Source organism: Anolis sagrei, chromosome 1 (assembly GCF_037176765.1).
Source record: "Anolis sagrei isolate rAnoSag1 chromosome 1, rAnoSag1.mat, whole genome shotgun sequence".
Taxonomy (NCBI): domain Eukaryota; kingdom Metazoa; phylum Chordata; class Lepidosauria; order Squamata; family Dactyloidae; genus Anolis; species Anolis sagrei.
The window spans coordinates 45228426-45805141 of record NC_090021.1 but is presented as its reverse complement, the minus strand read 5'-3'; the positions used below and the strand labels follow the sequence as shown (position 1 = coordinate 45805141).

Here is a 576716-nt window from a genome sequence, read left to right as displayed (position 1 = left end):
GACTGAAGGAGAATTTCATTGAAGAAAATAAATATTGGAGAGGGGATTCTTTCATTTTACCACTTCTGGATCACACTGTCTGCCTGTGTCCTTTATGCAGATATCATCAATATTGTGCCCAACATATGGACTTCCCAGATGTTTCTAGTTAGTCAACACTGGTAAGGGAATGCTGGATTATATGGCGTTTTGAGCTCATCCTACAAGATACCAAGATCTCAACCTAGCACAGTGGTTCTCAACCTGAGGGTCCCCAGATGTTTTGGCCTTCAACTCCCAGAAATTCTAACAGCTGGTAAACTGGCTGGGATTTCTGGGAATTGTAGGCCAAAACACCTGGGGACCCACAGGTTGAGAACCACTAATCTAACAGAAGTTCATTTCGGGTTTTGATATGCATAAAGAGGGATGTCTTCCATCCAATCATAAAAACAAATAAGGAAGCCTTGCTTCCTGCTAGAACCTTTGCTGCCTAGTATGGATTTGTTACTGTCAATAAGGATCCTACAATAAATAAGTCATACTAAATATTAATTCTTAACTGACTTGGCCACGGTGGTACACGCTTTGGTCACATCCCGTCTCGACTACTGCAACGCTCTCTACGTGGGGCTGCCCTTGAAGACGGCCCGGAAGCTCCAGCTAGTCCAGCGCGCGGCAGCCATGTTGTTAACCGGAGCGGGACGCAGGGAGCGCACAACGCCCTTGCTGTCCCAGCTCCACTGGCTGCCGATCAGCTACCGGGCCCAATTCAAGGTGCTGGTGCTAACCTACAAAGCCCTAAACGGTTCCGGCCCAAAATACCTTGAGTACCGCATCTCGGCCTACGAGCCCACGAGGACCTTGAGATCATCCGGGGAGACCCTTCTCTCGGTCCCGCCTGCCTCACAGGCACGCTTGGCGGGGACTAGAGAGCGGGCCTTCTCCGTGGTGGCCCCCCGGCTGTGGAACTCCCTCCCTGCTGAAGTTAGACAGGCGCCGTCCCTCATGGCCTTCCGTAGGGGCCTGAAAACCTGGCTCTTTGAAAAGGCCTTTAATTAAGTGCTTTGTTGACCACCGGAATGGATTATGACGACGAGATGGATTATGACCCAAACAAGACGAAGCGGATTTTTAGTTTAATTAGTTGTGTGTTAGTAAGATGTGAGTTATGTTCCTAATTATTGTAACTGTTGTCTTTATGTTCTATGTTCTGTACACCGCCACGAGTCGCCTCCGGGCTGAGAGTGGCGGTTAACAAATGCAAATAATAAATAATAAATAATAATAATAATACCTAATGACCGAATTAAGAGATAACAGATGGCAAATTCCAACCTCCAGATCTTGTTGGACTACAACTCCTCTGATTCCTCACCTTGCAGTTAAACAATTTCTGCAGTACTGTTGATCAACTGCCCCTTGAATAAAGCATGTAGTTGCCACTTACAGGGAGACTCAACAGGTATGTTACCTTCACTGTGATAATTTTCATACTTCCTAATTAAGATTTATTGTGGCAGAGATACTCTCAAAGTCAGAAATTAATCACACAAATTTTCCATTACCTACTACGTAGTCTCCAAATCCAATAGTGCTGAGAGTGATGAAAGTAAAGTAGAAGCCTTCTCCATAACTCCAGCCTTCCACATAACTAAAGATCATTGGGGGGAAAACCAGAAAAAGCAGAGTCCCCGCCATCAGAAACAACCCCATTGTCAGGATCTGAATCACCTAAGAAACAAAGGAAGGAAAGTAGCAGTTCAGTGGCACCATGTTTCTGTTTAGAATGACATGATCTATCTGATAGAGTTGATAGTGTATTAACATCCTTGCTTAGTTAAATTTGCCTTAATTAGATGTTTCAATTGTATCTTGATTAAACCTATTGGCCTCAAAAAAAATCATTCCAAATACTGATGTTTAGATTTTTTTTTCCTGGTCTTTCTTGCCATTGCAGTCTGAATTGCGTATTATATATATATTCTTCCTCAGAGTCTTGGGCATTAGTCCGAATTATGAACAATTTGGATTACATTCCTAAGGTTAAATCCAGAGCATTAATCAGAAGCCAAAAGACTGATTAAGAGAAAAAGAAGCAAGAAGATCTGTGTAGGAATTGCTAAGATGGGGAGTAAAATTCAAGAACTGATGGAGAACAAATAAGTAACAAATTTGGCAAGATTCTTGGCAACCAACACCACTGTTGAGAACAAGAGACGGGAGTAACCCTGATTAAACAAATAATAATAATAATAATAATAATAATAATAATAATAATAAATTTCTAGACCACCCTCTCTCCCCGGAGGGACTCAAGGCAGTTTACACACAGAAAAAGGCAATCATTCACTGCTTCAGGTGAGTACAAGCGTATCAAAATAATACACAATAAAGCAACAGTAATAACAGTGAGTTTATGACAAAGAATTAAGCATTGTGATGAAAAAGAAAACAAAACAATCCAATAAGGCATAGTTAATGAAAACATAAGTAAACATTACAAGAAATACCCTAAAAGCAATTTAAAATACAGTTACATTAAAAATGGCTGATGCCGATGTTCATTTGAAATGTAACATGGCAGCCATATAATACAAATGGGACTAGCCAGCATTCCAAGTAGTTAAAGTGTTTTAGTCATCCTCCTCTCCATACGCTAAAGTGCATAGGAGAGGAGGCTGGGGGCTGTTTTTACTTCTTCTTTTTTCACCATAATCATCTATCAATATATTTATTAAGACCTAGCCACAAGAAAGAAAGAGAGAATAGATTGTTCTTCGGAAGGACGCTACATTAATTTAAGAGTGTAAAATCCATGCTGACGTTTCCAGTCTTTGGGTTGAAGCTCACAGCGTGCTGTTTTTAGATTTGTAGGGAAGGAGTTCCAGAGAAGGTGAACAATCACTAAAAAGGACTCCTCTCTCGTTCCCACCAAATGAGCTTGTGATGGAGGTGGGACCGAGAGGAGGGCCTCCTCCGTTGATCACAGTGCATGGGATGGTCAGTATAGGGAAATGATATTAGACAAATAGCCTGGACCCAAACCATTTAGGGCTTTATAGGTAACAACCAGCACTTTGTATTTAGCTCAGAAGTAGACCGGCAGCCAGTGGAGCTGTCGCAGCATGAGACTTGTCCTCTCAGTTAGCAATCTAGGCACCGATCTCTGCACTAATTGTAGCTTCCGAACTATCCTCAAAGGCAGCCCCACATAGAGAGTGTTGCAGTAGTCCAAACAGGATGTGACTAAGGCGAGGACTACCGTGGCCAAGTCTTATTAAGATGGAAAATAATTGGGAAGATGATGAACAGGATTGGTGATAAAATTAATATCAATAGCATTTATGTGCAGCTTTTTTGGTAATGAGCTAGGGTGGCCAGGATCAAAAAATCTGCAATGTTAATGTTGTGAGGGAAAACTAAGTTGCCATTCAAGATTCATCTGCTTAAAATCCCCCTTTCTGTACAGCTGTTAAAAGTGATGGAATCATGTCTTCTTTTGCAGTTGACTACAATTTCTGGAAGACAAATCATACAAGACCAAGAGCTCCAATTCACATGGATTTTGACTGGTAGGAACTTTTCCCCTCTACTAAATCAAAAATAAAAGAAGAAAAACCTGTTGATGGCAAATACTCATGCTACTGTTTCCTCTAAAGCATTTCTTTAAACCTAGAAAGCACACTATACAGGCCATGAATCATCTGTAGAATTTTTAGGAATGATGCTGTGTGAAATTTAAATCTTGTATCCTTGTTCCAGCATTTCGACATATGATACATACGGAGAAATTAACACTATTCACTGCTAGCAGGGGTGTGGGGCATCCCTAAAGTCCCCCAACCTCCCACACTTTTAATGATCTGTTGGTAGTGTTGTCATCAAATCATGCAAAAGGCCCTAAAGCCACGAGAAAACATAAAATAACTCCACTTCATCCACAAGGATCCCAGAAAATTAGGCTAGCTGCAAATACCTCCATTTTTTACTCCAACCCTTCTCAAAATGATGAGAGGAAGTGACATGTCATTTCCTATTGCCATTTTGAGAGGTATTTGGGTTTGCTCTGGGAGTGTGGAATATAGGGTGGAGTTTGAGGGGAAACTGGCCCCTGGTCTCCATATAGTTTTCTACATGTAACCTATAATGGTACTGAGAAATATGTCTCATTGGTTTTTGCTGGAGATTACTTCCAAGTAAGTGTCTGCTGAATTGCAGTCCAAAAGCAATTCAGCTTGGGTTGTGTAGCTACCCTGTCTCAATTCTGCTTGTAATTTAGCCTTCAGTAAAAGAGGACACAAAACTTCTCCATGCTTAATTAACTTGTAAGAGGATTGTGGGGCTACAGAAGCATGCCCAGTTTACACATTGCCTTTTTAGTGAAGATGTAAAATAGATGTGAGGAATCAAGACTCCCCCTCCATCCTTTCTACAAATGTCTTTCAACAAAAACAAAATTGCCAAGTAAGTTGGAGATATCAGAAGGATCTTCTGAAGGATAGATAATCAATCCCTCCAGGCAATTCTTGGATCAGTTTGATTTTTCCCTTCTGGAAGATGTTTAGCTCTGATTATATGGTTCTTTGAGAGGTTTATTTGTTTTTGTTTGCTTTTGAGTGTCTGATGAGTGTGTCAATGTGTCTCCTGGAACTTCATAGCTCTCCATAGACCAGTGGTTCTCAACCTGTGGGTCCCCAGGTGTTTTGGCCTACAACTTCCAGTTTATCAACTGGTAGGATTTCTGGGAGTTGAAGGCTAAAATATCTGGAGACCCACAGGTTGAGAACCACTGGCATAGATGGTTATTGACCTCCTGAGGTCCAAAACTAGTCAATGATCCTCATTGGCCAGGACTCAGGAAAAGATGCAAAAGGTATATACACTGTAATGAGTCTGTGACATTCCCATCTGAACAGAGATGATAGATTAATACCCTTTGAAAAGGAAATGAAAACATAAAATGGTAAAGGAGCAACTGTACCCGAGCTCGACCTGGTTTATGGAACCATGTCTCCAGATTGATGAGATGAGCACTGAGCCCTTTTCCCAGCTGGTTGAGAAATGCCAGATTAAGGGGCACCCCAAACAAGGCATAAAATACACAGAACACTTGCCCAGGCACTGTGCTGGGGGCTAGGTTCCCATAACCTGTAAAATAATAGAAATGAAAAGTCACCACATTTGCTTTCCTGCTCCAAGATTTATGCTCCCAAATACTTGGCAGCTAATGTACATCTTGTATATCACATACTTCTCTATTGGGAGACTGATTCTTCCCCTTGCCTTGTAGCACAAGCTATTGATGGAGGCCATGATACATACGCAATTTAACACTGTTGATTGGTCACTTATTGAAATCAAATAGATGTGAAAATCTTTATCTTAGCTGGTTCATGCTTTGCTATTGAGACTCCTGTGAGCATGCAAAAATTAGATTTTAAACATGAATTATATATATCTGCTCATCTAGACAATTAATCATGGAAAAGGTACATGTAAAAATGGGTGTTGACTGAATATATAGCTTTTTAAATGCACCTTTCAAAATCCCAGACTGTTCTAACATTGTCATAAATACTTTGTACTGTCAGTCATGCATGATTCAACTTTTTACTGGAACCACTGTGGAATCTCAAAAAGGAGAGTTTTCCATTAAAAAAACCCAACAAGAAACAGCTGATCCTACCTATGGTGGTGACAACAGTTCCAGCAAAGAAGAAACTATTGCTGAAATCCCAATTGCTGGGATTAGTAGAATTTCCTTCAGGATTTACACCTTTCTCCCAAGCTTCCATAATGACCTGAGGAAAAAAACAATTGAAGGCATAAAGGGATTAAATTTGTCTTGGAGGAGTTATAGTTTTCTTGAATGCATAGTTTCACAAGTTTGGATGAACCCCTTGACTTAACCCTGAACTTGAATGACCAGGTTACATGGTGATCAGGAGTCTATTCAGTGAAGATTAGTGCCCTAACTGCATCAATTCCTGAAGGTGTCAGATCTGGTTATAGTGGCATGTGCCTCAAATACATCCTATTTTATTGTATTTTACTGTATTGTAATTTGCTGTTTGGGCTTGGCCTCATGTAAGCCATCCCGAGTCCCCGTTGCGGGAGATGGTGGTGAGCTATAAATAATGATAATGATAATAATAATAATAATAATCCTATTATTATTATTGTTATTATTAAACTTTATTTGTACCCCACTAGCATCTCCCGAAGGACTCGATGCGGCTTACATAGGCCAAGGCCTCAAAACACAATACAACAATACAACACCTAAAGCAAATTAAAAACAGTTAAGCAATATTAACAACAAGCAATACACAATACATCAAGACACTATAAAACTGGGCTGGACCAGAGTAATGGGTACAAGATTAAAAGTGCTGATGTGGCAGGAGGTATGTAGGATTATAAGGTAAGTGCAGTGTGCGGTGTGCAGCAATCTTAGTTCTACTAAAGTGCTTCTGGGACTTGGTATTGGAGATTCCTAATCTGGGAAGCCAGGTCTTCAAGTTCTTTCTAAAGACTGCCAATGTAGGGGCCTGTCTAAGATCTTTTGGGATGGTGTTCCAGAGTCGGGGGGCCACCACGGAAAAGGCCCTGTCTTGAGTCCCCACCAAGCGTGGGATCACGAGCAGGGCCTCTCCGGATGAACGAAGTGAATGTGTGGGTTCGTAGATGGAGATGCGGTCACGCAGGTAGGATGGTCCCAAACCGTTTAGGGCTTTGAAGGTAAGCACCTGCACCTTAAATTGGGCTTGGAAAATAAACGGCAGCCAGTGGAGCTCCTTGAACAGGAGGGTTGACCTCTCTCTGTACGGAGCCCCAGTTAACATCCTGGCTGCTGCCCATTGGACCAGTTGGAATTTCTGAGCCATTTTCAAGGGCAGCTCCATGTAGAGCGCATTGCAGTAGTCCAATCTAGAGGTGACCAAGGCATCGACCACCCCGGCCAGATCAGCCTTCACGAAGTATGGTCACAGCTGGCGCACGAGTCTCAATTGTGCAAAAGCCCTCCCAGACACCGCCAGTGCCTGAGCCTCAAGCGTGAGCGATGAATCCAAGAGGACTCCCAAACTGCGGACCTGTGGCTTCAGGGGGAGTGTAACCCCGTCCAACACAGGTTGCCACCCTATACCCCAATCTGGTTTGCGATCGACCAGGAGGACCTCTGTCTTGTCGGGATTGATCTTCAGCTTGTTCCTCCTCATCCAGATAGACACAGCGGCCAGACACTCGTCCAGCACCCGAGAGGCCTCCTTGGAATTAGGTGGAAAAGAGTAGTAGAGTTGTGTGTCATCTGCATAGAGATGGCACCCAACTCCAAAACTCCGGATGACCTCTCCCAGCGGTTCCATGTAGATGTTGAAAAGCATGGGAGACAGAATGGAGCCTTGCGGGATCCCACAGGTCAAAGGCCAGGGGTCCGAGCAGGCATCTCCCAGCTTCACCATCTGGGTTCGTCCCTCCAGGAAGGACCGGAGCCACGACAGAACCGTGCCCCCGAGACCCATCCCAGAGAGATGACCCAGAAGGATACCATGATCGATGGTATCGAAAGCCGCTGAGATGTCCAAGAGAACCAACAGAGTCACACTCCCCCTGTCCAGCTCTCTGCGGAGGTCATCCACCAAGGCGACCAAGGCTGTCTTGGTGCCGTGACCAGGCCTGAAACCAGACTGTGACTGATCTAGGTAGTTGATATCATCCAAAAAGCCCTGGAGCTGAGAGGCGACCACCCGCTCCAGCACCTTACCCAAAAAAGGGAGGTTGGAGATTTTGTTCAGCACCGTGGAGTCAAGGGAGGCCTTTTTGAGGAGTGGGCGAACCACAGCCTTTTTCAATTTAGATGGAAAAATCCCTTGCTCCAATGATGCATTAATGATCAACACAAACCAATCAACCAACCCCTCCCTGGCCGATTTGATTAGCCAAGATGGGCAAGGGTCTAGAGTCGAAGTGGTCACCCTCAAGGCTCCAAGGACCTCTTCCACGGTCTCAGGAAGAACAAGCCTAAAAGAATCCCATAAAATTGGACAAGCAGATACCTCAATCCTAGTTGGACTACTATAACATATGCTACACATTAGATTTTTTTGTCTATGTCTTAGAGCCCATCTGAACTGTCACATAGTATGGAGAAAGATGGGATAGAAATAAAATTAAATAAAGTGGCATAGTAGTTACATTAACTTGGGATATCCAAACAACACATCAGGGTAATGTGTTTTAATCCAGAATAAACCTGTTATTGTTTTTTCTGGGTCCAAAAAATTCCCGTAAAGGTCTGGGTCTTCCAAGTATGGGTCCTGGGGGATTACCTTCTGTTATTGCTCTCTGCTGTGAAGATCCCAGGCTCTAAGGGCTCAAGCAGCCCAGAGAGGTGGAACTGAAATGCCACCCTCTCCTTCCTGCCCCCTTTTCCCCCAAAAGAGAAGAATGGGCCTCCTTACTGAGACACAAGGCTCCCTTAGCTCCATGGCGCTGAGAAATGATCACTCATGAATTTTTAGAATTTTAAATTATTATTATATAGATATAAGTGATTTTGATTTGTGTTTTAATCTGTATTTTCAATCAATTTATTTTAAATGGATTTATGTTTTTATCTATTGTATTTTAACTCAATTGTACCCCACCACAAGCCTGTGGGGAGAGGCAGGTAAGTATTACTATAATTATCATTATCATTATATTATCATTATCATAATCATTATCATAGACATGTCGCATTATCACAGGATATCTACACTCCACGCCATTGAAGAAATTATACTGTTTAGCTGGTATTGCACCACCTGACATCTGTCAGGAAGGAGCAGCCAATAATGAAAGGACAAAGGCAGTGATATCTCCAGCCCATCCTCTGTTCAGACATCAGTCAGCATGCCAATGGTTTAAATCAAGAAACAGCTTCCTAATCTCAAGAGAGATACTGGCAGGAACATCTCAGCAAGCAAGAATCCAAAAGTGGCAGGTTAAAACCCAGCACCTTAATCAATGGCTGAGAGTGGATGAGACGCTCCCTCCTGGGCACACAGAAGATTGGGTGAACTGGATGGCACTGAACAGACTGCGCTCTGACCCCAAAAGATGCAGAGCTAATCTTAAGAAATGGGGCCACAAGTGGAGTCCATGGCATGCGAGTGTGAAGAGCAAACCACAGATCACCTGCTACAATGTAACCTGAGCCCTGCCACATGCACAATGGAGGACCTTCTCACAGCGACACCAGAGGCACACCAAGTGGCCAGCTTCTGGTCAAAGGACATTTAGCATAATGCCAAGTTTTTAAGAATCTTTGTTTGTATTTTTAAATGCATTTTAACTGTATCCCCAACTCGCTTTTGACACAATATTTTTATTATCATCACTATAATAGAGAATTCTATCATTGACAACTGCCGGGTTTTGGAATTTCCAGATTAGGAAAGCCAGGATGGCTGCTGCCATGTTGTCTTTGTGTTGGCAGACACAGACCTATAATATGTGTTTGGTATCTAAGTGCATTTAGATTAAAGGAAACTATATTTCTGTTTCTGTTTGGAGATCTTCTTCTCTGGATATCTCCAGAGAAGGATGCTGAATAGCTACCTGCTGGGATGCTTTAGTTAGAGATTCTGCGTTTCATAGGGTGTTGCACTCAATGGCTCAGAGAGCTCCTTCCAACTCTATGATTGAATATCTTGAACAGAGACAGGGAGTGAAGTGGAATTGCTTCGTCGGTCACACAGGAAAGATTAGCAGGCCATTTGGGTGAACCAAGGATCTGACTTTGTTTAGAGAAAGAAATGCAACTCTGCCATCCATTCTGACAGCCAATGATCAAAAGGGAATGGGAGTCCTAAACCAAGAGCTTTTATAATCTAATATAGTTTGCCAAGATTTCCAAGTCATTAAAGGAAGAATTCCAAGAAGCAAACATATTTTAGATATAAATTTTAGATGGAAATTGTATAGCCATTCTTCAGCCCTTGCTACATATACCATTCCCATTTCTTGACACTGTTAAAACAAGATAGACTGCACTATCACGGTGTCACCTTGTTCTTTGGATAAAATGCCACAACGCCAGAGAAAGAGATGCAAGCATTGTTTTTAGGGATAGCACATGTGAAACCATACTATGGTTCCCTTTGGGGCTGCTCTAGATCATTCCTTCTTAAACTGTGGATCTGGACCCCAAATGAGTTCCCCTTATCTCATTGCTGGGTCATGAAAAATTTGGCAATAATAAAAGGTCTCGCTGAACACCACCTTACACAAACGTATTAGCAACAAACTGCAGCATTCCCAGTAAACTATGCAGAAAATCCTTCAGCTGTACTCCACAAAAAGGAAAATCAGCCTCGATAGTAAGTTTCACAAATGCTTATTTATTCTCAGTAAATATTTGATTTTTATATCCATTTCATAAATCTATACACCTAGGATCATGTAAAGGTTTCTCAGGTGGAAAGGTGTTGCATGTGGGAAATTTGAGAATATGTTGTCTAGATAGCCTGCAAATTACTTTATAACTCCATAACTCATATAGGATGTCGATTTTTTTATTGATAAGTTTGAGATATTTTCAAGCTTTAAACATCTCTGAAATGTTGGTGCCCTCTAGTGTTTTCCTTCAGTACACACAGTGCTAGGGAAAGCTTGCTGAGCTGCACAGCATGCTTTGTCCGTACCGTTGATCTAAGTTTCTTTTTGGCACCATTCTGACTCTGCTTAATGTTTGTTTATGCAGTATAGAAGAAAATGTTTTCCTTTCAGAGGCTGAACTTCATAAAGTATACAGAGGATTTTCCTTAAAACCTAGTGCTGGGAGAAATATTAGCATTCTGCAGTTTGATTAATGTGTGCAATGCAAATGAATGGTCATTTGAAGACTTGAGCCACCACTTTTTCATACTCTCTCTGAGTTTTCCCCAATGGATGTTAAAATTGTTTTTAAAATGAAAATATTTTTTTTTTCCTCATGGAGTTCCTCACCCCCAGCATTTGAATTTACTAGATCAAAATCAAGTATTTCTCACACTCACGTTAGACATAAATAAATTCTATATGGAATATTTGATCAGTGCAAATATGAAATGGAAGACTAAGAGAGCATAAAAATGAAAAGAAATTGAGTAGTATGTTTGAAAATGAAAAACAACAACATTTTAGCATTTTTGTAGATCCCAGGATTTAAAGACTGTAATTCATCGTAGTTTACTCATTTCCATTTGAGAAGATAATTTTTTCAGTTATTTATTCCTTTTGTTGCAGGCAAGAATTAAGAAATGATTTTTTAAAAATAGAGTGCACTATAACAAATCCAATTACTTCAAAAGACTGATGAAAATCATTTGAAAATATAACAAGAAAATGCTTGTTATGTTAAAAAACATTTATTTCATGAACGATGTTACCTTTGAAATGAAGCTTTCTTAGGATTTTATAACAAAGCCAAGACAAAGTCTGAGCTCTGGGTGATGGTGTTACTTCCTCCATGCAATATGAAGAATTGTTCAGTTTGAAGGTTTCCAATCATCATGATCAATGAATGGAATGTATATCGGATTAAAGTTTTAAAGACAACTAGTAACTTCATAATGGGAAAATATTTTGATGGTAGCTTGATCATGTAATGAGTTATATAGTCTACTTGAGTTGTCCAGAATCCATCTGATAGATATTATGCTTCAATCACATTTTTTTGCCTTTAATATTTCCGCAATTTGCTTTTCAGTGCCCATGCTCTAAGTTAGAGCCCATGCTTTAAATCAGTGGTTCTCAACCTGTGGTCCATAAGAACTAAAATATGATCCGTGGCCTCACTGTTATTACACAGTTGCAACCAGAATGACTTGTCTTATTAAATATGATTTTCTGTGGACGAGCAAATAGTGACTACTGATGGCATATGTTCTGTATCAGAAACTAGAGCTGATGTGATTTATCGAGTCCAATTTTCTGAATCAGGGCCCCAAATAACCAAACAGAAACTAAAGTTGACCAAAAACTGATTCGTAAGCCTTTGGGTACTAATGTTGGAGAATGGTCCCTGGTCAAGTGGTCCCTGGTAAAAAAAAAAAAAAAGGCTGGGAACCACTGCTCTCAGTGATAGAGTGGAGTACCTAATTGCCATTGCATAGACCACGGGCTGCTGGTGCACTGAATGGCAATATTTTGCTTATTCAGATCTAATGGAGAAGAAAGAGTTGCTTCAAGTCAGGTTTTTGTTAGATACCTTTGATATTTTTTCAAAGAAAAGAAATGCTAGTGTTTCCAGTGTGGCAAATCTCCTTGGTTATAAAATAATGTGAAAGGTTTGTAAAACACGAAGACATTGTATGGGAATAGCCTTACAAGGGAAAAGAAGAATGATCTAAGGATACTCACGTGTCTGGATAATTAGGGTTAAATTACATAATTTGTTAGAGTTTAATAATGAAATTTATAATATAATGTATTTATACATCAAATGTTGCAAGATTGTGACAAAAGCCCTTTCTCACATTCGAGTAATGTGTAGCAGAAATGCTTTAAGGAGGGAGAGCATGGTAGCCCTCCCTCTGTATCATCCTTTCCATTGATGTTTTAAAATAGTGTTTAGTAGGCCTGGGTAACAACGCAAACATTTGTTTCTAAAATCGATTTGTATTTGGGGTTTTTTTTGTTTCGATATTTAAAATAATTACAAAATTTTCCTTTTAAAAAGTTCGATATTTACGAAATTTCATAAATGGTAAAAAAATAACGAATCGATTTCCGAAACAATAACGAATCGATTCGTTAATGGCGGACGCGACCGCGAAATACGCTAAAAAACCTCCAAAAACTTCTGAAGCTTCCCTCTCCCTCTGTTCTTGACTGTTGGTGTGATATTATAATTTTTTTTCACTAATTAAACCATAAAACTGGCCCAGACATGCGGAAATAATAACGAAACGACCTCTGAACAATAACGAAACGAATACAATAACGAAATACGAAGCATTTACAAAACGTGTTTAAAAATTCGTTTTTTTAATGATTGCTCCAGAATGGTTCGTTATCGTTTTGTAATTGGAAAAATTAACGAATTATTAACAAATTACGAATTAACGAAACGAAACCGCCCAGGCCTAGTGTTTAGGGGCTTTCTGTAGAGGAGTGCCTCCACTAACTATATGAATTCTCACCAGGGTTGGAAAAGCAGATTTCTTTTTTAGTGTTCAGAACTGTGAAAAGCCTTCCAGTCTGCAGAGAGGCTTTTTCCTTACTAAGATACTATTTTAACAGTGATGTTTATTATCATGGGATAAAAGACAGAATTAGGAGGAAATGATTATTTAAAGATGCATCGAGAACAGCTGGATGGGAGGAAGAAAGGGAGAGTATTCTCCCTTGTGTTTGTGTAACCATTTTCAACCCCTCTCTTAAATGGGCTGAAAAGTGGACAAAACCAACCCCTGGCCCAAATCAAGTCTTTATACATCCATCTCATATCTTTAACTGCGTAATGTAGATGTCCACAATATTGGTTCCCGGATGCTCATTTCTCTTACCTGCACAAACTGCTCCAGGGCTTGTCGATCCAAGCATGTGTAGTTCTGGAGGAACTTGAGTTTCTCAATTTGGAACCGGTCCCGGGTTTTGCTTTCTGCCTGCTTTTCTAGCATTTGAAACACCATAGCTCCCAGAAGAAGGTAAAAAAGATACCCCAGCACTAGGGTCAGAGTCCAGTTGAGTGGCCGGTTGCACACTGTAAGGTGGGGCATGGCTGTTGGTGGGCTGGTAGAGCCAACCTGGTTGATCTCACTGCTCGATGAGTTAATGTTCCTGTTCAGAGAGGCACGGAAAAAAATCACAGGGTCGTATTTTCAGTGTACCTGCTAAGGTTCTGTTTAAACAGTTTTACGAGCATCAAGACTGGACAACCAGAGACTAATGCAAACAGATCTCACCCCCACCCCTTTATTTTTTCACAGCTAAGTACTTATAATTGATAAAGCAGTTTGCCACCTGCAGCCATTTACATCATTTTGGCTGGCAGTGAATGAGACAATTTTCTTTTAGAGTACTTCTGGAGCTAGGATTTTTAGTTTTCTTGATAGATAGACTGGGATAGACTTACCTAAGTTAAAGGAGTTGGTGTCATAGCTTGTAATAAGCAATAGGAGTTGTGATACATGGAATTTTGCAGTGGTGGCTTGATAATGGTACTAGAATGCTCTGTGATCTTTCTATTTATGGAAGCTTCCTCAGAGCAAATATTGAATGTCTCATAGTGAGCAGTCATGGTCCCTGACATAGAAAGATGGAGAATGCTTTTTTTTTTTTTTTGCACTATGTGATAAAGTTCACAGGCCTCCCATATTTAGTCTCCTTATTAATTAACAGAAAAGTCACCCTTACCGTAGCATGCTCACTGCTGGCTTTAGAACTGCTTTCATCCTCAATTGCTACAGAGGATACATTTCTGACCGACACCTCCTGTTTTTCTACTTCCTCTCTTGATTGCAGTACAATAAGTGTGTGTGTGATCTAAACAGGTTCATTATTAACTATGATGTTTCCACACATTTGCCCTGAAGGAAAGTTTCTTACTGATAGAAAGAGACAGAAAATTGATGGTAGTGTGAAAAATTCTCTTGTAATGATGTTAACATGGGAAATTATTTCATGTGACAAAGGTTAGGAATAAGTCCTTGAGAAAAGTAATTCTGTTTTAAACCAGCATTATTTTGTTCATCAAGTATTATTTATTATTTTATTTATCGTGCCATCCGCAACCAGAACATTGTATTACAATGTAATACATTGTAATACAATGTTCATCAAGTGCACATGATGGTAATAATAATAATAATAATAATAATAATAATAATAATAATAATAATGCCGATACATCACATAGTCCTAGACACTTGGGACATGACCGATGTGTGATCCAATACAACAGCCAGCATAGTCATCTTGTTTGCTGTGTACTAATCTTGTTGTGTTTCTAATAATAATAATAATAATAATAATAATAATAATAATAATAATAATTTAAAGTGTCATATACATATTTCAGTACTGCCTTCCAAAGTAAAGCTTCACTTGAAAGAAGCTGTGCTTAAATCCTTTTTGCTGAAACACAATAATATATAGCATATTGTCCCTCTAGTGGTTGCTTCTCTTCCTGCCCTTTTTTGCTGAATTAGCTTTCTTCTGTTCAGTACCCAGCAGACGTTTTGTACTACATCTGTTCTCCCTAGTGATGCTGACCGCAGATCTCTAGGTTTCAACATCTAGGAGGGCTCAAAGCTGAGAACAGCTTAACTAAAACAGAGGCAGTTAACTATGGAAACCTAGAGAGCTGTATTATCCTCCCCCCCCCTCCCCCGGAGACTTTGGAGAACTGTACTCCCCCTATTTCACCCACTCCTGCAAATAAATAAATAAATAAATAAATAAATCAGTTTTTCCCAAATGCTCGGTAGAGGACACAAGTGTATTTCCACCATATTTTGTGACATTTTAGGCTTGCAAAAGGTCTTTTTAAACAACAGGAAATTAGCAGTCGCTTCTTGCTTACCTCATCTTTCCAAAAAGTCTTGTCTCAGACCTCATGTGAAATGGGAGGGCTGTAAAAATGTGTTGAAAATGTGTCCCAGAGGTCATTTTGTGTTCTTTGGGGGACAAAAATATTGTTAATCCTAAATAGGCCTCCAAACGTGGTTGGAATGTTCTCCACACAATGAGACTGCATTTTGGGGACATTTGAACCATCCTGGGGTGGGGCAGGGGGAGAAAGCAAACAGTCTTGGAAAACTGTCCTTTCTCTGTCACTTCTTTTATCCTGTGGACTGGATTTAATTTTAGACAGTTGGGAGGCAGCTACGTATCAGTTGTGAGTGGGACCAAATACAATTGGATGCCAGAATATTTCGGGCTACTGCTTTCACTGCAAGTAGGTTGGCCTTAGAAGATTTAATTCACATTTTAAAAATAGGAAAATACCTTAAAAGGTAAGAAACAATTGAAAGAGGATGCATTGAGAAAGAGTGTGTGATTATCTGGCAAAACCCACAGAGACCTGACCTCAGGGTTGAGGTTCTCCACCACTGAACTCTAGGAGTGTTAACTCATTGCTGACTCACCATCCAAAAATAGTTGGCTTTAAACAACAATTGTCAACATTCCTCACTGTTGGTTATGGTAGCTCAGGCTGATAATAATTGCATTCCAACAATAATAGGAGGGTTTGATGATGTTCACCCCTGCTTTAAAACCACAGAGTTTGTTAAAAAGAGGCAGAATCTAGTGGTACTTTGAAGATTTAACAGGTTGTGTTTACCACAAGCTTTTGTGGGCTGCAGCCTGTTTAGCTATTGGAGCTCTTCTGGCAGGTCATGCCACAGTCTTGGGGTGGCCAATGAAAAGGTCCTCTAGGTGATGGTTACCAGTCAGGTTCTGGCAGGATGGAGTAGAAGACCTCAGTGTTTGAAGCATATTGTACAGGAGAAGGTGATCCTGTAGGTAATCTGGCCCCAAACAATGTAGGGCTTTATGGTCAAAACCAGCATTTTGTACTTTGCCTGGAAACTCATTGGCAAACTCATTTGCACGGGTGTGATGTGCTCACTACTAGATGTTCCAGTAACCAATCTGGCTTCCATGTTTTGAACTAATTAGAGTTTCCAGACTTGGTACAGAGATAGCCCAAAGTAAAGTGCATTACAGAAGTCCAACCTTGAGGTTACCAGCACATGCATTACCATATTGAGGTCCTCCGATTCTAGGAAGCGGTGCAGCCAGCATATCAGCCAAAGCTGGTAGTAAGCACTAAAAACAATGCAATATATAGTTTAATATCTAAAAAAACTTACGAATATTAAAAACAGGATTAAACATTGAAACTATTAAAAATAAACTGTAAAACCATTACAATCCTTAAAATCCTATTCACATGGGATTTTTAAACACTTCACAGAACTCTCTGGCTCAGTCTTTATAAAACGTTCATCTTTAAAAACCTGCCTGAATAAAAAATTAACAATGTATTGTCAAAGGCTTTCATGGCTGGAATCACTGAGTTGTTGTAGGTTTTTTCGGGCTATATGGCCATGTTCATATCTAAAAAATTAACAGCTTTTCATTTTCACAGGGGTCAAGTGACCTGAATCTCAGCATATGTGGTACATAAGACTTTACTGTACACAACTGTAGAATTATGTCACTTTTTACTTTTCATAGCTACATGCTTGGGCTCCTGTTGCTCTCAGGCTGAAAAGACTAAATATATCTCCCTGAATACCAGATTCCAGGATTCCTTCAGATGGAACCATGAGTGCTAAAATGGAATCGTAACATTATACAGAGCCAGGAAAGGTGGGATAGGAATGATTTTAAATAAAAAATGCATAAATGAGTAAAGAGGTTGGTCGTCAAAGACAGGAGAATGGGTGGCATAGTTCTCCAATATGGCAAGGATGAGAATCATTGGATTCTGCAAAAGTTGTCAAACTACAACAATCATTCTACATGATTGGCTATACTGGTTATGGCTTCTGCGAGTTTCAGTTCACTAACATCGGAAAGGCCACATGTTCCCCACTGCTGATTTCAATGGAAACCCTGTTGCTGGATGTTTATCTGTAATTAAAAGTAGTTTCTTTCCTGGTCCTTGGCTACTTCTTGTTCAGGTTTCAACATCATATTACAGAAAGGTTTTGTGCCTGAAACTGGTGACTCTCTGCTAATGTGGAAGCAAGCCCATTTGGTTCAGTGAAATGCAATGATTTCTAATGACTTGACAGTATTATTATCGGTAATGGCAGGAATAAATTATCATGTTAAAAGCATGTCAAAATAGCTGGCACTGCAAATCAATTAATGGAAAGTAAACTATACCACACTGATTTTCATCACCTAAAAATCAGACCCAGGTAACATCTGTCCGGAGATGGTTTAATAATCAGGTTTTAGTAGAAAGATGGCAAGAGGAAATGTTTATTTTAAAATTGCCCACGTAAGTCAGGGAAAGAGCTGTTTCTCTTAAAAGCATAAGAACCAAATTAGTTTTGTAATTTTACATATCTACTCAGAAGTCCACTTGATTTCAGTGGTACTTTCTATTAGGCAGGTAGATAAAAGATTAGAATCAGTGTTGGAAGAGACCACAAGGACCATCCAACCCAACCCCGTCATGCAAAAACATAGAATCAAAGCATCCCCAAAAGATGGTCATCCAGCCTCTGCTTAAAAGCTTTCAGAGAAGGAGACTTCAGCACACTCAGAGGCAGCATATTCCACTGCCAAACTGCTCTTACCATCGGGAAGTTCGTCTAATTTTAGATGGAATCTTTTGTTCTGCAATTTGAACCCATTGCTCTGTGTCCTAGTCTCCAGAGAAGCAGAAAACAAGCTTGCCCTTCCTCAATGTGACATACTTTCAATTATTTAAACATGGTTATCCTGTCCTCTTTCAGTCTTCTTTTTTTCTCCAAGCTAAACATTACAGCTTAAATGACTGCAAACCCAAATTACACACACTACCTACAAACCAGTGAGAATGATGGTGTATTCTGTAATACTGAGGGGGTAATCCACCTTTTACTAACTTGGCATCTTCTAGATCTTGCACAAGACTTTCCAATGTGACTACTGATGGCTAGGAAATGGTGGGAGTTGAAGCTCAAGGTATCTGAAGAACAGGACTCCGAAAGGAGCTTAGAGCTGTGGGCGAACTATAACTCACATCATGACAGGTTAACCCCCTGAAACTCCATCAGTAATTAAAGTTTGTCATGTTGGGCAAGTTTGCTCTCTAGATGTATCATCGGTGGGGGCCATGTGGTCTCTGGTTGCAGGATGAAATGCAGCTCCCACTATGGCGAGTCAATCCCCTCAAACCCCCCCCACAGATTCAGTTGGTCATGGGGGTTGTGTGTGCCAAGTTTGGTCCTCTTCTATTGTTGGTGGTGATCACATTGACTCTGGATGTAGGTGAACTACAACTCCCAGAAATTAAGGTCAGCCCCCCCCCCAACCCTCTCCAGTATGTTCAGTTGATCATGGGGGTTGTGTGTGCCAAGTTTGATACGGGTCCTTTGTTGGTGGGGGACACAATTTGGGTGTATCAGGTATGCATGGCATTTTTGGTCCAGATCCATTGGCTTTTGGGTTCAAAGTGCTCTCTGGATGTAGGTGAAAGAAACTCTTATAAATTCACCCAAAGACTGCCAGTATTTTTTGTTGGTCATGAGGGTTCTGTGTGCCAAGTTAGTTGCAGGTTCATTGTAGGTGGGGTTCAGAATGTTCTTTCATTACAGTTGAGCTATAAATTCTGTACCCAAAACTCCTATAAGTCAAGATGAATTCCTCCCAAACCTCTCCAGTATTTTGTCTTGGTCATGGGAGTTCTGTGTGATGAATGTGGTCCAGGTCAATTGTTGGTAGGGGTCACAGTGCTTTGTCTTGATGCAGGGTGAACTACAACTTCCATCAGGCCTCCAAACCCCGCCAGTATGAGCAGTTGCTGATCAATTCCTCTGTGTTTGCTGTGTGCCATAGGAAAGAGTGGGAAAAGGTTATGGGTGAGGCAGTGGGCAGAGTCATGCAAATTCCACATAAATGGAGAGAGAAAAAGAAACACTGGGATTTCTGTGGTGGAGAAAAACATAAAATCTAGGATGAAATAGTCCCCCTATGAAAGCCTTCACTTGGGTGGGGGGCAGTATTGTGTTTGTGGAGGACATTGGCAGGGCTCCTGTAAATGTTCATTGTGCTCACTATAACTTGCAATGTCATTAGAGGGAGGGGCATTGATGTCTCCTGAGTGGTGGGAGCTATAGCTGTTTGTGGAGGCAGGAGCTTGTCTGTGTAAGTGGACATCCCAGACACATACACATTTTCACTTTTAGTGTGTGTATCTGTGGATTTTTAAAAAAAGTCTTAATGAATTTGTTAAATTAGTCTAGCAATGCATAACTGTATTTGTGTGGATACATTTACTGCTCTGCTTTTGCTCTCCCTCACAAAAGGAATATTCAAGTAGGAATGATTGTGACTGCAGGTAATCATTGCTCATCTTAGCACTCCATGTATTCTCACCCAGGGCTTCTGTGCAAACAAAACAGTTGGAGCCAGAGTAATTTGCTCCAGCTAGAAATAGTATTTACTATATTGACAAGTTTACATAGGCATTGGTTTGATATCATTGTTGTTGGTTAGTATTCTGCATGCATGAGAGAGTATTCACCTAGGAAAACGTTTTCACTGAGAGATTAGGTAGGCTGAAATACAAAGATAAACCAAAGTGTAGAACTTAGTAAGCACAGACTCATATTTTCAGGGCATGTGGAAATAATCTAAGTCATTTTATTGTACAATAGAATTGCAATCCTGTGCGCAATAACCTGGATGTTAACCTTTTTTTACACACAGTAAAATATAAATTCTCTAGATTTACGTTGCTTATAATTAGACATTTAAGATGGATTAAGTCCTTTTGAAATCAGTAGGTTTACTTCAGGGTTTCCCGGAACTACAGGATATACAATTCAGTGACAAATGAGGAACAAGGTGCATTGGTCTAGAATAACTGGGGACAACCTCTTTCATTTTATATCAAATCACCCATATAACACCATAATTAGAACTTACCATATAAATATTACATCAAAATGGGAAATAATTGGAGAAAAAAGAAACCAAACTTTTCCCCTCTTTTCCAAGCTTAATTTTAAAAGAAGTTTTAAAAGAATGTGGAAAAACAGGAGGAATTATATTTTAATTCCTTCCGTTGTACCTTTGGAAAGTGACCATTTATCCCATTTCTGTGTGCCCATCTATAGTGTTGCCCCTATGATGCACTTTCCCCTGCCCTAAACTAAAAGCCTTACCCCACTGTTTTATCCTTCTTGGGCCCACCTCACTTACACATTTTCTATACCTACCTCACCCAGGGTTTTATCATTTTATCTTGTCCATTTGGCCTTCCCATCCTGTTCAATTCTATATTGTGTTCATTTGCTTTATTGTTTTGTTTTGCTACTGTAATTATTTTTTATGAAAGTTTTGTTTTTACATTCTGTATTTTATTGTGTTGTATTGTGTTTTTTGGGCTTGGCCTCGTGTTAGCCTCATGGTGGCAGGGTATAAATAAAAATTATTATTATTATTATTATTATTATTATTATTATTATTACTATAATTGAACAAATGGTCATGTGGAAAAACTATAAATTACCTTTTCATTTGTATAGTTTAGAAATAGGGCCATTCCTATAAATCTATCATCCGGTTACAGATATTGGTCTCTTTTCTTGTATGTCAACAAATAACCTCAATTGCATGCACATGCTCTCCAAGAAATCTTTATAGGAAGGTGCTTCTATCTTTTCCCAAAATTTAGCAACCCTATGTCTGTGGGCTTTACCAACATAATGGGGGGGAAATTGATATATTTTCCTTATAGACTCATTAATTCTCTGTGATAGAAGGGCAGTCATTATTCCAACTGAGGTTCTGATCTAAAACTGATATTTGAATACAGATGTTTCTAGACACCACACAATGTTATGCTGTGTCCATGAATAAAAGGGCAATCTTACATGGGGGGGGGGGGGGGGGGGGGTGGAGGGGAAATGTGGAAAAAAATAATCCAACAGTTAAAAACACAGAATTCATGATCACCTAGCAGTTCATGGATCACATTTAAATAGCAACCTTTTATTTTCTAATTGATCTATTATAATTCCAATAATGATGTATTATAATTGATAAAGAACATCAGCTTTACATTTGTTCACTGGCTGTTCATAAACTTAAAAAAATACAGGTAACATTTCTAAATTATGTGAGGAAAAATATTTGCAATTTTTCAACAGTGCTTTTAAGCCAATGCAAATGAAAGCCAAGAAAAATCTAAATATGTAGAAGTCCAAACTGCTGTGAATTAAGACAATTCTTTCATAAGATTCCAACAAATGAAAAACATCCCTGGCAAATAATTCTGCTTGTGTTACAGATGGGAATTTGTCTCCCTCAGTGCTAAATAAATATGACATTTACAGGCCAAATAAAATGGCCATCCAATTCCCACATATTCAAGAACATGTGTCACATTATTTTGTTTTCTCTGATGTTATAGAGATGGTGAAAATACAAGTTGAATGCCATTCTTTGGAGAAAATCCATGTATTTTCCCTTACTTCCTGTGAGTTTTGCAGCAGCTGGAATATCCATTTGTATTTAATCTGAAAGTAGCACTGAAATGGCATCCTCCTATGTTGGACAAAATTTATTTGTTTCTTGATTCTGAAACAGAGAAAGAGAAGATATTTGGCATGAGCATAACTATCAACTTTAAAGAAACAGGTGAAATGTGGATTTAAGCGTCAGAGGACTAGCAGCCCTAAACGGTTCCGGCCCAGTTTACCTGTCCAAACGCATCTCCCCCTTTTAACTATCTCAGAGATTAAGATCATCTGGGGAGGCTCTGCTCTTGGTCCCATCTCCTTCACAGGCATGGTTGGTGGGAATGAGAGACAGGGCCTTCTCAGTGGTGGCCCCTTGGCTGTGGAACTCCCTCCCCAGTGAAATTAGATCATCTCCTTCCCTCCTTGCCTTCAGAAAAAAAATGTAAAACATGGCTATGGGACCAAGCCTTCATGCAGTAAAGTACAGCAGTACAAGAAATGAATAGGAATAAGTGCAATTGACAATAGGAATGGCTTCAGATTACGATTCTGGATTATGAGATTTTAATGTTATATTAAGATGTTTTTAATTCTATGTTTTAATGTTTTAAATGTCTGTTTATGTTCTATGTTTAACAAGAGTTTAATGGTTTAATTCATGGTTATGCTATTGTTTTAGTTACTGTGCTTTGATTTTGTATATATGTTGGCATTGACTCTTGCCATTACTTGATGTACATGGCTTTGAGTCTCCCAAGGGGTGAGAAAAGTGGTATATAATGCAGTAAATAAATAAATTATAGATTTAATGCTGCAAGCAGCAGCTTAGTATGATGAATCGGTGTTGCTCCTTTTAATAATTTAGCAAAGCATCTAAATTCTGGACTACAGAATTCTCAATGACTTAGAGTGAGGAACACCCCTCCCAAAAGTTCCTCTGTTCCCAAAACAAGAACAGAATGACAACAACAATGCTAACACTTATTCATAGCATCCTTTCCTCCAAAGGGCAGAACATCAAACATATACAACCCGATCAAGGACACTAAAACATGACATTATAAATATACAGTAAACCCTTAATATCTGCTGGGATTTAGTTTGAGGACCTCTACCCACCCAGATACCAAAATGTGTGGATTCTCCCATTATACTAATTGGTGTAGTAAAACGGCATATATAAAACAGGGAACAACTCTTGAGTGCCAAAGAGAGTAATTGAAATGGCAGGATGATACAACAAGCTATGCATATACATTAGTAAAGCTAAAATAAAGTTTGCTCTTTGTATTTTTTCTCCTGAATATTTTTGAGCTGTGATTGGTTGATACAGAACCCATGGATATGGAAAGTTGACTGTATCTAAAACCCCAAACATCCATCAACTACTAGACAACCCAGCTGCATCAGGCACAACTCAATGGCTTAATTTACAAATCAAAGAACATCTTCAACTCTTTACGAAAAATGGGTGAGATCTCTAGCCAGAGATTCAAAGGATGACAGACACAGATGCAGAGCCAGATCTGAAAAGGCTCACGACTTGTGTGCATCGATGGCACATACAGTAATCCTTTGGCTATAGGCCTTAAATCCTGAGAGGGGAGTTTCCCAGAAACCCTTTCTGAGGAAATGAATGTGTCCCAAAGTCTCTAAATACAGGACAGAAAGCTCTGAGCACTGGATTGTGGGTTTATTTGATATCTGGTCTTCATCAGAGGAATATCTTTGCCACCCAAAGACATACTCTTAATATGATAGCTTTGTTTCTTTATTTGAAACAGAATGTAAAGCACTCAACGACAAAGATATACCAGAAATTAACTAAATTGAAACATGTATAACAATTAAACCCCAAAACAGCAGCAGACATTAATTTAATACTTTTATTGTTACCATATTCAAAATCCAGAAACAGTTTAAACTCAATTTAATACAAAAGCCATTTATCACTGAAATCCCTTCTTAAAAGAGTAGTAGTTAGCAAAACACATGTCCTTTGGAAAAGGGTTAGAAAACCTAGGAACATATGGAAAAGGCCTTCCTTCTGGTATTTCTGCCTATGCTGTGACATAGGAAAGATTCTAAGGATGAGCTCAGTAGGCAGGCAAGTTCCTACAAGAGAAGGCAGATTTTTAGCTATCCTGATGCAAACCATTTATGATTTTAAACATTATTGAGCACTTTGAATTTTGCTGAGAAGCAAGTGGGAAGCCAATAGAGGCATTTTTGAGAAAGAAGTGACATCTTTTCTTTACACAAATATTACAGTCCAAGTATTTTGAATGCCGTTATGTATAGAGTATATTTCAGAAATCAGAATCTGGTATAACCAAGGTGGGAATGGGATTGGCTCTCACAGAGAAAACAGCAAACTGGCAAACCATAAGATTTTCTGGGATCAGAAGTACAATACTTCTCAAAATCCTGCACATTTCCGAGACCTATGTGGTGTGCAAAAATATGGTGCACGTATTAAAATTGAAACAAAAATGTAATTGAAAAATGTGTGAAAACACTTTATTCAATCTAAATAAATGTACACACAAGAAATAATGTATAACAATGTACATACATTGTCATGTGAAACACATCCCCCTGCCAGTAATCTTAAAATATGATGCAAAAGGATGGAAGAGGACTGTAGGTAGAATCTGGAGAAATGAAATAAAATCAAGACTGCAAAAGTTTCACATTCTTAATCAATAGATGTGTTTCCACAGCCAGGCATACATTCTTCAGGAATGGGCACAACCAGTGCATCTGCCTCAGACAAACTAACAAACCTATTGATTCTAACTAGTACTTGGGCATTCAGAGTCAAGGTTATGCATTATAAGATATTGCTGCAGCCCAAATGGCCTGCATCTTTTATATTTTTCTCTGTTCAGTTACCTCTTAACACCTGCTACTTATTTTTTTTATCAATGGCTAACCATTATGACTTTGAGGATCAATTGGCTTTGGTAGACTCCTTGCTTTTGTTATACAGATGGAGATCTGTCATGAACAGCAGCATGGTAATGCTTACGAGTTGGTCAGAGCCTACTGCTCACAACTTCTTGGTTCTGCAGTTTCTCAATGAGTGCTGCATATCAACATATTAAAATAGGAGGGGAATGCTAACCATACATAAAATTACTTTACGGAAATATGATTAGCATATAGTGGCCACATGGCTATATACTACTGTCTATTTTAATTAAGCTTTGTTTGTATAGCTCAGAGCCTCAAATAGCAACAATCTGAGGCTTCATGATAGTTAATCTCTCCTTTGGCCCTCTTACAGCCAGCATTTTCCAGTATGTTATTTGCATTTCACTATGCAATCCCATGCTGTTGTGCTTTCTGTTTATCAAACAGATGTTCTACTCTGTTGGGACTTCACACTTTACACACCTTTACTTAGTTAATAGAGTGTAGTGTATCTGAGCTACTGATGTCACTGATCACTTTCTTACAGTATTAAAACCAATAGTGAGGAATGGGAAGTTTCATAATTTAGCATGGATGAATATATAATGTATGGACAGAAACATTCTCTCCTAGTACTGTCCTTCTCCTAGTACAGATCAATCATCTGGGCTATCAATGAACTCTCCATGCCAAACAGGCCTGCACCCAGACTAAAAATGGATCTGGGTAAGTCAAGAATGACGTAAGCGATGCAGCAAGCATTCTTTGTTCAACAGTAGGATATTATGTCAATATGATAGTCAATAAAGTTCTCAAGGCTCTGAGAACAGTTTATCAGGAAACAGCTTCATAACCATCATTTTCAAAGGTGTCTAGAGCCTTTCTCACAAGTAGTGCTGTTTTAACGCATAGATATTTAGGGCAGTTTGCCTGGAAGGCTCAGAAGCATAGAAGCCCCATGCTAATCTATGCACAAATCAAAATTTTACACTAATTTTCTAATCACTTACCTCAACATTCAAATCTCACACTAAGTTGGCAGAAGGAGCAAAATTACGACTTGTAGTGGAGTGTTGGCATGTCTGCATTTGCAAGAGAAATGTAATGTTTTTATTGCTTACAATATTATGGAAGCAGAATACTGTAATGATTCATGGGAGGCAATTATTGGCTTAACAATGTACATTTCTATTTTCAGATGCAGAATATCAGCTGTTTGTTTTGAAGGATTATATTTGTGTGGCAAAGGGTTAGAGGAAGTGCAAAAAAGTGAAGTGAGGAAAAAGAAACTGTGAAAATATTATGTGGTACGAATAAACACAAGTTGTATTTTATCAACTGTGAGTGGCTGTGTAGACAGGGCCCAGTGCACTACTTTGTCCTGAGATCTATAATGCTGTTACGATGGCCCTGCTCATAAGTACACATTAAGCTCCTGTTGGATCCAAATGGTTGATTCCCACTTGCTCTTTGTTGAAAAAACTGACAGTAAGAAATTAACCCTGTGTTGTAAGAAATTAAACTGTGCAAAACTGGCCAGATAGTGTCCTGAACGTATTCTGGAATTGTGACTTGTTGATCCGAATGGATATAAACAACATTGTCCTCAAAATGCTTATCATGTAAATGTGGAACCAGGACTAAGTTACAGCTCCTCTGGCTGTCCTAAAGACCTAAGCTGGAAAACAATGCAAGCAGTGATGTTCCTGAAGTATTTGGCATTCAGAGTAGAGTCTTCATTATGACCCCTCAACGGACTATTCTGAAGTAAGACTGGTGGGTTTCAGTATGATTTCTTTGCAAGTATGCCAAGGATTGCAGACTAACTTCTGAGTAAATATGTTTAATGTTGCAGTTTTCTAATCCACAAATCAGATACAATATTTGAACAACTGCTGTACATAACTACAGAAGAAATATGGCCTGGGCAGGGCCGTAGCCAGAAAAAAAATTCGGGGAAGGTTGAAAATTTCAGGGGGAAGGGGGGGGGGGTTAGGGTCACGCTGAAGCAAAGAGCACAGCAGGGGGCAGAGCAGCCTTCAACAGCTTGCAACTCTGCCCCTGTCAACCACCTCCACCAAGTCTGGCCTCCTTAATGAGAGCATTCAAACCTCCCCCCCCCCCAAACTTAGTTGATTCGCTACATCGGCTATTGCTGCAAGTAATTACGGTGTGAATAAATTGTCAATATTTGCTTGAGATAGTGCTTGCAGTTCTGGAGGGACTCTTAATTTTTTGTGTCTCATAGACTTAGCATGGGGATTTGGTTAACCAGTTAAAATTCATGAGTAAACCTGGGTTTTTTTTAACCTGAAAAATGGGGGGGGGGGGTTGAACCCCTAACCCCCCCCCCCCTCGCCACAGGCCTGGGCCTGGGTGTTTTTCATCAGTGCTCTCATTATCCTCATTGACTTCCAAAATTGGAAGGAACCTCTCATCAAAATCCTTTGTTAAAGGAAAGAACACAATCACTGGCTCATTGGTGTTTTGAAATAATGTTTGAAATTTTAAAATGCACTATCATTTAGTCATCCATTTAAAACTGGTTCCCAACCTTTTTTTGACCATGGACCACTTGACCAGGGACCACTTTGACCATGGACCACTCCAACATTAGTACCAAAATGGTTATGACTCAATTTTTGGTCAACTTGAGATTTGGTTTGGTTATTTGAAGTGCCAATTCAGAAAATTGCATTGGATAGACCACATCAGCTCTAGTTTCTGATACAGAACATATGCCATCCAGTAGTTGCCATCTGCTTACCCACAGAAAATAAAAGGGTTTTGCGAGACCAGTTGCTCTCATTGCAATGGTGTAGTAACAGTGAGGTGCAGACCATATTTTACTTCTTGAGGACCACTGGTGGTCCACAGACCACAGGTTGGGAACCACTGATTTAAAACTATGTGGCTTTAGAATTTATTGTATGTGTAGATTATTTAGATGTGTTTATTTGAACAACAAATATTCAGTTTAGTTGGAATAAACTGTTTTCAGTTTAATTACACCCAAAAACATTATCTACATCTGTTTAGCCTAAGTTCTTCACATGCCTTCAGAAGAGTAAACCCTACTGCATCCACTAAGACTTGGTTCTGAGTAGCCAAATACAGAACTAAATTGTAAATCACTAGGATAAAAGCAAGAGTACATGGATTATAACCCTTTAATAGGCCCAACTAATTTCTAAAATGAAACACTGTGGATGGAGCCATAAAGCACTGAGTCAGAGCCACAGCAGGCAAGGATGGTCCTCTCCATAACAGGTAGCGATGGATGGCAGCAAAAGCAGAGAAAGATGTAGAGAAATAAAAAGAGAAAATGTAGTATGTACACACATCATTCCCAAAAAGTTTGATATTTCAATATTTTCTGTGTTCATGTACTCCCTTTAGGTCAGTAGGGATTATTGGGCAATAGCGTAGTAATTTCCATCATTGTGCCCTGCACAGAGATTTGTTTGTGTAAAAATATAACAGTCTTTTGTTCATCAGGTTAGCTTGCTGTGAGGTCCAGATTCATGGACAGTTAACATTATTTTGAATTATATTATGCTGAAAAATCTATTTTTGATGTGTTTTCATTTACCCTATTAAAAAGTTTATTTTTAATGTATTGGAGCCACGGGTCACTTTGTCTCTATAAAATGGGGTTGTGACTTGAAAAAAGTTGGGAACCACTGCTCTGGATGATGAACACGTTACTGTTTAATGTTAGAAAAAAATCCAGGTAAATCAAACTTTTCTGCTCAACCACCATCTGTCCAGACCATTCATTTCACTGAATGTGTCCTAGGCACAGTCTCATCAGGGCAGTGGTCTTGACATGGGGCCAGGGGAGCATGAGCTACCCTTTAAGTGTTTTTCTTTCTAGCTTATTGATCAGGCTTTCTTGTTATACCAATATTAGATGAGAGACTCAGGGTAAGGTGTGCTCTTGTCACTAAGCTATGGCATTTAATCAGCTATGAATGAGATTATTTTAAAACCCAAGGGAATATTTCTTAAACTCAGTGCTTTTACTCCATGATGGGAAATAAACATATACTGTAGTACAACATAATTATATGTTCAGAAGGAGCTTGGCGACGAGTTTGCCAAACCGAGACACATGACATCTTAAATCCTAAGTGTATAGAATGTTTGCTTGAGATGCAGTAAGGTGACTAGTTTTGCAGCCTCTGTATTTACACCCAACAATTATTGCTGATAACCAGAGATAGACTAAAGCTCTACTATGGGATAATGTTAACACCATCTGGCAGGTGCTGATAGCTTGCTGAGTAATGCTGTCATCAGCACTTGAGTGGTGATGGAAAGCAATTGCTTCACTAATCACAGCCGTTTTCATGTGTTTTGTATAATTTGTTCCTGTTCCTACAGAAACTCTGCTAAAGAGAATCCTTCTCCCTTTCTCTCTCACATATATTAATAACTTCCTTGTTACCTTTAGGTGCCACTGGTGTCTACTTTAAACTGAATGACTTCTGCCAACGGCCATTTTGTGAACTTTTTAACAGAAATGTAATACATTTATTGCCTAAGGGCTGATTTATATCTGATGCAAGAATAATAGAATCATTGAGTTAGAAGAGACCTCATGGGCCATCCAGTCCAACTCCCTGCCAAGAAGCAGGAAAATTGCATTCAAATGATGAGGGAATCAAGCTCAGTCATCCTCTTGCACAATACAAAGATACTGGATTGCAAAAAACTGGAGCCTATCTCTGCAAATGTCTAAATTTCACTCACAAAAATGCTGTATTGCTCTTCCACAATGGTCAGACAACATATAGAGGTCATAATTATATAGGCATTTACATCTAGAGATGCTTGTTCCCATCAATAGTTAAGTACAGAATATGACAGCAGAATCCTACCCCAATTGTGTGTGCATATTTTTGAACTTGGAATTATATGTGAACTGGTGTGGATTAGCATGGATACTTTCTAATGGACAATTCTACAGTGTGGGAAGACACTATGCAGCTATTTTATCATTTCTTCTTTTATCCTTTGAAGAAAAAGGAAAAAGATGAAATAAGAAGAGAGGAAACATCGAAGAGTTACAAATGTAAGATGATATCTGATCCTAGAGAAATCACTATCAGATGATGGAAATATACATAGAAATGTATTTCAATCATTAATGAACTTTTGTATAATGGACAGCAATTTTGTTTTGAATATCCAGAAAAAAGGAAGAGTATATTAAAGCTTTCTCAAGTCCTTGTGTAGTTTAAACAAGGACATTGTTGTTTTCCAAACCTATTATGTACAGCAGTTGTTCACCAAACTCTACATCATGAATACTGGTTTTTGTTTTACTCTCCTAGATTTTGTTTTACTCTTGTAGACTGGTCCAATTTTCCTTGGATCTCAAGCATCTCTAGATGTATATGTCTAAATAATAATGACCTCTATATGTTGTCTGTCCATTGCGGAAAGGGAGTACAACATTTTTGTGAGTGAAATTTAGACATTTGCAGAGATAGGCTCCAGTTTTTAGCAATCCAGTATTCTTTGCATTGTGCAAGAGGATGCCTGAGATTGATTCCCAAACATCATGATATTCAATTTGAATGCAATTTTCCTGCTTCTTGGCAGGGAGTTGGACTGGATGGCCCACAAGGTCTCTTTCAACTCAATGATTCTATGATTCTTGCATCAGATGTGAATCAATATTATTTTTGATTTAGTAAGTAAAAAGTGTAAACAATTTACTGGTCTTTATAGATATGCCAAATCTTCTGCCTAATGTGGCTGCTTCATTTTTCCTAACATGGCACAGGCCTTTTCACTGTATTGAACTCGTTTATACAATGTTCTTCCTTATTAGAAAATGGCAGCTAATACAAATGGAGTGAGGTGAGGGCTGGGGATTAATAAGCTTAAGTGTTTCCAACACAATCTAGTGTGTGTGTGTGTGTGTTTTATATATAATAACTCACACACTACCATATGAGCAGGTATGTTGTGAAATTTCCAGAGCCCTTTGATACTTCTCTTTCTCAGTATACATATATGTTTTGAATTTTTTTTCATGTATGTTTCATAGCATTTCATGTGTATACTTATTTAAATACCTACCACCTGTATCTAAAAATCAGAAGATCGTGTGCAGCAGTGGTTCTCAACATTTGGGTCCCCACATGTTTTGGCCTTCAACTCCCAGAAATCCCAACAGCTGGTAAACTGGCTGGGATTTCTGGGAGTTGTAGGTCAAAACACCTGGGGACCCACAGGTTGAAAACCACTGCTGTACAGTAAAATCAACTTGACCAATTTTAAAGACTATTTTAATAGACAAAACCAAGACTGTTTAAAACTATCCGAAACAGCAAACAATTAAAAGTTTATGTAGATTTGTATAAAACAGATAAGAGTTTCTCAGTTTCATTGTATCTAACATGAGGAAGTTACATGAGGAAAGGCATGGTGTGTTGAACATGTACTTGAGAAATGAGAAGGCTGCCTATTTGAGGTTCTGCTACTCCAACAATGAGAGCAAAAATATTATTTCTGAGATCTTACCCATGGTTTTCAAGATATGCACATGACCCAATATATCATATCTTTTTCACTGAAGAGGCCACCCAACCACTCTTCTTATCTGAGAATGAGCTTTTTCAATATGGTCATTTGACTGCAGCAAAGTATGCCAACAGGAAAAATGTATGCAACAATCATCTTCAAACCATGGTATTGTTGGGGTTCAGTCTGATCCTGATCTGTGTGAACAGGATTCTCTGATAGTTTTTCAAACTGAGCAAGCTCTCCCTGACTCTGACAGTGTGGAATCTGTTGTTGATGCAGAGGTCAGTGGGAATGAAAACGAAACCCAACAGTTAGAAGAGAATGTTTTGGAAGTTAGCCGTGATATCTCCCCACCTGGGCTTGATAATGAGGTCCGAAGAGAACAGATAGCGAGAGATAGATTTGTTTCCCAGTCTGTACGAAGGTCACAGCGTCTTCAGCAGAAAGAGTCCCAAACAGAAAAGTCAAGGGGCGTTTCTAAGAATAGCTTCTTTGGTTTAAGAGCATCCCTGCCGGGTGCTTCTTTAGGTCAAGCAACGTTCGGGACTGTGGCTGGTCTTGGCAGTATTCCTGTGTTCCATGGCCAGTAATCCCAGAGGCTTGTAGCTTCCAAGTTCATGGTTAGTAAAAGGCTAACAGACTCCTTGTTATTGTTTTGTGGCTTTTGAAGTTTTGCTCAAGTTCAGAGATCCTATTGACTACTGTGTTGTTTTCTGGCTTTTTTACTCTGCATTTACCTTTCTTTTGTAACCAATTTTTCATCAATAAACAAGGATTGCTTTTCCTACAGTCCAGAGTGGTGGATTTGATCTTATGGTCTTGTTTCTTGAACTGGGATGCAACAGGTATCCTATGTTCCTTAATGGGTTCATCAGTTGCTTGGTGACTGTAGTGGTTTTATGCATGAATATTTTAGTTACTTCCTATTTTGTGACCAACATGTGTTCGAGAAAGGTGTTGGCTTTCACACAGACATCCAAAACTTAGAAGGTTCTGGTCCACAAAGACAACATAGACCTACTGTCTCAGTCCCTCCTGGGCTCCCCTACAACAATATTGAGAAAATGCTGGAAAATGAATGTGCACACTTCCTCAACCATGCAATATACATTTGCCAATCCCTCTGATATTGATGGGTTTGACAAAAGAGCTTCTGCTGACCAATCTTGGCTGATTGGACTAGAAACATAAGGAATACTGGTCTTACATATCAAAACTGCATCACCAGGATCTTTAATAGGAACATGCAGCTGTCAGACCTGTAGTTATGAACCCTGATTTGTGCAATAATGAACACAAATGAACACAAATATAGGATGCAGTGCTTTGAATCCTTGCTATAAATCAATGGAATAATATAGAATGCAATGCTTTGAATCCTTGCTATAAATCAGAGTGAGACTACATACTAACTCTAAATTTAAAAAACTTGAACACAGTTTAAATTTAGCTCTATGGTACACTTTACAAGGCTATCTTTCTTTCTATGAACCTAGTAAACATTTATGATTGACTGGAGAGGACCCTCTGTCCTACCACTTGTTCAAGCACATTTATTGGGAGCATAGGAGAGGGTCTTTTTGGTGGCTGCTCCCAGATTATGGAACTCCCTCCCAAGAGAGATCAGGATGGCCCCATCCCTGATGGCCTCCCATAAGCAGGTCATGACTTTTTTTTCTTCTGGCAAGCATTTGGAGAAGGCTAAGGGGCACATTGCTGGGGAGGTTGTGGTTGGAATTTGGGGGGTGGGGGGGATTGGGTGTTTTAAAATTCATTTTAAATATATTTCTTGTGTTTTAGCTGTGGTTTTAACCTAACACACACAATGTTGTTTAATTGTTTTTTAATTTTTGTATTTCTTTTGTTTTAAATTGATCAAAGTGTGTGATTGTTAGCCACCTTGAGGAGAGAGGAGGGTGGGGTATAAATAAAGTAAATAATAATAATAATAATAATAAGAAGAAGAAATCCAGCATATATATCTCGTTTGCTGTGACATACTGTGTTTTTGTGTCAATAATAATAATAATAATAATAATAATAATAAACATACCTTTATTCTGCATGAGATGTTGTCTGGCTCTTATGAAAGCCAGAATGTCAGCATCAGTTTGACTATCTCCTGTGAAGGGGATGGATGAAATCGGATTTGGAGAAATCCTGTAGTAAAGAAGTATATTCAAGATTCCAGATGAGTGATCACCTACTTTAATTTCATCTTCATTCTCACAACCTGTCTTCATTTCAGCTAGGCTTATGAAGAGCATTTGAATAAACTACACTGAAACAGAGATTACAAACAAGTAGTTTGGTGGATTCTATTCTTTTCTGGCAGGAATCAGCATAAAATGGGATAATATTAGAAAAGTAACATGTTATGTTCATTTCTTTTAAAATGAACATAACATGACTTCATTCATTTAAAACTATTCTAAAGAGAAAACCCATTTGATGGCCTCCAAGAATGGATTGTCAGGAAAGTTCAATTTGCCAGCAATTGTTTCTTATGACAATCTATGAAGGACAAACCTCCAAGACACCCTATTGTCAGCAGCGCTTCTCAGGTCCTGCGAACCCAGGGAGCTTCCTTGACCGAATCTATCCAACTGTAATGTGGTCTTCCTCTTTTCCTACTGTCTTCTGACTTACCAAGCATCATTTTTTTGTAATGAGCCACAAATTCTCATAAACATCTCACAAACATCCATTCTCATAAACATCTCATAAACATTCCCAGTCACTGAGTGCATTTAGACACCCCTTCAGATGTTCAGCTCCACATGCAAAAGTTTCTGGGAGGTTGGAAGCAGTAGTGGATAGCATAGATTACAACTTTGGAGGTAGGGGCATCATATCCAGACATGTTCTTTGCTCCAAACATTTTTTGGACACATGGAATTAATTTCTGATAAAGGCTTAAGTGTATTTGCAGGGTTCTAAAAATAAAAACTCATTTCATACCTTGATGCAGAAACTGAGTTGCTGAGTCTGCTGGAATTACTTCTCACAGAAGACTCTTTATCGGAGCTGGCTCGGCTGTTATTTGGAACCCTGGAGAGCAGAAGAAGATTTGCTTCATTTCAGATTGCTACTTCCCCCTAGTGTCCAAGTATATTGATTGTAAAGCTGTGTACAGGTTAGGAAGTCTGCTACTCAATGAATGAAGGCAGTACTCCAATCTTAAAAACGTGGAAATATTTAAATTACTTAAAATGCAGGTTTATTTCAAATTATGGCTTCTAAAGTTGATTGAGTCGCTGAAAGGCTGAGAAAGGCGGTATACAAATAAAGCAAATAAATAAAACAAATAATTGAAAAACACAAGGAGTCTGCATAAAATTGGTGTGTCTTGAAGGCTATAGCAAAAACCAGGTTTTAATTCAGCACCAACATGATTCTATTATTGGTAATATTTAGTGAGAGAGAGAATGAGAGAGACAGAGAGAGACAGACAGAGAGAGAGAATGAATTACAAAATGGGGTGCTATCACGGAAAAGGCCATCTTTCATTTCTTCCCACAATGTATTTCTTTGATTTATGGGACTAGTCTATGATTCTATTACATATTTTTTCCTGCTTTGGGCCATATGGAGAGGCAGGTCGGGAGTGATGATGATAGTGATAACAATAATATGAAGTTATATTTTTAGCAAACCAAATAATCTGCAAATGCAAACCTCAAAGCTCCATAGTAAGCATATCCAGTTCCAGTTGCCTAAATTTTATGCTCTTGAAGCTATGGCTCTAACAGAAAAGCATTATAACTAAAAGTATCTTGGCTTTCAATTTTTCTTTCACACCATCCTATCTCGCTTATCCTATCTCATATTTTCTATTGTTCTTCGATCTTTAATTTACTTTCTCTTACCAAAAGACAGTCTGGACACCACTGATGCTGCTATCAGCTAAAGACCCATCATTTAGGATAACATCATATATGATTTTATAGAAAATAATGTTATCCTGCTATTTTTGTGATCATTATTTGACTGGGAATTGTACTGGTTCATCAGTGCTATTCCCGGGGGGCCAGAAACATATCTTTGCTGGAGGGACATTAGAATAATGGATAATTCTCTGCGTGCCTAAGAGAAATCAATAAACACTCACACTGTTATCATCAAGTTACAAATTTCAGAATTTTATAGTGTAATCACATATTCAGAGTAAATATATCATTTTCCTGCATATGTTTTTGAACTATTTTAATGTGAAAATATATCCAACAATGTTGAACGTGGCCCTGGATTTTTAAAACTATGACATCAATCTTTCACCATATCCTACTCCTTCTAACTCTATGCAGCCAGTATGATTAAAAAAAAAGACAGTGATTATATGGAACTGTAATTTGGCAGGTGAGCACATAGTAAATACAAGCAGTATCTTCCAACTTGGCTAACAATAATAGGAAATCTCTTAGGGCTGACAACTTCTCCTTCTTGACTCTACAAAGCATTTAAATATCACCTCAATTTAGCTAAGGAAATTGCACATACAATTTTATATAAGTACCAATTGTTGAATATTTAATGGATGTATACTGGTGAATTTAAATGATAATTCTTATCCCCATTCAATATTGAATTACATTTTTAAAGAAGTCTGACTAATCTTGAGATATGCTCAGACCGGAGTCACTCAATTGACAGATAGTATTCTTGTACTAATAATTTCAATGAAGTTAAAAGTTGTGGAAGATAACTTTGGACATAAAATTAACTCAATTACAAATTTAACAGTATGCATATTTCCAAAGAGTGAAATGAATAACATGAATAATAAATAATACAAAACAGCACTATAATGAAAAAAATATAACGGGAAGGCACAAGAATAAACTTGTTAAAAAGGAAGTGTTTTGTCCAGTTTTTAAAAAATCTAAAAATTAGGACACTGCTAAAACTGGTCAAATATTTTTTATAGGGGCAGACAGATATGAAACAATACTACATTTTGCTAAGTGTTACAACCAATTGCAATTCTTCAACATCTGAATTGACGGATGATTCTGGGGTTAACATTTCAAAAATTATCTTTAAATATTGGACTCCTATCTTGAGCCAAAGTCTAACCACTAGATGGCAAGCTTGAAATGTTCTTGCTCTTTGAATCTCCAGTTTAAAATTTATTCATTTTGTTTTCTAGACATATTTCTGGCAAAAAATGTTTGAAGAGGAGAATGGAAAATACCATTTTAATGATATGTCACAGCAGCCAAGAAAGCATCTCTGGGTCACAGTCCTTTGAATCTACCTAGCCGATAAAGCATAAATAAGCCAATGTCCCTTGGATCCTGTTGTGTAGGGTTGGACAGCTTTTTTTCTCAGGTCCACTGGCCACATCTGCTTTCTACTTAAACTAAGGGCTCTGATTTTTTTCAGTTTACAAAGGAACAGTACAGATGTTACTAAAACAGAAGAGAAACAAACTAAATATGTTGCTATAGAAACTCCATTATAAGATTAAACAGTTACATAGGATACTAATCTAAGCTAGCTTCTTTCTAGGAAACTACTGGCAGAGGACTGGCAGGAGGTTGGGGAAGAAAAGATGGGAAACATCCATAAGAGTATCAGTCCACATTACAGTGGGGCAGTAAAGTCAAGGAGAGAGGACATTTAGGGTCAGACTAATTAACCCTATTTCTACTGCCCACTTAGAAACATTTTTGACTCTTCATCATATTGAGGTCGCAATGGTGGGCAATAGTGGGGGATTTGCCATGGATTGTGGCAAATCTGACGTGGGAAACCTGGTACTTGGTGCCCCACATCACCTCTCACCTCATCCCATGGGGGAAAAAATTGCAGCACGGTTTCCCCCTGTTGTTTTCTATGCAACATGGGAAGTGTCTGTGTTGCTAGTGCTTGCTCCTGTGACAGTTTGACCTCACTTCAGGCATGGAGTCCCGCCAGAAGTAGATCTACATTGTGCCATGGGATCTAGCGGGCTCTGTGAAGTGAGATCGAACTGTCCTAGGATGGGCAACTTTGCCCTTGTGATGAAGACGTGTTATTGCACTTCCTACAATGAGAAGGGAAGGCGTGTTTCCTTTTCAAATCCTAACGGTTTTCTGAGAGACGTAAAGTGGACAAATGCTAAACTGAATATAAAGCGTTAAAGAGCTCATGGAATAAATGCAGGGATAAGAACACTACTGACCTTTGTAGATCTCAAAAATCAGAAGGAAGTATTCTAAACCCACCAGAAAAGGAATAAGCAAAAGAAAGGAGAAAGGTGGTTGAACTGAAATATATTTCTAAAAATGTTAAGACTGTTGTTATAGTGTGCTTTCCAGTCATTCCTGACTAATTGTGACCACAAGGTGAATTTATCAAAGGGTTTTTGTGGCAGAATTTGCTCAAAAGGTTTGCCCTTGATTTCCTTTGGATCTAAAAACGTATGCTTTTTGCCCAAGGTTATCTAGTGGATTCTCATATATTCAAATCTTGATCTCCAGAGTCATAGTCAAACACTCAAACCATTTATCCACTCTAGTTTCCTTGAAAATCATATGAATAGATAAATAAAACTTATTTCTATATCTATCTTTAAAACCATAACCAAAACCATGGGCTGAATGCTTGGTTCCTCAGCCAGGTCTTAGCTGTATCCTAAAGGTCAGGAAGGAGGGGAGCTGACCTGATCTCACTTGGGAGTTCCACAGCTGTGGGGCCACTACCGAGAAGGTGAGGCCGGTGGGACCGAGAGCAGGGCCTCCACGGAAGATCTTAATCTACGAACTGGCTCATAGAGGGAGATACATTCAGATAGATAAGTTGAACTGGTAGCTAATGTATTTATATTTAGGGCTTTAAAGGCTAAAGCCAGCACTTTGAATCGTGCTCAGTAGCTAATAGGCAGCCAATGGAGTTGCCGAAACAAGGGAAGCTAGCGCTTCTGGGAGTTGGAGGCCCAAACACCAGGAGGCCCACTGGTTGTACAGGCGTGGTTTAGATCCTTGATTATTTGTTGTGTTTCTTGAGACACTGTACATGTTATTATTGTCAACATCCTTTTGGGAAGCATCATCATCATGTTATAAATTATAATTATACAGACTGTGACATCAAGGTAAGAAAATGCTGTGACCGATATCCTGCAGTACATCTTTGCTAGTGTAAGTTGCAGAAAACAACGCATCAGATACATTTTTTGAAAAAGTTACAAATGAAGAAAGGAAGGCATATTCTTTGTGTCCCAAGTTATGTGGCAAGTCAATCTTTCCATAGCATTTTAGCTCTGAGAACCTCTTAAGGTCAGCACTAGGGAAATAGGCTACTTGGATGGCCATGAAGAAACTGCCTTCCTTTTCTAGCACGATGCAATCCAGTTACTATTATACTGCAGTACTAAAATTTCAGTATATGAATAACTATGTAGATTTGTTAATGCTTAAACTTTGGATAAACATTTAAACGCTTAATCTGCAACATGAACACAAACCCCATGCCTTGAAAAGTATGTATGGATTAAGCAGAAACAATCTTGCCAAGAAAACTCAAGATACGTTCACTTTAGGTTGCCATAAAGCTGGAGACAACTTGAAGACACACAACAACAAACAATATAGCACACAGTGAATAGCTATAGTCCCCTAATAACCATAGTGTTCTGGTTATTTAGATATTATTTTCACAAAGGGCATTTTGTTGTTGTGACCCACATTTATTACTACATACCACATAATTCCTGTCAACTTTCACTCTTCTGTTGGTTGACTGATGGAAGAAGGTAGTTAGATTCTTTTTTCCTAAGTAATTTACCAGTTTGTTCTTGGTGGATTTAGTAACAAAAAGCTTTTTGTGCTCTGGCGCTATGGAGCCAAAGGAAAATATAAGCTTAAAAGGGTTCATCCTATGCAATTACAAGAATTAATAAATAAGGTTACTGTGTCATTCAGGTTCAGTGAAATCGTTGGGAAGTGAGGATTTGGTTATGTTATATTCTTTCATATAAGAAACTAGAAACTTTGACTTTAAAATGCTAATGCCTCAAACAGCCTTCAAGGGGTAAGAATATTTTTGGCACAGTGGGATATAAACTTTACTGTTCCTTCTCACAATGTCAAGAGCTCCATTACAAATATTTTACCCATCATATTGAGAACATAGCTACATAGAATGGATTTAACAGGCTTAAGGCACAATAACACTAATGTGACTTAAAAATCCAAAAAAGAAAGCTTAAAAGGGTCATTACAAGTGTAATGGCACAGAAGGTGATATCATAAATATTCAAATAAATGTACAACCTTAAACTCTCTTCTGCATAGAATATCACATTTTATTCATGCTCTTGGCCTTTTATTTTCTGTATAAGTCATAATAATAACCTCTATCGTATCTGATAACTTACAGCCAAAAATGAGGACCAAAGACAATAATGGAAGAACCTGCCTATATATACATTTACCAAAAAAATATGTAAATTGTCAAAAATGGTTGAAATTTTAATTGTTAAAAAAATATGCATGTTGCTTAATACTAGGCCCTCCAACAGACATTCCATGTAGTTATTTCATCAAAAACCGTAATACAAGAATAGAACGCATGCCTGATGAAATAAGAGTCTACTGTTTTTGGTTCTATTTTTACTTGTCTACTTAGAAACTCCTTCATGCATACAAATCAATTCACAGGAAATGTTTTCAACATTTAATTCAAAATCAGCACCTACTTTGCATTTGAAAACACTTGCTTATCAGAACATTCCATATGTTAATGAGAGCTCTTGTTATTGGGTTTGCATCAGGGTCTTTCAAAACATTAATGATTAGAAACAAAAGCTAAAATGTATAGAATCGCTGAATACACATCCATAGGTAAGTTATGGTTCTGTTGTTGTTAACTGCCATTGATTTCAACAACAGGCTTGCAGAGTGAATGCTGGGGCTTTCTTGGATGTCTCCTATGCAATCTTCCTCTTTTTCTATGGCCCTTTACCTTATCAAGCATTACAGGTTGAGCATCCCTCATCTGGAATTCCAAAATAAAAAATACTCCAAAAATTGAAATTGTCCACATGGATGGCTGAGATAGGGGCACTTTTTCTTTCTGATGGGCACATTATTTAAAATAGTGTGCATAAAATTATCTTCAGAATATGTGTATATGGAACAAATGAATTTCATGTTTAGACTTGAATCCATCTCCAAGATATTTCAGTATGTACATATAAAAAAGGCAGGTATTTTTAAAAAACCTATTATCCGAAACACCTTTTGTCCGAAGCATTTGTCTTTTCTAGTGAACCATGCCTTTTTCACAATATGGCCCAAACAAGACAGTCCCGGTTAATTATCTTGGGAGAATTAAGGCTTAGTTTGCTCTAGGGGACATTTGAATTTTAGCAGACTAAGCTAGCCTTAGAATAGTTCTACAGTACCACATTTCAATGAGAAAAGGGCAATGTGGCAATCAAGGAAAAACTGGCATGAACAATACTTAGCAGGATGAGGTGAGGTTCTCAGATTACATGTATCACAGTTTAATGTATCACAGCAAATAAGATCAGCCTAAGAGAAGGGGGAAAACAATGAATTCGACTGGCAATGGTAGTGAAACATCCAGCAGTCATCTACAGAAAAAGCATTTTGACTTTGTGTTTCTCTGGATATTTGCTGAATATTATATCCTGAGCATTCTCCTATGTTTAAGCAAAGAAAGATGGAAGAAAAGAATTGGATTTTCAGGAAATCAGGTGTTCAGGAAAATATTTCTGAACCCAGTTTCTAAATCCACAAGGACATAAAGAGGGACATGCAGCTCAGTTAAGGAAATACTTAGCTATTTTATATTAGTTCAGATCTTTAGGGCCAGATAAATTACATCCCTGCATAAAGAATATGAAAATTAGACGAGAATTGTTTTAGAAGGTAAATGTGGAACTAGTGGAATCTACAAGGGAATAGATTGTGGATAAATATTATGCTGATAAGTGCTATTTAACAGTGAAACTATCTTGGAAGATAATAATTCTGCACTGCAGGTATTGAAGAATAAGTAGAATGGCCCTTGGGATGCCAAAATTGCATATTGTCCTGCTAATTCTTCACTAAGTAGATGATCAAGATAGACAGGCATACTGTTTATCCCACCAATAAGATTTCCAAATTCTGAAATATATGACCTTTAAAAAGTCAGTTACAAATCACAGATTTGCAAAGAGTTAGTTATCTTACCTGATAGCAGGAGGATATGTTTGGGTTCCAAGGACTAAAGGTGGAGTCTTTAACACACTAGTTGAACTGAGCAAAACTGGCTTTTCTTCCTGGTTCTAAAAGGAGTATTTGACAGAAAAAGAGAACAGAAAAACTAAAAAAATGTAGGCTAACTCCTACTCTCTTTTGAATCCCTTTTGAATGCTTTCAAGAACCTCTTCTATAGTATAATCTTCCTCCTAGAATATCTGCAAACTCAGCAATTTATGACAAAATGCTGAAGACTGATTTCTAAATGTCAAACTCAGGTTTTAGGTTCACTAGGTGGGGTAATTAAAGACTGAGGATTTTACAGATATTTTACAGAAAATATTGATTAGCAGGTGAACATGGAATCTTCCTGTGCATATATATGCATGCCAAAATAAGCTAATGGAAAAACTGGCCCAAATTCTATGTCATATCCAGAAATTTTGGGCATATTTTCAGTTAACAAGTGTAAAACTGTTTTTCAAGATAAAACACTGTAATACCTGCAAACCCATTGCCTCGGTAGACCACCACACTTCAAAGTCTTTTTGCAACTTCATCTTTGCCTTTTCCATAAGTAGCTGCAAGTGTTCAATTTCTATCTTCAGTCCTTTCAGGTGAGTAAACATAGCTTTATAACTGCAAGAGGAAAAGGGGGAAATTCTGTGTTACTACGGAAAGGTAGATCTTGTGTTTCTAGAAATGAACACTATCAAGTATTTTGTAAGAAAGAATTGGTCTGTTTGTCCCCATTCCCCAACACATATCATGGGTAGTAGGCTGGGATAGACTGGTTTGTTGCACAATGAGTGGCCAAATGAATTCACCCATTTGGATGTGTACTGGTACTGAGCTTAGCAAAGGGTGGCAATGCAACAGTTCCTTCCATCCATTTATATTTTTAAATTTCCCAACTTTTGTTGGCAAGTACCACCTTTTCTTCTTCTTCTTCCCCTAACTGTTCCCCCTCTGGCATGTTAATTAATTCACATTTCCATGCTCCAAGAGTGGGAGAAAGAGCCCTTTGTTACAGTTCCACATCATATTTAATAGGATAAACACGTTTAATGCATGATGTATTTATTATATGGTGCATTGGCAATATGGTCCTTATGACTAAATATTAAATTGTCAGCACCATGGGCTGTTTCATGCATGAGCAAAAGAGTACAGAAGAGGAAAGTTAACCAACACATTTCTAATTTCCTGCACTTCATCATGTCAGAAGGAAAAATTACTTTATTATAGACTGGATGCTATATTTTGTAAAATTAGGGCAGTTGAGTATGTGTACTGGAAGGAAGTGATAATGTGCATTCTATTTTATTCTGTTCCTATTCTATGACTACTGCCTTCATAAACAGCATATAATATGCCATTTATCAGCATTTAATCACCAAAGTATCAAGAATAAGCATACTTTTAAAAGAATAAGCATACATATTAGACACAGTAAGAGAGAGAGTCTAGCTAAAACAGAAGAGACATACTTGATTAGTAGAATAGTTCTTCACAGAATCAAAGGGTTGGAAGAAACCAAAACAGCATGGAGCCCATACAGGACTACACAGTCGGAGAACTCCTGACAAATGGCCATTCAGACTCTGTTTAAAAGACTCCAAAGAAGGAGACTCTTCCACACTCAGAGGCAATATACTCCCCTATCAAACAGCTGTTACCACCAAAAACTTAGGTGAAATCTCTTCTTATAATTTGAATCCATTGCTTCATGTTCTTACTCTCTGGTGTAGTAGAAAACAACCTTCCGCTATCCTCAAATATTTCAACATGGCCATCATGTTACCACTTAATCCTCCCTTCTCCATGCTAAACATACCCTAAGCCACCACACATAGTGCATGATTTCCAGATCTTTTACCATTTTGTTACCCAAGTGTGATACCTAGATCAGGATATGGAATTCCAAATGGGGTTTGATAAAAGCAGAATAGAATTGTACTATTACTTTCCCTGATTTAGACGCTGTATTCCTATAGCCAAATATGGATTTTAGATTTCAGGAAAGCTTATTATTTTTAAAATTCTTCTTCATCTCAGAAGCATTAGTGCGCTGGGAGATGATACAGAAATACTTAAAACAATTAAATTAACAAATAAGCTTAGGGAAATTCTGGGTGGAATTCTATAGCTAGAGATGCTAAAAAGACACCACAATAGATGGGAGTTCTTGAAGGAGGAGTTGAAAAAAGCACAATCACAAAGAATCTCATGGAAGAAGACAAATGGGAAACATCTAAGTCAAAAAGCAAATGTGGCTGGATAGCAAACTTAAAGAGGAAGTGACAATCTAAAGAACATATATAAAGACCAGAAAGAAGGACAGAACACTAAGGAAGCATACAAATGTGTAGTCCAACCTAAAGGAATAGTAGAAGGAAACCTTTGTAAGCCACCTTGAATCCCCGTTCAGGAAAAAGGCAGAAACTATTCACCACCATCAGATACCTTATAATATTTATAACACCAGAATATGACCATTTCTTTAGAATAAATATTTCAGTCCTCCACACATTTCCCAAATATGTCCCTCTATCTTTTATTCAACTACATCTTCCACACAAAACTTGGCTGGCAATATATGTATTTATTGAGATATTTTGTAAATGGGACTCAAGTCTAAACGCAAGATATATCATATCTTAAACACATATCCTGAAGATAATTTTATATAGGTACCAGTGCGGATGTTTTATTATGATAATCGTTTTAATTGTATTTGTATATCGTTCTTTTATATTTTTGTATACTCTGTATTATTATGTATAGGCATCGAATTCTGCCTTTTTTGTAAGCCGCCCTGAGTCCCCCCCTGGGGGTTGAGAAGGGCGGGGTATAAGCACCAGTAATAAAATAATAAAATAAAATAAAATGTTTTTGATAATTTTATACATAAAACAAAGTTTGTGCACACTGACACCTCAGAAAGCAAAGGTAGAACTATTTAGGGCCTTTCCACACAGCCCCATATCCCACAATATCTGCTTTGAACTGGGTTATCTGAGTTCACATTCAGATATTTCTTTTGCCTTGATATTCTGGAATATAGGGCTGTGTGGAAGGGATCTTAGTCATCTATGTGGACAATTTTGAATTTTGGAATATTCTAGATTTCAGAATTCCAGATAAGGGATTCTTAATCTGAATCTCAAGTGCAACAAGTGAATACTTTGATGAAGACAGACCAATAGACAGACAAATCCAGTGAACACAGTATTCACATTTAAGCAAATCTTTTAGACGCATCTCTTTCTGAACTATAGTATACAGTATTCTCCACCCTATTTGATGCTTAATAGGTATGCTGACAACTTGACTTGAGATGTTAAGTAGTTCAGTTAAGGGGGGGGGGGAGAGAATTATAACCTCTTACAACTGTTTGACTGTCTAACCAGATGTACCGTTTCTCCAGTGTTGATGGATACACCATAGATAGTGCACTCAAGCCAATTTAATAGAACATATGAAACATTTACATGTAACGTAATTCCTAATAACAGATGGGTAACGTATACATATAAAAGTAAATGTAAAAACAAAACTGAAATAACCTTATTTTCTCTTTTTCAATTTGTGCCCGAAGTGCTTCTTCTATTGGATCAGGTTCATTCATTTCTCGAGGACTGACAACAGCTGGAAGACATCATGCGTGTTAGCAACTACTGTAAAACACAGGGCTAAAGGAAAATGTTTCTGTACCAGAAAGACAGTCACCTTACAAGTACGGCACAACTGATTTATATAGAGAGGCCACTTTCTAGTGAAATGCAGAAATGCAGAATTAAGTGTATTGAAGTCTACTTATTTTGATGGTCCTAAGTGTGCCCAACTCTCTGTTGGCATTAGGGGAAAAGAATGAATTTGCTAGATGAGTTTAAAGTTTGTAAACCTCAAGTTTATTCTTCTAAAATTTTCAAATACATCTTATTTTGGGAGATAATGCAAAAATTTGAGTAATATGGTTCTCTGAAATGGGTATTTAATTTAAAATAATTCTTGCACAGAATATACATGTTGGTATTTTTTTTCCTGGACACATTCATCTGGAATTTCTATGTAATACTGCTATTATGTTTTAACTTGTGCGCAATATGTGCACATTTTTTATTTCTTTCAACCAATAGCCCCTTTTCTTCTCTGAATGTGCAGTCTGTTTTTAAGGCACATTCCACACACTAATTGTATGAAATGCTCTATTTTGCTTACTCTAAACATTTGCCAATTAGTTTCCATCATTATATGACTCCATGTTGGTTTGCTTTTATTTCGGAAATAAAACTCATTTGAACTACTTAGGCTAGTACAGTTATCCTACATGTGCTGGTAGATGGGGTTAAATCTGGGATCACCTTCACCTTACATGATATGTTCCCATAGTCTTTCTCAAGCCAGTTTAAATGCTTGTTTATGGAAATAATTTATGTATTTATTGTTTACTGTATTTATATCCCACCCTTCTCAATCCCATAGGGGACTCAAGGCAGCTTACATATATAGGCAACAATTAGATATCAAAACCACACATAATAAAAACATAAACATTGAAACAACAATTAAAACATATAAAACCTTAAAACCAATTATTTAAAATCACACAATCCAATATCATAGTTTGCGGCCGTTTCAATTTGTCGTAGCACTATTTCATCTTTTCTGATTGCACTGATAGATTACTCATTGAATGTGTGGTCAAGCTTTCATGTTTTTAGCCTTTTCCTAAAGGTCAGGGTGGAAGAGGCTGATCTAATTTCACTCGGGAAGGAGTTCCATAGCCAAGGGGCCACCACTGAGAAAGCCCTGTTGTTTGTCCCTGCCAACTGCGCCTACAAAGGAGGCGGGATAGAGAGCAGGGTCTCACAAGAAGATCTTTATCTTCTTGACAGCTCATAAAGGAAGATAAGTTCAGATAATTCCTATAGTAAACTGTTATTTCCTCTTCCCAACTTTAATTTTAGTTTCCAGTCCAATATCATTTGCATGCTGGCTAGAATGCACATGTTTTCCTAAATCCTGGTCATATCTTTACTACACTAGGTATTACATCCTTCCCAAAAGTGGACATAGATGACTGACAGATAAAGGTCCCTGCCATTTAAAGGGTAGTAAGTTGCTGGATGATATTTCGTGTTCAGGCTAAAATCAACGGGGCAACCCAGGAGGTTTGAAAGCTCTGAGATGAATTTGTGAAAGAAGCAAAACTGAATAGACAAGACAATTAGGAAGCTGATGCCAAAGTACTTTAGATGGAACCCAGGACCATTCAATTTATACTGATTGAACTAAAAACAAGCAAGTAAAGGAAGCTGTGGATAAAGGGCGCAAGTGGGAAGACAAAAAGAAAAACTAAAAAAGTTTGCATAACTAAAAAGGTTTGACGGATGATGGGGGAAAATGCAGAAGATATGCATACAGATTCAGAAATTAACAGGGACCTACTGAACAAAAACTGCTTTATATACTTGTAATTCTCACAGATTTTTCTCTAATCTGCTTGAGAACTAACTGCAAACATATACCTTTCCTGATCAATTCCTTCATAAAACGGTAGTTTACCAGAAGTGTGAGGACCTTTTGTAACATGCAGTCACATCAGTTGGAAAGCACTGCCAAACAGGATATCTGGCATACTTGTGGCTTGCTTTTAGTAGTCTGCCAAGACTCTCTTCCCCAGTAGGCTTTTAAAGCATGGTGGGTTCTGAATTTGTTCCTCTTCCACATTATTGCTTTTTACATCACTTCCCATTTGAGAACAATACATATCATTTTATATTATTTTATGTCCTAAATTATTAATTTGGAAATGTGTATATGATTCTTGAATAAAATACAATTTTTGGAAAAAAACCTAGGTGAGTAAATTGGTTTTCAAAAATCTAATTATATTATGTACAGATTCAAAATATGTGCTAATTAGTCATTCCTGACTGCCTCTATTTATTCTGCAGCCACAGTAGTCCATGAAATCTTAAACAAGAGGATTTATAGGCTAAATCCAATTGTTAATCCTGGCTAAAAGAGATTTCTTGAATAAGACATCTTAAGTAAACGTTTACAGTCCCATTGATTCAGCAAATCCACTAATAGTTGGATTTTTGCTTATAGTGTCCCATAATGTAAAGGAAATATATCTGCTTTGTCATTGATGATATATAGTATCCTTTTAAGCCCACAATTCTGTGAGGTAGGTTTGCTGAAATACAGTGATGTGTTGAGACCACCCAGTGAGCTTCACAGCTTAGATTGAATTTGTTTCTGGCTTTTCCTGAATTTAGAGCAGAGTTCAAACTATAAGAAACAACATGGCTGCTGAATCACTTAGAAAGATCAACACCTCTTTTCATTTACCTTTGATTGATGCTTATAATCTCTTGCTTTTGACCCCCCCCCCCCATCCCCACCCCCTTGTTCAATCTCTAACAGTTGGTCAGTGAACCACAGGTGCAGACAGAATTCTGCTTCCCTTTAAAAACAGAGGTTTATGCTGCCTTGAAATTACTTTAGTCAGTTACTTGGTATGAAAGGTGAGCAGCTGGTTTATAATGCTAATAGGTAGATGGCAAGTAAGAAATTGTTGCTTCAAAAGCACATTTACTGAGAATACAGCTTGAAAAACAAAATTTTAGGAGAGAAGCAATCACAGTAAGGAGACAGAGATGGATATAAATGGATATATAAAATGAATCCTGGTTTCTATTCAAACCCAAATGGCTTCTCTAGAAAGGCAGATGATACAATCCTACACATTCTATAAACATTTCCTATGTGTTGGCTGACAGAATGTGTGTGGCCACAATCAGCTTCAGGTTTTCCCACCTTAATCTACTTGGTACTGCGAGTTGCATACAAATATAGACTTCATGTAACAGACACTGTATACTTCAGCAAGTCAAAATGAAAAATGTTCATGAGACAGGTCCTTGCCAAAGTGGAGCAATAACTGCATGGAATCAGATAATCCCTAGAAAACATTTGCCAAAAATACAAGTGGAAGCTCTTACATGCAATATATTAAAACACATTTCTTTTTACTATACATAAGAAGCAAAGGTGGCAGTGGTTCAAATGGCACATGAGCAGATTGTTCTGGTGGAATATGTGCTTGGACTTTCAGACCTTTTAAAGCTTCTAAACTGATGAAACTGATTTTGAACATTATTAGTATTAAGCATTGTACTGGACACAAGGATACAAAAAATAATAAGAAAAGTGAGACAAATTTAGAATTACTTGAAGAAGGAGTTCTCCTGGAAGGGACCTAGACAATTTTATTCTGGCTTTCCAAAAAGTACTGAAAATAAATATCAAGCCCAAGTTTCATTCCAGTACTACATTAACAAAGCAAACTAAATCTGAGAAAATGATCTGATGCTTTCCCAACATGAATGTCTTTACTGTTGTACTATTTTAACTTAATTTTCTTTCATTAGAAAGTAAAGCAAAGAAGGGGTCGTTTGATTATCCATGATAAAATATATCACATAAAACTGAGTGGATGAGCTTGGAGGAACTGATCCCTCTCAGCTTTCTCCATCCATGGACTCAGTGCTGGTACAGGAAGAGAGGCATTGCCATCATCCATAATAATCCTCAAGTCACAAGTTTGGGATGTACTTTGTACTGGGCCAAAGAGAGAATGGGGAAGCCACTGGGGCAATGGAAATGCACATTTTTAATTAATATCTCATTGTTTATATTCTGGATCAATCTCTATTTTTTTAGCATTCTACAGGATGCCCCCAAAATTGCCAAAGATAGGGGAAATGGGAAATTGTAGTCAATATGAGTTTGTTAATTGTTCCTATGTTAGAGACTTTGGGAACACCCTTACAATAAATATTATATTATTTGGTGTGAGCTGCAATGAATTCCTTTGCAATTCCAAAGGAATAGGTGGAAATAATAATAATAATAATAATAATAATAATAATAATAATATCATGAAAGTCTTGGAAATGAATTTTCTCCATAGTCATAGATTGGTGAAATGGCCTAAAATACCACTAGAGGTCACTCCAGGAAGTCTGTACAATGATGAACTAGTCCCATAGTTTTCTCCCTCCTTCAGGAAAGAATGGAGATCTGTACACCCGCATTGTCCCATTATTCCAACTTTGTAGTTTTTTCTGCAGATAAATATATTGAGGGTTTATTTTTGCAAAAAAAAAACAACAACAAAAAACAAAACAAAAAACCACACTTTCTATAGATAAAAGTGTATAAAAGCATTTTAGCATAAAAACAATCCCATTTATTTTTCTTCTTTATTTTTCTTCACAATTCCCCAGAATACTCTGCAAGGCATGAGAAAATAGCAGAAATCTCATTGCTTAATTAAACTCCTGTCAGGGTTTTGCAAGTGTTAGGAAAACCCATTCACTTTGAGGAAAAATAATGATACTATTTTTCCAGTCTTACAATATCCAAACAGAGGAGCTTTTAAAGCCAACTAGAAAATCTTAATATCAAGATATCAAATAGACAGAATGCGTTCAAAGCTTTAATTAGGCTTGCTACCAAGCTGTTTTCTTTCATGAATGCCTTGATGTTTTTACGGCTATCAAGACAGTTTCTAGGAGAACTGACAGCTGTTTCCATCTGACAGAATACAATAAAGCAGAAAATAAGGATCCACAATCAACACAGTAATAATTGGGTCAAAACATTTAAATACATTTAAAAGAATAAATAACTAAAGAAGCATAATAAGATAAGGTCTTCTGATTGTAAAACAACTACTAATCAGATGTTTATTTTTATTATTGAATGTATGTCAATTATTGATTTACTTAAAATATTTTGTATTGCTTCTCAAACCACAAGGGTTCCCAAGGTGATAAACAAATAATATCAATTAAAAACCATACAAAGATAAAAGCATTTTTATAAAAGCAGTCTAAAATCAACACTAAAATCTAGTTTTGAAGTAGTTAAAGCAGCACTTTCAAAACGGGATTGCCTACTTCATGTTAATTCTTCTGGCTGGAGCCTAATAGAGCTCAACACAGTAGACTACAGGGAGGAAGTAGGATACAAAAGCATTCAGAGGGATTTAAAAGGGGACAAATAGAGCTCTTGGTAATAATCCTGGTATGATACTGAGCATTTTGTGCCACCAGTTCTACAATGTTAGCTGTTGCTTTTGGAGATGTTTCTAACTATTAACAGAAGCAGGGGGAAGACAGAAGTCCCAAAACACTTTATTTATTTAAGCATGGTATATGAAAATCTATGCCTCTTCTTTATACAGAGGGAAACGATTGAGAATTGCTGTATTATTTAGTTCTGCAGTCAGTCTCTTATGTTTTTCCAATGGAATGCAGTGTTGTTTATTTACCTTGATATAATCCAAATGAATTATTTACTGCAAGCATTCCTGCATCATTTTCTATGATTAATGAAGAGTAATTAAACATTTGGGAAGACTCCACATGTTCCTCGAGATATTTGTAAACACAGAGAGTGCACATGTTTCTCTATCTGTTCAAATAAGCTATGGTTTCCCAGGTCACTTCAGGACAACTGAAATCATAGGCACAAATCAATATGGCTCAACTGAAGTTAGCTTTTGGGTTTGTGGAGAACAGTATTTCCAGTGAGGTATTATGTGGCTACTACTAAAAAGGAAGATAAATGTGTGTATGGTAAGAAAAGATGCCATGAAAATGTTATTTCATGAACTGCTGTTGAAGAATATGAAGAAAATGGCTAAAATAACATTAGAGTGAGAGTCTGTAGTTGACATCATGAAGTCTGTAGGCAGAAAGTAAATCTGCATTTGCCAGTAGCAAAAGTCCCTTCTGGAAAAGTCTTGAATACGATTGCAATATACCTACCTTGAGCTGCTTTTTGCATATGTCTCTGAATGATCTCTTCTTTCAGATGGTCTGTGCAAGAGACAAAATATAGCTCAATTAAAGACCATTCAGAATCCCAAAGATCAATAATTTAACTAAGACCTCCCTCTACATTTTTCTTCAGTCAAGTCAGTCAACATAGCTACATATTCTATGGCATTACAGAAGAGATCTGCCAAACTTCCTTGTCAGTGCCAATGCCATGAGGAATAATTTATTCCTTATGTACCACAAAGCATTACTTCATTTAGTAAACAGTTCTGAAAAAAAATATATCACAGAATAGTACCATAGTTGCTGCCATGGAAATGCAATTTGCTGCCATAAAATAGACATATATACTGAAAACCCGCAAGCCAAACAGATTGGAAGAAAAAGCAAGTTCCAGAAGCCCATTCATAAATTTAGTAATGGAAAAAAGCTTTTAATAATTCATTCAGACCAGCATTTTAAAAGGGTTCCTGCAAATATTTAAAAGTAGTGGTGGAAGTTGTAAGTATTTCATAGAACATAAACTCAAAGGCAGACAGTGTTTTAATACACAAAAAATCATTTTAATTCAGTAGGGGCTGGCTCTGTATATCCACTTGGTCAAAGAACGTGAAAATATGAAAATAGAATCCAACTAAACAAGGGAAAAAAATATTTAGTCATCAAAGTATATAGTTAACCACAGGTTCCAAATTAAGAAGGTTTATTCAGATTAGGTATACATGGAATGAGAGAAAACAGATAGCTAGACCGTAACAATGATACAAATTGGTTTACTCTTTAAATACTTGAGCTAGAAAATCTTAAAGAAGAAATTCAAACTTACTTGTGAGAAGGAAAGATCAGCTATATTCCGTAAATGATCATTTTCATAGGGAATAATTCTCTTCTAATTTTACAGAACCCAGAAGCGGTTTGACACAGTAGCTGATCAAGTAAGTATGGGTTTGATAATGAAAACATACAATAGCTAATGTGATGTCCATAGGAATGTCTAGGGAGATTGGCCACTGGTATTCCAAGAAGGTAGAATTAAAATGTTATGCTTAGAGGAAATTTCCAACCTGTTTCTAAAAGACAGAAGTTTGATCTATGTGGATGGAAGATGCTTTAGATGGGACCAGATATTGGCTATGTTAATGTGGAAACTAGATTATTATGCCAGGTACACCGGATTTGTAAAGAAATGTGTCTGTTAGCTATTTCTCTAAAAGTTTTTCCCAAGAGTGACACAAATACATCTACAACAAATTTTGTTAATGAACAGCATATTCCCCCCAAATAATATGAATAGTCGTCACATTAAAAATTAGGTTAACTGCATAGTCATCATTCATTATGAAACATTGTTTCATAGATACATAAGAAGCTGCCTCATGCTAGATGGAACAATTTGGCAATATAGCCCAGTATTATCTATTTTGAGTATGTTAATCCAAGGTGTCATCATCCGTTAGTTTTAAATGCTGCTATCAGGGCCTGTACCTGGAATCTTGTGACTAAAAAACATGTGCCTTACAAAAAATGAACTATGTGCTGTCCTTTCCCAAGCAACATGTCCCTTTGAGCCTGGTTAGGATGTGAGTTTATGACAAGCCTCACAAGCTCTTAAAAAAACCTAAAATCTATTTTTCAATTTTAGCAATTGGTAAAGGGGAAGATGTTGCTTGATTGCAGTCCCCATGATCCCTAAACATGGACAACTCTGTATAGAAGGTGAGACATTGGAAGGGCCATAAGTTATTCACCCCTTTCTAGTCAATTATCTCATTTTTCCTAAATAGATTTTTCTGTCAACTTGAATTACTATATATTCATCACACATCAAATATTTGTAAATGTTCACCAAATAGTTTATCCATTTATGGCACTGTTTTAATATACAAATAACTATTAAAATAGTTGTATGCATGCCAGTAATTTCTAACAAAAACAAAACTCTATACAAAGGGGAGCAGGGAATAGATTTTAGTCAGGTTATACCTCAGAAAAACATCAAAATAGTTTGTTGTTTTATACAGAATTCAGATACATTTCTGGGTGCCTTCACTGCACTCTATCCTGGACTGTTGTTGGATGAATTTTTTTTTATATCATGAAAAGGGTCAAAATCATACCTTGGTAATTCCATTTTAAATCAATTTTTGTTAGTGCTGGAAGACCCAGACTAGTTTCAAGCTTCCTTCAGGGAAATTCATGATAAATGTGAGAGCACAAAGGATTCCAGAATAGATTTTAACTATGGCTGCCCTCCTGAAAAGAAATATTTGGCTAGCTCTAACTTTTATTTTATATGTTACACGAGAATGTACATATTTCATAATAATGTACACATGGGAATAATTTCACGAGAATCTATATATACAAGAGAAAAGGAGTTATAAAGGATGCCAAAATGAGTAGTCTGAAAAGCTACGGCATACGTGGCAACATGGGATAGTATAAAACCTTCACAGCAGGATATGAAAGAGTGGCTGAAACTAAACTTAGCGAGTTTGTAAGAAATTAGTAAAACTATTAGTATTATACAAATGAACCCAATCTCAAGTATGGAAGATTATGAAAGCACAACCCTTAACTCTGGTGCAAGAGATTCTATAAATACAAGTTGTTATGCAATGTGTCTGTGTGTGCATATGTTATATTGCTACAGTAGTAATTATGCATGTTATTATTTAGCTATTGGACTAAATACACTGCCTTGAAGAAGAAGCAGAACTAAAAGTATTACAGGAAAAGCTATTAAGAAAAGGATTCTCTAAGATCCAAGAATGAATGAACCAACAGTCCTTTCATATTACATAACACACTGATTTCACTTTAATTGCCATGGTTTGATCCCCTGGAACCTGGGTTTGTAGCTTTGTCAGAAAAATCAGAGCTCTCTACCAATTCCATACCTCTCTCCCTAAATGCAAATAGGATGCAGACATAGTAGTTAAAGTGGTGCTATATCTGGACAGAAAAAAAGCCCCAGAACAAGTATGAAGTGAATACTCCCTTTAAGCATCTTATAAAATTGTATTCAATATAGAGATTTATGCAATATATTACAAGAGTTAGTCACTTAAAAAAACACTGAAGACGCTATTCTGCCAACAGTTGTGCATTGTGCAAATCCCAGTGACTCTAGTAGGTTGATATAGTACTGGAAAGAATATTTTCCGCTATTCATTTCCTGGCTGAAAAATGGCTTTCTTGACATGTGGAAATAAATCAGGAATAATAACACAAAGGCCAGAATTCTGCAAAGCTTTCACCCAATAGTTGCACATCCCAAAGTGTTTTGGGAAATTATAATATGCAGAGATACACATCAGGTTTGTTTGTTTTTGGTTTGAATTTTTTTTCCTGCAAAAGCACTTTTTTGCAACCCCATTTCTTTATTATTTTAAGAGTAGTGTATCTGAGGTGTCGTTATGCATAGAACCGTTTTTGGTATAAAACATTAGGATACTGTTACATTACCTAGGTGGAGGCCACAAGGGAGCGTGAGAGAGAGGATAGTCCATTTGATGGGGGTGAAGGGTGGGTTGAAGGAGTAAAACCATTTCCCCCTGTTTTCCTGTTATTTCTCCCATCCATACCCCCATCATGGAAACAACCCTCATTTATGACATTGGAAGTGGGGAGGGGAAATAACCAGCAAAAATGAGGGAAATGGTTTTCCTCCTTCAACCTGTAAAAGGGATTATCTTTCTCTCTCTAGCACCTCCTAGTGGCCTCCACACAGATAATGGAACAGTATGTTAAAAAAGGATATTGGATCCAAAGAAACATGTGCTTTTAGAAACTAGTTTTTCCTCCCAGAAAATGCTGAGGGATGTACAAAAGAACTTCACAATGGAGTCTTAAAAACAAGTTTCTAAAAACACTTTGAAAAACCCTCTCCCTTGGTCCTGGAAACAGAGGAAGCGTGAAAAAAAAAAACAGTTTCTTGAAATACACATTTTTGTGCAAAACTTGCTGTTTCTGAAAATTCTTTCTTTACATCAAAAGCCTGTTTTTCTCTACATGGTAGTCAAATTTTATATATAATTCACAAAAGGAAGGATTCCACCCTCTCCTCTCCCTCGTGCTTAGTTGAGCACAAACTATCCTTGCATTTTGAACTCAGTCTGTAGAAATGAAGGAAGCTGAAGAAAAGAAGGGAAAATGAGATAAGAAGAGATAAACCGGGACATTTTAAAATCAGCTGAAAAAGTGGATTGTAGGAGTAATATTGGAACTGTATGTTATTCTGTGAAATTCGCCACTGGGGGACAGGTTATTCATTGTTTTGAAACTAAAATATCATGTTTATTCTTGATCTAACAACTTTCTGTAGGGGTGCCTCAACAAATTAATATTAATGTTCAGTAAATTTACATATATTGGGACATGCCACTCTTTACCATAACACATACATTATTGATTTGACCAAGTTCAAAAGAAAAGGAAGTCTTAATAACTGATTGTAGTACTAATTTTCTAAACTGCGCTGTATGAATAACATAAAAACTATTTATAAATGAGAGTCTCCTTTTACCTCTTAATATTCTTTATACTGTTATTATACAAATAAAAACAGATGTTTAATGAGAAGACAAAGACTTTCTACCGTGACTCATAGTTTTTTTTATTTTCAGCATCAGCTTCATTAAGAACAAGAGTCAGTAAAATAAAAGCTCAGTTTGCTTTCTGAACTTTAAAAGGTTCTGAAAACTCTTTGAGAACGGATCCCTGTAATTGCTAAACAAAGTTTCCTTACAAAATACTTTATGTAACTTTTCTGCAAAGATCTGAGATTTGTTAGCTAGCATGTTACATGTATTTGCTCTGTCTGGCTCTTCCTCTCATCTAGTAATATCAACTCTATATGACAGTTGTAGGAGAGAATTGCACTGAAAAATTACCTAGTTTGCTTCAATCCAACTAGGTATCCAATAGTGTATTATTTTCCCTTACTTCTGAAAAAGGGCACAGATTACATGATTTCTGCTAAAGGGCACAGATTACATGATTTCACCGAGTTCTATCCTGTGATTGAATTTGAGACATATTAAAAGTTAAGGAATCTTCTCAAGCCAATGGAAGACAAGAGACATTGAGATGAACTGAGTTTCATAAGAATTTGTGAGCCAAGTGAACTTTTATATTCAGCGATGACTTGGTCTAAATAAAGTCACCAGATCTCATCTGATTGTGGATGCTAAGAAGCACCTGCCCTAGTTAAGACTTGGATGGGAGGCCACCAATGGTTATCAGGTGCTGTAAGCTATATTTCAGAAGAAGTGGCTTGCCAAACAACTTCAGAGTATTATTTCCCATCAGCAGCAATGCTAAATCTGAAGCAGTGCTACACTGATCAAGGGTCTGGAGAACAAGCCCTATGAGGAACGGCTTAGGGAACTGGGCATGTTTAGCCTGAAGAAGAGAAGGCTGAGAGGAGATATGATAGCCATGTATAAATATGTGAGAGGAAGCCACAGGGAGGAGGGAGCAAGCTTGTTTTCTGCTTCCTTGGAGACTAGGACGCGGAACAATGGCTTCAAACTACAAGAGAGGAGATTCCATCTGAACATTAGGAAGAACTTCCTGACTGTGAGAGCCGTTCAGCAGTGGAACTCTCTGCCCCGGAGTGTGGTGGAGGCTCCTTCTTTGGAAGCTTTTAAGCAGAGGCTGGATGGCCATTTGTCAGGGGTGATTTGAATGCAATATTCCTGCTTCTTGGCAGGGGGTTGGACTGGATGGCCCATGAGGTCTCTTCCAACTCTATGATTCTATGATTCTATGACTGTATCAGAACACTCATGAAGACTGACTTATTGCTGTGAGTATAGACCAGACATGGGAAAACCTTTTGCCCTGGGGCCGTCTTATGGATCTGGCTACAAGGGCTGGGCCAGGAGGGAGTGTGGGTGGGGCAAGAAGAGGTGGGGTCATGGGCGAGAAGAGGTGGGGGTGGGCGGGGTGGAGCCAGGGCTGGAAGGGTGGGGCTGGGCCCTTGGGAGGCTAGGGTCGGGCGAGGAAAGGGGCATGTTTCTTTACCTGGCTCTTCTCCAGGGCCCAGGAAGGCTGCAACCTGCCTTCCTCAGACACAAAGAAGAGAGAGAAAAACATTGCTATCAAGCATGCTTGGCAGTGGCATGTTTCTCTCCCCGGCTCTTCTCCAGGTCCCAGGAAGGCAGCAGCCCGCCTTCCTCGGACCCAGAGGAGGGAGAGAAACAGGCCACAGCCGAGTGCTCTCCAGAAAGTACTTGGCATAGGCATGTCTCTGCCTTTGGCCCTCCATTGAGTATGGGGACATGGCAGGCCACTACGTCCGTATACTGGAGGGGAGACCGAAGCAGATGGGGGCTGGGGTAAAGAGCCCAAAGGGCCCCGTCCAGCCCATGGGCCTGGGTTTGCCCATACCAGGTATAGACACCCTTTAGACATTTAACTGGTTATTAATTAAAGGTTCTGCATAATTATTATGCATTGCTGACAATGACAGTAAAGCGGGGATGTGTATGTCATTTTTAATTGATTTTATTATTTCTTTATGATTTGATTATGTTGGAAACAAATTAACATTTCTGGACAATATATTTTTTAATTTTTATACCATTTTCTTTTACAGTGAAAGAGGGAGAACAATTATTGTGATAGAAAGTTGTGAAGTTTAGACAGACCGTGGGGGATAAAATAAAGGGTAGGTGGGGTAAGAGAGGTAGGGAGGGGCCCAGAAGTAGAATAGAAGGGATAAAGGGGAGGTAGGAATGGCTGGAGAATGGGATGGGGGTCAGACGAATGTGTGCATCACTTCCGTTCAGTCCACAGAGGAGTGATTATCTCGTTGTATTGTTCCTTTTTCCTGTTCCTTGCTGTCCTTGCTCTTCTTACCCATCGACTTTTAGGTGTCCAGTTTGAATTTCCTTTTCAAATATTCTTCCATGTCCTTCCAGCTTATTTGTTTGGTCTTACTGAGTTCTTCTATTTGACTCGATAATCTGTCACAAATTCTGAAATCTGTTATTTTCTTTATCCAATCTTCATTAGTTGGAATCTCTTTACTTTTCCATTTCTGGGCTATCAATATTTTGGCTGCCGACGATAAATAAAACAAAAAATTTTCTTCATTTTTCTTCAGACCTAAATCTGTTATGTTCAATAAATAATATTCAGGTTTGAGCTCAAACTTTGTTTTAATAATGTTTTGTGTATGTAAATGAACTGTCGTCCAAAATTTTTTAATCATCTTGCAATTCCAATACAAATGGAAATAGGTTCTAGCTTCCTTTCCGCACTTCCAGCACTGCGTATTGTTATTTTTACTAAATTTCGCCAATTGTACAGGTGTCAAATGCCATCTATAGAAAACTTTGTGCCAGTTCTCTACTATGCTGCTGGCTCTAGTGTATTTAAACTTGACCTTCCATACTTGTTCCCATTCGCTTATTAGTATAGAGTGGCCTATATCCCTGGCCCACTTGACCATATTTTCTTTTACTATTTCCGTTTCAGTATTCCACTCTAACAGGTTTCGATACAAGATTCTAACCAGCTTCTTATCCTTTTTCATAATTATATCCCAACACGTGTCCTTTTCGCTAAATCCCACTTTTAGATCTTCATTTAAAGTTTCTTTAATTTGTATATATTGTAGCCAATTTAGTTCGTTATCTTCCCTCTTTAATTCTTCCATAGACCTCAGGTGCCATTCATTGTTGATTTTAACCAATAGTTGCCTGTAATTAAGCCATCTACTTTTCGGTAACTCTCTTTTATGATATGCCTCTATTGGCGATGTCCACATGGGTATTCTGGGGTAAATGATGTCTTTATACTTGTTTCAGGTCTTTAGTAGGGGGCCTCTGATGTAATGATTAGTAAAAAAAAATTCTATCCTTGCCTTTCCATAGCTTAGGTAAGCGTGCCACCCTCTTCTAATGTCATAACCTTCTATAGTTAATATTTTATTTTGCTCCAGGGTAGCCCATATTTTCACCCATGATAAGGCACAGGCCTCAAAATACATTTCTGGACAATATTTTGATGTCTACAATAACTAGGCATTCAAATGATTCAATCACTGCTTTGGCGTGAACAACATGCTCTTGCCTTGACACTTGACATTAAATTAGAAGTAAAGGGGAAGATTTCTAACAAAGGTTTGATATGGCACATTCTCATTTTGTTCTTACTTCTGTCCCTCCCGACAGCCACACAGGAAAGTCTCTGTATATTGCACAATCACTATTGATTTTGTACACACAGAAGTCCGCATCTGGAGAATATCAACTTTTGTTTTAATAAAGAAAGCCTCTATCCCTTAGGGATGTGAGGAAAGTACTGCATGGCCACGTGGGATGAGAAGACAACTGTTTCTATGAAAAGTTTTTTTTAAAGTTTTAAGCATTTAATAAAAATGCATAGAGATTGACGAAATGCTTCAATCGGTTAACAACTGTCTGGACTAATTCCACATAAATCTAAGGCTGGATAATAAAAAAGTGGTAGTTAAGATAGGTAAAAGGGTTAGAAGAGCTTTTTGTTTATATATAAAATCCACCAGTTCTCTCCTGCTCTCTTCTCTAATGTTAACAAAGCTACTTTTATTTTCTGGCTTTGTTATTGAAGGTTCATTGTTCAGATGTTTGTATCATACCACCTGCTACAATCAGAAGCTGCAAAGGAATGGGAATAGTCTCCAAAACCATGTCTAACTACAAAATGAGGCCTATGGAAAAATTAACAAGGAAAATAAAGAGACACTGTCAGAAAAACAAAAGCCTATAATCAATACAAATAAATGGGAATGCAAGTACTCACTAAATGTGTTTCTGAATGATTATTGCCAAAGGGATCAGCCCTTGTTGTTTCAACAACACTCTCAGTTTTGGGAACAGAGTAATTTCTAGCTAAATATAGAAAACTTTTCTGATGGCATACTCTTGCTTGGATAAGTCTAACTGTAGTCCAGTAATTCCATATATTTTATTAGCTGTTAAAGCATCTATACATAGAGTAACTCATATATTAATTGCTACACAAAAGCACTGCCATTGTGGATATTTTAATACATTCAAAATTTCCCCAATGTGCCTTTCTTCTATTTGATGTATCTCTTACAGACATGTGCAAATTTACATATTAAAAGATTTTGGTGTGCTTACATCTAAGCTTATTCTTTCTTTTGGATTTACATCACTAAAAGGAGATGATTTGCTCCATCTCTGTATCTCAATAGCTGTTTTTATATGAAAGCAATACATGCTTCCTTATTATTCTAACGCAGTGGTTCTCAACCTGGGGTCCCCAGATGTTTTTGGCCTTCAACTCCCAGATATCCTAACAGCTGACAGTAAAGTGGGGATTTCTAGGAGTTGTAGGCCGTAAACATCTGGGGACCCCAGGTTGAGAACCACGGTTCTAACGTGTTTTACAGTTGTGCTTTGGTGAAATCCCATCTCCAAATCCCACTCCTCCTACCCCTCAACAGAACTGTAGGATTTGTAATACACACTGTCTTGAAATTCTGGGGAAAGAAAATCAGCATACAGAAAGAGTCAATTTAATGGTGCAAACAATAAATTGTTCTATTTTGGATTAAACGTATCAGTCACTGTAACATTCTAGGACTTCTTTTTGAGGCAAATAATTTAGTATGAATGTAACAAATGCCCCAACATATTAAAAATTCCTCTTTTCCTGTTTTCCAACAATCATTTCCATATACAGCTTTGATTGCCTTGATGTAATATGCAAATTTTTTACTCTATCTAGATCGTTCATTGTTTCCTTTTATCTTCTTATTTACCAGGACAGCTGCATCATATATTCTTGATCTTGACTTTATTTCACTTCCTTTTGAATCGTGCTTTCAATTTGGGTTTACTTATCCTACAGAAACAAGCTCACCAACCACAGATTTTAGAAAAAAAATGCTTCTCAATTCTTCACATACCATGTGGATTTATAAAAAATGAATAAATAAAAAACTAGAGGCCTCTAAACTCCAAACAGGATATTAATAGCAGGTGAGAACACCTGCGATTTATTCCATATGATTTCTTTCTTGTGACCCCAAATCTCTTTTTCATATGTGAAGGATGAGAGCTAACAATAGTTCAAAGATAACTGAAGTAAATTTCTTGAAGCAGTCAAAATGAAGAATAACAGAAGATATGGGACGTGGTCTTGAAAGGTAAAATATAGAAACTACTGCAAAGTGAGGAATGTATCAGAGACTCTTAACAGAGATTCAAGAATTATTATTTCATTGCTCTAGTGATTTCACACCATACAGAGCAAATGAAAATATGCCTGGCTGAAACAACATAAAGTACAGAATCTGTGTTTCACGCAGTCTTCAAATACAACATTTCTAGACAGTGAGGTGTCTGCATTATTTTCTCTAAGGTTGCTATTAATACAGTGCATGATGACCACCAGGAATGGCATTTGTAGTTGTTTCATAGCACTTTTTAGCAATGGCTTTGTATCCTGTGTGAACCAGCCACAATTCTTAAATAAATATAAGTGACCAAACCCTGTATGGTTATTGTATTTCCAAAATGCATTACTTTGGGAAGGTCTACTTGAAATGAAACAGTGCTTCATCTTGCACTCAATTTCAATTATATTATTCGCTCTTTTGAACCGAATAAAAAGAACAGCTGCTTCAGGTTTTGAAATATCAATTGATCCCAATTTTTTTTTTTTTTGCATTGAACTGGGTTATATGGCAGTGTAGATCTAGCCTAAGTGAGAAACCGGGCTGTAAGAAATCCATATTTCTCTGAAAACCAATTCAGTCCATAGGCTTAGAGCAAAGTGTAGTTTCCCTTCCACAGTACATACAGAATAACTCTACTTGATCACTGACTATATAAAATATTCCCCAATGACCCTAGTACTAGGAGTTTAAGATTTACAACTCAGAGAATTTTCATGCCAGGGAGTCTATGGATAGAGTACTAGATTTATAGTATAGGGCCTCTCTGCTCTAGTTTTACCATCATCACATCTAAGTTCCTTTATCTAAAATGGGTACTAAAATTTGCAAATTGTAACTGCTCTATAAAGTATTATCAGTGGTGATGCATTTATATATTACCACTGGATTCTCTGGGCGCTTCTAGACTGTGCTAAAATCTGTGTTTTAATTTTTTTTTCATCCTGGTAACTTCCACATTTTAGGGCTGGTGTAGAAGGGCTGCCTGATCTGTGGGACTAAAATTGTCAAAAAGATATTTTGGCACACTAGTAAATTGACTTCAATTTGGCAAGGTTTAGAAACTTTGCAAAACGATACGATGAAGATAGCATTGAAAGATGTGCCTACTTCCTTGGGAAGTAGCAGCAATAGATCATTTGGGGAAGAGCTGTAGTACTGCAAAATAATGGTCACTACTATGAAAAACTGTAAAAATAAAATATATGTGGCTGATGTTCAAGTTACAGCCAACTGGTCTCTGTCAGCATCACTATAAATCATCAAAACTGGTAAAATGGGTTCTCCATTGCATTAAGTGGCTTACCAAAAAGTATTCCATTGACCTTTGTGGTGGAGAGTTTTATATCATTAAGTGTTGGCTGGAAAAACAGAAACTAATGTGGAAGTTATCTGGCCTTAATTGTGCACAATGGGGCAGCCAGGAATGTTTGAATAAAACCAAAACAACAATAAAAGTATATTAAGTATGTAGCTGTAAGCCACAGATGCCTATAATTCTTGCAATCGGGTTTTCAACTATAATTCTGGCAGGTTAGCTTCCATGCATGGCATAAGGAATGATACTCTGAGCAGAAGTAGTAGAAACAAGTCACACTCATGTTCTTGATTCTGTTGTTCATCCACCTAGTATATTTGTCTTGGTTCAGATGAAGAAACTAAAAAAAAAAACCCTTTCTTTAGATTTGGGGATTACAAAAATAGCTTGCATGGCATTAGCATTGAAAGAAATAACTGAAAGTGAGCTTAACATGTAAAATCTTTGAGATAAATATGTGGAATCACTGAGGAAAACACAGGCAGTAATTGCTGCATTCTTGTGACCATACATTTTTTATGTTTTAATAAACACAGAGAGAATTCACCTAATATGTAGGTTCTATTGCCTATACAAGGAAAATTGAGTCCATTCTACTACTCACTGAAACCTATAACACTCCAGTATGTTTTTTTGCTTTGTTCATACCATCTGCTACAATAATTTTAGTGTTGCTTTACTTTAATGTATGCAATAACTACAATTCTAGCATTTAAAAAAAATAAAAATAAAGTTGAACACTGTTACTTACTAATCTTATTTCGTATTTCATTTACTTTTTCTCCAAGTGATTTCGCTTCAGCAAACCTAGCAATAAGAGCAATAGAATAGTTAGGATTATTGAAATCTAGATCTTGTGTTCTAGAAATTAACACTGTTTTATTAGGTGTATTTTTCCTTTAAGTAAAAATGAATCTGGATTCATTGATTAATAACATTTAAACTGAAATAACTGCAAGTTGCCCGTTCTTTCAATCTTGATTCATTAGAGTGGTCTCCTTCACCTTCACCAGCATCTTCTCTGATCTTGAAGGTAAATACACTTAATAAAAATTGGTGTAGTTTCGGGGGGGGGGGGGGTTGGGTGGTAGAGCTGGAATGGATTAATAGCATTTGAATTAATTTAAATGGGGAAAACTGATTTGAGATATGAGCAATTTGAGTTATGAGCTTGGTCACAGAATGAATTAAACTCGATGTCAAGGTATCACTGCATATAAAGATCACTGGAACACACAATGCAGATATAAAAAACTATTCCTAAAATATATTCTATACATTTCAGTTGATACAAAAGGTTCTGATCTTCATATTTAAGCAAACTTTCAGAAAAATCCTAAAATATAGTTCTTGTGGCAATGCAGAAGAAAATGATCCAGCTATTTCACAGCTGCACAAAGAAAAGCCAATAAAAACACACTTCAGGCAGAAGATGGCAGATTCCATTTTTATTTGAACCTATGATGGTTCGAAATTGGCAGACCAATCCTGCCAATCTCTTCAGTTTTCAATAATAATTAAGTCAGGTTACTTAAATAGCTTAAAATTTTAACACAATCCAGAGTTAATCTGATATAGAGGGACAAAAGCAGAAAATACCTCTTCTGTAACAAATCACAGATATCTGTAGGATGACACATTCTATTATGGTTTTTGTGGCTAGGGCAGTACCCTTGTCATGAAATTCTGACTGAGTATCCAGTCATGTATAAACATCCTAGCAGACCTGGAACCAAATCAGGTTTGGCAAGAGTTGGATTAAGAGGAGAAACTGGAAAAACCCGCAAGTTCCATTTTTGTCTAACAAAACTAGCAATGGAACAAAGCGGAAAATAGCACTTTTCCAAATGAGAGGCACACATTGGGTGTCTTCTTTCAATTAGTCAGTTTTTCTTTCAAGCTGTACATAGCTAGCATTTTAGATCTCCACACCCTTATTTCCTGATGCCTACTTACTTTAACAGATGAACACAACATGAATAATTGGGCTATCCTGGGGAGATTTCCATTCACTCTGTTTGAAATGCAAGGAAAGGAGAAAGGACTTCTTTCCTTGCATTTCAACAGAGTACATGGAAATCTCCCCAAAATGAAGATAGTTTGGGGAGATACTTTATTTCTATGGCTGATGTGGTACTTTGAGAGGGATTCCCTGAAAGCCATTTATTTATCATATCAGGGGTGAACCAAGGGTACAATTGTGATGTATTTGAGAAAATACAAAGTTTAAAAACTTGGCATTATTTCATGAAAGCCATGAAAAGAAGGACATTTATTCAACACACAAATAAGAGAGAAAATTAACAAGATTAGGCTATATATTGTTCTCTGTTTACTTTTTCAACCTTTTGCAGCCCTTTCTCAATGTAAGGTGCCAGGGCACGGCCAAAGATGTCTGATGATCAGCCCACATAATATGAAGCCAGGGGTCGCTATATGAAATTGTGTGACAGATTCAGATTGAGATCATGGTAGTAAAGATGCTTTTCTCGCAATACTGTCATTTTGTTGTTGTTTTCCTAGTCTCACTTAACTTATATATGTGTCCCACACTCAGAGAAATTCATGTTGGTACCTGTATAGTACCTTTGTATTTCCTTGCCAAATGAATAAGTGAGTACAGTATTAATCACTTATGGTGTTAACCAATGAATTCTCTCTCCCAGTCCTGTGGGTCAAATTCCTACAGAAGCTACTTACAGATTGTATTTGTTTGTTAGTTGTGTGGGGACTCTCTGACTATAATCAGCTCCATTGGGCATATCGAAGACCAATGTACCATAATAGCTACTATTTTCATCAAGTGAAAGTGTCATGGCATCACATATGGTCACTTCTGTGGTTGAATTTCTGAAAGACTTGAGTATGTTGTTAAGACTGGTGTGAGGTTGTCTAAAGAGCATAATTTTTTTCACAGCCAAAATGGAAGGGGGAGGCATGGGAGATGTGGAAGACCAAAGGTGTACACTTGTCCCCAAAGGGTCTCATGGTACCCAGAGAGCAGGTAATTTATCCCAATCTTATTTAGTAAAGATATATCCCAAATATTTTATTTATTTGTTAAAGTGTGCTCTAGTCCACTGTTTATTAAACTGTGAGTCCTGACCCCTAATAAGGCCCCTTTAGCTCAATATTGGGATCACAAAAAATTGGAAACAATGCAAGGTTTCTGAACACCACCATTTTACGCAAATCAGCAATGCACAGTGTTTACAGTGGACTCTGTAGAAAAGAAAAGAAGGCAAAGAGGGGACATGATAGTCATGTAAATAATGGAAAGGATGTTACGTTGAGGAGGGGGCAAGCTTGTTTTCTGATGATCTAGAGATGAGGACACAGAGCAATGGATTCAAATTACAGTAAAAAAAAGATTCCACCTAAATATTAGGAAGAACTTCCTGATAGTAAGAGCTTTTCAGCAAGAGAATATGCTGCCTCTGAGTGTGGTTGAGTCTCCTCCTCTGGAGGTTTTTAAGCAGAGGCTGGTTGGCCATCTGTTGGGGATGTTTTGATTCTGCATTCCTACATGACAAGGGTTTGTGCTGGATGGCCCTTGTGGTCTCTTCCAACTCTATAATTCTATAATCATTAGAACCGTTGCAACACAGTTAACGTGGTTGCCTCTCTGTAGTTTGTTAAGGAGTTGGAAATAGCACTTAGCTGACAAGATTTCAAAGGGCAGGTTTTATTTTAGTATGAGGTTTTCTCCACTTCATACATTCATAAAGTAATGATGGCTTTCTTCGGGCACCTTCTGCAGAGCAGTTACTTGTGGTATACTTGGTCTGGATCAGGCAAGAGGATTGTGGGAACTGTCAGTTGGGTAAAATTTTATTGCAGAAAGCTGGCTTAGGTGACTTTCCAATTCTATGATTTTATGATTAAGGAAATGAACAAGTTGGAAGCCATTTGGATACAATCTAGAAAGAAGATAAGGTGCCTGAGGAATGCTACTGAGGTTTGGAGTAGGAGACTATGCCTCTGCACCACAGAATAGCAGAAAGAAATCTATAAAAAGGACCAATGCAGATTTTTCCAAGTGCTACAAGACATGAATTGCTCTCGTGGTCTATGATAAAATCTACCCAACTTTTAAAAAGAGGATGGGGGAGAAACTAAAGAAAATACAAATCTATTTAAAAAAGCAATTGTGAACCAAGTGTCAAGCATGGCATGGGAAACGGTTATCACACCACATATAGAAATATTTGCATTTGAAAGGTATATATTTAAGAGAAGGTTAACTTTTCAATGTGTTGTATATATAATCCTTGCTTAGCAATTTGAGTGCTAGGTCACTGAGTTTCTGTACAAGTAGTGGTTCAGCAGCTATGTTCCAAATTACAGAGTAGATCTAAGCAGAGTTTGTTTTGAACAAGTGTGATGTATTTGGAGTTTCAGACTTTGTTCACTAATGTTTTCTGCAAACAGCAACAGCTACAACATTGCTTGCTGTGTTTAATACAAAATCGACATGGTAGATTAAATGTTAAGAACTATTGCATGGGCATTTATCCAGAAATTTATTGACTCTTTGCAATAAGGTCTGTTTCCTAAAAGGTAATAGGACTATAGTCTGCATGCAATTTGATTCATATGGTATATTAACATTCTTTTACTTTTTCCAAACTTGCTTGGGATCACCTCAAATGAATGTCTTGAAAACTGGAGACATCATTATTAATATATTGAAACCCAAGAATGAGAAATTATGCTCTTTAGAAAAACTTTTGCTCAAATTTTGCAAAATAGAACCATAAATGCAATACTTTTTAAAAGAAAACACACACATACCCATATATTACAAGGACTCAATACTTAAATGGAAAAAAAGAAGATATAATGTTTAAATATGTCCCTCAAATGTTTTTGTTGTTGTTGTAACTTGAATTTTAAAGAGATGAAAGTTAAAAAGAGGAGGACAACATGATGATAAGCTAATGTGCCTTGCAGAATAAAACTTTTACAATACAATCCAAAGGACAAGATACGGATTTTAAAAAACCAAAAAGAAAAATGGCTGTTTAAAGAAATTGGATATTTTTCATATATACTGACATTTATAGAATAAATTATGTGGCACAGCTGGCTGGGAGTCAGCTGCATTAAGATCACTACTGACCGAAAGGTCATAAGTTCGAAGCTAGCCCGGGTTGGAGTGAGCTTCCATCCAATTTGTGTAGCTTGCTGCCTACCTTTGCAGCCCGAAAGACAGTTGCATCTGTCAAGTAGGAAATTTAGGTATCGCTTATGCGGGGAGGCTAATTTAACTAATTTACAAGGCCATAAAAATCTCCAGCAAGCATGCAAAGAATGAGGAAGTACTTCAGTGTCACAAATGGACGGTGAAGCGACAGCTCCCTGGTGGCCAGAATGCCCTCATGGAAAGCTGGAATATTAAGTAGCTTCTGAGTGTCTATCTATATATGTTGTGTGTCTATGGCATTGAATGTTTGCCATATATATGTACATTGTAATCCGCCCTGAGAAGGGTGGAATATAAATACTATAAATAAATAAATAAATAAATAAATAAATATTTGATCTGATAATATTTGCTGATTGCATGGAAATAGTCACTTTAAGTTAAAATGCTTATTAAGACTGGAATTTTTTTTTCAAGGATCATTTTTGTTAGGAATGTGTTGTCAAAGGCTTTCAAGTTGCCCCCAGGCTGAGAGCGGTGGTATACAAATATAGTAAATAAATAAATAAATAAAATAAGGCCAGAATCACTGGGTTATTGTGAATTTTCTGGGCTGTATGGCCATGTTCTAGAAGCATTCTCTCCTGACGTTTCACCCACATCTATGGTAGGCATCCTCAGAGGTTGTGAGGTGTGTTGGAAACTAGGTAAGTGAAGTTTATATATCTGTGGAATATCCAGGGTGGGAGAAAGAACTCTTGTCTGTTTGAGGCAAGTGTGACTGTTGCAATTGGCTGCCTTTGTTAGGAATGCCTGAGAAATCTGTTTATTTCCATTGCAAATTTGCCTGAGCTAATGGGTGGACTGTAATACAAGTATCTCTTAATTTTTATTTGCAATACAGTTCTTTTAGCTAAAGAAAAATTAAAATAATTTAGAATGCACAATTGTTTGTACAATATATTTAGCAATGTATAGATTACTCCAAAATACATGGTATTGAGAATAATCTTTACAATTTCAATCCAATATAGAGTCTAAATTGTAAAAATAAGTTTTGCACAAACTTTGTAGTTAAACTGTAAAGTTGAAAAGACATTAATTAATGTTCATTTAAAGACATTTTAATGTACATTTTCTGCAGATTTCTTTCTTTATGTATTTATTTATTTAGGGCATTTATATCCTGTCCTATCTCACCTCCGCAGAGGGACTCAGGGCGGCTAACACAGTGCCCACAATAAGAAAAGCATAAATATACATAATATAATAAAACAGTATAAAAAATATAAAGATATTAAAACGCATCACCGAATTCAGTTGTTATCCTAAAAGCAGTCCATCATAGTCCATTAAAACCATAGCTTTGCCAGCAAGTCAGTCTTGTCTGCAAAGGCCTGATCCCAGAGCCAGGATTTCACTTTTTTTTCAGAAGGACAGGAGAGATTGAGCAGATCTGATTTTGTTTGGGAGGGAATTCCATAGCCGAGGAGCCACCACAGAGAAGGTCCTGTCTGTCGTCCCTACCAAGCACGATTGCGATGGTGGGGAGGCTGCTCTCAGTCGATTTTAAGCTCCTAGGTAGCTTGTAGTGGGAGATATGTTTGGACAGATAAACAGGGCCAGAACTGTTAAGGGCTTTATCGACCAAAGCCAGCACTCTGAATTGTGCTCGAAAGCTGATAGGCCACCAGTGGAGCTGGTGTAGCAAGGGTGTTGTGCGCTCTTGGTACCCCGCTCCCATTAGCAACTTGGCTGCCGAGCATTGAACTAACTGAAGCTTCCGAACAGTCTTCAGAGGCAACCCTACACAGAGTGCGCTGCAACCCTATGCCCGAACAGGGCATAGGGTTACAGCCTGTGCTTGACGGGGTTACACTCCCCCTGAAGGCGCCGGTTCTCAGCTTGAGAGTGATCCTGGACTCATCGCTGAGTCTGGAACCCCAGGTGTCGGCGGTGGTCAGGGGAGTTTTTGCACAATTAAAACTTGTGTGCCAGCTGCGCCCGTACCTTGGAAAGTCTGATCTGGCATGGTGGTCCACGCTCTGGTTACATCCCGTACAGATTAATGCAACACTCGCTACGTGGGGTTGCCTTTGAAGACTGCCCGGAAGCTACAACTAGTCCAACGAGCAGCAGCCAGACTTCTAACAGGAGCGAGGTACAGGGAGCATACTACTCCTCTGTTACGTCAGCTCCATTGGCTGCCAATCAGTTTCCGAGCACAATTCAAAGTGCTGGTGTTGACCTATAAAGCCCTAAACGACTCTGGCCCAATTTACCTGTCCGAACGGATTCTCCCCTATGAACCATCAAGGTTATTAAGATCTTCTGGAGGGGCCCTGCTCTCGGTCCCACCATCCTCGCGTGTCTGGTGGGGACAAGGGACAGGGCCTTTTTAGTGTTGGCCCCTCGGCTCTGGAACTCTCTCCCACTGGAGATTAGAACTGCCCCTTCTATCCTGACTTTTAGAAAGCTGGTGAAAACATGGCTCTGGAATTTAGCATTCGATGAGTGAGTCAATAACTCCTGACCACATGGATAGATGGTGATGAATTGTGATTTTATTCTGATGACCTGGCCTTATGTAATTATATGATTTTATTTTAATGTATTTTATGTATTAGTGCATTATGTGGTGTGATATTTTAAACTACTGTTTGTGAATCTTGTTGTGAACCAGCCTGAGTCCCTCTGTGGATGTGAGAAGACCAGTATATAAAAGTTCTAAATAAAATAAATAAATAAATACTCTATTCAGGATGTAACCAGAGTGTGGAATACCGAGGCCAAGTCCAACCTCCCAAGATAAAAACAACCCCATATTAATATGGGAAAAAGAATGTATGAAAATGTATGAAACTGACCCAAACCAATTGTGATTTTCTAACTTTAATTCAAGCATTAGTTACACTGATTGTCATATTAAGGTACATTTCTATATGGCGTATTGATATGCAAAGGAACTAGAAAGGCTAAAAGCTTATAAAAAAATTATAACCAACATTCACTGGGTTTGTTTGCTTGCTGCTGCTGCTGCTTCTTCTTTTTCTAGCACCATGGAACAAGCTTTTAGCCTTTCTAGGTTGCTTTTAATAGCACGTTTTCTATATGATAGTCTAGTCAGTGACTTGGCTGCAGCATTCTGCACTAGCTGCACGATTAGTCCATATGTTGTTCATTGTTGGAGTAAAAATAGGTGGGGTTTCAATGATGGAACAAAATGGTTTACAGACTGTTCTGAGTAATTTCCATGAGTGACACTTAACCTTGTCACATAAGAAACATGTAAACACATTAATTACATATGAAATAATAATAATAATAATAATAATAATAATAATAATAATAATAAAGCACTTAAGATTACTGGGTGCTCTGCAAAATTAAGAACAAAACACACTTAGACTCTAAAGCCAAACCTAAGACTCATTAAGAAGGAAATTACTGTCACTGAAATGAAGCCAAATAGAGTAATTCTTCTCTTTTGAAATATGTCCAGGTACAACATATGGCCCTATTCTCCTGAAGAGAATACAGACATCCAGAAGTATGTAATATGGAAGTAAGAATGACAATACGATCCACAGAAGTAGCATTTGTATCACTGTGCTACAAGGTTGAAAGATGGCCAAATACTGCCTTTTCTATGACCTGCTTCTGGTATGTGCCCTTTTTTCAAAGCTCTTTTGATTATGGTTACTTGCCATCTTTGATTAAAGACTTTATCACATGCAACCACAACATTCCTAGTCCTTTTGGCATATAAAACTAAAAAACTCTCACTATGCCAATTTTCCATTTTGCCAACTCATGTGTAGAAGACTTTCCATGGTGGAGCCACAATGTTCTGAGCTGCTGTACTAAAATAATGGTTCTTACCATATATCTAATTGTACTTATGTCTTGCCTTGTAATATAGTCTGCAAATTCAGGCCATTTAAATCTATACATTAATCAGTTTCTGCATCCAAGCCAAAAGCATGTCTTTCTATCCACAGAGTGTGTTCTCAGAGGTTTGTGCAATATAAATCTTACCTTACTTTAAGGAGCTGCTTATTGTCATCAATCGTTATGCTATCGGCATGATCTCTTCTAAAAATTTCAAAGGCTTCTTGGCATCCAAGTGACATTTCTCCTCTCACTCCTTTCAGAGAACAAATAAGAATGAAGCCATTAGATGAAATAACAAGATATAGCACGTATTTTACTACTTTCTAGATATATTCAATAATTACCAGATCATCTAGGGTTTTTTTTTACATTTGTGAAAATCTTCAGACTAACTAGCAAAAAGTTCTATGGAACTGAAAGTCTGCTAATTTATGAACAGAGGTGACCCAAAAAATATATCATCCACCGTTCTAGTCCTTTTCTGTCTTTTTTAGAATCAATAAAACAGCCAGCCTTATAACAAGGAACCCGATTCTACGTGCTGCAGAAACTAAAAGACCATTTATTAATTGAGTGGTGTAGTTGAAATGGGTCCCCTGGTGGCACAGTGGGTTAAACCACTGAGCTGCTGAACTTGCTGACCGAAATGTTGGCAGTTCGAATCCAGGAAGCGGGGTGAGCTCCCAATGTTAGGCCCAGCTTCTGACAACCTACCAGTTTGAAAACATACAAATGTGAGTAGATCAGATACTGCTCTGGTAGGAAGGTAATGGCTACCTACGGACCACCCAGCTCTTCAGCTTAGAAATGGAGATGAGCATCACTCCCCAGAGTTGGACACGACTAAACTTAATGTCAGGGGAGACCTTTATCTTTACCTTACAATTGAAATGACATGTTTAATTTTGCTTAATGTCATTTGAACATCCACAAGTCCAAATTCTTTGCATGTTTTTTAAAATAGAAATTAATATCTTCTTAATTAAAACAAGAATGTCAAAACAGTGCAAATATTTTTAAAACCACTGGTATTTTCATGGAAGAAGAGCACACATTTTTCCTGTTTCTTCTCTTTTACTTACCATTTCTGTTTCACATACAATGCTATGTAATACAGTAATCCAATTAATAATTAAATACATTTGCCCCACATTGATATGATTACACATTAATTATTTTCATTTCAAAGAAACTATTGAGTTTCAAGCTTAAAATAGTTTGCAAAGAACTGTGTTGATAGGAATCCAGACTTTGGCCAATATGTTCCTAATACCTGTTTTCAATTCCTCCCTCTACTGCACCATCTAACTTCCAAGTAAACTTTCTTACTGGCTTAGCAGTACTGGAACAAAAGGTAGAGCTGCCAGATGCAGAAGCTATTACACACTAGTATTTATGGATGGGGAATGGGTGTATTCCAGATGTCACCAGACTGCAATTCTTAGAATCTCTCATCACTGAGTACCCAATTTACTCGAATGTAATATGCAACAGTCTTGCTTTGAGCTACAATCTTACACTAATAAAATCCCTGATGCCTGGCAAATAAACAAGTAAGTCAGTTTCCATTACTGCTCAATCATTAGTAAGATGGTGATCCCTGCAACATAAGGCCTAATGAGATATTCACAATTTGCAGTGATTTTTAAAGATTGGTTTCTGGGTCAAAATGGTTAATAAAACTTAATAACTTCATGAAACCATTTGTAACTTTTTGTGCAATTGTAACATGTTGTTATTATAAATTATTACACAGTAGAGTCTCGCTCATTCAACATAAACAGGCCGGCACAACATCGGATATGCAAAAATGTTGGATAATAAGGAGAGATTAAGGAAAAGCCTATTGAACATCAAACTGCATTATGATTTTACAAATTAAGGACCAAAACATCATTTTTTACAACAAATCGACAGAAAAAAGCAGTTCAATACACAATAACCTTATGTAGTAATTACTGTATTTACTAATTTTGCACCAAAACATTGCAATGTATTGAAACAGCTGTGGATCCAGGCAGGAGGCAGACTGCATTGGATAATGCAGAACATTGGATGTGCAAAGGTTGGATAAGCGAGGCTCTACTGCACTTTGAAATTGTATCAATCATTTTAAAGTATTTCACAATTGCCTTGGTTATATGTCAGCCTGATTTTGCAAATTGTCAGTATGCAAAATGCTCTTTGGCATTGGCAGATCAATGCTAAAATACCCTTTAAGCACACACTGCACCACAATCTATATATATAAATTTGTTAGGGGCATCCAACGAGGAAACAAAACTCAAAAACCCCCCAACGAAACTTAACCAAAATTCCCATGCCCATAACACAACCCACAAGGTACAAACATATCTACTCAAAATGAAAAACAACACAACAACACACTCACAAAACGGCAAAACAACAAAACTCAAAAAAACCCCAACGAAACTTAACCAAAATCCCTGTGCCCATAACACAACCCACAAGGTACAAACATACCTACTCAAAATGAAAAACAACACAACAACACACTCACAAAACGGCAAAACAACAAAACTCAAAAATCCCTCAACGAAACTTAACTAAAATCCCCGTGCCCATAACACAACCCACAAGGTACAAACATATCTACTCAAAATGAAAAACAACACAACAACACACTCACAAAACGGCAAAACAACAAAACTCAAAAATCCCCCAACGAAACTTAACCAAAATCCCCGTGCCCATAACACAACCCACAAGGTACAAACATATCTACTCAAAATGAAAAACAACACAACACACTCACAAAACGGCAAAACAACTGAGCATGCGCATTGGCACCCAGCCGCAAGTTCCATCACACGCGCACATGGCCTTCCGGCCAACGTTCCCTCTGCGGAAACCATGCCCACTCCAAGCCCCACTGCGCCGCTTCCCGCACACACACACACACACACCCTGCCGCACACACACACGCAACCCCACGCTCCATCACTCCCCCCGCCGCCGCACACACACACGCAACCCCACGCTCCATCACTCCCCCCACCGCCGCACACACACGCAACCCCACTCCCCCCGCCGCCGCACACACACACACAACCCCACTCCCCCCGGCGCCGCACACACACACGCAACCCCAGGCTCCATCACTCCCCCCGCCGTCGCACACACACACCAACCCCAGGCTCCATCACTCCCCCCGCCACCGCACACACACACGCAACCCCACGCTCCATCACTCCCCCCGCCGCCGCACACACACACGCAACCCCAGGCTCCATCACTCCCCCCGCCGCCGCACACACACACGCAACCCCACGCTCCATCACTCCCCCCGCCGCCGCACACACACACGCAACCCCACGCTCCATCACTCCCCCCACCGCCGCACACACACACGCAACCCCACGCTCCATCATTATTGTTATTGTTATGATGGTGGTGAAATAAAAGGAAATAAAAAGTGAAAGAAGGAAGCAAACAGGGAGGGAAGAAAGGCAAAGGAAGAAAGGGGGAGGGAATGAAGGAAAGAGAGGAGGATGAAACCAAGTAGTGAAAGAAGGAAAGAAAGAAAGAGGGAGAGAAGGAAGAAAGTAGAGAAAGGGGGAGGAAAAGGGGGAAGGAATAGGTAGGTACCTCTCTTTCATAATAGTCCAGATATCTACCTCAACTTTGATAAGTTTTACTATAGGCCACAGCAACGCGTGGCAGGGCACAGCTAGTGTCTTATATTGCAGGGTTGCTGTCTTGTGAATGACTAAGGCTAGGGACTGTTTGTGCATTGGAAGAGGCACCAAGTGGTAATCATTTGAAACTCTATAGCCTGCCCTGGTGGTTTACTGTTACAGGGATACAGTTATTTCAATTAGGGTTCGTCATTTTGAAACATACTGTATTTAAAAATATAGTTGAATGTTTACCATGCTACTTTAATTATTCAGTTTGCTTTGATATTTTTTATCTGAGTCTCACAAATACTCCCAATGGGGATAGAGAGATTAACGACATACAAAAGTGCACATATAAATAACTAGATTCAAATTGCACTCCAAGGAAATAGGCAAATATTAAGAACAAACTCTTCACTGCAATCATACTTGTGCTTCAATTAACTTGGGAAATAAGAGAACATGTGATACTAATAATATGAACAGAAAATGTGGAATAACTGAGTGGGAAAATGCATGCAGTAATACTCCACCCTTTCAAAATAGAATCCAAGAGAAAAAAATCTCATTATAATATTTACAATTTTGTAGCCCAAATGGGCTGGAGGGCAAGGGCAGAGATAATGTGTTAATGCCAAATGAAAAATGGAACATTCCCATCTTATATTGGGTCAAAAATAAAATGACACATTTTACATTTGGAACCACTGAGCTTTCCCTTCCCATTATAAACAGTTTCAATCTGAATCTTCAAATGGATAGATTTTCCTCCATTTCTTCTAACAGGTGAGTATTCTTTTTTAGAAAGCCAAAACCTGAAATATTCCAAAATACAAAGCTGTCCACATGGGTGGCTGGGATAACTATACCTTTGTTTTCTGATGGTGCAATGTGAAAAATTATTTAAAATATTGTGAATAATAATACCTTCAGGTTATATGTATAAAGGTATATGAAATATACCATAAATTAATTCTGCCTTGAGCCCCATCTGTAATATCCCATTATGTTTATACAAATATTCCAAAATCTGAGGGGGGGGGGGGGGGGAGTCTAAAACAGTTTTGATTCCAAGCATTAGATAAGGGATATTCCATCTCTATCTCAGTATACATGATGAAACATATCAACAATTTGATCTTAATGCCGAATTCTCACATAACAATGCCAATGTAAAAAGCAGATCCTCAATCTTAAGTGGCCTTAAATACTGTCTCAGAAGGCTGTTCTAAGAATGTCCCCATCCAGCTTTGATTCATAGAATCATAGAATCAAAGAGTTGGAAGAGACCTCATGGGCCATCCAGTCCAACCCCCGCCAAGAAGCAGGAATATTGCATTTAAATCACCCCTAACAGATGGCCATCCAGCCTGTTTAAAAGCTTCCAAAGAAGGAGCCTCCACCACACTCTGGGGCAGAGAGTTCCACTGTCGAACGGCTCTCACAGTCAGGAAGTTATTCCTTATGGGTTACTTAGTGGCTACTGTAAGGCAGCTAAACTGTTCTACTCCAAAGCATACATTAGAGCAAGTGCCGAGTTGGACCTGATAAAAATGTCAGTGTTCAGTGGTTTCTGTTCATTTATTCTGAACCTGTCCAATTTTTTCCCATTACTTAAACATATTGTACATTTAGGAAATGATCTCTTAAGCTTTCTCTATTTTCGCTAAGGTTGGAACAACACTGCCCTATATTCCAGGATCTGATCCCAGATTATCTACTTATCCCAAATTATCTGGGAGTGTAGACACACATAATCCAGTTCAAAGCAGATAATCTGTGATCAGATCCCAGAATATAGGGAGTGGAGATCCAGTCTCACAAGAAACCAGTCATTTGAGACAGTCATTCTAAAGTTCTAACTGCCAGGAGGTTTGCCATCAGTTTCAATGATTTTTAAAGCAGATTAACTAATTTGGCAAAACTCTTTAAAAGGCATTGCCTAGTTTTAAATATCACTTCCTGTTGCAACCAATATAATGCAATTAACAATACAAAGTACATTTATTAGAACATAGGGTATTGTCCCATTATCTGGGTGGAGGTAATCTTTCTCTGTCTAGGCCCCCTTTTCGGCCTCCGTTTGGATAATGGAACATTACTGAACATTATTTCCCATTTAATTTTGGCAGGATCTACACTGCCCTAGATCCCAAGATCTGATCCCAGATTATCTGCTTTGAACTGGGTTATATGCGACTTACACTGCCGGTTAATCTGGGATAAGCAGATAACCTGGTATCAGATTTTGGGATATAGGGTAGTGTAGATCCAGCCTTAATGAGATTCACTTCTGGATAAATCTACATGGAGTTTATTTATTTTTTAAATGTATGTCTGTATGTTATAATTATTAGAGCCTTGGACTGGGGTTTTGGTTTAGTTCTGCAGTGAGCCATGAAACTCACTGAGAGATCATACAGCAGTCAGTTTGTCTTCAACAGACCTATGCCACGGGGTTATTGTCGTAGAAAAAGTGGGGAAAAAGAAAATAATGAACCACATCTTGATCTCACTGGAGAAAAAGTAAAACATAAATATAATTGATAGAATAATAATAAAGAGACTTAAAAATCATACTTTTCAAGAGCAGTATTTGATCAGTTACATTCTCTTATATAAGAGCAGCTAGAGAAGCAATGGTAATTTTAGAAGCACTAGAGTTTAGCATAACACAACTACAAATTTCACATTTCGAAAACAATTAATAGGAGAGATGACCAATATTTTGATGTGGCAATTCAGAATGCAGAAAAATACCTCAGAAAAGTGATGTGTTTTGGCAAATGCATACAAAAGAAGAACTATTATGAGATGGGAGATGGACATCAAATCACAGGGAGACAAATAAGGAGTGTAGGAAGTAAGTGTCTAGACAGGCTGAGTGCAAGTCAGTTTGTATAAGAATTCAACATACTGAGGATAGTGATGGAGAGACTGGGAGAAACATGCAGCAGAGTCAGCACAAGCAAGGAAATGCCAAGAAATGTGGGAAACTTGATGAGCTGGTAGAAAGAGATTATTCTCTTGCTGGTGAACTCTGTTTCAGTTAATAGCCAATAAAGATTTATGCAATTTTCAAATGATTTTCTCCCACATATGATCTTGTGCTTTCTTTCTGCTACCCTCAGCCTGAAAAATCCTCCTGGCTCATTTAATTAGCAGGCTTTTTCTCTTTGCTTTCTAAAACCCAGCAAAACAGAGTAAAACATCGATTTCTGGAGAAACTCTTAGCTATAAATTCTTCCAGTTGTCATAAAAGATACATTCACTTTCTGTCAGAAACAGGTTTGCTTGTATATGTCAGCAATAAACACAAATCAAAACTAGGAACATAAACAGGTTTTGAAACTTTTTCAATTAAATACTCAAATGCTATTAAATGGCATTCCATCAAACAACATTTCATGAAACAGCTCCATCAGTAACTGTCAGTATCTTATTTTTTTTTTAAAAAAACCCTTAATATCTTAATATTTTAAAAGCCACAAAAGAAGTCCAAAATTTCCAATTACAGTAGATTTCCTATTTTCTCAGGTTACTATAAAGAGGGCAGTTTAGCATATAGTACACAATGTCTTCCACCTGACACTGGCTACAGATGCAAAGTCTGTTTTCCAATGGCATATTATCGTAACGCCCATCTAACATTGCAGAGGGCATTACTTGCAATAGCAGTTCAGTGAAGGGAATTCTAACGGATAGATTAAGTTTTGTCAGATATCTGGCTCTAAAATGTTTGGATTTCAACAAGGGGAACCATGGGAAGAATTTTCTGTTTCTAAGTGACTGCAGATCTCTTCTTGAATCAGTCCAAAATAGCCAGTCTCTTAACTGCTTCTTATCCATGTCCAAGGCAGAATACAACTCTGAGAGGTTGCAGCTGTGTAGGAGATTTTCTGAAATTATTTTCCAATGTTGATGGTTACTTATTTCCAAGTAACACACTGCTAGAAGACGGTTACTTGGTAGAGTGGCAATTAGTTTAACATATCTTAATTGGGCACAATCTACTTTTGTCTTGACTGATAGTTACCTAGATTCAATATGCAGAAATGCTGTGGAAGTTCCAGTTGGGAGAAAATGATGTTTTTGGAGGAACTTACTCTGGTATATTTCCAAGGTGTTATGATACTTGCTCTGTCTAATGTGGTAGGATCTATGAATGCTTGATTCAGCCATTTGCTACTGATTCCTTCTCAACATTTGTTAGGTCATAGTATTCTAAAATTGACTTTTGAACAAGGGTAGGCAGACTATTCAGAGCAGAGGCTTTGTGTATCTGGGCGCAAGTAAAGACCATCCTATGGCGTTAAAAGACTAAAATCAAAACTGCCTTTTATACAGTGACCCGAGAGAAAGATATCTGAAATCCCTGATGATAATAGACAATGGCAACTCTCTTGTAGAAACAGTCAGTTTTTGATAAGAGACTGAAATGACTGTAACGTATAAAGTGGCCCACTTCACTTTGTCTGCAAAAAAGATTAGATAGAGAGAGCTAGATAAAATTGCCATCGAACTGCTATGGAGACTCAAAGGACTAATTTGACCCTCTCCCAGTAGCTATCAATAAGTCACATTGTTTTCTGCTCTTTGTGCATTTATTTATTTATTTATTTACAGCATTTTTACCCTGCCCTTCCCACCCTGTTTGTTTTGAGGGTACTACTCTGTGCACCCTGCACCTGTACCTTTTTGTCAGGGCCTCGGGCTAGTACAATAAACTACTGTGATTTAATTAACTGATTAATTAGATTTCCATGAAGTGCAAATTCTAAAATGGTTTGGAAAATTTGGAAAACATATAACAATGTAGACCAGAACATTGTAGATAATAATGTAGATTGCTTACCCAAAACTCATTTATATGCTTTCAAAAGTGAATCTTGACCTGTACATAGCCCTGCTCTGAACATTATAGAGTTTATTAGCTTTCGGTGGGACCCTACTACAATATTTTACCACAAATGTTTGATTACTCTGAGACCTTTTCCTCAGCTCACTGCTGCAAACTGTAAAAGGTCAGCTGCTTAAAGAATTCTAAATTCCAAATATTTTATTTTATTTTATTTATGACATTTCTACCCTGCCTTTCTCCACCCCAGAAGGGACTCAAGACGGCTCACACATAGGCAACTATTTGATGCCATAAAACCATGAACAATTAAAATAAACACTTAAATAAAATTATAAAATACAGTAAAACAATTAAAACAATTAAGACAATATATTCACAATTAATCACATAATCTTCAAGCGTAATCTGGGCCATTCCAATAGTCCTTGCAGATCATTCCATATCTACCTATTGCACAAGTTTTCCAAAGACTTGATCACAGAGCCATGTTTTCACTCTCTTACGGAAGGTCAGGAGGGAGGGGGGGCTGATCTAATATCCCTTGTGGGGCGGGGGGAGGAATTACACAGCAAGTGGTCAGCACTGAGAAGGCCCTGTCTCTCATCCCTGCCAATCGTGTCTGTGAAGGAGACGGGACCAAGAGCAGGGCCTCCCCCAACGATCTTAAACTGATGAGCAGAGCCATGAATATTATTATCCTGCCTAATAGTACAGATCAAGGGTTCCAAACATAGATCAACTTGCTCCAGAGGTCACAAACACAGATCAGCTATAGGAAGATAGAAAGGGCCCCCTGTCTGTTACCTGTTTTAGGGGCAAAGAGGAGGGTCATAAATTACTGTTGAGAATCTTCAAAATGAATAACAAAATCAAATATCTTTCAAGAATAATTCATTGAAGCTACACTTAGCCTTCAAAGAAAATACCAATACATTTCATCAAAGGCTTTTTCAGATCTCCCACCATTTAAACCAACCAAATCAACAGACAACCTGAGATTAACAGATCTCCACCCAAATTGAATAAATCCTACCTCATTCTCATGCATGAAGAATGTAATATCCTCATGAAGTCTGTTAGAAGCTTGTTATCTTTGCATCAACATTTCTTTAAAAATCCACTCTAAATTTTGTAGAATGACTATCATCTTTCCAGACTTGGGGATCAGGGTAATAGAAACATTGGCCAACAAACATGGCAAAAAAACCATTTGCTATGTACATTCTTTTCTTTTCTTTTAAAACATGTTTCCACTTGATATCAAACAAAAAAATAAAACAAAACGCTAGATACTTTTCAAGCCAAACTGCAAATGATTTATCTCAAGTTCCCTTGTAGTAAAAGTCAGAAATATAAGAACCGTTAGCATGGAACCATCATTCAGATTCACCACAAGGGTTTCTCTAATATTATCATTTCCATCTGCTCAAAACAAAACAAAAAAAGTAAAAGTTTTAGAGCCAGAAAATAACAAAACAAAAAAAGTCAGGCAAGCTAACAGTAATACTTCCTTGCCTAAGCATTCTTTTCCACACAGAGCAAACTAGTTCACTGTAGTCTGCAGAACATGAAGTCTAAGAAATGACATGTTCTTAAGGAAAAAGATGGCTGCCCAGAATTAAGAAAGTGTATTTATTTAACAGGTTTATTTATTTATTTACTTACTTTATTTCTATACCGCTTTTCTCAGCCCGTAGGTTGATATCAATTCTAACACTGCAACCTTACCAGGACAGAACAACTACTGAACTGCAGGAGGACACATAACATTGACAGAAATGTAGGAACAAAACTCAGCTACAATCTACCCTGGCAGCAAGATTATGGGTTGCAACAATATTGCTCACATCACTAGTTTGCCCTCCAATGTGATATATGCTATCCTCAAACAGTAATGCCCTTCTACAATATCGACCAAACAGATCTGTCTCTATGAAAAATGATAAATGAACACTAATTCAATATCGGAAAATAGTAGCTAAATATTTCAGCTTCCTCAGGCATACAGTTGTTTCTGATTTACAGGTAGCAGTACTTGAACAACAACATTCAAGAGAAACATTTGAAGAGAAACAACTGAATATTCATACTTTCAAGTCCATTAGCAGATATACTGAACAGGGATAATGATTGATTGACAGACTATACATATTAATGCTTGAATCCTCATAAGAGAACACACAACAAAAGAAATTTCCATAGAAAATGTTGTGACTCCAAGGAAACTGACATTTGGTAAGCAAATGTATTGCTTTCACATACCAACACTAACAGCCCAGTTTAAGAAAAGACTTAAAGACAGGGCTACATCTTCTTTTTTTTCTTTTTCTCATCCCCTTTTATACAATAATACACTAACATAGCTATCTCTTTCAAAACTAACATGATTAGGTTAAACTCTTCAAATGTTATTATTTGAGAGGCAGGCAGCAAAGGTCTTTCAAAATCAGCTAACCATACTTCATGAAGATAACTGATACAGGGAAAAATTGTATTGTCGAAGGCTTTCATGGCTGGAATCACTAGGTTCTTGTGGGTTTTTTCGGGCTACAGAGCCATGTTCTAGAGGCATTTCTCCTGACGTTTCGCCTGCATCTATGGCAAGCATCCTCAGAGGTTGAGAAGGTCTGTTGGAAGTAGGAAAAATGGAAACCCATTTTTCCTACTTCCAACAGACCTTCTCAACCTCTGAGGATGCTTGCCATAGATGCAGGCGAAACGTCAGGAGAAATGCCTCTAGAACATGGCTCTATAGCCCGAAAAAAACCCACAAGAACCCAGGGAAAAATTGTTCGAGGCTACAGGCAATGCAGCCGCTGTTGCCTGTTTCTGTGCTCCTTCTATTTTTATTAGTTTTATATTAATTTATGCAATGCTTTTGATATGAAATAAATAAACAAATAAAGATTACTTTCAAGGCACGTTACAATAGAGCAAAATGCAGAGCTCTAGGCACAAGGAATAAGTTCTCATTACATTCTTTGATATGATTCATTAGAGAGTATATCCTCAAATAAATATAATGAGAAACTTCTAAAAAAAGACAATCTGGCTGTACCACAAACTAAAGGAAGAACAACAAAAAGAATATCAAATAATGGAAGCGAAATAAGAGTATTGATAAAGAATGGAAGGAAGGACAAAGCAAGGAAGAGTATGGATGTGTAGCCCAATCTTATAGAAATAGTATAATGAGCTCAGATTGGTTAGGACAGCGAGAATTAATAAAAAGGGTTTTTTTCCAGATACATCTGACACAAGAATATGACCAAATTGTTTTCACCCTGAGCGCAATCCCTCTTTCTCTCCTCTATTCCGGGTGGTGTCTTCAGCCACAGCAAGGGGGTCTTTTGACTCCCCAGATGTAGGCGAGGCAATCCCTGATAAAATGAGGAGACGTCCAGTGACAGATGAATAGAATTATGAAGGATATTAGAGACCAGGGTCTCTGCCACTCCTTTCACTTGGCACCATCTTCCCGATGGTTTAAAACTAAACTTTAAAAATGTGGAATAAACACCAAGAACTGGGAAACCCTGCCCCAAAGCATTCTAACTTGGAGTTCAGCTGTAACCAATGGTGCTATAGATTTTGAGGAGGCACGAATATAGACTGAAATATAGAAATGTGCCGAAAGGAAGGCACATCAAGCAACCCCTTGTTGTGACCATCTTCCATCTGGAAATCTATGCCCTCATTGTGAAAGACCATGTGGATCCAGAATAAGTCATGGAATCATAGAGTTGAAAGAGACCTCGTGGGCCATCCAGTCCAACCCCCTGCCAAGAAGCAGGAAAATCACATTCAAAGCACCTCCTGTATTTCCTCCTGTCAAATGGAATTTAGGCCTAGCCACACCAACCCAGTAATCCACAAGTTGTAATATAACATGTTACAATTTGAAGTCTATCTGGAGACTGGGGAGATTTCAAATACAGCTAGTAGCATAACTACTTAGATGGAAATGTGTTTTCTATCAGTTCCTGAGACAAATATATATCTTAGGACTTGCTCCCATATCAATCTTCCTATACACTGAAATAATCTACAGATCCTCTCATTGAAGTTCTTTCATCATCTGAGTTGTGGTAAGTAACACCTGATGGCATGCCACTTATGGAAATCCCTCCTCAGGGAGGCTTGCCTGATACATACTCTGTACTTTTTCCAGGGACAAAGAAAGACCCTCAGTCCATTTACATCTTCAGGTTTTCAGTCTAACATATTTTTAACTACTGAACATTGACTGCTGGTTTTATTATGATAATATTGTATTATTGAATTTATTGTTTTCATATTATGTTTGTAATTCACCCTAGAAACCATTTTGGCTGATGAACTCAATAGAAATGTTCCAACTGAGCTAAATTAATCTCAGGAATAATAAAGCATATGTCAAAGGAAACACGTCCAAATTCAAAACACAGCAAATTTGAATTAAGTCCTGCTCAGTGCAATGGAATTTATTTCAAGGTTAACAGTGGTTTGAACTATATTCTTACCTCCTTAGGAATACAGAACTAATCACTACTGTACTGTAGAAGAATTTAGGATGCATAAAGCAAAATAAAGAAAAAGTGTCAATTATACTTTTTGAGCTTTTAGTAATATTTTTTTGTGTGTGTCAGGAGCGACTTGAGAAACGGCAAGTCACTTCAGGTGTGAGAAAATTGGCCGTCTGCAAGGATGTTGCCCAGGGGATGCCTTGATATTTTGATGTTTTACCATCCTTGTGGGAGGCTTCCCTCATGTCCCTGCATGGGGAGCTGGAGCTGACAGTGCGAGCTCATCCACATTCTCCCTGTATTCGAACCTCTGACTTGTCAGTCTTCAGTCCTACTGGCACAAGGGTTTAACCCATTGCACCACTGGGGGCTCCTTTAGTAATGATGTGGTGGTTTTAGTACTGGACGATGACTTTGAAGATAATGGTATGAATCAATGCTCATCCATGGAAGATCCTGGATGTACTTGTTCAAGTCAGCCTCAGAAGGAAAAAAAAAACCCTTCTTAACAAATTTTGCCAAGAAATCTCCATGATAGGTTCACTATTGGGTTACCATTAAGATGGAAAGGATTCAAAGCCACACAACAATAATGATCTCTTATCTGCTTGTGTTTTTTTCTTGCAGTAAAATGCATAAAAGTTAAGAAAGCAAATAATGTGTCCTGATTTGTGGTTTTAAGTGTCCAAAAGTGGCAACAAATGATGGAAGTAATGGAAGCTGTACTCTAGGTTTTTTGGGAGAAAGAACCAGAGATTGATGCATGAGAATGGCAGTAGTATGGTTGCTCAGAGACAGTTTGAGAATATTTTGAAATGCTAGTGTTTTTTTTTTTTTAAAAAAGTTCTTCCAGAGAGAAAACGTAATAAATTGTTTGACCACACACAAGCATGACTGATGTTTAAAAGAAATGTCACGTCTCATATGGAGATCCAAAGTATAAGCACAGCTCTCCAGAGACACACTGAAGTCCAGAAACCTCCTTCTGAACAATTCCTACCTCAAGGAAAAAATTATGGGAAAGGTGACCAAGGAAACTGTCTGCTTTTTTGTGGCTGATTTGACTTTCCCAAGACCTCTCTTAGCCAACTGGTAGCAAGCCAGTCCAGTAGCAGCAACAAGGGTTTTGGCAGAAATGAGAAGTACAAGCATATTATCTAACAAATACTAGAATTACAGAACAATTGTCTGCAAGTAAAATCCAGACTGCAACTTCAAGGTACAGTCTGTGTCTGGAATACCTGAGTGTATACCAAAGGAAACATGGAGACACTTATTTTAAAGTTAGCATGCATATAATTGTTCTGTTTGATTGCTTGATACTTTAAGCTCTAACCTCATTATATGTATACGCATATTTTAAAAGAAAGCTGCAAAATTAGTAGGTTCAGAGAGAAAAACTGCACTGGACTTAAGCATGGCAGGTTTGGCAAACCTGAACAGGAATGAACAGCAAGCAAAATCTGTATTCAAAGCCACAGTAACTGTGTGAGCCCCACCCAATGCAGTCACTACATATATAAAAAAGTCTGAGTATTTTGGGGCTCTGTTAATCACATTTTGCCTACACTTTCTCACAACTGAAGTATGGACTGGTTGGAACTTCTCATGGTACAAGGCGCTCTCAGAATTTTCCTCCAACAGCACAGTTCAAAAGCATCTATCTTCCTTTGCTCAGCTTTCCTTATGGTCCAGCTCTCACATCTATAATCTACTTTACCAGGAACAGTTTGGGACCCGCCTACCTTCATGACCGTATCTCCCTCCATGAACCAACCCGGGCCCTTCGTTCTTCTGGGGAGGCCCTCCTTTCGCCCCTGCCAGTTTCACAAGCTCGTCTTGTGGGCACAAGAGAGAGAGCCTTCTCCTCTGTGGCCCCTGACTCTGGAACTCATTACCTGGAGGGATCGGAAAAGCCCCTACCCTAGAAGCCTTTAAAAAGAACCTTAAAACCTGGCTCTTCCACTGCGCCTTTGGTGAGTAGGTACACAACATGACACTACTGCTCCCAGCAACACTTCTGTCACTGGAGTACACATCCTCCCTTGTCGAAAAGTTTGGTTCCACAACCCTATTCCTATGAGTTCCCTCTTGCAAATAACCTGCTCCTCTTTTTATCTCACCCAAGTTTTTTTAACATTTTATCCTGCACATGTGGCCCACCCACTGTCATTGTGATTGTGTTTATTGTAATTTTATTGCTAATGTATTCATATGTTTTTATGTAATTATGATGTTATTGTTTGTTGCTTGTGTTTTGGATTTATTTTGCTGTAATATGTTTGGGCTTGGCCTCATGTAAGCCGCCCCGAGTCCTCATTGGGGAGATAGTGGTGAGGTATAAATAAAGATTATTATTATTATTATTATTATTATTATTATTATTATTATCTTGCCAGATTCCCCAATTTATTCTTTTTCTGTATTGTCGAAGGCTTTCATGGCTGGAATCGCTGGGTAGTTGTAGGTTTTTTCGGGCTATATGGCCATGTTCTAGAGGCATTCTCTCCTGATGTTTCACCTGCATCTACGGCAAGCGTCCTCAGAGACCTCACAACCTCTGAGGATGCTTGCCATGGATGCAGGCGAAACATCAGGAGAGAGTGCCTCTAGAACATGGTCATATAGCCAGAAAAAACCTACAACTACCCAGCGATTCCAGCCATGAAAGCCTTCGACAATACAGAAAAAGAATAAATTGGGGAATCTGGCAAGTTAAGGGAAATTGCTAGAAAAAATCTAGGGCATTGTGATTGGAAAATTAATCTGCTTTTTCCATGTGAAAGATTGTGGGGGGAAATGTGAATGTTAGTAGTGTGACGACCATATTTATATCATCTTTGACTTTGCTAGTTGTTAATTTCTCCTCTTCAACAACTAGGCTAAGCTTGGATAGAATGTGTCCATTCTGTAGTGCAGCAATGGTCTATCTTCCACCTACTGATTTCTCATACAATTTGAAGATAGGACTGCCCTGTAAATCTACGTAAGTTGTAAATAAGAGAGGGGGAGATCTTTCGAAAAGAAAATAGGACATGTTTTCCCTCCACTTATTTTATAATACATGTTAAGATCTCAAGGCAAGGTCCCCTTACAAGGGGAAGATAATAGAAAAACCTTGCTGCAAAAAGTTTTTTATTGTTTTCTAAATTTAAAAATTATAATTATTGGAGGCACAAGTTTCATCCATCAATCGGCTAAATCCAACATTTCTCCTATCTAAAGTAGACCTCTACAATCACTGAGACTTACATATACTAATAATGATAAACAGTTCTATTCCTCTTAGAACTAATGCTGGATTCAGTTAATAAACAATAAAAAGTAAATGTATTACATGCAGTTCTATAATTCCAACCAAAGAATTGATTAGCAGGTAACATTTCAGAACTGTATGGAATATTATCTAGATTTTCAACATGAAATGCTACGTTAAAAACCATTTTTTCCAAAATTATGCTTCATTTAAAAAGTGAATGATATGTCAGAACTATTTAAAATCTCTGCAAAAATTACTGCTTATATTATAATTATGTCAGTTTAGATTACATGTATGGAAAATTCTTCTGCACAGACAGCTAAATAGATCTATGAGTATAATTTTGTAGAAATATTCTAAATCTAGTGTTGCCAGTAAGACCATAAACCACACATTCTTAGAAAGGCATGTTTAATTTATATAGGTACTTCAAATCCAACAGAAAAAAGAATAAGGTCTTCCAGGCATGCATTCATTATTTTAAATTCATTTTTTTCCCACAGTGATATCTGTTTTGTTCAAAAATTTCTAAAGACAAAATCTGTTTTTTCCTTACACACGTACAAAGCAGTTTGGCTGATAAAAGAGGGCTGATAGGAACAGGAAAAACCATTACTACCAGGAGATACTAGAGTAACCACAAAATTTGCAGAAGATGTGGAAAATGATGATGGTAACAGGAAACAGAAATATAAATTATACTTTCAGCTTTTTGAAGAAGTATTATGACAGTCTTGAATTTGTAGGAGCTCAACTGATACAGTCTGCCTCAGTATGCAACCATCTTTTGCTAGTCAAAGACAACATAGGACCTATTGAGACCCTGCTGATAATGTCATAGCTTATATCTGTCAACCTCAAGAAGCAGTTAACTGTTCATCGAGATCTGAGAGACTAAGCTATATAGAGCAATGAAGATTTACCTTTTCACAGACACATAAAAGTTCAGGAAATCATTTTATATATGGGTTCAAAAGAGTCTTCAGGGAGCTACAATTCAAAATTAACCTCAAAGCTTTGAAGCCACCTGAAACAGTCTTATGCATATCATGTTGTCTAACAGTTACAGCTCATAAACCACAAGTGTAATACTTTAACTACTTTTTTCTGGCAATTATTTTTCATATCCTCAAATGCTTTCCAACCATTACTTTAAACGTTTCCTTTGACTAGCTTTAATTTGTTTTGATGGTAGTCATATTTTCCCTAGGAGGGACAAAAATGAAGTCTTTGGTGCACAATCCAAAATAAATGGATTCCAAATGCTACAGACAGTTCTCTTGTGTCTTGGATTCACACTATTGCAAACAACTCATCCTTTAAAAAGTATGATATGCTCTCACCCATGTATAATTCTTGTGACTCATTGTGCTTACAGAATTTGGCAGAACTTTGATGAACTTGAGCTAAAAGGTTAGCTTTCATCTACTTACAAAAGTATATGAGTATTCTTTTAAACAGCCATATTAAAGCAGAAATATGGAAACAGGCCCTCTCAAAACAATGAGTAAGTAGTTCATTTTCAGTGAGGGAGTCCATAGTAATATACAACATATATTCAGTCATACACCAGGAATTCTAGTTCATGTATTGTTTCATGTTAGTAAAGGCTATTTTGTAAGAGATAGGAAGGTAACTGGACTAACATTTAATTAATTCCTGCTTCTTGTTGAATAGAATAGGGATGAGGATACAATGGGCCCATGGTATCCATTGGGGGTTAGTTCCAGGATCCTGCATAAAACCTTCAGAAGCTCAAGTTCCATTATATGCAATGGCATGGTTAAATGGTGCCCTTTTATAAAAGGGAAAAATCAAAGATTTCTTTTTGGATTAAAAAAATCTTCAAGCTGTGGATGACTGACTCTGTGCCTATTCCATGGCTAAGGAAGGGCATAAATGGGGTAGCTCCTTTTGCACAAGTGCAAGCTGGTAATAAATATTGCATTTCATCTGTTATTATGGTAACATAAGCTACTTCAATGGCCTCTAAATTTAGTTGAAGAAATTTTAAGAATGACTCTTAGACCTTTATTCATTCATTAATACATTTATTTCCTGCCTTTCTCACAGCATAAAATTCTAGGAAGCTTACACCATTTAAAAGCCTAGTGCAACTTAAAAGGTATAATTAATGCAAACGTTAAAACACAACTAAACCAGACTGACCTTGAGGGAGCTGGGGGTGGTGACGGCCGACAGGGAGCTCTGGCGTAGGCTGGTCCATGAGGTCACGAAGAGTCGGAGACGACTGAACGAATGAACAACAACAACAAACCAGATTTGTATTTAATAAATTTAAAAAATGGAAGTAAAAATCATTTTTCTAAAGCAACACATTTAAAACGTAATAACATAGAAATGGAACATCCTCTCCCTCATTAAAAGTTCTACCAGCCATTACCTACCAAATGCTTCCCTAAATAAAAAGGTTTTCATCTGCTGGTGGAAAGATAGCAGAGAGGGATCCAACCAGAGGTCCCAAGTAAGGAAGCTCTATAGTTTGAGAGCAGAGTCCTTACCAAATTTGCCTGTGATGGTGATGGGAGTGAAATTAAACCTTTCCCTGTGTATCTTAGCGCTAGAGCAAGCTCACACACAGAGATACTGTCTTCTAGGCAGTCCAGAAGCAATGGGGTTTTAAATATAACAACCAGCATTATGAATTCTGTACAGAAGCAAATCATCAGTCAATAGCTGTTTCAGCAAGTACACACTCCCTATAACCTCCCCTATCAGCAATCTGGCTGCAGGATGTAAACAAGGCATGTGTCACATTAGTCAGATCTGGTGTCTTAAGGAAAGGGGCACAGCTGACATCGGTCTGGACTGTGCAAACGCACTCCTAGGCACTGCTAAAAACCTGGACACAACAGACTTAGAACTGAGTCTTGGAGCATCCAAGCTACAATTCTAAGACTTCTAAGGGACTACAAACTCATTCAACACAGACTGAATACCTGTACCACAATCTGGCCATATATGATATGGAAAAAACCCACTATAAATTAACTTTTTCCTATGTCTTGTTCAGTAGTCCATTTAATGCTACTGTTACAGAGTGAATCCTAAGGAGTCCTGGAAAGCTAGGTTCGTGTCTTGCAATTTCATTATATTCTGACTACTTCATTCAAGCAAAGTTATAGGACAAAGTTAATGGTTGGTAACCTCATCACAACATAAGGGTCATGGGAACTGACTTGTTAGACTTTTCCAGAAAATGACTGAAGTGTCAGAACTCTGAAGAACACATGTTCATGTTACAAGTTTGGAGGAAAGATGTTGACATCAAATTAAGAATTATATGTAGCTGTTATTGTTTATTATTACTGAGCAATGAAATATTCACGTGATATGACTGTTTTGTGAACTGTTTGGGAAAAAATACAAAACTATTTACTATAATTTCCTCTAAAACTTCAATAAGATTTCACTGATGAATAGTCATTGTATAAAGTTCACATGAATAAGTGAATTCTACTTATGTAAATAAAATCATTAGAAAAGAATTTATCACATGAGTGGGAAGACTTCTAATATTTTAGTGGGGAGGAAGCACAAGCTTGCATGTACTTACCATTCCTTATACTGACAGGCAGCTTTAAATATGAAAGAAACACTGTGTGAAATTCTATGAATCTTCCACAAACATTCATGGTATTTGATTAGCCATGCCTGATTATTCCCCTTAGGTACAACTTCTCATTACAGAGAACACGGGAATACATGGCAACTAAAGCGGATTGTAGCAATTAATCTAGATTTTAAAACAACATTTCAAATCCTTTGAGGCTTAAAATGAGAGCTTTAATCTAATTTAGAGATCTCAACATTCCCAACAAGAGCTGTGACCTAATGAGTTAGGAAATGTGATCTTGATTTAGTCTCCTTTTGTTACATTTATTTTAAGCAGAGCGTGCTCTGATACAGAAGAGGAAAAAAGAACTGTTTTTGCTATAAATGCTATTTTAATGTATCTTTTCCTATTCAGTTGGATTTCCAATCTGTTTCTTCTGAACAACTAATGAATTAATAGCATGATCTACCAACTTAAAATGTGAATTTTTAATTGAAATCTTTGGAACCTAACTGATCTATTGCAAAATATGCATATATACACATGGCTCTGAACTGTTTTAACCTTTGTGATCTGTTTCAAAACATTGAATACGTTTGCTGAACATGACCACCATCAAATAGACTTAGAATTATGGGTTGCTGTAGGTTTTTTGGGCTATATGGTCATGTTCTAGAAGCATTTTCTGCTGATGTTTCGCCGGCATCTATGGCAGGCATCCTCAGAGGTTATGAGGTCTGCCATAAATGCAGGCAAAACATCATAGAATCATAGAGTTGGAAGAGACCTCATGGCCATCCAGTCCAACTCCATGCCAAGAAGCAGGAATATTGCATTCAAGGTGGGAACCCTGACGATTCGACTTCTCGCTGTGAAGCTTTTGCTCAGTTCTTTACAGACAAAGTCGCTTTGATCCGTTCTGGTCTGGATACCATGTTAATGGCAGTCTCTGAGGATGTAACACGAGCACCTGCTTGTCCAGTTTTGATGGATTCATTTCAATTGGTGAAACCCGAGGATGTGGACAAGATACTTGGAGGAATGAGGCCAACCACATGCATCCTGGACCCCTGCCCATCCTGGCTTCTAAAGGAGGCCAGAGGGGGATTGGCTGAGTGGGTTAAGGTGGTGGTTAATGCTTCCCTTCGGGAAGGCAAGATTCCAGCGAGCTTAAAACAAGCTATAATAAAACCGCTGTTGAAGAAACCATCACTGGACCCCACTAAATTCGACAACTATCGGCCAGTTTCCAATCTCCCCTTCTTGGGCAAAGTCTTGGAACGCGTGGTGGCCTCACAACTCCAGGTATTCTTGGTAGACACGGATTATCTAGACCCGGCACAGTCTGGCTTTAGGCCGGGACATGGTACCGAGACAGCCTTGGTCGCCTTAGTGGATGATCTGCGCTGGGAGCTCGACAGGGGGAGTGTGTCCCTGTTGGTGCTGCTTGACCTCTCAGCGGCCTTCGATACCGTCGACCACGGTATCCTTCTGGGACGCCTCGCAGGGATGGGTCTTGGAGGTACTGTTTTGCAGTGGCTCCGGTCATTCCTGGAGGGTCGATCTCAGAAGGTGTTGTTGGGGGACACCTGTTCAACCCCATAACCATTGTCTTGTGGGGTTCCTCAGGGCTCAATATTGTCTCCCATGTTGTTTAACATCTACATGAAGCCACTGGGGGAGATCATCCGGAGTTTCGGGGTACGGTGTCATCTGTACGCGGATGATGTCCAACTCTGTCACTCCTTTCCACCTGCTACTAAGGAGGCTGTCCAGGTCCTGAACCGGTGCCTGGCCGCTGTGACGGTCTGGATGAGGGCGAACAAATTGAAATTGAATCCAGACAAGACAGAGGTACTCCTGGTCAGTCGCAAGGCCGAACAGGGCATAGGGTTACAGCCTGTGTTGGATGGGGCTGCACTCCCCCTGAAGATGCAGGTTCGCAGCTTGGGTGTGACCCTGGACTCATCGCTGAGCCTGGAACCCCAGGTTTCGGCGGTGACCAGGGGAGCATTTGCACAACTAAAGCTTGTGCGCCAGCTGCGCCCATACCTTGGGAAGTCTGACTTGGCCACGGTAGTCCACGCTCTGGTTACATCCCGTTTAGACTACTGCAACGCTCTCTACGTGGGGTTGCCTTTGAAGACAGCTCGGAAGCTCCAACTAGTCCAACGCTCGGCAGCCATGATTTTAACAGGAGTGGAGCGCAGGGAGCATACAACCCCCCTGTTGCACCAACTCCACTGGCTACCGATCTGCTACCAGGCTGAATTCAAAGTGCTGGCGTTGGCCTTTAAAGCCCTAAACGGTTCCGGCCCAAGCTACCTATCTGACCGCATCTCTGCCTATGAACCCACCAGGAGTTTGAGATCTTCCGGGGAGACCCTGCTCTCGATCCTGCCTGCTTCTCAAGCTCGGCTGGCGGGGACGAGAGATAGGGCCTTCTCGGTGGTGGCTCTTCGGCTGTGGAACGCCCTTCCTACGGACATTAGACTAGCACCATCTCTAATGGTATTCCGCAAAAAGGTGAAGACCTGGATGTTTGTGCAGGCGTTTGAGTAATTTAGTGCAATCTGGTAATGGAACATAGGAATGGAACAATGGACGACGAACCTGGACTACGCTTGGATGATGAGAAGATTGGGTACGGTTGTTTTTTGTAATAATTGTGCATTGTAATTGCTTATTGATAATTTATGGATAATGTGTTAAGTCAATTGTTATATGTTGTATGGAACCACTGCTGTTTCTACTGTTTTTACTGTTTGTGAACCGCCGTGAGTCGCCTTCGGGCTTGAGATACAGCGGTATATAAGCAAAGTAAATAAATAAATAAATAAAGCACCCCTGACAGATGGCCATCTAGCCTCTGTTTAAAAACCTCCAAAGAAGGAGCCTCCACCACACTCCGGGGCAGAGAGTTCCACTGCTGAACGGCTCTCACAGTCAGGAAGTTCTTCCTCATGTTCAGATGGAATCTCCTTTCTTGTAGTTTGAAGCCATTGTTCCGCATCCTAGTCTCCAGGGAAGCAGAAAACAAGCTTGCTCCCTCCTCCCTGTGGCTTCCTCTCACATATTTATACATGGCTATCATATCTCCTCTCAGCCTTCTCTTCTTCAGGCTAAACATACCCAGCTCCTTAAGCCGCTCCTCATAGGGCTTGTTCTCCAGACCCTTGATCATTTTAGTCGCCCTCCTCTGGACACATTTCAGCTTGTCAACATCTCTCTTCAATTGTGGTGCCCAGAATTGGACACAATATTCCAGGCGTGGTCTAACCAAGGCAGAATAGAGGAGTAGCATTACTTCCCTAGATCTAGACACTATGCTCCTATTGATGCAGGCCAAAATCCCATTGGCTTTTTTTGCCGCCACATCACATTGTTGGCTCAGGTTTAACTTGTTGTCCACAAGGACTCCAAGATCTTTTTCACACGTACTGCTCTCGAGCCAGGAGTCCCCCATTCTGTATCTTTGCATTTTGTTTTTCCTGCCAAAGTGGAGTATCTTGCATTTGTCCCTGTTGAACTTCATTTTGTTAGTTTTGGCCCATCTCTCTAATCTGTCAAGATCATTTTGAATCCTTCTCCTGTCCTCTGGAGTATTGGCTATCCCTCCCAATTTGGTGTCGTCTGCAAACTTGATGATCATGCCATCTAACCCTTTATATAATCTAAGTCATTAATAAAGATGTTGAACAGGAACAGGACCAGGACGGAACCTTGCGGCACTCCGCTTGTCAGGAGAGAATGCTTCTAGAACAGGAGAGAATGCTTCTAGAACATGGCCATATAGCCCGAAAAACCTACAACAACCCGGTGATTCTTGGCATGAAAGCCTTCGACAAGACTTAATATTATTGCAACCCTTTGAATTAGAGACCTCCAGATCATCCTGTTATCAATAGACACGATAAACCCAGTGCTGTACCTCCCTTTTTGAGTCTATCTCTATCCACTTGTAATATGTTCCTCTTTTCTGGCTGCCTTCCACTTGACCAAGCACCATTTCTTTATCTGATGAGTCATATCAATATAAGTAAATCATGACAGCCTCACTTTAGTAATTTTGACTTGAATTCAGGTTTGATTTGTTCTAGTAGCCATTTGTTGGCTTTTTATTAGTACGTGGTATCTAAAAATCTCCCCAGCACCGTATTTCAAATTTCTATTATCTTTTTTTATTGTTCAGCTTTCACAACTATATATAGAAGTCAGATATATATTATGGTATGGGCAATCTATGACTCTGTAGTAACTGGTTAAATCTGTTATGTTGTTTCTGCATTTACACCAATGCTTTTATTGGGCATATAAAAAATAGAGAGAATTTTGAACCCTGGAAACTGACTTTTAGTAAGCAGATTTATTGCTTTCATGCATCAACACTAACTGATATGTGTCATGTTATGCAGCTCTTTGAAATTTTAGGGCAAAGATCATGATGTGTATCTTTCTGGACCTTATTATATCAGCCCACAACTATTATATTCATCCCACTGCTGGATGAATATGCTTTATGCCTGACACAATAATGCTACTTGGTAGTGTTTCCAAAAAGGTGGTTTATATCCATGAAAGCTCACACAAAATTAAAACCAGTTAGTTTTAAAGGCACTGCCACTTTTTTTTCCTTCCCCGTCCTTCTTCCCTTTGATGCTGTAAAAGACGTACGCAGCTACATTTTGAAAATTATCTCAAAAGAATGTTTCCTTCATGTGGAGGCTATCTGAATGGACATGAACAAATTACACATTCATCACAGTGGGTTTCCAAAGGCTCCTACTCCCAACTCCAAAGAATCCGAGAATCCAGTAGACCCCTTAACTATCATGTTTCAGAAAACGTTAAATTGAACCCAGGTCTACTTAGTGAAGATTTTGGCAGATATCCCCTTTAAAAGGATTTTTAAGAACTCCCTACAAGAATGAAGCCTCAGTTATTAAATTGAAACCATCTGATTTTCTACTAGAAGTTCTATTCTTTGCAAATGAAAAATATAGTAATTAATATCCCCAAAACACCTGCAACATTATATGATACTTTTTTAAAAATTGCTAATTTCTAGGAAAATAAAAAGTATTGATGCATTTTGGAAACTACTTGTCATGATATCCTATTTCAACATACAGCATTCAGAAACAGAAATTATAGCTGTAAACAATGCTGTACTTTATTTATCGTGTCATCAGCAACCATTGTATTACAATTCTAACAGAGCAAAACAAACACAGAGATTAAAAAGAAAAAGAAAAAGAAAAAAAAACCCACACAGATTTTGTAAATTTGGTATTTGGTTAAATGTCCTTTGACCAGTATCTGGCCACTTGGAGTGCCTCTGGGGTTGCCGCAAGAAGGTCCTCCATCGTGCATGTGGCAGGGCTCAGGGTGCATTGCAGCAGGTGGTCAGTGGTTTGTTCTTCTCCGCACTCGCATGCCGAGGATTCCACCCTGTAGCCCCATTTCTTAAGATTGGCTCTGCATCTCGTGGTGCCAGAGCGCAATCTGTTCAGCGCCTTCCAAGTCGCCCAGTCTTCTGAGTGCCCAGGGGGGAGTCTCTCATCTGGTATCACCCATGAATTGAGGTGCTGGGTTTGGGCCTGCCACTTTTGGACTCTCGCTTGCTGGGGTGTTCCAGCGAGTGTCTCTGTAGTTCTAAGAAAACTATGTCTTGATTTAAGTCGTTGACGTGCTGGCTGATACCCAAACAGGGGATGAGCTGGAGATGTCTCTGCCTTGGTCCTTTCACTATTGGCTGCTACTTCCCGGCGGATGTCAGGTGGTGCAATACCGGCTAAGCAGTGTAATTTCTCCAGTGGTGTGGGTCGCAGACACCCCGTGATAATGCGGCATGTCTCATTAAGAGCCACATCCACTGTTTTAGTGTGATGAGATGTGTTCCACACTGGGCATGCATACTCAGCAGCAGAGTAGCATAGCGCAAGGGCAGATGTCTTCACTGTGTCTGGTTGTGATCCCCAGGTTGTGCCAGTCAGCTTTCGTATGATGTTGTTTCTAGCGCCCACTTTTTGTTTGATGTTCAGGCAGTGCTCCTTGTAGGTCAGAGCACGGTCCAAAGTGACTCCCAGGTATTTGGGTGCGCTGCAATGCTCCAGTGGGATTCCTTCCCAGGTAATCCTCAGAGCTCGGGATGCTTGTCTGTTCTTAAGGTGAAAGGCGCATGTCTGTGTTTTAGATGGATTAGGGATCAGATGGTTTTCCCTGTAATAGGCAGTAAGAGCACCTAGAGCTTCGGAGAGCTTCTGTTCTACCATCTCAAAGCTCCCTGCTTGAGCAGTAATGGCACGATCGTCAGCATAGATGAAACTCTCTGTCCCTTCTGGCAGTGGCTGGTCATTTGTGTAGATGTTGAACATGGATGGAGCAAGCACGCTCCCCTGAGGCAGGCCGTTCTTCTGTTTCCGCCATCTGCTTCTCTGGCCCCGGAACTCAACAAAAAAGCTCCTGTTTTGTAGCAGGTTTCCTATGAGGCAGGTGAGGTGGTAGTCCTTTGTGATATTATACATTTTTCTCAGGAGGAGGCGGTGGTTCACAGTATCATAGGCTGCTGACAAGTCTATGAAGACAGCTCCTGTGATCTGCTGCCTTTCAAAGCCATCTTCTATGTGCTGGGTCAGGTTCAGCACTTGCGATGTGCAGCTTTTGCCTTTTCTGAAGCCAGCTTGCTGTGGGATCAGACAGGGGTCTATATTTTCCATAATTCTATGCAAAATAAGTCTCTCCAGAACTTTGTAGAGGTGGCACAACAGGGAGATTGGTCTGTAGCTTTTTGGGTCATTACGGTCTTTGCCTGGCTTCAAGATGGCGATGACTCTTGCTTTCCTCCAGATTTTGGGGATCTGACAGGATTGTGCTTAGTCTGGAATGCTGTACTAGAATCCAGTTAATTAAATAAACCTGCTTAAAGACAAAAGCATGTCTACTTGGAAAGCTCTGTCAATATTCTCCAAATACTGCTATATTTCAAGAGGTACCATATTTACTTGAATCTAATGCTCATCTTTTTTGACTAAATTGCCTTCCCAAAATTAGGGTGCACATTATATTCGTGTATTAGATTTGATATTTTATGATGCTTTTAGTTGTTGCTATTTTGTTCGTTAAGTTAAATTAGGTTGTGTTATATTGTCGAATGTGTTTATTTTGATGTAATTTTTCTGTATGGTTTTCTTTCCGGCACTTGAATGTTTGCCTTATATGTTGGAAACACCCCTGAGTCTCTTTGGGGAGATAGGGCAGTATACAAAGAAAGTTTTATTTATTTATTTATTTATTTGTTAATAATAATAATATGGTAATCTTAGTGCTGAGCCAAAGCAAAAAAAGAAGCTACCTCAGGAGCACCTGAAGCTCTTATTTGAGGGACATCATCTCTAATTTGCCATGGATCAATGCTATGCAATGCTGAGATTTGTAGTTTAGTGAGGCATCAGCACTCTTTGGCAGCGCCCATGATCCCAATTACAGCCCTCATAACATTGAACAAAGGCAGTTAAAGTGGGTTCATTCTACAGCATAGATGCATTCCAAGGTTTCCTTTTCCATTGCTGAAAGCTTTGGTGTTCTAACACTTTTGTTTTTAATGAAGGAACTACAAGCATGCAGCCACTGTAATGCACACCTTTTTTTGCCAAATAATAAAGAGTGCTGAGTGCCCCTTCTGGCACACTTGCCATAGGCTCACCTCTACTGGGATAGATTCTCTTAAACTCGCACAGCACATTATCTGATCCCCTATACCATTTTGCAATATATTCACAATAGCAACTCAATTATATTTGCTCATTTCCAAATAATGCTTTGAACTCTTTATCCACAAGAAAAGGTTTCAAAAAAATATTTAATACTAGCAAATCAATTTGATTTAACATAGCTGTAAAATACAAAATATCAAACAATTTCTTTTCTTAATACAGTCATTATTTCTATGCAGCCTTTGAATACCATCTGGCTTTTCTGAATTAACTGACATTGATTTCAGTGATAGCTGCCTTTCATTAAGTAATAGGAACTTTGCATCAGACCATATTAAAAAGCTTGTAAATTAGTACAAGCATCTGATAAAGATCTAGGGCAGACACACATATGTACACAAACATAGCAACCGGATTAAGGAAGGGATCATTTCAGGACACAGTGTTCTCCTTATGTGCAACACAGAACAGAATAAAGCAGCTGATTTACCACCAAACCGTTCACACGTTAATTACAATATATGTCAACACTATACAGTTATTGTCTGTTTAGACTAGTTTAAGGGGCATTGCTTCTTCAAAAGAGCTCAAAGGTTGCCAATTTTGTGAAGATGTTTACAATGCATGCCTCTTTTTTTTCTAAGAAATTTTTTCTCAGCCTAGCCTTCCAGAGGGCTGCAGTCAGACTATAACCCTGTATGGAAATCCACTAAGTGATCTTGGGCAAATCACATGCTCTCAGTCTTAGAGAAAGGCAAGGGCAAGCCTCATCTGAACAAACCTGCCAAGAAAACACCATAATGTGGCCCGGGGGGGGGGGGGGGGGGTCACCATAAGTCAGAAATGACTTGAAGGCACACAACAAGAAATTACACTCAAAGCTTTCTGGATAATAGTGAAGAACAGGTATAATTAGTAAGTGGTCTTAATCAATGCTATTTGGTCAAGAAGTGAAACTCCTCTTTCTGCCATTTCCCAGGGAAGGTAGTTCTGTATGAGAAAGGAAAATAATTTTCAGTTCAAAATGCTAACTGCAAAGAACAGGATGAAAAGAGCTAGTGCAATAATATTCTAATTGAAGGGAAGAAGCAGATGATAGATGAACAATGGTTAAGCAATCTTTCCCTTTTAAAATGAATCCACATTTAGTTGCATGGAGCTAGGAGAAAGTGCTACAGAAAAAAATGATCTGCAATTTCTTATACAAGAAAATGTAAACAATGTGAAAACTGGAAAATCCAACAGAGAGCTATATGATGCAGGTTAAGGATATGGCTTTCCATATGGATAGGAAACAGGTTAGACTCCAGGTTTCTGAAGGATCAGAAACTAATTCCACAACCAATCCAACACTTCACAGAGACAAGACTCGATGTACAGATTACAAGTTTTATTCTTTCCCAGGTGCTACAAATCTTCAATATCCTTTCCACCTAAGGGGCCTTCTAAACATGTGTTATAACCCAGGTTAAACTGGGTAATAAGGGGGAGAGGTGGCTCAACATTGTTTAGCCAAAATGTGGAAGATATCAGATGGAATCAGGTTAAAGGCTGGAATTTTTTTTTTTAAAAAAAGTGGCCCTTTAAACCTGATTCCTCCTGAGAAACACACACTTGTTCATGCAGGCATGGAATGCATGTGTTTTCCTTCCCTCCCTGCTGTCTGGACTCCTTTCTGCCCTCCCATTTCCCTCTCAATCCATGCAGGCCTGAAACCTCTGCCTCTCTTCCTCCTTCCTGGAAGAACCAATAGGGGGGCTTGGAGGAGAAATCCCAGCCTACCCAAAGCCCTCCTTCTGCTCTTCCAAGGGAGGGAGATAGATTTCAGGCCTTTTAGGAGTCTTCTTCTTGTAAATCCAGGGGAAAATGGAGGCCGGGGAGTGGGTGGCTGGCAGTGCCAATGTCCACTCCTACTAATCTTGAATCAGCACGGCTGAGTATCTGGACATCATCCCTGAAAAAGAACGGCAGTCAGACGTGTGGCCTCCATCCCAAGAGGAAGTGGGATTTAAAACCCCAATTCCTCTTGAATTTTTGGCCTGTCTGAAAGGGCCCTAAGATATGAAGGTGATATTACACTAGTAGCATTACTAAGCATAGATTTGAAATGATTACTAAAGGAATTCCAAAGATAGGTTTAAAGACGGACATTAAGAACATACAAATAAGGACCACATCTACTTAAAGGTGATGATGAACACTTTGAAATAGTTTAAGATTATCCATACCTTGACTTAATCATTAATAAGACTGTAGACAGGAAATAAGAAGGCCAGGAGATGGAAAGACAGCTGTGAAATAACTAGACAGAATTCTGAAGTGTAAAGACAACATTTTAAAATATAATATATTTATTTATTTATCTATTTAAAACATTTATATTCTGCTCTTCTCGCCCCACAGGTGACTCAGGGCGGAGCACAACATATACAGCAAACATTCAATGCCGGGACATAAAACCATAAATATATACAAACATTAAAATAATTTATATCCAGTTGCTTAAAAACCATCTCAGGACACCATTCTACTGCCTCACTGCACTGCCCCAAAAGCTTGGTCTCACAGCCAGGTCTTCACCATCCTTCTGAAGGACAGGAGGGAGAGGCTGATCTAATATTGGCATCTCCATGTCTTCTTTTTTTTTCAACTTCCACACTACTGGTAGTCATATCTTTGTTAATGATATTCTGCCAGACAATGAAAATGTGTGATTCCTGATATTAAAAAAAAAACCCCACTCTTCTTATATCATTAACCACACTCATAACGACATACTTCATCTTTTATATTTCTGCCAAGAAAATTCTTGCTGTGTGGAGTTTGGAGCTATGGCTTTCTTCTTCTTTGATTATTTAGCAAATATCAGCATTTGGCTGGAATGCAACAGCCATTAACAAAGGAAAAAAGGATAAAAGCTTGTTGATACCGTACTGTCCAGATATCTGTCACAGTTTCAAGGATACTTGAAATATCAGATAGTGGCCAAGAAAAAAAAATCTGCAGGCTGTGAACATGAAAAAGTATTTAGACGTAAGCAAATATAAAAACCAAAAATACTTTTGATCAGCTGCCAGCTTTGCAAAAAATATTTAGCCTCCAATTCCCCTTCAATTTTACTTCTGTCACAAAATTTGGGGTTAAACTAAGCCTCTAGGTTTTTAATTTTAATTTTAACAGTATAGCATTTTAGACAAGACAATCTAGTATTACATTAACCTGTGTTTTTAAACGGATTTAAACTGTTTTTAAATAACTGCCTCACTGGGGAGCTGTGTTTCCCCTTTCTAGAGTGCTTCTGCCCCACTTTGTGCTGGTTAGTGACCATGATAAAGTTTTGTCTTATATTGTAGTGGTTTGACTGTTGGACTAGGCTTCTGGGAGACCAGAGCCTGAATCCCTACCCAGCCAAAGAAGCCTACTGGTGACACCTTTTTACAAGTCATACACTCTCAGACCATGTGGAAGGAAATGGCAGACCACCTCAGAAGAAAGATTGCCAAGAAAGCCCCATGGATTTAGGACTACCATAAGTGAGAAATAGCTTGAAGGCACATAACAGAAACCATTTCAACAAACTCATAGATATAAACTACTGATGACTAGGATACAGTCAAGAGTCTAGCGTTTTCACAAATATTTCCTTTAACTAATTCTCATGGTATTTGTTTTGGAAGAGACTGAAATTCTTTCTGTGGAATTGTAGTCCACTCTGCTATTTCTTAGCTGTTGTAACACTGACTGGCTATGTAACTCTGTAAAACTGGCCAGATATCAATATGATGTGTAAATGGCTAGGATTACACATGCCAGTGCTACAGGAATCACTCATCTCCATCTGAGTAGGTTTCATCTGCTGTTAGAATTGTTAATGTGTGTCCAAATCATAGCACAAGGTTGGGGAAACTGCAACCTTTCAGATATTGTTGGTCTTAAACCTCTATCATCCCTACCCAGTGTAGCCAAGAGTAAGGATTGATGAAAGTTGTACTCTGACACCATCTGGAGAGCAATACTTCATCGCTCCTGCCTTAGAGCATACATTGTTCACTATGTGTTCCCTAATAGGTAGGAACATCCTAGAAAAAAGGCCTAGCCCAAAGTATCAAATATGGAAAATAAAAGACAACAAACAGATAACAATTGGCAAATATACTGTCACATAAGTAGCTATAATAACTACTTATTAATCCAAAAACCGAGTCAGGAAACTATTCTATAGTGCCCCATGTGACTAGACTACCCATTTAACAGATGCACTGTGTTATGAGCTTATTGATGTAACTGGCATGGTTCAACTCCATATTTTATAACTCCTGATCAAGAATGGTCCCTATGGATTTGTCTTTTCTTAAACAAATGGACTTGTGAAAGGAAATGAAACTCAACACAGAATTGATTCCTTTCCTTTGGGCTAACTCCTAGCTTGTTCTTTTTTATACTTCAATAACAAAGATAGGTATGAACCAATTCTGAGTCTGGGAAAGTTATAATAAGCATGGTGTCTGCCACAAGGAGACTGGGTCTTAGACTTCTTGTTACAATCATGACCAAATGTTAACAGCTGTCCAGTAGCATAGAAAGGATTAATTCACATTTAGCAGGTCTGGCTAGATAGATTTGCTTTATCTTGGCAGTTTAAGGCTGGAAAAAATTATACCTCTTGGAACTAGGACAATAAACTTTCCTATGAATCAGACTTCCTGTACAGTTCTCATAATTACTGGGATGGGAGATGGGTTATACTGTATGCTTTGTTTTACTTTATTTGCTTTTGCACTATATAACTCTTAGTAAATCATCATCTATTTGTCTCACCGGGGTAGTAGGGTAGGTGTACCCTGCCTCAAGAAAGCTTCAGACAGTCGTAGAGATTTTGGGTGTCAACTACAACTAAAATTAATTGATAGTTCTCTTCTACAGACCACTTGCTTCCCTATTTGCAACCAATTGAGCTTATCTTATAGCAGTTATATGTAGGAGATTGCAATGCCAAATGAAGTCTTAAATGTGGGAGAGTGAAATTATTGCCAATTCTAACACAGAACAATGCCAAGTAAAATAGATGTGACTGAAAGAACTTCAGACAGGTAGGTTAGCATGGAGGGAATGGCTCAAAGGATCTGAGAGATGAATCACAAAGAGAAGGTAAGGGAAATATCATCAGGGAAGTTACTGCAATAGGTGGATTAAAATACTAGTGAAGATTCCACCAAAACAAACATACAATCAACTGATAAAAATGTTGATTTGGCAATGATGGCCAACAAATATAGGTTTCATGGACAATGCTAAGATGTTGAGCTATCAAATGGACAGACAAGAGAGTGAATAACCAAATAGTCACTTTGGATACCCTGTTAGACCAGGTTGAGGCAAGATTCCTTATATATCAGATATACATTTCTTACTGAAACAGAACAAAACTATATTGCAGTATGAAAAACCGAACTGTAGCTTATACTCAATGTATCATGCACCTCCACAAGGAGTGTTTATTAAAATAAATAAATATATATATTAAAATTAGTATATTCTATAAATTTAGGTTAACCCAATAAAGGTAATGATGTTTTGTGGATGTATTCCTGTAATTTATGGCTAACCTTGTTTTTTTATCTTTGTTATTGAAAATATAATAAAATATTTTTATTTATTTATTTCGTATACTTTTACCCCGCCCTTCTCAACCCCCGAGGGGGAACTCAGGGCGTCTTACAAAATGGCACAATTCGATGCCTACACAATAATACAATAAACGTATAAAAACAGCAGTTAAATGGTTAAACAATTAAAACAACAATATATATCACAGTCAATAGCCAATCTCAAGCACAGCATTCGCCAACTCAGAGTCCATACTTCGTTCCACATTGTCTATTCCTATCTGTCGTCGCAGTCCTTTATTTATCTGCCAGATTGCCCAAAAGCCTGGTCCCGCATCCATGTTTTTAATTTCTTTCTAAAGGAAAGGAGGGATGTCGCTGATCTAATTTCCCCGGGGAGTGAATTTCATAGGTGAGGGGCCACCACTGAGAAGGCCCTGCTCCTCATCCCCGCCAATCTCACTTGTGACAGTGGCGGGGCCGAGAGCAGGGCCTCCCCAGAGGATCTCAAACTCCGAGGTGGGACATAGAGGGAGATGCGTTCGGACAGATAGGCTGGGCCGGAACCATATAGGGTTTTGTAGGTCAAAACCAGCAGTTTGAATTGTGCTCGGAACTGGATCGGCAGCCAGTGGAGTTGACACAACAAGGGGGTGGTATGCTCCCTGTATGACGCTCCGGTGAGCAATCTGGCTGCCTCCCGCTGGACTAATTGAAGTTTCCGAACAGTCTTCAAAGGCAACCCCACGTAGAGTGTGTTGCAGTAATCTATGTAAAATATGAGTGTCTTTCAAACTCCTGCTATTTCTTGAAACCAAAGTTTCTCTAATATTTGAAGAAGAACTCATTTGGTGTTTCTACATCCAAATAAAAAGAGAACAAGAAGACAGACTACAAAGCACTGGGAGTAGATACAGGCAGGACAGGTTTAAACCTGGAGTGTTACATAAGTGAAGCAGGAATACCATGTCTATTTTACTACACTTAGTGTGTAAATACAACAACAACAACAACAACAACAACATTTCATTTATATTCCACCCTATCTCCCCTAGTGAACTAAGGGTGGATTCCAACAAACAAAAAGGCAAACATTCAATGCCTCAATAACAATAAGTACAATATAATAAGCCAGAATAGCCCCACATTAAATGTAATTGATCAAAAATTATAACGAACATAAAACATGAACATAAAACATCCAAATTAATATACAATGCATCATGAAGGTTAACAGATGTGTGCATTGATTGTATGGCCAATGATGTTAAATGGGCTAATGTGATCTGAAAAGGCTCAAATGTATTCATACTTTCCTATCAGGAAGGAAGGAATGAATGAACAAACAAACATATTATACTTTTATGCAGTTTAATGTGGCCCTGTTGCCTCACTGGAAAACAACAGGGCCACATTACTTTCCAGTGGAGCCTGGAAAGTTTAGAAACCTTTAATCATTTGGCTAGAATCAGATGGAAAGAAGAGAGATAGAGGTCTACGGTGCTAACTTGGCTACTATTATCAGAGCTGTTTTGTAAATATATGAATCAGTTACATTGAGATAGTGTAATAAACTAGTTTTAAATAACTTGTAATTTCAGTCCTGACTACTAAAGTTAAGACTTTATGGAAAATTGCTATCTTGACTACAAAAGCTAAGGTTATATGAAGAAAGAGTTAAGAAATCTTAACTCTTTCTTCATATAACCTTAGCTTTTGTAGTCAAGATAGCAATTTTCCATAAAGTCTTAACTTTAGTAGTCAGGACTGAAATTACAAGTTATTTAAAACTAGTTTATTACACTATCTCAATGTAACTGATTCATATATTTACAAAACAGCTCTGATAATAGTAGCCAAGTTAGCACCGTAGACCTCTATCTCTCTTCTTTCCATCTGATTCTAGCCAAATGATTAAAGGTTTCTAAACTTTCCAGGCTATTTCTAGAAAAGTTCTGAAGTTGTAATGTAAATGTACAGATAGAAGAGTGGCTTCCAGTAGAAAGAAACAGAGGAACTTACTCATGAGCAGGCATGCATACAAGTAAAAAATTGCCAATAAATTTCAGCAGATAAAGCAATTGTTTCTAGAGCTTACCAAACACAAGAATTTGCACATGCTTTTCTATAAGCAGACTAATTTCTCCCATACACTCTCTTTGGGCTGTCAGCATAAAACAAAACCCTCCACTGTTAAAATTACTTTTTCTTCCCACAGAAAGTTGTGGCTATTTCATTCATTAGAAAAGAAGGACTAATAACAGAAACAGAGTGAACAAAGTAAATTTGTTTTTAAAAGCAAAAAGTAGCCAATATCAACAGATATAATAGATTGGTGGTCTGTGTTCAGAACTTTATAGATGTTTGAAAAATTGTTATTGAATTCTTTGCCCAGCCTCCCTACTATATGTAATTCTGATCTCACTAAGATGTTGAGGTCTTTTTACCCAGCCAACTTGCTTGATTCTAGAATTACATGTTCAAATTTATCTGGAGAAGAACTATCTTCAGTGTTTTAGATGCTTCAATCCAAAATATTTTTGGCTATTGAATGGACACTATGACTTCATTCTATTTTCCTAATTCACTCAGATTTTCTTTATGAGTCAGTTGGAAACAGATAAGAAAGATAATGAACATTGTGTATCAAAATGGAAAGAAAACAGTAGGTACTAAATCTGTAACAGAACTTTCTATTTTTGGCCCAAGTTAGAAATTAATGGAAACAAAAGATTTCACTTCATTGCAACCAGCTTTCATCTGCTTGCTTAAAACAATATTAATGCATTTCATATGTAATTTCTTTTGCAAGTTTCCTTTTGTAATGACCTCAAATAAATGGCCGTGTTGGTCTAGGTGAGTATGCAAAAAGTTGTTGCAGCACCTTTGAGACTGAGAGAGAGAAAAACTGGAAGATATAATTTCATAGACTTGGGTCATCAGGTGCATAAATATAAATAAATAATTGTATCTATGAAAGCTTATGCTACATTATGCACCCACACATCATGTGAGATTACACAAGGGCACTTTGTTCAAGAAAAGAGGGTTTTGAATAAGGAAGATGGCTTCAAAATGTATAGATGGAATGTTAAAACATCTTCTCTTATAAACTTACCAGCACTATGCCTCAGAATTCCTGGGAAACATCATTCTTACTAATCTAAATGTGTCAGTAAGAATTTGTACATCACAGCTGTAACTTATTTTAACATGGCTGAATATATAAAAAGTAACTGTGAATAAGACAGTGAGGTCTTATTAACACAGAAAGAAAACAGGGTATGATATAGGGTCATCTGAAGCCAGGCCCGTAGCCAGGATTTCATTTCGGGGGGGGGGGGCTGAGTTTCGGGGGGGGGGCTGAGTCTGAGTGAAAGAGGGTCTAGCCTAGCAAACCTTTTGTATCATTACCCCAATACCCCCATGCATATGGGATATATTGAGAATGGTGATCAAATCATGATATTAATAAACATAACAGTTTAAATAATGCACCAGTAAGGCCTTTTCGCGAACCACCATGAGAATTTCGGGGGGGGGGGGCTGAAGCCCCCCGAGCCCCCCTCCCCCCCCCCCCCCGGCTACATGCCTGTCTGAAGCATTTTTACTTCCCCAGAAAATGTGATTAGATTTACCTTTAGGCAATGTGTGTATATAAATGAACCTTAGTGGGACAGTTTTGAGATTCTAGGCATGCAATAAGATAGCCAAGTATTGTCGCTATATGTCTTCAACTCATTTCCAACTTGTTATCAACAAACAAACAAGGTGAACCTAAGACAGATCTATCACAGGATATTCTTGACAAGATTTGCTCAAAGGGAGTTTGCTTTTGCCATCCTCTGAGGCTAGGAAAACCTGACCCACTCCGTAAGTTTCCATGGCTAAATGGGGATTCAAACATTGATATCTAGAGTCATACACCGATCTCTAGAGCAAACTATGGCTCACTTCACTATCCCTGCTTTAGAACTATCCAGTATATTTTTGATAATTTGAAAACAGAACATTATCTTCTTTTCTAATATTTGATGGCACTTTAAAAAAATTGATCAAATCCACAGTCTACATTGGGTACTTTACATATAATTAGTTACATAGAGGCACCAGAGAAACCTATTAATGAATTACAAAAATGCATAATGGGACACCAGTAAGAGTGTCCTGATGCACATCAGCACTCCTTGTTGGTGTCCCAGTGCACAAAAGAACTGATGCACAAGTACAAAGAACCAATTGTGCATTGGTTCCTGCAGATATAAATCCACTTGTGAAGGTGTAAATCCCCAACTGGATTCCAGCCAACAGGATTTATGGCAAATACCTGCATGTTTTTTGTTTTTGGATGAATACAATTGGAGTTCAATGTCATTATTTTATTTCATTTTAAGTGATACAGTGAATCATGTGGTGATCTCTGGAGAACTGAATCGCTTTCAAGATTCACAGTAAATAATAAAAGCACACTAAGACCACTGCTATTTTAAAGGGAACAGCAAAGTCTTTTCTCAGTACTGCTATTTAGTATGCAGGCTTTCCTATTACTTAAAACAAGAGAAGGCCTTTTTAAAAAAATTATCTGGCTTAACAGACTGTTCAAATATATCTACCTTAAGAAATTCTTTACCAAATTGTCATCTTTTTTTAACTGTTCTTTAATTCTCTCTCTCTCTCCCTCTCTCTCTCTATATACACACATACATACATACATACATACATGTTTTTAAACTATGAAAACAGTACTTTATGGCTTGTTTCTTGCTTAAAACATAGTACTTGCTTTTTTTACAAATAACATTAAATAGTATTTATGGATTTTCAGTTTCTGTTCTTTGTTTTAAAGAAAATTTGAATTTATCTAAATTTGCTATCTTCCACTATAGCACATACAGCACTGCTATTACATTATACTGCACTAAAATATTATGCCTGTGTTTATGCAAATTGATATTCCGCCTTTTGCAAAAGTAACTAACCTTAATAAAATTCTTTTAAAAATAATAAATATAAAAAATTTAAACACACACTTTAAACTTCTCCAACAGCAACCCAGGTTAAATGCCAAAGGAGGGAAGAAAACCTAGCCTGACTCAGAAGGCTACCCAAATCCTAGAATCTACTACTGAAAAAGATCACTCCCACAGCCCTACCAAATGTGCCACTAGGGATTGGGAGACCAAAAGCAGGGCTATCCCAACAAATCTTAAAGCTCATAAAAAAGAATACACCATTTCAAATAGCTTGGTCTCAAATCATATTGGTTTTATCATTTGGCTACAACATTCTGGACCAGTATGTTTCCAAATACTTTTCAAAAAACAGCATGGTATATACCATGTTAAAGTAGTCCAAACAAAATGTAACTAAGGCATTTGCCACTATGAACACTTCACATATTTCCAGAAATAATAATTCAAGATGCTATGTAATTTAGAAAATACAAGGAAGTCTAAAATCACAATTGAAGAATACACATAAAGTTGCTAACCTGTTCTCCTGGGAAGGAAGACAGATTTAGTTTCCAAAGTGGCAGAAGTCATTTGATCATTTTCCATATTTTTCAAAAGACTAGAACTTTCTGAGGGTGGGATATCCTTGCTTACAGCACTGAATTGAAGAAAAGCATCTTGAGCTTTCTTTTTTTCCCTCTTTAACATATTTATCAAAATGTCTAAAATTCATTTTAAGGAAAATTTATCAAGTGATTTGTGATAATGGCAACAAAGTATTTTGTTAAAATAATCGACACACACACACATTTATATATATTCATTTAATTATACCTACTCTACTTTCAAAATTTACCAGCATGCTCCATCCTAGTAGTTTACTAATCCCAACCAAATTCACTCTTTAGTTAGATACTAGGCTGAATAGTAAGGTATTTTGTATTGTGTTAGATACCACAAATACTTTACACTCATACAGTATGTGTAGAGTATACCACTCTGACTCATAGACAGAAATGCTAACTCATTTACAAATCTACTCATTGACCAAAACCACAGAAATGGCAAACAAGGCACCAGGTGTTAAATTTCATGACCTATAAACACAAAAATATGAATATACTGTAGCACATAAAAATACAACACAGCTATGTTGGCCTTGAGCACATACAAAATTCACAGTTGGGGGTAACAGCTTTATTATGATCAATCTACATTCTAAAAATATGACAGTTTCCTAGAACAACTAGGCTAGGAAGGACAAAAGAGAAACACAACCCCCCCCCCCCAAAAAAAACAAATTACACAAAACTAAAAAAAATAAAAATCTGCCCCCCTTCTTGTAGCCATTTGGGCTATTGAAACTCAATCTCATAATAAAAATGCCAGACTGAATGAATCTCTGAGAGATAATCATTCTGGTTACATCAAGCTGCATATGAGTATGAAAAATTTATGAGTGTTCTCCATTTCTGATACCAAAAGTTTAGCTGGAATTCATTGATCTGTCCACTACTTAGTTACAAGTTCTGTTTACATAGCGCAAGATCTTGTTGGCAGAGGTGACTACCTGCACAGATAGAGGAGGGACAAGAGAATTTCAATGGTCAATGGGATGGACGCACAGCAGTCTCAGGTCTGGTGATACAGCTATTCTGCTGGCTCCTGAAATGTTCGGTTCTAAAGAAAATCTGTAGGCATAATATTAGGATAAGTTATCAAAAAGGATTTCAGCTGTACTATCCTTGTGCCATGCACTAATATTTTCTTCTTGTAATTTCTATTTACATGATCGCATTTCTATTTACAAACCCACGTGATCTCTTTTATCATCTGGAGAGGCCCTGGTCTCGCTCCCGCCCCCTTCGCAGGCACAATTGGTGGGGACGAGGGAAATGGCCTTCTCTATGGTGGCAGGTAAGTTCCCAACTCTGGAACTCACTCCACAAGGATATCAGACAAGCCCCCACATTGGCAGTCTTTAGAAGGAGCCTGAAAACATGGCTGTTCCAGTGTGCCTTCCCTGAATAAAGGAAACAATGGCCTGCTCTGATCAATTCCCTGCAAAATGTCCTCAGAAGCACTTTAACTACCCGTTGGGTTGCTCTCCCTACATTATCTTTTAAAACCCTCCTGCTTAGATACATCCTATCACTGTTCATGCCCAGTGTGTATTTTAAAATTTTAATCTATTACATCTGGCCCGGCCATAAGGCTTTTAAATTTTTGTGTGTTATTGCTTATATGTGAGTTACATTAATTGTACTGTTTTATTTGCTTGCTGCTTTTTGTTTACTGATGTGTTGTTGGGCTTGGCCTCATGTAAGCTACTCCAAGTCCCCTTGGGGAGATGGTGGCGGGGTATAAATAAAGTTTTATTATATTTATTATTTCAGTCCAGTCACCTTTTTCTGGAGGTGCATAGATGAATACTACAATTCAGGATATTAAATTACAGTGGCCACCAAGCTGCACAAATTCTCCATGCTTTTTCTATACAGATTAATTTATATTAGAAGCAACACAAGTTAGTAGTAGTGAATGCGCTTTAGGAAGCAAATGTTGGAATATATGTCTGTATCATTAAAAGGCAGAATCAACAGCTAAAAAGAAGAATAAAGCACTACATTTATGACTTAAACCGGAATATGACTCTACTTTGCAGCTTGGTTTGATTTAAAATGAACTACATCATAACATTTTACAAGCTGAACACTGCTAGCCTTCAAATTTGATATTCTTGTGAGTGTGAAGAGCTACTTTGCTAAATTGCTTTTGCCTAATATGTACAACTTAAAAGACTTCCAAGAGGAGTAAAAAATGTTGACAAACTCAGGCTAAGATCCTACTCAGCCCTACAGATTGGAGAGCCCTGCTGGCCTGTTTACGTAGATTTGATCAGTCACTTCCTGCTAAAGGTCATGTATATTTAGACTCCTCTATTTCTTAAATGTTTAGCTTTGCATGCCTCTTGGAAGCAACATATTACTTGAAGGGTTTTTGAGAAAATCACCTGTAGAAAGGCTCTGAGGATCCCACAAAGCCACACACTGGGTGGGGGGCTGTATAGGGCTGCTCTCCAACATGAAACATACATGACCTGTCCCAAAAGTAATGAGAATGATTTTTGGGACATTGCAAAAGGGCCACAAACACTGTTGGTAACAGCTGACCTCCAGTTAGAATGCTTAATTAAGGGTCAGGGATCCCCAGTTCTCTGTGTTTATTTCAATTTTTTAAAGGATAGGATTAAGCCCATCTTTAAATCTTTTCTGCTGTCCAGCAACATCCCATTTTCCATTCTTAGGCTTGGAATAAATTAACTGCTTTGGGAGACTGTGATGGGGCATTTGAACAACATGGCCAGTCCATCGAAGTTGATGGTGGAGAATCATCACTTCAGTGCTGGTGTGGTCTTTGCTTCTTCTATCTATCATATTCTAACTACCATTGGTGGGCTGGGGATAAAAATCCAGTTCCAATAAGTTTTCAACTTTTCTGACAGGATTTTCAGCACACAAAATTGGAAGGTTTACAAAGTGTAAATAGAAGGTAACAAATTGTATTACTCTTGCTAACAATACATTCCTCACATAGCAAAATTCTTGGATAACTCATAAAAATATTTTTAAAATACAATAGATGTAGTTCTTTCCATCAAAATCTCTGCATGTTTAGGATTTAAAATTTAGTCTGGGCATTAAATTTTACAGTCACATGCTCTTAGAATATAATTTGTCACTACTTTCCTTCTTGAAGGAAGCAACAAGTAATTTTAGCTATGTGAACTCTTTAGATTCTTTGAACGTCACTTTCCAGTATTCCTCACCATTTCGTATAACAGTTAGGACTGCTAGAAACTGCAGTCCAACATCTGGAGAGTCTCAGTATCTCCCCCTGCTTTATAACATATGTAGCTGTTAAAGAGAGTAAATGTGCTTAATGTAATACTAATTGAATTGTAAAGAATTCCTAATTTCAGATGAAATTTTATTAGTTGCAAACATCTAATAGAATTCTGGTTTTGATATCTGAACTATGTATATATTTTCGGTAAATTACTAAAATGGGCAGTACAATCCAAAAACCTACATTTTACATGCATTGTATGGAATATCATGTTTAATATAAACTTCCATTTACTCTAAATACACAGTCTAGCAACATTTCATGGAGCTAAAAATAACAATTACAGGAAATTCAACTTTTAAAGGTAATAAATACTTCTTTATATAGCAGCAGTATTTTCCATTACTTAAAAAAAACCTTCCTCCAATAAACTTCCCAGAAAGCTGGATCAGGGACCAAATGAAACAAAGCACTAAAGCTTTTCCATACAATAGATTAAGCTATGTGTTACAGAATCAGAAGATAATAGTGGACATTGTTCAATGAAGAAAGTTTGATAAAAAGGTGTAGCAATATTTAAATTAAACCATAATAATTCATATGAACATCTTTGTCAGGAGACAGATATTAGTATATTGCAGCAGAATTGACTTATGGCATCTCAAACACTAATCGTGTTTATTTAGTGTAAACCACATCCTCTAATGTTGTCAGGTGCATCTGATAAAATGGGCTTCAATCAAAAATTTCTTAAAACTTTACGGTACAACAAAACATTGTGTTATATATCATATTAATATAAAGATAGCCTTTATCTGGACAACAAGTATTACAAATAAACTCAAATTTTAATTAACCTTATTTCAGGAAGGATACTAATTTCATTGTCTCGTTGCTGCAGAAGATCCTTCAATTTCTTTACCTCTTCATCCCCAATTGAATTATTAGGATTTTTCTCTTCAAGAATATTTGGTGCATGGAGATGGTTGTTCGGAAACTTCACCTCATTAATCAATCTCTGTCAAACAGAACAAAAACAATTCTGATTTATCAGATTGTTCATCTTTCCCCATTTTCATTATTTTTCAACAAACAAAGTAAATTATGCACACTCATTTAGTCTCAGTAAAGAAAAAAACTGTTGTTACTGACCCCCCAGCCATTTTCTCTGATGTATTTAGAATGCTTCTGCTAATGTCATCTCCCCTTTGTTTCTATCATGTCATTCTTTACAATAAGCCATTACTTACTGCTACCTGCCTCTCAAGAATATAGTTGCTCAATGTGATCCAGTTCAATGCAGTTAATCCACTTTCTGAAACTGCATTACAGTGTTCCCTTACTTATCGCAGGTGTTACATTCCAGGACCGCCTGCGAAAATTGAAAATTCGCGAAATAGGGATCATATATATATATATATATATATATATATATATATATATATAAGGAGATGTGATTTACATCCTGCTTTGTATCTCCGCTCTCTCTTTCTTAATGATTGGCTGGCTTTCTCCTGAAGTAGAGAGGGAACACTGTATACGTAGGTGTAGATTCAACCTGAGACTTATTCTCCACAAAATCCTACTAAAGGAACTAGCTTGCCAGAGTCACAGAACCACGTGCCACCAATTTTCACAAATTTTGGAGAACAGGTGAGTCAGTCTACGATTAGGCAAATTATGCTAGAGTTATGCCTAAGAGCAGAAATGAGGGCATTTCTAAAAATTGTCAAAATGTTAAAATTGTCAAAATGTATTTTTGAAATGTTGGGAAAACCTGATGAGAAGAATATCTTGGGACACAGTTCTTCTGACCTTATCAATTTGAATTAATTTAGGTTAACTAGATGATTTCTGACTAAATCCTTATCCATCTTAATTTGCAACATGGACTCTTTAGTTAGGTATCTGCTGATACATGAAATCACATAATCCGCTTGGGTGGGGGTGGGGGGCATGAAGCAAGCCAGGTATTGAGTCATTTTGTCTTTCCATTATGATCTGTTAGGATTTTACCAGCCTTGCTTAATAACCACCATTTTCTTCATCACTCTCTTGCTTCAAACATATCTGAAAGAAAACTCTTCTTTTTGCTCCTCAGATCATTTTGAGCTTTAGATATCCATACATTATTCCTGCATGTTTCAGATACACATCTGTCTTCTTCCTTGGTGATTAATCCTTCCTGTCAATCTTTATACATGCTGTTTTGTATTTCCCTACCTCATCAAGTTTACTTTCCTTCCCAGGACTTCCCAGTGCAAGATCAGTTGCTTAAAAGTGTTCTTTGCAGTGCTGCTATTGCCCACATGAATCAGAATTTCTTTGTGATTCATGTGCTTTGAAAACTTGTCAGGGGCATTCTGGATACATGCACAAGGAGAACACAGTTCCCAATTCACCTTGTCTAGTTGCTACACAATTCCTCATACTCTGGAACAATTAATCCCCTACTACCAGCATCTTTATTTTCTTCTTGCTGCAGTTGATGGTTAGGTTGGCTTCTTTGCTGGCATGTAATGTCTCTTGTTGCTGGTCTCCTGCTTGTGCATCTTAACCATCATTATCCTCTGGAAGATGAAGGCAACAATTGCTCAGTTCAAGCTGTCCATAACCCTTGTGCAGGACCTGCTCGACTGCTACTCCCCCCCTAGGGAATGTTCTCATTTTCACTGGATGCTTCTTCCTGTTGGTTCTGTAGGATCATCAATTCTCTCTCTGTTTTATAAAGGAACTCATCATTCTATAATGTGCTGAAGTCTCAGCACATAAGGGCAGTGTGTTAGCCTCCTTCTTCCAAGAGAGCAACCAGTTTGCACTGGCCACATGTGAGGTTTTCTGTCAAGAAGTCAAGCAATTGCAGACACATTGCAGCAGATAACAATGGAGCCTTCTTCCTCTATACTTATAGTTGTTGTTTTTTTCACCTTTATCAGACTGCAACAATTCTTATAGATAAGGTTGCTGGCCCTGAAAGACTTAACCCTAAACTGCAGTTTCACATCTTGGTTAGTAAACTGAATTGGTTGTAATGAAAACGTGTTCATTCAAATGACAAAAGCCTTTTTGGAAAGGGAAGAGCAGGGAGGAACGAATCAACATAGTTCTAATTTCTGGCTTAATAAACTATTGGGGGATTTCATATTTAAATTCGCCTCTGTTGGACAACTGAAAAATTATTGAATGCAATATGTAAACAAAAATTTCATTTTTCTGCAAAAAAAATTAGCACCACACTAAGAAATTCAGATATTTTTTTATTTCTGATTTTGGGCTTTCCTCTTTCCCCGTCCTAGGAATATTTAGGGCATACATACTAAGTGACCTCTATAATGGATAGCCAGTGAAGCATACCTTTAAATAACGGAAGCAGTATTTGATCTTCCGCATATCAGCTCCAATTTCCAATATGCTCTCAGGTTCTGTATCTTCCAAAAAACTTTGTATCTGCTCATCTATCCTAAATAGACATAAAAATGACAACAAATAGTTGATCTTAGGAAAATATAAAAATCTTCAGAAGATAAAATGACATATAAAATATAATTTCTGCTATCGATATTAGAAGTTCTGACTTTACAACTTATTATAATGAAATAGGCTCAACAATAGCTAGAGTACACAGCACATCTCAGAGAGTATGACTGAAAATCAATAGGGATCTTCACTGCAAAACAATTATCTTGTTACCTCTCTGCTATTGTATCCCAGGAGTTATTCCGAGTGATGAGAAGCCTGTTTGAATTAGGTTGAGACATACCATGAACAGACTTCTCAGTTGCCTGCTATGATACAATTCCTAGTCATGCTAAAGGGAAAATTCAATCTTTGTTCAGAACTTGTCACTGCAATTATCAGAATCTTATCACATCTGGTCAATTTTCTTGGAATCAATTGCAGTTTCTATATTTGATAATGCGAATAAGACACTTCAATCAGTGTGTATGAAATTTGGACACTTGCTCATCTTGATCAATAAAATCTAGCAGAGATGGATTGATCGGGTGGTTTCATGGTGTGGTAAATGCTCAATTCTGTAACTGACCAATTGTCTAATGCAGTAAATGAGTTTGTAATACACTCCCTTTCACAGGACCTACAGGTATGTCACAACTATCACCCTCTTGTTCATGTGCCCTTCAGGGTCAAAGAGTTGTAATGTGTTATGTCTGGCAATTTGCTTTAAGAAGCAGATTTTTTGGATTTATTTATGCAATACTTCAAGCCCCCAAAACAGCCTTCATATCCCATGTAAAATGAGGAACTGACGCCCAATTAATATTCTAGGATTTCACTGCAGCTTTTGACAACATTGGTCATGGCATCTTACTGGATGGACTCAGTTCTGATGGGAGTGGAAGTCACTGAAAGTGGTTCTCTTCCTACCTAAATGACCACTTCCAGAGTTGCAAGGGATGGCTGCAGTTGAACTCCATGGCTTTTATATTGTGGGGTTCCACAGGGTTCCATCTTGACTCCCACACTTTAATATCTATTAAGCCACTGGGTGAGATCATAACAAAAAATGCAGTTGAATACCATCAGCACAAGAAAGATGTTCAAATCTAATTTTCCTTGTGGAATCAGTCAGCTAGAGCTGTGCAGATGCGTAATCAGTGTTGTGATGAGGTGATTGAAAGCCAATAAACTGATGCTGAAGTCCAGTGAGATGAAGTCTCTTTGGAGCGAATGCTCTGTAGTCTGGGAACTGAGCAACCAATCTGACTTGAATGGGAATGGAGTACAGCTTGGAGTAAACTAGATCCATCTCTGCAGACTGGAATACTTAGGGCCAGCTTTCAACTGGCCTGTCAGCTACAGACTTTGCCGGACCAGGAAAATCAATTTTTCCTTTTAAAAAGTAACTTTGCTGTTTCTTGAAAGGAAAAAGTAATTATTTCTTTGAAAAATATTTGAATGGTACAAGTGGCTGACTTATGGTACAATTTACAATAACATGTGCAGGAGTACTACAAGACACTGTATAAACCAGCAACCGACCCAGATAGTTACCATCCCATTACTATAAAAATAATTAAACTTTATGGCTATAAAAAAGCTTGAATTTACTCAAGTTGCAATCATAATTAAATGGAATTCTACTTTTTTGGATAACGAACTTAACTTCAAGTAAGTGTTTTCTGAAACTATTTATTTCCGAGCTGTGCTCTTCTGAAGAAATAAATTGGACAGTTCTGTAGTTTACTTGAAAACACTTCAGGTGGAGACAAGGCTGAAAAACATTAAATCACATATTTGCAGATTGCTGAGCTAGGTAGCTACAAAATGAAAATACCTTATTGTTGAGCATGATAGCACAGGCCGGCACATATACTTTTAAAAAAAGAATTAAGAATGAACGTCAATATCTTGGTATTGGAAGAAAATAATTTCACAATATTCTAATTTTGTTCTACAGCTGTCAACTTATGGTAGCTCCTTTAGCATAGAAACATTTATTGTGCTATATTAGAATCATAGAATCATAGAATCAAAGAGTTGGAAGAGACCTCATGGGCCATCCAGTCCAACCCCCTGCCAAGAAGCAGGAATATTGCATTCAAATCACCCCTGATAGATGGCCATCCAGCCTCTGTTTAAAAGCTTCCAAAGAAGGAGCCTCCATCACATAAGTCAAAACAGTTACTAAGGGATTTCACAAAGAAAAAGGTGTGGTTTTAATTTAGTCAAATAATGTTTTTAAGTCATACTTTCAACGAATGTCATTAAAAGTTTTACATATGCTTATCATTATGTAATATAAAAAGTTTTTTAAGACTAGTGGATGCTTTTTAGTCACACAAGATAATAGAACAATGCCTCAAGGTTATTTAGTCAATTCTCCCCCCTCCCCCCCCCCCCCCCCACTCCCAGCCACATAAAATTAATACAAGCTGGAGGTTCTCTTTTTTGGTATTGATTATAATTAATTTCAAGCATAAACCACTTTGCACTAAATTAGAACAACAGCCTACGTAAAAGCCAGTTTTGAAAGCTAGAGCTTTTGATCCCTCTGACTGGTCTAATAAAAGTGCCACCAATGTGTGCTTTCAAATTTGGTGTTTTGTTTAACAGTCAACATGGGTACAGCTTGGCAAATTTTAATAAATATATATGGAGTGAGAAAAACTAGAAACTAAGGCTGGAATCAGAAAAGAAAGGAGTACTACAGACAATACTGCAAACATATGTGGTCTAATGAAGAACTCTAAAGAATTCAGAATCAAATCAACCTAAGCTTTATAAGTCACAACAAAATGCTTCACTGTGTAAATGGGTGTGCCACAACATTTGATTACCTTGGTATGTAACCTATCATCTGAACAAAAGGCAATGTCTGGACAGAATTGGAAAAACAGATTGGCAAGAATTCAGACAATGCTGCATTATATTCCCCTATATGTTCAAGTTATATGCTGGGCATCTCATGAAGATGGAGCTAATTTGGGAAAGGATATATGACAATTGGGAGAAGGATCACATACAATATAAAATATGTAGATGATAGGCAATCACTAGAAGAGAATAGACTTGGAACAACTATTACGGAAAGTTAAATACAGGGTTATAGCTAAATATTATAAGGGTGACAAAGACATCAAATAGCATGAATGTAAATGTAAAACTTTACATTTGTTTCTGTTGAATTTCATTTTATTTGATTTTAGACATACAAAAAGGCCCTTGGGAAATGGGGAAACCGATTCTATAATAGCATGGAAAAAATCCTTCCTGGCTTCTGATGGATGACTAGTTTGAAATCAAAGGAAGAATGTCAAGCACTGAACAAACGATAAAGTGGCTTATTTGCTTGAACAAACATGGAAGATGAGAACATTGCAAGCATATTAAGGACTTCATCACACAATTGGGGAGGGGTGGAAGATCTTCTTCCCATCGTGGTCTGTGGTGTCCTGTCTTTAAAGAAGTTGGAGAATTTACTTACCACCATCACTCAGGGGGAGTAGACATTTCTATATAAACCACATGCTTCATTCCTTATCACACATCTATCCCTTTTAAAAAAAAGAATGTTGCTATAACAGCACAATCCCAAAGCTTTAAAATCCTGCAATTGCACATTTTTTTAAAAAATGGGGAAAAAGCAACATTTGTGCACTCTACAGACAATGGAATAATGGGAGGAGGTAGCTGTTGTCTCCTCCCATTCCATCATCTGCAAAGTGCCTGCATCACAGGATTTTTTTTAAAAAAAATGCAATTGCAGAATTACAAAAGTTTGAAATTGTACAGTTACAGCACCAATGTTTTAAAGAGGATAAAATTATTTTCCAGTCTTTTTCTGTGTCTGAAGAGTAATAGGAGCAGAAAGAGCATTGAGGAGCACGAAGAACATGCACCCCTACACTAAAATGTCACCAAATGAATTGAAAATGGGCAAATGCACCATTTCTAAATGTTTCCAAGCACAGGGAGATAAGTGGAGTCAATTCTGGCCCATCTTTCAAACCCATTCATTTCTACACACTGCTGAAAAAGAGTCCCACAGAACACACTGTGTGTTGTTTGATGGGATCCATGGGATTTTATCTTTGATGCATGTAGAAATTGAGGGCACCTTCCATGTGATGAAGTGCTAAAACATGTTAATACTATGATAACTTGATTCACTATGAGATTTGGGTTCAAGATTTGCAAGATAGCTTACGCAGCATGCTGCCCAGCTAATACCTGTTTCTTGTTATATCCCATTGCAGATGCTAGCTTTCGATGTCACTCTTGCAAAACAACCTCTCATTGATAGCCTCCAGGTTAGGGCTTCTAATTGAAATGGTTTCCAGATCCACTCCTATAATCCATGCAGCACAATTCACTATAAATAATACCTAGGGTGTCCAACCTCTTGGCTTCATTGGGCCACACTGGAAGAAGAATTGTCTTGGGCCATACATAAAATATAACAACACTAACAATAGCTGAGGAGCAAAAAAAAAAAAAAAGGAAAAAAAAAAGAAAAAAGGGTCCATGCATAATTTTAATGATATCCACCATCACAGATAAGCAAAAATAATCCTCACACAACCACCCTAATTATGAACCACACCTCATTCAAAGTTTCTTTTAAAATGGTTGAATATGTTTTATGACCAAATTGTTTGCAATTATAATGCAAATTATAATTAATCCAGTATTTGTGAATGTAACATACTCAAATTTCTCATTCTGTTCTATTACTGTCTACAAAATTTGCATTTGAGAACCACGCAATTGAGTTATCAAAAAAAAACCCCACCAAAAATTTTCAAAATGTTTTAAGTAACTATGATTTTATGTTTGGCCACATTCATAGCTATCCTGAGTTGCATGCAGCCCACCAGCCGTGGGTTGGACAAGCCTGAACTATACTTTTCTGTGTTTGATTTCAATATAAGTGCTTTCACGTTTTTGGCTTCTTCTCTTTTTTTTGGTGCTAAATCAGTCCAACTAGGTCCCTTGTTTTCAAAAGTTTAAATTCTAAAGTTAGATAGTGGCAGTAGAGAGGTAACAAACAAGGGAGATGGAGGAGGTAGGAAGAACACAGGACTCAATGTTACTTTGGCTTTGCTCCTACAGAAAGTGAGCTACTTGACCAAAAATAGGCCTGTTTTGGACTTCAGGTCCCAGAGTTCCTGACCTGGCTAATGCTTCTGGGAGATGGAGCCTTAAACACCTGGAAGGCCACAGGTTCTGCAGTTCTGCAAGCCTGATCTAAAAGCTTAATGGAAAATATGTGTTATGAAGAGTAGCTAAGCTGGTGTTTTTCCTAGTCTAATAGTCTTCAAGTAAATTTCATGAAGATATAAAAACTAGAAATTGTTTTAGAGAATTCTGCACTGTAGTTACATGAAATAGAATATGTTGAATATGTTGAGTCAAATCCAGAGGTTTCTTAGACTCTATTTATTTATTTATTTATTTATTTATTTATTTATTTATTTGTATACCGCAGTTTCTCAGCCCGTAGGCGACTCAACGCGGTTAACAACAGGAGCAAAAATTCAATGCTAACAACATACAAACTATTTAAAACAATTAACACAATAATATACTAAGTAATTACACTCAAGCTTCATTCCTATATTGCTCTTCAGTTTTCTAGTACAATAGCATCATAAATTATAAAAATTATGCAATAATGATGACTATACTACTTTTAAATGATAATGTGTTTTGTCCCATCTATCTCTATGTAAATCAATGTATGTCTATCTGTCTGTCATTCTGTAAATCTGTACCACAAAGGTTGTTGCTAGGTGAAGTGGCCCTTTGTGATGTCATTGGGGGAAAAGGTGACATGTGTATGAGGGGTAGAGGAGGAGGAAGGAAAGAGGCACAAAAGAGAGCCACATTCCCATGTAGACATTGTGAGGTAGGCCCTCTCAAAGCTGGGGAAGGAAGGAGGGGTGGAGAGAGAAAGAAAAAAGTAAAAAAAGAAGGCAACAAGGAAAAAGACAAGAAAGAAAAAGGTGAAAAAAGGAGAGAAGAAAGACAAAAGAAGATATGGGGGAAGGAGAAAGGAAGGATGGAAGGATGAAAGCAGGTGGGCCCTCTGACATCCAGCATATATGCTAGTACTAAATAATAAGGAATAAGACATAATGCCCAACCCCCATGGTAAAAAAAAGTATATGGAAAAAGGGCCAAAATTCTGGAACACTGATTATAACTGTTTGGATTACAACATCATAAAATAACTATCTTGAAAATCTTACTCTGTGTAATTTCTGCAACAAAAGATGACTCCTAGGGTCTAGATTCATGTAGATGAGGGTTAATGTCTTGTAGTATTTACTCAGTAGTTTTGGCACTTTTGGGGAAATATTACTATTTGTTTACTTTTGAATTTATGATGGTAATTGCCTCAGTGTTAGTTGCCCTCAATATGAAGAGGCTTCAGTCTGAGAGAGGCCTCAGTGTGAGATAAACCTCAGCATTAGTAGGCCTTAGTGTGAAGTAGGCCTCAGAGTTAGTAGGCCTCAGTGTGTGAGAGGCCTGGTGTGAGAAGGGTTCGATGAGAGAAGCCCCAGGTTGAAGGCCCCGTGTGAAAAACTCCAGTGTGAAAGCTGCTGTGTGTAAAAAAAAAAAAAAAAAAAGCTACTATGTGAAGCTCCTGTGTAATTTCGATAAAGATACAGTTCCTAAGACACTTAAGCTACATGTTGATCAAACCGAAAACAGGAGTGAACTAAATATTTTTAATTGTTTTTCAGACTCCATCTTACCTGCATCTTCTCTCACAGAAGTGAACTGGGTGGCTCCCTATGAGGGTCTTCCTCCAGGGGCACACCAAGAAAGGGCAACTTGGAGGTCCCTCAACAGACTCAGGGAGTTGGGAGATCAAAAGACAACCTGGAAAAACAGCACTATCTAGAAGAATCCTCCACCTTGGGCGACTGTGGAACGGAAGAAACAACTCAGCATCTGTATGCTTGCCCACAATGCCCTGCCTCATGCACAGAGGAAGAACTTTTTAAAGCTAAGACAATGCAGTCGATGTTGCCTGTTTTTGGTCTAAAATTATTTAGATGCTTGTGCTTCCTTTATTTTATCAGTTTTATACTTATTTATTTATGCAATGCATTTGACACAAAATAAATGAATAAACCTGCTTGGATCTATGCTGGTAGGGGATATGTTATTTACTTGATTCAAAGGACAATTTAAAATCCATTTGACATTATAAAAGTAGTAAGGTAAAGATATTAATAAACTGAAGTGCTAAGCCAGCACTTCCAATCTGTGCCTTTAAGAGTTCCAGTTGGCATGTGCTGCGGAAGCGTGGGTGCTCTGGAAAACAGTAGTTTTGATGTGAAATCCTGACTTTCTGGGCAAATTTAAGTTGCTAGTGAGCTCATCTGATGGAAGGACTTATACCAACATTTTTCAAACAAAAAAGGCCTCTCCCTTTTAGTTTTGGCATGCTCCTCATAAAATGTAGGAGAAAGATTCCATTTAAAACCAGCATTAAAAACCCTGTAATACAGAAGCCTCAAAGTATACAGTACTATCTCCTTTAAAGAGGCTACATAGCGCTGTTTCGTTTGCTTCTCTCAAATGTGCACAGATGCTGACAACTTTTACTCAAACAAGAAATGCAAGTTTAAACCTTTAAATAATAGCTTCATGTTAAGGAAGACTGAGAACAGCACCCAAAAACAATAATGTGAAAGATGAAGATTGTTTTAGAAAACATTTATGAAGCAACGACATTCTTTTTCAAGAGTTTTAAAACAAAAAATAGAGCATGTTTAAAATGGGCCCAAAGCTGCAAGTTACTTATTTAGGTAACTCAAATAAAACAATAGAGAAAAATAATATTGGGTCGAACAACTACAGTTCTGTAAATATACTCAAACACAACTGGGATAAATTCTCAGTAAACTTGCATAGGAGCCAGCCACATATAACTAATAAATTAGAATTATTTTCCAAAGAAGTTGCAACTTTTTAAGAGGGCGGCTGATGAGAACAACGAGAACATGTGGTTCTCATTTGATTGCAGATTTCATGAAAAACAACATAAACAGTTGGGATTAGTTGAGCAGTTATCTAGGTAATTTATCCTATTTTATGAACTCTACAAGGGGCAAGCAAGATTCACAACCAGTTTTGACACAATGTTTTTCATCCACATGTTGCCTTGAAATATTTATGTTTTCTGCTAATAAAATAGCATAAATACACAGGATATTTCTCGTGTTTGTTTTAATGTTCCTAAGAAATGTCAACAAATCACAAATTTGTTGACATTTGATACTACAGGATAGAATCTGCTATATGCTCAGATGAAACCTATTGTTACAACTGTGTATGTGTGTGCTCCTAAAGTTGTGTACTAAGGAATTTTTCAGTACCTCCTTTGTACAACAGCATTCTCCTCTCTAAGTATGCATGCATACATACATGCAACTGTCTGTTACTGTATTTCCACAATTTGTGTTAAATTCCATTAAGTCAATTCTGTCGATTAAATACAGGAAGCTCTTTTTCTTTCAAATACGTATTGAGAATTGACTGAGAGAACTGTATATTATGGTTCTTCAAACGCCAACACCCCTCCCCTCAAATTCAGGATAAAGTGAAATTCTTGATTTTGAATCTGACTATTTAAGTTTTATATATCAAAATTTTCATAATTAAAAAAACTAAACAATTGTAGGAAATTTGGGAATATGGCAGATAGCTTCATAGAGTTTAATGCTTTAGACTTTTAGAGTTCATGTTTTCAAAAAAATAAAATACATTTAAAGTAGTGATTTGTTTATCAAGTCTTGCAACTTCATGTTTCTTTCTACTAATATTCGTAATTCATGTTTTTTGCTCTTTGCGAAGTCACTGTATATCGAACTTATACACACATATACAACACAGGCAGACTCCTAAGAATAAACTAAGAGACAGAATAGCAGGTGTAGGCCCCCAGCATGAGAGGCACCATGCGGTACCGAGCCATGATTGTCATCTCCTATGTTCAGAATTCAAACCATTGTGTTGCCTTTGCCTTTTACTGGTCATCCACACATAATGATGAGAACGATTATAACTAGACAGAATGGTCACACTGAGGGGCAACATGATGGGAAGTGGATGAGCAGACAGCAGTTGGAAGAAACAAGAATGCAGATTATCAACTACTATCCAAATCATTTTTTAAAGCACAAATTAACTGAGGACTATACACAAGCTGTTCAGCGACCTAACACTACCATAAGCTCTGTGACTGGAGAGTGGATGAAATTTCAAATTTGAAATTGAAACTTGAGTTAGTAAGCTCTTTCCCCATGTCCTCCATCACTTACCATGGTGTTTTCTTTATGTGGTCATATGGGAGACATATTTTCTGCTTTTCAGAAAAAGTATTTTGTTTTGAAATTGGATTGAAGTGCTTTCAATCACTTGGTTTCTCGCTGATATATAAGTGGGCTGCTCTGACCTGCTTCTATCTCGATTAGTCTGCCTTGATTCAAATCTTATCTGAAGAGATTGCAAAGTCCTACTGACTTTGTTTTCAAAATGATTAATATTTATGATGAAAAATCAAATACAATAGTTTTAGATGATAATTTTTTAAGATGATATATAATCCACCATTGTTTACAATTGTATGACGTTGTTGTCTAAGGTAATAAAACTATAAAAATTCTGCCATGTATTTTGGAGAATTTTTCTATCACCATTTGCAAGTAAACTAAAATATAACTTGATGGCTTTTCTATGGATCTTAAATTCAAATTATTGTTTCTGATTCAGCTTTTCTTATCTGCTAGATTTATTCCTGTTTCCACTGGCTGCTTTCCATGGTGACTACCTGACCTCAACTTCTGCCTCATTCTTGCTGGTTTTCCACATCAGTTCTTGCTTCCTGATTTGGCAGTAAATTTCCAACAACAGGCACAGCTTGGCTCTTTGGCCAGTTGACAGCTTACATATGTCAACTTCTCAAAAGGTCCTAATCTCTTGGATCATGTTCTGCATATATTTAGGTCTAAATCTAATTTAGCTCCTCAGTTGGTGAGACAAAAATGTGGTACAGTTGCAGCTTAGAGAAATGACATTTGAATTACTGGAATAACATAAATGTTTGAAAGAAAGTGCTGCTGAATTTGCCACCCATTCCACCTAAATTTGGATCCTTTTTTCATTAAAAAAATCAAAACCATTCTCACACAGTCCCTCGGGGGCTTGGGGACAATTCTGTTATATTTCAATGCCCCTCCACCCCCATTTAGTCTAATTAGAAGGCTTTCTTTAACTCAGAGATAAACTAGAATATGATGTTTGCTTTCCTTAATTAAGTAAGCACCAATTCGTCCCAGCATCCACCCCTCCCTCAGCACAATTGCTCTCACACCCTATAAGGGTTATCATGTTTGCGAATTATTTAAAAATGTCTTAAATAAAATATGATGGTTGACCTTCATGGCACAGCCGAAAGTGCTCTATTGGGGGGGGGGGCAATGTAGCTCCCAATACCTGGATGTCCACCTCATATACCATAAATCAAACAGAATAAAAAATAATTCAGACCTACAACAAGGAATTCAAAGAATTATACATGGCAATTCTCTGGGCCTTCTACACTGCCATATAATCCAGAATATCAAAGCAGATAATCCACATTATCTGCTTTCCACTGGATTATATGAGTCTACACTGCTATATGATCCAGTTCAAAGTACATCATCTGGATTTTATATGGCAATGTAGAAGGGGCCTCAGCATATCTCCATTCCATAAGAAAACAAGCACAAAACTACTTCACCTGAACAGGTGGCAGTACTGTGTGCTGTGAGACAATGCTTTAGAATTGTGCTAAGGGGAAAGGGGAAGAAACACTGCTAAAGCAAACCAAATTTCATCCTTAATTTCACACATATGTAAAAAATAAATTTTCAAGTGTCCTTATATTTACAATATTATATACCAAACAATTAACGAACATGTCAGATGCATTTTAAATGTGAAACAATTTAGTATGGCTACTACTACCTTCACCGCCACTACTAGTTGCTCATAAACTGCTAGGTCAGTTTTCCTTTGAATGTTTGCAGATAAAACTAATAATCAACTGATCCAACGGGCGGCGGCCAGGTTGTTAACTGGTGCTCCTTACAGGGAGAGGTCAACCCTCCTGTTCAAGGAGCTCCATTGGCTGCCGTTCATTTTCCAGTCCCAATTCAAGGTGCAGGTGCTTACCTACAAAGCCCTAAACGGTTTGGGACCTGCCTACCTGCGTGACTGCATCTCTGTATATGAACCCACATGATCTCTCCGATCATCTGGAGAGGCCCTGCTCACGATCCCACCTGCGTCGCAGGTGGGGACGAGAGACAGGGCCTTCTCTGTGGTGGCCCCCCGACTCTGGAACTCTCTCCCCAAGGACATCAGACAAGTCCCAACATTGGCAGTCTTTAAGAAGAGCTTGAAGATGTGGTTGTTCCAGTGTGCCTTCCCAGAATATGAAACTCCAAGCATCATGTCCCAAATGCACTTTACTAGAGATTTAAGATTGTCTACACACCGCATCTATCTCCAAAAACCTATTCATTTCACCTGTCATGTCCAGCATTTTTAAAAATTTTAATCATTACATTTGGCCCGGCCTTAGTTTTTAAATGTGTCGTGGTGTTATTGTCTAATGTTATTGCTATTGTTTTAATGTTTATTGCTTGTTTTTTTTAGTTTATTTATTGTTGTATTGTTATGCTGTTGTTTTATTGATGTGTTGGGCCTCGGCCTCTTGTAAGCCGCACCGAGTCCTTCGGGAGATGTTAGTGGGGTATAAATAAAGGATTATTATTATTATTATTATTATTATTATTATTATTATCACCTTTACACAGCGTATGTCTTACTGCTAATACAAACTTACAGGCCCATTTAAGCAAAGGAACTTGTGAAATTATTGATTTATGATTGCTACTGATTCATTGAGTCTAGTACAGCAATTGGGATTAACAGAGGATTCAGAGTTATATGGTACATTCTTTTACTTGAATCATCCCAATAGAGATTGCAAACTTTATAAATGTAGAGTGTCCCCTATTACAATAGAAAAGACTGCAAAATGAAAGCCACTCAAAAGAGGTAACATGAATTCATGATGGTCACTGATATCAAGGTATTTTTTAAAAAAAAAATTATTCTGCAAATACTGAGTGTTAATTCTAAAACATTAAATCTCAGAGATTTCTTGAAATATCAGATATGCTTCTAAATATGACTTCTAGAGTTTTTGTTAGGATTTAATACTTGAGATTATTTTAATGTATTTTCAGCACCTAGGTACAAGTGTGGCAATCTTTACTGCCCTTACTATTATTCTAAATGAACATCATAAGTATAACTTGACCTTTGCCATCATTTCGATCCTGAACTAGTGAATGGAAAACTGGGAAATGCTTCAAGGCAGGATACCTATTTATTTATTATTTACTTCATTTATATACCGCTTTTCTCACACATGGGGAGACTCAAAGCCGTTTCCAACACATTAACGGCAAAATTCAAACAATAAACCTAGCAGAAAAATAACCATCACATAAAACTATCAATTTAATCATAAAACACAACTACATTAAAACATTAAAACACGGGATTAAAAAATCAATATAAACATTAAAATCCTGTGATCCAGAAGCATGGTCCAGGTCGTTCCAGTATCAAATAACAATTGTGCATATTCAGTGTTCGTTTCATGTCCTGCTTACTGCCCAAATGCTTGGTTCTACAGCCATGTTTTTGCTTTTTTTCTGAAGGCCAAGAGGGAGGATGCTGATCTAATGTCATTAGGGAGGTTGTTCCATAGACGAGGGGCCACCACTGAGAGGCCCTGTCTCTCGTCCTCATCAGTCGCTCCTGCGAAGGAAATGGGACTGAGAGCAGAGCCTCCCTGGATGATCTTAGTCTCTGAGATGGTTCATAGAGGTTCATATGTTCAGACAGGTAAGCTGGGCCGAAACCATTTAGGGCTTTATGGGCTAAAGCTAGTACTTTTAATTGTGTAGGAGACTGTCAGCCAGTGGACCTGGCATGACAGGGAGGTTGTGTGCTCCCTGTACCCCGCTCCAGTGAGCAGTCTGGCTGCCACCCATTGGACCACTCGGAGCTTCCAAACAGTCTTTAAAGGCATCCCATGCAGAGTGCATTGCAGTAGTCTATTCGGGATGTAACTAGAGTGTGGAATACTGAGGCCAAGTCTAACATCCCAAGGTACGGGCACAACAGACGCACAAGTTTTAATTGTGCAAAAGCTTCCCTGGCCACTGTTGAGACCTGGGGTTCCAGGTTCAGCAATGTATCCAGGATCATAGAATCATAGAATCATAAAATCATAGAGTTGGAAGAGACCTCATCCAGTCTAACCCGCTGCCATGAAGAAGGAAAATTGCATTCCCAAGCTGTGAACCTGTGCCTTCAGATGGAGTGTAACCCCATCAAGCACAGGCTACAGGATACTCACACATACATAAGAATTGGGAGGGGGGGTTTGATGAGGAGGATATGGGATGAAAATTAATTTAAGTCATTTCACTAAAAACTGAACTGATTATGCAAATGGGATACATTCCAAAGTGAAAGAAGGCAAAGAAAATAAACATTACTGTAGTAGTTCTTCCTCCGTAAGTTCTTCTGCTCTTTGTTCCCCAGTCACCAAAGACAATTCATTTTTAAGTTCTTGGATTTCCTTCTTAAGTCGCACAATCATCTATAACAAATAAACATGTATTCATTATTGACTAGCTGTGCCCTGCCACGCGTTGCTGTGGCCTATAGTAAAACTTAGCAAAGTTGAGGTAGATATCTGGACTATTATGAAAGAGAGGTCCCTACCTATTCCTTCCCCCTTTTCCTCCCCCTTTCTCTCCTTTCTTCCTTCTCTACCTCTTTCTTTCTTTCCTTCTTTCACTACTTGGTTTCATCCTTCTCTCTTTCCTTCATTCCCTCCCCCTTTCTTCCTTTGCCTTTCTTCCCTCCCTGTTTGCTTCCTTCTTTCACTTTTTATTTCCTTTTATTTCACCACCATCTTAACAATAACAATAATGCAATGCATTGCCTCTGGGACCTGACACCTCTCCCATTCCCCCTAAAAGGGTCTCAGAGGAACAATAGCATAATAATAATAATAGAAATAACAACCTTTACCCGCCACGTGTTGCTGTGGCCAACCTTCCCTCTTTCTCTCCTTCTTTCCCTCCCTCCCTCCCTCCCTCCCTCCTTCCTTCCTTCCTTCCTTCCCATCTTTCCTTCTCCTCTTCTTTCTCTATCTCTTTCCTTCCTTCCCCCTTTTTCGTTCTCTTCTGCTGTCTCTCTTTTCTTTCCTTCCATCTTTCCTTTTCTTTCCTTTTCTTCTTCCTCTAACTTTCCTTCCTTCCCCCTTTTTCTTTACCTCCCTTTCTCTTTCTTCCTTCTTTCCTTCCTTCCTGTCTTTCCTAGATTTTGACAGGGCGGGAAGGGGCGGGGTGGGGTTTGGAGGTGGCGTGAAGTAAAAGAAGGTAAGATTGGGGCAGGGGAGTGATGGAGCGTGGGGTTGCGTGTGTGTGTGCGGCAGCGAGGGGAGTCATGGAGCGTGGGGTTGCGTGTGTGTGTGCGGCGGCGGGGGGAGTGGGGTTGCGTGTGTGTGTCCGGCGGCGGGGGGAGTGGGGTTGCGTGTGTGTGCGGCGGTGGGGGGAGTGATGGAGCGTGGGGTTGCGTGTGTGTGTGTGGCGGCGGGGGGAGTGGGGTTGCGTGTGTGTGTGCGGCAGGGGGTGTGTGTGTGTGGGAAGTGGCGCGGCGGGGCTTGGAGTGGGCATGGTTTCCGCAGAGGGAACGTTGGCCGGAAGGCCATGTGCGCGCGCCAGGGAACTTGCGGCTGGGCGCCAATGCGCATGCTCAGTTGTTTTGCCGTTTTGTAAGTGTGTTGTTGTGTTGTTTTTCATTTTGAGTAGATATGTTTGTACCTTGTGGGTTGTGTTATGGGCACGGGGATTTTAGTTAAGTTTTGTTGGGGGATTTTTGAGTTTTGTTGTTTTGCCGTTTTGTGAGTGTGTTGTTGTGTTGTTTTTCATTTTGAGTAGATATGTTTGTACCTTGTGGGTTGTGTTATGGGCACGGGGATTTTGGTTAAGTTTTGTTGGGGGATTTTTGAGTTTTGTTGTTTTGCCGTTTTGTGAGTGTGTTGTTGTGTTGTTTTTCATTTTGAGTAGATATGTTTGTACCTTGTGGGTTGTGTTATGGGCATGGGAATTTTGGTTAAGTTTCGTTGGGGGGGTTTTGAGTTTTGTTTCCTCGTTGGATGCCCCTAACAAATTTATATATATAGATTGATAGCAATAATATGATCTCAAAGTATTTTCCAGTTCCTCTCTGGTCTTCTACCCCTGCTAATATTTTATATTTTGGCAACATTGATATATTTTCTTTCTCTTACAACAAATGGATGCAAAGTAGACTATACACTCCCACACTATCTCCATTACTGGATAGAAGTAGTATGTCTGCGAGACTTCTCATGATACCTCTCATCATGACGTCCTTCTGGACTGCCTCACTGGGATGAGACCCTAGGAATTGTTTTATCTTAGCTCTGTTCTGTCCTAGAGGGGCAAAATCAGACTTTGATGCTTAGGAACTCCTGTTCAACTCCTTTGCCATTGGCCTGTAGAGACCATGTGGGTTCTGATTAATCCCCCATGCCGTTTAATATATACATGAAACCTCGGGGAGAGATCATTAGGAGTTTTGGGGTACATAGCCTCAATATGCAAATTATATTTTCTATAATCACCTTAAAAATGAGGTGATATAATTTCCAGGTTTTGATCCTCTTGAACAATGTTTGTCAACTCTGCTCATCAAAGTGTTTTGGACTTTAGCTTCCAGAAATCCTAGATAGCTTACCAGCTTTTAGGAATTGTAGAAGCTGAAGTCCAAAACATTTGGAGGAGCAGAGTTTGAGAAACACTGCTCTTGAGGTTTGGTACATTTGTACAGTAGGTCTTGTTTACTGTTCCATGCAGCCTTATACCCAGGTATTTAAATGATTCAAGTTCTTTCATCCTATAAACTAGATACTACCCAAGGTTTCCTCTCCACTGCTAGAAGTTTGGTGATCTAACACTTTTGTTTTTACAGTAGGAATTCTTAGCAGGCAGCAATTGTAATGCACACCTTATTTTGGTCAAAATTACGAAGAATGCACTTTTTGGCACTGTACATTGCATTCAACAGGAAATATTCTCTCTGTTTTGTTTCAGGATTTTGAAAATTGAGTTGTGCATTAGATACGATGGTGCATTATATTCAAGTAAATACGGGTATTAGTGCTTACTTTTTAAGGCCCAGAGTGGGCTTAGCAGAATCCAAGACAACCTGCACCCATCACAGGAAAAGTGGATTGGGAACAGAATGGAAGAACCATTTTACTCAACTTTTCCATTTTATTTTTAATATATGAGAGTGATAAGAATATCTGAATAATAGTTATTCCTGGCAGAGTTTGAGTGAATGAAGATAGGACAAATGACAGTTATAGATATGTCTGAATATGAATAAACATAGGTACTAAAATAAATCAGTTGTAACTTACAACTTACTAGATTCATCTGCCAATAGATGAGAAACGGGTCCCTCTGGATGTTGAACTGCAAGTTACCACTTGCTGTTCTGGGTGGGACTGATGGGAGTGATAGTCCTACAGTTAAGTAGTCCTTTTTCAGCATTAAAATATTACTTATTTTTACTATAAATAATCACAACAGATCCTTACCAGTCTGGGATCAATTTCTTCATTTAGAACAGCTTCATTCTTAATAAGGGCAACTCGCTGAGCAAATCTACAAGTCGATATAGATTCCTAAGCAGACATAAATTAGTATTATGCACAATCAGCCTTCTGTATCCAGAGATTCAACCATCCCCAAGTTGAGAATATGAATATAGATATATATATAGAGAGAGAGAGATTCCAAATGGCAGATTTTGATTTTGCCATTTTATACAAGGAACTCTATTTATTACACCAGTGGTTCTCAACCTGTGGGTCCCCAGATGTTTTGGCCTTCAACTCCCAGAAACCTTAACAGCTGCTAAACTGGCTGGGATTTCTGGGAATTGTAGGCCAAAACACTTGGGGTCCCACAGGTTGAGAACGACTGTATTACACCATTGTATATAATAGGACTTGAACATCCATGGATTTTGGTATCCACAGGGATTCCTGAAGTCAAACCTTAGCAGGTAATTAGGACCTACTGTATCAATAAGTGTTGTATTCTAAATGAATTAAAGCAACAGCCTTTAAAACAGATAGCAAAAACTTGTTATTGTTTACCATTCAATGGCTCTACCTTTTAGAAATCTTATGAATGAGAGATCTCCAATATCCCCAGTCATCATCTGCTCTGTCCAGATCCTGCAAACTCAGAGCTGTGGCTTCTTGGACTGAATCAATCCATGTGTTATGTGGTCTTTCTCTTTTGTGATTGCCTTCTGTTTTGCTGACCGTTTCCCACATCTAATATCTCCAATGTGTGGTAGCCTCAGGTTAGCTATTTTTGCTTCAAATAAAGTGTACTGCTACAGTTTTATCAATATTGATGCCAGATTAATTGTACACTGGCAAAATAACACTTCAGTTTTGTATTATATCCTTTAGACCAGTGGTTCTCAACCTGTGGGTCCCCAGATGCTTTGGCTTTCAACTCCCAGAAATCCTAACAGTTGGTAAACTGGCAGGGATTTCTGCGAGTTGTATGCCCAAACACCTGGGGACCCACAGGCTGAGAACCACTGCTTTAGACTTAAACTGATGGTGGAACTATCTGATATGACAGAAAAATGTTTGCTTAAAAAAGTAGCCTCACAGTCCGTTCCTTTATGTTTTCCACAATATTTAGTTCTCAACATCATTACATGCTCATTTCCACATTGATATCTATCAGTTAGAGCATGAAAAAATAATATGCAATGCATTTAAGGAATTAAATATTCTATGTGTCTTCAAGTCACCTGTTGACTTGTAGTGATTCCATGTTCTTAGGCAAAGCATACTCAGAGGTGATTTGGCCAGTTACTTCATCTGAAATGTAGCCTACCACACACTGATGGTCTTCCACAGAATTAGAAAACAGAGCTGATGTTTTTATTGCATCTAGTGTTTTCCTTTTCTAGGGTAAGCAAACTGGTGTCGCACAAATGTTGAGATTAGCAGTTTCCATAATTATTGTCAATTATTTATGGTGTAATTCAAATCACATGATAGGTAAGCCACCAATTATATTCAATAATGATGTGAAATAAATTGGATATGTACTTGAACAGAAGTGTTTGTAAATGTGTGTGTGTGTGTGTATAGTCCACCTCTTAATGTATAGTACAGCTGTACTGAAGATAGGATCCTTGGAATTCATGAGTGAAATTTTATAAGAAAAGTATATAAAGGAAAGCATATAGAGTAAAATTCATTAGATAAATTGGAAATGCTAAATCTTAGATAGTAAAGATGATCATTAAAATCAGACAACATACATCTATGTTCCTTTTTTCTATTGAAAGTGTGGCAATCATTGTGGTCATGCAGTTCCCTCCTAGGCTGTCTCTTAGCACCGAGGTCATCATAGAGTTCCTGTATGGAATATGAGATCTGTTTTTCTCTGACAAAGCAATTATTACCTGAAATAAGAATAACAATGGCAAATCTTTATTAGACTACTTATTATTTGCTCATTACCACTTGGACAATGTTTTTAATAGCGGGGAAGCTTACGTTAAAATTAAGCAGTTTTGTTTACTATAACAGATTTCATGTCTATGTGTTTGTGTAGCTGTGTATGTATACACACATTCTTATTCCTAGATATCATGAATGTATTTCGGGTGATGAGACCCGACTCGGGGGGAAAGCAGGATAGAAAGAAAGAAAGAAATACATAATGCATACCACCATATGTGTGGAGGCAGTGAGGTCAACTAGATGTTATTAATTGTTGTCAGGAAATTACCTTGGCTTACAAGTACAAAAACATAACAGAAATAAAGTATTTCTGTCAATAATAAACCCTTTCCTTTTCATGCAGCCTACTAACCTGAGATGAAGAGGAGACAGGCAAAGCTCCTTCATGCCTAGGCCCAGAATGAACCCTCCCTATAACCCACTTGCCACTGTCATGGCAAGAAGAAAAGATGGAGAAAAGAAGGGAGTTTTTGATGGACTGAATCCCTTCTTTACGGCAATCTCTCTTTCCTCTTAATATTGTAAGGGCAGGGGACTGTTTTGTCCTGTAAAGCACCATGCACGGTGCTTTACAGGACAAAATTAAATGGGAACAACATACGAGGTACTTAAGTATTTTTCTTTCCATAGTTCTTAACAGAGGCACAAAATATGTGTGCATTCATGGCAAACATGCAACATGATTTTGAGGAATGTTTTTGGTCCCAATTAGTAAATTAAATTTGGTTTTGGAATTTGCTCTTTTTCAATATTTATTAAGAATTGCTGAGACCTCTGTCTTATGATGAGATTGTTGCTATGTGCCTTTAAGGATCAAATCAAACATATTCTTCACAATCTGAAATGTGATGCAAATTTTAGTGGCTCTATTGACGATATCCTAATGCACTGTGCTGTGACATGCTAGTGTGTCAGCTGCAGTGTGTCACACAAATGTAATGAGAAACCTCTGAGTATGTGTGAAATAAGCAATAAATCATATATATCAGAAATATTTTAGTGAGATACATTGTGCCCAATAATTTTGTAATTACAATTTATGGATGTGTCCATATTGCTTATGAGGGATTGGTTTAACTTTTTCTAGTAAAACTGAATTACTGTGTCACAAAATGACAAATGTACAAAAATAGTGTGTCATCAAAATGAAATACTTGGAAAGCTCTGTCCGAATATATAATCTGAGAATAGCATGAAAGAATTTTAGAAGACAAAATTTGAAATCAAAATGAAACCAAGCCACTTTTATCAATCATTTTTGATTAGGCAGTCTCAGTAGGCCTGAAATTGAAGCTAGAAATACAAGACTAAAGTTGAATATAATGATAACAGAGATAGGAATAAACATTGTAACATTCTGTTCCATACGTTGGACCTAAATCTAATTGTTATTCTGAACTAGAGAAGACCCACTGAATCAATGAGAAGTTGATAGGTCAACCTTTAGATCAGTGGTTCTTAACCTGTGGGTCCCTAGGTGTTTTGGCCTACAACTCCCAGAAATTCCAGCCAGTTTACCAGCTGTTAGGATTTCTGGGAGCCGAAGGCCAGAACATCTGGGGACCCCTAGGCTGAGAACCACTGCTTTAGATGAATCCCATTTATTCAAATGTTCTACTTAGTTGAGAGTAACATTAGGATTTAGGCCTTGATCCTTAGACTTATTTTTACTGAGCTTCCACTTCCTTTCCTTCATATAGCATTTCACATCTTCCAGGTACTAAGCATATTTCTAAGAAAAAATATGCTGGTAAAATCATTAGTACTGGGGATGTTTACTCAATATAAGGTCAATCCAAGAGAAACAAGTTAGCTGCAGAAGACATAATAAACTATTTGCAAAGTTTTCTCACTTACAATGAATCTAAATATAGCCCTTTACAATCTCATATTGGGGAGCGTGTGACTAATAATTGTTTAACAAAGCACTTTGTAAATTTCTCCTTCCTCTTTTCTGTTTTCATCCTATAATGTATACCTTGTGGGCTAAAACAGACCCAGTTATTGTGGCTTATAAATGCTTTAAAGATGCCTTTCAGAAAATCACTGTGTTCATAAGCATTCCAAAATCAACAAAAGCCTACCATTATTCTTTATGTTTACTGGACTATGAAGACAATACACCACATTGAAACTTAAAGGAAAAAACTGTCCTTTGGCAGGTGTGCTGTTTTCTTTTCTTTCTTTTTAAAAGCACACATGGAAAATGATGAATGTTTTCAAGCTCTATTAAAACAGCAGCAACAAATATAAGTAGTAATAATTTATTCAATGGTTTATTAAGACAACTCTGTTACTTTTCAAGCTAGAGAATTGATTTTTCTAGGACAAAAATGAAATACCATAATGGGAAAGTAAATGTTATTATAAAACATGTTAAATGTTCAAGTGGACCTATCTCCATGTGGCCTGTAAAATGTCTCTGATATACATAGCTGAAATTTCTGTGCCATTTAATCCAAAAAAATGGCAAATAGCATACACTTTAGGATTTCAAAAGAAGCAGAGTGGACTCATTTAGTCTGTTCTGAAGGTTTGGAGAAAATATCTAACATCCTATTAAACCAGCAGTAGAAATCTGTTAATTAACGTCTACCCCATATGTTATCATGGGCTTGGTATGAGGCCACTGTATTACAATGGAACATGGAATAGCTCCAATCAAATTCTTGGGGCTTAAGATGTTTCATAAAATACATCTGCTCTCTTTTGGTCATGGAACAAGATTACAATATTTCAACAGCTGCTTTTAAAATTGTCTCTAAATAGGAAGTTCTTTTAAAAGGTACACTGTCATAAAATGGCATAAGGGAAATTACATCCATCATATTGTTGCTTCAAAGAAACCACAATGAGGCACATCACATTCCTTCTCTTAATCAAAATTCAGTATCCATGATGCCAAGTGCAGGGGAACACGAGTTTTCTAAAAGCAAATTACTTCTCCAAGTTACTATTAAAATAAAGAATTGGGTCAACTTTACCTGTTCCAAGTAATGTAATGACAGATTGATATACTTGGCCTCTGTCAGTAACTGGCCTCCAACTCCAGTCTTCCCAACACGCTCAGAACCAGCCAAGTCCACTAAATGCAATTTGGAGCGTCGAATGGTGGCAGAACCTGGTTCTTTGCTTGAGATATGAATGGTGAAAATGCAATGTGAACGTGTAGAAGCTTGATTCATTGGAGTCTGTGAAGGAAAGAATGCCATATAATTCACAAAACAGGATCTAGCCCGCAGATATCCGAAGATCTGTTTCCTGATGTCCAAATGCTCTCAGTCACTCAGTTTTAGTAGATCCAATAGCGACAGAGCCAGCACAGAGAACAGCCTTACTACAGTTAGTAATAGTTTAGTTTTGCTTCCCTCCCCACTTCATCCCTTCTACCCGATTTTTTTATATTTTAGATCACTAGCCTATAGAAAGAAATTCCTGGTTTTAATCATCATATGTCTAGCCCAATGGTCCGCAATTATGAGACAGCACCGCACTTTCATCCCATGCCCTTGTTCCTTAGCTACAGCTTGCACTATTCCTTTCCATTCTTCTTGTTTATAGTTGACCATGTTTTTATAACAGTCGACGCTATAGGTTATTGGGTGCCATTTTGAGTCAAATTGTTGTTTTATACACTACTTGTTTATCTTGTATTGTATTGTATTGTATTGTGTGTTTATTTTATTTTATGTATTGTTTTAGGCACTTTGTGCCATGCGTAAGCTGCCCTGAGTCCCTTCAGGGAGATGGAGGCGGGGTACAAAAATAAAGTTATTATAAAGTTATTATCATATGTAATGCACTCTAGAAGTGGTTTAAATTGCTTGGCATGAATACATATGTGTTAATCATATAATATATTTTATTTTCAAAACACTGAACAATATTCTTATTTATCTTTGGAAATGCTCTAGGTTAGGCAAAGACTATTACCAGATTACAACATCTGTTATATATTTATATAGCTATTAATACCTCTCTTCAAAGCATATTCACTTCTTATTTATTTATTTATTTATTTCAAGTACTTCTACCCCGCCCTTCTCAACCCCCGAGGGGGGACTCAGGGCGGTTTACAAAAAAGGCACAATTCGATGCCTACACAAAATACACATACGTACAAAGCAGCAGTTAAAACAATTATCACAGTTAAAATAGTCGGTATATAACACAATCAATAAAAACTAATCTCATGCTCAGCGTTCGTCTTTCAGAGTTCCATAATTCCATTCCACTTAGTCAATTTGTGTCCATTGTCAAAGCCCTTTCTTTATCTGCCAGATTGTCCAAATGCCTGGTCCCAAATCCATGTTTTCAATTTTTTCCTAAAGGCAAGGAAGGATGTTGCTGATCTAATTTTCCCGGGGAGTGAATTCCACAGGTGAGGGGCTACCACCGAAAAGGCCCTGCTCCTCATCCCCGCCAATCTCACTTGTGATAGAGGCGGAGTCGAGAGCAGGGCCTCCCCAGAAAATCTTAGACTCCGAGGTAGGACGTAGAGGGAGATCCGTTCGGACAGATACACTGGGCCGGAACCGTATAGGGTTTTGTAGGTCAAAACCAGCACTTTGAATTGTGCTCGGAATTGGATCGGCAGCCAGTGGAGCTGACATAACAGGGGGGTGGTATGCTCCCTGTATGACGCTCCTGTAAGTACTGTAAATTCTTTCAATGACCTTTCCTTTCTAATAAGCAAAAATAAAAGTTACAATATTATTTGCTTTTTTCCACAAAAGATTTATAAGGGGGGTTTTCACTCCTTGAGAAATGTTCCTAATGGCCTTTCTTTAACCAAACTAGACATTTTTTGTTAAATCTCTCAGTTTCAACAAGCATTCCTCTATGGTGTGAATTTTTCCATCTTTGTGCATAGAACAGCATTACACTATTCTTTTCTAATTGTACATTTTCCAGTTTTAATTGAATAATTACATCTTCGAAATCATGTGCATTAATATATGTATCTGAATCCTTTTTTTTCTTTTTCTTCTTCTTTTTTTTTTTTTTTTTTTTTTTTTTGCTTTTCACATGTCCAGTACAAATGATAAAATGTCCCTTCATAATGTTCACATTTCATACAAATATTGGATACATGTTTATATATTTTAGGTAAATTCTTTGGGGTCATATACCAATGGCAAATCATGTAACACAATGTACATTTCAATCCCTTTGACCACATATTTTCCAATTAGTTGTATGTTATAACAAAAGATGTTACCCCATTTTTATCATACAATCTTTAACTTCTTCTACTTCAAATTTCTACAAACATTAATTAATAAAGTCTGTTTATTGTATGCTGTTTTTCCTATAGCTATGCCCTGCACAACATAAAATTTATAGGATGACACATAGTTAGTTCTCAACATCCACTGGATACCAAAATCTGTGGATATTCTACTATCATTATGTACAATAGCATAGTAAAATTATGTTCCTTATACAGAATGGCAACATCAAGGTTTGTCTTTTGGATTGAAAAAATATTTTCAAGCCACAGATGCTGGAATCTGTGGCTGTAAAATCCATGGATATGGAGGATTGGCTGTGTAAGCCAATAAAAATGTTAGCTGCTAATGGGATGCAATAAGGAAACACTAACTTTGCTTGATTTTATTAAAAGCTTTCAAGATGTGTGTTTTTCTGAAGTCATTTAAAAAGAAGGCAGATGAATGGGTTAAGTTCAGAACATTGTAAATAAATGACAAAAAAACTTTTAAATAAAGAAAACTTACGACATCATAAGTTACAAATCACCAATGATCCGTGCTATCAGAACAGCATAAGGAACACATTTTATTCAACTGAAGAATGCCTTATGGTACAGAATTTATATAGACTGCTTTACTTTCTGGCATGCCAGCTATTTCTACTTCTTTCCCCCAAAATAACGCATCACTAGTAACTACATAATTTTAAAACTATGACATGCCAACACAGGCTCATATCAAAATATCCAGTGTGGTTCATTCTAGGTCAACCCATATTGCTCTTTAGTGATACTCCAATGGATGGCTATAAGAAGCCTTGTAGCTTTGAGCAAACTTGAATATCACATCGGTTTCTGGTTAGAAAATTGTTGCATATATAATATCAAAAATTATATTCCTGTACATTTCTAGTACTGCAGCATTATGAAAACTACACCACTTTGCCAATTTTTTTTTGGGGGGGGGGGGGGTTGTGTCAGGGGAGATAGATACCAGACTCAAATATTTGTGATGACAGCAATAAGAAAAAGTAATAACACATTTCCAATCCACGGCTATGTGAAATGTGGATCACCGACATAAAATATGGGAGGACTAGGAAATTATGCTGCCCATTTTATTAAAATATTTGGAGAAATATATGCCAAATGTACTTAACAACCATTTCCAACATAACTTTTTTAAAAAGTACATTCAAATATCAAATTGCAATGAACAAATTAGAAATTATCTCTACATATTTTTCACAGTATCTCTCTTTTTTATTCTGGATGAATGAATCCACTGACTCAAACAAGGAGTTATCTCTAATGTCTCAGGTGAAATCTCAGGCTTGGGATAGTCTTGGCCTGACAGCCACAGCCATCCTGAGTGAAAGATTTTAGGAGATATATTTTTCTTACACAACTTTTCCAGTCCCAAGCTGCTAAGGGCCAAGGATTCACACAGAACTCTTTTTAGCCTTGCTACCTTTGATCAACAGCTGCCAACACTGGTGGCTTGTCTTCTCCAGTCACCTGAATGCCAGCCTGCCTCCCTACCAGAGGGAGTAAATCATGGGTTGTGGCACCAATGGAGAAGGAGCAGGAGACACTGTGGCTGGGGGAAAAGGCATGATGTCATTGCATACAGTGGAAGGCATGACTGCCACCCAGCCACTGGATGCGAGGTACTAGGATTGTGCAATTCAGCTGGAGCACAATCTGTTTTTGGTATCCAAATTTCATTGGGTATCCAGATCTGTTTTTGGGAGCCTCTACTCCAATATTTTATTGAGATTGGTCATTGCTCTCCTACCAAGAAGTAAACGTCTTCTGATTTCCTGGCTGCAGTCTGCATCTGCAGTAATTTCTGCACCTAGAAATACAAAGTCTGTCACTGCCTCCACATTTTCTCCCTCTATTTGCCAGTTATCAATCAGTCCAGTTGCAAGAATCTTGGGGTTTAACTTCAACGCAGCTTTTGTACTTTCTTCTTTCACTTTGATTAGAAGGCTCCTCAGTTCCTCCTCGCTTTTGGCCATCAAAGTGGTATCATCTGCATATCTTAGGTTTTTAAAATTTCTTCCGTCTTGCATTCGTCAAGCCCCGCACATCACATGACGTGTTCTGCATACAAGTTGAATAGGTTGGGTGAGGGTATACAATCTTGCTGTACACCTTTCCCAACCTTGATCCAGTCGATTGTTCCATGGTCAGTTCTTACTGTTGCAAATTCTTGAGACAAGGAAATGTCCAATGGTGGATTTCCTAGTGGATTTCACATTCTTTATGCCACTCAGCCAACACAAGTGAAATGGAGCTAAACAAATGAATGAGGTTACTATTTACAGTGTTTTCAAATTAAGGATATCTTTTAACTGAAAAGGGCTTTGTGGCCTGTGCAGTTCTTTGCAGGATTTTGTTTATCATCCAACTTTAAAAAGGTTGAAATAATGTTTCATAGTATGCAATAGTTGTAGAAATCATAAATCTTGTTCAGTTAGGATGCTAGATCAAAGAAGGCACGTACCCCAGTCTCCAACTCAAAGTTCATTTTTTCTTTAATGCAGACATAGCTTATTTTAATGAGAAAGGAAATGCTTCAGAACACAATTTTATTGCTCTAGTTCTTTCTTGCTTCATTTTGGAACTACTGTAAATAGATTACTAACAAGGCAAGCATTTTGCCATTATAGTCTTTAAAATATGTTTTCCTTCAACAAAGCATTTAGCAAAATATAACCTTTCCCCATCCTTTGATGATTATAAAGCAGAATCAGTTTTTAAATTAGAATTATGATTTCAGAAGCATTAATTAACATGCAATTCTTATTCCAAACTTAAAGAAAGATGTGTTGTAGACAGAGGTTTTGAGACTACTTCTAGGGTTCTGGATCGAAAAACATATAACTCTCTTAATAACTTTTCCTGAAAATGTTGGCTCTGCTGAAGGTACAGGGAAGTAAGCCATAAGAATTTGACTATATACACCAGAACTAGAAACTATGTTTTGCAGATTTTTTTGTTACCATACTAGCTCCTGAATTAGTTTCTATCAGTGACAAGTTGGTAACAATATGACTAGTAAGATACTGTTATACATTATTTTGTGAGAACAATGTTTTACTCTTCTGGATATCATAACCAAATATGGAGGGTTAGTTTTAACATACATACACTCTTTAAAAAACACAGGCCATGACATTTTACACAAGCCAAAATAAGTGCTCCGAGTGTGCCAAACATTCTTGCTTTCCAGGTGCCAGAAATCAGAAATCTTTTTGCCTGGAGTTTGAAATGCTGCCATTGAAAATGTTATTTTGCCATTCTGAAGACAGCTTGCACATTTCAGGTAAAAAGCTATTCTTTATGAAGAATGTTTCAGACTCTTTTAAGAATACCCATTGTTGATGTTAGAAGTTTTTTCTAGTGTTTTGAATATAAATAACATGCCAAGAAAATATCTTATGGCCATACTTATAGCAGAAAATAAACTTAGTATGAATATGTTATCTTATTCTTATCCTTTTTCTTTCTTGGCTTTATACACAGCTTATCTATATGCACAGCATCATGAAATCTTTTCCTGTCTCCATATGGTGACACCGATACACAAACAACTGAATGAATGTGAGTTCACATTGCCATTCAACCTGAATTCAATAAGCTTAAAATTATGGTAGTCTATATCATGTTAGTTTATTAAACAAAATGCACTCAAATTTCCATACAGAAGAATTTGCATAAATCTCCAACAGCACTAAATCCATTAGGATTTATTTTCATTTTGACATTTAATGTTATCTCTGAACAACTGGCCATTTAAAATAACATAAAAACACCAGGGCATTCAAAGATCTGAATATTGCATTCATCCAGGCAATGGGGTGTTTAAAAAGGCATATTTAACAGAAATTACAGGAGGAAGCTATTTACTTCTTTCTCCCCAACAACTCCTCCTCCCAATTCTCTTCGTCTTAAATGCAAAGGTTGCTTTAACTCTTACTTCTCTGCTTCAAGAAACAACAGGTAAATGCAAAGGGAGAACAGTTAGATACATTTATGCATTTATTTATTTGTTAAAATATTGACTTCCCATCCTACATATTAAATAAATTAGGGAAACATACATGTAAATCAGTACTGACAGATTAAACTAACAATAGAGTACAACTTGTTAGGCACCTTAAAATGAAAATCCAACTTTAAAACCCTATACATGGCATTTGAAGTGAACAAGGGAAGCCCAAAGGATGTAATAAATACCAATGTTTTCATTTGAAATCTAAATGAAAACAACACGGGCACCAATTGGGCCACCAAAGAGAGGGCTTTCCACAATTGGGCTGCAAAAGGTGAGAAAGTACTCTTCTGTGTCCTCACATATTATTTTCCCCACATTAGTGAACCACAGAGGAGCCCGACGGTAGGAATACTCAAACCTTGGGCTGGCACATATAGGGAGAGGTGCTTACTTGTGTATTAAGAGCCCAAACCATTTAGGGCTTTAAATGTATCGCAAGTACCTTGATTTCAAAGTGCAAGTACTGTTTACCAGAAAATCAGAGTGTAAAACAAGACTGTGACTTCAAATAGGGCTGGATCCTTCATAGAATCGCCATGGATAATACAAGATCACACCTATAACTTAGTGCCAGAGACATATTACTCCCTTGATCAAGATGCTCAAGGGATGGAGATGCTCTCTTAAGATGAAGAAACCTGGGGGCAGGTGTGGGAATTACAAAGAAGACAGTGTTATGATAATGGGAGATATGTTGAATGGATATGTATTCCAGTAATTTAAAAGTAACATTTCTAAATAACACAAATTAGTGTGTCCTGGAACAGCTGGTCTCAGAACTAAACAGAAGGAAGTTACGCTGGACTAAGTGATGTTGTCCAAGACCAAGTGTGAGAAGTGAATATAGTTGAACCAATTAGAAGAAGTGACCACGACTTTCTTTAAATTAACTCATATGTGAATGCAGAAGTGACAGAGACACAGTCATATTTTACTTTAAAAGAGAAAACTTAGCAATTTGTAAAAAAAACCCTAAAAATCTCACCTAGAAGCTTGGGGGACTCCATAATAATGGACATGGGCTAGAATTACATCACGGGTGAAGAAAGATATTATAAGGTTGAAAAGATCACCAATATGGCTACAAAGTAGTATGGAGAAAAAATATTACAGAAAGAAGTCTTTCTACAGAACCAGCAACTAATGAAATGAACCAACTAATGAAATGAACATAACTAGAAACAAAGAAAATGCAGCAAGATCAACAGAGATACAACAAAAAATACTGGAGCATTACAACCAAAAATAATTTAAATACAACAGAAACAAAAAACCAAATTGGAGAACTATTGGATAGCAATAAAATTAAAGGAGTTTAAAAGAAGAAGAAAGAGAATGGAAAAAGATCAGCCAATAGGAAAAATAACCGATACAAGAATTGCTGTATTCCCTCGCTCATTCTCAACCATTGATCACATCCTAATTGTTAAAAGAATATTGGAAGCCGCATGTGAATACCAGACACCACAAGAAGGCATTGACAGCATGGGACCAGAGTGCTTATGGAGCAAGGAGTACAGGCAGAGTACATCAACATCATCCAAGCATGCTATAGCAGATGTACAATGCAAAAGGCTTTTTAAACAGGTAGTTGTTATACCTGTAGAAAAAGGTGTATGCCAAGGTTAGTGAGCTTAGTAGCAGAAGTCAGTCAATTGGCTTAAAGATAAACATGCAAAAGATGAAGATGCTCTGAATCAACTTCACAGGTGGAAGTGGCAGTAGATGGTGTCGACCTTGAAAATGTAGAAGAATATGTCTACCTTGGAAGGCTGTTAACATCAAGGAATGAACTGAAGTCGAAGTCGAACAGGAAAGCAGGATGGGCCACTTAAAATTCTATTAAAGCCACTGCGGAATCAACCGAAGGGACATCTCTACAAGCTCAATCGTTCGACTCGACTATGCTACCTGCTCTATGATATGGTGAAGAGACACAGACAATGACAACGGCTCTCTTGGAGCAGCTATGGGTTGCACATGCCTCCACTGAAAGACAGTTCATTGGGATGTCTCTCCAAATGCAGCGAGAATGCAGACTGCATGCGGAGGTTTGAAAAATATCAAAAGTGAAAGATCCACTACACCACATTGCCCAACTAGAACACTGCTTTGCAGACCATGTGATGCGCAGAACAAATGGGAGATGGAGCAATGTCACAGCAACATGGTACCCATGGGGGTGGACGAGACCTTGGTCCACCCAACTGACTGATTCATTCTGCATGGCATATAATGTGAGAGATGAACATGGTCATACAATGATACACTGGTCAACTCGTGCTAAAATGGATGTTTATGGAGGCAAATAGAGAAGATATTGTGATCCATGAGAAAGGAGTTATGGGTCTCAACTTTGCAAGACTTTGTAAGGAGAGTGGAGCAACTCATGGAGAACAAGAGCTGAGACCTCCCCCCCCCCACACACACACACATATACACACAATTTTACACACACACAATTTTGAGCTAGTCCTTGCCTGCAAGAATACAAAGAATAGAAAGGCTAGTTTCATTTTACAATGCATGGAAAAGGTGCTATATGCAGGAAGCTATATGTATGCAGTGAAACTCTCATGCCTGAAATGGATTACTGGTCTGGGGTATAATTAAATATAAAGTTATTCATTTTAAGCATGAATTGTGCCAATATTTCAATCTTTCCCTCTAAAATACAATCCACAAAAACATGTAATTATAAGAGGAAAAAGATATTTAAAAAATGCAAGCCAATATGCCTGGAAGAATCTTTAGCAGTGTCACATGAAATGACAATTCCATTATTTTTATGTGTAATTCTTTTGGGACAAACTACCAGGATATTCTACATACAATGTGTGCACTTTTACTGAGAAGGTAAAGAAAGTATTATCGTTTTTTTTAATTCCATGATTAAGTTTAACCATAATTAACAACCCATTCACCTCATATAAATTCTGCATTCAGGTTCAGCCAAAATTAGATTAGGATACTTAGATGAATTCCCTTGACTCCCAATGAATACCTGGAGAAGAATAAACTTTCTACAAATTAATTGTAATCTATACCCTTCCATTGATGGTCGCTAAGCTCACATATCAAGAAATGTATCAGAATTTATAGATATTAAAAATGTCAAATTCCAATATTGGAAAGAATCTATTGTCCCAGATATTCAGATATGCTTAAAGGGCAGATCAAGGTAAGCTGGATCCTCAAACCTGAGAAAGACATGGCATGCATCCTAAACAATTCTGTAAAGAGGACAGAATCAGCAAACAAGACATGATCTAGGGTGTATTTATTTGCCAAATGCCATCATCTTGCTAATCCCAAGGCTTTGTCTGGAGAAACAGGTTAGATTTCTTTCCAATTTTTTCAGCCTTATTTCAATTATTAGGTTATATGCACAAATGGTACTAAACATGCAGTCTTACGGTCTTGAATAAAGCACAAAAATCTACTTAAATTGGAATCCATTGTAACTCTACTGTGGGTGTATACACACACACACACACACAATTACATTCACTTTTGGCATGTTCCCTCAGAGAGAAAGAAACCTCTTTATAGTCTTCTGTCTACAGACTGAGTACCCAATAGTCAAGCATTTTAAGAAAGAGAAGCATGAGTATGTCAGGAATTTCACAATTCCCAAAAAACTTTATCATGTGATGATCAATGTCTGTTTATCACAAAGCAGATGCAATCCAAAGTAATACATTTACATGATGATCTAAATCTAGATTGTAAGATTCCTGCGAGAGCACATGTAGCACAATTTACTTTGAGCTCATGAACATTTCTGCCAAACATCATGATTTTCACCCCTGTTTAGAAGCACAGACTTATACACCAATCAAAAAGAAGAAAACCCATCATGATAAATCTTTATTTCTAAATAAGTCAGAAGTTTCTAATAAATTCTGGGAAGCTATTTTATAGAGTCATAGAATCATAGAGTTGGAAGAGACCTCATGGGCCATCCAGTCCTACCCCCTGCCAAGAAGCAGAAAAATCGCATTCAAAGCAGGGTTCCAATGATCTCCATTTAAAAAAAAAATCAGATATAATTTGAAATAAAGGTAGGTGAGCAATCAATTTTAAAATGTAAGCATTTTTATACTATCATCAAGAAATAATGTGGGTTGCTGTTGGCCAAAGCTTCTCACCTCTGCAATCATTCTGTTGGTGTCTCCTAAGAAGAGAAGGTTCAGTGCTTCCTCCTCATTAGTTGCTTGTTGCAAGGAGAGATGTTTCAGATGAATGTTCTGATCGGGATCTTCCATTATTGTTACCTTTCTACAAGAAAAAAAAAGGGTCTGAGTACAACTTGACTTTTGCAGTTTGACCAAAAACTACATAAACATTTTAAACGGAATTGACTGAATACATATATGTACAGATATATTGAGCAACACCCCCCCCCCACCCGCTCCCACATTCATCCTCAATAGCTCACTGACCCCCTCCCCCTCCAAAACTAACAAAAGGAGATGGGAGGAAAGGGAGGAAAATGTTTTACTGTTTAGAAATACAGAACTAAATGTCTTCCAAAATTACTTCCATATTTCTCTGGAGGCCTAATTTAGTCATTGTAGTACAACTTCCCTCTCTGATAATACTTACTCACCAGATAATTTTGTTACTGGTGACCTGCTCTTCCAAAGATTTCTGGAAAGCAGGGTTCCAATGATCTTCAATATTTTTTAAAAATCAGACATAATTTGAAGTAAAGGTAGGTGGTGAGTAATCAATCTTTAGATCTGCGTTGTTATAGGTTTTTTCTGGCTATATGGCCATGGTCTAGAGGCATTCTCTCCTGACGTTTCGCCTGCATCTATGGCAAGCATCCTCAAAGCCTTCGACAATATAATCTTTAGATCAGTGGTGTCAAATTTGTGGCCCTCCAGTTCTTCTGGACTGCAGCTCCCAGAATTCCTGGCCATTGGAAAAGCTGGCTAGGGCTTCTGGGAGTTGGAGTCTTAAACACCTGGATGCAACTCTGCTTTACAGCATTGCCTTCTCTTCACTCAAATCAATCCATTGTAGTGCTCAATAGCATGCATTATTATTATTTGAAACACAACAAGATGAGTCCACAGCAAACAAGATCACTCTGCTAGCTGTTGTATTGGATCACATGTCAGACACTTCTCAGGTTTCTAGAACGGTGTGATGTATCAGCGAATAATGTGTGCAGATCCCAATAAGGTGGCCTTTTGCAGCTGGCAGATGGTAATGTTGTCAGCGCATATTGTGTTTAAGTACAGGCCAAAGTTTTAGCCTGCCACTGGAAGGACAACTGAGAGAGGGCCATTCTGGCTTCCCTGGGCAGGGAGTTCCAGAATTGAGGGGCAGCCACAAAGAAGGTGGCTGCCCCCTCTTATTCCCACCAACAAAGCTTGAGGTAGAGTTGAGACCGAGAGAAGGGTCTCTCCTGGAGATCTCAGGGCCTGGGCAGGTTCATCAAGGGGATGCGGTCAGCCAAATAGACTGCACCTGAATTGTCTAGCACATTCAGGCAGAATAATAATAATAATAATAATAATAATAACAACAACAACAACAACAACAACACTTTATTTGTACTCCGCTACCTTCTCCCCAAGGGACTCGGTGCGGCTTACATGAGGCTGAGCCCAAATACAACAATACATGCAATAATAACAACAATACAAGCAATTAAAATTAAAAAAACATGGACAATAAGATATGCGACATTAACAATAAGACAACACCCAATTAAAATTGTGGGAAGGCCAAATGTAAAATTAAAATTGAAAATAATGCTGGAGCATGGGCAAAAAGGTGGTAGTGGCGGTTGTGGAAAATATACAAGCAAACTTAAAATGTAAAGTGCTTTGGAGGACAAAGTGCTATGGGATCATTATTCTGGGAAGTCACATTTAACAATGGACATAATTTAATGTTACATTTGCGACTAGAAAGAAGCATGGACAAAGCACATGGACAAAACTCCCCCACTTGCCCACAATGAGTGAAAGGAGAAATAAGAAACAATTCAGTTTTACTTCATCAGCTTCTTAGTTTTTTAATGTGAGAACTAAGAACTATAGTTTAAAATAAATTCTACTCACTACCTCTGAGGATGCTTGCTATAGATGCAGGCGAAACGTCAGGAGAGAATGCCTCTAGAACATGGCCATATAGCCCGAAAAAAAACCTACAACAACCCAAATTCTACTCTGTATAAGAAAGCTAGCAAAACAACCAAGGGTTTGTTGTTCTCTTGTGTTAGCAATTTACTAGAAGTTCTTAGACTTAAGCTGTTAGGAATTGTGGAAGTTGAAGTCCAAAACACCCGGAGGACTGAAGTTTGTCCAGGCCTGCTCTAGTCCTTTCAGTTTTAAATCGTGTCTGTTGTAACCCAAGAGTTTATAAAGCAGAACTTAGCTAATACTATTTTATGCATATTCCACTAACATTTAAAGGAGTCTATAAAATCCCATCCAGTTAGCAAAATAGAAAACATTATTTGTTTATAGAAAAAAAAACCTTGCAATTTAAATTATCGAAGGCCTTCTCCGCATCCAAGGCTAGTATTTTTAAAAAAATATTAATACAAGAATTAGATATGGGAGATAAATTCAACAATGCAATAAAGGCAAGATATGATTTACAAAAAGCTAAACTAAGAATTAATGGGCAAACGACAGAAGAGTTTGATGTATTGAAGGGGACTAGACAAGGATGCCCCTTATCACCATTAATATTTATAATGTCTTTAGAATTGTTAATGAAAACTATAAGAGAAGACCAATCAATTCAGGGAACAAAAGTCAGAAAATATGAGTACAAAATAAGAGCCTTCGCAGATGATGTATTTGTGATAATGGAAGACCCAAGTAAGAATCTACAGAGATGGATCCAGAAAATTGCAGGATTTAAAATTAATATGTCAAAAACGAAGATACTAACTTAGAACGTAGAAAAGAAAAAACAGGATATGATTAGAGAGCAAACAGGTCTGGAAATAGTTTAAAAAATTAAATATCTGGGAGTTTGGATAACAATAAAAATGGACAATTATTGAAAAATAATTACCAAGAGATGTGGAAAAAAATCCAAAAGGACTTATTAAAGTGGACATATTTGAAACTATCATTATTAGGCCGGATATCTTTGATCAAGATAAATATATTACCAAAATTGATGTTCCTTTTTCAAAATCTTCCAATAATCAGAAGTCAATCACTTTTTGTAAAATGGAAGAAAGAAATATTAAAATTTATATGGGTCGGAGGAAGGCCAAGGATAAAATACGATAACCTGATTGATAAAAAAATCTAGAGGTGGCTTAGGCCTCCCAGACTTTAAAGCTTACCATTATGCTTGCGCTTTAATGTGAATTAAAGATTGGATATTATTGAATAAAGAAGATTGTTTAAATATAGAAGGAAATGACTTAAGAGTAGGCTGGCATGCCTACTTGTGGTATGAGAGGGAAACGAAGAAAAAGAATTTTGGTAATCACTTTGTCAGAGCGTCTCTGTTGAGAGTCTGGCAAAAATATATTAAAAAATCTTTACTCTAAAACACCTTTATGGATCTCCCCGATGGAAGCGCATCAATGAAGACTTTTAGGTTGGCGAAAATGGCCAACCTATAGAGACTTATTAAATAAGAGTACAACTACCATTAAGACATACGAGGAGTTAAAACAGAAGTTTACAAATCTCACATGGTTACATTATATGCAAATTAAAGAGTACTATAATCAAGAGAAAAAGCTAGGCTTCTGTTGGGAAGAGGTAATATGAGATAGGATATTAAAAATGGAAAAGAAAATAATATCCAATATATACAATATATTACTTAACTGGCTGACCAAAAAAGAACAGGTTAAAGAGTGTATGATAAAATGGGCTCAAAATTTAAGAATCCAAATCCAATCCAAATGAGAGAGTGGGAGCAAATGTGGAACAAAAATTTAAAATATACTTATGCAACAGACTTTAAAGAAAACTGGATAAAAATGTTCCACAGATGGTACACCACACCAAAACAGTTAGCTAAAATGTATAAAGCAGTCTCAGACAAATGTTGGAAATGTAAGGACCAACTGGGATCCTTTTACCACATGTGGTGGATGTGTAAAGTGGCAGTTAATTTTTGGACAAAGATACACGAAGAAACACAAAAGATTCTAAAAAGAAGTTTTGTGGGGAAAAAAAACAGAATATTATCTATTAGGGTTTACGGATATGGATTTACAATTAAATTAACAAGAAGACAAAAAATTTACATATATTACAACAGCCGCCAGGATTGTTTTCGCAAGAGAATGGAAACAGGAATCAATTCCACCAATAGAAGAGTGGACTGGAAAAATTAGAGAAATAAAAGATATGCATGAATTGACTTTTTTGTTGAAGAAAAACACAGGTAATATTTTAAAGAGGACAAATTGGGACCCTCTCGACAACTATCTAGAAAATTTGTAAAAATGAAAACAAACACAAGAGACAATTTTGCTCTATGAGAAGTAAAAAAAAAATTATGAAAGAAAGATTATTGCCAAGAAGATGGAATAGAAGTCATTTTTTGTTTTTGTTTTTGCGGGAGTTTTTTATCTCCCCTTTTTTTCTTTTTTTTTCTTTTCTTCTCTATTTCTTTCTTTTCTCACTTTTCTATAGTTTATTGTTCTCATTCTTTCATTGTATTCTTTATAAAACTTAATAACATTTTTTATAAAAAAAAGAAGAAAAACCTTGCTTCTGCCTTCTCCCCATCATTAGCAGTACTATTCTACATCAAAATTCAAGTTCAAACTAAATCTTTATGTAGTTTAGATACTGCTACCTGTGTAGTAAGAAAGAAAACAGAAAGCATACATCAACAAGTTCAACAATTACAAAAAAAACCAACATTCTGAACAGTGTAAATATTTCCTCTCATCTCATTTCTTTTACATTTTCCCAGTTTGTATTTATATGTAACAACATTTACATGATAATATGTAATCCAATTAATATATATTAGTGGAGAGGAGGGTTTTACCCACCACTCAAAAGGCCATAAGAGAGTTCAAGTGTTTAAAGGGATGCTCAAGCTCTGTTAACAGCTTATTTTAGTTATTGTTGTAGATAGTTTGATTGTAGCTTGCTACAGTTATAGCTCGATTATCTGTCTAAAACAACTAAAAGGTAAATCTCATTTTTTACCATTTGACTATATGTGTTTTCATAGAATTTAGGGTCTGAAAAGAAAAAGAGTATACACAAAACAGTAATGTTATTTAATAAACAACAAATCATACATCACCAAGATAATTATACATTAAGTTCAGATCTCTTACCATATACACTCGTGTTTAAATTTACCTCAAGCACAAGCAAGGACTGGTTTTTGGCGCCAAACAATGGATTTTGATATGACCTTAGGGGATAAGTCAAGGGTCATTCTGCAGAAAACAGAAAATGCCACCACAGACACAGGGAACCAGCCGCCCATTGGATGAAGGCATCGTTTTCCCACCCAGGCATTCGAAAAGGCCACAGGTGGCACCATAATGGAGAGGATAGGTGGAGATGGTGCTTATTTCAGGGTATTCCAGAATATACTAAACTTTCACCTTTTGCCACTCTGCTCAGAGAAGGGGATGGTTCTCTTTCATGGCCGGAATCCTGCCATAGATGCAGGCCATAGATGCAGGCACAATGTCAGGAGAGAATGTTTCTGGAACATGGCCACACAGCCCAAAAAACTTACAACAACCCAGGACATACACTGACCCATGAATAAGTCAACCCAGATTTTTTTGATTGACTCCTAGATCTATACATAAATTTATACGGTATGCTCTTAATGACTTAGAAAACACTATACAAAAATTATGTTCTGGAACATGGCCAAACAACCCGGAAAACTCACGGCAACCCAAAAATTATGTTATTTTAAAAAAGAAAGGAGAGGAAAAGGACAGCCCTTCTCTCATTAGTATCTTCCACATACTTCCAGGCTTTTGCCCATTGTAGTCAAACAAATCAAAAGAAGGATAAATGTTTGAAGCAGGAGAAAGATTTGTGCTGGATTTTTTTAAAACAATACTCACGGCAAGTCTTCTAATTTGGAGGCTTCATGTCGTGGATCCAACAGATCATAGCCACACTCATTGTAAATTTCTAAATAGGAAATATGGATAGTGTATACCATGCTGCTATCCTGAATTGGAAGAAAAATAAGTAAGACCAATCTAATAACTGCCTAAAACATAGGGCTAGTTTATACAGCATGCTTCTTTCTACATGTCATATCTAAAAACATGTTCAAGTTGAAACACAGTTTTAGTTAGATATTTTATTAAGACACTGATACATATATCAGAAACAACTTCAAGGTATTTAACAACTAATTGTGAATTATGAAATGTAAGTACAAAAGAGCTATGCTCTATCAGACCGAACACCTTTTTAATTTTTTTGTTCAGAGATTGGCCAAATAAAGATCTATGAGAAGGAAAGAAACAAATCAGGAAAATGATAGCTGTTTCCTACTTCCACTACCCAGAAACTAATAGTGAGAAGTGATCTACAGCTATAATGATTAACAGTCACAGATTCTTCATTTAGGTTGATTAATTTTCTTTTAAATTCTTCCAAACTAATGGCCATCAATACGTCTTATGATAATGAATTTCAATGTAACTATGTACTATGTGATGTTTAGGAAAGATAGAAAAAAATCAAACTCCTATGACTTGTTTATGATATTTTAAGAGTACACAACACCAGCCCCCAGAAATAAAGATGCACCCTGTCACTGTGCCAACCATTGTATTCATGGATCCATTAATGTTCAAGCACCACATGTTGAGACTACATCCAGATGTTAGCTTTGCTTCTTTCTTTTTTAAATGACTTTTTGAAAAGCCATTAAACAAAGATTTCATGAATGGTAAACCCTATATATGTATTTTTTTTCTTAGTGATTTAAAGACTGCTTCATCATTCTATAAATATGCCATTTATGAAAGCAGAAACAATAATGGAAATGGGATAAGGGAAGTGATTGCACCATGCTTTTTACACAGCCTACGTCTAGAAACCTTGCTGGACTTAAATCGAGATGTCACAGTTACCCTTTATTTCCTGTCTATTATGCCATTTAAAAGGATTGTGTCTCTCCTTCATCTGTCTTTTATAATCAGGCCTAACCTCCTTATCTGTACTGTTTCCAAAAGTGGTGATACAGCATTTTCCTGGGTAGATTATCTCCTGTAAACTTTCTCTGCAATTTAAAATGTTTACCATTTTTTCTTTGGTCAGTACATGTGTTATCATCACAGGAAATCACTCCTGGACAAGTATGATTGCCTTCCAAGAGTAGAGTCTTGGTGGTGGGTACCTATTATGGATCCTCATGGTATTTCACAATGTTATATTGTATCGGCAATTTGAATATCACAGACTGATACTGACATTTGATGTGAGAAGGCTGAAAATAAAGTGACTAAAGATACAAGCAATCTATCTAATTTTCGTGATTTGTAATCTGACTACAGCTATGGATCAATATGTAGATTAAATATATTACAGTAAAAATCAAACTTTATTTAGATCCCGCCCCATCTCCCCATGGGGACTCAGGGCAGTTTACAACATAAAAGGCAACAATTCAATGTCACAGCATAACATTTCATATACCCATTTGATGTTATCATACTTCATTCTTTGGTATATTTATGTCAGACCGCACAATAAAATTAAGACTTCTTTTCTGATTTATATCACTGAAGAGCAAGTTAAGTATTTTTCTTTTTAAAATGGGTGGGAGCATTTAGAATGGCTTGTACCTTTTGTGACTGATGAAAAATATAAGATAATGTCCGTGGAATAATACCGCGATCACTGTAACGTTCTGCTCCCCCAGTGATGGTAAAAGTCTTACCACTGCCTGTCTGTCCATATGCAAATATAGTGCCATTATATCCACCTAAAGCACTGAAAAAGAAGACATGTAGTATTTATATTTTATTTATAATATCTTAGTATATGGAATCTTCTTAGACATAAATACAGAAATAATATTATAATTTTTAAAAGAATATAAAAGAATAATGAATACTCAACTTAAAACACTCAATCAATACGAAAGAGCAGCAAAAAAGGTTCCCAATGACGGAATGTCTAAGCATATACATTTTCAGCAGAGCTTTGAAGATGAACACAGACTGAAGATACATATGTTTAACTCAAGTACCCTCCTCTCTGAATCCATTATTAGAACATTCAATAGCTAATTGTGGTGCCTTTAAAAACCATTTTGCAGATAAAATATCACACACAACAGCCAAATTAGATGTGTCTTTGGAGAAGATGTTGATAATGAGGTGTCCAGCAATTCTGTGGGTGGGAGTACACTGGATCATGCTGAAGTGGACAAGCTGTTAGGACAAGTAAGGTTTTCTTGATACCTGCCCCTTTTGGCAAGGAGGAGATGCAATTTGATCTCAAATAAAACATATAATTAAAGCATCTCTCAAGAAAGGGGACTTTAGTTTTCAACTTGCTTAAAAGAAGCAAAAGAAGCTGGACCCCCCCCCCCCCCTTTGGATGCCCATGGAATGTAATAATTACAGATCAGTCTCTAACCTTCCTTTTTTGGGCAATGTTGCACTCCAGGTAAGGGAAAAAAACCCTGACTTTAAAACACACCACACAATGAGTGAAGAAACAAATCCTCTTTACTGGCTTAGTAAATAGCCAGTAAAAATAAATGCTTGTAAGGAAATAAGAAGGTTCCAAAAAGTAATGAGTCAGTAAAACGCAGTAACACAAAACAATGTCCGCACAAGATATAAAAGCAGTTCCAAGGCAGTGTTTATCCAGGCAAGAATCAAAAGGAAGCAAAGATAATCCAAAAAGCTAAAATTCTCCACATGAACAAGACTCCTTGAATAGGATTTCCATGGCACATGCACTTGATTTTCAAACGATGCCTGATCTAACAGGTTTTCCCTAGAAGCAAACCTTATATCCCAAAACCCAGAAATTGGTTTTGCTTTCCCCCACACTTGCCCCTTATCTGACGAAGCCTTTTGGAGCAACATAAACACTGAGTTTGCTGTCGATTCTGGCTGATCTCCAGCCGCCTATCCTTCAATTCCCTATCTGGCTGCTCATTAAAATTTCCAGAACTCAGATTGTTTTCCAAACCCAAATCTTGAGAGCTCACAGAAAGAGGGAGTAAACTATCACTCCAAGGCTCAGCAGGAATATTCTCATGAGAAACTGGCCTTTGCATTGGGGCCTCTCTGTCATTGTCTGTATGAAAATCATTGACCAAACCATCTCTATCTTGCACCTCAGTCTCAGCCTCGGCCTCGGCACCATCATTACTCTCAGCATAAGCATCATGATGCTGGAACACAAACACAGGCTGATTCCCAACAGGCAAGGTGACTGAGATGGCAATTGCCCTCCAACTTCAGGCATCTCTGGGTGACACACACATCCTTGATCCATTTCAAATTGGCTTCAAGCAGAATATGGAATTGAGACTGCTATGGTTGCCTTAGTGGATGATTTCTGTCTTAACACTGACAAGGGGTGTGTGTCCCTATTGGTGCCTCTAGATCTCTCAGGGAATTCTATACCATCAACCATAGCATTTTTCTGGAACACCGGGGGAGGTTGGGTATTGGAGGCACTGTATTGCAGTGGTTCTGGTCATACCTCTCAGACAGGTTCCAAATGGTGGTGCCTGAGGATAGCTGCTCCTCAAAAACGGAGCTGTTATATGGCATCCCACAAGGTGCCATTCTATTCCCAATTGTTTTTTTTTTTAACATTTACATGAAACCACTGAGAGGAACTTTCCAGCCTTGGACCGATGGAGGGGCATGACTTCCCAACTTGCCTCATTCATGAAGCCTTCAAAACTGCCCCATCAAAATTGAGGTGCGCCTATGATACCCTTTATGTCACTAAAAGGATGCAGGCCTATGTGTATCCTGAATTCTTTGCCTCTTATTCTAACCTGATCTGGGACTCCCTTTGCACTCTGTTTGGTATGGCTCTTGACTACTCTTTCGAGGTTGCTGTTTGGATTTGACTGGTTTTGAAATCTGGCTTGGTTTTGAACCATGTCCATCTGTTTTATTAATTCACTGGTCAGATTCTACAAATTTCACATGTGTTTCACCTTTTGACTCCACTTTCCCTATCTAGTTTGTTGTGTTTTTTGATCATGGCCATTAAGATCATGCTATGGGACCCATTCATCATTGAAACGAGATCCTGAATACGAATGGCAACTTTATGTACACATCTGTAATGATATAGTTTGCAAAAATGTGCTTGAGATTGTTTTTTCCCATCATTCCATTCTTTTCTTCTCAGGACACCACTTGAAATTTTTCAGTGTGGTAAGGTATTTCAGAATGTAATATCATATGACAACATTTTTAATTTTCAAATGGAAATTGTACTAGATATTTTCAGCTGAAAAATCTAATGTATGTTATGTAAAAGAAAAAGAAGCTCTATGTACACAGAGTTTATAAGAATAGTAATAAAAACAAAAACCTTTCCTAGGAGGATAAGGCCATGTGTAGTTCAGCTGCTGGTCTGGTGCCATGAGAGAAGCAAAGAGCCTCCAACTAATTTATCTGGAAACCTAGGCATTTGCCAGATGGCTCAGTATAATCTACAAGAGCAAGATTCCAAAGAAATCCAGCACCTGCTCACAACAAAATATCAGTATTGTTGGAAGTATTTGTTTTCTGCAGGGTTATTAGGCAAATATTCCACCATAATTTGAAAGAGAGGCCATTGATTTTCCAAAGGTTATGCCACATGATTACTATGAAAGACTATTTAACAACAGAACTAACTGATTTTTGAATACTTAGTCACTGCACTAAAAATCAGAGCTCTCTTCTTTCTCTACACGGTCATTTAAGATCATCCATGGTTATGGAACTGTACTTGCTTCCTTTGTTTAATTAGGTATATTATTAAAACACATATCTAAAGACCTGAAATTGGCATATAAAAGAATCAATGTAAATAATTTATAATTATTTCTAAAAGATAATGTATAGTCCTAATATCATACATCGATACACATTAAAACCATATACATGTTTAATAAAATGAAGCTAAACCTGGCTCTAATCTGGTCTTTAAGTGGGGGGCATTTCAGAACTGGGATTCCACAACAGGGAAGGCTGTTCCTCATGTCATTGCATAATACATTGCCCCAAACGGACTAAACTATCTCCATATTATGTATCTTTGTGTTAATGCTAAATTTGTAAAACAAAACCTTTTTAGCAATACTGTTAATTTCATAAACATGGCTATCCTTGGAGAAGCAAGGGCAACCACATACATTCTAGACCCCTGCTCATCCTGGCTGATAAAGGAAGCCAGAGGGGGGTTAGCAGAGTGTGTGAAGGTGGTGGTTAATGCCTCATTACAGGAAGGCAAGATTCCAGATAGCTTAAAATAATCTGTAATAAAACCGCTGTTGAAAAAAACCATCACTGGACCCCACTCTATCAAACAACTTTTGGCCTGTGTCCAATCTCTCCTTTTTGGACAAAGTCATGGAACGTGTGATGGCCTTGCAACTCCAGGTATTCTTGGAGGAATCTGACTATTTGGATTCGGCACAGTGTGTCCCTGTTGGTTCTCCTAGACCTCTCAGTGGCCTTTGCTACCATAGACCACAGTATCCTTCTGGGATGTATCATGGGTATGGGGCTTGGAGGTACTTTTCCAAGAAGGTGTTGCTGGGAGACACCTGCTTGGCCCTGCAGCCTTTGTCTTGTGGGGTCCACCTACTGCTAAGGAGGCTGTTCAGGTCCTGAACTGGTGCTTGGCAGCTGTGATGGTCTGGATGAGGTCAAACAAATTGAAATTGAATCCAGACAAGACAGAGGTACTCCAGGTCAGTTGAAACTCCAAACAGAGCATCGAATTACAGCCAGTATTGGCTGGGGTTGCACTCCTCCTGAAGACACAGGTTCACAGCTTCCAGATTCTCCTGGATTCATCACTGAACCTGGAACCCCAGGTTTCAGAGGTGGCCAGGGGAACTTTTGCCCAATTAAAGCTTGTGCACCAGTTGTGCTCGTATCTTGGGAAGTCTTGGCCATGGTAGTCCACAATAGAGTACTGCAATACACTCTATGTGGGGTGGCCTTTGAAGACTTGTTTAGAAGCTCCGAGTGGTCCAATGGATGGCAGCCAGACTGCTCTCTGGAGCAGGATACAGGGAGCACACAACACCCCTGTTACACCACCTCCACTACTTGCCAGTCTGCTACGAGCAGAATTCAAAGTGCTGGCTTTAGCCTAAAAAGCGCTAAACGGTTCTGGCCCAGCTTACTAGCTTACTAGTCTGAACATATCTCCCTTTATGAACCATCCTGGAGATTAAATTATCTGGGGAGGTCCTGCTCTTGGTCCCACCCCCCCTCGCAGATGTGACTGGTGGGAACGAGAGACAGGGTCTTCTCAGTAGTGGCTCGACCATGGAACTCCCTCCCCAATGAAATTAGACCTTCCTCCTGGCCTTCAGAAAAAAGTAAAAACTTTGCCTTGGGACCAAGCCTTTGGGCAATAAGCAATACAAGGAATGAACAAGGATTGTGTGCAATAGATATTTGATATCTGAAATGGCCATTATTAATGGATTAGTGATTTTAACATTCATATTAATATGCTTTTAACTCCACGTTTTAATGTTTAAATGTTATGTTTTTATTATCTTTACAAGAGCTATATATTATTGTTGTTTTATGCTGGGTTTCATATTAAATTTTGCCATAAATATGCTGGAAACTGCTTTGAGCCCCCCCCCCCCGGGGGGGGGGGAGAAAAGCGGCATACAAGTGAAGTAAATAAATAAATAAATCCTTTATCAAGAGACACTAATTTTGCTGTGCAAGTAAATACTGGATATATAAATTTCCACAGTGGAATGAAAACTAGCTTGAAAACAATGCAGCAGCTAGACCCATGTCAACTGTGATGGGGAGTTCTTCTGTAAAATATGCTCTATCATACTATAGTAAGCATATTTAATGGTTAGGAAATGTGTTTAAATATATATCTTAAAAGAGAATATACTTTTTAGCAGCTGTTTGATGAAAACAAGTCCTTGACACACATTCAAACATGTGACTTCTTATCCTTTTGAAGAGGCACTTTAATCACTACTGTCCCAACACTTTATTTTTAGCAAGATTTAAAAAGGAGAAAAGAAAATGAACTCAAAACATGCTAAATAAAAACCCTATCATCATGTCGAAGTGGCATTCCAAAAGGACATTATTTTCTTCCTCTACCATGCTGCAAATAGATTCTACAGAGCTCTACATCAAGCCACCTACACTAATAAGCATAAGGATATGATGTATTTGTCTGCTCCAGAGTTCAGTCCTTCAATCAAAAACTTATAAAAAGATCAAAAATGAACATTCTTCCAGTATATCCTTTTCTTTCAATCACTGGGCTGGTTCCTGGTACTAACCTAAGGATGCTTCGTCTTTATTACCAGAGTGAAAGTAGGTTTTATTTTCATCTGGCAACCCCTGGTGCATAATATTCTAGATTTTTATTCTCTACATTTCATGCAGGTAGCTCAAAGTGAAAAGCAATCCTTCTACACAAACTGCCCATGTATTTACCTCCAAAGACAGAAAATACTTCCCTGATATGCTAGTTAAAATCATAAAACAAACAGTTTGGAGGACCATGCATAAAAGCATAAAAAGCTATTTTTGATCAAACCAAATGTTGTCATGTCCAGAAATCAGTACATGAGTGTAACTGGATGTACCTCACTGACAATTGCACCCTGCCTACCTATCATCCAGCAAAGTGACTGCATAGCTGAGATGCAAAATTGCTAGTTCAGTGGCAATTTGGTAAAGAGTTCAGACTCCATCCCACACTGTGTTCCCAGCATTTCCAAACATTTAAAAATGGAGCCCATCAGATGACAGAAGATTCTTCTGTGGATTGGCCGTGTGGCTCTGTTTCTGAAGTGTATGCACTGCAAAGATTTTAAAGACTGGCAAAAATCAACTCCAGTTGTTCCCCCTGTGCATAGAAACAGGAAAAAGTGGCTAAATTGAATTGTGATGGGAATTGTTCTATTTCTCCATCTTTAATCTGTTTTGAGATGTTTTTGTATGGTTGATCTTTACATGTCCCGTAATACTCCTATTATCACCTTCATTCTTTGGACATAGAGAAGGACCAATATATATTTTTATTATTGTTTTCATTGCTGAAATTGCACAATTTTGAAGATATGCTAATTAGTTGTTTTGAAAGGTTCCTTTATCACAGGCATGGTTTCTGTTTACATAAAACTTAAGGTGGTGGCATTGTTTTGTGGGATACATTTATTTTCTTAAATCAATATATCTCTTTCTATTTAAAGTTTTCAAAATTTCAGTTTTTTCCACAGCCTCCCAAACATTTAAAATTCAATTTCTCTGATCTCATAGAGGACTTCTGTAATTGCGAAAGGAAATGCAAGGCGGAAGAAGTGGGAGGAGACTATATTATCCCGTATGATGGAAAATAAAATAGATGACTAATTTAGAAACAGAAGCGGGAGAACATATGTGATGGTTGTTACTAAATTCTCTGGATACTTTAAAGACAGAGCACCATGGGACAGCATGTAAAGAAGATTCCACATGCTTCCCCACCATTTTGGGGTGAGGTCCTTAGTTTAACAAGTTGGCAAGTTCAAGAGAGAGGCCTTCTTCCATGTGGCATTGCTGTGAGGTCTGGAATTCTAGGGAGACACTGGTTGATGCTGGATACAACATCTAGGCTTCTGATTCCCTGCACAGACAGCCTGAGACAATTTGGCATCAATTTCAGTATAAATAAGATTAGGGCATGAACATAGGCTATTACATCAAGAACAATTATTTAATAGATAGTCTTGTTTCTAGATGTGTTTTTTTTATTTATTTACAGTATTTATTTTCTACCCATCTCATCCTGGCTGAGTATGCTCGATTCCGGCTACAGGGGGAGCTGCCGCTTCACCATCCACTTGTGACACTGAGTCCTTGATGGAGTACTTCTTCATTCTTATGCATGCTGCTGGAACGATTTATGGTGTTGTAAATTAGCTAAATTAGTCTCCCCGCATAAAGCAGTACCTAAATTTCTTACTTGCAAGATACAAATGTCTTTCAGGCTGCATAGGTCAACAGCAAGCTAGACTATTAATGGTTGGGAGCTGGACTGTCTTCGAACTTGGGAGCTTACTCTGATCTGGGCTGGCTTCGAACTCATGACCTCTCAGTCAGTCATGATTTAATGCAGCTGGCTATTGACTAGCTGTACCATAGCCCGGTCCCATTTATTTATGACTAAGTGAGACCTGGAGAATATTGGAAGCTATATGACATCTTATTAGTCTAATGTGATATATTAACTTAGATTTTTAAAAAAACTAAGTTATATATCTTCCTATCAGTTCCTAGTGCTATGACTTTAAATGATTAGGGTATGGAGGTTGTTCCTTTCCCTGGTAGAGGGATGCAGTTACTCTGTCCTGAGCTCAGGAAAAGAATGACAACTGGCATGCAAAGTGAAATGAAGAATCAGAGACTGTGTATTTGCTGCCAATTCATGTTGTGAAATGGAGGGTCAGGCACATCAAAGTAATCCTCCTACAAAATTAGTTTTTGATCAAGGTCCTAGACAAAAATGTGTACACTGAAGACACTGGTCCCAAGACTAAGGTTAAGAAATTATTTTAAGATATAAATTTAAATTTAAATTTAAATCTACAAAAAGGGTATGTAGCATTTTTACCCCAGATTGCAGGAGCCCCCGGTGGCGCAGTGGGTTAAACCCCTGTGCCAGCAGGACTGAAGACCGACAGGTCGCAGGTTCAAATCCTGGGAGAGGCGGATGAGCTCCCTCTATCAACTCCAGCTCCACATGCGGGGACATGAGAGAAGCCTCCCACAAGGATGATAAAAACATCAAATTATCCGGGCGTCCCCTGGGCAACATCCTTGCAGACAGCCAATTCTCTCACACCAGAAGCGACTTGCAGTTTCTCAAGTCGCTCCTGACACGACAAAAACAACAACAGATTGCACTTTCCAAAAATGACAAATTTGTGTTATAAAGACTTGTTCTGCTTATACAATTTAAAGTAAAACTACAACACAAAACTCTACATATCCATTAATAAGTCTTTTAGTTAGAATATATGAGGCAGAGTACACTTAGCCAGATCAGGAATGTGCTGTTCAAAATGCTATGTAAACATAAAACTAAATGGCAACTCTTGTTCCAAAGAATTTACAACCTAAATGTTAGAAACATTAAACCAGCTATAACTGGAAAACTGTCAGTATCTTTCTTTTCAGTATTCAGGTAGCATAAATATGTTTTAAGTGTTTTCTTCAGGCAGCCACTGTGTTGGAACCCATTTTGTCTGCCAGTTAAATTGCCCAGCAACCTACTGTACCAGCAAAAATCACCTACATGTCCAGAATCAACATGCTACAGCTGCACTCAATTCAGCCACAAAACAAGTTCAAGAGAATGGAAAATGTGATATGCTACACCACAGCTGAATGGCTGGGACAATGAACAAAGAATAATGGGCAATAGCTGTTCTTTGTGGGGGAAAGCAATGAAGAATGACACATATTCTCCTACACAACATGCATAATGAAAGAAACAAATTCATACAACATTTGAATATCCAAAATGTGCAAATCTGTGCTTCATTAAGGGTAGATGTCAAGTAAAAACATATTGTCTCTACCATAAAAGAAAGAGCTGTGGGCAAATTCTTTAGCCATCCTGCCCTCACATGAACAATTCCAGTTTCTAATTCAGTGTTTGTTTCATGCATGTATTTGCTTGAAGCATAGTGAACAATAGCCATGAATACATTCATAAGCTCAAGTTTGAAACTATAGTTTATGTGGAGTTTTTCTTCACTGTAATGAGTTACTCATATTTAAAGCTAATTTCCACACAATGAAAATGCTAGAAAATCATGGGAATGCGATGATATCACCAACAATTCTGACTTTCAATCCTAGAAGGATGATGGATCAAATGCAACAATGTTCTCTCACACAAAGACAACAGATCAGCCAGTAGTGTGATGCTGAACTGAAAAGCCAATGGGATTTTGGGCTGCATCAAAAGAAATATTGTGTCTAGATCAAGGGAAGTCATGGTGCTTCTCTGTTCTGCTTTGGTTAGATCTCACCTGGAATACTATGTCCAATTTTGGGCACCACAATGTAAGAGAGATATTGACAAACTGGAAAGTATCCATACGATCAAAGTTTTAGAGACCATACCCTATGAGGAGCATCTTAAAGAGATGAGTATATTTAGTCTGCAGAAGAGAAGCATGAGAGGAGACGTGATAGCCATGTATAAATATGCGAAAGGATGTCATAAGGAAGAGGGAACAGACTTGTTTTCTGTTTCCATGGAAACTAGGATTTAGCAATGGGTTCAAATTACAGGAAATGAGATTACACATGAACATTAGGAAGAACTTCTTGACTGTAAGATCTGTTCAGCAGTGAAACTCTCTGCCTCAGAGTGTGGTGGAAGCTCCTTCCTTAGAAGCTTTTAAACAGAGGCTGGATGGCCATCTGTCAGGGGTACATTGTGCATTTCCTGAATGGCAAAGGGTTGGACTGAATGGTGCATGTGGTCTCTTCCAACCCTATGATTCTAGTATTATCAGCTGATACTTGACCAATTTAGGTTCTGACACATGAAGAAATTGTGAGGGAAGAAAGGGTTGATAAAAGGCAAGGCAATGATGGGACTAAAACTGAGAGCAGATAATGATGTAGAAAACATTTAAATTCCAACATGCCCCTTTCATTTATTGCAAAATTGTCCTAGCTGCTAGCAGGACAGGCTGCCAAGGAACTTGCAAACAGTAGTGGACTGAAATTGGGAGTGAAATATGACATAATTCTAAAAAGGCTTTTGAAAAGAAAGCATGAGCAAATAAGAGAGGGATGTAACAATCCTTTAATGGGTTCGAAGCATTACTATTTTTATCATGCTACTGTCTTACTTGATCACCATATTATTAACTTTGTACTGACCTTGTGCAAATAATATACATAAAAGGGATCTAGGAGTCTTAGAATCATAGAGTTGAAAAAGTTAGAAGGGCCATCAAGTCCTGCCCCTACCACACAGGGACATACAATCAGAGAACTCCCAACAGATGGACCAGCCTGTGCTTAAAAATCTCCAGAAGAGAAAATTTCACTATGCTTCAGGGCAGCATATTTCACTTCGTTCCTTTGTAGAGCACAAGCTGCTAAAAAGCCAGTGTGGTTCCAGGCTGCATCATCATGAATATAGTGTCTAGACCAGTGCTTCTCAACCTCTGGGTCCCCAGATGTTTTGGCCTTAACTCCCAAAAATCCTGACCAGTTTTCCACCTGTTAGGATTTCTGGGAGTGGAAAGCCAAAACATCTGGGGACCCACAGGTTGAAAATCTGATTTACTCTAGTCTGCTTTGGTGGCACCCTACCTCAAATACTGAGTTGAGTTCAGGACACTATAATTCAAGAAGGATATTGACAAGCTAGAATGTGTTTAGAGAAGGATGACCAAAATGATCAAAGATCTGGAAGCCAAGTCTATAAGCCATCCTGCAAGTTAGCTAGGTATGTATGTATGTAGCTTGTAGAGGAGATGGTTGAGGAGGGACATAATAGCTATGTTTACATATTTGAAAGGATGCCACACGGAGGAGGGGGCAAGCTTGGTTTTTCTGTGATAAAAACTAGGACGTGGAGCAAAGGATTAAAACTGCAAGAAAAGAGATTGTACAATAACATTGTACAATAGCCCTAAACGGTTCGGGCCCTGCCTATCTCTGGGGAGGCCCTCCTCTCGCTCCCACCTTTGTCACAAGCACGGTTGGTGGGGACGAGACAGAGGGCTTTCTCGGTGGTGGTGCCCCGCCTCTGGAACACCCTTCCAAGGGAAATAAGACAGGCCCCATCCCACCCCTCTTTTCGTAAGTGTTTGAAGACTTGGTGGTTTCAACAAATCTTCGAGAGTGACCAGTGCTAGCTCAGCCCAGACACTGTCCGGACATGACCTAGCCCCATATATATTACCCTGGTCATTCTCCTAACAGGCCCCTGGAAATAGCCTGTCCCCGCTTTAGTCGTTTACCTATTACAGTACTGTACCCAAATGCCGGTACCATCTTATTTCAATTTGTATCAGGCTTGACCCAACCTTTTTAATTGTCCTGACCCATTCCTTTTCCATGCCCTAACAAATAGATATGAAGAGAAGGCAGGATTATTATTTTTTTAATACTGATGTGTTGTTGGGTAATTCTATGGCTACTCTTCCGGGTGAATTTAAAATGAGCAATATGGTACACTCCTTTCCCTCTTTTTGTTTTCTCCCATTTATAACTAGCCTCACAGGACGCCTGTAATGTCTGACCTAGAAAACTTTGGATGGAGTGTTTGATTACAAAATACGACTGAAGCCTACAAGTTGATCTTGCTTTGCAAATGAAGACTTCCAAGCAACACTTGGGCAACATTTTGCAAGTTCATGGGAAACTGTATTTACTAAACAAGAAGTTTCCACTGGAGTAAAGTATACAAGAGAAGGTCATAGCTTGTACTTGCTCCAGCAAACTGTGGGTTATTAGAGAGGCAACATTATTTCTCAAATGGACCATAAAGTAGCAAGTTAGAAGAGTTAGAACAATAGCAACCAATTGGCAAAGCAAAACAAATGCTAAGAAAGCTTAGCTATTTTTTCTGTCTGTATAGAGCAGCATTCCAGATGAGGTTAAAATCCACATAATTCAGAGTATCCAGAAGATTACACACATTATAGTCTGAAGCAAGTTTCAGTGAATTCAATATAAATTATTCCCGCAAAGGATGGGTGATACTGTAGTCCTAAAAACTGAAACATGCAAAAACATGTCAAAAAGTTCAAAGACAAAAATAGAAAAGAAAATGATTCAACTCTTTATCCTTCCAGCAACACACTGGAAACCTCTAATTAGCAACAGGCATGCCCCTCCTTGTATTGTTTTGACATTGTTCTGATTTTATTCCACTGTGACACTGAATCTATGATCCAAGTGATCTTATGACAAACAGCCTCGGAATGCTACTAAAGAACTTCATTCATATTTCTGCTGTGTAACTTTCCTGGAAAAACATCAGCAAACACATTCTCTCACCTTCCTGGTATACATTTCTCTACATGACCACATTAGTTTGGACTTCCAGAAGCCTGATCTTTCAATTACTGTGCCAATCTTTGTATTTTAAAATAACAAAAATAAACCCATTATGAAAAATTGCTCAATTCCAAAATAGCAACAATTAATTTAATTGCAAAAAAAAAAAGGAATGTTGGAATTTAGGCAATAAAAACAACTGAAATTCTACCCAGTAAAGAACACTGTAGAAAAAACACTTTGGAAACGATATCATGCATAGGAATTTTTAAGCTGTGCTTTACAAAATATAATTCAGATAACAAGCTATTTTGAATAAAATGGCAATTATCAGAAAGTGAAAACATCTTGCAGTTTTATAAATGAGAACAGAAGTGTTACTTAGCTATTTGGAAACAAGCAGTATAATTCTAAATATAGTTTTAAAAAATGCACAAATTGTAAAAAGGTCTTTGGCTGTTTGTTGATTAAAACTATCAATTAGATCATTTGTTATTTCTCCAAAAATAAAGACAGCAATAGTGCTCACATCTGTTAACAATTAAAGTGAACGTTGGTGCTATTTAGCCTTGGTCCTTTCACCAACAGAGGTGAGACAAAAAGGCCCACTTTCTCATTCTTGCTGCCTTCTTTTGCCATACCCTACCATGTTAGTGCTGCAGTTGCCACTGCCTCCGCCTATCCTGTTTATACCAACATCCTTTTCTTAGAAATATTTTACATTAACTTAAAAATGCTTCCAAAGAGGCAACAATGTAAGATGAGGAGAGTGTGTAGATTGTGGCAGCTTCCTCTTTAAATGGAGGGGCTGACTATAAGTGAGAGGATGCCATATTGAACATGAACCCATGTTTTAAAAGTTTCTACCCATTAAAAAAATGAAACATAGGAAAATGTTCTAGGACAAACTGTTCCCTACTATGGTATTTTTATACTTGCAGGGGGTTTCTTTTCCATTAGAAATATATTCAAAAAACTTATTGTCAAACACATAGATTATGAAATGGCATCACCCATCCTGTCACATCAGGAGGCCACCACAACAATCCTATTTCATTCTGATCTAGCTGAAGCTATCTGAAGATCTACAAATAGTTTCTGTAAGTCCAATGCTACACTCACTTCATAAAACAACCTATGTAATCTGAAAATCACAAACAAATACACACACTTAGTATTGCGAAAGATAACAAACAACAAGTGAGGCTCAATACTCACTAATTATTGTGATGAAAATGTGGAAGGTAATTGTGATATTAAGTGTTTAGTTTGTCTACACTAGCACTTTCCAAAGTGAACGTATTGCCCTCTGGGGGCACTGGAGTGATCCAGGGGGCCATAGTAACCTGGGGTGCAATTTGAGGGCATTTTAAAAAATAAGGGGGGGGGGAGATAAAACATAAAGAAATAAGACAATTTTGAAAAACCATTCATACAAGTTTCATCTGTCATGCAATATAGAGTTAAAGTGCTCAAGTCCGCTGACAAGTCTTAACAAGCAAATGTTGGCAGGCAAATGTGCCACACATTATCAGGATGTCTGGCATACATTGGCAGGAATATTTATTCACTTGTTTACCATACTATACTAATATGCAACAGGTATGAAATCTAATTTAGTTTGTTTCTGAACTGTGGGACAAGCAGTTAATAAAAGTGCAAGTACAATAAGGATTCAAAAAAATTAACTCATGCTGACAAAAGTAGAGTTGAACATTAATACATGGATAGCAGTGTACCAGGTTCATTCTTCTCATTTAGGATTATTTTTAATGTTATTCATAATTTCAGTATTATTCTTCATTGTATGTTTTCTATGTATAATGCAAATGTTCCTATGGTTGATTTTAATTTCAACCTTCAGTGTGTCTTATTTACCACCACGTCTTTCTTTACTATGTTGTTGGCTGTAAGGAGAAATATAGGTGCATAAAAGAATGCAAATTGGCACTGCATCTTCCTGTTTGTTTCCTTTAAAAAAGTAGATTTCCCGGGGGGGGGGGGTGTCGAGCGAAGTGCTGAGTAATTTTTTTTCTGAAAAGGGGTGGTAGGCCAAATGCAGCATTCACTTTTCCCATTTATAACTCTGGTTTTGTTTATGCCTTGATTTTTAAGTAACTAGCTATGTTTCTTTCTTCTTTTTTTACAACTTTTTAAGAGTCTAGCTACATGTTCAAGAAGAGTTTGGGCAGAGTTCCAAGGTTGGCCACCTGGTATGGAAGTCTGGGATTTGTCATGAAGTTATCTAGATGGACTTTCTTCTAAGTATTAATGCTAGCCATTTGATCAAGGGACACATATACATTTACATCCTGATACAGTGACAGACTTTGTATTTCTAGGTGCAAAGATTACTGCAGATGCAGACTGCAGCCAGGAAACCAGGAGACGCTTACTTTTTGGGAAGAGAGCAATGTCCAATCTCGATAAAATAGTGAAGAGTAGAGACATCACACTGGCAACGAAGATCCACAAAGTTAAAGCAATGGTATTCCCCTTAGTCACCTACGGATGTGAGAGCTGGACCATAGGGAAGGCTTAGTGAAGGAAGATAGATGTTTTGGAACTGAGGTGTTGCAGGAAAGTTCTGAGAGTGCCTTGGACTGCCAGAAGATCTAACCAGTCCATACTTCAGGAAATAAAGCCCGACTGCTCACTGGAGGGAAGGATAGTAGAGGCCAAGATGAAGTACTTTGGCCACATCATGAGAAGACAGGAAAGCTTGGGGAAGGCAGTGATGCTGGGGAAAATGGAAGGGAAAAGGAAGAGGGGCCGACCAAGGGCAAGATGGATGGATGGATGGTATCCTTGAAGTGACTGGATTGACCTTGAAGGAGCTAGGTGTGGTGATGGCCGACAGGGAGCTCTGGTGTGGGCTGGTCCATGAGGTCACGAAGAGTCGGAAACAACTGAATGAATGAACAACAACAAACAGTGCTGTTTTTTTGATTGAAGTGTAACAGGGCCGTAGCCAGAAAAAAAATTCAGGAGGAGTTGAAAATTTCAGGGGGGTTGAAACCTGCCTCCTAGCTCACGCTGAAGCAAAGAGCACACCACCTCCACCAAGTCTGGCCTCCTCAATGAGAGCATTCAACACTCCCCCCCCCCCAAACTTGGTTGCTTCACTACATGGGCTATTGCTGCAAGTAATGACAGTGTGGATAAATTGTCAATATTTGCTTGAATGGTGCTTGCGGTTGTGGAGGGACTCTTAACCTGAAAATTTTCGGTTCAAACCCCCCCCCCCCCCCCCGGCTACAGGCCTGGTAATTGTCAATACAAAGAAAAAGTATATACCAACACATATTTTAAAAGGTCATATGAAATGACTTGGGCAAAACTAGTCAAATCCACTTCTGCATTTTATCTCATCCAGCACTAATGTTTAGTGCACTAACAGTCTGATCAGGAGGTGGCCATCTTGTCATTATGGGCTCAGGTCCTGTGCTTGCACGGACTAGAAAAATCTTTTTGGAACAAAATAAATCATTTACTGAATGTATCATCTACTGTTAAAAACAGCAATAGATTGTGTCAGAAACCGTTCTGATTAATGCCTAAACAGATCACTGAACAAGATCAAACTTACCATTCCGCAACTGGCTTAGCAATGGCTTCAAAAATTTCATCTTGTTTTGACTCCTGATCAAAAACTTTCTGAAATCTGAAATTGTAAACAACAGTCAAATAACATCTTAAAATACTTGATCCCTTTTTTCCTTTTTGATGTTTGTAACTAAGTCAATGTTTACATCACTTGACTTACATAACCTAGCACAATGTTCTCCCTGTAGTCTTCACCACTATGTTGTTGTGCTGTTGAATTCACAAAAGATGGTAAAACACTACTGCTTTGACAAAATCTGTACAATAAAATCCTCTGATTAAATGATACTGCTTAAAAAAGCAAACTATATTTTTACTACTGTCATGGGGATAAGTGTTTCCAAATAGCCACACACACAGGAACTTGTATAAGCAAACCCAGAATCAATTAGAACACATAAACAGTACAGATTGTTTTCAGGGTTTTTTTTTTTAAGTCTTTAGAACAAAAAGTTATATTGAAGTTAGTTTAGTAGAGGATTAAATATTTCTCAAAATGTGCCTTATTTCCATCATCTAGCTGATAATTTAGTAATTTAAAACAATGTTACACTTACAAAGGCTATATTTCAAACAGATTACAGAAGCCTTTGCTTTAAAAAAAATCCCTTTTAGGAGTACATTACTCCATAGAACACTTCTACACAGGACAAACTCTTTGTTTTCTCTATTAAATTTATTCTGATCCTCCAAATTTGGCTACAATTCAAATGCCCTGGAAACATTCTTAAAAGTTCTGGTTTACAACACAATTTATTGCAGTGTGCCAAAGAGCAGAGTCTACATTAATTCTTCAACAGCATTTACCCAGAAAGTTATTAATAAATTAAAAAATGAAGCAATACTAACATTACAGCTTAATCTAAGGTGAAAAATAATTAACAAAGTGCAATATTCAAACTATGTAAGCAGACTTCCCCCATGGAATGTATTATTCTCATCCAGCTACATTCCTACACTTCATAATCTTTCCTATATGATCGCCCTTCATCTAAAGCAGATTTGGAGGAGGACAAATCCATTTAACCAGTGGTATTCATTCTGACAGTGGATGGATAAAGTTGGCTTGGAGTAATTCCATGCACAATTGTTTGGGAGGAAGCCCCTTTTTTATTCCACAATAATCATGGGTACAGCAATTACAGAGAATATTCATAAAGAGAATATTCCACCATGCTTTGACATACTATATTTCACAGCATAAGTCACATTCCTTCTAAGCGAGGCCTCTCATGAGAGCTACAAAGCTTCCCTTGGCTGCCCTACCTGAAGGAGGCCCTGTAGCTCTTACCTGTTTGCATGCAGATGGGGGAAGGCTCACTCGCCTGTGTGCCTGCCAACCAAGGGAAGCCTCATATTTCTTTACAGCAGGCATAGGGGTGAGTGAGCCTTCCCTCACCTGCACATCTGCCAGTGAGAGCTGCAGGGCTTCCCTTGGCTATCGCCAGCCAAAGGAAGCTCTATAGCTCTCACACCGCCTGCCCACATGCCTGCCCCTCGAAGTTACAGGGCTACCCAACCAAGGAGCAGGTGCGCAGGCAGCGAAGAATTATAAATTACCTAAGCTGGGGCCTCGACAAGGGGGATGCAACTATTATCCGATGGTGACTATTATGTAATGAAATATAGTAGTTTGTTTTAAAAGTTCTTACAGCAAATAAGTTCTTCCTGTGTTCTAGTTTATGGAACATCAGAAAACAAGCTTGTTTCATCTTCTATATGGCATCCTTCCACATAAAGATGGTTACCATCCCACTTCTCGGTTTTTTCCCCTCCAAACTAAACATTCACCGACCCAATCTATAATGACCATTTCATGCAGTTTCAAACCAGTATTAAGATAAAGTGTTTTCACTGTGTATAAGAAATTCTGGAACCAGTTTGGGGCTGGATACTAATTGCACAAACCACAGAGCGCAGATAAGGGTTTTCTTTCATGCACTTTTGTGGGAGCTCGATGTCTGGCTAGATTCAAACTGTATTTAATTATCAGTGTACATGGCACACCACTGTCATAGCCAGCTTACATTTTTCCTTATTTTCTTGTGGTAAAATATGTGTGTTGTAACTAGAAGCAGCACTGAAAATTAAAATCGCACTTTTGGGAAACTGGGGAGCTTTAATGGATTCTCCAACTCTCATCATTGAATATTCCATTAATAGATCTTCTTTTCAGCAGAGAACTCAAAGGAAGCATTTCAAGATGTAGTGATCTATGAGATTTGCCTTATCAAATGTTTCATCATAAAATTTCTAAAACAAATGGCATACCAAAAAGCAACACCCCTACTTACTTGAACTTGTAGCTTTCTCGTTTATTATTGACAAAACCATCTGCCAAATCATGTGGTACAATAATCTCCAAACTGAATGTTGATGTCTCATCTTCATCCACTGAATATATCTATAAAACAAAAGTGGTCCATTAAATGATAAATGAAATAATTAAATTCTTACCATTTACCTATGTTTTTTTAATACATGAAAAATTATCCATATGTCCTAATATGTGAGGGCTACAACATGTTTCAATAAGATGATTTTACTAATGTGAAAACATTTACAAATAATTCTTGTAATAAAAATTATGTCAAGATCCAATTTTACTTGCACTATTCAAGTAATGCAGAAATATACTAAAGTGAGAAAAATCTTGACAAGATAACACAAGCATCTTCACCTTTAATTTATAGTGTAACAAATGAAGTTTGGAATTTACTTCAGCTATTCGCTGAAACATTTAAACCCCTCAGGGAAGTCAGTCCTTCGGAACTCAATTAACATGAATGATCCACAAAATTATACTCCTAAATAAGGATTTTTAAAAAGTATATCCTTTATGGATTCATGCAATCCAGCATCAAATACAGGTCAGGTATTGGTCTGGAACAACAGTCATCTAAGTTAATTGCTATAGAATGTTAATACCAGTGACAATATAGCAAAACGCAGGAGTTATGACTTTCTAGAGCATTGTCAAGTGTCAGCTGCAACTGTGGAAATCCAATCCAAGCAAATACATAGTATTACTGTAACAATGTCCTGTCCACCAGTACAATAAAAGCAGTTTGACATAACTATAACTGCCATGTTGAGCCATGCAATCCTGGGAACGGTAGTTTGATGAGGCACCAATCCTCTTTGACAAAGAAGGCTAATAAAGAAGGTGTAAAACAACAACTCCACAGCACTGAGTTATGGCAACTACAATGGTGTCAAAGTGCATTCACTCTACAATGTAAATGCACCCTGGGACTGAGAACTTGAGAATATTCTCATGTAGGCCTCATCTACACTTACATATAGTTTCACAATGCAGTTTTAATGCATTGTTCTGCATTATATGGCAGTGTAGACGCACATATTCCAATTCAGTGATGTTAAAATGCATTCTGAAACTACATACATTATATGACAGTGTCGATGAGACCTAAGAGAAGAAAGCAAGGTAAGTGGTGAACTTTCAACTATCCAGGCAGTTGCTTTGGCTGACCTTCTAGAGTAGTGGTTCTCAACCTGTGAGTCACCAGATGTTTTGGCCTTCAACTCCCAGAAATCCTCACAGCTGGTAAACTGGTTGGGATTACTGGGCACCCGGGGACCCACAGGTTGAGAACCACTGTTCTAGAGGCTTTTGCCTGTTCAAAGACCAATCTTTTCTGGCAGACTTATTCAGGTGATTTTAAAATTATGAATATTAAAATACATATGGACTGCTTTAATATTGATTGAATCATCCTGGATCCCAAGGGATCCAGGATGATTCTGTGTGTCCTTTGCATTGGCATTTGTCTAACTTGTTCTGGCCCACAAATGTAAAATTTACATTCTATTCTAATCTTTGTAAGATGTATTTTAATACATGTATTTTACAGGTAAAGGTAAAGGATTCCCCTGACATTAAGTCTAGTCGTGTGTGACTCTGGGGGGTGGTGCTCATCTCCATTTCCAAGCCAAAGAGCCAGCGTTTTCCGTAGACATCTCCAAGGTCATGTGACCGGCATGACTGCATGGAGTGCCGTTACCTTCCTGCAGAAGCGGTACTTACTGATCTACTCACCTTTACATATTTTTGAACTGCTAGATTGGCAGAAGCTGGGCCTAACAGTAGAAGTTATGAGTTATGAGTAAACCAGGTTTCTTTTTTAGTCAAAAGTATGATAGCTGGGACTCAATGCTGGTTGCGCAACGCGGGTCAGATTTACACATGCGCAGCGAGTGAGAGACGCTGGTGTGTGCTATAAACTTAACTATTGCTAACTGCCATTATTTTACCATCTTTCACTATCACTCAAACTTAATTACATGTGGATGAAGCGTGCTATAAACTTAATGCTGTCTTGCGCACATCTTCGCTTCTCTAATTCTGACCCGCGTTGCGTAACCAGCATTGGGTCCCAGCTATCATACTTTTGCCCTTTTTTAACCTGACACATTTCAGGGTGGGGTTAAACTTTTATTTATTTATTTATTTATTTATTTACAGTATTTATATCCCGCCCTTTTCATCCTGCAGGGGACTCAGGTCAGATTACAATGTTCATATACATGGCAAACATTCAATGCCATAGACACACAACATATATAGACATACACACAGAGGCTACTTAACATTCCATTTTTTTTATGAGGGTATTCTGGCCACCAGGTAAGCTATCGCTTCACCGTCCATTTGTGACACTGATGAAGTACTTCCTCATTCTTTGCATGCTTTCTAGAGATTTTTATGGTGTCGTAAATTAGTTAAATTAGCCTCTGCACATATGTGGTACCTAAATTTCCTTCTTGACAGATACAACTGTCTTTTGGGCTGCAAAGGTCGACAGCAAGCTACACAAACTGGTCGGATGCTCACGCCGACCCAGGCTGGCTTTGAATTCATGACCTTTTGGTCAGTAGTGATCTTAATGCAGCTGACTCCCAGCCAGCTGCGCCACAGTCCTGGTGCAACACCCCCACACACAATGCACAATGGAGGACCTTCTTGCAGCAACACCAGAGGCACTCCGAGTGGGCAGCTACTGGTCAAAGGACATTTAATCAACTTCCAAGCTTGCAAACTCTGTTTTGTCTGTTTGTTAAAAATTTGTTAAAATGTAATACAATTGTCTGGTTGCTATTGACATGATAAATAAATAACACCCCCCCCCCCCACACACACACACACCCCGCTACGGCCCTGGTGAAGAGGGTTGGATATGTTCCTTCAGAATCCCTAACCTGGGCATCGCCAGGTATCAAAGTGAGTATTATAATAAATAAAGGTAACAATGTTACTTGCTTAGACTGCAACTCCCAGAATCCCCAGCCACCAGGAGCAGTGGCTGCTGTTGAGGGATGCTGAGAGTTGTAGTTCTCCTCTTCCCACTTATTTATTTGTCATGTCAGGACGACCAGTCAAATTATATTACATTTCTAACAGAACAAAGCAAACAAACAGACAAAATACAAAATTTGTGGGTTTGGTAGTTGATTAAATATCTTTTTACCAGTATCTGGCCACTTGAAGTGCTTCTGGTGTTGCTGCAAGAAGGTCCTCCATTGTGCCTGTGGCAGGGCCCAGGTTGCATTGCAGCAGGTGGTCAGTGGTTTGCTCCTCTCCACACTCGCATGTCGAAGATTCCACTTTGTAGCCCCATTTCTGAAGGTTGGCTCTGCATCTTGTGGTGCCAGAGCGCAGTCTGTTCAGCGCCTTCCAAGTCGCCCAGTCCTCTGTGTGCCCAGGGGGGAGTCTCTCATCTGGTATCAGTCACTGGTTGAGGTTCTGGGTTTGAGCCTGCCACTTTTGGACTCTCGCTTGCTGAGGTGTTCCAGCGAGTGTCTCTGTAGATCTTAGAAAACTATGTCTAGATTTAAGTCCTTGACGTGCTGGCTGATACCCAAACAGGGGATGAGCTGGAGATGTCTCTGCCTTGGTCCTTTCACTATTGGCTGCTACTTCCCGGTGGATGTCAGGTGGTGCAATACCGGCTAAGCAGTGTAATTTCTCCAGTGGTGTAGGGCGCAGACACCCTGTGATAATGCGGCATGTCTTCTTCCCACTAGAAAAAGCTTATCTAAGAGTTGTTTTCAAAGATCCCTTCCACACAGCTGTATGAAGTCTCTTCATCGCTATGATACTTTACCTTGTTGATGGGAAGCTTCCCACCGGAGTGGAAATCATCTATTGGACAGATGGCAAGCTATTCAACCTCAGCAGACTGAAAGTTAAAACCAAGGTTACAACAACATCTGTTCCGTTCTACTCCGAACTCAAGAACGGAAAACTTAATGTTGGTGGACAGGAAAAGAGATTTAAAGATGGGCTCAAAGCCAACCTTAAAAACTGTGGCATAGACACTGAGAAGTGGGAAGTCCTGGCCCTTGACCGCTCCAGCTGGAGGTCAGCTGTGACCAGCAGTGCTGCAGAATTTGAGGAGGCATGAGTGGAGGGCCAAAAAGAGAAACGTGCCAAGAGGAAGGCGCGTCAAGCCAACCCCGGCCGAGACCGCCTTCCACCTGGAAACCAATGCCCTCACTGCGGAAGAAGATGCAGAGCAAGAATAGGGCTCCACAGCCACATACGGACCCACAAGAATATTGGAAGACAATCATCCTCGCAAAACGAGGGATCGCCTAAGAAAAAGAATGAAGTCTCACATTTTCTGCTTTGAACTGGGTTATATGGCAGTGTGGACTCAGATAACCCAGTTCAAAGCAGATATTATGGGATTTCCTGCCTTGATGTTCTGGGATATAGGGCTGTGTGGAAGGGCCCGAAGCAGCCGTCTGTTTCCCACTTGAAGGGCTGCATTGCACACCTGCTGCCTCAACTGAGCAGGCCTCCTTCCTTCCTTCCGCCCCTTCCAGGCCCCTCCCCACAAAAACTCCCCTTTTTGGCCTGGAATTTCGCTCTCCGCCCCCCTGCCCCCCAACTCTTGGCTAACTTTCCTGCCCTTTGGCGCGCCCACTTACCCCAGGCGGCTGCCTCCTGCCCAGCGGTTTGACCCGCGCAAAGATCTGGATGGTTTGCTTCACCATTTCTTCTCCCTCCAGGGAACTTTCTCCTTTGCGGAGGAGAGCGGCAAGGGGGCGCGAGGGCCCTCCTGACAACAGTAACCAAGGGACGCTACCCGGCGTGCCTTGCGCCATAGAGACCGGCTTTGGGGAAACTTGTAAAGCACTGCGCATGCGTATCGAAGAGACCTCCCCCCCCTCCCTTTGTTTTAATTATGGAGTTTTCTTTTTCACTTGTCCCAAGTTCCTCACTCAGTCTGCAGGGTTTCTTCCACTTGAATTCTGCACGCCTTTAATAGTCACTCTTATATGCAGGGTGACTTTGAGCAGAAATGTATAAAATAGGAGTGCTTGCTTTATCATTTCATCCCAGTCTCTGCTCCTATAGGTATGTTGGACTCCAACTCCCAGAATTCCTAGCAGTCGGCTTAGCTGGCTGGGGCTTCTGGGAGTTGAAGTCCCAAAGCCTCGAGGAACACATAGGGTCAACCACAAGTCTAAAGAACTGCAGTACAAATCTTTTCATCCAGTTTGGCTTACAATGCCCATCCAGTTAGAGCCCATCCAACCAGTGCTAGAATGTCTAGAAGGCACCAGTTAGGGCCCTTCCACGCAGCCATTTAATCAAGAATATCAGGGCAGAATAACTCACAATATCTGCTTTGAACTGGGTTATCTGAGTCCACACTGCCATATATCCCAGTTCAGAGCAGATAATATGGGATTTTATTCAGGATTTTATACAACATACTAATGGCAAAAATTCAGTGCCAACATACATATAGAAAAAGAAAATCATAACTAAACACTAGCATATAACTATGAATTAAAATCATTTCTACAATGAAATACTTTTTGCCCAACATACAGATCTGGCTGGCTGCGTGTGGGACACTAGACTATGGCAGTTCTTGGCAGAAGATATTTGATCAGGACAGGGCAAAGAAATAAATGGCACAAAGACTGAACAACACCAGGGAAAGATCAGAGAAGATAAAAGAATGGAGCAGAAGAGAAAAGAAAAGGAATGAGAACTGGGTGAGTTCCTGAGACCAAAGACGCATGTCAAGGAGTACCAAGGTGAAGAGGAGGAAAATGCATTGGGATGGGTGAAGAGAAGTTTGGGGAAGGAGAAAGAGAAAGAATAGTAGGCTCGGGATGTTGGCTTATGTTCGGAGTTAAAAAACTTTAGCCCAAAGAGCCTCAATACTATAGCTAGTGTGCACTGCATATGCATGCAGACTGTAGAAAAGACATATACTTTTATTATGATACATTGGGGTATTTTCTAAGTAGAGTGCATTTAATTGGTTCTTTGCTATTCCAGACTTATTGGTATTCATCAAGAGATATGGAACATTCTCCTGCAAGAGAATATTAAATCTTGGGTGGCTAATCTAAATATATGGAAACCACAACAGCTACAAACAGATGGATCTATATGATTTTTAAGGAAGTTATCTGTAATGTTAGTTGTTATTGTGATACCTTTTTACAATGAATTCTGTAATTTTTCCATTGCCTAAAGAAATGATTCATTTATTTGCTGCTAATAAGTTTCATGGATGATCCCCAACTTCTATCACAGACAGCACATTTTAATTCATTAGAAATGCATTTCATTATAATGAAATACTACAACCTCAAAAAACTGAATTGTCCTTTACTTTCTCTAATTCTTCAATATCCATATTTAGATAGAGGACCAGAACTACATGAGGTAATCTGAATGTGGTCACGCCATAGATTTATGAGACTTTATATAATATTCTTGCTAACATCCATAAGTCTCCATGTGGCATATATTATGCTGTAATTCTTTCTCCAACGGATATAAAACTACTTAATGAAGACTGGCTTGAAGACTTATTGTCTTTGCATCCAATTCCCAATCCGACTCAATTTGCCTTTTCCTGGGCTTCTTGCCATATTCCTTTCCCCCTGTTCTGTTGATATTATATGGAGTCAAAATTTTAAAACATCTACAGTTCATAAAGGAATCAGATAAACTGTTGTGTTCACTTATTATTAATGGTCAATAAATGCAAGCATGAGCTAGCAAGAAGCAAATGAATAAACACATTTAAGCCAAGAGGGGAAAAATTCCCAGGGAAATAATTTAGAGCTTTGTCAAACAGTTCTTCTTACATGAAAGAGTGATGATTTCCCAAAGATGCATTGTATATTCTGGCATGCCAACTTTTTATATAACAGTTTTTAAATTCGGGGACTTACATCGAATGATCTGAAGTAGCTATGGAAAAAATAGTAAAGTCAAGCTTATGGTACTTCTAGATGAGGCTTTTATTGTGCTGCTGGAAACACGGTATTTCACAAAAGATCTTTGTAACCATCTTTCATTTGCAGCCCCTATCCTCATTTTCCTACCACTTCCATCTTGCCATAAATATTTACTGAGAAAGGGGGAAATGGAATGAATGTTCAGTGCCTTCCAACTGGTAGACTAAACGTTCTCTACTGCACTTAGAACACAATTGTTCTCAAGAACATATGAAACGTGGATATCATTTCTGTTCCTCTCAGTTGCTTCTTCCATTGTTCCTAGTACTATTGAGTGTTTTCTTTCTTCCCTCAGCAGCAAAAAAATGAGAATGCTGTGAATGGAACTGCTGCATGACTCTGTTCACATCCTTCTTCTAATCTGCCTCCTCCATGTGATTAAACCATCCATCGCTATAACTCACAATACCACAGTGTTCCAATCACTTACCTTGTTGTGAGAGTCCCTGCCACTTCTGTGCCAGCATACCACTAGTAAATTGATGTCAGGGAGTTCATTCTCCTAATCTCACTCATCATCGCTGTTCCCAAGCTGTTCGATACCATTTATTTTATATTTTACTGTTATATTTGCCTTTTCTTCAAAGCTGAAGGTGCAAAATTCTGCCAAAATAAAAATTAAAAATAAATACAGAACAGCAGAAATGCAGAAAGGTGGAATTACAAGGGTTTATTGAAGTACAATTATAGGATTATAAATCAAATCAGTGCCATTTATTGAAGTACAATTGTAGGATTATAAATCAAATCAGTGCCATTGGAGAAAAATATGATATCAAAAGTTCAACTTGGTATGTATCTCCTTATAAATGATAGTGAAATGACAGGTTTGTGCTATAAACTCATGAGACAGACTTTATTATGTATTCAGAATCCATAACCTACTTGTGGGTAACAGAAAGACCCTTGAATATGTTTTGGAAAAACATTTAGCCTCAGACTGCGGTGTGTGTGTGTGTATGTATGTATATATATATATATATATATAGAGAGAGAGAGAGAGAGAGAGAGCATCTGTTAATTATGAATAGTGTATACACAATTGGCAACAAGTAGCCAATCAATTATTTGATCATCAAAATTCCCTATCAATATAGTTCACAAGGGGATATTTTTGCTAAAAGTTGGGTACAACAGTGGCTTAGTTTAGAAAAGTAATTGTGAATGGGCTGTCAAACAGGATTGTATGTTAAATTATTTCATTACTTAATTTTGATTTTGCTTTTCTTAACAGCTAATAATCATTCATAAGACTATAGATTTTATGGATTTTAAAATCACTATTGTAAAAAAAAAATATTTCACATATTTGTATCCTGCCCTTCTTACCCTAAAAGGGGACTCAGAGCAGCTTTACAGCAGGCAGCACTTGGATGCCTACACATAAAAATATAAAAATAAACAAATACAATTAAAACCATACAGTTAAGCATTAATTATTGAAATATCAATTAAAATAATGTGATCTAGACTGTAGTCCAAGGCCTGTCCAATTGTCAATTCCATTAGTCCGTTATCCTTATTGCACTATTTACTGGTTGAATGCTTGGCCCCACAGCCACGTCTTAAGCTTCTTCCTGGAAGACAGAAATGTATCTTGTTCACAAGCTGTTATTTATAGTTGACTGTAGATATGAAGATTAAGGTGTGTTGCCCATTACATTGTTATCTCATCCCAATACTTTGATTTCATGTTACAAATCGGAGGCTTCATTTGTGACACTTCATCACTGAATACATCCATTGAACAACACTGGCATCTAAGTGGTATTGAATAATATGAACTTTTTCGACTATCTTTGAACTGTGATGGATTGTTCATAAAAGACCGCACTCTTTAAATACCTCAAGGAAGGTCACAGAGAGGAAGGGGCAGACGTGTTCTCTGGTTCCCAAAGGATAGGACCAGGTCTAATGGTTTGAAATTACAGGAGAGTAGATTTCAGCTGAATTTCAACTGCCCTGAGAGGTGATAGTCATCTTCTTCCCTATCTTCCCAAAGAGGCTGTACAGTTGAAGAATCTTTAGCTGGAGACCTTGCATTGAATGGGAAGCTGGATTCAGTGACCTATGTGGCTCCTTCTTCTTTTTGACTTTTATCCTTCCTACTGTCCTACAAAAGCCCATCTGTCCTTGAACTTTCTACCATCTCTAGTTTCATTCCTCTGTGTCCTCATACTTTGTATGGGCTGGGTTCCTCCATCCCTTAAATTGTTTCCTATTTTTCTCCAAGAACTAGCATTTTGGGTCAACATTCTTCTAATCATGCTGTCGCCTCTTCAACAGCCATCAAATTCATTTCCATCCAGAATAAAAACTGGAAATGACTGCTGTACTTTCAGTGGTTGTGTAGAAAAGAGAGAATCCATAAATATTGCTACTTACCTGGTTGTGTGACAAGCAATACCTGCTGGAATACCCTCTTCTACAGAACTGTACAGAAAGTATCTCCAAGTTTCAATCTGGCAGCACTCTCTCAATTTAACAACTTACTTCATGATTCTGTCTGCATGCATCCCAACGCTGTGTGTCTGAGAATGACTTGGAATAGAATGCTAATTAATTTAAGATGTAGTAGCATTTTCAACACCTGATTGCAAGTAAAATATTTGTATATTGTCATTCTACCTTAAGTGTGATTCTTTAAATATGTAGGCTTTCAGTCATATCTAGTAAGTTTCCAAATTGGTCTACAGTCACCACAAGTTATGTAGCTATGCCTGAAAGACCTAAACAATCCAGTATCGGGATGTTATGCTTTAGGGTGTAAATGTACTAGTCAATGAGACTAAGAGGACATTCCCTCAACACAAATCATTTGTGAAATTTCCATTCAAAACTGGCCCAAGTATTTCATGCTTTTTGTTCTATTTGCTTTGGTATTTAAGTACTGCTGGAGGCAGCATACCAGACAAGGGATATCTTCAGTGGTATGACAGTCATGTTTGACTGTACATTTTGTGGTTTCATTTCCTTTTTAGGAAACTAAGGTAAGACAATAGCCTCTTATTGCTAGTCAAGTGTAGCCTCATTAAGATGTACTTCCAAACACAGTCTGGATAGAATTAAAAAGACTCATGGTTCACTCAGCTTTTCTTGTCAGTTTTAGTCTGGGTTTTTTTTAAAAAAAAATATTCTTGGTGCAAAAATATAGAGTGAAGTTTTTTTAGTTAACTTCTTATCACACAGAAGATCTTAAACATTATGAGTGTGAACTTTTTGTTTACTTCAGAAAGAGAAAATGCAGTCAAACTGCCTGGGTTTTTTGTTCTTTGGGTTAAAAGTTTTAGAAAGCTTTGTATAACAAAGGATGCTGGAAGGCAGTTTCTATCAAAATGAGTCAAAGCACTGCTCAAGAAATCTTTTTCTTCTCTCCAGAACTGGTTTTATTGTGATTGTTTCATAGGAAAGTAATGCTTCTCACGTAAGTTACTGTTCATAGTTATACGTTTTCCCCAAAGGTTAGGAACAGCTGGAATAGTTTAGTGATATGAATGTTGAACTAGGATTATGGGAAACCATAGTTTGAATCTCTGCTCAACCATGGAGACCCATTGGGGCGGCCTTACACAAGTTGTACTTTCTCAGCTTTATAGGAAGTGTATGACATACTTCCTCTGAATAAATTCTGTCGTGAAAATTAATGACAGGGCGACCCTAAATAAGTGCAGCAATAACAAAGGATGACAGACAACATATGATATCTGAATAATGGGAGCCATTATGTTGTGGAATACCCTTCCTTTGGAAGCATGAATGGTGCTGATGTTGCAGTCATTTAAGCTCTATGGATTTCATCACACGCAAGATCCCCTCTCCTGTTTCCATAGACTTCTAAAATAGCTCATAGATGAAGTAACATAGACCCCATCATGTGATACAAGAAACATCCGCTTCTCACCAGTACTGCTTTGCCTGTGAAGTGCAGAGAGAGAGAGAGTGAGAGTGAGGGGGGGGGGGGGAGAGAGAGATTGGATCTGGTTAGAAAGCATCTTCTAAACTCCCAATGTGCATGAGAATGGGAGAAAGTGGGGGAAAACATGTGAGATAGGATGACCTCCCTAGTTAAAACCTGCCTTATAACAAATGCCTTTTGGACCTATCTGACGTTGCCCTAGATATACAGATATATGACTTTATTTGTATGTTATCATCTTCTTTTAAAAACATAAGTTTTAATCTTTTTAGAACATTAATGATTTTAAAACATTTTAGATCAAAAGTACAATTTATTTAAAATTACTCTCTTTATTACTTGTATCATCTAACATAATAAATAACACTGTTTGACACCATTTTGGACCTCATCACATTTAAACTTTAAAGTGCTTAATCCCACTTTTTTTTTTACAACAGTATGCATGCAGGATCCTGACAGGATGCATACATCACATGAATTTCTTACTGTTTAAAATAATCCGGTTTGACTAATGACACCACAGAAACTTTGCTCCTCCCAATTTGATATAATTTCTATGTATGCCACAGATCATGTAGATCTTGCATCAGCGCAATAGTGAGCTGCTATCACTGTCATTTGGTGCGAACCTGCAAACAGTGATTACTATCATGCTGTACGAAGGTATTCTGGGTTATTTTCCTGTCAAATTCTTTTGAAAACAGAATTTTTAAAAACAACTGAAAACTTCAAACTAGCCATTATGGAGGTTTTCTTTTGTCATGTAGTTAGAGATAAATTGGGATGGCTTCCTTCATGATAAATCTCGGGATCTGCAGGAACTGCCCACAGACATGCCCCCAAAGGAGATGTCACAGCACAGGGGGGAAGGAATCCTGGGTGTTTTGCCGATCATACATAAAAGTAGTGCATTTCATGTGATTTACATTTAAAAACATGATATGAATCCCATGTCCAAATGCTCCATTTCTGCACACAGTTTCAATGGGTTGACGACAACAGGGAACAAACGTCATTTGATGAGACCATTCAGATTCATATGCAAATGAGTTGAGAAATGGATTATCACTCAATGTGATCAGGTCCTTTAACTCCCAAGACTCACTGCTTTGGAATCATGGATGTTGTAACTTGGTGAGGCAGCAGTACTATCTGGAAAAGAAGGCTAAAGACCTTGTAAAACTACAACTCCCATGATTTCATACCACAGAGCCATGGCAGTTAAAGTGATGTTAAACTGCATGTATTCTACAGTGTAGATCAGGCACCCTCAAACTGCGGCCCTCCAGCTGTTTGGGCCTCCAACTCCCAGAAGCCCTAAAGATCATGTTCAATTGTCAGGAATTCTGGGAGTTGAAGGTCCAAACAGCTGGAGGGCTGAAGTTTGAGGATGCCTGGTGTAGATGAACCCTGAATTTAATTGTAAGCTGCCCAGAGATTTGCAATATAGAGAATGAGAAAAAACACTGGAATTGAATTAGGCTCTCAACAGCCTATTTTGCCAGTGTCTTTCTTCTACATGGCTGTTGTGCTTATCACTTTGTTCATCCTGCTGCTACTATATATACTAGTAATCACAGCAAAATTTATTCATTCATTTATTTACTATATTTATACCCCGCTCTTCTCAACCCCAAAGGGGACTCAGAGTGGCTTACAGATTATGGGGAAAATTCAATGCTGCATTGTATAACAAATAATAAATATAACATATCAAATTATTTAAAAAATTAAAACATATAATGCAATAAAACAATAAAACATAGTTTTAATGGAGCACTGACAAACTTCTCGTTATATCATGTTTCATTTTTTTTTGTTTCTTATCCTAGTTAAATATAATAGAAACATATAACTAAAGAAAAGTGTTCAGTGTTGTACCAGTAAGTGAACACTTGTTCCCAGTTTGGAAGATTTTCTAAAGAAGGAAATTGTGTTTATTAGCAAACCATGTGCAAAGTTTGGAAACAAAGTTTAGTACATTGATTCCTTGTGATTCCTTGTGATTTAACAATATTTTATTCTTTCCCATTCTACCCTCCCATTCTCAGAATCCGGGCACAGCATGTTTTCATACCCATTAATCAAAGTGAATTTTGCCTGAATTATTGCAGACATTATTCTCATTTCCATCACTAAACACACAGTACTATAGATTGTACTATATTTACATTGGCTATATATGAGCAATGCAAACAATTGTTGTGAGTGTATATATATTATGCTGAAGATATGCAGTGAAATTTGCTATCAGCTCCATCATGTTCTGTAAATAATTTGTGCATATCTTGTCAGTTTATCATCAAGCAGCATGCATTTTGGAACAAGAAATTAATGCAGTTTGACACCACTTTAATTGCCCTTGTTCAATGAAGTGAAACCATGGGAATTGTTGTTTTATGAGGTCTTTGGAAACTTGGGATTTGTAGTTTTTAAAGCACCCACATTCTTGAGCCCCTACCAAAGAATGCTGGTGTTTCACCAAACTACAAATCCCATGATACTATAGCATTGAGTCATAGCAGTTAGTGGTATCAAACTGCATTAATTCTGCAAATGGCAAGCTGGGAAACCAGTTCAAAGAATTTGCTCCCACTATAGGACAACAATTTATTGTGGGTCATGAGCTGGAATTGATAAGATAACATGAACTTGTTTTCTTGAAGATCCCTAAAGGGAATGGTTTAGGTGAAGATTTCTTGTTGTAGAACCAGTTCGGAGTTGTGCCCGTCTGGCTTATCAACTGCCAGGAATGTTTCCATTCATATCCACTGTCCAGACGCACCTTTCTGGACATGAGACATGTAGGTGCCACTGCACTTTAAAACCAATGCCTTGCACCCTGTTGGGAATTTAACTCAGTAACTCAGCTTGGGATCATGTAAAGTTGAATTGCATTATGATATAATCCTAGCATTCTGGGGAGGGAAGCAGAGGTGGAGCTACACCATTGGGACCCTTATACCAACAGTGTATCATCAGACTGAAATCATAACCCTTGTAGTAGGACATTGTGCAAGCTGTCCTTCACCAGCATGGTGAATGACACAATCCGATCACTGTAATATTATGTATCATATCCTTTGAGTCAGGATCTTGATCTATATTTGTATCCTGCCTTTATCGCCAGATAACCTCCACAGCAGAACAAATCAGAACCAGATTTGCTTAGCTTCATCATAGTTGCCAGATTCTGCATCTGTGCTGCTGCCCTCTGATTATGCCATCCCAGCAATAGCTGCCCAAGAACATTAAGGCTTAAAAAGGGGGTGTATACTGGGCCACACGTTGTGCCATCTTTCATCGATTTGGTTGAGGGCTGGGTCATATATTAATGGGTATGGGAGGTACTTCCCCACAGCCAATCCTGCATTGATGGTATCTAGGCAAAGAGGGAAAATTATGTGGTTTCTTCCCCATCAGTGTTGCTAGATACAGAAAGGCCCGCAAGAAGAACCATGTAATTTGCCTCGACCACGTGTGGGTTGGAATGATACAGCATTGGAACAGTCCTGAATGAATCAGGACGATAGCTGCTTGCTATTTGAAGAGGCATTTATTTTTATTTTTATTTTGTTAAAATGTTTGTGTCCCACTTTTTTCATCCACAATGGAACCTTCAAAAAGACTAACAATTTCAGATATAGTACCAATAAACCAGCATAAACAACAAAGACGTAAACAACTGCAGCTATACAACTCTATAAAGAGGGACTGCAATTTCAGAGGAGGCAAACAGAATATTGCTACACAGCATTCATTCTCATTTTATTTATTTATTTACTCTATTTGTATCCTACCTTTCTATACTCTGAAGCGGACTGAAGGCAGCTTTACATATGGTCAAGGCGACTTTACATATTTTAGCTGTTGTCCAACAGCAGAAAGATTTCCTAGTATAAAGAGCTTCAAAGCTTGTGGACTACCACCAAGAAGGTTGTTTGCTGTGTGCTAGTGATGTAAATAAACAGGAGCTTTGTTGAAGATTCATATGTACAAACAAATTTATTGAAAGGAGCCAGTTATGTCTATATTCTGGTCCCAAAATATGGCAGTTGGGGGTGGAGGGGAGCCCAAAAGGTCATGCTAGACTGCCATTCTCATCGAATCTAGTCAGAATCAATAGTGAGGAATACTGAGAACAGCAGTACTAACAACATCTACATAAATGAATTTTGCGATCCACAGTGTAATCAGTTATAGCCACTTTGGGAGAAAAGTAGAGTAATAATATTATAGTAATTTGCTCCTACTATAACAATTATGATTTTAATCTGATGATACTCTGGGAATTCTCTGCTAGAGGTTCTAATGCCATATAACAGGGATTTCTAATGGCATTGACAAGCAGCAGGTTCACTCCAATGCAAGGTGGACCAGTACCCCAAGTCTTTGAGATGTAAAGTTTCCCATACTTCAAGGGGAAAAGACTTTCTGTGCCCTATTGGGGGAGATGTGGGTAAGGATGCATTGCGACAAAGTGCAGAAGGGGTTCTTGGGTTGCACTTACACTGTATGTAGAATGAATGGAATTTGGGAGTTGTTATTTGGTGAGGCACCAGTACTTTTTGACAGAATTTATTTATTTATTTTATTTACTATATTTACACCTCACCCTTTTCACCCTGTCGCTTCAGACTCTTCATGGCCTCATGGACCAGCCCATGCCAGAGCTCCATGTCAGCTGTGGCTACCCCCAGGTCCTTCAGAGTCAAGCCAATCACTTCAAGGATGCCATCCATCCATCTTGCCCTTGGTCGGCCCCTCTTCCTTTTTCCTTCCATTTTCTCCAGCATCATTGTCTTCTCTAAGCTTTCCTGTCTTCTCATGATGTGGCCAAAATACTTCCTCTTTGCCTCTAATATCCTTCTCTCCAGTGTAGTAGATGCACCCCAAGAACCCCCTCCACACTTTGCCAGGATGTGTCTTTACCCCCATCTCTCCGCAGAGGGCTCAGCCTCCTCTCCAGAAAGCCTTCCTTCCTTGAAGTAGGGGAAACTATCCATCCCAATGCTGCTCCGGAGAGAAACTGCAGCCCACAGATGCCACAAGAACTAACTCCCTGCCTGGTGGAGGAGGCTTCCTGACGTCACAGGCTCCTGGAAGCACAAGCAGAGGCATCAGCATCAGCAGCGGCTCCAAGCTGCAAGGCGCCGCGCGTTTGAAGCGCTTGCGTGTGGACTACCGAAAGCAGCCCACCCGGGCGGACCCGGAGGGAAACAGCATCTGGTACAGCAGCTCTTCCACTCCCCTGGACTGATTCAAGGGAGAAAATCAAAGGGTGAGTCCTCCTTCCTTGCCTTTTTGAAAGCAACGCTAGAAGCGAAGGAGAAATGGGAGCTTGAGGCTTAGCTGCTTCGGAAATGCAACCCATTAGGTGCCGTTTGACCTCACTTGGACTGCCATGCCCCAGTGCCATGGAACCAGGGGAGTTGTAGTTTTCCAAAGGCCATAATGCCTCGCCAAACTACACATCCCAGGATTCCACAACTGTGAGCCCTGCATTCATTCGACAGTGTAGATGCAGTAGAGGCAGTAGAGGCAGTAGAGGAAAAGGGTGGTACAACTTTGTGCATGGGAAAGGTCCCAGTCTTAGCATCTTCCAGTAGCCTCGTTGGGAGATGCTGGGAGTTGTAGTCCCAACAAGATGAAGTCCGAGCCCTGGCTGCATAACTGGACTAGGTCTCTTTTGGGATGGATTGTACTTAGGCTTGGGACATCAGCAGAATAGAGGGAAAGTAAGAGGAACAGGACTGCATGGCCCATCTTCCCACTCTGCTGCCAAGAATAGGACACTCTGGAGGTTTAATCATGAAGCAGCACAACTGGGATTGTATCTACACCAGGCATGGGGAAACTTTGGGCTCCCAGGTGTTTTGGACTTCAACTCCCACAATTTCTGGCCTCCGGCCCCTTCCTTTCCCCCCTCTGCCGCTTAAGTGGCTGAGAGGGGAAAGGAAAGAGCCTGAGGCCAGGAATTGTGGGAATTGAAGTCCAAAACACCCGGGAGCCCAAAGTTTCCCTGTGCATGATCTACACTGTATAACTTTGGCACTTCTCTACTACTTTAAAAACTGCCATAACTCATTGCTCTGCAGTCATGGGGTTTTTAAGAAGGTCTTTAGTCTTCTCTGTCAAAGAGTGCTCTTCGCTTCTTGACCTCTTGTGTTGCAGAGCTCAGGAGAGTGCATTTATTGGATGACAACTCCCAGAGTCTCTCAGTTACTGATAAGTCCTGGAGTTGTACTCTCCAAAAAGTAATTTTCTTGCGTCTTTACTAACAAATAAACCCCACTTTAACTGCCATGGCTCAGTTTTATGGAATTCTGGAATTTGCAGTTAGGTGAGGCACCAGCATTCTCCTACCCAACTACATACCTTGTGAAACTACAATTCCCAGGATCCTATATGATTGAGACGTGGCGATTAAGGTAGTGCTGAACTGTATTAATTCTACAGTAGAGACACACTCAGGTTATTGTGGGATTTTCTGTCTTGTGGGTTAAAGCTCTGAGCTGCTGAACTTGCTGACTAAAAGGTCTCAGGTTTGAATCTGGGGAGCGGGATGAGCTCCCACTGTTAGCCCCAGCTTCTGCCAACCTAGCAGTTCAAAAACATACAAATGTGAGTAGATCAATAGGTACTGCCCCAGCGAGAAGGTAATGGTGCTCCATGCAGTCATGCCAGCCACATGTTCTTGGAGGTGTGTATGAACAACACCAGCTCTTCGGCTTAGAAATGGAGTTGAGCACCAACCCTAGAGTTGAATAAGACTGGATGTAATGTCAGGGAAAAATCTTTATCTTTATCTAGAGACATGCTCTGGGAGGATGAGACAGTTTTCAGGTGTTCTAAGTGAAGATTTTAACTGTTTTTCTCAGAGGAAAGGGAGCCAGAAAGAACCAGAAATGATTTTGTAAATCTATTATTGCATCCTTGTGCAATAATGATTAAAATGATATACTACTCATAAGAACAGTTCTAGCCGCAGTGAAGTAACATGAGCCTCTGATTCAGGAGAAGAGCAATGTTCTGTAGGAACCGGGGCTTTGCGGAAACATTGCTTCATTCTCATTCAGTTAAATCTCCAAATGGCAAAGGGCCATAGCAGAAATACAACAATACAATTATGATTAATAACAGAGCCCAGGTCTTACTGATCATCATTACCATGGGTGAGAGGCAGGCCAGCTCAAATGACTTGTGTTAGGGCAATCGTATTAGAAGAACACAGATGAATGAAGAGAGATGTAATAAGACCGTAATAAAATTATGTCATTAGCAGGGGCTCTTAAGAGTGAAAACGGACTCCTGCTGTTTGTCACGTCGCCCTCCTACGTTGTGGCCACTCATAACCCTCTCAATTGGATTAATCTGGTTGTTCATGTGACAAGCCAGATTAAAAGCAAAAACAATAGTGGGAGTATTGTCGTCTGATTTAAATCTTGGAGGGGGGGGGGGGGGAGAGAAAGACTTGCCCCTTATGTTGCTGACTCCAGTGTGATTTGTGAGCAGCAGAACCGCATTAGGGTATGTGAACAGCTGTATATAGCAGAATATTAATATCTGTTTTGAAAATCAGATCTCTATTCCTATGAAGCAGCCCAGTTGGAAGCTCTACTTTGCATTTGTTTACATCTCCTGTTTGTTCTTTGGATTGCCTCCCTCCTGTAGCATCTGAAATAAAAGTTTTTTTCCCCCTTCTTTTTTGTATATTCCATGATTGTGGATTGATTCATCTAACTCTTTCAATACACACTATAAAATATGCCCCACTTTCGCCAAAACCCATCTCCTAGGAAAGTCAAAAGTTACTGGGGGGGGGGGGGGAGAAAAGTGAGGGTGGATCAATACCAGTGATTCCCAACCTGTGGTCCATGGATCACCAGTGACCCACAAGAACAAAAATATGGTCTGCGGCCTCACCTTTGCTACACCGTTGCCTCAAAACCACGCAGCAACGAGAGCGACTCATCTCACAAAGCCCTCTTATAGTGCCAAGGCAACGGGGATGTTGAGAGGGGAGTGGCTGACTACCCACAAAAGATTACTACTATCACATCAGCTCTAGATTATTAAATATGGTTTTCTGTGGATAATGAGATGGAGACTACTGTATGGCATATGTTCTGTACCAGAAACTAGAGCTGAGGTGGTCTATCCAATGCAGTTTTCTGAATCAGCACCCCAAATAGCCAAACCAAATCTAAAGTTGACCAAAAACTGCTTCTTAACCCTTTTGATACTAATGTTGGAGAGTGGTCACAGGTCAAAGTGGTTCTTGGTCAAGTGGTCTCTGGTCAAAACAAAGTTGGGAACCACTGATCTATACCATAGAATTGATATAATTTGACCCCATGTTAACTGCCATGGCTCAATACTGTGGAGTCATAGGAGTTGCAGTTTGGTGAGCCTTGATTACATGGCATTAAGGTGTGGTAGTTAATGTGGGGTCAAGCTATATTAATTCTACAGCGCAACTGTAAATGTACCTAGAAGCAGGTTACTTCTCTGTTCATAGTGTTCCATGCAATTCATATTGCAAAAGAGACATTTGCAAAACCATTCATGCTTTAATATAATCCTGCCAGGCTTCCAATATTTTGTTTTTGTGTGTATGGTTGTAGGCTGCTGAAAATGGGATTAAAGAAGGTACAGCAAGGCTGCATTGCAAGAACTCATTGAGTCTGGGGAATTTCACTGTACAAATTACCATAGCAGTTGTTGGAATCTCCTTCTGTGCTGATGTGGGTGGTGTGTAGAGTAATTCCTATGCTGACTAATGAAACTGGCTAAGACTTTAATGGGCAGATGTTTCGGGGCTAATCTAAGATGACCTGCAGTGACCAAAACAGGCATGTGTAGAAGGAAAATAAACCTTGGTAGAAAAGAATATCATTTCTGTGCATGACGGATAGATCAACTGACCTTGTGCACTGTGGCCCAGTGTTTTGCCTGGCACTGGTACATCTGGATTTGAAAATGAGTAAGACAGCACTAAAAATTCAATGCTGTTTTTGCAGTGAGCTTTGTTTCAAGTAAACAGAAGGCAACTTTTCTCAAACAGCACTTTATAATGGACTGCTTGAGCTGAGCTAGTTGATATCTCAAAGACAAATATTCCAAAGTAGGCCAACAGGTTGTTAGCCACCAATGATATTTTCCATAATAAAACAATTTCAAAAAGATTTGACGTGCCAGTTGATGTTTGTTTGATGGGTCTTTCCCCTATTTATTTTTTTTTAGCTCCTAGGAGGCATTACTGCGGCTGGTAGGAGAATTTTCAGTGTTAAGGGAATGCTTTGGTACCTGCTTGAATAGTGAATCAAGTTGAATAAAAATAGAAGGATAGCAATAGAAATCTAAATGGAGTGGTGATGTCATTCTTATTTGTCTCTTAAGTAGAATTTGGAAAAGTTTTGAGCTATACCTGATAGTAGCTATGCTGCCTGATGGATTCTGAAAGTTGCAGTAAAAGAAGATGAACTTGTCCCAATTCTATTAATCCTAGTTTAGGACAGATTTGTTGAATAGTGAAGCAATGTTGTATACATTTATTTTGAATATTGGTTTTTTATTTATTGAATATATAATAATAATAATAATAATAAACTTTACATCTCACTCCATCCCCTTGAAGGGACTCAGTGCGGCTTATAGCAATGTGAACAATGCAAACAATAAAGAGTAATATAATAAATTTATTTATTTATTTTGTGTCAAAAGCATTGCATAAATAAATAAGTATAAAACCGATAAAATAAAGGGAGTACAAGCAGCTAAATAGTTATAGAACAAAAATAGGCAATAGCAACTGCATTGTCTGTAGCTTTCAACAATTCCTCCTCTGTGCATGAGGCAGGGCATTGTGGGCAATGCTGAAGTGTGTATTCTGCTCTATAGTCACCCAAGGTGGAGGATTTTTCTAGGTAGTACCATTTTGCCAGGTTGCCTTTTTATCTGCCAACTACACTTCTGAGTCTGTTCAGGGACTTCCAAGTTGCCCATTCTTGGTTAAGAAAATAAAAATATATATCAAATAACCAATATAAATTTAAATCAACAAAATAACAACACAAAATTGATATAAAAATAAAAGAAAACATATGAAGTTGAAATTGAAATTTAAAATTTAAAGTGAAAAATATAGAAACGGTTGATACATCACAAATGTCCACAGGTTGCACAAACTAAAATGTATCCAACAACACTGGACAAGCAGGAATACAGCTTACATCAACTTGATATGTATCAACTACAGAAACCAAGGGTGCATCTAACTCTGTAGAATTAATGCAGTTTGATCCTAGTTTAACATCCATGGCTGAATGCTATTGACTCATAGGAAACATAGTTCTACAAGGTCTTTAGCCCTTTCTGTCAAAGTGTACTGAACCCTCATGAAACTACAAATCCCAGGATTCCATGGAATTTCCCCATTGCAGAGGTCAGGCAAGGGCTTTAGTGGATGCACCTACCAAGGCAACAAGAAATTCCTCAAAAGCTGTCAAGAATCCATTCAGATCCATAAATCTCTTGGGGAGAACTATCTGAATTGTCCAATTCAATGTGTGTATTGTAGTTGGGACTACTTGTAGGATTAAGGTCACACTTTCCTAACTATTAATGACACCTTGATTTAATAACAATGCGTAAAGGACATGGTATAGTAGCTTGAGTGTTGGACAAGACTCTTGGGGCCCTTCCACACAGAAAATCCCACATTATCTGAGTGTGGTCTCAGATAATTCAGTTCAAACCAGATATTGTGGAATTTTCTGCAACCACATTTCAAATCCTGTCTTGGCCTTGGAAGTTTGACTGATCAAAGCCTCCAAGATAGAAAATTGTAAACTCCTTGAAATTTCTTGCTCGAAACCCCCCTTCCCCCTTTCATCTTAGGGTCACCCTGAGTCATACGTGATTTGACCCTCAAACAACAAAAAGCAAAGGAACGTACAAAACCTTATACTGAATGACAGTAACCCATCTAGCTTGGAATCATCAACTCTGACGGATAGCAGCCATACATGACTTCATCTTTCGTGGATCTCTGATATTTCCAGATGATCTCCTATTCAAGTATGAACCAGTCCTGAGGCTTCACAATTCAGACGAGACTGATTGTATCAGGATGTACAATGGGCATTTTGTTGTGTCGAATCACACCTTTGTAAATGTTCTATCAATGTATCCTCCAAATGAGCACATTGGAGTGAGCTGACTGTGGTCACAATGCACTGAAAGATTGTTTCAGCTGTTGATGATTTCACCAAATTCCCTTATTGTAAATTGAAAAATGGGGCACAGCTGGAAGACTCGACATTTTGGCTTGCTGAAAAGCACTTTGTCTTCAGTTTTTGCTATGAGAAGTTTTACCTTCATGCATAGTCACTATAGTCTAATCAGATGGTCTCATGGCATATCATTATATAGACTTTAAGAAATCTGATCATGTATATATTTATTTATTGAGAATCAGTGTGGTATAGGGATTTGAACTTTGGATTATGACTTTGTATCTCTGCTTGGTTATGGAAATCTACAGAGTAACCTTGGGCAAGTCACCTCTCTGGGCATTTCAAGACATACACTAAACCCACTTCCCACCACCCAGGGGAAAAAATGGGCATTTCCTGTGGGTTGTCCCCAATGCAGAACAGTAACTATTGTGCTGCAATGACAAAGCTGGGTTTTCCTGCTTTGTCACAAATTATTCCTCCTTTCCTGGAGATGTTGTTTATGCCTCCAGTAAAAGTACGAGAACTCACATATTTTGGGCCCTATCTGAATGGGCCCTCAGCTTCAGAGGAAGCCAAACAACACCTCTAAACAATCTTGTGAAGAACACCATATATTAGGGAGCTCTTAGGGTTGTCAAAGGATCAGAAATGATCTGAACAAAGCCACACAACATTTTGTCTAATGTTCACGCACATATGCTCTGCAGTCTAATGTTGTTGAAATAGCTTCCTTAAGTAGTTAGTGAGTTCCTACTGGATTTGCATGCCCTCCAGATGTGTCACAATTCTACGAGGCTGTTGATAATGGATGACTTCCAGAGGTTTCCGGAGAGTTGCAGAAAAATGTAAAGTCATTTCAGGGCAGCTACATATCCAAATTGTTGGGAAATTAGAAGATACAAATTTTTGGCAGCAAGAGTGACAGGATAAGTATAAACTGCAGTGTCAAGACCTTGCATTAATATGAATTCTGAACCCTAGGTCAGTACTGTAGAGAGTAGTGGTCCACCAAGACTAGAACAACATGTTCCCAAACCCAGAAACAACAATAATCACCCGAAGCCTCTGTTTTCAATCAAATGAAGTAAATTTTATGATTTTCTTACGTTTTCCCTTCACACTACTGTACTTCATACAATTTAAGTTTGTTATATTGATGAAAATAATATCTGGGAAAGACAAGATTTTATTGGGCTGTACTTGTACGGCTTTGGATGATGATTTTAATTCTGGCTATTTTAATCTGGTGAGCAGGTTTATTTATAATTATTTTAATTTTTGGGATGTATTTATTATGTTGTTTCATAACATGTTGTGTCACCAAGGAGGCTGTCCAGACCTTGAATCGGTGTCTAGCTGCTGTGTCGGACTGGATGAGAGCTAACAAATTGAAATTGAATCCAGACAAGACAGAGGTCCTACTGGTCAGTCGGAAGGCCGAACAGGGTATAGGGTTACAGCCTGTGCTGGATGGGGTTACACTCCCCCTGAAGACGCAGGTTCGCAGCTTGGGAGTGATCCTGGACTCGCCGCTGAGCCTGGAACCCCAGGTCTCGGCGGTGGCCGGGAGAGCTTTTGCGCAATTAAAACTTGTGCACCAGTTGCGCCCGTACCTTGGGAAGTCTGATCTGGCCATGGTGGTCCACGCTCTTGTTACATCCCGGATAGACTACTGCAACACGCTCTACGTGGGGTTGCCCTTGAAGACTGTTCGGAAACTCCAACTAGTCCAGCGTGCGGCAGCCAGATTGCTCACCGGAGCGACATACAGGGAGCATACCACCCCCCTGTTGTGCCAGCTCCACTGGCTGCCAGTTCAATTCCGAGCACAATTCAAGGTGCTGGTCTTAACCTACAAAACCCTATACGGTTCTGGTCCAGTGTATCTGTCCGAACGTATCTCCCTCTACGTCCCACCTCGGAGTTTGAGATCATCTGGGGAGGCCCTGCTCTCGACCCCACCACTCTCACAAGTGAGGCTGGTGGGGACGAGAAGCAGAGCCTTCTCAGTGGTGGCCCCCCACCTGTGGAATTCACTCCCGGGGGAAATCAGAACAGCACCAACCCTCCTCTCCTTCAGGAGGAGGGTGAAGACATGGCTGTGGAACCAGGCCTTTGGGCAACCAGGCAATTAGACAATGACAACCAAATAAGACAATCAGATGTGTAAGATCGGCAGGATTGTCGAAATGGAACCAAAAACAGATCTTTGAGTTAATGTACACTGATGGGTAGGAGGAAGATCCAGGTTTGTATTGTTTTACTGATTTTATCATTTTACTGATTTTATTGGATAATGTTGAATTGTGGGAATTTGTACTGTTATATTTTTGTGATGATTGTTTGTGTAGCAGGCGTCTAAGTGCGCCTTGCAGCTGTAAGCCGCCCTGGGTCCCCTTCGGGGTGAGAAGGGCGGGGTACAAGAACCCCAAATAAATAAATAAACATGAAGCAATGGATTCAAATGTCAAGAAAACAAAATCCATACAAATACTAGGAAGGACCTCCTGTATCTGATTAAGGAGGTCTTACAGGAGGACTTCTTGTGTATTCTTGCATGGTAGGATAGCTATGCCCCCGGTGGCACCGTGGGTTAAGCCACTGAGCTGCTGAACTTGCTGACCAAAAGGTCAGAGGTTCAAATTCGGAGAGCAGGGTGAGCTAAAGATAAAGATACCTTTAGGGAAGCTGTACTAAGTAGTTCTTCCAGTCCTATACAGTTGGGAGGCTATGACCATTTGAAGGAATACAACTTCAGGCAGTTGCTACCAAATCCAGTACTAGAACTGGACATGAAAGAGCTGGTTATATTTCTCCGTACAACCATAAATGTTGCTCCATGCCGAACCTGGACCAATCAAGCCTCTTTAGCATCAGAAGAACTGAATAAAATTGGCATGGAAATAATATATTCTTAGCTCTTGGGGAAAGGGGATTAGACCATATTAATTGAACAAACCACAGCTTGGAATTTTGTTCATCTCTGTGTGTTCTAAATGCTGGCTAGGTATTTGGGGAATTGTCATACAAATTCTGGGACAGATGAGACTATTATTATTATTATTATTATTATTATTATTATTATTATTACTCTGCTTTATTTTTCCTGAAGGGGACTCAAAGCAGCTATTAAATGAACCTGAAACTGCAAACTTACCAGAATTGGTCTAAAAGACATTAATATTCAGAGGAAAGACTGGAGAAAAGGTTCTATTTAGGAGGAGATATTTATTTATTGAAAACACATATTTAATGTGGTAAAAAACTATGGAAACATCTAAGAAATTTGCATTTTATTAACATTGAAAATATCAAAAATAAAAAGGTTAAAAGTAGATGTTTTTTCAATTTCATTTATTTATTTCATGTAAACATTTCAGTCAAAATATGAAGTAAAAATAGTATGTAAACCAATAGTAGTCCTTGTGAATTGCATTTTTAAAAAAATCCTTGGCTCAAATCTAGCATTTACATTCCTGTATATTTAATTCAGTGGACTGCTAGTTTGTGGTATACCCAGTAAATCTTGAAAAATGTTTATTTTTAAATATCATACATAATGCAAAAAAGAGGTTAGAAAAATACTTCTGTGAGTTACGCATTAATGCGGGTGTCCTCAAACTAAGGGCCGGGGGCCGGATGTGGCCCTCCAAGGTCATTTACCCGGCCCTCACTCAGGGTCAACCTAAGTCTGAAATGACTTGAAAGCACACAACAACAACAACAATCCTATCTCATCAGCCAAAAGTAGGCCCACACTTCTTACTGAAATACTAATAAGTTTATATTCTTTAAAATTGTTTTTCATTTTAATTATTGTATTGTTTTTAAGTGTCTTTTGCACTACAAATAAGATATGTGCAGTGTGCATAGGAATTCATTCATGTTTTTTTCAAATTATAACCCAGCCCTCCAACAGTTTGAGGGACTGTGACCTGGCCCTCTGTTTAAAAAGTTTGAGGACCCCTGCATTAATGTATATGTCGAAGGGTGACATGTGGCTTGTAAACTGTTTGACCAATCCCGATATACATACATATATTTTTTAAAGCTTTGAGATGTTACTATTGTTCCCAAAATTTGTTTCACCATGAGATTGTCTACTCCATCTGTTAACATAGCAGGTAAGCGAAGTTTGAGATACTGATGGCTAACAGTCTCAATGAAAAATCTGTGAAGTTCTTCTCAGTTGTCCTGATAAATTTAGATTCCCATCATGAAGCAGAGTATAGCTATGTAAAATCCTTCTATGGTTATTTATATAAATAATGACATTATTTATATAAATCCAGGTAACCATGAGATGATTATATGACTGTCTAACCACAATGTGGCACTTTTGAAGTCTTTGGAAACCGCAGTTGCTCCAGAATGTGGCAAGAAGAAGTACTCATCCTTGAGATCAGATTGCATCTATTCTGCAACAGTTGAACTTACTGGCAGTTCCTCTCTAGACTCAATTCAATTTGCTATTATAGGAAAATGATCACTTGCAGCCCAGTAGGGCCACCAAATGTGGAAAGAATTATGACTTTGCTTCTTAACCCATTCTGCTACACCACACATGGATTAGTGTGCTCTTAAACTGAAAGATGTAACTACCAACCCTTCTTCAACATGTATTGCAAATGTTGCTCTACTATTTAACCTCATAAACATACTATATTCCTTTTAATATGTCATTGAGCATTGTGACTTCAGGGTGGCAAAGCAGTCAGTAACATTTCAACATGGGAAAATGAGATTAGAGATTGACAATACGTTATGTGCTGCCGCATTAAGGAAGCTGTTCTATTTTTGATAAATAAATTAATAAATGAAACCTATACTTATTCCTTAACCTTGACCAAGTTAGTTTGCTTTGAATGACCCAAAGGACAAAACCTGAGGTGTTCCTTTTGCTTGTGGACTGGACTCCCTGACAGGATAGTAGATTGAATTTAGTTTCTTTGTTGTCACTCATAGTGAGCCCTTTCCATCTTGAAATGGATGTTGTTTCTCTGGGAGCCATATTTCCTGAAGCATATAGTCACAAGCCTTCAAAGAGTTATAAACTATCCAGAGTTGAAGTTAAGAGAATACTTGATTTCTGTTGTTGTTAATTGCCATCAGGTCAGCTTATATTGACTCTGTGAATGAGAGATCTCCAAGAGACCCAGTCATCACAAGCACTACTCAGACCCTTTAAAGTCAGGGCTATGACTTCCATGATTGAATCAATCCACCTGTAATGAAGTATTTTTGTACTGTGCATTCTATTTCTAATTCTGTCTTCTCTCAACTTACATGTTCATGATTTTGGATTTCACTGAGAATGTATTCATTGCCATTCATTTGTCTTTTTGGCAAGCTTTGTGAATGTTTTCAAGCCTCGATTGACTACACTTCTTTCCTGAGATATTTTCTTGTACAGTGCTACTAATAAAATATAATAGCTACTACAGTGCTGCTCACCACTTGCCTGAAGTTACTAAGACTAAAACAGTCATTAACTTGCTTGACTTAATTTGTTCTGACTTACTGTCACCAGTTGACCTTAACCTTGCAAGACTTGACTGGATATTGTCTGACTGACCTTTACCTGATGTACTTGATTGAACTTAATGTAATGGTGACCTGACTGATTCTATTTGATTTGCTTCGCTTGGATCTCACCACTGGATCTGTAAACTATAACCTGCTTCTACTCTTATAGGATCTATAAACTTATAAGCAGAATAAATTCTGACAGTTTGGAATTATTTTTAATTAACTTAACTGAAGGCAATCTAATAAATCACTTTCTCAATATTTCTCAGTTTTTGTAATCTTGCTGGCTTCTAACAATAAGCCAATAGAATATTTGTAAATGATCTTTGAGAACTTAAAAGGCAAATGTGTTGAGAATTGCTACTGAAGAAGAAGAATATAATTTAGAAAGACAGCAAGATGCATAAGAAAAGATGTTAGAAATGGAGATTAAGAAATTGGAAAGGAAATATATGAAGAACAAGGATAAACAAGCAATAATAAAGTGATAGCAAAGAGCAAAGAACTAGAAAAACAAGAGTTGGAAAAATCACAAAGAAACTTGAATTTTTAAAAAAGAGAATACTTTTACTATAATATTAAAATATCACAAGAAATAAAGGAGTTAATCCTCATTTTACTAACAGCTTCAAGGCTGATAAAAGCCATAAAATTGAAAAGAAAAGCATGATTTTCATCTAGAAGATTGGTATAAAGAAGTATGGAGGATAGCAATAAATGATTAATTGTCATGCGGTATTAAGACTAAAAAGGGAATATGGAAAATAAATGATTTTTGGAAAACATGGGGAAAATTTATAGAATATGTGTTTGCAGAAGGGCCACACACTAGGTTGACATATTCAACCACTGTGAGTCCTTCTGGGGAAGAGGCAAGCTATAAATAGGAGTGATTAATATACTACAACTCCTACTACAACTAAGCGTTTTCCTAGTTACTCACCGTAGGGCTAGACTCCATCATATCAGGGCCTCTTTTTGACTTTGAAGTGCACCACATTTTACAATATGGAGTGTGGTAGAGTCACCTTCCCTGGAAGTTTTTAAACAGATGGATGGCCATTTATCAAGAGTGCTTTGATTGTATCTTCCTGCAGTGCAAGGGATTGGACTGATGGCTCTGGGGACCAACTGTGACTCTGTCCTTATGCTTAATCTCATTTGGCATTTCAAATTCACCACCCCAATTTGGAAGGGCCAATTTGGATGTGTTTACCATCTCTTGATGATTTAACAATCCCAATCAACTTGGTGTCACCCTTGATACCTAAGGTGAAGAAACAGAGATAAAAGAAATCAAGTTACATATACATGCCATGAAATAAACCACTTTCCTCTGGTATCTGAAGAAACAACAAGCATTTTTATTAGCATTAAGGCAGCTCTGAATGAAGCAGAAGCTCAGAACTGAATACATTATATATGCATATGAGCCCACACTCTGCCAAGCAGAAGTTGGATCTGCAGTACAAACATGCATTTGGAATTCTACTCTTTTGTCTCCGATTACTTTTTTGACAAGGAAAGGCCAACACAAGTCAAATCTTCTTTAAACATTGTAAAAAGAACATAAGTGCCATGCTTGAGCATTCCAACAATTAATTTAGTTCCACATTCTCTTTTCAAAAATAGCTAGCAAATGCATTAGGGAAATCCACAAGAAGAGCAGGGGGGCATGGTTTTTGCTGTTTTCTCTCACCGTTATGCTTATTTATTTATTTATTTATTTATCGTGTCATCAGCAACCATACCATTGTGTTACAATTCTAACAGAACAAAACAAACACACAGATTAAAAAGAAAAAGAAAAAACCCACAGATTTTGCAAACTTGGTAGTTGGTTAAATGTCCTTTGACCAGTATCTGGCCACTTGGAGTGCCTCTGGTGTTGCCGCAAGAAGGTCCTCCCTTGTGCATGTGGCAGGGCTCAGGTTGCATTGCAGCAGGTGGTCTGTGGTTTGTTCTTCTCCACACTCGCATGCCGAGGATTCCACCCTGTAGCCCCATTTCTTAAGATTGGCTCTGCATCTCGTGGTGCCAGAGCGCAGTCTGTTCAGCGCCTTCCAAGTCACCCAGTCTTCTGTGTGCCCAGGGGGGAGTCTCTCATCTGGTATCACCCATGGATTGAGGTGCTGGATTTGGGCCTGCCACTTTTGGACTCTCGCTTGCTGGGGTGTTCCAGCGAGTGTCTCTGTAGATCTTGCAATCCTGTGAGGAGGCTTCTCTCATGTCCCCCACCGTTATGCTAAATACAGATGGATCCTATATCTAAACCAGAGCTTGGATTTTTTTTTCTACTTAACCTTCGGCCATACAGGTGTGGGGATTTTGAAAACTACCATATGAAAAGAGAGAACTTTTCTAAGTTTTGCTTTAAATATGGACATTTAACTTAATTGTCATGACTAAAAGGTGCAGAGCTTCTTATCTTCTTGCATCATTTTTTGTGTAGTCCCCTCTTAGAGGCATTCTAAGCTAATCATATGCAGATGACACCACTCTGATGGCCGAAAGCGAGGAGGAGCTGAGGAGCCTTCTAATCAAGGTGAAAGAAGAAAGCGCAAAAGCTGGGTTGCAGCTAAACATCAAAAAAACCAAGATTATGGCAACAAGAATGATTGACAACTGGGAAATAGAGGGAGAAAATGTGGAGGCCGTGACAGACTTTGTATTTCTAGGTGCAAAGATTACTGCAGACGCAGACTGTGGCCAGGAAATCAGAAGACGCTTACTTCTTGGGAGGAGAGCAATGTCCAGTCTCGATAAAATAGTAAAGAGTAGAGACATCAGACTGGCAACAAAGATCAGCCTAGTCAAAGCCATGGTATTCCCTGTAGTAACCTACGGATGTGAGAGCTGGACCTTAGGGAAGGCTGAGCGAAGGAAGATAGATGCTTTTGAACTGTGGTGTTGGAGGAAAGTTCTGAGAGTGCCTTGGACTGCGAGAAGATCCAACCAGTCCATCCTCCAGGAAATAAAGCCCAGCTGCTCACTGGAGGGAAGGATACTAGAGACAAAGTTGAAGTACTTTGGCCACATCATGAGGAGACAGCAAAGCCTAGAGAAGACAATTATGCTGGGGAAAGTGTAAGGCAAAAGGAAGAGGGGCCGACCAAGGGCAAGATGGATGGATGGCATCCTTGAAGCAACTGGACTGACCTTGAAGGAACTGGGGGTGGTGATGGCCGACAGGGAGCTCTGGCGTGGACTAGTCCATGAGGTCACGAAGAGTCGGAGACACCTGAACGAATGAACAACAACAACAACAAGCTAATCATAGTTATCCCATCATCATATCGCATGCCATCCAGTCCCTCTAAAATTATTAGATATTGTATGTGATTTTTTTTAAAGCTGTTCTACACAACATAGCCTACTTTAGGATGTCAAGTGCTGAATCTGAGTAATTACAGAGTACAGAACAACCAGGAGGAAAATCAAAGCAGGTCTGGGGTGACAAAGGCAGTTTACAAGGCATCAGAATTAAAAGAAGAAGGATGAGAGATATGTTAAGAGGACATTCTACTAGTTTCAGATGCAAGCAAGAAGCACATAAAAGTGTAATCCAAAGGATGTGCCAAGATTGAGAAGCCAAGGAAGTGTGCCAAGAACGGGGGGATGGGGGGACGGACACATGATGGAATGAGGAGACCTACACTGAAAGCAGTCTCGTGCCTCCAGCATAGATGTTTTATACCAAACTCTCTCTAAGTGTATAGTTTATGTTTTTAGATGCTCTTTTGAATCAAGGGACTCACTCATAGCTGGCCAGGTTCCAGATGTTATTTCTAGAGATGTTTTCCAAAAGGGTGAGGTAGCTCAGCCTCTGGATCTTCTTCCAAGGGGATGGGATGCTGGGTCTCTGGGGAGGTAGTGCTGGATCCCTGAAAAAGGTATCGGTGGGGAGGCAGTTTGTTGCAGTCTCATCCTCCCTCAGATTTCTTCTCCACAGATTGTCCTGACTTATTTCCTCATCTGAAGAGAACTCTTTAAGTTAAGGGCATGGCAAATTTTGCACACTATCATGTGCTAATACTTAGTATATTGGGTCCTTGTTATCAGGTGGGGTTTGGTTCTAGATCACCCTATGGATACCAAAAGCTGCAAATGCCCAAGTCAAATTGAAGAGGCTCAGATCAGGCCCCTTGTCCTCTTCAACATGGCATAGTAAAAGGATGTTCCATAACAAACAATTCAAATGATTACTGGAGAAAGTCTGAGGATCTGTGAAATGGTGGGAAGTTACACCAGAGTATACTCACAGGTTAGCATAGTGCTCTGTGTATGGTCAGCTTTTTGGAAGTTTTATTCTTGAATGTTTTTGAGGCTTGGTTGGTTGAATCCACAGATGCACAATTTGTAGATACAGAGAGCCAGCAGTACTCCAAACTAATATTTGCATTTGATTGATTGAGGGTATATGCCAACAACAAAATACTATGTGAAAGTGACATAGTTAAAAATACCATAGGGTAACTTTTTCACACTGAACCATTGCAGTGCTATGGTTTGAGTGCTGGGCAACAACTCTAGAGACCAGGGTTCAAATCCCTGCTTGGCTATAAAAACCCACTGGGTGAGCTTCAACTAATTCTACACTTTCAGCCTCATTAAGCCCTGTGTTAGCCTTAGGGTCACCATAAATCAGAAACAACTTGAAAGCACACAACAATGACAATAAATATTGTCAGTATTAAATGTAACATGAGAATAATTGAAACCTGAACATCTGCCTAATAAATGTTTGTTTAAATCCTTTCTGTTTTTTAATTGAGATGCAATAGACAATGCACTCAATGAGCTTCTGATCCAGCCTTAGAGGTTGCGGGATTTAATAGATGCACCCCTTACGTCATTCAGGGGCCTTCTCTCCAGAATTTTCTCCAAAGCCTCTAGGGATAAAAGGAAGAAATTTAAAAGATTTTCCCCAGATGTTGGGAATGATCAAAGAGAAGGCATGACAGGACTGCAGGGAGGGAGAAAAGGGATGTATGTAAACATTGGATCAATATCTGGGAGTCTATCACACCCTGCTATCAAATAAAGAAGCTTTTGCTGACTTGCTTTCTTTTCCACATTTGCTAGCCTTAAAGTAGCATAATAATTCTGCCTGTAAGCCAAGACTGACTTTGAAGTTGACATTTGTTTTTGTTCAAGATCTTCCTCTTTAACTGTGTCCCGAGATGACTCAAATACAGGCGACATACATCCTAGTCAGTGAAGATTTCCCAAGATTATTTAAATCAGGTGTAAGTCATGCATTGAGCCCCAGTGATTCTTCAATTATTCGGTGGCCTTTGGGGTTTTATTTTTAATAGTAATATCTTCTCTTTCCCTATTCTTCCCAATTCTTAAGTCATCATGTTTCTTTCTCTCCCCGCCCCCCGTCTTTGGAAAGAAAGAAAGGGCTTTTGGTTGTGAGATGATTCTGTTTGTGGCTCCTGAGGTCCTGCCAAGCTAAAATATGTACTTTGAAGACAATAGTCAGACATATTTCATTCATAAGACTGGGCTGAGGATACCTCTCTGACAAATAGATGCATGTTCTGTATCTACAGCCATATTATTTGTCTTTGTGAGAAATGAAAACAGATTGGAGAATCTCAGTGTGAACAAGCGGATCAGAATTGTTTAAATTATAGATCAGCAAATAGAGGTTCAAAGGCCAGATGTACCCCATCTGAGACTTTCTGAAAAGTTGACGTTGGGTGGGAGGAGGTAAACACACAGTATAGCTGCCCTGGGTTTCAAAATTAAGTTATTTTTTGGTTTTCTTTATAGTGAGACAGAGACAGGTTCAAGTAAATATGTGGGGCTGGTAAAGAATCTTCCTTGCACCTCACAAATGCTAGTTGCTTCATCTTCAGTCCTTCTCTTCCACTATGGGTCTGCAACCAGAAGACATTTCTATGCAGGAGGAGAATAGTAGTTCTTCCCATAAAAATGTTGAGTAACTGACCAGAATCTTAAATGTCCTGGATCATCATTGCTGTGCTTTAGGTGAAGTTCAATGGGGACAAATGCAATATACCCCACTTAGGCAGAAAAAATGAAATGCAAAGATACAGAATGGGGGACGCATGGCTCAACAGCAGTACATGTGAAAAAGATCTTGGAGTTCTTGTGGACAACAAGTTAAACATGAGCCAACAATGTGATGCTGCAGCTAAAAAAGCCAATGGAATTTAGCCTGCATAAATAGGAGTATAGTGTCTAGATCCAGGGAAGTCATGCTATCCCTCTATTCTCCCTTGGTTAGACCACACCTGGAATCACACTGTATTCAATTCTGGTCACCACAATTGAAGAGAGATATTGACAAGCTGGAATGTGTCCAGAGGAGGGCGACTAAAATGATCAAGGGTCTGGAGACCAAGCCCTATGAGGAGCAGCTTAAAGAGCTGCTCATGTTTAGCCTGCAGAAGAGAAGACTGAGAGGAGATATGGTGGGCATGTATAAATATATGAGGGGAAGTAATAGGGAGTAGGGAGCAATCATGTTTTCTGCTGTCCTGGGGACTAGGACATGGAGCAATGGCTTCAAACTACAGGAAAGGAGATTCCACCTGAACATTAGGAAGAACTTCCTAACTGTGAGAGCCATTCAGCAGTGGAACTCTCTACCCCGAAGTGTGGTGGAAGCTCCTTCTATGGAGGCTTTTCAACAGCGGCTGGATGGCCCACAAGGTCTCTTCCAACTCTATGATTTTAGGTGAATATCAACATTGGGGCAACACTTCCAAGTTTAAAGGGGATCCAATCCATACAAGAATTGTCCCCTCCTGGCACAGTTTTCATTGTTGTATAAAAGCCTGAACAAGTATCATGTGATGGCTTTCAATAGTTGTTTCATACAATTATCATTTGATCTGTGGGTTATGTGATCTATTCCAGTTGCCAGATGACCTTCTGCAGATGGGAAATTGCTTTCTTGCTTATGGGTTTGAAGATGATGGATCAATAGGAGTATAGATTCCAGATTGAGGGGGGGGCGGGCGGTAGTAATGTCATTCTATTATTTTTTTTGTCAGACCTTGCCTGGAATATAGTGTCCAGTTCTGGGTACCAGAGATCAAGAAGGATATTCATAAACTTGAGCACACTCAGAAAAAGGCAAACAAGATGAGCAAAGTTCTAGAAACCATGTTATGTATGAGGAATTACTTAAGTAGTTGTACAGAAGATGGAGAGATGACATGATTGCCATTTTTAAATATCTGCTGGGATGGGATGTGGAGCAAGTATTTTTTTTTGGGGGGGTTGCTTCTCTAGAAACTAGAACATGAGCCAATGGTTTCAATTTACTGTATAAGAAAAAAGTTTCCACTTAAGCAGTGGGAAGAACGTCTTTACCATAACTGCTGTTCAACAGTTGGAATGTGATGGACTCTCCATATTTGGAGATTTAAAAACAGATGTTAGATGTGCTTCTTTTAGGTAGTTGTGTAAGGCTGGGGATTGGACAAGATGGCCCTTCCAATTATATGATTCTATCATTTTCTGAATCATACTACATGTGAATATTTTGCTTGAAATCAGCCAATCCAAAACTCACTGTTGCTTCAGACAGGAAATGTCATTGATCTCATCCAATTTTCTTGAAATCAGGTGCATCATCACTAAATGCATGAGGCACAAGAAAAAGCCAATTGAAGTGAATGGCTGGTTGAGAGATGCCTTTCTTCTGTGTTCTCCTGCAATACTCTTGGGAAGCAGACAAGTAATAATTACTCAAAGAGCCTGCCAGCACAGGGCATTCTCCTGCTGAGATATAATCATGCCCTCTTTACTTTTCATATTTTATTGCCCTTAAGGTCAGACATGCTGAATCATCTTGGCTCCAGTGCAAAGAACTTGACATATGACACCAAAGAAAGACCTTCAAAGCTTTTACATAACTTTTTAGAACAGAATTATCTTCAAGGTTTTATCAAGCGCATGTGAAGATGTCACACAGTATGATTAATAGCCATATTGTCATGGATTGTCTTTTTATCATCTTTCAGATCCTCAAAAAACCCCTTCACTATAAAATATTGGGTTTAGCCTTTTTGCCTTCATCTTCACTGAAATGAGCCCAACATGTACAATACTTAATTTTCTCCTAGCTTTCTTTTGTATGTTTTTTTAAAAATCTTTCAATTAGAGTAAATATTCCAGTTTCATGTTTTGGACAAAGGTCTCCCAAAACTGTTGCAAGGCAGTTTATATTTTATGTTGTGAACTGTTTAATTTTAAAGTTTTGTTGTATAATATTTGGTGCTGTAATTTAATTTTCGTGAATTTCTGTTTAATTTTTTATGGCTACTATTTTTATATTGCCATTGAATGTTTGCCTGTTTGTTAGAAGCTGCCCTGAATCCCACAGGGAGATAGGACAGGATACAAATATTATAATAATAATAATAATAATAATAATAATAATAGTTATATAAAATTAGAAACATTTTAAAAAGTTTTAAAACAGCTCCTAGCAAAAAGTAGATTGAAATAAAAACATTTATTAAGGTCCATTCTACCACAAACAAAAGTGATGAGATGATGACTGGAGTGTGTGAATAGAGTTTGTTTTAACTAGGTAGGTTCCTCATCCAAGACCTGCTTTCAATCAACAAGGTTGGTGAAAAGTATCCCTCAGCTCAGAGTAGATGTGTAAGTTTATGTTCAAATTTCTCTAATGTTAATTTTTCCCCAGTCACAAACTCTTTTTACCCCTTTTTTTCATTTGATTGTCTGGCAAATGATCCAGTTGAGTAGGTCAGCAGACAAGGGTTTCCATGGAGCCATAGTGTGTGTCACCACTGTTTGGCAATGACTCATAGATAGGAACCAATTAATTAAAATGGTTGTGTTGTCAGTTAAGTGTGTGGGTGTGTCTATCTATATTTGAAATAATTCCCTTCTCTGAGAGGAGTGGCAAAAGGCAAGAGCATAGTCCATCCTGTTGTTGTTGTTCATTCGTTCAATCGTCTCCGACTCTTCGTGACCTCATGGACCAGCCCACGCCAGAGCTCCCTGTCGGCCGTCACCACCCCAGCTCCTTCAAGGTCAGTCCAGTCACTTCAAGGATGCCATCCATCCATCTGCCCTTGGTCAGCCCCTCTTCCTTTTACCTTCCACTTTCCCCAGCATAATTGTCTTCTCTAGGCTTTGCTGTCTCATGACACAAGTACTTCAACTTTGTCTCTAGTATCCTTCCCTCCAATGAGCAGTCGGGCTTTATTTCCTGGAGGATGGACTGATTGGATCTTCTCGCAGTCCAAGGCACTCTCAGAACTTTCCTCCAACACCACAGTTCAAAAACATTGATCTTCCTTCGCTCAGCCTTCCCTAAGGTCCAGTTCTCACATCCGTAGGTTACTACAGGGAATACCATGGCTTTGACTATGCGGATCGTTGTTGCCAGTCTGATGTCCATCCTAGGAGAACCTAAATGAAGCTCAAAACACCACTACACTCTTCATTGTTGTGCCACTTATGTTCTTTGTGAATTCTAGGGTGGAGAAATGGCAGCAACAGCCAGGGATAACCGTTATCTTATTTCAGTTACTGGCAACTGAAGTCAAAGTGCAAACACTGTTGGAGCTCACTTAGCTCAGAGGAGGAGGAGAGGAAGGGGCACAGTCTTGCCTTTCTCAGGGCCCTTCTACACAGGCAGATAATCCACAATATCTGCTTTGAACTGGATTATCTGAGTCCACACTGCCATATAATCCAGTTCAATTTGGATTTCATACAGCTGTATGGAAGGGGCCTCAAGTAAAAGCAAACCATTGTGACTTCTTCTACCTTGTGTGTTCTTCCTCATTAACAACTTTTGCCATCTTGACTATCCTCTGATGTTGATTAGCCATACGGTTTCTAAAATTTCATTTGTAAAACTTTGGAGAGTATGTTGCAACTCAACAACATTCTAACAATTATCTCCTTAAAGTTATAGGGACTACAGCTTCCCTTAACGAAGCATTGTCTCTGAGATCAAAACTGAAAATGTGGTTTCGACTTATTTTTGACTACCAGGAAAAAATAGGATCTGATGAGCAAGTGGTTTAACTGAATATGCAGTGCACAACTTGGGGGGGGGGGGGGCAGAAGGGGGCACGAGGAACTGTATATTTGGGTTGCTACTCTCAACAAAGGATACAGTCTACTTCATGGAAGTATCATGAAGTCATAAATCAATCTCCTGTATTATTTTACTGTTACCTTATCCTCTTGTTTCTATCTTTTATTCATAGTTTTTTCCTCCCTCATTTTAACATTTCATTTCTAACCACTTTGAGGCAGGATTTACAAAGTTTGTCTTTGAAAAGAAAAAAAAGTAGTTGGAATAAACACAAGTTCAAATTTTATATTGTATGGAGTAAAAGTACACAAATCAATATAAAACAGATTTATTTGCAGTGGCAACATATTTGTTTACAATGCCCCTTTCCTCTGCAAAATGCTGTGCACTTTGATGGTTCTATAAAAATAAATATTAGAAGCCCATGTTGAGTTTTATGGCTCAGTTGTAAATATTCACTTAGTTCAAGCTTCTGGCTGGCCCTTCTTTTCCTTTCGTTGGTCGTTTCGCCTTAGGGTTGCCATAAATTGGAAGTGACTTGAAAGCACCCAATAAGAAATAATCCCAATATATTGATTTTGAGCCAGGCTTAGGTCTGGTGAAAATGATGAGCTTTAACCAGGATATAAAATCAATAAGATATGCCTTTAAATTTCAGTCTAAGTACAGGGCTTTTGGATTCTCGGTTGAAAAGCTTGGAGGAATATTCTCTCTCTCTCTCCTGACTTTTCCCTGTTGATATGGGGCCAATGAGAAGGCAATGAAGAAAATGCATTTACCTGAACTTCTCAAAGATGTTTGGTTTCATTTCATGCTGACTTGTGCACCATGCTGCCCATCTGTTTTTACTTTATTTGAGCACCTTCGCTTCATCTCAAAAAGTTGTCTGTAAATATTTATGTCAACTTCTCTGTGGCCAAACACAGTGTCCAGGCTCAATCCTTTAAAATCCTTGGAATTTACATAACCTCCAATTGTAGCAATATGAAATGTGGCTCTGGTTAGAATAACAAGGGTTCAGGGAATGCAGGGTGGGGAGAGTTTAAACGGCAGAATCTCAAAAGGAAAACAAAACAAAATTCAGCATACTGTTTTCATTTTCGATAGCCATATGAGGACAGCCCTCTGGTCTTCAGCTATAAATAAGCCACTGCTGTCACAGGAAGATGGAAAACAATTCATATTTTTTCCTCTCAATTTTTCTTGCAAGTCCCCCACTGTCTAGAGTTAAAATAAAGGCTTCAAAAGCAAAATGTGTGTGTTGAGAAAAGTTTGTTTTAAGCAAAGGAATTTGATGCTAGTTTTTCCCTCTATAGGCAAATGCTCTTAAGTATATTGCTTAGTAGTTTATAAACAATGCACACATAGTGAAGTGTGTTCCCCACTTACTACAGGTAAATCAGGCTAGGCAAGTAAAGGAGATGTTTGCACTGCTTTGGTATCTGTTAGCCAGCAAAACAGGAGAGGAAAGAGGAGAGGGGAGACTTACCTGGCCCAATAAACTCAAGCAAAAGCAAACTGCAGTGGCCTTTCCTGGGTTATGCATTCTTCCATATTTTTTATCATCTTGGTCACATTCTCATGCTGATTGGCCGCATGTCTCCTGATTTTTATCAGCGAGATTTTGAAGGATATGGTGATATATTGTCACTCTGACAAAATCATGATAAATTAAGTGTCTGCCATACTGTTCTGGAAGTTCCTTTAGTTTTCTGAGACCCCTTCTACACTGTCCTTATATTCCAGGATCTGATCCCAGATTATCTGCTTATCCCAGATTACATGGCAGTGGAGATTCAGAGCTGTCCAAACAGTACCTTTATTCCAGGATCTTCCACAGCAAACAGGAGGGTGGCCAGATGCTGTTTCCTGTAAACGTGGAAGCAATAACTAAAAACAGCAAAAAACGCGAGATTTTCAGGTGCAGTCATATCCTGATTCTGAACCGAAAATCTGCATCTTCAAATGTCTGTATGTTCTTGCACTCGGAAATCACGAAATTTTTAGGTTTGTTCCTAGGTTTTAGATGTTTGTTCCTGATTGGTGGATTCCTAAAAAGAAGGTGACAGTTGAGTAGAATGCCAAAATTTTGTGTGCCAGAAACTTCATGAAATGTGTGGAGGGTACATTTTCTCTGACCAGGACAAAGTTGAGGCCCCCTAGTCAACGTTGTACATCTTTTCACAATAAGAACAATCGGGGACATACATGTTTAACCCAGGAACAACACAATGTCTGCTCAGATGGCCCTGCAGCTTAGATAACCCAGAAATTGAACTTATACAATGATTTGCATCTTCGCATATTTGCATCTTGAGTTTCTTTTTTAAAAAAGATGTCCCATGGCAGTCATCTTGAGGGCCTCTGAGTCGTGTAATGAAGCAAGTGTGGACAATGGAAACAGAAATCCAGGGACCAATAGGTCTGTATGTGGACCTCATCTGAAGTCCCAGGATTTTTTGCCACTGATTAAAACCCATGATTTGCTGTTGTCTGGAAGCACCCATCATATAATGCAGTTCAAAGCAGATAGCCTGGGATCCTGGGATATAAGGACACCTGAGTGGCATGTAGGACAATGAAGAAGATATTTATTTGCAAGCCATGTCTCCCTGCATACTCAGGAGTTTTCATGAAGAGTCTGGGGAAAAATATACTACACAATCACCTGGAGGGCCTAGAACATTACCAGAGAGGTAAAGATAAATAAAACTGCAGATATAGGTTCCCTTTTTTCAGAGATCTCTATGTAAATTACGAGTAGCATTTTTGTTTTCTCTGTCCCCAGTTTCTTTCAGAAACTACCTCCCATCACATAAACAAAATAGATGAATTGGGTCTCATGTCCCAATAAGTATGCTGGCTGATACCATGTTAATATGAGCAACATGTCTCTTACCATTGCTGCCATATAGTGTATCAGTACCTGTATGAACTTCTACAGAGACTTTCTTGCATTTGAAAGCAAAGTCTAAAATATCATATATAGTAGATCAAACTTATCCAAACAAACATCCTGGAGTTGGCTAGGCTGAAGGAAAATTTTTGTGGAGTTGTAATCCAACACTACTAGGAGACCCGCTTGGGGAAAACTGATAATAGATAAAACTGAAATCTTAACCAAAACTACCATTTACAAGTAGAAAAAAAATGTTGACCACACACTGCCTTTATTTTATGTAGTTCAGCTGAGGTTATTAGATGGTAAACTACTAAGGTTATATCCCCCACAACAGGTTTCACAAAAGTAAAAACTATAGACATGGACTTCTTTCCTGCCTCCCCCCGCCCCCTCCGGCCATGGTATATGCACTCTCTTCTTTGAAACATGTAAGATGAAATGCCTCTTTAAAGGCATGAGACGTAACAAACAATTTCTTAAACAAGCATGATTGAAAAATTGTATGATTTTTTCAGCTGGTGTCCTGAGCAGCTGTAGGTAACTGAGTGATGTGAAAGCCATCACTCCGAAATGAAATGAAATCATTCTCTATTGGAAAGAGTTTCATACAGCTTACCAAGAATAGTAGGTCTATGGAAAAGTATATTTAGTGGGGGTTGAGTAAAGCCTTTAGGAACACTGATGATTATTTTAGTGCTTACATGGAGACTGAGCTACCGTGAAAAGCTGGTTCTTTTTTTGTGATACTTTAATTAAAAGTAGATTATGTTTGGAATAGATGAAAAAATCAATAAAGCCCATTCGTGTTGACTTCCCCCATAGTGTACTGAAGAAACTGTTTGTGTAAGGAAAAGGTCACCTTGGCATCAATTAATATATTCATTAATTACTGTTTAAGGCAGCCTTCCAGAATAGTTTGGGGCTCGTTCCAAAATAATAATTTTAAAAAACAGCTCACTAGCAGAAAACGATTCACAGGCATGATCCTGTATCATTATGGAATAATACATGTATATAGCTTAGCCAAAACTATGCAGTACTGAAATACAAATGATTACTGAAATACAAATACTGAAATACAAAAGTACTGAAATACAAATGCCAAACATGCCATTAAAATATACATGCCATTACAGCTGAGAATAGCAATGTTTCAGTAGGGGTGTTGCTATTTTTGACAATGTCCTTTTACAGTGGAGATGCTGGGTATTGCAGAAATTAAATTTGCTGTATCTCAAAAGTGCTGCCTTGGGGAAAGGCTTTATTGTGATTCCGGGTTAGGAAAAAATGAAGGAGGGAGGCAGAGATAGAATTAAAGCGAGTACTGAACATGGAAAGATAGGAAGAACCTGGGACAGACATGGGGATTTAGCATAATCAGGTCAAATTTGAAGGCTTAGTAGATAAGAAAGGAACACAAAGCAAAGGAAGATCTAGTCAAGCATTGTAAAGAGAGATTATAATCCAAAAAGTTCATTAAAGTATCACTTTACGTTTAAGAGGCAGTGGGTAAGTAAGGCCATACTGCTTGTAAATTTGTTTAAGTAGCAGGAAAAGTAAAGAGGAAGGCAAAAAACCAACTAAAGCCAGCACTGAACATGGAAAGATAGGAGGGAGATCTGTGCAGAGCAGGGGAAAGGAAGAAGCATACCTAAACCCCTTGACAAGAAGCTCTGTTAAAATATTTCAGTGTGTATTCATTCATTCATTCATTCAATAACTGGTAAATAGAGGGAGAAAAACGTGGAGACAGTGACAGAATTTGTATTTCTAGGAGCGAAGATTACTGCAGACACAGACTGCAGCCAGGAAATCAGAAGACGTTTACTTCTTGGGAGGAGAGCAATGACCAATCTCGATAAAATAGTGAAGAGTAGAAGCATCACACTAGCAACTGAGATCTGCGTAGTTAAAGCAGTGATATTCTCCATAGTAACCTATGGATGTGAAAGCTGGACCATAAGGAAGGCTGAGCGAAGGAAAATAGACGCTTTTGAACTGTGGTGTTGGAGGAAAATTCTGAGAGTGCCTTGGACCATGAGAAGATCCAACCAGTTCATACTTCAGGAAATAAAGCCTGACTGCTCATTGGAGGGAAGGATATTAGAGGCAAAGATGAAGTACTTTAGCCATAGAATGAGAAGACAGGAAAGCTTAGAGAAGACAATGGTGCAGGGGAAAATGGGAAGGAAAAGGAAGAGGGGCCAACCAAAGGCAAGATGGATGGATCGTATCATTGAAGTGACTGGCTTGACTCTGAAGGAGCTGGGGGTGGTGACTGCTGACAGGGAGATCTAGCATAGGCTGGTCCATGAGGTCACACAGAGTCAGAAGTGACTGAATGAATAAACAACAACGACATTCATTTGTGTGTATTCAAAGCATCTTTTGGCTTATGTCCATCCCATTAATTTCATAGGGTTTTCATAGGGTTACTCCAAAGTGGTTTTGCCAATTCCACTCAAATACAGCCAACCGCATGTAGTAGACAATCAATAAAATGCATGGAAATGAGGGGCAAAGTCATGCTGCTTCAAACCAATTGATGGATCACAGCGTGAGCAGCATTTAATTCTGGAAACTGCTCACACTGTGATCCATCAGTTGCCAACAATGAGGACTTGGGTGTAATTGTACTCTCCACTTCACATCTCACAATTGCTGTTTAACAAAGAAAGGCGGCCTTTAATATTTAAAGTAATATATAGCCAGCTGTGTTATTAGCTGTTGATAGCCACATTCTCCATGAGTTGGTCTAATCCTTTTAAAAAACTGTATGTGTCAGCAGGTATCACTATATCTAATCTGAGTGAATATGCCAATAAAAACTATATGCTACCAGGATAGGTGCTTCATTTTATCTCCTCCTAAAAAGACCCAGTTATACATTTTCAGTTGGTGGAGTCTTGTTCTAGCCTTGTTCTAACAGGGAGAAAGTCGCTTTCCCCACACCTTGAATTGTTCTTTTCATCCCCATATGGTTTTGTTTCGTCATCTTTTATTCAAAGCTCAACAAACCCAAATATTGTAAATGATCCTCACAGGAGAGTTGTTCCAGCTTTTAGCAATTTTGCTTATTCTTTTCTTTCTTATTTTACCTTGGATAGGAGAGTTGCAGTGGGTTAAATCACTGAGCTGCTGAACTTGCTAACCGAAAGGTCGCAAGTTTGAATCCCAGGGGGGGACGGGGGACATACAAAATGTGAGTTGAACAATAGGTACCGCTCCGGCAAGAAGGTAAAGGCACTCCATGCAGTTATGCCAGCCACATGGCCTTGGAAGTGTCTATGGACAACCCTGGCTCTTTGGTTTAGAGATGGAGATGAGCACTAACACCCAGAGTTGGACACGACTGGATTTAATGTCAGGGGAAAACTTTATCTACTAGGAGAGTTGAAAATGGAGAATCATGCTTCCAAAAGGCTATAGATGCCTTGTTTTAGTCCACAGTGCTCTTAAATGAAACCACAGTTAACTCTGATGGAGGGACCCAAGTGAAGTGTGACCCAAGGAGGTCCAGGAAAGAGAATGGACAGGTGTGACATATGGACCCTTTGTAGCTACCCACCTCTGCTCTCTTGGCTTGGCTTGAAAAAATAGATCTAAACAACTATGAGCTGTTTTATACAATGAGTATATTTTTCTCCAGCAGAATGTAAGAAGTCATCTAGTCACATTCTGATGGGAACTGCCTTCCCTACACATCTGAGAATATAAGCAGAGGAAGAGAAGCCATGAATGCAAGATTGTTCCAATTAAACAGGTCGGTACTGGCCTGGACCTGTACATAGTTGCAGTGTGATGCTAAGATGCTTATATACCTTTTAAACATTTCTTCTGTTAAAACGATTACAGTATAATATTATCTGTTCTGGAGATCTTTCTTGACTTACTGCACAAGGAAAAATCATTACCAGAAGGCTTCACTCTGGATTTACAACAGTAAAACAAAGCAAACCAAACCAATACAGGAAAAAGACAAGGTGTCAGAAACATGAGTATTTTCCCTTGTCCCTTTGTAGGTATTGCTATGGATAGGGACTAAAAATAGACTGACAAATATTAAGGTGTTCCTTTGGCATATACTAAGCAGGAAATGAGTATATAAAGTGATTGTATCCTGCAAAAAACATGTTTAACCTATTTACATATGATGGTATCTCAATATAGAAATAATATTTTGAAAACTAGAGAGTTAACTGTTGTGTTGGTATGTGCCTTTATTCGGAAGAGGTTACCTATTGCATTTATTTAAGGCTAAGAGAATACGACTAGCCTACCATCACTCCTGACCCATAAGTGCCATGCTAAAACAAGGTGTGCAGGGACACCCTATTTAACAGAGAACTATACATCCAGAGAATGCATGGAGATCTGAACCTATGCACATAAAGGGCTGTAGTTGTAGGCTTTTCCTGTCTATGACATCCATACCAAACATGTGGACATTGAAGATTAATCAAATGACACAGTGTCCCAGCCTGTTTGCATGTGAAACTCAAATGATAAGGGACAGGAATATTAATGAATTAAATAAAAACAATATAAGATGCTAGCAGAGAAGTGTGCGATGATTTGAAATATGTGGAGTACACAAATAACATAAGATAAAGGCAATTTGCCCAGGGTTTTTAATATTTTGAGGAGCCCAGAACTATTTGTAAGGTCAAAGGGCCTCAACATTGGTAGGCAGGTTGCTTTTGCCTGCTTGCAACAGAAAGGCAAAATGATTGCTTCCATCTGTTATCATTCAAGAATCCTTAAATATGAAGGGTCTTACAAGTGTATATAGAAGTGACATCTTTGTCATTCAGTGCAGCTTATTTATAAGTGTATGTGCACATAGTGCTTACAGGTTGTCTTTATGAATTTGTAGGATTGGCAATCACTGTCTTAATATTTCTTAGTACAGGATCATTTAGTCAACTTCTGACTGATAATGTCTGCAGAGGCTCAACTACATAGGAAACTTAGTGGTCCAATTTTGTCTAACACATTTTGGAGAAGGAACTCATCCCCACATTGTCTTGGAAAACTGAAGCCCTCTTGTGCCTCCTTCTAGTTCATGGAAGAGCCCACAAAAGAAGGCCAGGCCTTTCACTTCTGATAACTATGCTATAATGCTAGGGAGGCAAAGAAGGCAATAGCATGAAGGGATCAAGGTGATTATTATTGTTCCCACTCTCATTGGTGATAGGAAAATCAACGGCTTTTCTGAATCTGTACATCAGGGTTATGACTATGAGGAACTGAAATATGCTGTGTGTGTGTGTGTGTGTGTGTGTTTACTGAAGACAGCAGACATGAGAAAGAAAGAGAGGCCACAGAGGGATTAACCCATTCAATCTAGCAGAAAGAATGAAATATCCTGGAACCAGTCATGGATGGCTGAAATCCTGATCAATACAACATTTTGCTACGTATCCAATGTTATTCTCTAATTCCATTTAGTTTCATTTTTGAACATGAGCAGCAAATGCATTAAAAACTCTCTTGGCAAATGTCACAATCTGTTACAAATGTATTACTGCTATGCTCTACTGACATCCAAAATCTGTGTGCGCTCATGTAGTTGCCATTCATAATAGTGGAGAATTTTGTGGTTGACTGAGCTGAAGATTAAAATGAATACTTCAAGTTTTCACTCAGATCTGTGAATCTACAGTAGTCCCTGGCTGAAGTGTTATTCCAAGAACACCTGTGGATATCAAAATCTGTGGATGCTCAAGTCTCATATAAAAGGAGACAGTAAGATAATGATGTCCTTTATATAAAATGGCAACAAGAAGATTTGTTTTGGGGATTTAAAAAACTTTCAAACCATGGATGGCTGAATCCGTGGATATGGAAAGCTGACTGTACTTCTAAATACCACGGTGGAAATGAAGAGGAGATATAGCCTTTGTAACTCTCACTTCAGAGCTTTATCAGCCTTTTCTATTTTGTGTGTCTACCTTGGATTTGGTCTCACAATAAGTGAGAAAGGAATGTCTGGGTAAGAATGGAAAAGGAGTGGTAGATGCTGTGATCTGTCTCGGTACCTCATATACTGTAAAGCTACAGTAATGGTCTGTAGATGAGCAACTGACAATCCTTCCCATGTTAGTGAAACAGATTTGTGTTTTCACATCAGATTTATGTATTAAGGGCAAGAAGGAACACTATTCCAGCAACACTGACTATCTTCAGAATTTTGATTAATTCCTTATAGTTAATACATAGCAATTGTACATGACTCCAATCAGCAGAGCTGGAGTGGGCATTTACAGAAAGGATCAACAGGCAAAGATAGTACTCAAATCTTCCACTGGCTGTATTTGGAGTCCATCTGATGGGGAAAAAAGAATAAACCACCTGGGAAGAGAAGGAAGAGAAGAGACATATGGGGAAAATGCTAAACTCTTCTTCAGCTTTGTTAATCTCACCTGAAAATATCACCTGCTTTATTACAGGAGACACAGAAATGTTATCTTTTCCATATAAAGAGTATTTTCCATCTCAGCATTCTTTATTGTAAAAGAAAAGAACCATATTTCCTTAAGGCCTTTGTCACCTCTTCAGGAATGTTAAATTTAGAGGAATTCCTGTAAGTCAAGCCAAGTCTTCCACAGGAAATGGTGTGCCACATGCTAAGTAGGTCATTTTAGTATAGGAAAGCAGGTAGTATCCAGGAAAACCAGGGTGGGATGCACATGATTTTGTCTCCAAAATAAAACAACAGCCTGTGAATGGCAAATTATGAATCACAGGAATTGGTTAGTAGCCTATAATCTTGGTGTTTGTGTGTGTTAGTGTTAGGGAAAGCAAGAGAGACTTCAAGTAACAAGTAAAATGAATCCTTTCTGCTTTTCCTATGGAAGTTATTTTAAAGTGTCTCTGTGGAATAACAACAACAAAAGAATATAGCTTTCGAAAATGTATACACTGTATTTCTCCTTAAGTGGATGTACACATATCTTGGGATGCATCTATATTGTAGAATTTGTGCAGTTTCACATCACTTTTAAAGTGACATGGTTCGGTGCTATGAAATCATGCACCATCACTCTTTGCCTGTATAACTGAAACTGTATGTATCGATTCTGTGGAGATGAGGGTCATACAGTCATTCCTCACAGCTGCAATTTTGAATATTCACATATTTGATTTAAAATATTTTCTCTAGCGATCTCTAGGTCTCCCAGTGTGATTCTATGGTTAGTTTTCAGTGGAAGTTGACTGCAGAGTCATGCTGAAAGACCCTGAAACTCCTAGAGGTAATAAAAATAGTAATTTCTGTATATGTGGTTTTTTTTTTTACTTTCATGGGAGGCCTGTTCTCCAACCCCAAGTGAATGTGGAGGGCTGACTTTATTGCATTTGAATGGGATAAAAGGATAGCACCCCAACTTTACCTGCTTTTCACTCAGTTGATTCTTTTCAGTCTTGCCTTGACTTTTATGTTTTTGTTAGAAAATGAAATCTGGAGGTTTGGGGAGCAACTCACTAAATGGAAACAGATATACTGGAAATGCATTAAAACTATTGGGAAAGAGGAGGCAACATTCAGCCAGGATTGGATGTGGAATTGCTTGCTCAATCCAGATTTCAATAATGAGGAACATTCTGCTATGGTGGTATTTTTCTTCTGTAATGTTTTGTGGTACTGGAGAAGGACTCTGGAAAATGAAACATCCTGTGAACATTTTTTTTAGGAAAGGAAAAGTAGAGAAAATTCTGATGGCTTTGAGTGAAGAAGGTATGAAACAGACATGTAAAGCTGAGCTGTCTTGAAATGGGACTTGTGTCTTTGCCTACTCTTTAGCCACAATGTTTCCCAAAGTTGCAGTGGCACCAAATTTGGGTTTGAATGTGTACTCAGATATGCAGCTCCCTGGGTGGTCCTGGCACATTATAGATTTGCAGCACTGTTATAGGAGGGTAAAATGTGGTTAAATCAACTTAATTGCAACCTTATTTTCTGTTGCCTTGAAAAGGTCCCAATTTCTCTCTCTTTTTCTCACTTTCCTTCTTTATCTGCAGCTTACTTTAAATGTTGCAAATAGATTTCAAAGTGTGAAAGGCATTTCCAGTCAATTAACTGTAGAAGAAGGGAGGAGGGAAGAAGTGAAACATTTGCCCTTCCTTATGTGCTCAGTTGAAAAAAAAACTACTGCATCCTCTCCTAATTTGCTTGTTCTTCCTCATGTATAACTTTTGACATTCTGATCACATTCTGATGTTGCTTGGTCATGTGTCCCAGTTTTCATCTGTGAAATGTTGGAGAATATGCATGAATTTTATTGGATTTTCTTAGGCAAAGAATACTTGGAAGTTATTTGCTATGGACTTCCTTTGAAAAAAGAATGCTTATGGTTCTTGGTATTCTTTGGCAGTTACCCATCAAATTACTAACCAGCTCTAACAGAAGCATAAATCCCTAAAATAGAAGGATGCATACTTATCCAGTGTTGACATCATTGCTCTTATGATGCACAAGAAAAGCAAAAAATAACAACAAAATGTTCTTAAATTACACATTTCCAAAATGTAATTGTAATATGTCCAAGAGGATGGATTGTGCTGAATCCATCCTTTACTATATTGAAATCTAGTTTATGTTCTTCATGAAAGGAAACATACAGGAAAGAGATGGGGTCTTTTGACATGCTGTTGGTACTTTAACTGAGTTTTATAAAATATTTCAAGGTAGAATTCTACTTACTTTTACTTAGGTGATCCCTCATAATCCGAGTATGATGGCCTTCCAAGTGTATGCAGGGATAATTATTCTTAATCAGAACTTGAAAGTAACCTGTTAGTTGCTTGTGTAACAGATTACTTTATGAAGGAAAACAAGGGCATAACACAAACCTTTTAGCAAAAGACCAAACTTGAATGACAACACCGTTATCCATGTAAGCAACATGGTTACTTGTTAGTTGTATTTTTATCATTACATTCCTCTCTAGGCCTCTGCTTCTTAAACTCTGGGCCCTGATCTCAATGCTGGCAGATTCTGAACCTTACCTAGAGACTGTTGTGGACATTTACACAAATCTGTTGTGCAGCTTCAGCTGTACTTCATAGGAAAGAAAACCATCCTGTTTACTAAGTCTCTCCAATGCTGATTTGTTATTAGTAAATGTTTGATTTTTACCTGTTTTATATGTTCATATATCCAGTGTCCCATAAACACTTCTCAAGCCAAAAGGGGTCCTGAGAAGATAAGTTTAAAAAGCCCTACAGTAGGCCAAAAGGTTCCTTTTGAGAGATTCTCTCCTTGCTCCAGATGACTGAAATGTAACAATCTTTTTACATTAACATTAACAACTTCACTCATGAGAGGTTTCATTGTAACACATTGCATAACAAACTATTTTTAAAAGGAACTTTCCAAGCACTGTTGCTCATATTTCTTGATTGTACTAAACAGATGTGTGCTAACTATTGCAATAAGAAACTCTGAGTAGAATATAGTAAGTGTTATGTCATTTAGCAGATTTGTTCAATGCCTCTGCTCTTTCACATCTGTTGAACCCATACTAAACAAATGAACAAACAGACGGATGAAGACCATTAGGCAAAGAATTGCAATTTCTTCCCTATTTCCACTGCATGCTTCTATCCCATACAAAGTGTATTTCAGTGTGTCTAATGAGTTCTACCCCATCCCATATTATCTGTTAGTGTCATAGACTGTGGCAGAGCCAACGTAATACCCTTTTCGATATCTCCAGTGTTCATTTTTTTCCCCATCATCAGTCTATGATAATTTGCAACTTGTGGTTTCGCATTAGCATTTCAGATTTAGCCCTATAAATGCACCTCGCACAGCAATTCCATAGAGTATTTTACTTCTCCCCTCCCTAACAGGAAAACCACCATAGATGGCCTGATTTGAAGATGAGACTCTGTAAGTCGAAAAGAGTAAATATGGTTATGGCTTACATGCAAAGGGAGCAGTCACTATGTTTTGCTCCAAATTTTTAAAGAATTGCTGAACCATTTCCCCAAAATACTGAACACAGCTGATTGTGCCTTTCAAGATCAGACTAAAACCCAGACTGGATTCAATACTCTACTGATCTTGATGTTATTAGCTGCTGTTGAGTGCACATATTGTTGGGCTTCATCTGCCATCAGTTCCACTTAGCCGGGTCAGTGTTCAGACATGATTAGAGTTGTAGTTCAACAAAATCTGGAGCAACAAACTTTGATGTACAGGTTGGTGTTACAAAAGGGCTGGGTTGTATAGCTCCATGTTTAATCTTTCAGCTAAATTCTAGAGTGCACAGTTCTTTGAGTTCGAGGCTCTAGTGAAGGCTCTGGAACCCCACAGCTCTTTCGCAATAGGATTCCTGCTCTTTATAGTCTGGATTTCTTAGAATTTAGTGAGACCTCACTAAATGGTTAAATGGGGATGAGGGGCAGGGTTAACTCAGGATATTGCTTTAATGGAATTTGTTAGCATCTGTGATTTAATAGTCTATGCTTTAATTATGTTCCAGATGAAGCAAAATCTTTGCTGGCAACCACACTATAGTAGCCAGATTAAGTGTTCTTACTCCATCCAGCTTTTGCATGTCTTTACAGTGGCCCTCTGGTATTATCTGGAGGTTGGTTACAAGACCCCCATAGATACCAAAAGCCATGGATGCTCAAGGCACATTTTATACCATTTTATTCAGGCAGGCTTTTAAAGAAAGGAGTTTTAAGATCAAGTCAGGTCATGCTGTGGTTTTAGGCTATAAATAAGTTTTAAAATTGATTTTAACTGCTTATTTTAATACCATTTAATTCTATTTTAATGTTTGTATATTAATTGTATTGAACTGATTGTACTCTAAGCTGCTTTGAGTCTCTTTTTTTGAGAGGAAAAGTGGGGTGCTTCTACTCCTACTACTACTAATCATAATTGTTTTAGTTATGGATTGCAACACTATTTATGTCAACAATGATATTAGAGTCCTATTCCCCCTCCCCTGGTTAGTCCTAGGCAAAGATTAAGCAGAAGACATAAATAACCACAGTGGGTCCAATGTAAGAAACTCATAAGCCTCCTGCCTGTAAAGCTGGCCATACCTCATTGCTCCATCCCTTCCATACAACATGGTGTTTAACTTCTTTGTCAGAGGCAACTGGCAGCCTGGCACAGAAACCCCACAGTCCATTCACAATCGGCACCTTTGTCCTCTGCTTAACAATACTCACATTCCTTTGTTTTGACAACTGATCTAACAAACAATTTTGATTAGCAAGGCTGATACAGAAGCATTTGCAGAACACTCGGCATAGAAAAACAATTCCCTTTTATGGCATAATCAGAGTTTTAGAAATGTTCTCCCTCTTAGGATTCTCCCATCCCAACGGCTCTTGCTGTTGGAGACAAGAATATCCAGCAGGATCTTTACTTTGCTTCACTCTTCACATACATTAATTGTGCTCTTTTAAAGTAATGAGACTTGGCTTTCAAATAAACTATTATAATATTTGACAAACTCTAAATGTTTAGATTTCAGAGAGTAGGAATCACAACTGATCTGTGTAAGAGACTATGAAATGTAGGTTTTGTTTATGTATACAGTACAGCATTAGGACTTTTTTTTTTAAAAAAAGAAAAAACGAATTGTGCATTCTTTAATTCTTCTAATGCCTGGTGCTTCAAAGACATATGTAAGTACTTAATTCTATGAGCAGCGTATGGCTGTGCAAATCTGAGTACAGTTAAGCAGCTTGTAAATATATGTGGAGTAATGCATTAATAGCTGTGGCTTCTTAGGGCTTTCTTCAGCTAAATGTCTAGAGTATGAGTTCACCCATCTGATATAAGACTACAGCTCCCAGCATTCCTCACCATTAGCCAGGGCTGCTAGGAGTTGGAGAACCACATACAGTAATTCCCATTCCGGATCTAGTTATAAACTAAAATACCCTATACTAGCCTCGTTAGCAATTTGTCTTGCCAAAGAGCTACTATTTGAATTCAGATAAAGCCCAACTCTCCCATTCAAAATGGCAGCTTGTTGTTGATGATGATGATAATGCTGATGTGTCTTCTAAGGAGCTTTGCCACTTGGAAAAATAAATAAATAATATGCAATACAAGGTTCTTGCTGCATTGTTGAAAACCCATCAGGAAGCTCAAAAGTATGCTCCTGGATTACTGTGGTTGTGTACAAAAACCAATACCATATTACGACTGGTGCTTGCTTTGCCAAGATGTACCTTTCCTGTGGTTAGTTGGGCATCCATAAAGACCAGTGGCTTTGACCACTTACCTCACATTAGTTCCAGTCTGCTGACTTGTTTCCTTTTGGTCTGCAATAAAAGAGGTGTCTCCTGCTACTGAGTGAGAAGATTCATTCTTTCTTTTCTTCAAAAAGAGTTTAAAAGCCTGTCTATTTCTTTTGAGACATTGAGAGATATAAAGTTTACCATCCCCATAACTTTTCTCATACCTCAAACAGCTTGTATTTCCACTCCTTCAGCTCTTTGCCTGCTAAAGTTGCATAAGGTGAGAAGAAAATTGTTCATGACTAACTAGGTTCAGCTTCCAATATCCACATGTCTGCTGCTGAACACTTTGCAAGGAGGTTTCCTACAAAAACATTCTGTTTTGCTGTAAAAAATGGCATGGAATGAATTTGGGGACTTCAGAGCTGGAAAAGCATGCTTGTCTGATTTGTAGCTGACACCAAATTACAGGAGATGGAGGATAACTCAAAGAGAAAGAATTCAAAACGATCTTAACAGATTGCAGAGCTGAGACAAAACAAAATAAATTTCAACAGGAATAAATGCAAAGTACTTCATCTAGGCAAGATAAATGAAATGCACCAACATAGGATGGGTGACACCTGGCTTCAAAGTAGTATATGCCAAAGGATCTGAGGCTCTTAATAGTCTACAAGTTGAATATGAATGAGGAGTGAGATGCGGTGGTCAAAAAATTGCATCATTCAGATCACAGTGTGCAGATCAAGTGAAACAGTTGTTCTACTCTGATTTGTTTTAGTCAGACTTGAAATTGAATACTTTGTCCAGTTGTCCTCCCTGAATATCACAATTCAGGGAGGATATTGGCAAACTGGAATGTGTAGAGAATACTTCTAAAAAAAAGCTCAGACATCTGGGAATCAAGTCTTATGAGGACTTATTTACTTAGGCAATCCCTTGTTGTCAAAGTATGATCACTTTCCAAGTGTGGTATCTTGGTGGTGGATATGTAGGTTTCTATGGAGCCCTATTCTTCATCTGCATGTTCTTCCACAGTGAAGACATTGATTTCCAGGTGGAAGGTGGTCCCGGTCAGGGTTGGCATGATGTGCCTTCCTTTTGGCATGTTTCTCCCTTTCGTCTTCCTTTTTGAATTCTGCAGCACTGCTGGTCACAGCTGACCTTCAGTTAAAGCACTCAAGGGCCAGGATTTTCCAGTTCTCAGTGTCTATGCCATAGTTTTCTAAGATTAGCTTTAAGCCCATCTTTAAATCTCTTTACCTGTCCACCAACATTCTGTTTTATGTTCTTGAGTTGGGAGGATTGTAACTGCTTTGAGAGATGGTGATGGAGCATTCAGACATGGCCAGTCCAGTGGAGTTGATGGTGTAGAAGCATCGCTTCAATGCTGGTGATCTTTGCTTCTTCCAGAATGCTGACATTTCTCCACCTCTCTTCCCAAGAGATTTGCAGGATTTTTCGGAGACATTGCTGATGGAATTGTTCCAGGAGTTGAGTGTGATGTCTATAGACAGTCCATGTTTTGCAGGCATATAACAGGGTTGGTAGGACAATGGCTTTACAAACAAGCATCTCTTATGTTCCCCTTATGAGGAACAACTTAGGGGACCTTCTTGAAGAAGAGGAGATTGAAATGTGACATAATAGCAAAAATGCAAAAGATACAGGCTTGTTTCCTGCTGCTCCACAGATGAAAACATGCATCAAAAGAGATCTAAGCCTCAGGAGGAACACTTTACTCTAATAACTGTTTGACATTGGAAAAGATTGCCTTAAGGATGGCATCTTCTTCTTTGGCATAGAGGTTTGAGGCACTCCCTTCAGAGTGCTATAGCTGCACATTTCTGTATGTCAGGAGGTTGAACTAGCTGACCCTTGGTGGCTGCTTTCAGCTCTAAGATACAATGATATGGGATCTCTTGATAATCCTCTGGACATATCTTGGGTCGTGTGCTATGGCACTCCTATCCTATTTCACAACTATTTAACTACTATAAGACCAGAACATTGAACAAATTGTATCTCTGGTTGGATCCAGAGCTTTCCTTCTCTTCCTAAACCCTCGGGCTGAGGGTTTAAGGAAGAGCCCTAGATCTGGTTTCATTAACACTATTTTTAGAATTTGTTTTATTTTGAAGTTGCTGAATTATGCTCTAAGGATGCTTTCAGACAAGGCTTTTATTAAGCAATTGTGCTGCCTCATTGATAATTTGATGGGTTTATAGAGTCCATTTGTAGGCCTTTCATGTCTGTCTTTTTTCATATCACAAAAAAGGAGGGAAATGTGAAAAAGCTGAATAATGTTTTAAAAATGGTGTAGTTGGAGTTCTCCAGCAGGGAGCAGCCTAAACTTTTAGGGTAGGCTAACTTTAAAATCTTTGTTTGTTTGTTTTTTAAAGTAAAATGCTTTTTTTTTTTTACAGAAACATGAAAGAGATTAAAACAGGAACATTTGAGTAGAAGAAATCAGGATCTAGGCCAGTGGTTCTCAACCTTCCTAATGCTGTGGTCCCTTAATATAGTTCCTCATGTTGTGCTGATCCCCAACCATAAAATTATTTTTGTTGCTACTTCATAACTGTAATTTTGCCACTGTTATTAATTGTAATGTAAATATCTAATATTTACATTATTTTCATTTACTGGACCAAATTTGGCACCGGTGAAGTTTAGAAAAAAAAAGTGGGGACCCCAGCATTGAGCTAAGAGGACCCGATTTGGGTCAGGACTCACAGTTCAAGAAGCAGGGCATTAGACAACACTTTTAACATGTTAATGACCTCTTGGTAGCTTGAAAATAGAATAGAATTTCCAATATTATTAGAGTATTAAAATTTAGTATTCCAATAATTTGACCTTTTTATTTTTTAAACATCGTATATCTTATAATTGTGGGTGGGCCCCTTTGTCTCCTGGTCCCATAAAGCTGATAGCTTGAGTTTGGAGGAAGCATCAATTGGCCCTACTGGGAGAGACCCAGGAACCAGATTGCAGGTCCACTGGGCAATGGCAGGGATACCTTAGTTGGGTGGCCAATACCCCAGCAAGCCACAGACTACACTATGTAACAAAATTTGATTTTTTTCTGTTCCTCATTTGAAAGTGTTATTTCTTGTTTAATTGTGTGGTACTTACTTAGAATGTAGTTGTTATACTAGAGAAACTTCATTTTTGTAGCTGCCACAAACTGTGTTGAATTACTTCAGACTCTTATGAGATATTCATTGAAAGACTATATCAAAATATGCCACAAAAACACAGTTTTTGAAGTGTAATAAACCCTTTCCATGTTTTTATTTTGGAAAATGGCATTTATAACCTTTTTGGAAAAGCTCCTTCTGGAGATCATAACTTTTAAGAAAAGCATGACCCTTTAGAGTAGAATCTTCTCTTGTGGTATGCAACCAAATATAATTTTGCAGGGCAATGGTTCCAGTTGTTAGGTTGAATAATCTGTTATCTCTTATCTGGGTTATTGTGTGTTTTCCGGGCTGTATAGCCATGTTCCAGAAGCATTCTCTCCTGATGTTTCGTCTGCATCTATAGCAGGTATCCTCAGAGGTTGTGAGGTCTGAAAACAGAGCTATGCCAGTGCATAAATCAGCAGAGCTTTAGAAGTGTTTTTCAATGCCCCAAAAATATATACTCCCCCATAAGACACCTCCTGGGCATATGACCAGTGTTATTGCATGGAGCAATCAATGTTTGCCTTTTGATCTACCCACATTTGCATCTTTTTGAACTGCTACATTGGAGGAAGCTAGGGCTAACAGCAGGAGCTCACCTTCAGGTCAGCAGTTCAGCAGCACAATGGTTTAACCCATTGCACCATTGCGGCAACCACGGCCCCCACCGTGGTATGCACAGGTACAAAACTTATCAGTCTATTTTCAAATTTGTTTAAGGTAATTCTCCATGCCATCTGGCCAGAGCATCTCTCTTATAGAAAACAGCTATCAACAGGTCACATAATAATAAAAAGAGAGAGAGCAGAAAGAGCATGTGGTGTGCAGCCCCTTCTATAACTTCTCAGAAACCAAAGAGTAAAGGAATCTGCATACCAGAACATACCTACAAACAGTAAGCAACAGGATCCTAGAGACACATTACTAGAGAAGGCTTGAAGAAGGTTGTGATTTCCAACGTTTCATGATACACCCAAATAGGAAATGACATTAAGAACCCAGGAACAAAAATTGTGTCACATCAGGCCTGGGCAAGCTTGGGCCATCCAGGTGTTTTGGACTTCAATTTACACCATTCCTAACAGCCTCAGGCCCCTTCCTCGCTTAAGCAGCTGAGGGGAGAAACAAAGGACCTGAGGCTGTTAGGAATTGTGGGAGCTGAAGTCCAAAACATCCAGATGACCCAAGTTTGCCAATTCCTACTCTGTACAGTCCATTGTACAAAGTTGACCATAGACTAACACTGGAGGACCTAAAGATTCCTAGAAAAAACACCTGTAATCACGAATAATCAAATCTGCTGTTATGAATTATCGCGGGTTAGAATTATGGGAGTTGAAGTCCAAAACACCTGGATGGCCCAAGTTTGTCCATTCCTGCTCTATACAGTCCACTGTAGAAAGTTGATCATAGACTAACACTGGAGGACGTAAAGATTCCTATAGAAAACACCTGTAATTAAATTCACTAATAATCTGCTGTTAGGAATTATCGATGGTTAAGAATTATGGGAGTTGAAGTCCAAAACACCTGGATGACCCAAGTTTGTCCATTCCTGCTCTATACAGTCCACTATAGGAAGTTGACTATAGACCAGTGGTTTTCAACCTGGGGTCACCAGATGTTTTTGGCCTTCAACTCCCAGGAATCCTAACAGCTGTTAAATTGGCTGGGATTTCTGGGATTTGTAGGCCAAAACATTTGTGGACCCCAGGTTGAGAACCATTGCTATAGACTAACCCTGGAGGACCTAAAGATTCCTAGAGGAAACACCTGTAATTAAATCCAGTAATAATCAAATCTGCTGTTAGGAATTATCGGCTGTTAGGAATTATGGGAGTTGAAGTCCAAAATGCTCAGACAGCCCAAGTTTGCCAATTCCTGCTCTATACAGCCCAGTATAGGAAGTTGACCATAGAGTAACACTGGAGGACCTAAAGATTCTTATAGAAAACACCTGTAATTAAATCCACTAATATTCAAATCTGCTGTTAGGAATTATCAGCCTTAGGAATTGTGGGAGTTGAAGTCCAAAAGACCTGGAAGGGCAAAGTTTGCCCATGTCTGTGTCACATAATGCAATGGGTACTTCCTTCCTGTGGAACGAATGCAGTTTGACAGCCCTTTGAATTATTATTATTATTTTGGTCGTGCCAGGAGCGACTTTGAGAAACTGCAACTCGCTTCTGGTGTGAGAGAATTGGCCGTCTGCAGGGACGGTGCCGAGGGGATGTTTTGATGTGTTACCATGCTTGTGGGAGGCTTCTCTCATGTCTCTGCATGAGGAGCTGGAGCTGATAGAGGGAGCTCATCCCCGCTCTCGAACCTGCGACCTGTTGGTGTTCAGTTCTGCCAGCAAAGGGGTTTAACCCACTGAGTCACCGGGGGCTCAATGCCCCTTGAATTGCCAGGGCTCCATGTTTCCAGAATGCTGGGAGTTGTAGCTTCGTAGCCGCGGCCGTTGGAGGGTTGTGGGGCGAGCCGCGTCCATTCTGCGATGCAGATGCGCCCAGAGCGGGGTGCCTGTGGGCGGGCGGGGCTGGGGCCGGTGTCCCTTTAAGAGAGCGCAGCCCTGCCCGCTCGCCCGCCCGCCCGCCCGGGCTCCTCAAGCAGCGGCTGCTGCCTGGCGCAGGGACAGACCCAGTGGCCGAGCCCACGCCGAAGGGAAGAGACGCGAAGGGGAGAAGCCACGCCAGCGCCTCCCTCTTGTGTCCATCCCCCGCCCACGTCCCGCGTGGAGGTCAGCTTCGGACTGTTCTGCCTATCATGGGACGGCCTTTCCCAAGCCCTGCGCCCCGCTGCTGGGGAAAGCCAAGAGGGAGCTAGAGCCCCGGCCGGGTAAGTCCTTCCCAGGTCTCCCCTGCTTCGCTGCTTTGGTGCCCTCTCCGGGGATGGGACGTGGGGTGGGGAGGGCTCCTCCGGGAAGCCCTTGGTCCACCTCATTTTGCAGAAGTTACTTTTCTCCCCTTAGGAAAAGGGCTGGAGGGAAGCGTGGAAGGACTCAGATTCCTCTACCAGCCCTCCCTTGTCTGCCGCAGAATGGAGAGCAGGATCAGCATTGCTTGCCCTGATTGCCTTATTAGTATTGATAAGAGTCGTAGGATTGGTCTACCCACCGGCCATGCAGCCCAGCCTCCCTTCCTCCTCCTCCTCTTCTTCCTCTCCTCCTTTAATTCAGACTATCCTCTACGTATGCCTATTTATTTACTAGTCTCTCCTGCACTGCATCGGGTTGTGCCCAGTCTAGAAAGGCATGCCTGCAGGGCTCTCCCTCCCCTCCCCAGGCGATTGGCTTTATTTTTACTTCTTGGATGGCGCTGTCACTCTGTGGTGTGCTTCTCGGAAAGAGCCGGAAATGTCCCCTGGGCGGCCCAGATAAGCTTTTCGATGAAGCTGAAGGTGAGACTCCGTCGCAGGCTCAATTACCAAAGGCGATTTGCCTCCCTGTGATTTGGAAGAACACAGAGCGAGGAATACCTGGGTGCAGTTCCCGCCTGCGGCAGACAGAGGGCGCCGCTGAGACGTCCGAGTTTCATCTGCTCTGAAAAAGGCAGGGAAAGTTGGTCAAGTTCTTAGGGTGCATCCATTCCACACTGTGGCATGAATGCAGTTTGACACTCCTTCCGTTTATTTACTCTATCTATACCCCGCCTTTCTCTACCCCAAAGGGGACTCAAAGCGGTTTACATAGAGGCAATTATTCAGTGCCTTCAGTAAAGGCTTACATAGAGGCAAATTATTCAATGCCTTCTCAGCGTTTCTCAACCTGGGGGTCGCGGCCCCTGGGGATGTCAGAGGGGTCACCAAAGACCATCAGAAAACACAGTATTTTCTGTTGGTCATGGTAGTTCTGTGTGGGAAGTTTGGCGCAATACTATCATTGGTGCGGTTCAGAATCATCCTTGATTGTAGGTGAACTATAAATCCCAGCAACTACGATTCCCAAATGCCAAGGTCTATTTTCCCCAAACTCCACCAGTGTTCACATTTAGGCATATTGAGTATTCGTGCCAACTGTGGTCCAGATCTATCATTGTTTGGGTCCACAGTGCTCCCTCAATGTAGATTAACTACAACTCCAAAACTCCAGGTCAGTGCCCACCAAAACCTTCCAGTATTTCTGTTGGTCAGGGGAGTTCTGTGTGCCAAGTTTGGTTCAATTCCATCATTGGTGGAGTTCAGAATGCTCTTTGATTGTAGCTGAACTATAAATCCCAGCAACTACAACTCCCCAGCAACTACAACTCCCCCCCCCCAACCCTACTAATATTCAAATTTGGGCATATTGAGTATTTGTGCCAAATTTGGTCAAGTGAATGAAAAAGCATCCTGCATATCAGATATTTACATTACGATTCATAACAGTAGCAAAATTACAGTTATGAAGTAGCAACGAAAATAATGTCATGGTTGGGGGTCACCACAACATTTGGAACTGTATTAAGGGGTCGTGGCATTAGGAAGGTTGAGAACCACTGCCTTAAGTAAAGGTAAAGGTTTTCCCTGACATTAAGTCTAGTTGTGTCCAACTCTGAGAAGTGGTACTCATGTCCATTTCTAAGCTGAAGAGCCGATGCTGTCCATAGACACCTCCAAGGTGACGTGGCCAGCATGAATGCATGGAGCGCTGTTACCTTCCCGCAGAAGCAGTACCTACTGATCTACTCAGATTTGCATGTTTTCAAACTGCTAGGTTGGCAGAAGCTGGACCTAACAGCTGGAGCTCACCTCACTCCCTGGATTTGAACCACCAACTTTTTGGTCAGCAGGTTCAGCAGCTCAGTGGTTTAACCTGCTGCACCACCAGGGGGCCCATTCCTTGGAACAAATACAATTCCAAAAAAATTAAATTAAATTAAATTTAAAAAATTAAAAAATTAAAAAAATTACATTCCATATTCATCCATAGTCATAGTCCAAGCCATACCATAGTCATTCCATATATCCCAGATCTGTTAATTGTACTGCACTATTCTCCGAAGGCCTGATCCCAAAGCCAAGTTTTTACTTTCCTTCTGAAGGCTAGAAGGGAGAGGGCTGATCTAATGTCACTAGGGAGGATTCCATGGCTGAGAAGCCACAACTGAGTTGCTGTGGCCCAGTGCTATGGAATCCTGGGAGCTGTAGTTTTATAAGGTCTTTAGCCTTCTCTGTCTAAGGCCCCTTCTAGGCAGGCCCTATATCCCAGGATCTGATCTCAGGTTTTCTGTTTATCCCAGATTATCTGGCAGTGTGGACTCACATAATCCCGTTTAAAGCAGAAAACCTGGGATCAGATCCTGGGTTATAGGGCCTGTCTGAAAGGGTCCTGAGAGTTCTGATGCTTCACTGGATTACAAGTTCCTTGATTCCATAGCAATATGCTATTTCAATTAAAGTGGTCTTGAAGTGCATTCATTCTATCATTAGTCAAAGGCATCCTTTGCATGATCTCTGCAGTGCAGCACCATGGGAGAACAGAAACTCATTCATGGCTTAGAGTAGTTCCATCACATGATGTTCTGACTGGTCAATCCAATGCTGATAATAGCATTAAGGATTCTTTGTTGTTTATTCGTTCAGTTGCTTCTGACTCTTTGTGACCTCATGGACCAGCCCACACCGAAACTCACTGTCAGACATGGCCACTCCTGTCTCCTTCAAGGTCAAGCCAGTCACTTCAAGGATACCATCTATCCATCTTGCCCTTGGTCAACCCCTCTTCCTTTTTCCTTCCATTTCCCCCAGCATCATTATCTTCTCCAAGCTTTCCTGTCTCCTCATTGTGTGGTCAAAGTACTTCATCTTTGCTTCTAATATCCTTCCCTCCAATGAGCAGTCGGGCTTTATTTCCTAGAGTATGGACTGGTTTGGTCTTCTTGTGGTCCAAGGCACTCTCAGGATTTTCCTCCAATACCACAGTTCAAAAGCGTTTATCTTACTTCGCTTAGCCTTCCTTATGGTCCAGCCCTTGCATCCATAGGTTACTACAAGGAATACCATTAAGAATTAAATTCATTCTTTTGATAGTTGTGGCAGCAGCATTTCAAGAACACTGAGAGAAAAGCAGGAAGCACTTTCTCTTAGGGACGCAGAAATGTGTCTTGGCATGGGTTGTTGACAAGGAAGAAGAACTGAGGCAGGGGAAATGATCTGATGCTGGTCACTCTGCTGCTTTGCTAGGAAGATCAAGGAGTCACCTTGGTTGGACAGTCAGCCCTTTACATTCACTGGGGTTAGGGGCACAACACCCACACAAATTGAAAAATGGCAAATCAATACATTGCTATTTTTTTTACCCAACAAAACACTACTATAAGAATTTCCAGGTCTTTCAGCTTGACTCTATTCCAGGCATGGGCAAACTTTGGCCCTCCAGGTGTTTTAGAGTTCAATTCCTACAATTCCTAATAGCTGCAACCCCCTTCCTTTCCCCCCTCAGCCTCTTAAGTGGCTGAAGGGGAAAAGGAAAGAGCCAGAGGCTGTTAGGAATTGCGGGAGTTGAAGTCCAAAACACCTGGAGGGCCAAAGTTTGCCCATGCCTGCTCTATACGGAATACTGTAGGAAGTTAGCCATAGACTAACACTGGAGGACCTAGAGATTCCTAGAGAAAACACTTGTAATTAAATCCACTAATAATCAAATCTGCAAAAGTCAAAACTGCAAATACAGAGGGCTAACTGTACAGTACAGTCAGTTCTTTGTATCCAAGGATTCAATCACCCATGACTTGTGCATATATATTGAGCCCCAGTGTCACAGCAGGTTAAACCACTGAGCTGCTGAACTTGCTGACTAAAAGATTGGCAGTTCTAATCTGGAGAGTGGAGTGAGCTCTCACTTTTAGGCCCAGCTTCTGTCAACCTAGCAGTTTGAAAACATGCAAATGTGAGTAGATCAATAGGTACTGCTGTGGGGGGAAGGTAACAGCGCTCTATGCAGTCCACATGACCTTGGAGGTGTCTATGGAAAACGTTGGCTCTTCGGCTTAGAAATGGAGATGAGCATCACCCTCCAGAGTCAGACAGAACTAGACTTAACATCAAGGGGAAACCTTTACCTTATATACATAGAGAGAGAGAGAGAATCCTGAAAGCAAAATTTATATTGACATTTTATATTAATAATATTCTTTTACTCTGCTATTGTATATAATGGGACTTGAGTGTCAATGGTTTTTGTGGTATTTATGGGGCAGGGGAGAGGTGCCCAGGATTTAAACCTCCACAGATACTGAAGGCCCATCTTACATTTTTATTTTGACCCAATAATGTATTGCAGAGGTAATGAGACCATGCATTCAATTGTTTTTGGACTTAATAAGAGAGGGACAAAAACATTCCCAGGAGGCACCTTAGTTTTTCCAAGTGGTTGACTTCCATTGTAGCGTGAAGAAGAATCCCCTTGTTGTATATGCCTTTGAGTTATGCTTGATTTGATAATCAAACAAACAGATTGTGGGATTTCCTTGGCAGGTATTATTCAGGGGAGGTTTGCCATTTCATTCCTCCAAGTCTAGGAGAGTGTGACTTGGCTCATGCCAATTTTGTAGGTTTCCATGGCTGAGATAGGTGTTCCATCCTTGATCTCCTGGAGTCTGAAGTCCAGCACTTAACCACCTCCCCATGCTGGCTCTTGAAGGAAAGAACTGAAAACATTGTTCACTAGCATGTAATATGTAGATTCATGGCATGCCAAGTGGAGCTGTTGAGTGTTTCTTTGGTTTCGTGATTGCCATCCTGTCACATCTGTTCCAAGGAAGTACTCCATTCCATTCCCATTCCAAAGCCATGGCCTTATGTGGCTAGTGAGCACAGAGAAGCATCCTGGAAGTTTCTTGAGAGTTCTGCTCTCCCTAGGATCCTCCCCTTGGAGTTTCTCTGAGCCTGTGGACATCTTCTTCATTACTGTTCTGGGTATTCACTATAACCATAGACTATTAATTAACCCTAACAAAGGGCTAGAATTACAATTAACAAAAAATCTATCCTATTGTTATTTCTGGCCACTGGGATGGCTTGTTGACAACTTCTTCTTTGGGAGTGGGAAGGTTAAGATGCATCTCCTGAGTATAGCAAATACAAGTCTTGTGTTCTTAAACCAATGTTCCATTTCACTTGATATTATTGGATCTGAGTGCCAAATCTCCCTTAGACATTTTTCAGTGCAGTTAAGAAAAATTCATAGTTCTGAAGCATTTGCTCTTCTCTGATCTCTGTTGCTTTGTACCAAATATGGTCAGGAGCAAAAGACAGAGAAATATTGGAAGGGGAGAGACAAATTGAGGTTTGTGTTCCTTCCTTTTGCACCAATTTTGAAAAAATTAGACAAGAGTCTTTTGGGACTTATTTTCCTTCAAAGCAGGCTCAGTAATATTCATGACCAACAGCCCTACCTTTGTACTGATGATGCACACATGTGTGGATGCTATTGAGGACTAGAATCCATATCTGCTTAAATAGACATAAATCAACTGGAGTCCCGAGATAAAAGAAACCTTAGTAAATTGCTTCCACCAGTAGCAAACAAGGAAATCTTTTCATACAGGTCTGAAGTTCTGTGCCTTCTGACTGACTTTATGGTAACCCCATTGAATGGTTTTCTTGGCAAGATTTGTTCAGAAGTTTACCATTGCCATCCTCTTAGGATGAAAGACTGTAACTTGCCTAAGGTCACCCACTGAGGTTTTATGACTGAGAGAAGATTGGAAGCCTGGTCGGTTTGACACTAACCATTACACTAAACTGACTCATTCTGAATCTGTACAGTTATCCCTCTCCATTGCTAAACCCTGTTGCTTGAACGTTACTAAGTTGGGAGAAGATTTACTGACTCACTGCTGACAATTTCAGGAGCTTACTTCTAGTCGTAACAGATGAGAACATGTTATGAAATATGTTCATTCAGAACCCTGGCATTTACCATCCATTGAAGACTTTTCAAGCTAGTGTTATAGTTGGTAGCTGTTTTGTTCAAGCTGATGGAAAAATTTAAACACACACATCCTGTTAGTAGAAATTTGAGAATATGTGTTATTTCAGACCTACCCAGACCTTTCAGACATTATAAATATGTGTGCATCTAGAACCCTCTCCTCTCCAATTGTTCCGTACTCATTTCTCAGGACTGGGCAGGCAAAATAAAGTTGAAAACAACCCTGAGAGCTTCTGAAAGCACTATTGTGAAATACTAACTGGTTATGTTAAAATGAAATTTATGGCAGGAAAGGTGAAACATAGTTTGCCTTCTTCCCACAATAAATTTTTGCCATTGAGTTTCTTCCATTTAATTCATGGGAAAATAGTTTAAGTAAGTTATTGTAAAAAGTAAACCCAACTGAATTTTCAACTATATGCTCTGGGCAAATACAACAGCTAGAGCTATTATCAACATGGAAGCATCCCCTCCTTCCCAATCTTACCATTTCAACTCAGGTTGAAATTAACTTTGCATGGGGATGAGGATGGCCTTTCTTAGCACAAGTCTATTGGTTCATTGTTATGACTCTAGAAGAGTTTTTCAAAATCTAAACATTAAAAGGGGGGATGGGGCGTGAAATGAATATAGTAAAGAGGTTATCCTGTAAATAGGGAAATACTGGACACACCTACTCGTGTGTCCTCATGGACAATAAGTTAAACATGAGTAACAATGTGATGTGGCCGCTAAAAAAAGCCAATGGGATTTTGGCCTGCATCAGTAGGAGTCTAGTGTCTCGATCCAGGGAAGTCATGCTACCTACCCCTTTATTCTAGCTTGGTCAGACCACAACTGGAATCACACTGTGTCCAATTCTGGACACCGCAGTTTGGGAGATGTTGACAAGCTGGAATGTGTCCTGAGGAGGGGGACTAAAATGACAAGGGTCTGGAGAACAAGCCCTATGAGGAGCAGCTTAAAGAGCTGGGCGTGTTTAGCCTGTAGAAGAGAAGGCTGAGAGGAGACATGATGACAATGTATAAATATGTAAGTGTAAGTCATAGGGAGGAGGGAGCAAGCTTGTTTTCTGCTGCCCTGGAGACTAGGATGTGGAGCAATGGCTTCAAACAACAAGAAAGGAGATTCCACCTGAACATTAGGAAAAACTTCCTAACTGTGAGAGCTGTTCAGTTGTGGAACTCTCTGCCCCGGAGTGTGGTGGAGGCTCCTTCTTTGGAGGCTTTTAAACAGAGGCTGAATGGCCATCTGTTGGGGGTGCTTTGAATGTGATTTTCCTGCTTCTTGGCAGGGGGTTGGGTTGAATGGCCCACCAAGTTTCTTCTAAGTCTATGATTTGATGATTCTACTTTATGACAATTCAAATGTATCTGTAAAAACAAACTTGCCTTTGGTGTGAGAACAAAATGTTTTGGAAAATTACAGAAAATGAGAAGGAAAAGACTGAAACATCATGCGATGGGTAAAATGTCATCTGATTTTTTAAAAAAAGATATACAGATTCTAAAATGAGAGCATTGTCTCCAGATTTGTTTGTTTAGATGGTTTCGTGTTACATCCATACTGGTTAAGAATAAGTACAGTTAGTTGAAACAGGATACATCTTAAATTATGGTTTGAAGCTTACTCATTTCATCAAACCATAATTTCTTGAGACTGGGAAAAATGTAGTTTATTAATCTGAAATGGAGGTTGATTGTCTCCAACTCCTCCAGACAGTTATACAAGAGGAGGAGGGGTACATGTAAGTCATAGGTGTGTCCAAGCTCATTTTCAGGTAACACTAAATTGTTTTGCATTACGTGCAAGCTAACCAATTCTCTTGCATCAAACTCTAGCTTGGGAAAGGAGAACTTCCTCACCATGAGAGTTCAATTAAAAGGCAGGCTCGAAATCTAAAGGAGCAAAGCACACATTTTCAATTACTACTTATTAAGCTTGTTTACTGATTCCAGGAATTTGAACAATATATCAAGTATGATCCATTTTCTTGCTTCTGTAAACAACCAGTCTTAACGAATATAGCGAGCCTTTTGTATTCACTGGTTTTGTTCCAAGAACTTCTCTGGTCACAAAAACCAGTGGATGCTCAAGGGCCATTATATGCAATGGGATAGTAACTCTTGCATAAAACGGCAAAATCAAGCTTTACATTTGGATTTTTTTAAAAGAAATGTTTCCATGTTATGGATGCAGAATCCATAGATATGGAGGGCTGATTGTATACACATTTCTGATAGTATTTTGACTTGCTTGTCCTTATTTTCCACTATTCCATTTTAGTTTTCTTTGTCCCCTCCCTTATTTATATTCCACCCTTCTCACCTCACAGGGGACTCAATGCCATTTAGATATACAACAAATATAGACAGACACAGAGGCATTTAATATTCCAGCTTTTCCAGCTTCATGAGGTTCGATTCCGGCCACAGGGGGAGCTGCTGCTTCATTGTCCACTTGTGATGCCGAGTCCTTTGATGGAGTACTTCCTCATTCTTCTGCATGCTGCTGGAAGGTTTTATGGCATCGTAAATTAGTGAAATTAGCGTCCCCGCATAAAGCGGTACCTAAATTTCCTACTTGACAGATGCAACTGTCTAGCTTGCTGGTGCATAAGTCACCAGCAAGCTAGACTATTAATGGTCGGGAAGATGGCCTGGGCTGGCTTTGAACTCATGACCTCTTGGTCAGTAATGATTTAATGCAGCTGGCTACTAACTAGCTGCGCCACAGCCCAGTCCTTGTGCTTCCGCATCTTCTGTAAATTCTACTGGTCCATTTAGGACAACTCCACTAATATATTCTTTGGCCTCCTCCCATTGGGAGGAGAAGTTCTGATATTTTTTAAACTCAGACTTACCTTACAACCTTGACGGCCTGTTTATTATTATTTAAGGTAGCTATAGCAGAACTGCTGACTTGTAAAGGGGAGCTTATAGGAAATGAAATTCCATCCAGAAGCATTCATCATGCATCATTCCCCTTCTTCCTAGCCTTTCCCTCTGGGTTCTCACATTTTGGTCTTTGGCAGGCTTGAGAGGTGTAGGTGGTTGGAAGGTTGTCCAATCCTTGAATGATCTTGTGTGCTATAATTATTTGTGCCTAATGCAATATCCATGTAGAGGAAGGTGGGCTAAGGACAAACTGGAAGAAACTCCCTGTTTTGATGGTTTGCTCTTTTGGTGTCAAATGCATGACTTGAACCTGACGTTTTGTGGCTTCACAAATATACAGTGTGGGTGCCATGTAGCAAAATTCAGCGGGTGTGCCGAAGTGTATATAGCTCTGTGGCTGGTAACTTTACCTAGATCTGGCTACTGCGCAGTGCGATCATATTGCTGTGTTTATTTTGAAATCTGCTGAAAGCATGGTAACTTCAAGTTCCTGGAGTGGAATATTTCCAGTAGTTGATGAAGCTGGAATGGTCTACCAAATGGAAATGCTCTTGTGTTATCATTTTCAGTTAATTAAAAACAATAAACCTCTGAATCCCTGATAGAGATAGTTTTACAAATACTGTGCATATTGCTTCAAAGCTGTGCTGGTTGCCCTTCCTCAGTGGGAATCCGTTGCCAGAGCCTTGTTGCAGAACTGAGCAGAAGAGGAGAATGAGTTATTCTCCCCCAGGTTTTAAAGTGTGTTTGACTAAAGCTTAAAAAGTGCCCAAAGAGCATGAACTGGAAACTCTTAGCCTCCAAGTGAGTTTTTGATGGAAACATTTAAAAGGATAAATTTGACCTGCTAGTAAAGAAGCAAAACATTTTTGTAGCAACCTGATAAGAGCAGTAAAATGAGCCTGAATCTGATTGGTTGTGCCAAATTTTCATTACAAGATGAGTTTGAAAAAGTGATTGACAAATGAGGATGGACTTTCTTCTTGGTTCTCACATTGCATCCATGAAATTAAGCATGTCTAAAACTGCTTCTGTCTCATAGTTTCATATGCAAAGACAGCAATAAATTTAAAACCCTGACTTCTTTCCCAGATTTGTATATATTACTGAACATGTCAAGTGCTTTAGCTTTCCCCTTTGACATGGAATATGCTTTGTCCTTGGTTAGCTGAAAGTACATTTTCATAAGTTGTGCTTATGATTCAGAAATCTGGTGGTACTGCTGAAATGTGTAGGTGGTTTCATGCAAACTTAGTTTATTGAACCTTTGTTCTCCTGCTTTCTGGAAATGCTGATTTGTTGTGCTTGATCCAAGATAGTTCTAGGAATCAGCTTTGTGTCTGAGAACAAATGAACCCAACTGTTGAAAAGGTCCTTTGGAGAAGATAAAAAGAAAAAGCTAGAAAACAAAGAGAGATTTGATTTACTGTATATACTCGAGAATAAGTCATGTTTTTCAGCCCCCTTTTAGGCTGAAAAATCCTCCCTCAGCTTATGCTCAAGTCAGTTATTTATTATTTTACTATTATTGTTGCTATTATTATTATTTTACTTATTATTATTACATTTATTATTTTACTCTATTATTATTTGAAGGATAAGTAAGCACATTTACATTGAAGAAAGTTAGAGTAATGCTTTAATCATTTGGACAGTCTTATCTTAAAATACAGTTTTATGTAAATATTCAAAAACATTTAACCTACTGATGCCTCAGTTAATATAATTTTATTGGTATCTATTTTTGTTTTTGGAATTTACCAGTAGTTGCTGCAATCCCACCATCAGCTTATACTCAAGTCAATATGCTTTCTCAGTTTTTTTGTGGTAAAATTAGGTGCCTCGGCTTATATTCAGGTTGGCTTATACTCGAGTATATACGGTACTTGTTTCCTTCTGTAACTTCTTCTAGCATCCTTGAAGTAAGCATTAAGGCTGTCAAATTCCCACTGTTGCGATTTTTCTTTTAAAAATGTGTTTCTCCTTCTCTTCATATGCAGTCAGCCCTCTCTTTCCAAGGATATCTACCATCTGCAGGTTGAAAAAAAAATCCCTCCAGGAAAAAAAAAACCCCAAAGCAAACCTTGACTTTCTCAGTTTATAAAGGACATCACTATACTATTTTGGATATAACAGGACTTGAGCAACCCATAGAGGTTGACATTGATTGGAGGTCCTGGAAGCAAACTCCAACAGATATTGAGGACCACAGTAGTAATAATGTGTAGTGAATGTGTGGGGGAACTTGAATGGGATCAAGGGGCAGGGCGACTGGAAACTCAGTATAATGTCTAGGATAGAATGCTAGAGAGGGAGGGCATTTGGCCAGTGACAGGGAGCAGATGGGAGAGAGAGAGGAACATTAATGAAAGATGGGCTTAACCCTATCTTAAGGTTCTAACTTGTTTTTGTTGTTATATTGCAATGAGTGGGCCTCTAAATATTGTTTGACTGTATGCTCAAAAATTCCTTACCAGTGACTACAGTGGCTAGTGTTGCTGGAAGATGCATTTAAACATATCCGGAGGACTACACTTTGTACATCTCTCACTCTCTATTAGGCTGTTGCCATAGTTCTTACTCACTGTAAACATTAAGATCCTCTTGTTGGTACCCTATGTCTGTTCTAGAGCAAAGTGAATAAGAACAGAGGATGAAAAAAAAGTGTCTTCTGCAAATTCCAAACAGTATTACAAAGCTCTAGACTACTTAGAGTGTAGGCATTCTTGGCACACTACAATTATCAAATAAAGGAGGAACCTGATTTATACTGACAGCGCTGGCCCATATCTGCAGTACTATTTACACTTAACTGGAAGTATCTCTACAAGATTTTAGGAAGCCATCTTTTCCAACTGATGATGCTGAGGACTGAATCTGAGACAGTTTACCATGCAAGTCATACACTGAACTGAATTACATGTGGGAATTTTGCAAGCTTCCTGTAATGTGGAGAGGACTTCTTTGCTAATTTGAATCTATAAATTCATAGGCGTCACTTGCAGGGCCACATTCCATTGAGTGTTTCATCGTTCCCTTAGGTAAGACCTGCTCTCTACCTGTGAATTGAATCTAATGAATAATTTGATATTACAGAACTTCCTTAGAGATAATCTTGCTTTTCCCAGTATCTGTTGCCTCTTTGTCAAAATGTAGGCACATGCAAGCTATTAAATTGCCAAAAAATGAGATGTTTGTGGTATTCTAATTATGTACTTCCTGTTTCTGTCACTGAATACTAAAATAAGAAACATATCTTCTTCTAGGGTTAGCTAAATTGTCCAGCTGCTGTTATTTTTTCTTCAGTGGTGTCAAAATATATTGTAATCAAGCTTACTATATCCAGTCCAGAATTCCTTTCTTCTGCCCTGTTTAGTTTTTTGTGGAATGTGCTTACTTATTTTTAAAGTCATTTTTCTGTCAAGCAAAGCTTAGGAAAGCTGGCCTTCTGTCCTATGCAAGACCCTCTTGTAACACAATAGTTGCCCTCTGAAGCTTTGAATTGAAGTTATTCCCTATCCTTGCTTGGAGATGCTGTGTAAGAATCAACATTCCGTTGGCAGAGCATTTGCTCTACCGCTCAGCTATATAATTTTACCTGAAATCTCAAGGAAACAAAACTACCCTAGCCTCCAACTTTCTCCATTTGTTAGGGACAGACCTACTTTTTGAGCTGCTTAGAAAATGTCTCTGCTTCTCTGTCCTCCACCTTTATTATCAGTTGTTACAACTTGAATTCAAATGCAAATGTAGTTCACATTTAGTTACTTAATCAGAGGAGTGGTGGAATCTTGCTCTTCCCAGTAGGCTTAGGCAAAAACAAACTGCTGCAGCAACTCTTAGTTTGGATATTCTTCTTTGTTGATAACTTATGCTACTTGGACTGCACTCTGATGCTGCTTGGCCACATGTGTCCTAGTTTCCATATAATAACAAATAACATTTAGACCTTGTTTCCAATTATTAATCCTGCGAAGAAAGTTTGTCTAGGTGAAGAGCATCTGAGGTTCTTGAATAAATTTTAGTTAGGACTTCAAACCACTTTATCCTCAGGCTTTTTAAACAGGTCAGGCATTTGACTATGTTCATGGTATGTAATCCTGGAACTAAGGACTCTTTCACACAGCTATACAACCTAGAATATCAAGTTAGATAATCCACAATATCTGCTTTGGACTGGGTTATCTGAGTCCACACTGCTATATAATCCAGTTCAATGTGAATTTTATACAGCTGTGTGGAAGGGGCCTATATGCAATAAGAATTTTACTCTGCTGATGTGAGATGGCTTAAATAATTTATTTTAAAAGTGGTATTGGAGGAAAGTTCTGAGAGTGCCTTGGACCGCCAGAAGATCCAACCAGTCCATTCGTCAGGAAATAAAGCCCGACTGCTCATTGGAGGGAAGGATAGTAGAGGCAAAGATGAAGTACTTTGGCCACATAACAAGGAGACAGGAAAGCTTAGAGAAGACAATTTTGCTGGGGAAAATGGAAGGAAAAAGGAAGAGGGGCCAACCAAGGGCAAGATGGATGGATGGCATCCTTGAAGTGACTGGATTGACCTTGAAGGAGCTGGGGGTGGTAACGTCCAACAGGGATCTCTGGCATGGGCTGGTCCATGAGGTCACAAAAAGTTGGAAACGACTGAATGAATGAATAACAACAAAAAAGTGGAAATGACTGGTTTTGATGTTTATGTATGTTTATAGTTTATTGTATGTTCCGGCATTGAATGTTTGCCATATATATGTTGTGCTCTGCCTTGAGTCCCCTTCAGAGTGAGAAGGGTGGAATATAAATGTTTTAAATAAATAAATAAAATATGCAACCTGAAGCTATTAGATTTCATCTAATCTTGGAAAGCAAGCAAAGTTAGATCTGATTAGATAATGAACACTGGGAGCTCTAGGGTGTGATTCAGATGAAGGCAATGGGATTCCTTGCCTAAGACCCGTCATCTGTTTCTCTCACAAAGGGGTGTATGCATACGTACAATGCTATGAAATTTATGGGGTTGCCATGTGTTGAAATATGACACATATATACAAAATCATGAAGCTAATATTTAGCATTTAAAGTTGTTCTCTAAGCAATGTTTTACGCTGAAGAAGAAAAAATCCCAGGTTGCATTATATAATTCTCTTAACATTTTCTGTATTGCACTTCAGCCTGAGTGACAGTGCTCCGGAGTTAGTTTTTGGGTGCAAGAAATGTCGGGTTCTGTACAGAGGACAGGATCCAGGCAAATCTGCAGCCTTTGGCTTTTCTGGCCTTACTATTCTTAGGGGCTGTCTTAATAGAGGTATACATTTCCCCTGGCTACTTCTCAAAGGTAGCATAGAATGGGACCAAATAAGGCTTTCTGGACACAGTATTCACTGTTCATGAATAAATTGAGCTTTTTCTCACTGCATTTAAATCCATGAAAAACTTCCAATTTTGCAAGAAATAAGCAAGAGCACAAGGGAATCCAGAGAAGTATGGGAACAGCATTTCAAGCTAGGCAAAGTTAACTGGGCTTCTGCAAGTTTTCTTTCCTCTGATATATCTTTATTCCTTTGTAGTTTTTGGCCTTTTGCCTCCTGTGGCTAAAGGCTTTTGTTTCTTCATGCTCTGAAACAGAAGGACGAGGGTAAACTTGAACTTTAGTGAAGCTCTCTTCATTCCTTCCCCACCCGTTAAGCCTGACTTTGCCTGGTATGATCTTTCCTTTCATTAAATTATATGCTAGCTCAGATTTGACTCTGGACAGAAGTAAAACAATATATCTTCTTACCGAATGCCAGGCAAGTGGAAAACTCTTGCTTCACAATTGCTACTCCAGTGGGTAGTGCAACACATAACAAAATCTCTGTCACTTTGGATGCAGAGCAGCAGTGCTCATTGACAACCATGTGTTTGTCTTGCGTATAAACTATAGAGTTTGTAAACCTGTACCAACATCTGAAAATGTGTAATTAACCCAGTCTGTAGTCTCTTTCATGAACTGGAAATTTTAAGTGATGTTTCAAGATGTCTGAATCTATACTGAGAAAATCTGTGTTTCAGAAGGAGGATGCTTTGTGTTTTCTTCCTTCTTGCATATATTTCCAGTTGTGGTGTATGTTTAAGAATTACAATAAGGCTTTCTAAGCCCAGTAAGGATGAGGACCAGAGACTAAGTAGCAAGCATGGTTACTTGCCAGGGGCAGTGAGTTCTACAGGGGGGTTCCCCACATGAACAGTGCCTTTTAGCAGTTCTGTTTCACATACACTGACAAATGTAGCAAAACGCCCCTTCCCCAATCCAAGAGCCACCACTGAATCAAGGCTTATTTTTGCCTAGTTCCTCTCCCCTCTTCTGTCACCCTGATTTCCAAATGACCCTGTTCCTATTTATTTGATAGAGCATAAGCCCATCTGTTCAGAGCCGTCCTGTTGCTTTCAGCTAGGATGGGAAACTTGTTCTGTCTAGACGTGGTAAAAGAAAGAGGCAGAGCTGATTTTCATTAGCATACCAATGCTTTCAAAATGTGTTGAAAGACAGGGGGTAATAAGTCCATGGGTTTGCCTATATGAATATCCTTGAGTGAGAAAAATAACTTGCAATCCTGCATTCTATTGGAACTCAATAGGGAATTGGAACTAGCATAATGAGGAGAAGGAGGAGGCAGTGTACACTTATCTAGATAGTGAAAGTACTATTTAAAATTCTCAAAAGCTCTCTTCCTTAATCATTGTCAGAAAGAATACAACCTATAGCCCTGGTATGCTAGAAAACTGTTGCGCTATAATGAACATTGGTCTAATGGCAAAACTTGGTTTGAGTTACAGTAATGTAACAGATTCTGGTCGCATTGGATCTTATATTCCCATATGAATAAATAAATAAATAAATACACTTTATTTATATTCCACTGTTCTCCCCTTGGGCACTCAGAGTGGATTACAGCATTTACATATATAGGCAAACATTCAATGCCTTACAAACATGAGACAAAAAAATACAAACAAAGGCAGAGGCTTCTCCTTTCATTTCTGGTTTCTGGAGGCGGTGCTCATCTCTGGCTCTGGAGAGGTGCTTTTCTCCATTTTCAAGCCGAGGAGCCTGTGTTGTCACTTCCTGGTTGTGTGGCTGGCAAGATTACTTGGAGCGTCTCTTTGCATTTTCCCGCCGAAGCGGTACCTATTTATTTACTCACATTTGCATGTTTTCGAACTGCTAGGTTGGCAGGAGCTGGAGCTGACAGATGGGAGCTCATTCTATTTTGCGGATTTGAACTACCAACCTTCAGTTCAGCAGTTCAGCAGTACAAGGGTATAGCCCATTGCACCACCACATCCCCACAGGTCTGCTGTAGACTCTAAGATCTTCAGGAAAAGCCCTTTCTATCCTGTCACCTTCACAGACATTTCTGTTGGGAACAAGAGGGATGGCCTTCTTTATGACTCCTCCCAGAGTTTTGAATACTGTCCCTAAAAAGATTAGGATGGATTATTCTTTGCTCAGTTTTTTAATCAGCAGATGAAGACTTTTCCAATAAACTTTTAGAAAATTATTTTAACAAGAAAAGTTATGATGCTATGTTACTTTTTATCTTTGGTTTAAAGTAACATCTTTAAAGGTTTCAATTTTGTTGTTAGTTTAATACTGTTTTAATCTCAAGTTTTGTCTGTTTTTAACAATGTGTCTTTCTGTCTTTGGTAAGCCTCTGTTGTGTCCCAGTCTGAGAAAAAGGTGGGATATAAAGTGATGGATGGATATGTAATGATAATTTAATGTTAGGCACATTCCTATTAATATACTCCTAATTCTCTAGAAATGCGTGCTCTCAATATATTGTTGTTGTATAAGTATGGATGTTTAAGAATTTGAGGATCAGTAACAGATCATTCCCAACACTATCCTAAACTTTCCCATAAATCTTTGAAAGTTAATATTATAAAAATGAATGTTACATATGTAATATAACTTTATAATGCAGTAGACCCTTGATATCCTCTGGGATTTGGTTTCAGGATCCCTCATGGATATCAAGTTTGTATCCAGTAGTATAGTAGAATGATATAAAGGTAAAGGTAAAGGTTTCCTGTGATATTAAGTCTTGTCTTGTCTGGCTCTGGGGTGGTGGTGCTCATCTCCATTTCTAAGCTGAAGAGCGAGCATTGTCTGTAGACACCTCCTAGGTCATATGACCAGCATGACTACATGAAGTGCCGGTACCTTCCTGCTGTGGCCGTACCTATTGATCTATCCAAATTTGCATGTTTTCCAACTGCTAGGTTGGCAGAAGCTGGGCCTAACAGCAAGAGCTCACCTTGCTCCCTGGATTTGAACCACCAACCTTTTGGTCAGCAAGTTCAGCAACTTAGCGGTTTAACCCGCTGCACCATCAAGGGGCTCAGAATGGTGTACCTTATATAAAATGGCAAAACCAAAGTTTGTTCTTCTTTCTTTCTTTCTTTCTTTCTTTCTTTCTAAAATCAAGCCATGAAAGGATGAATCTATAGATGCAAAATCTATCAATATGAGTGCTGACTGTATAGGTGGGAGTAGTGTCTTTCTCCACTGATGTTCTGAAATAAGTAAACAGCTAGGGCATCAAATCTTGAAATAACAGAAATAGACCTGCATCTTCAGTATCACCCACATATATAAATGCAAACATTTTATATCTACATTCTGCATTATAATTGGACATTTCAAAATTGTTGCAAAGTCTACGACACATCAAACTGTAGCCCATCTATGAATTTTAGTGTTGCCATCACAAGGAGATCCATGCCATTTTAAATCAACTACGCATTTGATGATAAGTCTCTGAATCTTGCAGTGCTTGTCTTTTGTCCCCATGAGATGCTTATTTAGGAAGTACTTTTGACCACTGGCTCAATCTTATTAATCACTGTGGGAGGTTACTAACTGTTGTGTTTTCCCTTCTTCTGAGCATAGTTCCTGATAGGCCATCTCTTTTAAGTGGTGAAAGCCCCAGAGCTCCCACTCTGTTATTTCCCCCTAATTCATACGGTGCTGGCTATTAATCACAATGGTTTATGACAGTTGCTATTACATCAGCACACTAGCAAACTTGGAATATGAGACTTTGTGGTCTCCAAAAATTGAAACAGGCAATTATCCACCCATGTGGAGCTCTCTCTCTCTCTCAGACTAAAACAGAGTTGTGATCTACTATACTAGAACAGTTGCAGGATTAATGGAAAAAACTGAGCTTAAAGTAGTGGTTAATTTCTCCTCCTTCCTCTTCTGTATTCTAACATTGATAGCATTCTTTGCAGTCTGTAGGTTCCAGAATAATTGGAAAGTCTATTCTTCTAGCTGGAAAACATGCAAAAGATGCCTGCTGAAATAATGACATGAAACATATGGGTGCCTCTATCATAATGCGTTTATACAGCTGGCTTTCCATATCCAAGGATTCAGCAGCCATAGATTTAACCAATTATTGTATAAACATATATATTTTTTAAAATCCAAAAAAGAAGTACTGATTTTTGCCATTTGCCGAGTGCTATGCTGATGTGTAGGCACATCCTTTTATAAACTCCCTCCATTTCACATATCTTGAGGTTGTCTCTGGCACATGTTTGAATTGTTTGCCACTTTATTATGCCATTTTATATACGTGAGTTGAGCATCCATGGATTTTGGTATTTATGTAGGGCATTGGTTCCCAACTTGTGGTCTGTTGACCACCAGCAGTTGGCAAGGATGAAAATATGGTCTGTAGCCGCACCATTACTACACCGTTGCCTCAAAACCATGTGGCAACAAGAGTGACAGATCTCGCAAAACCCTCTTATAGTGCCAAGGCAATGGGGATGTTGGGAGGGAAGATTATTACTAACACGTTAGCTCTAGCTTGTTAAATATGGTTTTCTGTGGGCGAGCAGATAGTGACTATTGGGTGGCATATGTTCTGTATCAGAAACTAGAGCTGATGTGGTCTATCCAATGCAATTTTTTGAATCAGCACCCCAAATAACTAAACTGAATCTAAAGTTGACCAAAAATTGATTCATAACCCTTTTGGTACTAATGTTGGAGAGTGTTCCCTGGTCAAGGTAGTCCCTGGTCAAAAAAAGGTTGGGAACCACTGATGTTAGGGCTTAGAACCAAAATCCAGCAAAAACCTGCCAGTTTCCAACCATGAAGGAAATAAAAAAGAATTTCCATCCTCCCTTTAGCATCTTTTTGTATTTGCAGAAGTTATTTGGGATTCAACTACTTACTCTTTTAGTTTCTAAAGTTGAATTTAAAAAGAGATATTTCCTACTGGAGAAAAAAAGGAGACATTGGGTAGTAATGCCTAGCCTCAGAAAAAGCTATTTCCAGATGTATTAGGCACTGCTTAATAAATGAGCTTTTAAACTCATGATGCTGAACACTTTCCATTGACTAGGGAGTATGGGAGAACACTCTCTGAAACATCATTTCCAAAGAAACATGCACATACTGTTGATGGGACGTATTTTTTCAGATTTATTTGAAGATACATGATTGGAAGTGGTTTTTAGTCATCAGAGAATTTGTGGTTTTGATTTCTAATTCTTCATTTTAATAGATGGCTTCTGCAGCCTTCAGTTTTATTGGAAAGCTCCAGAAAAATAATTTATACCAATGAAAGAGAAGACTTATCACAGGGAAAGGGCTGTTTTTGGTTCCAGCCTATCTAGCCAATAGCTTAGGAACTCAGGGGAACCATCCAAGACCCACAGCATTGCTTCAAATCTCCAGTTAATACTGTCATATACAATGAAATGTGCATAATCCCTTTCTGTTTTTATCAGAAAGCAACTGGCTTGCATTAGGAATTTTAGAAGTCCTAGGTTATTAATCCAACAGAAGCAAATGGGATGAAAGCCCGCCAAAAGCTGTCTTCTTCCACCGTTAACAAATGACCTCATTGTGGTTTTGATCTGCTGGAGTTCACGAGACTATGGATTTTCCAAGATTTCTTTTGGAGGATGTTCACCCCACGATTAGGCATTTATGTGCTCTACTTTTTTTATGTACAAGCATATTTTAGTGCCCTGCCTCTGTAGAAAATGAATCCAAAACCATATTCTGGATTGGACTATGACAGCATGCCTGCATCATAGCCAATATTTGTGTGAAATGAGGTAGCTGAAGGGGAAATGGCTCCCGAAATCTCAGAGCCATGTTCCCTGACAGGCTACTGAGCCTCTCTGGATCTCTTTGCATCAGTCCTTGCACACTTTCTGCAACTTGTGGCAATTATCCTGGTCTTGCCTGTCATGCTTTCTTTATTTGTCTCGTCCTCTCTCCGCTGGACACCTGAGGTAATAAAATATATATTGAAAAGTCTCAAAAAACAAAACATAACAAAACAAAATCCAAGAATAACATTTGGGAAAAGCATTAAACTTGAACAGTAATTTAAATGCCAGATGGCACAGGGCAGTCTACAATACCCCTTTAAGATCAAATGATAATAGATCTAGTCTGTGTCCTTTTGAAAGGCAGTCCTAAAGTTGAGAAGCTGCTACTGAAAAGGCTCTGGTTCATAGAATCATAGAGTTGGAAGAGACCTCATGAGCCATCTAGGAAAATCACAATTCAAAGCACCCCCGACAGATGGCCACCCAGCCTCTGTTTAAAAGCCTCTAAAGAAGGAGCCTCCACCACACTCCGGGGCAGAGAGTTCCACTGCTGAATGGCTCTCATAGTCACGAAGTTCTTTATAATGTTCTGGTGGAATTTCCTTTCCTGTAGTTTGAAGCCATTGTTCCATGTTCCATGTCTCCAGGGCAGCAGAAAACAAGCTTGCTCCCTCCTCCCTATGACTTCATCTCACATATTTATACATGGCTATCATGTCTCCTCTCGGCCTTCTCTTCTGCAGGCTAAACATGCCAAGCTCTTAAAGTCACTCCTCACAGGGCTTGTTCTTCAGATCCTTGATCATTTCAGTCGCCCTTCTCTGGAGACATTCCAGCTTGACATCTCCGTTCAATTGCAGTGCCTAGAATTGCACACAGTGTGATTCTAGGTTTGGTCTGAACAAGGCAGAATAGAGAGGTAGCATGACTTTCCTGGATTGAGACACTATACTCCTTTTGATGCAGGCCAAAATCCCTGCATTGGAAGCATTGGCTTTTTAAGCTGCTGCATGACATTGTTGGCTCATGTTTAACTTGTTGTCCACGAGGATGGCAAGATCTTTTTCACATGTATTGCTATCGGGCCAGGCATCGACCCCCATTCTTTATCTTTGCATTTCATTTTTTTCTGCTTAAGTGGAGTCCCCTTCGGGGTAAGAAGGGCAGAATATAAATGCTTTAAATAAATAAATAAATCTTGCATTTGTCCCGGTTGAACTTCATTTTGTTAGTTTTGGCCCATCTCTCTAATCCAGTGGTTCTCATCCTGTGGGTCCCCAGATGTTTTGGCCTCCAACTCCCAGAAATCCTAACATTTGTCCTTTTGGTTTGATAGATATAGTAACTATTTTCTGGCTGAGGGTTTTATATGAGAACCTGTCATGGTTTTATAAAGGTAGCTAGAGAATTCTTAAACGTAACACACAAGGTTGCATTTGGATTTTTGTATGCTGCATCTTCCCGTTCCTTCCTTTGACCATGCTAGATGAATCAATCCAATCTATGATTAAATGGGGCCACGAGGCACTGCCTGAGATGCATTAATATTCCTAGTAAAGTGTGTATAAGGTCTAATTATTTGTTTTGGATGTGTATAGTATATAATGTATATATGAATAGGAGATACAGAATAGTCTCTGGGAACTGCATTCTTTATTATTTAGTGATAATCGAGTGGGTTTTTTTCTATGTAAATGGAATGATAAGCCTTATTGCATGTTCTGGTCATTAGAAATGTTGTTCAGTGCATTTTGTTCTTGCACGTAATTTCTTATGGATTAGAGTTGCAATCCTGGAGTTCCAATGTGGGGAATGTGCAGTGCATGTACTGGAAAAATACTTGTATATGAGCAGAGCATTCCTTCCTTTGAAAATAATAGGATGCCCTGTATATGAGGTTTTGGCTCATAACACAGAAATCCCCAAGTCTGTTGAGCTTCTAAGTAGGGATATGATGTCATGTTTTGAGTAGGCCTCACTTTACAATATTAGGATATATAGATAATGAACTGTTAGCTCTCCTTTGGTTGCTCTGCTTCTTTAAGGAACTCTTTTTGAAATTTTACAGTTGATCTCAACTATAAATTGCACATTTCCCCTGGAAAGTTTCTTTCTTCCTGTAATACACAAGCATAGTTTTGAGCATGTGGGGGAAAATAAGTATCTCATTTTTGTGCTGCCCTAATATTTAACAGAGCAAAACAAAATCACAAATGGACACAGACAAAAAGGATCTGTGTCATTTAATTTTTAATCTTCCCTACTAAATATGAATGAACAATTTCATGTTAACTGGGTTAATGTTTAACAATATCATTACAAACTCTCCTTTGAATTGGGTTCTGTTCGCAAGGATCTTGAAGAACTGAGGCTGACACTGACACATAATATCTGTTCATAGCTGGCTTGGCAGATGTGAAAGGAGTAATAGTATTTGTTTTTAAAACTATTTTTTGAAATATGTATATGCAAACTCATGCACGTACACCGCTCTTAAACCAGTTTCTTCTCAATTGAAACAAACAAACAAACAAACAAACAAGATAACAACACAGACCACAGGAAATCCGACTAAACCATAACAAAGAAGCAAGTAGAGATAGCAGATTGGAACATGGAGCTTCACAAGATTTAAACTAACAAGGCAGGCATTGATCTGATACTGGGAAAGTAGTGGCCAGGAGAGCTTCTATGGGCAGAGCAATTTTCATAGTAGTTGCTAGTTCATCAGGCAAATCCTTTCTCTGTTTTCCATTGGTTTAATTTCCAATGGTAGAGTTTCATTTGATGATCTCAAGACATGGACTTGTTGATGTGGAAGCAAAGGTTCCTTTAGTTTAAATTAATTGACTTAATTCAAGCCCACCTCTGTTATGAAATCTTGAATGGAATAAGGAACATGAAGTTCATACAATACCTTCCTACCTTAATTCATTAATTATATAAAAAGTTGAGTCAACATAAGAGTCGATGTTCCGTTTTCCAGGAGCATAGTTTACATTACCTTTTAGCTGCATGGGATAGCATTCTTTTGCATTTCCCCAGGGTGCTACAATTTCAGCTGCACCCTGAAAGTTAACAGCATCAGAGGCTGGAAAGCCAGCCTGCAGGCCTTTTTGCAGCTATTGGTTTAGAAAGCATCTCTTTGGGTTTAGAGACCGCCCTTTTTCCTAGGGTTTGAAATCTCCATTTTGGAATCTTCCCTGCCTCCTTCAGTTTTAGAGAAAAGCCTCAGATGTGCTGCTAGGCCGGTCAGGGAAACTTTGAAAAAATCATTGTAAGTACAATTGAACCAAATTGAGTTATTGAGCTATTGAGCAATTGAGTTAATTGAGTTATAGATAGATAGGAATTGAGATTCTATTGAGCTATAGAGAAGCATATTGAGATTTTGAGCTATTTAGTATGAGGGACTATCAAGATAGTTATTAAGGGCTATTGAGATAGTTATTGAATACTGTTTCCTTCACCTCCAAAACTAACCTTGGGCTGGAATAGGGAAGGCCTACGCTTTCTAAAAGATAGTAGCTCAGGGTTGCGGTGAAAAGGTCTCAGGATTTTTTCTACCATTTGGAGGAAGGCAACTCAGCGACTAGAGGAAAAAGAAAGAAAGAACATCTCTGGTTTCACCAAATTGACTGTTTTGTTTGTATCTTTGACAAGCTGTGTCAAGTCTGCAAGGACTTCGAGAAATAAATATTCTGTTTTGGTGTTCAAAACTTGTAGTAGCCTCAGTTGCTGGGAGGCTACTACTCAGTTGCTGGGAGGCGGATGTTTAAGAGAGACATCCACAGTTCACCCAGATATAGAGAGAAGCACATCTTAGTTTTATTTTTGTAGTGTCTGGGTGTGACGGCACAGTCGAGTTTGATATCCCTACCATTATCCGTTCCTAATGCTGTTGTTCTCCTAAGTCTAAGAACTTCTCCTCCAGGATTCAGCAGAATGCAGTTAAAGTGGAATCATAGGGATGTATTTATGTTGTATGAAAAGGTCCCTTTCATTTGCATTCATTTAGAATGGCTTACAACAGGCAACCCACAGTGCCGATACAATACATTAAAAATCACAATACAATTAAACACCATTATAAAACAATCACTTTAAAACAGTCCATTTAAAACTATTTGTATCTGGTGATAGACACCTGTACAAAAGGGGTCTTTACCAATGCAAGGGGTTTTTTAAAAATTGTAAACACCAGGCAAGTAAAAAAAAAAAAGCAAAAAGCACTTTTGAGAAAAAGTCCTCACCCAATTTGCTTCCTGCTGAGCAAGCTTTAAATGCCCTCCATCCTCTGCATTAGTACAATTTATTTCCCTAGGCTTCTGCTTAATAATATATGGTGTATGACAGCAGATTGATAAAAACAACCCACACTTTGAATGGTCAGAGGCAGCCTCCTTTTCTTAACTACCTGCTCCTTTTGATCAGGCATCGAATTTTAAACAAGTTGTCAGCTATTTCATGGAACCCTGGATCCAATGAAACCTTATTCTAATAAGGAAAGATATGACTGTCCATGTGGATATTCACATTTGGCTGTTGATTGCTGAAGCCTTGGAAAAATGGTTGAGGATAAAATCATAGAATCACCGTGTTGGAAGAGACCTTGAGGGCCATCCAGTCCACACAGCTGCCTAGAAGCAGAAAAATTGCATTCAAAGCACCCAGTTAATGGGGTGCTTTGAAATATCCACTTAAACACATTAAGTCCTTAAAGACTGATGGGTGATGGATCTTGAAATAAGCAAAGTTTATTTGAAGTTGTAGGCTTTCTTCTTATCCACAGCCTAGTTATATGATACAAGAGCTATGCAATGCAACCTGCTGTTTCTTTTATCAGTGTGTATATATGTTTAGAAAGAAACCTGTACAGTTTAGAGGAACTGGCTGGGCTACCCCAGCGAGTCTAAGTGTAAACTTTGAGGACATGCCCTAGAGAAGTTTTATTGGTTCCATCCACTAACTCACATTCCTAAGTGCTTCTGTAATTCTTGTTTAAAAAGCGACCAATGGGGAGAAATGTGATTTTTCATTTAGTAAATGTCTCCATTTCCTCTGCCTGATTATTTTTGAAATGTATAATTTTGGGCTGTGGCTGCTTCTCCTTTCAGAGCAGATAGCTGAGATTTACATTCAGCTACCATAGTGAGAATTGCTCATCTTTGAAGACCAAAAGTTCAAAAACCAATCAGAATGTCTTCTTTCCTGCTGGTGTCACATGAAAAGACCTGCTTACATGTGTCAGCATTAATGGATTTGTTAATATTAATATAGCTAATATTTTCATCTTTGGGTAACTGAGTGTCTCTAACAGAATGTAAATTCATCATGAAGACAAATGAATTGATAGAAGATGAAGACCATTTTTGAGAGGTCTGGTGTAAATGGTCTGGCAACCTCAGACTCAGTCAGAACAAACCTGTGGTTTTATTCAGATCCATATGTATGAAGCCGTATTGTGTGATCTGAGATGAGGCAAGTTCGCTTTTGAAAAACCATGGGGAAATGCTTGTGTTTATAACATTTCCAGTGCTTCTCTTTTTCACACATATTTGAGGTTGATTGGCCTTCAGCTTTTAGAATATAAACCAACACATTTGTAAAGTATGAATGTGACAGACATACTTGATGTATACACCTTCCAGGTGTGTTCATGAATAAACTCTAAATCCCTGCTCCCTGTAAAATGTAGTAGCCATTGGTTGGCATATATTTCTTTTCTCTGACAGCACGTGCCTTGTATGGTACAGTGGTTGAAGAGTATTTACCCTACAATTAGAGAGAAAAACCTTTCTCCATAGGCAAAATAAAATCTAGTTAAGATTATATGGTATTGATAGGCAGCATCTCATATCTTGGGTTGTAAATAATATTATTCAGATGCCTATATCTAGTTTTTTTACTTGGCATATGATGTTTTGGAGTTAGTCTTGCTTCTAGAAACTCTGTGTGACTTTGAGCACAGGTAGCTTTCTTAATACATCATCATCATCATCATCATCACTTTATTTCTTAATTAGTCGCTCTCCACCAAGGTGCTCCAAGCGACTTACAATTTAAAACAGTTTATAAACAATATAAAACATTCAATATAAAAACATTCAACATAACACAGTGGCCCTTCTGCCACATGAGACAGATGATTTAATAAATATTTTCCACTATAGCATTATTGTCCTTATAGCTTTAAAAACTTAAATGATTGTAATGCTTACATTGTTATAGTGTAATTTTTTATCAGGATATTAGAAGGGAATTATGTCCTATCTAGGTTTCCTATAGGAGATGACATGTTCTGTTGTTGTTCATTCGTTCAGTCGTCTCCGACTCTTCGTGACCTCATGGACCAGCCTACGCCAGAGCTCCCTGTCGGCCGTTACCACCCCCAGCTCCCTCAAGGTCAGTCCAGTCACTTCAAGGATGCCATCCATCCATCTTGCCCTTGGTCGGCCCCTCTTCCTTTTGCCTTCCACTTTCCCCAGCATAATTGTCTTCTCTAGGCTTTCCTGTCTCCTCATGATGTGGCCAAAGTACTTCAACTTTGTCTCTAGTATCTTTCCCTCCAGTGAGCAGTCGGGCTTTATTTCCTGGAGGATGGACTGGTTGGATCTTCTCGCAGTCCAAGGCACTCTCAGCACTTTCCTCCAACACCACAGCTCAAAAGCATCGATCTTCCTTCGCTCAGCCTTCCCTAAGGTCCAGCTCTCACATCCGTAGGTGACTACAGGGAATACCATGGCTTTGACTAGGCGGATCTTTGTTGCCAGTCTGATGTCTCTACTCTTTACTATTTTATCGAGACTGGACATTGCTCTCCTCCCAAGAAGTAAGCGTCTTCTGATTTCCTGGCTACAGTCTGCATCTGCAGTAATCTTTGCACCTAGAAATACAAAGTCTGTCACGGCCTCCACGGTTTCTCCCTCTATTTTCCAGTTGTCAATCATTCTTGTTGCCATAATCTTGGTTTTTTTGACGTTTAGCTGCAACCCGGCTTTTGCGCTTTCTTCTTTCACCTTGGTTAGAAGGCTCCTCAGCTCCTCCTCGCTTTCGGCCATCAGAGTGGTGTCATCTGCATATCTGAGGTTGTTAATGTTTCTTCCAGCAATTTTCACCCCAGCTTTGCATTCATCCAGCCCCGCACATCGCATGATGTGTTCTGCATACAAGTTAAAAAGGTTGGGTGAGAGGATGCAGCCTTGCCGTACGCCTTTCTCAATCTTGAACCAGTCTGTTGTTCCGTGGTCAGTCCTGACTGTTGCTACTTGGTCCTTGTACAGATTCCTCAGGAGAGAGACAAGGTGGCTTGGTATGCCCATCCCACCAAGAACTTGCCACAATTTATTATGATCCACACAGTCAAAGGCTTTAGAATAGTCAATGAAGCAGAAGTAGATGTTTTTCTGAAACTCCCTGCCTTTCTCCATTATCCAGCGGATATTGGCAATCTGGTCTCTTGTTCCTCTGCCTTTTCTAAACCCAGCTTGAACATCTGGCAACTCTCGCTCCATGTATTGCTGGAGTCTTCCTTGCAGGATCTTGAGCATTACCTTACTGGCATGAGAAATAAGGGCCACTGTACGGAAGTTTGAGCAGTCTTTCGCATTTCCCTTTTTTGGTATGGGGATATAAGTTGATTTTTTCCAGTCTGATGGCCATTCTTGTGTTTTCCATATTTGCTGGCAAATGGCATGCATCACCTTGACAGCATCATCTTTTAAGATTTTAAACAGTTCAGCTGGGATCCCATCATCTCCTGCTGCCTTGTTGTTAGCAATGCTTCTGACATGTTCTACCAATCTTATTTTTTGGCTGTCATAATCTGTACAAGTTCTGCAATTAGGCTGAAAGCCCAATTAACATTTTCTGCTACTGATTTATTTGTAATGGTAAACTGTGCCTCTCTCACACACCTACACTCAGTGTGCTTTTATATATGTGTCCTAGCTGTATTACTCATCATTGTTTAGGAAATTTCTTAACCATTGTTGGTTATAATTTAGTTTCAACTGCTATTGAAGACAAATAGCTATTACTTTAGTGCTCAGATGTTGTTCATGATACACATCAGTCTCACTTGCCTTTAACAGAGTTTGCATCTAATCAATCAACAAACAAGGCCACTACTTTTTATGAACCTAGAAATCTTACTGCCATAAATTTCATGGGTTACGTGAGACCAAACATATCCTCCCAACTTAATAGAAATCTGTCTAGCTATTTCCTTGTAAGGCAGTAACAGACATAACCCTATTTTTATTTATATAGATATAAGTATGTACATGTTTTATCTTATTTCTCAACTGGTTGTTGACTACAAGAAACAGAAATAGCATGTATCTGGTTCTCTACATTTGTAAGTTTGTCTTTTTGGATTTGATTGAAATGTTCATGCTGAGTACTTCAAGGTCTTCCAGTTCAAGTCTATGGTCCAGTTCTACCCATGGAAGTTGACCACAGAGTCATGCTAGGGAACTTGATGGAAGTTTTTTCTTTCATAGGGTTATCCTTCCCGAACCCCAGCAAATGTGGAGGGATTACTTTACTTTGCTGAACAGAATTATAACTTGTATTATTATGATGACAGAGAGACTGAATCTCAGAATGTAAAAAAAAAAAAGAAGATTTTATCCCAAAAATTAAACAGATGTGTTTTGGCCAAAAAAATATTTATTTGGCCTTATTGAGAGGAAAAGTTTTAAAATCCCTGAAGGCCAATTTTACTGGTAATTTTGCCCAGATGTTTTGAATTTTTATTAACTTCATTCCATAAGAAGCTTAAGCAGCTTTGTGTATAGTGTGTGTGTATGGTATTTTCGAGGACTATCTGCAAATCTTAGAAGTCTCCTTTCTTGAGGTTATATTAAGACTATAATAAATTTTGATGTATAGCCCCACCACTTTTTAAATGGTTTGTGTGTTGTTGCCTTATGAATTTCTTTCCTTTGGTAAAGTTAATTTTGAGAAGTGAAGCCATGAAAATGCATGTATTTCAATGCCTGCTAGGCTGAACCCTTCAGGTGGACTTTTTATGGCTGCAAAGAAGCGAGTTTTCCTAACATTTGTTCTGAATTAATAATGTAGCCACTGTGCAAGCTCTTCATTTCTCTAGCAGTACCCTGTTTTCCTCAATGAGAATTTTTATTACTAGGGGTAATCCAGAACATTTCGCGAGAGGTTGTGTTCACTCTTGTTATTTGTACAGCCAAGTACAATATTCTTACCTGTGGTTTCTTTAACTCCTCTCTGGTTTCCATTTGTATTTTCTTTCCTTTCATTCTGTGGTTGGACCTGGCATTGCAGCATGTCTGGGGGCAATGTAGACAGAGATCCTTACAAAATAAGTACCAGAAATAAGATCCAAGGTATAAAGACAGAGTTCAAGTAATGGAGAGGTTGCCAGATTTGTGAAGGACCAGTGCCCCAGTATATCCTTTTGTGGAGCCAAACACCATTTTTTAAATATTAAGAGAAGGTTTTACTTCCAGTGCTCAAAGTAATGTGGACACATCTCCTATGTTAAGTTAGTATGTTCCTACAAGTTTTGTAATGCAAGTAATGTTGAGAACCAGCAGGTGCTCTGCTGAGTATTGTAGCAATGCAATCCTCAACTATGTATAAAACAAGCCGATTTCTTAAAATCACTTAACAAAGATTACAGTATACAGAGCAATGCTTCTTTTGGGAATTGGAGAGTTCAAAATAAAAACATAACCTTTCCAAAACTTGACTTTGGCTCCAGTTCATATATTACCACGTATTAGCAAATGGAAAGCACAAAAAACCACTTCTCTGTGGTTTTGTGGAACCTAGCATATTGGGTAGCTCTAGAATCTATAATAATGCATTAATTTTCCATTCAAAAATCCTATAAAATGAAAACACAAAGTGGAAATCAAGATTGCATGCACATGGGCAATTACCTACATCCCACCATAGAACCCAAGAATGACAAACACCCAGTGTTGTGATAAAGAAAGGCCACAATTTGTTTATTGATTACAAATAAGAAAATGGCTTGGCCGCCATGCATTGATCCTGGATCAGGAATCGGAAAGCCCACTGCTGACCAATACTATTCAACCCCACCAGGGGGTGCAGATGTTACTGTCTGGCACAGTACTGGGACACCATTACCACTGTACCCCTGCTAAGCCAATGGACACCCCCTCCTCCAGTGGGGGAAGAGGGAATAAACAAGCCAGATCCAGGGCCCATGCTACATGCTGCAAAAGGGAGGGGGTAGGGCCTCCCACTCCCCCTGCTGCCAACCCTGACCCCATTGTAACCAACATACTCTCTTTTGTCCAGATTCCTAGCATTTAAAAACTTACTGTTTTTGTAGAATGTTCAGAATGACATGTGACATATATTGTTTACCTTCAAAAATAGGTCATTTAAACCAAGCCAGAAAATAAAATTATACACTGGGTGAATTTTCATAGGCCAAATTCTTTAAAAAAAACATACATTGTGGGAAAGTTTTTCTCATTAAAAACAAACCAACCAAAACAGAAAATTGAAGATTTTTTTCTTAGTTTTTCTTGTGGCATCTCTCTAGAATCCGAAAGATGGGAGAAGAACTAAGAAATGTTCAGTCTGTTTTCTAGGAACTAGAGACAACACGTGTTTTCTCCCTGAAGCTTTTTAATAAGCTTTCCGCTCCTAATGTTTTAGAACAGGGTTAGTGGAGAGGAGACGATTGTTCGCTGAAGCTGTGTGTAAATGCATGGTTTTTAATGTTGTTGCAATATGCTACCATACATATTGAGCCATCTCTTGGCTGCTAATCTGCCAATAACAAACATGGATTTGTTTGCTTCTCAGTGTATAGAGCAAGCTTAAGATAGTAACACACTGGGTGGCTCATGTTTAGGCCATTGCAGCAAAGCGTAGCCATGGTAATGTGATCACAATGGGTGAGGTTGGGTTCAAAGGCAAACTAATCTTTCGGAGCCAAGCAACTGCTGTAACTGAGCACCACTGAGAGAGCACGGGAGAGTATATTTAGGGTCAACGTACATCTGATATGCTGTCCCAACTTCATTTCATAGTAATAGAAGAATGTGAACGTGCAGAAACACTTTTATTGTGGCTCCCAGACTTTGGCTGGCAGGGTGACGCTTAAGATACAAAGGATGACACAGTTGCTTCTACCAGACAGACCTTTCACAAACATAGTTGGTGAGATGACCAATGGCTAGCCACAGGCGGACTCTTTCCACATATGGATAAAATCCAGGCCCTTCCCCAGCCTTGAAGCATTTTTTGAACTTGCAGATGCAAAAATCTAATTCAGCATGAAACATCTTAATTGGAATGTGGAACTGCCTGAGGAATGGTTTGCAAACAGGGGAATTTCTCCTGCCATTATAGGGCATTACTGACTGAGTAGTTTGCCAACAATATTAGTTAATATGTATATAAAATGAAGGGAAAATACTTTGGATTAAGGTGAAATATTTATTAATAGCTTTGAATTTTACTTGCATGTTCATAAGACCCTCAGATTTAAATATAGAGCAGTATGTAAACAATAACACAGTCCAACCAAAAGAAATCTCGGTGTCTTGGTTTTTAAACCTGTTCCTAGGGTTATTTGGGGTGCTGATTCAAAAAATTACATTGGATAGACCACACCAGCTCTAATTTCCTAGGTATGGCTATTGTGGTTTTCTATGGAGGAGCAGATGGCAATTGGACTAGATTACATATGTTCTGTATCTGAAAAGCTAGACATGAGAGAGGGGAAACTAGTGCAATTTTTGGAATCAACAGGTCATATATATCTGGAAACAGGGCTAATATTTGAGACCTCTCAAATTTTCTGTCTAAGAAGTGAGATGTTTACTTTTTTATTATTTCGCGTCAAAAGCGTTGCATAAAATAGTTAATCTAAAATTGATAAAATAAAGGGATTACAAGCTGCAACAGTGACTGCATTGTCTGTAGCTTTAAACAATTCTTCCTCAGTGCATGAGGCAGGTCATTGTGGGCAAGCATACAGATGCTCAGTTGTTTGTTCTGCTCCACAGTCACACAAGATGGAGGATTATTCTAGGTAGTGCCATTTTACCAGGTTTCCTTTTGATCTTCCAACTTCACTTCTGAGTCTGTTCAGGTACTTCCAAGTTGCCCATTCTTGGTTTGCTTCTGAAGGATGACCCTTGTGGTGGGCCTTTCATTTGAGATTGCCTGATTTTGCTGCCTACAGTGATATTCTGGCTGTTTCTGGAACAGCATTTAGAGGAATGGTGGTTTCACAAAACTTTTCCTTGATTTAAGTCTACTGGGAGGAGGCTGATACCCATATAGTGGGTGGCTTTCACAATGCTCAACCTTATTTCTCTTGCAATTGGCAGCAACTTCCCATCGCACATCAGGGGGGCAATGCCAGCTAGCTTACAGAATCTATCAAAATCGTTAACTTTTTTTTTTAAAAAAAACTAAATGTCTTAGATTCTCCTTTTACCAGGTATTGTGTCCTGGTTTACTTCATACTTAAAAAAAGAAGTTTAAATCAGCTCAGATGAGGATTGCAAAAAATATGGTGACATTTTCTCTATGCTCTCTGTGGAACACAAAACCTTCTAAGTTTAGAGCATTTAATAAAGAGAACAATCAGGAAGAAAAGTTAGTATGGTTGCTGTGGCTCCAAATTGTTGAACCAACTCATGTTAGCTGCCCACTTCTGTCCTAAATTATTCCTTTTTGCTGATTACAGGTTGTAAAGAAATTTACAGACACATTAATATGTTTATTTGTTGTGAGAAATATGTAAAAGATAAACCGTGGATTAGGAACTAGACTGTACTGAGAATAACTAGACTGTACTGAGAATAAGAGCTGTGAAATGAAGCCAATTTGCTCAGAATTACTTCCACAAACTCATTGGACAGAAGAGGCCTAAGAATGCATACTACACAATTTGGAGGATCATTGGGCTGTAGGTTTGAATGAAGATGGGAGGAAAGATCAGAGGAACATGCTTACTAGGTTCTTGTGGTTTTTTTTTGGGCTATAGGGCCATGTTCTAGAGGCATTTCTCCTGACGTTTCGCCTGCATCTATGGCAAGCATCCTCAGAGGTAGTGAGGTCACCTGACCTCACTACCTCTGAGGATGCTTGCCATAGATGCAGGCGAAACGTCAGGAGAAATGCCTCTAGAACATGGCCCTATAGCCCAAAAAAACCCACAAGAACCTAGTGATTCCAGCCATGAAAGCCTTCGACAATACATGGAACATGTTTAGTTTGAGGAAAATAACTTTTGTGGTATTCTAGGCAGATGTTGTAGTTGTGGTGGATTTTTGCTATTCACAGTGACACCAAGGCATTACAGTGTATTAAAGCTGCTGAATATGGGATTAAATGGTATTGAGATAAAATTTAGGTAATATTTCTCAGACATTAAGTAATGGAAGGAAGTGCTTGCCGGTGGAGATTCTGGTATTTCCTTACTTAGAGTTATTTTAAAAAAAGACACGATGGGAAAATACTTGTAATGAATTAGAGAGTGATGTAGATTGTGATTCTCAGCTCAAGGATATTAATTTTGAGCAAACAACTTTTCTCCACTGAAGTCTGATGGTGCAAATCGCACTTGACAATAGAGCAGAATCTTACATATTCTTGAAAAATTAGGAGAAAATCGTGGACATTCTTTTTTTTTTCTATGCAGAAACAAATGGAATGACGATTTAAATGCCTCTCTTCACCATTTGATGTCTGGTATATACTGAACAACGGCAAAGTAGAAGTTACAGAGGTCATCGAAAAATAATTGAAAGTGAAAGGGTTATTGCTGTTCAAATAGCCACTAGGGCTTCATTACACACACTCTGCATATATGGAATATCTATAGGCTTTCAGTAGTGGAATCCTCAGACAATGAACAATTCAGTTCAGGCTGCTGGAAAGTTTGCAGTTCATAACCAAGAACTGTGATTTTGAACTAAGGTAGTAAATGAACTCATGAATAGATTGTTAACAGCTGGATATCCATTATTTTGCCTCAAGGTCCTCTGTCATGGCGCTGGTTTCAACCGCTGTGAGACTTCCAGCTGTGTTCTTAGGAAATGCGGTTATTTGCATTAGTGGAAACATGATCAAGTATTCCTCTGCACGCATGACTGATGCATGTATTTGTGTACCCTAGAGTAGTGGACATATGCTGTTTTCCCTTGGAGTGGTTTCAGACCTGTGTGATCCAAAAGACTAAAGAATCCTGTATTTGTTTTTTAAAATTTTGTATATGTTTATATTTTAAACTTACTGTTGTAGTAACCTGTGCAGATGGCGTAGTAATATAGTTGTGTCTTTCTGATGCAATTTCTTTAGCAATAAAAGATGGGGAAAATGAGAACAGAATCAGTCGTCTAAGGACTATATGACTTGCATGGAATAATAATAATAATAATAATAATAATAACAATAATAATAATAATAATAATAATGACAGTTGGAATGAATCCTTCTGTTTTGTACATAAGACACCAGAACTTGATGAGACAAACTCTGATTCCTATTAATAATTATGTTATAGTCTGTGTCTTTCTGATAAAAGATGTAACCAGGGATTCATCTTGTCGTGCCATGAATACTATATTTCAGTTCTAGAGACTTTTATTCAGATAATAAACAAACCATAATGCAATTGAAATTTTGAACAGACTCTGAAACTTATATACAACTCTTGCAGAAACACATTTGATTTTTTTAAACTTGAGCTGTTTTAACAGTGCACGGGATTGAAAGCTTATTGTTGGTTGAACCTGTTTGAATCTATCAAAGATCCTTGGAAGAGTTCTTTCTCTATCACAATCCTGTCTGGTGATGACAAAGAAGAGGGCTTTCTTGGTGGTTGCTCCCAAATTGTGGAGTTCTATTTTAGCATGAGTTTTCATGGATCTCTGTCCACTTCTTCAGATGGTCAATTGTTCTCTATTGGGGCCTTTGTAGAAGTAGATTGAGATCTGTGAAAGCTCCAACTGAAATAGATCAATTTGCCTTAAAGATTCTGCTGAATTGCTATCCTCTTTTCATTTTTATTTCTCAACCTGTTATTTTTTTTTTTTGCAGTAATTAATAGGAATATAGCTATATTCTGTGCAATGACTTTTGGAAAGGCCCCAGATTACAATTGTGGAGACATGATTTTTAATAGTGATTGTAATGTTTTATATGTTTTAATGTGCATTTTATTTTAATTTTAAATCTAACTTAATGTATTTTGACTGTTTGCTGTTATGGGGCATTAAATAGTTGCCATATGTAAAGCCACCTTGAGTCCCCTTTGAGGTGGAGAAAGGTGGGATACAAATAGAGTAAATAAATTAATAAATCTCTTGCCTGTAATGGTTACAGCTGTAATTCTCTACTGTTCATTGGAATGAGAATGGGCTGTTTATCTGTGTCACTTATGGCTATGAGTCTTGGTTCAGTTTGAGCAATGAAGGGTGGAAGAGAAATGGTCAGGTGGGTGGCTGCTCCATGTAGTCAGGAAAGTGATGTTTTATATAGTCTGGTACATCCCCCCCCCCCCAACATTTCAAAAATAGTGCAAGCAATAACATGATCAGTTATCATAGTTATGAGTAAAGTAACTAAATATTCAAAGTTCTGGGATGAACAATTCAGCTCAAATAGTGCATATCCATCACAACATGCCAAATGGCAGCTGCATGTTTCTCTAGTCCTTGTTGGGACAGCTGCTTGCTTTCATGTCAATAGGACAGTGAAAATGTATGCAGTTTAGTCTGAAATTTACAAATACCGAGCTGTGTAGTGAAACATATTTAGAAAGTAGAATTCAGTACCTTGGAAAGCTCCTTTATAATTCTGGCTAAAACCCAGAACAGATTCAGTGCCTTATCTGTATGGAAATCATCAACTAACAGGGAGGGTTTGTTTGTGTGAAAATGCTTTTATTTGACAGGGTTGTTTCAAACTAGCTGAAAAACAGGTGTTTCTTTTGCATCTGATTCATGTTTCTACTTACAATGGCATGTTTTACAGCTGGAAAAAGGATTTTGTGTTTCATTGGTATGAGCTCGCACATTTTCCTGCAGCTGCAAGGAAGATGTGAGAAATTCTTATTTACCCAATGCAGTGTACAAAATACATTATGTGTAACTGAAAATGAAAAGATATTTATGAAAGTATTGATAAAAAAAGATTACCAAAACTTGAGTATGCTGTGCAGTTATAAAATGTCAATATATAAACACTGAATTCAAGAAGGGAAGGGGCTCAAAGCAGGGAAGGGGACTCATGGGGGGGGGGGGCAAACAGGCTCCCCCCATGATAGCAATAATTCAGAAAACAACAAAACCTTTGGAATCAGCATTTTTTAAAAAACATGCACACCTAGTCTTTCAACAGAAGAATTGGAATGGACTCCTCCAAAACCTAGTCTTTGAGTACAATGGATAATGAATAAATGCATCCATACAGGCAAAGTGAATAAATACTGAGTAAGTCTTTATAAATGAGTCTGTATGTCTCCATGTAATTTTTTTTAAAAGTTTGTAAGTCTGTCCACATAGTCTTTCCTTATGTTTTTATGTTAAACTGCTTTGAGTCCCCTTTGGGGGAGATAAAGTGGGGTAGGAATAATAATAATAATAATAATAATAATAATAATAGCTGCAAAAAGCCACCCAACTGGGATCTGCACACATTATTTGCTGATATATCACATAGTCCTAGACACTTGGGAAGTGTCCGACGTGTGATCCAATACAACAGCCAGCAGAGTATGTGCTGTGGACTCATCTTTTTGTGTTACTACTACTACTACTACTACTACTACTAATAATAATAATACATTGTCCAAGACACATGGGAAGTGTCTGACGTGTGATCCAATACAAAAGCCAGCATAGTGATCTTGTTTGCTGTGTACTAATCTTATTGTGTATCAAATAAAAAGAAGAAGAAAAAGAAAAAGAAAAAAGAAGAGCTTTTAGTTCTTTCTAGCTTTCCATGTTCTAAACATCTCCAATCTGGCTGCTTCAAGAAGTAGTGCTATTATTTTTACAAGTTCCTCATTGCAACCACTGAACATAGAGAGTACCAACAGAGTCTCTAAGTTATATATCATTTGACTCATTCTTCAACCTATGGTATGTTATCAGGAACTTCTTTCCAGAAATTGGCACCTTCATCGGATTGAAGCCCGACTTAAAACACCCTGTTCGTTTTACTCCATCCTCTCCCATGCTTCAGGGAAGCTTCTTTAGGAACACTATTTGATTTAATTGGGCAGAGATGCCCAATATTTTCACCATGTTTTGCCAGTATTAAATGGTAGGGTGTAGAAGTTTATATTCCACTCAGTTTTCTATCAGTTAGATTTTGATACTCCTAATACTTAGCCACCTTAGAACTTGTTACTCTAATAAGAAAAGCCTAGCAATATTTTGTACAGTTGGCCTTCCACATTAGCCATTTTGACTTTTGAGAATTCGATTATTCATGACTTTGATTATTCATGGCTTTGATTTCTTGATCCTGTGGTCAACTTCCAGTGAATATTGATCATAGAGGTGAGCTGGATAAATGGGAGATTCCTAGACAGATGTTCTCTCAGCGAAAGAAAAATTGCAATTGTTTTATTCATGGTTTTTCACTTTTGTGTGGCTTCTGTGTCTAACACCAGCAAATATGGAAGCTGACTGTATGTGTGTGTGTGTGTGTGTGTGTGTGTGTGTGTGTGTATGTTTGTATAAAGAATGCATTGGCAAAAATGCTGCATGCTCAGTGCTTGCTGTCATATAGTATGGTGACAGCACCTCATAATTTACAAGAGCAGTATGGCTTAGATTTGGTGTATACAATTCAAGGCAGTGATTGACACAACAGTGCAGCCTATTTATAGACTGCTAAGAGTCCATGGAGCTGCAGTCAATAGCAGAGGAGTGGCTGGGCATTCCTGCTGAACACAGAAATCGAGAGTTGGGTTCTATCTAGAACTAAAGTATCCAATGATACTAAATAGCACAGCCAGTGTTGATGGATGATAGGTGTCTGTAGTCCTCCTGGACCTAGAAGACCAGCTGCTTCCCCATTCCTGTGTCAGTGCTTCCACTTTCCGCTATTTGGCTATTTAATGAACTTCCTCCTCAGTACTTTTCTTCCTCTAAGGAAAAAGATGTTGCATATAGAGAAAAGTAACTTGGAGAAAGGGATTCTTAAGTTATCAGGAGAAGTGAGACAGAGCCAGGAGCCAGTCCTTCCTTAGCTCATGATAGCAGCCTGTTATAGAGACTTTTCACCCCTTCCATGTTATCTCTCTTGGCTTATAATAAAGGAAACAAATAACTCAGAACTTGTAACACATCCAGACATCAGATCTTTAATCTCAAATGCTACTACCACTTGTTTGTGGGCAACTAAGACAGCTGTTTGGATTTGCTGAAGGATCTCATTTTAGAGATGCTTCTTGGCACATCAATCAAATGTTTCTAGAAATAGTTTTTTATTTATTTTAGAATGGAGTCTTGTTAAAAGCTGTGACCTTTCTGGAGTAGAATTGGTCAGTTGTGCTCTCATGGGGTAGGGTGGGGGGCCCAGGCCTTCGTCACTTAGAAACCTCTCCAGATTTTCTTCAAATAATTCTGCTACCCCACCCATTCCTAAGGCCTTAGATGACAGTGTCCTTTTCTGCTGTCTTTCTTTAGCATGGCACCAACAAATCTAATTATTATTATTAATTTTATTAGCCACTTATAATACACTCTGTTGCTTCTGCTACGTGAAAGAATGTTCTATCTTAAAATCTATTTTCACCCATAAATGACAAAATACTGCAAGCCAAATTTTAAACACAGATTGCTTTCAGTTATATAAAAATATAACTCCATCAAACTTCTTTCGGTGTCATACATTGTGAGAGTGTTGACTAGGATGAGGGCAATCCAGGCCAAGTCCATATTCAGCTATGAATCCAACAAAGTTAGTCACTACACCAGAATTGTTGGGAGGACTATATTGTGGAGGAGAACAATGTATATCTCACTTTCAACTGCGTTCTTTCAGCCCTGCTTCACTGACAATTTCCAACACTGTTCTTATTTAAAAGACATATTAGTCATATTAGTCTGGAATATCAGTATGCAAAGGGATCTTATAGTAGCTTCGAGACTATCTAGTGATCTCTTCATATGGGCCACTGGAATTGCCACGTGTCATGGTGAATCCGGCGACTGCCGCCAGGGGCGTGGGGAATCTGTCACCCCATGCCCCACATCTCCCAGCTTCCTTTAAGCCAGAGGACCTCAAACTTTTTAAACAGTGGGCCAGGTCGCAGTACCTCAAACTGTTGGAGGGCCGGATTATAATTTGAAAAAAACATGAATGAATTCCTATGCACGCTGCACATACCTTATTTGTAGTGAAAAAAAAACCACTTAAAAACAACACAATAATTAAAATAAAGAACAATTTTAACAAATATAAATGTTTTAGTATTTCGATGGGAAGTGTGGGCCTGTTTTTGGCTGATGGGATAGGATTGTTGTTGTTGTTGTTGTTGTTGTTGTTGTTGTGTGCTTTCAAGTCGTTTCAGATTTAGGTTGACCCTGAGGAAGGGCCGGGTAAATGACCTTGGAGGGCCTTATTCGGCCCCCAGGCCTTAGTTTGAGGACCCCTGCTTTAAGCCAATCCCATGGAGGGAAGTGTCAACTGTGCTGCTTCCTCTCAATCCTTTCGGTGCAACATGGGAAGTCTCCTGTGTTGTGGCAGTGGCAGCATATACCAGTTCCATGCCAGTTGACCATCAGAGTCCCACTGGAAGTTCCTTTGTGTCATGAGATGAGAGCTGGTGGGCTCTATGGGGTAAATAGAGCTGAATGAGTTTATGCCACCAAAGTCTGATGAGGTCGTAAGAGAACAAAGTTGGTAGCATAAGCATTGGTAGATTAAGGCTGCATTTGCACTGCAGACTTAATATCATTTGGCACCACTATTCCTACTATGGCTCAATGCTGTGGAATCCTGGGATATGTTTCTTGATGACGTGCCAGCACTCTTTGGCACAGAAGACTAAAGACTTTGTAAAACTGCAACTCTCATGATTTCCATAGCATTGAGACATGTTGGTTAAAACTGTGTCAAACTTTATTAATTTTACAGTGTAAATATGCCCTGTGTCTACCAAAGATTACGCTACCAACTTCGTTTCGGTTAGTTTCTAATGTGCGACAAGATCCCATTGCATGGTGTTTTTATTTATTAAGTGTATATCACATCTTTCGGCCAAAACTGGCATTCAGGTTGGTAGCAATGATGCAGTTCAGACAGAAATGAATATAACTAAAATACGGAACCAGACAAAAATTTTAGTTAAAAATATATTTGGTAAAGAAGAGCTGTGTTCAAATGTAATCCATGTTAGATGCCAAATACCAGTTTGAATACAAATATTTTTGCAGTCCAAGAGATGCAAAGAGAGACAGCCTACATTTCCTTAGTAGGGAATTTGGATGCCAAAGACTAACTACTTGAGAGATCCTTCTTTGATATTCCTACCAAACATGCTGCTGCATGGTAGAACTGAGAGAATGGCGACATCTAAGGATCTTGAAACTCAGCCATTGTCCAAAGGGAGAAGACAACCTTTCAAATAGCCTGGCCTTAGTTGGTGTATTGCTTTGTGGGCCATATATGTCACAGAACCATTCTTTTTTTTTTTTTAACCAGGTAGTACAACCGTTCACAGGGATCTGTACAACAATTATTTTGTGTTGTTCTGGACCAGTGGTTCTCAACCTTTGGTCCTCCAGGTATTTTGAACTTCAACTCTCAGACATCCCAGCCAACTAACCAGATCTTGGGAATTGTGAGAACTGAAGTCCAAAATACCCGGAGGACCAAAGGTTGAGAACAACTGATGATTGCTTCTTACACTGTGGGTCCTAACCTCAAATGGGGACCCTTTTGCTTAATGTTGGGTTCCTAAAAAAAATGGCAACAGTAAAAGGTTTCTGTCACTTAGTGGCTGTTTTAGACATTTCCATGAAACTGTAGTGCAGGGTTTACAGTGAAGTCTGTAAAAAATGCAGCTTTACTTCATGAAAAGAAAACTCAGTATGTTTAGAAAGCCTTGCAAGTGCTGTTTTGTTATCAGTAAATGCTTGAGTTTTATACCTATGCCTTAGTCCTATATTCACATAAAATGTCTTGGTCCAAAAGAGGTCACAAGTGGAAAGGTTTAAGAATCAGTGCTTTAGACCTGGAAAGTGTGTGTGTGTGGGGAGGGGGGCATTTCTTTCCCTTAGTGGGCTGCACAGAGCAACTGCATTGAAGCCACAAGTGATGTGGTGTCAGATCTGGTTTCATTTCCTGTCATTGTACAGTGTTTTTATTTATCAGCATTCAGAAACTGGAGAGTGCAAAGCCATTTTGTTTCGCAGAAGTTCTAGCTTCTTTTTGGCACAGAAGAAAAAATCAAGTTATTTGGGAGAGTCTGGTAGCATGCAAAGATATTGTGTGCCACAAATGCCACAAAAAGGCCACATGGTGACCTGCAGTCTCTACTTTACCTACATCTGCTCTTGAGAGGGATATCTGCAAAGGTCTCACTGAAGACTGTATCTGTAATGGTGGCGTAGGGAATCTTATGAAACTTTACCCCTTCAGTAGTTCCAGAAAAGGAGGCTTGTGTTTTGGAGTCTCTGTGCAATGGATCTGCTCAATCAGTTTAGGCCAGTTCTCTCTGCATACTCCCTTCCCTCAAATTAGGCAAGCTAGATGAAAAACAGAAGCCACTGGGTAAATAGGGAAAATGTGTAGTAGAGGAAACTCTTGCGAACAGGGAGCTGTTAACCAGTTATTTCATGTCCGGTTTTCTGTGTATTTATATATATAAAAATGATGCCTGTTAGATGAATGAATTACTATAAATGGCATCTGTGCTGGCGCTCTTCGCCTACCATTCATTTTTTAAATTGGCCTGGGTTTTGTGATATTTATTAATAGGAATTAATGTAAAAAACATTAAGTGTTGAGGCAGTTGGAGACTGAGGTGGGTTTGCCTTATAGGTTTCCTGGATGTCACATTGCTATAATGGTTTGACTGAAGGCTCTGCCCATACTGACATGAACCTCATGGCTCCCACCCAAGGATCCTTGCAATGCTAATGTTTCAGATAGTTATGGATTTCCAGTTGAAAACCAATCTACCTCCACAGCACACGTCCCAGGCTGTCTTGGGTGGTAGGCATCTTTTTTAAAGCTTAGAGCAGATGTACCCTTGCTTTCCACAGCCATTCTCTTCATGGCTAGCCTGTTAAAAGCATTTGACAGAGGCTGATTATTGCCAGCTGTAGAGTGAATCACAATGAGGATTGTGAGACCTGAAATAGATGCCTCCCAGTGATCATAAACATCTGTGGCATGACAGCAGGCACTTGTAAAGCATCCTTCTAGGTACTGAAGTGTTGCACATGGTTTAGGTCAAGTGTAAGTGACATTTTCCCATAGAAAAAGAGGCCATTTGCAATGCAGTGTCTCTTTTATTCCCAACACAGCATGCACTGCTAAATGGCATGCTGTTAAAGGACAGAGGTAGAGGATATCTAGTTCACAGGCAATGTGCCAGAGATACCTCTGCTGCTATTCAGTGGAAAGAGTTGGATGAAAAAGAATGGTGCATTTCATTTTGCATGTGGTTCTGTCTGTCATAATCCCTTACCTATCTGAATAGGGCCCATTCTAGTTCTCTTGAGTCCCTGAGTCCCATGCCAACTCAAAGTAGGGTTGATATGGGAGAAGCAGAATAGTGTCATTCTCAATAATATTTGAGACTTCATTAAAGGCAAATAGATCCAGCGAAAAAACCAACTTAAATATAATCCAGATTATCCTGTCATATAATCCAGTATAACAAAAATATGCAGCAATCCGCTTGAAATTCACAGTGTCCAAAGAACATACAAAAACAAAGTGGGAATGAGCAAAAACAGTATCCAAAGGCAGTCTGTAGTCCGAGCACGTTCAAAACAAGATGAGATAGTCCAAAAAGCGTAGTCGTCGTCAAACACGGTCCGGCGTCAAAACGGGAGAGTAGAAGTTGTCACTTACAGAGTTTCAAGAAGGAAACATGGAGATCTGTAGTCCAAGGACCCAAGCTTGAGAGTAATGGCAGGAACAAAGATTCACACCCGAAAAGACACTTTGCCTTCTGCAAAGACCCATTGAAACCAAACCAACTTATATCCTATAACTCCTCATCAGAAGATGAGCTGCTCCCCACCCTTTCATCATCACTCTCAGCTGCCCCATTCCCTGCAGCTGAACTCAGCCTCCCATCTCTCCACCTTTGCCAGCGTCTGTCAAGACTTAGATCTTGCCAAGTGTTCCCAGATTGCCACTCTTCTGTAAACCCCTCAAAGTTATCACTGGAGGTAGACTGAGTACAGATATCCCTAATCTCCTGTACACAGGTCCAGTCAAGATCATCATCCCCCCCCCCATGTCACTCTCAATCCCATCACTCTTTTCAAAACCCATAAAGTCTTCATCCTCTGTTGGAGTGCTAAGTATATCACGGATACGCTTCCTTTGAATCTCCTCATCAGATTCTTGTTTGTGAGTAGCTCGCTTGACTTCCCTGCTTTCCTCTCCTTCCTCCATTTCGCAGTCTGAGAAACCCTCGAAGGATTCGGAATCAGTTGGGGCCATGAATATATCTCTAATCCGCTTTCGCTGCTGCTCCTCCTCCAACATCTGCGCAGCCCTCTTCTCCCTTCTACCAGTAGTAGTAATGTTACTATCACACTGTACTACAACAGACTGACTGTATTTATTTCAAGGTTTTGTGAGTTGTATCCTGCTTGCAGGTCATATAATTTTAATATGTTAAATATAACTCTTATCTATCTTAATAGAGAACATTTGTCAGTGGATCATGGAGTCTTTATAAAATGCACTCAGTTGAATTAATGAAAGAAGGAATTATGTTCATGGTTTCTTCTATGAAAGCCCTTTGTAAAACATCGAAGAAGGAACATTACCAATTCATTAATATAGATTTGAATTGGAATGTTATTGATCAAAGTCTGCGAAGATCTTGTAAACTGATAATGTGAATATCAGGAAGGTAGGCAGAAATAAATAGTATTTCAGCATCCTGTATTTGCATCCTACTGGATAGAACAATTCAATTTCACAATGTTTATTTCCACCAAGTTGCTACTGTAAACAGAACATCTTTGTGGTGCTTATTTTGAAGCACAGGAAGTAGTCAGGAATTCTAACCATTTGTGACATGGGTTATATACAAGATTATTTCTGAACAAATGATGAAGCCTACTTTAGGTATGGCAGAATGTCTGAAAAGTGACATCTAGAAGTTATCGTGCAACAGAAAAATGTGTGTTTTTCTATGATCTCATAATCACAGTATATTATAAGTAGTACAGGGCCTTGAGTATTCCTGAAGATATGGCTGGCAATGACTTTACATAATTCTTCTTTATAAAAATGTACTATTATCAATTCCTCAAAATGTTTTTGAACAAAATATAGAGTAGTAAGGAAAATATGCCCTATATTTTATCTGACCAAATACAGTCATCTTCCCAGGAAAGTCCTATGTCATATTCCCAGGAAAGTCCTGGCACTTGGAAGTAGCTTTTCAGAATAAACCCTTGAGCATAGTGCCTCAAAGTTAGATCTGTTAATTTAACTGCAAAATAAGAGCTAATATATTATGGAAAGTGGAAGATAGTGAGGGAAAGGATATTTACTGCAGTTCCAGTTGAAATTAAGTTTCAGGATAATTGAAACTCATGAGAAATACTCAGAGTTTACACATTGTGAGATACCTTTGGTAATTATTCTATGCAGAAAATTGACATTTTGTGCCATAATAATAATAATAATAATAAGAATAATAAGAATAATAAGAATAATGTGAAAACATATTTTTGTACAAAATCAAACTGTTTTGGAATGTGTAAATACTGGCTGAAATTTGTGCAAAAATATGAGAAAGTTGGGAACTTTTTATCTAATACAAGGACCAAATAGTCAAAGGCTTCCTTCCCTAATGGAAGATATGTTTATAATTATTTTTGATTAATATATATTTTAAACCTCATCTGATTGTTAGAATTTTAATCGAATCTTCCTGTAGTACTCAACTCTAGTTCATACTACGGTGAAACTCTTTAAGAGACAGCCTCGGCATCTTCCATAGCAGAAGGGCAAGTCATTGTTGGATCTTTGCAGCTTTCTTTTGCCTTGTACGTCTGTTGAATCAATCAGTCTTACATAAACTGTGAAATATTTTGGGGACGTAAATGCTACTAAACAGGAAATCACTTCAATTTTTTGTTTTCCATACAGTGAGTTCATTAAGAGTTTTGCCAACTGCAGTCTTCTTGAACACCAGGGCTTATACTCTGAGAAGGTTGAGTAACCTCTTTACTGACTTGAAGTACTGTGTTAGGCCATGGAAAATTGGAAATAACCAACATCCTGTGTGATATTCAACTAGTTGAGTCCCCTCAGAGAGATAGGGCAGAATATAAATAAAGTATTATTATTATTATTATTATTATTATTATTATTATTTGATACACAACAAGATTGGTACACAGCAAACAAGATCATTATGCTGGCTTTTGCATTTAATCACATGTCAGACACTTCCCAAGTGTCTAGGACTGTATGATGTATCGGCAAATAATGTGTTCAGATCCAAGCAGAGTGGTCTTTTGTAGCTGACGGATGGTAATTTTGTCAGCACCAATTGTTTTTAAGTTGCAGGCAGATGGTATTTGTGGCACAAGTTAATAATAATAATAACCTTATTTTAGTACCCCTTTTCTGTCTCCCCAAAAGGACTTGACGCAGCTTATATATGGCACAATGTGCCTAGAACAATGCATAAAATAAACACATAATACAATAAAAGATAAAACCACTAGCATATAAAACAATGATTTATAGTCAAAACAGTGCCCAATAACTTATGGCAAGAACTTCGTAAAACATTGCCAACTTTAACCAGGAACAAGGGAATAGGATAGTGCAAGTTGTAGCTCATGAACTAGGGCATGGGATGAAATTGCAGGGAGCTGTAATTAATTGCAGACCATTGGGGTTAGACATTGTCAAAGGCTTGTCCAAACATCCACATTCTAGTGGATCATCTGAGCAACAGTATTATGCCTCTGTTTATAGTCTGTCTGTGTAATCTTGCAGCAGCAGAGTATGCGATCCATTGTTTCGTCTGCTTCCTTGACACTTGGAATCAATAGTCAACTTTTCAGTTCTGGCTTTGATGGCATTTGTTCTAATTGTTTGTTATTGTTAATATTATTATAGTTCCTTGTCACTGCAGAATATTTGGGGACCAAAAATCTGAAGCCTGTGTGACAAGAAAACATAATAGTAAAAACAGATGTATTTATTATTGCAGGAGTATGTGCAGGTTGTGAGCCAATTCAGTGCCAGACATTTTTTAATCTTGCATGTTATAGTAATTTGAGACTTCGACTAAAACACAGTGAAAAATGGTCGAATCTTTGCTTAGCCACAGAAACCCATAGAGTGATGGTGGACAAGTGGACTCTCTCTGCCTCAGAGGAAGGCAAAGATGCACTCTGAAAAAATAGTGCCAAGGAAACTTAGTGATGGGGTAGAAATTGAAGGTTCATAACAGTAATTTATGTTTTCTATAAATGCTCAATGGTAATGGATAAAGATTACAAACCTCTACAGTTGGCAACAAGAAGTGTTTGTAATTATGTTGGTACTCAACTTTCTGCCAGGAAAAAAAAATAGTTTTCTTAATACTTGTGAAAGTCCATTCTGGGCTACTTAGATTAAAAAGCAGACAGTGTTTTCAAAAGCACAATTCAGATGTTCCTAAAGGCTCCACTCTGAGAAAAACATTTTCTTTTCTTCTTTAGTCTTTGATTAGTATTTTTTTCCTCTATATGTCATTGTGTAAGTGAAAAAGGTAGCTGAAAAAAGGGCAACCCTTTGTTCCCTACTTCTAGTTGTTTTGACTGAGCATCCTCTGCCATTTGTCATCTAATCTGTGTATGACTTGGGTCCCTTTTATCCTCTTCTGGTCACTTGGGCACCAGTTTGTAACCAATAATAAAAGCAGACAGAGGGATTTAACATAAACATACAACTTAAACATTTTTAAGTATCAAAATACCAGGGAGAATTAGCAGGGGCTCTCTTAGTCTTTTCGACTATTTATTTTGTGCAACCATAGATACGCAAACAAAGTGTATCCTGAGGAGCAAACACAGACATGTTAATGGCTAGGCATATTGCTTTAATCAAATTACATTGCATGTGAGGCATCATGCATTTTTTTTCCATTACAGTATATGGCAGGTAAGATGTTACACTCTGATAGTCTTTATCTTCATATTGTCCCATCTTTTTAGGAGGCTTCTCTTTAGCTAGCACATAAAGGGACATTACCACCTTTAATTCATGCTGAGGTATCCTAACCCGTGAATCTTCTGTGTAAAACACAGGTATCCAGGGGAATTAATATCTCTGAGCATTGCTTTATCTAGCAGTGTCCGTTGCTACATCTAGAAGAAATAGGAAATATATCTACAGTGCACTTCTACTTAAGAGCATTCCAACTTAAAGGTGTTTTGAGTTAAAACAATCACTTGGCCAGAGTTTCACTTTGACATAAGAGCAGCATTTTGAGTTAAGAGCTAACGCAGAGGGAGCACTAGCGCAAGACAGAGTGCTAGCATGAGAGTACAGAGCTTTAGGGCTTCAAGGGAGCAGCCTCCGTGCCTCATGTCTCATGCTCTTGACTGATTTGAGGAATTTTGGGTAAGTTGATTTTGTGTGGTTTTTATTCCTGGTATTTTCGACTTCATGAAGAGAGAGTAAGAGAGGGAGGGAGGCTGGAATGAGTACAGTAGGAAGAAAATGACACTTCTGCCTCTTCACTTTGTGCTTCCTTGCCACAACTTTGTTCTTCTACTATTGTGCCACAACTTTGTGCTTCTACCATTTTAAAGTCAATCTTTCTTTTTTAAAAAATTGTTTATGTGAATGTGCAGGTTTTGCCTTGCTATTACACTGGCTTATACACATTTTGTTGCCTCAAATGTGCTTCCCTGCCACAACTTTGTGCTTCCATAATTTTAAAGTTGATATTTTGTATTGTTCCATGTGAATGTGTTTTTATATATATATTATTTATAAAGTACATTTTCTTATTTAAAAACACATAAGAAAATATGAAAAGGAGGGGGGTTGGGGGCCCAGAACAGATTAATAGCATCAAAATGGGAACTTTGCTTTGAGATACGAATGTTTTGAATTAAGAGCTCATCCATGGAACAAACAAACTCTTAAGTCAAGTTGTCAGTGTATTTTGCTTTGTCAACAATTTTCTGAATTATTTATTTGTTTATTTATTTATTTACCGCACTTGTATCCCACCCTTCTCAATCCCGAAGGGCACTCAAGGCGGCCTTAAAAAGGCAACAATTTGATGCTGTGTGTACACATATCATCGATAAATAAACAACACATTAAAACTTTAAAAACAAACCAGGTAAAAACATCACATTATACAACAATTTAATTGCGAAACACTTGTGGAGGTGTGAATACTGTGTAAGATTTTTTTTAAAGTAATTACTTGTGAGAACAAAATAATAAGATATTAAACTCTCTCATAGACCCAATACTAATAACAGATGTAGTGAGTCCTCTGAAAATCCACGATCCAAATCTGTGATTTTCAGCAACTGTGCATCATTGTGCCCCATATTATGAAATGGTAGTGACACAAATGTGTACATTTTTAATAGTATGGAGCATGATCACCCATATTTTTTGATATCTACAGCAGATCATAAAACTGAACTCTCATAGATACTGCAGGTCTCCAGTATTCACATATCCACTAAAAAAAAAAAAAACTTGAGTAAACACATGCATCCTTTTAAAATCCTATGCTTCATAGCTTTGCATGCTGATTTAATGGGGCTGTTGACTTTGACAGCTCCAGAATGAGTGCAATGCAGTAATCTAAGTATGAAGTTACCTGGATGACAGTGTACTACTATAGTGACAGCATGAAGTCACACATTTGCACTTGATGTTCCTAGGCGTTAAAAGCAACTTGAGTTGCTTTTGCCCTTTCTTTCTTCTTTCTTCTCTTCTTTTTTTTCCCCTATTTATATCCCAAGCAAAGAGTTGTAGTAGTATTTGTAGCAGAATTTCCAAGCCAATAATATAAATCTTGGCTAATCTTCAGAGAGGAAAAATCAATAACAGAAAGAGCTGTGTGTGTTAGGTATATACCACACATTTTTATTATATATATATATATTGTTTGATTTTTAAGGGAATAACAAGTCTTCCCTTACCATCAACCCAGAGATCTTTTGGGTAATGATAAGAAAATGAAGAGCATTCCCTCTGAAACTTTCCTAGCCTAAATATTTGAAGATCTGATTGCAAAGGCATGAGGCCATTTCCTGATTTTCACTGCAAACTCATTGACCCATTGCCTTTCCCTCCATGTGAGGGGAGGGATCACAGCAAGCCCAGCAGTTTGCCAGCTGGAAGACTGATCTTTCCTGGTTGCCCTCTGCACTCTCCAATGATAAATACTCTTGTTGTGTTCAAACACTTAGTAACTTGAGCTCAATCTCACTCCTTTGAGATACTTGTTTAGATTTGAAGAAATTGATTTCTTCAAGCAGACTTTTTCTGAGCAATTTTTAACTTAAAGAATTGTAGATGTACCCTCACCAAGTATTGCCAAGGTTGCATTTTCTGTTATTGAATGTACATGTCAGATTTCCTTAGCTGAGAGAGTCTACAGCAACCATATAGCCCTCCATTGCATCCACCTGGAACTCAAATACACAGTCCTTCCTTTTAGCGCAACAGCATTTTACATTAGACCAAGGCATACCATTCTGAGGGCCCTTCTACACAACCATATAACCCAGAGTATCAAGACAGAAAATCCCATAATCTCTCCTTTGAACTTGGTTATCTGAGTCCACACTGCCTTATATTCCAATTCAAAGCAGAAAATGTAGGATTTTATTTAGCTGTGTGGAAGGGGCCTTAGAGAACCAGCATGGTGTATTGGTTTGAGTATTGAACTAGAACCTTTGAGGCCAGGATTCAAATCTTTTATTAGCCACAGAAACTTATTGGATAGCTTTGGGCAAGTCAAACATATTCTCAGCCTCAAAAGAAGGCAATGGTAATCTCTCTTCTCAACAAATCATACAACAAAAATCCCATAATTGGTTCACCTTAGAAACATGATGTCGGAAATGACTTGAAGGCTCTTAACAACAGCAGCAGCAGCAACAACAACCATCTAATAAATTTTGATGCCAATGTTAAGAAAACACTTAGGATTTAAATATCATATCAGATTGAAAACTGGATGGGATGCTTAAATTCTGGCTATAATTATGAAATATTGCCGTGAGCTGGAAGAAGCCATAGTAAGGATTTCAGAGGCTGACTAGAAGACAACAAACTACTGGCTTCCATTTAACTGGTATCACATTATCAACAGATACATCAATGATTCTTTGTTTTGATTTAATTGCAACTTTCATTGTTCATTGTTTGAACAGAGAGAGAAAAATACTTTGTGCTATCTATGTAAAACAAAGAAAATTAATATTTCAAAATTAAAATATAATAGTGACTGAGAAGGTGATTGAAGACAATACCTTTAAGAGAATTCAACAGTACAGAAAAATTGTACAAAATGTTCAGTTCAGGAAGAGTAACTTAATGGATGAATTTTAGAGCAAGGCTTTGAGAACCTTTTGCCTTCTAGATATTGTGGACATCATTTCCCATAATTCTTTATCACTGGGCATGCTGGGTGGCACTCATAGGAGTTTTGGTTTGAAACACCTGGAGAGCCAAAGGGTTTTTTTTTTATCCATGGCTTATTTAATTATTTATTGGAAGCCATTAAATAATAAACAATAATAAAACTTTATTTCTAGATTACTCTGTCTTCCAAAAGGGATTCAGGGCAGTTTACATACAGACACAGGCAAACATTCAATAACTTACAAAGTACAAACAACATCAGAAATAATACAAAAGAATGCACAAAACAATAGTAAACTCATAATTTAAAAAAATAGATATTAAAATGGGAACCACGTAGCAATAAACCAATTAGACAATAAAACTAAGACATAATTGAACATTATACATATATAATTAAAAGTAGTTAAAATAAATTGCATTTGAAATGGCTAACAGAGATGTTTATTAAAAATATAATGGTTCACCAACATTCTGGTGGATTAAAGTATTTTAGTACTCCTCCTCCCCATACACTTATGTGCATAAGTGCATTTTCAGAAGTTTCTTAAAGGAGAGGAGGGTGGAGGCCATTTTTATTTCTTTAGGGAGGGAGTTCCAGAGATGGGAGCAATTACAGAGACAGCCCCATCTCTCAGAGCAATGCATGATACTTAAAATATACTTGCATCATCTCTGAGTGATGCATGGTAGTTAAATCATACTTACATAATGTCTCAGAGTGATTCATGATAAATAAAACATACTTGCAGTACAGATCAAAACTTTTTTTTAAAAAAAGCTAATATTTAAAATATAATATAATCCTCAAATTGCTGTGCAGGAGCATATATCATCATCTTAGAATCCTGTCTCTGGAAATATCTATATTAACTATGTGCTTTAGCACCATGTTATAGTATTAAAGACTAGAGTTGATTAGTCAGACACACAACCAGCAAATGAAAGGAACAGAAGTTAAGGAAGAGACTTTATGGAGATATTGCAAAAATGTCATGGGTAAGGGTTTTTTTTTGGGGGGGGGGGGGGGTCAACTCCTTTCTTGGTCTACAAAGATGGAAGGCTGATATTTACCTGCATTATGACTGATTTATAGAAATAGAAGCTAATTCAAGAATACCATTTGGCTTTACATGGAGGTGTTATGAAGCTTGATCCTGCCCATTTTTACTTGGAAATGAGTCCCATTGAATTCATTCCCAAACACATGGGATTGCTGCCCAACAAATTAACATGCTCAGCAGAATCACAGAATCAGTCTCCTTTTTTGCTGGACACTACTTTAAAATGCACACGCAAAGCCAACCCAGACCTATTGGACAGGATTCCCGCCAGCTAGAAATTCTATTTAGGTTAAAAGTTCAACATTTTCACCAAGTTGTTGGCTCAAAGTCCAGAGTTGCTTGCGTAATACTGAGGTTTCAGGGTCACTGAATCCAGTTTATCCCTTGTAGAATATGCTGAATGAAAATAAAAAGAATGCAATGGAATACTGTGCTTAACCTTTTCTTAACAGTTTAATATGCAAAGGGAATACAAAGTTAGGCCTGAATTGGTAGCCAATGAAAATTGCCAGTATCCCAAATGGTTATTATGTACTTCAAGTCGTCTCTGGTTGCATTTTATTGAAATAGTGAAAACCTGCTCACGGGCCTCGATACCGAGAGGCTGCAGAACCCACTACCTCCAGGGCATTACTCCAGAAACAGCTGCCTTGTTGGAAAACTATTACAGGCTCCACAACGAAGACCCATTTAGTGAGCAGACTCTTCAGGCAGTGCAGAGCATTGTGTCCTCCATCTCTGAAGCCAAGAAAGAACAGTGGATCAAGCTGATCACAGAGGTCGACATGGGCAGGAGCAGCCAGAAGGCGTGGAGGCTGCTGAGACGGCTGAGCAACGATCCCTCACAAACTAATACCCACGCCAACATAAAGGCAGATCAGATAGCACACCAACTCTTGAAGAATGGGAAACCCAACCTTGCCACCAAAGTAGGAAAGAAACCAATAGCCAGACAACCAGAGATTGAGAACAACAACCTCCATGAACCTTTTACATCTACTGAATTGGACATGGCTCTCAACAAATGTAAGAATGGCAAAGCAGCTGGCTTGGATGATCTACGGATGGAACAAATCAAGAACTTTGGTCCAAAAGCAAGGCGCTGGCTGCTGGAGCTGATGAACAACTGCACTGCATCCTGTCAGATCCCCAAAATCTGGAGGAAAGCAAGAGTCATCGCCATCTTGAAGCCAGGCAAAGACCGTAATGACCCAAAAAGCTACAGACCAATCTCCCTGTTGTGCCACCTCTACAAAGTTCTGGAGAGACTTATTTTGCATAGAATTATGGAAAATATAGACCCCTGTCTGATCCCACAGCAAGCTGGCTTCAGAAAAGGCAAAAGCTGCACATCGCAAGTGCTGAACCTGACCCAGCACATAGAAGATGGCTTTGAAAGGCAGCAGATCACAGGAGCTGTCTTCATAGACTTGTCAGCAGCCTATGATACTGTGAACCACCGCCTCCTCCTGAGAAAAATGTATAATATCACAAAGGACTACCACCTCACCCGCCTCATAGGAAACCTGCTACAAAACAGGAGCTTTTTTGTTGAGTTCCAGGGCCAGAGAAGCAGATGGCGGAAACAGAAGAACGGCCTGCCTCAGGGGAGCGTGCTTGCTCCATCCATGTTCAACATCTACACAAATGACCAGCCACTGCTAGAAGGGACAGAGAGTTTCATCTATGCTGATGATCGTGCCATTACTGCTCAAGCAGGGAGCTTTGAGATGGTAGAACAGAAGCTCTCCGAAGCTCTAGGTGCTCTTACTGCCTATTACAGGGAAAACCATCTGATCCCTAATCCATCTAAAACACAGACATGCGCCTTTCACCTTAAGAACAGACAAGCATCCCGAGCTCTGAGGATTACCTGGGAAGGAATCCCACTGGAGCATTGCAGCGCACCCAAATACCTGGGAGTCACTTTGGACCGTGCTCTGACCTACAAGAAGCACTGCCTGAACATCAAACAAAAAGTGGGCGCTAGAAACAACATCATACGAAAGCTGACTGGCACAACCTGGGGATCACAACCAGACACAGTGAAGACATCTGCCCTTGCGCTATGCTACTCTGCTGCTGAGTATGCATGCCCAGTGTGGAACACATCTCACCACACTAAAACAGTAGATGTGGCTCTTAATGAGACATGCCGCATTATCACAGGGTGTCTGCGACCCACACCACTGGAGAAATTACACTGCTTAGCCGGTATCGCACCACCTGACATCCGCCGGGAAGTAGCAGCCAATAGCGAAAGGACCAAGGCAGAGACATCTCCAGCTCATCCCCTGTTTGGGTATCAGCCAGCACGTCAAAGACTTAAATCAAGACATAGTTTTCTTAGATCTACAGAGACACTCGCTGGAACACCCCAGCAAGCGAGAGTCCAAAAGTGGCAGGCCCAAACCCAGCACCTCAATTCATGGGTGATACCAGATGAGAGACTCCCCCCTGGGCACTCAGAAGACTGGGCGACTTGGAAGGCGCTGAACAGATTGCGCTCTGGCACCACGAGATGCAGAGCCAATCTTAAGAAATGGGGCTACAGGGTGGAATCCTCGGCATGCGAGTGCGGAGAAGAACAAACCACTGACCACCTGCTGCAATGCACCCTGAGCCCTGCCACATGCACGATGGAGGACCTTCTTGCGGCAACCCCAGAGGCACTCCAAGTGGCCAGATACTGGTCAAAGGACATTTAACCAAATACCAAATTTGCAAATTCTGTTGGCGGTGTTTTTTTTCTTTCTTTTTTTCTTTTTCTTTTTAATCTCTGTGTTTGTTTTGCTCTGTTAGAATTGTAATACAATGGTTGCTGATGACACGATAAATAAATAAATTATGTACTTGATGGTGTACAGAGTTTTGGCATGTTTCCTCCAGTTTGATATACAGAAATAACATCTGAAACTTTCTTGAGAAAATAGTTCTGGACAAGTAGAAGTATTTAATCCTTCCTGTGTTCTGCTTATGTTGACAAAAAGAAATTGTGAAATTACTCAAAGTGATGAGTTTTGCCATTTAAGCTGGCAGAATAGTTTATTATCAGTTTGTATCCTAAATATGGATATTGAAATTAGCTAATAATCTGTAAACAAAGATTCACCAGATATATTGGACTGATTGGTACATATGGAGAATGTGCAATGATTACAGAAATCATTCACACAATGATTTCTGTAATCATTGTAGACATAAATCCATTTTAAAGAACAGCAAACCAGGGAGACACAAAAGACAATCTGTCCAAGATAGTGCAACTGTTTTCAACTTGCAGCTTTCCTTCCTGTAGACCACATCTTTCCAAGAATGCAGAGACAAACATTTTCCCTAATTACATGCAAAGTTATGATTTTCTGCTAAATATATTCCCCTAAATATGATTAAACCTTAATGCAAATATGCAAGCCCCTCCTTCCTTTAGTACCCTAATCAAATGCTCTCTATATACAATAAACATTTTAAAATAAGCATTGGAAGATGCTAATGAACAGCATATGGGAGACAGGCGTTGTAGTATGTGTATCTGTGTGTGAGAAATCATGAAAAAAAAATCATGTGTCACTTCTTGCCACCATTTTGACAGGATTACAGAGGGAAATTGAATTATCTGGAGGTAGTGGGGATGAAGCATCTTAAGGGGCTGGGTGGAATTGGTTCCTGCCACCACACGCTGGTACAATGAGGTTCTTGGTGTGGTAGATAGGTTTTTGTGAATTTACACACATTTAGGGGATTTTCAGCATGCTTTTAGGCCAAAATTGCCCAGAAATTACACCTATTTTTAATTGGGGTGGAGGGATAATAGGGGATTGCTAAGTGAGGGGATTCAGGAACCATAAAATTGGGGTCCAGGGAAGGGCAACACTCTGTTTACATTCTGCACTCTGCCCAACCTTGCTTTAATGTATTAACTTAATATTGCTGGTAACTACTGAAGTGTGCAAACTTGGAATCAAGAATTTCTTGGCTACTTGTATCCTGCTATTCCTACTTGCAAGGCTGAGATGAGTGTTGCATTTTCTTCTTCAGTTTTTTTTTTAAATGAAGCTGGATTTAGCATTACATTTATTTTAATGTATTTATTAATTTATTTGCTATATTTATATACCATCTTTCTCACCCCGGGGAGGGGGGTGGACTCAAGGTGGTTTACAACATATAAAAAATGTAATAACTAAACACTAAACATACAACTATACATTAAAATCATTAAAACCATTAAACATAAAGCATAAACAACAGTTAAACATTAAAACAAAATATTAAAACATCCTAGTATAAATATTAAAATCACATGATCAAAATTTGTAAATTTATAGCAATGGCTCATAACTCAGCTAGTTATGTGAATAACTCACAAAAGGAGCTATCATAATGAGCCGCAGTTGTATAAATGTCATTGTAATACCTCACAACAGTATAATTCTTTCTTATAGGGCAGAGATGCAAATTGGGCAGCCTCTAGTTGTTGCATTACAAGTTGAAGCTACACCAGCCAGCTTGGTCAAGAGATGTCTGGAGAGATATCTTGAGAACTCTACTCTTTTACCCACAAAACCTCTGGGAAAGGTAACAGAGGTTTATTTGCAAGTTGTAGTTCTCTTCCACCTCTATAAATATATTGTTAGGGAAGAGCAATATATGCCCTGGTCTTGTGATCTGGGACTAGATTTCACATTTGGTTACAATGGTCTGAGGATTTTTAAGGAAACTACATGAAATAAGTTGCATTTGCTCCCTGGGCCAAGTGGATTAGAAACGAACATGTTCTCCCTGTCAGAGGAAGAGGACGTTGCTATAATTAGATCTCCGGCAAAGATCCAGCCTCCAGCGCCTGACCTGGGCCGGTCCATTCCCTCGGCTGAGTGGGAAATAACAGGCCAAGGAAGGGTGGAAATGCTACTTCACAGCAGTGGAAGGAACTTCTGTATGTTTGTAGGAAACTCCAAGACTATGTGAGCCAAGAAGATGTTTGCATGTATGGTAAACAGACTTCTGGAAGGAATTCCCATTGATTATCTCAGTGCATAATTTCCTAAACGCCTTCTGTGCTTTAAAGTGGCATTATTTTTTTGTACTTTTTCATCTGAATGGTGTTTGTCTGGCAGTTTTAAATAAATTATGTATGTATAAAAGTGGCAGCAAATGAGCAGGAATTGAGTTGTCAAATGTTTAATTTATAGTGATTGTGTTTTTTCCTCCAGTGATTGCTCTTAATGACTAGAATAGAATCACTCTTTTAGTACTCAACACACTATAGTGTTATATCACAAAATTATCTTGACCTGGAATTTCTGCAAGCATCCCTAGTAGACATAATAACACCACAACAACCGAAGAACTGACCTGAATACAAACAAAAGCCCCTTTAATCCAGCATCTTGTTAAAATATTGGCAAACAAGATGTCTATGAGAAGGATATGAACAAAATAGCACTTTTCCACAAGTGGAATTCATCTACTAATATCAAAAAGCATACTGGTTCTATTGATTTTGGTATAGGTTAAGCATCCCTTATCTACAAATCTGAAATACTCCAAAAATGTTCACATGAATTACCCAGACAATGACACTTTTGCTTTCTAATGGTTCAGTGTACATAAAATTTATATCACATGCAAAATTATATTAAAATATTATATAAAATTACCATCAGGCTGTGTGTACAAGGTATATGAGAAAATGAAATTTGTGTTTGGGTTCCATCTCCAAGATATCTCATTATGTATGTATATACAAATGCAGGTGTTCCAAAATTTTTAAAAAATCTGAAATTATTTCTGCCCCCAAGCATTTTGAATACAGCATACTCAGCCTATAGTAATATACTTAAGAGATACCGGAGTAATAGAAAATTTATTCTTACTGTTGTAGTTTCATTTACTGATATTCTAATTTGTGTAGCAAAGGTTTTAACATCTTTACAATGCCACAATAATCACATGTGATTTATTAGGTGTATGGCAAAGGTTACGAAGTGAGATTCAGGAGTAAATATGAATTTGACCCTAAATCTCTTCAGTTCTCACTTGAATAGCCTAATAGTGTCCACAGTGTCAGTATTAGTTTTAGTCTGAATAGAAAAGTTACTATTTAAGATGCTGAATCCCTTTTGGGATAGAGTTGAGCACATTGACTATCTCTAAGATTCAGAATAATATCTAGAAAGAATAAATTACCCCACTGACATGGGAGCAATCATCAGCCACTGAAACCTCATGGGCTATCACTCATGCCCAAGTAAGATTGTCTTCCCAGGGTAGAGTCTTAAGAGATACTGGCGTAATCAAAAGTTTATTCTTACTGTTCTTGTTTCCTTTACTAATATTCTGATTAAAGGAACAAAGGTTTAAAAATCTTCACATTGGGGACATAGATTTTCAGATGGAAGGTGGTCCCGATGAGGGTGTGTTTGATGCGCCTTCCTCTTGGCACATTTCTTCCGAGTCGCCTTCGGGCTGAGAGTGGCGGTTAACAAATGCAAATAAATAATAATAATAATAAATAAATAAATTTTACCTTCTATTTGTGCCTCTTCAAAAACCATAGTGCTGTTAGTAATTGCTGACCTCCACCTAGAACAGTCAAGTTCCAGGGCTTCTCAGTTCTTGGTGTTTATGCCATATTTTTAAAGATTAGCTTTAAGCCTATCTTTAAATCTCTTTTGCTATCCACCAACATTCCATTTTCCATTCCTGAGCTGAGAGTAAAGAAACTGTTTTGGGAGACAATGATCAGGCATTTGGACAACTGGCCAGTCCAATGAAGTTGATGGTGGAGAATCATCACTTCAGTGCTGGTGGTCTCTGCCTCTTCCAGAATGCTAACATTTGTCTGTCTGTTTTTCCCAGATATTTACAGGATTTTTCAAAGGTAACACTGACAGAATTGTTCCAGAAATCGAGTGAGATTCATAGACGGCCCATGTTTTGCAAGTGTACCATAGAGTTGGAAGGACAATAGCATTATAAACAATCATCTTAGCATCTCTATGAATGTCACAATCCTTGAACACTTTCTGCTTTGTTCGAAAAAAGGCTGTGCTAATGGAGCTCAGACAGTGTTGTATTTTAACTGCAACCTGAACACTATGTCACATCACACTGGTTCAGTATACAGTGAAATGGAAGCAACACAGACCAAAATGAACCATTAGGAACAGTAATCTTAATGAAGCTATGTTTAGCTATAAACTGTCAATTGGTGTTACAGATGCTCCTTTGTTGTAAGCTGTCAAAACCGTCTTTCTGAGATGCATCTGGTAGGAGATCTTGACTGTATGCTGAGTATCTTCAAGTTATATAATTTCGTAAGGCAGCGTGGACTCAGATATTCCAATTCCAAGCAGATATTGTGGGTTATTCTGCCTTGATATTCTGGGTTATATAGCTATCTGGAAGGGCCCTATGAGTGTGATGGAAGCTCCTTCTTTGGAGGCTTTTAAAGAGAGGCTGGTTGGCCATCTGTGGGGGTGTTTTGATTGTGCTTTTCCTATATAGTAAGACTGGTTGGACTGGATGGCCCATGTGGTCTCTTCCAACTCTATATTCTATGATTCTATATTCCATAATGTAAATCTGGATAATTACCAGTTTGTTTCCTCTGCTTGAAACTTCCTTATTTTTTGTGTTAGGTGACTCTTGCATTCTGTAGCTTTGTAAAATTTCCCCAATTTGTTTTGGAACAGAGATGATTTTTTGAACATTTACTGTTAAATATTTTATAGTATGGCAATTCAATATAGGTCATAGTATATTGGCATGTGACTAACAGTTCTAACTAGAACAAATCCATTGAATCAATGGCCTTTGTGTAACTATTGACATAGCAAGCTTCTGTTGGTTTAGCAAGGCTACTCTGCTTGGAGTGGACAATTGGATTTAGCCTTCTGTGACAATTTGTAAGGCATTATAATAATCTAGAGTGTTTCTAGCTCATCTCTCATGCTGATGTGAACCTGAATAAGTCCTCCATTTAAATTTCCTAAGCACAATCTGAAATCCTTATATCTCTCACTCTGCATAATCAGAAGCCTTAACAATATATACAAAGTTTGTTTGCTCTAATTCCAGATATTAGAACCAACTAAAGCAGTGTTTCTCAAACTGTGCTCCTCCAGACAGCTTACCAGCTGTTAGGAATTGTGGTAGCTGAAGTTCAAAACATCTTGAAGAGTACGGTTTGAGAAACTCTGCAATAAATATGAACCTCATAGCCGGAGGGGGATACAATCCTGGATTATCTATAAAAATAAAAATGTAATGTTCGTTTGTGGGATTAACATAACTCAAAAACCACTGGATGAATTGACACCAAATTTGGACATAATACACCTATCAGGCCAACAAGTGACCAATACTCATAAAAACACTGGAAAAACACAGCAGAAAAGACTTTAAAAGCCAAAAAACCCAAAAATTATGCATGCACAAAACCACATATATACACATATACACAAATATATACACACACATATATGCACATATATACACAAAACACATATATACAGACTGGGCCACAGCAGTGCGTGTCAGGGGGTGGCTAGTATATGGATATGCAAAGCTGTATGGTAGCAAACCCTATTGAAATTAAGGACCTTTGTTTTAAGAATACCATAAAGGACCTAGAAAATGCCTGGAAAGGACATATTTTGTCACAGATGAATAAATGGAACTGTGAAACACTCTCATGGACATGGGAGCCATACTGTGTGTTGTCTTTTTCCCTCCTCCCCACTTTCTTTGTTTATCTGTTCAGCATGGGGGGGGGGCAGGAGTGATCCCCCCCCCACCTCCTGGGACATCATTTCTGCCAGAGCATCGTATTAGCAGCCTGATAAGTTTATTTTTAACTTTTAAGGCTGGGGAGCCCAAAAAACTGAGCAGGCTGCGGGAACTGACCCTTGGGTAGTCCCAGGACTACTCAGGAGTCAATCCCCATAGGCCCCATTAGGCCTGGACCTTTCAGGAAGGCCTGAGTCTAATGGAGTTTTTAATTAATTGTTCTGACTTCTCTTTTACCAGAGGCATCATTTAGACACCTCTGGTGAAAGCCTTACAGGTCCCACATTTTGGGGCCTGTCTGGAAGGGTCCTAAGTAATAGAGAATGATGCTATAAAGCTTTACTGCTTTGCTTTTGGGAGAATTCTGCTACTTTTGTGAGTACTATAGATTTCCCCTCAACAACTGGTCATGATAGAACTGAATCTAGGTTGGATATCTGCAGGATCTCTCGTTTTCATGGTTTCTTTTACCTAGGTAGGAAATACAGGGTGCAGACAAGTAGCAAGTATCACATACTAACTGGGATATTACATCCTACTTCAAACTGGGAATGGAAGTTTAAATTTATATCTGGGCCTTGAAGGAATTAGGAAAAGATTGATAAGCTGCTAGGACCACACTATTACTAAGTGACCAAGAGATCACTAGACAGACAACTTTATTTCATGGTTCCTTGGATCAGTTAGTCAGTGGAAACTGTTAATCCCATGTGGCACTGAATTCACTATATGTTGTTTTGGAACACTTGTCATGTCAATTTTGTCATGTCACCAGATATTATTCTAAAAGTCTGTCCAGAATTGGTAGAATGTCTGTTGATGCTCAGAACCACATACTGATACAGTATTGTATATGGTTTGCCAAGGTGATCAAGAAATGATGGATCGTGATAATTTAGAAAAGGAGTTGTATTTCTCTTCGAAAACAAATCTGGAGTTCTTGAAATGGCATGTTTCTGTTTTTCTGTTTAGGGTTGTTGTATTTTCTCTCAGCTGTTACACCTGGGGTACTGACCGTGGTACTTACAGCTTGTATACTTGGTTAGTCAGAAAAGAGTAGTAGTATCTACTTTTAAGATAATGGCTGTTATCTACTTATTGCTTTGCCAAGTAAGCAAATTTAGCCCTGGATTGAATAAACCAGTGTTTGATAGCTAAGGATTCTGTTTATGATTTCAATGGTCTTAACTGCCGTAAGGCTGAGAAAGGCGGGCTACAAGTGCCATAAATAAATAAACTGCAGTAACCGGGGGGAGGGGGGGATTGGACTGTATGGCCCACAAGGTCTCTTCCAATTCTATGCTTCTGTGATTCTAATGATACTAGACCCATCTGATATTGGAAGATAAGCAAGGTTGGTCTTGGTTAGTACTTGGATAGGAGACGGCCAACAAACCCCAGGTGCTGTATGTAGGTGACAAATTTGCAAAACCTCCTTGAAGTGTTTCTTGCCTAAGAAAATACAGTGAAATTCATGGGATCACCATAAGGCAACATAAAGATAGAATGGATTTTTTTAGCAAGATACTTTTTTTGAGATTTGCATTAATATAAAAGATTGGTAGCAATGTAAAAAAGGAATCCCAACTTTTCTGAACATGAACTTCCAGGTTTCTTGACCTTTAGCCGCCCAAGTTAGAACTGATGAAAATTAAAGGCAATAACATTTGGAAGGCACCAGGATGTAGAAGCTCATCTAAAACATCTCTGTGGAGTGATTCTTTTTTCAAGAATGCCCATCAGAAACACTGCAGGGTTGAAAAATCCATTAATACCTGGCAAGAAGCAACATTCTGTTTCAATTCTTGTTTTCCAACTACACATATTATGCTATTGCATAATAATAAGAGAGACATTATGGATTGTTTCTGTGTGGGTGTCTTGGAGCTGCATGATCCCACACTTAGCTAGCTTTTGACCTTTTGCACTGCAATTCCTACATTGCTAGGAATGTGTCTGAAAAACCACTGGCAGCTCTCTACAAAAACATATTAATGCAAATATTGAAGATGCCAGGCACACTTAAGTTTGTCTTTCTAATAAACTGCAAAATTAATCCCAAACCTTCATGAGTGGGGATAAAAGCAGACGGCTCATCCAGTTTGGAAGAGGATCTAGAGAAATGCTAAATGACAGTAGCATTTAGTAGTGAAAGAGATGATTTACTTGGACATCTTTGACACGTGGCTGAATCAACGTGATATGTTCATTCTGATGCTAGTGCTGAAAAGCCACTTTCTAGCCTGTGTGTTTGCCCTCTCTAAGAGCACAAGGCAGCCTTGTTCAGGCAAATAAGTGAAGCAGTATGTCCCAGGGCAGGTTAGGGTGAACCAATAGCGACAGCCTGCCTGATAAAACTCAGCTGTGTTGCTGTTGATGCAATACTGAGTGATTCTGTTTACCTGCCATCTCCAGCCTTTGTGCCCTTGTGCTCAAAGGAGCCAAACTCTTAAAAGAACCTTTAATTATTTACTCTCAAAATATGGTTTATCCTGCCAATTAAATGAAAAAAGATGAATCATGGGGGAGGGGGCAAATAACACAAATAAACCTCCAAACTGTCAAAACAACAAGTCCCTTAAAAGGGCAAAATATGCAGCTTTGTGAGGACTGCACAGATCCTTCCTTTCAAACTCCTGGCAGGAGACTTCCTGTTTGGATGTACAACTCACAGTCAATGTTGTGTGCTAAGATCCAAGGACTCCCTCTTCTTCATCCTTCCCCGTCTCTCTGTCGGCAATCTAACTACTTCATCCCTGAGTCTGCTCAGCTTGCAAGATCAGCTCTTTAACTTGTGCACTTAGGTCCGCATTTTTGTGAGCACTCAAGAGTAGGAAGAAAACGGCTTAACTGCTTTCATGTTCAAAGGACAATGCCCTGCCCTTAAAGTTGCAATTAGAAACTGTGGGTTATTTACTGCAGCTCATGATGATGATATTATTTTTCTGCAGAAGAAAATGGGAAGTATTGTATTTAAACAAATAGAGATTGGAAAGTTACTTTTTAATATACTGACATATTGAAACCATTCACAATGAAGCAGGGGGAGTTGGGTGCTCTGGAAGCCAATTTTGCGTGGGTATCACATGCCATTAAATCTATTCTTAAAAGTAACTTTCTTAGCTCAGGACAAATGTTCCCACAATAGTAGGAATGGTGCTACATTTTAGGTTTTCTGCAGGTATGGAGAACCTAGGCTTCATGGATAGGGTTTTGATGGTGAGTTCTGAGGTATATGTAATGAACTGATTTTTGGCCTTCATACATCTTGAATAACTTGAGATTGACCTTCTACCACTTGTGTTAATCCGTATAGCCCTACCTTCAAGGACATCTGGTAAAATTTGTAATCAGGAGATGATAGTTCACAGGAAATTCACGCCATTGATGGGCAGCAGGGAATGTCTTCCCTTACATTGTTGAAGTTATTACATAGAGGCATAGGGACAGGCACTTTGTGTACCTCTTTAGTAAGCCATTTTGGTTTGTGGTTTTCCATATTCTTATTACATTTTAGGGAACCACAAAGGTGGGCCAGCAATGGCTCTCATAGATAGAGGTGATCTTCCCTGCAGGTGCAGTTTCAAACCAGGATATGGGATTTTACTGATATCTTTTGACTATATGGGTTTTCTTTGTTGCAAAGTATTTGGTATCTACACTTTATCTCTATGATTGTTCATGCTTTACTTACAGTTTTATCACTGTAGAAAGACCTCTATCCCATGTTCCTCTTCCTATGTGTTGTAGTCCATCCATTTTTCATTTGACCTTTTTGGGGGATGTTGCTCAGCACTTGTTGGTTTCTCTTAGGATTGTGTTTCAAAAATGTTTTCTTTCCTTATTGCTACCATGTGCTAGCAGTCTGCTTTCATCCTGGTTCGAGAGAATACAACCAGCCTTTTCACTACAGGGCCGGGCATATTGTATGCTTGTTTCAATGTTCTTTGGTGTCTAACAAATCTAGACATACCACTATCTCCTCTATGCCGAGAGGCCCCTCGGCTTCTCCTACAGATGAACAGGTGACATTTCAGAGAAAACTTATTTGGTGACCCTGGCCTTCAGCCTTTCTCACAACTTGAATTCAACTTTCTCATAATCACAATTGAATTTTCCCATGTCAGCATACATTACTGTATATCAAATTAACCATCGCTTGGAGGTGAGATGCAGTGCAGTGTCCCACTATGACTTATTGTAATGGGAATTTATTTATCAACTTTCAGTGTGGCCATATAGGTAGAAAAAGCAGAATCCATGAGTCTGAGGTTTAGTGTTACTAGTATTTATCATTCCATGCAAACTAGGCCATACCATTTTTATTAGTGGTTCTCTGATCTAATGACTAGCCACCCTCAGCCCCACCCCCCAAGCAACCATTATATAGAGCTACAATATCATTTCTCTCCCTTAAATTCTCCTTCCTCCCACAGGACCTCTAACCTGTGAAACTTCTCAATTCCTGCATATGTTCTCTTGCTGCATTTGCAGAGGTACCCAACATTTTGTAACATTGTAATTGACATATCAGTGTTCTCTGATGGGATTTCCTCCCTTAAAATAGTTTCTCTGAACAAGAGCATTATAATTGCTAATGCTTTGCAAGAAAGAGAATGAACCAGAAATTCTAAATGCCATTTGCAGCTCCTCCTTTCGTATAGTCAGTTTAAATATGGGTAAAAAACCCACTTGGATGAAAGGGGTTAATAACCAATAATCCATTCAGAGTTTTCAGTAGTCCATGTAACATACTGTATATTTCCATTGCTCATATTTCTTCAAAGGTTTGTTCAATTGTTCTTACTAAAAACAGCAGCAGCATCTTGCCACACCAAAACCCTGCCTGGTTCTTGATTGCATTTCAAATGTTTTTCTCTCTGTCTTTGTCTACAGATCATGACTGTTAGATAGCACCCTACATCACCATGAACATGGCTCCCCGAAAAAGGAATCGCCATGCTTTGGGGTTTCTTTGCTGCTTTGGGGGCAGTGACCTGCCTGAAATCAACCTTAAGGACAACAACCCCCTGCAGTTTTTGGAGTTCTCTGTGCCAATCCCATCACCAGAAGAACTCAATGCCAGGTTTTCTGAGCTTGTGGTAAGTTGTGCTTATAATTTTGCTTTGTGGCAAGAGGTTCTCATAAAGGCTATTCTCTAACTTTATTGTAAACGTTTCCAACATTATGCTAAAACCTTAAATAAACTTAGATCTCTTGGTATCCTGCGGGCCTTCTGTGGGCAAATCCTTGATCCACACATCCACATATCTAAAATAAAACATGAGTTGACAGTCAGGTATCTGCTAGTTTAGTGGTGCCCAATCTTTGATCTTATATATCAGGCATGGACAAACTTTTTTTGGTTTAGGGCCACATTTTGGGCCAGGCCAGAAGTGAGGACAGCTGGGTACACGCAGGTGGAGCAGGCCCAGAAGGGGGAGAGCCCAGGAGAGGGCAGGGCCAGAAGGAGGGAAAGCAGGGCCTGGGTAATCCTATAGTTGTCCTCCTGTCTTAAGGATAGGGCTGTCTCCTCCCTTGATCCTCGGGCTGTCCTCTTGGCATTATACTAGGAGGAGGGCGAGACGCAGTAGCAGAGTGCTCCAGAGGGCTCTCAGCCACCATGTGCCTTCCCTGTCTTTTGGGCACAAATACATGATGGCGTACCATGTCCTTAAGTGGACAGGGAAAATGAGAAGGGCCTGAGGTAAGCACCCAAGGGGCCGCATCCAGCACTTGGGCCTTAGTTTGCCCATGCCTCTTATAGATATATGTAGTCCCAGAAACCCTTACCCAATGACCAGGACTGAATGGCGTGAGTCCCATTGAGCTAGATTCTGTACTTTTGCCACCTGTTGTCCCATGATTCATTTAACATAAAAAAACAAATTAAAAAGTGCACTTGAAGTTTTAAAGAAAAAACATGTTTTTCAGGAGGATTTGCTTTAAAAAAATGTTGCATGTCATTGTGGAAATGGAATAGCATTAAGGATAGAGAAGTATGTGAGGGTGATTTGGGTAGAATCAGAGTTGGAAGTCATCCCCACTCCAATTTAATATTAGTTCGAATATCAAACTGGCACATTCTTAGTCATTTGGATCTGCATGCAACATATTTGTGGAAACACAAACATTTTTGCTCCACTTCTCAGCAATGCTGTACGTGTTTTGTTTATAGTTTTGCTGTGATATTTTCCACATAGCGAGGAAACGTGCGAAACATGCCATGCATGAAGCATCTCCTGGATTCTATAGTAATATAAGCTATGTCCAAATGGAAAAAAGCTGTGGGTGTTTAGGGCAATGGCACTTTGGAATGGAAACTAGGCTTGCAGGCAGCAGGATTTGCCTGCAAGGCCAATTTGGCTTGCCCATGTAGTGGCCTCTTCTTTGTACACGTTAAAAGAAAGCAGGTTGCATTTTGTATTGATTGGCAAGGCTGAGTTTTTAATTGAATTATAAAAGTTCAGTCTGTGAGGGGGCCAGCATAAATCAATGACCTGGAAATGTTTGGGGGAAAAGCTGTGTGTTAAATATTAGCAAGTGTATACTGGAGTTTAGTGTAGTGTGAGCACATATTTACACAATCTTTACATACAGAAGAGCCTTTTGAGATGCAGGCAGAGAATTCCTACTGTGCCAAATATTTTGCTGGACCCCTTGAAGTATGCCCAAAGGCTACATTTGGCCTTTGATATTTGCCATCTGCTTTGTAAAAAGTACAATAAAACGCTGCTGCATTTGACGGCATTTGTATTTACAAAAGCCATGAGCGTATCTTTGTGCTAAGCATTGAAATGTGGGTCACTGCCCCTATCTGTCTTTTTAAAGAAGCAGTGAAAACACATATTTGCTGTATAAGAACCAGCGGTCTGTCTTGCAATCAGCTTTGCAAATCTCAAGTACTCTTGGATGCTTTACCTGTTTTCTTGAGAAGCATCTTGGCTACTCCACTAGTAGGATATTTTAGGGCAGTTGAATATTCTGTGGATTTTATCAATTTAATTATCTCCAAATTTCTGGCATGGAGTTCCAACCACCTCTGTATATGATGGAAGAATTTGTTCTTTTTTATGGACTGGGAAAACAGGCTTTCTTTATCGGATTTTCAGACAGCAACCAGCATGCCTTCTTTGAATTTGGCTTTTAAGGGCTAGAACAGTGGTTCTCAACTTGTGGATCCCCAGATGTTTTGGGCTACAACTCCCAGAAATCCCAGCCAGTTTACCAGTTGTTAGGATTTCTGGGAGTTGAAGGCCAAAACATCTGGGGACCCACAGGTTGAGAAGCACTAGGCTAGAAGCTGACCTCCCCTAGCCAGTCTTCCTAGAAACCAGCATTGTTCATCTGTAAGACAGATGCTTCAAGATTTTGCACAATTGCCCATTTATTTAAACTTATGAGGATTTTAGAATGGGTTTCTTTATTTTCATCACTTACTGCCTTTCCATGGGCAATCTGGAGGTAATACTAATAGTTTATTTATTTGACCAGTCATATGACCATTTCAAAATATAACACAAGTAAAAGACAAGGCAAAAGGGAGAGGGCAGCAGCTGACCTTCTATTTACAGTCAGAATTTTATTTTCCTGGTTCTTCTTTCAGGAAATGTGCTCTTTTCTTGATAACTTTCTGAATAAAAAAGCTTACTCTGATTATGGTGGATCTTTCCTGTCCTTGCAAGAGGAATGTCAGAAGATCATTTCTGTTGGGGGACCTGCAATTGGATAATATTGGATGTAAATATCTGTATCACAGTTCAATATATGCTGGACAGTCAATTAAGAAGTATTCGATATCTTCCACAGTTTGTTCTCCCCATATGCAGAATCTCTCACTTCTTGAGATGTTGCAGTAATGCCCAGTTTGCATCATAATACTGAGTTGTTCAAACCTAGCCCTAGTATGTATTCTTTTTAAGAAGGTAATTTCTTGAGAAGGAGGTAATTTGTTTTATATCTTTGGGAAACTGAACAACCAGATGCCTTCTCTCCACATATGTCTTCTGTGCAGATGTGCTGCTGTCTCTTATTTGTCTTGATTACCCCTCTTACCCCCTGACCATTGCTTTTTTTTCATTTTACCATCCCCTGGGTTTCCCCGTTCTTCTGACTCGCTTGTTGCTGTGTCTATGATTGATGTCACAACATATGTATCACCCTGCATGTATTGATGTAAGATGTATTTCCAACTATAACCATGATAAAATTACTCTCACCTTATCTACCACCTTTTCTTGTCTCTGATATTTCAGATTATGTCTAGTAGAAATACTATTTGCCAGTATATTTCATTAGAGTTTAGGAGTTTATATGTTGCGAAGTGCCTTGCCAGAGATATGACTTTGTTAATTGAGTTACAAAAAATATACCAGTGAGATGAAGAATATTTGCACCATTCTCTTTTTTCCATTTCCCATCTCTGTAACAGTTCTCACCTCCAATATGGGGAAAAGGTGGAGAATGTTTTTCTATTTGTCACATTTTCTTTATTTTGTTTTAGAAATATCTCTTTGCAAAGCTATTGTGTTTTCCTCTTGTTAAGCAAACCGTACATATACAGGAAGTAAAGACCAGATGACTGGTTAATGGCTGAAAAAGATACAAATAAATCCGATTGATGATTCTAATTGTTAAAAGCCCATGAAAGGGAGCAGTATCCATTATAATTTTGCAAATGTTGCCATTGCACAATTGGTCTTGCAAATATGAAAACTCCGTTCAAAAGAAATATCTTGCAATTTCTCAGGCAAAAAGAATAATTATGTAGTTTCTCATTCAGTGTGACAACAAGAGAAGCAAAGATGCACAAATTTACTTCCAATGCTACCTGCCTGTGTGAGTGTTGTTTGTCTGAAATATTAAAAATTAAGTAGGTATTTTTAATTACAAAAATGTGAGTCAAGCACTTAAAGGGTTAAATGGATGCAATGACTCAGAAAAAGCTATAGTTCAATATAAGCAGGTGTGCCTGTTGCTTAGTAATGCCTCAGTCTGAGAGAAGTCTATGTGAGAGAACGCCTCACTGGGAGAATAGGTCTCAGTAGTAGTAGGCTTCACTGTGAGAGAAAGGCCTCAGAGTGTGAGGTAGACATTGTTATGGGAAGGCCTTGTGTGTGAAGCTCCAGTGTGAACATTAAACTTTATTTGTGCCATGGAAACCTTGTTTATTTATTTACTTCATTTATATATCGCTTTTCTCAGCCCTCAGGCGACTCAAAGCGGTTAACAACAGCAAAATTCAATGCAAAACATCATAAAACGATTATGGGACAGTTAAAACAATAGCATCATCAACAATTAAACATCAATATAACAATCATTAGTGTCTCATCAGTAAAATCAGAATCCAATCTCATCATCCGTTAATCCGTGTTCCTATATTAATTACACTGCTTAATCGAATGCTTGTTTGAACAGCCAGGTCTTCACTTTCCTCCGAAACGCCAATAGGGAGGGGGCCGATCTGATATCTATAGGAAGGGCATTCCACAGCCAAGGGGCCACCATTGAGAAGGTCCTGTCTCTCATTCCCGCCAGGCGCGCCTGTGATGCAGGCAGGACTGAGAGCAGGGCCTCCCCAGATGATCTTAATGTCCTAGTTGGTTTGTAAATAGTGCAACCATATTAATTTACTACAAAGAAAAGCGTCATATGGAAGACACTTATTAACAAAATTCCCATCTTATTTATAATAAGTGGGCTTACTAACAAAAGACCCAGAATGTGCTGGGTCATTCTGCTGATGATAAGTTACTCTGCTGTACATTTATGAGGAGCTCTTTTGTTTTCACCTGCAAGTCTTGAACCCTCCTTAGGAAAGAGCAAAAAAATATAGTCATGTGAACTTCTTAATCGCTTTACAAGTTATTCAGACTCTACCTTGTCCCACAGAGGCTCTGAAATGAAAGTGAGCTCCTTCTTATCTATCTCCCAGTGCCTAGGAAAGGAAGGTGGAAGGCCTCCCCATATTTTTGAGGATGTTGGTATTGTAGATCTGCATCCCATCAGTGGGGAACCTGGCTGAAGGCCATCGTTCCAGTCTGCCTTGGCTACCTCCCCATTTCTCTCTTCCCATTTGGCACCATGCACACTGCTTGTAATGAAGTGCTGCTGCAGTTGGTGGTCTGTGCAGCATGTGCCAAGCTGGTTGTGTGCCTGTTGGCACTGTGGGCTGTTGTAGCAGCATATGTTTTTCTTTGCACAGATTTATCGACTGAACAGGAAACTGAGGAGATTCTGGAAGAACTCTCAATGTCAGTCACAAAACAGTGATAGAGTTGCTCCCCAATTCCTCAGCTCCTTTCCCTAAACGTTTAAGGTACTATAAGAGGCCATAATTAGAGTTCTCACGTTGTTTTCCCTGGCTTGCTGAAATACATATGTTTGTGGCAATAACTTGCTTTTTATATGCTTTGATACTGCAAGATTTACAACCTTCTATTCCCAGGAATAGAAGTGTGAAAGCCACGTGCAGATCCACAGATTTGAGCTGTTAAAATAACAACTCTTGTCAACTAGTAGCCAGTCCAGAAATGTAGGAGAACAGCACTGTTGAGAAAGTGGCTGGCAGAAGAGTAGACTTTTTAAAGACTTAGAATTAGCCAAGGTGGGATTAGATTGTGTGGCAGTCTGGCATTCCAAATCTTTTGTATTCATAGATTAAAACTAGTTTATTAATTTACAGTCAGGAAACGTTTTAAAAATACTAATCGATGGTGTGGCACAAGCACAGGACTTGTCCATCATAAATTGTAGTTGTGGAGCAACAGAATAATGAGGAAGTAATGTACTTTTTACAGAATAGCCATATGAGTGGCTATTATAAGAAAAGACTGCATTTTCCTCAGAATGTTTAAGATGTAATATCTGAATTGACCACATGAGAGAACTGGACAGCAGTTTCTTGTATTTTCTCCATAAGAGTAAAAGGAGGGTAACTTTTGACTAAAGAATATTTTGACTAAAGAATAGTTTTAGTTTATTGTATTGCATTCTATTGTATTCTATTGCACTGTATTAATTGTTTGTTTTTAACTATTGTGTTATTGCTATTGCATTTTATTGTAACTGTTGGCATCAAATTGTGCCAAATTGTAAGCCGCCCTGAGTGCCCCCTACGGAGTGAGAAGAGCAGGGTAGAAATGACCGAAATAAATAAAATATCTTAATGAGTCACCATTCTGAATTGCAATAACAGTAACATGTAAATTACCTATTATGTGATGATCCGTGTAATGAGTAATTTCACTAGTTGAATAAAAAAAATCACATTCTACACTACAATAACTTGTATCCCAATTTTTCATGGGCTATAAACACCTATCCTTCCTCTTCCATTCTTCTCCAGTCTACTTTTTTAGACAGAAAATTGTTGTTGTTCATTCGTTCAGTCGTCTCCGACTCTTCGTGACCTCATGGACCAGCCCACGCCAGAGCTCCCTGTCGGCCGTCACCACCCCCAGACAGAAAATTAACTGAGATTAATATATTGACTTATGGTCAGCTTGTGCTGTTCTAAGATCCCTAGATGGATTTCTGAAGTGGTACTGTAAAGCCAGATGTCATCTGTCATATCTATGCTTTTCATTTTTTTCTGCCTAAGTGTAATGCTACATTTTTTTCCCCTCCTAAAATTTGATTTGTCAGCTTTGGTGCATCTCTCATCTGTTAAGATCATTTTGAATTATGATTCTATCCTTTGGAGCAGTGGTTCTCAATGTGTGCTCTGTGGAGACCTTTGGGTTCTGTGAAGCATATGGTTCCCTCCTCTTCCCTCCCCCCAAGCTTTTCTTCCTCTTTCCTGCTTCTCCCCCATCTCCTCCACCACCAAAAGTCTTTTCTCCTGTCTCCTTTGTCACTAAAAGCTTTTTTTCCCTTGGTCCCCTCACCACCAAAAGCATTTTCCTTGTCTCCCTCATCCTTTCCCCCTTGCTTTGCTTTCTTCCAAAACCCTATTGTTCTCCCACTTCTCAGGAGGTGCTTTGATTATGCTTTTCATGCATAGCAGAAGGGGTCGGACTGGATGGTCCCTAGGATCCTCCACTGAAATACTGTTAGGTTTATTATTGATATTCCTGATATTACCCATGTTCCCCTAAATATATTTTCCCTGATAATTTTCCTGGACACGCCTGTTTAAGTTCCAAGCTGACCCATCTGTAATGGTAATTATCCCCCTTGATACTTTTTCCCTATAGGGGTGCCTCACTCCCACCCCCACCCAGTAGGCTGTTCACAATCTATAGCGGGCATTTTATAATAACCTAGGGCAGGGAAAATATGGGAGTTGCAGTCTATAAGACATGAGTCCATAGATGGTCCAGTGAAGATAATTTGGAATATCGCAGAGGGAAAGCAGAGTAGTCTCCCTTTCTTTTTGTAGGATTAAATTAGTTTTCCATTATATCTGTGTTTCTTCAGCTTCTCAGTCTCTGCCAAACATGATGGGCTGTTATTTCTTTCCAACAGCTGTAGCTTATTGTAAGGTGGTGTTTTGTAGATACTGTTACTTTTTCTAGTTCTTAACTTAGTCACAGTGCACATTAATTTTAATTGCTTTGCCTGAGAATATTATTTGATATATACAAGGCCTTCTATCAAAATCGAACTCCAATTCAGGTTGATAGTTTTGGCATCATTAAAACATTGCTTGTTTGGTCATAAGTTTTGTATTAACTGTATAACTGAGGTATTTTTGAGCAATTCTCATAGTATTCCAGAAACCAGTGATTTTTCCACACACAAGATTCATTAGATATTATTTTAGTTAGAAATGATAATGTACTCATTTGACTGGTTGATGGGAGAGGGGAAAGTCGTGGGGGAATAGCATTTCTGTTAACTTCATTGAATCAATCACCCTTGTTTGCAGCTGAACAATGAACTGACTTCCTCTAATTGTTCAGCAAATTGCAGTGTGAAAGAGTACACATCTGGCAAAAAGCCAGTGGTTTGTTACCTAAAGCAGAATTCCGTAATTGAAGAGTGTGAGTTACTGTCCTGCCCATTGGATTGCTTCTCTGTCATTTTACTAATTACAACAGATCTTGAGATTTCCATAATTCAAATATCTTAATTTGGAAGTTACAGTCATGGAGCCCTCCAGATGTTGGTTAACTACAAGTCTCAGCAGCCATATATAGCTTAGAGAATGTTGAGAAGTACTGAGAGGTGCAGTCACAATAGTTTCTGTAAGGCCTTCTTATTCCCACCATTGTCCTAATGCAAAACTGAATCAGGGTGGGATTTTTGCGATAGTTGGTAGCATCACAGACTCTGCATTTCCACTGTAGAATTAATGCAGTTTGATGCACTTTAACTGCCATGGCTCAATGTTATGGAATTCTGGGATTTGTAGTTTGCTGAGGCATCAGCACCCTTTGGTAGAGATGGTTGAAGACCTTGTAAAATGACAGCTCCTATGATGCCATAGCATTGAGCCCTGGAAGTTAAAATAGTGTCAAACTGCAATAATTTTACAGTGTAGATGACACTGACTGTGTTATACTGGACTGACTAGAGTGCCTATTGTTCTGATTACCTACTTGGGGACCTCTGGTCCTTGAGCAAGTTTTCCTGCTTCTTGGCAAGGGGTTGGACTGGATGGCCCATGAGGTCTCTTCCAACTTTATGATTCCATGAAGGGTCAAAGACCTGTAGACTGTGAAAGGCAGTGAAGAATGGGTTAAAACCACAATCAGAGGCAGAGTTTTGAGGGAGTGCTATATCTGTCCTTAATTAGGGTCATTTAAACTGGGATCTGATGCTATACTTCCAAGCACCTGTGGTTTCAACCATTGTTTCAAGACTATGAAGGTTTTGAGTTTGAATTTGGAAGATGCCTTTTAAATTGGAACCAGGTTTTATAGTGGTCAGCTTTTTGTAGCTACTATAAAAGCTGATTAAATCATTAAACAGTAGACTGTTTCATAATCAAGCTATCCATTCTTTTTGTGGTTCATCACTGGTTTGGCAGGCTCTTGTATAGGTGGAGGAATCAGCCATGTGTCTGGATTATTATTCTCACAAGCTGAAAGAGAAACAAGGGCAAGTGCCATCAACTTAACAAATTCAGTAGTGGACAATCAGCTGGTTATCATTACCCAACTAATCATGTTTATGCAGAAATAAATCATACTGATTCACTTTATTTCTAACCACCTTTCTCCTAAACATGGCTTACCGGTTCAAACAAATACAATAATTTAAAACATACAAAAGATCAGCGAAAGTATATTCCACTAAGGACCGTTGCTCTTTAATATTTCAGAAAGGCTACAAGAAGCTCAAGCATATTTGGAATTTTAACAATATTACTGATATTTCAAGACAGTTACATGGAAATATTGTGGAGATCTTTGAACAGACAACTATCATCTGGTGACAGGACATCAGCTTGGCAAATCTGGTCGTGCTGCGTTGCAACAGGGATGCCACGTGGGGATTGGCCCTCTTAATTCACTTTCAATAATTCTCATTAGCAGGGCTCTTGTCATCCCTTCGGCGCTTTTACATAACATCGTTAGAGAGAATTAAAGGTTAGCCAAGGCACTGCCTTGCAGCCAGAGTTTTGCTCAGCAAAGTCATTTGGATGAATAGGATGCATAGAAGGGGGACAGAGCTGCTGAGGAAGTGAGAGGGTGACACCAACGCCCTTCCCTGGAAATGCAGCTTGCTTATGGCACAGGGCCCTCACCCGGGTGCAGTAATTGTCTTCCCTCCCTGAGCCTTTCCTGGCACAGGTCCAGTGGCATAATGCTGGCCGATGTTTGTTTTGAGCAGGAAGTGATCAGAGAGGTGTGTGCCTGCCTATGTTCTTGGGCTGGAACCAGAGCACAAATGACTGGAGAGTTTTTTTTCCTGATTTCATTAGCATTAGAAAGCCAAACAGAAATGACCATTGAAGAGGAAAAGGGTCTGGGTGGGGAGACCGGAAAAGTAGCAGCTATTTCCTAATAACCTTTCCCACACCTAATTTCCCTGATAGGGGCTCATTGAAAACAAAGACAGAGGAGAGGGTGAAGCAAAACAAGATGAGGAGAAGGGAGAAATGGGGAAATAAGAACATTGAGAGGGGATTTCTGCTGAAACAGCATATTTTGTTGTGTTATATTATTTTCCAGAGGCTCTTGTGTCAGACAACCTAAACCATGTTCCTTGCTGTGCAAACCCAGTAGCATATTCAGCTCCACTGAGTTGACAGTCACCATTAAAAATGCAAGAGACATTCGTTTGTTGTGTGAAACCTTGAAAAAGTCCTTCTGACTTTTGGGGCCTGTTGAGCAAATTTGAACCTTCCACTACATGGAAGCATTTCAGGTCCATTACAGCCAGGGGTCTTGCTTCTTTATCTCTGAATAAAGAATTCACATCTGTTCCAAAGCTTTGACTGTGGGAGTTGCTGAGACATTTTGGAAGCTTGAAGTTTTCTGAATTTAGAACTGTTTGGGGTATTTCTGGGGGTGGACACATATGCCACGAGACTTGGTTCTCTGTTTGGAGGTTTTCTGCTACATCCCTTCAAATTGCTTGGCTTGTATATTCAATTTCAATTTATCGGAAAGGATTACATTTTTCCCAACTGTATCTTCACTCAACAAAAATAATTCTTGCATGGTAGTGGTAGCGCTAATATTGTTTTCACATTCCTTAAAAAAACAACCTAAAAACCTCCCAAAGTGTATGAAACACTTTGCAATATAGAAAATAAAAGAAGAAAAACCAAGTGCAACTCTAATACTTCATTATAAAATAGCTGCTTCTTAAAGCTATGTTGCCTTCTAGGCTTTTTAAGGGCCATGTTCCTTGCAAAGTCGTTTAAATTAAAGGATTAATTAAATACAAAACAACAATGGGTAGACAGAAACAAAAATGACAAACACAGTTGTTGCCCTACTTTTGTGACAATGGATTCCTACAACACCTGGAAGGTAAAGGGACAATTGATAACTTATCTTTAAAATTTGGGGATCATAGAAGAATTTCACTTTCAGTGCAAGGGTAGTGGTAGTTCAGTTCAGAGCAGGGGTTCTCAAACTGGGCTCCGTGGAGCCCTTGGGGTTCCACTGGTGATAGTGAGGGTGCCATGCCGCGTCCTGCTTCCTCCTCTCTCCCCCTCCTGAGAAATGCAGGGAAAATAAAGTTTTGAGCTTCTGGAAACAGCAGCAACAGCATCCTCTCAGGGCATATACCCCTTCTCCTCTGCCTCCCTTGCTGCCCAGACTCTTTTCCTTGCCACCCGGCCTTCCCCTCCCGCTTTCTTTGCTTCTGAAACTTTATTTCCCTCTCACTGTTCAGGGGGTGCTTTGATTGTGTTTTTACTTCATGGCAGAAGGGGGTTGGACTGGATGGGCCCTGGAATCTTCCACTGAAATACTGTTAAGTTTATGTTAACTAAAAATGTTCTTCATTTTAAATACTGTATTGTTCTTTCTTTTCTTTTTTTGGACTTTGTGAATTAGTTCACACACACACACTCTCCATCCATCTGCCACTGGCTTGGCTCATGCCTGATATATATGCATAATATAATATAGTATAAAAGCATTTATTGGGCCTCCACAATAAATCTTTGCTTCAAAAAGGACTCCATAGCTTTGAGAGCCCTTGATTTAGAAGATAGTTAGCTCTCCACATTTGTTGATGTTATTTTTGTGGGTTTTATTATTATTATTATTATTATTATTATTATTATTATTATTAACTTTATTTGTACCCCGCTAGCATCTCCCGCAGGACTCGATGCAGCTTACACAGGCCAGAGCCTCAAAACACAATACAATAAAACATAACACAATAATAAACAAAGCAAATCAAAACAATCAAGCAAATAACAACAATAACTACCTCAGGACACAATTAAAACTGGTTCGGCCGGCGCAATGGGGTACAGAGATTAAAATGCTGAGATGGCAGGAGGAACATGGATTAAAAGGTGCGGTGTGCAGTAACATCGGTTGTGCTAAGGTGCTTCTAGGACTTGGGAAGGGGGAAATTCCTAATCTGGGAAGGCACATCGGAACAGCCAGGTTTTTAGGTTCCTTCTGAAAACTGCTAAAGTAGGGGCCTGTCGGAGATCTTTTGGGAGGGCATTCCAAAGTTGGGGGGTCGCCACAGAGAAGGCCCTGTCCCGTGTTCCCACCAAACGCGCTTGCGTCGTGGGTGGGATCACGAGCAGGGCCTCCCCAGATGATCGGAGTGAGCGTGTGGGTTCGTAGATGGAGATGCGGTCACGCAGGTAGGGTGGTCCCAAACCGTTCAGGGCTTTGTAGGTGAGCACCTGCACCTTGAATTGGGCTCGGAAAATAAATGGCAGCCAGTGGAGCTCCTTAAACAGAGGGGTAGACCTCTCTTGATAATGGGCCCCGGTTAACATCCTGGCTGCTGCCCGCTGGACCAATTGAAGTTTCCGAGCCGTCTTCAAGGGCAGCTCCACGTAGAGCGCATTGCAGTAATCCATTCTAGAGGTGACCAAGGCGTGGACCACCCCGGCCAGATCTGCCTTCACGAGGTATGGTCGCAGCTGGCGCACAAGTCTCAGTTGTCCAGAGGCCCTCCCAGATACCGCCGACACCTGAGCCTCAAGTGTAAGCGAAGAATCCAAGAGGACACCCAAACTGCGGACCTGTGGCTTCAGGGGGAGTGTAACCCCGTCCAACACAGGTTGCCACCCTATACCCCGATCCAGTTTACGATCGACCAGGAGGACCTCTGTCTTGTCGGGATTGATCTTCAGCTTGTTCTTCCTCATCCAGATCGACACAGCGGCCAGGCACTCGTCCAGCACCCGAGAAGCCTCCTTGGAATTAGGTGGAAAGGAGTAGTAGAGTTGTGTGTCATCCGCATAAAAATGGCATAAAGATGTGATTAAAATGTTCTCTGTAGGAATCCATGGGTTCTCCAGTATGACTCTATAGTCACTTTCTGCCAGAAGTAGATCATTGAGGTGTGCTGAAGGACATAGAATCATTGGCCCTCCAGTATGATTCTGAAGTCAACTTTCAAGTTGAGGTCATGCTGGAGAACCTAGTTATTTCTAGGGAGGTGTTCTTAGATGAAAGTACATCCATTTTTTTATTCAAGGTTTTCACTTGTGTGGGCTCCTAACCTTGGCAAGTGTGGAGAACTGACTGCACATTGAGTAAACATTCCCCATAGTACTGAAGGGAATTGATCCTGACACCTAATAACTGTCAGGTTTAAAATAATTCCAAATGTTTTGTTTGGAGTGTGTTCTTCACCTACCTATTATTGGGCAAAATGTGTGACCTGAGTTCACAGTAACTAACTTATGCCAAAGAGGTTGCATTTCTTGTCACAAAATGAATTCTTCAGTGCATTTGTTGCAGCTGGGCCATTTTTAAAAATGTTCCTGTTTCTAATACAAGAATGCATCTGCCACTGCCAGGCAATATAAATAGTTTGTTTCCAATGTGGTCTTACTCAATTCACATGTTAACACCATAACAGTTATGCTGTATTGGTTCCTATTTTGGAAAAGAACACAGCGCAAGGCTGATAATCTATTTCTTTATATCCCTTTGTTTCTATTATTTCTCCAAGGCCAAAAAAGACAGAGCTTGGTTTAGTCTACATTCATTAACCCCAAGACTGTGATAAATTACAAACTGAGAAGCTTGCTCAAGACCAGCCTTTGGGGATCCTGCTGGCAGTCTGGTAGAAAGCTGTGGGAGAGGCTTATCCCAAAAATGTTGAACAATCAAAAACAGTCTCTATGGCCAGCAGTATGCTGGCTCACTTGGCAGTTTCTTAATGTTTTATTTTCTTCGTAGACATTATGTTTAAGAGGGTATTTTTTTTAAAAAAAATAAAGTTTCTATTCTTGATATTGCCGTCCATATGCAATTGGATAATCACATCCAGGGAGGTGAGTCAGAGAAGTGCTAGGAAAGAAGAATTTCTGGAGTACCCAATTGTATTAGTTTACTCTGAAGTTGGAAGCAATCTGATAGATCAGAGGGTTAAGCTTCTGTTATATGGAATGCTACCTTTTGCTTTGTGGTTCGTTCCTGTAAGTTTTTTTTAAATTTTCAATGTCTTTCATATTCTTCCAGAAACAGTGTGGTTCTCCATTTCCATTTTTGCAAAGAAATATGCTTGGCCATGAAGGTTGTTTATAAACTTCTAATCCGTGTTCTCTCTTTCATTCTGATGGCAGATAATAATACGTAATACTTGGAAAAATGAAATGCTAGTACAGATGCATCTCATTTCTTCTTGCCAGAAAGAAAGGCTGTCTGTATAGAATCATATCTTATAGCTTTGTCTTCAAAATTTCATTTCAACTAGAAATGTAAAATCCTGAATTCCACAGTTGGGGACTGGATCTACACTGCCCTATATCCCAGGATCAGATCTCAGTATCTGCTTTGAACTGGATTATTCGAGTCCACACTGCCATATAAGCCAGTTTAAGAAGCTAATCTGGGTTTTCTATGGCAGTGTAGAAGGAGCCAGAGAGGGACACTTAGTACATCTAGTACAACCTCTTGCTTTGGAGAAATATAGACCTGTAGCATTCCTGAAAGATGCCAGCCCAACCTCTGTTTAAAAACCACCAAGGAAAGAGAGTCCATTATCTTCCAAGGCAGTCTATTCCACTGTTTTAGACTCTTTAGTATAAATTATTATTTCCAGTGTTTAGGTGGAATTTCCCCCCCCCCCCCTAATTTGAATGCATTGGTTTATGTTCTAGTCTCTGGAGCAGCAGAAAACAGTCTTGCTTCATGTTCTATATGGCATCTCTTCAGATAATTAAAGATAGTTATCATGTTATCTTTGTCTTTTTCCCTTGAGCTAAAGCTGGTGCCAATCATTTAGCCTAAATACTAGAGGAAGTTTGCTTTGAGAGCAATGTGTTGTTAAAATGTGGAATGGGTTGTGTATGTAAAAGTCAGTGTGTGTCCCCTTTAAAATAGATGGTAAGGGGCCGTGCTGTTGCTTTCCATACCATTCTATCCCATTGCTTCTTGACCCTTTGCTATGCATTGTGTAAATGGATTCCAAAAATAGGGTACTTGGGAAGAGATCCCTGAATTTCCTCTGCTTCACTCTTATGAGGAAGGTTGTAATGCTCATTTCATTATATTGTGTACAAAGGAGCGGTGTCTACATAATGGATAGATCAACATTTGTTTGCAGTGAAGGTGGAGTGGAGACCATTGTATAAATAAGGGCAGAGGGGAAGCTTTCCGTAAAGGTTCTTTACTCTTGTCATGCTTGACTGAAATATCAAATTACTGGTCCTGCTCCTTGCTATTGGTTATGCTCACCATTTCTGCATGTTCATATTTTATGTAAAATCTCCTCTTCATGTGGCTGCTTCTATGAAGGAAAAAACATTTATCTGAGAAGGGATTGAGAGAAAGTGTCAGCTCCAGGTGTTGGCAGGGGTGGAATTCACTGTAGTCATGGCTGACTTAACGTAGCTGCAGTGTGCATGTGTGATCAAATGTATGACAATTATTCAGAAACAGAATTTTACTATCACACTTTATACTTTGTCTTTACACACAGAAGGACGATATTTGTGATGTTGCATTCATGCAAGCAGATCAGCAGTGCACTTTATCATACTTTACTACTCAGTCACAATGATCCTTCAAATTATCTCCTAGTTTTATTTCTTGTAGGTTTAATTATGATTCAGATTTTCCCTACCCAGGAAGCAATGTGAGCATCCCAATGTGCTCTGATATTCTCTTGTTCTGTCTGTCACCATGGGTTGACTTGCATGATATACCTAGATTAGTCCTATTCCATATGGCATTTAATGTTTGAAAATGCTCTGTTCTTACTATTTTTTAAAACTGAATTTTAAGATACGAGGGGCATTTATTAAAGATTTCCCTTGACCGACTTCTATTTATCACAGCACGCCGAAACGGCACATTTGTAATTATATAAGTCTCTATAGGTTAAGTGCCAATTTAAAGCTCAGAACTGATAACACTCTTGATTTTACATGTGCGGAAGTGGTGTGTGGGTTGATAATGGACCCAGTGGAATACAGAGCAGTCATCAAGTTCCTTTACTTGAAAGGCTGCACACCAAAGGGGACGATCGATGACATGAAAGAGGTTGATGGCGATGCTTCCCCATCATACGATGTAATCAAGAACTGACATTGTTAATTCAAATGTGGTCAGACTTCAGTGAAAACAGCTCCAATTCCAGGGCAACCCAACTCTGCTATTGATGAACACACCATCCAGCAAGTGGAGGTTGCCATTTTGGAAAAGTGCCTCATAACCATTTGTCACCTAACCTAAAATGTCAAGATTAATGTGGGGTCTGTGAAAAAAAAATCATCAAAGACCATCTTCACATGCATAAGGTATCCACACACTGGGTCCCCCAGCTCCTCACACCTTTCCAGAAGCAGGAACGAGTCAAATGCTCTCAGGTTCTATTGACGATGTGCCATGGAAACCAGGAGAACTTTTTCAACAGACTGATGACACAGGATAAAAGCTGGGTTCATCACTATGATCGTAAGTCCAGTCGATACAGTGAAAACATCATGGCTCACCACCTCAAAGAAAGCATGTGCCCAACTCTCGGCAGGCAAGGTCATTTTGGGACCAGCACGGAGTAGTAATGATGGATTTCCTATCAAAGGTACCATGATCACTGAATAATACTATACTTCACTGCTGTGGAAATTGTGGGAGACCATCAAAATCAAGAGATGTGGCATGCTTACCAACGGTGTCCAACTTCTGCAAGACAGTGCACCAGTTTACAACTCACATGTTGCCCAAATGGAAGCATGCTCCTGTGCCTTTGATATTCTATTGCATCCTCCTTATTCAGTTGACCTCGCACCATAGGACTTCCATCTCATTCCAAAAATAAAGTTATTTTTGAAAGGAAAGCATTTCCAAAGTCACAGCGTGGCTTTTGGAGCAACCTGCTGACTTCTACAAGCAAGGTGTTTACAGCTGCTTAAAATATGGGAGAAGTGTGTGTCCCTAGGTGGCACCTATGTAGAGGAGAACTAATAACTGTACCAAGTTTCATTGTTCTCGGTCCACAGGAAGTCAGTCAGGGGAAATCTTTAATGAACGCCCCTCATATCACTGTCGACTTTTGCTGCTTATACATTTTGTGTGTATTTTCTCACAATAGTTGAATATTACATGATGAATATTCTCAGAGCGAAACAAATGTAACAAAATAGATTACTCATTCTGTCTGGAACTAAATAATATTTTCTTGGATAATTTTCAATATAGACTAAATGGCAACAACATTTTTCAGTGGACCTTTTAAAAAACAAAACCAGACAGTGCTGCAAGCTGGAACGGGTTGAGTTTGAGACAAGCTATAAAAGTGAGTATGTTGGTGTGGAAACTCCTGGGTAAAGAACCACCTAGGCTCTCAAAAATGACCCTGCAATTATAAAAACCATTCATTAAAAGTAGAATAACTAGTCCTGTAAGTAGCTTCTTATAGCAAGTCTTCTGTCAAAATCACCTATAAATAGGAAAACCTAGACGCAAGCCGGAACACTCTACTGACATAAACACAACATGGGTTAGTGAGTTACTATTCTTAAAGTGAAATGAAAAACATACATAACACAAACTCTTTCCCAGAGCTCCCACTCCTCAAGAGTTTGAAAAAAACCCTATGGTTGGGGAGGGAAGAATCACAAAAATGTGGCTAAAATTAGAATATTGGGTGTGTTAGGATTCTGAGAATCATGCTTGCAAGCAGCAGAAGGTAAAAATATATGCAGCAGAAGTTCATGCTTGAGTTTATTTCTGAAGCAAAATACAATCAACTCTCTATATTTGCTCGTGTAACTTTTAGCAGATTTGATTATTTACGGTTTGAATAATTTATTCTCTCTAGGAATCTGTAGTTCCTTTGGTGTTCTTTTGTGATCATTGGCCAGAATTTGACCATAGAGTCACATTTGGAGACATCAAGATTCCTAGAGATAACCTCTAGGTATTTGTAGGTTCTCAAGCACAATTCCTTGGCCAACTTCTCAGGGAAGCTCAGCATAGAGTTGCATTGAAGAACCTAGAGATTGCTAGCGAAGTATCCTCTTGTGTCACCATCCCACTGTTTTTCAGTTTTCACAAGGGTCCTGCATTCCTAGCCCCTGCAAAAGGGAAAGGTCTGAGAATGTTTCAATTGGCCACCTACCTCAAACAGGCAAGAGTTTTTTCTCCCACCCTAGACACTCCACAAACCCCGTTTTCCTAGTTTCCAGCAGATCTCAACACCTCTGAGGATACTTGACATAAATGCAGGTGAAACATCAGGAGTGAATGCTTGTGGAACATGGCCATACAGCCTGAAAAACTCCAACCCAGTGATTCCAGCGATGAAAACCTTCGACAATACTTTAGAGATTATTTGTACCCTAACTCTGCACAGTGGTGCAGTGGGTTAAACTGCTAAACTGCAGAACTTACTAACTGGAAGGTTGGCAGTTCAAATCCACGGGACAGGGTGAGCTCGCATTGTTAGCCCCAGCTTCTGCCAATCTAGCAGTTTGAAAATATGCAAATGTGAGTAGATCAATAGGTACCACTTCGGCAGAAAGGTCTCAGTGCTCCATGCAGTCATGCCAGCCACATGATCTAGGAGGCATCTACGGACAACACCGGCTCTTTGGCTTAGAAATGGAGGTGTGCACCACCCCCTAGAATTGGACACAACTAGACTTAACTTCAAGGGAAAACCTTTACCTTTAATTCTGATCATGTCCATAGAGAAGAGATCTGTGAAGGGAATGTGTGGGTAAAACCACAGGACCCTTTGAAAGTAAAAAAAAACCTGCAAATGACCCCCATTTAAAATAAGAGAACACTTCTGTAGGAATCTCTAGATCCTCCAGCGAATGGTCAACATCAGTCTGACTGGAGGACCTACAGAGCCTAGAAATTACATTTCAGTGAAATCTGCAAATGATCAAATTTGCAGTCAAAGCTACAAATGTGTTTGTGATAGTTGTGTGTGTATTGTGTACAAAAAGTGTGAGAGAAATAGGCATATGTGTGTAGACATGTGCAAGTTGCATCAAAGGTTATAAGTGATTAAGTACAGTCAATGTGCACGTGGGAGAAAAAGGTCTCTGTCCTTGGAGATTGTGTGTGTAGGAGAGAGGGAGGGATAGAGTAGATGTTAAATGTTGAGGAAAGGATACACCAGCAGTATCTTCCTCATTGCTAGCATGTGTCATCCTTGCCGAATGTGCCAGCCTCTGCCACTGGAGGAAAAGAGAATCTCTTTAATACCTATTGTGCCTTGTGAGCCACCTTTTAATGCCATTAAGATTAGCTTAGCATATATTAGCACTCTTTAATACATTTCACAGCAACAAGTCATCCTGCTTATAGAGGCAGAGTCAGTTCTTTAGAGGGCAAATCTGTTTGATATATACATTTTCAAACAACTTTACATTAAAAAAATCTTTTAAAAAGCAAGTGCAGCTAGGCATACCACTGGGAAAATGGAATATGTCATGGAGCACAATGAGCTATGGAGACACCCAGCTCCAAGAATATTATAGATTTTCCCCATTAGATTTTGCAGGGTTTTTTAACTTAAAAAAACTATTTTTGTTCAAAGTTTGGAATAAATGTATTAAAATTATATGCTACCCATAATATATGAGAAACTCCCGCCTGGGCACACAGAAGATTGGGTGACCTGGAAAGCACTGGCATCATGAGATGCAGAGCTAACCTTAGGAAATGGGGCTACGAAGTGGAGTCAACGACATGCAAGTCTGGAGAAGAGCAAACCACAGACCACCTACTACAATGCAACCTTAGCCCTGCCACATGCACAATGGAGGAACATCTCATGGTGACACCAGAGTCACTCCTAGTGGCCAGCTTCTGGTCAAATGACATTTAGCATAATGCCAAGTTTTAAAACTTTGTGTTTTTTGACTCGATAAATAAAATAACCGATAATTTGTCATCATTCAAAATGATGATTTCATTTGTTTCAAGATCATAAAGAATCACTATTTGAATAAACATCAATGGTTCATGTTACTTTAATCCATTACCCTATTTTCTGGAGTACAAGAAAACTGGGCATATAAGATGACCTCTAACTTTTCAAGATAAAATATAGAGTTAGGGATATACTTCCCGTACAAGACTACCCCTCTTTCAATGCTATGCCCATCTAGTCACAAGAAATCCCAAGTGCAAACCTTGTCAATGCAGGGCAGAGGAGGACAGAGGGAGGGAGGGTGCAGGAAGAAGGAGCGGCAGGCCGCATTGCCATGTAGACCTGCTGGGGGTGGTGTCCCATTGGACTGCCCCCACCGCACTCCGCACTTTACTTTCAAGGAGCTCCTCCCCCCCTGCCGCTCCCCCCACTCTCCTCCTCCAAAGGCCACCGGTCTCTCCTAGGCCCAAGGAAGCACCTCTGCACTACGACTCTCAGCTGTCCCGGGTGGCAGCGTGCCTTGGATGTGCCCACTGAGGCATTCTGGGAGTTGTAATTCCCAGAATGGAGTGGTATTTATTTATCATGTCAGTTGTGAATTGAGGGTACAAATAATGTATTTAAAAACACAAACAAGTTAAACTTGGCATTATACTAAGTGTCCTTTGACCAGAAACCGGCCACTTTGAGTGGAGTGGTGAAGGCTAAGAACTTAGAAAAGCATCAAAGCCATCTATTCTCTCTGCTTTTGGCCTTTTTGAACTCCTGGGAGAAAAAATGGTGGTGTAAGCCTGGGATGACTAGCTTCTTGAAGTGGCATTGGTGCTACCTTTCTATGTTGAATGATCCTTGACTTATCCACAAGTCAAATTAAAGCCTATAATTTTATCCTGAAAAGCTGCCATTGACAAGAGGTCAACTTATACATGAGTAGAGGACAAGTTATGGGGCCAAAATTGTGGATTTTGATATGTCCCATGGATACATTGATGGTCATTCTACATTGAGGGTACAGTACCAGCACTGCTTCAGGGGGGCAGCAACTCCTATTTTCCTGTCCAAGCTTCAAAAAGGTTAAAATCAGTAGAGAGAATAGAGGAGAAAGAACTTTTAAGTTCTTTCAGCATGCCTTTTGCCAGAGAAAGGTTTAATCTCCACAACCTCAGAAGTCTCCACATACTTTAAAATGTGAAACAATCTTAAAAATTGCCATCTACTCTAAGCAGAAGTGGTATGTCATCACATTTGGTCACATCTGGTGCACCTTGGTTACGTGATGGCCAAGTTGTGGTGGTTAAAAATAGCTCCTTACATCCTAAGAAGTTTGATAAATGTGTTCTCTGTGTGTTGTACTGATGAAGAGACTTGTCCAAAATGTTTCCTATCAGCACATTTTCTGTTTGCCTGTGTACAATATGGAGTTAGATAGAGCCAATGCTGTTTTGTGCACCCTGTTATCTTAGTTATATTTGACCCAAGTATACTGGAAGTGATGTGCTGTGGCAATATATTGTAGGTGCAGGTCTGCACAGTTTATATGTGTTGCTCTGTTTATATGGGTCATGGTAATAGATGCCTCAACAACAGCTATTTAACTGAAATTGGCTAGCTCTTGGGGCACCACTATTGTTTGAAGAGATATGAACTCATCTTTAGGCTTATTACATTTATTTCTACAGGGCTGATCAGGATAACTTCTATATTTCAGATAATTTTCTATTTACTCAGGGTGATTATATATGTTCTGCTAGCAATTTACTACCTTTTAATACATCTCCAAAAGTTTTATTTTTCCTCTAATGTAGAGCCTGGTATCTGCTATTGTAAAAGCAATGCAGAACCTCAAAGCCTCCCTGGATAAGATTTAAGCACTGGATGTATAAATGTTTCTGCCCCTATCCTATCTCTGTTTTTACCCAATTACTGCTGGAGAAGTGCCAGAGTATCTGAGTGTCTCATCAGAGTATCTGCAGTTTTTCACAGATGTGTTTGCCATTGTTTTGGTCTTTCTGGTATTCTTCCAGCCTAGGAGAGCTCTTTCCCCCACACTGACAATTTTATGACTGCTTGGCTAAGTTGGATTGTAACCTAAATTAGCAACAGGAGACACACAATAGGAATAGACAACACTGTCACATTTTCTTATGATTTTTCCATTTCTCTGCCCCCAGTCCCACTCAAGATTCTGATTGTGTGCAGGGGATATATGTACTATATGCAATTTATACTTGTTTTCAAAGACATCTCTCTTATTACATAGTAAAACTCTTGTACCCACTGTGTATAACAAAATATGCTCCCTCTAGGAATTTTCTAGGGCGCCCATGTAATTTTATAGTACATATATTTGCACAGAATCCTCACGTCTCTCTTTAGCCTTGTATCTAATTTGTTCACGATGTGTGTTGTTATTGAGAAGGTAGGGAGAGTTGCTAGGAGGACCTGCTCTAAAGGGTGCCCTCTGTTGAGCCTGGCTATGACTAGCTATGAGAGGAGAAGAGAGAAGGGGAAGAAGAGACAGAAGAGAAAGGAGAGAGTAGATGGAAGAGAGAGAGAGAGAGCGAATGTGATTCAGCACAGCCCTAACAAAAACAATAAAAAAAGAAAGAGAATCTAGAAGAGAGGAACAAACCCAGTAAATTTCTCCCACTCTGCAAGGAAAAAAGGGGAATAGAAGGGAAAGACTCTCAACTACTTCCCCTATATACTCTGCAGGAAAAGGGGAAAGAGAATGGGAAAAACAGATAAAGAGGAGGTAGAGAGACCCCCCCTCATCACCCCCCCCCATCTGCCATTTACTCCCAAAGGAGAAAGGGCAGGAAGACAGAATAGAAAAAAAAAAGAAAACAACTTACCTTGAGTGAAACTACGCCTCCTACCATTTCACAGATCATTCTCTCTCCGGTCTCGTTCCAGTCTGATGTTCCAGACAAGACTGAGGATCCGAGAGATGTGAGGAGGAGCACCACAGTCATCAACTTTAATATGAAAGTGGGTGGATGATAACAAAAAAGTTTCAGTTTTCAGAGGTTTTCAGATTTTAGGTTTCTGGATAAGGGAGATAAGGAAGTGTTGAATACTTCTTATTGAAGTATTCAGCAACTGATTAAACAGGTAAGTCATATTTGGTACAAGCAATTGGATTTAGACATAAAATAATAATATTTGAACATATCCTTCAAATAAGAAGTCATTACATGACCCTGTTAAATTTATAACTTTCTTAAAAATTATGAAAGTGAGAAAAATAGGTGACCCTTCCTTATTGTTGCTTTCAGTTTCAACGTACCTTAATTACACTCTTGCCATGAATTCCAGAAGCTCCATATATACTAGATGACCAAATGTGTTTTCTTTTAGAAGAGTGAATAAACAAAGCTTCATATGTATCATTCACAGATTCATCTTGGATTATAGCAGCTGTGTCCAGTCAACGAGGACAATTATGGTTGTGCTTGAGGTCTGACTTGTATATTGTGGGTAAATAGCCAGGTATTCTACCTTCCTCTGTATTTGGGGCTAGCCATTTGTAAAAGAACTCTTGATATTGCAGCTGAATTTCTTAAAAAAATACTATTACAGTAGCAGTCTGTCAGTTTCTTAGATTTTTTTTATGATACAGAGAATAAGATCCAATAAATTGTTTCTTACTTTTGTCTAAGAAAATGGCTAGGCATTTCCCTCAAAGCAGTGGTGCCTTTGTTTTGGATGTGTCCCTACAACTCTAAGATGTCCTAGCTCTTTGACTCCATGTAAAACTGCTGCCAGACCAGATATCCACAACATCACAAGTACAATCCTTTGTTAACAGCTGGCCCCTCAAATCTTCTCCTTCCTTAAGTCCTGATATGATGCAGTCTGTCTCCCCCATATCATCCCCCCAAGAATGTGTTCTTGGCTGAAGTATTTCTAATTTTGCATTGCAAAGATAAAACTTCTTGCCTTGCTTGGCTGTCCTCTTGTTTGAAAACTCACTCTAAACATTTCCACATGGTTTTGCTCTTCACGCATATCTCCTCCCTTTCCCCCCTCTTCTGGCTTCTCCTACCTTGTGCTGTTGGCAAGGACCTTGCCTTGTTACTGTTTGTATTTCTTTTGTACCTTTCTGCTGGCTGAAATCTCTGCGGACCTTTAAATCTGTCAGCAGCAGCTACCAGACTCAGTATGCAATTTTAGCTCACTGTTTTCACAAGTTTCTGAATCCAGAAAGTTTTCCAAGTAAGCCATTGTAGGACTGTCTTAAAGTGGCATTGTCCCAATTTTAGTACAGGGTTTTATTTTTAATACCTTGGAAGTCCTCCCAATGTCACCTTAATACCGGGCTTCCTCTCTGCATTCAAGGGTTCTCCTTGTTTGACATATCTCCCCTCATAAAAACACCTCCTGAATTCTGTGGATACAGTTCAGGAAATGATGGATTTTGCTGTAACAAGAATATACTGTACACGTTTCTGTATAGAGTCACATAGAACAAAATTTAACAAACAGTGCTTTACAGACCAAGTGAAATCCTCCATATAATTTGTCTAAAATACATCTTAATGTATTTTTGTGAAAAACTTATTTGGGCAGAAATTGGGAAATTAAAGGATGAGTCTGTCCCACTTCTGTTTCTAAAAGTATTTTGTTATAAAATGTCCTAGGTTTTGCATGACATAAAATGTGTGTTGGAAAGCATCAGAAAAGTGTATGTACCACATGCAGTACTTCTCCCTCCTTGTCTTATCATGTATTCAGTGAAAGGACACAATGAACCTTGCTCTACATTTTGGGATTTCTTATATTTCATTGTTATTTTGATATTTTTAGTGTACCTTGCTTTCTATTCCAAGTTTGCAGATCAAAGTGGGAGTTCTAAACAGAAAGGTCTTGCATAGAGAGGACAAGGTGCCCCATATGCTCATGTATAAGTCTAGAAACTTTAGTCAAAAAAATCAACCCAAAAAACCTGAGTTGATTTATCCATGAGTCAATGTAAGTACTGTATCTTAAGTCTTATTATCAAAAGAACCATTCACTTCCCTGAAAAAGTGCAAAAGTTTAGTCTACCAAACGAGATTCTAAAAGAAGTGCCAACCCCCTCTATTCTCTCAGCTAAGGTGCCACTTCTGGCCTTTTTGAATGCTTGGGTACCGAAATGGTGGTGGTGACTCCCACAAGGTCACATTGATGCTTTCCCGTGTCTGCAAAATGACCCTTGACATATCCACAGGTCATATAAAGATTCATAACCCCCCCCCCCCCAAACTGCAGTTTACTTATACGTGGGTATAAATCAAAAGTTATTAGGGTTCAGACATACTGACAATTCTGTCATCAGTGCACAAGATGTGTTGTTTGTCTGAATATTATCCTACCCAATATAAACTGTAATAGCTTTTTGCAGAGAGAAAAGTTGTCCCTTTTAGCTTACTGTACAGAATAGGATTTTTAAAGTGATAGAATCATAGAATCATAGAATCATAGAATCAAAGAGTTGGAAGAGACCTCGTGGGCCATCCAGTCCAACCCCCTGCCAAGAAGCAGGAATATTGCATTCAAATCACCCCTGACAAATGGCCATCCAGCCTCTGCTTAAAAGCTTCCAAAGAAGGAGCCTCCACCACACTCCGGGGCAGAGAGTTCCACTGCTGAACGGCTCTCAGCAGTGGAACTCTCTGCCCCGGAGTGTGGTGGAGGCTCCTTCTTTGGAAGCTTTTAAGCAGAGGCTGGATGGCCATTTGTCAGGGGTGATTTGAATGCAATATTCCTGCTTCTTGGCAGGGGGTTGGACTGGATGGCCCACGAGGTCTCTTCCAACTCTTTGATCTGTCCTGATCTAAAAGGACAGATTCTAAAGCAGTTGATTAAAATCTGTGTATTCAGGCTGAGCAGTTCTTATTGGGAATTATGAAATCCAAAATACTACAAAATCCATTTTTTCCATGTGGGTTTATACAATAGTGACACCTTTCCTTTCGGATCGGTCAGTGTACATAGACTTGTTTTGTGCACAAAATTACTTCTCAAATTGTATCAAATTACATTCAGACTGGGTATATAAAGTGTATATGCAATATAAATTAATATTGTGTTTAGATCTGACTTCCATATCTAACATAATTCATTATTTATGTTATGTATGTATATAACAATACAAAAACAAAGGGATAAGGAATACTCAATCTGTTTTAATAAGTATTATCAACCTGAAAGTGGAACCTTGGTGTTATTGACCGAATTGGTTTATCAACACAACACGTTACTTCCCTAATGTTTTGACTTAGTACTCCCATAACCCCTTATTGTTGTCTATGCTGGCTTGGGGTTCCTAGAACTGGAATCCAAAACATTTGGCAGCTGTTCTTGGCAAAAGGAGAAGGAGAAGAAGAGGAGGAGGAGGAGGAGGAAGAGGAAGAGGAAGAGGAAGAAGAAATTGAGTTTTTCTTCTTCTTCCAGCAAGCATAGAATCATCAAATGATTTGTTATTAAACTATGATGGAGACCACCAGTTAGATTTATTCCCCTATTAGATATGCTGGGCTGAAGAGTAAATTTATTCAGTGTCTCTAGAAGCAGCTCAAGATTTCGGTATCTTGTGCAAAGATGAAACTTTCCAAGTTTGAAAGGCCACTATCCTTTAACATCGTTGTTCATAATGTTCTTATTGTTATGTTTATGTTTATTTATACCTTGCTTTTTCTCTCCATAAAGGAAGCTGAAAGCAGTTGTGTCTGTATTGAGAATGTAATAATATTCACATTTTTTCATCTTTGGTGAGGTGCCCCTACCATTAAAATAATAATCTGCCATAGGAGTTTTCACATTTTGGAAATTGTTTGTAAGCAAACAACAGTGTTTTCTGTTTTTATACAAAAATAATGCTTTTATATGAATGAATTTTTCATCAAAATGTTCCAAAATGAAAAGAAAAAAAGACGGAAACTGTATACAAATGTTCATATCAAACTGAGAGGAAAACAATTCTTTTGAAACTCTGTGGTTTCAGATTTGAATATGAAGTAAACAAACATCCCTCCTGTGGATGTAGGGGGAGCCCTGAAAGTCTAATGTAAAAAACAAAATTGCTAATATTATGTTTTTCTCCATTTTTATCTCCAGGATGAGTTGGATCTCACAGATAAAAACAGAGAGGCAATGTTTGCACTCCCTCCAGAGAAGAAATGGCAGATTTACTGCAGCAAAAAGAAGGTATTTTGTTTATTTTAATTTAAATCTATCTCTTTTTTGGAGACTTTTAAGCAGAGGCTGGATGGCCATCTCCTATACCCAAGGTCCTAGGTTTGCAGGACACCTGATTCTTCACCATTCTTATACTCTGGTTTCACCTTCCTCCTCACTAGTAGATTCCTCTAATAGGATGGAATAGGTATGTTGTCTCAGCACCAATGTGGTCATACTGGGGAGGAGTTCCTACTTAGAAAGTCATTTCTAAGTAGGAACTGATCGATTGAAATCTAATAGTATAGTGATGCCCAGGACCTCTGGATGATTATTGGAATCATAAATAAGAATCGGGGAGATTATGCTCTGTTTGGAGTGCCATGTGGGAACTTTGAAACATGGAGATCTTCCCCCACCATCTGTTGCCCGACACAGTACCATCAGCTCTTAATATTCAATGATTCTGCAGCCACACAATCAACTATCCACCGCTTGAAAATATTCCAAAAAACGAACCTTGATTTTGCCATTTTATAAAAGGGACATTTTGCGACATGGTTGTATATAATGGAACCTGATCATCCACAGATTTCTGTCTCACACAGAACATCTCACACAGAATACACAAGCAGATTCCAGTAGAGATCAAGGGCTTTTTGTATCCAGAACAATGTTAGCAATTGATTTCTGGTTACAGTCTTTACTGTCTGAACCGTTTCTACTTTTTCGCAGCATTGTCCTTACGTTTGCCCAATAATTTCCAGTATCTCTCTGCAGTGGCACACATCTCAACTAAATGGTTGGAGGACAAGAAAACCTATCAGCTTCATTTTTCTTCACATCCACATTTTTAAAAAACAAAATATCTCTGTTTTCATTCAGGATATGGGCTTGATGAAGTTTGATAATTTTGTCCAAAACAAATTGAAACGGTATTCTTCCTTATCTGTGTCAACCAATTATAACTGTCGCCAGTAAGGAAAAGATTGTGTTTTATCTGCCTGCCATGTAAAGCCTCTTAGGCAGGGGTCCTCAAACTTTTTGAACAGGGGGCCAGTTCACTGTCCCTCAGACTGTTGGGGGGCCGGACTATAGTTTACACGGGAATATTGTGAAACATTTATTTTATATATTGTGAAACATTTATTTCTAATTACAAATAAATGAAATGTTGACTTCAAGCATGTCGTAGCAGGGGTAATAGGCTTACTATAACAACAGGGAACACATGAATATGTTTAACTGATCAGCCTATTGGCCAAACTCCCATAACCTCTTGCCATCATAGTTTGTGGCAGGCACACAAAGTTTCTGGATAAGAACTACTACTTTCAAAATAAGGGCCACAAAATTAAAAAGAAAATAACACTTTCAAACCAGGAAAAGATTTCTGTTCTACAATTTTATCATTACGTTTATTTATACACCATTTTTTGTCTCCACAAGGAAACTGTGGGCCCTTCCAGACAGGCCCTATATCCCAGGATCTGATCCCAGGTTTTCTGCTTTAAACTGGATTATATGAGTCTGCACTGCCAGATAATCTGGAATAAACAGAAAGCCTTGGATCAGATCATGGGATATAGGGCCTGTCTGAAAGGGCCCTTCCAAACAGCCATATAGCCCAGAATATCAAGACAGATAATCCACAATATCTGCTTTCAACTGCATTGTCAGAGTCCACACTGCCATATAAGCCAGTTAAGTGGATTTTATACAGCTGTGTGGAAGGGGGCAAAGCAGCTTACATTTCAATACAATTTTAACTCTACAAATATATGAAACATTACAATAGAACTAAATATCATTGCTATTCTTTAAAGCAGGAGGGGTTTGGGGAAAAGAGATCCTGACATTTGGGAATTGCAGTTCTGAGGATTTATAGTTCACCAGCCATCAAAGAGCATTCTGAGCTCCTCCAAAAATGGATCTGAACCAAACTTGGCATACAGAAGTCCCATGACTTTGAGGTAGGATCTTCAACAGATTATGGGATTTGCAGTACCTTCAATTGCTTCAGCTCTGTCATCAAAACCACAGGGCTCTCTCCCACTGCCTCGAGGCACAGCTGCTGGGGGAAGCCTCTTTGGAGAGGAGTGCTTGCACAGCCCCCAGGAGAGGTGCACCGTTGCCATGGCATCTGAGTCACCGGGCTGCCCCTCGAGGCAGGGAGCACCCCCGTGGCCACCTCTTCCCCGTGTGCTAACACTTGTGTTGACTCTCTCCCCCCGCTCTCTTCCCCCGCGCATTTGCCAATGCTGGGAGGAGGATGGGGCAGGGAGTGCATGCCCAGGGGCCAGTGGAGGGAGCACACTCCCTGCACTGGCCCTCTTCCCACGTGCACTTGCCAATGCCAGGGAGCATCTTTCTCCCGGTGTTTGCAAGTGCGTGGGGAAAAGGGCGGTGCAGGGAGCACACTCCCTGCACTGGCCTTGGATGCGTGCTCCTGGCACCAGTGTAGGAAGCGCTCGCCCAGGGGACGCTGACAAGCATGTGGGGGGAAGAGTGCCAGTGCAGAGGAAGCACGCTCCCTCCATCGTCCCCTGGGCAAGCACTTCCTGCACCAACCCAACGCCGCCGGGAGAAGACCAAGAGGTGTGGCGGCCCAGTGCCCCTCACGGGCCGGATAAATGCCCCCGGGGGGGGGCAGGTGTGGCCCGCGGGCCTTAGTTTGGGGACCCCTGCTCTTAGGGAAAAAAGTGGTGGTGATTCCAATACACCAGTAATGTGATTGAAAGCAGGTGGATTCAAACTCAAACCTTAATAATAAATCATTGCCATGAACATGAATGGCACAATCTTTTAGTTTTTATTATATTTTTGTACTTTATACTCCTAATTTTTCTGTCAGCATAGATGTTAGCTATGATAGCTGGGCGATTCTGGGAGCTATAGCCCAATAAATTTTTCCACATATTTAGGTTATCATGTTTATCACACCAGTAATGCGATATGAAGAAATAGGCATGTTTAGTTAAATTCTCATATTATTTATTTATTTATTTGCCATATTTCTATCCCATCTTTCTCAAGCCCAAAGGTGACTCAAGGCCGCTTACAAATTGGCTGCAGTTCAATACCATAACAATCCACAATATACAATTAAAACATTTAAAACAGCATTATAAAATCAGTATAAAATCAATACAATAGCCATTAAAACATATAACAATATTAAAAGAACTGAAGCAAAGCAGTCACTATATTATAGAGTTACTTCATATTATAAAGTTAAGAATTAGAAATAAACCCTTTCCTCTTCTTTCAAACCAATAGGTACAAAAAGAAAGGGGGTTAAGGCATTCACTTATAGCATGTCAGCTCATCCTTTCTGTGGAGTTTAGTTTAACATTTTGGGAATGCTGCCTCAGACTATTAGGAACCTTGGGATCTCTCTCTCTGCTCAAATTATAGTAGGAACTTTATGGCTTGACCTTTCCTTACATTGATAAATATAGGTAGTGTTGTCAACACTTGAAGCTGTGTTTGGGGCTTTACTGATTCTTGTACTTTACGTGTTAGTAATAGCTGTGCCACTGTCTCTGTCAGGGGTAACCTTAAATCCCATGTTCACTCTTTCAAATCCTTTCCCAAAACAACATTCCCAGAGAAATTTCTAAAGAAAACCTTCAGTGGATTTTCATCTGGTCTCATTTAAAGATGTGACACACCACATGAAGGTCATCTGTTTTCACAGCATGCCTGTGAGGAGGTAGGGTTGGGGGCTGCCTGAAGGTTTTGAATATATTATATTTTGGGGATACAGTGCCGTTTATGAGAGGTTGATTTCTTCGACTGTGTTTGTGCAGTGTTCAGCAAATGAGGATATTTGATACCTAAATATGTCATTCACATTATTTGGTTCTAACCTTTATCCCTTAAGACATACTTTTGTCCCTGACTGCATGCTAAACAATTTCTTACCTGGTGATTCATCTGGGTTGTCTATTCTCAACCCTGTTCATCAAGGATCTTGCTTATCTGCCAGTAGTCCTGACTTCTTGCATAGTGATTTATTGGCCACTGTTGTTTGTAATGCTATTTTGCATTCAGGCTATCGATCCCAGCATGCATTGGAGGAGTGCCAATGTTTTCACAATGGATTACACATCAAGACATGCTGTCCTTCTCAGGAACATTGTTTGGGAGAAGAAAGATAGTCATGATTGTGTCTCTATGGATGCAGTCATCTTTTCTTAAATGTGTTATCTCCATCTTTCCCTCATGAACAATAGATCTACCAAGCGACAACATGCTGTTTAGTGATGACACCATGTCATTCTTAATAATATAATAATATAATATTAATAATATACTTTATTTATAATCCATTCTATTTCCTGGAGAGGAACATATTACAGAATCCATATATGGCAAACATTCAATGCCATTATACAATTAATAAACAATATATAGAAGCAAAGCCTGCCTCTTTTTCATTTCCGGCATCTGGAGACTGTGATTGACTCGGCCATGGGGAGGTGCTGCTGGATGCCTTCCTGCAAATTACTTCAAGGGTGCTTTTTACCTTCCCACCACAGTGGTACCTATCTATCTATTCACATTGCTGTTTTCAATCTGCTAGGTAAGCAGAAGCTAGGGCTCACAGCGGGAGCTCATCTCACTCCAAACCTTCCGGTCGGCAAGACTTTTTATAGCTGGTAATGTAACCCACTATGCAGGCATGTAGCCAGGGCGGAGGGGGGGGGGGTGCTTGAGGGGCTTCAGCCCCCCCCCCCCCCAAATTCTGATGGTGGTTCGTGAAAAGGCCTTACTGGTGCATTATTTAAACTGTTATGTTTATTCATATCATGATCTGATCACCATACTCAATATATCCCATATGCATGGGGCTATTGGGGTAATGATACAAAAGGTTTGCTAGGCTAGACCCTCTTTCACTCAGACTCAGCCCCCCCAAAAAACTCAGCCCCCCCCAAAACCCCTCCAGAAATTTTTTTAGCCCCCCCCCCCCCCGAAACGAAATCCTGGCTACGGGCCTGCCACTATGCTAATATGTCCAAACTCATATGATTTCAAAAGGGAAAGCAGCATTGGTTTGGTTAATACCAAGCCAACTAATACGAGAGATTTCCATGTACAGTGAGGACATAAACTTTCCAGAAATCCTGGATGTGTCACTGATTCCTATAGTCTTGGGTAGAATCTGAAAAATTAATAATTCAGAATACCATTAGTACTGTCTCCTAAACTATGAAACTATGGCCAACAACAAACAACAACATAATGTCTCTTGTCTGTCTGACGTTGTGGTAATTGTTGTCTAACATTATACTCCCTCATATCTTATTTTATCTGGCCTCAGAAAATCTCTTTACTTATTGCTAATAAAAACTCATGTCTACAATCTGGGGAGTTACTGCCAGTCAGGCTTAATAATAAAAGGATGGATGACTCAGTAGTGTGAGTTGCAGAAGACATCCTAGAAAGCCAACTTCTATAGGCCTTGAATTGATAATAAAATCATTGGAAAAGACCACAAGGGCCATTCAGCCGAATGCCCTGCAATTCAGGAACGTTTAAAAACCTTCAGAGAATGAGACTCCACCATGTTCCAAGGCAGCATATTCCACTGCCAAACAGCTCTTACTGTCAGGATGTTCTTCCTAAGGTTTAGGTGGAATCTTTTTTCCTGCAATTTGAATCTATTGCTCTGTGTCCCTAGTCTCCAGGGCAGCAGGAAACAAGCCTGTTCCCTCTTCCTTATGGCATCCTTTCACATATTTAAACATGGTTATCATGCCCCTTCTCAGCCTTCTTTTCTCCAAGCCAAACATACCCAGCTTCCTAATGATTTCCAAGCAAAATTTAAGATGTAATTCTTATTCTTACATATCCATCTTCCCCATTGTTGAAAATCAGAAGTGTTGTTATGTTGACCACCCACTGTAATATGGTACATGTGACACATATTTTGTCCTCAAGTTTTTTCAGTTTTTCACTGTTGGCTTGCTGACATCAAGACAGAAGCCATTTGAACTCTTTCTCATGATTCTATCAAAGTGCTGACATTCCACTGGAGAACATTCACTCTTAGATAAAACTCTGAAATGTCAACCCTATTCTGGGGAACAGCAAAAGGGATGAGAGTTCTGTTTTTGCTCTTGTGCTCTCTAACTTTCTCAGCTTAGCTCACAGTTTCCGTTATGTAATGCTGGCTTATTTGTTTATCTTAAGAATGGATGTCACTAGGGGTCAGGACCTTGAAATTATATATTTATTTTTAAACTCGAAAGAATTTCTTCCCTTTTTACCATGGGAAAGGCAGAAAATATTTGTACTCTACTTTCTTCTTTTTTAAAGGAACATTCTTCAGATGTCTGAGGCTATGTAGTAAGGAATAATTTAATTTAATCATCTGAAACAGGGCTATGAAAGAATATATCTTATGTGGCTATACATCCAAACGTACTGTATGTCTAAGAACACAATCACACTACACACATTGAACATCCAGTGCATAATATGCATATAGATTAACAGTGGCCCATCCCTACAAAATAAAATAATGGCTCAAACTGTTCATTTTAATGGCTAGTTGATATCTCTAGGATCTGCTGCACTATTATATTTCATTCTTATGCTTGAACTGAGATAGAAAAGTGGTTACTTTCTGCATTAATATTATTGGCATTGATGAGAGAAATTGGCGTGATCAGTAATTCTGTTTAAATCTCCTGTCTAGATTTGTTCCCTTATTTTGTGACCTTGTTGGGAATGTGTAAATAGATAACGTTATTTGAAGTGAAAGCTATCATTGATTTAGTGTTAAGTGTGGTCCTGACAAATTATCACTTGACTGCATGAACTAGCATTTAGATCAGGGGTCCACAAACTTTTTAAACAGAGGGCCAGGTCACAGTCCCTCAAACTGCTGGAGGGCTAGATTATCACTTGAAAAAAACATGAATGAATTCCTATGCACACTGTATATATCTTATTTGTTATGCAAAAATAACTTTAAAACAATACAATAATTAAAATGAAGAACAGTGTTAACAAATGTAAACTTAGTATTTCAATGGGAAGTGTGGGCCTGCTTTTGGCTGATGAGATAGATTGTTGTTGTTGTTGTTGTTGTTGTTGCTGCTGTTGTTGTGTGCTTTCAAGTTGTTTCAGACTTAGGTTGTCCCTGAATGAGGGCTGGGTAAATGACCTTGGAGGGCCTTATCCGGCCCCGGGCCTTAGTTTGAGGACCCCTGATTTAGATCTATGTTTCTGGTAATGAGAACCTTCATGTGATTGAGGCAAGGTTGGGGAAACCGTGACCTTCCAAATCCCATCAGTCATAGTCAGTTTAGCCAATTATGAGGTATGTTAGAAATTGTAGTTCAGTTCGGTTAGCAAGGAAGGCCAATTGGTGTTTTGCATGTGTATAGCAGAAATGACAGTCTAAGATTGATTAAACACCCCCAAATCGAGATAGCCTTCTAGGAGAGTTGTTGGGTTAAAGTTGTTGTTTCTTGTGTTGTCGAAGGCTTTCATTGCTGGAATCACTGGGTTGTTGGGAGTTGGAACATGGCCATACAGCCAAGAAAAACTGACAACAATCTGCTGTTTCTGTTAGGTTTGTCTGCTTGGTAGCGTTCTATTGTTCTATTCTGTTTTGGTGAGCTTGTGTTTTATTAGATTAAGGTTGATTAAAGTCTTTTTGATCCATCCCTTCTTGGATTTGAACCCTGTTCAGAATGCTTTTTGAAGATTTCCTGGATCATTCTTATGCTCCTATTAAGTTGACCTGAGTTGCGCCTTGTTTTGCTCTTGTCTGTAGACCATGTATGTACTTACCCATGCAGTTGCCACTATTACATTGGTGCATGTGTATAAAGTTGACACTGTAAAATAGAAACAATTAAAAATGACATTTTTTTTGTTGGACAAGTTGTTTGCTCTGAAAAATAGCATTTGTTCCCACCATAATTACCTATTTCTGTTTTCCATAGAAAATATGACCGTAGTGCCTGGACCACTGTGGTTTTCAGCAGTTCATCATATGAATCAGATGAACTACATATCCACATATTTGAATACATCTCTACAAATATCTGGAAACCCTGGAAGACTAAGGTTTCCAGAACCGCATATGAAAATATGATTATCAGAAACACATGTGTATGATCAATGTATGAATAGCATACTGCAGAAAACAACAATACATTATTGGTTCATGGCATACACAAGTAGGTGTACACAAATCATACTTACTGTATAAAATAATCTTTTGATACTCTGACGTTTTTGTGTAGTGTGCTCTGGAATATAAGGAAGCTTTCATATTTAAAATTTATAGTCTAGTTTGGAAACAGTTCAGATTTTCCTAAACGTAATTTTATACATTAACCTACAGAAGGTCTGTAGGAGATACAGTGATTGTAAAGTTTAAGCTTGTTTTAAACACTGCAATTACACTGTTTATTTAAATCAGAGTCTGAGGTCTCCAAAAATGCTTGGGTTTAAGAAAATATGACCCCGCTCTTCAAATTTCACATAATGTACTCAGACATTAGCTCCATCCAGATCTGGAATGCTGGACCATTTCTGATGTCTAGCTGGCTGCTAGGTAGCCCTGATTGAAAAACAGAGCAGAAAGATTGGGGGCTTAGATTCTCCTTCAATATGTTAATGTATTTGAAAAATATTGAATTACAATTGTTTGATTGAGGCTAGAATTCAGTGATTTTGTACATAGGTATGTCCATGTCTATGTGGGTATGTGTGTATAATGTTGAAAAAAATCATAACCCTTTCAACCCACATGGTCTGGAAAATGTGATGAGAAGAATGTCAAGGAGCAATTGAGATAACTGTGGGTTACATTTTAAATATTGCCACTGTATTTTGGAGAAATCTGATCGCAGGGAAAGTGACCTGATGGAATTTTTAGTCTGTCTAGTCTCTCAATCTCTGCTTTCTGTGGGAAGGCTCCATAACAGAAAAACACGTAATTTATCCACACATCATATTTGAGATCAGAAATAGTACAATGGCCTGGAATTCATTTGAAGTAGATTCATTCCTGGGTTTTGTCAAGTGCTATGAAAGTAATATATTATTTCTTTTGACAGTAAGGCCAAGATCCTATAACTTTTAGTGTAACATTAACATGTGATGTTGTCAATGCTGAATATCACGTTAGTACAAGTGGTAACCCAGTGGACAAGCTTTGCCATTATAAAATGGTTGACTAGCTTATAACCCATCAAATCAAAGGGGGGGGGGGGGTAGGTGGCTATGTGTGTATTTGAGTTGTTCATTCGTTCAGTCACATCCGACTCTTCATGACCTCATGGACCAGCCCACGACAGAGCTCCCTGTCGGCCATCACCACCCCAGCTCCTTCAAGGTCAAGCCAGTCACTTCAAGGATACCATCCATCCATCTTGCCCTTCGTTTGCCCCTCTTCCTTTTTCCTTCCATTTCCCCCAGCATAATTGTCTTCTCTAAGCTTTCTCGCTTTCTCATTATGTGGCCAAAATACTTCATCTTTGCTTCTAATATCCTTCCCTTCAATGAGCAGTCGAGCTTTATTTCCTGAAGTATGGACTGGTTGGATCTTCTTGTGGTTCAAGGCACTCTCAGAACAACACCACAGGTCAAAAGCATCTATTTTCCTTCGCTCAGACTTCCCTATGATCCAGCTCTCACATCTGTAGGTTACTAAGAGGATTACAATTGCTTTTACTATGTGGATCTTTGTTGCCAGTGTGATGTCTCTACTCTTCACTATTTTATAGAGATTGGTCATTGCTCTCCTCCCAAGAAGTAAGCGTCTTCTGATTTCCTGGCTGCAGTCTGCATCTGCAGTAATCTTTGCACCTAGAAATACTGTACAAAGTCTGTCACTGCCTCCATGTTTTCTCCCTCTATTTGCCAGTTATCAATCAGTCTGGTTGCCATAATCTTGGGGTTTTTTTATGTTTAACTGCAACCCATCTTTTGCACTTCCTTCTTTCACCTTGATTAGAAGGCTCCTCAGCTCCTCCTCACTTTCGGCATATTAGACATGTTCAATTTTTTCAGATGTTTGTAAGTCAGAAGAAAATTCATACATCTGAAGTGATATCCAATATGTTTTTTTGTGGCCCACACCAAAAACTTTAGAATTGAAACTTACCCTATACATTTTCATTTGTATTTTTATAAAACTCGGAAGGCTCCCTCCCAAAGTCAGCTTGATCTTCATTTTCATGGCAAGCAAACAAGCAAAGCAAAATGAAAAAAGCTCAAATTTCTCTGTAAATTAATAGCCTCTTGCCATTAGGAGCAGGAGGGAGTGGAGTTTGCTGGGGAAAGCACAGAATTCTGTGAAATGTAGTTTGGAAAGGAGAAGCCCTATCCCAGAGAATTCAAAAGGCCCTGCCCTAAACTATACTTCCCGGAATACATCAGCGTCAGAAAGCACCAATCAGGATAGGGGAGAAAGAGATATTTTCCTTTGTAGCCAGCCAGCCAGCCAGCATTCCAATAAATGTGGGACAACATGCTATAGCACATTTTGCTATAGTATTGTTGAGTCTTTACCAATTTAACATAGTTTGTGCCACAAAAACAAAGTTTTTGGATAGAACAACTACTTTCAATGTAAGGACTACACAATTAAACAGGAAAAAACACTTCAAAGCTAGGAACAGATGTTCTTTATTATTATATTATTCAGAGACTGGTTGGCCATCTGACAGGTTTGTTCTTGGGTTATAAATATCAGTTCCTAATTGTTTGTTAAACTGCAAAAACTTAGGAGGGACATCATTCTATAGCACATTTTGCTGTAGTATCTTGTTGAGTTTCCATCAATGTAACATAGTTTGTGCTACAAAAACGAAGTTTCCGGAGAAGAACAACTGCTTTCAGTGTAAGGACTACACTATTAAACAGGAAATAACACTTTCAAACTAGGAACAGCTTTTCTTTATTATTAAAAATATTGTTTATAAAAACTTTGAAAATCCCCCAAAACTCTGTGGATAAGTGAAACGTTCTGAAATTGGTGGGTTAACAGTGGTACATGTGTACTACCATTGCAGTAAGTTTCCTCTCAATAGCTTTTAAAAATGAGGGAGAAATGAGTCCCTGAAGCTTCTCCAATTATGGTAATGCAATTATGCACATACTGTATAAAAATATTAACGAAATTTCATTACTCTCATTATAGTAACAAAATTTTCACTAACTATACTTTAGAAACACTTTAGAAACAAAGCATCAGCACCCCCTGTTTTGTAATGACTTTCAAAACATTTTTTAACTATTGCACATCCCTAGTGTGTGTGCTTATGCCCTGGGAAAGCATAACAAATTGTGCACCTTTTTTCCCTCACTATCATTGTGTACAGAAAGATTTGGCCATCAAGGAGCTTGCCTTTTTCTACACTGTGATGTACTGAAACATCCATTTACAGTGTGAGTCTGCAACACTTCTTGTCTGTCTTCTTTCATAAAGTTTAGCAGTGTGCCCTTACTGTGAAAATGCAAAGTGAAAATGCCTGCCAGTATAGTACTGTTGAAAGACAACATTGCATAAACACAAAAAGTGTTATAAACATGCCATCCCATGTGCAGTCTCTTGTGTCATTACATTTTTATTGTAGATCAACTTGAGTAGACTCTGAAAATGTGTAATCACTAAAACAATGAGCTAGTGTGATGGGATTCTTGGATCTAGATCAATAGGCCTGCAGTTTTTCTAGGGATGTGGGTTTTCCTGGCATTTGTAGTGTGAATATTATATATGCTGTAGGTATTTTTTAAATGAACTAGTCGGTATCAACATTCCATTTGTAGTAATATGAAGCAGTGATATGATAACTAAAAATGAATAATTAGGTATCAGAAAGGTTTGAAGGTTAACTGTTCTACCGTTCTGTATTTCTACAGCATCTCCATACTTATGGTGGTGGCTTATGAACAATTTTGTATTTTTTTTCAAATCACAACATTGCACTCATTGATGCATGAGGCAGGAAAGGTGAATGTGTGATCAGTGGATTTCATGCCTCCTCCTAAGGCTATCTTTGAGATTTCAGCATGCTAAGTATTAATGCCCCCCCCCCCCCCCATGATAGAAAATGCCATCCTATGCCCTCTAGGGGCAATTGTTGCCATCGTTCAGGTTCTCCCTTGTCTTGGCTACACTTTTGTTTAAAAGACAAAGTATCACAATTATCCCCTCCCAAAGAGAAAGACAAGAAGGGTGAATGTGTGTGGCCCTCAATGTTATCTGAAGGGCTAGTTCAATATCTGATAATTGCTCACCCATAGCTTCAAGTTTAAGATTTTCCACTTACACTAGTAAATATACATATGAACAATCCTCTTTGGATGCCTGCATTTTCAGCCCCCCCCCCCTTTTTTTGCTCCTGCTGAAATACTGCATATAAAAGTGAGCCAGAAATTGCAAACTACCTTATAGCAGTGTTTTTCTTTGTTCTAGAAATCTGTTATTGAGAAGGATAATAAAGTATGTAACAGAAGTCTAAAACATTTGTCCCCATTCCTAATTACTGATCACTAGAAATCAGTTGTTCAGGGGGCAATTTCTTCTTTAAACTGTCAATTGCATCAATGGATATTTGCTTCATCACACCCAAATGACTCAATGGAAATTTGGGTGGGGTGAGGGATAATACGGCTCTAAATGATGCCTTTCCCCCTAGGAAACTTTAGGAAAATATATCCCATTCCAGAAGCACCTCGCAATGCTTTGGAAGCACTTAATATATGCACTAAAGAAACGGTGGATAATAATCACATCAGGCTACAAAGGAACTTGGTTCTCGCGGCTTATCTTGTTCTAAAACTGAAACTTCTTGTGGCCTAACTGCCTTGAAAGGGGAGGTAAGGGGGGTGGGGGAGGATATGTATACATAGTCTGAAAATGTTGAACTTTTTTTGGCTTCAATCACAAAACCATATTGTGTCCTAGAGGGGAGTTCTTATATTCTACACATTAATCAGAGAACACCTACCAACAAAAATGTAATCAATCGTAACACAACAAGGCATATACCCACCGCCCCAAACCATTAGCAATGTGCTGTATATTGTAAGTTTCGTATTTTTTAAAAAAAGACTAAATTGGTCTATTCAGAGCAGTGCCGAACAGTGCAACAGTTGACTGAATTTTGTTTTCTTTGTAGAATTCAACTTAAAGAAATATGGTTTTAAATAAACAGTAATTTTACAACCTTGCCAAGCAGGAACATTCACCCACCCTGTCCTCCAAAAGCAGATTCTGGTTTAGTATCAAGACTTTGTTGAACTGAAATAAGTCTGTATCCATTTCTTAATTTTCAAAGTGCATAGAATATACCTTCTAATATTCCATAGATGAAAATTGTCCCATGTGGCCAAACAGCATTACCAAGATGGTTGAAGTTGGTAATGAGACAGACCAGACAAGCTAGGAGATGCTGCAGCAGTTTGCTTTTGCCTGAGCCAACTGGGAAGAGCAAGATTCTACCCCCTCCTCCTTCCTCCTCCACACTGAGTTAATAGAGTTCAAGTTGTTTTTGCACTCTGGCTTGATTGATATGCCAGGAAGGGCAGGGGCCTAATACACATGTAATGGCTTGCATATCTCCCAAGAATCCTGTCCACATCCTCAGGCTGCACAAATTGAAAAGTGTCCAATGACACTGAACAAACAGGAACAATGATTGCATTCGCTGGAACTATGTCAACTACAAAATCCAAGCTGCAATGGATTTGTGTGACCTTTTCTGCACAGTATCATGCAAATTATTTGCAGGAAGCTGTTCAACAGTCTGCATTTTCTTTTTGAAAACCAGTGTAAAATAGTTCTCTGATCACCCAGAACAGCTCCTATGGGCAGGTACTTGCATTTGCAATGATAACAACAACTGGCCTTTAAATGTTCATTTTGGTCACACAGGCTTTGAGTTTTCTGTCATTGCCACTATACTTTTATATCATTCTTTCATGCTGCCAACTCCTTGGAAAACAAGAGGTTGTTTTGGTTCCAATATGTAAGAGGGTGTATTTAAGAATGATTATGACCACTATCCAGGTGAATTCTTCATTCCAGAGGTTAGCCAGCTTCAACAGCGTAACCTGCATAGTACTTGTCTTTTTTCTATTCATGGACCTGGCATTCAACAGTGTTTTCAATCTAAAGAGTTGTTCATTGTAAATTGTAAGTGTGCTTTTCTCCAATGTATTCTTACATAAATGGCTTTCTCGTACATTTGGTAATTGTTTCCATATACTTATGCCTATGTGGCTTTGGAGAGTAGGATCCTTACGTTCCTTTGGCATCTCCTGGAACATAAAAGTATTTTTTCACTATGCTAAGTTGTCTTGTAGCCATTTGACATAAGATTTTCCTTGCTGATTGGAAACTGTTTTAAAGTGCTGTATTTTCTCTTCCAGTTGAGAGGAGGGAAGCTCTGTCTTTCTAGACCAGTGGTTCTCAACCTGGGGTCCCCAGATGTTTTTGGCCTTCAACTCCCAGAAATCCTAACAGCTGGTAAACTGGCTGGGATTTCTGGGAGTTGTAGGCCAAAACACCTGGGGACCCACAGGTTGAGAACCACTGTTCTAGACTATAATACCAGTAATTTGTAGATATCGCCTGATACATTTTAATACTTGGGAATAGTTTAACAAGTACTAAGCTAAGATCAGATGGAATGATCACTTCTCAAGTGGTAGGTAAGGGTAGTTGAACATCAAATAATTCCAAAGCCTTGTGCCCTGAGAGTGTCTCTAAGGCAGTGGTTCTTAACCTGTGGGCTGTGGACCACCAATGGGCTGTGAGAACAAAAATCTGGTCCGTGAGCCTCCTTTCTCTTTATTTATTTATTTATTTATTTTATTTATTTTATTTCCATGCTTTTCATGCCACCTGTCACTCCTTCCCTGTCACTGACCATGGTGTATGTTCTGTATCAGAAACGTGAGCTGATGTGGTCTATCCAATGCAGTTTTCTGAATCAGAACCCCAAACCAAATCTAAAGTTGACCAAAAACCAATTCATAACCCTTTTGGTACTAATGTTGGAGAATGGTCCGTGGTCAAAGTGGTCCCTAGTCAAGTGGTCTCTGGTCAAAAAAAGATTGGGAACCACTGCTCTGACGAGGTTGCAAAAGGAGATTTGTCCTGTTTGATGTGGAATAACTCAGCAAAGAGTTTCAAAATGCTAAAGAAGATTTGGTTAACTCATTTTGCTTTGAGCCCCATTCCATGTGAAAGGGAAAATATGAAAATAATCAAACAATTCTCTAACACAAATAATATATTTATCTGAACTGGACAACCATGTAAGAGAAAATTATTATTGTTTCTGTCTTTTATACAAACTGAAGTCTGGAGTGGATACGGATATGGCAAAATCTATATGAAATTAAAAGGGAAATCAATACTTTATTTTATTCATGCTCTGCTGTATTGAAATCTTCATGAAACCACAGGGAAAAGTCCAAGGGGAATTCATTCAACTTTCTCCTTTAGGTTGACTTATGGTATAACTGATTAATAATGCATAGAAAAAGATTGGGTATGACAAGATAAAATTTAAAACTAGCATTAGATAATTAAAGCAAATTTTACCTTGAATAAACATGGAAGTCTCCAATCGTTATTTAAACAGTTGTTTCACAGAATACAAATAACATGACATTTGACTGACATGCTATGGGGTTTCAGGAATCCTGTCATGCTTAAGAAGGCCAAGCAACAAATTTCGATCACCAAATTATGGTTTCACTAACATAGTAATTAATATATATGATTTCATATAAGCTTTAACCTTCTCATTTAGCAAAGTGTAGGTTGACTCCTGGTGTTTGCTATATTAAAGCAATGGCAAGATTATTAAAAGGCCGTTTTATCAATTTCATGTTTTTAAAGTTGTGGGAAAAAATTGGGTTACAGGTTGAGTACCTTGTCTCCGAATTGCTTAGGAGCAGAAATATTTTGTATTTTTAATACTTGCATTGAAATATGCCTATATAATGAGATATTTTGGAGATGGATGCTAAGAATCCACTTTATGTATATGTCTATATATCTGAAGGGGAAAATTGTACAAAAATGTCATTTTCTGCGTAAAAACAAAATTTCTTTCAAAAGAAAACAAGATTTTCTGTGTGGTAACAGAATGCTCTTCTAAGAACCAGGGATTTTCATACACTTCAAGAGTCAGTGTCAGACTAGAAGAGCCAGAGCTTTTATGCATTGCTCCAGCTTATGGAATATGTTGTGTTTGCACTACCAAACCATTTTCAGACTAATAGAGTCGCTTCTTTCTTAAATAGTTGCCATTTAACTTTGGTTGATTTTTCTGTTTCAGGAGCAAGAAGACCCAAATAAACTTGCTACCAGTTGGCCAGACTATTATATTGACCGCATCAATTCGATGGCTGCAGTAAGTAGTTCTTTTGTCACAGTGGAAAAATACCTTTCTTAGCAGGATTAAGAATCTTGCAGGCTTCGGAAAATTGAAAACAAGTTAGATGTATGGCCTTACCAATTCCTTCAGTTATATATTCTGGTATGGCATTTTTTTTCTTTAACTCATAACAATTCCCTGCCCCACTCCCCTTTTCAATAAAATCTGAAAATCCTGGAAGTTTCCAAACTATTTTGTTTGCAGAGAGATAAAAGTTTGTGTCAATATTCTACTCAGTGATTAAGACATGAAACCAGTTTCTTGCCAGTGAATACAAAGGTACTGGAATAACTAGTGAGGTGCAGAATAAATTTTATTAATTTTATTAATGTTTCATACAATTTTATTCCACAATATTTATTTACAATTTGCAATAACTTACTGCCTGCTGACTACATGTCTAGTTCTCTAATTGGTTGAATCCTGGATCTTGGACAAAGATTAGTTATAGTATTTGGCTGGCTCTGGGGAGGTTGGGTGGGATTTAAGGGAATATGACTTTCAAAGGCAATTTTAGTATATTTACTGTATTCTGTTTTTACCACACTGTTACCATCTGTTTTTTTAAAAAAACTTTTGTAGTGCTCCTTTTAAACTGCCATGTAGATAGATGTTAGCAGCCTTGAGTCCCCATGGTGAGAAAGGTGGGATAATAATAAAATATTTGGAAATAGTAGATCAAAAAGTAAAATTTCTAAGCTGATCTACAGCTGTTCAGAGGTCATGACTATCCTTAACTCTTCCTGGCCGTGAACACAGAACAAATCAAGATTATGCCATCTACAATGCAACTGTGGGAGAGAAAGGCAATGGCATGTTATCTCAGCCATAGCTTGGCCTCACTTTGAGTCCTGAAGCAAGACTAGTAGTGGAAGTGAGCACAAACAGCTTTTCACTTTTTCATCAATAAGTGTGTTTGATCTTGTATATCCTTCTGTGGATCTGCTTGCCATTTAAGTTTTTTTGGGGAAATACTTTCTCTCTGTCATCACAAGGTTTATTTGCTGAGGATAAGGAAAAAACTGATTCCAAGCATGAAATTATCTCCCATGAGAAGGTTTTGTTGTTCATTCGTTCAGTCGTCTCCGACTCTTCGTGACCTCATGGACCAGCCCACGCCAGAGCTCCCTGTCGGCCGTCACCACCCCCAGCTCCCTCAAGGTCAGTCCAGTCACTTCAAGGATGCCATCCATCCATCTTGCCCTTGGTCGGCCCCTCTTCCTTTTGCCTTCCACTTTCCCAAGCATAATTGTCTTCTCTAGGCTCTCCTGTCTCCTCATGATATGGCCAAAGTACTTCAACTTTGTCTCTAGTATCTTTCCCTCCAGTGAGCAGTCGGGCTTTATTTCCTGGAGGATGGACTGGTTGGATCTTCTCGCAGTCCAAGGCACTCTCAGCACTTTCCTCCAACACCACAGCTCAAAAGCATCGATCTTCCTTCGCTCAGCCTTCCCTAAGGTCCAGCTCTCACATCCGTAGGTGACTACAGGGAATACCATGGCTTTGACTAGGCGGATCTTTGTTGCCAGACTGATGTCTCTACTCTTTACTATTTTATCGAGACTGGACATTGCTCTCCTCCCAAGAAGGAAGCGTCTTCTGATTTCCTGGCTACAGTCTGCATCTGCAGTAATCTTTGCACCTAGAAATACAAAGTCTGTCACGGCCTCCACGGTTTCTCCCTCTATTTTCCAGTTGTCAATCATTCTTGTTGCCATAATCTTGGTTTTTTTTTATGTTTAGCTGCAACCCGGCTTTTGCGCTTTCTTCTTTCACCATGATTAGAAGGCTCCTCAGCTCCTCCTTGCTTTCGGCCATCAGAGTGGTGTCATCTGCATATCTGAGGTTGTTAATGTTTCTTCCAGCAATTTTCACCCCAGCTTTGCATTCATCAAGCCCCGCACATCGCATGATGTGTTCTGCATACAAGTTAAAAAGGTTGGGTGAGAGGATGCAGCCTTGCCGTACGCCTTTCCCAATCTTGAACCAGTCTGTTGTTCCGTGGTCAGTTCTGACTGCTGCTACTTGGTCCTTGTACAGATTCCTCAGGAGAGAGACAAGGTGGCTTGGGATGCCCATCCCACTAAGAACTTGCCACAATTTATTATGATCCACACAGTCAAAGGCTTTAGAATAGTCAATGAAGCAGAAGTAGATGTTTTTCTGAAACTCCCTGCCTTTCTCCATTATCCAGCGGATATTGGCAATCTGGTCTCTCGTTCCTCTGCCTTTTCTAAACCCAGCTTGAACATCTGGCAACTCTCGCTCCATGTATTGCTGGAGTCTTCCTTGCAGGATCTTGAGCATTACCTTACTGGCATGAGAAATAAGGGCCACTGTACAGAAGTTTGAGCAGTCTTTCACATTTCCCTTTTTTGGTATGGGGATATAAGTTGATTTTTTTCAGTCTGATGGCCATTCTTGTGTTTTCCATATTTGCTGGCAAATGGCATGCATCACCTTGACAGCATCATCTTTTAAGATTTTAAACAGTTCAGCTGGGATCTCGTCGTCTCCTGCTGCCTTGTTGTTAGCAATGCTTCTTAAGGCCCATTCAACCTCACTCCTCAGGATGTCTGGTTCTAATTCATTCCCCACACCGTCATAACTATCCTCAATATTATTATCCTTCCTATACAGATCTTCTGTATAGTCTCGCCACCTTCTCTTGATCTCTTCAGCTTCTGTTAGGTCCCTGCCATCTTTGTTTCTTATCATACCAATTTTTGCCTGAAATTTACCTCCAATGTTTCTAATTTTCTGGAAGAGGTCTCTTGTCCTTCCTATTCTGTTGTCTTCTTCCACTTCCATGCATTGCTTATTTAAAAATAGTTCCTTATCTCTTCTGGCTAACCTCTGGAATTGCGCATTTAACTGGGCATATCTCCCCTTATCACTGTTTCCTTTTGCTTTCCTCCTTTCTTGGGCTACTTCCAGTGTCTCAGCAGACAGCCATTTTGCCTTCTTGGTTTTCTTTTTCTTTGGAACGTACTTTGTTGCTGTCTCCTGAACAATGTCGCGGACTTCTGTCCATAGTTCTTCTCATTAGTCTTCTCATTTTCTGATGGCTGGCAAAGATCTTTTTATCTAGTGTGTTGTCAAAGGCTTTCATGGCTGGAATCACTGGGTTGCTGCAAGTTTTCCGGGCTGAATAGCTATGTCCCAGAAGCATTCTCTCCTGACGTTTCACCCACATGTATTGCAGGCATCCATAGATGGGGTCTGTTGGAAACTAGGCAAGTGAGGTTTGTATATCTGTGGAATGTCCAGGGTAGGAGAAAGAACTCTTGTCTGCTTGAGGCAAATAGCCACCTTGATTACCATTTAATGGTCTTGCAGATTCAAAACCTGGCTGGTTGCTGCCTGGGGGAATCCTTTGTTGGGAGGTGTTAACTGACCCTGATTGATTCTTGTCTGGATTTCCCCTGCTATTTGAGTGTTGCTCTTTATTTACTATCCTGATTTTGAGTTTTTAAGCTATTATTTAGACTTGACTTTGGTGTTCTAATTTACTCTGGCATTTTTAGTTGAACTTTATATTTCATTCTCAAACTCTGGTCTTCCAGGTATTTTGGATTTCAACTCTCACAATCTCAGACCATTAGCCAAAATGGCTAGGGCTCCAACTTATTAGAGTTAAAATCTAAAAACACCTGAAAGACTGGAATTTGGGAATTGCTGATTTAATACTTTAAAAAAAATGTTTGTATCAGATAGGTTTTTGGTGCACTCCTTTTTTTAACTTGATATGAGCTAATGTGGATCCCATCCATGAGAAAGGCAGGATGTAAAGTCAATCAACCAAGCAAGCAAAAACAGTACTTTTGCTTACTGCTATAACAGTGCATTTATGTATCAATAAATTACATTTCTAATTGATGGCCTGCATCACATTTTATTTTAGAAAAAGTGCTCCTGTGGAAATATAACTGCATATTAGTATTCATAATGGCTTTATTCATTGCATTTATATCCCAGTCTGTATAAATAAAAATGTAATTTTTGTTTGTGGGATTAACATAACTCAAACACCACTGGGTGAATTGACACCAAATTTGGACACAATAAATCTATTAGGCCAATGAGTGACCATCACTCATAAAACACTGAAAAACACACCGGAAGAGACTTAAATTTTACCTGAAATATTTTTCTCCATCACAAATGCCTCTGTAGTAATCCAAGTGGAATGGATCTTGGCATCTCTGCTCTTTCTTCCTCCTTCTGAAATGTAAGCATGCATATGTTTTGGGTATTCCTCTTTCTGGCTTTAGTAGTGTAAGCTTAACAACCCAAATAAACCCATTTTCTGCTTTCACAGGGAACTGAAAAGTTACTTTTGCAGTACCATGTTGCTTTTGGATTCTTGTCAATATTTGTTCTGCGACATATATTTGCACTATAGAAGAGCTTACAAATGAAAAATTGAAGCAGCTCTTTAGAAACATGGCTTTCTTGGGCATATGACATGTGGGGAGGGGCAACGGTCAGAGGTCATTCATACAGCTGTTGCACATTTATTTTTTGAGGTTTGGAAGTAATTTACTTGGAGCTTTATAGGGTGGAAAAGAAAATACGTCTTTCTACATGCTCCGCAAATGGATGTTAACTCTGTTCATGTGAATCTTGCTTCTTTACATCATCTATAAATGATACGGATAAAAACCACAATAAATTAAGGTACAGACAGAGTAAAAGGAAAAAATGAGTGTGAGGGATTAAGGAATGTGTCTGCAACATATTCATAAGGGAAGTAAGAAAAAAAACAGAGTAAAGAAGTTTATCTTGGCCTTCTATCCCCCTGAAAAATGACTAGGAGGAGGGAAAAGCCTTTTTTTTCCCTTTGGTGGGGCAAGTTTTAATTTTCACATGGAGATTGCTTTCAACAACTACTTCACCATGTTATATGGAAGAGACAGACTTGCTGCATGAGGTTTGTTTAGTTGGTTGCACTAAGTTTACAAAAGCACTCCTGACCACAGCAGAAAGCTGAGACTACAGACTCAGTCCAGGCATTCATCCAAATTGTAAATGTAAATCATGAGAAGGACTGTGAGGCCTAAATCCAGATTCCCTGATTAGTCTTTTGACTGACCAGGAGCACCTTAAACTTCAATTTGTTCATGCTCATCCAATTCATTAGTGACTCCAGATACTGGTTTAAATCTGAAGCAACTTCTTGACAGAAAGGAGAAATAGAGTCGGGTGTCATCTACACAACGGTGGCATTCTTGACAGCATTTTCTAGTTATTAGGCCTAAGCGATCAATGAAAAAAAAAGTTTCAATATTCATTATGAAATTAGGGAATGGGATAAAAATCATTTCTAAAGTGTTTTCGAAATTGGACAGGGTCCATATTGTAACTATCATGACTTTTTCGTTACATAATTGTGCCAATGTGGAAACTTCAAGGGCCCCTTTCCCCCTCATTGTTAGAGCTAGTGGCATGAAAATTACTATGATAATTCACATTTACCACTGTTAGCCCATCAAGTTTCAGAATGTTTCACTCATCCACTGATTTGGAAACTTTTCAAAGTTTTTATAAACAACCATTTTAAAAAACAACAAGAGCTATCTCCTTAAATTTTCTGTACAATGACACAAGATAACAGGGGATCACTCCTCCCAAGTTTCAGAAATATTGATACATCTAGTGATTTTGGGAATTTAAAAAATTGACAAAAACATTTTAAAGCCACCAGCTATCTCACTGAATGTCTTTAACCAATAAAACTTAAGAATTTATTCCCAACTCAGCACTGATTTCCGTACTAGTATTGAAGTAGCAACAGTCAGTCCTCCTCTTTGCAGATTCAACGATTTATTGGAACTCTGGCAAATCTCTCTCCTATCCTAATTGGGGCTTTCTAATGCTGAGCAGAATTCAGGGAAGTGTAGTATAAGCCAGTGCCTTTTGAATTCTCTGCCATAGGGCTCCTTGCCTTCTTAAACTACATTTCCCAGAATGCTGTTCTCTCTCAGTCTCTTTCCCAGATCACTCAGCTCATCCTGCCCTGCTGCTTTTCTCTCCTCATGGCAAAAGGCAACCGATCACTTCTTAATTTAAAGAAGAAATGCAGCCTTTTTGGCTTTGCCTAACTTGCACTAAAAATGAAACCAACTTCTGAGCATTACAGAATTCAAATGAAAAATTATTGGGTGAATTTTGCATCTTAAGCTTTTCAGTGCCTCCCCCCCCCCCCGGGGGTGTTTCTTAATATCTGTTTGTATATACAAACCTTACGAATTAGATATGACTTATGATTTAAAAATGAACATTTGCACACCCCTACTGATTACCTATCAATTTCTTTCTTTATCTCAAGGAATAATAACACTATTGTAACTGAGACACTTTGTAAAAGCCACAAAAGTTATGTAGGGGGTGGGGGTTGAAATGATAAGCCGCTGCAGAAGGAGCAAGTGAATAAGCTCCATTTCATTTTGATAACACTGAAATTGCCAAAATAGTTTCTTAGAATCACGAAGTTATAGTTGGAAGGGGCCTCATGATCCATTGAGCCCAATACCTTCCAAGTAGTTTAACTTGTTGAGACTCTTTTTGAAAACATCCAGAGTAGGAGTTACCACTTCCTCTGGAGCTAATTCTTCCATTGCCAAACTGTCCTTACTCCCATGGGTAATGGTCAGTCCAAATCTACTGTAACTTAAAATCATCAGATCTGGTCCTATTCTCTGGCACAAGAGACAACAGAACTGCCCTGTCCTCTCAGGTCATGTAGAAAATATCAGTAGATCATGAATGGTTAAGTTCCTGTCTCTAGTTATTAGGAGATGCTGGCATAAAAGTCTTTAAAAAGTCTTAATTTCTCTCCATTAAGAGAGGAAGTAATTTTCCTAAGGGAGTTTTGCTTCAGCATACATTTCGGTGTGCAACCTCACCTCCCTCAGTAAAGTTATAATCGACCTCTCTATGCCAACTATATACTTCACCAGTTGACCACCCTGCAATGTTGACATGTGTTGAAATGACATAAATTGCAAACCCAAGGTGACACAGGAGTACTTGTGGGGAAGAGGGAGTGGAATAAAGAGGCACTCCACTGAAGGAGAGAATGTGTCTGATTTGCAGTGGATGTTGTATGAAAGGGTTTGCTGTTTTAAAGATATTATAATAAGTGCTTTGGAGGGCTGCAGGTATTTCTTCAGGCTTGTTTTTGTGGTTCAGTTATTTCAGATCGACCAAAGAGAAAATCAGGGGAAGTTAAACATTTTTACTCTGACATATTATATATACTTATGAATAAGTTGAAAAAAAAATGACAAAAGATTGGTTCAAAAATCTATGTCAACTTATACTGTACATGGGTCAGTGTGGGAACAGGTACCCAGTGCAAAGGGTAAAAAGCTTGTCTGCCTTTGTTAAAAATAGCAATCACAATCTCTTTGCAGAGAGGCTTATGCGGTAGGTCCATATTAAAAATGGTATTGCCATTCCACTCCACTTCAAGCATCCAAAATGGCAGATACGCCACATTCCTAGGGCTCCCCCACTTTGCTACTGAACATCTCTAGGGCATTAAAAATGGCGAGGAAGCAGAGAATGAAGCAGGGCTGCTTTTCTTCTCTAGTTGTGCCAAGTGGGTGCTAATGGAATGGAACTGTTTCTCACTTCCTCTTGTCATTGCCTTTGTCCCGAGTCCTTAACAAAAGCCCAATGCTTGCCTTGCTCTTCTTCCTTTGCCATTTTTCAGGCAGCATTCTCATCGTTTCCTCATTTATATTTCTGTATTTATGTAGAAGTAGACATTTTAAAATCTATAATGCAATTTACAACCCTTGAGTCTAATTACTCAAATAACAGACCCCTTCTCTTTTTCCCAAGTAATGCATGGTTCCTCTATTCATTTTTTAAAGGAGAAAAAAAAGAATCATACCACAGGTCATACCAAAATTCATAATTTTTGCTCCAAAACCTGCTCTTAACTTATATATGAATATATGTGGTAAATACTACTATGTCTGATGGGACTTCCTATCTAGTGATTGCATTTAGGATTTAAACCATAGAAAGAATGTTGTTTTTCCCAGCTTCATTGTTAGAGGTGTTGCCAGGTAGCGGCTTCAGTTTAATTTTCCAAGAACCTCTTGTTGATAAATCCTGAGTTGTTCAGCAACCTCAAATTTCTCTGATTTTTGATTCAGTGGATAGGATAACTGTTTCTTTGCCTTGCCCAACCAGATGCAGACAGTGTATGCTTTTGATGAAGAAGAAACAGAAATGAGGAATAAAATAGTTGAAGACTTGAAGACAGCTCTGCGGACTCAGCCCATGAGGTAATTAACTATCTTCTCTCTCCATATTACACTTTCTTTTGTGTCACGAAAGGAGCAAATGTAGAGGTGTACAGTGTGTGTGTGTGTGTGTGTGTATGGGAAAAAACTTTTTTTTAGATAACCTTTCTGAGGCAATCTGTAGTACAAAGCTCTGAATGCAGGGGTGGACAATGCCCAGGGTTTGATGGGATGCATGACTAGTATGCACACAAGATAGTTCCTCCCAATTGCATCTCTCCTACCATATCCCTCATTATGTGCTGCATCTTTTCCAATGCTCAGAATTCTTTTCATTTTTTTTCTACCCAAAACACATTTGTTGGTTTTTCCTCCATTTTCCTTTGTCTCCCAGGACTATTTCATACCCAGGAAAACACTGTATTGACTCAGGAAGCAAATAGAAACTTCATTTTTTTAAAACAATGTGGTCAGGTTAGGGGGTCGTAGATGTCTATAAAAATCACATGTGGTCCTTGTACTGTTCTTTCATCACCCATCTTAAAGGGGAACCAGGAGACATGTAAATGGAATTCTAAATCTGCTGCCTTTCATACTAGAGTTTCACAAGATGCACATAAGTAGATACTTCTGCCATTCTGTAGCTATTAGAACCTCTGTGCCCATTTTCCTGCTTGGCCAAATATGTGGAGCCTTCAGCCTACAAGCCACATCCACCCTATGGGAGCTCATCATCTGGTTCACTAACTTTTATCATGTTCTCACTTTCAGTCAATGACTTAAGATAAGACTCCCCCCCCTCCCGTACATATCCATGGCAGTGGTATTTGGGTCAAAGCTTCAGTTAGTGTCAACTGAGGGTAAACCAATGTGGGGCACATTTTTTGGAGGTGTCCTTGCTCAGGACAGCAGAAACACTACACACTTACATAAAAATTACTCTTGTCTTTATGATACTAATGGAAGCTTTTTACAAGCTCCAATGCAACATGGAAGACAGTTGTTGGAAGACAGTACAGAAAAAAAAAAGGATTTTTCAGACTTCCCCAGTCTGAAAAATCACCCTTCCCATACTGTCATTAAGCATTGTATAAGATGTAACAACAGTGAACCTGATGGGCACCCCCAAATATCTGGAACAATGGAGGGAAAAATAATTAGGAAATAAATGCATCCTGATAGGGAAAATATATAATAGTTTTTTTTTAAAAAATGTGCAGCTATGTCTTTGCTGTCTAATTGCAACTGCTTACCCATTAATCAACACAATATTCCTGATAGTAACCTTTAAAACTAAGAGATAAGGGGGAAAACTCTTCTGTGGTGCACATTATAATAAGCATGCATACCTCTATAGCTTTCCAGCACCTATTTTATCATGCCAGAAATGACTCTTTTAATAAGACAAGTCTGTGGGAGTGGAGTATGGGAAATCTCTACGGTAGGTTTTTCTGCAAACAAGCTCTGACAAGAGGCATCCATTTCCTCTGTTTATAACAACTGTAATAAGTATCAGCACCAACATCCACAAATTGTCACATAAAGTCTTAGCTTTTAAAAATGTTGGCTGCAGCATTTTGGACTATTTTTTCTGAGCCACAGCAAAGCCAAAAATGGAGTTAAGTATTCATGTCTCAACTAATTTCTAGTGACTTTGTTTGCAAGATGCCAAATGGGCCATGTGCCAATGCCTGATAAGTAAACCAGCCCCTTCTTTGATAGAAAGGCTGCACTACAGCGGCCCATAGTTTTGTCTTTCATGAGCAACTGGAGTTCTTCAAAATCCTGTATTGGTACTGAAGCAGAAATTTTGCTGTTGTCTCTTCATCAGAATTTTAATAATAACAGCTGTCTGAAAGCATAAAGTCACACAGGAGGCAGAATCCGAGGTTCCAATGGCAATCTCTAGATGCTCATGTTCAAGCATTGTCTGCTCTGAACTTGAATATATTACTGTGCACTCACCTATAAATCCTTGAATAATAATTGCCAACTTTGTATGGAGTTTATGTAGCTTGCTGACTTTATTATGATTTGGCTTGAGTATACACTGCCAAAAAAATGTGGAGGGAAGGCAGAAAAGAAAGCCAAACATTGCAATGGGGAAACCTAAATTTTGTGCTTGGAGTAATTATAGCAAATCAAGCACATCTGCAGAATCTGTTCTGTTTCCAAGACCACACTTTCCAGGGTCTAAGGGTTACATTAAATGGGAAGTGAGTGAGGATACAGGTATCAATTGATATATGGGGTAGGAACTGGTATGGAGAAGTCACAGGGAAAAGAAACTCTCTAGAGCAGTGGTTCTCAACCTTAACAGCTGGTAAATTGGCTAGTATTTCTGAGAGTTGTAGGCCAAAAACATCTGGGGACCCCAGGTTGAGAACCACCGCTCTAGAGTTTAGAACCAACATGAGACACCAGCATTTTAAACCTTGCTTCCTGTTTTGGCTCCTTTGAATTCTGAACCTTCACCAAATTTCCTCAGATTGTTCTCTACATCTTTCCCTCAGTTGTTTCTGAATTGTCACCAGCCACTTTAATAAGGGCTTATTCTCTCGTTTTCTGAGGGAAAGTGTACCTAGGGCATAAATGGAGGTAACCTACTCACCAGAGGGCCATATAAATCAAGGCTGGTCATACTGATTTGATGGCAACCTGTCTTCCTTTACTACAACCTGACAACTCCCCATCTTACAACCATTCTTTATAGAGAAGCTTTGGGTGGTCAAGGAGAGATAGTATCCAGCTGCCTGGTTCAATTGTTATTACTTCTCCTTCATATTAATGTGATGTGTGAGAAGCCAAAATTTGTGCTGTTTTTAGATTTCTTCTTCAAAAGGGATGGAAATAACTTCTGAGCAGATCTTTTGTGTGTGTCCTTCAGTGTGTGTCCAGAACACAGCTTTAATTGCTAAGACATGCTTTCATTGGGAATGGGATTGAAAATTGTAGTTTGTGGACTGCATAATGGACCCACCCAACTTGTACATGATTTCCCTGAACCTCCATGTAGCCCCTTTGGATTGGATGAGTGGACAAACAACTAAGATGGGCAAAGTGGAAAGTTAAGATATTTCCCAATTTTCCATCCAAAGAAAGAAAAATAAAGAAAAATAAAAACAGGCTAAAATGCCTGGGAATAAAAATCTAGAACATGTTTGGGGAAATTTCAGAATGCTTTCCATGGCAGTATGCTTTATTGGATCAAAAAGGCCCTTGCCCCACATGGAGTTACCCTTCATGACAAACTGGGAGTATATGTTAGAATTTAACTGTAACAGCCTGGCCCCATCATTTTGTTTAGGGACAAATCCACAATGAAATGAAGGGAATGACTGGAAGGAAGTGAGATCTTCCTTATGTGTTCTAACTATAAACACTACTAACTATAAAAATTTCAGGCTACAAAAATTTGGAAAGGTTGTTTCGCTGTTTTTGTTGGTTGTGGAAAAGGCAGAGTATTAGGTGGGAATGGGAATCTGAGCAGGAGCAAAATTTAAATTTAACATTTAAAATGCTTTTTATAAAAAAATGGAAAAGCACCTAGTAAGTTACTTTTCCTGTTATTCAGAAATATTTTATTTTTTAAGGACAGGGAATTTATGATTTAATTTGTCTTTGACTCGTCTGGTAGGATTTCTAATAATTCTAATATTTCTGGTAGAAACATATTAATTAGACATATGTTTGAAATAAATCTGATGAAAAGGCTTGGCTCTTCGCAAACACCATGGTTATCTGTGCACAATAGACAGGATTGTTCTTTTCTTCTTGTATTCTTTTAAGCCATCTTTGTTTTAACAAAAACTGTGTTATAGGGTTTCAGAGGAGCTTTTTTTTCAGAGGAGCTTTGCCATTGCCTTCTGTGACTGAGACTTGCTCAAGGTCATCGAGTGGGTTTCCACAGGCACAAAAAGGACTCCAGCTGTGGCTTCCATGAGTTCTAGTCTCTATATTCAGTCCCAATACTGGGATTCCCTATACTGGGAGAAAAGCGGGATAAAAATAATATTAATAAAGTAATAATAATCTAATACTCAGACTAAAGTCCTCTTGATTATCCTTAATTTGTTTAATTCAATAATAATAATAATAATAATAATGAAGGAACATTCAATAGTAGATATCTGCACATGGGCAAGTGACATGCCCTCCAAAAGGTCTTACATTTCTTATCTACTTTTAAAAAAAGAGAAATATACTTCATTCTACTGAACAGGGGATCACAGCAGACGAGAAACAGAGTGAGGGATCAATGTTTGTTTCCATTTTGAATCTAAAATACACACCCATATAGACCAGCAATTGAGTGTGAAAATGAAAATACACTTGCATGTACAAGCTGCATTTCATTCCTTGGTTTTGTCCAGAACCCAGGAAAAACCAAGACCTTACAGAGTAACAGGGGGTTCACAATGAGGTTTTCTTGCGGCAACACCAGAGGCACTCCAAGTGGCCAGATACTGGTCAAAGGACATTTAATCAGCTACCAAGTTTGCAAAATTTGTGGGTGTTTTTTTTATATCTGTTTGTTTGTTTTGTTCTGTTAGAAATGTAATACAATGTTCTGGTTGCGGATGACATGATAAATAAATAAAATTTCATTCGGTTCTTGTGGGTTTTTTCGGGCTATAGAGCCATGTTCTAGAGGCATTTCTCCTGACGTTTCGCCTGCATCTTTGGCAAGCATCCTCAGAGGTAGTGAGGTCTGTTGGAATTAGGACAATGGGTTTATATATCTCTGGAATGGCTGGGGTGGGGCACAGAGCTCTTCTCTGCTGGAGCTAGGTGTGAATTTTTCAACTGACCACCTTTATTAGCATTTGAAGGCCTGGCTGAGCCTGGGAAAATGTTTTGTTGAGAGGTGTTAAGATGTGCCTGGTTGTTTCCTCTCTGCTGTTTTGCTGTTGTGATTTTAGAGTTTTTTAATATTGGTAGCCAGATTTTGTTCATTTTCATGGTCTCCTCCTTTCTGTTGAAATTGTCCACATGCTTGTGGATTTCAATGGCTTCTCTGTGTAGTCTGACATGGTGGTTGTTGGTGTGGTCCAGCATTTCTGTGTTCTCAAATAATATGCTGTGTCCAGGCTGGTTCATCAGGTGCTCTGCTATGGCTGACTTCTCTGGTTGGAGTAGTCTGCAGTGCCTTTCATGTTCCTTGATGCTGTCTGGGCGCTGCGTTTGGTGGTCCCTATGTAGACTTGTCCACAGCTACATGGTAAACGGTAGACTCCTGCAGAGGTGAGAGGATCCCTCTTGTCATTTGCTGAATGTAGCATTTGTTGGATTTTCTTGGTGGGTTTGTAGATTGTTTGTATGTTGTGTTTCCTCATCAGCTTCCCTATGCGGTCAGTGGTTCCCTTGATGTATGGCAGGAACACTTTTCCTCTTGGTGGATCTTCATCTTTACTCTCGTGGCTTGTTCTTGGTCTTGCAGCTCTTCTGATGTCTGAGGTGGAGTATCCATTGGCCTGGAGAGCCCAGTTGAGGTGGTTCAGCTCATCTTGGAGGAGGTGGGGTTCGCAGATTCTTTTTGCACGGTCTGCCAAGGCTTTGATGGTGCTTCTTTTTTGACTTGGGTGATGGTTGGAGTTTTTATGTAGATATCTATCTGTGTGTGTGGGTTTTCTGTAGACGGTGTGACCCAATTGTTGATCTGGTTTGCGGATAACTAGGACATCTAGCAAAGGCAGTCTTCCTTCTTTTTCTTTTTCCATGGTGAATTGGATTTTTGGGTGGATGCTGTTAAGATGGTCCAGGAACCTGTTGAGTTCTTCTTCTCCGTGGCTCCAAATGGTGAAGGTGTCATCCACATACCTGAACCATATAGTGAGCTTTTTGGTTGCTGTCTCCAGGGCTTGTTTTTCAAAGTGTTCCATGTAGAAGTTCGCTATGACCGGGCTGAGAGGGCTCCCCATAGCTACTCCATCTTTCTGTTCATAGAATTCATTGTCCCACTGAAAGTAACTGGTGGTGAGGCAATGGTGAAACAGAGCCGTGATGTCTTCTGGGAATCTCTGCTTGATGAGTGCCATGGTGTCTTCTACCGGGACCATGGTAAATAGAGATACCACATCAAAGCTGATCAGTTTGTCGTTGGTATTTAGCTTGAGATTGCTGATTTTTTCTATGAAGTGGGCTGAGTCCTTGATGTAGTGTGTAGTGAGCCCAATATGGCTTTGTAACTGTGCAGCAAGAAATTTTGCTAGGTCGTATGTGGGGGATCCAATAGCACTCACGATGGGTCTGAGTGGGGTGGAGTCCTTATGGATTTTTGGGAGTCCATAAAGCCTGGGTGGAAGGGCTTCCGATTTACATAGCTGTTGTCGTATGTCAAAGTTGATTGAGGAGTTCTTAATCAGAGTGTTGGTTTTCCTGGTTATTTTGGAAGTTGGGTCTTGCTTGAGTTTTTTGTATATAGTAGGGTCCAGGAGCTTTCTGATCTTCTCCTTGTATTGTTCTGTATGCATGATTACTGTGGCATTCCCCTTGTCTGCTGGCATAATGAGGATATCAGGATCTGAATTGAGGTCTCTGATGGCTTGTCTTGCCTACCTTGTAATATTACTGGAGGGAAGTTTTGCCTTCAAATGTTAATGAAGGTGGTCAGTTGAAACATTCACACCTAGCTCCAGCAGAGAAGAGCTCTGTGCCCCACCCCAGCCATTCCACAGATATATAAACCCATTGTCCTAATTCCAACAGACCTCACTACCTCTGACGATGCTTGCCATAGATGCAGGCGAAACGTCAGGAGAAATGCCTCTAGAACATGGCTCTATACCCCGAGAAAACCCACAAGAGCCTAGTGATTCCAGCCATGAAAGCCTTTGACAATACATTAAAATTTCATTCCTCACATGTAGTACCTGCCTTTTCTGGAGATGAAAAATACAATAGCAGAAATGGAAAGCCACTTTTTAAAACAACAACATTTCTCTTGTTGCTTATATCAGCTAAAATTGGAAAGGAATCCTGTCATTCACAGGACAGATTAGCATATCACTGCCATTTGGTGCATTTCACTGTAATCATTTTGTGGCATTGTATGTTTACTCTAACAGCTTGCTTGTGCAGACCAGTTCAAACCTGGACAGACACCAAACCTCATTGTGAGCCCCCTGTTACTCTGTAAGGTCTTGATTTTTCCTGGGTTCTGGACAAAACCAATTGGATAAAAATACTCAGTTACTAAGAGGGAAAAGGAGAGATGATAAGTTAGTCACTAAATCTGGCCTGTGTTCTATATTGGCTTTTACATTTCTCTTTTTGGAACCAAGAGTACATATCTCACATTCAGACTTTGTATTATGCTTTGTTTATATAATGTGGGAGTAAAAGCAAGACTTATAAATAGTATTATTTATATCTAATGTTACAGAGGCAGGCCAAAACAATGGGATGTTGGGAGCTTCATGGTTTGATGCTGCCAAATCTCACGATTACAAATATTCCGATTAGTTATGCTACAACTCCAAAAAGACACAACACAACTGCCAAAGTCTGTTGATTTTCCGATCTCTACCCTTCTGAACTCAGTTATCCATTTTATTTAGCACAAGAATAAATGTTAACTCATTTTTTATTTTTGCTTAGAGTGAAGCCATTGAAATAAGTGGGACTTAAGTTAAATATGATCAGCACATTGGTTTTGCTCTAAAGTAAGAGTGCTGTTGGATTCCCAAAAGAGTTAAACCTTGCCTCCTATGAGTTACCAGACTTTGATTGTTTCCAAGCACAAATTCTTCACTGTGGTTTATCCCAGGTCTTTTGCTAGGTTGTGGAGTTAGTTGTAATAAATAACTTTTTCCATCTACAAGCTTACTGCATTCAGTTACACAGAGGGCTGTATACTACTGTAAGCTGCACGACTGAAATAATGAATGTGTTTCAAGATAAAACACAAACTTATATACTGGTAGGTATCAATTTACTGGAAACCCAACACTGTGAGGAGCAACTGAGGTAGCTCAGTATGTTTTGCCTGGAGAAGAGAAGGTTAAGAGGTGACATGATGGTCATATTTAAATGTTTTAAAAGATGCCTTATGGAAGATGGAGCATGCTTGTTTTTTGCTGCTCTATATACTAGGGCATTAAGCAATGATTTGATAGTTCAGGAAAAGAGATTTCACCTAAGCATTAGGAAGAACTTTCTGATCGTAAGAGCTTTTTGACAGTGACTCTGTTGCCTCAGAGTGTGATGAAGTCTCCTTTGGGGGGGGGGGGGGGGGATTTTTCAAAAGGGATTGGATGATAATCTGTCGAGAGTACTTTATTCCTGCATGGTGATTGGATGGCCAATGTGGACTTTTCCAACTCTAGGATTCTGTGGTTCTACTGCAGGGTGACTTTCCTGGGCTGACCTGACTTCTATTTAGCAGTAGGGTATTCACAAGAGCATGCAGACAGAGAAAAACTGGTATGACCTATGTTCTTCGACTACGTCTTTCCTATCAGGCACATCAGGAGAGATGGAGGGGACAGCACATCTCATGATATATCTTCTGCAGCAAGTGCAGAGGGCATGACAGGAGGAAAGAGACAGCATATCCCCTGTATAGTACCAAGATCAGAAAAATATTCAGAAATTTCTATAGCTTTGGTCCTATGGGGAATGTAATCATTACTTTAAAAAGAAAAGCTTTCCAAACTTTTTAAAAAAATTAAGTTTGGAAAACTATAATTTGGCCAAAACCAGTGTTATAGACTTCGATGCATGTAACTGGAAGAAAATGCATTATTTGCAAATGATTGGTGAGATCATTTTCTGAAATATAAGGCAAGATGGTCTTCTGAAATATTTATTTCAAGCACAACAGAGCATTTAACCTTCATTTCCTGCTAGTAAAAAGAGATACACAAAGTATGCTGGAAATTCATGTCATTTTCATCTCAACAAAGAAATAATAAAACAGCCCCTGTCCTGGTTTTCAATTTACATATGGTATTTCTGTTGTAAGTCAATATTTTAACAAAACAGCTGGCTACCTTATAGCCCCACTGTGTTATAATGGTTAGTTATTTTCCCAAAGCTTCACTATTCAGATATACCATACATGAGGAAAATATGGGAGAAATCCAGATGCTACGAGAAAGGCAAAATAACCAGAGTTGGTGCCAGTAGTAGTAGAACGTAATTTATCCCTTGAATTTATTCATTTAGTAACTGTGTTGTATAACTGAGGTAAGTACTTGGTTCTTTGGGGAACATTTCATACATTTTTTCAAGACGGTGGCTGGAAAATTTGATAATGGACTCCTGCTCACTTGCTTCTATCAGAAGATGTATATGCAGAATACATGTGGGCTGTATTGATTAAATCCCTGCAACAATGTCCAGCTACACATATGGTCCCTTAAGGTTCCCCTAGGTTTATTTTTAAAGTACCATAGCATGGAAAACACTTATTTGTCACATTGCCTCCTACACAAGATGCCCTGGCCTTAAGTTCTACTTTTCTCTCTATTCAGGTTTGTCACAAGATTCATTGAGCTGGATGGTCTGACCTGCTTGCTGAATTTTCTGAAGAGTATGGACTATGAGACCTCAGAGAGCCGCATACACACATCCGTTATAGGGTGCATAAAGGCTCTGATGAACAACTCCCAGGGAAGGGCACATGTCCTGGCCCACCCAGAAAGCATTAATATAATCTCTCAGAGTTTACGGACTGAGAACATCAAAACCAAGATTGCTGTACTGGAAATCCTTGGGGCTGTTTGCTTAGTGCCAGGAGGTCACAAAAAAGTTCTGCAGGCCATGCTTCACTACCAAGTCTATGCGGCAGAGAGGACAAGATTCCAGGTAAAATCATCATATGCAAACAGTTCCTAAGCTACATGTTTTAGAATGGGTTCTCTTTCCTTTTCCCCCCTTCTGTTTATAAGATCGAACGAACAATAGTCAACTGAAGAAAGACATTGTTGCACCCATTCTGTGCTGTGCTCTTTCACATATGTAAAGAGAGATACTGTATTCCAGCGGAGTATATATTATATACATATATTACAAATGGAAAAATCAAAGTAGAGTGTGAAATCATAAGTAAACACGATGAAAATAAACTTTACTGCTATACGGGTATTTTAGGCATGTCATGTTTCAAATGTTTGTATCATTGTATACAAATTGTGTACAAATTGTACCCTACAATTTTGTTACATCAAATGACTACTTCATACACTCTTGGTCATACATTAGTTCATCTACATATTCTTAGTGTTGTTATTACAAGTAGTTCTAATAATAACTACGGTTCATGAATTGGTATTTCTCAAATAAGTAACCTAATTGGTACTACTTAGAGCAACCAAACAAAAGGCAGTTTTAACCAAAGCATAGTTGATAACTTAAATTCAGTATAGACAAAGACTTAAGCTATTCTTCACAAAACAGGACTTGAAAGGATGGATTTGAACAAGAGGAAGAAGTGTTCATGGAGGCATCTCTAGCAAGGCAACTGGTCAGCAAGGGAGAAACAAAGGCTGCATGAGTCATCTTGTTCATTGCAATTAATTCTGATGTGTGGATAATTTCATATGGAGGCAAAATTTCATCTAAACGATTGATCATATTAAGTTTCAGAGTTCTTGAGGTGTTGTTGTAATAAGCCATCACACCAGCTTTGACATCTGATGGCCCTATAAAATAGAGTCCTCTGTTTACTAACTCAAGGCTTATACACTTGGGCTATGGCTTTCTTCACTGAATCAAGATCCTTGTACAGTAGTCTTCTTCTTTTCCTGCTGTTCTCAACTTTATGAAGCATTTCTGCCTTTTTTCAGTGAGTAATGCCATCCCATAATATGTCTGAAATTTGAGTTTCACAGACTCAGTTCAAGGCTTGAAAAACCAATTGAATTCCTCAGTTTTTTCCTCATTTAGGAAAAATGTTAAGATGTGAAATTTACAATTTCCTTGGATTCTTCCCAGTATGCAAGAACACACAATCTCACAAATATAGAATGCAAGATGCTCATTTGATAAGATTTTATTTCAGGTTAATCCTTCTCTGGTAAATTAGAGACAGATGTTTGACACTGAATTGCATATCCTTAGAAACACAGTGTTGTGTTTTGGATTACATAAACTTTTGGGTTCATAAGTAACAAAGGGTTATTCACCTCAGGCAACCTTGCAACAATCTCTTGCAGAATAAATTATTGCTTCAAACAAAGGTTCTAGAGTCCTGAATTTCAGTCACTGGCTATTCAATGACATGAAGTTATATGCCATTCTAAGGATATATTACCAAACAAATTTGTTTGCTTTACAGAGTAACAAGGAAAATCTGACCAGATGATACTAAATGTAGTTTCGTATATATTTGTATAGCCTCTAAAACTGTATGTTCTTATCCAAATCATCAATGCAGGCAGGATTATATTCTGACCTATTCATTTGTGGCATTGTAAAATGTGCAGGGATTTCTGTCAAGTTTGTTAAATCAGTTATCTTGCAGTGTGACATTGTGAAAACAAAGATTAAATACTATGGTTCCCACTATGTTCTACCAAGATGTTCAGTGACAAAATCCAAGTGAAGGCCATTCTTAATTCCCTCATTTTAACAAGTTCAAGAAAGAAAGAAATTATATTTATGAGGAACTGGGATTGTGATTGTCACTCATAGTAACTTCAGCTCCTTCACAATCCAAGATTATTGGTTAGTCCCATTTAGTGTAGAATAATGATTCAACGCATAGGTAAATCCCAGTGGTTTAGTGGAGTTAAGACTAACAACAGAATTTACATCTCAGTGTGTTGTAAATCAGTACCTTGATCAAGAATTACATCAGGATAATTGAAAATGGAAATGATACCTTTTAATATCTCTACTATACTGTACTATCTATCATAAATATCAATTTATGAAAAGTAGAGAATCTAATGTTATTTTGTCAGTTTATTCTGTACATTTCTGAAATCTATTTATCATGATAGCTTTAACTTTGAAATCCTCATGGACTCTGCTTCTCTGAGAAGAAATTCTTGAGGAGAAGCATGATGTAAAGGTAACAGAAATAGCATTTAATACCATAATAAGAAAGTTTGCATGCCATGTATTTGTATATACATGCATGCATGCATAAGCAGAAAGCACAAGACAAGAAATATTAAATGATTAAATCAAAATCAATATAAATGAGCCTTTACAGATTTGCAGTCATATGTTCTGTTAGTAATCTTGCATTTCTGGTTGAGGGAGCTTGTATGGACATTTTGTAGGCAGAATATCACAAGGTCTCCTATGTTTCATGCAACGTTCACAAATTAAGTATTATTTCAGCTGCATATGTGTGGTCTCTGTGCCTTAGAGAGAGAGTTCCTGGGATGCTTTGAATTTTAGGAATGAGTAACACTAAGAAAAATGAAAATTCAAACTATGGATAATTGGGCAATGGAGATCGAATATCATATATTTTACAAAAAAAATTCTGAGTGAAACCTGCATGAAATTTCACTCAAAATTTGCCAGTGAGAAATAAAAATAAATTCTAGATGCTTTTAATGCATATGGCATTTTGACAAAATTTGTTATCAAAGGGAAACCCATTCCTTGGGAAGTCTGACTTGGCCACGGTGGTCCACGCTCTGGTTACATTCCGAATTGATTACTACAATGCTCTCTACGTGGGGCTGCCTTTGAAAACCTCTTGGAAGCTTCAATTAGTCCAACGGTCAGCAGCCATGTTGTTAACTGGAGAGGCGTAAAGGGAGCGTACTACTCCTCTGTTATGCCAGCTCCACTGGCTGCCAATCAACTTCCAAGCAGAATTCAAAGTGCTGGTTTTAACCTTTAAAGCCCTGAACAGTTCTGGCCCAGATTACCTGTCCAAACATATCTCCTGCTATGAACCATCATGAAGATTAAGATAATCAGGAGAGGCCCTGCTCTCGATCCCACCACCTTTGCAAACATGGTTGGTGGGGATGAGAGACAGGGCCTTCTCGGTAGTGGGCCCCCCATGTGTGGAACTCCCTCCCTAAGGACATCAGGTTGGCCACCTCTCTCCTGTCCTTTAGAAGACAACTGAAGACCTGGCTCTGGAACCAGGCATTTGACTAGAGAGGAGTGCCAATATGAAAGAAAATTTGGACATTGTGACATTGGATTCTCCTGGCTTGGCTTTGGTGTATTGGCACATTAATGTATTGTTAATGAATTTATTTGTTGAATCTGTATAATGTTTTAAATGGTTTTTATTGTTTTAATTGTAATTTATTGGTGTATGTGTTGATAGCATCATCGGATGCTTATGTAAGGCCACCCTGAGTCCCCTTGTGGGGAGAAGGGCGGGATAGAAATGTATGTAAAAAATAAATAAATAAATAATAAACCTCATTCAAAATATTTCATAAATAAAACGTTCACCTGATGCAACAGGAGAACACTAATGTTTTGAAGTTAGAATATATAATAGAGACAGGGACTAGAAGTGCAGTGCCCTAATGAGGAGTTCAGGAGACAATTTATGCACATGGTTGGGTTTACAGTATGGGTAGGTGGGAGAAATATAAAACTTAAAATGTAAATTGTTTCCTTGTGATTATAAAGCAACGTTTCTAAAGCTTGCCTTTGTTTTGGAATGAAGGTGGCTCAGGATGACCTTGTCTCCTTGTCAGGGATTTTTTGATAATGCTTAACTCCAGGAACATTCAATTAGATTGTAATCCTTTTGCCCCAATTGGACTGGATTGCTATAATGAATAAATCCCTATGCTGGAAGCATAACCTAACTCAAGTACAGTACTTTTTTCCTACGTCATTGCTTCTTTGTGTGCTTTGAAAGTATAAAAATCTGAGTGAAAGTAACTTGGAAAATGGGGATTTTTTTTAACCAATAGAGTAGCACAGAGAACCAGCATGGTGTTCTGGTTTGAGTGTTGGACTATAACTTTGGAGGTCAAGGTTTAAATGCCTACTTGGCCATGGAAACCCACAAGTCACATTATCTCAGTCTCAGAGGAAGGCAAATACAAGCCCCTTCTGAATAAATTTCTCCAAGTGAACCCTATGGGAGGTTTACCTGTGGGTTGCCGTAAGTCAGATAATGTTGAAAGCATGCAGCAACGAGTAGCACAGTTGGTAGCATATACAACTAGGTTTTTGATATGCTGTTGTTAATTTTCTGCAGCAGCTTTTATGAGGCTCGGGGGAACAAATGTATTATTTCATCCCTGTCAGAATGTTTTTGTATAATAGAAAATTAAAGATGAATGTTTGCCTCCCTGTTTTCTTAAGAACAGTAAAGACATGCTCCTGTTTCAGTTTTCTTTTCTGATGTTTGTGTCCAAATGTTTTTGTTAACATGCCAGAATTGTCTTTTCCACAATGTTCCTTCCAAGACATTAAAGTTTAACTCATCTAGAGTAACTTGGATGCCTCCAACCTTTCTGTCTGACTTTCACTGTTGCCATCAGAAATGCTGAAGTTAAACATAACAGATGTGAGGATCCAATGCAAGTCTGGGCGGATTCTTCTCTTCAAGCATATTCATATCTTTATCGTTATTGTCAGAGTGTACTGTAAGTCTAAAGTACAGTAAGTTTCCTAGTGAGATGTCCCATTCCAAATTCAAAGAGCACAGAAAATTTATCAGTTACTCTTTTTTTAAAAGATAAGATTGCTCCACAAGGTAATTTAAAAGTACGATCTTATAAATAGTTGAGAAATGGATTATATTTTGGACTATAACACCCAGAATCCTCCGAGCCAGCATAACTTCATAAGGCAATGGTTCTCAACCTGTGGGTCCCCAGGTCTTTTAACCTACAACTCTCAGAAATCCCAGCCAGTTTACCAAGTGTTCGGATTTCTGGAAGTTGAAGGCCAAAACATCTAGGGACTCACAGATTAAGAACCACTGCCGTAAGGGGTTATAAGAGCTATAATTCCCAAAGTGACCCTTTCCAATTCTGTTCTTATATATGCAGGTCAAAAAAAGAAGAACATTGTGAAGCTTAATTGCATTGTACATTTGATACTTTTACTAAGCTGCTTTTAAAATATAGGGTTCTGCAGCACTTGTCAATGACTACAGCTGTGTGCAAATGGTCTTTCAAAATTATATCCCTTTGAGGGGATGTTAGAGAAATTTGAGTGGCATTTCAACCTAATTTCTTCATGAACAATGACTTTTTGTAACTGTTTATCACAGGTTTCTAAAGCTTTTCCCCTTTTCTTGCTTGTGCCAATATGTTAGTGGCCTGGTCATCATTTGTGTGTTCCATAAGTCACTTGTAGTTATGGTAATGTGCCTAGTAATGGCCCACAGTCTAGTAGGTGGCATTGGTCATTGTGGTGCTGAGAAGGAGGACTCTTTGACAAAGAATGTGTGTTGCCTTGCATCCCTCAGAAATCTGGAGTTGCCACTGTTCCATAGTACCCTGGACTAAGTGCTATTCCTGGATAGCTGAATAAAAATAAAAGTAAAGGGATATGAAGCATGGAAAACAATTAATTCCACTGCTTACCAGAAATCAGCTCTCTAAATTTCAGTTGCAAGGATATACATTCTAGACCTAAACTACTCTATGATACTGTGTTTACTAATATTATATTATGTTCTATTACATAATATTAATATTTAATATGGGTCTGGACAGATATGGCCTTCAGATATTTTTCATTTATAATCCATAGGCAGGGTTGCTGGTGAGGGAAGGAGTATAGGAGTTAAGGTCCAAAACATCTGGAGATTAATATCTGCCTGACTTAATAAGGCTTTAAAAAAGAATATCACAAACGGTAATTGCTATCAGAATATGATTCATCTTCGTGACATCACATACTACATATTACTTGTCTTAACTTCCAGATTTGTAATTTCTCACTGTTCATATACATTTTACAAGGAGAATGTCCATGTTATTTTTCTTTTGTAGTTGTAATGAATTGATATATGTCTTCCAGTAATTTCAAGAAAACAATTAATTATAACTGTGAACATTTGTGTTTTCTTCTTTATGCTTAGATCTTTTTAGAGTGACAGGTGTTTTTTGTATTAGCATGTTTTTCAAAATGGCGAAAGATTCAACAGGAACAGAATTGACCTTTGGAATCTTTCTTGCTTGCTGTTTCCCCATCTTGCTGAATCAGTCACTTTTATTTGAATAGCAGTGTTTTGAAGTAGTTTAAAAGGGGGAGAGAAGGGAATGACAGCTTGAAGAAATGGTTGTAGCAAATGAGAAAATATTGAATTTGGTTGAGGACCAAGTAACTTGGGTCTGAGGTAGTTTCAGATGGCAGTGAACACAAAGCTCACACTTGTTCTTGGTTGCCTACTGAGGAATATAGAAGGAACATTCACAGTTCTTGGAGCAGAGCTAGAGGTGAAAACCTGCTGTAGCATGGAGGTGAAATGTAGCATGTTTCAAGTGTGATGAATGTATTGAGAACAGCTTGACACTGTATATTAGAGCAGAATTTAAAATATACTAGCCAAGCACCATTCAGCAAACATATTGAGAGAATGGTTAATCTTATTGTGGCTTGACTTTCTGGCTCACCACAGAGAGCATAATTTGTCAGATACACCTGATGCTTCTAGCCTCTAGTGCCAGGGAGGCTTCTGGAGTTTGCTTTCATTTTCTCCCCTGAATTTGAGGATTTGAAATGACCTCATATTGATGAGGTCCTCTGTGCCAATTTGCTGGCCTTCGTAGCAAATCGGTGAGGCAGCAGGGCAATTCCGACATTTGGTGCCCTGATTCACCAGCAATATTTCACCGTCATACATGGGGAAGCAGCACTGCACCGCTTCCCCCACGCTAGCCCAATTGTTCCTAAGGGAGCATGGGAAGACTCCTGTGTTGCTGGTGCAGTGCCCTAAGATGTGGTTGGGCCACGGAGCCATGCCGGAAGTGAGTTTGTGTCATCTGATGGGCAGTGTGGGTCTCCGTGGCTCAACTGCAACAAAAGTGTCCTAGGAAGCTGAAAATGTATCATGTGATGAAGTCCCTAGAGAGGTACCATTGTTTGGAGTTTCATTTTAAAATTTTGTTCCCTTTCACTGCTTCTTAAACTGTGGCTCCCTAATCCCTGAACTCACTGCTGGGGTCATGAAAAAAATGGCAGCTGTAAAAATTCTTCTGATTTCCACTCTTTTACACAAACTTGTTAGTGACATCATTCAGCGTTTACAGTGGACTCTGCAGAAAATGCTTCGGCTTTACTCCACAAAAAACAAAAAACCCCGGTGGCACAGTGGGTTAAAGCACTGAGCTGCTAAACCTGTTGACCGACAGGTGGCAGGGTCAAATCCGGGGAGCGGCGTAAGCTTCCGCTGTCAGCCCCAGCTTCTGCCAACCTAGCAGTTCGAAAACATGCAAATGTGAGTAGATCTATAGGTACTGCTCAGGCAGGAAGGTAACAGCACTCCATGCAGTCATGCTGGCCACATGACCTTGGAGGTGTCTACGGACAACGCTGGCTCTTCAGCTTAGAAATGGAGATGAACACCACACCCCAGAGTCGGACACGACTGGACTTAATGTCAGGGGAAAACCTTTACCTTTACCTTGCAAATGCTGATTAATTATCAGTAAAAGTTTTATTTGTATACTTATTTGATATACCTATATACCTGGCATCACATAAAAATTGGAAACTGCCTGGAAACAGTTTAAGAAGCTCTGTTCTGTTTTTCTGTAGTTTTGATTTTATTTTGTTTCATTGTCTCCCTTTGCCGTTGCTACACTCCTGATTTGTGTACATCAATTGCTAAACCTTCAAACAAAACAGGCTATTTTTGTAATGACTGGATGCATCAAGCTGTTTTGTATCCTGATTTGTCATTGTTTTTATCAGTGTACACATGTACACAGTAGTGTGTGTGAATTTTTACATGTCTTGGTGGAGATGATAGTAAAATAAAACCATAGTATACACTTCACTTCCAGAATTGATGTTAGAAAGGGTCTCCATTAAATTATTTTAAAGAATGGCAAATAGTGCAAAGCAAAAAAACCAAAAACAAATACAAGTGGAGGGGTTTTGTTTGTTTTTTCTCATCTAAGTTATTGGCTACCTTGTCTTAGCTGCCAGTTTTCTCACCTGATTCATGGACTGTTGAACAACAAAGTCTGACACCTCATATGTATAATGTTTCAGAGCATGCAGTATGAGTGAGAAGTCTGTTCTTCAAATACCAGATTAGGCGACAATTGCTGGCTTTTTTTGGTTTTTACGTGTTAAACTCTGATTTAGTGTTGATGTGACATTCACCTCCTTTTATTTCCATTTATAGCTCACTACAATTTAGCATTGTATTGTGGATAATCTTACCAATGATTTATTGGCTTCTGTCAGAGATAACATTATGCAAATGAATGCACCTTATTTGGGATTCAAAGACTGTTTTGTTCCAATTTTAGATTAACCACATTTGACAGCAGAGTGTGAAAAGATACTGTATTGCTTTTAATAAAGAAATACAATTCAGATAAAGTATCTGTCAGTCAAGCAGAAATCACCTTCCTTGGTTCACAAATCTTTCTTGCCACTTGGCCAAAACATTGCAACTGAGAATTTCTTTGTATATATTGCAGGATAGGAGATTATAGAGAAATTACAATATTACAATGATTGCATGCTTTACTTTCTCACTCCTTTTGCTTTACAGTCATTACTCAATGAACTAGACCGAAGCATGGGGCAATATAGAGATGAAGTGAATCTCAAAACAGCCATCATGTCCTTTATTAATGCTGTTTTGAATGCAGGGACTGGTGAGGTAAGTTTCTTTCTGGCTGGGTTCATTAGTGCTGGCTCTTCCTCCTCCACTTATACTGACAGAAATCACCAGCTGTAGTGCACTATGTAGTTGCTGAATATGCAATATCCTACTAACAAATACAAGGCAACTTAGTCTGGATTGCACCTCTCACCATCCCCAGTGAAGGCTAGTATCTGAAGGTCCACGGTTATCTACCCTCATTGTCACTTAACTCTTTGTCATAAATATTCTAATCCAGTGGTTCTCAACCTGTGGGTCCCCAGGTGTTTTGGCCTACAACTCCCAGAAACCCCAGCCAATTTACCAGCTGTAAGGATTTCTGGGAGTTGAAGGCTAAAAAAATCTGGGGGCCCACAAGTTGAGAACCACTGTTGTAATTTGTCTTTGCCTTAATTCCAGCAATTTCAGCATAGATAGCTGAGCTCTCAATATGAATAATAGCATCAACTACCTTATATTGCATTTGTTTACTATTTGATCTTGGTCCATCAGTAAATTTTAATCTATTTTTTAATTTTTCTCAGGATAATTTGGAATTTCGATTGCACCTACGATATGAATTTCTAATGTTGGGAATCCAGCCTGTTATTGATAAGCTCAGAGGACATGAAAATGCAACTCTGGACAGGTAAGCTATATTCTGTTTGGGGAATACACATAAAGTGAGACAGCTGTGCACTGATATTTAGAGACAGGTATATCCCTATGGTTTTGCTTGGAACAGATTAACAAATTTGGACATGTTTTGAGAAATGTAATTTCTACCTGAGGTAATTCATGTGTAACAGCTAACACACTACTGTGGTTCTATGGCTAGCACAACCTACATTGCTGTGATATTGTAGCAATTGTAGCAATATGTTACATAAATGTGAGTGAAGGTCAAATATTCTGAAGATGTGTGAGGTCTGCTTTGCATGTCTTGGGCATTTTATGTTACTGTATGCAATCCCAACAAACCTATACTGCTGGGAAGGCAACCTGATGCTTTCCAGATATTTTGGTTTACACTTTCACTATTTATGACTATGGCGAAAGATAAATGGGGTCAACATCTTTGTTTCCATAATAACTGAAGGGCACTAACCTGGCCATATCTCCTTTTAAACTACCTGAGACTGTCTTCCTTAATTTATCATCATCTGTTCTTTCTAATGTTTTCTCAGGAGGTTCTATTTCAAGCTGACATGATAATTCTACTCTTGCAATACATTATCTGTATTGTATTAAAGTCCAAGAAACACTTAGAATATTCATATTGTGAGAAGGCTACAGTCCAGTGGTTTTCAACCTCTTTTTTTGACCAGGGACCACTATCCAACATTAGTACCAAAGGGGTGCTGATTCCAGAAAATTGCATTGGATAGATCACATCATTTCTAGTTTCTGATACAGAACATATGCCATCCAGTAGTCACCATTTGCTAGCACATTGAAAACCATATTTAATAATCTGTAGCTGATTATAGTCAGCCTCTCCCCTCCCTTCATCCCAGTTGCCTTGGCACTATTAAGAGGGCTTCATGAGACCAGTCACTCTACCTGCAACAGTGTAGTAATGGTGAGGCCGCGGTTCATATTTTAGTTCTTGGGGACCACTGGTGGTCCGCAGACCACAGGTTGGGAACTACTGCTATAGTTGCAAAAAAATCTAATATAGAGTTATAGTATCAAATTATTTTTTAATCTTTTCACGCCACTGTAAATATAGATTTTCCTCTCCTGTTCAATTTGCACCACTGTGATCAAGGGATGGATTATGAGTATTTATTTATTTTTTCTCTTTCTTCTAGACACTTAGATTTCTTTGAGATGGTCAGAAATGAAGATGATTTGGAACTTGCAAAGAGATTTGAAGTTGTGAGTAGAGATGTTACTGTTACTGTTGCTAAAAACTTGTGTTTTGGCTTCTTCATATAACTCTTTATGCTTTTTGTATGTGGAACTAAACAGAAATGAGACACTGTTAATTTACAGACTACACAGTATAAGAAGGAACAGCGGTCTGGATTAAATCATAGCATTAGGTGAAGTCTGGCAATATGAAGATTCAGTCTCTCCAGTGGATTTTCATGTCATGGATGACTTACAATGACTTTGTCTAGTCTGATAATCCCTTTGTTGCTTCCTTGGCTGTTTGAAGTATTTAGCAGGGCTCCTGGGGCTCTTTCAAACTATGCCATTCTAGTACTATTTTTCTGCTCTAACTGCCATGACAACATCCTATAGAATCACAGGGTTTGGTGAAGCATTAGAGCTTTCTGGCTGAGAAGTCTGAATACCTCTCTCTATATTCAAATACCCTGAAGTCACCAGAACATGTCTGATCTTGAAAGCTAAGCAGGTCCAGGCAATCAATACATACAGGATGCTGTAGACTGTGTTTCAGAGGAAAAAACCCACATTTTCTCAAAAAGACCCCCATAAAATTCATTGTATCATCATATGTTGACAGCTGACTTGAACATACACACACATAAACTGCCAATCCCCAGATTTCCGTAGGATTTTGTCATGACAGTTCAAGTAAAATCATAGCTGTTTAGTGTGTAAAGGCCACTGGGATGCTTGGACCTCTTGGGGTACAGGGGCTTCTTGGCTTGGTTCATTTGATTGTTTTTCATCCATTTTTACTCTACTTGGTTTGTCTTCCTATTCAAACTACATTCTGGAGTGCAGTTCCCCTGTTTTACTTGGACTTTTTGCCTACCAAGAGTGTGAAGGTGGTCTGTTGTGGGATAAAAGAGGTGTTCCAAGAAACTATGTGTTTGCAGTGGCACTATTCCAATCTTTAATTGGCTTGGCTCCACAATGAAAGTTTCAGTCAATTAACCCATTGGAGGTGAACTTTAGAACTGTTGCTGAATTCAGCACCATCAGTTCTAGGGTCCCAGTGGACAGCTCCCTGCCCTTGTCAAAGCACCTGCTCCAAATTAACACTTGAGTTTTCAGAGCAGCCCATTTTTATAAGACCCTTTAACAAATCTGCACATCAAAATCCTCCCCCCTTAATAATTTTAGCATTTTAGATGCTTCTAGAGCTCTTAATATGAACGGGTGCACTGCTACATTCCAAATAGTTGGAATATTATCCTGTCTTTTAGACAGATGCATTATTTTTTAAAGTAAGGCCATCTAGTGCAGGGGATCGGTTTTTTAGGATCCTTTTCTTTTCAAACCCTTCCAAATCTACTGTATAAAAAGTGAAAGATAACATCACCTAATATCGCAAACAGGTTACAGAGACTAACCTCAAGTAGAAGTAAGAATGAATTAACTCAAGGTAATTAGAAGAATAAAGGATTCATTTTTCCTTGTCACTTGAATTCATATAACTTGATAACTGATGGGTACATATATGAATTGTGTCTTCGTGCAGTTCTGATTTATGTTCTTTGGGAATATTTTATTTATTTGTAGGAAGGTTAGTACTTTACAATAGTTTCATATCTGTACAGCTCACATCAATGAACAACAGTTGGATAAACTACAAAATTCAATAATATATGATTACATAATATTATCTAATTAAACTAAAAACACGATTTTGGAATTACTGGTTAAAGTGTTTGCTAAGTCACAGCCTGCCAAAATAGAGAATGCAGGAAATGACTGGGTTCTTATTGCATAGAGGAACCACTGTGTACAGCAATGATTGGTGACTGCAGTGGGGAACATATGCTTATCACAAATTACATTAGCCATTTAATGATAGTGGAGTTACCATAAGTTAGCCACCTCAGTAGCCAAATCAGCCAAGCAGAGTGGCATGGGATCTTGCCATAAAGTAACTGAAAGGCCACAGTGGGCATCACTCTGTCTGTTCTTGAAAGGTTGTGTTCTAATTGTGTTATGCAAGTGCTGTCAGTTCTGCTGAATGTCTGCAAGAGTTTAGTTTGTGGGGTGGGGGATAAAGGTATTACTTTCTCAGATAAGGATTCTGCTCTAGTCATGATGTCTAATGATGAGGAATACAGGAGTTGTATTACAGAACTTGGAAGGCAACATAAAAAGTCATGGTGGTCTAGATTTGACCAGTGGGTCTTGAGTTTGGACATGTGTACTAGCCCTATATATTTTTTTCTCATGGAAACCCTTAGATTTGGCATCTCCTTGTCACTACAATAATCTGTCTCCATTTGTCATCTCCCATTCTTCACCCTGAGTATATTGTTCTGGATTTGGTTGAGGTTACATTGTATGATCAAGGAGATATTTCATGTTTTATACTGTGTTGCTCCCCCACCTTTTCTTTTCTCATAGGTGCATATTGACACAAAGAGTGCATCTCAGATGTTTGAAATGATTAAGAAGAGATTGAAGCACACTGATGCTTATCCATATTTGCTATCTGTTCTCCAGCACTGCTTACAAATGCCTTGTGAGTATTGTACTATTTTTTCAGGTGGGAGGATGCTTGAATACTCTGTTATGGCCAATAAAATGCTTACTTGTCTTGGTTACAGAAATCTAGGTTTGATCAGCCATCGCTTTAAGGTTTTAGATACTTGGTGAACTTCATAGTCTCCTTGCTGATTCATACAGATTTTCTGTACCATCTTTCCCCATAGGTTACTTAGAAATAAATGCTATGTTTATTTTTTTAGTTTTCCAGGTGTGTGGGGGTGGTGATGGGGAATATCAAATCCATATTTTTTGGGTTTGCAAAGCAAATCCCCAGTTTCCAAGGTTGTAAATATGTTTGAAATTTGGGAGCAGTGGGAGTAGCAGCTTTCCTAACATTCTTGAAAATCTATAAAATTTGTAGAGAAGGGTATATGTGAGAATTTGCAAAAGCAGATTGTGTAGCACTCTGTCCTTTTAATCTTTTATTTTGTGATGAGAGCTGTTCCCTTGGCATTCTGTTTGTTACTGGTTTTTTCTGCCATGCATGCTCATTATTTATGATGTACTTAGGTTGAATATCAGGTACACACTAAGGCCCCTTCTACACTGCCATATAAAATCCAGATTATCTGCTTTGAACAGGATTATCTGCCAGTGTAGACTCACATAATCCAGTTCAAAGCAGTTAATGTGGACTATCTACTTTTATCATTGGTGTAATGTTGAATGTTCTATGTTTTATGTTTGTCTATGTCTGATGTTTATAGTTCCCTGGTTTTAATTCATTGTTTTATGCTATTTTAGTGATACAGTGTGCTTTATATTTTCTGAGGCATTGAATTTTACCTGTTACTTGTTGTGAACCTCTTTGAGTTCCCCTAGGGATTAAGAAAAGCAATAAATAAATAATCTGAATTATATGACAGTGTAGAAGGGGCCTAGGGCAACCAGTTATTTTCAAAATAAATAAAATGAAATCCATGCAAAGTTATTCAGAGTACTAAAACAATAAACATATAATAAGAAATTACACCTCTAATTTGGATAGTTTGTGGAAATCAAACCTAGGTATATTATTATAATAAATCACATCTTGAATTCCTTTTGATATATGCTATTATCAGAGATAGTAGAATTTTTTTGATATGCTGATGTTGATTGGTGGTTTGAAAGTGAAGACGGCACCCTTGCAGTGAATCTGAGATACAGATCCACATTTCAGTGAGAAGAAATTAATGGTTCTGTTTCAACTTTCTATGGTGTTGGGGACTTGTATACTGTGACAATACAGTGAACATTTTCATGGGAGTCACTGTCTTCCCATAACCACAGGATACCTATGGTTGTGTTTATATTGAGTTTAACTTAGAATTTGAACTGACATACAACTGGCAAATGTTTCTCATTACACATTTTCCCTATTTTCATTTAATGTCCCCAAACATTAAGGTTTTTGTCATCATCGTCATTGTTGGAATGCGTTCCAACTTTGGAAACTTGATTATTTGTTTTTAAAGATACAAAAAAGAGAACAATATTTGTGGGTTGTTGTGAGTTTTCTGGGCTGTATGGCCGTGTTCCAGAAGCATTCTCTCTTGATATATCACCTGCATCTATGGCAGGCAGCCTCAGAGGTTGTGAGTTCAAGAGAATGCTTCTGGAATATGGCCGTACAGCCTGGAAAACTCACAACAACCCAGTTATTCCGGCCATGAAAGCCTTCAACAATACAACAATATTTGTGTTGTCTTAGAAACAGGTGCTACTGTTAATTGACACAGGATAAGGGCTTTGTTGTTTTTTCTTTAAACTGAAAGTCAAATGAAAACTCTTGTTACCATTAAAGGAAAACATCGCAGAAAGTATTTCATTTTTTCTGGCACCTCATAGGAATGAAGAAAGAGAAGGTTCTCAAGCTCTAATCAGAAAATCAAATTAGCAGATACTCTTTGTGCAATATGAGACATTCAGGAATTTTAAGCCATTTGATTTAATAATCTACTACCAGCAATAGATAGTTTACTTCCTGCCATTAGTGCAAGGCAAGGGCTTCTTATAAGATCATTACCAAATAGAAATGTTCAGCCATGGAATTAAAGAGTTGGAAGAAACCCCAATGGCGATTCAGCCCATCCCTTGCCATGCAGGCAGTCCCCAAGATATCTCATTGTTTACATATATACAATTACAGGTATTCCAAAATGTGGGGGGGAAATCTAAAACATTTCTGGTCCCAAGCATTTCAGATAAGGAATACTCAGCTGGCACTGCAAAGGGAATAAAGTTATCCCAAATTAGATTTCAAACACAATGTGATACTTTTACTATTAGAAAATACATTAAATTTAGTGAATTATTTCCTAGTTAGTAACTGATATGCTTCACAGTTTCTTCTCTTTGCATCCCAAGCTCCAAAATCATCACATCGAATAATATTCCAATGGCTGGTAAGATGTAGAAGATACAAATTAGAAATGGTTTCAGAAATTCCATGGCAAGAATTTAAAAATTAAACAAGGTGGGAAGTGTATTTCTACATAGATAGTGTTAACATTCAAAGAAAAACACCAGACTTATTTGATAAACACAGTCAAAGCCATTTGTGGGCAATTCATTCTATAATTTTCTTATTAACATTTATCATTGCAGATAAACGAAATGGGGGAACTTTTCAAAAATGGCAGCTGTTAGACAGAATACTACAGCAAATTGTTCTTCAGGATGAGCGAGGGGATGATCCAGATATAGCTCCTCTAGAGAACTTCAATGTCAAGAACATCATTAAGATGTAAGAAACATGACAACTGTCAATCATTCATGCAATATATATAACATGAAGGCCTCTTAATACATGTGCGATTTCAACTGCATAGACAAAAACTTAGTTTAAGGGGAAGAACCAAATTTCTATCTAGTACAATCAGCATTAAATTCATACTTTATATGTGGCATCCATTAGTAAGCTAATAATCATGTAGACAATTGCAGCAGAAGTTAGCTACCTTTTGTTCTCTTATGAATTTTTGTGTGTGTAATTACTTTGGAATGGATCTTTTACTTTATCTTCATTCAGGTTGGTAAATGAGAATGAAGTGAAACAGTGGCGAGATCAGGCAGAGAAATTTCGAAAAGGTATGCAACCATCATGAGTTACAAAGGAACAAAATACAAGCATGTTTTAATCATGTAGCACCAGGTAGTTCTGGGAAGACAGAGATTACTATTTGTTAGTATTATTATATCGGTTGCTATTATTAACATTATGTAGGTAGAGAATGGTGGCTGTAGGATACTTACTTCTTGGTGACCTAGCTTTTAAATACAGATTAGTTTTCAGATTCATTTTAAGACACTACATTTTTCAAGATATATTTACTGATTTTTTTTAATATACTCTATATGTTCATGTATAAATTTATAAAATTTAGTCAAAAAATCAACCTCCCCACCACCTCAAAAAACCCCAAAAACCTGGGTAGACTTATCCATGGGTTAGTATGAGTACTGTGTCTTAGTTCATTCTGGAAAGCTTAAAAGACACAAAGATGTCATGCGCTAGCATGAGAAGCATGCGGATTGACTCTAGCCCAGTTAACAGTGTGTGATGAATTGGCTCATAAAAGAAAAAATACATGAGACGTTGACTTCAAGTAGAAAAGAAAATATTGTTGTATTGGCAGCATACAAAATAAAGTAGCAGGATTACTGTTTCCACAAAAAATAACATAAAACAATATCTTCTGAGAGATATCACCACTCAGCTGAGATAAGCAGGAATCCTTGTCCTCTTCTCAAGGCTGTGTCTTCACAGGACATCTGCAGCATAGTCCCCGACAGAACGGCACAGAAGCAAACACGCACAATGGCAAACACGCACAATGGCATTAAGGCACAAAGGCAAAAACTAAACACACAGTAGCTATCTTTATACACATGAAAATAATACTCTCAATTAACTCTTCAATTAACTGAAACAGCTGTAGGACAAACAGCCTTGAACCTTACAGTAAGTTAAAGGTATAGCACAAACAACATTGATCCTTACAACAACTTAGATAAAGTACGTTGCAACCTCTTAGTAGCAACAAAAGATCCCTTTTGCTGTCTCCACCATTTGCAGTCTTTGGACTTTTTGAATGCCTGGACAGGGAAATGGTAGTAATGGACGGGATGGCTCCACCCATGAGACAGCACGGGTGCTTCTTTTCTCCATGGGATGATCCTCAACTCATGCACGGTTCATATCAAATTCTGTAATTTCGGCCTGAAAACTTCTCCTCGACTTATATGTTAGGTCAATTTATACATGAATATATATGGTAAATCATCAATACATTTGGGCATATTCCCTCCACCAACATGTTAGGTCAATTTATACATGAATATATATGGTAAATCATCAATACATTTGTGCATATTCCCTCCACCAACATGTAGTTTGTAGTAGTCTATATTATCGATAAACCCTTTGAGAGATATCTCAAATCTCAAATGTCTGAAACCATACATCATGTTTTCCCCTACTTCTCTGCCCAGAACATGCTGAGTTGATGAGTAGGCTAGAGAAGAAGGAAAGAGAATGTGAGATAAAGACCCAAGAGAAAGATGAAATGATGAAGACACTGAATAAAATGAAGGATAAGCTACAGAAAGAATCTCTGGAGCTACGTCAAACCCGGGACCAAATGACTGACCTTGTAACTCAAATCAATGAGTTCTCGGTAAGTTATTAATTCTTTTCTTTTCTTTCCATCATCCTCAGAAACAAATAGCTGGGATTTTGTCAACCTGCCCTTTTTACAGGGAAGACAAATCACTTTATAGATAAAATGCAATTGGTAGAAAATTAATGAATCATCTGATGTACTGAATGGGTAGCCACCACAATCAAGAAATACAATTATTTAATTTGTTTTATTTCATGCATTGATTGTAGGGCATGTATGTTTTGTTGTACCATAGGTAAATCATTTACATTCAGCCTAAATAAGTGGTGGAAACTTTGGGCCATGGCTGATTTGGGGTCCCGTAACTGAATTTGAGGGTCATGAAAAATGTATGCTTTTATTTCTGATTGCTAACCCATTGCTAGTTAAGCATTGAGCTGAAATATTCTCCTTTTTTTTCCAGCAAGGGGGCAGTATTTCCTTCCAACCCTCTCCTCAACTCCCTCCTGGTGGCCCTTTTGCTCTCCCCTCTTCTTTACCATCATCGGACACCTTACCGCCTCCTCCTCCACCTCTTCCATTCTCCAGCTGTCCACCTCCTCCAGCACCACCTCCTCCCCCAGGAGGACCTCCTCCTCCACCCGGAGCACCACCATGCTTCAATATGGGAATGCCTCCACTTTCCTCCACCACAACCTTCAGCAGTAGCAGCAGCAACGGGACCAGCCTAAAAAAGAAATCAATCCCACAGCCATCACATCCACTGAAGTCTTTCAATTGGTCCAAACTGAATGAAGTAAGTAACAGGAGTGTTCCTTTTTCTTACATATCATGGGTCATTGATTAGACTATCTGAGATTTTCAAATGAGAATCGTAGAGATAATTGCCATGAAAAAGATTACAAAGAACCTGTTGACCCAATAATTTTCCAGACATAAATACTGCAAATGAATGTACAACTGTTTTGATAAAAGACTTGAAAATGACGCCAATTTTCTTTTCATATTCTTGAGATGGTTCCAGCTTGAATAGTGTTGTTCATCGGATTTAGAATCAGACGAATTTTGAAATTGGGTTCCGTTACAAGATATTAGGATGAAATGCACACACACTAATATTTAGAAAGAAATGGCAAAAGTAGATGAATTATATGGAGGAAATTGTCTGGATACAGTCTTGATTTTCCTACATATTTTATTAAAAAATTGTATGTTGGTACTGCTATAGGACAAAACAAATTTAAGTATGAAAAAAACTAACAAAATCAATTAGAATGAGACGAAAAACAACAGATTTGTGCATCCCTAATCCCATCATAACCAGAATTTTTTTTAGCTAATATGTTAACAAATACATACAATTGGATAAAAATCTTTAGAAAGATACATATCGATTAAGAAGAGCTTTTTGACAGTGACTACATGCAGAAAAAATGTCAAAGTTTTAGAATAGTTGCAAAGAAAATTGGGAAGAGGTGTGCAGAATTGACAGCAGCTTGTTCACAGTCATGTATGTATATATTTCTCCCGTTTTTTTCTAGTTAAAGTCTTTGTCATACAGACCTGATGAATACCCAGAGTATTTGTTCCTTTAGATTCTGCAATCTCTCCCCACCCTTGTATTCCTTACCACTCTTATTTCTTCTTTAGTTGCATAAAAATTGCAAATCGAATAGTGTCTGTGTTGGATTTGGATCACAGCCTAAAAATCCACACTCTTTTTTAGACTCAGGGCTCAGCTCAGGCATTTGGAATGAGTGTCCTGGGACCTCTGGAATGCCACAAGAATTTGCTCTCACACTTTCCTTTTCTTTTAAAAATAAGATGAAGTAAAATATCTGCAGCTCCGCCTGTGCTTGTCTGTTAGAGCCACGTGGGGCTGTGGGAGAGAATGTAAGGGAGGGATTTATTTTCATTTTTAGAACATAGCACTTAGTGCTTTGCAGAAAAGATGTAACAACTACATACATACACAGGGAGGGATTGCAAAGAGAAACACAGGTGTTTCTGCTTAGCGTACCACAGACTTATCCTTCCCTCTGGTTAAGAGTGGAGGCAGCTGTGCTAATAAATGGGGGCTTGGGAGTGAATAAAATTCTGCTTGGGAGCCTGAAGGTATAGTTTGGGTGTTTAAGAGGAAGTGTATGATAGAGTTTGCAGTTTATTAATATTTTCTGGCTAATGAATAGTTTGTAGTTTCCCAGGGTGCCTCATTAGTTAAAATGTAGCCACGTCTGGGATATACATTGTACCATGAGGCCTTTGATTATAGAGGGAGGGTTTTCATTATACCTCTATCAATGGATTCTAAGGAGGTTGTGAAAGTTTTGAAGAATTGTATCTGGGCAGTTGTGGAGAGGATGTGGAGTAACCAGCCAAAGCAGTGGTTCTCAACCTGTGGATCCCCAGATGTTTTGGCCTTCAACTCCCAGAAATTCTAACTGCTGGTAAATTAGTTAGGATTTCTGAGAGTTGCAGGCCAAAACACCTGGGGGACCCACAGGTTGAGAACCACTGAGCTAAGGCAGTGGTTCTCAACCTGTGGGTCTCCACGTGTTTTGGCCTAGAACTCCCAGAAATCCCAGTCAGTTTAATAACTGTTAGGATTTCTGGCAGCTGACAGCCACAGGGATCCACAGGTTGAGAACCACTGAGCTAAGGCTTTGCTAGTTGTAGTGGTTTCCAGATCAGGCTCAGTTCAAACTTTCGGCCATACATAGTTTAGATAGGAATTACTTGAGACCGACCTGCATCTATCCAACATTACCCAACCATTGGGATTGGGTGCATGGGTTCTGTTTTCCCTCTCACTGGAAATGGCCATTAAGTTGGGGAGGATACACAAACATGACTCTTTTGATGACCACCCGCTTGTTGTAGCTCTGCTTGCCATGGAAAATATTTTGGCTGCTTCCTTGTGCACTTACAGATGGATTTTGGAAATATGTCTGTTTACAGTTACTGATTAGTATAAACTGGTCAAATAGGGTTTTTAAATTTTATTCTGTCTTGTTTTGTTCTAGCTGGTATATTACTGAGGGCTTTGTGTTGACCTTGCATTACATGATTTATGATAATTCCGTTGTGTGAACTGTATGGAGCGAGTTGCATGGTCCTTACATATCAATGTTTTTTTTAAAAAAAACCTCCAGCACATTATACTAATTTTCAAATTGCTCAACCAATGCTTTCCTTGGCTTGCATTCTTCATTTCACTTGGTTCATGATGGGTTTGCCTCAAGTTTAAATTCCAGTCACTTGATTGCTCTCTAGAGACATTCAGTGCTGTTTGTTACAAAGTCTTGGCACGCCAGCCCCATCACAACAGAGGAAAGGTTGTCTCTTAATAGATCAATGACCCAATTAACTCATTCTTTTTGTGCCATTTTCCCATTTCTCACTTATATTGGGAAAATGCATCCCTGCTCTTTCAATAAGAAATAGCTGTGTAGGTAGTTTGGAATGGGGCAATGATTGAGAAAATAATACAGAGGTGAAAAAACAAGTGTTATCACAGTCTAGCTGTTTTGAACAAATTTTCAGCTCCCTGAAATTGCATTTTAAACATGAAGACAATCATCATCACCATCATCACCATCATCATCATCATCATCATCATCATCATCATCAGAGATAATAGAATAATTTTGCTGGAAAGCACGCAGAGAACCATGTAGTCCAATTCCTATCAGTGCAGGAAGGAACTGGTAGAGTTCCCATGAGAAAGGGTCACCTGACCTCATTTTAAATACCTCCAGAGAGGGAAAGTCAAAGGTACAGACTTTGTTAAATAGCTTGTACTATCAGGAAGCACTCACAGTCTTCATTCTTGTAATTTGAATTAATTGAATTGTTTGCACACTCCACCTTTTTAAATCTAATATACCATATTTTATCCCACTTTTTTAAAAAGGGGGGGCAGGTTCGACTATTATATGAGGAGAAAAAACCTTTTTTTGTTCCAAAAAAGTACTTTTTAAAAATAAAATGACATTGAAGACAACTTGAGAACATATCTAAGAGTGTCCAGGAAACAAATTTACATAGTTAAACATTTTAATCTTCCTTGACAAAAGACTGCACCACTGCCATTGCTTTTAGCATGGGCACATCACTCACTAGCATATTCACCTGCTCATCCATTTGCCTGCCCAAAGAACCATCCTCCCTCTCACTCACACACACACTGTCATGCACTCACGCTGTTGTCCATCCATAATAAATAAATAAATAAATAAATAAAAACAACTTTATTTATATACCACTCTATCTCCCCGAGGGGGACTCAGGGCGGTTTCCAAGTAACATCACTGAAACATACAAAGTAAACAGCATAACATAAAATTAACAAAACAACATAAGCATAAAATTATCACAATAACACATGTATATTAAAAGTTTGCTGACCAATGCTTTTGAAGAGTGCCACTTCATCAGTGTTTTTGTAAGGGAGTGGTCATTGGGTGGGTGACTGAGTGATTGTGTGAGTGGGGGAGTGGGCCTTTGGGTGGGCAAGTAGAAGGGCGAATTAGTGAAGTGAGCAGATATGTCTTTGGGTGGGTGGATGGGCAAGCAGATGGAAGCTTACACCAGTAAATCAAGGGTATGATGTGAAGAAAACTGAAATACTGAAACTGGGATCCCTAAAATAGGGTTTTGACTATTACACAATGGAGACTATTATGCGATGAAATATGGTATATATAAAGTAGTTTGACTTCATTCACAGAGGAAGAACTGTGTAAAGCTATAGACAATGCAGTTTCTGTTGCCCATTTTTGCTCTAAAATTATTTAGCCAATTGTGTTCCCTTTATTTTAACAGCTATGTCAATTGGCCTACTAGTACCATTCTCGGGGATGGAAAAAGTTAATTTTTGGGTTTCAGTTTCCAGAATATCCCAGTTAGCCAGATCAGTGAATTTTAGGAACTGCCATTCAATTGTACTTATGGGTATCAGGTCAAATTTATCCCTTTTTGTTTTTGGAGATTCTAGAGTATAAACCAGGGAGCCTCAAACTAAGGCCCACAGGCTGGATGTGGCCCTCCAAGGTCATTTCCTTGGCCTCTGCCCTAAACTTTAGATTTAGAGTCACTCTTGGTCTGAAACAACTTGAAGGCCCACAACAACAATCTTAATTAACTTGACTATCTCATTAGCCAAAAGCAGGCCAACACTTCCTGTTGAAATACTGGTAAGTTTATGTTGGTTAAAATTATTCATTTTAAATATTCTTTCTTTTTTTTGTACTACAAATAAGGTATGTATAGTGTGCATAGTAATTGGTTTGTGTGTTTTTTCAAACTTTAGCCTGGCCCCCAACAATCTTCTTTCTCTGCCTCTGTTTAAAACGTTTGAGGACTCCTGGCATGCTGCTAGTATCGTTTTTCAGTAAAGGCTAGGCATGACAACTATTGGTTGGGTTTCAGTTCTAGAATCACTTGAATTTCTCTCTTGACTTTGGATGGTAAGGCCTTATTATGTTGTTCTTTCTAAAAAAAGAAGGAGAATTTAGCGACATTGTCTGCTATAAAGCAGGAGGAAATATTTTTTTAGTTCTTGTTGATAAAATAATTTACATCCCCTTTGTCCCTCTGGGGCTATTCAAGCGGGAAGCTAGAATGCTTGGGAGGAGGATGCTTCTGTTTTAGCAAGGAAACTGCAACAGCCCACTAATTTCCTTTGAGAGACTTATGTTGGCCTTATTTGTGAGAGATTTTGCACGGTGAAACATGAAGCAGAAACATTGTGTTGATGAGTATATGATTACTGCTTCCTCTTCATATCTGTTAACAAATCAAAAGTGAAATATTTCAATATTCTGGACTATTTAAAAAATGTATATGTTACATTTCTTTGTAGAAAGAAATGTGACACACATATTTAGGTCCTGGATCACAAAATAAGTATAATAGCTTCAGGCCAGTCCTGTGATGGGGAAATGACTCAAAGAAATGTCTTTAGGACCATACACAGAGTTAGCTGGAGTCATAGCCAGAAATAAGCGGAAATTGCAACTCTGTAGTCCTGACTCTTCTTTCTCTGCCACTCAATATGCCATGGTTTATGGGTTGCATGTGTTTATCCCATGGACCACAGGTTTAGGTGAATTCTTCATTACAGCAAAAACCACAGGTCATAATGAAGGATAGAATCAAATTAGAAAAGTGATCCTGGGTGGAAACTTTGGTGTCATGTGTAGATTGGTTAATTCTCATGAACAGGAAGTTCCCTTGATGGGTTTTATTGGGGCTTGTAAAAAGGCTGATTTGTCTTAGAATCTTAAAATCACAAAATAATAGAGTTAGAAGAGACCACATGGGATATCGAGTCCAATCCCCTGCCATGCAGGAAAAGCACAATCAATTCAGCCTCTGTTTAAAAGTTTCCAAAAAAATGAACTTCCACCACAACCTGAGACAGAGTTCCACTGTTGAACAGCTCGTATGATCAGGAAGTTCCTCCCAAAGTTCAGGTGGAATCCCCTTTCCTGTTATTTGAGCCCATTGCTCCTAGTCCTAGTTTCAAGGACAGCGGAAAACAAGTCTGCTCTCTCTTCCTTATGATACCCTTTCACATATTCATACATGGCTATCATGTCTCCTCTTAGCTTTCTCTTCTGCAGGCTAAACATACCTTTGATCATTATAGTAGCCCTCCTCTGGACACCTTCCAGCTTGTCAATCTCTCTTTTGAGCTGTGTTGCCCAGAATTGAACTCAGTATTCCAGGTTAGGTCTAACCAAAGCAGAATACAAATGTACCATGACTTCCCTCGGTCTAGACACTAGACTCCTTTTGATGCAGCCCAAAATCTGATTGGCTTTTTTAGCTGCTGCATTTCACTGTTGGTGCATGTTCAACTTGTTGTCCACAAAGACTCCAAGATCTTTTCCACATGTACTGTTATCAAGCCAGGCATCACCCATCCTGTATCTTTGCATTTCATTTTTTTTTCTGCCTAAGTGTAGCATCTTAGGTTTGACCTTGTTGAAATTCATTTTGTTAGTTTTGACCCAGCTCTCTAATCTGTTAAGGTCATTTTGATTTTTGATCCTGTCCTCTGGAGTATTAGCTATCCCTCTTAATTTGGTATCAACTGCAAACTTGATAAGCACACTCTCTAAACGTTCATCCAAGTCATTAATAAAGATGTTGAACAGAACTGGGCCCAGGACTGAACCCTGCAGCACTCCACTAGTCACTTATTTCCAGGATGAAGAGGAACCTTTGATGAGCACCCTTTGGGTTCAATCGCTTAACCAATTTTAGATCCACCTAATAGTAGTATTGCCTAGCCCACATTTCTCTAACTTCCTTTCAATAAGGTCATGGGGGACTTTGTCAAAGGCCTTACTGAAATCAAGATTCAGTAATCAAGATTCAGTAATTACTGAAATCGAGATTGTACATCCACAGCATTCTTCTTGAAAACACAGATTCCTCCTATTTTTCCAAACTTTCTATCTGTCTCTTTAATGGTTTGTTATAAGTTGATATGTTTTAGATGTGTGGACTTTGCCTGGGCTGGGGGATGTACAGCCCTCCAAATGTTATTAGATTACAATATTTGAACAACTGTACATTCCCTAAAAGTATAATCCCTGACTAAGGCTAAGGTTAATAGGAGTTTCAATACAGGAACATTTGGGGGAGAACACATTCTTCCTCCCTGTCATAGGAGAAGCCTTTTAAAGGGGTTTTATATGGTTATTGGCTGGAGAAATGGCTAGTTGCATTATGAAAAAGTAACAACTTGGCAGTGAGTGTGTCCTCAGTCTCCAGTCTCTTCCTGAAATAAAATGGAGTTAATGAACAACTTTCCCTGTTACGTTCTACAGATCATAAAACAGACATGTATCCCAATGCTACATGTTTCTTCAAAACTTTAGGATTTTACTGGTCTCCTTTTCACAAAATAACAGGAGCCTGTTCTATATATAGGCACTAAACAGCCCATTATGATTTAGTTTGGGAATAAGAAGCCATTGCTGGGAAGAAAAAGTACGGATTTCCATTCTTTATGCTGAACCTATTTCTGGCTTGTCTCACACTGACTGTACTTTGTCAAGTATTTAAGTGCAAATGACACAAGTGTGGTGGGATTATAAAATACATTTAGGAAACCAATCCTGTCCAAAGGGACAGTTCCTCATAAAGATGTATTCAGACTAATGGTGTGTGCATGTTCTTTAAATACTTTCCCCTCTGTGTCTCTGGAGAACCCTGGGAAACATTGTTCACAGGTCTGATTTCTCATAATGGGTTACAACTTTTACATAGCAGAGAAACCAGATAACTAATGTTGAGAAGATTAACTGGGAACAAAAATATCTCGTTAAGAAAGAAAAAATAGAATGATACACAGATAAATGACCTTTTAAAGTAACAGTGAAAGAACAAGAATTTGTTTTGTTTTACGCTGCTTATTAGGGACAACAAATATGTTTATGAAGCTAAGGAAAGCATGTGTCTGAGCAAAGAGACTTCATGAATCATTGTTTCTTTGAGAATACTCAGTCTTTTTAGTTGAGGGAAAGCAACTATACGTAATCTAGAACTGAGCAGAGATATTGCAGCTATGAAAATGGTTTGGCAAAACGAATCCAATTTTATGTCAGGGAAAAAGGATCAGTATCAGGACAGGAACCTCCCTTCCATGGAAGGTTGTTCACACACAAGTACAGTCCATTCAGGGGTATGAGATATAGCCTAAGCAGTCAGAATGAGCTAATTTATTGTAATGCACATGAGCTGCATGTCCCTTCTTTTCCCCACAATGCCTATTTTGGGATCTTTGTTTTCATATAAATGCAGCCTATTTCATATTTGCCAGTGATGGTGGTTTAGCAGTATCTGTGATCAGTTTCAAAACAAGCCAACTTGAAAACATGGTTTCTAACTAGTTATGGATAACATAGACTATACACTTATATGTCAATGTTACAAAATATTAAAATACATTTTAAAGCATTTTGAAAATCATTGTGGGGAAGTTTACGCTTAAGGATGGCACTGAGGTGGGAGTACCCTGACTTTACCTTCCAGTAAGCGACTGAGTGAGGAATCATAGAGTTGAAAGAGAGCCCAAGGGCTATCCAGTCTAATCCTATTCTTCCATGCAGGAAGACACAATCTTAAGAATTTCCAAAAGATGACCATCCAGCCTCTGCTTAAAAACCACCAGAGAAGGAGTCTCCATCACACTCTGAGGCAGCATATTCCACTGCTGAACAGTTATCACCCTCAGGATGTTCTTCCTAATGTTCAGGTGGAATCTTCTCCCCTGCAATTTGAATCCATTGCTCCATGTCCTAGTCTCCAGAGGAGCAGAAAACAAGCTTACTTCCTCCTCATTGTGACATCCTTTCAAATATTTAAACATGGCTATCATGTCCCCTCTTAGCCTTCTTTTTCTCCAACTATTGGAAAATGATTGTCAAAAGGAAAGCTAAAGAGTAGACATCTAACCACAACTGTATCCACATCATATTGCTCTCCCCTTTTTTCTTCTTTCAGGTTCAGTTAACTTAAGTAGGATATAGGTCAAATAAAGTGGCCCTTATTTAACCTAACTTTTTGTGCCTAGTCTCATTATTCCATAATTGGTCCTCCTGTTTCAAGCCTCCCAAAGAGTTATTTTGCAAGATGGTCTCTGAGGAAAAGCAACAATAGTGCAAAATGTATTTTGAGCATGAAAACTATAACCAGTATGGTGTCTTCAGGAAGCCATTGAAACCATCAGCGGTCTTTGTGGAACTTGGTTCTGATACACAGCATAATTTGTTGTGCTCAAAAGAGTAAAAAGATATATCTGTTATTGTTGTTTTTAATTGCTCAGCACTTCCTGTCACTTCTGCCTCTTACTTTGAACTTTCTTTCCCTTTCCCTACCCCCCATCATCAGGTCTGCTTGTTGCTTTGAGTGCTGACTTGTTCCTTGTCTGTTTTAGCTTTTTAATGATTGTGTGTGGGAAATTGAGGCTGTTTCTAATTACTTCAATAATGAAGTGTTAATACACTTTGCTGCCTGAGTGCACTCCAGGAACTTCAGACCAGAAGGCTTTGAAAGATCCCTTTGCAGCCACTTGGTAATCCTTTCTTCTGGACCACAAGACACCGCATGCTGTGAAGGTCTTCAGCTTTGTCGCCAGTGTGATGGTTTCCTCCAGCATTCCCCTCACCCTCTGGTGTCTTTGAACATTTTAAAATTTATTTTTTCTTTGGCATTAAGTGAACGCTAATACAAATCTATTTAAATGGTGCCTACATTTATGGAAAACTTGAAAAAGTTCCTCTTTGCCATATAGCTCCCAAAATTCCAGTGCTGTAATCCAAAATGACTTTTTCTGAGCTTTACTCTGGAATGTTTTAAATAAACAGTAAAGGCAGTTAATTTTAAAAGCTCATTTTTGATTGTGGAAATGGGAAGTTTTAAAAGCAGTGGAGAAGAACTAGACCTTCAGGTGGATGATGGAGAAAAGATAAACCCCATGAACTTATAATTTCAATATTATGATTTTAATGTGTGTCACTACAGTGGCAACACTAACAACATATCTGTGTGAATCTCTTTTGGATTTTAGGAAAAGATACATGGCACAATTTGGCATGAAATCGATGATTTAAGGGCTTTCAAGATGCTTGATTTGGAGGATTTTGAGAAGATGTTCTCAGCTTATCAAAGACACCAGGTAAGTTAATCCCCTCTTGTTCCCATCATTTTAACCTTTCAGTCCCGGGAACATCTCTGTATAATTGATTCTCATGTCTAGTGTACCAGTGGACTGGAGCAATGAATATGTTTTCTGTTTCAGAACAGAGCTTAGATAAGTTACTTTTTTTCATGATGACTCCCAGAATCCCCCAGGTCAATGGGAGTTGTTCTTCTAATAAGTTCCAAGTTCTGCTCTCGAGGAGAGCCCTTTGGAGAGCTCTATTTTCTGTTAATCCATTGTGGCCACAGTATGCCACTTTGATTGCTGTAGTATTCCAAGGAGAGCTCAATCTTACAACCATTTTAATTTCACACAATTTGGTCCTTAGACCAAATTACCTGGTGTTGTTTGGAGACCTGGACCTGTGTGTGTGTGTGGGGGGGGGGGGGGGAATCCCAGTGAGCAGCATCAACACAACCCATGTCAGGCCTTGGAACTAACACTAGTTCTGAAGGTAAAGATGAGAGCACAATAAAACCACTGTTATATTACTTTGGCTTCGAGTCAGACCTGGAGTTGAGTCTGCCCTTTGTTTTTTGGTTTTAAAACGTGTTTGTACTCCAGAAAGAAGTACTCCTGTTTCATCTAGATTTCTAGTTGTTTAAAACTTTTTGATCTTGGGATCTCCTGCTGCCAGTTTTATTTCTTTCTCTTTCTCCTGCCCTTGCAAACCAACTCCTCTTGAATAAAACGTTGCAAGCAATTGCTTAGTTTGGAGCTGTGAGATTAGATTAGCTCAGCATTTTGTTTGTCTCAGTTGACTTTCTTTTTCTTTGTTCTAACAAATAAAGATTATAACACTGGCAACGTATTTTAACAGCAGCTGTTTATTAGAATTTTTCCTCTCCATTTTCTTGGAAAGCAAATCACCTGTATTTTGTCTGCCTCTAATGAATGAAATTCAGCTGGAAGAAAGCTGTGAAGGTTTTATCCATCTTTTCTCTCCTTTCCAAATCCTTTCCTAACTATTGGAATGTAATCCGAAAACATGGCTTATTTTAGCTTTCTTGAAGCAGCCTGCTGCTGTTCAGATGACAGCACAAAGCTATTTTGGCGCCTAAATCTCTTTTATCCAATAATACAAAATTATGAAACCAAATGAAAGGCCTTGTTACATCCTCAGTTTTCCTTTTAGTGCCTGTATTACAAACAGGTCACAATAAAAGCCGTTTCTAATGGTAGACCTTCTGACATCTTGTCCTGTATGGAGCCAACAAAAAGCTTTTAGTGCATGACTCCTTAAACTAGCCTGACTACAACACCTTTCAGTTCCCACTAGAATTGGCCCATTTTATTTGTGTGCTCCTGGTAAGACTCAAAATGCACTTTTGAAAAAATAAAAACCATTTGAAATTTGAAAGTAATATATGAATCCTGACTCCAGTTCCATTGTAGATCTTCCTAAGTTTCTAGGTTCTCACAGGCTCTACTCCTCAGCACTTTTCACTAACTGTGAATGTATATTTACTAGATACTGGAAATATTATAGTCTTAAACCAGTTTCAAATAGTCCTTTAATATCCTACCTCATTTTACATCTATTAACCATAGGTTTCTTATTTAAACGTAACAGGAAACTTAACTGAGAACTTGGTAATAGACAAGGATGGCACTAGGAGTATACTGATAAAAAGCTTGTCAATATTTCCACTTATCAAACTGAGGCACAATTGTCTATTCTGGACAACCATATTCTGGACAGTGATAACTTACTTTGAGTTTATGACTTTTAAACATCAATCAGTGTTTCCAAATTCAAGTATTATTCCAACACTGATCTTTTGTCAATGGAGCTCAGAGTGTACAAGTGAGTGAGGAGTATGTGAGATTGACATATTTTGCCTGCTGCAATTAATATAATATTAATAAGTCTCTTCTATCAGTTTCTTTCATTTTGAACTTCTCCTGCTTTCTTTGAAAAGGCAAAGTGTTTGTTCTCCCCTCCTTAATAATGCACCTGCTCTTAGCTATGGAGAGATGAGGCTTCAGCATGAATAGAGGTTATTTCAAATTCTCACTAAACCTTGAAAATATATTCCAAATGCTTTTTCCTTGTTTTTTAAGATTGTCTCAGAAGGTGTTGGGATACTTAGACCATAGTCATTGAAATAAGTCAGACCTAACTTCTGAGTAGATATGTAAAGATGTTGGCGTGTTAAGTGTTAGTTGTGGATTCTGCGCACAAAAGGTGCCTATTCCATCCTTTCACTTTGCTAACAGTGTTACCTGTTCATGGAGGGGAGAACAAACCTTGATATATTTCCTCTTAGATTCTTAACAGCTGTAGCATTTTAATTACTTAGAAAATCAAGTACTATTGCTTTGGTAAACTCGGTACCTTTTATTCTTATGGCTAACTGTTGGCATGTTTCCTTCTCTGTCATCTTGGATTTGCTGCCTGAGTAGGACCTGCTAACTAACCCCCCTTCTTCCTGTAAGCAGGTGAGTATTACTGTCTGTCACCTGTTCTGAGTTAATGCAGTTCTTTTCCAATGTTTACATTAAGAAAGCCAGCAGAAACACCAGGACCCAGGCTGTTTACTATATGAGTAAGACTCCTTTTGTCTTCATTTTTGTGGACTTCATGGATTAGTATTTCATAGCTTCAAAAGTTGCTGTCTTTTTGTGTAGCCTTCTGTACCTTTTGGAAGCTACTCTGCTCCTGAAAATATGTTCATATACACTCATAAACAGAAGCAGCAGGGAACACGATGTTTCTTTTGTTTTGGAGAGAATGTTGGATGGGGATTCTGAGGATATTTTAGGGATTTCTTTTGACAAAATGGAAGCTTCCAGGTGTGAGAAATTACTTACTGTACCACAAATATTTTGAAAGCGAAGCTACACATGGTCTAGGGTTTTCAAAAAGGATCCAAAGATCACTTTGCACATTGCTCATGAGTAGGGAAGGAAATAAATTGCACTGAATTCAACAGTTGGAATGGAAGTAGCATTTGTATTGCTGTAATATGCTGTCAAGTTGATTCTACACCTCCCTTTATCCCAGGATCAGATCCCAGATGATCTGCTTTAAATTAGAATATATGAGTCCCCACTGCCAGATAACCTGGGATAAACAGATAATCTGGGATAAAGGGGCCACGTGGAAGGGCCCTAAGACTTATGGGGATTTATGATTGAGAGACAAGAGTCTCAGGCCTCTTTACACTGCCATATAATCCAGATTTTCAAGGTGGATAATCCATATTATCTGCTTTGAACTGGATTATTTGAACTGCCAGTTCAAAGCAGACAATCTAGATTTGATATGGCAGTAGAAGAGGTCTTAGTCCTCAACAACACTGCTCAGGAGTTGCAAATTCTGGCCTGTGATGGACTGAAATAATCCATAATAGGTCTTCCTCTTTTCTTTGTGCCTCCGTAATTTAACAAGCAAAGTATAGCTTTTCTCATCCTCATCAAACTTATTGCTAAAATGAACTTTGAGTGAAGAATCTGGACATTTGTGAGGTTTGATGGACACTCAAAGTGCTTAGAAAAGAGTGCATATATTTTACTTCAGAAAGATCTACAAAGTACATACAGTTGAAAAACATTGCAGAAAAAAAGCTTTAGTCTGTGGAGGAAATTCATAAAAATGAAACATTATGACAATGTTTTTAACATAGGTATAGATTTCAATTTGGGAAACAAAAAGTACCATGGGATGAAAACATGGAATTTGAAAAAATGAATGACTTTGAGATGGAGAGATTTTCATATCTTTAAGTAGTGATTTCATTTATATAAGTTAGAAGACTGCATTTGGTCTTTGATGGGGACATCACTTTAGCATAGTTTTGCTCATCACCTTTCTGGTGAAAAGAAGGGAGAAAGGGAGAAGAGAGTCAGGGTTTCAGGGAGAGGGAAGAATCATTTCTTCTGCAAGTATGCTGGATAGTAGTACCTTTGTGAACAAAAGATTCCTTTCTGTTCATAAATGCCATTAAGATCCAAGCCCTTCATTGTACAATTGACCTTTTTTCACGGATTTGTTTTTGATGTTTGAGTAAAGATATTGTAACCTCATTGTTATTGTTAAGCCTGGCAAGTATAAATCTGTTGAATTAATTTAAGACGTTGCTTCATTATTCACCAGTTGATACAATATGGCCTCTGTATCCACAGGGGATATAGTCATGACCATACTATTGAAGAAAACCATAGATAGCAACATATTGTATTGAAATGAAATTACCATAGAGTATCCTCCTAGGAATTTTCTAGGTCTTCCAGGACAAATCATAGCAACATCCGGTGGAAGCAAACCATAGAATTTCCTGGACAACATAGAAAATTCATAGAGAGGACAGGATACAAAACCTGTAGATAAGGGAGTCAAATTTAGTTGGTAATATTGAGAGATTCTTGGGGTACACTGGAGGATGAGGCAGGAGAGTGCTATGAAGTGTGGGCAATCCTGTTTAAGATGGGAACCAGACATAGTAAAGACTTTCACATGCACTTACTATCCTTTTTCCATATGTGTGTTTTCACATGTGAGTAAATATGTCATTGGGTTAACTAGAGAGCTAGGACAGAAAAGAAACTCCTTTAAGCTTCATGAAGCTTCTTTTAAATTTTGGCTTTACAATCCTGCATCTTGGATGGATTTTTTCAAAAATTTAATAATTGGATCTCAAATCCCTAGCTACTTAATGGCCTCCTCTGTATTACATTGTTTAAAAAATGAAGAAGAGAAATATATGCCACTGATTTTTATGTTTTTTGAAACAATTTGTAGAAGGAAATGGGATCAACTGAAGATTTGTATCTAACCAGTCGAAAGGTTAAAGAGCTTTCTGTGATTGATGGCAGGAGAGCTCAAAACTGTGTCATCCTCCTTTCAAAGTAAGTGTGATTTGAATTTACTTTAAATTTCTTTTTTGGATATGCAGAAATGATGCAAGGAAATTTCTTGTTCAAACACTAGCAACTGGAAGGGAATGAGTGGATTGGGGAGTGGAAAGGGGAACAGAAACCTGCTACATCCATTTTGTGCAAGTGAATACTCAAAATCCAAGCAACTAAATTTGTTCAAGGCAAAAATCACTGGAGAATATCATGGCAAAACTTCTTTGACTCAAGTGGTACATAAACTAGTGACATAATTGATCGGAATGAATCAGAGCTGAGATTTTTTGACAATAGGCATCTCATTGCACGACTCCCTCATTTTAGCAAAAGACAACTTTTAAATACAGTATATTTAAGTTGGGGTGGAGGTAATAACGTAAGGTAATTTTGCCACTCCCAGTCTCTTTCAGATGGGCACTGAACCAAAGCAAGGAAGACACTTACACCTACCCTTTTTTTTAAAAAAAAACCCTTTTGAATCATATTCTGCATGGTGAACTATTGAACTTTGTGAAAATACAAATGTGTAAATTAGGGGAGACACCACATGAAACCTTGAGCATCTCACTTTGCTTTTAGGTTGTTCCCTCTCCTTCTCCACAGCTGTTTCCAATTGACTGTAACTTTGCATATATCCTTATAGTTTATCCCCCTTCTGTTTACCTTGGGTTGTCACGCCCTTTAACGTAAAATGGCTTTATGAAGGGTTTTTCCCCTTGCTTCTTGAAATGTTTTTGTTTTACTAACACTGTCTTACAAAAGGCCAGGTGGGGCTCATATCTCATAGGGCTGAAGAAGCCAAAAGCTAGCTGGAGTAGAAAATCTCTCTGTCTCTCTGCCTTGCCTTTAGGAAGGCTATGGGAGAAGGGATTGACTGGCGGAGATGAAGATTGGATTATGTACTGGTCTATGTTGATGCTGAGATAAATTTGTAGCTTTTCTTCATGGTTGCTTTTCTTTTGCTCAGTACCCTGCTTTTCCATAGTTGGGAAGTCTGCCTATCATATATTATGCGGTCAAAGGTGTACTTTTGCTCTCAAGTGTATTTTCTCAACGTGTTGTCGAATGCTTTCATGGCTGGTATCACTGAGTTGCTGTGAGTTTTCTACGCTGTATGGCCATGTTCCAGAAGCATTCTCTCCTGATGTTTCACCCACATCTATGGCAGGAATCCTATAGCATTTCAACATATATCATGTCACTGTGTCAACTTCAGTCCCTATGATGCCAACAAGACCTTTATTCCTAGGGCTCTTAAAATAAGACTTGTATCTATTTTTTAAAAAAATACTTTTCAGAGTGCATCCATTGGCATATTTAAAATAGTTGCTTTTAACTCCCCAGTAGTGGGAATTAAGTTTAGCCTTTAGTCCCTATATCACTGCCTTTTGTTCTTGTTTCAGTAGAAAGCAGGATAAAACTAAAGTAGATAAATAAATAACCCACTCATTAAGTGAGGACACCTATTTGCACAATGTGTGGAGTGCATAGGAAAGATGTATTGCAGCTTTCTGAATGTACAGAGCAAGCAGCTTTCTCTAGCATGCTCTGCAATATACCACTCGGTCCCTTCTGAAGCAGGGTTGTGTTTTCCTCATTACATTTGTCAACATCTCTGTGTGCAATACGCATTGGGCAGGATGTAGCCAGTGAGATTTACATTACATTTTCCACCAATTTTGGACCTGTCCATGTGTTTGTCAAGTGCTAATTAGAAAGGCTGAGGAATCTCCAAGTCAGGAAGAGAATTGTTCTTTGAAAACCAAAAACATGTAGCCAACCTACATTAAAAGTTTGAGCCAACTATAGTCAAAACTGTGAGCTAGGTAGAGCAGTGGTCTGACTCAGGATAAGGCAACTTTCTGTGTTCATGTTCTGTGTAGCATGTAGAAATGGGCGGAGCACATGGGCAAGAGATGGGCTTTCCCAGTTCTGGGGGAGCAATAATCAATATAACTCCAAAGCAAAGGTGGGCCAACAAGTTGTGTATGCCTTATAAACCCTTAGGTTGATGGCTTAGCTCCCATCACCTGAAAGATGGGGTTATTAATAGTGTATTTGTCCTGACTTGGAGGAGAATCATCTTTGATATCTTAGGCAAAGCAGGTTGTCTCCCAGAACATTCAACAGAGGTGCCTTCTCACCCTATGCACTTTAGTTCACAAATGTTTCTTCTGTCCTTCTTCTCTTCATTAATGCTATTAAGATCCAAGCCCATTATTATTATTTTTACTATTATTATTATTATTATTATTATTATTATTATTATTATTATTAAGGGTTATTATTATTAATGACATAGAATTTCAGTGTACAGTGGAATCTCTTTTCTAAGAATATCTGAATAAAATGCGTATGTTGTGCACATGAAATGTGCTGACTAGAAAGCACTTGATATGAACTCTGCTCCTTGCAGGCATCTGTGAAGGGATGGTTTATGTGTGTGCGTTTGAATATGTGTGCAAGTGATAAATGATGTTACCTTCAGTTCAGCGTAGGATAATCTTTCTAGTTAAATCAAGCATGTCATGTGGAGTTGTCCCATCTTAAATCTTCATCAGTAGGCTGTGTGCTGGCTTTAACTCTCCATATATCACAAATCTGGGTTTCTAAGCAAAGAGTGACATAGTGAACCAAAGGACAGAAAACAAAATGAGGGAAGCTGATATTTTAAAGTTATTTTAAAAATAAAATATCAAATACAAATGAAATGTTAATAGAGTTGAAAAATAAAATAAAAACGAAATGTTGTCTGGTAACGACTAGCCATAAAATGAATCTAGTAAATAAACTAAAGGAATCTGTACCAGGTATGTGCCAATAGAAATATTTTAACTAGCAAAATGCAGGTTGATGGGAATGGTGCTGTACTAAGAAAACAAATATCCACGTTGTAGTGGCCTTTCTTTCTTTTCTTTTTTTCACCTCCCTTTTTCCATTTAAAATCTGACCATTATTATAGAAACTATTGAAATACTTAGAAAGTGTATCAAAAGATGATCACAATGTTTAAATATGTGAAAGGTTGTCCTAAGGCAGAAGAAGCAGCTTGTTTTCTACTGCCCTGAAGACTTAGGACTCAGAAGAATGGGTACAAATTACAGGAAAGGATATTCCACTTGAACATTAGGAAGAACTTACTGACTGTAAGAGCAGTTTAACAGTGGAACTCTCTGCCTCAGAGTGTGGTGGAAGCTCCTCCTTTGGAGGCTTTTAAACAGAGGCTGGGTGGCCATATCAGGGGTGCTTTGATTGTGCTTTTCCTGCATGGCAGGGGATTGGACTGGATGACCCATATGGTCACTTCCAACTCTGATTCTGTTAGAGTAGGGAACAGCACACGTGAAATTAGAATCACTCAAGTCAGTTTCAAAACACTCTATAGAGCAGCTGGGCCAGATTAAAGTGCACAAGCAAACAGACTAGTATTTACCTGGCACTGAAATGACTGCAGAATAATTGAACCTCCCTGGTGGAGCGTGTGTTTCAAGCCAGCTGCTCTTTTCCTAGCTGCTCTGCAATGCATAAAAGCATTGGGGAAGACCTCACAATCTCTGAGGATGCTTGCCATAGATGCAGGTGAAATGTCAGGAGGGCATACTTCTAGAACATGGCCATATAGCCTGAAAAACCTACAGCAACCCATTGGGGAAGAGTTTCTCCTGCAAATCCAAAAGGACAGGGCAGTAGAGGTGATGGTGATCTGGAGCAGGGTACCCCAGACAAGTATCTTCTGGGTGCTACACTCCAATCCCTTGAACTGTCCATCAGTTGAATGGCCTGGAACCCTTATCTTGCCCCCTCCCTGATATGCCATTTGCAGTACCACCGGGCATGAAAATGGAGTTGGACACTGCTTGACATTTAGAGTTATGATATCCAGTGTGGCAAAGTAATGAAAGAAGGAGAAGGAATTGCACCTTTCCCTCCTTTCTGAAATCACCATTGTGCTTTTTGATGTGTCACTTCTGGTGGTAAGCAATGTCTTGTTTCATTTTCTGCTCAGTGGGCACAGCAAATAGTAGATCAGGGGGTTGAAGTTAGTGCCATTCCTTATCCCTGTGCTGTCTACATCTAGAGAATGCAGGATTGCAGTGTAACCAACTGTGGCAGCTTCCCAAATAGAAAGCAATACAATTGATTGCACATGTCCAAAGTTGCAGGTTGTTCCACAGTTTTGCAAAGGTTCCAGAGTATCCCACTATTTCTGTTAATGTGATTCACAGCTGTAATAATAATAATAATAATAATAATAATAATAATAATAATAAACAACCTCATTTGTATTCTGCACTATCTCCCCAAAGGGACTCAGGGCAGATTCCAACATAACAATGGTAAACATTTGATGCCTACATAAAACACATGATACTGACATAAAATCCCAGAAAAACCCCACATATAAAAATAACATTAAAACCTAACCTCAAATTGAAAACCTAGCATCAGTAAATTAAACTTGACATCAATAAATTAAACTACATATAGTTAAACAAAACTCTATAATAGCATAAATCTAAACAAAACATCCACACTGGTGTACAACAGAAAGCAAGGGTTCACTGAACATTGTGGGTTGGTTATGTGATTGTTGGGCTGGTGTGGGAAGCCTAAATAAAAATAATTCTCAACCAGAGGCCTGGCAATGATCTCTCAACCATCTAATCCTTCTCCTCTCCATAAGCTAGTGTGTAAAAGTAGGTCTTCAGTTGTTGTTTTTTAAAGAGGAAGAGGTAGGGGGTCAGCTTTATTTCTTTAGGGAGGGAGTTCCAGAGGTGGGGGGCAATCACAGAAAAGGCCCTCTCTCGTCCCCACCAGCCGTGCTTGGGATGGGGGTGGGACTGAGAGCAGGGCCTCCTCTGATGACCGCAGTGCCTGGGCTGGTTTGTAATAGGAGATGCAGTCGGTCAAATAGCCTGGATCCGAGCCATTTAGGGCTTTAAAGGTCATGACCAGCCAGTGGAGCTGCCACAACATGGGAGTGGATCTCTCCCTGTATGGAGCAAAATCAATTCTGTGAATCATGCAATTGTGTCGAATTGTATATATTTGGCCCCACTTCAGCTTATAGTACCAATGAAGAGACACCCTTGAAAGCAAGGAAGCAATGAGTACAGCTCCTTTTAGCATGTTTTAGAAAGAATTATTTTTCTTCTGCTTTCTCATAAGGTGGCTGCAATTTCATAAAGATATAAAAGTGAGTTTTTACTTATGTAAAAAGTTTTTATGAGTTTTTACTCATTCAGTCATTTCCTTGCTTACTTTTCTCCCCGCACAAGATTTGAAGCATCTTATGACTTTGATTTGAAACAATGTTCAGTTCATGCAGAATGTGTGTGTCTGTGCATGTGCATGGGGGGTATAACACATGAACATTGCCTATTCTCTGTGTAGCTGGGGCTTGGAGGGAGGAACTGAAGAAGCAGTAAATTGACTATTGTAGAAAGGTGACTCTATTGTGTAATGGGAGAATGCTTGGTTTTGAAAATTAAACTATTTCCCCTTTGCCAGTAATGCTAAGATCTGTGGTTTTTCAGTTGCTGAAAACTAGGCTTTTTTCACTCTTCTCCCCTTTCACAAAATATCCTGTGCAGGCTCAAAGCCAGCAGGGGAAAGACAAGGTATTAAGCATCAATGACATTTTTGTCCTATTTATCAAGGCGCTATATTCTTGTCTGTCTGACCTTCTGCTTAGTCATTCATAAGTGGTCTGAAACAAGGAAGCATTTAATTGAAGAAGATAGTAAAGTTTTTGTTGAATAACTATGATATGATTCATCTAATTCTTGCCCCGTGGATACTTTGGTCCCCTTTCTGCAATCTGTCATAACTCCAGCCGCATGCCTACTCTTCTCTGTAAGATGAACCAAGCTATATCAAATTGGGAACGTTAAGAATGCATTGAACTGGCAATCCAGGGCTCTTTGTTTCTTTACCCAGCTTCCTTGTGCAGTTTTTATATCGTCTGGGGGAATGAAATGAAACTGATAGTACTCATCTGCAACTGTAAGCAAAGTGACATTTGGTATATTGTCATTTAATGACTCATCATTGCAAAGTTAAGAAAGAATGCAAGTGTGACAACAAAGTAGATAGAAATGATAGCAGAGGATGTAAGATTGCTTTGTTCCTTTCTCTTTGAAGATCCCCTATAGGTTTTTTCTCTACACCTGTATATCTTGACCTTATAACAAATGATTTATATGGTGTGAAGGATTTAGTATTAAAATATGTCATGAAGAAAATGTTGCTTCCTGTGTGGCACAGTTTAGCATCTAAGCCACCCCTTCTCTGTTTTCAGAAGCCAAACATTACAGGGAGTAAGTGGCTTGGAGTTGCCACCAGCTGTTTCTTTTGTTCCTTTCCATAGCCATGAGGAATTGGCACTGCCAATGTCTTTCGCATTTGCCTTCATCTACACCAGCAAGTCCATTAAGACCCTTGTCATGATAACTCTATTATATACTTATTTGTTTCTGGGAGCAATTTAAAGTACTGGTAATAAGTTATGAAGCCCTACATATCTCATGTTCAGGCAATATGATGAACATTGTGTTCCTCAAGCTGGGGAGGTTCTAATCTTGAACCAAAAGTATTCACAGCTGAATGGTCATCTGTCAGGAGTGCTTTTATTCATGTATCACAGAGGGTTGAACTGGATGGTCTCTTCCAGCTCCATGATTTGGTGGCTGATGAAAACATAGGATAGGAGCTCTTCAGTGGGCCCATCATCCTTTTGTTGGCAGCTGTAAAGTTTTTTTGTTCCAATTGGCCTTTTAGGCTGGCAAAAAGGTGTTCTCTTTAATGGATTTTTTAAAATTCTATGGATAAGTGCTGGCTTTAGCCTATAAAGCCCTAAACGGTTCTGGCCCAGCTCTCCCTGTATGATCCACCTCGAAGGCTAAGATCATTTGGGGAGGCCCTGCTGTCCATCTCACCCCCTCACAAGCATGACTGGTGGGGTCAAGAGACAAGGCTTTCTCAGTGGTGACCTCTCATCCATGGAACACCCCCTAGCGAAATTAGATCGCCCCCCTCCCTCCTGACCTTCAGAAAAAAATTAAATCCATGGCTGTTAGACCAAGCTTTTGGTCAATAAGAAGCACAACAAGAGTACAAATAATGGAATGATGACTTGGATTGGCCCTGGAAAACGATCTGGATTTTATGTTTTTTAACTGTTTTATTGTTTTAATGTTTATGTTTTAAATTGGGTTGATTTTAATGCAGTTGTTTATTTACCAATATGTATATGTGTTTATTTACCAATATATTTTAATGCAGTTGTTTATTTACCAATATGTATATGTGTTTATTTACCAATATGTATATTATTTACCAATATGTATATATTTTACCTTTCTGAGGCTGCCCTGAGTCCCCTTCGGGTTGAGAAGGGCGGGGTACAAGTGTGGTAAATAAATAAATAAATGTAACAATTTTTGAACGTTTTGACTTACTGTATGTTTTTGTATGAGCTTTTTTATTCATGAGAGTTCATGAATGAAGAGGGTAATACGTAGGTGTAAATACATTAATGCATACATAATAACCAGGATTTGCATGAACCTTGTGCTCTCAAAGAATGAGACCCCCATCTCTTAAAAAAACCATTTGAGAACATTTTGAGAAATTGAGGATATCAGAACTTCGTATGATTACAGTGTTCTTGATCCTTGGCAAACCAAGGGCTTTGTAAAAGAAGAAAATATTTTTCATCCATGCGTTTCTTCTTTGTAAAGGCATCATAATGGTTTTTAAAAACTGGTGGCTTTAGAAGAAGTGGTCCAGGCAAACATTTGTGATAGTACCTTTTTAGCAATGCTTTAAAAATGAAGCAGAGTATCAAGTTAGGTCTGCTTTTTAAGGACAGTGGATTGGTGAAGGGCATGTCGTCTTGTATGTTTTAATGTCATCTTAAACTGAATCAGTTGCCACCTTAAAAAAAGATGAATGGAAGAACTCCATCTATATAAGAAAGCAGATAAATGCAAAGTCACAGATTTGTGAACAAAACTGACCATATCTCTCAGGAATGTGTGAAATTAGCTGCAGTCTGTATGTTTTCTCCCTTCTCTCTCTGTATGATGGTCAAACAATAAAGCATTTCATGACTAGTCTTCTGGTATTAAGTCAGCTGAGATGTCTGGAAAGGCTGGGGATGAATTAGACTATAGAATCAATAAGGAACATTTATATGTCCTAAGGGGATGAGAGGGGGGGAGGTTAAATGTCATATTAGAATTGATTTGATGACTGGTAATCAATCTTACTTGGGTATTTTGATACTTTCACTCGTTTGTGACTGATTGTGGTGGTGAAGTGCCATGGTTTCTAAGCCCAGGATAGTATCTACTACAGGTTTTACTTGAAAGGAGCTGTCTAGGGTGCTGAATTCTGCTCCCTAGCATCTTGGAGAGTTTCTTTAAAGCAGTGGTTGTTAGCCTGTGGGCCCCCAGATGCTTTAGCCTACAATTCCCAGAAACCCCAGCCAGTTTACCAGCTGTTAGGATTTCTGGGAGTTGAAGACCAAAACATCTGAGGACTGACAGGTTGAGAACTAATACTTTAAAGTTCAGAGAAAAACCCTGACATGAAAGCTGTGAGTCACAACTGGTAGAGGACAAGTTTTCTACTGTGATCTGCTGGATGTCCCAGACTCAGCCTGGAAATCAGGAAAGTAGTGAATATACTCTTTGCTTTATCTATAAAAGCTCTCTATGGGGTCTCAGTAAGCAGATTAAAACAAAACCATTAGTACTGAAACATGGAGAGACTGGTGAGCAAGAGGTCTAGAAGAACAGATACCAGCTGTATAAGACTAGGCCTCAGAGAAAAGTGCTTTTGCAGATCTTGAAGAACAGCTGTGCAAACTACAGAGAGAGAGAAGAGAGAGAAAAAGTTCTCCCCTTTCTCAGACTATCTTTAGCAGCTGTTAGCTTCTTCTGTAGGCTGCTGGTGACAACCTGTCTTTTCTTAGAAGCCAAACTGGTTTTGAATTAGTGCTATACTGGGACTTGCCCTCACTTACATGATTCACTGAAATGAGAACTTTGCTCCCATATGTATTTCAATACATCTTGAGGTAGTAAAACATCCACCAAGCACAGCCATAGACATTGTTTTTGTAAAAGTACACTTTGTTATGCTTACTTGTGTCATGGGGCATTCTTCATGACATCTGAGACATTTATTATACTAGTAATTTAACTATGGTAAGTAGGAAAAGTTCCCCAGTGTCAAAAATCAATAGATTTTTGGAGGTTTGTTGCTTTTGGTTGTCCCCCCCCCCCCCTGTTTTCAGATTTCCTTCTCTGGGGTAATGTTGTGTTGGATTTTGTTACTGTTGTTGATGATATATTAACTAAATTGAAAAAATTCTATGAGCAAGGTTTCAGTTGTGGAAATGTGGGTGGGGCTTTCTACCTTGGTGCATGCAGATACTTTATAATTAGTTATTAAAACTCAGAATGCTATAGGTCTGCCAGGCTATATACCTTTACAACTATTAAAATAGCTAAAAGTGTTAGTAAGTGATATGACAAAAGGTGTAATTTTATTCCATCAGGTGTTTATGCCTTGATTATTCTAACCATGAATTATTGTTACTAAATTAATAGTAATGTTATTAAATTAATAGTAATGATGATCAAGATCTTACATCCTCTACTTAGCTAAAATATTATAAGTAAGTAATGCTCACCCACACAAAAAAAAAACCCTTTTCATTGCCGTTAACAGCTAAATTGAGTGATGGAAATTTCTTATGCTGCCAATTAGGGCACAGCAGCATGATGTTTACAGTACCTTCTTGCTAGCAAAGTAGGACTCCTGTCACAATTTCTTCTCACAGTGTCAAGAGAAGGTCCCAAATGCCAGCAAAATACAGCTCTGTTGTCCAGTGCAGCCACTGGCTGTTAAGATGGGTTAGGGTGTGTGACAGATTCTTTTACTCAGATTGGCCCCAAAACTCCAGTCAGTATGAATCCTGCATTCTTTCTGCCCTGGTTTCTCCAGTTACTCCTTTACTGTGTCATCAAAGGTTTTCATGGCCGGAATCACTGGGTTGCTGTGAGTTTTTTGGACTGTATGGCCATGTTCCAGTAGCATTACTCCTTTACAGTACTCCTCTACTTTCAAGGTTCCTTTAAATGTGGACTTGTGGCTGTGTTGTTGGATGGTTCTTTAGTTTTGGTGTGCATGACCTGCTTCCTTTTCAGGCTTAATAGAGAGCCAGGTATATGTTTAAAAGAATAAGAATGAGTTTATTAATCACAATAGGGAAAAAGTTCTCTAAAATAGTAGATCATTCTCAATTTTTTCTCAAATTCAAAATTCTCACTCTATCAGTTCAAAGCATTCTCTAAGTTAATTTCAAAACTCTCTCTGTGTCAGTTTAGAATCCTGTCTGAATCTCCAAGAAGCAAGTCTCTTCCTTTTGATACATTTTTCCTTTGCAGTCCTCCTTCACAGTCCTTTCTGAGCTGCAGTTGGCTGCCTCTAAACCAAATCTGCCTGCCTTCTTCACAAGGAGACATTTGCAAATGTATTTCCCTCTATGAACCATGAACTTCTATGGAGGTTAAGATTCTCTGGGAAGGCCCTGCTCTCGGTCCTACCTCCTTCACAGATGTGACTGGTGGGGATGAGAAACAGGGCCTTCTCAGTGGTGGCCCCTCATCTGTGGAACTCCCGCCCCAACGAAACCAGATCAGTCCCTTTTCTCCTGACCTTCAGAAAAAAATTAAGATGCGACTTTGGGACCAAGCTTTTGACAAGTAATTGGAGCAGTGCAATACGTGAGCACTAATCAGTGTGATTGACAAGTAGAACAGCCTTGGATTATGTTTCAGATGGCATTATTTTAATTGATGTTTTAATAATTTATGCTTTAATTGTTTGGTTTTAATTGTAATTGTTTATTTGACACATGTATGTATGACATTGGATTGCTGCCTGTTGTAAGGTTGCCTTGAGTCCCCTCTGGGGTGAGAAGGGCGGGGTACAAATATGGTAAATAAATAAAATAAATACAATGAGTCAATAAGGAGCAATTATGCAATCTAGATAGCACATCCCTAACTATGCAAGATGCTTGCCTGTATTCTTAACTTGTTCCTTCTAACCTCTGCATGGGTCCAGTATAGGTGTTGAGATCTACATATATTCAAAAAACAGATGGAATATGTATGTTGTCATTGTCTTCCAAAGCTCAGTTTCTAGCTTGATTGGGGAAGCAATCAGCATAATGTCATTTATTTCTCTATAGATTTTAAAACAATTTAAAACAATAACGCACTAGGTTATTAAAACCTCTTTTGTTGTAAAAGTAAGTTCCTCAAAGCCTACTGGAATAGAAAAGTCTTCTATTCTCAGAAAGACAGCCAGTAGGCAACTGAAAGAAAGAGAATTCCAGAACCCAGAAACAGCCACAGAGAAACATTTTTTTTGCTTTCCCACCAGAAATGGCTTTAATAAAGGTTATTATTGCTTTTATAACTATTTGCTTTATACTATTTAAATTGTATTTTATTTAAATTGTATTTCTTGTTCATTACTGTACAAGGCATTACATATTTGCCCTTTTATGTCTGTGAGTCACCCTGAGTCCCCATGGGGAGATGGGGCGGGATATCAATAAAGTTTTATTGTTGCTGTTTAAGGGTGAGAGGACTGAGTCTGGATATATATATTTTTTGCATGATTGGGAATTTGACTGTGGAAAGGATTGGATTCCAGAGCGGGAACATGCTTTAGCAGGCTTAATATTCCCTTTCGGACTTTCACACTGATACTTCCAGGAATGGAATCTAAACATTGAGGTTAGGAAGCATTATGTGCCTTGCTGAATGCTATTTTTGGACCAAAAATGTTCAGAAGTATCCATTAATTGCGTCCTATTTTGTATGTCATCAGCAGAAATACTTCGTTCAGTCATGCTTCCATAGTCTTTGTAAACAAATATGAAGCAGAAATGATGGTATTTGAAGTAATGTATGCCATATCAGGTTTGTCAGTATTTCAGCCAGGAGGAAAACTCTATTTTGGGCTCTTATAAAACCACTAGGAAGATCAATGATGACACCTTTCCACCAATATGAAATCATTTAGTGTGCATCCTTTGACCACAATCACATTTTAATGTGATTCCGCATTGCAGCCAAACTGCCCCCTTTCCAAGTAGTCATCCTCCTTCAGCCTTGAGTGGAAAGATTTTAGGGATCTGTTTTAGCTTGCTGTTCAACCAGTACACCTGTTTTTGCTTAAAAAACATCACATCTGCTTTATGTTATGGTAGGCTATTTTAAGATCTGCTGCCTGGTTAATCAGAAGCTTTGAAAAAACACCCAGAATGAGAATACTTGATGAACACTTTGGCACAGTTGCTCATCCAGCTCCTAGCTCTATGTTAATAACACATTTGTAGGAGCGTGAGCTGCAAGCTGTTCCTGAGCTGTTCCCTCTGGTGTGTTAGGATAGCAGAATGAGGTTGAATGGACCTGCAGGTATCATGTCTAACCCTTATACACTTCAAAATAGCTATGTTGATTTAGGCCTCCAAATTCTGTATGAAAGGGGTACATGTCACTTGAGATACATGTTTCCTCTGTTGTTGCTTGACAAATATAAATAAATATTTGAGTTTCTACACTAGTGTTTGGACATTTTGAATCAGGTGCCGAGCTGATACTGAAAACTTTATGAGGCCAAAACAAGTATTACTATAGCTAGAGGCAGTACACTTTTCTCTTGGGTGTCTTGTTTAATTCTCCTAAAATTTGTGTCCAAGGCAACTTTTGGGATATAAGACAGTAATTCGTTCTCCACAGCCTATTTAGCTTTTGGCTTCTCCAGTAAAACTTATGCCAGCTGGAAGAATGAGGATTATATTTTTCCATGCACAAAGACAAGCCATTCATCCAGTCAGTATGAAGTGTTTGAATTTATATTTAGATGAACAGAAATGGCAACATACGAGGAATAGTGGAGTCTCTCTGCAAGGTTGATCCGCAGCAGTGCAATGGGTTAAACCCTTGTGCTGGCTGAATTGTTGACCTGAGGACTTGAAGATCGATGGTTTGAATCTGCAAGATGTGGTGAGCTACCATCTGTCAGCCCCAGCTTCCCATGCAGAAACATGAGGGAAGCCTCCCACAAGATGGTAACACATCTGGGAGTCACATGGGCATGGTCCTTGCAGATTACCAATTCTCTCACACCAGAAGCGACTTGCAATATATTCTCAATTTGCTTCTGACATGATAAAAAAAATGTGTGGTTGTAACAATGCTTAAGACTCAGATATAACTTGTCTTCTGATTTCATCTTTTGCATTCAGGCAGTGTTGAATGCACAGTGGGGGTTTCACATATGCATTCTTATATTTTTGAATGCTCGGAGAATCATACAAAAGTTAAGTAGGGTACTTCAAAAGTCAACTTTTCATTTTTTAAATTGCCAATTGCTGATTAAATTTGACTGTGATAAATGTCTCAGATTTAGGACTGCTTCATGTCTGGAAAAGGTTGACATTTGCTCATTCACCTTCCAAAACCAAAATGAAAACATAGATGTGCAAATGTTGTTCCCCATGGCAAACCATTCATGAGATCTTTGTCTGTAATGCATTTTCTCCAGAGGCTTTCACTGCTTGTGGTGTACTGTGTATTTGGATGGATCCCAAATCAAGAACTGAGTTGGGCACTTGGACAGATTCAGGAGATGTCTGAAGCAAAATGGGATTCCTGTGAAATGGGCTCAGCTAGAATCAGAACAAAACTTGCTTGTGACCAGATAATGTACCTCCATAAAATAGATGCATTTTATCTCATACTCCTCATTTTAAGCACAGACAGGTCTTGAATTCAGGTGGCTGTGTATCCATAATGGGCCTCTAAATGTTTTACTCATGTCCCGTAGAAGATATGGGACCATTTCAACATGTTTAGGTCCACTCAACCTTTTCCCCCAAAACTATAAGGTACATTCAGTTTTGAAAATTGACCTCCACTCCTAATCCAAAACAGGCCAGGGGATGAAACTATTGTAGAATTTCCCTTGTGGAAATCCTTTAAATTATATAAGTAGAATCTCGCTTATCCAACATAAACGGACTGGCAGAACATTGGATGAGCAAAAATGTTGGATAATAAGGAGGGATTAAGTTTAAGCCTGTTAAATGTCAAATTACACTATGATTTTACAAATTAAGCACCAAAACATCATGTTTTACAACACATTGACTGAAAAAGTAGTTCAATACACAGGAACGTTATGTAGTAATTACTGTATTTACGAATTTAGCAACAAAACATCGCAATGTATTGAATGCAGTCCATAGGGGACTGCAGTCTTCCACCTCTGGTCAGGTTTAAAGTACAGCATTGTAGGAGTTTGAGAGAATGATACAGAAATAAAATAGAGCAACTGAGTGCTTTTTTATTGTTTTCTCTCACAAGAGTAGAATTGGTCAAAGACTTTTGGTGTGGATTCTCTGTTACCTTGGAGAAGATAACATTGACTATATACATGGAAAATCCTGGATGTCCAAGTGTGATCTGGCTCTGCTACTGTATGTTCCACATCTATCATCTACCCAGGGGATGATGTGTGTTTCACTGCCAATGAACCCGAAAACAAAAAAAAAGTTTACCTTTTGCACTTACTGTGACTTGGGCGCCAGATGAGCAAAAAAGATTTTTTAAAAGAGTTTTAAACTATTTTTCATTCATCATAACTCCCTAGCCTCTGGAGCCGTCCTTCTGAAATACTGCAGGTTTCCTGTCTAGAGAAACATCTATGATAGACGTCAGTTTCATTCAAATGGCTTTTGAAGAAATCTTGCTAGCGGTGCAGACTCTCAAATCTGAATACTTCTCTCCTGTCTAATGCTCTATCTGTCTGGAAATTTACAAGATACTTAATTTAAACTTTCATAATTATCCATAGGGGGAAACTAGGTGCAAGATTTTTCTATGTGAAAAGCACTACACAATAAAGGCTGATCTTACACAAACTCTCTGATTTTCTATTCTTCTGAAAATTTTATCTCCCCAGGATTACTCTTCTCAGAAAGGACCACTATCTATGAAAATAGCATTGTACCAAGAAATAGAAAAGTTACACTACCTGTTTTCTCCCCCATCCCACTTTTTTTTTCTTAGGAATTTGTCAAATGTGATTTCAAAAGGAGATACTATGGCTGTCAGTTCAATCAAATATGGTGACTTGGTGTTTAGGCTTGTTCCTGGGGTTATTTATGGTGCTGATTTGGAAATTTACATTGGATAGACCACATCAGCTCTAGTTTCTTAGATATGGTTATTATGATTTTCTGTGGGTAAGCAGATGGCGACTCATAGATGACATTTGTTCTGTACAGGCAGTCCCCAAATTATGAACAAAATAGGTTCTGTAGACTTGGAACAAGTACATTTTAAAGTGTAACTCCAGCCAAATATACTTAGTTTCGGATAGCATAGGGAAGGTTTAACATCGCTGTAGTGTTTGTTTTTCTGTCTGTGCCCTTGTTCAGAAGAGTTCACCTCACTTTCTGTACCTGTGACGATTCGATTTTGAAAAAAAATGGTTTGTTGTGGAAACAAAGCTTGATGATAAAGCTTCAGTGGAGACACCTTTTCTCTATTGTAACTCCTTCAAGAGTAAATTTCCTTTCCTAAGGGTAGATTTCTCTCACTTCCTGTTGTATCAACCCCATCTTAATTATGAGTTGTTTGTAAGTTGGATGTTTGTAACTTGGAGGCTGGCTGTACCTCAAAACTAGAGCTGATGGGGGAAAACTAGTGCCATATTTGGAATCAGAGGGTTAAATATACTCAGAAACAGGGATAACATTTGAGGCACCAAAATGCGTATTGGCCAGTGATATGATGAGATATATGAGTTTTGTTTGATGAATTTTCATATTTTGGTGGTTTCTGAATGCACAATAGATACAGCACAGATTTCCAGAAATAGTTTGTGAGGAGGCATGAAACTCTATCTTTCTAAACCAAGGTTCAGGCCTAGGTTGAATCGTATCAGCCCTTAAGCTGATCAAATTGAACAGGAGTGTTTTCTGAATCACCAGATCCTGTGGTTGATTCTTCAGGCAACATGAATCTGTGAAATACTGTATGCCTTCATTATAAATATTCATTCTTTACAGTGGAGAAATATTGGTGCAAGCTACCCCATGTTTTGATTTCTATGACTTAAATTGATTCTTTTTTTGGTAACACCATATAGATTGAACTTTCAAACATTTCAAATTGACAGACAAATATAGCAATGGAGCATTTTTATTTTATTTTTAAAGGTTGAAACTATCAAATGAGGAAATCCGACAAGCGATCTTGAAAATGGACGAAGAAGAAGATTTGGCTAAAGATATGCTGGAGCAGGTGAGAATCTCTGTGATTGTTGTTGTTTATTCATTCAGTCGCTTACAACTCTTCGTGACCTGTTATATCTACTAGAAATGCTGATCAAGATGGTAAAAGGAAGAGACGTTGCACTTTTTAATCAATCAAAGCCATCAGATATTGTCTCACAGCTATATTTTGTTTTGGGTACATAATTTCTCTGGCTTAACCGTCCACAATGTAATTCTACTATTTTTCCCTGAGTTAATGCTATCTTCATTATTGTTCGCATCCCAATAATAATTATTTTTAATGATGTCAGGTACACTTGCATTGGGAAGATTACAATTTCAAAAGGTAGCTAAAAGTTAAATAAAAATCATAAAAATCAGAACATGATTTTTGCATTACAGCAGAATAGAAAAAAAACTTTTCCAGTTGATATATGAGGGAAGTAAATACATTGATATGGCTCTCACTTTTCCCATTATTTTGCTATTACACACTTGGATAGTTAAATCATTGAATTATCTCAAATAATAAAATAGGATTTGTATCTACCACTAGGTACTGAAGTGTCACTCTAAATGTTGTAAGTAAATTGAAAAGCAGGATATAAAACTGCTTCAATAAGTAAGTATTCCAGAACTTCCAAAGGGAGATGATCCAGTTTGCCTATTATGTATGTTGGCTGAGGAACATTTTTCTATACATTGTTTTTCTGTTTTTATTAACAGTGATGACTCCCTCTGCTACTATTATCTTGTCTGTGGGATATCAGCTTTGGAAATGCTCCTTAGAGGAAGATAAGGTGTCCATAAAAGCAGACACATTGTCTGATGTTTCTGTAGGAGCTTTTTGCTATGATGATGGAACATGGGCATTTGTATGCTCACTTGGCCATGAGAAAGCATTCCTCCCACTAGATATGAAAAAATCATTTTGTGTTTTAAGTTCATCACATGAATAGAAGCCTTTACTGAGAAATCTTTTCAGTTGTTCATTGTCTCTCTGAAGCGAAACCTTTTTATAAGAGGGGGATATGATAGGTTTTTGTATGTTAGAGAGTGAGGGGGACCAACACAACTTGTATTTCATTTGCATCACAATGCCCTCTGCAATACTTCTGGCTATTAAGGAAGTTCTTTATTGAATGTCAACAATGTACCTTGCCAATAGTTGTTGGAAGTGGAAAATCCTATATGGACTGTAGAAGTATGTACTGGGGTCATGGAGGGAGGATAAAACCAGAGAAGCAACCAGATGTTTCAGAGAGGTCACTTCTATAACTGCAGCTGTGGTTCTTTGAATGGATGTTCACAGAGGGAATTCAGGGTAGCACTTTCATACAGTAGCAACTCTATTAGGCCATCTGCTTCCTTGCCTTTTTTTGGTTTTGTCATGCTGTGTGTGCTAATTTGCTTCTTTGCACCTGTTTGCTTGCAGCTATTGAAGTTTGTTCCAGAAAAAAGCGATATTGACCTGCTAGAGGAACATAAACATGAAATTGACCGAATGGCTCGGGCAGACCGTTTTCTATATGAAATGAGCAGGTATATATATATATATATCTGTATCTGTGACTTTATGTACATGAGAAAAAAAAGGAAGAGAGAACCTTCAATGTCTCATTTTTAAGTTGTTGCATGTTAGAGTCATATTTTATTTAATGGAAATTATAGTACTTTTCAGGATAAGGACAATTACTGATGGTCCATTTCTGCAGTAACTTTTGTTCTGCAAAGTTGGGTACCACCTAGCTATTTCTAGCCATCTAAAAGCATCTTCACCTCTATATAGTTTGACTCCTCTTGCTTTTTTGTTCTTTCTTCCTAATCTGGAGTCTCACTGGTTCCTAGAGTAAAATGATAATTACTGACAGTGATTCCTTGACATTTTACTATGTGCACATTATAATAATCTGTTAAGGATCTTTATAGGGTCCATTCATAGTGATGTTAAAGCATCCTCCAGCTATATCGTGCTCTGCCAAAGCCTAGAAAGTTATAATTCTATGCTGAGACTATCCATAACTGAGCAGTATTAGTTGATGCTCTGGGATTAGGCTTTACATAAAAATGAGTTTGGTTGCTCTCTTTTTTCATGAGATTCTCAATGAAATGTAATCCAAGCTCACTCTCCTTCAGGATTGATCACTATCAACAGCGACTTCAAGCATTATTCTTTAAGAAGAAATTTCCAGAGAGGCTCGCAGAAGCCAAGCCAAAAGTGGAAGGTAAGCTGAAGCCTCCACAAAAAAAGATCATAGTACAATTGTAGAACCTTAAGAAAGACTGTGTGGAGTGAGGTGCTCATTTGAAGGTAACCATCAGTTGTTAGGCAGGAAAGTAGCTGTATATTCCTAATCATTCAGCCTAAATCTTTTCTCTTTCATTACCCACACAAACATCTTATGTCCTGTTGCATCTTTCTGGAAAGTAAGTACCAGAATCCTTTTACACCCCACAAATTAAGATCAAACACATGCTGTTTTCTTAAATACTAGGCCAGTGCTGAGAATAAGAATCACAAACGTCCCACATACTTCACTCTAAACTTCTGCATTTTTCACCAAAACTTATTTAGTAATAGTCCTAAATCTTGGAAGAATATATCCACTAAATTTTAAGTGAACAAATAACCATAATCATGTTTCTTGCATGTTTTGATCCCCCCCCCCCCCCCCAGGACAGAGGAATTTGCTGTGAGAGCTAGAACTGGGGCAAGGATGCTGCATGCTTTAAGACCTGTCTGCACAATTGTTTGATGTTCAGATACCACAGCTATGCTATTTTAAGAGTGTTCTCTGTTTCTTTCAGCCATTCTTCTCGCATCCAAAGAGCTCATCCGTAGTAAGCACCTCAAGCAGCTCTTGGAGGTTGTCCTAGCCTTCGGCAACTACATGAACAAAGGCCAAAGAGGAAATGCATATGGCTTTAAAGTGTCAAGCCTGAACAAAATAGCAGACACCAAATCCAGCATAGACAAGTAGGTTTATTTATTTATAACATTTATTATACCATTCTTTGTTGTTGTTGTTTAAAAAATAACTGCACAGCAATTTACATAAAAGAAAATAAAAATGCAATTGAAATGCATTTTGTTTCATATACATATTTTTATGTATAAGCATAATTAGGCAACTTCTTATAGAGCAGTGTGTATCGTAGAGGTACATTTACTCCTTCCAGGGTGTTTTTCAACTTCAGAAAACTCCATAATCCATTTGTTGTTGTCTACCTTCAACTAACAGCGATCTTAAGGCAAATTTATAACAGAGTTTTATTGACAAGATTTGTCCAGATGAGTTGGTCCTTGCCTATTGTCACCCAGTAGGTTTCCATGGTTAAGCAGGGATTCTCCGGGACAGTGTCTCTTTTCTCTCGAACTAGTTCAAGTGAACTTGAACTTAACAAGGGAAGAATTCTTGTATTCGTTGCAATAGTGGGTTGTCTGTTGTATCAGTTGGAGATAATTAATAGGTTTTTGAGATTTAGAGGAAAGCTGTGTGAAATATTATGGTTCTTTTTTTTCCTTTGGTACTTTTAGTTTGAAAATATAATTCCTGACATTTCTCTAAATCTTAGCTCGTTGGCTATGTTGTGATGTGCATGTCGGGGTTGGACTAGATGGCCCAAGTGGTCTCTTCCAACTCTATGATTCTATGACATGGCACCTAAACTGACATCAATTCATATCTCCTTCTTTTAGGAACATTACATTATTACATTACTTGATTATGATCTTTGAAAAGAACTACGTAGATATCCTAGACATACAGTCTGAATTACAGTATCTTCCAGAAGCAGCAAAAGTCAAGTAAGTGGAAGAGGAGCAATGAAAACTTCAATATTAGTATGTTGCCATATAACTGTGTTGATGTTTCTTTATATGGTCTTGATTGTCATCTTCAACAAAGTTGTATTGAACATGGTGTGCATATCTTTTACTATACCATAAGTAATTAAATATACTCTGTTATTAAATCTACCAAATGTTACAGAGTCCTGTGATGTTACCTTACTTTGAGTTAGAGAGCTAACCCATTTTAAGAGAGTATTATATAACTCAGAGCAGGTTTATCACATGTAAATTCAGGCCCCTTCTACACTGCCATATAAAATCCAGATAATCTGCTTATAACTGGATTATATGGCTGTGCAGACTCATGCGTCACTTTATTCTAAACATCTACTGGACCATATTATCACCTTACAGTTCATATAGACAGAAATATGAAAATATTCAACTAAACTAGGAATGACCAATAATTAGTAATAAAAATGAAATTTAGAAGTTTTAATTGTATGTTCAAGTGTCCGATCATAACATTTAGGATTCTTTGCATTACTGTATTCTAATCTCCCTGCATGATATGGAGGGACTTCACATCAACTAGTGGACATAAGCAAACTAATACAGTTCTGAGAGCTAGCTACCTCAGTAGATAGCACTAGATCACCATAGACTAATGACACTATGTAACAAAATTTGAAAAAAAATCTGTTCCTGGTTTAAAGGTGTTGATATACTTTGCAAGTACTGTAGTTGATGTACTCCAGAAACTCTTTTTTTTGTGGCTGCCACAAACTATATTAAATTGATTGAGACTCAATGAGATATCCATTGAAAAACTATAGAAAAATGTGCTGCAGGATGTCTTGCAGAAATGACGTTTTTGTAGTTTAATAAACTCGTATTTTTATGATAGATTAGGAAATGACATTTATAACTTAGGAAAAGAGGAGCCCCCAGTGGCGCAATGGGTTAAACCCTTGTGCTGGCAGGACTGCTGACCAAAAGGTCAACAGATCGAATCTGGGGAGTGGGGTGAGCTCCTGTCTGTCAGCTCCAGCATTTCATGAGGGGACATGAGAGAGACCTCCCCCAGGATAGTAAAACACCTGGACGTCCCTTGGGCCATGTACTTGCAGACGGCCAATTTTCTCACACCAGAAGTAACTCGCAGTTTCTCATGTTGCTCCTGACATAAAAAAACCCCAGGAATAAAATCGTGTTATGTAGTGATGGTCTCGCTTTTTGAATCCACAAAAGTTAAACTTGCAAGTGAGAAGGGCTCTCTGTGTGTGTACATGAATAGACATGGACATTTACATCCATGTACAGTACATGCATGAACAGCTATAGAATCATGTTCAAAGATAGAAAGAATCTTAAGGACACATTAAATAAATTATTTAAAATGTTTGGAAAAAACATATGAAAGATAAAATTGACTTACAGTGAAATTATAGAAGGGTAGTCATACTGGAGATCAGAAAAGGCTTTTTGTCCCAAGTTAGAATGGATGGAGGCACTTTAGTTATATGGAGTAATTATGGAGTAATTATCTAATATGGAGTAATTACCTATAATTACCTATAATGTAATTGTTACCTATAATGCTATAAAGCTATCGCTGTTAAATTCTAGCCTGTGGGTTAAGCAGTTATTCATTTATCAATGAATTAAATTTCTATCTTACATTTCTATTCTAGGTGCCCACAGCAGCTAATAATAACATAATAACACAGTAGAGTCTCACTTATCCAACATAAATGGGCTGGCAGAACATTGCATAAGTGAAAATATTGGATAATAAGGAGGGATTAAGGAAAAGTCTATTAAATGTCAAATTACATTATGATTTTGCAAAACATATTTTACAACAATTTGACAGAAAAAGCAGTTCACTACACAGTAATGGTATGTAGTACTTACTGTATTTACGCATTTAGCACCAAAACATCACATTGTATTGAAACAGCTGTGGAGGCAGACTGCATTAGATAATACAGAGCGCTGGATGAGTGACGGCTGGATAAGCGAGAGACTACTGTAGTAGCATTTTCTCAATATGTAAGCACAAACACATGAGAAAAAGCAAGAACACCAGCTGTATAAAATTTTTAAAAGTAGCAATTAGTAGGAAAATGGCACTTAGATGCTTTATCTAAACTTGATCATGTAGCAAACATTTCATGCTAAAAATCTGGATGGTTTTCACAGCCTGCTTCCATTTTGCGTCTCTCATGCCCAGACTAAAAGGCTGGCTTTGTCCTGAAGAGCATGGCATCCTTTATGGGACTACAAGCTGTCTAGGGTCTGAAACTTCCCATTAGAAGTCAATCGAAATCAGAATGGACCCTCATCCTCCCTTCAGAGCATCTGGTGTGGGCCCATTGCCGGAGGCAGGATGCTAGATTTGATGGACCAGTGATCTTTTCTGCTTCAGCAATTCTTGTATTCCTATGCAACACTGCCCTTTTTGTCTTTAAACTGCCCTGTGTCTCCTTGCAGCCTGATGGAGCTGGAGAAGGAAGTTAACAACATAAAGGCTGGATTGAAAGCTGTTGAAGCTGTAAGTATGTCACAGTCTCCAAATTTCCACTTTAAAATGTCCCACTTGGGATCTGGGGGCCTGTGTTTTTGAGCAGAGAAGAGTGGGCTTTTCTTCCTTTTGTCAGGCAGACTCTTGTTTCCTTAAGACTAGTTTTTCTTTTTAAATGTTTCCCGTGAAGGCTGAACTTGACGATATTAACAGATGTACCCCTTAACAACAACCTTGTTTGATCAGCTACTGTGGAGGAGGGGATTGGGACTTTGACAAATGACATTTATAAAACACTGAATGATTTTGTTGCTCCTTTTCCAAAAAATGTGGTCTCCAAGCAGGTGTTTGATGTGACCCTGTGGACAGGTTGATACAGGTGGGGTTTGGCTTCTACATTAAGGCATTTATTACTGCCAAGAGAGCAGGCAGAGCAGAGAAAGAGATGGTCACAATGCTAAATCAAACAAAACAGGCTGTGCTACACTAGGCAATCACATCACTGAGTTTTGTGTAATTACTTCTAGAAAGAGTTTCTTGTTATGTTATGTTATGTTGTGTTGTGTTGTGTTGTGTTGTGTTGTGTTGTGTTGTTATGTCATGTCATGTCATGTCATGTCATGTCATGTGTGACAAAGAAGCCATTCCCAAGACTAAACTAAATTAACACTTCCAAATAAAGTGGTATTCAGAGACATAACTGTTCTAGTCTGCTTCAGCATAAAAATTAATAAATGAAGGAATCCTATGCTTGCTTTGAGGTGGAGGGGAAAGAAAATCGCATTGGATGGAGCACATCAGCTCTAGTTTCATAGATTTGGTTATCATGATTTTCTTTGGGCGAGCAACTGGTATTTATTTATTTATCGTGACAGTATCAACCAGACAATTGTATTACATTTTAAACAATTTTTAACAAACAGACAAAACAGAGTTTGCAAGCTTGGTAGTTGATTAAATGTCCTTTGACCAGTATCTGGCCACTTGGAGTGCCTCTGGTGTTGCTGCAAGGAGATCCTCCATTGTGCATGTGGTGGGGCTCAGATTGCATTGTAGCAGGTGGTCTGTGGTTTGCTCTTCTCCTCACTCGCATGTTGTGGATTCCACTTTGTAGCCCCATTTCTTGAGGTTGGCTCTACATCTGCAACTGGTATGCATATGTTCTTTATCTGGGTGAGCAACCATATGCATATGTTCTGTGTTTCAAAAACTAGAGCCTAAATTGTCTCTTTTAAGGATCAAGTTAAAATATGGCTTTTTATTCATTCTTAGTGGACATCTACTTACATACTTGAGTATCAGCCTAGTTTTTCAGCCCTTTTTTAAGAATGAAAAAGCCTCCCTCGGCTTATACTCGGGTGGGGGTCCTGGCAGGAAGGCATGGGTCTGAAAGAAGGGCTTCTTTCAGCCCCACACCTTCCTGCCAGGACCCTCACCTCTCCATACAACAACCCAGCTCTCCTTCCTCTCCTCCTCTCTTGGTGTAGCACACACCTTCCTCTCCTTTCTCAGTACAGTGTGCACCTTCCTTTCCTTTTCTCTTGGCATTAGTTTTTCCCTCTTTTCCTTATTCACATAAACACAGCATTTTCCCCAAAATGTATAGTTACTATAAACTATAAACTATGGTGATTATTGGAAGGATACGTAATCACATTTACAACGAAGGTTAGAATAATGATTTAATCAGAGTTGGACAGTCTTATTTTAATTACAGTTTTATGTAAATATTCAAAAACATTTAACCTACTAATGCCTCAATTAATGTAACCTTATTGGTATCTATTTTTATTTTGAAATTTACCAGTAGTTGCTACATTTCACAGCCTCAGCTTATACTGGAGTCAATAAGTTTTGTGGTAAAATTAGGTGCCTTGGCTTATATTCGAGTCAGCTTGTGCTCGAGTATATACGGTACATTGTTGTAACTGTTTTTGTCTTTTCTGCTCTTTTAACAGGATGATTTATTTAAGATTATTAAATTAACCAAGTTTAAATTACTTGGTTGTTTTTAATTTGAAACTTTTTCTAAATGTTTATGTTGTTTTCATTATATGGTGCCCTGAGAGCAGAGTAAAAATAGTTTAATAAAAATAAATAAAGTAAAGATAATTTGCCAAGATGTTTAAAAGATTCAAAATGGCATTTCTTTTCTGCTAAATGCTGATCCCTGTGCATTTTGAAATCTGAATTCCATATCGAGTTGAGCACTGGCTGATGCAGGGCCAATTTTACATGATAATGTTGAGAACTTCTCAAGATCTGGCTTTAGTCCTTGACAAGTTCAGCCCGCCTCCAGTGGTAAACACAGTTTTTCACATGATTAGAAAGGCTTTGTGTGCCCCAGCCTCTCTGTGTTGGCTGTTTCACCCAACCAAGAAATTATCCCAATGCTTGCAGCTGTCAGATGATAAACCATGGATTTGCTTTGCTTTCAGCTTTCATGTTATTTGCCCAGTGTCCTTGTAGCACCTCTGCTTTCCTCCTCTTGAGTATCATGACTTTCTCATTCATAGAGCAGCTCTCCCACCTTACTTTATTACGATTATGAGTATTATGCTTTTTTTCCTCCCAGCCTTGGCAACCTCCCCTCCTGGTTTTGCTCATTCAGTTCACTTTTTTGGCAACTCTGTAGCTACACTGGAAGACCATTTTAAGGAGGGGACTAAAAGGAGAGGGAAAGAAAAAAAAAAAGGTGCAACCCTTGACTCTGTGCCAGCCTGTTCTCGCCACAGCTCTGGGTCTGACAGTTGAGAGGGTTTGTCAAGGCCCCTTATTACAAACACAAGACTAAAAATAGGTTCACAGTCAGCTGCTCACACAGGCACTTTGTAATCCTTCACTTCCCAGGGTTGGCAGCACCGTTTAGAAAGGAGACGTGAGGCCAAGTTTTGAGAAACTTCACAGAGCAAAGCTGTCAGTGCAAAATATATTAAAAATGGCAAAGCTATAAACGTTTGTGCTTCTTTATGAGCCCTACTGCCAAGGCAGAGTTTGGAAACTTTTCTGTTTGGGGAGGATAACTCCAAGAATTCCCCATTTTCGGTGGGGGATTTTGAGCACTGTTTTCTGAAAATGTAACTTTTGCAAACTCAGCAGCAGGGTGCTTGCCTTGCTGCCAAGAACCTTGTTAGCAGAATTTTAAAGAACTTTCACTTCAGCTCTGGAATAGAAAACTTTTGAATGATCTCCTGTATTTGGCTCAGACCATTGCAATAAAAAGTTGATGTCTGATATTTTTCCTCTGCTGAAGAGTGAATAGGCAGCATCCCAGAAAATCCCAGTGTAAGATGTTGTTTTGTTTGAAAGAGGAAGGGGAAATCAGTGCACCAGTATTGTAAATAATTTATCAATGTAGCTGAATTGTCACAGTTGAAAAGAAAGATGGATTTCTACTTTAAAGAGTTTGCAGGTTAAATATAGACAGGATGGAGAAGAGAATGGAAGAGAGGAGGGAGAAACAAGGACGATTACAGCACATTGACAAAACACAGTTATGCAACTGAAGGAAGGAACATAGTTTAGTAACTAAAGATACTCAAGTCCAATGTGTGGGATCTCCAGATATGACTTAGAAAAGAGTCTCATCTGAAATCTCAGAAAGCTGCTGCCTATCCATAAGCAGTGCTGAAAAAGAGTGACTAATACCTGAACTGAAGCTTGGAAAGGTTTATGTTGTGGGACTCCAATTCTGGAAACTGTAATAAAAAAGTGATAGACTATCAGTGGCTCCTCAGGGTAGTTGTAGTCTCAACCCACACCACCGCCGCCCCAATTAATATTTTCAAGCCTTTGGCCTGACTTGGTATTCCCCCCCCCCAAAAAAAAAATATACCCCCCCCCCCAAATACCAATTATCCCCTCCTGTATTGGACTCTTTGTTATTTCTTGTATATCCTATTTTTATTTGAAGGAACTCAGGGTGGTGTTTGTGCCTCCTTATACTCTCAATAGTCTTTGGAGATAGATTAGATTTGAGAGGTTTTGATGGGTCCAAGACCAACCAGAAAGAATGAACTGAAATGTAGGACTCCTTTGTCTACAACATTAAGTTGCTTTGGGTTCAAAATTCAGAGAGGGTTCAATACCCTCTCTGAGTTGGGAATACAATTACTCAGGCTCACAATATTGTTTTAGGCAAATAGGTCATTTTATTAGTCACTTACCCTGTTAGGGATGTCATTTCACTCAGAAAATAGATAACAAGACTTGTAATTGCAATCCCCAGATCAAGTGAAGTCTAAGCAAAATCCTACAAAATCGGGGTAGTGTACTCCTTGCATGAAGAGAGCAAAACATCTGGAGGATAAAGCAAATATCAAGCATATACAGTTTTCAGATTGGGATAGCAAGAGTTTCAAAGTGAGGTGGCTATAAAAGTGCTTGAGGTTGTCCTTGACTGACCTCCTGAGGTCAGTCAAAGCACCGACAAGTTTCTTAGGAAAAGAACTTCATGCCCCTTCTGATCATACTGCCAGGGGATCTTTCACTTTCGCTGAACTCCCTAACAAAAGTGAAGGAGGCTTGAGGCTGAACACTACTGTCTTTCTAGTTCTGATATGCTGGGAATGATCCTCTTTGTGGCACTATTAGCCCCTGCCAAAAAGAAACAGGAATCCCTAATTTTGTGAGGAACACATATAGTGTAACAGAATGGAGGGATTATTCTTTAATAATGACTAAGTCATTTTATCATTTGTCATTTGTTAAGAGCTGGCATTGTGAGCATCCCTACTATTTGTCATGTGCCCCTTTGCTTCCTTCTCTCTCCCAGGCCTCCCTTAACTCTCTCCATCACCAGCACTTTGCTTTTCACATAGAGAACAGCAGCCATTCAGATATTGGGTGACTCTTAACACCCATCAGCCATACACAGAATGGCATGTCAATAGGAAAGATGTAAAAATGGAGTTCAACAACCTTTGGTGGGGACTAGGTCCCCTGACTTTTATGCATATAATATGTATATAACCATGTAGAAACCGAAGGAGAAACTTGATCTTGGGGATGTAGTAAAGGTGGACTTTAAATGCAGAGGCATGAGCCTGAACATGTCGATCTTCTTTATAGAACTGTTTTGGCCAGTCTGATTGGCCTCCACACATAATAGCTTACCCTTGTCTATTGTCCCGGGAATTTAGAAATTAACATTAAAAAACAATTTCATCATCATGTATAATTTTGTGTTTCATAATGGTATAAGAAGTACCACTATTACTTCTGCCTTGTCCTCCTTTTAGTTCTTCTTGTTTTGAAACTTTTCATCTTACAAAGAGTTGATTGAGCTTAGCAATGAGGCTACACCAACTGTAATCATCTCACCAGAACTTCTGCTGCTGTGGTGGAGGCACCTTCTTTGGAGGCTTTTAAGCAGAAGCTGCATGGCCATCTGTCAGGGGTACTTTGAAGGCAATTTTCCTGCTTCTTGGCAGGGAATTGGACTGGATGGGCCACAAAATCTTGTCCGACTCTATGATTCTATGATTGATCTTTTCTGATTTCCCTCCTTTTTAGGAGCTAGAGTACCAGAAGAGACGTATGCGAGAACCAGGTGACAGGTTTGTCCCTGTCATGAGCGACTTTATTACTGTAGCCAGTTTCAGCTTTTCCGAGCTCGAGGACCTTCTGAATGATGCAAGGGATAAGGTAAGCAGAAACATTTTAGTAGACGTTTTCCAGTGTTGCTATCTCATAATTGTAATTTATTACACAAAGTAAGTCATAAGTACACAGGGTAATGGGCCACGTATTTGGAGGATGGGAAGATATAAATGAATGAAACAAAATAGTATCATTGTTTTCTTTTTGAACAGGTATATATGTACTAGCCGTCCCCTGCCACGCGTTGCTGTGGCCCACATGGGGGTTCTGTGTGGGAGGTTTGGCCCAGTTCTATCGTTGGTGGGGTTCAGAATGTTCTTTGACTGTAGGTGAACTAGAAATCCCAGCAACTATAACTCCCAAATGTCAAGATTCTCTTTTCCCCAAACTCCACCAGTGTTCACATTTGGACATATTGAGTATTCGTGTAGAGTTTGGTCCAGATCCATCATTGTTTGACTCCACAGTGATCTCTGGATGTAGGTGAACTACAACTCCAAAACCAAAGGACACTGCCCACCAAACCCTTCCAGTATTTTTTGTTGGTCATGGAAGAACTGTGCGCCAAGTTTGGTTCAATTCCATCGTTGGTGGGGTTCAGAATGCTCTTTGATTGTAGGTGAACTATAAATCCCAGCAACTACAACTTCTAAATGACAAAATCAATGTTTTTGAGTGAAGGACATACATTGGGTTGTTAGGTGTCTTGTGTCCAAATTTGGTGACAATTCGTCCAGTGGCTTTTGAGTTCTGTTAATCCCACAAACGAACATTACATTTTTATTTATAAAGATGTTTTGCATTGGAAAATGAATGTAATCAGCAGAAATGAATGCCATTTCTCTTTTTTGGGGGTAATAATGTTTAAGTCCCCTTCTTAATATAGAGAGGGGTCTTGCTAAAAACTGGATGACCTGTCTGTATAGAAGAGAAAAACCTTGTGAGAAAAAGTAAATTGAAATCTTATACAGAACTAACATTTTTCTGTTTGGGATATGCTCCACCATTTTGACTCCAAACCAGACACTGAGAAGCAGAATGGACAGTATGATGGAATTATAGTGCAGATAGTGAAATGCAGGTTGGGACATTCATATGCTTAGTTGTCCATTCTGGGTCCAAATGTACTTTTTTGGATGCTGTGGAGGTCAGTATGTCTGTCCTTTCCACACAGCACCCAAATACCCATCCCAACCTGAGGCTCTGAAACCACTTCTTATGGGGCATTCGGTGCCTAAATGTGAACAAGAAGGGTTGGAGAAGATTCCAGCAACCCATCCCCCCAAGCCAGTTGCACAGTGATCACAAAACCACTGAAACCCCTGGCAGATCCACAGATCTCAGTGCTGATGGGGTGTGGCTATCTGCACATGCCTGTCCCTGCTGCAGCATTGAATGTCTGTATGAGGGAGCTTTGGTGCTTTAAAGTAAGTTGCAAGGATGGCATATGTGTCAGCATAGTGTAAAGTCTATATCAAATCCTGAGGGGATGTTGACTTGCGGCTTCTGTGTGTACATTCATATAGCTACCAAAGTATAAGAGTAATACAATTGTTCTTTCTGAAGATTCAGATAAAAATGCTCTAAATAATTAACAGAAAGTGCAGCAATAGGAGCCCTCAGTGGCACAGTGGATTAAACTGCTGAACTGCTGAACTTCCTGACCGAAAGATCGGCGGGTCAAATCCAGGGAGCAGGATGAGCTCCCATTGTTAGCCCCAGCTTCTGCCAACCTAGCAGTTTGAAAACATGCAAATGTGAGTAGATAACTAGATACCGCTTCTGTGGGAAGCTAATGGTACTCCATGCAGTCATGCCAGCCACATGACCTTGGAGGTGCCTATGCCAGCTCTTTGGCTTAGAAATGGAGATGAGCACCACCCTCAGTGTCGGACATGACTAGACTTAATGTCAAGGGGAAACCTTTACCTACCTTAGTGCTGCAATACAAATGTTTCAGCCTTTTCTGTTTCAGGATTCATGTGTTGTAAGCTGGGCTAGATATTGACCTCACAATGTATTCCACGAAGCAAAAGAGGCACATCTTTGTTACATATGACTAATGTTTGTATTTATAAAAAGTCTATAAGCCATGTCCCCAAAGGTAGCACGTAAAGAAACGTGCAAAGTTTAACGTTCAACTTATTTGTTCTTGACTGTTAGTTGGCACTGAACCGTCGTTTTCTTGGGTGGGGAATAAAAAATGTTATTAAGGCATGGGAAGGTTTAAAGGAGAATAAATCACAATGTAAACAGGGTGTAACAATAGCAAACCTGTCCTCTGATAAAAGAAGGTAGTAGCACCACATGTATGCTGTACCTAAACCAAGGTCTTCCTTCATGTCAATAACTTGAAAAGAAATGAGGCCTTTCTGGTGTTATACTTGAGCACTGCCTGATTTACTAGATTTCCAAGGGACATCACATGGACCTTACATATAAATAAATAAATAATAAATAAACTTTATTTATACCCTACCACCATCTCCCTAAGGGGGGACTCGGGGCGCCTTACATGAGACCAAGCCCAACAATTACAATACAGCAAAATAAAATACATACAACAGGTATTAACTAAATATATATATATATAAACAATAAAAGTAACATGGTAGGGTAAACACAGGATATGAAATAAAATAAAGGAGTTAAAAACAAAGAGTTGAACATAGTATGCTGGGTCAAATGTAGGGATAAAATAATGTAACCCTGGGTGAGATAGGTAAATGGTATAGTATGTCTGGTGGGAGACCTTGATTTTCTTCTCCAGAATGTTCTAATTAGGTATCTTATCTATAACATAGGAAGTGTTTCTCTATCACTTGTGAAATTCAGTTTCACAGGAATCCTGTGTTCGGTCATGTTATGGAGGTCCAGAGTTGACACATGCCTTCAAATCATTATTTATTTACAGTGATCCTAAAATGAACCTGTTGTAGCGTTGTTGGATTTTGTTGTTGCAAGATTGAAACATGGAGGGGTTGCCATTGCCTTCCTCTAAGGCTGGGAGGCTACAAATTGCCCAATATTACCCACCTGCTTTCTGTGGCTAAGTGGGTAATCTGCTCAAAGCATTATGTCAGTACATTAGTATTTATGGCACTGGAGAATTCCACTGTAAAGTACTAGTTATGGAATTGTAGAATTGGACACACCTACACTGCCTTGCTTACCTTTTTCTGCATTATATGATAGAGGGCCAGTCCCACACATTTTGCTGCTTGTGTCTCTCCCTCTCACACGCACAGAAGTTATTCGGACTTAGAGTAGACACATGCACTGGCTGCTACCATCAGACAACCTAGCTTAATAGTCCGGGGGCAGGTTATGTGCCCTACTGCAGAGTGCAATTGTTAGAAAATTCAGAGGAAATTGTTGGAAGGCTGCCACTGCTGTCCTCTAGCATTCTTCTGTCTGAGGCAGTTGTCTGATTCTGACTAGTGGCTAGATAGGGCTTGACGTGTATCTCCAGGGTTCCCAACACTTGACCTACTACCAACTTTCATTCAGCTTTTCTCTGCCCACCAGGAGAACCTGGGAACATGATACCACCCTTCTGCTATGGATTGAAAGAAATAACAAAAGTTTTTGAGCTGGGATGAATTTTTGGACAGCTTCATTGTCCACCCAGTATAGCCCATGGATAATTACACTTCTACGTGGACCCCGATTTGACCTGATAAACGCAGCATATTTGGCCAGCTGCTTTATCCACACTGTTCTCTTGTATCATGACACATACCAGGCCTCATGTCTGGGTTGTGTTGTTACAAAATGTTGCCCCCCGGCTCTGCTCTGACCTTAGAAGTTATGACCATCTCTCCTATACCATTGTGTTTTTCATGGCTAAAACAGTTCGTTCACAGTATAAAAACCACAAGGTCACTGCAAATGTGAACAGGAATTTTAATTTTGAAATGGAGAGATGAAAACGTTATAAAAATGAAATACATAGTGTATTGCCTGGTTTGACTCAAATTTAATGACTTTTATCTTAACATAACAAGCCTGTTGTTTTAAGCTGTCAGATTCTGTCTTGGAACCCAGGGTTAATATGGGATTGGAGATTGGTGGTATGTAGAGCTTTACTTTCCAGACCCTTCTATTCCTGTTTGTTTTCTCTTCATTAACAGAATCTTTGTTCTTGGGTTGTTTTCCTGCTTCTATTTCTGTCTGGACTCAGTGGACCCAGTGAATAAAATATATAATGAACAAGCAAAAGGTGGAGGGGGGGGGGGGAACTTAAGGAAAGTTTGCCAAAATTTACAATCCCCTGAAAAGACCTAGGGTTTTTTTTTTGTTACCTGTTGACTGAACTCATTTTCTAGGATAAGGGTGAAGGAGGGGAAATCCATCCCTAAAAGATGAACCTCTACAGACAGGTTTAAAGTGCCTTAGTCCCTAGGATTAGGTGCCATGGACTGGGGCCTTATATTTGTTTTTAAATAGGTCACAGATGGAAATGGATATTGGTTTCTCCTTGTAATGACACTGTGGATCTACATCCCTGCAGCAACATAAATGCTCATCTATTCATGCTTCATAGCCCTGGTCCTGAATCTGGCTTTCCTAAGATCTCCATTGAGCTCTGGGCAGTTATTCAGCTATCTTTCTTTCCCCATGACACCATGGTTTCTTAATATTTGTGATGAATTTTTGGCTAATTTTGAAAGGCTTCTCTTTAAGACTAAGGCCCCATCTACACTGCCATATATAATGTAGTTTGAACTGCATTATATGATCAATGTAGACTCATATAATGTAGATAGAACTGCACTGAATTGGGTTATATGAGTCTACACTGCCATATAATTCAGTTCAATCTGCATTATAATGCCAGTGGAGATAGGGCCTTTGTTGCTGGGAGTAATAGTTGGTAGCCAAAAAGTTCTGTTATCTTTGACCCTGCCTGTCTGCGTTGTCAAACTTGAAGGCAGCTTCCAAGGACATCTCAGAAATTGAAGCTGGGCCTTTGGCTAAAAGAGATTATTCACCCTTGTTTAACCTTTCTTCCTAGATTGAAGTGTAGGTCTTGCCTTTTTATTATATGACAAATAATTTACCTCTGTATTTGAGTTCTGGATAATTTGTATATACTTGCAAAATCCTGATTGTTGTTTACATTGCATAACATTCAATCTCACCCCAAAATGAGAGCATTGCACATATTTGTGTTAGTACAGTATGAGACAACGTCTTCCATCACCATACCCTTTCCATTACATAGTGTCTTTGTTACTGGAGTTGTATAGATGAAGGATTGAAGGGTTATTTTCACCCAGGGTAGGATTTAATCACACAGGAAAAGGAAGTGGAGGTCCTTGTTTCTGCTGGGTTAATGGAATAATGTTTTCACAGCAAAGCCAATCATCTCTGAAGGTGGTTGCCTTCATTCCTGTCAACATAATGCTCTCAAATGAGATGTTGAATTCTAATTGCTATAACGTATCTCAACAGTCTCTCATTTCCTCATGATTCCTCATTTCCTCATGATTTCTCAATATAAACCTACTATTTTGAAAAAGTTTTTTTCAGCTTTTACTAGAGGAGCTCAAAGCTTTTACTCCTCAACAAGCCCATGAGTTCCTTTTTAGAGCAAGGGATCGGAAATCTTGCCCTTAAGAGAATTAAAGCTATTTCTCATGCTCACTCAGTCTTTTGTTCCCTCCCTCCTCCTTCCCACTCCTTTATAAAACTGGATAATGATGATTTTTCTTAGAAAACCAGATGTGTTTCCCTGGATTGTTAGTGGGCTCTTTGTGTTCCTTGCCACAGAGACATCTTGGGATTCACCAAGGATTCAGGCCAGAATAGATCAAAATTTTACAATAGCATTCCTTCTCGATTTTAGCAATAAAACACCCCACCAATTTTGCTTCATCAAACTGGAAGGAGGTCTTGTTTTCTAAAGTTTGGCCATTGTACCAACAAACAATGGCAACCATTAGAATTAGATACGGTTCTATGCATGGATCTTGCTCTGTATGCACATGCCTTCAAGTCAATTCATAGTGACTCCGTTCATTTTACAGGGCTTTCTTAAGCAAGGAATGATCTAGAAGCAGTTTGCCATTGCCTCATTTTGAAATATAGCATACCGTATTCCTTAAGAATCCCTCATCCAAGCATTAACTAGGTCTGACTCTGATTAGCTTCCAAAGTTAGACAGTATCTAGTTCCTTTGGGCTTTTTAGGCCTTTGCCAAGGCTTAAGAAAAGGGAGGCATTGTTCTCTGGAACATTTTGTTTAAAATGGGAACAGGGGCAGGAATTGGGGATAGAAAGAATGCTTACAAGCATTCTTAACCTTAATGAGAGATGGTAGCTTAACACCCTAGGTTATTTCATCAAATAAATGCTTAATAGCCTTAAATGTTTGGCACATTGAACCTCATTGCAAACAAAACAAAACAAAAAAAAACCCCACCCTTGAAATATATATTATTGTGAAAGTATATTATTATGCAAGAAAACATTAGAGAGGATTGCATAAAAATGATGTTTTACTTGTAAAAACATTGGTTTCTTTGCAGTAATCATTTTTTTAAAAATTCTGAAAAAGCAAAATGTCATCACAAGATTTGTAAAAACTAATATAGTATTGACCAATAGAGATAATTTTAAAAATAAAATCTTGCATACGAGAATGAAATAAAGACAGACTGATATGTCTATTAGGAAAACATTAAAATTCGCACTCACCAAATGTCGAGATCCAACGTGGTAAACCACTTACTGGATAATAGCCATCTCCAGGAATATTTGAGCACATTAGAACTAAAATCATGAGGAGGTATAAAAGCACATGCTCCAATATACTGAGGTTCTGCTTCAGACTTCTGCATGTTCACTGCAAAGGTCTATAGAGGGTTTCTAAGTGTGTTCATTTGAACAGTCAAGGCTATATACAGTTGGGATTCCCCTCATGTGTTCATACTCATATTCCTGAATTCTAACCCTTGTGCATTTATAGAACTTGTGGGACTGACTAATTGAATCTCCTCTAGTCAGAAGTGGAATCTGGGAAGTCAAAGCCATATTTCTGACTTCAACTCCCAGAAGCCGAAAGCAGCATGGTCAACAAGAAAGGGGACAGAATTGTAATTCAAAACGTCTGAAGGGCCAAACTGAAATGTTCTGTACATTACCAAATTGCTGTGAATAGAACACAGGCGGTAAAGATCTATGTGGAATTTGCACATCTGGTATCAGTTGTTGATAGTTTCACATTGCCACCAGGTTACAGTTGTGAATAAGTTGTGGATCAGGTGCATTTAGCATGCAGCTGTTTGATCCACTGTTGACATTCCAGCTTAACAATGAACAGTATAATAAATATACACTGACTTGCACACAGAACTGTTTATGCCCAAAAGCAAGCATATATCCCTCGTCAACTCTTGATCACATTCAAGAGGTGGCCCTTCAAATTTATGCTGCAGATCTACAATCCCTTGCCTACTTCTTCTGGGTGGCTACTTCTAAAATCTGTTGATTCTATCTCTCACTTATACCCATTAATACCAGATAACTGGATCTGCACACCTCACCTGTTGTGAAACGTACAGTCTCCTTGAGTCCAGCCACCTTCTCCCATCCTATAGTCTCTGCTAGAGATACAGACAGTTTGCTTGAACAAGATGACATATGCCATTTTGAAGTGGCAAAGGGAAAGAATAACAGCTGAGCACACTGGGATTATTTCTGTCTTGGCTTTTTTCTTCCAGTTTGATTCCCCATCCTCCTGCCCACTTGCCATCTCTAATGGAGTCTCTGCAGCCACTTAATTTTTTTGGCAGGAGTAGTGGTGATCGTGTGCTGCTGTTCCACTTTCCATATCCTTGTTGAAACAACTTTTACAAAATAAACAACTGTCTAAGCTATTTGCTTTGGCTGAAGGGGGAATTAGTGGAAAGTTTGGTAGTAGGAGGGGTGTTGGCACTAAACTGTGCAGGGCTATTATGTCATAAGATGAAAGAGTGATTACTTGGGGGAAATTATTTATTTTAACAAAAATAGATTTACCACTCCTGTATTACAAAGCTGAAAGAGGAATGTATTCCATATTGCAGTGCTGCTCTTTAAGTCAGTGGGGCAGGGTGTGATAGCCAAGTCAGGCAAAAAAAAATCTACATAGTAAGAAAAGGGCCTTTGTTGATATAGTTGGAGTGAAACAAGCAGTCAGTCAAGGAGGAAGACATGGTTACAGCAAGCAGAGATTTCAGAAAATACAACCAAAGTGCAGAGGAACTGTATTAGCTGGCTGGAGTCAATGAACATGGAAAAGAGATCTTTAGATTCAAGGAAGTGCCAGATGGATTGTCACCAAACCTAGACCTGCCAGTATAAATCCTAATATCATAGATTTTCTTGAAGATGTGCTGGAATATAAATGGGAAAGAATTCCCCACTCTGTTGTTTACCAGGAAAGCATCAAATATGTCAAATAAAGGTCAAAATCCAAACTGTTACAGATGTTTATAACTAACAGAACTATATCTAATATGAGCTGTCACAGATGTTCATAACTAGTATGTATATGCACTTAGAGCAAAAACCCATGCAGGAGCCTTTTTCCCAATGGAACTGCAACATGAATATATTAGTAACTGGCAAAGGGAAGCAAACAAACCCAAACTGTATGAGAAAATGAAGAAGAAACTTGAATTGGGGTTCTAGTATCATTGGAGAGGAAGGTTTCCTCTGCCTGCATGAAAAGGAATTAGTACAGATGAAGTCTGTTCTGAGATACAAGGATCAAAACCTGAGTGGCATTGGTCTCTACCCAGTTATGGAGAGATAGTCTCCTTCTCCCTACTTAATTTTCCCAACATTATCCAGCTTTCAAGAATAGCAATGTCTAGTCATGACGGTATTTAGTAGAGGTGTCATGTCCCTACATTATCATTGCTCATGACTTCTGTTGTATGAAGCTTTGCATTGTTTAGAGCTGCAGGCATTATCACGCTAACATAACCTTTCTCTGTATGTCAAAACTGGACAAATGAGAAAAGGAGACAAGGAACTCAATGAAGCTGTGGAAGCAGTTACTATTTTTCCCTTGGGCTGTAAAGCTCACAAACTCAAATAAAATTAGTGTCATGTCTTGTTAAATCTAGAACTTTGAGTAAAGAAGATGTGAGAAGCCAGGAGCATAAATACAGGCTTCGTTTGTGAGGCACACAGATGTGCAAGGTTAATAGCCAGCTAGTCACAAAATATGCTGGAAGAGTTTTTCTCACTGAACAATGAGGTCCATTGAGGTGGTGATGGTGGTGATGTATCACATGATGTTTGATCATTTTCATTACCCAAGCTGCTACTAATACAAAACTCTGTTGAGATTTATCACATGATGCTCGTGCGCTTTACATATTGGAACCAAAATCCAGAATTTGAATTGTTATAAAAGAGAAAACCTTAGAAAAAGGAAATAATTAACACAATTGTCAAAATAAATAGTAAGTTTTAAAAATAAAGTTGTAAGTGAAGAAATACACTGGAATGCAGTAATGAACTTTCTAATCAAGATGAACTTTTGACAATAGTTTTACTGGAGTTTTACTTTTTCTGAGGCTACAACTTCTATGCTGACTTGGATATCTGCTGAGTTGAAGTCCAAGAAAATAGTTTCCCCAAGCTCTGTAGTAGTCATTCATGTGTGTAGCTCTCTGGCCAGCCCTTTTTATTGCAGTAAGTTGCTGACCTCACCTTGAGGAGACAGTGGCAAAGATGAAACTGAGAGGGAGGTAGTTGAACTGAGAAGAACAAGAAGCTGTGATTATTATTTTTTTTGTCATGTCAGGAGTGACTTGAGAAACTGCAAGTTGCTTCTGGTGTGAGAAAATTGGCCATCTGCAAGGCCAATTGTTCAGGGGACATCCGGGTGTTTTTGATGTTTTACCACCCTTGTGGGAGGCTTCTCTCATGTCCCCGCATGGAGAGCTGGAGCTGATAGAGGGAGCTCATCCGCGCTCTCCCCGGATTTGAACCTGCGACTTCAGTCCTGCCGACACAGGGGTTTAACCAACTGCGCCACCAGGGGCTGTGATGATAAGGGTCATGTCAAGATCCAGCCAAAGATACTACTGGTGTCTAATCTACAACATTATTATCTTCATGAATTAACTTTTCAGTCGCCCTAATACCTATATTATTTGCTCATTGACTGTTTTTTACTTGGCTACCAGTGTTTGAACCTTTGTTATAAGGAACAAGGTTTCAAGGTCTGAAGCATCATTGCTGTCCAAAGGGTTTTTTAAAAGTCATGGTGTTATTACAATTGAATTCAAAGGAAATATGTCTTGCCCAAGCAATGATAAGCAGCAGGTCATGGTTACTTTGGGAGTTTCACTGTCCTGGGCTATAGTTAGTGTTTAGCATTTATGCAGTTGCTTTTTGCTGTTTTACTCCTGGTGCTTTATGGTTTTTATCCTATTTTGTAGGCTGCTTTGAGTGCCCTTTGGGGCAGAATGTGCAAGGCATTAAATGCCATAAAATGAACAAAAATAGATTTCCATTCTTATTCTACCTAAGTTTCATTCCTTACATGCATCAAAACTGACTAAAGTATTCTATTGTTGAGTGATGCCTGCAAGTTGGCTTTTTTCAACCATCATTTTCTCCTTCTTAAATTACATCAGTTTCCAACATTTCATTTCTCTCATCATTGTGAGAGTACTTCCTTTTCCCTATAAGCCATCAGACACATGATCTGTTCTTAAATCAGGAATCATTATAATTTTTGCAAACAGCCTGGGGGCCGGGGAGGGGGGAATAAAACTGCTGAGGTCTCATACGTTGCTAACATGAGGGTCATCTTTCTGATCATTGTTGAAGTCTATCATATTTCATCACATAATAGTCATACGACCCCCCCTTTTAATAAAAAAAACAGGGGTGTGACTATTACGTTGTTTTTAAAAAACTAAAGTGCCTTATCTCCAAAAAGGGAAGAGGAGGGATGAACAACCCTCAAACAAACAGCTCTGTTTCCATTTGCTTGTTTTAAACTGTAGATCCATTTGAGGCTGATTTTCCATTTTTTCCTTCTTTCTACATCGTCAAGGCAGTTCAAAAACTCTACAATTGAGATTATGGAGCTTACTCTTCTCTCCTCCCTCCTTGGCAAGGCAGTTTATAAAAAACCTAGAATGGAGTTCTTTGGAGGAAGGAGGGAAGATCTGAGTTGCAGAGACCTCCACTTCAGGTTTATTAAACTGCTTTGCCTTGGAGAAAGGAGAAAGGAGAGAAGAATGTAGCTTCAGAGACCTCCATTTTGTAGTTTTAAAACTGCCTTGCTTTTGGAGAAAGAAGGAAGGAAAGGGGAATCACCCTCAAATGGGGTGTGAAGAAACAAAAATACAATTTTTGGCACCCCAAAAATGGGTGTGTAACTATTATGTGGTAGCGACTATTATGTGATAAAATACAGAATACAGTATCTCAAACTACTTTTGAGATGGTTATTTCTCTTATCTCTGGCATACATGGAAATGATGTAGCCACCAATTTAAGTTTGCTTATTTATTGGGGTTATAAGCTAGCGACTCCTCTTTGCCATTGTAGTAACATTTCTTCACTGCACTCAAGATGGCCTCATCAGTAAAGATTTCAGTCTTGGCCTCTTGGTTTTATGGTTTCAACTAAAGCTCTCTAAACTCAGGAAATAATTCCAAGAAACAGAACTGAAATGACATACAAACTTCCTTGATCTGAAGGATTTTGACCCAGAGTTGCACTGACAGCAATAAGGCAGCCGTAAGGCAGCCAGCCTGGTGTAGTTTGAGCATTGGTCTATAACGTTGGAAACTCTGAATCCCTGCTTGAATATGGAAACCCACTGAGTGACCTTGGGCAAGTCAGGCTTCCTCAGCCTTGGGGGGGGGGGGGGGTAATAGCAAATCCCCTTTGAATAAATCTTGCCAAGGAAACACCAGAATAGGGTTGCCTTAGGGAATAAATTATTTGAAGACACACAATTACAGCAGCAAGAAAACTAAGGCTTACGTCCGTGTTGCATTTTCTCAATGTTTAATGTGTTTATAGATATATATTTAGATTTTTATTTTAAAATTGTAATATACCCACAATACACATTACTAAGACATTAGAGAAGACAATTATGCTGGGGAAAATAGAAGGAATAAGGAAGAGGGGCTGACTAAGAGCAAGATGGATGGATGGCATCCTTGAAGTCATGGGATTGGCCTTGAACTGGGTGTAGTGATGGCCGACAGGGAGCTCTGGCATGGGCTGGTCCATGAGGTCACAAAGAGTCAGAAACAAAGGAACAAATGAACAACAAACACATTACAAACATATACGTATACACATACATAGATGACCCACCACTCACAATACAATTCCCCCTCAGCCCACCCTCAGTGCGACCCACCACCTTGGCTCCCAACACTGATCCATGCAGAGTTTATGCATAACTTTATTTAACCCTCTGTACTGCTAGATCAATAAATTCCTCTTGTTTTTATTTCTTAAATTCTTCTCTCAGGTATGCTAAGGCCAGCTTCCAGATACTTTCAAAAACTTCATGACTTTCACATTTCAGATTACTAGAAATCTTGGCCATCTGTGCATAATCCCGCAATTTATCCTTCCAATTAATGTGTTTATAATTGATGGTAACGTAATGCAAGAGACAATATTAATAATATTTGTGGGGAAATCATCAAAATAATTGTGCTCCTTCTATATTATCTGCCTTGCCTTCTTGCTTTAAATGTTATTCATTCATTCATTCTTACGTATTTACTTCCCTTAACAGTACACAAAGGCACTGAAGCATTTTGGGGAGAATGAGGGTCGGATGCAGCCAGATGAATTTTTTGGCATCTTTGACACCTTCCTGCAGTCATTCACAGAAGCCAAGCAAGATCTGGAGAATATGAGGAAGAAGAAAGAAGAAGAGGAGCGCAGGGCACGTATGGAAGCTATGGTGAGTATTCAACCCTTCTACTCTTCCATTCAGAAGCTTAAGTTCTTCAAATACCCACTTTCTCCCAGACTGCAAACATGAATGCTTCCCCCTTTTTAAAAATGGACACCTTCCAGCTTCACATTTTTATCATTCAAACAGCACCAACTTTAACAATTTTGTTACCTTTTAGAGTACAAACTTAAATATATGATTCAGCTTTTCCTTTACATAGAAACCATTGCAGATCTCCATCTTCATGGCTGGAGTAGCCAGTTTACTGTTATCTTTGAAGAGGTTAATGATACCTGTCATGAATCCAAGGACAGTTTTTTCTAACTGCTATCTTAAGGAATATGGCTACAGTCAGCTATCGTATGGCTATGTGAAGCTGTTTCTTTTAGTCTTGTGACCCAGCTTCTTCCCTGTCCTAAATCTCCAGCTGGAGTTTTGATGCTTGGATCCCCAGGGCTTCCTGTGAACCAACCTCTTTCTGTAACCTTGTGCTTTTCCCAAGCCTGAGAACAGCTCCTCGGCATTCCATTGGCCTCTTTCATGTTGCCACTGTTTTAACCCTAACAGCTACAGTAAACTTCAGCCTGGCTGAGAAAAGAGTTACTATTCTTTTAGTTTCCCTCCCCTGTTTGAATCAGCTTGAAATCTGAATGAAATGGGGTGAGGATGGTGGAGGAAGCAGAGAGATCTGTTTCAGAGAAATTCCACAGGTCTTCTTTTACATTGAATGCACTCGCAATGGTCTACATTTCAAAATGTCAGGATGTGGCTTTAACTTGTTTACTTCATAAGAATAAAGAACAATTTTGTAGATTTTGTAAGACTGATTTTCAAGCATATCTGGAACTGGGAAGCAGCCAAGACCTGTTTGTTCCAAATTAGGAGGTGTTAGCTGGACGCTGTACTAGGAACTGAAGAAGGGGAACGCAATGGGTGAAGAACAAAAAATAAACCTATTGTTTAAGGCAAAGAGGACAAGTAGGGAGGGAAATTATGAAAAGATTTTGTTTTGCAGAATATCGTAAGATGACGCTTGATTATCTCTGTTCAATGTTTTCAGCAATTCATTTTTCTTTCTCAGTTGCACCTTGGTTTTAATCCATGCATATGTGTATACTTCCCAACAGCTTAAAGAGCAGAGAGAGAAGGAACGGCGGCAAAAGAAAGCAAAGGCTGGTAGCATCTCCGAGGAGGGCGGAGGAGAATTCGATGATCTTGTGTCAGCACTGAGGTCAGGAGAGGTCTTTGACAAGGACTTAAAGCTCAAGCGCGGCCGTAAACGTTCAGGGAACCAAAATTTGGAGACAAGCCGGGAACGGGCAGTGACAAAGCTCAATTACTGAAGGAGGAGGATGCACAATTAACAGAAGATGACAAAACAAGGACTGTGGCCACAACAAAAAGTCAAATGAGAAGATGGAAATGGCTAGTATTGCTCTGCAGGAAATTTGTCTAGCCCGTGGCTGTGTTGACTGCTCTTTCCCATATATACATAATCTGGAATGGTTGTAAAAGTGCCTCTTTAGAGCCCAAGAGATTCCTCTCTGAGACACTGCTTGTGGCCAATGGTTTCCTTCTCAATGTTTTCCAACCAAGTCCAGTTAGGTCCTAATGGTGGAACAGAAATCTTTGGACCTTCCGCACAAGATGGAAAGAGGGAGGAGAACATGACTAATTCTGTGCCAAAGTGAATGTGTTCAAAGAAAGAGACAGTTCTCTGTCTCGCTAAAAAAAATCCAGATAGTCTCAGGCTGGTTCTGAAACATCGTGCTGCCCCTTCGTTACAGTTTGGCTCAGTCTTCAGGAATGAGTGAAGGAGCGGTTCTACAGTGTTGCAGTTGTGTTCTTCCACTGAGTTTACAAGACACCATTGATGGAACCCTGAAAATGTATTGTTGTTGTTGTTGTTTTTTAAAAAATCAAGAACAGTTGTTTAGTGGCCTGTAATATGCAAAGCAAGTGATGTTACGTCAGAGAAAGTAGACAGAGCTGCTTTCCTTGAGGGAAGGAAGAACTCATTTTTTCCAGGAATTGTTGGGAGTCTTCAGGGATGTGCCAAAGAAAATATGAATGAGGGAACTACTTGATAAGGGTGAACACATTTGTGCTGATCCAGACCAATGGCAAGGAAAGGTTGGGAGATAAGAATAACCCCACACCACGTCCACATAATATTAGCTGCACAATAAAATATTTACTGGGAGTGGCATAGGTTTTGTCTGGGGGTTTTCATTAAAAAAGGCAAATGCAGTTTGGTTAGCAGCTTTAATTTTTTTAGCAGCCACTGAGATAAACTGGAGATTACATTTTAACAGAATGCACTTCTTTAAAGGCATCCTACTCCATTCCAAACAAGCACTGCAAGAGTTACTAATAGTTATAGTAAGGCAATGCATCAGGAGGGTAGCTAAGGCAGTCAGGGACTATTCCATCAAGAAAGAAGTGATGGAGAAAGCTATATATGGGGCCCCAAGTTGTACTAAACTTTTAGGTCTTGGAAAAAGTTCTAGAAATCACAGGTGATCACTCCAAAGATAAGTTGCTGTTACACAATTAAACTATCACATGCACACAGCTAAAAAACACACACACACAGCAGAGACTATTTATTTACAGTATTTCTATACTGCTTTTCTCACCCCGAGGGGGACTCAAAGAAGACTATTAATGTCTTCTTGTTTTACTCCATGTTTATGGGTAAGAAGCAGCAAGCCTCTGTGGTACAAAAAATGTTTTTCTTTCTTCAACTACTAACAGTTTGCCATTAGAGTGGAGGAGGCACAGACTTGAAGTAGAAAGACAAAAATAACAACAAATCAAATGCTAATTCTGCAAAAAGAACTTTCATTTCAACTTGTCTTTTCTAGATCCAAAACACTAGTTAATTAATTTCAATCTTAAAGAGGATCCTTTAGAGCAGAAAAAGCATTGTTAACTTGAGTGCTGTCAACTCTATCTTTTGCTCAAATGACATTGTAGAGGCAGGCATTGGGCAGACCAATGACCAAAAGCCTGGTGGTAAAAAACAAAACAGAAAAAAATCGTAATTTTACATGCTGCATTTTGAGAGTCCCAGTTCTAAATTCTCCTGTTCATGATATCCTAGAACCCAGCAGTTCTGATTTAAACACAGTGCATTACTATCCATTTAGGAGAGCTGCTTTTGGTCCCCGTTTGTCTCTGGTGTCTCAAAAACAACCTGGTGCAAATAAACTCAGGTGCTTTTAGAAAAGGACTTTGATTTCTACGTTTACAAACTCATACGTTTAAGGGTATTTTGTCCCATACCCTCTTGGTAAAATAGATTTTTAGGAAGAATATGTAAATGCTGTTTTCAGCTCCTTGCTGCTCTCTGTAGTTGAGATGTAGTATTATGCATATATATTGTACTGCAAAAGCCATATTGAGATCAAAGCAATATGTTCCTACAAGTGAATCTCATTTGTGTAAATTGCAGACCCCAAACAAATATTTTATAGTGTGAGCCTTGTGTATTGTAAGGTTGCTTTTCCTTTTTTTCTTTTTGCTTACTTTTCAGAAAGAGAGTACTTATGAGTAATAAAGCTGAGCTCAGAGGTCAACATGCAGGAAAAGGGAAAACCTTGAGGATTTTATATTTAGTAAACAAACCCTACAATTATCAGAATTTTCCAGCCATGGCTAAACTGATTGGGAGAATCAGGAAGCGGTTGTCCAAAAATGAAACATCCTAATATGTGACTATGCTGATTTCTCTTGCTAATACTGTAACCTGTTGTTTAGGGCATTGTCAGTTCCTTGTTGTGGTGCCCTCTCTGCTCATTTTAGATGTCCATATTCTTATTGGTTCTTGTTGATAGCTGCAGCCCACTACTTAATTAAATATTCCCAATCTGGCTATGTAGCATAGGACAGACTTTTATTTCTGTTACCAGTCATATGAAAAAATGTAAATTAATTGCATAGTTTTTCATATGTGCATAGCTGTCTGGATCATAACAGCTACATTGAAGGTCTGAAGATGCAATCTGTATATCTCTGCAAGTTTTAGAGAACTGTTCTATGGCATATTCATTTAATAGAATGTAGAAATTAATCCACTATTGTATTAGTTTCAAAATTAATTTCAGTTTGTGATTCTGTTGCATCTTAGATCAGTTTCCTATAGGTTCTATAGACTGGAAAGTTAGTTTCATTCCATTTAATGCATCAGCAATTTCAAAGTAGCTGGTTGGTATTACTTGGTGCAATAGGAAAAACATACTTCATACTGTCTGTTAATTTTTTATTACTTGGTCAAAGTTATTAAAAGACAAAAACCTTTCTATAATAATAATATAAGAAAACTTTATTTGTAGACCGCCCTCTCTCCCCAAAGGGACTCAGGGCATCAAAATAAAAATAAGACCGAAACAATCCAATAAGACACAAGAAACTAAAACATGAGTTCTAACTTGGTATGAGAGTGGCATAACAATTTCAAACCCTTCTGTCCTAATCCCTCTTTACAAATAAGTACAGTGAATCCACTGTTCCTTATTAGGTTACTCTCAAAGTTTAATCTTCCACATTCATTGCAGCCTTATTGTGAAAAGGAACTCACTGCAGACTACATTACTTGTAACTTATTACTTCCATGCACTGAGCATATGTGCATGATAAAATATAACTACACTAACAAAATGATCCAGTCTTTTTGTAAGGAAGCTCTTTAACTGGGAAAATGTCAATTGGCACCAACTACTTATGAAATCAAGTAGCAGCTTTCTGTGATTTCTAATATCTATTTCAGATTGTTTGAGATCATAGAAGCATAGAAGTTGAGTTTTATAAGTCAGAAAGAGTATGATACTGCTACGCTGCTCACATTTTCTGCAAAGTAAATTGCACTGACCTCAATGGCGTTTACTTGCAAATAAATATGAATAAGGACTGCGGCCTGTTTCTCTTCAGTGAGTGCATTCAAACTGGTTCTAGCATTTTGAGTTGCCCAAAAGATTTCTTAAAGTGATTATGCTCTCAAAGGTCAGAATAGCATACGTTGATAATTTGGGAAGGCCTGTAGATTCAAAGCACAAAGTAAAAGTCCTAAAATAAAATGTTAAATAAAAATTAGTGAATCAGTCTTGGCTCAGTTTAAATCCAAATGATTTCCCTCATGGACACATACTGGAAGCTCTTTAGTCAGACTTCGTGGCTTCCCTTTTCTCATTGTCATTTTTGCCTTTTAACTTACTTCATTGAAAACCATTCAAACCAGTTGATTTGCTCATGTCTAGACATCATAAACAAATAATCTCTTGCCCCTTATTGCCATTATCTAGATTAACCCTTTCAATGTCTAAATCAGTGGTTCTCAACCTGTGGGTCCCCAGATGTTTTGGCCTACAACTCCCAGAAATGGTCTCATTATGGCATGTTTTGCTTATTTTTAAGATATACATTTGCAATATCAGTTGAACATGTGAGACCCCAATCTGGAGGCAGGCTGTATCATATGATTCTTCAGAATTGCCCATGTGGTTATGCATCTTGGGTACAGTCTCACATTCCTGTCCACACCTATAGCTGTTGATTTCCAGCTATAAATGCCAGTTCTCAATTCACTGTGGAGAGCATCAGCACTCTTATGTGTACTAGGATGCAACATGCCATATGCATTTTTCCAAGTATGGAAGCTGCTTCTCTTTGCATATGGCGGTGGCGGTGATGGAATTAGGCACTCAGTGAGAACTAACCTGCCACTTCTGCCTCCATGCAGATAGCAGCGGTAATGTTATATGCTGGTTTATGCCTTGGTAAGAAAGGAAGCAGGGAATTTTGCCTCTACAGAATTTGATCTGAGAATTAGCAAGTCCTACTTGAGAACTGTTTTTATGTGCCTTTGACTTATGGTAGCCCTACCTTAGGGTTTTCTTGGCAGGCTTTCTTCAGATAAAGTTTCCCATGCCCTCTTCTGAGATTATGGAGAAAGGGTAACCTTCCTGACTGAACCTTGGTTTCCATGCATGGTCAACATTCAAACCACTACATTATGCTGGCTTTTCTAGCACAAAGAGGTAAATATGCCCAAATAGGCTTCTCAAAAGGGCCAGTGGTAAGAAGGGAGAACCCATTGGGTAAATGCCAGTTTATGGGTGTATTTCTCTCCCTGAAACAACACATCTCAACAAAGTTCTCAGGCAATGAATAGGCAACAGAAATTAACAGCCTATTGCACAGCTTAGCAGTACCTTCTCTTATGTCAGGGGCAGCTGTTGGCCCATGTTTCTGAAACAACCACAGAATGAGGCTAGTGCTTGAAAACTGTTTCTACTTTCTGACACACATGGACTGCGATCCTGCATGAATCAGTGTAGTGTTGTACAAAAATTATACTATACTACTCTGAGCCATTTGCCACTGTTCCCAAACCTGCAGTACAGGTGGTGAAGCTCCCAACCATGGCCATTCATTCCTGCAGGAAAGGAGGAAGGATCACAGGTGTATATTGCTAGGACCAGATACAAAGTAATATCATGCACTGGGAACTCAAAGTAGGATTTGAAAGTGGGGAAGTAACACTTGTGTTAAAAACAGTTTTTTAAAATGGATTACACTTGCTTTGAAGTAGAATTAAGTAGATAATAATTTGGTATGTTTGTAAAACACGGATCCTTTCAAAAGATCTCCCCCACTTCTGTTTTACTGTTGAAACCATGTCTAATTCAAATAGATAAGTAAGGACAGGATTAAATAAACACATTCTACCAGAAAAAAAAAAAAAAAGAAAGTGGGGAAGTAATAGAACTCTTGCATTATTGGAAAATGATAACTGCTATAGCTGTTTGTGGCACAGATTGAGGTTTCTGGATGCCTCGTTACTTAACAGTGCTTAAGAGCAGAAAGACCAGTCCCTTCTTGAGCTGAAACAGTGCTATATCTGCTTAAGAAAGCAATATTTTGCATGTTCTTTCAAAGTACTTCGGTCATGGTTTCAGTGTTGGAGGCAGAAAACAAAGGCAAGAGGAGGTTCTTGTAGGCAAGAGGTGTGGTTCTACATCACCCCTGCATCTTCTTTTGGACAGGCCTTTTTTTTTTCTTTCCAAGCTGTAGCACAATTGCAGCTGAAAAAGGGCTGATTCATGGGTTTTCATGAAGGGAATAGCCGAGTTGTACAGTTCTGTTATGTACATGATGTATGCAATTCTGTTTGTTTCATTGTTTTTTTTTAAAGAAATGATTTAATAATTAAAAAAGTAAACAGATTTAGGAAAGTTTTAGGGGAAAAAACTGTAAATGCCACACCTCTATTTATTTTGCCTTATTCTAGTTTTTGTGTATTGCTAATTTTGTGTATACACTGCATACATGCAGCTGTGACTATTGAGACTTCACCAGGGCATTATGAGCAAGCCGAGTGCTGAACTTGGCACCTTTGGGATAGACTAGGCAAGCACTGGGCACATTTCCATTTACTTTTATGACACTAGGAGGAGACCACATTTCAAAAAAGGGGCACACTATCCTACTCAGAAGGGCTTTATTCCCCCATCCCATTCAGCAGACCAATAGTGGTTAACTCCATTTGCTGCACATCAAGTCCAAAGTGTGGGTTGGAGCCAGTCCAGCATGCTGGTGCACACACACACACAAAACTTCTCAGTGCCTTGTTGTGTGGGGTAGAGAGAGGAGCTAAACAGATAAGGCAGCTATCCCCCCACACAACAAACAAACATGCCCATAAAGGCTGCCTCTCTGATATTTCCAGGGCAATTATACTTTCTGTTTTCCCAGAGTTTGAAAATGTTTTTGAGTTACAAGTCCCACAGTCTCCCCAGCACTGGAAGAGGGATTCTGGGAACTGTAATCCAAAACATCATTCTGCAAGGAATATAATGTCTGAACCATTCTTGTGAGGTGTATATACACGGCCACATTTTTATTAAAGCTAAATTATTCCAGCTTAACCAATATCTCATACTCAAAATCAGTAACATATATTGGCTTTTGCTGTTTTACACATTTCTACGTGGAAGCTCTGTGCTCACTCCATTTAAAAGATAACTAATCTGCCTTAAGCAATCTTGGCATGTGGAGCTTGGGGAATGTCCCTGCCTGCATCTAAGAAAGACCTAACTCTTTAAGGGGTGAGGTGGGGAGTCTGTCTTGCTCCTCTAATGCTTTGGTGTCTCCTCATTTGTTGGTCAATTAAAAATTATAAATGAATTAAGTGTACAAAACCTGTAGCATCCTTTTTATCTGCACCTTTTTATAAGAAGATAATGTAATACTAAAAAAAATAAAGATATATTGCCCCTATTATGTTCTTTGGATTTATTTTGTTAGAGAAGCTAAACCATCAGTGTCAGGATTTATTAATTTATTGTTCTTCCTCTCACAGCATCACACCTTCATGTATCCCCTACCTGCAGTGAAGTTAATGCCATCAATATATGAACTACTGAGTAAGGGAGAAGGGGGGAAAGATGCTACTTTTTAGATGACTCTTTTTCTCAAATCCAGTTCTCTTCGGAGACATTACCCATAATTTTGGAGAAAGCCACCAAGCCCCTTAGAATTAATGCCAATTTATATGGTGGCTACAGGTTGCCAATTGGTTACTTGCAATATGGAATGGTAGGTTCAGCTGTGCTACCAAAAAGATACACCTAAAACTTGAATTCACTATGTTGCAATTGAAAGCAATTTCACTCCAAATCATGGGTAGACTGGAATTTATATCAGCAATGTAGATAGGATAGCATATTCCAAGTATTCCACCTGGTAAGAACATAGACCAGCACCAGACATTTTCTAGCACTCTGGAATGATTGTGTTTAAACTCATCATAATGTGTTTATGTAAATGTCTTCCTGTAGCCTGTTAACTTATGGAAACTGCTTGAATTATATTGTATCTTTTAAGTTAAGAAATACACAAAGGTGGTTTGCTGTTGTCTTCATCTGAAATTTAGCCCACAGCATGACATTTCTTGGTGGTTCCACAACACAGAGCATTAAATCAAATGGACTGCTGTTGAATGTTGCACATTGCTTTGCATACTGTTAGTGACATAGGCAGACATAACTGAAAATCATGTATGCATATATACCTGTTCGATCTTGGTAGATGGAAGAATCTGTTGCCAACTGTTATCTTGAATTCTTAGAGACTGGGTGCCCGCCCATAAACATTCAGTGAGCAGAGGGACTAAATGGGAGGTTCTGTGATCCTGTAGCCATCTTCAGAAGAAAAAAACAGACATTCTTCTAGTGGTCCTTAGGAGAACCAGTTGAATGAAACAACCACCTTTCTGCAATCTGGAGAAAATACATTGGTGTCGATGATTCTGACTTTGACATTTAATGCTGTATTTTACATCTGAAGATCTTATATAGTTCCTTTATAACTGCACTTCGTACTCCTTTTCTTCAGATCTTTCATTGCATTCTCCATTTTGATTAAAAATTCATCCAAGGTACAGAAAATATTTTCAATGTCTTCATTAGCCACTTTAAAGTTATGAAAGTCATCTAGGAGGAAGGACTCTGCAAATTTGGCCTTGGAGATAATCATGTAAACACAAAGTTGTATTTTGCAAATCCCACCTTACTAGAAAGTGCTTCCACTAGTATAACTTTTAATGCTTTTCATAGTTTTCCTTTTCCTTCTATAGCCTTCTTCATTAGATCCTAGTTTACCGGAACAGTAAACTTTGATATCATTAGTCTAGTCCGCCTAATGTATGTCAAATGCAAGCAACATTTCTGATCCTCTCATAGATCCATCATTCACAATTAACATGCATACACTTCCAATCTTTGTAGAGAAAAGAATGAACCCACTCAGGTTAACTTCAGTATGCACCATAACACCACATGTCCTGTTCTCTGAATTCAGCAGTCTGTGGTTTCAACCACAATCAGCTTAAATACCCTTGGCAAGTCCAATCTCTTTATACCAATAGCCAAATCTCAATAGTGGGAGTCAGTCAACACAACTCCTAGTTATTGGACGAAGGGCTGAATGGAGAAACCCCAAACCTTCAATTTTTATAAACAAGGTTGTTTCTGCAAATGCCAACTCAATTAATCTTGCCACTGCCCCCATTCCAATGATGGGTTTCAACAGAAGATGTGAGAGGAGCTGGAGAACTGAATTATGTTCTCAAACCATTTCAGCTTTCTAGGTTTTGGCCCAACCTAGATCCAGATCATTTACAGAGATCCTGAGAGCCAAATAACTTTATAGCGATATGCGGCAGGGCTGTCTTTCAGGAAACTTGCACATATTAGCTCCTTAGATCCCAAATCTAAAGTCAATTATTGAGGCTATATATCACTATGCTCTAGTATACTGCTTGTTAAACTGTGGGCCCTGTCCCCAAATGGGGTTCCCTTTGCTCATTGTTGGAGTCCTGAAACATTGTTAACATTAAAAGGTTTACCCAAATCCATTAGCAACAATGTGCAGTGTTTAATCTGTCTGCAGAAAATGCTTCAGCTGTACTCTACAAAAAGGAAAACCAGCCTGTTTAGCAAACCTTGCAAATGCTGATTTATTAACAGTAAATGCTTGTTTTTTATACATATTTTATAAATATACATACTGGGGTCATGTAAAAATTTCTGAGGTGGAAAATAGCTGCAAGCAGAAAAAGATTAGATAGTCCTGTTCTAGTATACTCTTAACATTGATTCAAGGAGGTACTGCCTCCCAAATTGAAGATAGGTGGTGTGGGGGAGCTGTAAATGGAACCTCTCTCAGAAAATTATCTAACTTGATGACTTCTTATTCCTCCCATGTTCACATCATCATCTGAACACATATCATAATAAATGAGTCCAATTATGCTTGGACTTGCAATGGTTCTTTATTATAACAGTATATGCACACATGCACAAAATCCCATCTCAGCGTTCCCATAAATCTGTAACTAAATAACTCTGACCCAGCGCATGGCAACATGTGTTGATCCAAGATTTTTATAGCATTCTGTTTTAGAACCGAAACATGTTTTTAACAACTTATTCCACAAAGGGATAAAAACATTCTTGCCAAAGCCATTAGCATGAAGACTAATGAATTCACTCAAAGAAAAACATTTTATTTTTCAAAAGCTTCTTATCTACACACCCTGTTATGAATTACTGTGCAGATTTTTCAGAAATGAACACATCATATTCAGACCCAGCATTTAAAAATCCTCTTAATTTAAAGCCCTTTTGAATGAAATCATGTTAGTGCATTTAGGAAAGTAACCAAAACTCCCAGAGAAGGTAATTTTCATAACTTGCCAAAAAATTGGGGGGGGGGGGGCACACTTAATATTTGCTACATTGATGTTGCGATGACACTCTGTTTCATTTGATAAGCCTGAGTTTGCAAGAAGAAATATTGCTCAAGGTATAAAAGTCTAGCCAAACCAATTCTGCTCCCAAATGGAATGCCTTTTATTGCTAACCTAAAATAGGATTTGGGTATCACCCTAACACTCCAATCTGTTTCCTACAGCAGCAAAACACAGTTTTTTATTATAGAGACCATATTGCAAAACATAGTTCAAACAAGCCTCAGCTATAATCTTGTTCATCTGAATGGTTTCACAGTGAGATACAGAAGACATTTTTGGCAGTTTCTACAGATTTCTAATCAATATCCTACCTGGAATATTTATTTTCTGGTGCAGAAATCCCAGGATCCTGGCAACTAAATAAGAAATATAAAACCACAGTACTTTTATCTCTACATGCTTCTTCAGACAGTACACTTTTTCCTACACAAAAATAACTACTCCCATGTAATGTCAGCCATATACCAAGGGGCGAAAATAGCTTTTGGACTGTTCACAAGGTCTCCTGTCTGCCCTGTGGGTTTTGCTGTTACACATGTGTGAACAACATGGGCTACATAAAACCGCTAAGGACAACCATATATAGCTATAAAGTGTTGAAATCTGATTATTTTTTTCTTACATTATTTATGTAGCTATATACTTTTTAAATGCACCAAAGGAAAAAGAAAAACGATATGTGAGCAAAGAGAAACCCTTCCATCCAAAGAATCTTTCATAATTGCTCCTGAAAAATGGAATGATGACTTAATATCTGATTTGCTACTGTATGCAGCAGTTACTTTAGGAAAAGATGATCCTGGAATACTATTTTACCCTACAGAAAATGGGTGGGTGGGTGGATGGGTGAGGGAGAGATCTCTCTGAACGAGACTGGAAGGAATAAATCAGGTGGGCAACTGTAGAAAGGAGAGTGGCAATTTCTCCCTTGTTGTTTCCACTCAGTCTGCAGCACTGCATTTCAGCACACCCAAAGTGATTGCATGCCACTTCTGGCTGTCATTTTGGCTAATTTTTCCTCTTTGTTTTAATTATCTAGTTTGAAGTTTTGGGGGGAAGGGTTTAGGGAAGTGGACTGATTCTTTAAAGGCATTTTTAAAGATTTGGGGAACAAAAATCACCCCAAAACCTAACCAACAAAAAAGTAAACGTTGGAGTTGTGGGGTATTGGAGGGGCCCTTGGGGGATACATGAGGCCTGTGGGACACACTTTGCTCACTCCAAATATAAGTGCACACAGAAGCAAAGTTCAACTTCTCTGCTCAATCCAATGAGATAAGTGTCTACTTCTCATTCCTGACTTGTTTCCAAAGCCCAAAGCACTCTTCTCTATCTTTAGTCACATCCTTCTCCCACCCTAACTAATTTAAAATTCTGAATTGGAACCCCAACATGATCTGATATAGCAGGAACAAAGCCTCAGCCATAGAGTTCAAATCATGCTCAAGGGAAAAAATATTTTAAATCTTGAGGTTTTCAAATTTTAACTTTTGAAGTGCAACATTTTGGGACATTTTTATGTGATGTGGCCTCATGTCAAAAAGGCAAATATGATGGGAGGGTGATCTGGCATGAATCTGAGAAACAGCACAGTTAGATGAGGTGGAAAAGATGCTGCTTAATCTTTATGTCCTCTTCAATTTAAGGCAATAATGCTCTGAATTAACTTGCCAATGTGAAATTTCTTTGGCTTGCACCTAGAGGTGTTGTTATCCATTTGTATTTTTTAACCAATCACTGGGGGCAGATTTAGAGGATAATCTTAAACTTTGTTACAAGAATATAATTGTGATTTTTTTTAATTTACATACTCTTGTTACAATTCTAGTCTGCTTCTTAAAATGATCACTAAATTGAATGCTACCATGACGTAAATGGCAGAAATGAACATTGAGGAGACTCGGAATAAAAAGTGGAAGGGTTTCAGGGTGATGTTAGAAAAGTACTCTACAGGAGTGGTTTCAGCACAAGAGTACAGGTAGTCCAATGCAATACTTTTGGAATCCTGAAGATGAAAGGTAAGTCTAGAGCTTTTAATAAAAAAGCTCAGTTTTCTAGAAAGGCAGAATTATTTGTGCATGATGTGTCCAACAAATACTCATCATCACCATGAATGTAAAGACCCATTTGGGACACATCAGTTTTTCGTTTTCAAGGGTAAACTGCCCCGACCCAAATTCTATGTGGGCCACAAGGTCTAGGAAGTGATAAGATAGCTCACAGTTTATATCTTCCTGTGTTAAGTCCATGTGTGCTATTTGTTTGTCATAATTTCTACTTCTAGACCAGAATTATCTTAAGCAATTTAATTTGCTGTGCAAGTGTTTACCATATTTTTGTGCAGAGGAAAAAAAACTATGGATGACTGTGAACTCTGGATATGGCAGTCTTCTATGTAATCAAAAAAGTTACAGTGCTCATCAAAACCTGCATTTTATCAAGGCTAAAAACAATGTGAGAACGAAGAAGCTCCTGGCAAGCAGCTCTATGAGATGATTGTCATAAAAACCAACAAGTTACTTAAATTGCTGTCAACCCAGAAGAAAAGAGGCCAGCAAGTCAAACTGTGCTTGATTTCTAGTGGTTGCAACCCCAATTCCTAGAATGCAAAAATTCTTTTTTATGCAGACAAAACTTGATTTAGAACTTTTAGCTTATGTCTTCAGTTTCGGTGGAAGTCTCCTCTTTGCCCTCCTTCCTTGCTGAGTAGTTTCACCTCTTCAATGACCATGTCACGAGTGACTGATTTGCACATATCATACACAGTCAGGGCAGCTAGACTGGCAGCGGTCAATGCCTCCATCTCCACACCTGTTTTGCCGTGGCTGCAGCACCTGGCCTGGATAACCACAGCTTGTCTTTCATGATCCAGACTCAGATCAATGTCCACCAAATTCAGTGAGATGTTGTGACAAAGTGGGATCAGCAGACTAGTCAGCTTGGCTCCTTGAATCCCTGCTATTTGTGCAACTGCCAGCACATCACCTTTTTTCATTTGGTTTTGCCGCACCAGTTCAAAAGCTTTCTCACCCAAAGTGATCACAGCACTAGCCACTGCAGTTCTTTCTGAATCTGGCTTCTTGCCTACATCTACCATTGATGCACGGCCATCCTGGCCAATGTGGGTTAGACAATCAGAAGCACCAATATGTTTGGCTGTGGGAAGACATGTCCCACTGCTTTCCTCTGCTTGGTTATTCATCATCCCAGAGTGAAGGCCTCTCATCATGTGAGCAGTCTGCTTGAAAATAATTCCTGTCCAAAGGCACTTTGTATCCAAGCTGGAGCTCATGATTTTTTGGAGAAGAAAACAGCTTCTGAGCTGAGCTTGTGGAATTCCTGCTGCAAGCTGTCGTGCTGAACAAGATCCTGGCAAGGCATCATGTCCTGTAAACACATTTTTCTTAAATGTTTTCCCCATCTGTTTGTATAAACCCCTTCTCAGAGTCAGCCAGTGATTAAGACTGTGGCCCCAGTTGCTTAAACTTGGTCGGTTCTGTAGGGCATCTTGGAGCAAGGAGAATGACCTTGATGTTGCCTCTGGGGGAAAAACAACAAAATAAAATGTTAAGCTAGATAGATAGAAAGAAAGAAAAAACAGAACAGTAGTCATTTTACGCAATGTTCTATAAAATCCCATGAATCACTGGGGATAGAGAGGAAAACATCAAACTTTGCCATGCTTTTCAACAATTCTTAGAATGTGATTGCTTGAGGACAGGGAAGCAATCATACAGGAACTAACTAATGTAAGACAGAACTTTGTAAGGCAGAACTTCCCTGTGTCTCACGACAGGTTGCACTTGACAAAAAACACTGGTGTGTTAAATGAACATGGTATAGGAATCATTCAAAGAATGAGGAAAAATAAACTTTCATAACAGATTTCCCACAGCACCCTTAAAATAGTTCCAGCTCCAAAACTGATCAATTCTGCAAGAGATCTTGGCAAAGGATTACAGAAACAGGACTGGTTCTCAACTATATTGTGATAAAGCTATGGATTCTTAAGCCATTATAAAATCATAGTAGTGTATTCTCTATATTGTAACTAAAACCAGAGGCATGAAAAGTAAGCAATGATTCAGGGAACAGTGGTGAGACTTAGTAAGAGGCTACATGCAGAATAGCATTTTCTCTTTTCTGTCACTCAGAACGCCTCGTTGATTATCTTGGAATCTCTTCCATATTGCAGCAGGGATCCTATTAGGAACATATGCACACATAGTTCCCTTACATCTGTGAACTGTTTAGGGTCATTACAGGGGGTAGGGATTCCTTGTTTCCTCCACAGTGACAAATTCCCTCCTCTATCCATTCCATACTTTGTGGGGAATGGGCAGGATTACTAAAGCAACTCCCCACAGCCAGATGCAAAATGATGACATCAGTGCTGAGATCTATATGGGACATAGACTTAGCAAAATGCTTCCATGGTTCTGCCTACTCTCCATGAAGCAAGGAATGGCACACATGGAGACTAGGCTTCAGAAACTGTTCAGTGAGATTAGAAGTATAGGATCACAAAATCTACGTCATATTATTTTTCACTTTAAAAACACTTTTTCTGTAATCATGAGAACCAATATCTTTTGACTGTAAAATTGAAGTAGTGATAACAGGAGTCCTTGGCCTAAATCTAATTGCTCTTTCTACCCAGGAACTGCTAATTTGTAAGGACAGCACTTCTATTAATGCCATAGGGACTAGCAATTGGACTGAGTCCTGGGAGATGTTACAAGTTATGTAGAAGATGTATCATGCATAAACCTAGTTCCTGCATCCTCAGATGCTTGAGAACATCATAGGTGTTAAATCACAGAACTTCTTAAAAAGCATTCAGGCATTTGCAATATTGACTGAACTCCGCACACACCAAGGGAAAGTAAACCAGGATGGGTTCTAGAAAACATATCATGTGAAGAAAGATAGGAAACTATAATACATACAGGATGTCAACTGAAAACGAAATAAAGTGTTTTCAAATGTCAAATAGCTTCAAACATCTAATAGCTGCTATCTAACGGATGGGGTTGACCCATTTTCTCTAACTTCAGAGGCCAGGGCTAGAACTGATAAATTGAAGTAAGTAACAAAGCTGATTCTATGTAGTTAAATGTTAGTTGATAAGTCCTTACTTTAAAAGCTATTGCCTGATGGAATGGACACTAGACTATTTTATTTTATTTAAATTGAATTTTCTTTTGCTAAATTTATAAACGTTGTTTTATTAAAATGTGTTATTGATTTTAAATGTTGATGTAATTGCATTTTAGGGTTGTATGGCACCACCGTGTGCTATTTTGTAAGCCGGCCCAAGTTCCTATTGGAGATGGTGGAAGGGTATAACTATGAGCATTATTATTACTACTGTTGTTGTTATTATTAGGCTCTCCTTCACTGAAAGTATTCAGACTAAGAATAGATATGGAATGCTATTAAGTTGCATGTTTGCTCAGAGGCTGCTCAGTAAGTCAGCAATTTAAGTACAGCTCTTAAAATTATCAAAATGGGAACACAATCTGCCAAAACTCCTGGCTTTTAGAAACTTGTTTGTTTTCTATTTTGAAGTCCTATGCCAGTCATGGGTGTGGTTGCCCAATGTAATTGGGAAGAGCCTATTCTCCATCTCTCTTCCATTAGCTTTCATTAACATTAAAGGGGTATTTTTGAAAGCTGCACTGGGACAAGGCCATAGTTTTTAAGGGGTTTTATGTTGGGAAACTTCATTTCTACAGTGTCTCCCTGCCAAATCCTTTAAGGTTTATAAAGCCTTAAAGGATTTGGCAGGGAAGCGCTATAGGAATTTATAATTTTACTTTATTTTTCTTTAAAAAAAACCTCTGTCCAGGTAAGACTGATAAGAAACCTTGAATAACCAATCAGTGATAAGTACAGAGAGAAGCAGATAAGCTGGATGAGAACCACCCATCTGCTTTACAGGCCAGGATTTACCCATAACTGTTACAACCTACTGGCAGATTTACTTATAAGATAACTGGTTCTCTGCCCATTGCCATTATTCTTTCTTTAACACATTCCAGGATTTAGGAGCGAACTCTTACAGAAGCATCTCATTAAATGGAGCTGAGAACAAGTACAAGATGTTTCATGACTGCCTAACTCCTTTATAGGATTCGGCTGTCAACCTCATTTGGAGACATAGCCAAAGCTTCAAAGTGGTAATAATCTTCTTTCCCTCTTCTGAGAACCTGAAGTGGGAATGGGCAAGCATTTTAAGTGGCAAACAAGAAAGGAGCTATACTTGCTACCGCTTGCCAGTCCTTGCTGTGTTAACAGACACGTCATGCTTGGAGTTCTGCTGCTGCAGACGCAAATTCCCTCAGTGGCACATGTTACCTTTACTCCCTCTGGCTGGGAGCTTTGCCAACTTAAGCTCAGAGTCCACTGGGAACTGGACCTCTCTGCCCTTCTCATTAATCCTTTGGCTGTGGCAGTTGTGGAGTCCACTGCCAAGGACGAAGTCAAAAGGAGACTGTTAAACATAATGGGAGCAATTCTCTTTATGAGTGAAAGAAGGGGGGGGGGGGGCAGAAGACGCAAAGAGGTAGCCAAATCTCTCTTTAATGATGTGTACACTTAAGAAGGTTGAGCACAGTCTTCTCTATTTTTCTTTTTTTGTGTCACTATGACATTTCTGTCCCCCCAGCAGCCCTAATTTATTCCTAGCATTTGAGAGACAAGAAGTCTAATAAAACTCAATGTGTAGATCAAAGATCATTCTTATAATGGTTCAGTGTCTGTTCAGTGTATGTTCATTCCGCAGGGGAAAGTGTCTATTTTTCTGGAAGCAGAAGGGCAACCTCTAATCATCATCATCATCATCATCATCATCATCATCATCATCATCATCACCACCACCACTACCAGCATCATCTTTATTTATACCCTGCCACCATCTCCCTGAAGGGGACTCAGGGCGGCTAACATGAGGCCAAGCCCAAAGACACAATACAGCAAAATAAAATGTGAAATGCAGACAACAAAAATTGCATCAGAATAAAATACATACAGTAGCAAAATAAAGTAAATAAAGCAAATTGACATAATATAAAATTGAACACGAAGGGCAGACCAAATGGATGAGATAAAATGATAAAACCCTGGATGAGGTAGGAATATAAAAAGTGTAATTGAGTGGAGCCCAAAAAGGATGAACAGTGGGGTTAGGCTTTCAGTTTAGGACAGGGGAAAGTGCATTATAGGGACAATACTGTAGCTGGAACATACAGAAATGGGATAAATGGTCACTCTCCAAAGGCACATCAGAAGAGCCAAGTTTTCAATTTTTTCTTGAAGGCTACTAAGGTAGGGGCTTGTCTAATCTCACCAGGTAGTGAGTTCCAAAGTCAGGGGGAGGGGGCACAGTGGAGAAGGCTGCAGTTTGCTGGTCTTTAAGTTCCAGAACAATGTTTGGTCACATTCCTACAAGGAGATTCCATACAGTGAAGAATGGGGAAGCATTTTTGGGCATAACCAAACAATTCCTGAGGCACTCATAGCACTGGGGAACCCAAATCACTCTTTGGTCAGAGCTTAATTTTTTCTGCTTGGCTTTTTCCTACATTAATCATAACTGTTCTTGCAGAGAAGGGAGGAAAAATTAAGAATTATGCCCTACAAAATAACAAGTGAATTAGGGAAGTGAAGGAAGTATTATCTTGACTTTTACTTATCGGAAGGGACAAAGATATATTTCTTTTTAGGAATGGTGCAGATTCTTTTGGAAAGACAGACAATACATCTAGAGGGGGAAACTTCTCAAAGGAGGCTGACACCTGGAAGAATATGTCACACAGAAACATCAGTGTTTTTTAAGCCCACAGATAACTACTTCCTCAAAAAATATGCAGACAACCTTATAGGGTTTTATAAATGGAAAGTTTCCTATCAGTTCTCAGAAGAAGAAGAGACATATGGTCATAGTAGGTGATTCCTTGATGACAGGAACAGAAGCAGTGCTGTAAAGGTGTGATAAGATAACCCAAGAGCTGTCCCATAGACAAAGATCCATAAAGTTCATATTTAACTAGTCCCTCTAAAAACTACCCCTTCCTTCTAAATAGCCACAATTGATACTGAAAGATGTAATTTTCCAGGGACAATGAGACTCTGGAGAGGAAGCTAAATGACACCACAATTCAAGAGAGATATTGACAAGCTGGAATGTGTCCAGAGGAGGGCGACTAAAATGATCAAGCGTCTGGAGAACAAGCCCTATGAGGAGCGGCTTAGGGAACTGGGCATGTTTAGCCTGAAGAAGAGAAGGCTGAGAGGAGATATGATAGCCATGTATAAATATGTGAGATGAAGCCACAGGGAGGAGGGAGCAAGCTTGTTTTCTGCTTCCTTGGAGACTAGGACGCGGAACAATGGCTTCAAACTACAAGAGAGGAGATTCCATCTGAACATTAGGAAGAACTTCCTGACTGTGAGAGCCGTTCAGGAACTCTCTGCCCCGGAGTGTGGTGGAGGCTCCTTCTTTGGAAGCTTTTAAGCAGAGGCTGGATGGCCATTTGTCAGGGGTGATTTGAATGCAATATTCCTGCTTCTTGGCAGGGGGTTGGACTGGATGGCCCATGAGGTCTCTTCCAACTCTTTGATTCTATGATTCTATGACCTTGGGGCACAGATTGTAATTTCATTGCTCCTTCTTGTTGAAAAATATGGCCCAAGAAAAGGGAGAAAAACATTAGAAGTGAGAAGGTGCTGTTAAGGACAGATTAAGATTCTTGGATCATGTCCTTCACTTTCACAAAGAGGGATTTCTTGAAAGAGATGAGTTTTACTTTACAGCAATTGGAAAAAACATATTTGTGAAGAGTCTAATAAATATGAATGAGAGGGCTTTAAACTGAGTTACATTGGTGGGGGGGGGGGGGATGATATTCCAGTGGGCAAGATGTTTTTAAACATAGGTTGGATGGGCATCTTTCAGGAGTGCATGAGCTGTGTATATCTGCATGACAGAAATATGGATTAAATGGCTTTTGTGCCCCCTTCTGTGATTCTGTGAATATGGTCTGACTGAACCATAGGTTTAGTTTAAGGATGGGATATAGTAAAGCCTCTAATCGGGCTAAAAGACTTATCATTTATTGAAAAGCACGTTAAGTTACATGTACACTTCTTAGTTCTTTGCATCTCAAAATATATAGCGGTTAGCTTCTCCTGCTGTATGACTCAGTAGGAGCTGCTAAGCAATCAATATTTGGAGGAAATGAAATGAAAATATTAGCTACGTTGCATAATTAAAGATTATCCAACGTGCCATGGGAAAGGTAGCTGGCTGAAAGAGAAACAAGCATGGCATACAAATTAAGGCATGATTCAGAAGGCAGGGGCTATATGTTATAACCTGAAACCAGTACTTCAAAGCATTGTTTTCACTAATGTCAATGCTGCAAAAGCCTTCACTGAGCACTTCTTGTTGTGAACATACTGCTAGATTTCCCAGTGACAGTGAAAGAACATGTCTCAAAAGAGAGAAAAAAACCTAACAACCTAAAAACAGATTACATTTTAAGAGAAGCCTGTTAAATTGAAATAAGTTGAAAAAAGGAAGGAGAACATGACAATCTGCTTAGACAGCAGAACTATGCAACTGTCCCTTTCATAGAATCAAAGAGTTGGAAGAGACCTCATGGGCCATCCAGTCCAACCCCCTGCCAAGAAGCAGGAATATTGCATTCAAATCACCCCCTTTCATAACATTCACTGTGTATATAGTGGAGCCTACATTCCCTCATTCTTTTCTTGGTGGTCTCTACCCAATTTCTTCTGTCTTTTCACACATGAACTGGGTTCCCTGGAAGTATGCAATTGGTTTGAAACCTAAATTAGGAAGCCGTTGTCCATATGCCCTCAGTAGTATGTGTGTCACCATAAAGCTGGCTCCTGGCTCATCGCAAGAGACCATGCTGTTTTTGTGCTCAGAATGCCAGTGGTTAGTTTTCCCAAGATGTAGAATGCATGCTTGTCAGATTCAATCTAGTTCTTAGCAATGCAACATGTTGAAGGCAGCCAGGCTGCCATTCCAAAATCAGCTGGAGGGATCCCATCTTTGCATATAGCTTCCCCTCAGATGTCTTGTTTAATTACAGGCAAGAGCCAAACATAACTTAACAGAGCGCCATTGGGATGGTTACTGGTCTACCACAAAGTTTTTCCCTGCTGTGGAAATGCTTTTTGTTAATTGTTCTCTTTTTCCAAATTATCCATATCCAAGCTAGACAATTCTGATAACGCAACTAATTGTAAATCTAAAAACACAGAAAAAGAGGCCCAGTGACTGAAGAGGAAGCAGGAGGGGAGACCCTTGATTCTTGGAAGGTATTGGGGGCTTGTTTGTAAGGTGGCATGTTTGTTTTTAAGGCTGTCAGGAAGTTATTGTGTTTAGTGTGCTGGTTCGTTTGTTTGAGGCCATGTTTCAGGTTGGAAGGGAAGAGCTTAATCACTTGACCTTTCTGGGGGAGGAGCCAGTAATGTTGATCTCTAAAAAAAAGAAAAGGTGATGAGTGATACGTTTTGAGGAGAGGGACAGAGTACTCTGGCAATTCTTCCTGGGAATCTAAATCATCAGAATAAGGAACAAGGAGAAGCAGCTGAAGTCACCTGCAGGCCTGTGGGATATTTGTGTTCCTGCCAGGACATGTGGCAAGCTACATCTGCAGCAAGTCTGAACAGGTTGCTTTGTTGGAAGAGAAGATCCAGCAACTGGATGCCTGACTCTCTACACTTAGGAACATTAGGGATCTTGAGCTGTTCTTGGATACAGCAGAGCAGACTGTTCTAGATGCACAATAGACATCAGATAAACATGCAGGCGATGGCTATGAGGAGGAGTCCAAATGTTTGGAGGACTGTGACACACAAAAACAGGTGTTTTTCTGTGAATCTGAAGTAAAGAATCGATTTGAGAACCAATGATGCTTCAAGACATAGTCTTCAAAAGATCAGAAGGAATTTTGAAGCTTAAGGATCTTAATATACAGGTGGTCTTTTCATCTCTCCTTCCAGATGCATGACGTGTCTCAGAAAGGGAGAGAACAATAGTAGTGAACAACTGGCTCTGCATAAGGTGTCGTTAAGAAAGATTTGGTTTTCTGGATCATGGTCTGCATTTCCATGAAGTGGGGCCTCTGGCACGAAATGGATGGCACCTCACAGAAGTTAGAAGGAATGTTTGCATGGGAAATAAACAAGATAAACTGGAACTCTTAGAATAACAAAACAGTTACGATGTAATAGGCATAACTGAAACCTCAACAGATGAGTCCTATAATTGGAATGTAGCATTGGAGAGGTGTAACTTATTTTAGAGAAATAGACCAAACAAGAAAGGGGGTGGAGTAACATTATATGCCAAGGATACTGACACCTGCAAAGAGATGCAGGACTTAAACCCTGGCAACTAGATCGAAAGCATCTGGATATGAATTAAGAGACTGAGAACTGAAAAAGATGTAGTTGGGAGGGGAGGCTACTAGAGATCTCCAAGCCAGACTAAAGACCTGGATGAAGTCTTTTTTTTTAACAGATGATCAAATATGCAGAAATAAGAGATATAATAGTAATGGGAGGTTTTAAGTATACTGATATTTGTTGAAAACAAACTCTGCTAAGATTACAATGTTCAATAAATTCCTCATTTGCCTTGCAGACATTTTTATTGTCTAGAAGGTTAAAGATGCAACAAAGGGATAAGCTATTCCGGATCTGATCCTAACCAGCACAGAGGGCTTGATCAATGGTGTGGAAGTGGTGGGATCCTTTTGTGGGAGTGACCATGTTCTCCTGGAGTTTGTGATACAGAGGAAACTGGAAACTAAGAGAAGTCAGGCATGCATTCTAGACTTTAGGGGAGCTGACTTCAGGAAATGTAGAGAAATACTGAGTGTGATTTAGGAATACTAAAAGAGAAAAGAATTAATAATGGATGGCAGTTTCTGAAGACACAATTGCAACCAGTGCCAACAAGGAGAAAAAAATAAGCAAAGTCTAAAAAAAAAACCAGAATGGATGCCCAAACAAATTTCAACTGAGCTAAGATTTAAAATGTTCATGTACAAGAAATGGAAAAGAAGGGAAATCACCAAAAAAGGAATTTAGATAAATAGTCAAACACACACACACGCACACACTCCATGACAGTGAACCTACTTTGGGGACAAGATTCTACAACCTAAGTAGCTCCTTAAAAGTTCAGATTAAAACCAAGTTTCAATCCCCATTGCTTATACACATTGATAATGTTGGACAACAAGGTTGTGCGTTCTGTTTTAGACTGATTCATCAAATAGGCTGCATATCCATAGCATTATGGTAGAGTTTATTACGTACTGATTGGGTCACCCACCAATGAGAATCATTGGTCTGTTTTTCATCTGGGAAATGTTGATCATGCCTGGGAATAAAAGAATGAACAGAGAAGAATTACAGGGTTTTGAAGTTTTTACTCATCTAGATAGTTTCTCTGATCAAGAGGCATTGTATTTAGAATATTAAAACTAAAACGACAATCCCAATACAGAATATTTTAGTCATTGTTCCTCCGTCAGCAAGAAGTAGCTGTAGTAAAACAGAATCAGACTTCCATGCCATTATAGGATATACAATTAGAGCATTCTTGGACATATATTGGCATAAGATGGATTTAGATCTACTTGGCTATTAGCAAAAATTCCTCCAAGCTGGTTAATAAGAGCAACAATAAAATGCCAACTTCCCCAGCTACATAGTTGAGTTGAAGGAAAAAAGTAACTTTATGAAGGATTATATACTTTGATGTAATACATAAAATAAAACCTATATCTTTCACAGAATACTCTGATTAATGGATCTCAGGGCTCAAGTAGCAACAAAAATCTGCTTGACTGAAGTCTGTCTGCCCCTTCTTTGGAATATCTTGGTTGGCTTTGTGTGCTATGATATTGTTCAGGTATTCATTAAGGACCACAAGAGTAAGACTAAGGGTCTTCTGGATGCAGAATTTTAGTGGTTCTTAAAGCTCTGACACCAATGCATTAAAGATAAAGCAAATCACCAGATATGAGATGTAAATCCTTTGTCAAGTAAGCAGACCTTTCTTGGACATCCACATAATTAATGGTTAATGAAATTTTGCCAGATATAATTTTAGCCTTTGATCAAGAATAGCACTGCCATTTCTTGGGGATGGAGCAATTACAAATGCAATGCTTGCTTTCAAAATATTAAAACATTGACAACGTTTGGATCATTTTTTAAAAAAGTGATAAAAGCAAATGAAGAGAGCAGTTGCAATTTATGACAAAAAGCATGCAGCACCTTCAGCATTCCTTCATGTGAAGAATTAGCAAGGTCCCAGAAGAGATGGATGCAATATCTGACTTAACCCATACATTCAATTTCAGATAGGGGATCTCCATGGGATGTGCACTGCAGCCTACACTTGTGGGAGACTATAAAGTACCTGCATGTTGCTTCTTTTTCCTGCCAACAGCTCCACCAATAATTTGAATTAATTCTTCTTCTGAGGCGTTAGACCGTAAATGATCTCGCAAGGACACTTCTGAGCTTCCAAAAAGGCACACCTGAAAGAAGGAGACGAAAGAGGATGCTAGTAGAGGTAGAAGCAGAAACAATGCACTAAGAAATAAGTACCCATGAAAACTGGTTCTTTTTCTTTCTTTGCCTGACCTTTCTTCTTGTAGACTGATCCCCCTTTCTCCAACTTTAGATGGAGATCCTATTATAAGGAAGTTCCTTTTTTCAAGGTGAAGTTTTTGTTACAAGAAAACCTACATCAACTTTTCAGTACATCGGCATCTATTTTCAAAAAGTGGAGGTAAATGCTACATGAACATAAGTAGCCAAGCCAATTACTAGTGCATTTTGGTCAGCTTTGGTGACAGCCAGTGTGGTATGGTGGATTGAAACTCTGCTTAACCATGGGAATACAGTGGATGACCTTGAACAAGTCACACACTCTCAGCCACAGATAAAAACAAAGATCCCCATAAGTCAGAAATGACTATAAGACACAAAAAGAAGAAGCAACTTGATTTGAAATCTTTCACCTAACTCTAGAGAGATCCTTCTGAAATAGTGTCAATCGTCTATTAGGACAACTTCTGTTGTTACTGCAAGAACATAAGTGTCAAAACTAATCTCACACTACTTTCAATTACAGAACAACGTGGCAGAGAGAACAGATCCACCACTCAGAGTACACACACACACAAAATACATTTCCACCCATTTAGTTGCTCAGTCTGTGCAACACATGCCTGATTCGATACATCAAACAGACCTCTGCTATGAAATTGGATACTGGAAAAGTAGAAAAACCAAGCCACCCCCCCTCCTCCCCAGCCCCCAGCCCCCAGCCATACTGCTTGGAGTAGTTTGCCTGGTGCCAATTTAATATGACAAAAAGCTGAACAATGTGTTTATCTTCACAGGCTTCTCACCAATTAATTTTACAGCTCAAACATCTCTATGAAGAAAACGGGATGGAGGAAAAACATTTCCAAGACACAGCAGCTGAGCCAAAAGGGACAGCTGCTGCTCCTTCAGGCACACTTAAAAATGTAAATGTAAATGAATGACTAAGAGTTATAATTCGATTTGCTGCTCCTATTTAGGGATCCTTCACCCCATGACCTTTTGATCTGTCTAGTATACAGTACTATCTCTGCCTGTGAGCTGTTGATGAAGTCATAGAATCATTGAGTTGGAAGAGACCTCGTGGGCCATCCAGTCCAACCCCCTGCCAAGAAGCAGGAAAACTGCATTCAAAGCATCCTATATAATCAATCAAATATCAAGTACATCAGTTACTGAGGAGCAATATGATGATACTACCTTCAGGTTCCCATCAGCTGTGATTCTAAGTCGATTACAGGATCCACAGAAGTGCTCAGACATCGAGGTGATGAAGCTGACCTGTCCCTGAAAATGTGGCACCTTATATGTCTGTCATAACCGGGAAGCAAAAAAGAAGCATAAAGGCAATCACTATGCATCATCATTACTGTCATCTACACAATTAGCTTGCTGCTAAAGACAGAACTTCCAATGAAATACATAGGTTAGAAAATTGAAAATGGGCTATTACGTGGTATAAAAAGAATGGGAGAGTGAAATACAAAGCCCTAAATAGTTCAGGACCCATGTACTTAAAATACTATCCTGATACTGTCCCCATACCACTAGATTTAAAATCATCCCCAGAAGCCCTGATAGTGATGCCTCAGAATACTATAGCCAATGGATCCTTTTTGGTGGTGGCACCCCAGGTATGGAACTCTTGTCTATCAAAGATGTACTTTTGTCTATTGGGTGAAAGCTAAAAACAAACCCATTTGTACCAGCTGGCAGAAAATAAGCAAATTTTCTGCCAGCTGGTACAAATGGATTTGTTTTTAGTGCTGCCAGTATTATCAATTTCACTGTACTTTAGGAAATATTTGCAATTTATGGTTTTAGAAATTTTCAACTTTACACAAATGTAGCTTGTGATTTCTGATGTGTGATATTATGCATTTGTAATCTATGATTTTAACTGAATTCTTGGGAGGAAAGGCCAGATTTCAATCAAATCAACCGACTTACTGCTAACACCGACCAACAGACATTTTGGTGCCTCAAATGTTAGACATTTCTGGGTATATTTGATCAACTGATTCCAAAAATGGCACCAGTTTCCCCCCATCAACTCTAGTTTTTGAGATACAGAACATATGCCATCAACCAGTTGCCATTTACTGGCCCGTAGAAAACCATTAACCATATCTAAGAAACTAGAGCCGATATGGTCTAGCCAATGCAATTTTCTGAACAAGCCCCCTCCAAAATCCCAAGAACAGTTCTAAAAAGACATCAAGAAAAATAATTTGCTTTCTTGGACTGTATCATGTATGGCATATGTCTATCTGTAGGCTGTATGTAACATAGGTTTACAAAAAAAATGCCAATATTGAATGCAATATTCCTGCTTCTTGGCAGGGGGTTGGACTGGATGGCCCATGAGGTCTCTTCCAACTCTATGATTCTATACCAGATTAAAAACACGTAGTGTAATTGTGTGTGAAATCAACACATTTTTCTTTTGTGAAGAGATATCCCTATTGAACTTTGTGGTGAGACTTCTTTGCCTATGTATAGAAAAAGGTCTTATTACCATTTTTCATGAGGTCCTACAATAAAGAGACTAGATCAAACTACAACATTCCTACATGAAGCATGCTTCTGTGAAGAAAATATCATGCCAAACATATGTGGATCATATGTAAGAACTGGACATATCTATATTTAGTCTTGTGTACAAATTCTGGGAAACCACAATTGGCCATGAATTCTTTGGATCTGTAAACCACATGTACAAGCAACAAGAATATAGATAAAATTATCTATGACTGCTGATACATAAGAAAGAAAATACTTATTGCAGGATATGGATTAAGGGATTTCATAAGTATACCTATGTATAATATCAACTGGGAAACTACTTTTAGGTCATACTTAACAGCACGCTGTGATGATTTCAGTTACTATGTTCTACTGCCTTATCTGTATTTACCTTCTCTGTCTGTGGGGCGGGGACTACCACATACACCTTCCTCTGTGGTTTTACAGTAACTAGATTCCAAATGCCTTCTTTCAATGAGTCAGCATGCAAACAATCACAGAGATATTTTTCCTTATCCAGAGGACATATTTTCTTTACCATCCCACTGGAGGTTTGGGAATTAGAATCACCTAATCTGGAGGATTGTTGCAACTTATGTCTTACCAGTACTGCTCCCCATTTTTTTTATTCATGCTAAGAATCGGCTTACTCAATATATAGTCACACCATCTTCCTACCAATACTCTTTGATTCTGCAGCCTATAAACTGCTCCTAATATGATGAACCTTTTGGTGATTATGGCAGGAGGTCTAATGGAACAATTGCAGCTGTTGCATTGTTCTTTTTGACACTAACAGAATTGGCTAAAGCTTGGCACACTTCTGAACATGTCTGGAACTTTAATAAGCTTTAGAGGGCTCCCCCGATCATGCTGTCAACTACCTTGGCAGTGCTAGAGGCTTCTTCACATGGCAGTTTTTCCAGCTCTGGCCATTTTTGCTTGATTGTATCCAGCATCTCTTTATAGCTCACCATTTTCTTAAAGTTCCATTTGTTGCCTACAATGAGAAGCACACAAATATAATTGCATAATGAGTGACAGCCATAGGGTTGGATGCAGACAATTTAGAAATTCAAAAATGCACATCCTGGAAGTCATATTACATATTAAAAGCTATGAAATCCGCTGAAAATTTTGCATTAAGATGGCATAGTGTAGCTCAGCATGCTTGTTTTTTTTTTTTCCTGCAAAGCTACAGAAAACGTCAGCTGGTGAGAGAACTGCAGCTGTTAATAAGAACAATGAAGAAAAACTTTAACATTTTCTCAGATGCCAATGAGTATCTTTGTGGCTCACAGCTGTAACAATAACCCTCTGGGAATATCCCAACTTGCCAAAATGTCAGGAGAGAATGCTACTGGAACATGGCCATACAGACCAAAAAGCTCACAGCAACTCTATGTCAAGAGACCTTCCCAAACTCATGAGGGAAAAATGTATGACTTGCCATTCTTAGCCTCTGCATTTAATGCAGCTCTTGGTCTCTCATTTATTTGCTATAGCTAAGACTTCACCTTTACTCCTTTATCAACTCACGAGGATAATGCAGAAAGCCACCTAAACCAACCTCCCTACTTCACAGGGCCTTCTTTATATGAAGACCTCTAATGAAGGATAGTTCATTTTGAGGTAGGGCATTCCATTGTCAAACAGTTCTCATTAACAGGAATGTCTTCCTAATATTTAGGAGGAATCTCTGTCCTTGCCCAGCCAGGAAGGAACAGCATTCTGGAGAAGGTTGGGCACTCTTCACAAGCAAGGAATCATAAAAAGAAGAATAAGCAGAAAAAGGAGGAGAAATGAAAGAAAGACAAAATGCAGAACAAAATATTTTGCAGTTTTAATATGAGGGAAAGTCATATAATATATCATTCAATATTTAAGCTTTTGATACTACAAATCTGTGAAATCACTTAGAAAGTGATTTCATTAACCACCAACCAAGTTTCTAAGATTCACTCAAGATACCCCCTCCCCCCCCCCCCCCCCCCCGCCCAAACAGAAAGTTTTGAAATCCATACAGCTGACAATTATTCTGAAGATGATACTCTTCAAGCTTCCTTAGGAAAACTCCATGAAATATGTGGGGTAGTAAATACATAGTCGTTGTTGAATACCTTTATGCTGCTTCTAACTTAAGGCAACCCTATCAAGGGCTTTCTTGGCAAGATTTTTCAGAGGGCATTTTCCATCACCTTCCTCTGAATTAAATAAATTAAATTCTACCATCCTCTTCTAAAGAAATTGGAATTATCCAATTCTAGTACAATCATTCTCCCAAGGAGGACACAGAAAGGAGAAGTACTCACCATCGAAGGGCATGTATTCTATGAAGCGCACATCCAGGGGATATTTCTCTGTAAGTGCCACAAAATCCAGCAGCTCATCTTCATTGAGGCCTCTCATAACCACACAGTTCACCTAGAAAATGAAAAACAACAGGATGCTGATTAAATCAACTGGTTTTACAAAAATATACTCAGCATCAAAGAATAAAGCTTCAGAAGAATAATACAACTATAACTGAATCTGGCAATTCCCCCCCCCCCCCCCTTCAAAAGCAGCAACTTTGGGCATGGTTGCTAGAGATGGGAACTGGAATATATTATTCAGAACTGAGGTTTTACACTAAACTTGTCAAACTTGATGGCCATGCTACCAAATGAGATAGCACTGTTCTACACTCATTTCTCTTCCCCTTTCTGCAAACACAAGAAAAAAAGCTTGAAGAGTGAGTTGAAGAGTGAGGGATGAACTATTTTAATACTGCAAATAGTTAATTCTATTATAATATTCACTTTTTCTATGTTTGTAATTGCCATGCTCCTTTAAATTGCAAACCACATTGCCCAAAATTTTGGAAATAAGCAGGATATAAATACATGACAGAGGAGGTGATTTAAGAAATGCATTTATTTGAACACCCATTGTAAAAAATTATAGAGAAATAAAGAACATAAGAATTAAAATAACTCCAAACCTACCATGACATACCATGACATGAATAACCTACAATGTTAAAGCTTCTCACCTTGACAGGATCATATCCAAGTTCAAGAGCTTTATGAATGCCTTCCATCACCTTGTGGAAACCTAAAACATAAACAGAAATCATTCTTATTATGAAAGAAGTCACTTTTTAAGAAAATAGACAACATTAAATACAAATATGATAACCTCTACACTTCACATTCCTTTAAAGCTGAATTAATTTCCCTTTGTATTTTTGTGTAAACTATCAAAATGGAGAAAAAACAAAATTTAATGTCAAAAATTAAATCACTACCATGTCATTCATTCATACTATTCGCACATATTACAAGCCTCTGCAATTTTAGTATCATGGTTACTTTCTAACACATAAGAGCAAAAGCTCCCAGGCAAAGTGCCTGAAAAAAAGTTGAAAGCTTCGAATAAATAACCAGAAATCCTATAGCAACTGTTTGATGTCTAAACTAGTTGTTACTTCTCTACCTTGCGCCTCAGAAAACCTCTGACATCAATTGCAATGTTTATCTCACTGAAATGCAGTTACAGACTAAACAGCAGCTGAGAGTATAACCTATAGTGATAAACATATCAGTAATAGGCTTGGAAACTGGTCAGAAAGAAGAGGACATTTATGTGAGTTCAGGAAAGTCAGAAGTTATTTTGGAATCAAGAAAAAAGTAACCAAAACACAAGCATCCATAATATTATTTATTTATTATTTATTTATTATTTGCATTTGTTAACCGCCACTCTCAGCCCGGAGGCGACTCGTGGCGGTTTACAGAACATAGAACATAAAGACAACAGTTACAATAATTAGGAATATGACACACATCTTACTAACACACAACTAATTAAACTAAAAATCCGCTTCGTCTTGTTTGGGTCATAATCCATCTCGTCGTCATAGTCCATTCCGGTGGTCACACCAAAAGGCATAGCACATTAATTAAAGGCCTTTTCAAAGAGCCAGGTTTTCAGGCTCCTACGGAAGGCCATGAGGGACGGCGCCTGTCTAACTTCAGCAGGGAGGGAGTTCCACAGCCGGGGGGCCACCACGGAGAAGGCCCGCTCTCTAGTCCCCGCCAAGCGTGCCTGTGAGGCAGGCGGGACCGAGAGAAGGGCCTCCCCGGATGATCTCAAGGTCCTCGTGGGCTCGTAGGCCGAGATGCGGTACTCAAGGTATTTTGGGCCGGAACCGTTTAGGGCTTTGTAGGTTAGCACCAGCACCTTGAATTGGGCCCGGTAGCTGATCGGCAGCCAGTGGAGCTGGGACAGCAAGGGCGTTGTGCGCTCCCTGCGTCCCGCTCCGGTTAACAACATGGCTGCCGCGCGCTGGACTAGCTGGAGCTTCCGGGCCGTCTTCAAGGGCAGCCCCACGTAGAGAGCGTTGCAGTAGTCGAGGCGGGATGTGACCAAAGCGTGTACCACCGTGGCCAAGTCAGACTTCCCAAGATACGGGCGCAGCTGGCGCACGAGCCGAAGCTGTGCAAATGCTCCCCTGGTCACCGCTGAAACCTGGGGATCCAGGCTCAGCGATGAGTCCAGGGTCACACCCAAGCTGCGAACCTGCGCCTTCAAGGGGAGTGCGACCCCGTCTAGCACAGGCTGTAACCCTATACCCTGTTCGGCCTTGCGACTGACCGGGAGTACCTCCGTCTTGTCTGGATTTAGTTTCAGTTTGTTCGCCCTCATCCAGACCGTCACAGCGGCCAGGCACCGGTTCAGGACTTCGACAGCCTCCTTAGTAGCAGGTGGGAAGGAGTGACAGAGTTGGACGTCATCTGCGTACAGATGACACCGCACCCCGAAACTCCGGATGATCTCGCCCAGCGGCTTCATGTAGATGTTAAACAGCATGGGAGACAATATGGAGCCCTGAGGAACACCACAGGTCAAAGGCCGTGGTGTTGAACAGGAGTCCCCCAATAACACCTTCTGGGTACGACCCTCCAGAAATGACTGGAGCCACCGCAAAGCGGTGCCCCCAAGGCCCATCTCTGCAAGGCGTCCCAGAAGAATACCGTGGTCGACGGTATCGAAGGCCGCTGAGAGGTCCAGGAGCACCAACAGGGACACACTCCCCCTGTCTAGCTCCCGGCGGAGATCATCCACTAAGGCGACCAAGACCGTCTCGGTACCATGCCCCGGTCTGAAGCCAGACTGTGCCGGATCCAGATAATCCGTGTCTCTCAAGAATACCTGGAGTTGTGAGGCCACCACGCTTTCCATGACTTTGCCCAAGAAGGGAAGATTGGAAACAGGCCGAAAGTTGTCAAATTTAGTGGGGTCCAGTGATGGTTTCTTCAACAGCGGCTTTATAATAGCCTGTTTTAGGCTCGCTGGAATACAGGACAAACACAGCAGGCACACAAATATTTCAGGAATATTCTGAGAAACTCATTTGTTTTCTTAGTGGTGGATTTCAGGGAACATCTGGAAAGAGGAATAAGCCCAACTCTGAATTATCCTTCCCATATAATAATTACTCAAGATACGAAGATAGTAGGGTACTAAATACTTAACAACCACCTTATTTGATTAGACCGAAGACCTATCAAGTCCAGTTTCATGCGGTGGCCAGATAGGTGCTTACAAGCAAGACACAAAGGGGTGGGAGGGGGGGGGGGAAGGAGTTAAAAACCCATTTAGAAGCCATGAAGGCTTGTAGCTGTGTCACCACATCTTCTAGTTTAAAAAGTACATGGAAAAAAAATTCTCTAAAATGTGGTTCTCAACCTGCGGGTCCCCAGAACTATTAGCTGGTAAACTGGCTGGGATTTCTGAGAATTGTAGGCCAAAACAACTGGGGACCCACAGGTTGAGAACCACTGCTCTAAAGGAATTAGTATAAATAGCATGGAGTCCTGTTTACTGAATGTGTTAGGATTACTATAAATCCACTTACTAGACCCTGCTAGTATAATTTATTAAGGCTTAAAATCTGTACTGGTCCCAACTAGGGTAGGAGCTATTAATCCATGAAACTCACATATATGTTGATTTACTAAGTCTCACTCATATGTGTGTGTATGTGTGTGTGTAAGTTTCATGGATTCACTGGTCCTACTCTAGTTGGAACCCGTACAGATTTTAAGCCTTAACGTTCACAAAAATCAATCTAATTAATTAAACTGTCCAAAAAATCGTCACACATCCAACTTAGATATTATACCAAATTTTCTGGGTATTAGACTGAATTGATTATATTGCAGCAGAGTTCAAGAAGAACATGTTTATTTTTTCCAGACCCATAACTGAATGCTATAAGTTTTCTAAATCTTGATACATGATCAAATGTAGGCCCTCAAAAGATTGGTCTCTCCAACTGCTCCAAAATTCCCCTACATAGCTCAATCCATATTTAGAAACAACTAAATATAACACAAAGAAAATGTGCAAACATCTTGAACATATTAAAGTCATTTTTATTGGCTGCTCCTCCCACCTCCCCATGTGAATTTGATTCAATGGACTAAAGTACCATCTAGTGGTGACAGATGGCATTTCCTCAAAACTAAGATTACCTTTCTTTCAATGTGATTTAGGATTAAAACTCTAGTTCAGAATTCCATGCACATGTGACAGATTGCACTGTTACAACATTAATCTTGTTTTCATGTTGCTTATCACCATTCTGATGCCGTGAAACCATAATCTGCTTTTTTTTTTTAACCAAACAGCAGTGTGCTAAATTTTAATACTTCTGTTGGGAAAGTCCAGATGAAATTCCAATCACATCTGCCAACAGAAGCACAAGTATATTGGTATGCTTGTTTGAAGTTCCTCCTTTCAAATGACATTCTTCTCCCCCAAGAAAAGAGAAAGAATGCATAAATATGTGTGCTTGTGGACTTTTTGGCAAGCTTTACGTGTGTAAAAACCCAGGCTCTTATGGCACTTTTAAAGACTAGCCAGGCATGGATTTTTGTGGACTTCAGCCCAATTTCATCATGATGCACAAACACAGACACCTTTATAGTATCTTCAATGTTTTAATCACACCCTTCCCTTTTAGTAGGGGTGAAGGACTTACAATTGTAAGAGGAGGAAGAGAAAATGCATCATTTGAAAGAGCTACCCAGTTGAATACAAAACAGAATTCCTGTTGCATTAATATTCAGCAGATTATTGCCATAACATTTCCTCTGGAGGAACCTTTTCTCTTCACTCCTCCAAATCTTATCTTTTAGCCAACTCCCCTTGCCAAAGAACACATCTGGTGAAAAGTGGGTGAGGGCAGCAGAGATGAATTAATCAGCTCTTTTATAGTATCTAGATACTCCCAATGACATTATCCTTCAAGACCTAGGAAGTTACAGAAGATGCCTGTTTGTGTCCAATTACAGGAATGGAGTGGGTCATTTTCCTTCCATTCTTCCCCTTCTGTGGCTGACTTTCCACAAGCAAGTAAAGAGCTGTATAGAGGGAGTTGCATCAGCTGAAATGTTTTTCTTTGGCAGGGGTGTGTGTGTATGTGTGTGTATGATAAAGCAGGAGAGGTGTCATAGTTCCTCCTGACATAATTTCCTGCATGGCAGAGGATTGGACTAGATGGCCCATGTGGTCTCTTCCAAATCTATAATTGTGTCTTTCTTTCCTCAATAAGAATCTGCTAAATGCTAAAGCAATGGGGGCTCTCCCATATTCTGCCTGGGATCCCTATGACTCTATTGAGAGTAATACATTGTGCCTGGAAAAACTTCAAAGCCTACCTAGCAAGCCAACTTTTACTACTCTCCTACTCTTTACTGTTTCCCTTGAGCTCATCCATTGGCAGAACCCAAGTGGAATGTCATACCCTAAACAACCTTGGATTTTTTATTTTTGAAAAAATACAGGGGTTCAATTCTAACCAGTATGCATAACAATATAAAGAAACTGTGGCATTTATTCCATCATTGCACATATAAAAGCACAACTGTTAGAAATTTTTGTGACTGAGATAATGTCTTCTGCAAACTTTATAACACAATTAAAATATTTCCAGCTGGAATGACGATTTATCTCTATATATTTCATTGCTGGGCAAATCTCATTTATGTGACAGAATATTACTTTGGAAAAAAAATATTTTTGAAAACATTTAAAACAACATAGTGGCTCTAATCAAGCCTCTACGGCCTGAAAACTAATTTTGCTGCTTCAAATGTATTATTTTTTCTCAATGTTTTTAACGAACAAAGAGCCTGTTGCCAAACTGGAATTTAAAACCAGCTGACATATATCTTCATTTCAAATTATTCAATCTTAATGGTTACTAATAAAGCACTACTTGGATATTCAGTGATGAAAATTTTATGGCCAGTCCTAGAACATTAAATTGATTTATTTTGGTCTAGGTTGACAATATCACTCACATGACTGAACTTTCAGCAATATTCTTGACAGTATTAGGCAATAATGCAGTGTGCTTTTAAATTTAAGAGACTGTATCCGCAGTAAGGAAATCAGTGAAGATGTGCACTAATAATGAAATAAACCAAATGTAGCTTGTCAAATTGATCCAATCACAGAATCTTGGGTGAGTCCATTCCCAAAGTTCCACTACTCAGATATCATGCATTTATTTCTGCAGATAGACCTTCATTTCAGATTTTAAAATTATTGTTCTTTTTGTAATTAGTATTTATACCCCACTTTTACTCTCTAAAAAGAGAATAAAAGCAGCTTAAATAAAACCAATATAATACACTTTTAAACCTAAAATATACAAATATTAAAATAGAATTAAATATTAATAGTATTAAAATACATGGTTAAACCTCTTAAAACTAATTAAAAAGTTATTCAGAGCTAAAGCCACAACACCCCATGACTTGATCTTAAAAACTTCCTTCTTTAAAAGCCTGCCTGAATAAAAAAGGTTTTAGCATGCCATTAGAAGGGTAACAGGGCCATTCCTGCTTCCCTAGGCAGGGAGCTCCAGAGTTGTGAATTGGTTGTGACTTGTACATATTTGTTCTCTGAAAGTATCTATTATTTATGAATTATGGTTATGTCTGAGACTAATACACCGAATAGACAAAGAACAATCAGTCTTTTCGGATCCCAGACGAATTTTGCTAATAATTCTTCCCTCCTCTTTTGCTAGGTCACTCTCAGAAAGCTTTCTTTACAAATCAACTTTTCAAATTAATTCACTACTATGAATTCTTACTCTTATTGCACAAGGGCTTCCACCCTATGGTCCTTATTTATGTCGTCTTGTTTCGCTTGTGTCCCCTACTCAATAGAAACTGATTTACAATTAACCAACCAGTTGTTCTTCCATCATGTAGTTTCTTTTAGCTGCAATGACCTCTGCCCCTCTTACTTCAAAATTCCCTTTGAAAATCAGGACTATTATTTTTCAGCAACATTTTTTCCCTATACCACAAGAAACAAATTAAGTCTTTTGCAACTTCTTTGTCTGTCTTTCTACAGTTCCTTTGCCTCCACGGGTGCACTCTGTGTTTATTGTAGATAATAAGCTGCTTCTGACAAACAATGAATCTTTAATAATTACAGCAGAGTTCACACAAACAGTGAATGATCCAGAGTTTAAATAATGTATATTAATATCTATATACTGGTGTGCAACAAATTAAACAAACCTTTTTATGAAAAAAAACACTGGAAAAGGTCATTGTACAAGCTCCTAAATTATCCCCTAGATTTCCTTTCCACATTGTCTGCTAATCAGACAAACATTATGCAGGACAAAATTATTAAAATACCAAAGACATAATTGTGGAGCTTGTTTCTAAAAAGTACCAAATCCCTCTGAATAAATTTTACAGGAATACAAAAATATGCTGAAGATTTGAAAAAAATTGAAAATTTTCAAGCCTTGTAATGAAGTGATGTGATACATTTTGATCGTTTTGATCTCTACATAATATTCTACTCCTTGCCAAGAATGTCTTGCCACCTATAGCTCATTTTTAATTTCTTTTTTGAATTTGGTAGATTTTGGAAACAAACTCCACAACTATAAAAAGTTATAGTAAAATACTTGCTATACCTTTTCGGCGGACAATGAATTCAAATTTTGCTGGGACCAATGTGTCTAAGCTGATGTTAATGGCATTTAGGCCAGCCTCTTTGAGCCGGGGCAAAAGTCTGGCTAGGTTGATGCCATTCGTTGTAACAGCAATGGTTTCAAGTCCTTCTAGTTTGCGCATCTGAGCTGGGAATACACAACAGTGAGGAAAAAGAACAACTTGAAAAATAAATTATGATGTCTCAAAAGTATTAGATAAACCATTAAGAACAAGCAAGAAGGGTGCTAGAGTGAGAGAAATGGGAGATGGACACAATGGGCCAAGTATAAATCTTACATATGATATTTGCACAGATAATTATAAAAAAACCTTTGTGTATCAATATATTATTCACCTTTTGAAAGGGTCTATGAAGTCAGTTTCTATATCTGAGACTTCTGGGTAGACAATAACTATCTATCTCCTCCAGCTTTCAAAACCATGGACGAAAACATAGGAAGCACAATTTGGCTCAATATTGCTATCCAATATTAGCATGTGTATCATTCTATCCTATAGAGGCTGGATTACTACAAGATCAAACCACACAAAAACAAAATGTTGTTACCAACAGTGTATATATTTTTTCCTACAGAGATATTCGTCTCTGAAAGGAAACTGCAAGATGCAAGGTAAACTGCAGCACATGGACAAGCAACTGAAACATGCTGTTTTATTGAGAAATAATTTGAATTATCTAAAGAAATGCTTCTTTAACAGTGGGTCACAACCCTAAATGGGGTCCTTTTAGCTCAATGCTGAAGTTGCAAAAATTTTGGCAACATTTAAAGTTTAGGAATGCCATCCATTTACACAAATCTGTTAATAAAAACATGCAAGGTTTATAGTAGTTTCTGCAAGAAATGCTTCAGCTGTACTTCACAAAAGGAAAAGCAGTCTGTTTAGCAAAGCCTTGAAAATTCTGTTTGGTTTATTGAAATCTATTTTCTATACCTATACACATGGGTATTTTCTAAACCTGTACACATGGGTTTATCTGGTGTGAGCTATGGAGTGCGCTGGTCCATGAGGTCACGAGGAGTCAGAAGTGACTGAACGAATAAACAACACATAGGGTCATTTAAAATGTATAAGTTGGAAAAGGGTCAAGAGTGGAAAACAATTAAGGAACCTGATCTAAAGTATATATAATGGATGAAAAAAATCATTTAATAAGGAAATTAACTTCCTTCTTAGCTTTTAGAGTGATGGAAAATGAGTAACTAAGCCCCTAGAAATGCATAAAATTAAAATAAAGCTGAATAAATGTGCACGGTTCAGATTAATTGCAACTGACCTCATATATATTTATGGTGAGCTCAGTTCTGAGTCCATTTTATGTGCCTGAAAATGTCTACACATGCATATGAGAGGGATAAAACTAGCAGAAGTCCATAAAGTCCATCAAACCCCCCTCCCCCCCCCCCCCCCCCCCCGCAAATCTAACCAGATCCTCATGAGACAGCACCAGGATCCACTATCCACATTCTAAAAAAAGCTGAGTTCCAAAAAGGGAACTGAGCTGAGTAAACATGGAATACTGACTGGCTATTGAGCAACAGACTGAAAATGATAGTGGGCAATGGAATTGATTGGCCTGCAATATTGTGTTTAAGTTTTCTTTGGAATTCATCTAAGTCATTTTACTTTACGTCCAACAAGATAGTTCTGTGAGTGTATTGGAATTCTCAAAGCACTCTATGCTACTAGCAGGCTTTGACATGATGCCACATTCCCTTGAGATTTTCAGCAGAAGATTTCACAATCATTGCACACATAGCATACCTATGATGTCCACTACATCAGGCCGGATAAGAGGCTCTCCTCCAGTCAATCGGATCTTGTCCACACCCTCTTTCACAAAGAGTCTGGCAAGAGTGATGATTTCCTGGGTGCTCAACAGTTCTGATTTGGGAGTTAACTGAACTCCCTCCTCTGGCATGCAGTACTGACCTAAAACATACCACAAAGGGAAATATAACCCCATATGAGTTATTTACATCTTTCTTCCAAACATTTAACAAATACAATCAGGCCTCAACATTTGCTGGGATTAGTATTACAGTACCCCCCACAAAGGAGATGAAAAAAGAAGAAGAAAAATGGCAAACAAAATAACACTTTTTAAACATGAGAGAACACCTCTCTAGAGTCTCTAGGCTGCTCCTGCACAATTATGTAGTCATCTTTTGCTGGAAGTTGGGGGACCTTACAAGTGTTCAGTCTAGGAATCTTTATGTACCCTAGCACAAATCTATGGTCAACTTCTAGTGGAATTTGACAACAGAGTTGTGTTGGAAGAGAAGAGTTTCAAATCAAATCTGCAAAACTGAAACCTGTAAATTTGGAAGGATGGCTATAAATCCAAATGCATAATTTATTTACTACATTAAAAAACACTTGGTTTGGCTGCATGTGCAATAACAATATACACAAGACTATGTGTATTTTTTTTAATGCAAACTTATTTTCCCTTGAAAAGGAGCTGCTCCTAGAATGTAAATATGCATGCACTAAGAAGGAGAAACATTTTTCCCAAGAGATTTGGGCTCTAGATGCAAACTTGCTTTCCCTCTGAATGCAGCATCTTCCTTTACCCAATGGCTTGATCATTTTTAGCAGGGGTAGGAAGCATGCCACATGCTAGATGCTATCCTCATCTGAGACAATGCAGGTACCATTTTTTAATGCAAACCTATTACTTGGGAGTTGCCTGGACTGCAACTCCAAGTAACCCTATCCATCAAAATCAAAGCCGAGGAATGCTGGAAGAGTTGAGTTCCAGCAGTAATTTGGGGGCCACATGATTACAACCCCTCATTTATTATCTCCAATAGAGGTCTGGCTGTTATTTCTTTGTTGCATTTGTGTGTTGCCTTTCTCCTGGAGTAGGAATATAATAATAAAATAATAAAACTGTCTTTCTATCCCACCCTATCTCCCCAATGGGGACTTAATGGAGCCACTTCTGTGTCATATTCCACCATATCTAACAGACATATGGCTTCTTAAAGTATAAAATTATGGGGACTAGGCTCTCTGCTTGTTAGGATGCCATCCACAGACATCACCTTCATCACCTAACGATCACTTGAACTTACAACTTTAGAAAGGCAATTTAGCTTATTGCCCAGTTACTCAATGTGGTTGACACATGTGTATTAATTTATAACTGTGAATGAGAGATCCTAAATCAGGCTTTGGGTGGCAACCTCACAGCTATAATAATGAACTAAATGGACCTTCAAACAAGTACAGATTGTTAAAGAAGTTTCCAATAAGAGATGGTTATCAGAACATGGCTATGAATATTATTAACATGCTCCTAACCAGAACAGAAAGACTTACATCTGAGGTTGCATTTCTCAGTCAGTGAGATCCTTAAGTAATTATGCTGGCGGCCAAAACCATCAGTCAAGAAAGCAGAGAAAGGAGCAGCATGTTCACTTAGAAATCCTTTCCTTCTTGGATTTGTAATCTCCTGTATGTCAAATAAAATGATTTTCACTTTTAAAATTAGACATATATATATGTTGTGGATAGGTTGAAAACAAAGGAGAATGTGTCAAGTTTCAGCCAAATCTATCTGTTACCATTTTCCCACCCAGACATTCAAAAACGCCTGGTACAGTAGACTCACAGTTAACTGGCAACCATGGGGATTGGCAGATGCTGGATAAATGTAATTTCTGGTTGCTTGAGAGTTAGTATGAAAAATAGGCCTAACTAATACTATATCTGATATTGTACCACAAACTCTGTATAGACTTGATATTAATACTGACATACAGTAATTAAATGCAAATGAAGATAATTGTAACTTAGTTTAACACCATTTTACTGTATTATAAAAACAGCTTTGTGAATCCTTAGCAGGGTCAGTCCTGGTTAGTACTTGGATGGGAGTTGAAATGAATACCAAATGGTGTAGGCTATACTTTAGAGCAGGCCTGCACAACCTGTAGCCCTCCAGGTGTTTGCCACCAACTCCCAGAAGCCCTAGACAGCTTGTTCAATGGACAGGAATTCTGGGAGTTGAAGTCCAGATCACCTTGAGGACCAGTTTGTACAGGCTTGCTTTAGAGGAAGAAACAGGTAAAACAACTTCTATTGCTCGCCTTGGAAATCCCTATGAAATTCACAGGATGACCACAAGTTCACAGGTGACTTGGAGGTGCATGTGTACTCACATGGGACAATGAAAAAACACCGCAGTTTTATTCCCAAACTAGCTTGGGGACCCGGCGTTGCCCGGGTTATTAGAGAAAGTGGGTAATGGCGGTTCTGTATGCCAAGTTTGGTCTTTATTTGTATTTGTATAACGGCTGCATTATTTTCAGGAAGTGAGTGAAGGTACTTGAAGTCCCATCATCCATGGCCCATCCTCCTACAAACAGCAGCAGGATATAGAGTGGGTCATGGGGGCTCTGTGTGCGAAGTTTGGTCTTTATCAGTCATTAGATGAGGGTGGCAGTGGTGTCAGTAAGTGAGTGAAGGTACCGCAAGTCCCATCATCCAAAGTCCATCCTCTTTCAAACTGCAGCAGGATGTAGAGTGGATCATGGGGGCTCTGTGTGCCAAGTTTGGTCTTGATTGGTCATTAGAAGAGGGTTGTAGCAATCTTCGGAAGGGAATGGAGGTACTTGAAGTCCCATCATCCATGGTCTGTCCTCCTCCAAACTGTACCAGGATGTAGAGTGGGTCATTGGAGCTCCATGTGCCAAGTTTAGTCTTGATTAGTCATTGGCGAGGGTCTCAGTGGTCTCAGAAAGTGAGCAAAGGTACTGCAAGTCCCATCATCCATCTCCAAAGTTTTCCAAATAACACCAGGACATAAAGTGGGTCATGAGAGGTCTATGTGCCAAGTTTGGTCTTGATCCGTCATTGGATGAGGTTTGCAGAGGTCTCAGAATGTGAGTGAAGGTACTGGAAGTTCATTCATCCATGGTCCACCCTTCTCCAAAACTGCAGCAGGATGTAGAGTGGGTCATGGGGGCTCTGTGTGCGAACTTTGGTCTTGATTGGTCATTAGATGAGTTTTGCAGCAGTCTTGGGTAGTGGAGGTACTTGAAGTCCCATCATCCATGGTCTGTCGTCCTCCAAACTGCTCCAGGATGTAGAGTGGGTCATTGAAGCTCCATGTGCCAAGTTTAGTCTTGATGAGTCATTAGCGAGGGTCTCAGTGGTCTCAGGAAGTGAGTGAAGTGACTGCAAGTCCCATCATCCATTGTCAAATTCTTCCAAACCGCACCAGGATGTAGAGTGAGTTATGCGGGCTCTCTGTGTAAATTGTGGTCCTGATCCATCATTGTTGGCAGTTATAATGGTCTTAGGAAGGGAGTGCAGGTATTGCAAGTCCCATCGTCCATGGTGCATCCTCCTTCAAACTGCACCTGGATGTAGAGTGCGTCATGGAGACTCAGTGTGCCAAGTTTGGTATTTATTGGTAATTGGATGAGGGTTGCAGTGGTCTGAAGAATTGAGCAATGGTACTGCAAGTCCCATAATCCATGGTCCATCCCCGGCCAAACCACACCAGGACGTAAAGTGGGTCATGAGAGGTCTCTGTGCAAGGTTTGGTCCTGATCAGTCATTGGATAAGGTTAACAGCGGTCTCAGAATGTGAGTGGTGGTACTGCAAGTCCCATCATCCATTGTTCGTAGTCCTCCAAACTGCAGTAGGATGTAGAGTGGGTGATGGGGGCTCTGTGTGCCTATTTCGGTCTGTATTGGTAGTGTTCTGACCCAGCCCCCGGCCTTTCCTTTCCTCTCTTTGTCATCTCGGAATGTTGGATTTGAGGCTGACCAATCAGAGACCATATGCAAAGTTCCTTCTGTCATGCCCCGTTTCTGCCATGAACCCTCTTCTCCACCAGGGGCTCCTATTGAAGCTGCCCAATCAGAGACCATATGCAAATAGCACCACAGCAGCAGCCAATCAGAAAGCTGCCACATATCCCTCCGCCCTACGTCCGCCGCACTTCTGTCCGTCGCATACAAACTTTGACTTTTATTATATATATAGATAGTGTGTCTGTGATTACGGTGGTTGAATGAATTTCACAGGGGTTTCATAATAAAACCTATTAGCAATGAAACACAGAGAAAACTATTATAATCTTGTGTCAGAGGTGAGCAATATATGGTCCTATAGCTGTTGTTGTGCCTTGAAGTTGACACCAACTTGTTATATAGAGGAGGTTTGCCATTGTCTTTCTCTAAGTGTGTGACAAGGTCATCCAATGGGTTTCCATGACTGACTGGGCACTGATTCTTTGTTGCTTGGACTACTAATTCTGACTTAAATAAGCTGCCACAGAGGCTCTCTTCAAAATGTTACTAGACCGCAATTCCTTACCAGCTCTAAACAAAATGACCAATGGTGAAATATGACTGGAACTGAAGTCCCACATTTGGAAGGGCTAAACATTTTTCGCCGTGTAAGTAAGAAGGAAAATATTGTACTAAATTTTAAATACACAGATAGACAGGGATATAGTATATAAGGAAAATATATTAAATTCAAACACAATTTTTCCATCTATTTATTATATTTACATGTGAATGTTGATCCCAAATTCCACCATGTATCAATGGGACTGGGAAAAATGCTAACATTTTAATCAGCCCAAAAATGAAAGGAAAAGTATCTCTGTAGGAGGGAAATATTTCATAAACATAGATTATGACTGTGAGTTCTAAATGCCCATGAAATACTGATTGATGGGTTTCCACATAAAACTACTTACTTGAAGTAGAGTGTTCAGGACTGATTGAATGGAATAACATACAAGAGCACTCCATTTGTAACATGTTATTATAGGTCTCACTTGTAACACTCAGCAGCAGCACCACTTCTCACTCCATTGTTTAGATAAACAACAAAAACTAATTTCCCTAAAGGACATTTGAGGACAAAGCTCTCTCTCTCTCTCTTTTTTTTTTTTTGCAAAAGCAAGTATCATTTTGGGGGAGGGGGGGGGTTGCAGTCTTCTGAGGTTTCTTAATGAGTTGTGTTTGTCTTCCATAGTTACTCACCTCATCTCAATAAAAGAAAAACAAACTATCCAAAAATAATATCTTAATAGTAAGGAAATTCATCTCTGGTTCAAAGAACTTCAGTATTAAGAAAAGAAACATTCCAGTTCTCACAGTACAAAGAGCATGAAAGGACAGAAAGATGCTGAGCAATGAATGTGGTCGTTATGATTCACTGAAAACTGTGAGCATTACCAAGGCATGCTTGGAAAATCAATTAATTAAAAACAATCCGGAGTTAATCTTTACATAATCTTCTACACTATTGATGAAATTCTTTTCTACCTCTTTACTGCCAATACAGCTTTCAGAGAAGAGGAGCCTAACAAAAGCAACCATTTTAAAAAAATAGATTATGGAATATATTAAAACAACCCTGGCTGGAATACAAGCAGCAGATTAAATATGCTTGTGACATGCAATTGTTTGTTAGCTCAAGGATGCTGTCAAACTACTGGTTTACTTATCTGTTTCAAGTAGCATTCTAGAACCTTTGGCTGAGATATTTTCTTTGTTATCACTGTCTCTATTCACCATGCAAGAAAATGATAAGGATGGATTGCATTGCTCCCGGTATTTATTGAGGAGGCAACAGAGGGAGAGAATGAGGCTTATAGTCAGGATCTGCATCCCTGATAACAATGGACTCACTGCGGCCAAGGAGCTGGGGGTTGAGGCAGAGGGGGCACCTACTCCCCAGCAAAAGGCTGCAGATGCTGAAGCCCCATTACTATTATTCACAGTGCAAGAAAGGGACAAGATGGGATTGCATTGCTCCCGGTATTTATTAAGGAGAAGACACTGACTGAATTAGTCTCCTGTGTTTGGAGACAACCCCTAAATATTCTATCCACCCCCTAGCAATACTTTCTAGTGTTCATGTTTTACTGACCTTGGACTGGTTAGCATTTATTACTCTGTTCTACTTCTTCCTGCCTTTTTTGCTGGACTACTGGCGTAATGAACAACTTCTGGACCAGCGTATGACCACTCTATAACTTCTACCTTCATCCTGATGGATACTGTGTGACTCATCTGAACTGAAATAACTCCTTGACAACTCTTAAATTCCAATCACCTGGTTTCTGAGCCACTTGGTGTCTGAAAATATGATATTTTTAGCTGGAAATGCTGGAACTGAACAATAGTGAATAGTTAGCCATAGTGAATAGTTAGGAATTAAGAAGTGTAAATTCCCTTTGTTTGGAAGATCATTCTGTTTTACTACTACGTTCAATGCCTATTATTCTACCAAAATTCTGAACCTATAGTAAGGGGCAGTTGAAAAATGTTTATATACCCCCTTTGTATGTGCCAAGTCCTATATCTCCTACCCCATATCTGTGCATTTGTTCTATCTATCTATCTATCTATCTATCTATCTATCTATCTATCTATCTCTGCATTTGGATTTCAATACCATATTTTCCCCCACAATCTCATTATTCTTCTACTGATGAAGATAGTGGATTTCCTTACTCATCTATCTTCTTCAACTGGAAGACATCTGTAAAGCACACAAGGAATTTTTGGGGGATCCCATGTTGTTAAAAACTGGTCTTTCAGAAGGTATTAGGGTAGTTCAGTGGTTTTCAAACTGTGGGTCCCCAGGTGTTTTGGCCTGCAACTCCCAGACATCCCAGTGAGTTTACCAGCTGTTAAGATTTCTGGGAGTTGAAGGCCAAAACATCTGGGGGCCCACAGGTTGAGAACCACTAGGGTAGTTGAAGTCTCATTTTACTATTAAACTTTGCATCTTCTCCATGGAATAGCAGTCAAACCAGAACATTAGTGCTACATTTATTTTTATTCCGGTGCAAAAACATTTTTACGTATTTTTAATTGGCTGCATTCTATCTTTTCTTGTGTGCTGTGCCGCTGTAATCTCAAAAACAAAAACAAAAATAAAAAAAACAACCCAAAAACAAAAAACCAAACAAACTCCATAGGTAGGTTAGGGTTGAGTATATGTGACTGGTTAAAAGTAGCTCAGTTAATTCCATGGCCAAATGGAATTTAAACACAAATTTCCTAGTTCTGTTGCACTTTAAAAAAAAAAAAAAAGTTCTATCTTTCAATTCCTCCTCCTACACCACCCCTTCAAATCTCAACATTGCTTACATACCTATCAAATCTTATTTACCTTTACGTATTAAATCTCCAAGAATGTGCCAAAAAAGAAAAGAAATTCAAAACAACTCCTTCTGTACCAGGTGCTGAAGTTAATATTTATTCCCCTTAGTCTGAATCATCAGCATTTTAATTTTTATAACACTGTAAAGGGACAAAGCTGGAATTGTAGCAAAGAAAGTGATTGAGTTCACATCCACATGCAACCTGTAAATGGGCATCTTCCATCTTCTTTAAAAACCACAGACCATTATCCTGTTCAAATTTTAATCACTTTTCCGTAATGGAGATATCTCTGTATATTTCTGATCTATGATAGTAACTGAGAGCATTTGGGCTGTGCTGTATTAGCAATTAAAACTGATTACCACCAATCTGGATGAAAGGTGGGATATAAATATTTTGTTCACATCTCTGAGCTGAAAAGATGAAGCTCAAAAAGTAAAAGTAGCTGATTTTAAAGTCAACAATAGAAATCTGTGGAAGAAACAGTTTACATGCCTGATTTGCATTTTTTTTCAGTGTCAGGAGAAACTTGAGAAACTTGCAATGCCTCATAGTAACACAATACTTAAGAGTTAGCATTTAACAGTGCTTTTCGCTTTAAATCACCAGATGCCTCAAGCAATTCCTACTCCTACATTATGAAAAAATGCAAGGCACAAGCACTTCAGTGTCCCTGGTTGTCATTCAGCAATTACAGTTATTACTGCTTTTCAAGAATATCTAGTACTACTCTTGTGATTTTAAATGACAGATATTTAGCACAAATCCATCAAGCGCTTTGCTTTCAAAAAGATAACATCTGAAATTATTGTGCTAGCCAGTTCCTAGCAGGATAAGAGCTGCTGTCTATCAGCTAGTGAACCAAATGATATATTTAGAGCGATAGTGTATATATTTCTATGAGGCACTACTCTAACTGGAGATTACACAATATGGTGAGAAATACCAAAGGTCAGAATGAATGATGAGTGAGACCTATTGTTAATATATTAACTAAGGTCTGTCATTGGATGTAACACAGGAAACAGGGCATAAAAGACTGTGTAGTTTTCTAATAAATAAGCCTTGTAAGACCACCTGTTTATTTTTGATTTAAAACACTGAATAATGTAGAATGTATCTGATTTTTTATTCGGTTACATCATATATTTTCAGTTTCTCAATTTATTTGTTTGCACTCCAATTTTGCACCAGTTATCTAGTTGTTAGATTTTCCCCAAAAAATCCCTGGAGGAGGAGAAAGGCCTACCATATTACTAGTTTGCAGAGAGTGGTTTATTTCTACCTGTGCTTCCCACAGAAAGGATTGAATCAAGAAACACACTGAGCTATTTTTGACTTTGATGCAAGTAGTTCAACTTGATTTGTAAGCCAATCCTAGTAAAAACAAGAGAAGCTATCTTCCTCCACCAGCTAAAATCTCATTTTCTTGATTAAAAAAAGATGGGAAGGATAGATTTTTGATTTCCATAGACTTCAGTTGTTACCAGTTCCTTACAACATCTTCTCACAGGTGCTTGGAAATACTGTCTGTTGAGTTTTGTGTCACCATGTCCCCATATTTCAGCTCCATATAACAACTGTGGTAGAATTTTAGCAGCAAAAATCTTAACTGTGGCATATACCAAGGAACCCCCCCCCCCTTTGTTTTCCCAAAGGGAAGAATTGATTTTGCTGACCTCCAAGCAGATGATGCCTCTATATGACTCTTCCCATTACCATTATATGAGAAGTGTATGCCCAGGTATTTAAAACTATGTCACTGTTTTACTGGGTGGCCATCTAGCTGTATCTGCTTTCTCTTGGAGAATACCATCACTTTAGTTTTAGAGTAATTAATCCTAAACTTCTCTTGATCACAAATTCTACTTAGTGTCCGCAAGAATCTCCTAAATCCTATTTGTGTAGTTGACAAGAGGACCATATCGTCAGCGTATAATAATATTTGAATTCTCCTGTTACAGTGTTCCCTCGCTACTTTGCGGTTCACTTATTGTGGTTTTTTTAAAAAATTAAGTAGTGCATTGTATTGTTATTTCTTTTCCCCTTCTTCCTCTGTTTGCCCAGAGAAGATCCGAGGAAAGTTTCCTTCTCCCACATACAGGCACCGGATCTTCTTCTCCTCCTCCTCCTCCTTCTCTCTCCACGCCCAGACAGAGATCACCTGTGAGAGAAGCCTCCTCAGTGGCGTCTCTCCCACCGCTTAACCCCCTCCTGGCTTCCTGCCGCAGTCCCTTGTGCCCCTGGCTCTGTTCTGTGTGTGTGTGTGTGTGTGTGTGTGTGTGCATGTGTCCCTGCTGCCTTTGCTGAGAGAGAGAGGATCTGTGTGCGTGTCCCTGCTGCCTTTGCCAAGGGAGAGGATCTCTCTCTCTCTCTCTCTCTCTCTCTCTCCCTGCTGCCTTTGCCGAGGGAGAGGATCTGTGTGTGTGTGTCCATCCATCCCTGATGCCTTTGCCAAGGGAGAGGAACTCTCTCTCTCTCTCTCTCTCTCTCTCTGTGTGTGTGTGTGTGTAAGAGTCCTGTGAACCCCTTACCTCGGCGAAAAGGAAGGGTGCCTTCTGGGCCAAGCAGGCAATGCAGTTTTTGCACATCCTCTTCCAGCAGCAGAGCAAAAGGGTGGCTCAGGATCCAGGGATTGGGGCCCTTGGGCTTAAAAAGGCAGGACTAGGTTGCCGGGGTCCCAAACAAGGAGGAAAGAAGGCTGGCTTCTCAGTTGGCCTCTCAACCATGCGGACGGCTGTTTCAGGGACTCTAAGCAGGGAGGGGAGAGCAGGAGTGCTCTCCCTTAAATCATTGCCAATTCCTCCCAAATCCCTCCAGTATTTTCTGTTGGTCATTGGGGTTCTGTGTGGGGTGTTTGACCCAATTCTATTGGTGGGGTTCAAGAACAAGTTTATTTGAAGGAAGTATGGGAAGTAGATTTGGGGAAAAATGTGAATAAGAAGGTAGGAAGGGATGGCGGTGGCAGCAGCAGCCTCCCAGGCTCTGTCTTCTCTCTTCTATGGAAGGAGGAGGAAGGAGGGAAGACAGAGGTGCGGGGAGACAGAGGGAGAGAAGGGAAGGGGAGGGGCATTCCTATTTCACGGAATTTCACTTATCGCGGGTGGTCCTGGAACGTAACCCCCGTGATAAGTGAGGGAACCATTGGTGGGAAGTGATCAGGGAGCTCAATTTGGCAACTAGATTGTTCATACAGAATTTGAACAGAAAAGGAGCCAACAAACAATCTTGCCTAACTCCTTTTCTTGTTTCAATGTTGTCCAACAGCTTACCTGACAGATCTAACACATTCTTAGATCTGTTCCTGAATATAGCTGGTGCAATAATGACAACAGTTGTCCATCCACATTAGTCTTTGCCAACCTTGCCCACAAACACTGTCTGTCAGTTGAGTCAAAAGCTGAGGTAAAATCCACAAATGCAGCATATACGCATCCCTTTAGTTTCTTCAGACTGTTCTAGATTAAGTGCAAAAGCATGAAGGATTGGTCTATTGTGATTCTGCCTTGTTGAGATCCAGCCTGTTCCTCTGTAATAATATTATTCTCGTCTGCCCAGCTATGTAATTTATTAAACAAAAACATACCATGGATCTTTGACAATATGGCCAGAAGACTAATAGGTCTATAATTGTGGGGGTCAATTCTGTTGCCCTTTTAATATAGTGGGACAATTGCACTAGTCTTCCATCCATTTGGGGTGATTCCTGTCTGGTTGATATGTGTAAACAGTTTGGCCAGGATAGGAACCCACCAGGTGATATTGCATTTCAACAACTCGGGCAAGAGCATATCCCCTCCTAGAGCTTTTCCTTTTTTTTTTAATTTTTAAAGCAGGCCTTCAATAGAAACTGGTGGCCAATCGGGAGCATCAGCAGTTCTAGGTTCTTCCTCGGTAAGCTCTGGGCCACTGAATATTTCCCCAAAACATGTTTATCATGTAAGAGCTGCAATTTGAGGGTCCAAATGAGGTTGCAGGGGTCTTAGCCCTGAATGTGTTGTATTCTAGAATTTAACCTCATTCATTTACCTAACTGCCAACCTGTAATCTGATCCTGGATATGTAAATCTGAGGCTGCAGAGATATAGCAGTTTATTGCCTCAGGTCCCAGTTCTGGGAGAAAAGGTTTTTTTCCTACTGAAGAGTATAAATCAATCCTGACAGACTCCATTCAGTCTCTGTATCTTCTGTCTCTAAAGTGAAGCCAAATGGGTGGATTTGCAGAAGAGCGCCGAAGTAAAGAGTGTGATTCCCTGCAAAGCTCTGAACAAAACCAAAATATATTTTTTCCAGGCATGCTCTACCTTCTGCCCTGGTATTCCCATTTGGGGGCAGGAGACGTATGTTTCCACAATTTCTTTACATTTTGACTGTGAAAGTTACACTGAAGACAAAAATGTAGCCTTGTGAGTCTAATAGCATTATTTCCCTTCTCCTGTATGACTTTTACCATATTTGGCACACATTTGAGCATATTTGATACACCCCTGCCCTGAGAATGGATAGTTATCTCAGCTTGCGGATGTGTTATATTATATTTTAATGTATTATGTAACAATTTATTATTTTTTGAGTTTATTACACTTATTTAGTTTATCCTTGGTTTTGATTGTTTATATGTTATATTGATTTTATTTCATGTTTCTGCCTTGATTATCTATTTGTTTTTAGGCATTGGATGTTTGATATTTTTGTTATTTTTTGTAAACCACCCTGAGTCCCTTTGGGGAGAAAGGGCGGGTTATAAATAAAGTATTATTATTATTATTATTATTGCCTGATGAAAAAGCAAGGAAATCTTAAAAAGCTTACATAATGTATTTTGTGCAACTTGGTTGGTCAGTAAACAACTCCTTTGTGCATTTTGGATTTTGTTGTACTTTCTTGCATGGCCAACATAGCTACATCTGACTATGTCAGACTGTTTCACTGTATTAAAGAAGTCTTGTGGTATCATAAAGAGCAACCAATGTATTTTAGCATAAGCTTTCATGTAAGTTCATTTGAGCTTATGCTGAAATAAAATGATTACTCTTTCAGGGACCACAAATCCCTTTTTAAACATTTTATTTTGGCCCATAAAAGCTAATGATAAGCATTTTAAAGCCAGGTCATACCTTTGAAGTCCCCTTCCTGCATCTACAAATTTAGAAGGTTTAATTTCCTGGTCATCACATTAGGAAATTGTCTTGCTGTGAAGGATCACATTACCTTCAGCAAAAATAGTTAAGAGTTAACCTTACAACAATGAACAGGGTCAAAAACCCAAATTAATACTTGTTTGAAACTAGGCCAAAAATAGTTTGCTACTAGACCAGATTTGACAAACATTAGCTTTGAGGACTGTACTTCTCAGAATTTCCCTAACTATTGCTGGTTGGGAGATTCTGGGCACTGCAATTAAACAAAGTGCCTCTTCCAAGTTCTTAACTAAACTGTGATTTTCTTGTAGCCCTCTACATTTTCTCTGTACTTGTACATTCAATGAAACTGGAATACACAGACGTATTGGACCTGCTGGCAGGTGCTGAAGGGGAGGTGGAGGGGTCCTAGGTGCAGCTCTGTCAAAGCACGCCTGGGCACTGTCTGGAGAGGCAAAGGCAAAGGCTGCTCTACATTCCCTGCGTGGAGATATCTTAAATAGAAGAGGGAAACAAATAAAATTATGATGATTATTAGGGCAGCCAGTCTGCCATACAGCCAATCAGTAGCCAGGGCAAAGAGGTAATCAGGGCTCAGTTGTCTTGATTTTGTGTCTCCAGACAAAGGGTGCTGCACAAACAGGTAACAGGCACTTCCTTGCACAACATCCAACAAAGAATTTACATAGGATTAAGAAGGGATTTGTTCACTATAAGTCACCAACAAGCTTCTGATCAGTGTATACATCTGTAGAAAAGTGAAGAGGTTTTAACACCCCTTGTTTATTGAACTATCAACACAACTCTCATTTCTTCTGAACATGTGAACTGAATCTATGCTAGAATTCTAACCAAATACTGAAAGTCAGATTCCTAGAACAAGCTGAAGTGCCTCAATTATCTTGAGAAAAGATAATCTGGTATTTCCCATCCTGATGCCAATAAGATCATTTCGCAAACTTCACACCTACTGTTTTGCACACAGTGTGCTGTAATATCGTAAATGCTTCAGTGGCAGTTTTCTGGAAGCATTAAAAGTTATGCAACAGTTGTGCCTTGTCAACATGTTTTTGTCAAAGGCTGAACAACATACTTTCTAACATTTAGTCTTAAATTTAAGAAGGAAAGCAAGAGCTTGGTGTGTTTCAATGTTACCTAAAAGTTACAAATTATGAAATGCAGAAAACTATCCAAGACATAGTTCTAGACTCAAACAATATAATAAATCAGTATACGTAACTTGCTTCATGCTCTCCAAATCAAACACACTAGATATTTTTGGAATCCTCCTCAGATGCAGTTAGTTACATTAAAAATCATTGACAACATCTACTGCAGAACACAATGTATTTTCTTAAACTGTACACAGATGTGTAATAGTTATTCCAATCACATAGTACACAAAATATATTCTATGAAACTGAGAATATAACATCAAAACAACGTCAAAATTCTATCAGATATTTATATTATCTGTTCACCTTTCTGAATCCCAACCTGATAACTCCTAGTGTCAGCATGCATGGAAATATTCTTAATGTTCCAATAGCTATACATTATTTATAACAATCTCATACAAGAAAACACACATGCTGAAGCTGCAGTGAATAAGTACATGTTTATTAGGAGACTTTTTAAGCACAGATGCAATGCAAGACCTTAGATATAATGTATTTTAAAATAAAACTTAATTTTTCTATTGTTAGCTATTATAAGCAGTCTAGATCAGATAAAAAAAGTACTTTTGGGGAAAATGTTACACAATAAAGTCTTATGACAGAATCTACCCACCATTTCATATTTCTACTTGAAACGAAATGATTTTTACTGATCATCCAATTGGCCTTATCAAAACATACAAAATAAACACAACATACAGTACACGTCTCATCCGAGTTTAAAAAAAACAAATATACAAGCACAGAGAGAAAAAGTGGGGTGGCCAACTTGTTACCAAACATAACTTAATCTTAAGTATATACATCAAAGGTTCTTGTCCCCCTTACACTGTATACCAATCTAATCATTACAATCTCCTTTTGGATGCTTTATAAAGAGCAACTTTTGTTGTTAAAACAGGATTATAACCAGCTAGTAACAATGTTGTTTTGGCCACTGCATCCCAGCTCGTTTTATTACAAATGAAAGGCTATAAATGTTGTTTCCTTTCTTTTTTGTACAGAAAGTAATTATGTAATATGCGGTTCAGATTTTCAACTCTGGCTACAGGGGCGCTGTAGGGTGGGATAACACATTCCTAATCAGAAGTAGCTCCCACTATTTGTTATGGGTTGAACTCTCAGAAAGTGGCATCGGATTACAGCCAGTTTGTTTGCTTCAAATAATGTACTCTGAACAACCAAGAGCAATAAACTTCCTTGATGATAAGAATGTTTCAACAAAAATAATTTACACACACCAGTTTCTCCCGCCCTTTTTTCAACTTCAATACAGATGACTGACAAGGTCTTTAGAAATATACCATGTAGACCATGTTCTACACAGAATCTCTGCATCAAATGCTTAGTAGGCAAGAGGTAAAATAACATGTAATCACTTGCCTTGAATAATCCCTCATTTTTCCTAATCTTTATAAGCAATCTAGATTGCTGTTACTAATCCAAGTGGTGACTGATCTTTAGTTGTCTCTAATGAAGTGTACAGAAACGGCCCTGCGCATGTACAGACTATATTTCCCTTAATAACTTTCCTAGGATTAGAGGATAACATTTCCATATGAGAAAAGTAAATCTTGTAGGTGCATTTCCATATTACTTTTTTGTGTGTGACAAAACTCATATATTTTGTTTCTCCCAACAAAATTTATACGTGAATCATACCAACCTGGATTTATTTTGGAGGGGGAACCCATTTAAGTTTTTAGATGCCTCCAAATCTATTCCAAATATCAACACTCGGGGGGACGGAGGACTACATCTGAGGGGTTCACTCCCAAGTAAGTGTGTATTTATTCCATAACTACCTGATTTCTTTTTGTGTGAGGGAGGGTCCCACTAAATGTTTTGTTGTTTCTAAATTTATTCTAACTACTAAAACCTAACAGGAAATGTTACTAAATCAGAGGGGTTTAGTTCCAAGTAAATGTATACAAACAAGATTGATGCCCACCTGGATTTTTTTGAGGGGCTGGGGGTTTGGAGTTATACGGGAGGCTTGAAAATACCAAGGCCTACTAAATCAGAGGGGTTTACTCCTAAATAAGTATGTACAAGACCCATAAATACTTGAATATATTGGAGGGAGGAATCCCATTATTACAACTGCTTCCAAAGATATTCTAGAAACCAAGACCTTGGGCTCCTACTCAATCAGAGGGGCCTACTTCCAAGTAAATGTATATAGATTTTATTCGGGAGGGGAACCCCCCCCCCCCCCCAGATTAGCCATATCTAAACATATTACATACCAAGACATGATGAGGGGGGAAATCTCACTAGATCGGAGTGTCTTGCAACCAAGGGCCTTCCAGGCGCTATATCCCATGATCTGATGCCAGATTTTCTGCTTATCCCAGATTATCGGGCAGTGCAGACTCATACAATCCAGTTTTAAGCAGAAAACCTGAGATCAGATCCTGGTATATAGGGCCTTACTGGAAGGGCCCCAAGTCAGAATCCATGTCTGAATATGTCTATTTCAGAATATTTATACGATGATTATGTCTTTTTAGCCTAGACATTGGTATTTTGAATTTATGTTTTATGATTATTTTAATTTGTCTGTAGGGTTTCCCTTTCTGGCAATTGCATGTTTTGCCTTATATGTTGGAAACAACCCTGAGACCTCTTGGGGAGGTGGTATATAAATATACACCTGGCTCAACAGGCATATGCCTGGCTCCACAGCAGTACATGTGAAAAAGATCTTGAGTCCCCCCAGGGGTGCGAAAGTCGGTATATAAATACTGTAAATAAATAAATAAATAACAAGTAAAACAAGGGCCAACAATGACCTGCAGTGGCCAAAATCAAAGAAAACCAACGGGATTTAGACTATAGTGTCTAGATCCAGGGAAATCATGCTACCCCTCTAATCTCTTGGTCAGAGCACACCTGGAATACTGTGTCCAATTCTGGGCACCATAATTGAAGGGAGATGTTGACAAGCTGGAATGTGTCCAGAGGAGGGCGACTAAAATGATCAAGACTCTGGAGAACAAGCCCTATGAGGAGTGGCTTAAAGAGCTGGGCATGTTTAGCCTGAAGAAGAGAAGGCTGAGAGGAGACATGATGTCCATGTGAGGGGAAGTCATAGGGAGGAGGGAGCAAGCTTGTTTTCTGCTGCCCTGGAGACTAGGACGCGGAACAATGTCTTCAAACTATAAGAAAGGAGATTCCACCTGAACATTAGGAAGAAAATCCCACCATATTTGCTTTGAATTGGGATATCTGAGTCCACACTGACATATATTTCACTTCAAACTACAAGAAAGGAGATTCCATCTGAACATTAGGAAGAACTTCCTAACTGTGAGAGCTGTTGAGCAGTGGAACTCTCTGCCCCGGAGTGTGGTGGAGGCTCCTTCTTTGGAGGCTTTTCAACAGAGGCTGGATGGCCATCTGTCAGGGGTGCTTGGAATGTGATTTTCCTGCTTCCTGGCAGGGGGTTGGACTGGATGGCCCATGAGGTCTTTTCCAAATCTAGAATTCTATATCTTTTTTAGCTTTGGCATAACCCACATTGCGAAATATTATTAATATTCTAGATACCAAGGCCTTGGGGAAAATCCCCTAAATATTCAGTTTATATGGGAGTTGTATACAGTTACTTAGGGTGGTGCAGTGGGTTAAAGCACTGAGCTGCTGAGCTTGTTGATCGAAAGGTCGCAGGTTCGATTCCGGGGAGCGGCGTGAGCTTCCGCTGTCAGCCCTAGCTTCTGCCAACCTAGCAGTTCGAAAACATGCAAATGTGAGTAGATCAATAGGTACCGCTCGGGCGGGAAGGTAACGGCGCTCCATGCAGTCATGCCGGCCACATGACCTTGGAGGTGTCTTCGGACAACGCTGGCTCTTCGGCTTAGAAATGGAGATGAGCACCACACTCCAGATTCAGACATGACTGGACTTAATGTCAGGGGACTACCTTTACCTTTATACAGTTACTTGGGGGTTTAACCCAGGCGTGGGCCAGCTTCGACCCTCCAGGTGTTTTGGACTTCAACTCCCACAATTCCTAACAGCCTGTTAGGAATTGTGGGAGTTGAAGTCCAAAACACCTGGAGGGTCGAAGCTGGCCCACGCCTGGGTTAAACCCCAAGAAAGTGTATACAAATCCCATATAAACTGAATATTTGTTTCTCACTGGGGGAGAAAATCCTAATAAATTATGAGTGGTCTCCAAACTTATTCCAAATGGTTCAAAAATACAATCAAACTTTGGAAAACAATGCAACCCTTGTGAGGATTCCTCTCAGCCTTCAGGCCTCCAATGAACCGCTCTTGAGCCGAACACGGGCCTTTCCCCTCCTCCTCCTCCTCCTCCTCCTCACCTGAGCGACGGGGGCTGCGACGGCTTGCGGCTGTTGCCGTTGCCTCACGGGAGCCCCGGAGCGGCACCCCCGACCTGGCGGGGCTTGGCAGGCCCTCCGCAGAAGGAGGGAAGGCCAGCGGCCTCGTTGCGCGGCTATGGCCACAGCTGCCATCGGCCCTGCCAAACCCACGAATTCCCTCAGCCTCCCTCGACCCCAAACTGAGGGGAAACAGCCAACGCTAGAAGACCTCTAGAGCCGGCTGGCGTGGGCGGGGCAAGCCGCGGCCAATCAGATTCCGAGGGAAACCAGGCCCCTTCGCAAGGCATGCTGGGAACTGTAGTCCTCTCCTTCTCCCTTAAGTTCTGACCTCTTTGATCTCCATTCACGAATGGCGTAGTAGGGAATAGCCACACAGAATGCTTCCATGCATAGAAATCAGGGCTGCTTTCCTAGAGCGCAGTCTTTCCTAGGGCCCTTCCACAAAATCCCACATTTTCTGTTTTGAATTGGGATATATGTCAGTGTGCAGAACACATCATGCGGTGTGCGGGGCTGGATGAATGCAAAGCTGGGGTGAAAATTGCTGGAAGAAACATTAACAACCTCAGATATGCAGATGACACCACTCTGATGGCCGAAAGCGAGGAGGAGCTGAGGAGCCTTCTAATCAAGGTGAAAGAAGAAAGTGCAAAAGCTGGGCTGCAGCTAAACATAAAAAAAAACCAAGATATGGCAACAAAGATCCGCATAGTTAAAGCAATGCTATTCCCCATAGTCACCTACGGATGTGAGAGCTGGACCTTAGGGAAGGCTGAGCGAAGGAAGATCAATGCTTTTGAATTGTGGTGTTGGAGGAAAGTTCTGAGAGTGCCTTGGACCACAAGAAGATCCAACCAGTCCATCCTCCAGGAAATAAAGCCTGACTACTCATTGGAGGGAAGGAGACTAGAGACAAAGTTGAAGTACTTTGGCCACATCATGAGGAGACAGCAAAGCCTAGAGAAGACAATTATGCTGGGGAAAGTGGAAGGCAAAAGGAAGAGGGGCCGACCAAGGGCAAAATGGATGGATGGCATCCTTGAAGTGACTGGACTGACCTTGAGGGAGCTGGGGGTGGTGACGGCCGACAGGGAGCTCTGGTGTGGGCTGGTCCATGAGGTCACGAAGAGTCGGAGACGACTGAACAAATGAACAACAACAACAAACCATCTACTTGAAGGGACTTGGGCGATTAACAAAATACAGTGAAGTGTCACATAAAGACAATACATACATCTAAAATGATAAAAACATAGAATTACAATCACACACATAATTACAAAGTAAAACATTAAAATTCATAAAATGCAGTCATAGCTGCAAATAAAAACAAATGGTTGCAATTGACAACTTGGAATCAACATGCCACAACTGCGCAGTGCTTCTGGGTGCCTCTATACTGTGGAATTAATGCAGTTTGACACCACTTTGGCCCCTTCCACACAGCTGTATAAAATCCACATTGAGTTGGATTATATGGCAGTTTGGACTCGGATAACCCAGTTCAAAGCAGATATTGTGGATTTTATGCCTTAACATTCTGGGTTATATGGTTGTGTAGAAGGGCCCAGAGTTGGTCCAAAGCAAACCATGGTTGCTTGAGGAAGATTACCAGTGAAGAAAGGGCCTCAGTCCATTCTGAATCCAAGGGGTTCATAATATTGAGCCCTGGCAGTTAAAAGTGGGGTGAAGCTGCTTTAATTCTACAGTGTAGATTCACCCACTGTGTAACCCCAAATGGTTACAGTTCTCCAGACAACTCAGAAACCTATGTGCACCCATAGCCTTGACATGTAGTGATTACTAGGTAGATCTTATTTAGATATCATTTTTAGAAGGTCTTGTTTAGGTATCAAGACCAAAGTATAGCACATGATGTTTCTCTTATAATAGAGTTCAGCACTTCAGCCCAGAGCAAACAAAACTGGTTGTAAAATGGAATTATGTTTGGAATTTCTGTTTGTTCTATTTCCAAATTGTTCAGGGCCAAACTAGACATGATACTAATCTGCACACTTTGAAATGTAAAACGTTGCTGCAGGGAAACCAAAGCAGTTTCTCATCCTTGCCTATCTGAAGGTTGTGCTGATGTAGTATAAAGGCTAATCTTACTGAGGTTTTTTTATCAAAGCAGAAAAAGACAAGTGGTTCAAATTGCAGTAGAACAGGTTTGCATGAAATACAGGGGAAAGTTCTTGTAAGCACAATAGGCAAAGGCATCATAAAACCCTGGCAATGATTTAAAGAAATGGATTCAGCTTAGTTTATGCTACGGAAGCTAAAATGATTTTTGCTGATTTTCAATTTAGTTATTATTATTATATATATATTATTTGTATTAAGCTGGGATTCAAGTCATCTTGAGCTTTAATTTTGGGGCAAATGTGGGATATTTATTTATTTCAGACCCTTTCCACACTGCTGAATAAAATCCCACATTTTCTACTTTGAATCATAGAATCAAAGAGTTGGAAGAGACCTCATGGGCCATCCAGTCCAACCCCCTGCCAAGAAGCAGGAAAATTGCATTCAAAGCACCCCTGACAGATGGCCATCCAGCCTCTGTTTAAAAGCTTCCAAAGAAGGAGCCTCCACCACACTCCGAGGCAGAGAGTTCCACTGCTGAATGGCTCTCACAGTCAGGAAGTTCTTCCTCATGTTCAGATGGAATCTCCTTTCTTGTAGTTTGAAGTGGAATATATGTCAGTGTGGACTCGGATATCCCAATTCAAAGCAAATATGATGGGATTTTCTGCCTTGATATTCTGGGTTATATGGCTGTGTGGAAGAGCCCTCCGTGGTTTCCAGCCCTTTTTTTGACCAGGGACCACTTTGACCAGGGACCACGTGATCAGGGACCACTCAAAAGGGTTACGAATCAGTTTTTGGTCAACTTTGGATTCGGTTTGGTTATTTGGGGTTCTGATTCAGAAAATTGTATTGGATAGACCACATCAGCTCTAGTTTCTGATACAGAACATATGCCATCCAGTAGTCGCCATCTGCTTGCCCACAGAAAACCATATTTAATAATCTAGAGCCGTGGTCTCATGCCCACAGATTGGGAACCATTGATTTATTTAGAATATTTAGACCTAACCCTTGAGCCAAAACAGCTCTCAGAGCAGTTTGAAAATGCTTAATTTACATTTAAAAAAAAAAAAAAGATACCAAACAGAAGGGAAAAAAGGGAAAAGACAACATATAATTCTGGCTGCTTTTCTCTCCCTTGGAGGCCACAGCAGGGGATGTATCTACACAAATCTGTAAAATAGGTTAAACAAGGCATGGTCAAACTTTGGTCCTCCCAGTGTTTTGGACTTCAATGTCCACAATTCCTAACAGCCCATCAGCTGTTAGAAATGTTGGGAGTTGAAGTCCGAAATGCCTGGGCTAAACCTATTCAGGCTGCAGATAAGGACCCTACCACACAGCCCTATACCCTAGAATAGCAAGGTAGAAAATCCCACAATTTCTGAGTGAGAACTCTGATAACCCAGTTCATTCCAGAGGCTACCGCTTCCCAAGCCTGGAGCATCAAGTCCGGCCAGTCAAAGACGATGGTCACCTTTTGCCAGGTCTCTTTGGTCAAAGGGCAGTCTCTGTGACATGCTCAGTGGTCTCCCCAGGCTCCCTTTCAGGAACACAGACATGTTTCTGGCACAGAAGTCTGAGACAAGCTTATTCTTCTTCTTTCAGCCGTGGTTGGTTGCCCTTCAAATAGTATATTTTATAGTTCAAACCTCCATTGAATGTCCCACAGACCAAAGGGGATCTTCTGATTCATGAAACATTCTATTTTTTCTGTTATTTCTTTTAAATAATTATTCTTTTTGGCATTTTTTTCCCCAACTGTGGCCGAAAGAAAACCGCGCCCACCATCTCCCAGTAGACAGGCTATTTCATGTTCTTAATAACCCCTCTCTCAGCACGGAACCACTCCAGCAATACTTTATTTTGTTGGATCTATCCATAGACCTCTATTAGGAAACTGGGCCCAGCGTGCTTCATGGCAGTTGTCACCCGGAAGGGCACTGGCTCCTCCCTCCACCAGTTCTCAGCCCAGCTCTCGCTGACCCTGTGCTTTGCGAAAAAGACAAGCCACCCCTCCATGACATCCAGTTGGTGAACCCCCTGGACACATTTTCCAAAATGTTGGTTGAGAAAAATAGCCAAAAACTTCAGCCATAAATCTGGTAAATCCTTGAGTCATCTTCCTATATAGCTCACCGCCCTGGCCAGAGGAAAATTGGCCATTCCCCAGAGAAACCAGAAGACTGGTTTCTCCACTTTCTTTAAGACATTCTGGGGGAGGGAGGGTAGATCGCAGCCAAATTCAAGGCCAGGGGCAGAATGTAAGTCTTCACATACACCGCCTTTTGGTAAACATTTAGTCGCCATGGTTTCCATCTATCAAAATATTCTTTGATCTTTTTAAACCAAAGATGCCATTTTTCTTCAAATCCAGAAGGTTTAATTGAAAACAATAAACCTAAAATTTTACACTCCTCTAAAGTGGCACAGTGGGTTAAATTGCTGAGCTGCTGAGCTTGTTGACTGAAAGGTCACAGGTTCGAATCTGGAGAGCGACATGAGCTTCCACTATCAGCTCCAGCTTCTGCCAACCTAGCAGTTCGAAAACATGCAAATGTGAGTAGATCAATAGGTACCGCTCCAGTGGGAAAGTAACACCGCTCCATCTAGTCATGCTGGCCACATGACCTTGGAGGTGTCTACAGACAACACTGGTTCTTCGGCTAAGAAGTGGAGATGAGCACCACAACCCAGAGTTGGACACAACTGGACTTAATGTCAGGGGAAAACTTTTACCTTACTAATGTCTCTAGCATTTGGTTTTATTGTCCTATTTGTTTATTTGCTGCTGTTATCACCTGCATTGGAGATAACCACAAGGTTCCTTTTTCCCTAGCAAAAGAGATCAAATGGCTTTCCTGCAAATTTATCTGACCTCAGAAGCTTGCCAATATTTGCTGAATGTGGTCATGACTGAGGTTATCTCTTCTGGTCATTCACAAAGAAGGAGATGTCATCTGCATGGGCTGCATATTTCACTCGTTTCACAGTCACCTCTGTAGGGAAGGGTGTGGTTCTCCGCTGAGAGGGGAATCCTCAAGCCGGTGATGTTTTTCTTTGCCTGGATCTGACAGAGAATTGTGTCTAAAACTAAAACATAGAGCACGGGGCTCAGACGACAGCCTTGCCTGACCCCCGAATTCAGCCTGATTGGAGCTCCTCTGTGCCCATTGATCTGAGGGGTTACCCGTGCCTTAGAATACAACAGTTGTATAAACTTCACAAAGCAGAGGGGAAGCCCTTTCCTGACCAAGGCTTCCCACATAAACCAATGATGGACTCGGTCAAAAGCCTTGGTCTAGTCTAACAACAATACTTTCCCTTCCCATTCACCTCATTGGCCTAAATGAGACATCTCTCTAAACAACCTAAGTGATGTGTTGTTATTATTTTTGATGTTATTTCCTAACAATCACAAGGGAACAGAACCTATATTTGAAAAATCTATATACAACAGAAAAGGCAATCCCTATATATAAAACAAATCAACCTGTAATCCTATACCCATTTTGTCTCTGAAACATTTTGATGTAGTTTGTATTGATGAAATTCCAGAACTCATAACCTAGCCTACTAAAAGAATGAGAAAATGTGAAGCTGTAATAAATATGAATGTGTTTGTTGGATTTTATTGAATCTTATGGCATGGGATTGGCTACATATATATCAAATAACTACACACTGAAGACATCTTTGCCGGTTTCAACAAACTGAAATAAATAATTCAGCTAATGGTATATTTGGTTGTAGCCCCCTCTACACAGCTGTGTAAAATCTACATTGAAGTGGATTATATGGTAACATGGACTCAGATAATCTGGTTCAAAGCAGATATTGTGGATTATCTGTCTTGATAATCTTGGTTATATGGCTATGTGGAAGGGCCCTAAGTTAAAATTCCAGTTTGTAACTGGAATCAAGCTATTTCTGGATTTAAGACATAAAATCAAATCTTTGTTCTTTTTTCTGTCCTAATTTTTATTTTCGAAAAAAATAAATACTAAAAATGTCTGGAGCTCATTTTAAAGAAAATTTGCTGTTGCTACATAAAGTATTTTCAAACTTGAATTTCACCAGGAATCTGTTGGTGAAATTCGAAGGTGTTCTTTCCATCTGTCAATGAGAGGCTGTATTTTACTTTCTCTCTTTTTTCATCCAGTAGAAAATAAGTTTATCTGCAAGTACAAACTGTTCCAGTTCTTAACAGTACTCTAATGTCTTGATAGCCATAGGGCTGTCACACTGAAGTTTCCTTTAGTCACATGTCTTTCACATGGCATTGAAGTAAATCTTTAGAGTGCTGCTTATAGTAGAGTTTGAAGGAGAATTGGAAAGGAAAGGAAACAGAACATAGATTAGAGTGGGCTGCATTCATTTTAAACTGCCACAATAAGGCAGCCAGCCACATTTGACAATAACCCAAACAGACCAGAATGTGAGATATGCACTTTTAATGACATTGTTGGTTACCTTCTGCATTTGTTGTTGTTGTTAACTGCCTTCAAGTCTGCTTTGACTTATCAAGACCCCATGAACGAGAGCCAGCCTGATGTAGAATCAGAAAATTATAGTCAGAAGAGACCACAAGGGCCATCAGTTGAACCCCCCGTTTTTTATTTTCTTTAGATCTTTGTAATATCAAAGAGAGCTTGAATTTAGAGTTGAGTGAAGAGAAATCTGCTTGGGTGTCCTTTAGGATCTCCGCATGAGCACCTATGAGGTCCAGAACATCTCATTTTTAAAAAAAACTTCCGCTGGATGCTCCCCTTCCACTCTCCATCTTGATCTGCCTCAAAGGAAGGTATGAGGATGGTGGGGATCATTTCCTGAGACTGACAGGCCTGTGTGTGGATGTGTTGTCAGGTCCCTGGATTTTTTGCCCCACTTTTAAAACCTGCATTTTGATGTTGTCTGGAAGCACCTTGAAGCAGCATATTCCACTGCTGAATAGCCATTGCCATCAGGAACTTTTTCCTAATGTTTAGGTGAAATCTTTTCTCCTGCAATTTAAATCCTTTGCTCCCTGTCCTAGAGCACATCCAGACACACCTAAAGAGGGTACCCTGTTGCGTTTTCCCTTGAGCCATCCAAACGACATCTCTGGTAAAAAAAAAAATCCTTTGGCACAAGGAATTGTGCCAAAGGAATTTGACAGCTGTAAATCCACACAACTGCAATTCCTATATAGCAGGGTCTATTTTCCCCAAACCTCCAGTATTTTCTGTTGACATGGAAGTTGTGTATGCCAAATTTGGTTCAGTTCAATTTTTGTGGCGCTCAAGATGTTCTTTGATGGCAGGGCATAGTGGGAGTTGAAGTTTTTATCTATGTGTGTTTATCACTTTCTTTCTTGGCCAATACTGCACCGGGATTGTGGCGCAGCTGGCTGAATGTCAGCTGCATTAAGATCACTCTGACCAAAAGGTCATGAGTTCAAAGCCAGCCCGGGTTGGAGTGGGCTTCCAACCAATTGTGTAGCCTGTTGTCGACCTTTGCAACCCGAAAGACAGTTGCATCTGTCAAGTAGGAAAATAAAGTACCAACTTAAAAGTGTGGGGAGGCTAAATTAACTAATTTATGAGGCCATAAAAAAGACTCCAGCAAAAGCACTCCAGCAAAAGCACTCCAGCAAAAGCATACGGGGAATGCCGAAGTACTTCATCAGTGTCGCAGATGGACGATGAAAGCGACAGCTCCCCTGGTAGCTAGAAAAAGTTAAATAGCCTCTGTGTATGTCTGTATACATTGTATGCCAAATTGGCATTGAATGTTTGCCCTATATGTGTACACTGTAATCCGCCCTGCATCCCCTGCGGGGTGAGAAGGGCAGAATATAAATACTGTAAATAAATAAATAAATAAATCAGAGACCTGGTTGACTGTGTCAATTCTCCTCCCCTCCTGTGGCGTGTCTTTGGGACTTCAATTCCAGAACCCTTTCTTGTGTTTGTTTGGGGTTTTAAATGGTAAAATCTTTTAAGCTTTCCCAAAAAATGCTGAAGCATTCTGAAACTTGGCAAACTTGCACTTGCAAATGTGGCCTACAAGTTTATATTATCGTGTCAGAAGCAAATAGAGAATACAGTTATAAGGTATAAAAAACTACAAAGTTAAAAACTAGGCATTATACTAAATTTCCTTTGACCAGAAGCTGGCCACTTTGAGTGCCTCTGGTGTCAATGTAAGAAGGTCCTCCATTGTGCATGTGGCAGGGCTCAGACTGCATTGCAGGAAGTGGTCTGTGGTTTGTTCTTCTCCACACTTGTATGAATGGAAGGCGAAAGAGAAACGTGCCAAGAGGAAGGCGCATCAAGCCAACCCCGACCGAGACTGCCTTCCACCTGGAAACCCAATGCCCTCACAGCAGGAGAAAATGAAGATCAACAATAGGGCTCCACAGTCACCTAAGGACTCACCAGCACACTGATCCTGGAAGACAATCCTACTCGAATAACGAGGGATCGCCTAAGTAAGTACACTTGAATGTCTGGACTTCATTTTTTGTAGTCCCATTTCTTAAGATTAGTTCTGCATCTCGTGATCTCATGGTGCCAGAGCACAGTATGTTCAGCGCCTTTCAAGTCACCCAGTTTTCTGTGTGACCAGGGCGGAGTTTCTCATTCGGTATCAGCCACTGATTGAGGTTCCGGGTTTTAGCCTGCCACTTTTGGATTCTCACTTGCTGAGGTGTTCCTGCAAGTATCTCTGTAGATCTTAGAAAGCTATTTCTTGATTTAAGGCATTGACTTGCTATCTGATATCCAATCAGAGGATGGGCTGGACATGAGCCTCTAAAGTTTCCCCATTGGTTCCAATGGACAGAATCTTTCTGCCAGGAAAACAGAAAACCCTTCCGAATTCAGGATGTTCCCTAAAAACGTACTGGGGGGGGGGGGAGCATCTGGAAACTGGGCACCGAAAATGGCACAGGGTATTCATGAATTTCATATCCCAAGTTGATACCACTTTTACTGCTATGGGTCAATGCTGTAGTATCCAGGGAGTTCTAGTTTTACATGGTGTTTAGTGTTCTCTGTTAAAGAGTGCTGGTGCCTCATCAAACTACAACTCCCACAATTTCACAGCACTAGGCTATGGTAGTTGAAGTGGTGTTAAACTGCACTAATTCTACAGATGTATTTTAAGACAGTGAAACAAATGGTATTCCCAAGACAAGTAAAAAATCCAGAGCTCTCAAGACTGGTCAGTTATGGTTGTGCCTAAGGCCCCTTCTACGCTGCCATATAAAATCCAGATTACCTGCTTTGAACTGGATTACATAGCAGTGTGGATTCATACAATCCAGTTCAAAGCAAGTAATGTAGATTATCTGCTATGCTAATAAGGATTATGTGGCAGCATAGAAGGGGCTTTAAACAAAAATGCTCTGCAAACCTCTTCTTCTTTGACAGTAATAATAATAAATTCAATTTACAACTATTTCAGGCTACTTCTACACTGCCATATAATCCAGATGATCAAAGCAGATAATCCACTTTATCTGCTTTGAACTGGGTTATATTAGTCTACACTGTCATATAATTCAGTTCAAAGTAGATAATCTGGATTTTATATGGCAGTGAAGAAAGAGCCTGGGTTATGATTTTTTAAATGTATTTACTAAGAATTTATTTACTATTTATCTACTATGAAGTCCCAGACTTTTGTGGAATTACATGGTACGCATATGTTATACAACACCAACTGCTTGAAAGAGCGTACGAAGTTCATTAAGAACTTTGTGATGTGCCTGCATCAGTGGGCTTAGTTACCTATTAAAAACTTCTTTTCTGCAGTAGTTTCAGATTTTTACATTAAAATGAACATTGTGTCCATTAATGACCGAAAAGTGTGACAGGCCAGGTTAAAAGAAAAGGCGAGTTTCTAACTGTGTGAGCTGTCAGTGCAACCTTTTGGCTGCTGCCATGACTGATAAAAGCTCCTGTTCTTCAAAGAAACTGTTTTATATGATGATGGAAGCAACTCTTATACCTCTGTCTACCAAAGGACATGGGATGACAAATGTCACTACTGTGGGAATTAGCCCAGGAAGCCTAAATTGGTGGGAAATAGGCAGATATAATCCATTTGTGTAGAATCCTAATTGGGACGTGCTGTTTCATTTTACATTCTTCTAAAAATGTATGCATAAGGCATGCTGCTTAGCTATAAATTATTTGATATGGGAAGTGCTGTGGTAACTGATTGAAAAGAATAAATGATGATACTGAAATCCATTGAAATTAATGGGTCTTACAGTTAATAATGAAAACTAAGTAAAAGGTAAAGGTTTCCCCTTGACATTAAGTCTAATGATGTTCTTCTCGGGAGTGGTACTCATCCACATTTCTAAGCCGAAAAACTGGTGTTGTCTGTAGACACCTCCAAGGTCATGTGGCCGGCAAGACTGCATGGAGTACTGTTATCTTCCCGCAGAAGCGACACCTATTGATCTACACACATTTGCATGTTTTCGAACTGCTAGGTTGGCAGAAACAGATTTGGTTGTGTACTTGTCGCATCAAACAACAGGGTGCTGTTACTCGGTTATACATGGCTGTTCCTGATTGCTCTTCTTGTGAAATGATGTACAACATTGACTACGGGGCTGGAGAAAATGTGCCCTCCACACATTTCATGAAGTTACTGGCACACAAACAAAGTTTTTGCTTTCCGATTGTAGGTACATACAGACATGTGAAGATCTGCATATTCGGCTCAAAACTGCGATATTCCTGCACCTGGAAATCTCACGTTTTTTGCCTTTTGTAGCTATTGCTTTCGTGTTTATAGGGAACGGCATCTGGCCACCCTCCTGTTTGCTGCAGAAGTTCCTGGGATAAAGGTACTGTCTGGATGGGCCCCAAGATCTTCACTGCTATGTGTGACTTCACTTTCAAAGAAAGTGTGACTTCACTTTTAAACAAATGAGATCTGCAAGACCATTTGGAGGATGCAGAGACCCATACGTAAGACTGCTGGTTTGGGGATGCTTGAAAAATCCGAGATCTAGGGATGGCTCTTTTGTGATGTTACAGGCCCCTTCTACACAGCTGTATAAAATCCACATTATCTGCTTTGAACTAGATTATATGGCAGTGTAAACTAAGATAATCTAGTTCAAATCAGATTTTCTTTGATAACCTGGATTATCTGGCAGTGTAGAAGGAGCCACAGAGGCAAGATTCTGTGATTTTATTATGATACCTGCAGATGTTGAGATCATGCCATTCAAATTCAAAAACACAAGCAACAAATGAAGAAAAAATATTTTCATATACCTTTCAAGGCCGTGTTGTCACCTTGAGACTTTTTCTCTTACTGTGAGGACTGAAGAGGAGTAGACAGATTCTGAGATCTATCAGTCCTGACTAAATGTCTTTCTTTGTGTATTAGTTCAAGTGCGACAGTGCAGTTCCGGTGTTCAAATCAGCAAAAACCTGTTTAGCAGCTAGATGGAGGCATTGGCCTGTAAATCACAACATAGCTTCATTTCTTTTTTCATCCAGTAAACTGGGAAATTAATGTAATTCAAGTGATAAGTATAAACAGCTAAGAGGAGAGTAGGGTGATCTAATATCACCTTTAAGACAGATTTATTTTAACATGAGCTTTCATGCAAAGTAGTAAACACATTCAGTATGTGATTAGTTATATAGCATTAACAACTAATATATTTATGCAGAGGTGTTCTAGAATGAATAGTAGGCCAATAAGTCTAAATAAAAGGACATATTTATTTTGCCTAGAGATGCCTCTAGCCTGTAAAGATGTATGTTTCTCCTTCACCCACCTTCTCCCTTTATCCTTAGTGTATGTCAATTGATGCAAATTGTTTGCAAAGTGCAAAAGGAGGTTGTATTCATTTGATGAATTGGAAGGAGTACAAGGTAGTTGTGGTAAAATTCATAGTAGGCACAGGCAAAAGTAAATTGCTGTAGATTCTCTTAAATTGATAATCTTTACCATCTTGGCCACACACTGATGCTGCTTTGGCACATATATCCCAGTTTTGTCTGTGAAATGTTGGAGCACATGGTCAAAAGGCTTTCATGTCTAAGGCTTTCATAGCCAGAATCACTGGGTTGTTGTAGGTTTTTTTGGGCTGTATGGCCATGTTCTGGAGGCATTCTCTCCTGACGTTTCACCTGCATCTGTGGCAAGCATTCTCAGAGGTTGAGAGGTTACCTTTGAGGATGCTTGCCACAGATGCAGGTGAAACGTCAGGAGAGAATGCTTCCAGAACATGGCCATACAGCCACAAAAAAAAAAAAACCTACAACAACCAAGAGATGAGATGTTAAGATCTTGTAACATGTGTTTTATTTTTCTGGAGCACATTCAGAAATGTCCAGAAAATGCAAACCCTGGGTCTTCTGCAGAATAAATATTGCCAGAGTCTTCTCATCCATAATAAACTCCTTTAATTCTTATATCTACTCAAAGCCTGGAAAAGTTACTTTTGGGGGATAACTACCAGAATTCCGCCAGAATTCTACCAGAATTACCAGAATTCCGCAAACTGTGCCAGCACATCCGATGACGTCGAAGACTCCGCCTCTCTCTCCGCCTCTTTCTCCGCCTCTTTCTCCACGCCCGCGTGGTTTTCCCTTTGCTAGGGCAGCAATGCGAGCATACTCTCGCTGTTGAATTCTACTCTCGCAAGATGCTAGTTTGCAGCGGCTCTAAAGGTGGAGAAGGAGCTTTTAAAAACATATTTTGAAGGCATCCCTTTCACTCTGAGATTCCTTTTCTCCTCTCAGGAGGAAATGGACCAGCTTTTTGAGACTGTGGATAATGTTCCAAGTTGGGTTGTTGTAGGTTTTTCAGGTTGTATGGCCATGTTCTAGAAGCATTCTCTCCTGAGGAAATAGTGCTTCTAGAACATGGCCATACAGCCTGAAAAACCTACAACAACCCAGTGATTCTGGCCATGAAAGCCTTCGACAATACAATGTTCCAGGTTGCTTGCAATAAGACAAAAGAGAGAGAGAGAGAGAGAGAGAGAGAGAGAAGACCATGTTCTGTTTCTTTGTTGGACTCCTGATGGGAGGGAGGACTACTTAAAGATGAATGGGCATGTTAATAAGCCCTTTATATATCCAGTCCCCAAATTGTTTATAGTCCAATAATTACTGATTTCTTGACAGATGGCAGTTGTACTGGTTGGACTAGTAATGCTTCTTTGTTGGCAGTCTCTTGATTCAGACTTGGCACCCACTTCCACATTCCTGTTGCCACATTTGCTTGTTACTTGGTTACATTTGCCTGTTACTTGGTCGCAGCTTTATTTCGGAGTGCTAATAGACTGCCATCCATTCTAATTATATATGATGCCAGGCCTGTCCTCCCCAATTTCTGCTAGAATATCTTGCCTTTTGTCCAGCCAGCTCTTGTTTTCTTGAAGCATCAGATTTTTCTTGATTACTTTGTCCTTTGTTGTTCCTAGGTGATAGGACCACATGCTCAAGAGTGATGGTGCGAAGAGAAAATAGCCTGCATCTGTTACTCCATACAAATTGCAAACATCGAGGGATGCTTAGTGGCACAACCAGCTATGTAAGAGAGCATTCATCAAGATTAGAAGCTTCATTATTGGTATTGCATGCAATTCAGGAAGGTCAACTAGATCACAAACTGAAGATAGTAATGTAACACATCCTTTAATGTCACAACCCGCTATCAAGATACACTTTCATAGTATATTTATAATACTAGATCATCTATGAGCATGTTGTTTAAAAAAACATTTCCCTCCTTTACTGTGGCAATATAGTACTTTTATATAGGCAGAATGGAGGAGAATGCACAAAATGAGTTGGCTAGAAAGAAAGAACAATTGAATAGTTTTTATAAGAATAACACCATGACATTCTGAAGCTATTCCTAACTGAGCAACAGTGATGATCTGGATCCTGTGGCATCACCTTTATTACTGTTTGATTATGGACTGCTTTAAGATGAAATAGCATTTGTTCCTGGTTATTGGTGTGGACAGGACAGAGGTAGGTGTCCTGTTTGAAGAGACATTTTCTCACAGATTTAAATAACTGCAAAGCTATTACTACAACATAGAATGGTTGGGAAATGAGAAAGGAGAGCAGACTACTGAGAGATATAGAAATTTAGTTACAAATTAGCAACTTTGCATGCCAAGACCTATTAACTTTTAGTTTACATGCTTTCAGACTTCTTGTTTGTTCACTTTTGCAACATCTCTCTTCTTGCATTACTTGCATAACCAGAAGCCATAATTCTCTTCTCTCTCTCTATTCTAGGACCTTATTACAAAGGCCTATAGATTCACCACACATTGTGGCAAATCCATTGGGTCCCGGAGAGGGGTGTAGAGAACCTGTCACAGCATGCCCCGCTTCGCCCGACTTAGCTCTGTCCCATCCCACGAGGGGGAAGTATCACCACCTGGCTTCCCCCTCTTGCTCCAAAGACAAGAGTGAAAAGCACCCGTGTTGCTGCAGCAGTGGCATACACTGCTTGCTCTCCCCTTTCACTATGAAGCTTGGCCAGAAATCATTGTAAATCATGTAATGGCGAAAAGGGAGAAGAAGTGGAATACACAGGGCAAATCAGCCCGTCTGATGAAGTTACTAGTCCCTGTGTTAGACTATGCACAAATATTTTGTATGCAAAGCTACTTTTGTACGTTTTTACAAGGAATATTAAGTTTATGTTTTACCCTCCTAAACCATGTGAAAAGGTAGCTTGCAATGGGTCTGTTTGTTGGTTGGCTTCTGCCTTGCAAATTTGAATCCTCTCCTTAGTGATGCGTTACTGTTGCTCACATATTTGACTGTGAAAGTTATTTATTTATTTATTTATTTATTTATTATTTACTCTTATTTATACCCTGCCTTTCTCTACTCTGAAGGGGACTCAAGGCAGCTTACACTGTGGCAATTATTCAACAAGTTCTACAGTGCAAAATATGAGCATCATCAAATATGAAAACACCAGAGTCTTCTCATCCATAATAAACTCCTTTAATTCTTATATCTACTCAAAGCCTGGAAAAGTTACTTTTGGGGGATAACTACCAGAATTCCACCAGAAACTTTTTTAAACTGTGCACTGACATATAAGTGATGTTCAGAAAGCATTTGCTGAATCTGCTACTCATCAATAATAACTTTATTTTTTTACCCCACCAACCATCTTCCCTAGGGGACTCGGGGTGGCTTACAAGGGACACAGACAAGATTACAATTAAAACACACATGTAAACACTAAGCAATTAAAACATCAGATAAAACAAATAACAACAAAATTGATAGCAATATAAAAACAATACGGCTGAAAGAAACATAGCTGAGGTACAGCTATGTTTCTTTCAATAAATGCAATACATTTTTACAGGAGTGCAGGAAAGTGCAACAATACAGTAAACTGAGCAGGAAATACTGTCAAGTACATGTTGAGGTAGGACGTATGCCACCGCTGACACCTGAGCATCAAGTGTCAAAGCTCAGAAACAAGAACTAGGAGGGGAGTAAACTACAATCTAGTGTCTCCCATATCATATACTTTGAACTGGGCTTATCTATCTATATATATAAATCTGTTAGGTTGGTTATACCGGACAGGTAAACTCTAAACCCCCCCAACGAAACTGCACCAAAATTGCCATGGCCCTAGGACAACCCACTCGGTACAAACTAATCCACTCACAATTACAAACAACACAACAACACACTCACAAAATGGCAAAACAACTGAGCATGCGCACTGGAGCAAAGTCTCCAGCTCGCGCGCACACATGGCCGAACGGCCAATGCGCCCTCAGCACTTCCCTCGCCCCGCCCAGCACGAACATGTCGCCGCCCACACACACACAAACAACGCAACTTCCCCCCGCCCCCTTCCCTCCACCCCCTCCTTCATCTTACCCCTCCCACGCTGCCTCCAAGCCTCGCCGCGCCGCATCCCCACCGGAAAGACACGCCTCCTCCCTTCGCCCCACCCCTTCCCTCCCTGACTCACTCCTTCCCTCCTCCCTCCCTCCCTCCCCCTCCGGAAAGACACGCCGGTGGGGATGCGGCGCGGCGAGGCAGCGGCGCTTGGAGGCAGCGTGGGAGGGGTAAGATGAAGGAGGGGGTGGAGCGAAGGGAGGGGGCGTGTAACCAGAGAGGGAGGGAGGAGGGAAGGAATGAGTCACAGAGGGAAGGGGTGGGGTGAAGGGAGGGGGAGACTTTGAAGACACGCCCCTCCGTTCGCCCCACCCCTTCCCTCCCTGACTCACTCCTTCCTCCTTCCACCCCCTCCGGAAAGACCCGCCCCCTCCCTTCGCCCCACCCCTTCCCTCCGTGACCTTGAGTATGGGAGTTGTAGTTCACTGACATCCAACTTCGCCCCGCCCCCTTCTCGCCCACACATGCACCACGCAACTTCCCCCCTCCCCCTGCTAAGCCCACCCACGCCGCTGCCAAGCCTCGCCCCTTTCTAACCCTGCCACCCTCTTCCCCCAGTCCAAGCCCCGCCACGCCGCTTCCTGCCCTGTCGAAACCATCTCTCCGCCCCCTCCTTCATCTTACCCTGCCCATGCTGCCTGCACTCCTCCTCCTCCCACCCCACTCTGCCGAAGCCCCACCCACACCCACCGACGCCCCGCCCCTGCACTCCTCCTCCTCCCACCCCCCTCCGCCGAAGCCCCGCCCACACCCACCGATGCCCCGCCCCTGCACTCCTCCTCCTCCCACCCCCCCTCCGCCCAAGCCCTGCCCACACCCACCGACGCCCCGCCCCTGCACTCCTCCTCCTCCCACCCCCCTCCACCCAAGCCCCGCCCACACCCACCGACGCCCCGCCCCTGCACTCCTCCTCCTCCCACCCCCCTCCACCCAAGCCCCGCCCACACCCACCGACGCCCCGCCCCTGCACTCCTCCTCCTCCCACCCCCCTCCGCCCAAGCCCCGCCCACACCCACTGACGCCCGGCCCCTGCACTCCTCCTCCTCCCACCACCTCCGCCCAAGCCCCGCCCACACCCACCAACGCCCCGCCCCTGCACTCCTCCTCCCACCCCCTCCGCCCAAGCCCCGCCCACACCCACCGACGCCCTGCCCCTGCACTCCTCCTCCCACCCCCTCCGCCCAAGCCCCGCCCACACCCACCGACGCCCCGCCCCTGCACTCCTCCTCCCACCCCCTCCGCCCAAGCCCCGCCCACACCCACCGACGCCCCGCCCCTGCACTCCTCCTCCCACCCCCTCCGCCCAAGCCCCGCCCACACCCACCGACGCCCCGCCCCTGCACTCCTCCTCCCACCCCCTCCGCCCAAGCCCCGCCCACACCCACCGACGCCCCGCCCCTGCACTCCTCCTCCACCCACCCCCCTCCGTTGTAGCTGCTGGGATTTATAGTTTACCTGTAATCAAAGCATTCTGAATTCCAGCAACGACGGAAATAAACCAAACGTGGCACACAGGACTCCCATGACCCAACAGAAAGCACGAGAAGGGTTGGGTAAGCCCTACTCAAAATTCAAACTGCCAAAACCATCCCTCCTCCATCTTACCCTGCCCACGCCACCTCCAAGCCCCGCCCCCTTCAAACTGCAAAAACCATCCCCTGCACTCCTCCTCCCACCCCCTCCGCCCAAGCCCCGCCCACACCCACCGACGCCCCGCCCCTGCACTCCTCCTCCACCCACCCCCCTCCGTTGTAGCTGCTGGGATTTATAGTTTACCTGTAATCAAAGCATTCTGAATTCCAGCAACGATGGAAAAAAACCAAACGTGGCACACAGGACTCCCATGACCCAACAGAAAGCACGAGAAGGGTTGGGTAAGCATTGGGAAGGAAGAAAGGAAGGAGGGAAGGCAGGAAAGAAAGAGGTATCGAAGGAAGGAAAAAGAGAAAGTAGAAAGGAAAGAAAAATAAAAGGAAGGAAAGGCAGGAAAGAGGTAAAGAAGGAAGGAGAAAAGAAAATAAAAAGTGAAAGAAGGAAGGAAACATGGAGGGAAGAAAGGAGGCAAAGGAAGAAAGGGGGAGGGAATGAAGGAAAGAGAGAAGGATGAAACCAAGGAGCGAAAGAAGGAAAAAAAGAAAGAAAGAGGTAGAGAAGGAAGAAAGGAGAGAAAGGGGGAGAAAAAGGGGGAAGGAATAGGTAGGTACCTCTCTTTCATAACACTCCAGATACCTACCTCTACTTTGAAAAGTTTTACTATAGGCCACAGCAACGCGTGGCAGGGCACAGCTAGTATATTTATAAATCTCTTAGGTTGGTTCAACGGGACAGCAAAACTCCACAACCCCCCAACGAAACTTAACCAAAATTCCCATGCCCATAACACAACCCACAAGGTACAAACATATCTACTCAAAATGAAAAACAACACAACAACACACTCACAAAACGGCAAAACAACAAAACTCAAAAAAAACCCAATGAAACTTAACCAAAATTCCCATGCCCATAACACAACCCACAAGGTACAAACATATCTACTCAAAATGAAAAACAACACAACAACACACTCACAAAACGGCAAAACAACAAAACTCACACACAACCCCACGCTCCATCACTCCCCCCCGCCGCCGCACACACACATGCAACCCCACGCTCCATGACTCTCCCCGCCGTCGCACGCACACATGCAACCCCACGCTCCATCACTCCCCCCACCACCGCACACACACACGCAACCCCAAGCTCCATCACTCCCCCTGCCGCCGCACACACACACGCAACTCCACGCTCCATCACTCCCCTGCCCCAATCTTACCTCCTTTTACTTCACGCCACCTCCAAACCCCACCCCCCTTTCCCGCCCTGTCAAAATCCAGGAAAGACAGGAAGGAAGGAAAGAAGGAAGAAAGAGACAGGGAGGTAAAGAAAAAGGGGGAAGGAAAGAAAGTTAGAGAAAGAAGGAAGAAGAAAAGGAAAGAAAAGGAAAGATGGAAGGAAAGAAAAGAAAGACAGCAGAAGAGAAAGAAAAAGGGGGAAGGAAGGAAAGAGGTAGAGAAGGAAGAAATGAGAGACAGAGGGAGGGAAAGAAAAAGGGGGAAGGAAGGAAGGAGAGAAGGAAAGAAAAAAGGGAATGAAGGAAGGAAAGAGGGAGTGAAGGAAGGGCGAAGATGTAGAGAAAGAGGGAGGGAAGGAAAGAAGGAAAGAGAGAAGGAAGAAAAGAGACCAGAAGGGAAAGAAATAGGGGGAAGGAAGGAAGGAGAGAAGAAAAAAGGGAAGGAAGGAAGGAAAGGGGGAGTGAAGGAAGGGGGAAGATGTAGAGAAAGATGGAGGGAAGGAAAGAAGGAAAGAGAGAAGGAAGAAAAGAGACCAGAAGAGAAAGAAAAAGGGGGAAGGAAGGAAAGAGATAGAGAAGGAAGAGGAGAAGGAAAGATGGGAAGGAAGGAAGGAAGGAAGGAAGGAAGGAAGGAAGGAAGGAGAGAAAGAGGGAAGATTGGCCACAGCAACGCGTGGCGGGTAAAGGTTGTTATTTCTATTATTATTATGCTATTATTCCTATTGGACCCTGGGGGAATGGGAGAGGTGTCAGGTCCCAGAGGCAATGCATTGCATTATTGTTATTGTTATGATGGTGGTGAAATAAAAGGGAAAAAAAAGTGAAAGAAGGAAGCAAACAGGGAGGGAAGAAAGGCAAAGGAAGAAAGGGGGAGGGAATGAAGGAAAGAGAGAAGGATGAAACCAAGTAGTGAAAGAAGGAAAGAAAGAAAGAGGTAGAGAAGGAAGAAAGGAGAGAAAGGGGGAGGAAAAGGGGGAAGGAATAGGGAGGTACCTCTCTTTCATAATAGTCCAGATATCTACCTCAACTTTGATAAGTTTTACTATAGGCCACAGCAACACGTGGCAGGGCACAGCTAGTTATGTATTAAAAATGAAGAATGGTAGCCGTTTGGCTCTGTTAGCCTTGTTGTGATTCCATAAGACACAAGGAGCCATTCATGAATAGATAATTGCATCTTCTGGTAACTGCCAGGCATTGCTTTTGTATGCCTGTTTATCCATGTTCAGTTGTTATGTGAAACAAGGCATATAAATGGATGTAAGAGACATGAGACCATGTATGCTGACCAAACTCCTATTGTTCTGAGATTTCAGCCCTGACCTGGTAAACTCCTACAACCAGAAAGTGGACTCTACAGGTTTCCAGCATCTTATGATGCCTTGCTTTCCAACAGCTCAATCTTTCAATAGATAGAAATTGTAGCCATGTGAAAGCAGGGATCTGGCCCTCCTCACTGAAAAACCAAATTCTCTAGGGGCCCTTCCACACAGCCCTATATCCCAGAATATCAAGGCAGAAAATTCCACATTATCTGAGTGTGGACTCAAGGCAGATCCAGGCAGGCCTTTATCCCAGTTCACATTCAAGGCAGCCTGAATATAAGCTGCCCTCACTAATTTGACAGGATAGGGAGAAGGTTGCAGTCAAAAACTGGTTGACAAGGTCTTTTTTTAGCTCACAAATTAAAAACTGAGCACTAGATGGTACTGAGTTACTGAGAGACAGAAAAAAGAGGTAGTGCATGGTCGAAAGAGCAGACCAGAGATCAAAGGCCCAGTACATGTGTCACCTTAGCCTCTCAAAGATGTAGCTTTTGAACCCAAAGAGGCAATGGTCAGCAATTTTTGATCTCAAGAGAAAGGGTTTATTTGGGAAGGGGGGAAGAGATGAATGTGAAGAAAAAAGAGAATAGGAAAGAAAAACACTGGGCAGTGGGTACCAGGAGAGCTGGAACAAAGTTACATTTACTTTTATAACCAGTGCGTACAGAATAGTTGTGGGACAGAGGACAAGGAGATGGTCTCTGTCCCACAACTACTTTGTCTCACATCTCTGTCCCACAACTATATACATTATGTATTCCTTTTAGTCAGATCCTTTGAATGAAGTTAAAGTTTCAGAGAAATAACATGCCAGGCAGTTGAAAATTTGCAATTAGAAGTACATAGTGATGTCCTGCTTTGCACTCCATATTTAATAACAAAAAAATAATTAAATGATCACACTTGATACTGCTGATTGTATCATGGTTATGTATATATCAGATGTGCAAAGAATCTCTCTCTCTCTCATTGCACACTTATCCTTCTGGTTTATTTTTTAAAAAAAACCTTATTCTCGTGATTTTAGTGCTGAAATATTTCTGTATAGCACACGTTTCAATTCCCTGAATTAAATATCGTTCAGAATTACTGTAGCCACTGACAATGTGCTTTCATATGGCTGTGATCTCTTTAATTTTTGATATAAACCTATTATGGAATGCTTTTGTTTGCAGGGCTACTCCAGCTCCTGGCATACTATGTGTATTCTGGTCTGTTAATTCATTCACAACATCCTCAAAGTATGTAATTATGTTTCCCTTCTGCCTTTCAAAATATTGAATCTCCAGGGAGTGGGGAAAAAACCCTGTCTTTTAAAATGTTCTTGCATTAGAATTTCTTCAGTTTAGCCAGAATTTCTGTTTATGAGCAGATGCTGTAGTATGATGGAAACATCACCTGCTCTTGTGTTACTGTCTATATTAGCTCAAAGCAATACTTTAAAAACCTACAGCTCTCACAACTTAATAATGAATGGGAAAAGGGGGCTTTGCTGCACCGTGGAAAGAGTCGTGAATTTGTATGAGCTCAAATTTTGATTTGCATAAACAAAGCTAACCATGGCCTTTACCTACTGTCTGGGCTCTTTTCAGTGACTAATTTTAGCATTGCTCATTTCGCATATATATCTTTTTATATTAGTTTCTGAGACGTTGTCATGCCCTGTGAATGCAATTATAATCCCATGTTTTATTTATAAGAGAGGCAAGAAAACACTTTCCACTATATTATCTCAGCTGGACTCACTCACTTTGCTTCACCCTTGGTTCCTGTTTCTCTTCGAATTTTCATATTCTTTCTTGTCTATGCTTTCGGCAGCTCTTGTCTACTTATGCTTTAATCCTAGCAAAATATCAAGCAGTCTAAATTAGGCTTATCAGGAACACTTTAAAAATCTTATTATGATATGATTCAAAAAGCATTTCCTGCATTTTCAATTTTGTGGTTTTAATGCTTATTAAAAATGTGGTGACCACCTAATGTGGTTTAAATTTTAGCTAACACAGAAGGAGCAAGACTACTTTCTCTCTTGCCTTTGATTTTTTGCTGTTAGTCATTGTTTTTAATCCATGCTTCATCCCCAGCTGTGAACCATTGTTTGACTATTTTATGTATTCCCTACATGTCTGCATTAAATCTTTACCCAACTTGGTTTAAAGGTTGGAAGGTTGGACTAGGACTATGGAGACTGTTTTAGTCTTTTCCAGATTTGGTGAGAGCCAGGAACAAAAATAGGGATTAATCTGAACCAAGGTTGAAGTACAGAAAATTGTTTTTTAAGCCAAGATAGACCCAAAAGCTATGGAGCCTTTATGACAAGCCCAAAACATTTAGCAGTATTAGGGTGACAAATAAGTGCTTCACAACCTCAGATATAAGCAGACTGGTGATAGGAATCTAAAGGATAGCACCCTCCGTCACTGGGGATATGCATCTGGTTATTCCATTCTTATAAGCAAGAAGAACATTTAAATGTTCCCTTTACATTTGATTATAATTTTTGCACATTCATGGATGTTGTTTTGCATTTTGGGAGCAATTGTGTGTCCTTTTCTGCATGAAAAATGCAGCACAAATATTGTATTTAATGAAAAAAAACAAAGTGGAAATAATAAGGTGTGTCTTAACATAAATCTGAAGCCGTAGGCAAACGTAGCAGACCCTTTCAAAACAGATACTGTGTTGCAGAAGTGGCAGTGGGGTATGTAATTAAGAAAGTCGGTGCATGCACTATTGCACTTGCAACTGGACTGCATGACATAGACCATTAGTGCATTCAGGGGGGTTAAGTGACAGTGGTGTCTGTGCTGTGTTGGAATGGAAGATTTATCATTTAAGCCAGGTGAGCAATAAGTCAGCTTCCTTGTGCCAAGGTACCAAGCTAGGAAGAGGTTTTGTCAGATGAAGTAGCTAAAAAGGACAAATAATTTTCTCACCTAGCATTTGCTGGTTGAGGTAGCTGGGTCATTAATTACATTGTTTGACTATTTGGCCCATTAGTTACATTGTGTGACTATTTTATGTATTCCCTACATGTCTGCATTAAATCTTGACCCAGGATGGTATATTGGTTGGAAGGTTGAACTTTAGAGACTCAGATTTGCTTTCCCATCCAGCTCTGAAGTTATGTTTGGGGCATGTCCTTAATCCACCATACAGAAGTCTCTTGAGAATCAAACTGGGAGTATAAAGAACCATGAAACTGCCATGTTTTACCAAAAATAAGAGACTGTCTTATATTTATTTTTCCTCCTGGACACACTATGGCTTATTTCCAGGGCATATCTTATTTTTATTAAGTATGGTACAGCAATCTGCATTTATGGTATGCTTTCTCTGGACTCAGTAACAGACTGCTTGCTGAAGCTTTCCCCCTATCCCCTGGTGTTTGTGTGGTGCGAAAGAGACCCATACATTTGCTGGTCAGTGCTGGGGAGCAGCAGCTTTACTAGTGTTTGTGGTGGGTGAGAGAGATCCACAAAGTGTTGTTGGTGCTGGGGGAGAGTGATATACAAAGTATTATGTTATTGTTGTTGAAACTTCAAATATGATGTCATATGACAGATTATTTACTTATAAACACAATAAAAAGGAAAAACTTCCCTTAGTCAAGGATATATGTCCATATTCATTTAGATAAACATAAACATAATAGTCCAATCTGTCTGATGATTTAAAGAGTCACTTGTAGATGTTTTCGAAGGACTATTTGTGGCATCCAAGGTTGTGTCAGAGAAGAGTTCTACACGGAGATCAGGTTACAACAAGGTATCCCGGGTGTAGTTCCTTGTTTCGGTGTTGGTGATGAAAACACCTTCTTCAGGTGATGAATTCTTCTTAATATTTCAGCAGGAAACAAGTCTCTGATACTGCAATTACATGTATGAAAAGAACAAGTAATAAACCTGTCATATGACATCATATTTGAAGGTTCAACAACAATAACAATACTTTGTGTATCTTAGTAATAGATATCTGTGTTCTATATATTGCTGGGGGAGAGAGACCCACAGTCCTGGGTAAAACGACAGCCACCTCTTTACTTCTTCCCCCTGAGGACACACAATACCTAAAGCAGAGCGTTCTGCTCCTTACTTCACCGAGGAGACTTTTCCTTTCTATGTCTCCGTCTATGCCTCAGCTTGAAGCATGTGCAGAATGACCAGGCCCTGATGGGGGAAGCCAACCTTGTACACTACATAGGCACACCATCACTAGGACTTATTTTCAGGGTATGGCTTATATTGTGCAAATACTTTGAAATCCTGCTGTGGCTTATTTTATGGGTTTGTCTTATATTTGGGGAAACAGGGTATCTCAATGTCACTACAGACATTCAATAGGAAGGCTATAATAATTTGTTTTAAAGATAATTTCTTTTCCGTTCATAGCATTCCAGATAGGCTGGTTGAGGAGTCCACTCAGATATAACTCTGAGTGATGGCTTACAAGATTCAAAACTCCCTGGGAGCTGAACTAGGAAAAATGCAACTGCCTGTCAAAACTCTTTCTCTGCTAACTATGGTGAAGTTGTATGGGTAATATTGATAGTGACAAGATATGAATGGAAGGCAAAGAACCTGGATTATTTCTGGCAGGTTGGGAAAAATAGACTGCAGAAGACTAGTGTTTTTGTTCTAAGGAAATGGCAGAGCAGATTATCAGATGCTTTGAGAAAAAAGCAGTTTGAGCACACTTTTCTATCTAACCACTCTAAGGTCCCCGTATTGTTTTAAAATTTCTTTACTTTCATTTTATTAAGTATTTTAATGCTTTTGTTAAATCAAATGCTTTTCTAACATTTTCTATATTTTCATTTAAATGAAAAGTGAGCAATCCACAATATAAAGAAGGCATTTGGACGATGTATTTCATTTTAAAAAGCCCAGCTGGCAATCAAAAATGAGTTGGAAGAAGTCCAAACCATTTAACTTTTGAAATTAAAGCTATACACAAATACATGTAGAGTGGGCATGAAATTGCTTGAGCCCAGGGTCTTAGACAAGTCTTCATATTATAAGGAGAAGGAGTAGCAGGGGAAGATCAGATATTGCATAAGAATCAGAGGTATTCCCCATGCATTTCTTGTTTTTTGTTTGTAGGGCAAAGTTATTCATGGAAATAGTGCATGGCAACCTATACCCACTCACAAAATCTTTGCCTAATACGTTGTTGTTGTTCCTGCAAGGCCTGCAGAGAGTGGATTCTCATACCACCAAGGTTGAAAAATGAAGATGATTTCTTCCACCAGAGATGTCCTCCTATGACTGTCTTGAGATAGCAGTTAAATCTCTTTTTGGGGTGTGGGGTAATGCATTTCTCTTATCTCGAATCAGGAACTGGTTTCCTTTCAACTTTTACAAGTATGTAAGGCCCTTATTTCTCATGTCAGTAGGGTAATGCTCAAGATCCTCCAGCAATACACGGAGAGAGAGTTGCCAGATGTTCAAGCTGGGTTTAGAAAAGGCAGAGGAACGAGAGACCAGATTGCCAATATCCGCTGGATAATGGAGAAAGGCAGGGAGTTTCAGAAAAATATCGACTTCTGCTTCATTGACTATTCTAAAGCCTTTGACTGTGTGGATCATAATAAATTGTGGCAAGTTCTTGGTGGGATGGGCATTAGGCTTGGGCGATCAAGGAAAAATTTGGTTCTAAACTCGTTTCGTTTCTAGGGAGCACTGGCGTTTTTTTTTTTTTTGGACTTCCGAAATTTCCAATTTCAAAATTTTGAAATTTACGAAATTTCATTAATTACGAATTGATTCGTTAATGAGGTGGGTGTGGCCTCACCCAGCTTCTCCTGAAGGCCACGCCCACCTCATCCCCCTCTCATCCATCGCTCTTTGCAGGCAGCCAGGGCAGGGGAACTGTAAGATTACTTTTGAAATCTTACAGTTCCCCTGCCCTGGCTGCCTGCAAAGGGTGATGGATGGCTGGGGGATGAGGTGGGTGTGGCCTCTCAAAGCCGCGGATGCAAAGAGGGAGGAGGTAACAGCTGTTCCTGATGGCCACACCCCCAGCATTTACGATTCACTGGCGGATCGTAAGGAAGATGGGGGACGCAGCTTTGATATGGGCAAAACACTTCCGGGTTGCTGAAATGCTTCAATATCGCTTCTAATTATTAAAAAATAATGAATAAATAATGAGTAATGAAAATAACGATCTGGATCGCCCAAGCCTAATGGGCATACCAAGCCACCTTGTCTCTCTACTGAGGAATCTGTACAAGGACCAAGTAGCAACAGTAAGAACTGACCATGGAACAACAGGCTGGTTCAAGATTGGGAAAGGCGTACGGCAAGGCTGCATCCTCTCACCCAACCTTTTTAACTTGTATGCAGAACACATCATGCGATGTGCGGGGCTGGATGAATGCAAAGCTGGGGTGAAAATTGCTGGAAGAAACATTAACAACCTCAGATATGCAGATGACACCACTCTGATGGCCGAAAGCGAGGGGGAACTGAGGAGCCTTCTAATCAAGGTGAAAGAAGAGAGCGCAAAAGCCGGGTTGCAGCTAAACATCAAAAAAACCAAGATTATGGCAACAAGAATGATTGACAACTGGAAAATAGAGGGAGAAAATGTGGAGGCCGTGACAAACTTTGTATTTCTAGGTGCAAAGATTACTGCAGGCGCAGACTGTGGCCAGGAAATCAGAAGACGCTTACTTCTTGGTAGGAGAGCAATGTCCAATCTCGATAAAATAGTAAAGAGTAGAGATATCACACTGGGAACAAAGATCTGCATAGTCAAAGCCATGGTATTCCCTGTAGTAACCTACGGATGTGAGAGCTGGACCTTAGGGAAGGCTGAGCGAAGGAAGATGGATGCTTTTGAACTGTTGTGTTGGAGGAAAGTTCTGAGAGTGCCTTGGACTGCGAGAAGATCCAACCAGTCCATCCTCCAGGAAATAAAGCCCGACTGCTCACTGAAGGGAAGGATACTAGAGACAAAGTTGAAGTACTTTGGCCACATCATGAGGAGACAGCAAAGCCTAGAGAAGACAATTATGCTGGGGAAAGTAGAAGGTAAAAGGAAGAGGGGCCGACCAAGGGCAAGATGGATGGATGGCATCCTTGAAGTGACTGGACTGACCTTGAAGGAGCTGGGAGTGGTGACGGCCGACAGGGAGCTCTGGCGTGGGCTGGTCCATGAGGTCACGAAGAGTCGGAGACAACTGAACAAATGAACAACAAACAAGGAGAGATCTCATTACTGAGACATGAATTTGTTTGGATTTGCAGGAATGCAACGGTTGAACAGTGTTACCTGTCCTCAGGATAAAGCCATGGTGACCAAAGTCTCAGAACTTGTTCCAATGACCTTTGGCAACAATAAGTTGATTGAGGTTTTTTATATTTATCTGTGACCTCTTCTAGGCTAAAGGAATTGGCCTGCTTCACCAAATGTGTAACAAAAAGAAAAATTCTGGACTGAAAGCAAGTGCTTTGCTGTGGGAAATGCTCAAATCGTTTTGAATTGGGTTTTAAGAAAGGCACTGGTGATGAACCTGAACAAATAATTGTAGGCCTCTTCCACACAGCTGTATAAAATCCACACCAAACTGGATTATATGACAGTGTGGACTCAGATAATCCAGTTCAAAACAGATATTGTGGGTTATCTGCCTGGATATTCTGGGGTATATGATGGTGGAGAAGAGCCCATACATTCAGGGTCCTTACAGACAGGCCCTATATCCCAGGATCCGATCCCGGGTTTTCTGCTTTAAACTGGATTATATGAGTCTGCACTTCCAAAAAATATGGGATAAACAGAAAACCTGGGATCAGGTCCTGTGATATAGGGACTGTCTAGAAGGGCCCTCAGGCCCCTTCCACACCACTGAACAAAATCCCACATTATCTGCTTCGAACTGGAATATAGGGCAGTTTGGACTGAGATAACCCAGTTCAAAACAGATATAGTGGGATTTTCTGCCTTGATATTCTGGAGTATTTGAGTCCACTCTGCCAGATAATCCCATTCAATTTGGATTTTATAGTGCTGTATGGAAGGGGCCTCAGTAATATAACATCATGGCAGATTCAGTTTTACAAGGTCGTCAACACCTGCCCCACTGCTTTTCTCTTCCAACATCTATAATATTCTAAATATACCAATATATTTTCTTCTTCCCATAAGTCCTATCTACACTGACCATATAATTCAGTTTCTGAATACAAATTATCTGATTTAAACTGGATTATAATGAGACTACACTGCCATATAATCCAGTTTAAAGCAGATAATCTGTATTCAGCAGTCGGATTATATGGCAGTATAGATAGGGTCTTAGTGAACATTTTTAAAGCTACAGAGCCACTAGAACTCAGAACCGCTTGCCACCACTGTGATGAATATATTGGGAGTGTGAATCAAGAATGTATACAAGTTTTACTCCCATTATCATTTCTCCCATGCTATGCTAATTCCTCACTGCCTTAGTTCATTAAGCGACTCAGTTTTAACACAGTGTTGTTGAACCCATGCTGTTATATGCCCTATTTGACCAGAATGTCACTTCTGTTAGTCATTGGGTCATGCTGTGAAAAAAGGCATGAATTCCCAGACATGTTTTCCCCTTGGATAAACAAATGTGTAGCGCAGTTCTTAAACACACAATTACAAGCTTGATCCTGATCTCATGTATTCTATAACAGGAAATGAAGGAGTGACTCCATCAACATAATATAAGACTGAGAGGGAGAGTTAAGGGCTTTATCACAGAAGGCTAGTAAATTGCAATTACAGCAGGATAAAAGCACCTCGGGTTTGTGCATAACACATGGCGTCTTGTCTGTCCTGTTGCATTTAAATCATTGGTAAAGCATACTTTTTCATTGATGGGGGAAAATTCCTCAATGGCTCCTAATATTACTGCTTAAGCAAGTGAGCATGATTTTCGTCCTCTCCTCTCACTATTCCTAAGCAGAGCGAGTTTGGTTTTACATATGAAAAAGTGAAAGGGTCAGCTTTAGCATAGCAGGTTAATCACCATCTGCACCTCCAGTAAATCTTGCCAACCAAAAGCTTGACAGTTCAAAGCTGGGTCAGGGTGAGCTCCTGACCTTCAGCTCAGCTCCCCACCCTCCTAGAGAATTGAAAACCTCAATCTGAGTAGATGAATAGGAACCACATTAAGCGGGGAGGTATTTTAGGCATGGTGTTTCGATCAGAAAAAGGGAGAAAAGTTAATGAACAAAGAAAGCACTTCGGCAAGGATATGGAGTGACAGCACCCCCCGTGGCTGGAATCAAGCACAGCCTCCAAAGAAGCCGAAAGATAGGGAAAGTGTTGTCTGTCTTATCATTGTATAATCGGCACTGAATGTTTGCCATATATGTGTTTTGTGATCCTTCGGGGTGAGAAGGGCAAAATATAAAAACTATAAATAAATAAGTGAATAAATAAATAAATATGAAATTAAGTCTCACAAGTTGGACTATTTATCATTTCCAATTGACAGTTGTATGGTTAACCTGGTTTATCCCTCATATAACATTCTGATGATCAACAAAGTTGAGTTCAGTAAAACATTAGGAAAAACACTATGTATATATGTATGTATTCTTATTCTTATTCTTATTATTTACATTTATTCCACTTTTTCCCCACAGATTGGACTCAAAGTAACAATTACAATTAATTATGTACAATTCATGATTACAGCACATGTTTCGTTATAAAATAGATTCTGAAAGTTTTTCTCCTCAGTGTACTTGTACAGAAAGCTTTTGTAGTGAATTAAACATCTGCTGGATTAGTGTTTGTAGGACAAAACATGTAGTATGAAGAATCTGCCTTTTGCAAATGTTTCACTTATGCATCTACTTTCTTGATTATATCTGTTTACTAATTATTCAGGGTACATCCATACAAACCGTTTCCCTAGGATACATCACAGAATTACTTGGAATTACTGCTGCTTTTCTATAACACATTTTTCCTGGATTCTGTTGCTGACCAGGGCTCTTTTTCACTGCATACTTATGATTACACTTTAACTTCCATGGCAACATCCTATAAAATGCTGGGATTTGCTGTTTAAAGAAAGCAATTTAGAATTATTACTCAGGGTGCTTCCACATAGCCCTATATCCCAGAATATCAAGGCAGAAAAATCCCACAATATCTGCTTTGATTTGGAATATATGGCAGTGTGGACTCAGATAACCCAGTTCAAAGCAGATATTATGGGATTTTCTGCCTTGATATTCTGGGATACAGTGCTGTGTGGAAGGGCCCTCAGAGAGCTCCAGTACCTCATCAAGCTACAAATCCCAGGATTCCACAGGATGTTGCTATGGCACTTAAAGTGTAATCATAATGATTTTGTAATGGGAAAAATGCCTTTGGGGTTTGTAACCGTAATTCAAAGCTACATAACAGACAAGGCTAGTCCTACCATTAGGTGTAATGAGGCAACTTATCTTAGAGAACAGCTTTTGGATGGCATAAAGTGTGTCTGCTGTGAAATGACAGCAAATTATTAACTATCTTATTTGTTGTATATTTTACTGAAGAGATGATTGCAGGATTTTCTGCCTCAGTTGGCCAAATAAATGTGCTGGTATTGTGCAGTGGTGTCTAATGATGCTCTTCTCCATGGGGCGATCAACCTACTCTGGGTTTCAATCCAAACTTTAAAGGAGTTATCCAAAATGTGGCATTGTTATTATAATATCGGGTTGCCTTTGAAGACTGTTCAGAAACTTCAAATAGTCCAACGAGAGGCAGCCAAGTTAATAACTGGAGCGGCATACAGGGAGCACACAAATTCCATGTTGCATCAGTTCCACTGACTGCTAGTTTGCTACCGGGCACAATTCAAAGTGCTGGTTATGGCCTGTAAAGCCCTAAACGGCCCCGGCCCAGTTTACCTGTCTAAATGCATTTCCCTCTATGAACCACTACGGGACATGGGAGGCCCTGCTCTCAGTCCTGCTACCGTCACAGGTGCAATTGGGGGGGGGGGGGGGAGGGGGAATGAGAGAGAGGGCCTTCTCAGTGATTGCCCCCTGGCTATGACACTCTCTCCCTGGTGAGATTAGATCAGCTCCCTTCCTCCTCTCCTTCAGAAAGATGGTAAAAACTTGGTTGTGGGATCAAGCCTTGGGACAGTGCAATAAGGAAATAATAGGAAACACACTCTGTTGACCTGAGCCAGTACGATTGTTTTGAGGTGGCTTTAAGCAATCGATTTTAAAGTATATATAACTGATTTTAGTGTTTATATATTTATAGTTTATTATATGTTCCAACACTGAATGTTTGTCATACATATGTTGTTCTCTGCCCTGAGTCCCCTTTGGGGTGAGAAGAAATGTTTTAAATAAATAAATAATAAACCTTCATGTGGATGGAGTGAGTGGCTAGGTGCACATAAAGGCAGACTGTGATTGGCTAGCTGTGTTGTAAAGGATATACATTACCCAACACAAGCACTCCAACTGTTGTCATTGCTAGAAGAAAAAGCAAGGTGAGTGGACTACAACTCCCATAAGTGCATACTTATGGGAGCTGTAGTCCACTCACCTTGCTTTTTCTTCTAGCTATGACAACAGCACAACTTCCTTATGGAATAGCATTTTTTTCTGAAAAAAGTGGTGGTCAAAGCCTGATCTTCCAAATGTTGTTGGACTGCAACTTCCATGCCTTTAGCTGGCATAGCCAATATTGAGAGTTGCACTCCAACTACATTTAGAAAGTCACAAGCCATCTGTCTAGTAAAAAGGAATAAAACTGTGCTGCCTTTTTAAGTATTTGAAAAGAGCTTCTTAACCATTGTACCACAAGAATGTCTTATCTCTGCCTTCCAATTACAATGTCAATGAAATGTTGACATTCTTTGTCATAGAGTAGAACAAACAAATTTTCCTGTGGTACATGATTAATTATTCATCACTTGTTTCCAGGCCTTTAGAGCAACAGTAGTCTCAGGAAATTATAATTTATTGTATGCGTGAGAAAGGTGTTCTGTGTCATTGGGAAAGCTTAAAGATTAATACTGAGGCTCTGCAAACATTAAACCAATTGCCTTCTGAAGTAAATATGGCTTTGCCAGTTACAGAAGGTAACCGAGTCACAATAAGCCCCAGTGAGGTGACATGGCAAGGTCAATTCCATGAATGGAAGCACATCATTTTATAGTTTTAAGACCAAGTGTCTAATTTCAAATTAATGCATTTTGTAAAAAAATAATGATAGAGTTGGAGAGAGGGAAATACGTTGTTTTTATTCTTGAATGCATGCAAAAAAAACCCCAAAAACAGGTTTAGACTCTATAGAAGCTAGTAGTTTCCATATCAATGAACTTGCACTTGGTTTAAATTTGGACTTGAAAGGAGCTTCTCAAAATGCTGAATCATCCTCTCCTAATAATTGCTTTAAAGTTTGAGCTAAAACCTAGATGAGTTCACAATTCCACTAGTGTGTATGCAAAATCTCCCAACGCCAGAATTTGCCCCAAGGCCCTTCCACACAGGCATATAACACAGAATATCAAGGCAGAAAATCCCACAATATCTGCTTTGAACAGGGTTATCTGAATCCACGTTGCCATATATCCCTGTTCAAAGCAGACAATATGGGATGTTATTCAGCTGTGTGGAAGGGGCCCCGTTAAAGGAAAATGGAGCTTAAATCCTTATGAAGAGCTACCCTGCTGTCAATGGTCTGATGGTTCGCCCACTATTGATCATCTTCAGGGCATAGAGTACCTTGCAATAAAGCATAGACATTACATGCAAGTGGCGCTTCTGCTAAAATAAAAGATTTTACTCATTTAAAGAAGGAAGCAGAGCTTGGAAAATTATGAGCTTGAAACATGGAATAGATCTTGCCAGTTGAATTAGACAGGCCATTGCCTTAAAGTAACTTCATATAAGGCAGCTTCATGTGCCATATTAACCATACATCAACTTGGCTAAGTTAGGAAGCTGGATGTTCCCAACAGATGCAATCCAAGGAAACACTGATATTAGAAAACTCTGAATGTGCTGCATTTATCACTGCCCCTCATATGTAAAAGGAAACAAGGGCGTTTTCATTTATAATTCCAGTTGACAAGTAATAGAGGCCATACTGCCAACAGAAAAAAGGGATGTATTTATCCAGCCAGTCAAATCTAGAAGGAGCGATTTATCAGCAAGGCATGCATGACTGAATATAGGAAGCTGGCATCCTGTTAGTGACTTACACAGAAATTGCTGCTTAGTTACGCCTGTGTATGTAACATTGAGTTATGGCTGATGGAAGAATTCTGTATTGTTATCTGCTATAACTCTCTCTCCAAACCATCTACTTATTTTCTATCTGATTGCTTCTCTCCACAGCCAAAAGGGATGGGGGAGAGGATGAGGGGCAGTCAGATAGTAATCATTCTGCATTCAGTCATCCAAAGGAAGAAGAAAAAAGACATTCTCTATGTCCACTGGAGAGCCAAGGCAAGGACATCTTCCTATTCCTGGCTTAAGGAATTGAGCCAACAGGCTGACCTCTGTTGCTCCCATCTTCCTCTGGCTTCTAAGTGGCCATGAAGAATGCCAGCCAGGGAAAAAGTAGATAGGACATACAGAGAGAAGGCATACTGTTGAGATTAACTTCACAATTCAGCAGCAGATCAGTTGCACAACTTCAGCGCTTTCCAGTAGCTTCTTCGTGCACAGTATTTTCAGTCAACTGCTTCCACAGCCTGCAGTCACTCTGGAACCCTTTACATACACTTGAGCACATGCCCGGCCATTGTCAGTTTTACCAAAGTCTTTCCCCCAGTCTAGATGATATTACAAACTTACCACAGCATACAGTTATATCTTGTCTTAGCAGACAGGTTCTTTTAATTACATATAGCCTTCAACGAACAACATCACAGCACAAGGAGAAATATATACTGTACATGACTTCCTTATATACAATTCATTTACGCATAGCAATCATCGATTGGTTCCCAACTCATTGACTCAACTCAAACCCAGGATTGCATCATTCAAGTCACCTGGACCAGGCCAGAACACATTCCCCAAATGATTCCCTATATACAGTTAATACATGACTCAGCATTTCCAATAGAAGCCCATTAGCTGTGCATGACTCAGCTATATTACATTACAATACATTGTAAAACCTGACACATACAACTATGCGTGGAGAAACTTTCCTATCTAATAGATGATAAAGGGCAGTATCTCCTTCATAACCTTTAGCAGTGCTTAGAGTAGGGGAGGAAAGGGTAACAATGGCAATCAGTATGCATTCTATTAATGCTGCACATTACCCTAGCAGATTGTAGGATCTCCCTCATATCAGACAGGAAAGTGCTTGGTTCACATGCTCATAGTAGCATTATGCTTTGATTAAGATCTAGAATCTTTCCTTAATAAAACATTATTTATATTCTGCTTGATCTCCCCAAAGGTACTCAGGGTGGATTCCAAACATAAAAGGCCCGAATACAACAACAATACATCCATACTAACAAATTTATACAACCCAACATATAAATACGAATTAAAACTTAACAAACTAAAATTAAATAAAATGCGCAGCCTGTTATAACAGACATAAGACAAAACATCAAATATCAAATGGAAACAATAATTTCCATTTCTTTGGGGCAAATCGATTAATCATTGCTCAAGATATCTATTGAGCTGGTGGGGTGAGCAGGACACAGATACAGATGGCAACTATTAATCAGAGGTATAATGGTAGTATTACCAACTACTATTCCTCCTTGGCTTCTTCCCTGAAGTCTAGACATAGTGGGCCTTTGGTATCCACTGGGTTTTGTTCCTGGATAATCTGTGGGTGCTCATGTAGCATTATGTAAAATAATGTCTCTTATATACAATGGCAACACCAAGGCTTGCTTTGTGGATTAAAAAAAAATCAAGCCACTGATGGTTGAATTTGTGGATACAGAGGGCCAACCGTATCTTCTTCATTACCTACAGTGGGAAAACTATCAGTTGCTTATAACGGTATAAAATTGTTTTATACAGTTGCTTTGCATTTTCAGATGTAATAGGCTTTTCCAAAGGGGATAAAGGATGCCAGATATGAAGAATATACATGATATCAAGCAGGAGAGGTTGTGTTTGTCATATTTAAAACCTGACTTAAAAAGAGATGTTCTACCTTTTCTGCAATTTATAGCAGTTTGCATAAACAGGAAAGGGAATGTGAAGGTGCCCACAGGTAGGATCACTGCAGAGTTTCCAAAGGAACGGTGAAGTTACTAAGTAAGTTATAAATAAAAATCAGTATTCAATGTTTAGTTCTTTAAAAAAAAAACTCAACTCAGCAAGAAAAAGATAAGCATTACTGCTGCAAGAGTTTCAACACAGCTTACTGTTATTATAGGTTGCTTAGGATAAAAAATTTTTTGGATTTCTTAATTTTTATATTAGGAAAATGGTTTTCTACTCTTTTTTGTCTTTGTACGAGTTTTTTCTTATGTCTGTTTGTAGATTTTGTGGTAGTTTTTCCTGAATCAAAATTATTTACAAAAATGTTTTGGATTTCAGTCCATTTTGGATTTTGAAATATCTATATTTGCATATATATATATATGTGTGTGTGTGTGTGTGTGTGTGTGTGTGTGTGTGTATGTATATTGAGCTACCTTAGAGATATGACCAAAGTCTAAACATGAGATTCATTTATGTTTCATGTGTGCCTTATAAGCAAACTGAATGTAATTCATACAATATTTTAAATAATTTTGCACATGAAGCAAGGTTTGTATACATTGAACTATTAGAAAGCAAAGGTATCACTATCTCAGCCACCTATATGTGCAATTTTGTATTTTGGAGTGTTTCAACTTTCAGAATTCCAGATAAGGGATGCTCAGTCTGTACTCTTAACAAGCAAAAGGCATAGCTTGCAAAAATTGCACAGTTGAAATGTGTAGGGTTTTTTTTAAGGGTGAGGGGCAATGAACCTATTGAGATATTTGGAAAGTTCATTCCCAACCACACTGGCAGATTTTCATTGTTATCTTTTTATACCACCAGAGCTTTACATTGAGAAGCTCACTAGTCAAAACACTGGCATTTCTTTCACAATCTTGCTTCAGGCAGGAAGATGGATCCCAGAGCAATCATTCACTATCTCTCTTTCCCCATTTTTTTCTTCCTTCTTGGTGGACTGAAGTTCCATATGGATAACATGCATATAAGTATCTTTGTTCCAGGTCAGTGACCCCTGTTACTAGCTGGAAATGTATGGAGGTAAAATGGGGAGACTGTCACTGGCTACATTGTCTCCCAAGGAGAACTTAAAGGGCTTACACCCATCCCCTGAGATCCCCCAGAACAAAAAAAAAGTGTAGACCAGTGCCCTTTAGTAGGTAAAGTTGACAATTTAACCATGCTTTGGAACTTTCTTTTAGAAAAAAGGGGCTCTCCTGAGTCTAAAATATCCCTATGGGGATGAAATGTGGCACAATTGCCCACTAACATCTAAAGGGTGTAGAGGGAGAATTTTTTTTTTGGTTGGGCGGGGGGGGGGGGGGGGCAATTCTGTAAAACATGTTTTTGCAAAAAATATATTCTGGGATCCTGGGTTGGGGTATTGGGAAAGCCCTGGGTGGAAAACTCCCCACCACCGCCACCACCACACATATGTGCTTTAAAGTCACACAATACATCACACAATAAAATGGAAGTTAATCTTGTCTAGTATCATTTGCACTAAGACTTGTGTCCCTGGCTGGAGACCCACAAAAACACATTTATTTATTTATTTATTCATTATTTACCATATTTACACTTCGTCCTTCTCATCCCAAAGAGGACTCAGAGCGGCATATATATATATATATATATATATATATATATATATATATATAATGCAACAATTCAATGCCACACAACATACATCCAGCAAATAAACATATACATTAAAACCAGCTGTTAAAATATGTCACACATTAAAACCAATCATAGTCCGAGGCCATACCAGTTGTCATTGCACTGTTCCGTATTCACTTATTTCACTGAAAAATTAAAATCCAGCAACGTGGTTCCATATCCACGTTTTAAGGGGTTTTTTTCCAAAGGTTGGGGGGGGGGGGCTGATCTGATTTCACTAGGGAGGGAGTTTCACAGCTGAGGGGTCACCATTGAAAAGGCCCTGTCTCTCATCCCCACCAACCATACCTGTGAAGGAGATGGGACCAAGAGCAGGGCTTCCCCAGAAGATCTAGCCTCCGAGATGGTTCATAGAGCGAGAAGTTCCCCAAGACTTTGTTTTGTGAGCTAAGAATTGGTAACACTAGTTCAAACATCTATGAAACCGGGTGACAAGAACATCATCTGTAGCCAGATTTGTTCCAGTTTGCTGCAACTGCATCATACTTGAATAACTTTGTATTTAAGAGTTTGTTTCATTATGTTAAAAGAAGGAATATTTTGCTTGGCTCCATGCCTTATCCAAGGCATTTTTCCAGCCTTGTACATTTGCATACACACACATTTCAGCAACATTAAGAAAAGGCAAATGATAAAATTGGCAGGCGAGAACAGGCCTTCAAAATCATTCCTCTAAATCTGAAAAAAAGATGTCATTTAATGGTCTACTCTGTTGGAATTTTCTGACACTACTGAGTGTCATTTGTTCTGGATCTTTCGGGGTGGGGGTGGGGAGACAGAGAGAGAGAGAGAGAGAGAGAGAGAGAGAGAGAGAGATAGCAAAGCAAAGTCTGTAGAAAAATCCTCCTGAGAGAATAAAATAGGATCATCTAACTTCTGTTGGACAGAGGAATACTGAAGTCTGGAGCCCATCATTTCCTTTTTCATCAGGTTCTGTCATTCATCTGACAAGAATTGCTGATGTCTTCTTTAGTCCTCCTGTGGGGACTTATTAAGCTGCCTGTCTTTAGTGCGGCTGTTAGATAACCTTATGATCCTACACCCTGCATGTTATTATCAGCACTTCCACACATTCTTAAGGGAGTGGAGACCTTCAGAAATCCACGGTAGACACAGTTTATACCATTAAAATACAATGGAAGTTGGAGAAGGATATGATTTTCTTATGGAAGAAATGAATTCATATTAGTCTTGTAGAACCAAAGCTGCTGTCAATTATAGTCATTAAAAATAAGCACAAAGCTCAGGAGAATGTGGAAAAATCAGGCACTGTAGTAACTTGTCATTTAACTCTATGCTTATGGTTTCTTGCATATATGTAACAATGAAATGTGTGGGACTTTATCACTGGTAATGTAAGTGAGAATATAATACCGATAATGTAATTTACATCTCGCTGATATCTGTAAGATTAAACTGCAAAGGTCATCTTCTTTTTGGAAGATCATTAGCACTAGTTAACTTTCTGTAGTATCTGTAGATTAGTGCACTTGCTTAGCCATTAGCATTGTCAGGAGGCTGTGCATGAATTTCTTTCCTCATACTTTTCTGTGAAATGATTTATTTAAATTCCATCTTACAGGATCAAGCTGGAATTCAATCACATTTTCCTTTGGGAAAAAAATTAAAAAGTGAGGTGAAAAAGTTAGAACTAAAGAATTTATTTTCCATTGCACAGATATTTTACATTTAGTAAAGTTTGTGTCACTTATGGCTGTTTGTAACTTTTGCCTTGCAAATGCATTGTCTCTGGTATACAGAGACCTTCAGAGAAATGAATGATGAATGACAACTAGAGAGCACATGGCAGAAAATTCTAATTTTATGTGACAAGACATGGTATAGAAGGCACCCCTGCTCCTATAAGGTGGCAATATGCATAGCGGAAAAAATCTTTCTTTGCTGCACATATTACGCCTGTGGATTCACATCCATTATTAGAACCTTCAGTAGCTCACTGTGATGCTTTTAACAACCATTTTGCAGATTAAAATATCTTGCATAAGAGCCGACTTAGATCTGTCATTGGAGCAAAAGCCAACAATGAGGTGTCCAACAACTCTGTGAGTGGGATTACACTGGATCAGTTTCAATTGGTGAGTATTGTAGATGTGGACAAGCTTCTGGGGCAAGTAGGGCAACTAAGGAAGATAACTTGCTTTCTTGATTCCTGTCCCTCTTGGCTGGTTATCCAGGAAGGAGATGTAATTCAATCTCAAGTACAACAAAATATTAATGCATCTCTCAGTGAAGGAAATTTTACATCCTATTTAAAAGAAGCAGCCATCCCTGGATCTCCTGGACCTTAATAAATACAACCCAGTGTCTAAAATACTGTTTACGTGGAAGGTGCTTGAGAAGGCTGTTGCCGTCCAACTCCAGGAAGTCTTGGATAGCACACTTTTCCTTGACCCATTTCAACCTGTTTTCAGAGCAGGATACAGAGTTGAGACTGCTATGGTCATCTGAGTAGATGATTTCCATCTTAACACTGACAAAAGGTGTGGGTCTCTGTTTGTGCTTCTAGACTTGTTGGCTTTAGATACCATGGTATCAGTTTGCAATGCCTGAAGGGTTTGGGAACTGGAGGTACTGTTCAGCAGTGGTTCCACTCATACTTCTCAGGCAGGTTCCAGATGGTAGTGCTTGGGGATAGTGGTCCTCAAAAAAATGAGCTGTTATGTACTATCTCACAAGGTACCATTCAATGCTGTTTAATATTTAGCTGAAACTACTGGTAAAGATCATCGATAGGCATGGGGTGGGGTGTTATCAGTATGCTGATGACACCCAAATATATTTCTCCATGTCTTCAGGTAAGGGTAGTGTGTCTCCTCTGAATGAATACCTGAAGGATGTAATGGGCTGGATGCATAACCACAAATTGGAACTGAATCCAGACAAAACAAATGCACTTGCCATCAAGGGTCCTAATCTAGGGATGGAGGTATGTCAACCAGCCCTGGATAGGGTTACATTCCCCCTGAAAGACTGTTTTTCACAGCTTGGGAGTGCTCCTGGATCAGTCTCTCCAGATGTCAGCCCAGGTAGATGTGACGGTCAGGAGTGCTTACTATCAGCTTTGGCTGATATGCTAGCTGCACCCTTTCCTAGATTTGGAAGACCTAAATATGGTAGTGCACATGCTGGTAACCTCAAGGTGGGACTTCTGCAATGCACTTTGCATTGGGCTACCTTTGTACCAAGTTCAGAAACTCCAGTTGGTTCAAAATACAGCAGCCAGATTGGTTACAGGAACATCCAGGAGTGAACATACTACACCCATACGAAAGTTATTCCACCGGCTGCTAAATAGTTTACAGGAAAAGAACAAAGTGTAGTTTTTTACCTTTAAAGCCCTACATGGTTTGGGTAGAAGTTACCTACAGGATCGCTTTCTCCTCTACAATCTGCCCCAAACACTGAGGTCCATTGGGGGACAACTGCTCCAGTCTGTCGGAACCTGACTGGCAATTGTCACCTAGAGGACCTCTTTATTGGCCAGCCCAAGATTGTGGAACTGTCAGAGAAGAGCTTTGACAGCTAAATGAACTGCTGGAATTTAAAAACCATCTAAAGACCTTTCTCTTCCAGCAGGCCATACAGTCCAGAAACCACACAACATTCTTATTCCTCCTCCTCCTCCTCCTCCTCCTCCTCCTCCTCCTCCTCCTCCTCCTCCTCCTCCTCCTCTTTGTTCCATCAAATAGTTTCTCTCTGATCCACTCTTGTAGCTGAGATTACCATGTAGAGTGTTTAGAATGTAACTGTTTTTGTTAATTGCTGTCAAGACAGCTTCATTTTATGGTAACCCTATGAATGATAGAGTAGAAAATCACTGTCATCAGCAGGACTTTGGGCTAAAATTCCTTGATTGAGTCTATTCACCTGGAATGAAGCCTTCCTATTTTTCTATTGTTTTCTACTTTACCCAGCATTATTGCTTTTTCTGGTGAGTCATGTCTTCTCATGACATGATCAAATTATAGCACTCTTAGTTTAGTCATCTTGGCCTCCAGGGAGAGTTCAGGCTTAATTTGCTCTAGATCCATTTATTGATGTTTTCAGCAGTCTTTTTAACAGTATATGTAGGACTCTTCTCTGGCACAATCTTCAGCTAAAATGGCATGCTTGAACTGTCTAAAATGCTGCTCTCTCCCCTAGATAGGTTCGGCACCTCAGATATCCCCAAGTTTAGACTTAAATTCAAAGTAGATTCAATCAGGAAGGCACCAGTTGCTCCTGCTTATAAACCATTTATATTTATAGAATATTTAATAAATATTCCTGTTGTGAGATACACACACACACACACACACACACATATATTAGCAAATATTTCGGGCATTTTAAAAACATTTATTTGCATTATTATGGTTACCGAAAATTAGTGATACAGTAGTTGGAAGGATGCATCAGCTGTCAACAATCTTTATAGTCTAAAATCCTCTTAGGGCTCCATCTTTGCTACCATATTATGCAGTTTGAAGTTGCATTAGATAGTCAGTGCAGATTCATATAATGCAGTTCAGTGCAGTATAGATGGGGTCTTAGTCTTGGACATTTCAGTTTGAAATAGCAGTTGCTATCAGTGGACTTGACCATATGAGGACTATAGTTGGGTCTATACTGCTGTAGATTATAATGCACTTTGAACTGCATTATTTAGTCAGTGTAGAGACCCATATAATGTAGTTTGAACTGCGTGAAACTGCATTATATGGCAATGTAGAGCCTGCCTATGGGACAAGTCAAGTTGATGTCTAAAACTTTATCCTTGCACAATTTTTCCACAAAGAATATTCCACAACATGCTAATTGAGAGCACCCTTTCTCCTAAAAGAAAATTTCATGAGGAAAAAGCAAAACTTGTAATGACACTATAAACCAGTAATTATTTATCATTTGAGTTCCAAGTCTCCTCCCCTTAGTCCATCCTTAATATTTCTCTGAATTTAGCAAGCATTGTTCAAGCAGAAACCTTTTATTTGAGCAACTTTCAGCTCAATGAATTGTTTTGTTGTTGTTCATTCGTTCAGTCGTCTCCGACTCTTCGTGACCCCATGGACCAGCCCACGCCAGCGCTCCCTGTCGGCCGTCACCACCCCCAACTCCTTCAAGGTCATTCCAGTCACTTCAAGGATGCCATCCATCCATCTTGCCCTTGGTCGGCCCCTCTTCCTTTTGCCTTCCACTTTCCCCAGCATAATTGTCTTCTCTAGGCTTTCCTGTCTCCTCATGATGTGGCCAAAGTACTTCAACTTTGTCTCTAGTATCCTTCCCTCCAGTGAGCAGCCGGGCTTTATTTCCTGGAGGATGGACTGGTTGGATCTTCTCGCAGTCCAAGGCACTCTCAGAACTTTCCTCCAGCACCGTAGTTCAAAAGCATCTATCTTCCTTCGCTCAGCCTTCCCTAAGGTCCAGCTCTCACATCCGTAGGTTACTACAGGGAATTGTGCACAGGACTATATCTGATCAAAAGGAAAGGTCCCTGAAAAACGCAGCTTGTTGAAATACAGGGCCTCTTACAAAGCTATGAGAGACAGGAAATTTAAAAAATAGGTTTTGGTATTATCTAAACTCACCATTCACTTTCTGACTTTTTTTTTTTTACCCTTGTAATGCTCAGCCGCATGCATGTTCCGGAAAACATGAGCACAAAAGAACTGGCAGAAAACACAACACAAAACAAGAATGAATATTCATAGGGATTTCTCCAGCTTTATGCAACAAACAAAAAAGGAAGGCCTCTTAGTGGGGTTCATGAGCAAGAGGTTAGCTTTGCCCTCAATTTAAGTTACAAAAAGCTGAGGCTTAGTACTCTGTTGCAACAAACTGGTGGAAGTGGGAGCGAGATAGTATGTCTTATGTATAACTATTTCTGGATGACACAACACATGGGTGCAAATGCACCTTTTCTGATTTCTAAGCATTGTTCCTGGGGCTACCAATGAAGATGTCTTAAATGCTGCAACTGGTTCATAGCTGAGCAGGGCTGAACATTTTCCATCCCCAGTGGCCATTGATTCTTAGAGACAGTCAGTCTGTTCCATGATTTACTCCAAATGTTATGGTAGCTATAAAAACGAACCCAAAAGAAATTCAGCACTTTAGACAGTTCATCTACAGCTTAGATCCAGGGTGAATTCACTGTCTGGGTGCCCTCCCAGACAGGCCCTATATCCCAGGATCTGATCCCAGGTTTTCTGCTTTAAACTAGATTATATGAGTCCACACTGCCAAATAATCTGGGATCCTGGGATATAGGGCCTGTCTGAAAGGGCCTGCCCTGAGTAATATGGAAGACCCCAGCAAACGCTAGAGGGATTCTTCTAGGAAAAACCTGATGCCAACCACTATTGTGGTCAATGGAGCAACTTAAAATTCCTGAGATAATGATGTTAGATTGTTATGTAGTATTCCAGGAATGCTGCTGAGCTACTGAGAGGAGATGATTTTTAATACAAAGCATTGGCAAAGTATGTTTCGTTCATATGAGGAAGAGGAAGAATACCCTTTTTTGCTTCAATCTTCTGGAATTGCTTTCCATAGGAGGCTGGGCTAGCCTTCCCCCTGCTGTCCTTTCACCGACAGGTAAAGACATTTTAAAATGTAAGCAAAGTTTAAAGATACAAGAACAAGTGTGTTTGTATGGGATTTGTTTTATGTATTTTGTAACTTTTCTTTGTTTTAGTTATTTTTTAAATGCTGTCAAGCTTTTAAATTGTCTTTAGAATGCATGAGAAATGTTTAATTTCTTGCTTCTGAAAGCTGCCTTGGGTCCCACTCTGGAAGAAAGGCACATAGATAGATACGATAGATAGATAGGTATGATAAATAATAGGAAAATATGTATGTATTTTTTTTGTAATTCAAAGGCTCCAACATGGCTTGATGGATCAGGACCAAACTTTGTACACATACCCTTTATGGTCCAATTTAAAATACTAGCAGGGTTTTAATAACCCAGTCTTTTGGTTTGTTGCCTTATTTTTAAAACAATCTAGATGTGAAAGAGATATCAGGACCGCATCACATGCAACCTACCCCCCCCCCCCCACACACACACACACATCACGGAGTCCATCAAATGACACAGACAGACTTTCGCCTGTGATGCTTCATCGGGGAGCTGTTTTAGAAGTGTCAACAAATGGGGGAGGGGACAGAAGACAGGAAGAAATTGTCTTCTGAGCTCATGATTCACATAGAATTTGGAGGAAGCAGGGAAAAACACATGGGATGTGTTTACCATTTACCATTGTTGAATTGCTTCAGTGATGTGGAGCAATCGGCGTTTCTATGGATGGTCTCCTACCAAACATTGGCATTTATCTCTGGCATGGTAATTTTTAAAAAAAATGATTTAATCACTAGAAATAGCAAAATTTCAAGTTATTGCTACTTTGAATTCCTGTCATTTCTCCTTCATGGTAATCTTGGCTTTCAAAATTGCACTACTGCTAGCTTTTTAACTATGTTTTGGGCTTCCCTGATTCAGAGTAATGTGATTGGGAGGAACTGTGAGGAGACCAGAGAAATGGGTTCTTCCTTAAGAATGAAGCCTCATGTCCCCTCAAGTGTAGGGGCATTAGGAGGGGTAGCAGAGGAACCCATGGAGAGAAATAGTGTAAAACTATACTTCCTGTCTTCTATAAGTGGGTGGTTGAGCTGGGAGAAGGTGACCCTGTGTGATGAAGATAAGTACATTCTGTGTCTTCTTTAAAGACAGAATGCCACACAAAGATGATAAGGTCCTAGGAGGGCCAAAGCCTTGCCATGGAGACGTTCTAAGGGCAGCTCTCTCAGAGTGATATGTAACGATGGAAATGAGCTGAAAAAAGGGTAGAAATTGTAAAAATAAAAAAGAGTCCTTAAGATGACAAAACTTGGGTAACTGTGCCGTTCTTAACAGAATCTTATATTCACAATAGTGTGTTTTTTATGGATGGAGAAAAGAATTAACCTGAGATAGTCTATATTGAGAAGCTGCAAACTGAAACTTTTATAAAACACTAGCATATATACCCCACCATTCATAAAACTGTAAAGTTAACAATGACCATTTCTAATAAATAGCATTACCCAGGCACCATTGAGCACATATGCTGGCAAATAAATATGGCTATCTCCTCTAAAAATAATGAGACTCCTAACCTCCAGATTCAAAAAAGTCTTCATGCAGTAAACTCCCTGATGTCTTGAAATCATGTGAATCCCAGTTCCAACTGTGGCTGCTGGGCTGTTAATTAGTACAGCCCATTGGGAAAGAATGAAAGCTCAACTGGCTAACAAATTGTCTCCAAGCTCTATTCAAGGAGCTAATTTTGATCCACTTTTGTATGCTGCCCCTTCAAGAGCTAGGCCCAAGGAATATCAGAGCTAAAAAATCCATGGTACCTTTTTCTTTGGGGCAGAAAATAAGAGAAGTAGTTGTAGCCTATATTCTATTGTCAAAGGCTTTCATGGCCGGAATAACTGGGTTGATATAGGTTTTTTAGGGCAATATGGTCATGTTCTAGAAGCATTCCCTCCTGACATTTCACCTACATCTATAGTAAACAGCAGTTGTGAGGTCTGTTGGAAACTAGGAAAATTGGGTTTATTTATCTGTAGAATGTGCAGGGTGGGAGAAAGAGCTCTTGTCTGTTGGAGCCAGGTGTGAATGTTTCAATTGGCCACTTTGATTAGCATTTGATGGCCTGGCAGTTTTTAGGTGTGGCTTGTTAGTGCCTGGGGGAATTTTTCGTTGAGAGGTGATTAGCTGTCCCTTTTTGTTTCCTCTCTGGAGTTCCCCTGTATGTTGTTTTACTATTATAGAGTTTTTTTAAATATTGGTAGCCAGATTTTGTTCATTTTCATGGTTTCCTCCTTTCTGTTGAAATTCTCCACATGCTTGTGGATTTCAGTGGCTTCTTTGCATAGCCTGACATGGTGGTTGTTGGTGGGGTCCAGCATTTCTGTGTTCTCAAATAATATGCTCTGTCCAGGTTGGTTCATCAGGTGCTCTGCTATGGCTGACTTCTGTGGTTGAAATAGTCTTCAGTGCCTTTCATGTTCCTTGATTCATGTTTGGGTGCTGCGTTTGGTGGTCCCTATGTAGACCTGTCCACAGGTGCATGGTATACAGTAGACTCCTGCAGAAATGAGAGGATCTCTCTTGACCTTTGCTGAATCTAGCATTTGTTGGATTTTCTTAGTGGGTCTGTAGATAGTTTGTATGTTGTGTTTCCTCATCAGCTTCTCTATGCAGTCTGTAGTTCCCTTCATGTATGACAAGAACACTTTTCCTCTGGGTGGATCTTTGTCTTGACTCTCGTGGTTTGTTCTCAGTCTCTACAATCTCTGAGGATGCCTGCCATACATGCAGGTGAAATGTTAGGAGAGAATGCTTATAGAACATGGCCATATAGCCCGAAAAACCTACAACAACCCTGTAGCCTATATTGTTTCCTAAGGGTCCAGGCCAATCATGAGTATGTTTCAGTCAAGCCTAACGTTTTCAAAAATTAGATTTTGCTTTCTGTTCTGAGAAGTTTAGTAAACATAGTTGTGCTTAATGCTGTTTCCTGTACTTAGAAGCACAGACTCGGGTGGGTGAGATCCTCCATCATTAGATGTGGCAATAATGATGGAGCCCTGTTGTCATAGCTGTGTCTTCCTAATTCATCATTTCAAACCTATCTTAGATGCCATATTTAAATATCTTGGGGGGGGGGGGTGGAAGGAGATGGGGGGACCAGCAATGAGATGGCAATAAGCAATTTATAATGACTAAAACAACGTAGAGCAATAATTAAAGCACTTTAAAGTGATTTAAAATGGCATGCACAGTTCAGTACACATTAATACAGAGATATGTACCAGATGAACCAAGTTATGATCACTAAATCCTAAAATCTTTGATGAGTATTTGCAGGGAACACAAATGGATTGTCATAGCAATGATCTTGGGGGGGGGGGGTTGGTTTTAAATTAACAATCTTTGCATGCCTATATTCACTAATTGCTAATTAACATTATGGTGCCTTCCTGTTTGTTGGTTTTTCCAGATCACTTTCTTCCTGCAGCTATTTTCCTCTCCCTTCTTTCTCTTGAATAACACTTTAAGTTTGATTACGTAAAGAAATGTATAAGCAAATTTACTTTTGTATGAGGGATATCTGGAAAGTAAGATTACAAGATTTTAAAAAATACAAAGAATGGATATATTTTAATAAAACTTACCTGGATTATAGCATAAGTATTACATTATTTTTCCACATAATCACTATTCAGTTCAATACATTTTGTCATTCATGTGATGAGTTTTTTGATGTCTGTGTCATAGAAGTTTCTGCCACCTTTTTTCAGCTAGTTTGTCACTTTGATTTTCACCTTGTCATCATCAGAAAAATGTTTTTCACCCAGGTGTTGCATCAGTTTAGTGAACAGACGATAGTCACTGGATATGAGATTGGAGTTGTGAGAGGGGTGACTTAAAACATCCCAACAAAATGTAGTCAACAACTCAGCGGTGTGCGGATGTTCATTGTCATGAAGAAGAGAAACAGAAATGGAATGGAATGGAATGAGAGCACTCATCTCTAACCTTCAACACACCAGTCGATGAGCTATTGACGACTGAGACTGTTTGTTTGCTTCTGCTGGCTTCCTGCTATACAGCAGTGATACCAACTTCCCCTGCAAAAATTCCCTGCGAGAGATACCTTGTGTAACCTTTCTTTCCAGATAATCCTCATATGTTTTACAACGAAGATTAAGTTTATTTCCCTCTCCATCACTCTTAGGCCCTGTATATGTGGCTAGGTTAAGGTAAGACCAGTTGTTCAACTTTTGTTGTCCAGCCCCTGCCAATTTTATTCTACTGGAGAAGTCCATCATCATTCATATTTCAGAACAGTCAGGAAAGCAAGATATATTTTCTATTGCTAGCTACTCCTTTTGCCTTTTCCTCTAGATTTCAATCCTGTACAATTTCCCCTTTTTCTGCTTCTAAGGTCACTTGCTAACTTTAAACCAGCCACCAGGCAGTAGACTCAACTCAAACAAGCAGCAGCTCTGCATAATACCCAGGAGATTTTCCCCAAATCATTAGAAATGACTGGCAGGATAAATTTGAAGGGTGTATTTTGATTGATTCATACATTTAAAAAAATGATCACCTGCTTTTCAGGAGTTTAAAATGGTAAAAAGTAATTGTAATAGAAAATCACCAATAAAAACCAATAACGCAAGATTGCTATCGATGCCATATAAGCAAAAGAGACTCAGTCAGAAGCTTCTTGAAGAGAGCAATTTTAACTCACTGGACAATGCTTGATAATAAGGAGACACTAATGATGCTGTTTTTTATTGCCTTGTTGTGTTTTATACAGTTTTAATGTTTGAATCTGTATTATGATATTATGCACCGGGATTGTGGCGCAGCTGGCTGAGTGTCAGCTGCATTAAGATCACTCTGACCAAAGCTCATGAGTTCAAAGCAAGCCCGGGTTGGAGTGGGCTTCCAACCAATTGTGTAGCCTGCTGTCGACCTTTGCAACCCGAAAGACAGTTGCATCTGTCAAGTAGGAAAATAAAGTACCACCTTAAAGTGTGGGGAGGCTAAATTAACTGATTTATGAGGCCATAAAGAAGACTCCAGCAAAGCATTCCAGCGGGGAAGCATGCGGGGAATGCGGAAGTGCTTCATCAGCGTCGCAGATGGACGATGAAAGCGACAGCTCCCCTGGTGGCCAGAAAAAGTTAAATAGCCTCTGTGTATGTCTGTATACATTGTATGTCAAATTGGCATTGAATGTTTGTCATGTATGTGTACACTGTAATCCGCCCTGAGTCCCCTGTGGGGTGAGAAGGACGAAATATAAATACTGTAAATAAATAAATAAATAAATAAATAAATGTATACTGTTTTATTGGAAACCGCCTTGCATCGCCGATAGGCTGAGAAAGGCGGTATACAAATACAGTAAAGAAATAAATAAAATCTCAGGGAGCATTTTTATTGCTATAGTAAAGGTAAAGGTTTCCCCTGACATTAAGTCTAGCCATGTCCAATCCTGAGGGGTGGTGCTTATCTCCATTTCTAAGCCAAAGAGCCTGCGTAGACACCACCAAGGTCATGTGGCTGGCATGACGGCATGGAGCATTGTTACCTTCCCACAGAAGCTATACCTATTGATGCACTCACATTTGCATGTTTTCAAACTGCTAGCTTAGCAGAAGTTGTGGCTAACAGTGGGAGCTCACCCTTCTCCCCGGATCTGAACCGCCAACCTTTCGGGCAGCAAATTCAGTAGCTCAGCAGGTTAAGCTGCTGCACCACCAGGGGCCCTTTTATTGCTATAAAAACAAAATTTAGGACCACAGTTTGAGAGATATGAAGACAACAGGGGTGATATTGCAATACTTGCCAGTCCTCTAGATCTCAAATGGTACCTAAGATTATATAGGGATAAGTGACATGCTAGTTTCAGGATGTACAGGGCAAGAGCCAATGTAATGCAGAGTCTGAAAAAGGGGCTTACCCTTGTGAGTATTTTTTGCCCACTCATACTGACATGCATTCACCATTTGTGCCAGCTCATCCATGTATACTGTTCGCATGCTAACGCTATATTCGCCCTTACTGTTTATCATTGAAATTGACCACATACCAATAGCCCTAGAATCACTTCTAAATGTGATTGATGCATGTGGAATATTAACATAATGAACCTGTGATCCAGAGACACCATATCAATCTGCACATAAGGACCAAAGGATATAACCTAGTCCCCAGGTCCAGAAACCAAGAACAAAATGCACAATCGCTTGCTTCCTGGATCATAATTTCAGAGAATACAGCAAGACAAAAAAAGAAAATTGCTCCCACATGTCTCCCTATGTGCTAAATTGCTTGGCAAGGCAGAAATGGAGATGTTGCAAAATCGAACTGCTGGGCTCTGCAAAACCTTTGCATTAGGTGAAGTCTTAGATCTTGTCTTCTCTCACAAGGACTCTTCTGAGCAAAAATATTTTTCCTTCCCCTGTTCTACTGTTTATATCTGATTATGCTGATAATGCATAAGAGCAAAGTGCTTTTATAATCATAATGCTTATCCATTTACTGAAAGACCAGCTTGGATTTCTGTTTGTAGTTTGCTTTTCTACTTTTCAATAGACTTACTTACTTACTTACTTAACTTAGGCGATCCCTCACAGCTCGAGGAGGATTGTCTTCCAGATGTGGTGTCTTGGTAGTGGGTCCGTAGGGGGCTGTGGAGCCCTATTCTTGATCCGCATCTTCTCCCATAGTGAGGACATTGGTTTCCAGGTAGAAGTCAGTCCTGGTCAGGGTTGGCTTGACGTGCTTTCCTCTTGGCATGTTTCTCTCTTTTGTCTTCTGTTTGTGCCTCTTCGAATTCTGCAGAACTGCTGGTCACAGCTGATCTCCAGTTAGAGTGCTCAAGGGACAAGGCTTCCCAGTTCTCAGTGTCTATGCCACAGTTTTTAAGGCTGGCTTTAAGCCCATCTTTAAATCTCTTAAGTTTCCTGTTCTTGAGTTCGGAGTAGAGTAGCTGCTTTGGGAGACAGAATTCTAATGCTGAAAAGTTTGATGTGATTCATCCTTCTACAAAAATCTAGGGTTCATTCAGCTGGTATACATAAATCCCAATCCATTCTTAATCATGAACTTGTCCTGCTTCCATAGTTGCATGTAACCCTATGGGAATATGTCAGGCTTTAAATAATATGGATTTAACTCAGCTTAGCTAAAATTTGGGAACACTACCTAGTTTTGGGTCCCAATCAAAATTTCCAGTCTACCACAGTTGTGTGTTGAAGTCTGGTATCATGTCTACACATATAAACAATGTACTCATAAAATGTGATTTGAACTAGGGCAAAGGTAAAATGTTTTAAAGTGCATGATTATATTCTCTCTCTCACACCAAACTTTCTTGCTCAACCTATCAGGATAGAAAGAGTGATGAGAACATTTCAATCTACAATTTCTTGCTCTGCACTTGGAAGATAGAAAATGTATTTGTTGTAAATCATGCTTTGGAGAATGCAATTAGAATAAATCAAACGGTCCTGGAAACATGAAGCTGAACACTGCTGATAGAACAACCAGGTAGAGGGATGTGTGGACCAAAAGTCTGAAAAAAAAGAGTCACTGGGCTCAAAGTTATTAGAGCTGGGGAAACTGTCTCCAAAGATTGCTTCCAGCATTCATGTTGTGCATCATTGCACCTTTCCTGCAGAGGCAAGAAGCCCCAAGGTGCCACAAATGTGTGTGCTTAGTGTCCCCCAAACATACGGGCATGGGAAAATAATAGGTGGGCCATTATTAAAATCAATTTTCACTGCATCTCTGCTGAAAATGTCCCTTTCTCAGAATAAAACTGACAGTTGTTACACAACTATGGACCCACCTACGCTGATCATTTAATGCAGTTTGAGGTTAGTTTCAAATTGTGATTGCCAGACAGCATAGGACTACAAAAGTGTCTAAAAGAAATATCATAAGGCACACAGTGTTCTGTGGTTTGTTTAATCACCATTTGGGACTCACACTGGTTCCAGGAATTCCTATGTAATCATCTTCACAGTAAAACTCTTTCTTTAATAATAGATTGAAACTACAGTGTAAATGACCCCATAGTCCTGAATTCAGTTATTAATCCCAGTAATAGTATTCCCATTGAATCACTGGGATTTTTCAGCATGTTAGCTAACCATACAAAATGGATCTGCTCAGTTTTAATGGTTTGTATAATGTATGTGTTTTCAACCTAAACCTGGTTAGCATCCAAGATCAGACAAATTTAATTATGTATCTAGTAAAGTAGAACAACGCTTGCTTACAAACCAGGTAAATAAGAGACCAGATGACAGTAGTGCATTGAACTAAGAGCAACTTTTATTAACTAGTTATTTATTTTATGCTGTTTCTTGAAGATAGCAAATAGCTATTTAGGGGAGTGATCTGATATGGGAGCAGCTGCGGCAGTTGATCACCCCTGACTCAAGCCCCCAGCCTCCCCTGGATGAGACATCAAAGTCACTAAGAGTAATCTCTGATTAACATGGTGCTCAAATGTCCAGCTTGTGTACTGGAAGGCTAATCCAAGGTTGTAAGCCCTGAAATCACTTTGACTTTTAACTAGGGCAAGGACCCCGAAACCAGATCCAAGGACAGGAGATTAATTTTCACCCCCTAGATAGCTTGAACTCCAAGGGAGGTTCAAAATTTCCACCCAACACCCAAAGTGCCAGTAGGCAACATTGAATCATAACTCCCCTCAGTACCTGTCACAAATGGGGCATCAGCATCCATTGAGTCCCCTATTTCCTACCACAACCAAGTGTAATAAATTTTAGGACATGTTGCAAATCCCCAAGAAACAGCTCTAGCCCAATCTCTGACAGGTGAACCCCATCAAACTACAACAATTTGGGATGCTAGTAAGTAATCTCAGGATGATTAATGTAAAACCACAAACCATGGCATGCCTAACTTCTTTATTGACTCTTTTTTGAGCCAAGTCTAAGGGGCACACATCACTCTCCCCAGGCCAATGCTGCCTCAAAATGATAGCTGATGATGCAATATTTGTGAACAGCCATCGGTCCTGATTTTTTCCCTTATCAATAATTGACCGAATAATAAGTGCCTTTCCAACAAGGAGACCTTGGTTGTTACCTCCAGATGTAAAATCAAAATGTGAGGAGGCAGGCTATGGCACACTCTAAACAGTAAGAGCAATAAGCCGTGCCAATGCAAGCTCCTCTGGCCAAGCCATTCCACAATGGCACTGCCACTTAAGCCCAAATGACATCCAAGATGGCTCCTGTGTGCTTGACGCTTGGCCCAGAAGATGTATCTGTAGCCGCAAATCATATCTCTTTGCTGAACAGGCATGGGCAACAACCTGGGATCTGCAAGAAAACAAAGTCAGTGATAAAAGGGACGGACATAGCAGTGATAAGCAGCTGACTGCCTCTGCCCAATAACCCAAATACCCTGTGCATCCATGCCAACTGCCGCTGCGGTAGATGTGGCTCCAATGCAGAAAGAGTGTGTGCCAAACTTCACTCCCTCAAAGCCCAGTTTAGGGGTTTGAGGGAGTGTGTTTAATGTCAGGGCCCAAAACTGATCTTTAATCAATGGAGACCAGAAGTCATGAAAAAACAGAGGACCTGTGTAATGACCATGTAACTGTATCAAATGGTAAATGGCATGAGCATAATTCAGCATCAGAACAAAGGAAATACCAAATTGCAGGGCCTTACCTGATGAATCCCCCTTCAACCCCATGACCAATTCACTCATACACAGGGCAGCAAAGAAAGCTATCAAGGAGGCAGCAAGAAAAGAGATTGCCTCAAAAGGTGTAGTGCAAAGAGATGGCCACACCAGATATAACCCCATTCACACACTCCTTCCCCTGCTTGATAGCATGTAATTCACGACTGGCATTTTCTTCTTGGAAAGGGTCACCAAACACCTCCTTAAGAGCGTCCAAAAAGCCAGCATAATTATTCAGTAAGGGGCTATCACTGTTAACCAAATTTACTGCCCACTTACCACTCTGCCCGACAGGAGGCTGATTACAAATGCCACTTTACTTTCATCAGTAGGATAGTCCGTTGCAGGCACTTGCTTAAAGTAAACCTTAGTCTGCATCAGAAACAGGGGCAAACCATCCTTTTCCCCAGAAAAGCGCTCGGGGACAATAACACGAGCCTTGCGCGGCCCGCCAGCCGATCCTCCCCCGCGGAGTTCATCAAATTGCGCTTTTAAAAGGGCTATCTGGTCTGCCAACTCACCAAGAGATGCCATGCCTCCTGCTGGGTTTGTTTGTTTGAGGCAGAGTTCAATCTGTCAAGACCCAGGCCAGGCAGGAACACAAACGGCACAGTTAGAGTTAAAAGAAGGTGTTTAATGTCTATTAACAAAACAAAGGAGACTCTTAACTTCAGAGATGTAAATTAGAGAGGCTTGTAGGCAGCAGAGAAGTAAACAAAGTGGTCCCAGTCAGCTTTGGCTGACGAAAAGGAAAGTCAGTCTTAAACCAAAACAAACAGCTTGAATTCAGCAGGAAAACATAGTCCATTCCAAAAGCCAACGAAACAGCATACAACAATCCTCATGAGGAGCGGTTCAACGAAGTTAACAGGATTAAGCAGGGGCGTAGTCAGGCAGTCCGAGGTCAAAGCACAGAAGACTCACGAGTCAGGAACCAGCAGGGTTGTTCACAGGATCAGGTAACACGCAGCTGTAACAAGAACTCAGGCAGGAGTTAACACAAGGCACACGGCATGCGACACTTTGAACTCTGCGATTAGTCTGTCCCCAAGCTGCTGCTTAAATCTCATCCGAATCGCTGGAGTTACTGTCAGCTGGGTCCAATTCCTCAGGTGAATCCATGCTGCGCCATTGTTGCCAGTCAGCACTCCGTGCTCCATCCTGCAAGGAATTATCTACATCCCAACTATCCTGAAACCCCTGGAATTCATCGCTTGAGGTGGGGGCGTTAAGGACATCCATGACTTCTTGCACTTTAGTCCAATCCAGATTTTCCTCTTCACTGTCAAATTCCCCACAATCTGCTACATCTCTCAGGCGTTTAGCAACAGATCCTACATCGCTATTTGAGCTGCTGGCTACTCTTTTTACACCTCTGTAATCATCCAGCTCCATTTCCTCGCGAGTAAAACCTGCAAAATCTTCCTCATCGGTCGTCTCTAGGAACAAATCCCTGATCCTTTTCAGCTGCCGCTGAGCTTCATCATTCTCTAAGCTACGTTTCCTCCTACTACTAGTAGTAGGTGCATGAGACAGACGCTGAGTCTCAACAGAAAATGAGTGTGTGGCTTACTTAAGTACACTACACAAGCAACTCCTCCCTCACTCTATAGTTATGTGAAATGCTTTCTGGCCATTACTGGATGCCAGCAAATTGATTTACCTTCACTGCTTTATAGTGGGGTAAATGTGCGTATTGATGTCCACTAGAAAATGACCCCCTTTTTAATTACTGGATCATAGTCACAAGTAAAGTATAGTTGGAACCTGAATATTAATTTATGAATTCAGGTGGATTTGTTTATTGGATCTTTCACAGGGGTGTAGTTACAAGGAAAGGAAGGGCAATCTGGGCAACCTTTTATTGATTCTGAACCTTTCTACTATTTAGCTAGGTCTCTTAGAGAAGTGAGTCCTTTTTCTCTAACTCGTAAATGCTTTCCCATCATTTATTTGCCATCTGATTCTAAGGAGCATCCATTCCCATCATTATTCTGCATGATGCTTACTTGCTTCCTCCGTAAGTTAATATTTATTGATTGTCTCAGCTCCTGCAATAGAGGCTGCTATTGACAGTAGTTTCTTTCTCTTTCTTTCCTCTGCTTCAAGACTCTATTTAAATACTTCCGTCACACAAAATAATTGTCTCTGAAAGTGTGCTCAATCACCCTTGACTTTTCTATATTGTTACTCTGCAATTTCTGTCAAATGCTGTCTCTTGAGATTTTAAGAAGGCTGGATGCCCCCATGTCATCATCTATTTTTATGGCTTTTGTGGAGGGGCATAACTTGACTTAAAGGGGGGATATTTACATGCAGCAGTGCTTTCTTTGTAGAGGTCAATGTTATTGTGCAAGATGATTGCTTGAAACCTGACCTAGCTCAGAATCAAAAGGATTGAGAGCCTGCATTTTTTTCTTGAGTTTCTAGTAAACGATTTCTCTGATAATGAAATTCCAGCCAATCCCTGAGCACTTGACATGCATTTTTATTCAGGCAGACTTTTTAAAAAGCAAGTTTTAAAGAGCGGGCCAGGGGATGCTGTATGGTATTTTGATTCATTAACAGTTTTTAAGTGGTTACATGATTTTAATTGATGCCACTTTGAATCCCACCCATGGGAGAAAAGCAGCATAAAAATGAAAGAATAACAACAACAACAATAATAAATGTATGTTTAATTCAATTCTAATATGTGTAAGTTGTGGATTTTAAATTGCATTTTTAATGTTCTGAATGATTGCATCTCAGTCAAGAGATAAATCAAGAAATAATAATAATAATAATAATAATAATAATAATAATAATAATTTGAAACACAACAAGATGAGTCCACAGCAAACAAGATCACTCTGCTGGCTATTGTATTGAATCACATGTCAGACACTTCCCAAGTGTCTAGGACTGTGTGATATATTAGCAAACAATGCGTGCAGATCCCAGTAAGGTGACCTTTTGCAGCTGGCAGATGGTAATTTTGTCAGTGCCGATTGTGTTTAAGTGTAGGCCAAGGTCTTTAGGCACTGCACCCAGTGTGCCGATCACCACTGGGACCACCTTGACTGGCTTGTGCCAGGGTCTTTATAGTTTGATCTTTAAATCTTTATATTGTGTCAGCTTTTCCAGTTGTTTCTCTTCAATCTTGCTGTCACCTGGGATTGCAACATCAATGATCCATACTTGGCTTTTAACATGATCGTGAGGTTAGGAGTATTGTGCTCCAAAACTCTGTCTGTCTGAATTCGGAAGTCCCAGTAGCTTGATGTGTTCATTTTCTGTAACCTTTTCAGGCAAATGACAAATTCACACCCCCCCCCCCCACTAACCACATCAGTATGGGTCACCACAACATGAGGAACTGTATTAAGGGGTCACGGCATTAGGAAGATTGAGAACCACTGAACAAGAGTCACAGAATCAGATCTACAATAGATAGTAGGGGTGTGCACGCTTAAAATAATCTGCTTCATTTGTCCTAACAAAATTCTCACAACCCCCGTTTCAAGTCTAAAGTGTTCTGAAAAATCATAAGGGGTTCATGTCAGATCTATTATGGAGTTCTGAAAACGTCGTTAGTTTTTCGTTTAGTTATTCGCACATTCACGCCAGTGGGGACACTAAGGAAATATGATTTTAGTGTTTCATTATGTAGAAGAAATTGAGATAGCTCATACTTATATTGTACAAAATACAAAAGACATTTTACTTACTTAAAAACCTTTCCACACTGTCTTTCAGTTCAACGGTAATGAATTAAAAGTACAATACAGTGCCACAGATAATGGCACATATTTCTGAATAGTGTTAATGGCTGAGCATATGAGCTCCATAACTATCAAGCTCTCATATGCAATGACATTCGTGATTCGATCTGCAGTCTATCAATTCTTCCCTAAGAGTAAGCCTCAGTTAACACAATGGGGTTTCCTTCTCAGTAGAGCTGTACAGTAGGCCTGGGTAACAACACAAACATTTGTTTCTAAAATCGATTTGTAATTGGGGTTTTTTTTTGTTTCGATATTTAAAATAATTACAAAATTTTCCAAAAAAAAAGTTCGGTATTTACGAAATTTCGTAAATATTTACAAAACATTTTGTAAAGATGGCGCCCTTTTATTTTCAATATTTTTAAATATTTTTTAAATTTAATTATTAATTTAGTAGAATAGGGAGGAGAAATTAAAATTATTATTAAGGAGGGAAGGCAGGCACTCACTCTGGCGGGCCCTCTCGCTCGCCGCTCGCTCGCCCCTCTCGCTCGCCCTCTCGCTCGCCCTCTCGCTCGCTTGTTCAGCCGGTGCCGAGAGAGGAGAGCTCCCAGCAAGCATCGGCAGGCGGCCATCTTACGTATTTCCGAAATGGACAGAAATACAAAATTTTTTGGCGCCTGCCGTTTCGATATTTAAAAACACTTCCAGGTTAAAAAAAAGTTTTGTAATCGTTTCGTAATTCAAAAATTAACGAATTTTTTAACGAATTACGAATTAACGAAACGAATTGACCAGCCCTACTGTACAGGATTAGTCTATAAAACTTTTTATACTACACACAGTGTGTGAATATAGGATGTTTATGTGTGAGGCTTCTGGTCCAGTCTCGTGTTGTATATTCTCCAAATGTCTTGATTTGGCAAGGACACTTCCAATTTTATGTCTTGATTTGGCAAGGACACTTCCAATTTTACCTCCCACTTTTTCAGCTGCTTTTAAAATATCATAATTTCACTGTATCCCCCCCCCCCCTTTTCTCTCTTTATCCTCAGCTTACATTGGTCACTCTGGTTTCTCTTCAGACTGTAAAAATGTTTTGTCTACATCAGTTACTGAAATGTGAGTTCAAAACACAAAAGTAGTTTGAATTCTGTTTACTTTACTTACTTACTTAGGCGATCCCTCGTTGGACGAGTAAGATGGTCTTCCATTATGGATTTCCTTGTGGGTCCGTATGTGGCTGTGGAGCCCTATTCTTGCTCTGCATCTTCTTCCGCAGTGAGGGCATTGGTTTCCAGGTGGAAGGCGGTCCCGGTCGGGGTTGGCTTGACGCGCCTTCCTCCTGGCACGTTTCTCTCTTTCACCCTCCACTCGTGCCTCCTCAAATTCTGCAGCACTGCTGGTCACAGCTGTCTTCCAGCTGGAGCGCTCAAGGGCCAGGGCTTCCCAGTTCTCAGTGTCTATGCCAGAGTTTTTAAGGTTGGCTTTGAGCCCATCTTTAAATCTCTTTTCCTGTCCACCAACGTTCCGTTTTCCGTTCTTAAGTTCGGAGTAGAGCAACTGCTTTGGGAGACGGTGGTCAGGCATCCGGACAACGTGGCCGGCCCAGCGGAGTTGATGTTGGAGGACCATCGCTTCAATGCTGGTGGTCTTTGCTTCTTCCAGCACACTGACGTTTGTCCGCTTGTCTTCCCAGGAGATTTGCAGGATTTTCCGGAGGCAGCACTGATGGAAACGTTCCAGGAGCTGCATGTGACATCTGTAGACAGTCCACGTCTCACAGGCATATAGCAGGGTTGGGAGGACAATAGCTTTATAAACAAGCACCTTGGTATCCCTACGGATGTCCCGGTCCTCAAACACTCTCTGCTTCATTCTGGAAAATGCTGCACTTGCAGAGCTCAGGCGGTGTTGTATTTCGGCGTCGATGTTGACTTTGGTGGAGAGGTGGCTGCCAAGGTAGCGGAAATGGTCCACATTTTCTAATGTGACACCATTAAGCTGTATTACTGGCATTGGAGAGGGATTGGCTGGCGACTGCTGGAACAGCACCTTGGTTTTCTCAATGTTCAGTGACAGGCCGAGCTTCTCATATGCTTCTGCGAAGGTGTTTAGAGTGGCTTGTAGATCTTCTTCTGAATGCGCACAGACGACATTGTCATCAGCATACTGGAGTTCTATAACAGCTGTTGTTGTAACCTTGGTTTTGGCTTTCAGTCTGCTGAGGTTGAATAGCTTGCCATCTGTCCGATAGATTATTTCCACTCCGGTGGGAAGCTTCCCATCAACAAGGTGAAGTATCATAGCGATGAAGATGGAGAATAGAGTTGGGGCAATAACACATCCTTGTTTGACACCTGATTCCACCTTAAATGGGTCACTTTGGGAGCCACTGCTGTCCAAGACTGTTGCCATCATGTCCTCGTGGAGGAGCCGCAGGATGTTCACAAATTTGTTAGGGCACCCGATTTTGTGGAGGATGGTCCAGAGAGCGCTGCGATTCACTGTGTCGAATGCCTTTGCAAGGTCGATGAATGCCATGTACAGAGGTTGGTTTTGTTCTCTGCATTTTTCTTGGAGCTGTCTTGCAGTGAAGATCATGTCCACTGTTCCTCTGGAGGGGCGGAAGCCATTCTGGGATTCTGGGAGGGTGTCTTCTGAGAGGGGCAGAAGGCGGTTTGCAAGGATTCTTGCGAGGATTTTCCCAGCGGAGGTTAGAAGGGAGATACCTCAATAGTTTCCGCAGTCTGTTCTTTCCCCTTTTTTGAAGAGGGTGATGATGGTGGCGTCCTTGAAATCTGCTGGGATTTTCTCGGTCACCCACACTTTTTCTATGAGCTGGTGGAGTTGGTGTGTCAGCTCAGGTCCTCCCTCTTTAAAGATTTCAGCAGGGATCCCATCTGGTCCACTGGCTTTGTTATTCTTCTGTTGGCTGATGGCATTGCTGACTTCTTCCAAACTAGGCAGTGCTGCAAGCTCGTCCCTGGTTTGTTGTTGCGGGATTTGTGAGAGGACCTCTTCGGCCACATTGGAGCTGCGGTTCAGGAGGCTTTGGTAGTGTTCTTTCCAACGTAGTGCAATTGAGTTTTGGTCCTTCAGGAGTTTGGTTCCATCTGATGAGCATAGAGGCTGTATCCCATGGTTTCTTGGTCCATAGATGACCTTTGTGGCTTTGAAGAATCCCTGAGCATCATGGGTATCTGCCAGGTGTTGGATTTCTTCAGCCTTCTTTGTCCACCAGATGTTCTTGAGTTCTCTTGTCCTTCTTTGGACCTCAGCTTTTGCACTGGCATAGATCTTTTTCTTAGCAGCACAGTTGATGTCTCTCTGCCATGCTTGGAAGGCTTTCCTTTTCTTGTCAATTAGCTGTTGGATCTTGATGTCATTTTCATCAAACCAGTCTTGATGTTTCTTGGCTTGGTATCCAATAGTTTCTTCGCAGGCTTGGATGATGGAGGTCTTCAGTTTGTTCCAATGTTCCTCGACACTTTCAGGGTGTACTGTGGGTAGATGGTCCTTGAGTGCTGTTTGGAGATGGGCTCGTCTGGAGGGCTCCTGAAGGGCTTGGGTGTTCATTTTGCGCCTTGTCTTCCTTCCTTGGAGTCTGCGCTTGGGGGCAATCTTGAGAGCCATCGAGGATCGAATTAGCCTGTGGTCAGTCCAGCAGTCGTCAGCACCTGTCATGGCTCTTGTGAGGAGCACATCACGGCGGTCTCTGGCGCGTGTGATTACATAGTCTAAGAGGTGCCAATGCTTTGACCGGGGGTGCTTCCATGATGTCTTGAACTTGTTTTTCTGGCGGAAGAGCGTGTTGGTGAATTCTGTTTACTAGGAGTCCATCAATAGGAGTATGCTCTGCCCAACATTGTGGCGATGGGGTGTCCTCCCAGCCGCCATGGCATCTAAGGGGGCTTTTTCTTCCCAAAAACTCCCTCAATGGCAGGAGATTTTCCAGCAGCTAGGCGAACAGACAATCAAAAGTGGCCCCTGTTTGCCTCCCTATTGGCTGGGCTGCCCACCCTCAGGCGCTTTTAAAGGCCGTAAAAGGCTACACCAAGCAGTGCACCTTTCCTGTGTCCCAGCCCACCCACCCTTTTAAAATGTTGTTCAAGTTTTTTGGTTTCTGTTGAGCATTGTTCCTTTGCCATAATTTTATGGCATGCGGCATGGGCCCTGGTTCTGGCTAGTGTACCCCCCCCCCCCACTATTGGAGGGGAGGAGAAGTTCTGGGTGATCCCCTCTGCCTTTTCAGAACCCAGCTTGTACATCTGGCAACTCTTGCTCCATGTATTGCTGGAGCCCACCTTGCAGGATCTTGAGCATTACCTTACTGCTATGTGAAATAAGTGCCACTGTGCAAAAGTTTGAGCATTCTTTAGAGTTTCCCTTTTTTGGTATGTTTATTTATTTGTTTGTTTGTTTACAGTATTTATATTCCACCCTTCTCACCCTGCAAAGGACTCAGGACGGATTACAATGTACATATACATGGCAAACATTTGATGCTATAGACACACAACACATATAGGCAGTCAGTCAGAGGCTATTTAACATTCCAACTTTTTCTGGCCACCAGGGGAGCTGTGGCTTCACCGTCCATCTGCAACACTGACAAAGTACTTTCTCATTCTCTGCATGCTTTTGCTGGATATTTTTTTATGGCCTCATAAATTAGTTAACTTAGCCTCCCCCAATAAGTGGTACCTAATTTTCCTACTTGACATATGCAACTGTCTTTTGGGTTGCAAAGGTTGACAACAAGCTACTCAAAATTGGCTGGAAGCTCACTCTGACTCAGGCTGGCTTCGAACTCATGACTTTTCAGTCAGTAATGATCTTAATGCAGCTGACTCCCAGCCAGCTGCACCACATGGGGATATAACTGGATTTTTTCCCAATCTGATGGTTTTCTATATATGGAAAATATGTGTTTTCCATATATGGAAAATATGTGTTTTCCATATTTACTAGCATATGGCATGCACAACTTTGACTGTATCATCTTCCAAGATTTTAAACAGTTCAGCTAGGATCATCTCCCTATGCTTTGTTATTAGTAATGCTTCTTAAGGCCCATTCAACCTCACTGCTCAGGATATCTGGTTCTAATTCACTCACCACACTATCAAAGCTATCCTCAATATTATTATCCTTGCTGTACAGATTTTCTGTATAGTCTTGCCACCTTCTCTTGCCACCTTCAGCTTCTGTTAGGTCCTTGCCATCAGTCAGCCATAGCAGAGCACCTGATGAACCAGCCTGGACACAGCATATTATTTGAGAACACAGAAATGCTGGACCACTCCAACAACCATCATGTCAGACTACACAGAGAAGCCATTGAAATCCACAAGCATGTGGACAATTTCAACAGAAAGGAGGAGACCATGAAAATGAACAAAATCTGGCTACCAGTATTAAAAAACTCTAAAATTACTACAGCAAAACAACAGAGAGGAAACAACCAGGCACATCTTAACACCTCTCAACAGAACATTTTCCCAGGCTCAGCCAGGCCTTCAAATGCTAATGAAGGTGGTCAGCTGAAACATTCACACCTAGCTTCAGCAGAGAGCTCTTTGCCCCACCCCAGTCATTCCACAGATATATAAACCCATTTTCCTATTTCCAACAGACCTCACTACCTCTGAGGATGCTTGCCATAGATGCAGGCGAAATGTCAGGAGAAATGCCTCTAGAACATGGCCCTATAGCCCGAAAAAACCTACAAGAACCTTGCCATCTTTGTTTTTGATAATGTCCATTTTTATCTGAAATTTACCTCTGATGGTTCTAGAGTCTCTTGTCCTTCCTATTCTATTGTCTTCTTCCACTTCCATGCATTGCTTGTTTAAAAATAGCTCCTTATCTCTTCTGGCTAACTATTTTGCCTTCTTGTTTTTGTTTTTGTTGGGGGGGGGGGGGACTTTGTTGCCGGCTCCTGAACAATGTTGTGAACTTTTGTCCATAGTTCTTCTGGTACTCTATTATTAAATCTAGTCCCTTAAATGTATTCTTCCCTCTACTGCATATCCGCTAGAAATGTTAGTGAGATCATATCTAACTGGTCTCTGTGTTTTCCCTAATCTCTTTAATCTGATTCTAAATTCTGCAACAAGAGGTTTGTAATCTGAACTACAGTCAGCTCCAGGTCTTGTTTTCACTGAATGGGAGCAAGGAATATTTAGCCACCTTTGGCTGCCAACGTGTATCTGGAATGCTAAATATTCCTTGCTCCCATTCCAGACTCTCTCTTTTTTTGACAGATCAAGACAAATTGGCAATGAAAACCAATGATTTTCATTGTACTAAACTGCTGTTGCTGTTATGTGACTTGAAGTTGTTTCTGACTTATAGTGACCCTATAACAACCCTATCACAAGATTTCTAGGCAAGATTTGTTCAGAGGAGGTTTGCCTTTGCCTTCCTCTGTTGCTGAAAAAATGTAGCTTTCCAAAAGACACAAAGTGGGTTTTCATGGCTGAGTAAAACCTGGTATGCACAGACCTAGACCAATGTTCAAACCATTACACTATACTGCCTCTCTTTTATTTAACAGGATAACAAATACCGGTAGCTCTTATTTATGTGAGCATGCATTTCCTACTATGGACCACTAGATGTCCTGAGAGCTCTTTGACTCTTACCATTTAAAGGCTGGGAGCCTTTTACGGTTAAAAACCCGCAGCTCCACAAACCCATTGCTATGTGTGAAAAGATCTTGGCTGCTGGGGCATAGTTTTAAGACTATAACTAATATTTACTGAATGAATGTATTCCATTTAAAAGCTGAAAGAAAGTGCGGTGATAATGGGGAACTTACTGATAATAGGAGATCTGTATCAAAAGGAAGGAAGATAAGTTGCTCAGGGCCATGCAGATGGAAGCTAGGAAATTAATATTACAGAGATGGAAAGTGTGTGATTACTCCAAAGAATAATAGAAGGGTTGCACAGTACCAACGAGAGGCTTAGCAAACTCATGAAAAATGTCCTTCAAGCTCTGGAATAGGATAAAAGTTCTGTTTGATGAGGGATGTTTGCCATTTGGGTATTAGTAGCGGCGAATGCTAGCTTCCATTGCAAGATAGCCCCAGTGGAACAGAGCCTACCTGTCTTTGTCAGTAAATGGAGAGATCTAGAGTTTGGAGTCTACCTCTTCGTTACTGATGGCTATCAGTTTTTTTTTTCATGTGTCAGGAGTGACTAGAGAAACTGCAAGTCACTTTTGGTGTGAGAGAACTGGCCATCTGCAAGGACATTGCCCAGGGGACTAAGAGTGAATCTACATTATAGAATTAATGTAGTTTGACACCACTTTATCTGCCATAGCTCAATGCTGTGGAATAATGAGAATTGTAGTTTTGCAAGGTCTTCAGCCTTGATTACCACAAAGTAATCAAACTACAACCAAACTACAACTCTCATAGTCCATAGCATGGAAAGCAAGAAGGGCTCACAAAGCTGGTTGATGATCAGACTGAATAAATTTTCCTTTAACACTGGTCTGCATTGATATGGCTTGAGAAGCGATTGGTGTGTGCTGGAGATGTGTGACTTGCCTGCAAATCTCTACAGGCTGAACCTCCATGGTCTGGATTAAACTGGTGTACTGGAGGTTCTATTTCCTTCCCCTCTGGATTTTGAATGTTGTTAGTTACTGCTATCATTCTGTGGTTACTGAATCTGGTAGGCTTTGTGGATGCAAAATTATACACCTGTTTCCTTTGAGCCTATTCTGTTCAACAACTAGCTGCTTTTGCTGCAATTTTTGGTTCCATCGATACATCTTCGTTATGAGTGAGTGAGATTTACTTTTTTTTTGCCTGTGTCTCGTTTCCCTAATGTCTCAAAGTAGCTGATGGCTTTATCTTCAGGATTTTGAAGTTGCTGTTTTTGTGCTAGTGTCAGCACTTGCTCAGTGATAATAATACTTGTCAAGGTGATCCTTCTCAAAGCAAAAAGAACCCTGTTCCCCTGAAATAACATTCTCTTTCATCAAATATTTGGGCTATCTAGGAGGAGGCAATGGCTTATTCTGTGTGATGCTTGCCAGCCAGGAGTTGGGACAATAAGCACCTTTCATTGTCAAAGTATTAGAATGGAGAGCTGTTTGAGGAGTTCTGTTCCATGGCTCCAGTTCACATAGCTTCACTGAACACTCAGTCAGAAACATTTATTATTTTGCACCGCAACCCAAGACTCTTTTAATGACATTACTCTAAATAATGAAAAGATTGGAAAAATGGTTTTCAATTGTTTAGAAAACCCAATGAGTTGAATCCTGGACAGATGTGAAGTTTTGCAAAAGCTTTTGAGCACAAAATTTGTGCATGATGGTTTCTGCAGAAAACATTTCTGCGCAGAAAATTTCTATGCAGAAATACTACTGGATATGCAGAAAAAATGTTTCCTGTAAACACCCCCCATAAAACCCCTGTAATTAATGGGTTAATCTCTGCAAAGTCCATGTATAGTTGGTTTGCACATAAAATAATGCTGACAGCATGCTGTTTTCCATGCAAGATAACCACATGCCAAGTGTACATGTAATAACTATTGATATATGCATAAGAAATGCTCCCAAAACTGCATGGTTTTTGGAGAGTTTCTTGAAGGAGGAAAATTGCTAAAATTAGTTATTACCTCATTTTAGCAGAAACTGGGGAAAAACTATGTTCCTAGTCCCTATCCAGGATGGTTCTTGGGGTCTAAATCAAGAGCTGCTATCACCCCTCTTGTTCCTTTCCCCTCAGTCTTTCTGGGTTTCATACTCAGAAGTGAACGTTCACTAAATATATAGAAGCAGCAGTTGATGCCATAGGGCTCATCCACACAGGACCCATAATTCGGGAGCTCCCGAGGTTTTATGGGAGACGTCCAAATGATGTCTCTGGTAAAACCAAATTAATTCAGGACAAATCACGTTTAATTAGGTACTGAATTAGACCCAGGTCTTCCTGAAAGCCCTGAGTCTAATCCAGTATGGGGCCTGTGGGGACCACTCCTTCAGTAGTCCTGTGACTACCGAGGGGACAGTCTGTGGAAAACCCAGAAGGCTGTAACCTCCTCCCCAACCCCCTCCCAAAAAAGCCTTAAAATAATAAAAAAATACCTACATAGCTGTCATTAATGTCCTGGCGGAGTTCTCCTGGCACCAGAAAAGCGGGGGGGGGGGGGGGGGGTGAGTGAGGAGCAAAATTGTTGCAACAAAGTTGCAACAAAATGCGAGTGATAGGGGCTTGAAACTGTTTTACTGGCCTCCTTCCTATTGATAAAGTGAAGGTGCCCCCCCCCCCCCCCCCCGCTTTTCCTTGTGGCCTTCTATTGTGAAATTGAAACTGCAGCTTAGAAATAATGTTAAGAGATAGCGCAAAATAACTCCGTTTGTTTTTCTTGTTTTCTTTATACGATCATTTCCTGGTATGTATGTGAAAAAAGTAAGATTGTGTATGGGCAAAAAAGCTAGATACATGTGATTTCCTATAAAACACGTGGCTCTAGAGAAACAGAAACTTAAGTATATATTAATGTGCACATGGCAGAAGAATAATATATAAGATGAGCCCCCTTAATTTTGGGTCTGGTTGTTTCTTCTCCAGCACTGCTGGGCTGTCACCTTTTGGCCAAAATAAACTCTTGAAATCAGATACTGTGGTCCATCATCTCCTTGGTAACAAGTATGGATGAGATTTCACAACAGGAGAGCCAGCGGTCAGATGTGTATTTTGCATTGGTTTCTAATTTGCTACCAAGAAAAAAAAATCAAGGTGCTGGTGTTGACCTAAATGACTTGGGACCAATGTATCTGAAACATGGCCTCCTCTCATATGAACCTGCCAGAATTTGAGATTTTCAGAGGAGGCCCTGTTGGATGTCCCAAGATTTGGTGAAAGTAGGCTGGCAGTTACATATAACACTCTCTGTAGCAGCACGGTGACTGTGCTACCCAAGAATATTAGCCTGGCCCCGTCTCTTTGAAGCTTTTAGCAGGCAGCTGAAAGGATATTGCATGGCATTCACTGTTTGAAATTGCTGTTTTCATCTATTTTAAAACTGTACTATAAGGTTGTTTTATACTGCTTTTAGGAGTGTTTAAAGAGTATTTCAATTTGCTTTAAAATGTTTATCTTAATATTGTTTTCATTGTTTTTTATTTGTTCCCAAGGCAATGAACAAATAAAGGAGATACAGAAAAACTTTAAATCAATAATGCATGACCAAATCCTCCTGATCGATTCTTAAATGAAAACATTCAGACAGAGTTGTAGAAAATAAACCCAGTAAATGTTTCTTATATAAGAAATAAAATGAGTGGCTACGTAACTTTATGCTGGGCCCACAAACGATACTCAGTACATCTCAGTTTTAAACAAATTTAAACTTCTTTCTGAACACTTTTCCATGGATTCAGTTCATCCAAGCCATCTTCACATTTCTTCCATTGTCCTTCTCTGAACTGGCCCTCATTCTATTTCCAACTCACCCCACTTCATATGTACCTATCTAACCATAAAATAGACCAACTTTGAGGTTATATCCTGGTTATTCAGACATGCCTCACATTCCATGAGATATGGGCTGGATTTACATTGCCATAAAATCTGATATCCTGATATTATATTCTGATATTATATGGCAGTGTAGACTCATATAATCCAGTTCAATGCAGTTAATCTGCATTCTAAAACTGGATTGCAGTGCAGATCCAGACATGGTTATCTGACTCTAGGGATGCATCTACACTGTAAAATTTATGCATTTTGACACCACTTTAACTGTCATAATTCAATGGTATGGAATCATAGAAGTCTTGTAATTTACAAGATTGTTAGCCTTCTCTGCTAATTTTATTTATTTATTTATTTATTTTACAGTATTTCTATACCGCTTTTCTCACTCTTAGGGGGACTCAAAGCTGTTTACACATAACTGGCAAAACTTCAATGCCATACGTTGGACACTGACACGATGCCAATCCATAACAACCACAATAATAAAACCACAATTAAGCATAAATCATAATTAGACAGTACATAAGCAATCATTATGATTTTAATTTCTTTCTAAAAGCCAGGAGGGAGGGAGCAGATCTTACCTTATTTGGGAATGTGTTCCATAGGTGAGGAGCCACTGCCAAAAAGGCCCTGTCTCTCGTCCCCGCCAGACGCATTTGCGCAATTGACGGGAGCGAGAGCAGGGCCTCTCCAGATGATCTTAGATTGTGAAATGGGACATAGGGGTGGATGCATTCGGACAAGTAAGCTGGGCCAGAACCATATAGAGCTTTATAGGTCAAAACCAGCACTTTGAATTGGGCTCGGAGATGGACTGGCAGCCAGTGGAGCTGGCACAACAGGGGGGTGGTATGGTCCCTGTATGTCGCCCCAGTTAGTAATCTGGCTGCCACCAGTTGGACTAGCTGAAGTTTCCGAACCGTCTACAAAGGCAGCCCCACGTAGAGCGCGTTGCAGTAATCTATTCGGGATGTAACCAGAGCGTGGACGACCGTGGCCAGATCAGACTCCCCAAGGTACGGGCGCAGCTGGTGCATGAGTTTTAACTGTGCAAAAACTTCCCTGGCCACTGTTGAAACCTGGGGTTTCAGGCTCAGCGATGAATCCAGGATCACTCCCAAACTGCTGCTGCTTCATACCTTGTCAAAGCACAAACATCAGGACTCCATATCATTAAGCCATGACAGATAAATGGGTGTCAAACTGCATTAGTTCTACAATGTAGATGTATCCTAAATTGGGAGCTATTTGATGGCAATAACAAACAACAAGCAAGAATTACCAGGTTTCTAATGTCACAGTGGCTTTCAGCACACCTATTGGCAGCAAATTCTACACACGATGTAAACATATATTCCTTTTGTCTGACCCGAATCTCCTGCCATTTGCATTAAATAAGCAAATCTCTATTTTTCAAATCCATCACTCGACTTTCCCACATCCTTCTGTAATGAATACAGCTCAAACTAGCATAAAGTCAATAGGAATATTATAGCAATGTTGGTCACAGCAGGTGACCCTGAATGTGAACAAATATGGATTATTTCAGTTGATGGACAGATGGTGACTTTTCCTGTGCCAGATGTGACTAATGAGACATCAGTTACTAACATAGAGTATGCATTAAATGTTCCATATGTCTGCTTGCTATTGCTTATAGCTACCTCCTATACCTGTTGACTAAAGGTACCAGTTGGCTTGAATAAAATACATCAAGACACACTTGGTTTTCGTTATAAGGAGAAAAAAAACTGGAATATGCCATTTTTGAATTAATACAATTTGTGCAGCTCTTAAATCTGGTGATGTTGTCGTAGATTTGCCATGATAACACTTCTGATTGCAGAAGTACATTTGGAGAAGATATATGGCAGTGAAGATGAAAATGGTTCATATGTAAAGAATAAACGTTATGAATTGCATGTATTTGGGATAAATTCCAGGATTAAATAGTTGCAGGATTCGTTTTACTTCTTAAAATCTTTATATTTCATTAAAGGTCTCATGAAGATTACTAGGCCAAGGTCCCTTCATTGACCAACTGATGGACTGGATGTATAACATGATTTCCTACAAGAAATGGTATTGACAGTGCCAAAATCTAATCGAACCAATAAAAACCTTCTGGCAGCAGCCTGAAACCTTTTTATTTAGACAGGCTTTTGAAGAACAAAGTTTTTAAGATCGAGTCAGGAGTCGCTGTGGTTTTGAATATGTATTTATTGATTTTAACTATTTTTAAATACCAATGATATTTAATTCTGTTTTAATGTTTATATATTGGTAGATTTTAAATTGTACTGAAATGCTTTTAATATAAGTTGCTTTGACTCTCCTTGTGGAGAGAAAAAGTGGCGTATAAATAAACACAACAACAACAACAACAACAAAGAAAAAAGCAACATTGCTTCCTTTGGAATGAAATTCTTAGAATATTTTCCCTGACTGCTTCTCAATTAATGCTGCAATTAATGCCATGAGATGCAGAGCCAACCCTAAGAAATGGGGCTACAAGGTGGAGTGCACGACATGCTAGTGTGGAGAAAAGCAAACCACAGCCACCTATTAAAATGACGTCTGAGCCCTGCCGCATGCACACCAGAGGCACTCCAAATGGCCAGCTACTAGTCAAAGGACATTTAGTATAACACCAAGTTTTAAACTTTGTGTTTTTAAATAAATTATAATTGTACCCTCAATCTGCTACTGACATGATAAATAAATCTCAATGAATATATATTTGTGCTTTGTCCAAAGCTTTTGGGGTTTTCAGTTTATTGTTTTAGAATCTTCTCTATTTTGGCTACATATATTAGTCAGTTTGCCTTGTATTACATTGTATGTTATGCATTTTATCTGGATAAGTTATTTTACAGTTATTCTGAGCCCTTAGTATTTGCTGGGGATTGACTCCATAACCTGGCATGCATACCAAGATTTATGGATGCTCAACTCCCATTATATACAATGGCATAGTAAAACAATGTTCCTTATATAAAATTGCAAAATCAATGTTTGCCTTTTGGAATTTTTTTTGTTGTTTCGAGTAGTTTCAAGCCATGGATGTCGCAATCAATGAAAGCAGAAATTGTGGTCGACTGTAGATCTATATTCCTTCCTTGCCTCTGTGTATGTATTTTGTGTATACACATTTATTTTAGCTTCTGTGCCTTTGATGGGACTCACTGTCTTGAGTTGTTTTACTTATAAAGTGCTGTCTACATTGAGGGCACTAGATAATAATGGATAACAGTTGGGTAACAGCCTGATCTCAAGTCATATAGACCTCTATATAGATCATAATTCTCACATTGAATTCTACTCAGAAACTGGTTGGTAGCTACCAAAGGTGTTATACCAAAGGATAGGGTTACCATATTCAATTTCTGCAAATTTGGGTATCTAATTTGCATATTAGTATTGCAATATTATCCAAATTATTCTATAACTTTGTAAACAGTTTGTGTGAGGTTTATTTTGCCAATATCTGTAAGACTTTTCTTTTTTACTTTCAGCTGATGTTAAATATGTGAGAAAGACCTGAAAAACAATGAAGTTTGATAATAAATCTATTCCCAGATCTGCAATGCTGATTCTCCCCAGAGACCTGGAATTATCAGTAGATAAAGGAAATCCTATGTCATTTTTTGAGTGTATGAGAGACCTGACATGGAAAACATGAAATGTGGTGGTTGAAATATAGAGCCTGAAATATGAAGGGCCCGTCCAGACAGCCCCTTTATTGCGGAAACTTCCACAATAAAAAGGGGGCTGTCCAGATGACATTCTGGGCAGTCCCGCATTAGTCCCTGGTTTGTGCCTAATTAATTTGTAAGTGGATTTATTCCATGCCTGCTTGGAAGGTGTAGGATAAATCCAGAACTTCCGGGTCTGGACTGCAGAATCCCATAATTTACAGGGCTAAATAAGCCCGGTCAACTGTGGGAATACCTACCCCCTTTCCCCAAGCCGCAGACCCCTTAGAAAAGTAGTAAAAACTTACCTATCCACCATTAGAAGCCTCAGCAAGATCTCCCAGCATGTAGAAATGACGTGCCAGGAGAGCTGGGGAAAGGAGGGAGGAAAATCACCCCCTCTCCGCTCTCCTGGCACATCATTTCTATGTGCCAGGAGAGCTTGCTGAGGCTTCTAATGGATGATAGGTAAGTTTTTACTACTTTTCTAAGGGGCCTGGGGGTTTGGGGGGAGGGGGAAAGGGCCTCTGGACGTTTTCTTGGACCAGCCTCGAGAGAACGTCTGGACACCTATGCCAGAAATCACGTGCTTTCTGGCATGGTGTGGACATCCTTTTTTTTTTTTACCGTGGATGTTTGTGGTATAAAGGGATGTCTGGAACTGCCCCCAGCCTTAAATGTCTTGGAGTTATATCTCTCCATGTAAACTTGGCTGAAATGTTAGATCTCCAGTGGAGATACTCTTAGGTGGCTCACATTTGTAAATACTTGGAATGTGACAGAGCTTCCCCCCTAATTTTACAACACCTTTCTAAGAAAAATTAAACTAACTCCATGCCTCCTGAGTTTCCTGTGGGAAGCTGCATTATTTTAATTGGCATCTACTTTTAAAAGTTAGGAGTCCCTGCTTTGGTTGTTTCAAAACTCTTTTTAAAGAGAAGTTTTTAGTTTGCTTTTATATGTTTTCATTTTTGTATTTAACATTGCAAATGTTTTTTTCTCAATTTTTTGTCATCTAAGAGGCCCTGGTGAGTTGGAGTTAGTACACAAATTGCATAGCTTCTATTCAGTGCAAATGTTCCTCTGTAAACTATAGAAGAAGTGTGTAATCTTCAGAGCCAGGTCACAGCTTTCCACTAGCCATCTAAATGCAGTATATCATCAAGACAGTCTGTTCCCTGGATCACACTTTCATTTTCTTCCAATGTTCTTTGCCAATCCATCTCTTGCAAAGCCCATTATAGTCATCTTCAGCATCACAGTTTAGTACCAGCACTAAACGGCAATCTAGAGAGTAACTGGTTTAAATAAGAAGTTATGATAAGTTGTTTGATCAGAAATATCACTAATTTCTGTTTCATTACATTCTGGATGAATGCAGTTTAATTTTTCTCTATCATCTGCTACTTGCATTTTAATTCTTACAATGGGTTTACTTGGGCTGCAGTCCAACAACCTGAAATTGTCCTGTCTCCATCTTTTAGTGATTGCTCAAATGTAATTGGTCTTTAAATAAGCATTTACAAATTATTGACTCCCTTTGTCAGCTCCCTGGATGCTGTTATTACCTTGAACTTACCAAGATCTTTTAGGTCTGATTCCAGCTGATTGTCTCAAGTAGAGTACATTCACTGAATGGCAACTTGGTAAATCAGTATTTGAGTTCCATAAATCTTTGTGAATGTATACTCCAATGTCTCAGGAAAATGGGGGGGGGGGGGGTGGTGGTGGTGGTGGTAGGAATTTTCTTCCATGTTATTTTGTTGTGGGAATTAATCAAAGTATATGCATTCTTAATATGCATTAAGAACTTGATATTTTTGAAAAACGGACTGAAAAATTGAACCTGACAGATTAATCAATCCAGGCCCATCAAGTTTTAAGTGTTATTCTACTTGGGTTTTAGGGTACATCTTCACTGACACTTTACAAGGTGGACTGAATCAGTTTTGTGGTGGTTTCATGGTGCACAGAGCTGATTCAGCTTAATGTTGGCCAAGGCCACTTCATGCAATCTTGGACCACATTAACAAAAGCCACAGGATAACTATAGAATTTTCTCAAACTGCCAGAGTAACTTGTGACTTTGAGAACATGTAATCAAATATACCTCTTTGTATTTTGGAAGAAGCCACAGTTGTTTACATGGTCATCCCATTTCCCCTGGGTTTGGATAGCTTGGGGACAGGAGATCACATCAATTTTGCCCTCTTGGTTTGCTGTTTGCAGTGCCCACTAGGAATGGAAAATTGTGCTGCTTTTCACTTGGTATCTGAAGTGAAGATATCCAGAGTAAAGAGGCAATTGGAGAAGCGATTTACCCATTGCTCCCTCCTTGTGCTTTGCCTTATTACTCTGGACATTATCACATTAGGCGCACTGTTATTGTGTTTAAGCTGCTTCAAGTCCCTCAGGGGAGATGGTGGCAGGATACAAATAAATTATTATTATTATCATCATCATCATCATCATTTACAAACAGCACCATTTTCATGCCCAGTGGAATGATAGATGGTGCAAGTGAGTGGCACCAAACTGGTTCCAGTCCTGCCTGACTATGCAATCACCCTCCAACTGCTGGAGCAGTTCAGGGCTGACAGTTTAGCCTCCATCCAGCTCCAGAGGTGGCTCCAGGGCACTCCAGAGAAGGATCACTATTTTTTTCCCTGTCAAGATGCACTCCTACTTTGAATCTGCATGCATTCAACCATGTTAATTTCTTATTTAGGGATGATACTATTGTTTTTTTTCCTGAGAAGCCCCCTGTCTTTAACATATGGAAAGGAGACATATGATTGTAAGAACCTTTAGTTTTCATTGGAATAAGGAGGATTTCTTTGTACATATTGGAGGGAAAGTGCGTGAATGCAGATAAAATCAATACTTTTCTTCCTCAGCCCTAACTAAGATCCAAAGCAGGGAAGCTACATGGTATTATCCTGTGATTCCCACTGTTTGGAACAGATTATACGATGATATTTCCACTTTATCCCTGGTTATACAACTATTTTATTGGCCATGTGGCTTAGAATCTGTGAGCTTTAGTGTTGTTAAACTACAATTGCCATAATCTCTAACCATTTACCATATTGACTGAGTCTAATAGGAGTTGGAATTCAAAACATCTGTATGATTGCATATTCTACACTGTCTTAAAATGAAGGAGGGAATGCTTAGAGGCATTTACAGAAAAATATTAAACAAACCACAATTGCCTTATTTCTGCAATGTAGTATAAGAGCTGCAATTCTATAGTACTGACATTTTTATCCCACCCCGTTTGCTTTAAGTATTATTTTTCAGTTATTAAAATATGTTTTATAAGTTAAGGAATAGAAAAAAGCCTGAAAAATCTCAAATGATTCCAGAATAAATATTTGAAAGATAGAAAGCAAACATAATTAACTATTTTAGAAACTATGTTGTGTTAGTGGTAATGTTAAAATATAAAAAAGCTCATTGTTATGCTATCATTATCACAAAAAGGTAAAGCATTACAGGTAATGCTGTTACTCTAACAAAGTGTAATGTTTCCCTAAATTTCTATGCATGAAAATTTTGTTGCTATTGAATTCAGAAACATGAATAAATTGTTTCAAATCGACTTTTTGACTGAATGCACTTTTGTGCATTTGGGAAACAAGAAAATGATTTCACTTTTAATGGTAACATATGCTGAGTAACTTAATATTGACCAGATGTTGGATTGTCAGTGAATATTACACCAATGGTTCCTATGAGACTCTTATGCTGTTTGTGCAAATGTGAATTATGTTCACAAAGAACTGGAGAAAGAGATTAGAAAAGGGGGCAGTTAAACAGATTGACAACATAGACAATTTAAATGTAACTTTCACACTGCACATATGAGATGGGCAAAAAGAGATTTAACCTCTTATGCAAATAATTTAAGACCGGGTGGGAAATGTATTGCCCTCCAGGTATTTTATGAACACAGCTGCCTTGAATCCTACCTAACAGAGCTGCTGGTGAAGAATTATGTGTATTACAGTCTAACAATGTTTGGAGGGCTGCATTGTTTCCACCCTGATTTGAGAAAATGTATTGGCCATGAGGAAGTCCTGCCCTTGTCTGAAGAACTGATAAAAATGCTCAAGAATAGTGATTAAAGGCTCCAGAGACAACTGTGAGGCACTGTATACCATAGATCAGGAAGGTTAATAATGTCAGAAATCACACAATATTGAGGAATTCAGAACTAAACCTATAGAGTCAACCACAGCATACAGGAGTGAGGTGAAAAGGTGAGGGTGTTTAGTGGGAGGGTTTGAGGGGGAAATCCAGAGTTCTGTCCTGCGCTCAACTCAATATTGCTAAAAATGGATGGTGAGGGAGTTGCTGTAGTCAGCACCTCAAGTATGTGCGTGTTCTTGCCTGAGGATATGAGTATTTATACTTACAGAAAGTGCATGTCAGTGGTCCTCTTGGAAGAGAAGGTCAAGTACCTTGAGGCCCTCATATCCATACTCTATCATAAATGAGAGAATGATGTTTTCTTGGGCACAGCAGACTTGTCCTGGAAGAGAAACATAGAGGAGATATCTCTGGCTAGATGTACACTATCATATAATTGAGTTTCAGAGTGCAGATTGACTGCATTGAACTGAATTATATGACAGTGTAGACACATATAATCCAGTTCAATGCAGTTAATCTGCATTCTGAAACTCAATTATATGATAGTGTAGATCCAGACCTCATCACACTAGAGCATGGAGCCACTTTAAACCTAGTTGCTATCTCGTGCAGAATTATGGGGTTTGTAATTTAGAGAGGGGCCTTTAAACTTCTCAGTCAAACAAGTTCTGGGCTCCCTAGGATCCATGCGCTAGTGTGATGAGGCACTAGGCATCTGATGATGAGGTCACTAATAAAACACAGAAGGTGTACACTTGGGGAAAAGTGGCATACAGAAATAGAAGGACTAGGAGTATGCAGGTACCCCTAGAAGAGGTAGCACATGGAAAGGACCCTGCCATATCAATAAAGAAACTGTGATGGTGGTGGTGGTGGTAGTAGAAGACTACCTGCTGAAATGAACAGAAACAGGCCAGAAAGGATGACTCAAGAGGTGTGCTGTCTCTTTGGAGCAAAATAAAATCCATTTAGGATCAGAGAAGCTGACAAAGCTTGTTAAGCGCATGTCCGTTACCCCTAACTTCAAGTCCATGTGATAATTTGTTCTCACATGAACTAAAAGTAAGGGGTAATGGACATGCGCTTAACAAGTTTTGACACTGCAAGACTTAAATTTTAAAAGTTCACACTGGATTACAAGGCTATGGGTGAAAAAATGAAGGACCTTGATCCACAGGTTATCATTTTGTCTGTCCTCCCAGGAAGGGAAAGAATGATAATAGATGTGAAGAACTGTTTTTGCAGATGGTGTTGCCAGGGATCACTTGGCTTCCTGGGCAATGGTCTGGGAATAAATGAAGTTGGGCTGCTGGCAAGAGATGGGTTGCATCTCACAGAACTTGGCAGGAAAACACTTTCTAAGAGTCTCTCAAACATAATCAGGAGGGCTTTAAACTGAATTATGTCAGGGAGGGAGATGGTATTCTTGAAGACAGGCGTTCATCAGGAAATAATACTACCATAACCGCTTTAACTTTAGCCCCAATGTGGCCGAAAAAATTCTCTCACAAATCCTGCAACAACAACCAGGGATGAGCTTGCAGCACTGCCTAGTTTGAAGGAAGTCAGCAAAGTCATCAGTCAACTAAAAAATAGCTAACCCAGTGGACTGATATGATCCCCACAGAAATCTTTAAAGAGGGTGGGCCTCAGCTGACACAACTCTACATAGTTGAATATGGCCTTGTATTCTTACCTATTACCCCGGTCATCACTCTAATAGGCCCTGGAAATGAGCAGCCACAGACCCATACCTGCTATTGCCATTAGCCTGTTATAGCACTGTTCTTAATTCCCAGCCCCCTCATATTTTGAGTTTGCACTAGCCTTGGCCCGACTTTTAATTGCTCTGAATAGGCAGGATTATTTTTTAATATACATGTGTTGTGATAATTTTATACTTATGTTGCTTTGTTAATTTTATGTTATGCTGTTTACTTTGTATGTTTCGGTGATGTACCTGGAAACCGCCCTGAGTTTTACCTCGGGGAGATAGAACAGTAAATAAAGATGATGATGATGATGATTATTATTATTATTGTAGCTCATTGAAAAAGTGTGGAGGACTGAGAAAATCCCAGCAAACATTAAGGATGTCATCACCATCCCCCTTTTCAAAAAGAGAGTAAGAACAGACTGCGGAAATGATTGAGGTATCTCCCTTCTAACCTCCACTGGGAAAATCTTCACAAGAATCCTTGCAAACCACCTTCTACCTATCTCAGAAGACATCCTCCCAGAATCCCAGATGGTTTCCACCCCTCCAGAGGAGCAGTGGATATGATCTTCACTACAAAACAGCTCCAAGAACAATGCAGGAATAAAAACAACCATTCATAGACCTTGCAAGGGCATTCAACACAGTGAAACACAGTACTCTCTGGACCATCCTCCAAAAAAAAAAAAAAAATCAGATGCCCTGACAAATTTGTGAACTTCCTGCAGCTCCTCCATGATGACATGATGGCAACAGTTTTGGACAGCAATGGCTTCTAAAGTGACCCATTTAAGGTAGAATCAAATTCAAACAGTGATGTGTTATTGGCCCTACCTTATTCTCCATCTTCATCACTATGATACTGCACCTTGTTGATGAGAAGCTACCGACCAGTGTGGAATTCATCTATCGGACAGAAAGTCAAATCCAAGGTCACATCTACAGATGTCACACTCAACTTTTGGAATGATTCCATCAGTATTTTCTCTGAAAAATCCTGAAAATCTCTTGGAAAGACAGGTAGACAAATGTCAGCATTCTGGAAACAGCAAAGACCACCAACATTGAAGTGATGATCCTTCGCCATCAACTTTGCTGGACTGGCCACATTGTCCAAATGCTCAATCACCATCTCCCAAAATAGTTACTATATGTTCAACTCAAGAACAGAAAATGGAAGATTTAAAGAGATTTAAAGATGGACTAAAAGGTAACCTTAAAAACTGTGCCATAGATACTGAGAACTGGGAAGCCCTGGCCCTTGAGCATTCTAACTAGAGGTTACCTGTTACCTGAACAGTGCCGTGGAATTCGAAGGGGCACAAATGGAAGATGAAAGGGAGAAATGTGCCAAGATGAAGGCGTATCAAGCCAACCCTTGTTGGGACTGTCTTTCATCTGGAAACCAATGTCCTCACTGTGAAAGAACATGCATATCAAGAATAGGTCTCTACAGTCAGCTACAGACCCACCACCAAGACCCTATATTTGAAAAGCAGTCATACTTGGACACAAGAGATAACCAATGATGTCGATTAGTTTGCACATTCTAGAATTGCCTTTATTTTCATTTGTAATAATTGAGCTTTAAACTGTCATTACTGTAGACCCACTACATGCAGCATTCCATAGAACTATGGATGATATCACCTATGGACCCACCTCCAAGACCCTACACTTGGAAGGCAACCATACTCAGATACAAGCGATAGGCGATGATGATTATCAGGAAATAATATCTCAACTCAGCAATTGGGGGGGGGGGGATTTTGAGCATCTAGAGGGTTCATGGTTTTTGGTGCTTCCCCACTAATGGAGAGAGCATGGCACACAAACAAGATGAACCTGAACAGCAAAAGCAAAGCAAATATGATACAATCAGCATCACTGAAATCTGATGTGAAGGCTCTCATGATTAATGTAATAATAGAGCAGTATAACTTATTACTGAGAAATAGACTAAACAGGAAAGGAGTAGTAGCAGCATTATATGTCAAGGATGTTTACACCTATGAAGAAACCCATTGCATAAATCCTGGAAGCTAGATCATGAGTATCTGGGTAAAATTAAGGGAGAAAAAAAATAATGGTTCTGTGACCTAGAAAAATAATTAGGAACCTGCCTAAGGAATGTCAGCCTTGAATATTGTAGGAGAAATTAAGCCAGGACATACCATGTCTTGCACTATTCCTTTAAGAGAAATAGGAAATACTTGCTGCCTAATGTGCCAGAAGAGCTATATTTTCCATGGGCCTAGTAATTCTGGTCCTGAGATGTATAAGGAATGTTACCATGGTTAGTTCATATTCATTTAAGGAAGGTATAGATAGTGTGAAATTTATACTGCTGCATATTGCATAGACTATGATGATTGGGACTATTTTACAATATTCTCAAGACAATGCAGGTACACAGTGAAATAGTCACATTTTTCTTTTCTCCTTAAATGAAACCCTGGTGTTAATTTTGCCTATTATATAGTTTAGAGACATTTCTCACTGCTCCTGCCACTGTCTCCTTTTCTTCCTTTTTTGCTCTGTTACAGGTAAAATAGATGCAAAAGCTTAGAAGTAGCAACCTACAGCTCTGGTGCCAGGTGCTGGGATGAGTAAGATGAAGAGATGCTTGGTTCTAGCCCTCTAGCTGCCCTGAAGGCTACAGTTCCTTGTTGATCTCCTTGTTGCTTAAAGTTCTCAGTAAGATCTGCTTTGGACCAGAACTCCAGCCTGAGACACTGTGAGAATGAAAGCAAGACGTGTAATACCCTGCTTTGCTTTTTATTCTTTTTTTTTTAAAAAGAAATGCTCAAGTTTCTTTCTACCAACATTTGAGGTCTATTTGAGCTTTTATTGTGTTCAGGCTTTCCTTGCCCACAATAGATTATCTTGGGTATATAAAAAAGGAAAAGAACAGGACAGGAAGTGCTTAGTTAAAGGCTCAAACAGTAGAGCTCTTTCAAATAAAGGCTTTTTAGACCTGACCAATCCTCCTTCTTCATTGCCCGTTTACCTGGGTGTCTTTTTTAAAGCAGCATCAGCACTGAGCGGAAGGCTGGAGAAACATAAGGTAAGCAAACTGGCATAGCTGGACTCTCACCAAACATGATGGTTCTTTTCACAAAATGTCTTATGCATCCTGTTACTGGTGTCTCTCTCCCCCATGATTCTCTCATCTTCATGATTCCCCCCATAAAACCTGTCAATCCCACAGCAGTCCCACTAACTTATTTTAGTGCAATGTATTTCCTTTCACTTCTATACAGGCCACTCCCAAGTTACAAACAAGACAGAATCTGTAGGTTTGTTCTTAAATTTAATTTGTATGTAAGTTAGAACAGGTACATTTTTAAATGTAACCCTATACACACACAAACACAAGCTTTGGATAGCATAGGAAAGGGTTAACACCCCTGTGCTGTTCATTTTGTTGTCTGTGCCCCTGTTCAGAAGATTTCACCTCATTTTCTGTCATTTTGATAATTGGATTTTGGATTTTGAAAAATGTGGCTTGTTGTGGAAACAATGAGTGGTGCTTCAGTGGAGACACCTTTCCCCTATGATAATTCTTCCAGAAGTGGATTTCCCTTCTTATGGGTGGATTTCTCTTACTTCCTGTTGTATCACTCTCATTCTTAACTATGAATCATTTGTAAGTTGGATGTTTGCAACTCGGGGGACTACCTGTACTGGCATGCCAGCAGTCACATGATGTCATCAGTGGGTGCAATTCCAACCCTCTTCCTCCTCCTCAGTATTCCCAAGATGATTGTGTTGCTTTACTTTTTAAATGCTAACATTATGCAATTCATCTAAAATGATTTAAACACATAAATTGCAAAGTATGCTTGGTAGGGAATAGTGCAGGAAGGTAGAGTTACAAAGATGCATGGAAGCCTAATTGCTGGACCACAGATAGGTGTACCAACACAGTTGTGCTTCTGAAGAGAGGTGCAATGTCAATGTTGCTCAACTTATCTATCAATTTTCTGCACTAACATAGCCATTGTAGCACACGAGGCTGGTGTGATAAAAATGTAGATTGTTGGTTGGGTTGCAGCAGTGTGTCTTCAGTAAACAATGCAGTGAACAAATCCTGATCTGAAAAATAGTAAGACTTTTCCTTTAGCTGAACTCCCCTGTCTACAACAGGCAAGATAAACAGCTGCTGCCTCCAGAATCCATCATCGAGCAAGTGTGAACAGCAAAACAGAGATAAAAGTGAATAATAGATAAGCTTGACTCACCAATTACCCCCAATATGTTAAACAATATAGATCTTCAAGTTATGCCATTTAAAATGAAATCATAACAAAAATTAAGACTGGTGAAAGAACAAGTCATCGCAAGGTGGGTTTTTTTTAAAAAAGGCCTTTAACTGGTCTGTAAAAGGCTCAAAACATTTTTGTTTGCTTTGCAAGGCTTACTTGACTTTACTTAGCTATACATCTGTGCGTGTTTCTCAATAAAACGTTTGGGAAAATATGTTGAAACCATTTTTTTTAAGTAACCTGTCTGAGAGATTGATTCTGGGACCCATGTCTCCCTGGAATTCATGCTCTCAGACTAGCAGACCCCATAGCTATGGAAAGAAGGAAATCATACAATTGTAGAGGAGAATAGTTCACACTTGCTCAGCAAAATTCACTGTGTAATTATTGTGCCGTCACACCCAGACCCTATAAAAATAAAGCTAAGATGTGCTTCTCTCTTTGTCTGGCGGACCGCTGGGGTCTTTCTTTAGAAGCTTGAGATTTTCAGCAGTTGAGGCTACTTCAGCCTTTAAACATCAAAACAGAATATTTATTTCTCAAAGTCCTTGCAGACTTGGCACAGCTTGTTAAAGTTACAAACAAAACAGTCAATTGGTGAAACCATAGAGATGATCTTTCTTTCATTCAGTTACTGAGGTAACCTTTCCCCCAAAAGGCAGATAAGATTCTGGAATCTTTCACCCTAACCCTGAGCTGCTATGGTTAGGAAAAAAACCCAGGTTTTTTCCCTATCTATAGCTCAAGATTAGCTTTGGAGATGAAGTAATGCTCAATATATAACTCAATACCTATCCTATCTATCTATCTATCTATCTATCTATCTCTATAATAATAATAATAACAACAACAACAACAACACTTTATTTGTACCCTGCTACCATCTCCTCAAGGGACTCGGTGCGGCTTACATGAGGCTGAGCCCGAACACAACAATACAAGCAATAATCACAACAATACAAGCAATTAAAATAAAAAAATAGACAATAGACATATAACATTATCAATAAGACACTGGGCAGACTGCTGGGGTCTT

At 39.2% G+C, this 576716-nt stretch overlaps 4 protein-coding genes across 12 annotated transcripts in view; 1 reads left to right on the top strand and 3 right to left on the bottom strand.

The window, feature by feature from the left end:
* The window catches only part of KCNK16 (potassium two pore domain channel subfamily K member 16), a 17821-nt gene extending 3057 nt beyond the window's left edge, over positions 1-14764 (bottom strand). Inside the window, exons 1-5 of the mRNA XM_060754087.2 lie at positions 14368-14764; positions 13518-13791; positions 5669-5783; positions 4964-5130; positions 1548-1713 (exon numbers count right to left, since the gene is read on the bottom strand). Coding sequence (XP_060610070.2) covers positions 1548-1713; positions 4964-5130; positions 5669-5783; positions 13518-13791; positions 14368-14405 — 760 coding nt within the window. The 5' untranslated portion in view covers positions 14406-14764. The remainder of the gene's footprint in view (positions 1-1547; positions 1714-4963; positions 5131-5668; positions 5784-13517; positions 13792-14367) is intronic.
* A 5536-nt stretch (positions 14765-20300) lies between these two features.
* On the bottom strand, positions 20301-180630 carry KIF6 (kinesin family member 6). Of its 4 annotated transcripts, none has more exons than XM_060754089.2 (22): positions 180465-180629; positions 175805-175914; positions 173494-173568; positions 157473-157620; positions 155733-155842; positions 149827-149956; positions 139382-139588; positions 136193-136336; positions 134433-134519; positions 131290-131393; positions 117539-117644; positions 115061-115202; positions 110875-111057; positions 72364-72472; positions 63931-63986; positions 51649-51699; positions 45367-45448; positions 42301-42436; positions 41789-41883; positions 34563-34652; positions 33655-33761; positions 20301-22263 (listed from the first exon to the last, which is right to left on the bottom strand). In XM_060754089.2, the coding sequence occupies exons 1-22, from the start codon at positions 180528-180530 to the stop codon at positions 22247-22249; spliced, it is 2355 nt and encodes a 784-aa protein (XP_060610072.2). In that variant the 5' UTR covers positions 180531-180629; the 3' UTR covers positions 20301-22246. The 4 variants fall into 4 exon arrangements, with proteins under 4 accessions (XP_060610072.2, XP_067320308.1, XP_060610073.2 ...); XM_067464207.1 differs by lacking the exon at positions 180465-180629 and adding an exon at positions 179636-179681; XM_060754090.2 differs by lacking the exon at positions 136193-136336 and having other exon boundaries at positions 180465-180630.
* An 11185-nt stretch (positions 180631-191815) lies between these two features.
* DAAM2 (dishevelled associated activator of morphogenesis 2) lies at positions 191816-438781 on the top strand. Of its 5 annotated transcripts, XM_067464194.1 has the most exons (27): positions 191816-192007; positions 220119-220229; positions 300392-300597; positions 327545-327634; positions 343939-344013; positions 352246-352340; positions 361775-362108; positions 370930-371040; positions 371568-371671; positions 372837-372903; positions 375307-375424; positions 378040-378178; positions 378464-378522; positions 379927-380111; positions 380521-380853; positions 390643-390750; positions 393181-393216; positions 395519-395625; positions 411950-412034; positions 413442-413548; positions 414143-414231; positions 414815-414983; positions 415707-415814; positions 418296-418356; positions 423841-423972; positions 436711-436881; positions 438003-438781. In XM_067464194.1, the coding sequence occupies exons 3-27, from the start codon at positions 300424-300426 to the stop codon at positions 438216-438218; spliced, it is 3273 nt and encodes a 1090-aa protein (XP_067320295.1). In that variant the 5' UTR covers positions 191816-192007; positions 220119-220229; positions 300392-300423; the 3' UTR covers positions 438219-438781. The 5 variants fall into 5 exon arrangements, with proteins under 5 accessions (XP_067320295.1, XP_060610077.2, XP_060610078.2 ...); XM_060754094.2 differs by lacking the exon at positions 220119-220229; XM_060754095.2 differs by lacking the exon at positions 191816-192007 and having other exon boundaries at positions 220116-220229.
* Positions 438782-447369: 8588 nt separating this feature from the next.
* MOCS1 (molybdenum cofactor synthesis 1) lies at positions 447370-494436 on the bottom strand. 2 transcript variants are annotated; one of them, XM_060754097.2, is made up of 11 exons: positions 494227-494436; positions 477751-477883; positions 476188-476355; positions 474384-474548; positions 467418-467479; positions 466696-466807; positions 465268-465383; positions 463058-463168; positions 461664-461784; positions 460569-460616; positions 447370-451729 (listed from the first exon to the last, which is right to left on the bottom strand). In XM_060754097.2, the coding sequence occupies exons 1-11, from the start codon at positions 494377-494379 to the stop codon at positions 450852-450854; spliced, it is 2067 nt and encodes a 688-aa protein (XP_060610080.2). In that variant the 5' UTR covers positions 494380-494436; the 3' UTR covers positions 447370-450851. The 2 variants fall into 2 exon arrangements, with proteins under 2 accessions (XP_060610080.2, XP_060610081.2); XM_060754098.2 differs by having other exon boundaries at positions 451640-451729; positions 460553-460616; positions 494227-494434.
* Between the last annotated feature and the right edge of the window lie 82280 nt (positions 494437-576716).

What these genes read in the sequence shown, in the direction of transcription:
- DAAM2 (XM_060754094.2), top strand. Translation starts at nt 300,424, where the DNA reads ATGAACATGGCTCCCCGAAAAAGGAATCGCCATGCTTTGGGGTTTCTT. An exon ending in GCATCAATTCGATGGCTGCA is followed by an intron (nt 344,014 to 352,245) that starts GTAAGTAGTTCT and finishes TTGCCCAACCAG; the next exon opens with ATGCAGACAGTGTATGCTTT. An exon ending in CTCAAATCAATGAGTTCTCG is followed by an intron (nt 380,112 to 380,520) that starts GTAAGTTATTAA and finishes TTTTTTTTCCAG; the next exon opens with CAAGGGGGCAGTATTTCCTT.
- MOCS1 (XM_060754097.2), bottom strand. Translation starts at nt 494,379, where the DNA reads ATGGCAGCTGTGGCCATAGCCGCGCAACGAGGCCGCTGGCCTTCCCTC. An exon ending in TGATGTAGTGGACATCATAG is followed by an intron (nt 474,549 to 476,187) that starts GTATGCTATGTG and finishes GTGTATTCCCAG; the next exon opens with CTCAGATGCGCAAACTAGAA. An exon ending in GAAAAAGAAGCAACATGCAG is followed by an intron (nt 460,617 to 461,663) that starts GTACTTTATAGT and finishes TTTTATTCCCAG; the next exon opens with GCATGATCAACATTTCCCAG.
- KIF6 (XM_060754089.2), bottom strand. Translation starts at nt 180,530, where the DNA reads ATGGTGAAGCAAACCATCCAGATCTTTGCGCGGGTCAAACCGCTGGGC. An exon ending in TTTTTCATCAGTCACAAAAG is followed by an intron (nt 155,843 to 157,472) that starts GTACAAGCCATT and finishes CTTCCAATTCAG; the next exon opens with GATAGCAGCATGGTATACAC. An exon ending in CCGAGGCAATGGGTTTGCAG is followed by an intron (nt 41,884 to 42,300) that starts GTATTACAGTGT and finishes TACTCCTTTTAG; the next exon opens with AACCAGGAAGAAAAGCCAGT.